The following is a 429895-nucleotide window of genomic DNA, read 5'->3' as shown; positions in this document are numbered from 1 at the left end:
AGGGGCGTCTTAATGAACAAAGCACTCCTTTCACATCTGGCTATCTCAGGGAAAACAGGAAAAAATTAGAAATTATTTTGAAAACCCTGGTACCTACCATTTGAACTGGGATGCTGTTCCCAAAGTAATGGGTATTTAGTTGAGTGGCTTCTTAGTTAAGATTCATTCATTTATTGGTTCATCAAAAAATAGTGAGCACCTGCCCTGAGCCAGGCACTATTCCAGATGTTTGGGAAACACTGGTAAACAAAGACAAAGATCCCTGCTCTTGTGGACTTAACATGTGCTGAGACACTGGATCATATGTTGTAGTACACTTTCCTTATTAAAACTGAAGAAAGATTTAGTGAAACAAACATGGCCAAAAGCTGCAAATCATTTAAATGTTATATAAAAATATAATTTCAAAGAAATAGCATTAAAAGCAGTTTGGGGAAGGCTAAAGATTATAGAGATGAGCTTATATAATATAGCTCTTAAATGATACTGACTAAATAATACTCAGCCTCCAGGTTTTGGTGAACTAACTTCAGGTTATATATTTGCTATACTGAGAAATTACACACCTTACTTGCCCAAGTGAAAAAAGAACCATACTTAGGCAGCTTTAACTTATTTATTAAATTTATCCCAACCTCTTGGGTATACAAAGAATATAAAGGCACCTAAAAGGCAGAAAGCTGTCAAACAGCTGTTATCAAACTGCCTTTCCTGCTGCTGTTACACCACTTGAAGACCCTAGTGCTGGTGTCTGTTGGTCGTCTTTCCGTTTCTTGTACGTGAAGGAAGCAGTCTTGACAGTGTTCTGTGTTGATGACTGCTTGTCCTAGCTGACTCTGTAGTGACTGTTTGGAGAGACATGAGGGGCAAGGCGGGGGCACATGGAGGCCTGGAGTCAGGTTCAGGCTCCAGAATAGAAATAAAATGCCCATCTTTGCCCCTTTTTAATAACTAAATTTTCTAATCCCTCCCATCCCAAGACACACATACCTTCCCTAATCTTCTAGTAAATCCCATCCTTTCCTTATATAACTATCAAATAGCCCTTTCCCCCGAAGCCCTTTTTTTAAAGTACTACCTCACATATTCATGGGCACTTTCCCTGTGCCATCTGGTCTCTGATTTATGAATTTACTCATTTCACTATGAGTTAGCAAGTGAAATTAGGAAGATTACACCAGCCCCTAAAAAAGTTCCACAGAAATAAGATGATCACGTATCAAGAACAGGTATAATTTAATTTTTCACTATTTGGGACTATTCACCCGTTTCCCCTGCACTGATGTCCTGCTTCTGTCTGCAAATGTAGACATGCAGAGCTCGGGCTGACCACATGTTGCAGGACTTAACACTGTAGCCTTTATGCTTCTCCTTAAAACTCCACAGAGGCCCGGTTTCAGCTAATACGCAAGTAGCTGGATATTCTGTCCATAGTGGGCACAGTGTGATAGCATGTAGGGGAAGAACATGGGACTAAGAGTTCGGTATCATGGCCCATTCTTGGGTCTCAGTTTCATTTGTGAAAGAGTGGGATTGGATTATTTCTGATGTCTTCCAGTTCTAAAATGTCAGTAATGCAGATGGACTGACTCATATAGCAAAGTAAATTACTTTATGACAAACAACCTTGTACCTTCTCTATAGTAAGGAAACCAGCCGCTAACCCTACACCTGCAGACCAGGGTTTTCCAGCAGTGGAGGTGAATGCCACTCCACACGCACATGAACCAGTCAGGAGCTGTGGTTTACCAGCTGGTTGAACTCAGACTCTAGTGTGGCAGCACTAGGTTCAGCTCCCCAAACAGATGTCAAGGCTTTGTGAAAATAACCTCTCCCCTCATTAAAGGAGGTTAGAACCCCTCCTAGTGAAGGACATGTTTAATGACTCAATTCAACAGTATTTACTGAGCACTTCCTAACTGTGAAAGGGTAGTGTTCGTTTCTAGGGGACGGCAATTGTGTCTGTCCATCCTCTCACCTTCAAGGATGAAGGATTCTTACCTTAATCACGAGGGTAACCCCACCTGACACCTTGCATAGGCCCTGTCTCATAGTAGGCATTAGAAATGGATGTGGACCAACTAGACAGTCTCTATGCTCAACAGAGTTCCTAACCCAGTGATGTAGGAGCAAACCTTGTTTGCAAAAAAAAAAATTCATTTTTCACAGTTTTTTTTGATACATGTATTTATTACACTGTAAAAAGCAACACTACCTGATTTCATTTAAAATAAGTATTTCCCAATTTCAGAATACTTACAACTTATAATTTTAAGATTAGATTCACTTTGGGAGGTTCTGGAAGCAAATACATTCATAGCCATATAATCCCCAGGAAGAATCTAAATCCAACGTCAGGTCATTCAGTCCCTGCCAGACAAGAGCATCAAATGGTTGATAGCTGATCCAGCTCGCAGCTAAAGGGCAGTGCGGGCAGCAGTGGGGACAGCACAGAACTGAGACCAGCAGAAACAACAATGTAGACAAAGCTTTAAATAACATGACCATATAGAGCTCGCATGATACAGAAAAAGCACATGTAATCCTCAAGCCAAAACAATAAGATCTTTGGAGTGTACTGGGGGCAGCAGTTAACAGCACAGTCAAAAGCATGGAAACCAAATGCACTCATTATTACCAGCCAACAGCAAACGGCCAGAGCAGGAACTGGCGTATAGTCATAAATAACCTCATGGATAAATAAGGACACATTTTACTAAACCACAAAGATTTTCCAAAATAGTTCTGATCTGAGAAAAGATGAAAACTCTCTTTGTTCCCAAATAATAGTTAGAACCTTAGAACCTCTTTTTATTAGAGAAAAGCCTCAAAATCATTGGTAATCTTCAAGCCACACAATTGAACTGTCCTAATGTTTCCTTTTAATCATACAAAGCAAGCTGCTATTTGATCAGTTATTTCAACTGATTTCAATTAAAGAGTGTCTACCCCATAATATCTTTGGGGATAATGCTGTTCTTCTGCAGCATTTTGCAAATACTACCTGTCTACATGACTTGATGGACTGATCCACGGGGCAGGGACACGGCAGCAGGGCTGCTCGCCAAGCCACCATAATCCCCACAGAAAGACACACCTGAGAAAGGCTTTGTGCCTGATACAGATCAGTTAAGGAACACTGGCCATGGTTCCACCAGAGGAGGCAGAGGGTGCTGGCTGAAGCCATTGACTTAGATTGGAAGCAAAAATCAGAACACTTGGCGGCTGCTAGGGTGGGCCAGGGGCCATCAGGCATGATACGGCTTGGAAGAAGCAGTGTGTGCTTACAGAAAAGAAAAAAAGGAATTTGCTATATTAATGTAACACCTAGCATTTGTGTAGTGGAGGACTCTGCTCATTCCACTAAACACAGCTTCAAAGAAGTCCATTTGTGTGTGTGTGTGTGTATGTGTGTGTGCGCGCGCGCACGCTTAATATCAGAAGTCCTCATTAACTCCCCTTTACCTTGGAGGTATGATAGGATAAAGTATACGTGCAGTTCCTCCCCAAGACAAATGATGGGTCTCGATTTAAAGTGAAATGGCCTTTTCTTATTATTAAACTATAAAGCCACCAAAAATTATACACTAGAGAACCGGGAGAAAACTGGAGTGATTTAGTGGTCCCCCAAATAGAACAAATAGCTTGAGGCAGACTTTTAATGCCAGATTTAAAAACAAAGATTATTTGTAGCAGTTCCCAACTTTGGTAGCTTAGAGCACTTCTGAATTTATCTTTATCTTTAACCTGGAAGCTGAAAAATATCCTCTTAAAGAGCTGCAGTAGCACATGCCTTCCTTTTTTAGGCTGATGAATTCGACTGCTTTGTACTCAGGAATTTGTCTCTGGTTCATCTTCTGTAGACATACAGCATAGTTGTAGCTCAGAGGCCAGAAACATGAGGCATTTTCTGACTTCTTGTGGAGAACATGAAAACTGCATAGTATGCCAGCACCCCCTTTCCCAGCTAAAGGAGAGGGGCAAATAGCTAAATGTCTGGGAAGAGAGGCTGGACAAAGGGGATATAGAAAAAGGAAAGTTTTTCAAAAGTATTATAACTACATTCACACTTATGTTTTGGTCACCAAATGTATCTTAAACAGATTCCCTGATAAAGTCTAATCAGAATTGGTCTATTCTACTGACAGCTGTTAACTATTATAATTTTTAAAGAGTCACCTCATGAAGCTAGAGTGTGGGAGACATATTCAACACACAAGCATATACTTGTTCAAACACTCAAACTAAATCTCTATTTGAAGTCATGAAAATCACACTATTTTGCTTCTAAAGACAGCCTTGACCCATTTGGACTGACTGCACAACAGAGCTTAATTTATAAATGCATATCAGCAGATCACCACTATAAAGTGAAAATTCACAGAACGCACAAAAATAAGTGATGAAGATCACACAGTTAAGCTAGCATTGGTAACTATTCTTGTACATCAAGTTATACAATGCACGAGGTAAATATTGCTCACATTATGGAGGGAGATTGTTTTATTTCTATTTTTTCCCAAAGAGATCAGATTTGTCCTGTGCCTACAATGAAGAAAACTCCAGTAACACTGAAATGACAAATGTTGTAAAATATACATCACTACCAGATAGAAATACACACGTTCTTCATAATCATTTTCCACAATTAAATAGGTAAGTGATTTAAATCTTGGGATTAAGACCGTTATAACAATCCATCGAGATTCTTATGGACGGTTTGATTTTCCTTCCCATTGTCGGAGTCTCCTTGAGGCGTGTACTGGACTTGGTACTCCTGGAGGATTTTAAATACATCATGGTGCCCGAAGTGCAGTGCTTCGTCCATGGGAGTGTTATTCCACCTAAGCAAGCGCACAGTGTGGACCGGGTTGTTAGGTAATGTTGTACAAAGTTGATAATCCAGCATTCTTAGATTCTAAATGCAGGTTAAGGGGCCAATCAAATTTAGCCATTTTAGCAATATTATTTGAAGAAATGCAGAAAGGGATTTATAATTCAAAAGTGGTCTCAGAGACAACTTGGGATATGGGAAGGAAGAGAAAAATATCTTCTACAAAAGATCTTGTTTCCATATCTAAGTGCTTATGGAGGGGAAGTTCTAGTGGTGACAGATACGATAGACTCCTCTAGCATTCCTGAATTTTAACTTCACGCAAAGCCCAAAGGATCTCTCTTTAAATAAAATGAAGAAAGTTCAGGTATATAACATCCATCACCCTGGCCTTTGATAGAAAATTTGTGTTCCTGTCAATTCAAAATCATAATAAATCTCAGAAGTCTGGAAATAACCCCGACCTCATTAGGGCTCAAACACACATGGGAGGAGCAAGATCGGCCCAGAGGAACTGACTTTCTCATCATCTCAGGTAAGGATGGGAATCCAGGGGCTCCTGGGACCACTACACAACTAGAAGAATAACAACCCTTTCGTTCTCATGCTAAGCGTGTTTCTGGGGCTGTACTATTTAGAGCCATACAGATGAACACTGAAGAGAAGAAACGAGTTGCCGGCAGTGGTTAATCAGCTGACTAGGCTTTTGTAAGAGGAAACAGCACTGTGAACTTCACAGCCCAGTGAATGACAGAGTATGATGACGGGTCCCCGACACTTCATCAACCATGGAGCCTCTCCCATCCTCTCTCTGTACGCATGTCACTTCACGTCTCCGTGGCTGCCAGGCTCCTGGACTCCATTTTTTCATGTGCCACTCTCACCACCTCCTGGTTTTCCATCTTTCCCTTTCCTTCTTTCCTCTCCATCTCTGTCCCTAACCTTTTACCTTCTTAATGTGGGGTCACGATGTGGAACTGAAAGGTTTTTAAAAGCAGTGTCACTTGAAAAATGTTTTTGGATAAAGTTTAGCAGCCTGTTCTTAATTTTTAAAATCAGGTAAGTAACACTTTACATATATCTTTGTGTTTCTCAAAAAACAGCTGAATTAAGTTGTATCGGCCTTCGTTAATTCAGGCAGGCAGTGGCCCTAAGTCGGGAGGTGGAGGGACTTTTCTCTCTTTTTCTACAGCATGTAACTATCTGTCTCTTTGGAAAATTGAATGTTAACTGCACGCTACTTTTTCTACAACTCTCCTTCCATAAAATAATGCAAAATATCAACTTTAAAGAATACACTAAATTCACTCAAACCTATTTTACAATTTGAGGTGACACTGATTCTAAGAAACGGAGCAAAGAATTGCCTAGGTTTAGTTTACACTCTGAAATAGTTGAATGCCCAGTTACCAAGTTAGTTACTTAGCTTAACTTTTGCCTATCAGATGGGTACTTCTGCTTCCACATTCCTAGAGGCCAGTTTAGGGCAAAAAACAAAACAAAACATTTCAATCCTTAAATATACAAAGCACAGTCAATATTTCTGGCATGTGGTAGTGTTTTAGTTGGGATTACACACACAGGGATGGGGGGAACGATGCTCTTCAGTTTATTGCTCTAGAAAGAGCTAGTATGGGCATTGCATTTGGAGGAAAAAAGGGAGGACTGTCACTCTACCATGAGGTTTTAGAATACTGCCAATAAAGGTCATTTTAATCATGCTTTTGAACATCTGTAAGAATAAAGTTGGATAACCAAAGTGTTATCACAGTGACAAAACTGCTAACAGTTTACAGACACCGACAACATAACCTGTCTGCATTTCTTGCAGGCTGATCTAATAAAACCCAAACCTGTAACTTAGAAAAAGAGTAAAACCTTACTGAACGAGAAGTATCTAATAGCTAGAGGATAATCACTTTGCTCCAACTTACTTAATACAGGCCTCAAATAGACAATCCAAACTCCTCATCATACATATCAAACCTCTCAATCAAGTATCTTTTCCTTCCATTCTTCTAAAGCTTTATTTCTGATTGACAGTTTTCCTTGTGGACCCGAAGGAGAGGCCAGGAGCAGAGTATGTTCCAGGCCGACTTCTCCCACTGGGGATAGAGTGCCCTTCTCTTCCCGCTGTGCCTTCAAGTCTTGTCTCTTCCCCAAAGCACTGACTAAAACTCAGCTTCCACGAAGCCTTCTAAAACTGACTCCACCCAAATCCAGAAATTCAACAAACTCCAATATATTTATTTTGGAGTTCTGTAACACTAATTTTCTTACCAGTTTTAAAATGCTTCTCTAAATGTTTATCTTGTCTACCCTGTGTAAAAAGCCTCCTAAGGACAAAATTCCTATTTTCTCTTTCCAAACACAAAGAATTGTTTTCTTCATACTGTGTATTGACTAACCTTCAGACTAACCTGAGAAATTCTACATGAGAGACCATTCTTAGATAAGAAACAAGATATGGGAGAGAGAATGATCTCCCTAGCAGAAATAAGGTTTTGTGTGTCGCCTTTATAAGACATCATAGCAAGTTCAGGAGTGTCTCCAACATACATGGAATGGATTTGAACAGGCCATCACTTGAATATGATAGCCCTGTGTAATAAAATACCGACCTCCCAATTACATGTTAGAAGGTAACACTCATGCTCACCTGTCTTTCGGGAAAGGATTTACTTTGCAGGCTTCCAGCAAAAATTTAACAACTTCAACATGACCTATATCCAAAACAAAACAAGCAGATTTTAGTATTGATTAGAAATTAGTCTGGGGAAAAAAAAAAGATGAGTGGTGTATATATTACCCTCTGCGGCAGCTACGTGGAGTGCTGTTCTAGAATCATAGTCTCGCTGTTCCATATCCATGGCTGACAAAGCAAATCTGAAAATTTGTAAGCATAGCTATTCGTTATATGCAAAGTTTAATTCACACTTGTAACAGTTACTCCATCAGTCCAATCTAAGGTCCTATGAGACAGGGGCCATCCTTCCACCAGGCTCACTCATGGAAACTTGACTCTCAGTTCACCCGCCACAGGCGTCCCAGATAAATGCCATTCACCTCTCTTCCTGAGCTTGGCCCTTTGGGTAAGAGGAGACGTTCACCATCTCTCACAGAATTAAGCTTCATTACATTTTGTTCAAAATTCAAGAAGAGTGGCACAACTATACCAAAATTTGTGCCTCAGAAGGGCAAGAAACTGATATCTATCCTACAGTTAAATATTTTCACTAAGACCTCCATTGTTTAATATTTTACAGTCTACAGTTTACAAGTACTAATCAGACTTTGTGTTAAAAAATGTTTTTAAAGTGCACATTTTTAAATTGAGATATGATGGACATATAACACTGTAAGTTTAAGATGTACAAGGTGTTGATTTAATACATTTGTGTATTGCAATAGGATCACCAGTGTTAGCTAACATCTCTATCACATTGCAGAATTATCATTTCTTTTTTTGTGGTGAGAACAATTAAGATCTAGTCTCTTAGCCACTTTGAAGTTTATAATACAGTATCGTTGATGCAAGTTCTAAGCAGACTTTAAAACAGGTGGAAATTAAGCACAGACATTTTTCCACCTTAAAGTTCAGCTGCAACTATACAAGAGACCTTCTGTTAAGAATACAGCACTATGTGGCCTTTCTAACCCTGGTGATCTGCAGAATGCCAAATGCCCCTATTTGCCTGCTCCCGTTACCTCCAAAGATGGGGAGTGGAGGGTAGATGGGGACTGAGAAGGCATTGCTCAATTCCAGTAAAACACTAATACTCATCAGCTAGACTAGCAGGAAGTTACCCCTTGAGAAAACAGACGTCTGGGCTTTCATAGGAGGTAGAAAAGGACCAGACTGCATGGCAAGCCTAACGCGCTGGCAGTGGGGATTTAATAGAAATTTGCTTGGGTCATTTTTATTAGAGGGAAATGGAAATGAGACTTTAGCCTTAAAATGGCTGTTTGCCCAGAAGCAACTTCATAAACATCTGCAAACCAAATGCTCATCCACCCTGTTAACCTACCTTCGAAGTGCAGACACATCTCCAGTGTACGCAGCAAACAAAAGGTTTATCACTGACTTTACCTGTGAAGAAAAGAAAGTTCAGGCATCTGCAGGGGAAAATAAATACATAGAATGTACAACTGTCAGCAGTAAGTGCTTTCCATGTGCTTTGAATACTTCAGCTGGGTCACACACAAAAGTTATCACAAGTACACTTCCGTAACCAAAGAGAATGCACGTGTGTAATAATTCTTTTTTAATAGAGGATTATGAGAGAAAATTCAATAATAAAGATAGGACACATAAGGGAAGGAATGGAGTGATGATATCAACTGGCACGAAAGAATGGAAACTTGTGACCTGTGAAACACACAGTGGGGGCAGCTGAGAATTGTTTATGACCTTTCTCATTTGGCATGTCTCAGCTCTGCAAGCTGACTTGTATGCTGGTGAAACTCACAGTACATCATTCTTAAAAACTAAAATCACGCTATTTAAATGTCTAATCCCTGCCAGCAATCACTGTCCTCAGCAATCACCAATCACTGGCTTCTCTGGAAATCTTAAGAGACAACATTCAGTATTAATCATCTTAAACTTAAGAATAGGACTTATTTCACCGGGAAGAGAGTCTTCAGTTCAATGCTCAGGCAGTACAATTTGGGGCATTCTTAGAGCCGAAGACACTGCCCCTGCTCAGAAGCTGGGGAAACTCCCCAAGTATTGAGTCACTGCTGTCAAATGCTCCAAGACTTCAAAGTGTGTCTTCTTTTGACAATTAGCCACTTTCTTATCCTTATAATTAAAGATAAGGCTACTTACACTAAAGGCCATGGGATTTTGGTCTGTTTTCATAAAGACTTCATCCAACCCTTTTTTTTGAGAAACTGAACTATTGATCATACACTGCTTGTAAATAATCCATAAGTCCCCACTTTTGTCTCATACTTTGCAACTTCAGCTTTCACATTGATGATCCAACTGATTTGGACTCAATAGTAGAAAACAGAAGTTTCAGTGGAGGGATGGAGAGTAAGGAACCCAGCTATCCAGGAACAAAGCCACAGCCCTGTTTGCTGTGCTTTCAAGATCTTAAACTGGACGTTCCCCCTTTCCACTGTCGCTTCCCGTTTCCACACCTGTGAACTTTTAAATTGAACTGGAATTAACCGTTGCATTTAGTATTTTCAAAATGTGGTCGGCAAAAAATAGTCCACAAATGCTCCATGAAAAAAAGTGTCCTGTGGTCAGATATGTTCTTAAAATACTAAATTCCCTTCTTGGAGGTTCATGAGCATACGAAAGGCTCTGTAAAGTTCTGCAGTACAGGAACCTGTCCCTGTCTAACCAGCTGAGCACACCCCCAAAATCTTACTACTCCTTACTATTATTGTTGATGTCACTGCAGAAAACCTTACTCATTCCTTCAGCCCATTAGCTTCCCTTCCAGCTACCCTTTGCTGCTCCTAGCCAGCATATACCCTGTTGTCAATCTCCTGCTAACCCTAAGGTCAGAACAGTCTTCTCTAGTGAGGGGGTGGGGGTAAACTTAACAGAATCACCCAGAATGTTCTAAAAGTATATATAAGCCTCTCTTCCCCCATTTCTAGTCATCCTATTCCCACACCTCAATTTGATACATTTTAAGGAAAACAGTTTTTTGAAAAAGGTCTCCAGGTGATTTTGTATGCACTCTTCTGGGTTACGAACCATTGTTCCAGGTGCCCTTAACTTCTTTCCTTTTTATTTGGATCAGTCTGGAATCCTCAATTCCTCTTGTGCTCTTGGGTCCATAGGAAAACACTGATGGACTGTTACAAATTATTCTCTGTATTTCCAAATGGTCTCTCATCACTGTTCAACAATTTTTTTTCTTACTGGTTCCCTTTCACACTTTCTTCAGGCCTTGTCACCTAAAACAGCTGACTCTGACCACAACTTTACTAAGAAACAAACTCTTCTCACCTTTCTCTCCTCTCTTATGCAAAATTCCTGCTTCTAAAACCTATTTTCTCTTCCTTCTCTCCAAGCCTCAGAACAAAAAGTATCTATCCTTCCTCATTTCTGAGAGTAACTTCTCCACCTGTTCCTTCAAACACCTATCCTCCAGATCCTCTTTGTTTCCAGCACCTTCAACGTTTCCTCCTTCACAGGTTCCCTTATCCTGCCTTAATACAGACACACTTCATCCTATTTTGAACAACCAACATGTAACCCTATGTTACCCCCTTTCAGTGCATATTTTCTGAAAGTAGCTCATATTTTTAATTCCCTGCAGATTACCTTCACACCCACTGTTCTCTCTAAATAGCATCCTCAAAAGCTCCAGCAGCCTTGCTAAGCCCTGATTCTTTCTGATCTCTCCAACATGCTCTATGCCCTCACTCGTTTTCCATCATGCTGCATTACCTGCATCTTCCTCCCATTTGGTGCTTGGCAGAGTCATTTTTACTTTCCACTGCATAATAATACTCCAAAGGCAGTCTCCAGCCTTCCTGTTTTGCAACATAATTTCCCTCAAAGGTTGCATACATTCCTCTGTGCAGAATGACTTCCCAATGTACAACTTTAATCTAAATCTTTGTTCCTAAACGCTAACTCTGCAGCTCCACTTGCTTGTCATGCTGTCGTTTCAAACTCAAAAGTAGCAAATCTCTCAGCAGCCCTGATGATGCCCCACTGGGCTCCAAAGTTCATATCCATCTGCCTACTTGGCATTGCCTCTAGGATGTTTAATTGGCATCTCAGACTCATCGTACCCAAAGTAGAACTTGATTTCCACTGCCTTCCTGCACCCCCAGTTTGCACCTCTTCCAGTCTCCTTCATTTGGAGATGACACTACTGTTCATCCAGTTGCTCAGGCCAAAAACGGAGTCGTCATCCAGGGCTGCTGCATTGGATTGCACAGGTCGAGTCCTCTCCACAAGGATGCCTGGCCAAGTCGGGGTACCTAGCCTATGCTCCTCTCCTCTCACCCGGCGGTGGTGTCCAGCACTCAGGTCCATCTGATGGGAGGAAGGGAGCCTTCTTCACACAAACGTGCTGAGAGGGTCTGCTTATGCCAAGAGGCAGAATTAGCTTTTTCTAATTCACACAAACCCACCATATAGACCCTGGGGGGGTATTCCTTGATTCTATTTCTCTCTCAACCACATCTAGCTCACCAACAAATCCTCTACCCCAAAACAGATTTGGAATCCCACCACTTCTCACTACCTCCATGACTATGGCCCTTGGCTCTGAGACACTGCCTTCTCTCACCTGGAGGCCTCCACAGCCTCCTAACTATTCCTCTTGTTCAACTCTGCTGCTATAGGGATCTTCTGAAAACACAGACCGTGGCTCGCCCATCATACCTAGAATAAACTTCAAACTCTTTACCATGGCTTTGGGACACTAACTGCTCTTCTCCCTGGTTACATGTGCGTCTCATTCCCTGCCACTCTGCCCCTCGCAGCTCCACTCCAGCCGGATGGCCTCCTTGCTGGTCTTCGGGCACTCAGGGCCTCCGCGTGCTGTGCTGCTGCCAGAGAGGCTCCTTTCCAGGGAGTGAAGAGGCTCCCTCTCACCTCAGTCAGGCCTCTGCTCAAACAGGATCTCACAGACTAGAAAACACTGCCCTCGTTTTCATCACTCCTTATCTCTTATCTCGTTTTTTCTCTTCAGAGCACTTATCATTATCTGACACCATATATACAGACAGACAGATAGATACATACACACTTGTTTCTTGTCTCTTTCCCCCATTAAATGTAAGCTCCATGTGGTCACAGGCCTCATCTTTTCTCTTCCCCACTAGAACCCCAGTGACTACCACACATCCTAAGTGCTTATTAAATGTGTTGACTCAAATCACGTTACACACAAACATATAATGTTGTATGCCAATTATATCTCAATAAAAAGAAATGTGTTGACTGACTAAATGAACGTTGTCTTCCAAAGCATCAAATACTCAATTTGTTACTACTATTTGGGGATTAAATCGTCATCATTATTAATTCTCCTACCTCCCTCAACTTTTACATCTGCAAATATCATCACCAAATTTATTCAACCCTCCTAACTGGTGCCTCTGCTTCCAGTCCTCCTTCCACCCTCCAAAACTTTTCCTCACACTTCTAATCATTTTCTCAAAACACTGCTCTGATCAGTACAGGTTTCTCAGCAAGGGAGTGTCAAAAGACCCCACAGATATTCCTGATAAAATCTAAATTCTTTAGCCTTTCATTTAAGATTCTTCAGTCTGCCTAATTTATTTTTCTCTCTCAACCTCAACAGAGCAAAACTGGTCTTACTTACTGGCCTTGTTTTTGTTTTCTCTGTGCTCCCTTCTCTCCTTTGGGGAAGAGCTAGATTCCTATCAAAGCCTCCCCTTCCCTCAGCGGCTAGCCTGAAAGCCTTTGAAAGCCCCTCCCTCCACTCTCCCCAGGCATCCCGTCCAGCATTCCTTATCCACGTGGCTGCTGCCAGTTGCACAACTAGTGCTTTGCCACAGCATGTGCCAAGGACTCAGCGATTAGAAAGGTTCTCTCCCACTAGAACCCCGAATGTACCTGCTGCGCCTAGGAAGCCACTGAAACCATCTTTTCTCCATCCGTTTCTCACTGCCATCTTATTCTTAAGCCCTCTTCTGTGAGCTCTGCTCCAATCTCTTAAGTCAGAAGTCCTCTCTTTCCCCTACCTTTGCCTCACTGTGGCACTATTATACATGGTATAGTTACTTGTGTATTTTATCTCCCTCACTACTCAAGGGAAATCCAGAATTCTGATGTGCACACCATTCATATAGTAACTACCCATAGTTCTTATTCTTTAAAGTATATTAGTCTTAAGCGATACATCCTTGACCTATTTCAGTGACTGCGTGCATGAACTACGTCCCTTTTTAAAATTCTGAATTTAGACTAGTTTGAAGCTAGTCTGAAGAGATATTATATATAGTGTGTGTCACTTAGTCACTTAATTCAATATTTCCAAAGTTCTCAAAGGACATTTCTTATTTAAAAGGCCCAAGAAAGACGGGTTTTAGAATAAAAGCAGTTTATTCAGAGTATACTAATACTTTGTTCACAAGCATGCTTCAGCTCAGAAAGATAAATATAAAATGAGAATAAATTTAAAAACTTTAATGTAGAAAAGCTTTGTGAGTAATTGGGGGTAAAATATTAGCTTACCTTAAAAAAAATTATTAAAGAATAACATGGAAGCTAGGTATTCTTCTCATGAAAATGAAAGGCTAGCTGCTGGGCTGAATTTAGTCCAAATCAGAAGATAGGAGCTAGACTGCAAAATGAGTGTCATTCACTCCAAGACAGAAAAACGCTAGGAGGCAGCACACACACAGGTACCAATTAAAATTAAAACCACAAATGCCTCTTTACTCTAGCCACCTATATTTTTAAGGTCCGCATAAATCAAGAAACCACTTATGGGTAGAATGCCAAGAGAGAAGATGGAATGGTTTGACAGTTTTGAGACAGCAGAGGGAGTGTTACTTCATTAAGGGACAGTCCACTTCCTGGTCTGTGAAAGAGTTCCACAAACACTTCCAACTGAACTGACACAAATTCCGGAATGACTACCAGGGCAAACCAAACTGAAGGAGGAGGCTGCCCCTATCAGATGACTCCTCCACCAACTCCAAGCCGCATCTTGCAAAGGCTGTAGGTGTGCTAACCGTGAATCAAGGCTCATTCCCCCACCTCCCCAACAGATACTTATGTTAATTTTAAAATACTAGTCGAGAAGGCCAAGGTCCAGAAAACAAGGAGTTAACAGAAACTGCCAGAGGCATGGAACCTGTGTTTTGATGAATCATTCCTCAGGACAGAAAAACAGAGCATACACACCAGAACAGGAGCCTATATAAATTAAGGGCTCTGATGTTTAATGCATGCCTCCTCATAGAAAAGAGAAACTTCACTTGGGCAGGCAGGCACCAAAAGTTTATAAATTAAATGTTAACAGTTTTCCTTTCACACTGCAGATTTTCCATACCACTACATTTTCCTTATCGCATCTCTTTGTCAGAACCTGCCAGAACCAGACAACCCTATCTTAGTTTATTTGTACCAAGTCATGACAACAGGAGGACAAAAATGTTACAGTTCACATGAGTTCATTTAACACTGGCATGCTTGGCCTATCAAAATCTCACTTTTTTCCAAAACAGCTAGAAGCAGGTGGAGATTCTATCAATTTTACAAGTCTAAAATATGACATTCCTAGCCCTCCAATCCCATCATTCTCCTGTTCATCTGGAGATTTTGAGCCTGTTTAAAACCTGAATTGTGTGACTTTTGTCTCCTACTCCCAAATGCCCTAATTCTATATACAAGTAGCACTTATTAGAATTACATTTTTTATCACTTTGTATTTATATAGTGAGTGACCTGGAAAACTCAACATTTTAGAAAGTTATAGTTGTTTTTAAACATCTCTGACAGGCTGATTGTAAAATGGATAGGTATGTTTTATTGATTACTATCACTGAGGTTAAGGGCCTTGGCTCAAGGTCATTACATATGAATTAGTCATGTAGCTGGGATACATTCCCAATTCTGTACAACTAGACCATGATGACGCGAGTCCTTAATAGATCTCAGATTGTAATCCAAAGGATAGAAGGAAACCAAACGATTAAATAGCAATTTAGCTGTAATCCATGAAGGTCATGTGCTAAATATCAGAAGGAAGGAAGGGAGGCTGGGAGGGAAGGAGCAGAGAAGGGAGAGGAGGAGAAAGACAAAGAGGGAGGGGGCGGACAGGGGAGGGAAGATTGACTCACTGGCTTTACACTTTACTCAAAGTATTTTATTTCCAACTCTATCACCAGCTGCAAAACTGTGGTCTCCCTTGTTTTTTATCATTAGTTTCTGCCTTAATACAAAGACTAATTCAGCCCTTTTGGAAAGGTTTTAATGGAAAAAAAACGCAGGCAACTGAAAAAGCATCCTTCTGTTCCTACCACCTCCAGTCTGACATGAGCTGCTCTCTTGTTTCCAGCTCACGGAGTATCTGTGGCTGTGGAATGGATACTCCTCTTCATCTGCTAAATAAACCATCATCACTCCAGATCCAATTTTGTTTTAAAAGCTTCAATCCAACTTGGCCTTTTACAGCCTTTAAATGAATAGAAGTTTTCAGCCTTCCTTCATAATGTTTTTCTTAAGTTCAGGTTAAAAAATACAAACCCATTATAGTATAGCTAAAGAAAAATTTAAGTTGCCAGCAAATGTAAATTGATCGCTTGCCAACAAAGGTAGAAATATAAACCTGTTCAATGTGTATGTGATCAAAGATATTTCCTCTTTCCCTCACTACTGAGCTTATTTAATATTTGTATGGCTAGGTAAAACAAAATTATAGTACATTTATGATTAGACAGCCTAAGATGAGTATAAGGCCACATGTTCCTAAGCTTTCCAGTGACTTATTCAGACTCAATTATTAATATACTATATATAGACAAAACTAATCCAAACTGACATGATCAGAGGATTAGAGAAAATCCTTTATGGGAATAACAGTACAGCAATTTCACGACCACGTTTCCAAATTTTTACGCAAATGCAGGATGTTCTCATATAATAATTCTAATAGAGAGGAATAAATCAAACAGTAAATTTTACTCTAAAGGAGAGGTCATGCGTCACTTAATGATGGGGATGTGTTTCTGAGAAATGCGTCATTAGGTGATTTCATTGTTGTGTGAACATCACAGTGTACTCACACAAAGCTAGATGGTACAGCCTGCTAAACACCTAGGCTCTATGGTACTAATCTTATAGGACACTGTGGTATATATGGTCTGTCGTCGACCAAATGTTACGTAGTCCGGACTGTATAGAAATTTCACTCACAAAATACAGCTTCAACGGCAGCTCCAGACATGGCATTCCACTCTTGATTAGCTAAGTAATAAACTCCCTTAAGCACACCATTTTCAAAATTTCTCACTGAAGAGATTAATCTGAAATAACTTTACTTATTCTTAAACTAGAAAGTCATAATTATATCAAAGAAATCTGACAACCCATCAAAACAAAAAAATTAGGATTATATATTATTTACAACAAAATAGCTAATATGAAGCACCTAACTCTCCCTGGGCTAAGTGTTTTAAGTATTATTATCCCTGCTGCTATTATTCAAATAGGAAACTGAAGGCTAGCACATTTAAATAAACTCGAGCAAGGTAATAATGCTGGTAAGTGGCAGAGGACTGAAGCCCAGTCTGCCTGACTCCAGGGTCAGAGCTCATTGTCAACCACTACTCGCTATCTACTGGGCCTCCTGGGCCAAGAGATTTCCTAACAAAACCTGAGATGAGAGTTCCCCACCAATACAAAACCAAGACTAAAATATGCTGTGATGGGAAATCAGGAAATAGCAACTAAGAAACAACTTATAAGGAAATCAGAGATACTAATTTTCTATTGAGGTGCTAACCAAATTTTTTAATTGAAGAGAAAATAACGAAACAAATCACTCAATTTGGCATATCAATGCCACAAAAGGAAAAATGTTAAAGATATCTTCATTCTTTGCATTTAAGTCTCTAAAAATGAAATGTGAGTTTTGAGTTAATGTGAATAGAGCAAATAGGACTGCTACAGCATTGGCAGCCAATAAACAACTTATCTCAGTGGCTCATATTATTCCGGTAAATGCCAAATGAATGGTCTAAAAAGATACCAATAGGCTCATAAGCAACCCTCCTTTTAGCTCCAAGTACAAAAGTAGCTAACAGTCTATCTTTGTGTGGTCTGACAAACAGCACTCCTAATTAGGAGGTAAGCAGCAAGTAGGAGAAAAACAGAAATGAGCAAAGGCAAACATTCCTCTGAAGAACAAAAGTGCACCTTCCGTGTGGCAGTACAAATACCTAAGAGGACAAATATCTAAGTATTTGTACAAATACTAAGACCACTAAGAGTATTTGTACTGCACTGACAACCATCAAACTCTCATAGTCACTGTCTTCTGGTTCTCCTCCTCTCTTTCATGAACAAAGTATTTGTGAACTCTATGAAGATTAGTTACCGCTACATTAGTGTGTACAGATAGAGGACAAGGTGCAACACTTCTGGCATGATCAAATGTCATGTTTATTCACATCTATTATTAACGAAAACAACAAGTCGTAAGCAACTAAAACACAAACATAAAACCCAAAAGAGTCAAAGAAACTAGGAGCAAAGAAGAATAAGACAGGAAGAGAAGAGATGGGTCACCAAATGCTTGTATATATTACTTAAAACAAAATCAGGGTCAGGGCCACTGGAGTCAAAAGATTCTTACACTGCCTGGTATAAATGAAAAATAACTATGAACAAGGTCTCTGAAAAGAGATGAGTTCTCTTTCTGCTGGGAAGCAAAAAAAGTTTTGGCAGCACTAGAGACAGAATTATGGTTTCAATTTAAAGGACCTCTCACTCCCTTGCGTGCCCTAAATACTGCTACCACAAGAAAGATGGGCACGTGTACATGAGTATTCTGCAGTGCTTCCAACCACAATACAGCCTTACTAACTGCTTTGATTTCAGAAAGAAACCCCCATTTTCATTGGTCTCCAGAGAGCCAGACTTAATTCTCCACATTCTTTAATGTTTATTTCACAGTTCTATCATGAAAAGGCCAACGTGTGCTTTATGGACAAAACACAGAACAGGCACAGTAACAATATGTTTCTCTAGAGCTATGTACTTTTCAGAGCACTTTCACAGACAGTCTAACATGATTACTATTCAAGTTATGACAACATGTTCCTCCGACATATAATACCAAAGAAGCATACAAAAGAAGCTGCTGGAGAATAGGGGGTTTTTAAGACCCTCAAAAATAAAGTGATGTCGGGGCTGGCCCCGTGGCCGAGTGGTTAAGTTCGCGCGCTCCGCTGCAGGTGGCCCAGTGTTTCGTCGGTTTGAATCCTGGGCGCGGACATGGCACTGCTCGTCAGACCACGCTGAGGCAGCGTCCCACATGCCACAACTAGAGGAACCCACAACGAAGAATACACAACTATGTACCGGGGGGCTTTGGGGAGAAAAAGGAAAAAATAAAATCTTTAAAAAAAATAAATAAATAAAGTGATGTCATATTTGAAGGAAAAAAATACATATAAATAGGCAGAAAAAAAAATCAGTCCTGGGGCCGGCCTGGTGGCACAGGGGTTAAGTGCGCACGTTCCGCTTCAGCGGCCTGGGGTTCACTGGTTCAGATCCCGGGTGCGTACATCGCACCACTTGTCAGGCCATGCTGTGGCAGGCATCCTACATATAAAGTAGAGGAAGATGGGCACAGATGTTAGCTCAGGGCCAGTCTCCTCAGCAAAAAGAGGATTGGCAGCAGATGTTAGCACAGGGCTAATCTTCCTCAAAAAAACCCACAACTATATATATATATATATATATAAAATGTAAAAAAAAAAATCAGTCCAGTGCCATTCTGAGGGCCTATGAGACTGCTTAACACATATCTTTAACATTTATAATTCTTATCAGTAATATTTTATTCAATCTTCCATTCAGGAGGATGGACATGGCAAAATTACACACAGAACTCACTTATTATTGTGATCTATATTAGTTGAGAATTCTTTAAGTAGAACTAAATTCTAAAAGGGAAAAACCTTAAAAGCACGTCTTCTGTGTAGGGAGGGTCTAAAGTAGATTCCAAAGCCTACTGTTAAAAGTACATTCTGGTAAATGCTCTAAACTCCCTTGCCTGATCATCTGCAGTTCCTAAACCCCAATTCAGGATGCAGCCATAGGGAGCAGATTGCCATCACTATAAATCCATGGTTACCAAGCTCAAGAGTATTCTGACATTGCCATGTCCCCCTCAGCTCTTTCCCGGACTCTTCAAGAACATTTCCTATCTGGTCTATGTCCTGAAACCCCACAGCCTCCTCCAACTCCACACTCATCCTCAACAGAAAGCCTCCTTTCACATGCTTCAGGCCAGTGGAGGCCAATGGGCAGAAACTCCCTCAAATTCCACCCCCACCCCCCATGTCTGCAAACCCACCGACCTGCCTCTACCTCTCAACGTGCTATACTGTTGGAGAAGATGCTCTTCCTCCCACCAAACCTACTCCTCCATTTCTGCTGAGAGCTCCACCTCTTTCCAGGAACCTCACTTTATTGGCCATTTCCTCTCTCTTGCATCTATTTCAAGCTCTCCTTTACTGGACGTTTCTGTCAGCAGCCAAACCTGCTCTACTCCAGTAATTCTCTGACCTTTGTATCTCAGAGCCAATACAATTTTCTTAAAAGGAAGTTACCAATATGGGCTACCAATCTTTTATTTTCCAAGTGCAAATAATGAAAACAATCCTACTATCTACTATTATCACTTACTTGGTAAAAGGACATTTTAACACCAAAAGAAGGAAATTAAGAAAGAGATCAGATAAAAGGACACCCTTCCTCTTACTTAACACTTCTCTGCTTTGGTATAGTTGACTGCTCCAAACTTCTTGAAACACTCTTTCCTTGACTTCTGATACTACACTATGGTGAACTTCTCTTTTTTGGTCACTTTTCCCTAGTGGGAGCCCTACTACTCTATCCTACTTTTAAAATGGGAGTTCCTTTTCATTCTGCACTCTCCTGGAGCAATCTCACACACCTCCATAGCTTTGAATCCACTCTTTCCACGCTGACCACTCACACAATTGTCTCCAGTTTAGACCACTCTCCTAAGTTTTAGGGCTCTATCTGACACATTACTTACTTGGATCTCTCACAATACAGACACGTCAAACAGAAGTTAGCTTTCACACACTGCCAATTGCCTACCCATCATCCATTCCCTACCCTGTCTGTACTAACAGAATTCCTGTTTGCTAGGGGTAGTGACATGCCCAATTAAAAATACTTCCCTGGATTCCCTTGCAGCTAGTCTGGCTAGTGAGGGTCAGATGGGTTTCTGGGGGACTTCTTTTACCTGATTTAGCTATCTCTCTTTCCTTTCTTCTTCCACTTTCACCATACAAGTGAAGCTAAAGGTGGAACAGGTATCTTGTGAGTATAAAGTGACAGGCATGAGGTCTAATGCCAACACACTAAGGTTGTTCAGAGCAGAAGCATACCTTACTGATGGCACTAGTTCTGGACTGTCCAACCCCAGACTTCTTATATTAGAAAAATAACCCCGTTTGTCTAGACCACTGTTAATCAACCTCTGATATCTACAAACAGACCCTTAGTTATTAGAACCACCAAAATTAATTTCTTCCTGTACTCCCAAGGTTTGCTTCTCCAGTGTTCTCCATCTTACAAAATGCAGCAGCACCTGTCCTGCTTTTTTAGTATGTTGCTCATACTAAAAACCTGACAGTCAACCTGATATCTCATTCTTTTTCGTCCACCAAATACTATCACCAAATGCTGTCCATTTCATCTCTTAAACGCATCTCATATCTACCTACCTTTCTCACCTCTACTGCCCTATTCTACACATCACATCTCATCTCAGGCCCAGAACTTCAACATTTGTCTCCATCTAATCCGTTCTCCACAGAGCAATGTTTAAAAACCAAATTATGTCATTCCCCTTCTTAGAAGCCAGTGCACTTTGAATAGTCCAAAACTCTTAATATGGCATAGAAAATTCTACATAAATGTTTCCCAAACTGTGTTCAGAGGACTACCCGCAGCAGAAACACTTGGGATGCTTTTTAATCAATCTCTGGGGGTGGGCCTAGGAATCTGCATTTTAAAATTAGGCCCCACTAACAATTCAGATGCACATTAGAACATGGGAAGACCTACCCTACACAATGTGATCTTATCTCTAGACTCATCCAGGGCCAATCTCCATTCACCTCGCCTCACTCTTCTTTCACCACATTTGCGTCCTTTCACCTTCTCAAATGTGTTAAACTTCCTCCTGCCCTGGGGCCTTCAAGCCAGACTATCCTATTAATCCTACTCCACCCTTCCTCTAACTCATTCAAAGTTTACCACTTTTCAGGGAAAACCAACCATACCTACTCATCCAGATAAAATGAGGTCTTCTTGTTACACCCTCTGCTAGCAATCTGTACTTTTCTATCATTATCATACTTGCTTAAAGAAATTCAGCCTATTCTTTAAGGAAATAGAATGTTAAACATACAGCTAACTATTGCCCCTACGTCCACTCCCCTTCCTCCCAGAGGTAAGCTTTACTGGAGCCTGGTGTGCATGCTCTTATACTTTAATTACGTTGTATATTTGTCTCATAAAGTCTTGTTATCAGTGTATAAAAACGGTGTCATATGGTATATGCCATTTCATCTCTCTTATAAGTTAAAATGAACTAGATCTACATATATCAGTATGAACAAATCACTTATCATCTTAATTTAGTAATTATTTATTCAATATCTGCCTCCTCTTCTAGATTGCAAACACCAAGGGCTGGATCATACTTGTCTCATTAACCACTGCATATCCTAAGCACTTTGCAGTTTCTGGCACATAATAGGCAAGAAATAAATACTGGTTGAATGAATAACTAATTAGTGAATGAATAATGAATAGGACAATGCTAAATTAATTTACATAAAATCTGAACTACTCCATCAAATTAAATTGGCTAAATATCTTGAACTATTTCTGTTTGTGTGCTGTTTAAACAAAAACTAGTGAAATACTGAGAGATTCTTAGTAGAAAGGAAAAAATAATTTCAAAGGTTATACATTTTCATTTATATAGAGGGATCTGATCTTGGTCACTGGTGGGAAACCTACATATAGTACCAGAAATGAAGAGGAGAAAGCACACACAAAAGGAAAACAGAATTCCTGGTATACGGATGAGATGAAAAATTGTTTGTAAAGTAAAATTGTAAGTAAAACAGGGACTAATAATATTGAAATGAAAACGCAGAAACCAGAAGGTCCTGGCCACTTTCCTAGAGCCACATAAGTGGGAAAGCAACTTCATATAAATAATGAACTATCTGACCACTCTTGTACCATACTAGATTATTACAAAAGCAATAGTGGAAGAAAAGGAGAACAATTTAATTGGAAAACTGGTACATTTACTGCCACTCGCCAGAGTAAGGGCATTGGAATAGAATTTTTTAATACACTGTAATAACAGAATTGTGCATGCTTCTTCATAATCCAGTATACATGGGCATATTTTTATGATTTTGCTTATATTTAACATTGTCATTAAACTCAAAATCAAACACATATACAAGGACAACTATAAATGGCTCTAGACGAGGATAGAAAATTTGATCTTTTCATCATTCTAGTTCTGTTGGTTCCCCAAAAAAATTTTATCCTGAAAACAAGCGTAGATGTAAACAAAGACATTCACTTTTTTGGATATAAAATTCCAGATCATAGGACTATTATATATAAATAGGATTAATGAAAACTCCTACTTTGAACTTTATGAAAATCTCTAAAGAGTCAGGGTTTAGGAAGGTTCTAATAAATTGAGTCTAACTGATAGATATTTAGAGGAGGCAAACAAAAGGATTTAAAAATGCATCTTCTAAAATAAGTCTTGAGTTACAGTAAGCATCAGCTTTTAGTGCGAACATACTAATTTATATTTACATTGAATGCTGTAGGAATATACAAGGAAATTTTTTAAGTAATGAAAAGCACTTATATCTACAAGAGAGCTAAGGTAAGAAATGATTTTAATGGTAAGATTTAGAGCTGACTATCTTCTATAGTCAAGTAATATTGCAGTTAATTTTTCCTACTTAGATCAACAGTTGAGAACATAAATGTGGTCATGTTAGATCCTGACTGCTGAAAGCCCCTCAATGGCTTCCCATCACACCAAATTCTCAGCAAAAGGGTCTTTGGAGATGATAATTTCTTTTCTATGAGTGAAATACATATGTATATGCAGATTCATAGGATATTGGTGATAATGGGATGGAGACACTGTTTGCATTATAAAAGTTATAGTGAAAAATGAACTTATCACAGGATAATCTTAATATGAAATTTCCCTGAATGCTTGATCTATCAAGGCACTTTGAAATGGTCACTGTCCTTAAATTTTCATGGCCTATCCCAACTTTATTGACAAGGAGACATAAGTTGCTCCTGTTACATTTTGCAATGGGAAACAGTAGTCTATGCTCAAGAGGATGGGCTCTGGAACCAAAACTGCCTGGATGCAAACCCTCATGCAATACATCTAAAAGCTGTGTGATCTTAAGGAACTTACAAGACCTATCTAAATCAACAGAGGTAATAATAGTACCTATTTCATAGACTTTATGAGGATTAAAAAATTCTCAAAATATGCCTTTCACTGATGGTTGACCAATAGTTAAGTCACAATAAGTGATAGTTATTACCAATGATCCTAAAAGCCATGCTATTCAAAGTCTGATGTTACTAGGTTTCTCCTGATGGTGTATTGTGTATGCTCTGCTGCTAGAGCTGACTGAAATCGTTGACATTAGAAGCAAAAGAGGAAATCTACAGAAAACCACAAGATCTTGCTATGCTAGCAAACTGGACTGCCTGGGCAAACCCAGATTACCTGGATTTAGGCCCACACCTTTGAGGACAGATCACTGTATACTCAGTTCCAGCCTGCACAATGCTGAGCTTCCTATGGTAAGGGACTGACAAACGAACTCTAGACTTCCAACGTCTTTAGGCACAGGCAATAGGCATGGATGGGACATTATTTTCCATTTTAAGTCATCACCAATTTGGGGTATAAACAGTAATTTCAAACCTGTGATTAAGATTGTTTACAGATTAACTGTTATGGTTTACTCTCCTATGTCAGAATGAATGAGGATGGCACATCTTCTTGAGGCCAATTTTACTCAGACTCTGGAGAAAGGAAAAGTTTAGTCACAGAACTGGTAATTCTATTCTAAAGTTCTAAGTCATAGAACTTGTTTTAAAAATATTAAAACAAGAATTACGAAATAGAACAAAATTTACATGGATTTTTAAGGTAGAAAACAAAATTCAGAAGTTCATGCCTACGGTATATCACATTGGGCTACCTACCCAGATCCTATGCCCAACTGTCCAGCACTCACTGATGTTATTTAAGTCCAAAAAGCACAAGGTAAACTGAAAGCTTCAACAAGTTAAGAACTTTTGCAGAGGATCCCAAATTCTTAACTAACACAAAATTCTAAGCCTCACAGTGGCACTGAATGAGACTTTTTGCAAAGCAAAAACTACAAAAGACAATATGCAAATACAGCAGCAACCCTCTATCCAGAGCCCCTAAGTACAAGGTAATGCACTAACAAATATCATTATATGATATTTGACAAAGCTCCACATGTAAGGGACACCAAATAAACAACAGTGCTTATTCTGAAACAGTGGCAGGCATATACGGCAGATGTAAAATAAAATTGCACGAGACAAAATAAATATTAAAGCTTCTCAAATTTTTATTACTTGGCTAAAAATATAGAAAATTAGTTTTCTTTCTCCTTTTGTTTCTCCTTCAGGTGAAAGAAAAGTTATACATACTCTAAGTTCTGCTATCATACCTAGTTTAGTTGAAACAGTTCACTAACAGGTAAATAGAAACTTAAGCTCTACTTCCCCTCCTCCTTGAAACCATTCTCTAAAGTTTCTCTTTCAAGTAAAAAAGAGACACTAAGGCAGGAATATTTTATTGTTATGATTAAAGAGGGTTAATAGTATTAGTCACCATAGAATTTTAACAAAATCACTTGTCCTGTAATTTCAAGAGATGTCAATGAAGTTTCATTATGCAGAAAATGTAACATTACTCATCTCAATTCAAAATGGAAACAGTATTATTTAGTTCATTTAGTTAAATTATAAATCTTGTGCATAGACCTGGACCCACAGATGCATATATTTAGAGTCATATGTAAAATAATAAATTATCAGGCATAAGCTATATTATATTGAAAAAAAGAAGTTTGGACTTTTACACTTAGGGGTTTTTTTAACTTGTTCAAGAAAGCAATACTAGAATGGCAAACGTTAACAATATTAAAAGATTTGGAAATGATATATCAGCAATAAGAAAATTTGAAAATGAAAACCCATTTTATGAGTAACTCTGATATAATTTTTTAAGTTACCTTATTTTCAGCCAAAAATTAATTGATAGGAAAGGATGAAAAAAACATATACTTGAAATTAATATATTTTAAGTTTTTCAATTAGGATCTTTAATTTTGAGTGACTGAGAAAGAACAATAGACTTTAGATGGAGTTCAATTAATAATTTATATTGTGGCTTTATACAACCATCACTAATCTCACTTAATGGAAGAAAGTCAAGACTTAAGTTTTATGTTATCCTCTTAAAGAACAATTTACACACAAAATAATGAAAACTAGTAATTTTAACCTAAAGAAAACAAGAGGCTAAAGATCGTGATTTTAATTTGGTTTTTACAATGGAATGGTCCAACTATGAATGGTTATACTTGTATAATTCATGTTAATATTTCAGCATCACACTATAATTTTAATAGGTATAATGTGAAAGCAAGCACACTTTATACTGAATAAGGCCCAGTCTCTTAAAAGTTAAAAGGTTCTCACCTATATAAACTTGCGGAGAGAAGAGCTATCTAAGGCAAAGTTTGAGAATTAGGAAAGTGCAGTAACAATATTTAAATTTTAACATTTGTAAGTCAACAAAGGCTTTTAAAATTAATGCATTTCAAGAACAGCAATATACATTTCCTTTATAAATAAATAATAAAAATCCCAGAACTAAGAAATAGATTGATACTGAGGACAATACACACAAGAGTAATAAACAGACAAATGAGGAGACTTGCTCTGAAGCTACTCAGAGATCCAAATATCTAAAATAAAAACAAGGGGAGTAGCTAGATATTTTGTGTGGTATGTGCTGGAAAAAGCTAAGTTACAAAGAAAACAAAATTTTTTTTAGTGAACATTTGTTTAGAACTCCAATAACCCCTGCTTATTTAAGATCTTTTTAGTTATATATTTAACCTAACCCAAAAGGAATTTATTTTAAAAAGCCAATGGTACATTTATTTTTAGAGTGACATTTCTGCTACACTTTCTTTCAAAGAAGGTTCAAGGGTAATGTCTTATTTTTAGAACTACTGTATAATTCTAACATTCACTTCTAACTTTACTAGTCTTTATAAACTGTGGCACACGACTGTTTACCAGAAAAATACACTTAAGTAGTTTCAGTAAATGCTGATGGGATAGTCTGCCAAATAACTTAGTCATGTTAACTACCACCAGTTATGCTTTCCTGTTAAAAACAAACCACCAACAAACAAAAGGCTGTCTCAACAAAACATAAAACAGACCAACTCCATCAAAAAAGGAAAAGAAAAATTGTAAATATGTTAATTGAGAAAGCAAGGTGCTAAGAAACCTGGAAAAGCTAGTTGGGTGGAGTGGGAGCTTGCAGAGATAAACTCTAAGAATACTTTCAAATTCAGCTCTATAATTCTAATAAATTACAAGATTATGGTAAACGAAAGAAAATCAGATCCAGAAAGGCTGAACTATGTTTGAAAAAGGAAACAAATTCTTCAGCTGTTTACGGAATGTGAATTAAAATTATAACTCAGGGTTCCAAGTGAATTTGCTGGGCAGAGGCGATTTTCATTATATAAACAAAAATCACTAGAAATATAACATGAAAACAGAAGTTTAAAACTATTTCAGGTAAAAATTTTTCTTTTCAAAAGCTAAGCCTTCCAGACAGATAATTTCCATCATCTGAGATATTAGGATTGAAAGCATTTCAGCAAGGTAAGTACTTAATGAGGAAAAAAATTCATTGTTTTTAATAATACTGTGTCCAGAAAATTCATGTCCTCAGATATTGAAAATGTGGCATAAAAATAAGTACACGAAATTGTTCTTTACCAGTGAGATTTTAACTGAAATATATCTGAATTAGTAAATGAGATTTAGAGTTAAAAGTCTACAAGAAGTGTTATGAGATCCAAATTGCCTGAATGTGTCATTTTACTACTCTTTCCTGTGAGCCTCCATACTGGACTGCTCATAGAGTTCATCACAGCTCTCAGCACCAAGGATCTTAACTTGTTCATTTTTTTGTCACGAATACATAACAGTTCTCAATAAGATGTGTTCTGTAATTTATGCAAAAAATACCACAGACACCACCAAAATTGCACTGCTAATCCTATTCATTTTAGTTAAAGGTTAATGGATTAGGAAGCCATTATAAAAGTTTTAATCAACAGAGCTTTACACATTTTGCACATCTTAATGATCTCTATAGCTACAACTTATAAAAATTACTAAAGTGGATCTACAAATCTACAAAACAAGAAACGGGAAACTAAGTCAACCTTTAAATAAATTTTCTTCTGATACATGCTCCTTAAGGAAAAGAATGTTTCTTAAAACCATAGTAATAGAATCACTTCATTAAATAAATATAAAGATCTATGCTCAGTCTACTTAACATCTTCCATTTAAAAAATAAGTACCTTTTCTCTTACTGTTTAAGAAGTTAAGGACGCTAAGAAACATCAAGTTTTGCAAGCTTTGATTTACACTGGATAGATTTTGCCCTAGATGCCCTTATAGTAGTTTTAAAAACAGAAGTCCAGACTCAGATTTTTTTTTTTTTTTTTGGAGGAAGATTAGCCCTGAGCTAACATCTGCCGCCAATCCTCTTTTTGCTGAGAAAGATTGGCCCTGAGCTAACATCCATGCCCATCTTCTTCTACTTTATATGTGAGATGCCTGCCACAGCATGGCTTGATAAGTGGTTCATGGTTCAGCACCCAGGCTCCAAACCAGTGAGCCCCGGGCTGCCGAAGTGGAATGGGTAAACTTGACCACTGTGCCACTGGGCTGGCCCCTCAGATGGTGTAATTTCTAAGTTTCTTCAAGTCATGTCCATTGCATGGTACTGACATTAATAAACTACTTGTGAGGGAGGCAGAGGGAGAAGAGGGATAAAAGAACCTCTCCCAGTACAATTAAACTCCTTCTAATTCTGAGCAGTGTAGGAAACAAACATTTTAACTGCTACAATTTGAAATAAAAGTGGCTAAACTTGATATATTTGAATGTATGTTCAAGTGTAATTTTGCCCTTGAACTTCATGACAGAGAATGGACTAAGGTAAAGTCTATTATGAATCTAAGTGAAAATCTGAGGGATGGGTCATGATGCATCACAACAAGCTTGTTTTGGTTTTATTACACAATGTAAATATTATGTTTAATATAAAATGGTAAAGAAGGCATTAAGCAGAAATCACGTTTCTGTTTTTAAAAAGGCATTCTAGCATTTTCAAAACCATCTAAGAGAAAAACCAAAATTTTTACAAATGAATAGTAAAGCAGATTCATAAACCAAAAATGTGTACAATTCTTGGAATAAAACTATTCCGTAAACTGTTCAAACTGAGAAATACATCATTTAAGTTGAATACAATCCTTCTACATAATAAATCTGGAAGCTGCTTTAAAATATAAAGTCAACTTCCACATGAAGTCTGATGTTCTTGCTTTCCCTTCTGTGGAGTTCCCCAATATTCTTACTTTATCCAGACAGTGCTGATAGTGAAGGGGAGCAAGGACAGAAACCACAAATCTTTCAACTTAAACTGAACAAGTAAATATGTCATATTTTATAAATTCTGGGGCAGCAAAAATGTTAGGAGTTCTTTTATGACAAAACTTGTAATAGGAATAGATCAATGAACTATTTATACATAACATACTATGTGGAAAGAATTGCTGCTGATTTTCAGAAAATGGATGGATAGATAGACATATAGTTATACACACTTTATACATACACACATTATAATAAACTATCAAAATACAGACTGACATATCAGCATCTATCAGTGGTTCTTTTGACAGACATTCATGCCTATGAAACTACACTGTCAGATCAAGATCACCAAGCTCTTTGTCACCTCTCCCTTTCCTTCAAATGGGTTAAAAACAACAAAAAACCCCACATACGTCTTTAAAAGCAAATGATCATAAACTGTTACATTCTGAATATACCATGACACAGAACTCCTTATTTACTAGTCCCAAAAGAACTTAACGCAAAAAATCCCACAGATATATACAAACTCCTATAAGCAACGGTATTTCCCCTTCAAATAGTTTTAAAACTTCTACAAAATATATAGAAGTAAATGGAAATATATAAAAATAGATGGAAATATATGTGGGACGTCTCTGGATATGAATGGCTGATTTAATCAAACAAAAATTTCAAGTACTGTATTTGACCTACAATGAATGAAGCCTCATGATAATTTGAACCATGGTGTGGAAATATACTAAGTTCCTTCTGAAAATTAAATTCCTTAAAAAGTAGTTAAGGTGCATTTCTATATTGCACTTATTCCACTGAATATAAATTCTACTGAGACTGACAGTTCTATTCTAAAGCAACATTATGATACTCTTCATTTGATTTAGCAGTATGTTTTTCCTATTCAAGACAACACATAAAACACAACAGTTACATTCTTCCTCAGAAAGCAGAAAGAACCTGCAAATAGGGCAGTGTTGGTTTTTTTAAGTTGTCAAATGGAAAAACAACAAAAAAAACTGGGAGAAAAGTCTTTATTCAAATACTTCCAGTACAACCAATAGGAAAACGTCCTCCCCACCAAAAAAACCCCGCCGACACTATACTAGGTTAAAAAAAAGAATCAAATGAAGCCCTTTTGAGTATTTCTAGTTTCTCTTCATAGCAGCCTCAGAATTAATTAAAAATATAAAGCACTTTAATAGAATCTTCATAAAGAATTTTTAAGTTAAAATTCCAACTGTTTGTTGTACTTAAAATGCTGGAGTTGCTTTCATCAAAAAAAAAAAAACAATAAAATCAGCTTAAAATAAATTTATTGTACAATACAAAAGTAGGCATACCGGAAAATAAAAGGTACATTATTAAATATACAAAGCAAATGAAAGAAAGCTAAATAACACAAATGTTTTCATCCAAACACTAAGATAAAATGCACAACATTTATGCTAAAAATAAAGTATTTCAGAAAGGATATGCATTTCAAATGAAATGTTAACGATGAAAAAAAGAAAAACAAATATGCTAACTTCTACATGCTTGAATATCAAGAATCAGTAATAGCATGAAACATTAAATTCAACAACACTGGGTACTTTTCAAGAACTTTATTTGGAAAGGTATTAAAAAATACTTAAGGAATTAAAACAATGTCCTTAAATCTGGCAAAGGTTTTCCTTTTTTTCTTTTTAAAGTAAAGTTGGAGGGCCTATTCACAATATCTTCCCCCTTCTTCCATTTATACCTTCCTACTAAAATTTCTGGATGCTCTTCCTTAACAAGATTCTATAAACACAATAGCTTAGATAACCCTATCTCATTGATAAATGTGCATTTAAACCTTACTAACATAGTAATAAGTGCCACAAATTAACATGATTTTGAAATCTATACAAACATAAACACAATATGAAACATTAAAATTTCATTTTATAAAGTAAAACCAACTTCCAAGTGAAACAGTAAAATGTAACAATTTAGAACATAGGGGAAAAAATAAAGCCTTTGTTGCAAACTACCTATTAAGGCATTCAGTTCCCCAAACCACAAACGGCTCTGGTGAAACTGATACAAACACCACTGTCCAAAGAGTCACAGAGAGGCGAGGCCTTCAGACACACCACTCTCCTGCAAACGGCCAAACCAGAAGCATCCAATTAGGACATGCATTAGGATCTGCACATTAGAGGAACACTCAAGTAACCGTAAAATCCTCTAAAACGTAGTATGTAATTATTTAAGTATGTAAGTTTAATACTTAAGTTAGCCCAAAAGGCTTCTGACCAACACCTCTGAGAGGGAACTTCTTTTCCTAATATCATAGTTCCCAAACTCAAGACCTCACATTGTCAGGATTTTCTATATCTATAGTTGCACTAGTATCTAAATTACTGTGAAATCTTTTTTGCTACACTCTATTTACTTTTACAGACTTTACCCTACCACATATGTGCCATGATACTAAGAAACTGCATATCAAGTTCTCCTTCTAGAGCCCCCTCCTGCCCCCTCCATATAAGTTTAAAACCAATTAAAAAAAAAAAAAACCCTCGAAGCTGTGGGGAATTGTGGGGAGAACTCAAGAGGTATATGGAGGAAGGAAGAAGTGTGAATAGGTCCTAAGAATTTTACAATCACTTTGCCAGGACAGAATTTAAACACTGGGAATTATTTGAAATCAGGTTATCTAGAACCTATAGTCCTTCTCTTAAAACAAGTTTTGATTCTCAATATTGCATTTTTATAACCAAACAAAAGGATTCAGATCTAACAGATATTTTAGTAGCATACTTACTACCTTCAGACTGAATTCATTTCCTAAGTACTCTAAAAGAGTTCAAATAGAACACACTATGAGAGCTTATTATAATTTATCATAAAAGATTCATTAGCATTTGTGAAATTATTAGGATAATAAAATTATTAAAAGCTAAAAACCAAGATTCATCATTCATATTTAAATATAACATAGAAAAAGTTATGTGGATAATACGAAAATAAAATTGTTCAGGTAAACATTTCACTTGAAGACACTCACTGTCACTCCTTCTGAGTAACCATTATAGCTTTTTAACAATGAAACATGTCATTATCTTACATTTGAAAATCTTTGGCTGGAATGTTTTAATAACATAAGACACTCCTATACATGACAATTCTGACAGAACATAGGAGCGGCAAAGTAAAAAAGCAATGACAGGACATATTTTAAAGTGTCTGATAAAATTTAAAATGAATTTTTAAAAATTTAAAGCCCATCGATCACTAAAAATGGCATAAAATGTAAACTGAAGCTAATTTTATAATCTGCTGTTATTAAATAATTTGGGATTCATTATTTTGCCTTTTTAGTTTTGTATTTAGCATAGAAATACTTTCTATTGCCACTACAGTCATCATCTCAGTTTTAAAATTGGAAAAGAAAAAACAAAATGTAATGAAACTTAGGAGTTCAATGTGTGGGTTTTAGAACCAAGAAACTACAAATTTCTGTTGCTATTTTAAAATGGGAATCTGACTATATAGTTAAAATTTTAATTACACCAAGAAAAATTTTAAAGAAATTTTTCCTTCTTGCATTTTTTAAAATAAAGCAAATTTGCTTTATTTACTTACAAATACTTTTCTAAAGAACAACAAATCCACTTTTTAATCTACTATCTTTATACAAAGATTAAAAGAAAAAAAGCTTTATGGCTCCAGCACTCAAGGTTGAGAACACAAAAAAAACTCAAATAAATATTTATAGTATGCAAAAAAGCTAAAGGTGTTTGAAAAGTTAAATGAAGAACATTCTGAAACTAGAACTCATTTCTTTAGCTTTTCTCTCCCAGACTTTCCATTCTATACACTACAGTTGTAGAGATGTCCTCATTTGACTCAGGTGACACTTTTTTCCACACTGTCTCTTTTAAAGCAAGTTCTTGTTGGAGACTTTCATAGTCCAATGGTCCAAAGGAATGCTAGTTGTTCAAGCAACATACATAATTTATTAGTGCACTTGAGTGAAGAAAGGTCCAAGCTATAAAACGGTATTTTTCAATGAATGTTATTAAAATCTGTTAACATTTTCACCCACCACCATCTGATGTTTTGCTCCATGTTACTCATGTTGATTCCCATGGAAGTTTCTATTCTGTCGGCTTAGCATAATTCTCATATATTATTAGAAGTTACTTTGATTGGAATTAACAATAGGAAAATGTGCTTAGTATGTATTCAAAATATTTTCTACTTATTAATGCTTCACATTAGGTTCAAATCTAATTAGGTAATTTTACTATAAACATTTTCCATATGGGATGCAAAGAAATTTAATTAAAACTCAAAACATGTCCCTTGGTCCAGCGAACAATTATGAAGACAAAGAAATCTTATTCCTGAAATTTAAGTGCTCACTCTTAAATAATAGCTATAAAAAAAGAAGTATATATGTGCAATAATACGAAGCCAAACTAATAATAAACAAATGTTAAGAATATCAGGACTATTGCATTAAACACTTTTTAAAAAAAAAAAAATATCATCTTTAGTGGCCTATAAAACTTATTATGAGGCTTTGTAAGGTCTTTCACTAATACTATAATCCCTTTTCCACTTACATACCCATCCACGTCAAAATAAACTTCAATTCAAGACTAGAACTGACAAATATTAAGAGGAAAAAACAAGGCTTTCTTTTTATAGTATGCAGCACTTTCCAATCTATCTTCTTTCAACAGAATCAATTCTTCAAAATAGTACTTAAAATAGCAGAAAAATGGGACAGAGGGGAGAATTCTGCTGCTAGGCCTACCAGTTTCAATTTAAATAAAACAGCAGCTATCTATGAACTACTGCTTGAGGATGAAAACATCAACAATTTGTTTATGATAATTTGTGATTAGCAAATATATGAGGCCACTAACAATTAAACTAAGTTTTATTTAAACAAGCGAATCTCATTTTCTTTTTCTTAAAAAAATATTACATAATAATCTAAAATAAGAATTTTGCTTACCCTTTGATCACCACCTTCTCTTCGAGGATCAAGTTTTTTTGCAAAGTGTCTCAAATTATCATAGTTATGGAAATTACACAGAGAAACAAGATCCTGTAAATAAACAGAACAGGTATAAGAAACTGGCTATTCATTGGCTATTGTTTTTTTCATATTTTAACAAATTACACTAATACTGTTCAACCTAACTACTATCTCATGGAAAGCACCACTGCATGTTAATAAAGCAGCATGATGCATCAAGAAGAGGACTGAGAGGCCAAGAGTTCACCAGTGCGGATCCTGGGTGGAGACATGGCATCGCTTGGTAAGCCATGATGTGGTAGGCATCCCACATATAAAGTAGAGGAAGATGGGCACAGATATTAGCTCAGGGCCAGTCTTCCTCAGCAAAAAGAGGACGACTGGCAGCAGATGTTAGCTCAGGGCTAATCTTCCTCAAAAAAAAAAAAGAAGAAGAAGAAGAAGAAGAAGAGGGCTGAAGTCAGAATGAGAAGATATGAACACAAATTTGAGAACACTGCTTACTATATAGCGTGACCTTAGGGCTCAGCACTCAAACTGTTTAACTTTCATTTCCCACAAAATAGGCATTATAACAGACCAGATGAAAGAATTCTTCTATCAAATAACCAATAGGCACTACAAATATATAAATAAATATTCCAGTTACAATCCACTATAATCTATAAGCAATCCTATGTCATTCTCTAGTTTTTGTAAAATACAAAAAACTGAAAAATAAGTCACAATTTTAATTGAGAAAGTCTGCAGAAAACATTACTGTACTCAATGCAGACTCTAGGAAGCAGTAAATAAAACCAGAAGTTGAAATATTAGCCAAGACTTGGGTAACAACATAAAATACTGAACTAGTCAAGAGTAGTAACAATCCCTCAAAAAAAAAAAAAAAAGATTTTTAAAGGTAGTGGTTTATGGATAAAGCTATTCAACGAGGCAGATTAAAGATGATAGAATAAAGTACAATAATCTTAATTTATGTTGGATTTTAAATTACTTTTCCAAGTTTAATATCTTTTGCTGAGCTTTTGGAAACTGAAAACTAACTACAACCATGAAAATTAAAATATAAGCATCAAACAAATGTAATTTTCTGTAAGAATGATTCTATGGGAGCTGTCTGGTAGAGGCAGTTTGAAGCTGCTCTATGAGTACTTCCATGACTGTCCACTAACTGGCAGACAGGAAAGTAGAGTGCCAACAATCAATAAACTGTAAAAAAAAGAGAATCATTGGATGGTTCAACTTGTACGATCGTTATTTTCCTTAAGAAAATACGCTTACATGACAGAAGTGAATTCCTTTAACACTGTTGCCCATCTTGTCCAGAGGAGGAGACCAGCACATCATACCCATGACATTGGGGACAACTAAAAGAATGCCTCCAGCAACTCCAGATTTTGCAGGAAGACCAACCTGAAAATAATTTGAAAAAAGGGACATTCATGTTAACATTTTAAAATAAGAAAAGTTATGCCCAACAATAAGAGAATTGGTTTAAAAATTATGGTATATATCCATACAGTAGAATTCCAACATTAAAAATGTATTCATCAACATGTTTATAATAGAGTAAATGAAAAGACAGTTATAAATAGTTAAGATACATTTAAATATAAAAAAATTTTGAAAGATATATTCTAAGCAGTTAAAGTAGATTACATATAAATTGTGGAGCTATACATGTTTTTATTTTATTCTTTTTGCCTATCTATATTTTTTAATTGTTCTGTATTAAACACGCATTGCTTTTAAGTATGAAGTTATTTTAAATTCAAAAAAATATTTTACAACTAGAAAACAACAAGAAATTATATCTTCTTAAAAGACTTTCTGTGATATACTGTCAGAGAAATTCTGAGGAATAGAGATAAGACGGTAATTCAAATTAAATCTCTTCAAAACATTTAATTTTACATTATGTAAAACTTGACAATAATTATGATAAAAGACAAAAATTAAATCATCAGGGCAGTGTTCATTAACGGCTTACTAATATTCAGACATTGAGTATTTCTTGCTGCTGGATTCTTGCATAAAACTAGGCAAAACAAAAAAATCACCTGAATGAGATCTACCAATTTACAGGGAATACAAGGGACAATGGAATGAATGTAATAAGCAAAATCTAGACTGTTGAAAAACTGTACAGGATAAATGACCCAGTTTTTTCAATCAAAAATAACAAGAAAAAAGAGAGAGGTCAAGGGGAAGACTACAGATTAAAAAAAACACAAAGAGAGACAGACACAAGCAATCACAATGTATGGCCCTTTGCACAAGCCAAACAAACTGTAAAATAATAACTTATAAGACAATCCAGATAATCTGAACACTGACTAAATATTTTGATAATATTAAAGATTAAAACTTTAGTTGTCTTTATATGTAATAATGGTGCTGCAGGTTTTTTTGAGTCCTTATCATTTAACATTATGTACTGAACTATGACAAGGGTAGGAGAAGTAGGTGTACATATAGATGAAACAAGAATGGTCATGTATTGATAATTACTGAAGTTGAGTGAGGGTTAACATTAAATGCATCTATTTTTCTAAACTTTAAAATAAAAAATTTTTTTAGCACATTAGAAGTTGACATAAGCAGAATGAAATAAGAAAAGTCTATACATTTCACAAGTAGCAAATGTACAAGCAAGCTTAAAGCATTATATTTTTAAGTTTTAACTTTAACATACTTTTAGCCCTTTGAAAACATCTATGGCTGTAACCAAAGATTTAAGTTAAACATTACAATTATGCACTACTTCTGAATTTAAGGAATTCTTGAGGCATGTAATCACTATAATGCAAAACATTAACAACTAAAAGAAAGCCTGTACTAACCTTGTACATTGAAATGTCTTAAAAATAGAAGTGATGAGGTTCTATAAATTAAACTTCAAGTTCTTAAGAACATCTGGTAGAGTGCTTCACTATATTCTTTACCAATTCTGTAACAAATTAACCTTGAAAACAAGCTTCTCTCTCAAAAATTAATGTACAGCTTTAGAAACAAATTCTAAACTGCATTTTTAAAAGAACCAGTCCAGACTAGTTTCTTGCCAGAAAAAATTAAGATTAAACAATTACTTACATGGAAAGCAAATTGCCCTGAGAAATCATACATGCCACAGGAATGCATCAAACTCAACGTATTTCGAACTGCCTCAGGGCTCAGTACTCTTTCACCAGAAATTGGGCAGAAACCACCATTAGCCAGTGTCGCAGCCATGACACTAGCTGATTCACAAGTTACTTCAATGGAGCACAGCTAAAAGGAAGAAAAAAGGGAATTCTGAAAATTTAGGCCCACATTATTTTTAGTATTTCACTTGACTTCTAAGATAATCTGTTTTATCTGGTATTTCATATAAATCTGAAATCTTTCTTCCAAAGGGATTATTTTAACATAACTTGATGATATTCCAAAGATTTTTATTTGAACAAAGTTCTAGCCCCTTTAAGGCTATCCTGACTTACCTAGCTATTCAGTCTTTTAATAGCCAAACTAGGATAGGAAGAGTCAGCCTCTAAGCACTAAGATTTGTAACTGCCCCATGTGATATTCAAAGTTGCTTAAATATTAATGCTTTCCATAGGATACACAAACATAATTATTTTAACTCAATAGAGAAGAAGGAGCCATGATATATTTTTAAGATAAAGCAACATACATCAGTATTATGACAGCATCTACATGAGAAATTCCCACTTTAGGAAAAAAATGATAAAATGCCTGACATTTCACCATAACAAAGCCCAGCATCCCCATACGGTAACATGCAAAGGACTAAGGGAAGAAAAATCTAAGACAGCTCTAGCCTGGACGCTTTGTGTGCCTAAACCAAAATGCTTCCTTTTAAACCATTTATTAACATTCAAATATTTGATATTGACTATGGGTGCTGGATATACTATGATGAATGAAAAAAACAAAGTCCAGGTACACTGTGGGATGAAATTTTTGCATTTAAATATAATCAAAATAATGGAAATACTTTACCACACCAAACCTAAATTTACCCATAAAATAAAAGAACAATAAATATGCTCTATTTTACTTTTCATCATCAGCAACCAAAACTGAGGGGCAAGCAGAGGAGAAAGGGAAGGTGCAAAGGGGGAAGAAGAAGAGACTTTCTCAACTTACAAACCTTCCTCACTCATACGTCAGGATCTACAAGAGGCACAAAGGGGTTTGGAAATAGCAAGAAGGGAAACTTCTTAACTACAGTGAATTAGAAAACTGATTGGGAGCCACTTTTTGACTGACTTTCACTTTTGCCTATTTATACAAAACCTCTTCCCTATTTCTCAAAACTACAGAATCTACTTACTGTACTGACCCAGATAGCAAAGATTTATAGTAAAGTTGATCTAATCATGAAAGGTTTTCCAAAAGAAACAAGATTTAAATTCCAATGATCATTTCCTCATCATACTTAGTATTAACTGGCATTTTGTCTGTCATAAGGTGATACACTCCTAACGACAAATGCCAATTTAAGAGTGCTTTCCTGATACCCTGATGGAGGTTTAATTAGAAGCAGTTCTTCTCCACAAAAGTAACAGGTAGGGCTTCTATGGGTGTCTCTTGATGTTTGCTCTGAAGTGTAGAAATTTCACAGTAGCTTAGTAGCATCTATGCCATAACAGCCAAAGTTAAATATGAACACTAGAGGAAAAGAAACTTTAACAAACAGAAGAAATTCATATGGGCTAGGGAAAAAAATAAAGCCTACTAGATAAAAGCCAACATGACACTATATTTCATCTAACAACAGTTTCAAAGGAATTTCACACATATCATCTCAGGTTATCTTCAATGTAATGCAGAACGTTAGATGTCAAGCGTATGCTACAGATAATGAAACCAGGCCTCAGAAATTGAAATTAGGTCACACGGCTAAAAAGTGGCCAAGTTAGATCTTGATTTTATATTGATAGCCTGGTTTCCCAATTCACAGTTCTTCATGTCGGGCAGGTGACAAACTGTGACTTGGACTTCCATCAAAATCTACTTCATTATCAACCTCTCTTATATATTTTTTAAGATTAGTACAGGTTAAAATTAAAGCATCTTCAAAAGTAAAGGCAGGCAAATGTAAGGTAGATTAGAAATTAACAATAATTGATTTGTTACTATGTAGCTTATAGAGCATCAGAGACACCATGATATTAAATCTGTAAGAATGAACTGAACTGAAAATATCGGTGGAGGAGAGGGATGTCCTGGAAGGCTATCTTCCATTGAGTTCTACACCACAGCAGATTAGGTGAGTGGCCCCCTTCCCCATGAATATGGAGAGCTCCTCTAACATAGAAGAAAAGTCACTATGTGACACTACAGAAATGAACTAAACAAACTGAGAAACTGTCACTTTAAAATGCTTAACATGAACTCTCTGATAAAGAAACAAGCAACTCCTCCAAACAAAATTTAAAAGTAAACAAGACAGAGCTCAGTTTATAATAAGGAGAAGCCAATTACAGGAACTGTACATTATTTTTGATACTTCTTAAATATAAAGTTTTTACAGAAAAAAATTCTCTGTATTACATTCTGAGGCATGACTTTTTAGAAGATACAGATATGAGACTGTCTTTCATGAAGACATTTTTTTGGGAGTCAATGAGAAATGTATTTTCTCTTGGCTTAGAGCCAAGATTACAGAGAGATCTAATGTGACACACAAATTTATACAAACAATTCATATAGTTAAAGTAAATTACCTGGAAGTAGAAGTCTAATATACCAACCATGTCTGTGCCTTCTGGAAAACACTAAAAAAATAGAAAGGCAATTAAAAACATTGGCACATAGCAAAAAAAATATATGCACATAAGCAAAGGATGCATGAAGATTAAATTTAAAATGTATACAAATATTTCATTTTGACAACAAAATAGTATACAACCTACAAAAGGGTATAAACATGAAATAATGAAGAAAAATAAAGCAAAATTATATCACATATAGATTTATAGATACTAGTTTAACTGACAATAAAACAAGTTACTGGACCAGCCACTTAAAATTAAAAAGTCAAGTGTAATCAACAATAGTCAGGCACTGTACTTTTGGAAAAAGTAATGGGCTAATCCTTAAGCAAAATTTGTAGTAATATAACTCTGAAAATTTGAATACTGCCAGATACAAACTGATTTCATAATATTAACACTTTGATAACATTAACTCAAGAGTGTTTTGCAAAAACTTTTGCACCTTAAATATTAATAGGTAGTTGCTGAAAAGCTATTGTTGAGTTCTTAGCATGCATCTTCATGTATTTTATTAAATAAAAGAATTATTTGAAATAGAAACAAAATTTAAAAACCTTTTTTTCTTTTAAGTAATATCCTATTGCAAAATTTCGATCTCCACTTTCTCTTTCGGACTGAAACCTAGAAGAAAAAAACACATTGGCTCTATTAATTTACTTTCTGTAAAAGTATGATTATAATGGAGTTTAATCTGTACAGCAAAGTGCAGTATAATGAACACTGACCTAAGAGTCGAGGCTGCTGGGCTCCAGTCCCAGTTCTGTCAACAGGCTAGCTATGTGGCCTTGGGCAAGTCGTTTAAGTGACAATTCTTTCAGCCTTAATTTTCTTAGCTGTAAAAGGACTGAAATGAACTAGGCCCTTTCTTGCTTCACATTTTGTAAATAAACAAGCTAATTTTAAAGTTATCAAACATTCCACCATTGAAATATACTAAAAAATTTCAGAATCTTCTGGATTCCCCCAAAGTACAATAAACAGTCAATTCAAACTGAGGGAATCCATGGAAATTTCACTGAGAGGGGGACACATGAAATGAGCCTTACAGCATTTGCTGGATTAACAGATTTCAGGGGGAAGCCTGGGTGGTGGCAAATTTCATACAGCGTGAACAAAGTTATAAAAGTATAAAAGACAGGACTTCATTGAAGAATGGCAAATATTCTGATGTATCTGGGAAATATCCTTCATGGAGAAGAGTAGAGAAACAGCAAACTAACAAAGGAGGCTAGGATCAAATTACCAAGACCAAAAAATGCTAAAAAATGTAATGGCTCCCGACTGCCTATAGAATGAACCTTGAAGGCTTTCAAACAAGTTACCTTGTCAGATCTACATTTTAGGAGGATAACTCTGTCATCAGTTTAGGAAAGGGGAAAAAGAAAGGATAAGTGATGTTATTATGAGACTACTAAATAAGAGCTACAGGAAGCCTGAACTTAGGTAGTGGTGATAGAAATGGAAGGAGCTGTATAATCAAACACAAGAACATGAGAGCAGTTGGGCAAGTCTTCTGACCTGATGGGAAAGAGAAGAACCAGGGTGAAGTCTGGTACAAAGACTGGATTTCTAAAATAGTCTACTGAAAGAATGGTGATAATCAACTGACATGAGGATCCCTGGAGCAAAGAGCAGTTTGGGAAGAAATAGATGAGTTTTGACTCAGATAGATTCCATTTGTGGTACATTTCAGAGCTCAACCTATAAGCGTCCAGAAGACTGCTGACAAAAGAGGAACTGTGGGTGATACTGTTTGCATTATCGATCATGGGTGGACAGCCCCTTCTAACTGTGTATTTTAATATTTCTACGGTCAGAAAAACAATGTTGGATATGGGAAAGTTCTTGTAAATAAACATGTCAACTTGCCATACTTTTTAAAAAAACATCAGCACGGTATAAAGGACTAACTACTTAGACATTATCCCAGTGCCTAGCATTCTGTTCATCAAACACTACATCAAGTACCTAATATCAGCCATATAAGAGGAATACAGAAATGAATTGGAAGATACTCTATCCAGGTCTTAAGAAGGTCAAAGTCTAATGGTGATGAGAGGACAAAGACAGACAAAGAATTAAGTTCAATAAAATATGGTAATATGAAAGCACAGAAGAGAGGCGAGATGAGATTCATGAAAAACTTCATGGAAGATACTTAAGCTGATGAATAAAAGTTGGTAAAGCAGACAACCTCAAAATTTTTGCCCTCTGAAACATGAAGTACAAAGCATCACCTAGTTAGTATTCACACCAAAACTGTTTAAGCTTTATCTAATCACAAGGAAATAGCGAGACCTATTCAAAATGGGGAATATCTACTACAGCCCATGGGCCAGATCTAGTCTGCTGCCTGTTTTTACAAATAAAGTTTTTTGGAACACAGCCTCATATTGTCTATGGCTGTTTTCCTACTTAGTAGAAGTGAGTAGTTGCAACACCATATGGCACAGAAGTCTAAAATATTTACTATCTGGTCCTTCACAGAAAAAGTTAGCTAATTCCTGCTGTATAAAACAACTGGTTGGCACTCTTCGAGAAAGTTGAATAAAATTTTGAATAAAATTTTAAAAAGAAAGGGTCTAGGACAGGGGGCCTTTTCTATTTTAAAAAGATAAAAGAGATATACCAAATGTAATGCATGAACATTCATTCATTAGTTCCTAAAAAAAAAAAGGTCATAAAAGGCATTTCAGGGACAGCTGGGGACACTTACATATTGATTAACATCATGATATTTTAAAATTAATATTTACGTTCTTAAGTGTGTTGATGGTATTGTGGTTACATAGAGAATGTCCTTATTCTTAGGACACTCATGCTGAGTTATTTAAGGGTGAAGTGGCATGACGTCTGCAACTTAATTTCAAATAGTTCAGAGAAAAAGAAGCCCTCATACATGTATATTTACATATATTTACATATATATGTAGAGATACACGTATTTTTAACTGTTTATCTAAAGAGAGAGGTTGAGAAAAAGCAAATGAGACAAAATATTAACCAGAAAATATAAATGAAAGATATCCAGATATTCATCATTTATTCTTTCAACTTTTCTGCAGACTTGAAAATTTCAAAATAAAAAACTGGGGTAAAAATCAAATTAGCCAGGCACACATACAGATTAAGAAACGTTAAGACAGGTATTATAGAAAAAGAGAAAATTGAATAAATGCCAGTAATTTGAAGTGAACTTGGCATCTTTTCTAATTCTGATTATCCATAAAGTTTGTTGAAAATACTTAAAGCATTTTAAGTGTCCCCCCCCTCAGGTAATTTAGAAATCATTCACTTCCCTCTAATGACCAAATTTTAAATAATTATTTATTCACTGAAGTCAGTCCTAGGGCCAAAAAGGAAGAAAAGATTAATTCTAAATACAGTGAGTGTGTGTGTGTGCATGTGCATATATATAAAAATATAAAATCATACTTTATATATATATGGAGTCACAAAACAGTATTTAAAATAAAATTCTATAATCTAGATTTTGAAAATTAAAGAGTCCTGACCCATTATAAACACTTAAGTCATAAATCAGACTCACGTTGCATTACTGAATCCAACATATTCATTACCAGCCATCTTATTCAAAAACTGCATCACCTATAAACCAAAATTAGAAAGTATTAGTAATCAAAAAACAAATATATAAAGAATGTAGCATGAAAACTGAATTCTATATTGCACTTACATAGTCAAATTTTTCAGCATTATTCACTCCTTGCTGCAAAGAAATGAGACATAAATATGTTAATATAGGCACCACCATAGTTAAGTTTTAAGTGACTATAATATCAAAATTTCAAACTGCTATCATTATAATTAATATACTGCGCATTAGTACTTTTAGATCTAGAAAATACTTCTAAAGTAATTTAATATTTACATAAACTTTTTACATGTTCTTTCATTAGCACCATATGTTGAGAATGGATCTGAATTACAAAGGGAATGCTTTATTTCAAGTATATCTTTACCCAACCCAAGTTACAGAATTTTAAATACAAGTTACCCCAAGTCCCCTTATTTTTCATGACAACACACAATCTGCTAGAATGTATGTTATTTATTTAATTTCATATTTTTAAAAAACTTAAAGTTTCACCCTTAGAAAAGAATTAAGTATATATAAATTATGGTTTTCAATTCAGAACAATCTACTTATATTTTTAAAATAACTTTAAACCAATATTAGAGTTAGAAAAATGAGTTACGTTGCAAAACTAACTAATCTTTTATAATCCTAGTATAAGCAAACAATCTGGATACAATTTACTATATAGAGAAGGCTCTATCTTTAATATCTCACTTGTTATAACAATACTTGAACTGAAAAAAAATTATAGTTCAGTCCCTAAAAAATTAGCTGTATTTTTATTTAGCACTATGCCAATTCAGAGCATGGAAGATGTATTGTTTCATCACTTCTATTTCTGATGTTAGCTACTGCAAATGTCAATAGGAAAAATCTATGTAATGTAGATCAGTTCAAGTAGCCAAATGGTTTCATTTTACCTCGGCGAAGTTTACAAAGCAGTAAGTTGTAGATCTGAAATCAAACGTATTAATTGGTGATATGCACCCAATAGAAACAATACATCTCTAATTTTTAAAACAGGTTTAAAATAAAATAATTCGACAACTAAAGTTATAAAAACAAAATTTTCTAACTTTACCCTCAAAAAATCCAAAACACTGCACTTTAAAATTTCATTATGGGAAGAAAACCTGTATCAGAGTATCATTTAATTGAATAAAGCCAGTTTCATTCTCCACTTTACAAGTGGATTAGGATGTGGCTGATAATCTGTGAAATCTTACAAGTCAATTTATTTGAGAAAGGATGTCCAATCACACATACAATCAGTAGCTGGAAAGAACACCACACTATTTTATCAAAATTAGGCATTAACAGAGCTTAAACAAGATAAGGATAATTTAGCTACAGTCATATTGTAATCACTTATCTATGTATTTTCTCTAAAGTGTCCTTTGACATATTTTAAGTTTTTCTTTCCTTATTAATACACCAGAAATCAAAATGTAGAAATGTAACTCCAAAGCTGTTCAATGAAAAATAATTAAAAGAAGAAATTACCAACTTCATTGAACTGTTGCAGTTGTCAAAATATTCCATAGATCCTAATGCTGTAAAATATGTAACAACATTTAAACCACAAAAACCTTTTTAACCTTTGAAAAAGCATAAAAAAACAACTCTTTTGGAAAAGGATGTCAGCATTTGCATTGGGATGTCACATGATAATAACTGGTTATACAATTAATCAATGTAAAATAAACAAGTGATATTGAACTTTCATTCTCTGACCTAAACTGTGCCCTATAAAATTAATACAAATTTTCTTTATTTGGCTGTCATGTTTAATTTAAAAAAAAACTTGTTTCAACCCTAGACTGTGGTCATATATTTGGTCTACTTTGCAGCTTACTAAATTAAAGTACAATTAAGTTTTGCTTCTATGCTATTTTTAAGAAACAACTGATATTTACCAATGTCTATCATTCTATAACATTTTGGGCAAGCTACTGAAATGTCCTAGGCAGATTATATAAACAAGCAAAATAAAATATCTGAATGACTGTGTTGACTCAAGAAAATTTTTCCCCAAAACTTCCCCATTTAAATGTAAAAGCACTCGAATAATGTTTGTTCTTACTAGAATAGTAAGACCACCCTGGAGATACTTAACCTGTCAACAAAATATATTTGCCCTTGCATGTCTTGGAAAGATTTCATGTACCCCAGGGATATATATGGGATCTAATAATTATTAGATGTTATGCTATTTTAATTTTGAAAAAGTTACAGTATAAAGTTTATTTTTAAAGATGTTAGAAAAAACACACATACTCATACAAAATAAAGTGGAGTAAATTCCTCCCCAAAAGCAAAAAAACAAACTGCAAAAAAACCATCATCATTATCCAGTAGTGGGGTGCAGAGGAACAGATATTATGAAAATTGAAGCCAGGAATGGGTACATGGGGGCTAGTTATACTATTGTTTATTTTGTACATATTTGAAAATTTTCATAAAACATTAAAGGAAAAATGTTTATTTGCTAATCACCACGATGTCCCATGCTAACATACAAAAACTGCTCCTTTAGAATATTTTCTTTTCCCTTTGAAATAGTAATTTTTATTTAGTTCATCTATCAGTGAATAGTTTCTATTAGTAGAATGAGGAGTTTAATTCTCTATTTTAAATTTTTACAGATGTATGAATTGAGAAATCTTGCTGACAACAGATGAATAGATGGAAAGAGAAAAGGTTTTGTTATAGCAACGTCACTCAGTTCTTTACATATCTATCTCATTACATGCAAAAGTCACACAGTAATCTACCCTCAAAAATTATGCTTAATGGTCTTATTAACTAACAACTTGATTAGATCCTCTTTCCATTTTATTGAAATCAAAAACTGGAAACAAGGTGGTATACAAGAGACTTGTTCCCAGTCATTATATAGTGATTCACATCCTCAATACCACTGACTTCAATATTTCAAAATGTTCTCTTTTGTTGGTACTTATTAAGTTTTTACAACCTGAAGCAGTACACCACAGTAAAATGTGACACACGAGAAGTATGCCTCTCCTTTGAAAAGTGAGAGGAAACCTGAACCAAAGGCAAATTCATTTTAAGAAAAGCACACATGAAAGCTGGGATTTGGAAACTGATAGTCTTAAAACTATCCATGTCCCTTATCTCTTGGAAAAAAATTCCTAGTTTTAACTCACTGCACAGATTATTAGATATCATGCTATTTTAATCTTGAAAATGGTACAGTAACTTGTAGTAAGTACAGCAGGAAAACTTAAAAAAAAAGTAAACTGGACAAAATATATTTACTAACACTTCTAATTCATTCACCAAATGACTTTTAAAAAACAAACCATTGTGGTTTGCTTGAAAATGGTAGCAATCAGACCCCGAGACTAGAAAATTACACAAATTTATTTTTCTATAAACACATCTCAAGTCAAAAAATTTGCATTCCTTTGAAGAAAATTTTAGGAAGGAAAATTTGATAAAAAGGCACTGAGTTTTAACACTGACTATTAAAAGAATTAATGTAACTACACTGGAGTGTTTTTATAGCCTGTTTTTACAACATACTCATGAATTGAATCACATATTATGCATTGTAACACAGGTGAAAATATCACTGTTAACAGGGACACATCTGCCAATAAATTTAATATAAAAATGACTCATTTAGAGTCAACATATTAATCAGTTATTTTATAAGTAAATCACTTTACTCCATTCATAAAGTATGGAGGTGTAAAAGCCGACTGGAAAATTAGAGATCATAGAAGCAAGAGGCAAAAAAGAGCTACCTGAAAATGATTTAAAAAAATACTTTTAGTTTAATCTCACTACAGGAAATGCCTTAAGGCTAAATACTTGGAATATTCAAATAGATATTATAGGTGAAAAAGGTTTAAATCTAGTATTTTCATAGATTAACCTAAAAATAAAGTTACAGAAAAGTGGATTCTGTTGGCAATAAATTATTTGCCTTTTATTTTAAAAAAAAAAAACCTCATATACACCAACTGATGTAAACATGAAGTAAATAAACCAGTATAATCCTTTCTTATGAATGTTACCATGTCCAAGGTGTCATCCATGCTTCCCAGAGCCACAAAGTGCCTTCAAAAAATATGGCTTATAAGCAAGTCTAACAGTTTACTGCTAACATGACCAAAATGAGCATTACATACATATTAACTAAATTTGTCCTAAGTTTCATGGAGCATGATCATGTTGTTTTTTTAAAAAAGAAAGGAAAAAACCTCCAGTTTTTTCAATTAAAAAATACTTCTGATTAAAAAAAAATCGAGTTTCCTCAAACAAAAAAAACTGGAAATAATTACTAGAATAAGAGACATAAACAAAGAAGAAGAAAACAATGTAACTCATTCTTTGCCTTTAAAATAAAAAAGCAGAAGTGTGGCAATTATCTCGTAATATGTTGTCCTCATCTTCCCACCCAAACCCTCATGTTATTGCCAGACCTTAACTTTTAAACTTTTTAATTAGGCGAAATTTTTACCGCTGAAAAGAAAAAGAATTACATAAAGATACTGCTATTTCATCCAGAATAACTCTGCTACTTTCAAATTTATTTTCACTCTTTCCTTTAAATCAAGCAACCACATCATCATCATCATCATCAAATAAAACAAACTACATCAAAAAGTACTCTTCTAAATTTAGTAGCTACCATAGAGAAAAAGGAAGTATAATACCTTTATGGTTTTTTGAATTATGTGCATTTTAAGTACAAAATGACATTTGTTTTTATGAAGGTATTTACCTATATAGCTTTGTTTAAAATTTTAAATATTGGAGTTTTCCTATAAGTTTAGAAGTTAAGAATTTATGCAACAGGTTCCTTCTGTCCAAATCCTCCTTTTTTCCACAATCTGCTAATCCTTTTGAACATTTGCTTTGCCTCTTCCCCCATTTCCTGAGGATCACCACCAATCCTACAAGGAAAAAATATCAATACTACAAAATTACGAAATAAAGAGTCTTACTAAAGACTCTACTTAATTTTTTTGTGTGTGGGGGAGGGGGAATAACATGAGGAGAATCTTTTAACAGCACAATAATGAAGTCTTGAACTTTGAAAGAAAAAAAAATAGCCTTAAGGTAATCAACTAAAAGAGCTAAAAAACAGAATTCAAATCTAGTAGCTATGGTAAAATATCCATGCTTTGGATACTCAAACGAAAGGTCCTTGAGAAGAGGCCTCGTTCCTTACAGACAGGAAGCACTGTCTAATGTCCAAAGAATGACCACATTCACCCACTGAAAATCAGATGTGATTTTTAAGCCAATAAATTGGTATCTTTTGTATAAGTTAAAATTCAGAAAATAAAATTTCTGCTTTTTGGACAATTTAACTATGCAAGGTAAAGAGAAAGATGTCATCAAAGAGCAAACACTTACATTAAATATGGCAGAGTAAATTCTAATGAACAGCAAACAAAAAATCAGGAGATTTAGCTCAAGCCCAATTCCACTGCTGTTAGAACCTATCAATCTCAGTTTCCTCACCGCATCTACACAAAGTAAGAGGGCTGGGTCTGAAGACCCTTTTGCCTACAGTTTTATTATCTCAATTTCAACTAGCAATTCATAAATATTATGCAAAGATCACATACAGCTATTTTTCAGAGTTTTGAATTCTTTTTAAAAAAGAGTCTAAGAAAAGTATTACATTCTGGGGCAGTTTTACACAGAGGTATATCAGGCTTACCCCTCCAAGATTTAGACGAACTTCATAAAAAAAACAAACAGACAAGAAAAACACAACAACTTGTGAAACACCTTCTAAAAACAAAACAAAACAAAAATTCAAAGAAAGTGATCTTAAATATGAACCATACTCCAAAGCCTCATTTCCAACTTTGTCAATTTAAAATTTTTATAAATTTAAAATCACTGATCAAATTTGTAAATACAAGATGACTCAGTTAAATTTTTGCACTGTTGGACACTGAACCACACTTATGTTGGGTATGTGTGCCTTTGTAACTCTGTTTCTAAGCGCTCCTACTACTGTGGCTCAACGTATAGTTTATGGCTTGTGACTGAACATGGTAAGTGAAACCAATGAAGTGACTGTGTAGTATGACCAGACATGCATTTGCCACATGCAGCATTTCAGTGTGGTATATTAAACCCATGAATCACTAAACAAACGATGTTGAACTGCATGCAATTAAGGAAGGCTTCTATTAATCATTCACATAAGCTCTTTCTTGAAAATACTATTGGTGTGCCATGCTAATTTTTCTCCAGTGTAAGAGTTCTTAAACTGGGATCCATGAAACAGCTTCAAAGGGTCTGTGAACTCCCTAAAGTTTACATAAAATCACGGTATGTGAACATTTTTCTGGGAAGACCTAAAAAGGTTCAGAACCATTTTAGTGGCTTTTCATCAAGCACTAACACATACATTGTATTATCATAATTTTCCTTACCTCTAATTTAAGTTACTCTTCAAATCTGAACAATTATTAATGAGACATTTCTCTCATCCATATTTATTGAATTTCATTGTAAGGGCCCATTTACTTGTATACACCCCACACTATAATGTAAGCTACCTGAAGGCAGGACTGTGCCTAGCACATATTCATATTATAATTTTCTACAATAAATAGTTTCACCTGAAACTGACAACTTTTCTCTTAGGTAAAACAGTCATGAATAACTAGATGTTATAATGGGCAAAGAGAAAATTTCCATAGCTTATTAAAATTAGTTACATTAAATAATACTTGGATATAATATCTACCTCATGAGAGCTACAAGGATTAAGTGGGCCAACGCTTATAAAGCATTTGCCCTAAAACAGCAACTAAACATACTACTATTCTTAAGATAGTAGTCTTCTATTTTAAAGGCTTTTTCTCATGAATATATAAAATTCATGAAACTTAAGAGAATATTTCAAGTATACAAACTAGATGAATTTTTATTAATTGGGCCAAGGAAAAATTTATATTCAAACATTCTTTGTGTAACCAGGGTCTCCCATCCCCAGTAAGGAATCTACAAAGCCATGTAGTTACGTTTTTTTCTAGCTTAAAATAGATAGGCACAAATTTACTGAAGGTCTATAAAGGTTCCAAACACAAATGAAAGGTATTTGAATATAAATGAAATTTATAATTAAAAATCTAAACAGTATGACACAATAGAACCATTTTCAAATACTTATTTCAAAACAACATTAGAGCTTCCAATTATTAAGACAAACCAGACACTAAAAAAAAACCCTCAAAACATATAATGCAAAACAAAGTATAAGAAAAATAATATAACTTAATAATTGGAATAAGTATTACTTATTTTAGTTATTATATGATAAAGGAAAACAAATGAAACAAGTTCAAATGAAAATTGTGAATATAGCTCATGAAAGTATAAAGGACTTGAAATTATTCAAGGTTGAATGTACTTTGTCTTAACACAAAGTACCAAAACATTTGTTCCTAGATGTGCTGATGACAAACATTAAACAGTAAAATGCTTTTAATTCTGTTTACATCTGTTCATTCTAGAAGAGCCAAAAGGAAGAGAAAGAAAAAAATATCAAAACTTTAAGAAGAAAAACTTCTGTGCCTATTGTTCAGCAGACTTCTTTTTGAATTTCTGCCAGATCTTCAGGTCAAGAGTAACTTGAAATTTACAATGAGTCATCTGTTTTTCATTTGGCCCTTGAAATTACATCATTTATTTTGAAATAAATAAAAATCCTAACCTTACACCATAGGATTAATTTTTTTTAACACCAAAAGAAAACTTTTCACAGTTCTACATAAATAATCCAAGATTTATCTTTATGCCTTAGCTATTAAAAAAATTTACTAGGTTAAAAAGAAATGTCAACATTTTACCTTTATTAATGAAGTCACAACAATTGCTCCAGCATTTACCATAGGATTGTGAGGCTTATCTGTAAAATATAAAAGCAATATCATTATTTCAAATATCTGATATCATTTCTGCGATGCATAGGTACTTCCCACAAACATCTATCTATTTACTTTATGTAAGCCATTGTTATAGTTCTTTTATGGGGGGGAGGGGAGTTGGGGCGTAGAGGAATGCATTTAACTCTCTTACATATCAAACAAGTAATACACTTCTAAGAAGCTGCCATTATAATTATATAGACAAAGATTCATGTACAGAAAGACAGTGAATAGTAGTGTAAGGGCACATTCAAATTTCCAAACTCTGCTCTTTACTTCTATTTGACCCCAGGGAAGTAACTAAACTTCACTGTACCTCAATTTTCCCATCTGTAAACTGGGTAATAATAGCACTGACACCTCAGCAAGTCGTAATGCTTCAATGAATTAAAACATATAAAATGCTTAGAAAGTACCTGGGACAACCTTACACTCTCAAATAATATTATTATTAAAACTCACCTTGGAAAAAGCACACTGAGTGTGAACCCAATTTTGCTTGTTTGAAGTGTTTTATTTTTGTGTTTATGTATATACACATATATATGCAGAAAAATAAAACATAAACAAGTGATACACATGGGATAAAAAGATTATAGGGGGTTTAAATTGTTTTCTCTACACTTTCTATATTTCCTGACAATAAGGATGTATTTCTTACATAATTTGAAAAATTACTTAAAATTTAAGTTCATCCAAAATCTTATCTCTCTTCTCCTAATTCTTGCAATAAATAGAATTTTAAATCTCAAATAATTACTTTCTCATTCACAGCATGGCACAAACACCAAACACAAAACTCTTAGGGCACTGAAAACATTTATTTGAAGGCATAATTCCTAATTTATCTGTTTGTGAGGGTGATTTATTTCTTTGGGAACAAGTTCTTATCTAGCTTGACAAATCTAGCAGAAATAGGTTATTGCCACATTATTAGCCTCCTTGAATTTTAAGTAAGTCATCTTCTGTGAGATGAGCCTATAGCTAAACAACTTTGAGCTCTGGAAAACAGCCTGGCAGTTCTTCAAATTGATGAACCAAGAGTTATCATATGACCCAGCAATCTGCCTCCCAGGTAAATAACCAAAAGAAATAAAAGCATATGTATACACAAAAACTAGTACACAAACGTTCATGGCAGCATTACTGATAATAGTCAAAAAGCAAAAATCACAGGCCAGCCCTGGTAACCTAGTAGTTAAGTTCAGCATGCTCGGCTTCGGCAACCAGTTTGGTTCCTGGTCGCACATCTACACCACTCGTCAGTTAGTGGCCATGCTGTGGTGGTGGCTGACATAAAAAAAAAAAAAAAATGTTGACAGCAGATGTTAGCTCAGGGCCAATCCTCCCTCACAAAAAAAAGTAAGAAATAACCTAAATGTCCTATCAGCTGATGAATGGATAAATAAAATGTGGCATTATTATCCATATAATGGAATATTATTCAGCAACAAAAAAATGAAGTACTGATATATGCTGTAACACAAAAGCACCTTAAAAACAGTATGCTAGTAAAATATGCCAGTCATGAAAGACCAAATATATGAACTGTCCAGAATAGGCAAATCTATAGGACAGAAAGTAGATTACTAGTTGCTAGTGTAGAAGAGAAAGGGGTACTGACTGCTCATGGGTACGAGGTATCTTTGTGGGTTGATAAGAGTCCCAGAGTTGATTGTGCTGATGGTTGCACAACCCTATGAATATACCAAAAGCCACTGAATTACACACCTTAAATGGGTGAATTGTATGGTACATGAATAGTATTTCAACAAAGCTGTTAAAAATTTTTAGGGGCCAGCCCCATGGCTGAGTGGTTAAGTTCATGTGCTCTGCTTTGGCGGCGCAGGGTTTCACCGGTTCCGATCCTCAGCGTGGCGCTAGCACCACTCATCAAGCCATGCTGAGGCAGCATCCCATACAGCACAACCAGAAGGACCTACAACTAGAATACAGAACTACGTACTGGGGGGCTTTGGAGAGAAGGGAAAAAAAAAAGGAAGATTGGCAACAAATGTTAGCTCAGGGCTAATCTTTAATTTAAAAAAATCAATAAAGACAAAAAATTGGATAACTTATAGTCTACCAGTTTCCCTCAACATAAGATCAACAATGTGATTTAGTAGCTAGGTTTTAAACATTGTACATTTTGGGTTACCCATGATAACAACTAGTTCCAAAAGTTAAAAGAAAACTTAGTATGATATCTGAGTATGACAATCAAGATTTTACCTATTCCATACTATGCTAAGAGAAGCTTGCTTTCTCCGAGGTCACATGAAACGAGAGGAACTGCTGCGCAGAAAATTACTACCTGGCAAGAGGAAGCCAACAAACAAAGATTTTCCTACATCATCCACTTGAGAGAATAACCACACACAGACAGAAAGCAGAATATGGAAATCCCACTGAACTAAATTAGTTTATACTCGTATTTGTGTAGATATTCATGTATCTGTCCTTTCTTGTTTTTTTCTGACATCATAAGGTTTAGACACTGGGGTCCTAGAAGGCAGCTATTCTTCATGGTACTACATAAATGTGGGCATTTAATATTTTTTAAATCATAAATATTCTGCAAATACTACATAAGCTACAATCAAGAGGTTCTTTCAAAGAACACTAAAGCATTTCATGGCATGACAGTGCAATTTTCAGATGAAAGCAACTGCTCACTCTGCCTTTGGCTCGAAACCCAGACATGTGAACGTTTGGAAATACACCAGAGATATTATAACACCAGCATTACTGCAGTCTAAAACCTCTGACTGTGAAATCTACTCTGCCGTAGAGAGAAGAGAGTTACAAGTTTACTTTAGAATTTTTAATTAAAAAATATTTATGACAGCACAAATAACAAGCTAATTAATAAAGGCTACTATGCAAAATAATGACATATATGTGCTTGGTATAATGACAAAATGGACATGTGCGACATCTGAAATTTATGGGAATGTTTTTAACCAGAATGCACAAAACTGCTTAATTTTAACAAGCATTTATTCCCTCCGAGGCAATAAAAAACACAGAAAGTTCTTTCATATTACACCAGAAAAAGCTTTTCAAACTGCTAAGCATATGCAGCTTACAAAGATGTGGTTCATAACTGAGCCTAAGTCAAAGTTTGCTAATGCATATATTGAAGAACTAAAAACTATCAATGTTAAGTTAAGTTTATATTTTAGGTATTATACTGGAATTTTACAGGGCCATATAAAAATTCAATATACTCTATATATAGTTTAATCCTGCAGTGCCCACCTAATCATTCAAACTTTGTTCTTTCTATACAATTCAGTCCTGTCTTCCTCATGCAAATTAATTCAACTTCTCCTTTTTCTCAAATCCTCTACACATATAAACCAACATATACATTTTGGCTTCTGTGAAGTACAAACTCGTAAGATAATATAATTAGCAGTATGCAATGCTTGAGTTTGTCTTCTTTTCCCTATTAGATGTATGTAACTTCTTCTGTAGTCTTTAGTATTAGCTAGCTAAGTTACTCCAAGAACCCAGGCCATGTACCCTCCCATAGCTGTTAACAATATAAGGGAAGAAGGCTATACAAATATTTGTTGATTAACCTAATTTCTACCAAAATGTGGAAAAGGACTTCACCAGGAGATAGTGGTTTCCAAATCCGACACCTCCATCAAGTAACTTATTTCCTGATTTATAATGACAGAAAATATCAGCCAATTCCTCACCACAAGACTATAACTTTTTAAGCTGTAAAACATTTTAAAACTACTGATATTAAAAAGAGTAATTAAAAAGATAATTTCTTTATCTATTCACTATATTCATATTAAACTTAATTTATCACCACAATATTAAAAAGCTAGGACAGCATTAATACATTTTTTTAAATGTTGTAATGCTAGATACACAGACACACATGCACACACACAAAATATAGTTTCACCATAAATCTACTCTTGACATTTTAAATATGAAAAAGACCTACAAACTGTTTTTTGCTGGGGCTACTCTAAAACCAAGACTCTAGAGTACAGAACCTATGCAGAACTCAGGAAGGAGTGAGGCCTTCATTTTCCCACTACTTCCGAGATTTCTAGTATTGGCTCTGGCTCGGGAATATCAAGGCAAAACCTCTGTTAAACTTTCTATTTCAGTTACTATAAACTAGTGCTAAATTCCTCAGTTCTTATTATGATTTTTTTCTCACAGACTACAGTGTCAATAAATCGTAATTTGTTAAAATTACAAATGTATATGGCAAAAAATTTATAATATTAAGTTCATTTAACCCAAGCCCATTTTATTTACTTTTTATTTCTGAAATACTTCTTCACATTCAAATTCCCAAGTTCTATTCTTTAAAAAGTTCTCTCAAAATCAGTCAATTCAACAGAACCACCTAGATTATTCTACTTTGCCTTATAAAGGAAAATATGAATTCTTCTTATAAAACATTTAATCTTGTTAGAACAAAAATATTAATTCCTTCTATATTAAATCTGGATGTGAGTTTCATAAATAAGGTACTTCTGCATATGATGTCCTTATTGAAGTTGCTAGTTTATGGAAATCTCCATGAAATCAATCGTAGCATTAGAATAGAAAGATTATGGCAAAACAGGTAAGAAAATATAATTGCTCTCAAAACAAACAGGAGGAGAAGCATAAGAAAATACCAGTCTTATAACTTCATTAAAAAAAGATGAGTATAAAGCACATTTTTTTATTTAGCAGAAACAAAATATAAAAGTATATTTCTCACAACCATTATTGTAACCACTGAATTTCTTCACTCTTGCTTTCTTCAATTCTATCTTTACTCATCACACAATGAAGAACCTAGCATATGCCCGAAAGATTAAAAAATAGAAACCAATCCATAGGTTGGCGTTTAGATTTAAAACCTCTATCAGATCAAAAGCACTGTCTTTGACCTCCCCTTTTCTTTTGGATTCCTGCAGAGTACTAAGACGTGTTAGTTATCCAAGTATTTAATACAAGATGTTTCTTTCAAATATTGAATGCTATGAAAGATAAAAAGCAAAAACACTTATTATTTCATCTAGGGCCACCATAAAACTTATTACGGAAGTTTTCAAATATACACAATATAGAAAAGTAGAAAGAACAGAAACACCCATGTGTCCATCATTTAACTTCAAAAACTGCCAACATACAGTAACAAGCACACTCAGCACCCCCAGCTACACTCCACTGAATTACCTTAAAGCAAATGCCAGACATTGTGAGATTTTACTACAAGACATTCCCCAATAGGTGGTTATAAAGCAAAAATCTTACTCCTTGCCCCAATCTTCTCCCTAGCCCACTTTCCAGTGGTATAAGATGCCTAAAATAACAATTTTAACAAGTAGGTGATTAAACTATCTCTATGGGTTTTACAGAATTCCAGGACAAATGAAAAAAAGTATGAATGCTTTTAAATTTCTGCAAAAAAATTTTAAAAATAGCTACTTAGATATACATAGGAAAATGAAGTACTTCTTTTTCCAACCAACTTTTATGTAATTCTTACCATCTTCATTTAAAAACAGTTTGTTGAATCTTAATCCACTTGGCTCTTTCCCAACATATCGATGCACGTATTCTGTTCCAAGATCATTAACAGCAATGGCATATTTCAAAGGTTTTACACAGGACTGAAGACAAAATGGAACTTTGGTATCTCCAATAGAATGCCTATTTAAAAGTAGATTTAAAAAAAAATTAAGATCAACTGGAAAAAAAGTAACTGAATAATTTGACTTAATCTGATTTACAAAGGTTTTCCCGTAATTCAACCACAAGTTTACTTGGATATTAAAGAATAAATATAAGTATGTTTATTTTAAGAAGGATATTGCAAAAAAAGGGCAAAAGTTTAAAGTACTCAGGTAACAGAATGGTTCAAAATTAGATGATAAATAATTAAGTGAAAACTTTCTTCTGAGGGCAAGAGAGTATGGCCCTCCTTACTCCTACCTGTATTCAATCACATTAAATGAACTAGCTCTTTCAGAAATTAGTCACCGTTTTTTTACTCATAGCTTTAATCATGGCTAAACTGATTAGTTTTTAAACAGAGCTCAGTTTAGATTCAATACCGTTCTCTGAGACCCTGTCTATAAATGCCTCACCTTGTGATCGATAGCTACTCACAATTCTAACTCCATTAAAAGAAATAGCATCCAGTTTTATAAATCTGATAGAGCTGGCACTAATGGTAGTCATTATCACCATGTAGATAAACAGAACAAAAAGAAAGCTTTATATGTTACCAAACTGGGATGCACATGGAGAATAGGTTTGAAAACGAAAAAGTTCTGACTGACCTCTCAGTATAATATAAGCCTTACGACGGCAGAGATCTTTGTTTTATTTGCTGAAGTATGCCAGGTGCCCTGAACAATGCCCCAACACATTACAGGCATGCATTCATTCATTCAGACTGAACTCATTCACAGTCAAACTGGGTACTACTAATAACTACCCTGGACAAATGGGTTAACGGAGACATCAGAGGGCAGAAATGTCAGAGGGCCACCTCGCCTCTAAGTATATTATGGAATATAAATACGTATATATAGCAAAAGTATATAATCCTTTTCCTAAGAAATTTATGAATAATTTCTAATTCAACTTGTAACTTCAACTTAATACCCATTCGAAAACCATACAAAGCCTGTCTTACTGCTTTTGGATTTAAAAATACATATGTTCTAGTCCAGAGTCAACTTTTAAAATTCTCTATATAAGAAAACTAAAAGAATTATCTCTATACACTGAGAATGTTTAAGAAAAAAACCATGTGCAAGCATTACATGACAATAATTTCCTCCACATATAAAAATTTCTAATACATGATAAACCACTTCCTCCACATATAAAAACAGGAATATCACTCCTTATTGGAATTTGCTCCATAAGAATAAAGCCATGTCTTCTCAAGTATTTGTGTCCTTTCATAGTACTCAGCATTTAATTCAATACACAGTGAGTGTTTAGTACATTTTACAGGCCCAGATGAGGATAAGAGCCTGTCATAAGGGAGAGAACGACGGACTAGACGTTAAGAGACCTAGGGCTCATTTCACCTCTGCCAGTATTGTATGAACTCTGGGCCTCAGATTCCTTACCTTAAGAATGAATGGGTTAAACCATATGGTTTTTACCGTAAATACTCGAGGAGGATAATTAGTAGAAAAATAAGAAGATCGTTTAAAATGAACGCACTTAAGAGATCAAAAAAGAGGAGAAACTCTAATTGGGACATTATCTTGAAAGTTAAAACCTAAAATTATATGGCTAAATGACTTGCAGTTTTTACAAAATTTAGGATAGAATCACATCTCTGATACAACTTCAAACAAACTGTATACAATTAGGAGCTGTATACCGTATTTGTGTAAGTTATATTTTAATTAAAAAAAAAAATAGGGGCTGGCCAAGTGGCATAGTGGTTAAGTTTGCACATTCTGTTTCAGTGGCCCAGGGTTCACCGGTTTGGATCCGGGGTGCAGACCTACATACCACTTGTCAAGCCATCCTGTGGCAGGCGTCCCACATATAAAATATAGGAAGATGGGCATGGATGTTAGCTCAGGGCCAGTCTTCCTCAGCAAAAAGAGGAGGACTGGCAGCAGATGTTAGCTCAGGGCTAATCCCCCTCAAAAAAAAGATAAATAATGACCTTAGTGAAAAACAAAAAACCAGAAAGATCATACCTCTGAGCTAAGTCTTCGAATGAGTAAAAAATATTGATTTTTCTTTTCTTTTTTGGCATAATTTACCAGACTGACAAAACCAAATTACAACATGATAATAAATCTTTATGTCTCACAGCACAATAAAAAGAGTCAGTCTTGAAAAAATATTTCAGAACTTTTTCCATTTTTCCAAGGGCTTCTCTTAATTCACTGATTTTGAAAATCAAACCATCCTCTTGGAAGTGCTCTCACATCATTATCCCTTTTATAGCTCTCCTAGATCCTCCTGTGTCAGTGGCTGTGCCTGCAGTGTAAGCATTTCCCAAAGATCACTTTCATGGATTTCTTGAAATCCAGCATGTTTTGCAAAAGACTTTTCATTTTGCAAATGACTGATGGGTAACAGACTATAAAGAAGTCCCCTCTTACCTGAAAAGGATATGTTGCAGGACCCCTAGTGGATGCCTTGAACCACGGATAGTACCGAACCCTATATATACCATGTTTTTTCCTATACATACATAACTATGATAAAGTTTAATTTATAAATTAGGTACAGTAAGAGATGAACAACCATAACTAAAAGTAAAACAGAAGAATTATAACAGTAAACTGTAATACAAGTTATGTGAATGTGGTCTCTCTCTCTCAAAATAGTTTATTGTACAAATGTAATGCTTTTTCCATCTTTATTAAGCACTTATCACACACTGTGGTCGTAACTTTTGCAGTTTGAGGTGGGACAACATAACTAGCAGGAATTTCTTTTTCCTCTTTCACAATTTCATGGATAGAAAATTCATTCTTACTGTAGATCTCAGCAACTTCAGCATACAATTTTTCTTCTTTCCTTATTAAGTGGAGAACTTTCACCTTTTCACTTAAAGGAAGCACTTTATGGCTTCTCTTTGGCATATTGCCAAACTGCCAGCATCACTACTCTTGTGCTTTGTAGCCATTATTAAGTAAAATAAGGGTTACTTGAACACAAACACTGAGATACCAAGACAGAGAATCTAAGCACAATGGCTACTAAGTGACTAGATGGTAGGTAGTGTATATAAGGATGATTCACCTCCAGATAGGATGGAGTGGAATGGCAAGAGATTTCATCATGCTACTCAAATGACGGGCAATTTAAAACTTATGAACTGTTTATTTCTGGAATTTTCCACTAACATTTTCTGAGCAGGGTTGACTGCAGGTAACTGAAATCACGGATATGGGGGGACTACTGTACAGTCGTGTGTTGCTTAATGATGGGGATATGTTCTAAGAAATGTGTTGTTAGGCAATTTCATCATTGTGGGAACATCACAGAGTATACTTACATAAACCTAGATGGTGTAGCCTGCTGCACACCTAGGCTATATGGTACTGATCTTATGGGACAACCATTGTACATGCAGTCCGTTGCTGGCCAAAACATTGCTATGCAGCGCATGACTGTCCTCTTAATTATCGTGCTAATCATATCAGGAGCATGAGGAACAAGATAATGACAGGCTGGGTAATCAAAGTTAAGCTGAGAAATGGGAATTAATTTTATTAGTGGTCAGCTCATTAGTGAATAATTTCATGTTTTGATAAGTCTGTTTTTCCTAAACAAATTCCTAATTGCAGGTACTTGAATAAACACTCAAATAAGAAGAGTACAACTGTGAATAAGATAGATGAAATGCCTCATAAAATTTAGTGTAAGGTTATTGTTTCAGTTGAGGTTTTTAAATTCAAATATAAACTTATTCACCTTCTTGAATTTATGTCATATTAGAGCTAATTTCCATTACAGAAGATGCTCCTCTGGCCCTCCTGCTCACTGTTACACAAAATTTAAGGCTTAGAGTTGGTTTTCATGGATTTGAAATAAACTTACCTCTGTCCATCTACTGTACAAACGGATACACCCCACAAATCAGGACTGAATTTGGCTAGTTGAGGAATATAATCTGCAACCTATCCAAAATATTGGAAAGAAATGAACAGATATAATATAGGCAAATAATATTTTCTTCTACCAAAAAATTTATCTCAATTTAGCTTCCACCAATGGATAGTTATTTTATAGTGCCCAGTGGCTTTGTAGTCTATCTTTTATAAGAATATTCAATAAAAACTAAGGGCACAACAGACCAAGATTACAGGTGACAGATCTAAGTGATTTCTCTCAGTCTCCATCACCCCTATGTTTTCCAATCCATTCTCTCTTCTTAGAAAAGCAGTCTAAAACAGGAACTAGGACTTGATTTTTTTTTAGGGGAAAGAAATAGAGAACTTCCTTAATCAGGGTGATGCTGGTAGGGTTTTACTATCTAAAAACTTCCAATCCAAAGAAAAAAATAAAACAGCCCTTAATATATTTAGAGGATTTTTAAAACTGGAAACATTTTATTTAATGTTCGAGTATTCCTGCAGAAATTCCTAATAAAGTTACTTTTTTATTAAAGATTTAAAAGCCATCTCAATCACTTGAAAATCAAAAAGAATTCTTAAACATAGATTCATTTTTAGCCAAAATAACAAAGTCAAATATTTAAAATATTTTAAAACCACTTAACCCAGTCACCTCATTTAAATTTCTTAATTAGCAAAACACAAGAACACTATACAATTTTATTCTTTATAGCTCTAGTTGAGCTGAATTTATTAAGTAATTGCTTTAGAAAAATATTCACATCAAAAACATTACCTTTCCTCCAGACTGCTTTTTAGCACTTTCATATAACTCATCAATGTGTGAGGTAAAAGACATAAAGTCAGGAATGACAAACTTTCTTCTAAACGCTTGTGTCAACAAAACAATGTTGCTTTGAACACATCTGTGAAATGTGAGGAAAAAATTAATAGACTAGGTATCTTTCAAATATTAGTACTTGGTAATAACAATATTAAGTATGAGAATATTTAAAACAATGAGAAATTCATCATTTTATACAATAATCTAAATTCTATAAATTATACTTTCCATATTATTTTCTTTCCTTCAAGCAGCCTTTCCTGCAACTGCTTATAAGTTGTTGAACAAGTTAAAAAAATAAATTAGATTGCCTAAAAGTTGTCGAAGATTAAAAGAGCAGAGCGTTCCACCAAGTTAAGCATCAAGACTATCTAAAAACAAGATTCTTAGCCAACCAGAGTTGATAAACATTCATCATGACATTTGATTAACAAAAATCAGACTTTAATATGTGATAGTTAAGATCATGTTTATTTTTCGATTAAGTAACCTCAGACATACATCCCTTAGTTCCTATATAACTACTACCAGTATTTCAAAGAAAAACTAAATGTTTTGTATTTTAATATATTTTTCCTGAATTTTTCCAAAATTACATTTTGAAAAATTTGCATTTCTAAGCTAAAAGAGATAAAATTAACTTTACTTAATCAGATTAATTTGTCTCAGATGAAATACTTATTAAAACGCTTGTAAAAATAATATACAATTTTAAAGAAAATTATATATAAAGCATTATAATTATTTTATATTATTTGAAGCACCAAAAATGTTAAATTACATTATTCTATTCATTGTAAGATACATAATACATTGTAGAATAAAAATCTTTGCTTGTTAAAAACTATTTAAAAGATATGGTAAGCCATAGCGGATGCAAGGGCATGAAATCTGAAGATTTAAACCAATATTCTGCTTTGCTCTAAAGAAGTTTTAAGCCAGAAAATCAATATATTAATATAATCTTAAAGAAGAGTTTTGTAAATAGGTTCCAGCCAACCATATACTCTAAGCTCATATTCTTAGCGTCTCAGTAATTTAGTAATAGAATACTTAGGTGATAAATGAAGACTTGCTAGACATGAGCATCAAGCCATAATACAAACTTAAGACTAAGCCCTTAACAGGCAAAAAGCCAGATGTGTACAGTTGAAGTATTCATTAACTATGGAAAGTTTTTTATGTAGATTCCTCACAGGTAAGTGATTTGATGCTATATTACCAGCTTCTTTGGGGAAGAGGAAAAAAAAGTTCTAAGTTTCAAGTACTACTCATCCTGTTTAACCCTCAAAACATCAGCATTTTGAGAAGGAAGATTTTCCACTTTACAGATAAGAAAACTCTATGAGTAACTTGCAAAGTAAATAATCTGTACTAATAAATGGAGTAGATATTCTTTTTCAGTCCACAGTAAAAGAGAAATTTTTATATCTCAAGTTGTTCTCAGTGAAACACCAAATTAAAATTAAAAGCCAGATATCACATTTTAACTATAAGAAACTCCAGGATATATATGCACTTGGTCAACATAAAATTAAAGGATTTAAAATAAAATAGGTTGTTTTCAGCGATAAAGATGTGCACCACTTACAACGTGAAAAAACTGTAGTCCTAATTTCCATTATTAACCTATAGATATAGAAATAATTGCCATCCCAGAGATAAAAAATATTTACTTCAATAAACTTTGATAAATTGTCTTCTGATAGTTTCAATGTTAATCTAAAAAATATTGTTTTGCCATTGATTTAAGATTTAATGTCTCAAATAGCAATTCAACTTGCACATAAAAAAGTTGTAAGAAACACCAAAGAACATATTTCTCAGCAGAAAAAAGTTAACAATTCCTGATCTTAACTCAGTATATCTGTATCAAATCAAATTTACATCCTCAGTTTTCAACAAGTTATACATGAGAAAATATGAGGACTGTCAAACAAATTTAAATGATCAACCTACTACTTTTTAACTCTTTAAAATTAATCAGCACTTTTAGAAGGAGGCTTTACAATTACCAAAATTGTACACTCAGTGAAACGGGTAGTTTTTTTTTGCTGTATCACAAAGTGCTGGTAGAGCTGTACTAACAACCCTCACAGGTGAATTACTGGCCAATAAAGTCAATCTTGCCGCTCAGAAGTGTCTAACTGCACACTGACAAGATTCTGAACAGTAATGCTTTTCTTGAGAGTTATTATATTAAAGATGTCAGGAATCTAACTAGAAAATTAGAAGTCTTATAAACTGAACTCTGAGAAGGAACTGCCTACACACTTAAGCAAGTCACATCTTTCTCATGCTTTGTTCAGTTTTCTCATCTGTAAATTGGGAATAATCATCATTTTTCTTTCCTTCTTAAGTGTTTATGATTAACAACTGTAATGAACATCAATGTTTTACAAAATATCTCAAATATGATTTTTCATTAGTAAAATAACATAATGGATATGAATTTTTTAAGAAAATCAAACATACAAATGCAATGACTACCATTTATTTTCCCCCAAAACAGAAAAAAACAAAAACTTATGATCACACATAAAAATAGTTTTAATACTTGTATGGTTAAAAATGCATGAATAAATAAGACATTCGTTTTTAACACAAATTTTCTACTATCTATTAGTATTAATTATTAGCATTAAAAACAACTGATATCTAGATGGGTACAGGCAGTCTCCAATTTACAAGCAGATAATATGCTCCAAAATGTATGCTTAGACTCATTTTCCTATTTAAAAAAAATGTCATACATAACAGTTGTTTCTCCGATTATCCTGAAAGGCTAAATATATTAACAATATATTTTAGGTAAAATATCAACACACCGATTTCAACCAAACCTATCCACCTTTATAAATTACTTCTCTGCGAAAATGAATTCCATTATAACATCTTCCTCCCACCTGCATGGAGGTGAGATAGTTCATTTCGGTCAACACTAACTAGAAAACCTCTTATTTTGAAAACAGAGAAAGAAATTCTCTGGAGCAATCACCTTTCCAGGTGACCTGAAAGGTTAATAGATGTTTTGAATCACCTCATTCTAGGCATAAAAAGAGAAATCACTATGCCTATAGACTTAGACTTTTCCACTGCCTGTTCATATACACCTCTAAGCGTTTGTCAACTTGAGAACTGCCTGCGTTACAATCATGAATTCTTTAAAAAACTGAATTAGCGTTTAAAATAATGGTAATTGTTATTTTTATATAATTATGGGTAGAAAATTTTATGATTAAAATTCATAATCAGGATATTTAAATTACTTTTAATTTCAAATTTAAACACAGCAACATGTTTACAAAGCACAAAAAAATTTTAAACAGTACTAAAAAGGTATAAAATACTGCTTTCACTTAAAATTCCAAAGTAATTCCTCATACCTATTATCAACAAATCCACCTACCATCTCTTTGACTTCACTCTTGGATACGCCAAAATAACTCCCCAGAAGGCACCATAAATCAAGAAAGAGTGCTTTGCACAGATAGTTCATGAACACTAAAAATAAAATAACCCTACTGCAAAGGCACTGCTAACTAGAAATGATTCCCTTCCCTCCACAAAGAAATAGTTTCTGAAGACTCAAAACTCCTAACACCAATACCAGCATGGACCTAAAATCTACACTTTCTAAAGTCAGCTGAGTTAACAGAATCAAGAACCTTGTGGGGAAAAGATAAGAATCCAAATTGTCAGCAGTGCACCATGCACGCAGGAAACTTTGGAGGACCTCAGATCAATACTTATACCTTCAGATGACTTAAAACTCCAGGATATTCCCAGGAGCTAACTAGAACAAATCATCTAGCCCCCAAAAGAAAAATAAAAATACATACATATGTACAAATAAACTTTCAAGGTAAATGGTGGAACTCTTTAGATCTATCTCAACTTAAGTCTACGGTCTGGAAAAAGCCAAGGTCTTACAGTAGTGTTTACAGTGCTATACTATTTTCACTTAACTATTAGTAGTTTAAAATACCATTTACTTCTTTGGGATCCATTACAAACATGCTATCCATTAAATTATTAAGTAATCAGACTACTAGGAACATATTAATGAAGATAAATAATAAACAGTTAGGCAAATATAGGAAAGTAAAATATTCTCATTTGACCGTATCAAGGCCTTAATCTCCAAGTTGTCTTTGGTTTTCAAATATTTTGAGGGAAATGAAAATAGTCAAATGCCTACTTATTAATATGTCTGAAAGAAGAGAGGAGAGAAGCAGACAATGTAGATACATAAACCTAAGGAATACAGACTGTCTGAAGCCTTCTCATTGTATGACATCATCTAAATCACCTTGTAGGAAAGAACAGAGACCAAGCTGAGAAAGCCTGCAAGACATGCAGAGGAACTGGAGATCAGTTTAAGCCACGACAGGACAAAGTGTGTGCTCTATTCAGACTGAATGCAATCTGCAGGTACTGTGACTTGGAAACGGCGATAGCTACATTTCCCTAGAGCAGTTTCAAACAAAGTATACTCTCAGCCCCAGTGTATTCCAGAAGCTTAATGCGCATCAGTTCTTCAAACAATTGATGTTTATAAATCCCCCCTCCCAACCCTTTTTCAGTTACACAGGAAGCACTGGTCTTCAAAGACGCAATTTTGTTTAAAATGAAAAATCACCATATAACATAGCAAATCACCATTAAAGGTTTGGCAGAAATTTTTACTTTTTAAAAAGATCTTTGTCTAGCATGACACCATCTGATGTTGTTTGAAGAGTTAATCTTAACATATCCATACACTCTTTCAACCTGGGATCAGACGTTCGCAATCCTGTAGATTTGAGTGCCTGTTTTTAAAAAAATAAGAGTTTGTAAATACATAGTGCAAATAATATATATATGCTTATTCCAACTACAAGTTTTTATTTCTGTATATAAAAACTTCTACCTAAGAACTGAATATGTATATTGCATTTTAGCTTTACTATTACCCACTTTCTGGACAAGTTTCTCATTGTTTCTTTCATTTTCTTTCACTGATTACCTTGAAATGAGCATGACGAAAATTTGAAAACATAATAAGAGAAACAGTGTCAGTCAGAATCTACATGTCAAATGACCTTTAAAACTACATTTCAATATTATTATATTACTGATCCAGTATTACTGATTTTTAAAAACTTAAAACAGAAAGATGTAAAAACTTACTGTAATAAATTTATGAACAGGTATTTTCTCTTGTCCTTCTGCAATTGTATAGAACAGCAAATCTTCCAAGCTAGGTAACAGACCCTGTTTTATTTTACTAAAGGAGGAAAAAGAAGATAAATTAATCCTTGTGTGAAGAGGATTTTAGCTACATCTATTAGTATATAATCACTGATCCAGACTACAGCTGAGTTGATCTACTCAAGACTACTGTCACAATAAATGCTGATTTACCAAAATCAATTCAGTATTACTGAAACCACACTCAAAAAAAACGTAAAAGATGATTCATTAATGAATACAGATATTGTTTAATCTCAGGTTTTGAAATCTTCATTACCATTTCTTGTGGTACTAATGCCCAGCCATCTGTTATGATGATAACTTTCTGTACAGCTTAATACAATCACTCAATACTATTTACAGACCTCAGCAAATGTTCAAGAGCCAACACTTTGTTTTGTTGTTGTTTTATTAATATGACTTTATTTATATATTATTCACATAGTTAACATGATTGTAAAATCTGGGGGAGACAGCAATTAAGTACTAGACAGTAAAGACTAGCACACAAGTTCTTGAATCCTGGCTATAATATTTACTGAGTCATCTTGGGAAATTAATTAACCTTTCTGTGATTCAGTTTCCTCATCTAAGAAAGTTAGATAATAGCGCCTACCTCACAGGGTTGTGAGGATCAACTGACTCAATACATTCAATATCTTTAACACTGCCTGGCAGAGAGTAGTTCTCAATTGATGGTAGTTGTGGTTACTATTTCTAAAGTGATCTAGGCTTACATATATAGATCAGATGCCACAAACCACAAAAACTGTTAGAATAAAAATTTCACTATAAAAAATACATTAAAATCTTCATTAACAAATAAACTAGTATAAGATGCTATAATTAACCAAACATTTAAACAAGAAATTTTTTCCTAGCCACTGAAAAGCTTGCAAGTAAACAAACTATAATAAACCTGCTAAATGTCTTTTTTACGGCTCTGAAACTAAAACACACATTTTGTTACTTTGAACATCAATGACTATCATTAAGTATTGTAGTGATGTTCTCAAGATTACAGAACTAAGGTAACCAATTGCCTCCTCATCCATCACTATTTATTAAAACGGGAGAGGGAAACATATATGTGTGTATGCATAAAATATTCTGGAAAGAACATTACCTGTGTTTCAATAAACCAAGAGAGAAAACTAGAAAGAGAGCAAAAAGAAGGAGGGAATACTTGTTTTCTTAAATTCAGAACTTAATACAGTCAATTCCAGACTATTTATAGGTATAATGGCAATTTTCATTGGAAAATTGTATATATTACTTCCATAAAATAAACTGTCACATAGTGTAGGTCTGTTTAAAATCGTGTTTTTATACTGTTAAAAAGAACTTTTCCTGGGGCCAGCCCTGTGGCCGAGTGGTTAAGTTCGGGCACTCTACTTCGGCAGCCCAGGGTTTTGCCAGTTTGGATCCTGGGCACAGACATGGCACCGCTCATCAGGCCATGTTGAGGCGGCATCCCACATGCCACAACTAGAAGGACCCACAACTAAAAGTATACAACTATCTACTGGGGGGATTTGGGGAGAAAAAGCAAAAAAAAAAAAAAAAAAGATTGGCAAGTTGTTAGCTCAGGTGCCAATCTAAAAGAAAAAAAAACTTTTCTAGGTGTCTAAATGTTTCCTGGACTACCCAAAGATTACATAATAATTCCATACTTGAGTAAGACCACTTGTATTCAATTATTTCCTAATATAATTACTTTCCTACTGTTAGTAGTCCATATATTTCTACCTTAAGAAGACAACAAAATATAGAGTTGGTTCATAGTATGTACATTTATAAACACATATATAAAATTTCTCCTAAAAGAAACATTACTGTTAGTATTAATATCATTTATACTTGTTCTCAAAGCTATTACACCAACTTAGTTTTCAGGGTCAACCTTGAAATATATGACTTTCATGCCAATGTTTTTAAAAAACTAACACATAAGATTATCACAATTTAGGCTCTTACAGAACTTTTAAAAAGGTATTTGGGATATTTTAACAATAAGAGCTAAAATTTATTGATCATTTATGTCCTAAATACTCTGCTAAGTGTTTTACATGCATTCAAATTTAATCCCTCCAATGATCTTATGATAGGAGGTACTATTATTATCCAAAATATAGTATGGTTCCTGGTGCACAGTAGAAACTCAATAAATTTATTATTTCTTGAAAAAAATGAATGACCCTATCCCCATTTCACAGATGAGGAAACAGAGGCTCAAAGGGGTCAAGAAACTTTCCAAGACTGCACAGGGGCATATATGTATTTAGAACCCCCATTTCTCTGGCTCCAGAGTCCAAACTATTTACCGCTACAGTATACTGGCTCTCAAACTTACTAGCTAGTTATGACTTTTATAAGGTACAATTTTTCTAGGTCTTACGCTGATCTAAAATCATTGAACAGTGTTCAACAACAATGATGACTTAATATTTAAAGAAAAATTGAGCCAGCTGTCAAAAAAATCAGTGGAAAATAACAGACCAATTATTTACAGAAAATGGTTTGTCAAATAAACTTTAGATAGTGGTAGTTTATCATTTTCAAAAACTGCAGAATAAGCTTTCTATTTATCACACTAGTAAATGGTATTTGCTTTGCCTAAAAGCTATGTAAATAACATAAAATATACACTTCTTTAGCTTATGGTACATAGTGCAAAAAATTAAAATAACCATGTTATTGCCACAGCAAGCAAAAAATGTAAATATTTACTTGCTTTTGGACAAGAAACTGATTTTTATCCACAGGAGAGATTTAAGTCATCCCTATAAAATAGGCCCACACAATAAACGGTCAAAACTGATACAAAGAAAGTACTACCTATCTTAGCATTTAAAAGTTCAGACTCTGATTTGAGAATGAGTTCACTTCAACAGTCTGGTGAGCCCACAAATATAAAGATTCTCCCCAAATTTTCAAATAGGTAGTACTCCAGAGATATTTCTTGACATTACTCCCTCTTCTCTCCACAAATTTAATATGGCTTTGTGGCAACGTTTCACAATAATGTGCTTTACCATTAAAATTCAAAAGCTGAAATAACTGCAGTTTTCAGTAGCTATACAGTAACTAGGAAATCCTTGAAAAGAACTTAAGTTTTAATGACAAAAAAAATATTATTATAGCAGGCTTTCAAATTGTAACATCAACAATTATTGATAAACCCAAGTAAACCCTCCACATTCCCTAGGGAAAAACATAAAATGGTTATGACACTCAGCAACTAAAATAGGACGTAAGGGGAAGATTAGGAAATTCACAGAAAAATCCTTGTTTCACACCTTATTATTCCTTCCCTTTTTTTTTTTTTTTTAAAGATTTTATTTTTTTCCTTTTTCTCCCCAAAGCCCCCCGGTACATAGTTGTGTATTCTTCGTTGTGGGTTCTTCTAGTTGTGGCATGTGGGACGCTGCCCCAGCGTGGTCTGATGAGCAGTGCCATGTCCGCGCCCAGGACTCGAACCAACGAAACACTGGGCCGCCTGCAGCGGAGCGCGCGAACTCAACCACTCGGCCACAGGGCCAGCCCCTATTCCTTCCCTTTTATTCTACCTCATTTCCTTTCTAATTTCTGCCTTTAAGATTCTTTCACCATCATTTTGTTCCTTCTTTTCCCATTCCTTTCCCTACTTTACCTTCATAAAATACCTGCCTAAAAATAAAAATGAGTTCTTTAAAAAAAACAGGAAAAAAATCCCATGTATTTAACTGGCATCTAAAATACGTACAGCATTATGTTAGCCATTGCTTACAGTCTAAAAGGGAAAGAGGAGACGTACATTACAAGGAATTACAAGAAAGGAACTATGGGATCCTATCACTGAAAAATTACTTCACTGTGGACTAAAGTTAAGCTTTTCTAGAAGAGATGGAATTTGAGCTGGACTTGAAAGATGGGTAGGAGCTGGAAACATGGCAACAGAAAGCGATTTCCAGCAAAGGAACCAGAATGATCCAAAGCCATGAAGGTAAGCATTCACTGGGTGTTTACAAAGAACAGCAAACAGCTAGAGCACAGAATATAATATATGAATTAAGGTGCCTGTTTCTACCCATGAGCTGTTAAAACACCTAACTTTCAGGGTTGAGAGAGATCTATATAAATCAACCAATAAATGAGGAGACCATTCCCCAAAATTTACATATGGAGTTTAAATTCAGGGCCAACTTCTACAACATGAAAAGAGGCACTGTCTTTGTTTATTTTACTGATCAACCAGTTTCCCAATACCAAAAGACAATTAAAATTCCTCAGTCTGGTATTCAGTTCTCTATAACTTGACTTTGTACAATCTATTCCTAACTTATCACTTATAATTCACCAATGTAATTGACTAGACTCACCGACCTATAAATAAGCCCTGCTATCTCACCTTTACTTTTTACCTATATATGCCTTCTGTCTACAACATTACTCTTCCTAAACCTTAAAGGTATCAATGATCATTCCAATTGTGTCAGAGGGTTTTCCCCAATGGGGTTCTCTATCCTCTTTTTAGCACACACTGAGTGCATCACTAAGTTTTGTAATTTTCTTATACAGCGTATAATGTGCCAACCATCAGGGATATAAAGATGAACAAAGTAAGGTTGCCACCTAGGAGAGGCAAGACTACAGTAATGTGGCCAAAGTACTATGACAGAAGTCTAAGAAAGGTATTAGGAAGTATAAAATAACATTCAATTTTGCCTTGGTGGGTGGGAGAAATCAAGAAAATTTATAATTTATAATTAGGAGCAATACTGAAAATACATCCTCATCAGTTCCAAAATTTTATAAAAGAAAAACCTCTACTATCAAACAAAAGGATGAAAATGAAAAGCAAGTCTTTACTAAAAACAGCAAAAGGAGAAGAGGGAAAAAAACTGAAACCAACTACACTGCTTTATTTCGTTAAATAATGTTTCATATTACCTGACCCCTCCAAGCTATAAGGCTTCAAGGTTGGGGTAAATGCCTTTCTAAATTTTTTTGGGGGGCGGGGGAAGGGTGTCAAATCCCACATAACCCAAACACATAGTTTTAGTATGCTAAATCTACCAGATAGTAAAAAACTGTTTTTTCAACTAGGTTAAAAAAATAAACGAGCTCCACTAATAGAACACAAAAGAATACTTTGGTGTTTTTATTTATGTCTTCATTTTAAAACAATGATCTTTAAAAAATATTTGGAGTTGTTTTTAAATCAGTTTATCATTTTGAATTCAGAGGGGTCTGACAGTAAGTGTCCATCAACACAAGCAAATTAGTAGCTTAAATCTGTGAGGCTGAAAGTTGAATTGAGGGTGGCCATATACCATTATAAGCCTAAGAAAGTGAAAAAAATCTGCTCATCCTCCAAGTCATTTTGCCCCAAGGCTACTGGTGGAATTTAAAAACAAAATCTTACGTCTTTTGTGGCTTTTTGCTGTTGTTTTATCTTAAAACTCTATGTGGTAAAGCAAGGTGGGCCAACTGTCCCCAATTTACAGATAAGGACAGAGTCTCAAAGTCAAGCAACATGTCCAATGTCACACAACTCTTAAGTGGCTAGACTAGAATTAGTCCTAGAAAGCTGGTCCTTAATTCCTAGTCTCAGATTCTTCCTGCTATGCCACACCAACTGTGCTCAGTTGCTAACACTCCATTTTAGGAGGAATACCTGGAGTTCATTCAGAAGAATGAAAGATGAGACTCCTTATATACGGAAGACTTTCTAGCCAAAAGGCTAACAGGTGAATTACTTATGTTAGATGAGTAAATTGTTGTTCTGCCTTGTTAAAACTGCATCCTCTACAAAGCGAGGATGAGATTATATCAAATTAGGGCTGCTGTTTTGATTGGGCTGTACTGAAATTTATTCAAGAGCAAGCCAAAGTAAGAAGCACAAAAGCCAGCTTTATGTGAGGAAGTGGCCAGGCTATCTGTATCAGCTGAGGGCAACTTGTCCATGTGTACAGCTTTAGAAGTCTAACCAAAAGGGGGAGTCTGCCTTTCTCCCACTGGAAGACAAGGAGCTGGGCAGATCAAGTTCCTAACGGGGAAGTCTGTTAGTCCTTCCAACAATGTATACCCTCAGTCAAGTATCCTTTAATAAATTATTCTAGTTGTCAATGTACAGATATTATGTGAATTCTATCACTACAATCTACCCCACTAGAGATGACTTCTTTGAAATAACTAAAATATATAGGTAGAAGTTAATGAAAAGCAAACTTCAGCTACACATGAGGAAAAACAAAATAGCTCTGAAAATGGAACTGGCTGCCTTCTAAGGCAGTGACTCTCTTGTCAAGGAAGTAGTCAAGCAGAGATGAACAACAACCTGTAGGGAATACAACAGAAGAGGAAAAAAAAAAAATCAGCTGGGTAGATGGGTTTTTAAGGTCTCTTCCAATCCCAAACCTAAAAAAAGTAATCAATTCAATTAAGTATTTTATTAATCTGCTAATATTAGATTAAAAAACAATAAGTCCTAATATTGTATGAACCTGGTTAGGTCATTTAATATCTGTGGGCAGTTTATAAAACATGTAAAAAGAGGTGGAATTAGATATCTTTAAAGCCACTTCCAACTCTAATTCTCACTTTTTGAGTTGCTAAAAATAGACGTCTTCCTAAATTCCTATATTAAAGACCATAAACTTCACTCACTCAGGAACTCTGTATACATAAAGGACCCATGTACACGCATTTTACACATAAAGCTTAATTATCTGGGTTCTTTAAAAACTAAGAGGAATACTTAATGCCACTGATCTGTACACTTAAAAATGTTTTAAACAGTAAATTTTATGTATGTGTATTTTACCACAATCTTTTTCAAAAGCTAAGGGAAACTGGGTACAGAAAGTGAGAGAGAGAGACAATAGCTAAAGTGCAGACATGAAGGACAGAAACAAGATGTAGCAACTGATGCAAGATAGAAAAATTCACAAAAGAACAAACATATTCAAAGCTGAACCAATCAGGGTATTTAGGGAACATCTTACACAACCAAATACAGCTTAGTGTAGGGGCCACGAACAGCAAATACAGCAGAGGACATCTGTTTTTGTAAATAAAGTTTTATTGCAATACGACCATGCCTATTCATTTATGCACTATGGCTGCTTTGCTACAACAGCCGATTTGAATAGTTTGTTAACAGAGATCAGATAGCCTACAAAGCCAAAAATATGTACTATTTGGCTCTTCAGGGAAAAAGTTTGCCAACACTTGCCTTAGAGCATCAGTGTATTTTAGCACACAGTATAGTAATGTTCCCTTATAGAAAAATAAGTTGAACAAGAAATGTTAAGCTGCATTCATTATAATATGGCAGAAAAATATGCAACATTTTCTAAGGAGACTTACACTAGGAATAGTTTACAAATTAAAAACTTTTATGTTTGAGGATAATAATGAATACAACTGGATAATGCTGATAAACAGGAGCTGTACATATCTATTCATAATCTTTTTTCACAACTTGTTCCAATGTAATGGTGCTTACTGCCATACGTACCAGAAACAGGGTATTAGGATAGCACACTAGGACAGCAGAGTAGAGATTTACAAGTTTAAGATTTAACAGGTGTGGTTCCTCTGATTACAGAAATCATGAGAAATATTAAAACTAACTATAAGGAGGCAGGAAAAACAATATCTTCTTACAACTGCTAATATCATTTCACCTTATTTCTCTTTATTACTTTTCCTAAGCATTTTTTAAAAGCTTAAGAACACTTGAGATCTTATCAAACAGAAAATTTTGTATTCCAACTTTTGGCTTAACATGTTATTTTCTTATATCCCTAAAAAGTATCTGTATACTTCTTAAATGACTGAATAAGACTCTTAACTGGATGTAGCATAATTTACTTAACCATTTCAATAATGGTGAACACAAGTTGTTCCCCACTTTTCTCTAATATGTATAATACTGTGCCAAAAATATTAGTGAATAAATCTTTCTACATCTTCTTTCTACACCTCAGTTTATTTTGTTAGCCTAGGTCCCTAAAAGAGTATGAATATATTTAAAGTTCTTCATATAGTTTAAAAACTGTTCTTCAGAAAGTCTGTACTCTTTCAATAACTTCCACCAAGAATCTAAGGAAGTGCCTGTGTCACTCAAAATATCTGCATCAAATGATAATTTTAAAATCTTCTTTAGAGGCTGCACCAGAAATTAGTAGGCAAAAAAATTTTTTAATAGTAATTTTTTTTAAAGATGGGCACCTGAGCTAGTATCTGTTGCCAATCTTTTTTCTTCTTCTTCTTCTTCTTCTTCTCCCCAAAGCCCCCCAGCACATAGCTGTATATTCTACTTATAGGTCCTTCTGGATGTGCTATGTGGGATACCACGTGAGTATGGCTTGACGAGCGGTGCCATATCCACACCCAGGAGTGGAAGCCACAACACCCTGGGGGCTGCCAAAGCAGAGTGTGAACTTTAATCACTCGGCCACGGGGCCGGCCCCAAAAACATATTTCTAAATCCTGAAAGCTATCAATTTTTGTTCATTATGCAGTATCACTAATTCTATGTTTTAAAATTAGTGTTCTCACTATAAACATTTCTTTAGAAACCAGTAAGCAATAACATTACACACCACCAAGAGAATACTTCTTAAAGGAAGCCAAGACACGTTAACATTTTGCTTCTACTACATTGTAGGTGGTCACAAAAATCAGCGAGTGCAGTAATCAGTCACATGCACCCTGTTTCATAACGAAAGCAATTTTATACCTGAGTAGATCCAGGATAAAATCATAGTAAGTGTCTCTACCTGAAAGCTATTTATCTCAGAGATATCAATAATGAGGAGACATTTTTATAATACGTCTGTTCACTCTGCTTTAAGCACTCCTCTTACTAGCAAATGACTCAAAAGGTGAAAAGGCACAGACAGGCAACTCCTTGGTTCACACAGGAGTTAAAGATTGAGCTCCTTAAAGAATGCAAATCCTACAATTAGCTTTTCAGTTTCTACCGCCATAATTTTTCTTCACCTCCGTATCACAAGGAAGGAGAAGAGCTTTTTTACTGATGTAAAACAATGTTTTAAACTTGAAGAAACTGACAAATATCTTCAACAAATTTCTCTTCAAGGTGACATTTATCTTTTTCAGACTAGAATCATGGAACCCCCCCACCACCATTACTTTTCCCTACATACTGTCTCACAAAAAAGACTGAATACTCTTTGGTAGTCACTTCCTGAGTTAGCTGATTTTGAGGTAGGCAGTCTTCTTTGTAGAACAGTAAAGCCTGAAAACAAGCAGCTAAAATTCAAGGAGACTAAGCTTGAGGATCTTATTCATGTTCTTTCCATGAATTTCATCTAAAAATTAATTAGTAGCATGCAGTGCGTTAATTACAGATCATGTACAGATGCATCAATGGCTAAACAGACGAGTGTGGTTTAATGTAAACATAAGGCAGCAAAAAATGTTATGATGTATGTTATGACTTGCCATTAAAACAAAACTAAAACTCACTGATAACTGTAACCTAGAAAAATTTTTTTTAAAGATTGGCACCTGAGCTAACAACTGTTGCCAATCTTCTTCTTTTTTTTTCTCTGCTTTATTTTCCCAACGCCCCCGTACATAGTTGTATATCTTAGTTGCAGGTCCTTCTAGTTGTGGGATGTGGGACACTGCCTCAACGTGGCCTGACGAGCGGTGCCATGTCCGCTCCCAGGATCTGAACCCTGGGCCACCACAGCGGAGCGCGCGAACTTAACCACTTGGCCATGAAGCCGGCCCCGAAAAAATTTTTAATATTGAGGAAATCACAAATAAAATGATTGAGAGGTTCATTGAGAAGCCCCTCCTCGAAAATTAAATATACTTTTAATCTTCATTTTAGTTCAAGTGAATTGTAAAACTGTTCACTTTTACAAATTAAAAGCAAATGTATTATTAAGGGATCATAATATAATTTGTCACCTATCTCAATAAGGTTCTGTTTTTCAATTCCAAAATACACTATCTTTATCTGCCAAATACTGTCTCAAATCTATTATCAGTACTCTTCTATAGACCCAGCTGAAAAGCAGAGCTATTTAATCTTACTTTGAAATTCAATTCTCAGAGCATGCAATGTAATTCTTTGCCCCTCACTTTCCATCTAAGAATAAATATGAACCACACAAACAAACGCATACTATGTGAAGCTAACTGAAGTCATTTTTGCTTCACTTTCACTTTTAATATATTTTTAAATATGCTTATTTAAGTAAAAATGTATTTTAAGAATGCCCTGACTTTGTGTAGATGAGTAAATGTACAATTATTGCATAACTATGCAGCTTTTAACATACTACGAAAATGCCCTCCAGAATAGATGAACTAATTTTATACTTCTACCAGCAATGTAAGAGTTCCTATTTTCCACACCCTTTGCATCACTTGATTTGACTTAACATCTGCCAATCTGATAGAGTAAAAATGATCTCATTGTTGTTTTAATGGAATACTTTCAATATCGTACCCTGTATGAATTACCTATTTTCTAAAGAGTATACATGTGTTGATATTTTCCCAGCCTAGTCCTTCTCTATTATCTCTCTTTTCCTTTCTAATTAAACAATAAAATGCCCAAACAAAAAATAACTTAAAAATGCCCTCTCTTCCCCACCTGCCGACTCTCCCAGGGACCCTTCACTAAGATAGGATATATACTTCTGGGCTTTTCATTTCAGAAATGAAGCATGCTACACTTGACAGAGAAGACTGTGATAAAAACACCCATTTTATGCCAATGGGCAAGCATTGGCATAAAGGTTACTCAAGAACCTTGAGTGCTATAGCATGGTTTGTGACTTTGATACATTGCTCATTCCAGTCTGTATTGGTTTTCTGGAAGGACAGTGATATTTTGAAATTAAAACTCTATGATTAATCTCAAAACAGCACACAAAATAGATTGAAATGAGACAAAAGAATGGATATGAAGGTACAGATTTCAAATTTAAGTCATCAGATATGTGGAGACCAATGTGGAAATGGAGGTTGGATAAGAGATGAAATATTACCTACACAAAGATGAGAGTCAAAGCTGAGAGAAGGCATATGCTGTTGAGAAGGCAGACAAGTGGGAAAGAAGCAGAGACCTCAGGCTCAGAGTTTACCCAGTGAGCAAACCCCACAACCCCCAGGAAAGCAAAGAGAACCATTTAAAGAGAAGAGAGGCAAGCAAAGTGGTTTTCAAAATAATGGAATGACGTTAACAAAATTAAATAAGAGCACTGGAGGGAAAACTGAGCAAAGACATTACATTTTTTCCATAAAATATTTAAGATAGTAGTAAAATCTTAACCTAACCAGGAACCTAAACCAGAATTGAAGTTGGTTGAAGGAGATGGCACAGCCTATGATGACAATGGTTCAAAGAGGTGAACAAATGGAACAAAAAGTAGGTAGATAACTTGCTTATACGCCAACTCCTTCCAGAATACAATATGGGAAGGTTAATAAAACATAAAGTCAGACCAAGGAAAGGAGGAAAAGTATCCCAGCCATGTAAACTAATAAAATTGCTATGGTTCAGTATTACACTCACTCTGAGCTTACTGGCAAGCAGGGCAAAAAGGTAAACAGTGCAACCCACATACAGTCATGCATCGCTTAACGACATGGATATGTGCTGAGAAATTTGACGTCAGTCTATTTTGTCGCTGTGTGAACGTCACCTACACAAACCTAGATGGTATAGCCTACTACACACCTAGGCTGTATGGTACTAATCCTATGGGACCACTGTCGTATTTGCAGTCCATCACTGATCGCAGCACACGATTATAGTTTCATATAAGAAATACAACAATTTCTCAAGAGAAATTTTTTTCTGGAAACAGAAAAACAAAAAGAAATTTCTCATGTGTGACCCTAAAATTCAAAGGCTAATGTCTTTGTCAGGTTTTACAATAAATGAAGCAATTTTACTCTTATTTAATACACAGTTATGTAGTATTTAACAAAAGCCAAATATTGCCTTAAGCCTTTTACAAAATGTTAGCTCCTTTAATTTTCATGGGGCTATTTCTTTTAATTACCCTCTATGAGACCTGCCAGAGTCCTGAGTGCTGGCATTCCAGGTGGCTTGCTGACTGAGGGATGACCTATGCTTTGGAAGCTGAGCATTAGACAGGATAACAGGATCAACTAGAGGCTTACCTCCCAGAATAAGAGAAACGTTTATCACATAAAGGCAAAATGGAAGGGGTCAAAGGAGGAAAGCTACATTTGAAAACCAAATCATTCAAGAAACAGAATCGTTAACCAGATTAAAATTTTGTTTCAATCTTGAAGCCAGCGTTCCTCACTTTATATGTAAATTGGAGATAGTTGGGGTTCACTCCTGATAACACTGACTGAAAACTCTCAGGATTATCAGATACTCGGATTGCTCCTGAACCAATCTAGTTATTACTTCAAATTTTGGTGGCAAAAAAATAAACTCCTTTGAACTATGGTAAACAAGGTTATCTTATTGGCAATTTGAACTTCCAGAGTATCTGAGCAAATATTCTTGAAGGATTCCCTCCCTAGACTGGTTTTCTTTGGAGGTTAGCAGGCACAGGATGGGACATTTTTTATAGAGGGCTGTCAATAAGTATTAGCCAAAATAGTGTTTCAAAATTATTGCTACGAGATGATTTCTTATTTAGAAGGCAATGAAGCTAAAAGCTTCTGGGAAACATGTAAATCACAAAAGAAGCTCAATTTCCTATCTGACAAAGCGGAAGAGGGACACTAGGGTCACTGAAGAGACAATGGAAGACATATTTTCAATGGAAAGAAAGCAGTTCCCATCCTAGGACCTTGAAGGATTTTTAAATGCTAATAATTGCATTTTGCAATTCTGTCACTCTGAGCGTATTTAAACTAGTTACATGCCTGGTAAACCAGATGTCAAGGCAAAACTGAGTATCAGATAAGATTAAGCACACATATTCTAGTCCCTAAAAAACATTAGAGAGGTAAAAATTTAACAAAAGTCCAGCTTTTTAGAACTTGAAGGGATATGAATCATCTAACCAAAGATGTTAAATGATCTGCCCACGGTCATAAGGCTACTTCGCAGCACAAAACCATTATCACAGAATACTACAAATTTTGCCCATCACCAAATGATTTTTTTTAAATAACGTTTTTCAGTCTGGGAAAACAACTTCAGATTGGAATGTTTTAGGAAGGTGCCAACTTCAATTACAGGAAATATTATGCAGGCCTGAGACTGAAAGTTTAAGAATTACTCTTTCAGCCTGACTTAAGGTACTCCGGAGCTGGAGATAGTAGTAACATCAGTAAAAGGGAGACAAAACAGTCACATAACGTCAGCACAAAGTCAGAAAAACAGAAGGGTATAAAGAGGGCAGACAGGTATACTTTTACTCACATTGGGAAAACAAAGTTTGTGTCCATTTATACCACACAAAACAAAATATCCGGGAAATTACGTAAGAAAAACCAATTTTAAGATTAAATTGCTGTGCAGTATAGATGAGTTAATATCCTACCACAATTTAAATCACAAAAGCTACTTTCCTCGGATTTTTCAGTTAGTTTTACCCATCACATTTCATCTTGGCTATTTTGACGCCCCCCACCCCAAAAATGCGCCCATTTCATGGAAGACATCAGACAGGCCAAAGCTGGTCCCCAGCGCAAACAGGTGGTCTGTACTGCGTGCCCCATCTTCTCGGCCACATGACTCTCTTCTTCCTCACCTCGTTTCAGAAACACTATTTCCGGTGCCCCAGATGGCTCTACACAGGCCTGCAGGGGCCACTCCAGAAATACTAAGCATACTCGGCTACACAGGCTTCCAAAATGATGGTGGCAGAGATCGAAGGAGGGCAGGCTGAGAGGACACTCGAGCCTGGAAAAGCGACGAGTCAGGGAGGCAGAGGCTTTGCTCAACGCCCGACTCTCAAATGTCACTCGCTGGAGACGTTCGTGTGGCATCACCACCAAGGGCTGGGCGGGCGCCAGGCGCTGCAGCCAGGACCGGGCACGGAGCAGGCGGCGCGGGCCGGGCAGCCGCAGCTCCAGGGCGGCGGCGGGGGCGGGGGGCCCGGGCCGCCCCTCGCGGCTCCCCGCTGGCGACCCGCGCCGGGAGCGGGGAAGGGAAGTGTGGGCCGAGCTGAGGGGCGCGGGCGGGGCCGGGCCTAATCACATGGCGCAGACGGCGCAGGCCGCCCGGCATCTCTTTCTTTCTCTTTCTCGAACCTCCGCTCCCCTCCCACCCCCCCGCAGGCCCCTCCCGAGCCTGGGCCCCACGCGGGACTAGGCCTCCTCGTCTCGCCGAGACACTCACTTTTCGCCTGAGGCCACCAGTTCCTTGCCCTCGCTGTTGCCGAGCGCGTCCGGCTCCCCGGGACCGTCCTTGGGGCCAGGCGCCGGCGGGGCCGCGGGCGGGGTAGCCCCGGGCTGCTGCTGCGGCGGCGGCGTCGTGCCCCCCTTGCCCAGCTCCTGCAGTATCTCCGAGGGGGAGCTGGAGAGGCCCCGCGTTAGGGGTCCCGCCGGCCGGCCGCCCCCGCCCCACCACGGGTAGAGCCGCGCGGCGGCCGCCGAGCTCCCAGCCGCGCGTCCCCCGCCGCGGGGGCGCCGGCTCAAGGTGCCGAGGGGCTGCGCCCGCCTCAGAGCGGCGCAGGCGGCGGCGGGCGGCCGCAGGAGCAGGTCCCGCAGCATCGCCGAGCCTCGCAGCCGCATCATGCCGCCGAGTCTGTCAGCGCCCGCAGGACAGGGGAGGATGCTCGGGGCGTGGGCGGCCGCTCTCCTCCGGGAACGCGGTCTCCGGCAGGACGCCGAGAGGGCAAGAGAGGACAAGGAGAGGGACGTGGGTGTGGTTCCGGCTCCCGCAGCCGCCGCTGCCGCTCCTGAGCTGCCCGCGACCGCTCTTCTTCTCACCCCTGAGGGCTCCGCACTGAGGCTGAAGCGCAGGGGAGGGCCGGAGACATTCCCCGCTCCCCCTGGCGGGGGCGGGAGGACGCCGGCGTCCTGCCCCCTTCGCCTGCTCTAATTGGCTCAGCTCTTCGACCTCTCTTCTGATTGGTTACTAGAGCAGTCAAACTTCTCTCGGCGCCTGGTGCGCGAAGAGTTGGGCGGGGCACCGGCGGTGGGCGGGGAGAAGAGTCACACTGACGTGTGAGACGGGGGAGTTGGGCCGGGTCCTGAGTAGCCCGTTCCTCTTTCGTGACCAGCTCCGATGCTGCCCTAGTTGGGAGCTGGGGTCTCGGAGTCTCGTCATTTGTGAAGCACAGGGGCTCCGGGACTGTGGGGCCTCGAACTGCTGGGGAGACTGATGAGCAAGAGCCCCCCGCAGCCGAGAGGCCGGCGGTCATTGGCGTTGGCCGGAGCTGGCGTCCGGCCGGGCCGTAGGAGTTTGGCTGGTCCAAGTTTGCAGCTGGCCCTCGGCTACCTGGTGAGGGCGTGTGGCGTCGCGACTGAGGGACGCGGGCCCGAGAAGGCTGCCCTAGAGGAGCCTCGGCCCTCTCCCAAATGTTGCATTTGCTTGAAACTTTCCATGGTTGGCGACTACCCAGATGTGAAGTGTTTTGGAAAAAATGAGCAAAATCCTTTCAGCTATGCGACTTAGCCATGTGAAGGGTTGGAGTTCTAGAGGAGGGCAAAGACAGAGGGAAATGCCAGAATACGACTGCTTTCCTTTTTAAAAAATATTTTTTTAAAATTTACATCAGCGTCTCAAAACTATTTTTGAACAGCAATGATTCCTTGAACACTAGTTTGCTGAAAGCAAAATTGTAGATACTTGTCTGTTTTAAAAGCTGCTTCATCGTTTTAAAATAGAAACATCCTAATACTGGTTCTCTAAGTCGTTTCCGACTACTGTATTACTTTATCCATTTGTCCTTTTGGACTTGTAGTAAAAGAGCCAAGGATCTGAAAACTGAATTTTTCTCTGAGCCTACAGATACACTCCACTCCACGCCAGAAATGTTTTCAGACGATGTCCTGAAACACTTAGGTTTAAACGCATAGATCCACAAAGGTTAATGGGATGATTTTTATGAAACAGGAAGGGTGTGTGTCAGGTGCATCATTAATTGATCACCAGATTTAGTAATCTAATGAATCTTAAAATATTATACTAGATTAATAATAGGCTGTACTCACAGGTTATGTGACCTTTGGCATATCACGGTCTTGCCATGTTTAAGTTTTTTCTGTCTGCTCCTTAACTGGAAGAACATGGAAAAAGCTATCATGTGTAACGCATTTAATCACCTTAAAAAAAGTTAATATGATTGCAAATTATTTAGAGGGATTTTATTACTACTTAATATTACTTTTCACTAAAATTTGATGAGTCAAAGTAATAATATATTCAGGAAAAGGAATATCAAGTTTTGGAGGAAAGGTAACAAATACTACATCTTCCTAACCTTTCTAATCTGACTTATCAATGACATAGGCCTGTATATTGTCCAATCTCTTAGATAGATATAACTATGCATATAACTAGTTATCAATTTTGACTGCCTGCCTCCTTTCTCTCTACTACATCCAAGCTATTGACAAATTCAGTTATTATTTTCCTCCTGGTTTTTCTTTTAGATTCTCTAATTTTCCTATGAAAATTCTTTCCAATATTTAAAGGATTAAATACCTTATAGTATACTTAACAAATATAGAAAGTAAATTTAGCAATAGATTATTTTCTAGAGTTTCTATTTTCAGGGATGAGCTGGTAAGAGTAGACATATGTTACTCCTAATATTTAGAAGAACTTAGAGTCCACTGAAATTTAACCCCTTCTTTGAGAAGACCAATGAAGATGTTACAAACAGAAAATTGAAACTACTATAAATAGATTAAAAATGTGACTCACTAATACTTTCACTTGATTCTTCATCTTATATCATTTTTTAAGTCTTTAATGGGTTTTTTTAGTCAAATACAACTTTAGTACTGTGAATTGGAGTTAATTACTATTTCCATTAGGTTAATTATTTATCTATTAAATCATATCATCATATAAAACAGTCTATCTCTATAAAAACATTTTATGCACATACGATAGTCCACCAAAACATCTAAAAATAGGAAATTTCTCTCCAGATTAACATGTGGCTAGGTTGTCAGAGCTCCTCTTAGACTTCCTCTTTGCTACCAGTTAAGTGCAGCTATCCCGCAACAGATTGTGTTCCCATAGCCGTTGAGAAGATAATCAAACATGGAAAGAGAAAACTGGAATTTCTGCACTTTGTATCTATTCTAACTAGAACAATTCCTGAGTTTCTGTGTTCTTTTGAAGATTAGAAAAGGCTAATATTTCAAGATTATATATAATTTCCTGATCTTGCCCTCCACAAATACTAAAATGTTATTATTTATTGATCTAGAGCTAAATAGAAAATAATTCTCCTTTGACCAACAGCTTAAAAGAAATGCCTAAGGTTTTTATGTTTGAAATTCTTCTACTTAGAGAATAAGGTTCAGGAAACTTCTAAACAAGCTTCTGCTACCACTTCCCTTTCTTCTGTTGGTTTCCTGCTTTAACTGGCCAACTTCCTAGCCTCGCTGACCAACCCTGCCAAACATGACTTATTTTTCCAAAGCTGAATTTAGATCTATATTAGGGTATTATAAATCCCTCATCTATAAAATGGGGATAATACTGGTATCTTATCTCATAGGGTTGTTACGAGGATTAAATGAATCAATATGTGTAAAGTACTCAGAACAATGCCAGTAGCACTCCATAATTGTTAGATATAATAATAATTATAGTTATAATATATAATATATAATATAATATATAATATGTATATAATACATAATATATAATAATAATTATAGTTATAATTTTGTTGTGCAGTGTGATTAGTTGTCACTTCTATTATTGAAAAGTCAAACTGGGAATTGTTTTAAACCATCTAATCATAAATATCACTTAAAAAGAAGCCAGCTCCCCAAAATGAGATCGTTTACTTACTTCATTTTTTAGAAAACAAACCAATAATTTCCAAAGTATCTTAAAATAGAAAGAGACTGCTGCAAAGACAGTCAGATTAAGCAAAGCTAGGCTCAGTGCCCAAGATACTATTTACAAATAACTTTTAAAAAATACAAAAGAAAGATCTGCTAGACCAAAAAAAGAAAAGGCCTGAATGTACATGTCACACATAACCAAATCTAAAAATCTACCATTTGCACCTATGTAAATTAAACTTCTGTTCCTTGCAACATCACACAAAAATGGCAAGACAGATTTTTGTCAAATCTGAAGAGACCATTTGAATTGTCTCATTTAAAATACTAAGTATAGGGGCTAGCCTGTGGCCAAGTGGTTAAAGTTCCACGTGCTCTGATTTAGCAGCCCTGGTTGGCGGGTTGGCACTCCAGGCGTGAACCTACTCCACTCATCATAGCCATGCTGTGGAGGTGTCCCATGTTCAAAGTAAAGGAAGATTGGTACAGATGTCAGCTCAGGGCTAATCTTCCTCAAGCAAAAAAAAAAAAAAAAAAGAGGAAGATTGGCAATAGATGTTAGCTCAGGGTGAATCTTCCTCACCAAATAAATAAACAAGCAAAATACTATATGAAATTCTTTTTGATGGTCCCCTGATGGCCAGAATGGAAGTGGGGTGGTAATCAGTTATGTTCCTTCATTCAGAGTGATATGGTAGAGATTTCAATTTGTTCAGTTTATAAGTTAATATTGTGTATACTTAGATCACAATTACATGCATGGGCCTCCAGATATTTACTGATTTCTCAAAGTGATTTTAATTCTTATTTTTTTGTAGATTCATAGAAAATATTAAATTAGACTAAACCCCATCCCAGAGATAAGGAAGTCTTACTTGTATACTAGCAAAACTTAAAAATACTCTAATTTTGTAAATAGTCCAGAAGTTAATCAAAAGGATACCTTGAGAATGAAAACAACCTCAGAGGTGGATTGTATTGCTGTTCCCAAATATTTTTGTCCCTCCCAATGGCACTTTACCTCCCCCGACTTGTCGAATGGCAGGTTTGGCCTTATGCCTTGATTTGTTCAATGAAATATGAAAGGAAGTAATATACGCCACTGCTGAGCAGAAACTTTAAGAGTTGTCACTTGGTTCTATTGTCTCTCTTTTCATTTTGCAACAAGAACAGCATGTGCCAAAGAGGAATGCTCCTTCACCTGGTTTCCAGAATGATGGAACAAAGCTGAAGATGACTGTGATTGCCAAATAACATGAAGAGAAATAAACTTTACTGTAAGTAATTTCACTTAGGGGGTTATTACCACAGAATTGCTTAGCTTAGATTGACTGGTATCTCATCCGACTTGAATGAAGAAGACTTGGGAGCCATGAGACTAATCCAGATTACAAACGGTATTTGAAGACTCTAAAAGATAGGCAGTCAACCTCCAGAACAATTGAATCTGAGTACCATTGACAGGACAGTCAGAATAGGCATTCTCTTTCAGGGACGCTTAAAACCAAAGTTTAGGTAGGAGATGTTTGATTGATTTGAATATTTCATATGTTTTTGGACACTTTAATTGGGGAAAATTAGCAGTGGCTTGAATTATGAGCTCCATATCAATTATGCTAAGTTGGTTTTATGCTATGAAACCTAATGTTGGTTTAGCATCTGAAATTTGTCACATTTCCTAAGCCCTGAGGAAGAAAAATAAGCCTGGACTTTTGTCTATTTATGCTCATCCAAGGGTAATATCATATTACCAGTTCAGAAACCAATTACTGAACTCCACTGACACCAGAGAGCTAAATCCAAAATTCAGACATTTGAAGAAGAGCATCAGAGTTCACAGTAGTGTATTTTGATGTTTTGTAGTAAAGAGGAATCAGTATTCATCCTCTGTATAGTGTGGATTCCTTCAAACTCTATCTTTACTTTTCAAGAGTCTGACATTTATAGTCAGCATGTGATTCCCTCTGGCCAATTATAAGTTACAAAAGACAGCTTGATTTCTGATTGAGCTGCTTCTCATAGTCACAACACCATGTGGTGTGTTCTGAGGCAGAGCTTTATTTATATGCACCCCAGATAGTACAACAAACAGTGTGATGTATAAAAAATCTCTGTAAAAACCACCCAAATGTTTATCAGTAAAAGAATTTACTAAAATAATGTGAGATTTCCATATAATGGGGTAACATACGTTATTTAAAATTAATGATCCTTAGTATCATGTATTAAAGTGGATAAGTCTCAAAAACAAAGTTGAGGGAAAAAAGTTATAGTTGGATATGTATATTATGATACCATGATTATAAAATTGAAAACATACAAAACATTATTTATAGAGTTATGCATATGTGGTTTAAAAGTTTCAAATGTGCATAGGAATAATGAACACCAGATTCAGTGTAGTGGTTATTATCTCCGAGTACATATAGTGAAGAATGAGATTGAAGAGATGTACACAGAGAGTTTCAACTGTGTCTGTAATGACTGATTTTTTTTTAAATATTTTTTAAAATCTGAGACAAATATGGCACCTGAGTAGTTGATACACAGATGTTTGTTATATTCTGTCTTTTTTCTTTGTTTGAAATATTTTATAATTAAAGAAAAGAAGCTTTATTATAATGTTGAAAGCCATTGCTTTTCTCTCACAATTATAAGTATAGAAAATATTACAAATCCAATATTCAATTTTTAATGGTTCCTCTTAAACTTTAATTTTGCCTAACCAATGCCGAGTGACATAACTAGTAAGTGATATGGCTACCCTGTAAGTATGTTTCAAGACTGCAACTAACAGGCAAATATCCTTGAACCAAAGGTTTTACAAATGGTAAGAATAACTAATATTTAACCGAAAAACCTGTAAAAAAAATTTATTTGGTTCTTGGCTATCCAAACATAAATATGAAAGCAATTCTTTCATTAATAAAATATAAATAAAAAATATATCCTTCCTTCCTTCCTTTGAAGTTAAAGAAGTTCTTTATCTTTGTGACATTCCTATTGGAGACAGGTGTCAATTGCTAAATTTTATGGCTATAGAAATTATGAGTTAATAAGGTCACATAGCTAATTAATAATAGAGTTGGCAAAGACACACCCTCCAGCTAGATATGGCCCTTACCCTCATTTCTTTTGAACTATTGGACAAATGCCTACAAGAGACATGTTTATGGGTGCAAAAACACCACAAGCCTCTTAAAAATCTTTGGGAGTAATTTCCCCAATAAAAGGCTCAGTAGGTAACTTGAGTAAAGCAGACCAGTTTATAATATTTTAGGGAATGATGAGGCTCCAGTAAGTTGGAATTAGAATACTCTGTCTAAAGGGGCAGTAGCTAATCCACTCCAGCCAATTTTAGCTAAGTGCAATGCAGGCACAGTTAGCCAGACCTTTGGATTCTTTAAGATAATGCAGAAATACAATTCTTAAAATAAACAAAATTCCCTGCCTTTAAATGTAAGCAGCTCATTCAATTTTTTTAATGCTATACTAGTCAAACAAACTATCTGCAAGAATAATTTGGCCCATGGGCCACCATGTTTCCAACTCTGCCCTGAACAGTCAGATGATGGTAGCAATATAACGTTCTTTGAGGTTTATTCCCAGGTGCAGATTCTACTCCAGATCAATTAGTTCTAGCCAGTCATGGAAATCTCATTCCCCTTGAAACTGCTGTAGCTATCTTGCTGCCAGGAAAGGAGCCAGCCTTAAGAGAAATGCAACACACCAAGGCCAACAGAGTGGAGAGAGAAAAAGCATCTGGAATCTCCATGACATTCATGAGCTACTGACTCAACCAACTCTGTTGCCTGGCCTTCTTTGTTACATGTGGTGCATTTCCTTATTATTTAAATCATTTTGCATCTGGGTTTCTCTTAACACATCCTGACTGATTCTTAATCACGCTATAGAAGATTCTTTCTCTGTGTCTGTCTTTCTCTTTGCCCTGAGTACAATTTGTTACATCCTCTTTCTCTCTCATTTTTTTTAACCCCTCTAAATTATATATCTATGTTTTAACCTATTTATGTATTATATGACTCCCTCAATTGTTTGAGGGCCACATTTGATAGGCTTGCATGATTTAAAATAAAGGGATGGCAGTGGAGGTACAGTAAGCATCAAGAAGCCTGCCCCAACCTTCAGTTTGGACCCTGAATCACTTCTGTAACTCTAGATTTGCTTCCCTTCTCTCCCAACAAAAAATATTGAGCCATATTAAGACAACCGGCTTTGCCATTCTGCTAAACTAGACTTCTATACTTTATACATAAACTCCTAATTAAAATACAATATTCTGGATTGGTTAGTGTTTGAACCTTAATTTGCTGTCCTTCACTCTTGCCAAACTGATCGATTTTCTTTCACCTAACCACCTTCCCTCCTTGGAGTCTTTGCTTACACCATTCTTATCACTTTATATGTCCTAAGCCCCTCTCTCTATTCATCAAAATTCCACTGACCCTTCAAGGTTCCCATCTTACTTCTTCATGGTGCTCTCCAATTTCTTATATGACACGCCTTTTATCCTCATAACAGCTATTACTCTCATAACAGCGATTTGAGATAGGCGAGTAGGTACAATCTCATTTTGCAGGTGAGAAAATTGACACAGAAACGTTAAGTAATCTGTTCAACATTTCAGTGACTTGCCTTAGAAATGCCTTGCATTTCTTGACTCTATGGCTTTGACCTCTACCCATTCCCCTAACCATTGCCATCTGGATATACCTTCTCTTTCCTAAGAACTCAGCTCAAATGTCATCTCCTCTGGAAAGACTTCCCTGACCTCTCCAGGCAGAGGGAAGTGGTTCTTCATCTCTATATCAGGGTTCACTTGGTATTATCTTCGTTTATTGCATTACTCTATTTGTGTACATCTGTCTCCGAGCTAGACAGGAGGATTTTGATTTTCTAGCTTTCAATATATCCACTATCATTTCAATAACATAATTGAGGCTCTTTAATGTAATATAGGAGTTTATTAACTGGAAAATAAAAGAAGTATATTAGAAAAATGAACCCTTCACAATTTTATTTGAATCTTGAGTAAATTACTTCTCTATTATATTTCACAAAGAGGAGGAAACATTAAAAATTCAAACTGCAAAAGGACTTTGTGGACACCTTGTTTTTAGTGACTGACTACCTGTGCCAGCCACCATGGTGGGAGCTGAGGTTACACAGATGAATAAAACATGGTCTTTTGGTTTGAGGAGGTCGATGAAACACAGATACATAAACTCCTAATTAAAATACAATATTCTGGATGCTGTAAACATTATGTATATATGTATATTCAGTGGATAAAGATGACATAGAAATGAATTCTATCAGAAAGATATGGAATATTCTAGAAAGGAGGTGACATCTGCCAGATAGAAATCCAGATGTATAAGGTTGACAAGGGCATTCTTTCAAGAACAAAAGAACAAAGTTAAATGGTAGATTCAGGGAATTACAAATAATCTGATACGATATTATTAGCACTCTACCTTGAGTATTTCCAGTCTCCTCCTGTGTAGGATTGCATGTCCCTGCAATGTCTCCATACAACTTCGTTTGGCCAGGGATATGAGATTATAAGCTTAAAAAGCCAATGCATAATTTTCTACTCTGCCTTTCTCTATTCCACTATAACTGTTAATGCTTGGAGCAGTGGCTGATCTGTCTACCTGGGTCTCTGAGTTCAGAGAAAGAAACTTTGTCATTTTATGCTTCTGTGATTGAGGATTGTTTGTTACCACAGCAAAATTTATCCTATCCTGATTGATCCATTGAATATGAGAAGGTAGAGGAAAGAGAATTGGATCATAGAGAAGCCAGTCCTATTGACAGCACATATAAAAATGCCCATTTACCTCAAAGTGTGTGTCCAAAATATTTGAATCAGTGAATTCAAGTAAACATATTTTATGCTTTTTCAATTGAATGCCATTTCTGACTAGCTATTCTTCTTTCCACAACTAACTTCAAGGTTGTCAAATGTAATCTGAGTTAAGAAAAAAGAAGATATTTTCATAATCCATCCTTTATTTAATCTTACAGTTACATAGTCACTGACCTATGTGTTCTAGGTGGAGGAAAAAGTATCCAGACGTACCTGCAGCCTCCCTATATATTAGCTACACTTGATATTGAGCACCAAATGCTATTATATTTCTACTGCAAGAGGCATGACACAAAGGAAAATTCTTAGAATTTGGAGAGGGACAGGCTTAGAATTTAATTCCAGCTGGTTATACTGCCTTCACACATTACTGCCTTCATGGATTTTACCTCCCAGCTAACATTGATTGCATTTTAACAGGTGTTTCTAGAAATATTGTTTTAATCCAAGAGAGTGACAGAAATAGAGAGAACTGGACATCTCGTGATAGGCATAAAAGGAAAACATTTGTATCGATAGCACATGAGCTATGCTAACATCCCAACTGAGGGGAGGAACTAAGAGGATAGAATAAACTGCATAGGTAAGTTTATGTAGGCAGGGGAGGAAACGAGGTAGGAAATAGTCTAGACATGAAGGGTTGTCCTCAATTATAAGCATATAAGGCCAAGGGCCTATAAACAGGTTGAGATTCATATCTTAAGATACCAGAAACACTGAGAGGAATACCAAAGGAAGAAGAGAGGATGGGGAACAAAGAAGGAGATTCTGGAGATAAACTTAGTCTCCCTCATAATTGTAGTTTTTCGTCAATAATTTGTGAAGTGAGCCAAGGGAAGTGCCTCAAGTGTGTACACTTGCTAGGATCTGCCCAAGTGTTGAGAGGAAAATCAAGTTCTTGTGCAGTGAGAAATCCGATAAACACATTTTAAGGTCAATTCTGAAGACTATATTTATGTTTGTTTATTAAAAACTTTAATAATGTACACAGATGTCTAAAGACTTTCTGCTCTGAGAGTAGGAGACTGGAATTCTAGCTCCAGCCTGGTTGACCTGAGCAAGTCCCTTGACCTGTCAATGCCTGTATTCCTTCGTCTAAAAAAGTGGAAGCTTGGCTTAAGTGACCTCAAAGGTGACGCCTGGGTCCAAACTGTGATTCTGAGCCCTGGTTACCTGCAGTTATGTCTTTTCTCTGGAGATTATCAGACACTTACTGATGAAATCTCGTGCCTATTTTTTCCCAACAGATACTATGGGAATTGCAAGCAACGTATTGTAAATATCAAACAAGATTAAAGAATGCTTTAAGCCCAATGACTAGACAAAAGCTATAAACAGCCTAGCAGATGGCGGTTTTGCAAGAGCAATAAAAGATATACACACCTTTAGGTTAATAATCAAAGATACTGTTAAGGGATCGTATGAGAAGGGGCAAAGGGATACACTGCCAAGAACCTCAGGGCCTGGGTGGGAACCTGCTCCAGGGTGTGGAACAGTGTTTCTGTAACCTGGTTGGTACAACTTGAATCTCAGCGGGAGTTTCCCCCAGTGGTAGACATTATCAGAATATAAAGGTAACTACATTCAAGGGTAATTCATGCAATGTGCAGCCTCTGGCACTCGCAATCGTGGCAGGGTGCCCTGTAGTCACTCATCATGCACGTGCTCACTAGAGGCAGCTGTTGGCTCTGAAGAGCCCTGGCCGTCAGACTCCTCCCACAGTCTCCAGGACAGTATTTGAGTGCAAACCTCAGTGTGTGCTTTCAGAGAATCATTAGCGAAAGGAGATAACCACAAGTAAATAGAAAGCAGGTGGACTGGTACAAATGGTGTCGCAAAAATAATTTTCAAGTCAATTACTGTAATTTTTTTTGTACTTTTTAAGGGGGTAAGATATCTAGGCTCCACTTATCTCTAAATAATAAAACTCTTTCACTCCTAGCAACCACTTCCTGGAAAACAGCCTGACAAAAAGATCCAAACAGTGAAAAGAGGTCTTTCGCACATTTAACAATGATAAGAGAGGTTTTTAAGAGCAAAATCCTATAATAGCTTCAATCATACATGCTATATGCACTCTCTCTCAGATGAACAGCCAGGGTCAGGAACTTCCTTGCTGCAAAAATACATATTAACTCTTCCGTGATCATTGCATTCTCAATATGACCATCACCTACCTACAGAATTTTATGACAAAACAATCATTGAGATTTTATTGGGTATATAGTATGTATTAACTGCACAATAATAAAACGAATTGTACTCATTTCCTTGCTTCTCCCTGTATTATCCTGGGCAATTCATGTAACCTCAAAGGGCCTTAGTTTCCTCACTTGTAAAGTGAAGACAATAACACTCACTTTTGGGGGAATGTTGTGAGAATTAAATGAGTAATGCATGTGTGTTGTTCAGGGACAAGCCCACACAGAAACTCATCAGATGTTAGCACTTTGTCCCTTGCAGTCCATCTTTATCAAGAAGCTGGAGTGATCTTCTTAAGCTATAAATCAGATCATGTTACTCTCCACCTTAAAACCCTAGTGGCTTCCCATTGCACTTATGATAAAATCAAAAATTCATAATCTTCCCTACAAGGCTTCCTTGGCTCTGCCTTAAACTGTAGGTAGTGTAGTCTTCAGCCAGTCTCCCACTGAGGTTTATGCTCTGGTCACAATTGCCTTCATTTGGGTCTTCAAATAGGCCAGACCCATCTCATGGCTCCTGCATGGTTAGTAGCACAAGGGGAGATTTGGGGGGCTTTATCTCATAATGTGCATCCAGCCCAACTTTTCTTTGATATGCCCAATTGATATTTTATAAATCTTATGTAAAATGCTATGCAAAAACAGCTGCTGGCCCACCACTCAGAGTCAAATTGCTGCCTCTAAGGCCCTCCGAAACTATAATTTGGGAACTATCACTGCTTCTGCACATGCTGTTCCCTCTGCCTGAAACCCTCAGCTTTCCTCTTTGTTACTGGTGAAATCTCTTCAGGTCTCAGTTTACTTAAGAACTCTCATAGCACCCGGTTCTTTTCTTCCAAGCAAATGTGTAATCCTGTATGACAATTTGTCCCCTACTGGACTGTAAGGTTCATAAGGGCCAATAGAGTGGCTGCTTTTCTCACGGCCAGTCTGGAATAGAGAAGGCACACAGGAAGTGCTTGTTGCTGGAGTTTGAGATTTACTAACCAATGAAGTCCACCCAAAGATATAGTGAAAGATCTGCCCCTGCCATGAAAAATTGGAGAACTTTATTCCAGGCAACTTGATGTCAAATTTTAACGGTCCTTCTTGAGCCAACATCCAGGATCAAAAGAGAAAGAAAATGCCTCCATCAAAGACTGTGCCTTTGTATCCTGGCCTCTTCCTACTTCCTCTTTAACTCTCTTTCTTTTACCCTGTCCACTACGTTTCAACGTACACATATAGTTCTGGAGCAAAACTAAATTTTATGTAGAAAGAGGAAGTGCAGGGGTAACCAACTATGAACAGAAGAGATAAACCACGAGTCCTGCCTCAAGGCATACTCTCTCCTGAGCTCTCAGCAGAAATGTCCCTGCTATGCATATCTTTGTACCTTGCTTCTAGCCTGTGTCACAGGTGCCTTTGGATCATTTACCAAGGGGCTAAGCCACCTGCTTTAGTTTCCTGAGTTGTGCTTCTGAATAGGTCTCTGAAGGGAAGTATGTACTAATATCCTTTTCTGTTTGGATTCTAGGTTCAGTCCCATTTGTCCTTTAATTGCAACAGCACACTTTATAGCCAGCCACCTCTTCCAACAATGTAGGAAGCTTTTACTTGGAAACCCCGTCTTCCCTCTTTTCCTTGCATGAATATTTATGGAATGTCCCTAAGTGCCAAACACTGTGCTATAGATATCAGCCTTTCTGCGTTCTTTGGCCTTTGTAGTCTGCCTAGATTGACAGTCTCTCCTGCATTTTCTCATCCTCTTGGAGACTTCATCCTATCTGGCTTTGATATTTCTTTAAGGTTCCTCTCTCCCGCCTAGTCTTACATCCTCCTATAGACTATCTCTGTTTGGAAACTCCCAATGTGGAAGGTAGCTCATAGGGAAGTTCTTGGAGAGATTTCCATGTCCATGTTTAAATGTATATTTACCCTTTAACAGCCAGAACTGAGGCTGCCCTGGGTGAGGACCTGAGGCCCTCCCTCTGAAATGTGAGAACACAGTGGCATCTGCTTTGTCAGTGCCCTTTGTGCTTTATGTCTACTCAGAATTTCTATCTTTTCATTAGTTGAGGTTGTTGATGAAAATAATCCATAACCAATCTATAAACGAAAATTTGGGTGAGTTTATGCTGAGCTAAAATGTGAGGACCATGGCCTGGGGCCTTTCTTCCCGAAGGAAGAAAGGGCACCGAAGAAGTGGGGTGCACAGAGTGGTTATATACCCCCAAACAGGATGTTTCACATGATTGAAATGTCCCTTTTACAATAGTCGCGAGACTGCACAGCGATTGATGGACACAGCAGGTAGGTCTGCTGTCTCGGTGAACACAGCAAGGTGGCAGGTCTGTTGTCTCCAGCTGAGTGGTCACAGGTGAGCACAGCAATCAGTTCCTAGCCTAAGGAAAGATGCTTATCCCTAAGGAAATGCCAGTGTGGGGGGAAGTTGCACCTTTATCTTAAGGGCATTTGTTCTTGCCATAGGAAATGTTTAAAGCAGATATACAATGCATGCTTGATGACCATGTCCGGCCCTTTTGGAAAAACAAAGTCAGGCTGAATTAGGTTTACACCAAATGGCTTCCTCATATACTCCAATGTACATCCTATTGCTTGCCGTTTCTATTTGTCAAGGTTACCACACAGTCAGTTATTTTTCTCTAGAATTCTATTGTGTGTTTTGCCTACTGAATAAGATAAACAGAACAAGAACAGTCATGGTGCCAACAGTCTATTTTTATACACTCTACTTTGTTTGCATTCTTTTCCCCCCAACTCCAACTTTCTATGGCAATTTTCCTCCTCCACATTAAAAACAGCTTTCTGGAAACTTTAATGGCAGTCTTTTATATATATGATAGTGTGAATTTAAGAACTCATCTTCCCGGCATATGTAAGTTTTATCTTTACAGAGTATGAGGCTTTGGCAGTCACCCTCAACACCTTAACCCCTGTAAAGAAGTTTCATACCCTAGTATCCTTGTCTCCTCTAAAGTCACATCACAGAAGATGTGTCTGCTCCACGCATAAGTGAGCCCTGCCCTGTCCCCACCTTCCAAACCCTCCTCTCAGGTTTTAAGGCTCACTTCAGTTCTCAGGTACATTCCTCTTTGGCTGGTATTTACAAAAACTACCCACTTCAGTCCTAATCTTGTAAAACAAAGCAAACTGTGCCCACAAGGTGAGAACGGGGAGAGACCATAGACTACAGACTGTGGTTTTATTTAGTGAGCAAATAATGACTCCGGAAAGGTACCAAAGCTTCTATATACACATTTTTTTACATTTTAGCATAAGCTTTCATCTTGCAGGATCTTCAGTAGGGAGAAAAAGATGCCAAGAAATCTCTCCGTACTAAGCCTAAGTTTCATGGATTCAGATGTACTGTATATAATCCAAAAAAGTACAGAATCATAGAATCATAGAGGTGGGATAGAAGGGACTTGAGAAATCTGGTCTGCTCCCCCATCTGTTTATTAATCCCTTCTATAGCATTCCTGAAAACTGGCCATCCAGCCAAAGTTTTAAGAAAAATATTTTTAAAAGAATGATGAACCTAAGTCTAAAACTGTAATCAGTATTTCTCTAAGAATGCTCTGCAGATAGCCTGCATCAGAATCACCTGGATGCTGCAGAGGGGTTCTTGGGCTCCACCTTAGATGGACAGAATCCTAGGGACCGGGAGTACATCCCAGGAATCTGCACACCGCCCCCCCCCCCACCATGTTTCTTATGCATACTAAAGTCTGAGACCCTGTATTCTAGCAGGAATCAGCCATGCAGATTTACCAGGGCTGAAGAAGGCCTTTTTGTGCCGTGAGTGGAGCAGTTTGTGCCTGCAGACATTTTCACAGGAATGTGGTAAAACAGCTGCTACAAACCTACCCACAGCCTTTTTCTCCACGTCACACTCAGAGCAGCCAAGAGCATTATGAAGCTGGCAGATGCATTGGTTTTTACTTCCTAATAAAGATGAGGAAAAGGAGTCATTCCTCAGACCAGCGAGAGGGAGATGGAGCAGAATATTAACACTGAACTTGGTACTAGTGAAATCACGTTCCAGGCCCACTGGCAGCATATCTAGGCAACAGCACTAAGGGAAAAGATTTGAACATTAATGACAATCTGGAGAAACTTATTTGTTAGGAAGCATAAGTAAATGATTCTAGGCTATGTAGAGCATATCATAGTTTGTTCAAAAGAGGAAAACATAAAGGTGGAAAGTTGGACTAGAACATAGGACATTGAAAAGGAAAACAGTGAAAGGAATTTAGACACAATTCAAGCTATAATAAAATGAGCTTTAATAATAATTTAACCGTTTCAACCAAAACAGCATATTTTTAGAATAAAGAGGGCTGTGCAACTCTCCTTTTGGAGCAGACACATGTTGAGCATTCCAGAAAACCACAGAGCCTCTGAGCTCAGTATACAAGAGTCGGCTGTGTTGAAAATGCAAGAGCCAGAAATGGCACATACCTAGCAGATGACCAAGAACTGACCAAAAACCAACTGAGGGAGAACAGAGAAATCCATTCTTCTTTCTCCTCAAGAGGAAAAAGTATCAAACTATGCCTCTCTTAACCTCCTCCTTCCCTCCCCCAAGAAAGATTGGGAATCAGAGAACCTAGATTCTACCCTGGCTCTGCCACAGCCTATATGATTTTAACCACCAAACTTAATATTCCTGACTCTTGATTTCTTCCTCTTTATGTAATAGGGTGTCTTGGCTGAGACTGAATTTTAAAATTTGTGAAATTTTTTTGTGTGTTTTTGGTCTTTACAAGTAAATATTCATCTTTAATGTAAACCGTTTCTTTGTTTTAGCCAAAAAAAAAAAAAAACCCCAGACAAAGAACCCAGAATGATTTCTCTTAGTTACATAAATATAAGGCAAGTACCATTAACCTGAAAAGAATATTAAACATTCTGGTTTGGTAAGGAAAATGGCTGACCTTGTGGCTTTGGGCCAGACTTCTATCTCTGAGCCCTCTGTGTGAGTGTGTGTACATGTGTGTTTACTTATGTTTCAATAGTAGGAAAAGAATACGTTTTTCTTGGATGTGTATAATTGGGAGAGGGGATACACAGAGAAATGCTGCTGCTTCTTCCTGTTGACAAGTTTTTGCTTAAAGGTGATAAAGAGGGGAAGAAATTCTATTGTGAGAGACAGTGGGTGCCAGCAGTGGGGTCTTAGAGGCCCTTCAAAGGAGGGGCTTACTCCCATCTCCCACAGCTCTGCTGGGTAAAGGCAGGAGCATAGACTGCTTAACAATCATTAGCAGTGGTGGCAGCAGGTTCCTTAAGAAAAATTCAGTTGCAGTGGAAATTGCTAAGAGGGTACCCAAGTAGGAGAGGAAGGACTTGGTTTGTCTCTACATGTGAGGCACCTGGTCAGTGACTCTCAGAAATATCAAGGAAAAGCTTTTCAAGTCGTTGGGAGTGGTGTGCAAAGTACAGCTACGAGGCGAGAACTGTATTGGGGCATTTGAGGCAAGCATTGTATAGGCTCGGCAGCATTGCTCAGTATACACTGGCTGGCCCACTGTGCAAAGCTGCATGAAGAGAACTAGGACTGGGGACAGGATTGTTTAATAACCGGATGCAATGGTTTTGCTCACCTTACATAACTTGCTGGCCTCTGGGAATCTGGAGAGCCAACATATAAATCCTGTCCTTCTCCTCTTGTCATAGGATTAGCAATATCTCTAAATTCAGGTAATTAATTACTCCTCCCTCCTTAAATTCTGCTGACTGCTGCCTTGTTACTTCCTCTATTATAGTCCATTTAATAGTGAATTAAATGACTTGTTTACTTGGCCCTCTCCCTCACTAGAGGGCAGAGGCTCATCTGTGGAAGTCTCTGATTCTGTGTCCTAGCACAATGCCTCACTCATAACAGGCATTCAATAGTTAGACCCAGGTCTTAGAGACCTGGATTTGCATTTTGTGCCATGTTAACCAGAGTAAATTACTGATCTCTCTAACATCCAGCTTCTTTATCTAAAAATGGTGATAATAATGCTTATACTATGAAGTTGATTTAATAATTAAATGAAATAATGGTCACCATGTGCCTGGCACACAATAAGTGCATAATGATGAGAGTTCTTACCAGAGTTAACAAATCAATTAGCAAATCTTAACAAATCAGTTTGTTAATTGAGTATGCTTTGGGGGAGAATCACCAAAGGCTGTGGCTGTCACATTAGAAGAAAAGAGTGAATGCTTTTTGACTCATCCACTCCTTCGAGGATCTTCTATGTGCTAGGTACTGTGCTCAGGCACTGGAGATGGAGTAATATCAACACGGCCCGTGCATTCCTGGAACTCGCAGTAGAGTGACTTTATTTTCCTAAATTGGCATCTGACCAACACATGGACCATTAGGGAAGAAATGTAATTGACTTTCTTTCTTTCTTTTTTTGTTTTTTGAGGAAGATTAACCTTGAGCTAACTACTGCCAATCTTCCTCTTTTTGCTGAGGAAGACTGGCCCTGAGCTAACATCCATGCCCATCTTCCTCTCTTTTATACGTGGGATGCCTGCCACAGCATGGCTTGACAAGCGGTGCCATGTCCGCACCTGGGATCTGAACAGGCAAACCCCGGGCCGCCGAGAAGCGGAACGTGGGTGCTTAACCGCTGTGCCACCAGGCTGGCCCCTGTAATTGACTTTCTTATCAACATAACCAACAATTAACCACCTATATCACACCAAATCAGCATCATTATGTACCAAATGTTCAATATTTAAAATGAAGCAAATCTTAACCCTTACTTTGGGAATAACCATTAATATTGCAACAATATGTTCATATTCTCAAAAACCATGTCCCTACCTTCCATCCTCTCAAAGCTACCACAGCTATTACATATTTTCCTTTAAATAAATTGTTTTAAAATTTGTTTTCCATATAATTTTTTTTGTCAGTCATGTTATTGGGGCATTATTTAATAAAATAGAACTATTGCCGTTCATGAGCCTTCCACACATATATCTTATCTAAAGGAAAACAAAGGGACTTTACTCTCCCAGTGAAACTCTTTATGGCCCCTGAAACTTTGATCTACTCACCATAAAATAGAAATGCATTTTTCTATGGTGATATGTAGTTCTTATTCTTATCCATATGTTTAAACCATTTAATTCTAGAATTGTGAAAAATTAAGGAAACTAATACAAATTGACATTAAAAGTTGTATCAAGTGAGCAATTTTTAAAAAATCAATATTTTGGTGTGTTACCACACATTTGCAACATGGTACTTCCATTCTCATTTTTCCTTATGTACTGATTTTTAAAAAAATGATATTTTGGGTGAGACTGAATGTGATTCCAACTGTAGTTAGATGAATTTCTGAATTTATGTTACCCCCAAAGGGAATAATTTTTTTAGAGATGCCATCACAATATTAGAAAGATCAGTGTCAAACTGTCAAATTGTTCCTCACCAAGCCACCATCTGAAGAAAGCCTTTACTTTTCCTTTTAGTCTGAATTTCTGACTCGTGGTAAGATAATTGACTGAAACTAGTTTGAGGATGTTGAGCGGGAAAGTTCATGTCTGCCTTTTCCCATTCATACTGTGTATTCCTGAATGGAGATATGGTCACTGGAGGTCCAAGGCCACTCAACCCCTTTGAGAGTGTGGCTGATGGGGCATGTTGTGCTTCCCACAGAGAAGGTTCTAACTGGCTCTAAAAGGGTTGGCTGATAGTCATCACCAGAGTTGTTCCACACATTTGTTAATGTGTGGGAGGCATGTTGGTTGTCATAGTGACTGGGCAGGTGGGATGGCAAGGGAGATGATACTGGAATTTAGTGGGTTGAGACCAGGATGCTAAAATTCCTGCTATGTCTAATACCATTCTGTAAAACAAAGAATTGTCCTGCCCAAAATGCCACTCACACCCCTTTTTGGAGAAATATATTTCCCCCCAATAGGAATTGTGGAAAACTAGTCTGGGCTTATTGAAACAGAGGATCCCACAAAAGTGTGGATGAAACCATCTGCCCCTCATAGGTTTTGGCAAGCATGCTACTAAGATATGCAAATGGCTTACCTATTTCTTTTCTCCTTAGCTCTTTGGATAGGCAAACAATGTTGGCAGCCCCTCAAATGATTTATCTGAGGGACACCAAAAGACCCATCATGCATGTGGAAACCCCCACCATTAAAGTCACTCCTATGCATTAAGACAATGTCTCTAAAAAGATAGTAAAAAGTAAATACGTTGCTCAAAGGGATAAAAGTAGAACGTACTTTAGCATAGATCACTTTGGCAACTAGTCCCTAAGAAAATAGATTATAAGCATGTAGTTTTGATATGGGCATAATAAAAAAAGGCATTGGAATGGGGAGAATTTCCAGAAGTGAGCCATGAGGGACTGTGAGAGACCAGGAGAGGCTAATGGGTACCTCAAAGAGAGGTCCAAACAGGAGAGGGCAGCTGCAGAATTTTGCTCATGTCCTACCCATATTGCTGCTGCCGTAAGCTTTCTGAAAAGAAATATTTCAATGTCAAAATAGCCCTATCCTTTTGAAGGCAGAAATGATGTCTTTTCTGTTATCTGCTTAATTCCACAATTCTTTGTACAATGAACACTTAATAAATTTTGACACTTAAGGAATCAAAAATACTGTGTCTTAGATCAGCCTGCCAAAAAGCTATCAGAGTCTAGGTTCAGTGGAATATATACCCATTCAATGTTTTGTTTTGTGTTTTAGGCTCGCAGTACAATTTTTTTATGAATATGAGCACACAAGCTGTTTTGTTTAGCATGAGGAATACTTCCAGGTGTTTCAGAGGAAATTGAAACTGGATAAAAATGATGTGGACTTTAAACTCCACATCAGCACTCTATATTTGAAAAGATTTGGCTGCTTTCTCTTATTTTATGTAGAACCACAAATTTTAAAATTTAAAACAATGTAAATGAAAATAATCTTGTTCAAATAATGGATGACCATGGTTTACACTGGAACTTGGCGTTTTTCTGGAGTAATATGATAACAGTAATAATAACAAGAAGATTCTTAAAATGTTATAATACAAAGGGAAAGAAGACATAAGTATTTTGTTCTATTTAACATATTACATATTACAATATTACATCTCAAATTTTTTTTTTTTAAGATTTTATTTTTTTTCCTTTTTCTCCCCAAAGCCCCCCGGTACATAGTTGCATATTCTTAGTTGTGGGTCCTTCTAGGTGTGGCATGTTGGACGCTGCCTCAGCGTGGTTTGATGAGCAGTGCCATGTCCGCGACCAGGATTCGAACTGACGAAACCCTGGGCCACCTGCAGCGGAGCGCGTGAACTTAACTACTCGGCCACGGGGCCAGCCCCTACATCTCAAATATTTTTAAAGTATACTCTTAAAGTAGGTGAAGAACCTGAGCTCCATGTTAAAACATCTATTGCTATAGCTTATTATAACCCAAGATATGCACCTGGAAGTCTTGAAAATAAATATACTCTTGAATTCTTTATATGTGAGGAAATTATTAAGGAGAGCCTTGATTGAGTGTAGAGTGTCAGCCCCACGAACTGTCACTCTCCTTAATATTTTTGTTTCTAAAGGCACACCTTTGGATCCAGGGACAGAGATAGCCTATGCAGTGTCTTTCTGCAAATGAAAAAAAAGTGCCTGTTTTGTGGGGCAGGTATATTTCCTCCTTCCATCCCCTTTCCCCAGGGCATGAGGTTTGACAAGTGAAATTGGGTCTGGATTTCAGTTCTCCTAGCAGCTTCATCAGTGTCTGTGTAATGCTCAGACTAAAAAGCTGTCTGTGGCAGCCCTGCTCACACCTCATAGTCCAGGACTTTTCCCTCTAAGGTCTTTCAGCATTTTCTGTTAATCTTTTTATTTGCCTACATTCTTGTTGACCCTTTAGCATTCGTTTTTGGTCCCCTTTTCATCCCTTCCCTCCCTCGCCTCTACCCCACCCCACTTTCTTAGGGAGAGACTTCCTTAGAGCCAGATCAGACTGATGCACCTGAAGGCAGGAGCCATGGTATTTCACCCGAGGATTCCCAGCCCCTGGCGTGTAGCTGGCATGTGGAAGAATTCCGCTTGTGTTTGATGAATGAATGAGTACATTTTAGAACTACATGAGATTATCTCACTAGTTCAATAATCCAAGTTCACACCATTTTGTTACTGGCAAATCCAATTTTAAAACACTGAAAAGAAGTAATTTTTATGCTATTCTTATAGATTACCTGTAGAGGATTTCAAATTCCCGATTGGCTCTTCCTGAGGCCTCTTCCAGACTACCTCCCCCATCATGCTAGTTCTAATACTAATCTGTGCAAAAATACAACTGATCAAACCTGCTGGGGGAAGCACTTCTAATTAATATTTTTAAATTTAAGAAATTATGTTTGGTTACCTGCCTGTCGGGAATATCTGGACTGCATTATGGCAATAATGCATAGCACCTCGCTGCATTAGTGGCAGTAATGAAATGCTGACTCTGAATTTTCCTCTTCAGTTCTCTGGGGCCATTTGAAAATGTTTACACACTTAAAATTATTTTTCTTTCAATTTCAAAGTGTTTCTTATATCTCAAACACTTATTATCCATTTCTTTCTTTTTTAGTTCAACGTTGATAACAAAATACCTTAAAATGCCTGGGACCAGATGGACCAATGGTAATAACAACAGCAATTATATAGGGACACTTTTACACTTGTTATAGTGAAGGAAAAATATTGAATATTTCAGAATTTTATTTTTTCTCACAGCAGTAAATTCTAGTATTCAGGGCTTTGGAGCTCCATGCACTTTCTCTGTTTAGGGACTGTACTAACAGGATTGATTCAGAAGTACATCAAGACCATGAAAAGATTTTTTCTGAATCTGCTTCCCTGTTAATACAAACCGGCCTCCATATGCTCCAGTGTCAAGAAGTCATTGGTTATGAATAATGCCAGCTAATTAATAGGGAAGGAATGATAGAAACAGAAGATTACTATTTTACAGTCATCACTGTAAAAATTTATTTGGAAAAATGTGTGTGTGTGTGTGTGTGTGTATGTGTATGTGTATATATATAGAGAGAGAGAGAGAAAGATTACAAGTATGGCAAAATGTTAACAATTGTTGAATCTAGGTGAAGACTATATGGGCACTCTGTATTTTTCTTTCGATTGTTTCATGGGTTTGAAAATAATAAGTTGGAAGAGAAGGTGGTTGATTAGAAATTTTATATGGAGCCTGGGGCTGCGAATTAAGGCTCGAAATATGGGTTTTGATGTATAAAATGTCCTTTTTTTCACCCCTCGGCAAAGGATGATAGAACAAGGTGACAAGTCAGAGTCATTGGACCTTTAAGTTTTGGATGAAATTTCCATCTTGAAAACAGAATCAAATTCAGTTTTCATTTATTCATTTAGCAAATGATTTTTGAATCCCTATCATATGCCAGCGCATTCTGTGTGCTTCAGAAAAAGCTGTCAGCAAAGCAAAAAGGTCCTGCTTTTGTAGAGGTCATACTGTATGGAGGTAGAAACATCAGCAAAAAAATAAACAAAGAAATGAACAAAGTAATTTTAGAGAATGTTAAGTACCATGGAGAAAACCAAACACGATGTGCCAGTGGGTGACCAGAGTAGGGGAGTGTTAGTTTAGACTAAAGGCTTCTTTGAGCTGCAACATTAAAATGAGGCCCAGGATGATATAAAGGACATGCCACACAAACAACTTTCAAGGCAGAGAGCTAGCCAGTGAAAGACGTCCACAAGCTTGATGTATTTTAGTAGCAGACATAAGATGAGTGTGGCCAGAGTATAGTAAGCAAGGAAGAGGCCCTGGTAAGGAGTTGGGCAATGAGAAGCCTCTGGAAGATTTTCAGCAGGGGAATCATGTGATCTGATGGGGCTGATGGGTGGAGAATGTGTTGAAGAGGGCAAAAAGTGGAATTGGGAACACTAGTTAGAATGCTATTGCTGAAGTCCCAGGTGAGAGATGATGCTGGCTTGGACTTAGGTGGTAGGGGTGGAAATGGAGAAAGGTGGACAGACTTGGAAACATTTTGAAGTATGGGTCAGAAGGACTTATTGATGGATTGAATATGAGGAGAAAAGAAGAATCAAGATGAACAATATAAGTGAAAAATCCAAACCAATTTCAAGACCTGATAAACCAAAGGTACAGTAGCAACAATTGCAGTTCTGCTAGAGAAATGAATTGGATGTGAAATACTAGTATTTTATTTTTACAAGAGTGATCCCCTGAGGGACATGTCCAAGCAGGCCAGAAAAGGCTAAGCTACAGTAGACATTCTGCAAGGAATCCTATGAGCGAGGCTGACTTCTCCTTTCCCCAATCCTTGACGGTGCTGAGAAAGAGACAGAGGACCCAGAGAGAGGGCCAAATCCTCCATCACATTGGTCCACTTGTCATTTTGATACCTCACTGATATGAATATCTTTTTGATATTTTGCATTTCCAAAAAGATTATATTATTTTCCTAATTTTCTCCATTTAAATTTATTTTCTCAGAAGCTGGCATGCTTCCTGGATTCTTAAAATTGAGATTTTTAAGTATCTCAGCAATAACTTTTGAGTGCTAGCTTTTGCCAACAGGACTTGTTTATGACACATTATCATATTTTACATTCTTATGAGATGTTGTGTTTCAGTTTCCTTATGTGTTGGGGAGAAGGTGAGAGGGGTATTTAGTACTCCCTAGAAATGCCAACAAAACATGTTTTGCTATGGTTTTATCTTGAAATCCCTAAATGTAGGATTATATATTAAATACAATTCAGGAGAAGCTATATTTTTTTGATCAAAAATTTAACCAAGAAACAGTCTGAATATGAAAGAAAGACATTATCCTATTTTGCAATTCTGAACAATTCTGTCTCATTTTTAACACTCAAGTTTTTGGTCTGGTTGTGGTTGAGCTGATAGAGTTTGTATTTAAAAAGCCATTTTTCTAAGTCCATTTGCCTATCCAATTACTGATCAGTGACATATTCCAAATGATGAGGGAGTCCTGTGGTCTGGTGCATTTCAGAGTCTATATCCTTTTATAAAGTTAAGACCAGATAATTGGTAGAATTTTAAGAACTCATTAATTCTTTTTTATTATTATTTTATGACAGCTTTTTTGAGATATAATTTACATACCATATAATTCACTCGTTTAAACTGTGCAATTCAAATTTTTTAGTACATCCACAGAATTGTGCAGTCATCATCCAAATCAACTTCAGAATATTTTCTTCATCCCCCAAAGAAATCCCCTTACCCCTAAACTCTCCCAAACTTAGGTCCTCATTATGGTTTTTTTTTTTCTTATTGTGGTAAAATACACATAACATAAAATTTACGTCTTAACTATTTTTAAGTGTATGGTTCAGTGGTATTAAGTGGTATTGTTGTGTGACCATCACGACCCATCCACTGCAGAACTCTTTTCATCTTATGAAACTGAAGTTCTATGCCCTTTAAAAAATAACCCTCCATTCCCCCCTTGTCCCAGCCCCTGGCAACCACCCTTCTATTTTCTGTTTTTATGATTTTGACTACTCTAAGTATTTCCTGTAGTTGAAATCATACACTATTTGTCCTTTTGTGACTGGATTATTTCACTTAGCATAATGTCCCAGTGAAATGTTTAAATCTCTTTCTCATTTCCTTTTGTATATATTCTATATCTATTTTATTTGTAGTTACCATGGCAATTATATTTAATATTCTAAAGGCATAACACTCTAATTTGGATTTATAACAGCTTAACTTCAATAACATACAAAAACTCTGCTCCATCTCTATCCCTACTCCTTTCACTTTTTGATGTCACAAAATTACATCTTTGTATGTTGTGTGTCCAAAACATAAACTAATAATTTTAAAAAGTGTATTAATCTCCTAAGTGTAGAAAAAAAGTGAAGTTACAAATCATTGTAACAATAACATTAGCTTTTATAATTGCCCATGTATTTACCTTTATTGAGATCTTTATTTCCTCATATGGCTCCAAGTTGCTTTCTAGACTTCTTTCATTCAATCTGCAGGACTCCCTACAGCATTTCATGCAGGACAGGTTTAGTGGTCATGGACTTCCTCAGCTTTTGTTTATCTGGGAATGGCCTCCAAAGTTTGTGATGAGAAATCTGCTGGTAATCTGATTGAGGATCCCTTATATGTGATGAGTTGCTCCTCTCTTGCTGCTTTCAAGATTCTCTTTGACTTTTGACAGTTTGACTGTAATGTTTCTCAGTGTGCATCTCTTTGAGTTCATCAAACTTGGATTTTATTAAGCTTCTTGGATGTTTATGCTCATGTCTTCCATCAAATTTGGGAAGTTTTCAGTTATTATTTTTTCAAATATTCTCGCTCTTTTTTCTCCTTTCTGCTTTTTGTTCCTTTCTCTCTATTTTTTCTCCTTCTGGGACTCCCACTATCTGTACATTGGTGGTCCACTTGATGCTATCCCACAGATCCCTTCTGCTCTGTTCACTTTTCTTCAATCTTTTTTCTTTATGTTCCTCAGGCTCAATAATTTCCATTGTCCTATCTTCAAGTTTGCTGATTCTTTCTTCTGCCTGCTCAAATCTGTCTTCAAATTCCTATAGTGAATTTTTCATTTCAGTTATTCTACTCTTGAGCTCCAGAATTTCTTTTTAGGTTTTCTAGCTCTTTATTGATATTTCCATTTTTTCATATATTGTTTTCTTGACTTTCTCCCTGTCTTCCTTTAGTTCTTTGAGCATCTTTGAAACAGTTGCTTTAACATCTTTGTCTAGTAGATCCACCATCAGGTCTTTTTTAGGGGCAGTTTCTGTTGGTTTATTTTTTCTTTTAATAGACCATGGTTTCCTGTTTCTTTGTATGCCTTGTGATTTTTTTTGTTGAAAACTGGACATTTAAATCTAATAATTTGGTAACTCTGGAAATAAGATTTTCACCCAGGTTTTGCTGGTTTTTGTTTTTGTTTTTATAGGCTGTCTCTGTGCTGAGAATCAGCCTGAGATGTAAACTTAAGGTCTTCCCAGGCCTTTTCACAGCCTGTGCCTTTGCCTGGGTATGTGTGGTGACTTTCTAATTTCTCCTGTATATGTGGTTGCTTTTCAATGTCCTAGTCTTTAATGTATAGCTCCCAAAGGGGAAAAAGAGAAGGATGCCAGCCCTTTAAATCCCTGGAATTTCCTTCAGCTGGAGGGGAAGGGGCTTGCAACAATGGAGGGAGGTGCAACAACAGTGGCTGCTGCCTCTTTGTCTGCACCTCTGTGGTCAGAAGCAGCAATCAGCAACCAGGGAAAAGATCCACAATATTTGGAGGATAGGGTTCTTTTGTTCCCACCCTGGCTCTGGCAAGCTATGTTCAAGCTACTCTAAGAACATGTCCACAGCTGCCTGCCATGGGTCTGGGAGGTGGGAGATGGATAGTTGCTGCTGTGCTTAGAGCTGAAATCATCCAAAATTAAGCACAATTTACTATCAAAGCCTTCCCCTGGAAGTTGCAAACCTTCAATAGACTCCAGAGTTCCAAAATAGCCACATCAGACAGATTTGAGTAGAATTATTATCTACGTGGGAAGACAGTGCTGGTCTCTCCACTTGGTGCTTCCTACTCTACCATCTACCACAAGGACTCACTAACTCTTGCCTAAAAGTCTCTGTCACTATGAGGATCTTGTTCATCTGCATCCTGCTTACTCAGCCTTCAGGAGCAGAAAAATAGCCATATTAGATCAGTTTTTCTCCAAGTCATCTTCCAGATTGTAATACCTTGTATTATACAGTGTTCTACACTTTGTTTTCACCATATGTATTATTTTATCTGGTTCTTTATGGGGGAAGTAGTAAGGGAAAATAATATTATTCCCATCTTGTAGTCAAGAAAAATGAGCCTCAGGATACAAGTAAATAGTGATGAATACTCCGTGAGGATAGGGTAATAACTCAAACCAAGCTTTTCTCACTCAAAGCTAGAGCTCTGTCTGCCACCCCAAACTACCTCTGTAGAGCAAAAATAGTAACTTCTCTATGAAACCAGAAAGTTTGACCCTGAACATTGAGGACAGTCTAGGAGTCTGGAAAGAGAAATATCCTCACTGCCAAAGCCATCCTTGACCTTGGAGACTTGTTCTCTCTGCCTGTTCTGATTGTGAATGAACTCACAGATGAGTAAGAAGGCAATTGGAAGAGGATGCTATGTTTCTTATCCCTTCCAGCAGTTTCTTCCACCTGCTAGAGAGAGAATGAGATAGATAAGAATTTGGGAGGTTGCATTTGAGCAAGCTCCTTATGGCAGTACAATTCTTGCTTTTATCTGCAACTAAGAAAATGACCAGATGCCAAATCGGTTTGAAGTAACAAAATATATAGGCTCTCTGGGAGGGTCCTGATTCCTTCAGGATGTGGATTTAAGATGAAGTCCAAATTTCTGTTTCATTCAGAGGATAAGAACAGAGTTAAAATAAGTTAATTTAAAGTAGTTAAGCATTAGTGGAAAATATATCAAAGTATACCTAAGATTTGGTCATTTTAAAATATGTTGATCTCTGTATTAATGTTCAGTTATTGTATTCCTTGGTGGTGCAATGTCATTTTTTAATAACAAAGTTGAAATTTTTACTTAAAGAAGTCTAGAAGTTTAATGCATACAATCTTTCCTGTAACCATACTTCCTGCCTTTGCCTGATTATTTGGATGAGGAGTTCACAAACTCAGATACCATAGAGGCCAGGCAGGTAACCTGAAGCAGGCCAGATGTAAGCACATGTGCTGTATTATATGAATGATGAGGTGCTGGAGTCAGCTTGGCTATCCAAATTGGGCAGCTGGATTCAGCTACAGCCAATTGTTATCTTGAAGAAACACAGAGCCGGTAATTGCTAGATCTTCTGACTTTTCAAGAAAAACTGAAAATCTATATTTTTATGTGAGCACTCCTGATTATTAAATATTGACTTGAATGTAAAAGGAACAAGATAACAAACCATTTGAACCAAACAAAATATGGCTACTGGCCACCAATTTGTTATCTGTTTCTCATCATGTGATATTTATTGCCCCCTGGTGGTAGATTTCCTTAAGTCTGGCTTTAATTTTAAGGGATTAAGTCATGCCAAATTTCAGTGCTTGGCTCATTTGTGTGAGGAGCATGATCCTGCAGGGTGGGCAAATTGCCTACTTCCAATATCCATGCCAATGTTTCCTTACATTGGCACAAATGGCCAAAGTGAAAATCAGCGCTGAGATGAGAGTTGGTGATTCAAATGCTGAAAATAAGTATTCATGAACAGATATTTGTATGATAATCAGTACAATATGGAGTTTTTTTTTAAGCATACATTATCAAATATTCAGGGTGTGTACTGGGCACGGCTATGGCAAGGAGTGCCAAAAACACTGGGTAATTGTCTTGGACCCTCATGGCTGCAGGATTGAGCATCTGGACCATGACTCACTTGGGCAGTTGGCCAGTTCCCCAACTGGTACTAAAAATGACCTGAAATACAGTTTTCTCATCTTAAGATATGGGGATAATACTACTACTTGTCTCAAAGGGCTATAAAAACTCAACATCCTCAACACACATTAGAGGGGAAATTTCTTATATATGAATGAGTGCAGTGAGCCCTTACTGTCATACCCTTGGTCTGCAAGGCAGGCAGGTAAGACTGGCTTATCTTCTATGCACACCCTCTGCCCAGACTGGGTGTGGCTCTTCTGGTACTTCCTCATTTTCTCCTTTAAGGTTGATTTCTTTTTACCCGATCTTCCCATATAAAAATATTTGAAGCAGAAAATGGAAGAGTACAATGTGATTTGGACTGGTTTCTACTCCCCATCCCTCCCAAGGTCAGCCATGTATTGAGAGCACATGAAAGATGTGTCTACATGAAAGGAACTCGAATAATAATTTGTGATGGAAAATTATAGGAGCCCATATAATTATTAAAGAAAAGACTTTGTAAAGTACTACCTTCCACAGGGGAGTTGAGAGTGCCCTCATATGGACTTTGCTTACTTTTTTTTTTAATTGGGAGACTGGAACAGTAGAGAAGTCCCTAGGGTTCCAAACAAATAATTTAAAACCATGAATTTCTGGGCTCAGGAGTTTTTACTTTAAAGCAATATACAAGAAATTCCTCTAATTAAAAAAATCTTATAGGCATTCACTTTCATATTTAAATGTGGGAATGTATTAAAGAAAAACAAGGCACTGCTGAAAATTAAAATCTACCCACTTCTGTTATGAGAGTTATTAACATGAATATTATAGTGAGAAGGTGGTGTACTCCAAAGAGAAAACTCAGCATACCATATAAACACCAAGTACGAAGTGAAAGTAAAAACAGTGTGAATGATTTTGTAAATAAATATTACAGCACTTATATTTTCAAAGGATTAGCCAGAAAAAAGTTATGTGCTTGTACAGTGCTAGGATTTGTAGAGTTCTTCTTCTTGAACTATCTTCAAATCCTGTTCACTTTGAAAACTACTCATACTGGTTTATTAGTCATGCTTCATATTGAAATAATTTAGATGATGGTTAGACTTTGTGTCTGATCATTACATAAAGGTGATAATATTTTGAAGGTGACCTTCATAGGCCAGGGAACAGAGATTGAAGAAGGTTTATCAGGGAGGCAGAGAAATCAGATGGAATCTGAGACAATCTAAAACCAATCAATCAAGGTATTTAAAAAGATGCATAAATATTTATATAGCCATAAAGATGTCTTGAAATCTTTCTTTGCGACAAAATATTTTTTCTATCTTAAAATAATTAGTAAGCAATAGAGCTGAGTAATGATTTTCCAAATAAATGTGGTATTTTAATAAAAGAGGGAAATGGGAAAAATATTTGACCTTATGTAGAAACTCCAAAATCTTGATGAAGAAATTTGGAACAGAGTAGAGCGAGTTAAACTATCAGAACAGATGGAAGCTTCCTCCTGAGAGAATCTTGAGCAGCATCCTCTGTACCTTCCTGGAAATTTTTGAATCCATCCATCTTCTCAATTTTTTCTTTTGGAAGAGAGAAATATTTATGAAATGAGTTTGTACAAGACTGGCTGAAGTTCAACTTTTGCAGAAACAAGCTGCTTATCTAATTCCTGTCTGAAGGGCATTTATTTTTATTAGTGGAAATTGTACCAGCCATCCAACGCCTTGCCTTCTCAAATGGGGGAAAATAAAGATCTTGAGAGTCTCCTGAAGACTTTTAATTACACCTCAACTAGTTACATATTTGTATATAAGCACACATGCACAGTGGAAAGAAAATACATGGAGAGAGATGTATGCATACATCTTTATAGAAACAAAAGGGAAAATTTACTAGCACATTCATAATAAAGAGCTTCCAAGTAGTTCTATGTGAAGAATAATAAATTTAGCTTTCAAAATCTCACCTCAATTACAAATATATATGGAAATACTGACTGAAGGTAAATTCCTGCTATAAAATGCAGTCTGATATTGTTTTGAAATTAAAGCATCCTGTCCTTCACTGAAAAGAAGAATGACTTTAATGAAGATAAAGAGCCTTAGTTCAAACTGCAAAAGACTCCAATAACATAAAAACTGTAAATAGGAACCTTATTTTGTGTGCAAATTTGTCCCTTTCTGGCTGATACCCTTTGCAGACCATTACCCTCAGAATGGTGTTTGGATTATTTGTCCTGAAAGCGTCTTCTATCTTATCCTTGAACACTCATCTGCCACTTCTCCGCCCACTTGCTCAGCCTGGTGCCACCTTCCTATAGTTCATCCTATGGAGCTGGCATTTTACTAACTGGAAGTTTCATGTCATATGCCACTTTGGAGATTTCACACATACACTCACCTTTGAGTCATTTACCAAACTATTTCAAAAGAATGCCTTAGAGCCAATGTCTGGTGTACTGCTGTTTAAATCTCTTCCTTCAGATGGAATGGAATGATAAGGTGGAAGTTTCAGCTGAGATCCTAAGGTATCAGGTATCAAAGCGAGTTGTGAATTTATGAATTTTAGAGTTACAACGCTCTTAGAGCCCTTGCCCACATCAAGGGCATAAAAGGGTGGTTTTTACTCGGGCATTTGTAAAAGTGATTTTTTTTTTTTGAAGAGGGAGAGTTGTGAAATATCACCTCCCTCTTTGTCTCAAGTCAAGAGTGAATCTTAAAGTGAACCAGCAAAGTGAATTTTTCTTAGGTAAAGGTAAGAAGAAAAGCCAAGTTTCTACAGAGAAGCAGGGGAAGGACCAGACCCACTGAATAAGTGTAAGGGGCAATGGAAGAGAAAAGATGAAGTTATTTTTCTTTCTTTCTTTTTGTTTTGAGGAAGATTAGCCCTGAGCTAACTACTGCCAGTCCTCCTCTTTTTGCTGAAGGAAGCCTGGCCCTGAGCTACTATCCGTGCCCATCTTCCTCTACTTTGTATGTGGGATGCCTACCACAGCATGGCATGCCAAGCGGTGCCATGTCCACACCCAGGATCCGAACGGGCAAACCCCGGGCTTCTGAGAAGCAGAACATGCAAACTTAACCGCTGCACCACCAGGCTGGCCCCTGAAGTTGTTTTCCTGAGAACATCCCACAAGTTAGTGATTTTTCAGTACACTGACTATACATGCAAGGGCCCATTTATCCTTATCTTTGTTTAGTGCTCTGAGAGCAATTCTTTATCCACAAAATGTTTCCCATGATGACTTTTGGGTTTTTAAAAAAGTGTTTTAGTATAGAATCTTACAAATATTCTAAAAACTTTACATTTATTGCTGTGCTCTCATTAAGATATTTAATTTTTCTCTCAAAGAAATCTAACACATTATTTAGATATGATTTCCCCTTAATGAAATAAAATATATTTCCTATCAATATGTCAAGTTTGTGCAAGTTTTCAATGATCTTACACTGCATGGTAAATTCCATCATTAAAGCATAGATGGAGGTGAGACTGTGCTGCTCTTCTCACCTTCTTCAAATCAATAAAAGACAGAATAATAAGCTAAGAATGAGAAGTCAGAGAGGTAAAGGTCTCTGAGAAGCCAGTGGCAGAGAAAATTTAAAGAAAGAAGGTCAATAGAGTTAAATGATGCAGAGACGTCAAGAAGGATAAAAATAGAAATTGTGATTTAGGGAGTCAGGAGTGAGCTTTTTTGAATGTCTGTGAATGGAGTGGTAAGATGAGATACAATAGTGAGAAGGCTGAGGAGCAAATGAGGGGTGAAGAAGTGAGGATAAAAATGTACAGTGCTTTTTCTAGAAGTTTGGCATTGGAGGACAAAGTCAAGAGAAAGTTTTTGCATTTTTTAAGTCAAGAGACTTGAGTCTATGTCAAGGCTGAGGAAAACAAGCCAAAGAAAGCACAGGAATAAAGGTGTGTGCATGTAAAGGGGCATAACTGGGCCCTGGCAGGGGAGAGGTGAAAGCACCCAGGAAGATGGGGCAAGTCTGGAAAAATCATCTCTCCCAGATGAGAGAATGTGCAAAGGTAGAGTTAAATCTGAGGTGTGGAAGATGGAAGTTGAAGGAGTTCACAACTCTTGGTCTCAATTTTCTATGTGACATAGGTGCTAAGTTCATCCACTGAGTGGCTGTGTGAGGGGAATAAGGTTGTGCCCTTCACAAGGGAGCGTGGAAGCTGAAATTTCTAAGAGGATGCTTTTTTCTAGGTCTTACAAAGGTGCTGTAAGGCCTAGCTATATAGCCTTTGCTAAGAGCTTTAATAAGAGTGGTGAAATCTTGGAAAAATATCTGTTTCTAAGGAGTTATCCTACAAATGGTTAGCTAATTAGCTGTAGATGTTGGTATTATCACAGTTGGATCTAATCACTCTAACTTGGTCGTTCAGAAGAAAATTTGGGCTTGGAAATCCTCTGATCCCTCCTAAAGGAGAACATTAATTAAATTTGTGCTTGTTATATTTTAACAGGACTCTGTCATTTAGCAATTTTAAAGTCTCTTAATGTTGGTCTTTGACCCCCTCAAGGCACTTGAGTGTTTTTCTTGAGTTCTTTTTTGACATGCCTAGATTTTAGTTGATACATTTAACACCACTACTTCTGTGATATCTTTGTGAAGGCAAACTTTCCACTTTTTGAAAGTTGCCTTTCCTGCTATAGTAGCCTCTCTTGTATTGCCAGTTGGGCATTCAGACTTTTCTTTTGGTTTCTGAAGAGCCTGATCTTTCTATCCTTGGTTTAATTTTTTTCTTGTGCCTTAAGATTTGTTCAATGGCCTATTGTTTTATTTTTTTTCCACTTTTTTCATAAACAATGCCCATCTTTTGTGCCATTTTTTTTCTTGAAGTAAATAACTCTGTATGGAAAAATTGATATTTTCCTTCCCACTAGGATGTTGAATCATTCAAGATTTTTCTAGTAGCTTGAGACAGCCAGTAGGGGAGTCATAGGGTTGGGAACTCTTCTATGAACTCACTTCTGATCTGCTCCCATCTCACAAAAGATGTATATGTACTTCACAGAAGGCAAGGAGAAAACAGGCTAAAAGTATAAAAGGAAAGGGGACTTTGGGCTTGATATCCTAGTGTCAAGTCCTAACTGTTCGTTTTGGATTATTCTGACAATTCCACTCATCTTCCTTGCTTTAATGATGGACTTTTATTAACTCAATTTTTTAAGGTGGGTCCATTTTTGTTCTAAGGACCTGTGGGGAAGTGAGGTGGTGTGAAAAGAGTTGCTAATAATCTAAACTGCTCTCCCAGTTCAGAGTATGTCTATGTTCTTATATATGCAGCGTATGAAAGAATTATAGAGGCATGTTAGTCCAGGTCTTTTGGGAAGCAGATAAGAGGAGATTAGATGAAAAAATTATTAAACGAAAGGTCTATAAGGGGAAACACAGGGATATGGGAAAGGCCAAGAAGACCACAATGCAGGTCTGTCTGTCTTCAGATAAATGAGAAAGAGAAGGATGGGAGGTGGGTAGAAGCATCTTAGACTACAATGCAGTTCTAAGAAAGTTAGGGAAGGCCATGAGGAGCCAAAGTCACCTTCAGAGGAGTCCTAAGCCCTTCTGGTAATGGACCTACCTCACTCAGTCATTGCCTGGGAGCAACCCGTGAGAAATATAACCTCAGCGCAAGTGCAGTTATAGATTTCAGAGAAGAGCAGCTAGAGCTGTCAGTCAGTTATGCTTTCCAAGGTTAGAAATCTGAGAGGCAAATTTTCATGGCTGTTACTGTCTACTCCATTCACCACACAGATCCACTTTTCCACATAGGTTCAGGGAGCAGCAACTCCATGGTTTCCATGAACCTGTCTTTCTAGGGGTAAAAAAGGGGGAAGGTTAGTGAAATGAACTACAGGCTTTATAGCAGCAGTAGATCCCAGAATGGCTACTCATCCTTTTGCTCCTCCAGATAGTGGTGCTAGCTGAGGCTCTGTGAGCAGGAAAGGCAGCCCCAAACCTAGAATAGGTATCTGTCTTATGAGGATAGGTCCTTCCAGGCTGAAAAGGTGGTCAACATTAACCACCAAGTGGCCAGTTGGTTTCCTTGAGTAATAAATAGTGCCTTAATGAGGGCTCAGAATTGGTCTCTGTTGCTGACAGACGGGACATTCAGAGACAACAGCTGCTAGATCAACCTCCATATGTGGTAGATCATGCTGTTGGGTCCATATATAGCTTCCATATCTGCCACCATGACTACTTCATTCGTGTACCCATTGTGATAGTTGTGGTATGATCAATGACAAAGACTGACTAATATCACCTAGCTAGTCATTTTGTCTACTACTGGTCGAGTACTTTCATGGTGGATGCTATTTGATGGGCATTTATGTACAATATCAAAAATCTTCACACTTCATGTCCCCTTCCACATGTTTGCCCACATACTTCTACTCCATACACCCTTGTCTCTAATTTTCCAATGCTTTTCTTTCCAGATCTCTGATCAGATGACCAGGCCATTGGCCATATACAGGAACTTGTATATATTCTCGCTTTGGGTCACTTCTCATTCTGCATAAAGTAGATGCCAGGTGCTCTGCTCATACGGCTGCCCAGTGGGAAGATCTTCCCTCTCCACTGTCTTTTAGGCCCTCCCCAATATGGCTGAAATGCAGTCTATTTTTGAATTGCTCTCATGTCTCAAGCCAACTCAATCTTACGCAAGCCCAGACATTTTTCTTCTCTTTTAGCTGGTCAAACAGAATCCTTCTTAATGCCGTGGTGATGAGGAAGGGGCACAATGAAACTGCAGTGGGTAACAAAGGGTGTGAGCTACCTAATCATGGCCTTGTTCAATATCACAGCGTCCCACATTGTGAATTCCCACTGGGGCTTGTCATAAAACACCATCCTGCATCTTTTCCCACCACTGTCACCTCCAGTATCAAAAGAATTTGTCAGATCATATGGGCCAAGCAGCACAGCTGCTTGCATCACAGCCTACTCTTGAATAGAAGCCCTTTTCTGCTCTGGGCTCCACTTAAAGCTTGCAAAATTTCATATTACCAGAGCGATATTCCTAGGTGTTGAATGTGTTGCCTACAGGACACAAAGAGGCCTACCAGGCACTGTGATTTCCTCTTGGTGGTAGGATATGTGAGATTGGCCATTTGTCTTTTACTGTGGAAGAAATCTCCCAGCATGTCCCTGACCACTGGACTCCTAAAAAGTTTACTCAAGTGGCAGGTTCTGAGTCTTCATAGGGTTTATCTTTCACCCTCTAGAGCACATGTCTTATTAAGGCCACCAGTGTACTAGCCACCTCTTCCTTTCTTGTCCAATCATTATGACGTCATTGATGTAATGAATCAGTGTGATGTTCTGTGGGATGTGCAGGTGATTCCAACATTTTCAAGCAAAATTATGACAGAGAGTAACAGTGCCAAGAGAGCCCTGAGACAAAATTGAAAATTCAGGTTATTATCTATCTCACATGAATACAAATAATTTCTGATGGTCTTTTCTAAGTGGAATGGAAAAGAATACATTGTCCAAATTAATGGCTGCATACCATGTACCTGAAGCCTTGTTAATCTGCTTAGCACAATATCATATCTGGCACTGCAACTGTGATCAGGTTTACTACTTGATTGAGTCTGTAGTAGTTTGCAGTCATTCTCTAGGATCCATCTGGTTTCTGCAGGGGCCACACTGGTGAGTTAAACAGAAGTAGAGGGATCACAAATTCTGCATCATTTAGGTTTTTAACGGTAGCAACAATTTCCACTGTATTTATGGGGTATGATATTGTTTTTTATTTACTTTCTTGGTTGGGTACTGGGGCTAGTTTCAGAGGTTTCCACTGAGCCTTTTTCACTTTGACAGCTTTTACCCGCAGCCCAAGGACCCAGTGTGGGGGTTAGTCCAACTGCCAAGCCAATTCCAATAATCTGTCAGGAACTGGTTAAATGACCACTGGGTGGATCCCTGGACCCAGTGGGCCAACGATGAACCAAACTTTAGCCAACTTATTTATTACCTGGCTCTTAGGCCCCCACACTAGAAGAGGGGCCATGATGATGCTTTGGGTCTCTGGATATCAACGTCCACTATATTTTTCTCTTGTAGTCCTAAAAATCTTTGGTTATTTGTAGGCATTATTCCCTCTCCCTCAATAAATTTCACTTCTGCACCAATGAACTTGCCAAAGCATTCCCCTTCACCAGGAGATTTTCCCAGGTCACCAAGAGTGAAATCTTTAGCAATCTCAAGCCGCTACCACTTTTTACCAGGAACTATCCATGTCCCACCTGCCAACCAGGATATCCTCTTCATCTTCCAGGTGGTGAGTGAACCATTCCAAAATTCTCATTTTACCACCTGTTTTCTCGGCCTATTCTCAGTACCACTTGTGTTAATCTGGGTCCTACACAAGTCGGATTCCAAGATGGGATAAGAAGAGCCAGAGATTTATTAAGGGCAATGCCTGTGAGGGAAAAATAAGGCAGGAGGCGGGTAGGAAATGAAGGCCAGGAGAGTCATCAAACTGCAATGCAGGTCTGACCCTGGGTCAATAACAGAAGAAAAGAAGGAAAGTTTGGGACAGCATCTTAGACTTCAGTTTAGTTCTAAGAAAGTTTGGCAAGGTCCTTGAGAAGTCTTGGAGTCAAAGTTCTCTGTCAGAGGAGTCCTATGCCTCTCAGGAACAGGCTTGCCTTAGTATCCCTACTTTGCTGTCATTGGCTGGAAGCAGCCCATAGGAAGCATGACTTTGGCTCAGAGGCAATGATGGATTTCAGAGTACATTAGCTGAGGGTGCCCACAGTCAGGGATCTGAGAGGCATGTTTTCATTTCCACCACAAAGCAGAACAATTGGAGGATAGTGAGGAAGAGTGATAATTCTCTGTGCAGGAAAAAGAAAAGAGATAGTGGATACAGAAGAAGATGATGATCTCTAGTGAAACAAATTATGTTCTCTTCCCCTTTTGTTGACCTGTTAAAAGTTCACTAACATGAAGCTTTTGGTTGAAAGCTAGTATAGCATCAAGTGTCTACCACACATGTGGGTACCCAGAAGGTAGCAAATGTAGATATTTGTACAAGTTCCTAACAGAAAAGAAGGTGGAGGCAGAGAGAGCAAGCTCTTCTGATTCAGGTCACAGGGGATTTCCTGCCTATGCCCAAGGTTTTGTTTGTGTTCTAGAGTCTAGACAGTAAGTGAACAGCATATCCCAGAGTGTGTGCTCTGCTGAAATTGAACCCCAAGAAATTTCTGGAAACTTTGAGGTCTGTAAAAAGGGAAAACTGCCAATTTGAAGTGAGAAGAGTGCTTCTGTGTCCCTAAATGTGGAGTTTATGATTTAGTTTGGAGCAAATCAATGTGGTTTTTTTGAGGAGTAAGCACTGTATTGGACATTTTATGCAAATTAAGCACGGCTCAATTTGGAATTGAGACATTGAGGAGTTATACTATCAAAATAATGAAAATCTGTCTTCATTGAGAATGGAGATGCATTTCTGCAGATTGTATCTTTTAGGAAAATGTTACTTTTCTAAACATGAAGTTCGATTTCGTTGTCTCTGAAAATTATTCTAAGTGATGCTTTTGTGTCATCTGGGCAAGCATTCAGAGAGGAGGTGAGGACTGGAGAGGAACTTTGGCAGAAAGGATTTAGAGGTATATACTTACCTTATACCGAAGAAGACACCCCAAAGAGGAGTGGGCTGGCCTTGCAAGTTCTCATATTGACCAGGCTTTTCTGTGTTCTGAAATAAGTAAACCCTGGAAATGTACCCATTATTGAATCTTGATTAATTTTTTAGAAAAACAAGTCATTTTTTTCAATCCTCCAATTATTATTGAAGACCTATTCTGCCAGGGCACTATTTCAGTCGCTTGGAATAAGTCAGTGACAAAAGAGACAAAAAAAGTCCTTGCCCTCTGGAGCTTATATCCTCTCTCCTGGATTTTCTATATCACTGGAAAAGGGAGTCTTGGAGTAGAAATAGGACAAGGAGAAAGAGTTTCTTCTCTCTTGGCTTTAGGCAGTAGGGCCTCAGCTCTGGGAAAAGACAGTGTGCTCAAGAAAACTCTCAATGGGGGAAGTAAGCCGGCCCTATAACATGTTGGCAGGCCAGGTGCCAAAGTGAGAGAAGCCCACCAGAGGACTCCTGTGGAGGGTCCTTGGCTTATGGACTCTGAGAACTACTACATCTGATATAAGGTTTTAAGCTGTTAGGGAAGTTGCCTTCTGTTATTCACTCAACCTCCAGGCAACTCCTGTTAAGGATTACAGCGCCATCTTAGATACCACTGTGGGGATTTGAATGAAGAGTCTGTGATCTCCATGGGGATAAAGTGGTACAAGAAGAAGTTTCAGTGGCTAGCAGTAATGAACTTTGACCCTTAGGAGAACAGAGCAGCAGTCCAGAGTGAGCTGATAGTCTGGGGTAAAAAGTCAGGATGTATCTGTGGAACAAGAAAGCCCTTCCTAGGAATTCCCAGGGATACTAGGGAAGCAGAAACTGGCAAAAATTGGACTTCCTGTGGTCAAGCAGGATAGAGGCTCAGATGATTGTCAATACCCTAAGGAGAAGCGTGACTTCTAGGCTGGAAAGGACTGGGACCTCTGCGTTACATCATCCATGAGAGCCTCAGGGAGCGCTAAAGTTGGTGTTTGAGTTTGAGTTTTAAGAAAGGTCAGAGCCTAAATCACAGAGTAGGGTGTGAGTCAGTTTTCAACAGGGACATGGTGAATAGGGTTTTACATGAAGCCTGCTTAAGAATTCTGTATCTAAATGTAGCTATACATATTCTAATTAATAATTGATGTATGTGTTACCCAACATTTCAGATCATCTTAAGAGTAATATGGGGTGGAATACAACCCCCAGAAATAGTCTATGTAACTAATTTCCCTGAAGAAACGCACTTACCTTAAGAGAGATTTCCAAGGATGAAAAAAGTGAGAAATGCTACGTTATACAGTGGCCAACCCTCATCCATTCTTTCCTCCCTCTCAAATATTTGTGAAAATACTGACACACCCACACACGTATTACCAGAGAAACAAATACACCAAACACAGTCACATATACTATGCAAAGTGTATTACCCAAGTGATAGTAGTGAGAAACTCACAGAACTACCTAAGGGATGTTATTAATTATTTAGCATTTACTGTTCACATCATTAAAGTTTGGTGCTTCCACAATGTAGAATGTAGGGGACTGTACTGGGGACTATATAGTTCAATAAGCACTGTCAGTCTGCTAACAGTGATACAACTACAGAAATGTTTCCTGTGAAGTTTATGATGCTATCATCTCATGCACTAGAAAGCCTAAATTCTGTAGCAGAGGAGCCTGGACCCTAGACCGCGGCTCTGTTTCTGTTGCTCTTATTATAACTCAGATGTAGGGTTTTGTATGTAAAAATTTTTCATAAAGTTCACATACAGCTCTGAAACTGGATCAGGCCAACTAAGCAATATTATAATGGTTACTGGAGTAGTGAAATTTGACCAAAATTTGGAAAAGAAGTAAGAAGAGAGTAAAGAGGAGCAATAGTCTTCTTTCTCCCTCCCTTGTTGTGATTGATTGCCAAAATGACTATAACTTTGCAGTTCTTCCCATCAAGAGGTGGAGTGTATTTCCCTACCCCCAAGATCCAGTGGGGAGCTTAAACCTGCCTTGGCCAGGAATGTGAGGGAAGTGATATTTTGTGAGTTTTGAACCTAGGCCTCAAGAGACAGCTCAGGTTCCTCTTTTCTGCTCTTGAGACTCCTGCCCAGGATAGCCTGAGCATCCTGAGAGACCATGTGGAGCAGAAGCTGGTCTAGTTGAACCATTTTAGACCCAGCAGCCCCAGCTGACATGCCAACTGACCACAGACACATGAGCAAGCCCAGCTGAACGATCAGCCTGGTCAAGGCCAGAACCATCAAGCTGAGCCCTGTCCAAATTGCTAAACTGCAATTTATTTTAAGTCACAAAGTTTTGGGGTAGCTTATTAAACAGCGAAAGCTAACTGATAGCTCTACATATCTTTATGAGTCACACAGCTCAGAAATGTTATAAAGTAAATACTTTCCTCAAATTTAAAGTTTTATGGAGTCACTTAAGCCAGTTCTACTAAAAGTGCTGATCCACAGAGAGATAAAGAACTTGCACTAGAATGTAAATCTATACACCGCTTCCTTCAACAAGAAAGTCTTCCTACAAAGAGGACATCAGCAGAATTCAATAGTGTGCATGATGATATAGTTGATTTCTATTCTGGTGCAAGTTCCTCGTATTACTGCAAATTGGTAATAAATCGTACACAAACCAGTCACAGTCTGTGGACCACACTTTTGGTAACAATGACCTAAGGCTTAGGGGTCAAAAAAATTTTTTTTTTCTGTGAAGGGCCAAATAGTAAAAGTTTTAGGCTTCGTGGGCCATACAATCTGTCAACTTTGTCATCACAGCACAGAAGCAGCCATAGACAATATGTAAATGAATGGGTGTGGCTGTGTTCCAATAAAACTATTTTAAAAACAGGCAGCAGACTAGATTTGGTTTTTGGGGCTAGTGGGCTGCCTCCTGAATCCTAAGCCATTTCTGAGATGCATCCCCATCAATGCTCATTATCAGGTCTGGTGTTTTACTAATGTCAAAAGAATCTAGGCAAAGGCAAAAAGAGAATTGGAGATATCCTTCATTAGAGAGAAAAAACAAATGCCTGAAATGGTTATTTCAGATGTCCCAACACAGAACCACCTAGAGGGATAAAATGAAACATGGAAATATGTACATAATTATTAAGAAATATATGGGAAATAAAGTGAGTAAGTATTGCCAATCAAGGCCCTTGGCTAAATCTTGGGAAAAAATAAATATTCCAAGAAGCTTTCATTTCAAAATGTTGACATCTCAGAGATAACAGATCTGTTTTGATCAGTAAGGAGCTGGGGTATTCCTTCCCTCATTTTTCTCCTCCCTCCCTTCCTTTCCTCCTCTTTCTTTTCTTTTCCGTTTTTTCTTTTGCTCTTCACACAGAGGACCATTAAAAGCAACTAGTATTACATTCTTGAAGAACAAGTTCATAAGAGTATCTGTTAAAAAGGCATAGTTACCTTATTTGATTCTTCTTCAGTGTGGCTTGGAGACAACACATTTGTGTATCATTAAAGCATTAGACAATAATCCATCTTTAGATTCCCCAGAGAATGGGCAGGGTGTGTCCCTGTGAGGGAGAGTCAGGAAGAGGCACAAAAGAGAGATGTCAACCATTGCCATCCATTTCTCAAAATGCATACTGGGCAGATTTCCAAATTCCTGTTACATTTGTTTTTTTAAAAAAAACAAGATGATTAGCTGCTTTGACGAATATACTCCTCCCCAATTAACAACAGATGCTATCAAAATCACTAGAGTGAAACGAAGATCTGAATACTGTGTGTCCTATTTATTTTAATGAAATATAAAATATGAAACCTATTTCTTAAGGATCTCAAGCTCCTTAAGGATGAGACTTCCATTTTAAATGGAAGGCTTAGTGTGGGTTAGCTTTTCTATGGTTTCTTTTATTTAGTATTTAATATTTAATCCACCTTTTGATTAAGGCACTGAAAATATCTAGCAGAATGCATGTGTGGGAAGCATAACACATTAGAAATCAAAGCCACTGTCAGTCATTAACAATTTAGCTCAGATTGGCCAAGCAGTTTTGCCAGAGAGAATGAACAATGTGCCATGGCCACCAGGGAGGATCAGGAGAGAATAAGCCCAGAGAATGCAATGCTGGGAGGCCCTGATGGGCTGTCGCAAATCGGGGAGAGAGCTGGGGAAAAAAGTGAAATTAAGAGGCAGTGGAGCAATCAGAGAAAACTGGACATAATGGTAGGAGCTGTAAAAAGGAAGGGGGGCTGTAAAAAGAGAAGGGATAAATGTTCAATTTTGTCTACTTCAGGCTAGTCCTAGCCAAGAGAGCCAAAAATTACTTCCCATGCACAGGGATGAAGGGATTCTACCTATGCCAGGAGGGGGAAGAGCCCTCACATCAGCAGTTCGAGCTTTCTTCTTTAGCACACATCTCTAGGCTAACCTTCATCTGCCTGGTCTTCATAAAGCCTTCCCAGGAGCAGTGCTGTGCCCCTTTGTACTCTCTCTCTTTTTTTTTTTTTTTTTTTGAGGAAGATTAGCCCTGAGCTAAAATCTACTGCCAAGCCTCCTCTTTTTGCTGAGGAAGACTGGCCCTGAGCTAACATCTATGCCCATCTTCCTCTACTTTATATGTGGGACACCTGCCACAGCCTGGCTTGATAAGCAGTGAGTAGGTCCGCACCCAGGATCCAACTGGCGAACCCTGGGCCACTGAAGCGGAACATGCGAACTTAATCACTGCACCACCATGCTGGCCCCTGTACTCTATTCTTGACCACAGATTGAGAACTTCCAGGGTCTTCTAAGCAACTTTCTAATCAGTGTCACAAAATGGCGCTGATATATATAATCCAAAATTATGGTTCATTCACCCTGTCCTCTGATGTTTACATTCTCCTGCCCATGTGTGCTCTTCACTACTTCCTTCTCCTTCCTCCTGTCAATCAAATGGTATCCTTTATACCTCCTGATTCTTTTCTTCCTCATCAATATTAATTACGTCTTCAGGTGGGGCCTTGTCAGAGACAAAATCTCATTGCAATAACTTTTCACTTTCCTCTTTACTGTTGTAGTCAATACTTCCTTTTAGTCATCTGTAGCAAACTCATCCCCTCAGAGGGAGAGATGAGGAACATAAAAAATTTAAAGCTAAGAAATACTACTCTAGATATAAAAACACTAGCTTCAGTCACCAAACACTCCATTCTCATCTCCAAAGGTGTCATATGATTATAAGAACTCTTAACAGAAATACAGAATCCCAACAGTTCATTCATTGACTTATTTATTCACCAAATATTTGTTGAGCAACTTCTTTAGGAAATACTCTCCTAGGGGCTGGTAATACAAAGATAAGGCATGATCCTTGCCCTGGTGGAGGTTATCGTCTAGTACAGGAGCCAGATGTGTAAACATGAAATTACAATAGAGAATGATAAGTGCAGAATGGAAGTATATACAAAGTAATGTTTTGTTCAGCGGAGGTTGTCAAGGACTCTGCTAGACTGGGCGAGAAAAGGCTTCCCTGAGGAGGAGATTTGAGCTGAGTGATGAGAAATCATGGAATTCATAATGAAGAGGGAGAGGTAGGAGCAATGACTCTAATAAAGTTTGCCTTCAGCATGGAATTCACGTAGAGGATTAGTAGGAAATTTTAGCTTTAGTGGCAGCAGAGCTAAAAATGAGAATGGACAAAATGAGAGATGCTGAGGAAGTGGAACAACAGGTAGAATTTAATAATGTGGAAGAAGAACGCAAAGATGACTCCCAGGTCTCTAAGTGTGGGAAGAATCTTAGGTATTGCTTAGTCCCACTTTTGACCCAATGCAGGAGTCTCCTCCACAGCCTTCCAAAATGGTGGCCTACTAGCTTCTGTTGGAACCCTTCCAGGAGTGGGAGCTGTCTGCCTTATAAGCAGCAGCCTGCTTCATTCTGGACAGCTTGAATTTTAGAAAGAGCTTTATGTTGACCTGAAATCTGCCTGCCTTTCAATTCTACCCATTGGTCTTAATTCTGCAAGGACTAGGTTTGTTTTCTTAGGTCTACGTCTGAGTCCTTCACATTTTTAGAAACAGCTATTTTGTCTCTCTTAGTCCTTGTCATTCTTCTTCCCTCAAAACATTCCCAAGGCTTCAAGAAAATCTTGACAAAATCTCTGTCTGTCATAATGCTGACATATGGAAAGGTAGATTTTCACATTTCTCCACAGGTTGGACTTGGTATCATAAATGTGTCATGACCTTAAAATAAGAAACTCCTTGACTGAGGCTGGTAGCATATCAGCTTCATGAGCAGCACAATGAAATAATAAGAGGATAGAACAAATGTTAGAGAAGAATAGTGTATCTCCTTAAAATATAATTCGCTAAGAGATTACAGCCTCTTCCTGGGGTTGTATGACCATTCCCTTAGTCACTTGAAGTAACAGGCTTATTTTATTACAGAAGGAAACAACATGTGGCTTGATTCAAATAAAGTCAACACTTAGACTAAGAAAATAAAATAATATTAGAGCTGAAAGTGGTGTTTAAGATGATCTTGTCTAACCCCTTAATTTTATAGACCAGGCAACATATGACTACTTGATGGTTACAAGTAGTAAAATTATTTGCTAAAACCCTTTAGGAGAATAGTTGATAAGTAACTAGACATTCCTATAGTGTCATATTAACACCACACAGATTATTTTCTAGTCACAAAGGAAAATATCATTGTACAGTGGAGGAATCCAGCAATTATTACACAAATGAACAGTTAAGTTTCTCATCTCTAATGATAGTTCATCTGGATAATATTTTCTGATGAGATTCAACATGGAGTACCTAACATCACCTATGATATAATCTGGGCATAAATCTCTAATTAGAACACACAAAGTTCAACAAGTGGTGCTGGGACAACTGGATATCCACATACAAAAGTGAATTTGGACCCTTTTCTCATATATATATAAAAAATAACTCAAAGTGGACAAAAGACCTAAATATAAGCACTAAAATGATAAAACTCTTAGAAGGAAGCATAGTGGTTAATCTTTGTGACTTTGGATTGGCAATGGTTTCTTAAATATGACAACAAATGCACAGGGAACAAAAGAAAAAAATTGGACTTCATCAAAATTAAAACCTTTTTTGTATCAAAGATCATTATTAAGAAAGTAAAAAAGCAACCTACAGAATCATATATCTGATAAGGGTCTAGTATTCAGGACACATAAAGAAACAACCCAATTTAAAAATGGGCAAAGGACTTGAATAGCCATTTCTCTGAAGAAGATACAAATGAGCAAAAAGCATCTGAAAAAATGCTCAATGTCACTAGTTATTAGGAAAATGCAAATCAAAATCACAATGAGATACTACTTCATACTCACCAGAATGAATATGATGTTTTTCAGTGGAAAATCACAAGTGTTGATGAGGATGTGGAGACATTGGAACCCACATACGTTGCTGTTGGGAATGTAAAATAGTGTAGCTACTGTGGAAAACATTCTGGCAGTTCCTCAAAAAGTTAAAAATAGAGTTACCATATGACCGAGCAACTCCACTCCTAGGTATATACTCAAGAGAATTGAAAACCTATATTCACATTTGAAAATATGTATAGGAATGTTCATATCAGCACTATTCATAATAGCCAAAAACTGAAACCATCTCAAATGTCCATCAACTGATGAATGGATAAACACAATGTAGTACAATGGAATATTATTCAACCATAAAAAGTAGTAAAGTACTGATACATGTTACAACATGAATGAATCTTGAAAACATTACGCTAAGGGAAAGTTAGACATAAAAACACAAAAGGCCACATATTGAATGATTCCACTTATATGCAATGTCCAGAATAGGAAAATTCATAGAAACAGAAAGTAAATGTTGCCAAAGGATTGGGGGAGGAAGATATTGGGAGATATGGGGTTTCTTTTTAGGGTGATGGAAGTATTCTGGAATTAGATAGTGGTAGTGGCTCGCGACATTGTGAATATACTAAAACTTCTAAATGATTAAAATAGTGAATTTTATGTTATGTGAATTTATCACAGCAAAAAGTTTTTTAAAAGAGTATACCAAGTTTTAGATGTGACTCCATTTTACAGTTACTTCAGGCAACAGAGAAACAAGCTAAATGATATCAGATATGACAAATAGAAATGGCAAGCAATAGGATATGTTGGAATATATGAGGAAGCCATTTGGTGTAAACCTAATTCAGCCTGACTTTGTTTTTCCAAAAGGGGCTGACATGGCCATTGAACATGCATTGTACAACCACTTTAAACATTTGCTATGTCCCAAAGACAAGAGCAGATTGCCTTAAGATAAAGGTGCAACTTCCCCCTACATAGGTATTTCCTTGAGGATAAGCATCTTTCCCTAGGCTAGGAACTGATTGCTGTGCTCACCTGTGACCAGACAGCTGGAAACAACAGATATACTACCTGCTGTGTCCATCAACTGCTGTGCTGACAGAGCGGTCTCATGACTATTGTAAAAGGGACATTTCAATCATATGTGAAACATCCTCTTTGAGGGTGTATAACCACTCTGTACACCCCACTTCTTTGGTGCCCTTCCTTCCTTTGGGAAGGAAGGCCCTGGGCTATGGTCCTCACATTTTGGCTCAGAATAAACTCACCCAAATTTTCATTTATAGATTGGTTATGGACAGGTAGAAGCAATAGGACAAACCCAGAAGGTGACTCAATCTGTAGGACAACTGGACTGTTCTTTAAAAAAAACCAATAACACAAAAAGGTGACTGTGCCAGCGTTGAACTATATGGCCAAATACCCCAAGAGGTGTGTGCTCTTGAATAGTGAGAATAGGGTGTTTTAATTATTTTGTTTGTCAGTACTTTATTGTTTTCTAACAAACACATATATTATTTCTATAATTAAAAGTGTATTAAAAGTACTTGCTTGAGGTCATATAGCTAATTTAGAGAATTAAAACAATTTTTTACAAAACAATTCAGAAAAAGACTGAAAACCACAGAGTAGGACTTAACCCTTAAATACTGGCTGCAAGGGAGAGGTTCCAAATGGTTGGGTTTGGAAAAGGGAATAATAGCCATATGTTGGTATAACATGAAGATTTTCCTCTTTGCCACTACATTTCTGTTTCTTCAAATGTTCCTTTTTCCTTTTTTTCTGCTTCTTCTTTTGGCTCCTTTTCTCCCCCATCCTTCATTTTTCCCCTTTTCTATCTTAATATGTCCCACCCATCTCCTTTTTGTTTTCTTTGTTTCTTTCTTGGCCTTTCTTTAAGGGTCTGCCCCTTCCCCCATATCTTCCCTGAGAGGCTGTTCTTTACGCAGGGAGAAAGCAGTAGTTCCCAGGATCAGACTTCCGTCTGTCTCTGGCATTGTTCACAGAGGAAGTTACTCTTTCCAAGCACAGGTGGGGAAGAGACTGTGGCCCTCTCCACCATATGCATCGAAGTTTGCAAGGAACTGTACTGTAGGAGATAGTAGGTGAAACTCCGGGTTCCGTCTACAGTTTGAATGATGGAACTTTAAACATACTGGGGAGAGGAGATTGGGGAAAGTGGAGCAAATGGATCCTTCCTGCTTTTTATTTATTTCAAGGGAAGGAGATCTATAGTCCTATGGGTGGAATTGGATTGAACTGAGTGTTGTGTCCGGGGTTGACCTGGCACTGTCTGATATCATAATCTATCTACAAACTGCTTCAACCTTCGAGAGCCTGTGTGCCAGAGGTGGAGGTTAGAAAGATGTGGAAGAACTCAGGGAGATTGATGAACTTTGATAATTTTTTGTATTTGATAAATAACAATGCATTTTAAATTATTAATTATGAGATAAAAGGAAATTGTTATATTTTGAATTTGTTGGCTGGTACATAGACTTTAAAAAATCTATTTATTGAACTACATAGTCATCTATAACTTGAGTTTCCTCAGCCCTTACCAGCCTGTAGTGTGTACAAGTGGAGTTCAATTCAAGGTATATTCTATATATTTTTTAAAAGTATATTACCCAAAATTTACACCACTTGCTATGTAGGACCTCAGATTCCTGAAATGTTTGCCCTAAAGTGTTTCTGAGAATCTACAGAGCATCCAATCGGCTATAAGGCATTCCTTCTGCTGGGTGCTTCCCCTGGGCAAGACTGCTGTTTCCACCCTCAGCCTCCACCAGGCACTGCTGCCTTCCCACCAGTCACCACCACTCCTCCGTTGCACCACCCTCTCCTGGTCAGTGCTTGAGTCTCTGTGATGGTTAATTTTATGGGTCAACTAGACTGGGCTAAGGGATGTCCAAATAGCTGGCAAAATATTATTTCTGGATTTGTCTCTGAGAGTGCGTATGGAGAAGATTAGCATTTGAATCAGTAGACTGACTGAAGATCCCCCCTCACCAATATGGGACATCACCCAATCAGTTGAGGGCTCAAATAGAACAAAAAGGTGGAGGAAGGGCAAATTCACTCTCTGTCTTCTTCAGCTGAGACATCCCTCTTCTCCTGCCCTTGGACATCTGAGCTCATAGTTCTTCGGACTTTGGAGGTGGACAGAATCATACCGCTGGCTTTCCTGGTTTTCTAGTTTGCTGATGGCAGATTGTGGGGCTTTCTGGCCTCCATAACCACGTGAGCCAATTCCTATAATAAATCTCCTCTTAAATGTAGCTATATATATCCTATTGGTTCTGTTTCTCTGAGAACCCTGACTAATACAGTTTCCTTCCTTTGAGGGGCCAGACTTATGCTGCAGTCTGGCAAAGTGGAGGAGGACATCTCTTTCTATCTTCACCTTACATTTTTACGTGAGGGAGCTGCCTGTGCCTGAATATCATACAGCAGGTTAGTGAAAGAACTGTTTCAGCTTTTACTGTAATCTGAGTGGCTGGACCAGGGACAAATGGCTCAGAATTACCTTTTCATTGTTACTCCTTTTTTGCTGATTATATGTGAAGATAGAAAAAACATTAATAAAATACAGAGAAAATGGACTAAAAATTTGCCATACATTTAAATGTCTATATAAACGTATAAATTTATAATGTTTACATAAATGGAATCATCATATTCTATAAATTCATTTCAAATATAAAGATCTATTTATTATTTTTTGAATGGTCATGTAGCATTCTGTTGCTGGATGTACGATGACTTTTTAGCCAGATCTTTTTTAATGGAATTCCATGTTTATAGCTGCCTGACTATAAACAACGCTGTCACACACATCTGTACATGTATCTACTAGTTCCTTAGGAGAAATTTTTAGAATTGGTGACTCAATGGTGAATAGACATTACAATTTTGATGGATACTGGAGAGAATGATCTCTACAGAATTTGTACCACTGTGGAGGACAGTTGGAGAGTCTGAGACCCTCTGTCAGCTGTAAGTAAGGCTGGCCATTTTCCCTCACCTTCACTAGATAATATCCATATTATCCATCTTTTTCATCTTTGCCAGTCTGGAAGGTTTAAAAAAATCCGTGTTCATTCTTGTTTTAATTTGAATTTTTTTAATTGAGATTAATAGTAGTTTACATCATTGTGAAATTTCAGTTGTACATTATTTCTTGTCCGTCACCATGTAGGTGCTCCCCCTTTTTTTGTTGAGTTGTGTGAGTTCTTTGTATACATTGGGTATCAAACCCTTGTCTGATAAATGATTTGCCAGTATTTTCTCCCAGTTGATGGGTTGTCCTTCCATTTGTTTATGGTCTCCTTTGCTTTGTAGAAGCTTTTTAGCCTGATGTAGTCCCGTTTGTTAACTATTTCTTTTGTTTCCCTTACCCGAGTAGACATGGTATTCGAAAACATGTGGCTAAGACCAACGTCAAAGGGTTTACTGCCTATATTTTCCTCTACGATTTTTATGGTTTCAGTTCTTACATTCAAATCTTTAATCCATTTGGAGTTAATTTTTGTGTATTTTTTGTGTATGGTGCAAGATAACGGTCTACTTTCATTCTTTTCCATGTAGCTGTCAGTTTTCCCAACACCATTTATTGAAGAGACTTTCCCTTCTCCATTGTATGTTCTTGGCTCCTTTGTCAAAGATTAACTGTCCATAGATCTGTGATTTTATTTCTGGGCTTTCAATTCTGATCCATTGGTCTATTTGTCTGTTTTTGTGCCAGTACCATGCTGTTTTGATTACTATAGCTTTGTAGCATGTTTTGAAGTCAGGGATGATGATGCCTCCATCTTTTTGTTCTTTTCTCTCAGGATTGCTTTGGTAATTCAGGGTCTTTGGTTGGTCCATATAAATTTTTGGATTCTTTGTTCTATTTCTGTGAAGAACGTCATTGGGGTTCTGATTGGGACTGCATTAAATCTGTAGATTGCTTTAGGTGGTATGGACATTTTTACTATGTTGCATTCTTCTGACTCATGAACATGGAATATATTTCCATTTCTTTATGTCTTTCTCAATTTCTTTCAGTAATGACTTATAGTTTTCACTGTACAGGTCTTAACCTCTTTGGTTAAGTTTATACCTAGGTATTTTATTCGTTTTGTTGCAATTGTAAATGGGATTGTATTCTTGATTTCTTTTCTGCTAGTTCATTGTTAGTGTATAGGAATGCAACTGACTTTTTAAAAGTGATTTTGTACCCTGCAACTTTGCTGTAGTTGTTGATTATTTCTAGCAGTTTTCTGGTGGATTCTTTAGGGTTTTCTATATATGGAATCATATCATCTGCAAATAGTGAAACTTTCACTTCTTCCTTTCCAATTTGGATTGCTTTTATTTCTTTTTCTTGCCTAATTGCTCTGGCCAATACCTCCAGTACTATGTTGAATAGGAGTGGTGAGAGTGGGCACCCTTGTCTTATTCCTGTTCTCAGAGGAATGGCTTTCAGTTTTTTGCCATTAAGTGTGATGTTGGCTGTGGGTTTGTCATATAGGCCTTTATTATGTTGAGGTAATTTTGTTCAATACCCATTTTATTGAAGGTTTTTATCATAAATGGATGTTGGATCTTGTCAAATGCTTTCTCTGCATCTATTGAGATGATCGTGTGATTTTTATTCCTCATTTTGTTAATGTGGTGTAATGCATTGATTGATTTGCGGATGTTGAACCATCCTGCATCCCCAGAATGAATCCCACTTGATCAGGGTGTATGATTCTTTTACTGTATTGCTGTATTCGGTTTGCCAATGTTTTGTTGAGGATTTTTGCATCTAAGTTCACCAAGGATCTTGGCCTGTAGTTTTCCTTCTTCCTGTTGTCCTTGCCTGGTTTTAGTATCAGGGTAATGTTGGCCTCATAGAATGTGTTAGGAAGTGTTCCATTTTCTTCAATTTTCAGAATGGTTTGAGAAGAATAGGTACTAAATCTTCTTTCAATGTTTGGTAGAATTCTCCAGAGAAGCCATTTGGTCCTGGACTTTTGTTTTTTGGGAGGTTTTTGATTGCTGTTTCAATCTCTGTACTTGTGATTGGTCTGTTCAGATTCTCTGTTTCTTGTTGATTCAATTTTGGCAGGTTGTATGAGTTTAGGAATTCATCCATTGCTTCTAGGTTATCAAATTTGTGGGCATATAGTTTTTCATAGTATTCTCTTATAATCCTTTGTATTTCTGCTGTATCCATTGTAATTTCTCCTCTTTCATTTCTAATTATATTTATTTGAGCCTTCTCTCTTTTTTCCTTGGTGAGTCTGGCTAAGGGTTTGTCAATTTTGTTTATCTTCTCAAAGAACCAGCTCTTAGTTTTGTTGATCCTTTTTACTGTTTTTTTTTAGACTCTATTTCATTTATTTCTGCTCTGATTTTTATTTTTTCCCTCCTTCTGCCAACTCTGGGCTTTGCCTGTTCTTCTTTTTCTAGCTCTGTCAGGTGCATTTTAAGATTACTTATTTGAGATTTTTCTTGCTTGCTGAGGTGGGCCTGTATTACTATGAATTTCCCTCTTATGACTACTTTTGCTGCATCCCGTAAGAGTTGGTAAGTTGTATTTTCATTTTTGTTTGTCTCCAGGTATTTTTTAATTTCCTCTTTGATTTCTTCAATGATCCAGTGGTTGTTCAATAGCATGTTGTTTAGTCTCCACATATTTCTGAGTTTCCCGGTTTTGTTCTTGTGGTTGATTTCTAGCTTCATAGCATTGTAGTCAGAAAAGATGGTTGGGATGATGTCAATCTTCTTGAAATTATTGAGGCTTGGCTTGTTATCCAACGTATGGTCTATCTTTGAAACTGTTCCATGGGCACTTGGGAAGAATGTATTTTCTGCTGTTTTTGGATGGAATGCTCTATATATGTCTATTAAGTCCATCTGGTCAAGTGTTTCATTTAAATCTACTATTTCCTTGTTGACTTTTTGTATGGAGGATCTGTCCATTGAACTAAGTGGGGTGTTGCAGTCCCCTACTATTATTGAGTTGCTGTTAATTTCTCCCTTTAGGTCTGTTAATAATTGTTTTACATACTTTGGTGCCCATGTGGTAGGTGCATATATATTAATAAGTGTTATATCCTCTTGGTGGAATGTCCCTTTTATCATTAAATATTGCCCCTCTTTGTCTCTCCTTGTCTTTTTTAACTTGAAGTCTGCTTTGTCTGATAAAAATATGGCAACATCTTCTTTCTTTTGTTGGCCATTAGCTTGGAGTATTGTCTTCCATCCCTTCACTCTAAGCCTATGTTTGTCTTTGTAGCTGAGGTGCGTTTCCTGGAGGCAGCACATTGTTGGGTCTTTTTTTTTTTAAATCTATCCAGCTACTCTGTCTTTTGATTGGAGAGTTCAGTCCATTTACACTTAGAGAGATTATTGTCATATGAGGGCTTAATGCTTCTGTTTTATCTCTTGTTTTCTGATTGTTCTGTGTCTCCACTGTTTCTCTTCCTTTGTATTTTTGACTGCCATTTCATTTTCTTGGTTTTCTGAGAGGGATTTCTGAGTTCTCTCCTTTTTTGTGAATTGTGGCTATGCCCTGATTTTTTGTGTAGTGGTTATCGTGAGGATTGTATGAAAGATATTGGAGATGAGATAGTCCATTTTCTTATAGCCTCTTATCTCCATTAACTTAAGCAGGTTCCTTCCCTTTCCTCTCCCCTTCTGAGTAATTGCTGTTACATATTGTTTTGTTTTTAACTTTTGAGTTTGTGGTGAAGTTGAAGTGTTTTTCATTACTTTTGATGCTTTCTTTCCCTTTCTCTTTTAAGTTGTAATTGAGCCTTTGCCTCCCTGTTCCAGTAGAGAGCTGCAGGTTTCTGATCATGTCTGTCTATTTATCTTCTTGCTCAGAGCTTTGTTGACCTTTGCCTTTTTGTTGCCAGTGTGAGGGTATCTTTAATGATTTCTTATAGGGAAGGTCTATTGGCAATGAACTCCCTTAGCTTTTGTTTATCTGGGAAAGCTTTTATTTCTCCATTGTATCTGAAGGAAAGTTTTGCTGGATAGAGTATTCTTGGCTGAAAGTTGTGTCTTTCAGTATTTTGAATATATCATTCCATTCTCTCCTAGCCTGTAGGGTTTCTGCCAAGAAATCTGTTGAAAGCCTGATCGGATTTCCTTTGTAGGTGATTTTCTTCTGCCTTGCTACTCCTAATATTCTTTATTTATCCCAAACTTTTGCCATTTTTACTATTATATGTCTTGGAAAGGGTCTTTTCACGTTGATAAAGTTGGGCATTCGATTAACTTCATTTATCTTTAAATCTGAAACCATCTCCATGTTTGGGAAGTTCTCAGCAATTATTTCTTTGAACAAGCTCTCTGCTCCTTTCTCCCTCTCTTCCTCATCTGGGATACCTATAATCCTTATGTTGCTTTCCTAATTGAGTTGGATAATTCTTGAAGAATTCCTTCATTAAAAAAAAAATCTTAGTTCTATCTTCTCCTCCCCCTGTAGAATTTCCACATTTTTATCCTCAAGAAGATTATTTCCTCCGCAAGATGAATTCTATTTCTTAATGATTCTGGATTATTATTTATTTCATTAATTGTGTTTTTCACATTCAGAATTTCTGCTTGATTTTTTTTTTATAGTTTCAATCTCTTTGGTGAAGAGATTCATTTTTTTGCTGAGCTCCGTGAATTGTCTTTCCATGTTTTCTTGTAAGTTGCTGAGTTTCCTTATGATGGCTATTTTGAATTATCTGTCATTTAGGTTGTATATTTCTGTGTCTTCAGTGTTGGTTTCTGGAGAATTGTCATTTTCCTTCTGGTCTGAATTGTTGCTGCAGTTTCTCATGGTGTTTGATGAGCTAATCTTTTGTTGGGGGCATTGTGGTGTTCTTAAGATGCAGATTCCCCCTGTTACTGCTCGGGGGAGGAGCAGGAGCAGTGTTTCTGGCCCCACACCATATGCTGGAAGCTGTGGGGGTATTATGGGTGCTTCCCGCAGCCTGGGATGCATTCAGGCACTTGTCTGGACTGTCCTTGTTGGGCGGGGCTTCCTCACTAGGCTAGGGCCACTCTTTGGTGCCTAAGGGGTGCTCTGAGTTCCCCCTCCCTCCCAGAAAGTGAGCACCAGTGTACTCAAAGCTACTGTGTCTATTCCCACAGAAGCCCAGGACACGTTCCCTCTTTGGAAGCGCAGCTGCACTGTGAGCATTTGCACGTGCCTGAGAAGTGTTTGCCCCAGCATGGAAATCTGTTGAGGTCCCTGTTTTTGATCTGCAGTCTGTGGGGCTGCTGAGCTTGGTGGGCGGGGCTTCTCTGCTGGGACCTGGGCTGTGGCTGCTCCTTTATGGCACAGGGGCACAGTGGGCTCCCTCTCTCTGCCAGGAGAGTGACCATGAGTGAAGGCTAAGTGTTACCTCCTCCTCCTCTTATGATCACCCCACTGCATGTTCCCACTTTTGGGGTGCTTGCACCAGGTTGGAAAGCATTTGCGTGCAAGCACATGGCTATGGAGGGAGAGCAGAGTGCGCTCACCTATCTCTGCCACTTGCTAGGGGGCCAGTCCACCCACCCTCAGATGTATAGCTGTGTGTGTCTCTCAGGCATCCTGTTGTGCTGTGTGGGCTTCCTCTGTTGGTCAGTGAGTGTCCATTTAGTTGTAGTTCAAAAGTGGGAGAGATGAAGGAAAGAGCTCACTCCACCATGTTGCTAACATCACTCTTTAATTTGAATTGTTTTTTAGTTTTAGTGAACATTCCGTATTTGTTAATTCTTCTGTAATTTGCCTGTTCAGATATTTTGGCCATTTAAATTGGGGTGTTAAATTTTTAATTGATTTCCAAAGGCTATTTGAATATCAAATACTAACATTTATATGTCAATATTTAATAAGTTTTTCCCCTGCCTAATTTCCTTGCTAAGATTAGGCTTTCTCCAAGAAGCTCTTACTCCCCCTGAACACAGCTCATTTAGACCATTCTACCAGTTTAATAGCCATGCTCATATATGCTTAAATTTCTGCTGGGATTTCTGCTGGATAGTTGTATGATAGGGTATGTCAGTAAAAGGTGCACACACTAAAGTCGCATTTATTTGAAATGAAAATTATTGTTAGAAATTATAGCTTGTGGTCTAATGGAAAGATATAACATTCAAAATAGGCAGAGTTTGAGATGTAAGGTACTAGCATAATCAATTTAGAAGGCTGACATATGTGTTTAGAAATTTATTAATCTAAGGCTGGAAGTTTGGAGTAGAATCCTTGAGTGATATTTTCAAAAAGAGGAAAGCATGTGCAATGTTCCTCTCTGCCTGCCCCTCCAGTCCTTCCTTGATCACAGCTGAGCTCTCTCCCTACCCACATATCTTAGTGGTTCTTAAATTGGCTGTACACTGCAATCACCTGGGGAACTTTAGAAACTACTCATTACTGAGGTCTGCTGTAGATGTTCTGAAACACAGTCATGCCCACATGACAACAATTCAGTCAACGAGAGGCCACATATACAATGGTGATCCCGTAAGATTATAATGGAGCTGAAAAATTCTTTTTGCCTAGTGACATCATAGACATCATGACACCAGCATACAATGCATTCCTCATGTGTTTGTGGTGATGTGGGGGTAAACAAGCTTACTGTGCTGCCAGTTGTATAGAAGTATAGCACACACAATTATGTACCGTACATAATACTTGATAATGATAATAAACAATTATGTTACTGGTTTATGTATTTACTTTACTTTTTATTGATACTTTAGAGTATACTCCTTCTACTTATTAAAAAAAGTTAACTGTAAAACAGTATGCTACATTACATCGGCAGCAGCCTCACACATCTCATGTTTATTGTATCATTTGATTGTATCATTTTCCCTTGTGCTTGATATAATCCTGTGTTGTTTTGTTCATCATGGCTCCTAAGCATATGAAATCCACTGCTAATGTTGCCAGTAAGAGGTCATGTCGAGTGATTGACCCGGAAATAAAATTAAAGTGATTAAGGACTACGAAGGTGTAAAATCAGTGATGGTTATTGCTCACTAGTCAAGCGTGTCCCATTCCACTATAGCTACAATCTTGAAGAATAAGAACAAAGTGATGGAAGCTGTTAAAGGATATGCTTCATTAAAGGCACCAAAACTAACAAAATTTCAAGAAGAGCCTATATTAGATGTGGAGAAACTTCTAATGGCCTGGCTTGAAGACTTGACACCAAAGCATATCCTTCTCAGCACCACAATGATCATAGCCAAAGCAAAAAGTTTGTTTGCAATGTTTTAAGAAAAGGCTGGGCCTGACTGTGATATTGAATTTACTGCTAGCTCTGGGTGGTTTACACAAGTCAAGAATCATTTTTCCTTGCATAATATGAAAGTGAGTGATGAGCAAGTGCTGATGTTAAGGCAGTTGAAGAATTTTTGGAAACTCTAGATAAGCTGACTGTGGAAGAAAATTACTTGCCAGAGCAAATATTCAGTGTGGATGAAACCTCCCTATTCTAAGGCTTTTTTAAGGACAGGGTAACCATTTTGCTTGAGGGCAACGTTGCAGACTACAAACTGAAACCCTTTGTGAGCTGGCACAGTGAGAATCCCAGGGACTTCAAGCGTATCAATAAGCACACACTGTCAGATACTACAGGAGCAATAAGAAGTCATGGATGACCCAGTTCCTTTTCCAAGATGCCCTCCTGAGTTGCTATGCCAGTGAAATGGAGAAGTACTGTTTGGAGAATAGCATACCTTTCAAGATTTTGTTTATGTTTGATATTGCTCCCAGACATCCTCCTTTTATTGGTGATTTTCATCCCAATATCAAACCAATGGATTCAACCAATGGATCAAGGAATTATAGAAGCTTTTAAGGCCTACCACCTGAGGATAACCTTTGCCCAGGCTATTGTTGCAACTGAGGAAGACGCTGGTGAAATTCTGGAAGGATTACAACCTCTATGACTGTATCAAGAACCTTACATGGGCTTGGGATGATGTCACCTAGGAGTGTATGAATAGCATCTGGAAGAAGACTCTCAAGAGGTTCATCCATGACTTCAAGGGACTTGCCAAGGATGAGGAGCTCCTAGAGGTGGTTCCTGAGGAACTAACTAATGAGGAGTTGTTGGAACTGGTACCGGAAGTCATAGCTGAAAAAGAGGCAAGAGAAGAGGAAACTGCAGGAGAAGAAAAAGAAGAACCCCCCAGAGAAAATGTACAGTGAAGGATTTAGCAGAAGTTTTGTAGACCTCAACAAGCTCCTCAAAAAGTTTGAAAACATGGACCCCCAACATTGAAACGTTTTCATTAATAGAGAGGAATATTCATAATGCATTATCTGCTTACAAGTAAATCTATGATGAAAAAAGAAACAAACCAAGCAAACCACCGTGGACATATTTCTGAAAAGACTGACACCTCCTCAGGCAGGTCCTTCAGGATGTATTCCAGAAGAAGGCATTGTCATAGGAGATGACAGCTTCATGCTTGTTATTGTCCCTGAAGACCTTCCAGTGGGACAAGTTGTGGAAGTGGAAGACAGTGATATTGATGATCCTGACCCTGTGTAGGCCTAGGATGACGTGTGTATTTGTCTTAGTTTTTAACAAAAAAGTTTAAAAAGTAAAAAAAAAAATAAAAATTTTAAAAATAGAAAGTTTATAGAATAAGGATATAAAGGAAGAAAATATTTTTGTGCAGCTGTACAACGTGTTTGTGTTTTAAGCTGTGTTATTACAAGGGTCAAAATGTTAAAAAAATTCTTAAAGTTTATAGAGTAAAAATGTTACAGTAAGCTAAGGTTAATTTATTAAAGAAAGAAGAATATTTTTCAATAAATATATTAGCTTAAGTGTACAGAGTTTATAAAGTCTACAGTAGGGTACGGTAATGTCCTAGGCCTTCATGTTCACTCACCACTCACTCACTGACTCACCCAGAACAATTTCCAGTCCTGCAAGCTCCATTCAGGGTAAGTGCCCTATGCAGGTGTGCCATTTTAAAAATCTTTTATACCATATTTTTACTGTATGTTTTCTATGGTTAGATATGTTTAGATACACAAAAACTTACCATTGTGTTACAACTGCCTGTAGTATTCAGTACAATAACATACTGTACAGGTTTGTAGCCTAGGAGCAATATGCTGTGCCGTATACCCTAGGTGTGTGGAAGGCTATACATCTAGGTTTGTGTGGATACACTCTATGATGTTTGCATGACAAAATGACCTAATGACACCTTTCTAAGAACGTATTCCCATCGTTAAGTGATGCATAACTGAAATTGGTTTGTGATCAGGATCTTTTTAAAGCTCCCCAGGTGATTCTAATGTGCAGCCAGGGACTCAGCACCATCCCCGGCTTTGGGAGTAGTTTAAGGTTAGACTAGAGAACTATAATGACTTCTAGTGCAGAGCACAATAACTTTGCAGGTTCTTACCTCATTCTTCAGTTCCAAAAACTGGGCTTCTGCCTTATTTCAAACACAAAGTGCCTCACCTTACGCTTTTTTTTTTAAAACAGAATCCTGCCTCCTTGTGCCTATGGGTACTGCTGCTACGTAGTACTGTTTTCCTTTCTGGATTTTCACAGATTACCTATTCTCAGATTGTCTTTGCTGTGATCCACGCATGTACTTCTTGGGACTACTCTGATGCTGAACCCTACCTTGGGTTACTTCCTGTTGCTTTTCACTATACTCTCCCTATCATATTCTACCTTCCCAGATAGTTATTCCTTTGTTTGCAGATGGATTCTTCCCTACGGTGCCTGACTCATCCCTAAGGACATAGCTCACTCCAGACCTTAGCCAGTTCCCAAGTGTGCAGGTTATTTTTCTCTGCTGGATGATGTTATTTTATAAGATTTGTAGTTAATGTTGTCAGAGGAATATAGCAGAAACTGTCCAGGCCAATGGAGGTTATGAAAGACTTTTTTTTTTTTTTTTTTTTTGGTGGAAGATTATCCCTGAGCTAACATCTGCTGCCAATCCTCCTCTTTTTGCTGAGGAAGCCTGGCCCTGAGCTAACATCCGTGCCCATCTTCCTCTACTTTATATGTGGGATGCCTGCCACAGCATGGCTTGCCAAGCGGTGCCATGTCCACACCCAGGAATCTGAACTGGCGAACCCCAGACCGCAGAAGCGGCAGGTGCGAATTTAACTGCTGCACCACCACGCCAGCCCCTGAAAGACGTCTTTTTAAAAGCAGATTGGAGAGTGAGACTTCCAGAGTGAGGAGCTTGGCAAACCCTCTCCCCAGCAAAACAACTATATAACTGGTGAAAATTGTTTTTAAAAAATCATCTAATATCTCTGGAATTGTTCTAAGGGCATACAGAAAATGGAGAAACATTCATTCAAGAAAATCTACTAAATCTCGGCGTAAACAGTGACAGCCTAGTCATCTGAGCTGTGACCTGCTCCCTCCTCTGCCCCAGCTCCATGTTGTGGAAACTCCACTCTGCCTGATCTTCTCCTGGATGGTATGGACAAAAAGATGGCAACTCCTTCTCCCCAAAACTCCCTGTCTAGTGCTACAGTTTCACCCCAGCAGAGGCAAGCCACCAGTATTTCTCATACCCTTGGCCCTATGTTGTAAAAGCTCTATTTTGGACAGGTGCAGCTGAAACCACTGAAGTTTCATTTCCCCTACTCAGCCCCTAGCCATAGAGCAGAGGCTCTACACAAGGCTTGGCAAGCCCCAAATACTAGAACCTTCATTACCCCTGCCTGAGCTCACTCGTAGGGCCAACATTCCCTACTGGGAGGAGCAGGCTGAGAAGACCAGGGACTACCATTCCCCACTTCTAGCATCTGCATATACTGCTGGGGTGTCATCCTGGGAGAAGCAAGCTGCTCTTTCTGCCCCCAGCTCTTGTGCAGTGGTTCAGAGATTCTCTTCAGAGAGAAAGGCAAGCTGTAACGACAAAGAACTCCATGCCTCTGCCTGTAAGGTCTCACTTTATTTGAAACAGAATGTGGAAATTCCATGCTTAAGAGTGCTGTCCAAAATAATGAAGATCTTGGTGGAGAACAGTTGAGAAGGTACTGTTAGCTCCATGCCACTGGTATCAACAAGCAAAATTCCAGAGCAGCCAGATGTTTTAACAGAGAGAACCAAGGAAAAGACAACCAAGAAGAGCCCTCTTGGGATTATAGTCAACCTCAGAGGTCAAGAAGGCTGTGCGAATGTGCTAAACTGCACCCATTCAGAAGCAATTGGAGCAGGATGTGAGCCAGGATTGAAAGCATTCCCAAGCCACACAAAGATCCATCAACAATGGGCAGAAGTATCACTGGCAGAAAGGACTTAAACACAACCTCTGCATAAACACTGAACAATAAGCTACTCTGGCCCAGGGGCAACTCCTTTTTTTTTTTTTATTGAGTTATTGATAGGTTACAATCTTGTGAAATTTCAATTGTACATTAATGTTTGTCAGTCATGTTGTAGGTGCACCACTTCACCCTTTGTGCCCACCCCCCACCCCACCTTTCCCCTGGTATCCACTAAACTGTTCTTGGCCCATAGTTTTAAATTCCTCATATGAGTGGAGTCATACACAGATTATCTTTCTCTTGCTGGCTTATTTCACTTAACATAATTCTCTCAAGGTCCATCCATGTTATTGCAAATGGAATGATTTTGTTCTGTTTTGCAGCTGAGTAGTATTCCATTGTATATATGTACCACATCTTCTTTATCCATTCGTCTGTTGATGGGCACTTAGGTTGCTTCCACATCTTGGCTATTGTAAACAGTGCTTCAATAAACATTGGGGTGCACAGGACTTTTGGGATTGCTGACTTCAGGCTCTTTGGATAAATACCCAGTAGTGGGATGGCTGGATCGTATGGTAGTTCTATTTTTAGTTTTTTGAGGAATCTCCATACTGTTTTCCACAGTGGCTGCACCAGTTTGCATTCCCACCAGCAGTGTATGAGGGTTCCTTTTTCTCCACAACCTCTCCAACATTTGTTGCTATTGGTTTTAGATATTTTTGTCATTCTAACGGGTGTAAGGTGATATCTTAGTGTAGTTTTGATTTGCATTTCCCTGATGATCAGCGATGATGAGCATCTTTTCATGTGCCTATTGGCCATCAGTATATCTTCTTTGGAGAAATGTCTGTTCATGTCTCCAGCCCATTTTTTGATTGGGTTGTTTGATGTTTTGTGATTGAGTTGTGAGAGTTCTTTATATATTAAGGATATTAAGCCTTTGTCAGATATATGACTTGCAAATATTTTTTCCCAGTTAGTGGGTTGTTTTTTTGTTTCAATCCTGTTTTCATTTGCCTTGAAGAAGCTCTTTAATCTGATGAAGTCCCATTTGTTTATTCTTTCTATTGTTTCCCTTCTCTGAGAAGGCATGGTGTCCGAAAAGATCCTTTTAATACTGATGTCAAAGAGTGTACTGCCTACGTTTTCTTCCAGAAGCTTTATGGTTTCAGGTCTCACCTTTAGGTCTTTAATCCATTTTGAGTTTATTTTGGTTAATGGTGAAAAAGAATGGTCAATTTTCATTCTTTTACATGTGCTTTCCAGTTTTCCCAGCATCATTTGTTGAAAAGACTTTCTTTTCTCCATTGTATGCCCTCAGCTCCTTTGTCAAAGATAAGCTGTCCATAGATGTGTGGCTTTATTTCTGGGCTTTCAATTTTGTTCCATTGATCTGTGCACCTGTTTTTGTACCAGTACCATGCTGTTTTGATTACTGTAGCTTTGTAGTATGTTTTGAAGTCAGGGATTGTGATGCCTCCTGTTTTGTTCTTTTTTCTCAGGATTGCTTTAGCAATTCGGGGTCTTTTGTTGCCACATATGAATTTTAGGATTCTTTGTTCTAATTCTGTAAAGAATGTCATTGGGATTCTGATTGGGATGGCGTTGAATCTGTAGATTGCTTTAGGTAGAACGGACATTGTAACTATGTTTATTCTTCCAATCCATGTACATGGAATGTCTTTCCATCTCCTTATGTCGTCATCCAATTCTCTCAGAAAGGCCTTGTAATTTTCATTATATAAGTCCTTCACTTCCTTAGTTAAATTTACCCCAAGGTAATTTATTCTTTTTGTTGTGATTGTGAATGGTATTGTATTCTTGAGTTCTTTTTCTGTTGGTTCATTACTGGAGTATAGAAATGCTACTGATTTATGCAAATTGATTTTATACCCTGCAACTTTGCTGTAGTTGTTGATTACTTCTAAGAGTTTTCCAATGGATTCTTTGGGGTTTTCTATATATAAGATCATGTCGTCTGCAAACAGTGAGAGTTTCACTTCTTCCTTCCCTATTTGGATTCCTTTTATTCCTTTTTCTTGCCTGATTGCTCTGGCCAGGACCTCCAGTACTATGTTAAATAAGAGTGGTGATAGAGGGCATCCTTGTCTTGTTCCTGTTTTCAGGGGGATGGGGTTCAGTTTTTGCCCATTGAGTATGATGTTGGCTATGGGTTTGTCATATATGGCCTTTATTATGTTGAGGTAGTTTCCTTCTATTCCCATTTTGTTCAGAGTTTTTATCATAAATGGCTGTTGGATCTTGTCAAATGCCTTCTCTGCATCTATTGAGATGATCATGTGGTTTTTATTCCTCAGTTTGTTGATGTGGTGTATCACGTTGATTGATTTGCGGATGTTGAACCATCCCTGTGTCCCTGGTATGAATCCCACCTGATCCTGATGTATGATTCTTTTGATGAATTGCTGAATTCTGGTTGCCAAAATTTTGTTTAGAATTTTTGCATCTATGTTCATCAGTGATATTGGCCTGTAGTTCTCTTTTTTCGTGGTGTCCTTGTCAGGTTTTGGTATCAGCGTGATGTTGGCCTCATAGAATGTGTTAGGAAGTGTTCCATCTTCCCTAATTTTTTGGAATAGCTTGAAAAGGATAGGTATTAAATCCTCTCTGAAAGTTTGGTAGAATTCCCCAGGAAAGCCATCTGCTCCTGGGGTTTTATTCTTTGGGATGCTTTTGATTGCTGTTTCAATCTCTTTCCTTGTGATTGGTCTGTTCAAATTGTCTGCCTCTTCTTGAGTGAGCTTTGGGAGATTGTAGGAGTCCAGGAATTTATCCATTTCCTCTAGGTTATCCATTCTGTTGGCATATAGTTTTTTGTAGTATTCTCTTATAATCTGTTGTATTTCTGCAGAGTCTGTTGTTATTTCTCCTCGCTCATTTCTGATTTTGTTTATTTGAGCTTTCTCCCTTTTTTTCTTTGTAAGTCTGGCTAGTGGCCAGGGGCAACTCCTTTGAAGCCAGAATTAAAAATAAAATCACATCCCTGCCAGTCCAGAAGACTATATGTCTGCCCAATGCTGCACCCTCTCAAGAGTGATATGAAAGGCAACTTCTAAAGTACTAGTCCCTGGCTGAATTTGGGTCAAAAATGTAAACTTCCTGAATCATCAGCAGCTTCCAAGCTACACACACATCCGATAGCAAAGGGTAAAAATCTAACTAGCTAAGAATGTTTAAGAACAACATTTAATAATAAGCAACTTGTACTCACCAGGAATAATTTCTAGATATCCAGGATAAAAAGCAAGTTTAAAATATGGAAACAAGGGAGAAAAATCTGAGCAGGAATATCAGAGATTGCACACTACAGGAAAAATAGACTTTACAGAGTTAGTTCAGTCAAGTCATTGAACAAATAAACTAATGACCAAGCAAAAAACAAAAACAGCATCAATCTCGGGGGCCTGGTCCCGTGGCTGAGTGATTAAAGTTGCACACACTCTGCTTCAGCAGCCTGGGTTCACAGCTTCAGATCCCAGGTGTAGACCTACTCCATTCATCAGCCATGCTGTGGAGGCATCCCACATACAAAGCAGAAGAAGATTGACAATAGATGTTAGCTCAGGGCCAATATTCCTCACACACACACAAAAAAACCCCCAAAACACAACATCAATCCCTACAGTCAGGGGGAGATCGGTATCTAGAACTGTTACAATATTATCTAAAATCTTCAGATTTCAACAACAACAAAAAATGATGAAACATGCAAGAAACAGGAAAGTGTGATCCATACACAGGAATGAGAAGAGGCAATAGAAACTGCCCCTGAGGGAGACCCAGATCTTGGATTTAGCAAGGACTTTAAAGCAGCTATTATAAACATGTTCAAAGAATGAAAGAAACCATGCTTAAATTATTAAAGGAAGCTATGATGACAATGTATTATCAAATAGATAATATAAATAAAGAGAGGGAAATTATAGAAAAGAACCAAATGGAAATTCTGGAGTTGAAAAGTAACAATAACTAAAAAGTCCAACAGTAGATTAGAGCTGGTAAAAGAAGAACCAGTAAACTTGAACATCAATAGAGATTATGCTATGTGAAAAACAGAGAAAAAAGAATGAAGAAAATGAACATAGCCACAGAAGAATGTGGGACACCATTAAATGTACCAAGACACATGTAATGGGAGTACCAGAATGCAAGAAAAGAGGGAAAGGAGCAGAAAAAAATTAGACTAAACTTCCAAATTTGGTGAAAACCATTAATCTACACATCCAAGAACCTCAATACACTCCAATTAGGATGATACAAAGAGATCCACACCCAGACACGTCATAATCAATATGTTGGAAGCCAATGATAGGGAGAAACTTTTAAAACCAGTAGGAGAAAACAACTCCTCACACACAAGAGAATTGCTATAAGACTAACTGACTTCCCATTAGAAACAATGGAGGCCAGAAAGTAATAGGATGACATATTTAAATTGTTAAAAGTACGGGCCAGCCCTGTGACCTAATGGTTAAGTTTAGTGTGCTCTGCTTCAGCAGCCCGGGTTCATGGGTTTGGATACTGGGTTTGGACATATACCACTTGTCAGCCATGCTGTGGCAGTGACCCACATACAAAATAGAGGAAGACTGGCACAGATGTTAGCCCAGGGTGAATCTTCCTCAGCAAGAAAGAAAAAAAGAAAGAAAGAAAAGAAAAGAACACAGACCTCATGGGACAAAAGCAACACAAGATGCATTCAAGAAAAATAAATTAAAAAATAAAGTACTGGGGCCAGCCCCACGGCCAAGTGGTTAAGTTCACATGCTCTGCTTTGGTGGCCCAGGGTTTTGCTGGTTCGGATCCTGGGCAAGGACAGGGCACCACTCATCAGGCCACAGTGAGGCAGCATCTCACATGCCACAGCTAGAAGGACCCACAACTAAAATATACAGCTATATACTGGGGGCATTTGGGGAGAAAAATAAATAAATAAATAAAGTACTAAAAGTAAAAAATTGTCAATCAAGAATGTTACATTTAACAGAACTATCATTCAAAAAGGAAGTCAAAATAAAAATGTTTCCAGGCAAACAAAAACTGATAGAATTCATTGCTAGCAAACCTGCCATACAAGAAAGATAATTACATAGCTAATTATAATAATATAACTGTATATTTCTTGTCTTGTCTTCTCTTAAGTGGTTTAAAAAGCAATTGCAAAAAAATAGATTATATATCTAATAATATAATTATACATATGTATGATATGTATATATACAATATATTGTTGGGCTTACAGCTTATAGAAATGTAATATATTTGCCAATAACAGTATAAAGTTAGTTGGTGGCAGCAAGGCTGTATTGGTGTAAGGAAATGATACCAGATGGTAATTTTCTATAAATATACACTTGCTCTCATTTCTTCTCTTAGCTTCTTTAAAAAATATAAGATTATATAAAATAATAATTATGATAATGTATTGTTGGGTTGTAACATATATGGACATAATAACTATAACACAATAGCACAAAAACAGGGTAGGAAATGAAGCTATATAGGAGTAATAACAGGATATATTTCCATACTTCACTAGAATTTGGCTATATAAATTTGAAGTAGATTTTGTTACATTAAGAAGTATTGTAATCCCTAGCATAACCATTAGCAAAATAACTCAAAAATATAATTTAAAAACTAATGAAAGGAATTAAAATGTTACACCATAAAAATATCCACTTAATACAAAAGAAAACAGTAAGGAGGAACAGAAAGAAATAAGAAATATAGAAAATAAAAAGCAAAATGGCAGTGTAAATCTAGACATCTAACATAAAATATAAGCATACAGATGTGAATGTGAATGGATCTATAGAACACTCCACCCAACAACAATAGAATATTTTTTTCCTCAAGTGCATATGGAACATTTTCCAGGATAGACCATATGCTAGGCCATAAAACAAAACCCACTAAATTTAAAAGGATAGAAACCACCACACAAAGTATGTTCTCCAATTAAAATGGAATGAACTTAGGAAACAGTAACAAGGAAATTTGGAAAATTCTCAGATATGTGGAAATTAAACAACACATTCCTAAATAAACAATGGGTCAAAGAAAAAAAAAATCACAAGAGGAATTAGAAAATACTTTGAGAAGAATGAAAATGAAAACTATGAACAAGTGTATGTCAACAAATTAGGCAGTTTTAACCCTCTAATCGTGTGTGTGGCTAGCTCCTTCCTTGAAACTATCTGAGGGCCCACCATGAGTCACCTTGTGATCATAAACTCAGGTATGATTATGAATAACAAAAGATACTCCAATCACTGAGGAAATTCCAAGGTTTTTTAGCTCTGTGCCAGGAACCAGGGGCAAAGACCAAATATAAATATTTTTATTATACCACAGGTAAGGAATCCATTAAAAGACTATTACAATTAAACAAGTTTAGTTGAGTTGCAGGATACAAGAATAATATTGAAAAATCAACTGTATTTCGATATAGTAGCACTAGACAATCTGAAAATGAAATTAAGAAAACAATTCCATTTACAATAACATCAATAACAATAAAATAGCTAGGTATAAATTTAACAAAATTAAGTACGAGACTTGTACACTATAAACTGCAAAACATTGTTGAAAGAAATTCAGGAAGATTTGAATAAACGTAGACACCTCATTTTCATGGCTCAGAAAACTTATGATCCATGTTTAAATGGCAACACTCTTCAAATTATCTACAGATTCAATGCACTCCTTACCAAAATCCCAACCAGATTTTGTACATAAATTGACAGGCTGATTCTAAAATTCGTTTGGAAATTCAAGAGACCTAGAATAGCCAAAGCAATCTCCGGAAAGAACAAAGTTAGATGACATACTGCAAAGCTGCAGTAATCAAGACATTGCGGCATACAAATAGAAATATAGATCATCGGAATAGAAGTGAGAGTCCAGAAATTAACCCTTATCTTATGGTCAATTCATTTTGACAAGTGTGTCAAGACAATTCAATGGAGAAAGAATAGTCTTTTCAACAAATGGTGCCGGGAGAACTGGATATCCACAAGTAAAAGAAAGAAGTTGGACTCTACCTTTTGCCATATATAAAAATTAACTCAAAATGGACCAGAAACTAAAGCAAGTGCCAAAACTATAAAACTCTTAGAAGAAAACACAGGAGTAAATCTTAGAGACCTTGGATTTGTTAATGATTTATTAACTATGACTCCAAAAGAACAAGCAACAAAAGATAAAACAGATAAGTTGGATTTCATCAAAACTAAAATCTTCTGTGCCTGAAAGGATACTATCAAGAAAGTGAAAAGACAACCCACAGAATGGGAGAAAATCTTTACAAATCATACACCTGATAAGGGTCTTGTATCCAGAATATAAAGAACTCTTAAAACTCAACAACAAGACAATCAAATTTAAAAAATGAACAAAAGACTTGAATAGACATTCTCCAATGAAGATACACAAATGGCCAATAAGCACATGAAAAGATGCTCAGTATTATTAGTCATAGGGAAATGCAAATCAAAACCATAATGCAATACCATTTTAGAACTACTAGTATGGTGTTATCAGTTGAATTGTGTCCCCCACCTAATATATATTTTGAAGTCCTAAGCCCAGAATGTGACCTTATTTGGAAATAGGGTCAATGTAGACACAATTAGTTAAGATAAAATCGTACTGGAATAGGGTGGGTCCCAAATCCAATATAGCTGATGTCTTTATACAAAAGGGAAATTTGGACACAGACATGCACACAGGGAGAACACTATGTGAAGATTCGATATATGCTTCCACAAGCCAAAGAACTATCAGAAGCTAGAAGAAAGGCCTGGAATGAATGATTCCCTAAGATCTTGAAAGGGAACATAGTCCTGCAGACACTTTGATCTCACACTTCTAGCCTCCAGAACTGTAAGAGAATTTCTGTTGTTTAAGCCACTCAGTTATGGTACTTTGTTATAGCAACCCTAGGGAAACAATACATATGGGTATAATAAAAAACATTGACAATAATAAGTGTTGGTGATAACGCAGAGCAATTGGAACCCTCATATGTTGCTGATGGGAATGTGAAGTGCAGGCCTTTTGAAAATTAGTTTGGTGGTTCCTCAAAATGTTAAACATACAGTTACCATATGACTTGGTAATTCCACTATTAGGTATGTAGTACCCAAGTGAATTTAAAACAGGTATTTAAACAAATACTTGTACTTGAATGTTCGTAGCAACATTATTCAAAATAAGCAAAAGGTGGAAACAACCCAAATATTCATCAAATGATGGGTGAATAAACAAACATGGTATATCCATACAATGGAATATTATTCAGCAGTAGCAATGAAGTATCGATACATGCTGCAACATGGATAAACCTTGAAAATATTGTGCTTAGTGAAAGAAGCCAGTCACAAAAGGCTACACATTGTATGATTCTATTTATATGACATCACCAGAATAGGCAAATCTATAGAAACAGGAAGTAGATTAGTGGTTTCCTAGGACATGGTAGTGGGTGGTAGGGTTGGAGATGTGGGATGGGTTGAGGAGGAATGGGTGTGACTTAATGGATATGAGGTTTCCATCTGAGATGTTGAAAATGTTGTAAACATAGATTGTTTTTATAAAGATTTTTTTTAAAAAAAAAAACAGACACTGATCCTGAACGACCCACCTGAGCCCTCACCAAAATTCTGAACTACAGAAACCAGGAGAGATTATAAAATGATGTTGATTTTAAAAAAGAAAAAAAAGAAAGCTAACTAGAGAACTCCCAAGATATAATAGTTATGGGAGGTCTGAACTGTGTAGATACATGCATGGCAGTGGCAATCCGTTCAAACAGAACATTATTGTCTTTCTTTCATACTTTTGAAAATGCTGTATGTGTCAGCAAAACAGTTTGTACTTTAAGCAGATTTTATAGGTGAGCAATTCTTTAGTTCTTGGAACCCCTCAGAAGTGCTAACATTATCCAATCTGAGTGAGCCTGGGCCAGTCCTTTGACTTCTATGGACTTCCTTGTCCTGTGTATGAGAGAGGTACCCTAAATAACCTCGAAGGCCCGCCTTTCATCCCAAATTTCTGTGACCAACACCCTGTGTCCTATTTATCACTGTGAGAAATGAGGCAGCAGCAGGAGAGCTGGGGGCATTAGGATCACCTGGTGGGGGGACATGTTAGAATGGGAGATGCTAGGTTCTACCCCCAGAAATCCTATTTGCATGGGTGAGCCCTACGAATCAGCTTTTTACAAAAGTATGCCAACACAATTGAGATACACTTGCAAGCGGCTCTGGAAGCTAATTGCCCCAAGAAATCAGGGGCCCTCTTTCCCTCCTGTGCCTAATGAGGTAAGATAGACACCTCAGTCTCCATCTGTTACCTCTATCTCCAACTCTTGGACTAAGCCTTTTTCTTTTATTTAATCTTTTTAAAGTTAGTTAATACCACCATTACTTTGCCTCTCTTTATATGCCAAACACATGGAATGCATGGTGAGGGTATTAAAAGATCCTACTAATTCCACGTAAGCTGTGTGGGTATTACTAATCAAGAAATAGCTACAATTTCACTTTTCACCTTTGAATGGGAGTCACAGGAAATTAGGGAGGTGATGTGTTATTAGATTTATAGATCTGTTATATGACACTGCAGTTCTGCTCCCTCTGGGCAGAAATTTGACCCTGGGGGAGCACAGCACTTTGAAAAGGGATGTATGACATCTCTGTGACAAGAAGAGTTATCAGGAAGTGGGGAGAGTACCAGTGATAAGACTTCCATTGGCTGAAACAGCTCTCAGGCCTTAGGGGTAGCTTGATTCAGATATTAGAAAAAGGTCTTACCAAGAGCCATTTACCCACCTTAAAATGGGATTCATCTTCATCTGAATCATTCCTCAAATTCGAAGAGAAGAGATTCAGGTTCTTACCGGCTACCCTTATACCCTTAACAATAGCTCACATGGTGTTTACCATGTCCCAGGCACTGTTGCAAGAGCTTTAGCTACACAAACTTGCTTCATCTTCGGCCACAGGTAAACAGGAAATTATTATCTCTATTTTAAACAGAAAGTTGAGACAGAAAGACTAACTAGATTACAAAGATTACAAAACTGGAAGGCCAGGGAGAAGGATGTGAATTCAGGCAACAAGGCAGCCGAGTCCATGAGGCTTAAACACTACACTTCAGCCTGTTCACCAGTGTTAACTACGCAGCAGAGTACAATGTGTTTCCCATTCCTGGATTAGCAAGATCTTTAACTGCAACAGGATGAGAGTAGGCAAATTTGTCTTTAATAAAAAGAACTTAAGGTTTAACTGGTGAACCATAGTACTAAGTTTGATCTATTAACTGAAACATTGTTCTCTGAAAAATAAAAGGATAACTAAAGTCCCGTTAGGAGTGAGTGACTTTAAAGAACATCTTCTAATTAGATATTATTCGCATCATAATGTGTCAGGAAACTACCCTTAGTTAAGTATTGATTTTTAAAAGCAGAATGCATTGAACACTAACCTGAACACTCCCAGTTGAATCATACACCCCTCCTTCCCTACTCAGGGGCTCGGAACTTCAGAATTGACCTGATTCCAGAAAGTGAATCCAAAATGCTAGAAATTTGTTGGCACTGAAATTACTACACACCAATTGTAAGAGACTTTTTTCACCCAGTGTTTTTCATTAAAGGACTTCTAGGAATGAGTAAATCATTGGACTAAAGATGTAGTCTATCAAAAAAGTTATTTCTTGCTTTTATATATTTAATTTTTGGACATATACAGACATTCAGCTGGTATTCTTTAAGCACCTGCTATGCAGAAAGCAGTGTGATAGGCATTGTAAGGGTATAAAAATGAAGGTTTGTCCCCAAAGAGCTCACTATCTAGTAGAGGAGATAAGATCAAAAACTGGAAAACAAGCAACAGAGTAGACGATGGCACAAGAGTAATACAACTAATGACCTTGGTTGTTCAGAGGAGGAGGGCTTAGGTAGGAAAAGAAAGCTTCTGGCTGCTAGTTCCATTTAGGAGGACACTGAGGGTAAGGTAGGATTTGGACACATGGAACTAGAGAGAAAGACTGGATTCTTTTAGCCGAATCCTCAGAGTGCATTGGAAGCTCTAGCAATAAGTGATTGTAAAGCAAGGACTTTGTCTCTTCCGTGATCATGTATCCCCATGCCAGGCACAGACTGTCATGAGAGAGTGAGGAAGAATGGAAGGAAGGGACAAGCCTGTTAGTCTGATCTCTAGAGAAAGAGGACACAGGTGCCAACTGACTTGATGGATCACTCTGGTGACCTCACTGGACTATAAGTTCTCAAGCTCTGCACTTCATTCAGGATGGAATAGTCACATATGATGAGTGCCAGAAGAACGCACGCAAATGACCAACAAATCACCTTTCCATTGTGCAGTGACACTACATCCTCAAATAGGAGAATAGTGTCAAATATATGTTGGTGTAAAATGAAGCAATGAGATTGCTGAAACAACAAAACTGCCATTATCTTGAAAACATTAAATTGTTGAATAAAGTTCACATGATGAAGTGTGGAAAAAGTAATGGGATCAATGATAGAAACAGAAGTATAGATTGTCGTTAAGTAAATCTAGCTGTGTTCTCTCAAAACATGTCTCCGTTTGCTCTCCTAAGAAGACCATAACATGTTGCTTCCCAGATCTGTCCTGGGAAGCTATAAAATCCAATATCCAGCTCCATTACAGCCCCCCAAAAGAACAAGAACTCCCTCTTATTCTTCACCCTCACAGCCAAAAGGGCAAACACCCTTTATTGAAAGCACTGAAGTGAATTAGAAACTCACCTTTCCTCTTTAACTAGGACATTGCTTTTTAAAAATTTTTATTGCAAACGGTGAATGCTTTCTTTGAAATTTGATGTCAGTCTTCACTAATGACGTTTTTAAGCTACAGAAAACAATCACTTCTGTATTTTTTCATTTTATTGCTTGTTTCTGCCAAACGCTTTCTCTTGGCCATGTGTGACAAGTGTGTCCCCAGTCCTCTGTACAGACATTTTTTAGCTCTCACAAGCTGAGACAAGATCAGTCCTTTGACTTTCCCCCTCCCTTGGCAAACAGAGCCAGAAAAGCATCTTTACACATGCAGTTCTGGTCTCAGCATTTCTAATGTTAGCACGGAAGCAAAGGCGGTCAGAGGTAGGCTCATGAAAATATGAATTTTGGGGGTAGTTTACTGCAGATTAGAATACCTTTAAACACTCCAGAGCACCACCCTGGAGGCAATCAGGCATTATCTGTCTGTTGACCTGTGCATTGACCTGCACCTTGCTCTGGGAGGGAAGTTGTTTGCCAGCATGGAAACTTCAAGTACAAATGAATGGCCATTCAACTAGTGTGATTTGAAAAACTATGAGATGTTTCCTCCACTTGAGATTATTTTCCTTGCCCACCCCTACTGCCTGAGATTCCACTGTTATAGCCTCTTTCCTATGAGTCAACAAGCATCTGGGCCACCCCCATAAGAGTTATGACACATTGTAATGGTGTCAGTCAGTACCCTTTGGCTTGACTTTAGCTTATCAGATCTTAGTTCTTCCTTGATAAGTCCCTGAGGTACAGGCATTTTGAAACTTAGAGTTGTGATGGGTGGGTCCTTGAGACACTGCCTGTGACCGAAAGTCTGGGTGGAGCACCATATAAGGGCATTGGGTGACTAAGAAAAGAGGAAGAGAGCCTACAGTTGTATTCGTTTTCTACGGCTGCCATAACAAAATATCCACAAACTGGGTGGCTTAGAACAACAGAAATTTGTCTCACTGTTCTGGAGGCCAGAGTCGAAAATCACAGTGTCCACAGGACCGTGCATCCTCAGCATGCATCCACGCTAGGGAAGTGTCTGTTGCAGGCCTCTCATCTCAGGTGTTTCTGGGCTTATACATGGCTGTCTTCTCCTCATGTCTCTTCACATCACCTTCCTTCTGTGTGTATCTCTGTGTCCAAATTTTGAATTTTTATAAGGACACCAGTCGTATTGGATTAGAGCCTAACTTAATGTCCTTATTTTAACTAAATTACAGAGGTTTACTCTGTAAACCCTTATCTCCAAATACGGTCACATTCTAGTGTGCTGAGGGTTAAGACTCCGTCGTATGAATTTGAGTAAGGACAAAATAGAATCTGTAACAGAGGTATGTGTGTGTGTGTGTGTGCTGGCCAGGGTCTGAGGGAGAAAGTATTTAAAAGGCACTTGAATATGGAACTCACCAAATTCACATTATGCCTCACCTAATTCACATTATGCCTTGGGCTGGCCCTGCCTATTCAGTGACCTTATGTAATCGGAAGCCTTGGCCAGCTCAGGTGTGACTCATGGAGTCAAGAAAGCTGGCTCATCAGGAGGATCAGCGGAATATCAGAACGAATAGTCAGGCAACAGCAATGTTCAGAGCAAGCAGGAGGTCAGGAATCCAAGCAGCTAAGACAAGGGTAGAGAAACACAGAGCTTTTAGAAGCCATGACTAGGCAAGAGATCAGATATTTAAAGAAACGTTTTTTTCTCAACTTTTATTATAAAAATGTTCAAACGTATAGAAAACTTGAAAGAACTGTACAGGGAACATCCATATACCCAACACCTAGATTCTACAAATAACATTTTGCTATATTTGTTTTATCACGTATCTATCCATTCTTCTATCTATACTGATCATGCCTTTTTATCTTTTGTATTTTTGATGCTTTGACATCTGGGGTCTTGCCTTGCTGACTCTGGAGAGACTGCCTCTCCCAGGACTAGCCAATTCCTAGAGATAGTAAGTGACTGGCCTGAGAACATGCCTTTCATTTGCTAACTAACCAAACCAAAGCCCACATCCCCACCACCTCCTCTATGAGGCTTTCATACTCAGGGCCTATTTCCATCATAGTCATTCCAGAGCCAGGTACCAGGCAATTAGAGAGAGGCCCTACGCCTCAGAGCCTGCTGAAATTACTCAAACCAGCCAATCCTAAGCCTGCTTACCCTGCCTCATCATACCTTCCTGTGGAAGAAGCCACAATAAAGGCTCTTACCTGTGTTTTCCCCTGGCTCCCTCTCTAACCAGCTGGTGCTTCTCTAGGTGGCCTGTGTGGCGTGGCATGTTCCCTCCTCTTGGGAACTGTGAGGAACAAACTATCTTTTCAATGGCAGTCGTGTCTTGATCTACTGGCCTCACCATACCTGAATAATAATAAAACCTACATTTTAAAACACTCACCATCAGTGTTACTCGTTTGATGCATTTGCTTGTTTTTTAAAAATCATCTTTATTGAAGTATAATTTACTTTCAATAAAATTCACCAATTTTAAGCATACAGTTCAGTTTTGTAATAAATAAATCACAAAACCTGTCAAAAACTATCACTGCAATCATAATATAGACTATTACCTAAAAAAATTCCCTCGTGTCCCTTTACAGCCCATCCCATCCTCCCCACCAGCCTCTGGAAACCACTGACTAACTTTCCATCATTAGAGTTTTGCCTTTTCTAGAATTTCATATAAATGGTATGTTCTCTTTTCTATCTGGCTTCTTTAAATGAATATAATAACAGATTCATCCATTTTGTTGCTTGTATCAATAATTCATTCAGATTTATTGCTGTGTAGTATTTCCTTGTATGAATATTCCATAATTTATTTATTCATTCACTGGTTAATGAACATTTGGATTGTTTCCAGTTTGGGACTTAGTAAAGCTCCTATGAATATATTAAACTACAAATCTTTGTGTGGACATATTTTTTCTTTTCTCTTGAGTAGATACCTAAGACTGTTGTCTCATATAGTAAGTACACATTTAATCTTATATGAAACTGTCAAACTCTTTTCCAAAGTAGCTGTACCATTTTGCATTTCCACAGCAATGTTTGAGTTAAAAGACTCTGCATCACTGACAGGACTTGGTATTATTTGTCTTTTTAACTTAAGCATTCTGATGCCTGTGTACTGATGTCTCGTTTTGGTTTTAATTTGCATTTTCCCAATGACTAATGAGGTAGATCATCTTTTTTATGTACTTATTTTCCATTTAAATATCTTCTTTTGTGAAACCTGTTAATATCTTTTGTCTATTTCTTACTTGGGTTGTTTGCCTTATTAAGCTGTAAGAGTTCTTTGTATATCCTGGATAAAAGACCTTTAAGAGATATATGTTTTGGGGCTGGCCGGTGGCATAGTGGTTAAGTTTCCATGGTCAGCGTCCGTGGCCTGGGGTTCACCGGTTCAGATCCTGGGTGTGGACCTTCGCACTGCTTATCAAGCCATAATGTGGTTGGCATCCCACATGTAAAATAGAGGAAGATGGGCACACATAGCTTAGGGCCAGCCTTCCTCAGCAAAAAGAGGAAGATTGACAGCGGATGTTAGCTCGGGGCTAATCTTGCTCAAAAAAAGAGAGAGATTTTGCAAATAGTTTTTTCTAGTAAAGAAGAAATTCTTAAGTAGGAAATATGAGCCTAGGGGAGACAAAGTGACCCAAATCCATGCAGTTGAGTGACTCCAGTCAACATGTCAGCAATGAAAGTGCTGAATTATGAACCTCATTCTAGGGTAGAAGTTCTGGCCCAGCCATGGTTCTTTTATATACTTCTGGTTAGGGAAGAACCACTGCAGTGCAGGAACAGCCTACTGTGCATAGTTTGGGGTGCCTCTATCTGAAAGGAAGGAAATTATATGGAAAGGAAGGCAGTGTCAATTCCCACCACCAACAGAGAGTAGAATACCCTTTCATGGCATTTGTCACAGGGCATTTGGGGAGCTAGGAGAAAGAGGAAGTAAGCCAGGAGAAAGAGGGGATTAGGAAGAAACTAACAGGAACTTGGGGAAAACAGGAGTGGTGGCCACAGCATCCGTGGAGAAAAGCTTACAGAGAGCAAGTCCTGGCAAGAGAAAAGCAAATTTAGACCCATTCTGGACAAACAGTGGTGATCCAAGGAAAGGCCAAGTCCAAAGTTGATGAGATGGTAAGATGGTGAGTACAAATCCAGGAGTCTAGAGCAAAGAGGGTAGAAGAGCCAAGCAAGACAGGTATTTCCAGGAAATCTGTGGGGAAACAGAGCAGGAAGGAAAAAGAGAAAGACCCGGCTCCAATGCACTAAAATACTGGCAGAAATAAGCAATGAGAAGCATCAGTCAGATGACTCAGAAAAGAAAAGCGCCACTCCTCAGGTGCCTGTGATCTTCAGAAAGATAGAGAAAACCCTGGCAGAAGATGCCAGAGAGGTGGTTTAACCTGCCCACAGGGGTATTGGGGTAGATGGGGAAGGCTGCTTCTAAATAAAGTCATTGCCTAGCATGGCTATTCCCAAACCCCACTGATTTGTGGGATTAAGGAGGGTTATTAATGTGCAAATTTACTATTTTTTTTAATTCCAGGAGAGGGGCAGCAACAGGCTAATTAGTTGCCTATTGGAAACATCGAGAATGGGGCCAGGGTCTAAGACAGGTTGGGACAAGGGAGCAAATCTATTGGGGTTTGCTGGCCAAGCTAGTCTTCTATTATGATGACAAGGAAGGATGGGGCCTGAGAGATCATGACTATGTGACTAGCATTCATGTATTATTTGCATGTTTTGATTCTTCTTCCAGAAATGTTTCAATAGAAAACTTAGTGAGTTTATGTAGACAGTGCCTTAGTCAATATCCTACTCTGCAGTGTCTTAGGGCTGACTTTGTGCTTATGGAAGTCAGCCAGATCTAGTGGGTAGATTGTTAAACTAGAATTCTTTTTTGGCACACCATACCTTAATGTGTGAACTTGACCTAAGGAGGCCATCAACCTGTCAAAAGGAATGACTCCAGGGGTAAGTCTCTGCTGCCTCTGCTTAAAGGACTATTCTTCAAAAAGGAGACAATATACTGGTTTCTGCTTCTTTAAAGAGAATGTTATGAGGATTCTAAAGATAACATCTATGGAGGACTTTGAGCTCCTTCAATAAAAATGTTGTATAAATATAACCAAAGGAATTCTGGTAGACAAACATTGTCATATTGTATATCAGTCTTTGTATCTACATTCAGATTTTTTTTAACTTGGCTTATGTCCAGAGGTATGCATAGGTATAGATAACAAATGCTCAGTACTGCATATTTAGCTCAATCCCATCCTTTAAAACAAGGGCATGAAGTTATTTTCATCAAAGGTCAGGGACCTGAACCATAGACTTCCCTGACAATGCGAAGTAAAGCTAAGTGTAGGTGAGTCCTGTGTGACAAATATTCTAATGAGAATTTTATACATAATTTGAATTATTGATATGATGCATATTTCAGTGAAATGATGTCAACCAACATTATTTCAAGTTTTACTTCCATGTTACTTCAGCTTCTATAGGTTTCATATAATTATAAAGGGCTTAGCTTTTTCATGAAACATTGCAAGATGTGATTTTCGTTCTAACAGTTTGACACTACTATTTAATTCAGGGAGTAAGATCAAAGCACTAAAATGGGGATGCTCGTGAATTTTGAAGGAGAAAAGATCATTTGGATTTTGTGTGTATGTCTGTGTGTGTTTCCTCTAAGTTTTAAACATGAGGTGGTTATATAAAAGGGACTTCTAAAAGAGGAAAGGATGAAAATGGACTGAACATTTCAAACAAAGTTCAGTGTGAAATCAGTAGTATATTCAATAGAGCTGACAGGGAACAAAGTTGTGGAGGAGAAAGGAGAATAAGAAAATCAGGAAGCAGTAAAAATAATGATTGGGGTCAGGTGGTAACAATAGAATCAAGAAAAATTGAATCTGATGGAAAAAACCATGGGTAGCTATAAAGGAGCATTTGAAATAGGAAATGATGTGAGAGAAGATAATTTTAGTGTAGTTAAAGGAGGTAGCAGCTATGGGTGTGAAGAGAAAGGATTAATTTTAAATGTGTCCCAGAAGTAGGAGAAATGTTTTTTGAAGGGGGGGGAGGAATGATGAGAAAAACCTGGTTGAGTGTTGCGTGGTTATTTCAAGCAAAAGTTACCTAGAGTATTCTGCCCATTTTTGGACACCATACTTTCATAGGAGCATTGATGAACCAGAGGTCATTCAAGACATCAGGATGCTGAGAAATGTATCCATCGAGCCTCCACAGAGATAGTTAGGGCAACATGGCAGCTCTTGTCAGGTATCTGTAGGTCATCCACAAGGAAGAAAGATCACACTTGGACTCACATTGTTCAAAAGAAAGAAATAGACCCAAGGAAAGTTAGAGGGAGGCAGATTTTGCTAAATATAATGTTCTAACAATTAGATGTGCCCTGTAACAGAATGGGCTATTGTAAAGTAATGTTTCCCATCTTTGCAAGTATTCAAGCAGAGAATATTTAATAACCCAACAAACTAATAGAATGGTTTCCTTTATCTTATAAGGTCCTTTCTGAATGATGGAACATGTGATCTGTGGATGGTGGACTCGTGTCCTCACAGCCATGATGCTGCGGGCTATTTTCCTAGCACTCCCACCTGCCAGGAGGAAAGGAAGCCAGACATGTTTGTTATCACCATCCTTTTATCAAAATCCATTGGCTAGTGCATTCAGTGTCAGCTACTGCTTTTTACTTTTCCTTACTTGTTATGAATTCTGGGCCCCCAAGTAAAAGTTTCTGAGGACCTTTTTTCCTCTCTGTTAATTATAACATGATATCAGTCAGGGTCCAAACAGAAAACAGACAAGTGGTCAAACTGGGTAATTTGAGGAGAGTTTAATAAAGTAACTGTTTGCAAAGGTGTAGATGATGTTTACGGAAAACAGCAAGGGATGGCAGAGACCCCCAGGACTTGTGTTAGAGGAAGCCATTACCACCCTAGGCCTGAAGATTGAGGGGATGGGGCTGTTTTCAGACCCTGGAGAGGGTGGTTATATGGAGAAGACTGCCTGAAAGGAGCTTGCAGTCAACGCAAAGCAAGAAGGCCAGGGGAAGAAATAACCCAACCTCAGTCTTCTTCTGCTAGTGCCTCCCACTGCCAGACCCAACCATAAGCTGGGCATGAAGGGAGCCAGCTGACATCTATGTGGCTCAGCCCTCTGAGGCAGAGAGTAGGGTGGAGCTGAGGAGAGAGTGAGTCTAGAGGAGTAGTGGAAGAAACCACAGACAGCAAATGCCTCCCTAGGTATGGCTGGTGCAAAGGCAGTTGTACTGTTAGGAATGTGTCAGTGCTATCTTGGAAGAGTTCAGGACCTCAACTCTCTGCTAGCCACCCTGAGCCCACGCCTGCCAGGGTCACAGCTCTCTGCAGGATTTTTCCTGATGGTCAGTGTTCAGTCCCCTTCATCTTCAAGGAAAGGACTCACGGCAATTTTATAGAAAGGAGGACATGTATGAGTCTTTCATTTTAGTCAGATATTAGAGTTTCCCCACCTTGGAGCAGAGAGAGACACCTAGACAGAAAGACAGGTTTACTGTGATGTAATTGAAGCCAAAACTTCAGGGTCCCGTATTTGCTTGGGTCTCTGTGAGCTCTGGGAGTTGTTGGGGGTTGTAGAATGTTGTAAGTGGAGCGAGAGTCAGATTGCATTTCCATGTGTGCATTTCTGGTAATTGGCCTCTGTACAGAGGGGTCAGAAGAAAGAGATCTGGACTTCCAAGGCTCCAGTAATTTATCATGAATCCTTTTATTATCCTTAATAAATGTTCATTTTTGTACCTAACTTTGCAATTTTATATGTTTTTCTCAAAAAGGATTAACCAAATAATATAGGCTTTAGCTCCCACAAAACCTGGATCCACCCTACCTACATGGAATTTTAATTATACTCAAACTAGGTAAGCAATCAAGTTATAATGTAAGGGTGTGGATGGCTTTGGTATAGAGAGTTAAATGGACTTTGTATGGAAGCATGTGGGAAGTTTATGCGTGAGAAAGAACGAGAACATGTGCAGGTGATCTCTGTGGATAGAACGATGTCTCCTATCTGCTGGCAAACAAGCATCAGGGAGTCAAAGTGTACTGTTCGCCACCTTCCGCCTGCTGCTCCATCTCTCTCCTTCACATCAGTGTTCCTTTAACATACACTTTTTACGAGACACATCCACCTCTTAACCACATCTAGGGCTTTCACTCTCTTTAATAAACTTTACTCCTCTTCCTCTTGCACCCCTCCCACCCCTAGAAGCTGCCACCCTCAGCGAGGATATTAAGAGCAACTTCATGGAAAATTCAAAGGACAATTTCCAATGTCATCATTGTAACCTCTGACTTGATGCTTCACCGCTCCACAGTTCTCCCTTCAGCTATGAGTAGCATGACTTCCTCAAAAGCTTGGCCATGGAACTCTGGCTTCTATGGGTTCATTTGTTTTGAGGATTCTATATTACCACTTTCCCCTGTCTGATGGAATTTCTTTGTCTTTTTTCTCCTGGGTATAATCTAAGAATCTAATCTCCCCTTAGACTATGTCCTTCCCATACTGAGATAACACACAGTTACCTTCAGTCTTTTCTCCTCAATTTTCATGTTGCTGACCTCTTTTGCTGCTGCTTTCTACTTTCTTCTCCCTCTAATCCATCAGTCTGTTCAGTTCCTACAGCTGAATCTTCTTTCATCTGGACTAGTGGAACAAGCTCTTGGTCAGGCTCTCCTCTCCAGAACTAAACTTCTTTAAATACTGCTCACAGTAACTGTAAACATGGGCATCTCAAACCACTCATTTGACAAACCACTCCACTCTGCAAGACTCTGTGGTAGCCTTCCATAACCCCACAAAGCACATTGAAACCATTTGCCAGGAGTCACATCACCTCCTCATTTGACTCACTTGTTCAAATCTTATTTTGCCCAATTCCATCCCTACTTTTTCTAAAGCTGCATAAGATGCATCTATAGCTGCTCCTTTGTACCACTTACTATGTACTTAATTTGACCTCAATTAACTTATAGCAACTATATGAAGTGGTTGTTGGTATTATCTCTCTATTTCATTCGCTTTAGGGAAGGCAAGTAATTGCCCAAGGTTACAGACTTAATAAGGGTCTTAGTAGTATTTGAACCCATGTGTCTCTGATCTCGGAGCCCATGCTCTTAACCACTGTGCCGGTGCTTCTCAGAGTATGGGCCATTGACCACCTGCATCAGTGTCAACTGGGATGCCTGTTAAAGTGCAAATTTTTGAGTCCCACTTCATATCTGCTTAAATGATGAAAAGGAATCAGTTTTATGAAGATCTAGTGGAGGAATATTCTAGGCAGAACAGCAACTGCTGAGATGGGAATAAGCAAGGATCAGAATGAAGGCCAGTGGGGCTGAAGCACAATGAGACCAGAGAAGTGGAGGGGGCCAGATCATGAGGATCTGCAGGCTTTGAGTATTTCATTTAGTTAGACAGGAAGCTCTAGGACAGTTGTAAGCAGATGAGTGGTAAGCCCTGTTTCACATTTTAACAGATAGCAGCTTCCCACTAAAAAGTTGTAGAGTTGTTGCAGGGAAGCAGCTGCCCAGCCAGGGCATCTCCTTGCATTGAGAGAGGCCACGGATGAATTCTTGCCATTGGAATGTGAGCAGGAGGGATTTATGCATCACTTTTGGGCAAAAGTATCAAAGGATCTGATGTGTCTGCTTCACTCTCTCTTCTCTCTTTTCCCTTCTACCAGCTAGATGGATGTTAACTTCATGTATTGCAATAACTGGGCTTTGCCCTGTCCCAGCCTGGCATGACAAAGAACTCCCATATGGCACTATTAGGTGAGCAAGAAATACAATTCATATTACTCAAATTTGGGGGTTTCCTGTAAAACTCTTAGAAGAAAATATAGGCAATACACTCTTTGACATCAGTCTTAGCAGCATATTTTTGAATACCATGTCTACTCAGGCAAGGGAACAAAAGAAAAAAGAACCAAATGGGACTACATTAGACTAAAAGGTTTTGCAAGGCAAAGAAAACCATGAACAAAATGAAAAGACAACCCACAAACTGGGAGAAAATATTTGCAAACCATATATCCAACAAGGGGTTAATTTCCAAAATTTATATAGAACTCATATAACTCAACAACAACAAAACAACCAGAACAAAAAAATGGGTGGAGGATATGAACAGATATTTCTCCAAAGAATATATAAAGATGGCACATGAAAAGATAAACAGGCACATGAAAAGATGTTCAACATCACTAATTACTAGAGAAATGCAAATCAAAACTACAATGAGATATCATCTTACACCTGTCAGAATGGCTATAATTAACAAGACAAAAAATAAAAAATTTTGGAGACGATATGGAGAAAAGGGAACCCTCATACACTGCTGGTGGGAATGCAAACTGGCACAGCCACTACGGAAAACAGTATGGAGATTTCTCAAAAAATTAAAAATAGAAGTACCATATGATCCAGCTATCCTACTACTAGGTATTTATCCAAAGAACATGAAATCAACAATACAAAGAGATTTATGCACCCCTATGTTCATTGCAGCATTATTCACAATGGCCAAGATGTGGAAGCAACCCAAGTGCCCATCAATTAATGAATAGGTAAAGAAGATGTGGTATATGTACACAATGGAATACTACTCATCCCTAAAAAAGACAGAATTGTCCCATTTGCAACAACATGGATGGACCTCAAGGGTATTATGTTCAGCAAAATAAGCCACACAGAGAAGGACACACACCATATCATTTTACTCGTATGTGGATGATAAACGAACACATGGACAAAGAGAACAGAAGGGAAGGAGGTCGGGGGAGGGCAAAGGGGTTTATCCGTCATGTATGGTGACGGATAAAAATTAGACTATTGGTGGTAAGCACAATGCAGTCTATACAGAAACTGATGTATAATAATGTACAGCTGAAATTACACAGTGTTGTAAAGAAATATGACCTTAATAAAATAATAATTTTTTAAAAATTAGGGTATTTCGGGGCTGGCCCCGTGGCCGAGTGGTTAAGTTCGCACGCTCTGCTGCAGGCGGCCCAGTGTTTCGTTGGTTCGAATCCTGGGCGCGGACATGGCACTGCTCATCAGACCACGCTGAGGCAGCGTCCCACATGCCACAACTAGAAGGACCCACAACGAAATATACAACTATGTACCGGGGGGCTTTGGGGAGAGAAAGGAGAAAAAATAAAATCTTTAAAAAAAAAAAAAAATTAGGGTATTTCCTTGTTATAGTAGCTACTGTTACCTTAAATGATATAAGTCACATGACTTATGTTTGGCCAAGATCACATTGGCTGCTGTGTGGAGAACAGCCTGGAGGTGGTAGAGAGTGGTGGCAGAGCAGGGAGAGCAGTTCGGTAGTTCTAATGAGGCTGATGATGGCTTAGATTACGTTGGTGGCCCTGGAGTGGTGTGGAGATGTGAGATATGTTTTGGAAGAATTTTCCCTAAAACCAGCAAGATGTATGGATGGATAGGCTGTTGAATGTGATAGAAGAGAGAAACCAAGGACTGCGAGGTTTTCAGCTTGAATTCACAGAAAAAATAGAGATGACGTTTTCTGAGACGGAGACCAGAAACCCTCCCTTGCTTGCAGTTCTCCCAGTCAGCTCAATTTGTCCTGAATGATCTCCTTGTTGTGGCCTTTAGACTACACTATTCATCACCTGTGGCCTCATCCTTCCTCTACAGACCCTGCATGTACTTCACCTTTTGACACTGAAAGAAAAACTTGACTTACACTCTCTCAGCCTGAACAACTGACAACTTGATAAAATGAAACTTGTAAACATGAAAAATGGCAATTTTAACCTCAAATGAGTTTAAGTTGCTTTTCTCCTTCTTACCAGGATGGAGGACAGATAGAGAAGGATTGTGTCCTTCCTGTCTGCGTTAGGAAGTAAAGGTGATAGTGCAAATCATAGAGTTTCTGTTAGTTCTGGGTTGACCTTGATTTGGAGTATGGTTACAACACACTTTAGGACCATTGACAGCTCTGACAGGATTTACATTTATCCTTTCTTTCCTCTCTGTGTCCTCTGAATGAGGGTCCACTCAGTGACCAGTGTCTACAGGGCAGGGTTCTGTCTGTTTACCTCATTTTGCACTGAAATTCACTTACTGTGGTACCTCTGGCAGAGCTGGGTAATGAGGATCTTTGAAAAATAATGCCCTGTGAAAGAGGGACAGGGTACAGGAAAGAGAAGTAATACGGATGAAAGAGATATGAGAGTGGATGTGAAAGAAGAAAAAAAAGATATGATAATTGATATGATTGAACATTTATTTTTAAGTTCACCAAAGACTCATAATATATATCAGGGTCTTTCTTTAAGACTCTTATTTTATTGTTCTTGAATCTCAAGAGGAAAGCATTAGATTTGGCCCTTACAGGGTTTGCAGTCCAATCAAGGACACCCAATGCAAATGGAACAATGATTCAAGATGCTCTCTAGCAGGACTGGACCACACTAGTAAGTGCTGTGGGGTTGGAGATGAAGTTGGTCTGTCAGGCTGGAGTGGTCAAGCAATGATGGTTCTCTCTGTGGACCCCAGGAGGGGTGGCTATTTCTTCTGGAATATGGTCATGGGAGGAGCCCTTGTGTCTTCCTGAAACCAGTAAAAGAGAAGGCCCAGAAAGGTCAGATACCTGGAGCTGGCTTTCAGATGAATATACATTATGGTTTAAGGGCAGTCGTGTAGTTTTTCCTTCACTTCTACCTGAACTGTCACTATTAGCACTTGAGTCCTCTGTGACCATCACTACCATCTCTAAGCATGCACAAGTGGAACTAAGCCAAGTCCCCAACTGTGAGACAGTTTGTCTCTTCAGGTTTTAGTCTCTTCAGACTTAAGGAAGAAGGGGACAGAGGGTGAAGAGAGAAAGTATAGAAAGGGGAAGCTCATATGTATCCCTTAGAAAGCTGTTCCTGCTGATCTGTCACTTCCCACTCTCCCACCCATGCCTAGTCTCTTCCTTTCACACATACTCCATAAGTCTCAATCTGTTTCCAGCCCAGTCACTGGGAATTGGATATGAATGGCTTCTACAACCAACCAAGTGAGAGAAATGAGCAGTAGTGATGGCTCTATAAAGACTTTTGTTCATTCACTCATCCATTCATTCATTCATGGTGTCTAATCCAAAGATGAAGAAGACACGGCCCTTGTCCTCAAGCAGCTCTGTGAAAACCATAATATGAGTTAATGTGGTAACAGAAGTGTGAGAACAAAGTACCCTGGATGCAACAAGGAAGGACCAATTAGTTCCTTGGTGGCAGTATGTGTCTGTGTGTTGCATGAGGGCAGATGATGACAAAAGGCAAGTTTCATAGAGGACAGGACGTTAGAGAAATATTTCATCATGCAGAGAAGAGGGAAAGGCAGAGGAGAGAAAAGACAGGAAACAGCATATGGAAAGGCATTATATTCTATTTAAATCAGAGGATTCTGTCATTAGGATATTCTTGGCTAAAAAAATCAGGATGTGTCATCATACCACAATATAAGGATTTGCTAATACTGGTAATGGCCTATATTTTAACCATGAAATCTCTCATTGGTGTCAGTAGAGATGTGAGCTGGAAACATGGACATATCCTGTCATAAAGTTATTTGCATTTAAGGCAGGATTTACACTTTGTTTTATCTGCTTTAGTTTTATTTTCAACCTATAATTTGACATGCACCATTTACTAGGTAAAATGTGGTTGATTTCTTACAAATGAAAAGTTGGAAAAGTTGATGATAAATAATCTACACAAAACTCATATAAAACCATTTCAGTCTCCCACTAGATGGCATAGGAAGAACCTAGAATAGCATAATACCTAATTCTCAGGCTAGGCTCAATAAAAAGAAGCTTCTATTTCTATGGTTGCATAAATCTGGGTATTTTCTCTTAAAAACAAATACTCTATAAATAGTACCTCTATAATTATATTTATTCTTTAACAATGATTTATTTTAAAGTGGATAATAAATGTATGTGGTTTAAAATTTGTAGTAAATAGGAGAATTTGGTGAAAGTTTATCAAACTCTCTTTTTTAACAGATTAAAACCATTCTTTTCTCACCAAATGATTTTTTCCATTCATTCTTAATTTTCTAGGCTAGCATTTTTCCAAATGGGTTCTTGGGAAGCCCAAGTTCAAGTGTATCTGAATGATATCACTTTCACAGTTTCCTGGTTTGGGAAAGAAAAGAAAAGTTAATAATTCTGTATTATTGTGACCCTGGGAAATAAGGTGCTGTCATCCACAACTGGCAGATTTTACAGAGCAATCAAAAGTGAAACAATATGTATTTACTGATTAGGAGTAAGAGGGAACTATCATGTGAGCTGTGTAAGTAACTCTGCATTACTTTAAGAACACTAACCAGTATTGTCCAAGGTGAAAAGAAATCCTGCTAACACTATTCTCTAACACTGGGCCATTAATAACAGAACCTGTCTAATCCCCATATAATTACTCAAAACATTGAGTCCTAATTAATTTCCTCTTCATGTGAACATAGTCTAACTTTATTTTAAGAATGTTGATGGAATGTGATTTTTGATAAGCTGTCATAAATGAATGGTGTGGAGCCAGAGGTATATTCCGAAAATGAAGCTAGTCTTTTCTGGGCACACAAGGACTCAAACTTCTCAAAACTCCTAGTCCTGAGTTACCTGGAGTAGAACTGCATTAGATGGGCACCCAATGATTGGAATGATTGCTTGATCATGAATACAAAGCCAAATAAATATATCTTCTACTTAAACACCAATCTCTGATGTAACTCTTAGTATAGCACCACAGGGATTCCATTCAACACATATTTATTGAACGCCTTCTTTGTGCAACACTCTGTGCTGGAGCCTGGACTAGCTTAAACGATCTGACTCTATAACGTTGGGGCAGCAAGTAAGGAGGCGGAAATAGTATCGCCTCCAATCATGGTCTTTTACTGCAACAAGGGCATCATAAATCACTGTAGTTTTCAACACTAGAGTCAAAAGGACACTTAACTTGAAGCACAGGTAATCGTAACTGATTTTCTGCTTAGCAATGAGAGTTCTCACTGCTCAATTCTATTCCAAGAATTACAGCAAGCTGGAGCAGAAAAACCAATTCCTGCTGGATCTCTGGGCAATGCTCCCAATGCAGAATTTTTCCACATTGTGTAACCCTTGGATGCCTTTCATCAGAATCTCTTAGAGTACTTGTTTTAATGCAGATTCCTGGACCCTGCTGTAGAGCACTGAATCACATCTCTAGGAGATTCCTTGACCAGGAGGCCAGAGCCAAAAACATGAGCGAACCTGTTTCCAAGCACACTTGAGACCACCAGGGACATTCCATGGATCGCAAAGGTGATTTGGGGGCCTCAAGATTTGAGTTGCTAAGCACATCTGGGGTCCAGAGACATCACAGTTTGGGCCTTGACAGTAAGGCAATCTCATTTCCTGTAGCTTATCTTAGATAAGGACCAGTTTACAAATGTCCTCTCCAAGCACGAACAGCAGGAATTAATTGACTGAAGGCACTGAGTATGGATTCTACTTAATTAACTTATTATAGGACGTTATTAAGCTAGGATGCTTCACTTCATTATTAAAAGTTTTAATATCAGCAAAAGCGATGAGACTCTTCCAGCGCCCAGTCTCCCCTAATTCATTAAAGCATAGGACCATCAGAAGCCAAAATGCAGAGAAGCACCAACATGGAATCCCCACATGTCCTGGTAAATGCTGCTTCAAAGCAGAATTACATTTGGGGAACTTGTACAGAATAATAAGCCTAACATTGTGCTGAGAATTTAATTGTTTTATTTTCTAATTCTCACAATTGTTCTGCTGGGTGGTAATTATTGTGTTACCCCATTATACAGAGTAGGAACCTGAAGCTTGAGTAACTTGCCCAAGGTCACATGGCAAGGAAGGTCACAAGGCAAAGGAAGATCTTGAACCTTCCAAAGTTCATGATGTTTCCATTATATCATGCTTGTACAGAAACATGGAAAGAAATTAATACATAAAAGAAAGATATTAAATGCTAAAACTTCCATGAAATTTTTTTCCTTTGCAATATCAGAATCATCCAGCAGGCTGTACCCCTGAATCAGTTTTCTAACTGAAACGCCAAGTCTTAAGCAATGATTTTCTTAGTGCTTCAGTTGTTTTTTGATGTATTTTTTTCTTTTGTTTTGGTGAAGAAGATTTGCTCTGAGCTAACATCTGGGCCAATCTTCCTCTATTTCGTATGTGGGTCACCACCACAGCATGGCTTGGCAAGTGGTATAGGTCCGTCAACAGGATCCAAACCCATGAATCCAGGCCACTGAAGCAGAGTGCACTGGACTCAACCGCTACACCATGGGGCTGTCCCCTTGATGTATTATTTTAAATGAAATCTACAACAATAATTTACAAATTTTGATATGTACACCTGAAAGTCAAAAGAAAATATTGTTTTTCATGCATTGGTTTTCAATCCTTAATTGATTCTTTTAGATTAAAATAGTACCCTATTAAAATGGTGAAGATTGTTGATTCTTCCACAGCTAGGGACAGAGCTTTATTTTATTCCACCCATTGTGAAAGCCATGCTCTTTTATCACAGGCTGCCACACAGGCTTCGCCTGATTTACGGAAGTGTTAGTTTATCAGCATGTCTCCAAATGTGCCAAGGCACAGTTACTTTAGAATCACCCAAGAAGGTGATTCTCAAAGTATGGTCCCCAAACAGCAGCATCAACATCTGGGATCTTGTTAGGTAAATTCTCAGACCCCTCTCCAGAACTATTGAATCAGAAACTCTGGGAATCGGGTCCAGAAATCTGTGTTTTGACAAGCCCTCAGGGCAATTCTGATCCAAACTAAAGATTGAGAACCACTGACCTAGGATAGTTATTAAAAGTGTAGTTTCTGATTCTTGCTCAGATTGAATCAGAATCTCTGGGGTCTAGGAATTTATATTTTTTTACAAATATCCCAGTGATTCTTAGACACATAGAAGAAGTTGGAAAACTATACTTGTCCATGTGGCATGATTTGAGGGGACAAAGAAGTGTCCTTCCCTTAACATTTCTCTGCTTCTTGATCCAAAGTCAGTTAATTTTGTAGAATTAAGCAAGGATGTATCCATTAGTTTCTAAGTTCATTAAGCCATAAATATTTTAGAGTGAACGTATTTTATTAACCAGGTATTTCACCTTCACGGGAGAACCAGGAATGTGGACAATTAAAAGGCAAGGATGTTACAAAGAGAGACTACAAAAGCCTAATTTGAATGATTTACCTTACGGTTACCCAAGATCTGATTTACAGATACCTCATATCATTCATTACGGGGATGTCATAGATTCAGTGTAACATCCTTACCCTGCTCCCCACCAAGAGAACCTTGGAAAAGTCTGCTTGGCAGTAACAAAGCAGTACTCATGCTCTGAGTTTAGGTAATAGTGTATTGTGGTGTTTATTTTGGTGTATGTGAATTTTTTTTGGTGAAAATAGAACCTATATGTTCAAGGGCATAAAAACAAAACATGAGACACAAAGGAAAATTAGTCTCATTTCTTTATAGTATCACTTAAACTTTTTTCAAACAATATATATCCAGCTAATTGACCAGACTGGCTCCATATGACTTCTTATTGCTTCAGAATAAATACGGATATAACATGGATGATCCTCAGAAACATTATAAGTGGAAGAAGTGGATACAAAAGGACACATATTGTATGATTCCATTTATGTGAAATATCCAGAATAGGCAAATCCATAAAAGTAAAAAGCAGATTAGTGGTTGTCAGGGGCAGGGGAAGTGGGTAATGAGAGTGATTGCTTAATGAGTCGAGGGTGTCCTTTTAAGATGATGAAAATGTTCTGGAACTAGACGTAGTGATGGTTGTACAATATTGTGAATGTACTAAATGCCACTGAATTGTACACTTTAAATTGTAAATTTTATGTTATGTGTGTTTTACCCCAATAAAAATCAAATACATACATAGCATAAAATAAAATCTCCCCTCAAAGGATGAAGATTGATAGAGCTCAGGTTTTGGAAAAGAATGTGCAGCAGGAGTTGAAGGGAATTCTAAAAGACACACCCTAAAATGTTTTAAACAGTGACAGTAAATTTGGGAAAATGTCAGGTTGCAATGTTAAAAGCCAACTCTCACTTAGATATATATATGCTTTGACTTGCCAAAAACCAAAACCAAACCAAAGCCAGACATCACTCACAATCGCCCAACAAACAGCTACTGCGTTGCATACATAGTGGTGATTGACACATTCACAGTCCGGCCAATCAGAGTCCCAAGAGGTCAGCTCAGTGGGCGGGGCTTCCTCGGCAGCAGTCCACAGCTAGTTTCAAACGTAGCTCCACAGAAAAACATGGAGTGGGCTTCGTGACTTATCCGTACCCTGACCCCCCTCTCACCAAGCCCAGGGGCAAATATGGGTCTCTCCTGTGAACTAACCTAAGAATGGAGATTTATTTTTATACTAGCATTAGTTTAATGACTATCGGTCTCTATGTGACTATGTATAAAGGCTCTTCTCACTTTAATTTACTCCTACGGAGAACTCAGATATATTTACAGCTGTGACCTCAATTCTTGCTCTTTTCTATTACCCCTCCCACTGGTTAGAAATCAAATTGCTCTCTTAAAAATTCATCTATCCCATCAGGTTTAGATAAAAATCTTTGTGTCTGAAAGCTTCAACTGAGAAACTGCAGAAGCCTGTGACTGCTTTTGAATGAGACAAAATGGTGTCTGCTGTGCCTCCTGAAGAAGGGCTGCTCTTTGTGTGGGCGCTTTTGTGAAATTCTGTGTCACCCACGCTACCCATTTCAATGCTCACAACATTCACATATCTGATCCGGAGGAAACATAGCTGGCGCTGTATTTATTCCTGTTACCTCCTGTCTTGAAGCAAAATGCCAGTGCTTCATGCAGCCCAGAATGGTAAACATCAGCTGGAGAGAAGACTTTATTTAGGGAATTTATCACAACATGAATTTCTGAAGACCAGTATTAACAAAGTGGAGGCACTGATTACAAAGTAGATTACAACGTAGATATTTCCAATAATTAATTTCTGATGCATCCTTGAACAATATCATCTCTGTTGTGATTTCCTATATTTTTATATGTTACACAGATTATTTCATTTTGTATGCCTACCAATTGTGTGCATTCATAAAACAGATCTGTGTGCTGTTAAAGAGACATAATATAGGCTGAGGATTTGATACAGTGCTAGGAAAATTAAAAAAAAAAAAAAAAAAACCTGCCAAACAGGTAAGATGTTTGCCCTATATTAGTGACTATCATTTTGATGTGAAACCTACTTTAATGAATACCTGACAAAGAAACCTTTTGAAGGAATGATTATCTTTGACATGAATATATTCAGCTACTGTTTATACAATGAAATCTTAACTAGTTGGTAAAAATGGCACAATATTGCGACCGAGTATAGAAAACACTACTGTAAAGAAAATTTAAAGACTGCCTGAAGAGTTAATGGCTAATTCTGTTATCTGAGTTGGTGCTTCAGTGACAATGTGCTCTGAGAAAAGCTTGTGTCTACAGTACTGTGGGCGCAATCTGTACATTTGGATTACACCCAGGGACCCTATTAATGCTATGTGTAAACTCTAGAAATTTTCAAAGAAAGAAAGCTTCACGTTTGCATTCTGCTTTCAGATACAAGGCAAGGTAATTATAATTTAGGACCCAGAGACTGTATTTTATGCCTTCAAATTGAAAATTAAGGGAAAAATGGAAAGTATTTGAGTGTGAATGTAATGATACTTAAAAATGATGACCTCATGGCATTTTTCATCTTTAGGTGACATGTTAAAACAAAAGTAAATAACTATTTTATTATACAGCGGTCTAATTATGTTCAGAGAAGAGAAAAATATAAATGGCTGCAAAATATAGGCCATAATGACCAGTTAAATTATTTATTATTCACCTGAAGAAAAGAAGGCTAAGTTGTGAATGTGCAAATCTTCATAGCTAAACAAAGGGTAAGTAAACAGGCAATCTCTTCATTGTTCTCCATTTCCACTGAAGACAGCAGCTTAAATTAAATTGGTTAAATAACATTCTTAGCAGTGTGGCTAAGAATAACAAAAAAAACCTATGAAATACTCCTCCTTGGAGACTTTAAATAGACAGGACATGCATCTCTAGGTAAAGATTTCCCTGGTGGCTGAGGAATGAATTATATGCTTCCTGCCCATCATGATTCTATAGAAACCCATTCTCTAAAATAATGCAATACTGTTTTGCCCCCAGCAGGTGGTGATGTCTTTTGTGTTTAATGGAAATTAAATATTTTTAGCATTGAATTTCACTAATTTAGGAAGTTCTCACTGGTCATTAGTGAAACCCACATGAGGACTGTGCATTCTCAGTGTCTCCTGCTTGACTGTAGGGTGTGAAGGAGAAGTTGGAAGATGTGGACAAAATGATTGGAAAATGGATAAGGACATTGAATAAAATTATTTTAGGGCAATGAATCTCAATCCTGGCTGCAATTAGAATCATTTGGGGAAAATTTTTTTAAATGCCAATGCCTGAGCCCTGCTGGACTGGGATGGGGCCCTGGCGTAGTGCTTTTTGCAGCCAGGTTTGAGAACCACTATTCTAGGGCTTTTAAAGGTTTACAATGCTCATAAAATAAAGCAAAGGATGATGGTTTAAAAGCTCTACACTATTGTTTTTGAATATTTTTTGAACAGAAAATGCAAATAAATATTATCAGTTGTCCATCTCTCCATGCCCCCATAAGTGGTGTCATTTAGTAGAAGCATATGATGTAGTACTAAGAAGAGTTATGAATCGGAGCAGGTGTAGTCTAGCCCTAGCTCCACCATTCTATTTCAGTATCTTTCTCATAACCAATTTTGAATAAGACTATTGACTTAAGTCAACTTCACCAGGTTGAACACAATATTGTGAAAGACTTGATGCATGTGTAACTCAGCAAACATTTTTTGAACATCTGTTGTGTTCCAGGCACTGCACTAGAAACTGTGATGATGCAAAGATAAAGAAGACATAGTCCTTATGACCAATAAGCCAATAGTTTTGTAGAAAAGTCAAGGTGAATTTGAAGAATGGAATCCAAGTTCCCTTAGCCTTTAAAAGGCACAGGCTTTTTCATCAATACTCCCCAGAACAATAGCAATAGCCCTCTGGGAGAATTGAGAAATCCGTTCTTTTACTCGATTTGCTTCCCAGATAATTTCTATAAATCTCCCAGGACCACTTCCATGTTCCAAAATCTGTCCAGATGGTCACTGGTCAGTCCTGTCTGGATGTTACAGCTCCAGGTCTCACCATTTATTTCTTGATGTCCTATAAATGCCTTTTCACGCTGCTGCTGCTCTTTGTTTGCTTCGTGCTGGATGTGTGCACAAAGTTCTCCCTTAATTCCCTAGAGCACAGCCAAGCCCACTGTAACACTTAACTGACGGTTGAGTGATAACTCAAGCACAATACAGAAAGTAGCTTGTAATTCAGCTGCCACTAAAAGTGGCATGCTGTTCTTACGATCTTCCATCAATATTAAATATAAATAAATTGATATTGTGTGTCGTAGGAGACTGTTCCACGTGGCAGGTCCCCCCAGGCATCTACCAGTTTTGGAGTTTTTACACTTACCTTTCCTTTGTCTATTGCTAGGAAGAGGGAAACCCACCCCCTCCCACTTCTTTCTCAGGGCTGCCTCATCACCCACCCCAGGATGATTGACAGTGGAAACATCCAATTTCACCCTCACCCACCAGGTGCTATTTAGCCTCAGGGGAACAAAAGAGGCAATGGTAACAATTTAAAAGACATACACTGTACTTCAAAGTGTGGGTTATTCAATTAAAAACCCCCCTGGGTGGGGTGCTTACCTCCAGCCAGGGTAAAGCTGTTCTAAATCTATTCTAAGTCTTACTCCAGTACCATGTTAAGAGAAAGCCAGACCTGGCTCCTGATATGGACTGTTCTAAACCAGTCTGTGAGAAAATTCTTGTATGAAGGACAAAAATATCTCCCGGGGCTGGGTGGAGTGGGGGAGGTGGGAGGCAGAAGCACAATTTTCAGGGGCAAGACTAAATCCATATTTAGGGAAAAAAAATTGCATTATCTGTCTCTGTCTCTGTAAGGGCATGTTTATGCTAAAGATAGAAAAATATACACTGGTCAATGGCACATCATCTCTGTCTGAAGTATTCGCTTTCAGGTTAGTGGTTACTTAACATTTTTCTCCAAGTTCATAGGTGGTTATTATGTTTATAAAAGTGTTCTGGTGATTTTCTTGAAGCAAAAGAATCTGTTCCAAAGGTGAATTAATGTTTCCACTACTAACACATTTTAAATGATGTCTTTTTACTTAAGAAAAAACGAAACTTGATTTCATCTATAATACCCTACTATAGGGGCGAGAAAGTCCCCTATCCAGCCTGGGGGCAGGGGGGATGAGACAGAGAAGCCATCCAGGAGGGGAATGACTGAGGAGAGTGCTGAAGGTTGGGCAGGAGCCAAGTGAACTGGGTTGGGAGTTCAGGAGAGAGGGATCCAGACAGATGAGCAGCATTTGTGAAATCTTAGAGACCAGAGAGAAGGAGGGTGACTTCATGGGGAGGTGACATTTTGCTTTCAAGATCATGGAGAGGGTGACATTTCGGTTGGGCAGTTTTGACATTTGCACCTATTTCACGACTCTAAAAAAACCAAACCATGAAACTTACATTTTTAAAATCACCAGGTAATTTGTGAAATAGACACACTCACCCCCTCTCCTATTCTTTTTTTTTTTTTGTCTTAATAGTTTATACCATTGTGAGATTTCAGTTGTACATTATTATTTGTCTGTCACCATATACAAATGTCCCTTTACCCCTTATGCCCACTCCCCAACCACCTTTCCCTCCGGTAACCACTAATCTGTTCTCTTTGTCCATTTGTTTATCTTCCACATATGAGTGAAATCATGCCGAATTTGTCTTTCTCTGTCTGGCTTATTTCACTTAACATAGTACTGTCAAGGTCCATCCATGCTGTTGCAAATGGGACGATTTTGTCTTTTTTTATGGCTGAGTAGTATTCCATTATATATGTATACCACTTATTCTTTATCTGATCATCAGTCAGTGAGGACTTGGGTTGCTACTATGTCTTGGCTATTGTGAATAATGCTGCAATGAATGTAGAGCTGCATAAGTCTCTTTGAATTGCTGATTTCACGTTCTTTGGATAAATACCCAGTAATGGGATAGCTGGGTCATATGGTACTTCTATTTTTAATTTTTTGAGAAATCTCCATACTGTTTTCCATAGTGGCTACAGCAGTTTGCATTCCCATGAGCGGTGTATGAGGGTTCCCTTTTCTCCACAACCTCTCCAACATTTGTTATTTTTGTCTTGGTGATTATAGCCATTCTAATAGGGGTAAGGTGATATCCCAACAAAATGAAAAGACAACCTAACATTTGAGAGAAGATATTTGCAAACCATATATCTGATAAGGGGTTAATATCCAAAGTATGCAAAGAACTCATACATATCAACAACAAAAAAACTAACAACCCAATTAAAAAATGGGCAAAAGATCTGAACAGACATTTCTCCGAAGATGATATACAAATGTGCAACAGGCACATGAAAAGATATCCAACATATTAACTATCAGGGAAACACAAATCAAAACTACAGTGAGATATCACCTCACCCCTGTCAGACAGGCTATAATTAACAAGACAGGAAACAAGTGTTGAAGAGGATGTGGAGAGAAGGAAATTCTCATACACTGCTGGTGGGAGTGCAAACTGGTGCAGCCACTATGGAAAACAGTATGGATATTCCTCAAAGAATTAAGAATAGAACTACCATATGATCCAGTTATTCCACTGCTGGGTATTTATCCAAAGAACATGACAACACAAATGCATAAAGATATACGCACTCGTATGTTTATCTCAGTGTTGTTCACAATAGCCAAGACTTGGAAGCAACCTAGGTGCCCATCGATGTAGTTTTGATTTGCATTTCCCTGATGATTAGTGATGTCGAACATCTTTTCATGTGCTATTCACCATCTGTATATCTTCTTTGGAAAAATGTCTGTTCATATCTTCTGCCCGTTTTTTGATGGGGTTGATTGTTTTTTTGTTGTTGAGTTGTCTGAATTTTTATATATTTTGGAGATTAACTCCTTGTCGGATAGATGATTTGCAAATATTTTCTCCCAGTTGGCAGGTGTTTTTTCATCTTGTTCCTGGTTTCCTTTGCCTTGTGGAAGTTCTTTAGTCTGACATAGTCCCATTTGTCTATTTTTTCTTTTGTTTCCCCTTGCCTGACTAGACACGGTATTTGAAAAGATCCTTCTAAGACCAATGTCAAAGAGTGTACTGCCTATATTTTCTTCTGGGAGATTTATGGTTTCACATCTTACCTTCAAGTCTTTAATCCATTTTAAGTTAATTTTTGTGTATGGTGAAAGATAATCGTCAGCTTTCATTCTTTTGCATGTGGCTGTCTAGTTTTCCCAACAAAATTTATTGAAGATATTTTCCTTTCTCCATTGTAAGTTATTAGCTCCTTTGTTGAAGATTAGCTGTCCGTAGATGTGTGGTTTTATTTATGGGCTTTCAATACTGTTCCATTGACCTGTGTGTCTGTTTTTGTAGAGTACCATGCTGTTTTGATTACTATAGCTTTGTAGTATATTTTGAAGTCAGGGATTATGATGCCTCCAGCTTTGTTCTTTTTTCTCAGGATTGCTTTAACTATTCAGGGTCTTTTGTAGCCCTATATGAATTTTAGGATTCTTTGTTCTAATCTTGTGAAGAATGTCATTGGGATTCTGACTGGGATTGCATTAAATCTGTAGATTGCTTTAGGTAGTAGGGACATTTAAGTATGTTTATTCTTCCAATCAGTGTACATGGAATATCTTTCCATTTCTTATATCATCATTGATTTCTTTCAATAACGCCTTATAGTTTTCATTGTATAGGTCTTTCACCTCCTTGCTTAATTTATGCCTAGCTATTTTATTCTTTTTGTTGCAATTGTAAATGAGATTGTGTTCTTGAGTTCTCTTTCTGTTTGTTATTAGAGTATAGAGATGCAACTGAGTTTTGTAAGTTGATTTTGTACCCTGCAACTCTGCTGTAGTTGTTGATTATTTCTAATAGATTTCTAATGGATTCTTGAGTCTTCTATATATAAAATCATGTCATCTGCAAACAACAAGAGTTTCACTTCTTTGTTGACAATTTGGACACCATTTATTTCTTTTTCTTGCCTAATTGCTCTGGCCAAAACCTCCAGAACTGTGTTGAATAAGAGTGGCAAGAGTGAGCAGCCTTGTCGTGTTCCTGTTCTCAGAGGGATGGCTTTCAGTTTTTCCCCATTGAGTGTGATGTTGGCTGTGGGTTTGTCATATATGGCCTTTATTATGTTGAGGTACTTTCCTTCTATACCCGTTTTATTGAGAGTTTTTTTTTTTTTTTATCATAAAAGATGCTGGATCTGGTCAAATGCTTTCTCTGCATCTATTGAGATGATTGTGTGGTTTGGTTTTTTTTAAAGATTGGCGCCTGAGCTAACATCTGTTGCCAGTCTTCTTTTTCTTCTTCTTCTCTCCAAAGCCCCCCAGTACATAGTTATTGTTGTACTTGTGGTCCTTCTGGTTGTGCTATGTGGGACACCACCTCAGCATGGCCTGACAAGCAGTGCCATGTCTGCACAGAGAATCTGAACCAGCAAAACCCTGGACCACTGAAGTGGAGTGCGCAAACTTAACCACTTGGCCATGGGGCCAGCCCTGATCATACAATTTTTATTCCTCATTTTGTTAATGTGGTGTATGACATTGATTTGCTGATGTCGAACCATCCCTGTGTCCCTGGTTTAAGTCCCACTTGATTATGGTGTATGATCCTTTTAATATATTGCTGTATTTGGTTTGCCAATTTTTTTTTTTTTAAGATTGGCACCTAAGCTAGCAACTGTTGCCAATCTTCTCTTTTTTTTTCTTTCTGCTTTATCTCCCCAAATTCCCCTGGTACATAGTTGTATATCTTAGTTGCAGGTCCTTCTAGTTGTAGCATGTGGGACACTGCCTCAACGTGGCCTGACGAGCAGTGCCATGTCCGCGCCCAGAATCCAAACCAGCGAAACCCTGCGCCGCCGCAACAGAGCACGCGAACTTAACCACTCGGCCACGGGGACTGCCCCTGGTTTGCCAATATTTTGTTGAGGATTTTTGCATCTATGTTCATGGAAATATTGGCCTGTAATTTTCCTTCCTTGTCTTGTCTTTGTCTGGCTTTGGGATCAGGGTGTTGTTGGCCTCATAGAATGTGGTAGGAAGTGTTCCATCTTCCTCAATTTTTTGGAATAGTTTGAGAAGGATAGGTATTAAATCTTTGAATGTTTGGTAGAATTCTCTAGGGAAGCCATCTGGTCCTGGACTTTTATTTTTTGGGAGGTTTCTGATTACTCTTTCAATCTCTTTACCTGTGATTGGTCTATTCAGATTCTCTATTTCTTCTTCATTCAGTTTTGGGAGATTGTATGAGTATAAGAATTTATCCATTTCTTTGAGATTGTCCAATTTGTTGGCATATAGTTTTTCATTGTATTCTCTTATAATCCTTTGTATTTCTGTGGTATCCATTGTAACTTCTCTTCTTTCATTTCTGATTTTATTTGAGTCTTCTCTCTTTTTTTCTAGTGAGTCTGGCTAAGGGCTTGTCAATTTTGTTTATCTTCTCAAAGAACCAGCTGTTAGTTTCATCGATCCTTTCTACTATTTTTTGGGTTCGATTTCATTTATTTCTGCTCTAATTTTTATTATTTCTCCCCTTCTGCTGACTTTGGGCTTTGTTTGTTCTTCTTTTTCTAGTTCTGTTGTGTGTAGTTTAAGATTATTTATTTGAGATTTTTCTTTTTTGTTAAGGTGGGCCTGTATTGCTATGAATTTCCATCTTAGGATCGCTTTTGCTGCATCCCATATGAGTTGGTATGGTGTATTTTCATTTTCATTTGTCTCCAGATATTTTTTGATTTCTCCTTTAATTTCTTCAATGACCAATTAGTTGTTCAGTAGCATATTGTTTAGTGTCCACATATTTGCCACTTTCCCAGCTTTTTTCTTGTAGTTGATTTTTAGTTTCGTAGCATTATGGTCAGAAAAGATGCTTGATATGATTTCAATCTTCTTAAATGTATTGAGGCTTGCCTTGTTCCCAACATATGGTCTGTCTTTGAGAATGTTCCATGTGCACTTGAGAAGCAAAAGAACATTCTGCTGTTTTTGGATGGAGTGTTCTATATATATCTATTAAGTTCATTTGGTGCAGATTTTCATTTAATTCCACTATTTCCTTGTTGCCTTTTGGTGATCTATCCACTGATGTAGTGGGCTGTTAAGGTCCCCTACTGTTATTGTTTCACTGTTAATTTCTCCCTTTAGGTCTGTTAGTAGTTGCTTTATATTCTTTGGTGCTCCTATTTTAAAAGCGTATATATTTATAAGGATCATGTCCTCTTGGTGGAGTGTCCCTTTTATCATTATATACTGCCCCTCTTTGTCTCTCATTGCCATTTTTATCTTGAAATCTACTTTCTCTGATGTAAGTATGGCAACACCTGCTTTATTTTGTTTGCCATTAGGTTGGAGTATTGTCTCCCATCCCTTCACTCTGAGCCTGTGTTTTTCTTTAGAGCCAAGATGTGTTTCCTGGAGGCAGTGTATTGTTGGGTCTTGTTTTTCAATCCATCCAACCACTCTGTGTCTTTTGATTGGAGAATTCAATCCATTTACATTTAGAGTGATTATCGATATATGATGGCTTAATTTTGCCATTTTATCACTTGTTTTCCAGTTGTTCTGTATTTCCCTTTTTTCTTGTCCCGTGTATGTTTGACTGCCAGTTCAGTTTGGTGGTTCTTTGTGATGCTTTTCTCTTTATTCATCATGTGCATCTCTGTTCTGATTTTTTGTTTAGTCTTTACCATGAGGTTTGTATAAAAGATCTCATAGATGAGCTAGTCCATTTTCTGATCGCCTCTTATTTCCATAGTCTAAGCAGGTTCCATTCCTTTCCTCACTGGTGTCTAAGTTATTGTTCTCACAACTTATTCCATTTTGTTTTCTGAGTTTATGGTTAAAATGAAGTGATTATAATTATTTTTGATGTGTTCCTTCCCTTTATCTTTAATGTTATAATTGTATTAGCTAACCTGTTCTGATAGGGAGCTACAATTTTCTGATTTTCTCTGACTATTTATCTCCTTGCTCAAGGCTTTGTAAGCCCTTTCTTTCTTTTTTTTTTTTTTTTCAGGTATGAGGGCCTTCTTGATAATTTCTTGTGTGTGTGTGTTGGGGAGAGGGGTCTTGTGGCAATGAACTCCCTCAGCTTTTGTTTATCTGGGAAAGTTTTTATTTCTCCATCATATCTGAAGGATATTTTCACTGGATAGAGTATTCTTGGCTGAAAGTTTTTGTCTTTCAGAATTTTGAACATGTCATTCCTCTCTCTCCTAACCTGTAAGGTTTCTACTGAGAAATCTGCTGAAAGCCTGATAGGGGTTCCTTTATAGGCTATTTTCTTCTGCCTTGCTGCCCTTAATATTTTTACTTTGTCATTGACTTTTGCCAGTTTTACTAATATATGCCTGGAGAAGGTCTTTTTTACATTGATGTAATTAGGAGTTCTATTAGCTTCTTTTACTTGTAATTCCAGCTCCTTTCCCAGGTTTGGGAAGTTCTCAGCTATTATTTCTTTGAACAAGCTCTCTATTCCTTTCTCCCTCAACTCTCCCTCTAGAACACCTATAATTCTTATGTTGTATTTCCTAAATGAGTCTAATATTTCTTGGAGAATTTCTTCATTTCTTTTGAATTTTAATTCTCCTTCCTCCTTCATCTGAAGCATTTCTATATTTCTGTCCTCTAAATTGCTAATTCTGTCCTCCATAATATCAGCTCTGTTATTTATGGACTCCAGATTTTTCTTTTTCTCATTCCTTGTGTTTTTCATCTCCAACATTTCTGATTGATTTTTTCTTTTTATGGTTTCAATCTCTTTTGTGAAGAATTCTCTTTGTTAATAATTTTATTCCTGACTTCATTGAATTGTCTTTCTGAGTTTTCTTATAACTTGTTGAGTTTTTTTATGATAACTATTTTGAATTCTCTGTCATTTAGATTGTAAATTTATGTGCCTTCAGAATTGATTTCTCGGTACTTGTCATTTTCCTTCTGGTGTGGAGTGTTAATATACTTTTTCATACTATTTGATGAGGTGGATTTGTGCCTTTGCATAGTGGTAGTATCTGGTCACAGATCCTCCTGCCACTACTGTGGGGGTGGGAGGTGGGCAGGAGTTGTGTATTCTGAGCCCACCATGATCCCTGGCAGCTGTGCCTGTCCTTTGGAAGCTATGCTGACAGGGCCCATCTGTGTTTGCCCACTTGCTGCTGCTGCTTTACAAACATATGCACAGGTGCTCTGGTGGAGGTCCCTTGCTCTGGCTGACTGATGGAGCTGGTGTGCCAAGTGGGGGGAGGGGCGCTTTGTCTTGTGTGTGCAATCCTGGGGTGCTCCCACTCTGCATTCACTGTCTGAGATGTCTGAGATGCTTGGCTTTGTGAAGACACCCCCATGATTGCTTAGCCTCCTTGGTGTGGACCTTAGCCACATCTAGGAGGCAACTCCAAGAGTGAAGGTGTTCTTGTGGAGGGCTTCCCCTTCCCCCTCTCCTCTCAGAGCCACACACAGTCCCACACCCTAGGTTACTGCCATTGGGGGAGGGAGAGGAGATCCCCTTACCTCCTTCCACTGCCTCCCATGGGGTCCGGCACCTCCACCTTCAGACAAATGGCTACAGGGATCTCTCAGACGTCTATTGTGTTGTGTGAATGTCCTCTGTTGGTTTATGAGTGTCCTTTTTGTTGTGTCTTAGGGGAGAGAGTCTACAGGAAGAGCTCACTCTGCCATGATGCTGATGTCATCTCCCCCTCTCCTGTTCTTAAGGTGGAGGGGGCATTAGGGATGGATGATTGGTTAGGTTGAAAGTGATGAATTGTTGTAGACTAAATAGGTTTTAGACTATGTCAAAATAGACATAAAAACATCCTATTTCCTATGGCTTTATCAGAAGGCTTCTCTGCACCTAATACTGTGCCTGTAGGTGTGCTATATACATTGGATGAATGAATGATTATGGGGAGGTTATGAAGGATTTTAATACACTCCTCAAATAAATGTTTCACTTCTATTCTTCCCAATACTCAAAGAAGAGATTGAACTACCTGAATGAGATAATCTCACTTATGTTATCTCTTTTAATCATCATAACAACCGCATGAAGTATATCATATAATTTCCATATTATAGATATAGAAACCTAAGCTCAAGGTAAATGATTCAAAGTCATAGATTGGAAATGAAAAAAAAAACCCTCGGTTTTGAACCGAGGTCTCTTGTTTCCAGTACATTCACTCATTTATTCATCCAGTAAACATCCACTGAAGTATATCCACAATTTCTCCTATTAAAACCTCAATCTAAACAAGTGACTGTTGAAACACTCAGTCATGTGGGGACAATTACTTAGAAAACAGAACCTATTATTGACTAGAACCATTTTATGAACTGAATTAAAAATTTCCAATATTTCTCACAAATAAAGAATTGTTTGGAGATTCTGATTTATCAATTGTATACTATGTCAAAATGTTCTATTCTCAGATATAAACAAGGGTTGATTGCCTTTAGTGGCCTCAACCACTGAAAAGGTTGTAATGCCTCCTGCACCCCCTCACCTCTCATATGTATTTCAAAAAATTTTTTAAAAATCTGATTTGTAAAATAAGTGTAATGTATTTCATTAAAGTCTACTTTTCCTCCTAATGACTATTTATATGCTGGTTTCCACCTTGTTTTTTTTTAATTGCGGTGCCCTAAGCACATATTTAAGTTTGCTCTTTGCTTAATCCAATCTGGAAAACCATGTGTCCATTTGTACATTTTTTTTGGCATTGTGCCCTACTTGTGTACTTGTTAATTAGTCTGGAAAGCAAGGATCAGTCGATAAGCTAACCTTCCAGAGGAAGGCTATAATTCTCTTCTCAAGTGGAGAGAGATTATGGTCTCCTGGTCTTCAAAGGGAGTAATATAAGCTACAGAAAGTTCCTTGCTCCTACTCCAGGTAGGTTGAATGGTTGGTATGGTATGGTATGTAACTCATTGTGCCACTAGTGTGCCATAGAAATCTTGTTCAAAAATTGTGGTCTATGTATTTTGGTATAAAAAATTTGACATTTTTGAAGATAACAATATTTGAAGAAGTTCTTGCTGTCCTCAGTGAGCTAGAAATTAACATTTTGAAGTAATATTCTTGCTGTTTTGAAATTTGAGCCTTCATTAATTATTTTTAAATCAGTGGTGAGAACTGTATAATCTTGTAATTGTAACCTACCAATAAATCTCTCTATTCCTTTTAAAGAAACATATTACAAGCAATTTGAAATATATAATTAATTAGCAATTAACTAGAAAAGCTGCTAGACAACTAATACTCTGTTGTATAGATAAAGGCAGATAAATCTTGAGTTACAAATTAAGTCTTGTGTTAGGTTTCTTTTCTTTCTTGAGGGTAAGGGGAAATCAGAACACAAATATTCTGAACATCAGAATCATATATTGTGGAGGCAAGGAACACATATTTTCCTGACATTGGATAGTGAAAAATTTGATTTGAAATATCCTGAACTCTATGGATATACTCTTTGAAGCAGTGTTTTATATATATATTTAAAATATCTTCTGAGTTTCTTTGTCAAAAATTCCAATGATAGGGAAGTAGGGAAGTCATTTGACTTTGGACAACCTCAGTTTCTTCAACTGTAAAATAGAATTCACAGAGAGAGGGAAAGAGAGCGAGATACATGTTTCATAGAGGTTACATCTTGAGCTCTGGAGGCAGACAGGTATGGGCTGGTGTCCTGGTTCTGCTGTTTCTACCTGTATGACCTTAGGTAAATCACTTCTCTAAACTTTAGTTTCTTTATTTACAAAACAAGGATAATAATAGTACCTACTTCTAGGGCTCTTTTAAGGGTAAGATGAGAAAGGCAGTTCAGTGCATAGCATAGTGCTAGTACCCTGGACATTGTATATATTCAATAAATTAAATTACTCTATTATTACTTTATTAAAAGCATTTTACAAATTCGTAGTGCAAGTTCTAATCAGAACCATTTCTCCAAAGTGAGATCTGTATCTACCTCCACAATATCAGAGGTAATGTCCTCCCTTCTCAGATCCCCCACCCAGCACTTTACTCATAGACTAGCATCTGACTTCTATGGTCAGAAATACCTGTAGGCAGCAAGGAATGTCTGAGCTTGTCTTTCCCACTGGATTATAAATTCTGGAGGGTAGGGAATCACATATTTTGAATTGAAATTTAATTACGTTTCCAGCTATAGTTACACTGCCTGCATACAGCTAAATTATCAGCAAAGATAAAATTTCAGTCAATAGGTCATCCCTGCAATCTGGACATGCCGTTGAATTGTACAGTAGGACAACTGGGAGGGAATGACTTCTTGACCTGTCTCCAGTTTGGGGCCTAGCCTTTCTATGGTGAATGCTCATGGGGGTCCTGAATGGAGCTGCAAGGACTTCAGGGTGAGAGCCTTTGAAGGGTAAGAAGAGCACTTTGGCTTTGCTGGCCTCCACAAGAAAGGGGGTAGCTGGGACTCCTGATGTTAACGTGGTTGCGGAGCCCTGTGTCTCCTTAGAGCTGGCCATCAGGCCCTGTTTTGCCCCAGTCATCTCTGCTCTCTGAGAAGGATATTTGTGATGGGATTATGAGACCTGAAGTCCTATTTCTGCTAATAAATCCGCTTCCCTTCTAAACATACACACACATGCACACGCAGCCCCATGTTACCACATGCACAGTCCTCATTCAGTGTTAGGCCTGACCTGATCTGTAATTGGGCTCTTTATCATACCACTCTAATCAGGTGAAACTCCATGGAAATAAAATTAGGAAAGCCTGTCATGTGGTGTGTTTATTGTAATGCATAGGAAAATCCACTTCAGAAGTGGGTGGTATTTTACATGGCTTTTTTCTATTACTTGAGGATAATGATTATTTCAGATGCTTTTGCTGATTTCTCTATAGTACTCTGGAGAGAAATTTTAAAGATCTGATCACAATTCTGTCAATTCAGTTCAATTCAATTCACCAAATCTCTTTTGAGCTTATATTACACACAAAGCACAGAACTAGGCAACATTAGAGATACACAAATGAGTCCTAGGGCATGGTCCCTGGTCTCTGGGGAGGCCATAATTTAACATCATTACCATTGTCAAAGTGTATTTCCTAATGATTCCATCATACACGGTGTGCTGGATGGGGTATGAAGCTGGTCAGGCAAACATCAAATAAACATCTCCTAAAATCCTCTTTTGAAAAGAAAAAGTATGCACATAAATAGTAATATGCTAGTTCCCAAGATGTACTCTTGATAAGCAACACAAATGTCAATAAATATTAGATACATTCAATTAGAAATTGTAGTGAAGCATAATTTATCCAGTATTATCAAAGAATGAAAATGTTCATATGTTTTAATTTTCCTGATAATGGAAACTTACATTCTTTTTAAAGCACTAAAGCATTTTAAATATTAACCTGCTTGAGGTATATCTTTCTAAGATATATGATTTATTTCCCCTGCCTTCTCAAATTATGTGTTCTGAATTTAACATTTTCCCTATGCTATTGGGATATTATTGTGAGCATCAAATAGTATGTTGTTTTATAAATAGGAGCTTTTCAGTAACAATATTGAGGTGAGCAGGGCTATCTTTCCATATAGTAACTGGACCCAGACTATATTTTTAGTTCATCTATTTATTTAGTATAAGTTTTTAGAAAAATCTTGCTCCCGTAGTGGTTTAACTGAAACAGATGTGTAATAAGCCACCCCAAACTTAGTGGTATTTAAAAAGAAATCATTTTATTATGCTCTCCAATTCTGTGAATCAAGAATTGGAAAAGGGCCTGTGGGGACAGCTTTTCTCTGCTCTATGATGTCTAGCCCCTCAGCTAGGAAGGCTCAGGTGACTAGAGTAACTTGAATAGCTGGAGTCTGGAACAGTTGGGACAGGAGGATCTAGTTCCATGACAGTGTCTCTCTCACCTGTCTGACGCTTGGGCCAGAACAGCTAAAAAGGCTGGGCTCCGCTGGGACTATCGACTAGAACTCCTGCACATGGCCTCTTCACGTGGCTTGAGATTTCCACTGGTGACTGGGTTCCAAGAGGGAAAGCCCATAGGGGGCTTCCGGAGGGTGAGTGTTCCAAGGGAAACAGGTGGAAGCTTCTTGGCCTTTTCTCGTGGCCTTAGAAATCACACAGCACCAGTCTATTAGTAACAAGTGAGTCATAAGGTCAGTCCCAGCTTCAAGGGGATAAGATTCAGACTCCTGGATGGGGTAGTGGCAAAGTCACACTGTGGGAGAGCATGAGGAATGGGAGATATTGTTGTGACCATCTTTGGAAAATGCAGTCTGTCAGGAACCACTTCTTATTGCCATCAACACTTCTTCTTCGTATAGGCTTCCCACACGCCTACGGTAGAGTCAGTTTTAAAATAGCAAAACAAATAAAATTTCAAAAATTGAATGTAAAACCAGATTATGCAGCATTTAGGTGAGGCCTTGGTGTTCTCTCATGAATGAGGTGACTGAGCTGATGGTGGCCACTCTGGCTGCCCTGAGGCTTCTTCTCTCCATTTCCCAAATAGTACAAGTGGCTGGATGTTACAGACTGAATTGTGCCTTCCCAAAATCCATATTTAATAGGTGTTTTATACACGTTTGTTGATTTAATACACTACACTCAAACCCATAAAATTTAAGACCTGGATGACATCTTAACGATGATCTGATCCAGACTCTCATTTCACAAGTGGAGAAAATGTAGTCTGAAAAGTGTGTTTCAGACAGATGTTCCAAGTGAAATCACTACCACGCTTCCAGTTTGTACAAAAAAGCATCCTGAAAGGTAATAATTTTAGGAGATGATTGAACAATTGAAAAGACATGAGCTCACAGAGCTAAGAAGGGGAATGTGTTCCAGACATTGGGCGGGGCATGTGAGGACATTTGGAGGGAGAGGCGGATGACTGAGTAAAGTGACTATGTAAAAAGACGTTACTGTAATTTGGAAGGTGTGTTCACAAATCCTCAAAAAATATATACATTAAATTTTATTATTTTTATTATCTCTATCTTCCCATTTTCCCTATCTAATGTTTGATGAATAGGTTGTTAAAGACACAGCCAGAACTTCATTTAATGTAGCTTCCTTTATTTTCAGAGTAAAGCATTAAGAATTGTGCTGCATGTATATCCTGGTAACTGCAGATGAGTTAAAATAATAAAAGTGCATTTCCCCTCTTATCTCAGTATTCCCACCAAATCAAACCTTCAGTAAGAGCGAAGATATTAAGCATCACCTTGCAGTTCATTTTCCCTGACAAACTTCCAAGGATAGGTGGGGCTACCATCTGTGGTCTCTCATCCATCTTCCCTCAGAAATATTTTCCATTCAATCCATGGGGGAAAAATGCTAAGGGTTGTGAGAGTATGATTACTCTCATCTCCTAAAACATATTAGAGCTTAGTTCAAGCGTGGCACTTCCTGTGCTCACAAAGCTGTAAAATGTTAGCTGTAAACATCAGCAAGTAGTTCCATGTGGCAGCATCAATTTCCAGGTGTGTGAACTTGGGGTAATTACTTGTCATTGTGACCCTCGGTTTTCTTATCTGTCAAATGGGGATAACGATGCCTTTCTCTGGGAGTGTTGTGAGGATTTGGTGAAATGATAAAGGGAAGGGCACTGTGCTAGGCACTTCACAGATAGGTTTCTTTTTGTCCAGTGGAAATACTTGGGTTCTACTCCGAACTTTTTTTCTTTTTAGTTCCCTAATGACTTTGGGCAAGTCATGTCAGGCCTTTGGAGCTCATTTTTCTCATATAAAATGAGGAGTTGGACCAAGTGTATCTCTTTTAACTGTAAACTTATCAACAAAAGGACACTCCCAAGGGGGCCACCAGTGATCATTTGAACTTGGTTTCCTTTTTTCTCCCTTTGCTCATTGGGCTCACTGTGAGACCCGTGTTAAGAATCTTTGTGAGATAATGACAAGTGACTTGTCCTGTACATGCTGAGAAATTTATCTTCATCCACGGACACCTCCTGAAAATGTTGAGATTACTTTAAGTAAATAATGCATAGAGATAAAATGTTTAATTGTGTCTTCATGGCCTGGGCTGATATTAACACAACGTTTCTGTTGGTCAGTCAGAGCTAGATACCCACAGATGTTAAATCCTCGAGCCCCTAGCTTCCCACACTTTGTAGGAGCCATTTGATCAGTATTTATGCCTAAAAAAAATGGAGATGAGAGTTAACAATTGGAAAGGACTTAACTGTAGCAATAAAAAAAAAGTCAGTGACAGTGGAATGTTGAAAGCAGGAGTGTCAAACTGTAGGTTTACTGTTTGCATTGACCAGGCCTGGGACTTCCTTTGTCTCTGCCACGGTGGAAACTACCAAAAATGACCTTATCTTTTGTTCGTTAGAGTGAAAGTGATAAATTTTCGGTTTCTCAAATCCTTTTCTCTAAAGTACATGAGAATAAATGGATAGCTAATGAACACAGATTCTATGGTGTATTAAGCATGAGTTGCCTTCAGTGATGGGAAGAAAATTCTCTAAAAGTTGTGGCTTTCTAGACTATAAAGGAGACATAATATAGAATGAAGGAAAAAAAGCTTTGGAAAAGCAAGAATGTCCCTCTAAAAAGAGCACTGAAGTGACAAAAGAAGCCTCAGTGGGAAAGGCCGGGGGTGGAAGAGGATGATTCAGCCGGAGGGGGCTGGGGTGAGTACTGTGGGCTGGCCTGCCTGAGTGTGAAGTAGGCGGGTAGTTATGACTCGCATTGAATGGGAGATAATTAAGAGCAAGTTGGTACCAGTAACTGCCAGGGAAGGGAAGAGAGTGTGTCCAGAAAAAGCAGTTCTTTATTTCAATGCTGAATTAAAACACCTACCCATTTGGGGTTTGAGAATTTCAGTTTGAGATGAAAAAAATACTTGCTGTATACAGAATGCAGATGATGGTGAAATTTTATGTGCATTCTTTTAATGTTGTGGTGAAAAAGAGTTTCAAAATGGTATAACTGTTCTGGACACTCTATCTTGGAAAGAAACATGTATTTTAAAGCATCAGTGATTCTATAAAGGAAAAAGCATTGCTGTTCAAAGTCATGCACAACACTAGTTACCAAGTTTCAATTTAGGATCAGCTACACATATAAATTTCTGAATCATTTTCAAGAGAAAGGACTGAAAATGCACAGCTTCCATCATCCTTTAAATAGCTTTCTGGATTGAAGAGCATTATAATTAAACTCCACCAAGTGTCACTGCAGAGAAGCTTCTAAATTATGGGTCTGAGTGGGGGCGAGAAATGCTATTTGATTGCTCGACAATCAAAACCAGAAGATGTTCAGATATGCACAACCCGGAGTTACTGTAATTATATCCAATGGAGAAGAAGTGGGAGGAATAGGTGTAGCTTTGAATTCAATAATCACTTGTTTATCTCTCTTTCAAAAAAAAAACATTTAAAAGAAAAACTATTCATAAATACTGGGGAATGCATATTCACAGAGTAGTTTTGTATAAGAAAAGACATATTAGCAAGTAATCAGTCCTTTCAGTGTGTGTCCTAGAAAAGATGGCCAAGGACATCCTCAAAGTACTCTCAAACTTTAGAAACTAGTACATTTAACTCTTTAAGCACTTTATTTTAAATGTAATGTCAGAAGTGATGTTTACAAGGGCTCTGACATTTACTTGTCATGCTATTTTGCACTCCATTTCACCCAGCTCTTTGCTCTCCTGAAACTCTCCTTTCTCTCTTAAGATGGGAGGGAATAGGCAGGAGATGCTATCAGGATCCTGCTCAGACAATTCAGAACCTTTCTTGCCTCTTCAAGAGGCCCAAAAGATGCCTCTTGGAAAGAAGCTGAGAATTTAATACCAGTGTTTGATGTCCCGTTAGGCAGTACGTACGAGAACAAACACTTGATGGGAAAGGGAGGAGCCTGAGAACTGTCGGGCTGAATGAAGACAGCACAGCTTTCATGATCTTTTTCTGAGTGAAAAACTGAGACCATAATTTAGACACGTAATACACGTGTTATATATGTAAACAAAATGATCCCATGTTCTACAGTCTTTTGATTGATCCTTCCTTTAACATTTAACTAAAAATGGGTCTGGTTTCCATCTTACATAATGAGGAAATGAGGAAAGTCCAGTATCCTCCTCCAACCCTCAAATTTCTGGGGGTTTTCCTTCTCCTAGGCATTTTTCCTTCAAGCTTCTCACTACTGGCTTTGTGTACCAATTAACATTTTTTTTCATAGATAAGTGAAATGTAGGATATATTCAAGAACAATTCAGCAGTTTAAGAATTGATTGAATGATTCTAACAAGGGAGATTTCTAGACAAGTTCATGCAACAGTATGTAGTCCCATAATGTGAGCCTCTAGATGCCAGTCATAGAAAGACACTTACATCTCAGTAAGGGGAAGATATTTCTAGGGGTCAGAGATTTCTCAAGACAGTCTCAAGGGTGTTGGGATCCAGTAAGTCCCTCATCTCTGGAGGTGTTCAAGTCTTCACTGGCTAAGTTAACATGAGAGTTCCTCCCAGAAGCAGACCCTGAGGTAAGATTCACATACAGGTAGCTTATCTGACAGATGATCTCAGGAAAGACTGGTAGGAAATGGGCAAGTGAGATGAGGAAAGGATGCTGGAAGTATAGGATATATTGTCACATAAGAGTCCATTGTGGTAACAAGAACTCTAATCCCACTTGAAAATTCTGGGGGTCTGGGTAAAATACTCACTTCAGTTACCCCTGTGCCAACCCCACCCCCCTCACCCGCCACCCCCCTCACCCACCGCCCCCCTCACCCACCACCCCCACCAGCAGTCTGAGGGAGCTGGAATGTTTATACACAAGTTTCCATTGGTTGAAGTTGAAACTTACTCCAGGAGGGCATTAGTCCCCTCCTACTTCCTGCCCACCGGTGGGAGGAGAGGCAAAGCAGATGCTGGGGTTTCAAGAAATCCTGTAGTAAATAAATGCTTTGCTGGCAGTTGAAAGCCAGATTGACACACCCTGAACTGGTCAGCATGAAAGGATATGGGTCAGGGTCTCAGGAGTATCTGTTATACTAGCCAAGAACTTGGGAAGGCTATTATAGAAAGGAGATTGCAGTATCATGACCCAAGGACTGAATCAAGCCCAGAGACATGTATTTATTGGTTATTCACAGTGTTTGTTTTTTAAATTGAATTTGAATGACCATAGGTACTACCATGCTCTTTCGTTTGCCTCAGGCCCCATCACTCTCTACTAACCAGCTTCACACATTTCTATTATTTGTCTGCTCTTGGAGTTTGCCACCCCTGGAGGAAATTCAAATCTAAGATGATGGGCAGGTCTGATCATCATACTAGAAGACCACTAAAACTCCTTTCAGGAATAAGATTCTATGATTTAATTACATGCTGTCTTCTTCATTATCTTTGCAAGTTCCTTGAGGACAATAGTATAGGCCTATAAATACTCTTGATGGATTAAAATGCAATTATGCATTCCTAAATGCTAATAAATAGAACCATATTCATGCATAAATTCACTACTGCTATTATTTTTGCACTGCACTAATGTAGCTCAATCCGACACATCCGAATAGATAACAAAGAGAAACTGCTTGGTATTCAGCAGGTTTGATTTAGGGTCTACCGTCATACTCCAGGGAATTTGTTAAGACAAGCATGAACGTCGATACTCACCCACTTAACCCTGGATCACAAGCAAAGATGACCTTGGCAGAGAACGTGAAAGCTTTTAAAAATTGGCCTTGCTTTATGCTAAGTGCCAGAAGCCAGACACAAAAGGCTATACACTGTACGATTCCATTTATAGGACATTGTGGAAATAGCAAAACTATAGGGACAGAAATTAAGTCATTAGTTGCTGGTGGGGGCGGGGTAGGAGTTGGCAACAAAGGGGCAGGGAAGCTTTGTGGGGTGAGGGAAACTGTCTCTGTCTTCCTTGTGGTGTAGTTACACTACTGTACACATTTGTCAAATCGCATCAAACTGTACGCTGAAAAAGGGTGAATTTTACTGTATTATCTATTAAACCTCAGTAAATCTGACATTTTAAAAAATTGAAAAAAACCACCCTCAGCCTCAGGCAGGCTCCTCACCTGCTGCTACAAGGTAAGCTTCTCCAGCATCCTGGGAAAACCAGGGGAGGCTGGATAGGATGTCCTCTGAGATGAGAACATTTAATTCCCCTGGCCCCTAAGTTACCTCTTCTTTTTAGCATTCCAATCCTTCTTTGCTCCTCAAATATGGTCAAAGGGGTCAATGGGTGAAATAAGTTTTGTTTTGTTGTTGCTCTCAACTTCCTGCAATGGTGTCTGCCTTAGTCTTTTTACCTCCAGTGTTTTTCTCTAGGCCCTATTTCAGAATTCACATTTCATTACTTTGACGTATTTGTTCCTTTACTTATTTAAAGGAGATTTACAGGGGCTTTCGAATTTCCAAGTGAAATCCTAGGCTGTAAGAACCGTACGTTGAGAGGAGAGATGACATGGTTTGACAGAGCCTGAGGGCCTCCAAGCTTCTACTTCAAAAGCAGAAGGGCTTGTCTTCCCTGTCAAATCCATTTCTTTTTTCTTGAATTCCCTGTGCACAGCACATTCCTAAAGGACCTTGACCTAGATTCTCCCATGGGTAAGCCACTCTCCGGATGTGGTGACATCTGGGGCAGCTGGTAAAGGTACCAATCCGGGGAGCAGCAGCACGAGGGAGTGGCAGGTGCTGTTTGCATTTCCCTAGTTGAAAAGGGGGCGCACTCATGCCACTCCATGTATGAACGTGTGTGGTGGGGGGCGGAATAATTATGAGAACCTGGGGCCCCCACCATGTACTCTATGTCTGTGTCTCCCTGTAGCATCTGGCACATTCCCCAGCCTCACAGTAGGTGCTTGGTGGCTCTTGATTATTTGACCGATTGGCCAGGACTTCCCACCTCTCCTGCTCCCAAGTGACTCCTCCTCTTCTCTCCTCATCCTGCTCCACATCCTGAGCCTCCAGATCCAGCCTCCCCCACTAGCCAGCCCTAAAGTCTGCACTAGGTGTTCCTTCCTTGAGCTTTCCTAGCTTATACCTACCATCGCCTAACCGCTCTGTATTTCAACTGCATCCTGATTTCTCTGCCCACCCTCCCTCCAGTCCCCACTACCCCTCCTCCAGCACTAGGCTATGAGCCTATGGAGGGCAAAGATTTTTTTTATTTCTGGTGGGTTGGTTTTTTTTTTCTTCTATCTGGAACATTATAGATTCCTTATAAATGTTTGCCAATGAATAAATAAGAATTTGCTCATGCTTCTTTTGGAAGTCTACTTTATCAGTTGGAAATGATTTCAACTGCAAGTAAAAGAAAAGCTTGCTAACTTATATTGGCTTGTACAAATAGATATTTTTTTTCTGGTTTAAAAAAAAGTTTGGAGAAGAGAAGCTGCTGACCTTGGTTTAGAGGGTCAAGAGGTCAGGGTTGGGGGTTCTGTGATTTGCTTGGCCTTTCCTTCATCTTCATAAGGTGGTGTTTTAAAGTGCCCAGCTTTTGAGATTAGGTGCAAAGAGTTGTATTTGTTTTCTATTGCTGTGTAACAAATTATCACAAACACAGCAGCTGAAAAGTACACCAATTTTTATCTCACAGTTTCTATAGGTCAGGAGTCTGGTCACTGGTTAGCCAAATTCTCTGTTCGAGGAATCACCAGGCTGCCATCAAGGTGTCAGCTTGAAGCTGCATGTCAGCAGAGGCTCAGGGTCCTCTTTCAAGCTCACTGGTTGCTGGTAGAATTCAGTTCCCAGGGCCAAGCCCTCAGCTCCCAGAGGCTACTCTATGGCCTCTAGGCCTCTTATGAACATGGCTGTTTGCTTTCTTCTAAGAGGCCAATAGGAAATCCTCTCTCTTTTGAAAGGCTTACCTGGTTATGTCAGACCCACCCAGGATAATCTCCCTTTTGATTGACTCAGAGTCAACTGATTAGTAACCTAATCATGGGGGTGATATGCCTTGGTACCACCATCCTCAGAGAGAGCAGATTATACAGGCATGTACAGCAAGAGGCCATCTGAGAAGTTGGCCTACCTCAGGAGTGATGTCAGCGGTGCCTGTCTCTTTCATTTGGAAAGCAAATGGCTTCCCAGAATTCCCTTTAATAGAGTTCTGCTTACATCTCATTGGCCAGAACTATATCACATGGCCACTGCTAGCTGCGAGGAAGGCAGTTAAAAAGAATGTCTAGCTTTTCCAACCTCTATGGAGAAGGCAAGGAAAGGAGAGGCGCATAATCATAGAATGTTAGATTTGGAAGAGGACTGAAGATCATTTAGTAAAACTTTGCCATTTTCTAGATCATAAAACTGAGGTCCAGAGAACTCATGTGACTTTCTTGAAGTCATATATTATTTCCTTTAAAGCACTGAACAAAATTTAGTAACCATAGCATATTCAGTTTCTCCAGTAGTTTAGTTTATCAAACCTCCAGAAAAAAAAAAGGTATTATACAGATAAGCTAATAATGGAATAATCTCTCTTGAAGTTGATCACTGGACCATTTTCTATCACATAAAACTGATTTCTACTTTCTAATCATAATTTGTGGAGCAAGCAGTTTAGACAAGAGCCATGGCAGGTAAAGCATAGGAGCAGAGAGCAAGTCTGCATGGTTTCAGAGAAAGCAGACACACTCCTGGCTCAGGAAGTCAGGGAAAATGTCAAAGAGGGCTGGGATTTGAGATGGGCCTTAAAGGACAGATAAAGTAGCATAGGGAGATGAGAGAAGGGTATTCCATGCAGAGAGAAACATACAAACAGGAATAGATGTGTTAAACTAACAAAATGTCACGGGTAACAGAGATCAAATCAGTCAGCAGACTGATTTCAAAGAAATCTCTTACGGGGCTGATTAATTAGTCTGAAAAAGAGGTAATGCTGACTTGAGCTTGGAGGGTGACAATGGGAATGAAAAGGATGACAGTGGGGATGGAAGGAAAGTTGTGTGCACTGATTGCACAGGTTTTCACCGAGTCTGTAAGCATAAGCTTAGAGAGTAGGTCTCATTCATCTCCTATCCCCCGGCCCATGGCCAGTGCCTGAAGATACTAAATACTCAACAAATGTTTTAAGTTGAATTTATGAGTAATCTGGGACTGAAGATAAAGGAAAGGATGGTATCAAGGACCATTTGAGGCTGGATTGGAGATTGGAAGGAGGTACAGAACTGAGGAGCAGGTAGAGTTCAGCTGCAGACATGTTTAGCTCCAGGGGCCTCCTGGAACCCAGGGATGATGTCTAGTAGGTCATTCTGGAGAGGCACCCAAGAAGCAGATAGGCCTAGAGATGTGTATTTGCAGTTGGCAGCTGTGAGGGCACAAAAAGAAGGTAGGAGAAAACTTTGGAGAATGTCTACATTTAAGAGGGAGGAAGAAAACCCAGAACAAGAGAATGAGTAGCTGTAGAATTGACTGGAGAAAAAAGACTGTGGGTCCAAGAAGACAAGGGAGAGTCTAAAAGATGGTAGCCAGCAGTTTCTGAACAAGCAGCTTTCAAAGAGAATGAAGGGAGAAACAGCAAGTTTTAGGAGTGAGTAGGGAGGAAGAGCTGACAGCTAGTCTGATACGCTTTCACAAGTTTAATGATGAGGGAAAATCGGAGATGACAGAATCAAGGGAAGGTGGTTTGGTTTATTTGGTTTTTTTGAATGAGGGTGACTTAGGCACAGCTTCTGTCAGGGAGAATGGGTCAGAGGAAGAGGGAAGAGTGAACATAAAGAAAGTCCTGCTGAGGGGGGAGCTCACAGCAGCTGCAGGGTGCTGGAGGGTGGATTCAGAGATGGAGGGGGGCCCGTTATCTTCTAATAAAGAGGAAGAAAAGAGGAGAAAGAAGGAAAGAAAGGCTTTCTCCCTCCCTCTCTCTATCACTAACTGGCTTTGGGGAACCTTGGGCCACCGTGTGACCTCCCTGAGTCTCAGTCTTCTCATCTATAAAGTCAAGTCATTGACCTAGGTGGGCACTAGAGTATGGTAAACTCTGTAATTTTTTGCTCCAGACATTTTACTTGTGGCTCCCTCCCCTCAACCAATCAGTAGCCAGTAATGGTGATAATAGCAATAAGAGTAGACACCATTTATTGCATGACTCGAAGGTCATATTTAATTAGGACAGACCCTGAAAAGCTACATAGTACAGAAATTGTTTGAATGTATGTATACCATCCTTCAAGGTACATTCAAATGATTTCTCCACCATGCAACTTTTCCACCATCACGTAGCTTTTTCTCCACCATGTGGCTTATATATATATATAAAATGCCTTAGTACATATTATCTAGAATCTTATAGGTAATGCAGCATAATGTTTATTCTATTTTTTCTTCTGTTTCCTGAGTTTAATCAACACTCATTTCATCATTTCATTTCTTCCTGGGGTTTTTGTGTGTGTGTGAGGAAGAGTGGCCCTGAGCTAACATCTGTGCCAATCTTCCTCTATTTTGCATAAGCCACCACAGCATGGCTTGATGAGCAGTGTGTAGGTCCGCTCCTGGGATCCAAACTCACAAACCCTGGGCCACGAAAGTGGAGCACGCGAATTTAACCACTACACCACCAGCCGGCCCCTCTTCCTGGTTTTTTGTCTATATCTGTACTTAGTTTTTGAATTTGTGATTCAAGGTGTTTTTCATTTTCCCAAATGCTTGTTTGAGGATATATAATTCAGTTTGGAGAGTTGTGTTACACTTTTCTTCCACTTTGCGATTATTTGGGGGAGGAATTTTTATGAGTTGAATTGTTTGAACTCTTTTAATTTTTATTTTAGTAATTTTGCTTAGATGAGACTGATCTACATTTCTGCAGACTGGGCAGGAGGGTTAGGGTGGTTGCAAGATTCCTAGTTCAAGAGCGCCCTCTCCTGTCAGTGTAACAAATTTTTCAAAAAATTCTTATTTTATTTATTTCTGTATTATTATTATTATTTTACAGAGGAGGAATGGTAGGAGAAGGGCTTGGTTTCCTTCCATTTCGGAGGGAGAGAGGGTCTGGCATGTATCTAAATTTCCCCTTCAAGTTCTTTCCCCCACCCTGCCTGATTTCTGGAGGAATCCTCCACTTTCCTTTTGACCCTTTTCACCCGGAAGCCTTACTTTTCCGAGACTGCCTCCTTGCACCCTGCACACGCGGTTAAGTGCCTTTCCTGCAGTAAGCGCTCCGATCGACCAGTGCTTTTTCAGTATCATCAAGCTTAGGGGTGACTTTCTCTTTCTGGGGGTGGTTTTAGATCAATCTTAAGTTTACCACCAGCTCCCCTTTTCTATGCTCTGCACAAGTTTTTCCCAAACTGACTGCTTTCCTGAAAGGCTTGCATCAGGAGTGTGAGAGGCCGTTTGCTGGGGTTTCGTGTTTATTTTTCCGTTTACACTTAATTTGAAATTTGAACATTCTCTGTTTTCAAGTTATGCTGAAGACATGAGTTTTGTGTAGTTTTATTTTATATATTTTGGGGTTTTTTGGGGGGGAGGGATATGTTGGGAGCTTCAGATTTATGCGACCGCTATTATCTTGACTGCCTAGAATTTCTACTTAATGTTTATTCTAAATGTCTAATTTACCAACAAGATACATAGGAGTCCATTGACTCAAATTATCTCATTTCGCTCTTTCAGCTCTTCTATCAGTGAAGAATTAAATTGGGCTGCTTGTTAGGAGACCCGAAAAACAGTGGTTTAAACAAATTGGGAATTTTTCTTGTGTAACATGGGTTCAGCAGCACAGTGATGTCACTGTTGATATCTCTGTGACATCTGAACCTTTCTCTCATGGTTGTCATGGTTATAAGAGCTGCTCCACCTCCAGCAGCACCTCTAGAATCCAGCTAGGGAGAAGGGCAGAGTGCAAAGTGCAAAAGCCATTTGTCAGATGTCCGCTCCACTTTGAAGATCTTTTCTGAAAGCCCCATCCAAAAACTTTTGCTTACACCTGATTCTCCCAGCGAGAATAGGAAATGCAGTTTCTGCTCATTTGTCTTTTTGTTTTGCTTTTTCCAAGCATACAATTGCCCACAACAAAGTAGAGGGGCTATTCATAAGGAAAAGCCAGGGATGGGGAGCTACTGAGTAGGCAATCAGCACTTCTCCCCTCCGGCTCCCAAATTCCAGGCGGAAGTTACTGATCTCGCACTATGGACTCAGAGACAGTTCCCAGGCCTATGATAACTGACCATCTTTGGGAGAAGCTGCTATCAGGAAAAGGTAAGAGAATCAGAGAGGGACTGACCAGCTTTGGAAAAGGGCCAGGCTGATTGACCCTTACCTTGGGAGGGAGCGAAAAATTCAGTAAGCAATTCTTTAAAAATAAAAAGAAAAGCACATTAAGGAATGCCCCAGTTTGTAAACAAGGACACAGTTCTCCTTTTCTCTTTTCTCCACTCTTTATATAAATGGAAGTAGTTCTATAATGAAATAAGTGCTTTAAAAGGTGAAGCCTAGTGGATCATCTGCTCTCAGCATGAAAAGATATAATGGGTTCAATTCATTTCCAAAATGACACTCAGCCATCTCATTAACACAGATACACACACTCATGGACATAGAGACTTCCATATGTGATGTCCTCATCGATACGCAGCTCCAGATAATCGTTGTGAGCTATATGTCCATTTGAATAATCTCATTTGCTGAAATATGTCGTACACTATTCTTTGGCTTTAAATCTAAGCTACTGTTGTAGGTACACCAATTCTTTAAGATTCATTTCAGAGAATAGGGAGCCGGACACCGCAAAATCTCCATACCCAAAGACAAGCATTCAAGTTTATAAACATGCCCATTTATTTACTCCAGCAGATAGAATCTTGGCATATATTGATTACATTTTGATCCAGAGAAAACTTTCAGGAGATGTGAACTTCTTGTTCTACTACTAGTTAGCTGTGCTATTTGGAGCAATTCACTTAACCTCTCTGAATCATTCCTCATCTTTAGAAGAATGGAATTAGTATGAGTGTTTTCTCAAAATTCTAAGATCCTCTGATTTTGGAGATTCTTATATATTCGATTAGCATTTGTTCAATGTTTGCTCTATGCTAGGCACTATTCTTTGCACTATGGACACAGTATAGTCTAGTAATTACAATGGGGAAGAATTTCAAGTCAATTAAAAGGAGAGGGTAACTAAAATACCTGGAATAAATTTAACCAAAAAGGTGAAAGACTTGTACACTGAAAACTACAAAACATTGGGTTGGCCTGGTGGCTTCGTAGTTAAGTTTGCGCGCTCCACTTTGGTGGCCTTGGGTTTGTGGGTTCAGATCCCAGGCAGGGACCTACACACCACTCATCAAGCCATGCTGTGGCGGTGTCCCACATACAAAATAGAGGAAGATTGGCACAGATGTTAGCTCAGCAACAATCTTCCTCAGGCAAAAAGAGGAAGATTGGCAACAGAAGTTAGCTCAGGGCCAATCTCCCTCACCAAACAATAACAACAACAACAAAACTACAAAACATTGCTGAAAGAAATTTAAGACCTAAATGAATGGAAAAACATCCCATCTTCATGGGTAGCAAGACAACATTGTTATGATGGTACTAGTACCCGAAACAATCTACAGAATCAACAAATTCTCTATTAAGCTCCAACAACCCTTTCTGCAGAAAGGACAAAGGCAATCTTCAAATTCATATGGAATTGCAAGGGGCCCTGAATAGCCAAAACAATCTTAAAAAGAAGAACAAAGTCAGAGGGCTCACATTTCCTGATTTCAAAACTTACTACAAACCACAGTAATCAAAACAGTGTGGTCCTGACATAAAGATGGACATATGGACCAATGAGATAAAATTGAGAGTTCAGAAATAAATCCATACATCTGTGATCAATTGATTTTTGACAAGGATGCCAAGTCCATTTAATAGGAAAAGAGCAGTCTCTTCAACAAATAGGGCTGAGACAACTGGGATTTCCACATGCAAAAGAATGAAGTTGGATCCCTACCTCACATAATATGCAAAAACTAACTCAAAATGAGTCAGTGACCTAAATGTAAGAGCTGAAACCATAAAACTCTTAGAAGAAAATATAGGGGTAAATATTTGTGACTTTGGATTTGGCAGTGGGTTCTTAGGTATGACACTAAAATCGTGAGCAATAAAAGAAAAAACAGATAAATTGGATTTCATCAAAATTAAAAACTTTTGTGCATCAAAGGACATTATCAAGAAAGTGTAAAGCCAACCTGTGGAATGGGAGAATATAGTTGCAAATCATGTATCTGATAAGGAATTAACATCCAGAATTATAAAGAACCCCTGCAACTCAACAACAAAAAAACAAACAACCTGGTTAATAAATGGGCAAAGAACTTGAATAGACATTTATCCAAAGGAGATATACAGATGGCCAATAAGCACAGGAAAAGATGCTCAGCTTTACTTATGAGGGAGATGCAAATCAAAATCACAGTGAGATACCACTTCACATCCATTAGCATGGCAATTTTAAAAAATAAAATAAAATAACAAATGTTGGCAAAGATGTGGAGAAACTGGAACCCTCATCTATTGCTGATGGTAATGTAAAATGGTGCAGCCACTGTGGAAACAGTTTGATAGCTCCTTAAAAAGCTAAACATAAAATAACTATATGACTCAGCAATTTCACTCCTAGGTATATACCCCAAAGAATTAAAAACAAGGACTTGAACAGATACTTGTATGCCAATGTTCATTGCAACATTATTCATAATAGCTAAAAAGCACAAACAACCCAAATGTCCATCAACAAATGAATGGAGAGATACAATGTGGTATATACACACAATACAATGTGGTATATACACACAATGAAATATTACTCAGCCATAAAAAGGAATGAAGTTCTGATACATGCTCCAACGTGGATGAACCTTCAAAACATTATGCTAAGTGAAATTAGCCAGACACAAAAAGGACAATTATTATATGACTCTACTTATTTAAAATATCTAGAATAGGTAAATTTATAGAGGAAGAAAGTAGATCAGAGGTTGTCAGAGGTTGAGAGAAAGGAGAATAGGGAGTTATTGCTTAATGGTTAAAGGGTTTCTGTTTGGATGTTAAAAAATTTTGGGAACAGGTAGTGGTGATTGTTTGCCCAACATTGTGAATGTAATTAATGCCACTGAACTGCCCGCTTAAAATTAGTTAAAATGATACATTTTATGTTACATGTATTTTACCACAATAAAAATTTTCCCAAAAAAATGAGAGAGTAACTATGCAGGGAGATATGGAGACAGGTGGTCATATTTTATAGGAAGCCATTGGCTGTGCCTCGAGACACACATACAGATGTATACAGACGCAGACTTGCACACACATAAACACAACCCAGGTACCTAAACACAGATACTCAGATAACACAGGAGTTCCATACCTCTTGGTATGTACCTACCTACATACATACAATCTGCACTTTGTGTATAAAGATGGTTGATTTCAACCACCATCAAGATTCAGCCATCCACACAGCAGGGGTGCACACACCTACACATGGCTCATGTAACAATATAGCCACACAGGTTAACCAAAAAACCCATTCACCTAAAGAAAAGCATGTTGTAGAGGTGAAAGGAAACAAATGCCTACTAGCTCACAGAGACATCCCACAGACAACCATGATGCAGGATGTAACGGTGAAAGGGTTCAAGGGCATGTAAATGGGTTCATTGATTGGTAGGTGGGAGAATCGGGGTAGTGAGCAAAAGGGTAAGTATTGGAGGCTAAGAGTTGTATGGAAGGGAGGAGATTGGAAGATGGGTGACATGCGTGAGTGGGAAGATGAGTGGGTGTTAACATCACACAGAAAACATCATACAGCTTCTTTGTCAAAGAGATTCAAAACAAAATAAGCTTGAGTTGCCAAATTTTACTCTTTTCTCTTACCTGTTACTATCTGATCTCTGGTTATCAGAGAACAAGCTGTACACTCAGTTACCTTTATAATTGTGCTAGCCCCTCCCACTGGTCCCAACACTAGTCTAGGGTAGTTCTCAGGTGAGATCAGTGAGCTGCTTTGTCTGTCTTCTGTCTGCCCAATACAGTGAAGCCTCCTCTACACAGTGAGTTCAGCTGTGGAAAATTGCCATGCCCACTGGCAGCCGGCTAGGGCCGCGGTTGAGGAGGGAAGTCCCGGACTGACCAAGGTCTTTTTACTGATGGTCAGCTGAGGAAGTGAGGGGTGGGAATAGTGAGTCAGGAGCAAAAGACCAGCATTCAGAGGAGCAAATGACAGCATTTAGAGCTGACGTTCAAAGGGAGCTGGCCCTCCTCCTCAATGATGAGGAAACGGATGAGATCTCCAAGAGCAGCAGTAACATTGTGGCGTGAGGGCAAGGCTTCCCCCAGAACACACCTTTTATGTTGGTCCTGGTGTCCTCTGTGGTGGTGAAAACTGTACCTCAGCAGGAGAGGTGCTTAAGGCAATCCTTAGCTGGCGCCTCCCAGGGAAACCAGGAGGGAGGCAGAAGGGTCTGCCGCTAGTCTCTTTCCCGGGCCTTTTCACCTCAGCGCTGACACTTTATTTCCTCACCCCTCAGGGACTAGTTCCCTTCTACCTTCTGTTAAAATCCTGAATGATTATACGAGTTAACATCTTATCCTTCTGTGTTAGGAAAGAGAATTCTCAACTTACTGCTAATCAATAAAATCAGAATGAGTTACATACGATTCTCATTTCCTCTTTTTCAACCTGCTTTGGAAAACCAAAAAACAGCCTAGGCTAGTATAAGGTGTTGTGACTTAGCAAACAAGGTGACTTGGTGTATTCTGTTTCTTTCTCAGTTTCATAATAATTTTCTGAAGAGCATATATTGATTGAATAAAAGTTGGTCTTTCAATAGAGAACCAAGATTGGCTTTTTTGATTGTGGGTAATAGCTTTTTAAAAGTATACTACTTTGAATTAATTTTTTAATGAGTGTAACTGCTGTAATTTTAACGGTGTTAACGAAATTTGGCATGTGCGTTTGTGTGTGTGTAGGTGACAGATGTGTGATTTTGCTGAGCGAAGTCTACAGTTAGTAAAATCACTATCCTTAATACTGAAAGCAATTAAAAATGTTTTTATCTTTCAGCTGTTATAAATACATATTTACATATTATAAATACACATAGAGGATACTGATTCTTAGACAAAATTATTGCGTTCTGGCACTTCACTTACTTTGAATTCAGTTGTGCTGGAAAAATTATTCTGTCTTTGAAGATAATTTAACCCTTGTAAGCATGCATGCATGGGTAACTCCAAAATGAATAGTGAGCTTAAAAACTGAAAACTCTTCTGACAGCAGCTTGGCTTATTCTGGAAGAAATTAAGAGAAATATCAGAAGTATGTGGCCTTTTGTGGGTATAATACCGACAAGACAAATATTCCTGATGGACCATCTGAGAAAGGATTCTGAGTGTCTTTGCATGTGATTTGCATATAACTCACATGCCTACACGAAATATCACAAGCCAGCTGCCTCTGCAGGTTTCCTACTCAGAGGAAAGAAAGCAGGCCATTGTCAGAGTGAGGGAGGTGAGGAATGAAGAGCAGCAGCTATGCATGGACTCTACAATTTGCTTAAGCCTCGCACTGAGACAAGGCACTCGAAACAAAGAACTTAGCTTCCCCACCCACCCCACCCCCATGGCTGGGACTCCTCCAGGTGCTCACGCAAGGGGGCCATCTAGAAGACAGAGCCAGTGTGGGTAACCAGGTGGTATTTTTTGTTTTTTCTTTGAGATGCCTATGGATTAAAATTCTGTGTTTTCGTTTTAAACATTAGGAGTTTTTGTTTTTTGCTTTAAAATAAAAAATAAATTTCTTTTTAAAGAAAAACGCTTGTTTATATTAAAAAAGTGCAAAACAGAGATAAGCAAAGAAATCATTTATATATAAAATAATTTACAAATCTCTATGTCTAGAATATTCCCATTTTCATCTTTCAGACATCTCTAGACATGGAGATTTGTAAACTATTTTTACATAATGTATAAGGAACGTTGACATTGGTTAATAGATATCTATGTCATCATTCATGGCCACATGATATTTTATTAGAAGCAGCATTATTAATTCACCTTCAATTGCTGGACAGTTATATCATAAAGGTGGTTTACCATTATTAGCAATACTATGGTAAATACACTTGTACATGCGTCTGTTTATATTACCTGTTTATTTCCCTAGGATAAAATTCTGAAAGTAGAATTGTTGACTGTACTCTTTTTAAGAGTTTTGATTCATATAGACAAATTTCCCTTCTGTCAGGTTATATCAGTTTACATTCCAACCAACTGAGCATCATCATGTTCATTTCTGTATACTCTCAACAAAGCAGAGTGTTAACATTCTTGAAAACTGGTTTTAGGGGCTGGCCCAGTGGTGTAGTGGTTAAGTTTACACACTCTGCTTCAGTGGCCCGGGGTTGGTGGGTTCAGATCCTGGGTACGGACCTATATACTGCTCATCAACCTGTGCTTTGGTGGCACAGATATTACCTCAGGGCCACTCTTCCTCACCAAAAAAAAAAGCAAAAACAAAAAATTAGTTTTAAAAGGAAATAAAATGGAGAAATTGCAGAGAAGCAACATATAAGTAGAAATGAAGGAAATAAGAACAAGGCAATAGAAATAACGTTCCTTTCCCCAGATACATGCAACTCTAGTCAGATTCTTTCCTTTTCTTCTCTTTTATTTATTTACTTGTTTTGATCATCTACGGCCGTTGTGGTAGAGACAGTCACAAACCTACTTCCTTTCCTCCCGTGCACACAACTGGAGTACATTTCCCAGCTCCCTTGAGGTTATATGTGATCGTGAGTTCTGGCCAACAGAATGTGGTGGAAATGATACATGCTGTTTCCAAGCCTGGCCCCTGATTTTCCCACACTTCTCTTCGCTTGTCTGTCAGCCTGATGCGTAGGAACCTGCAGAGGACTCTGAAACCCTGGAAGATGGCAGAGTCTCAGGAAGGAGGAGCCCAGGTCCCTGAATCGCCTCCTGGGAGGCCACTCATCAAATACCCACACTGAACTGTTACATACACAATTAACAAATTCTATTTTCTTAAACCACTGAGACTATAGAAAAACTACAAAATTCAGATAAACAGAAGAAAAAATTGCCCAGAATTCCAAAGAGCAGAGAGAACTAATTGTTACATGAGTTAGTCTACCCTTACAAATCTAGGCACGTTGCTCCTTTTAGTCAACGCAAATTGGACTTAGAGGTAAAAAATGAGGGTGTGGTATTATTTTCTCTTTCACAATCATCTTCCTCCTTCTTGAAGACCTGGTGTGGAAAATAATAAACTATTTTGTATACAGTAATTGCCTTATATATAGAAAACTGTGTTTATGTATAAGGTATATACTTCTCTATACACATCTCACACTCGAATATTCATGCCAAAGGAGTAGAAAATTGACATAAGTAAATAACTTAATATCATTTATTTGATTTTGGATTATGTCAGCCTGTGGTCAAAAATTCAGACTTAGGTTTAAGGGAGAGAGAGTTCTAACCAATCATTACATCTGTTCCCCAAATTTCTCAGCTCCTTTGAAGTTAGGAAGACCACGTGATTAGCTGTGGCCAATGAAATGTGAGCAGAAGCCACAAGTGTTCTTCCGGGCAGAGGTGGTGAAAAGACCCTCTGAGATTTTGCATCTCTCTTTCCCTACTCGGTGGCCAAGGAGCTGGTGCAGCCACGAGATGGCAGAGCCTCCATCATCCTGGTCCTTGAGTAAGACTGCCACCCCATCTATAACAGATATGAAACATGAACAAGAATTAAACCTTTCTTATGTTAAACCACTGGGATATCAGATTATTTGGGTAACTGTCACATAAGCCTATCTTGTCATGACTAACACAAGGCTCACACATTCTCTGTATCTTGTTCATCCTCCGCATCAACAGCTCCAAACCTCGTGAAGGCTCAAAGCCACCATTAATCATCCTCAGACTGGTTACATGGGGTTTGACTTCCTAGCTATGAAGGAAAAGGTGACATAAAAAATCAGGATTTAGAATAGAGGGGTAAGAGCTCCCTTCTTGTGAGTGCAGGAGCGTTCTTACTAAAGCAAATAAGAGGCAGATGTAGTTGTTCTGGATTTTCCCAGGCCCAAAGTAGCTTATGAAATAAATTTATATTATGCTTACATCACTTACAGTATGTAAGCATAAGTGTGTAAGAACCAATTATGGTGTACAGACATAAAAGGTAGTAACGACAGAGAGTGGGTTGGGTCTCTGGCCCTGCTAGGCAGGTTTATTGTATCACTTGTTCTCCACCAGTTAATAATGAAAAGTGACGTATGGCAAGGAGTGGAGAAGTTAGTTTACAAAGAGGAAATACGAAATAAAGCACAGACTCTGGGCTTCTTTACTGTGTAATGGCTTTAAATGAATTCTCCTTAAATCAACAAATGATACTTTTCTATTGTATCTGAATTTTCTCTAATGAGCATATATTATTTTTACAATGAGAAAAAGGTATTTCTATTTTGGAAAAAATATCGGTATTGGTGAATGGAGAATTAATAACTGTTTCCTCCATTGATGCATATGTAAGAGCACCTAGCACAAACAGTGCTTATCAGCTTCCTTACCCGCTTAATTCAGGGGCTGAGTTCCTTGAGGGCAGATGCACGGTTGCAATTCTAGAAGCAATCACAGTGGGGAGGCACATCATAGAGGCTCAGACATGCGAGTTGCATATTGAATAACTCTATCTAACCTGTATATATTGATCCATCACCTCTTTCATTTTGGGATTATTTGCTTTAATTTCAAGTGATATTCCGAGTAGCTTGGTGGGCTCGGGACTTGCCCATACATTCACACTTGCCAGGGTCCAGGGATGCAAGCATGGAATTGCCAAAAACAGTGAGAATCTGTGAATTTCTTGTTAATGGAATCTCTAGGCAAAGACTCCACGTTGCCAGCATAATTTCTCTCCCAGATGAAACCAGGCAAGCAGTTATATCGCCAATTCCCTATCTTTTTACATTTTTGTGTTGCCCATTACTGCATGTATGTAAGTATATCAGAAATCATTTTATTATAGCTGTAGGAAAAAAACCTTCTTATCCTATTACCCATTTCAGCTCCTCTTTCCTTGGCAAGTTATTTCCTGTCATGTCTTAGTCTAAGAACAGCTGAAGGTCATATTCTAGTTAACAAATGCAACCAATTTATCTCAATTTTCCCATTTTTAAAAAGTTTTGACTACCAGCAATGTAAGATAGGGTTTCATTTGTGATAATTACCAAATTTCAAGTAAGTGGTAAATGAAAATTGCCTGGTGTTGTGTAAGGAGGGGTAATTTAAACCCTTTGTGGGAAGCAATTGGTATTTTAAATAAGCCTGTCTGTAGACATTGTTTGTCTAAAACTATTTTAAAGGGCTCCATGAAGCTCTATGCCTTTACATTTATTTTGCTATTATAGTCATTTTACTAGCTGCGGAACTGCAGCCATCTATCTCTGGCTGTCTCTTTCTGACACCCACAGATGTATCCACCCACACACTCACCCACGCAAACCTACACTCTGACTCACATTCTGAACGATTGTCAAAAAATCCCCACTCCCTGTCTAACTAAAGTGTTCCTTTTAAACACATGCTACTTGTTTGATCTATTTCCATGTATCTGTGAGTCAGCTGAGTCTTGTCTGATCTACCCGGTAGACTAGAGCCTACATGTATGTTTTTTTCATAGGGATTTGGCAAACCTGCTACATATTCAAGGATGTTGAGATCATAAGAGCCTGGTGAGCTGGTTTTTACTCACAACACTTCTGACACCAAATGTGTGGGTTTTTTCCTCACGCCAACCAATTTTCCAGCTCTCCAGACACCAACTGAGTGTCCTACAATTCAATTCTGGCACTGACTGCTGGGGTTAGCGTGGACCCCACAGGTTAAGGGCTCATTCTTACAAGACTGCTCCCACTTCAGATGTCAACACAAGTCCAAAGCCACCCCTACTTCTAACCAAAAGGCTATAAATTGGGTGTTCCCATGACCCCTTCCTCAGGTTCCATAATTTGTTAGAAACAGTTTATTTGCTATCACCAGTTTATTACAGAGGACATAACTCAGAAAGAGCCAAAAGGAAGAGATGCATTGGGCAAGATGTAGGGTGGGTGGGGTGAAGGGGCACAGAGCTTCCATGCTCTCTCTAGGCATATAAGCCTCCCAACACTGATCTGTTCACCAACCAGGAAGCTCTCTGAGCTTCATTGTTTAGGGGTTTTTATGAAGGTTTCATTACATAGACATGATTGATTAAATCCTTAATCATTGGTGATTGACTCAATCTCCAGTGGGGTGGGGCTGAAAGTTGTAACTCTCTAATCTCAAGGCTGGTTGCTCTGGTAGCCAGCCCTCATCCTGAAGCTATCTAGGTGTCCACCAAGAGTGATCTCATTGACATATACAACTCAGGTATAGTTGAAAGGGGCTTGTTATGAATAACAAAAGATGTTTCTATCACCCCTACCAGGAAATCCTAAACGTTTTAGAAGGTCTGTGTCAGCAACCAGAGACAAAGACCAAATATATACTTACCACATCTGGGAACATTTACTGTAAATGAATCCTTGGTTATCCAAATGCTGGCAGTTGTTTCTAATTTAAAATATTATTCTAGACCTGGCAACATGTCCAGGGCTATCATTTCAATTAGCCTGACGAATGAGACTAACTCCAATTCAGTCTCACATGCACCTGCCTGGGCCGCCATTGAGCAATTTCATGAGGGAAGGAAGAAATGATGCAACTCCTTTTATTAAATGACAGCAGAGCATCATTTCACTTATATATAACTCTTTTAACCAGTGACATCTATATCTGAAACATAGCTGGGATCCAGATAGAAAGGATAAGACTGAAAGCTCCAAATAAATGCACTAAAGCTTTATTTTTTGTACACTGCTTTTAGGAGTGACTCTTGAGCATTCACTCTATGCCTATTTAATTTTATTTTACATAGACTATTAAGAAATTTCTTTAGGTGACTTACCAACCAGTCAGCTAATTAGTAGCATCAAGTTAAAACAATAAATTCAAAAGAGAGGCTGCTAAAGATAGGCAGAATTCTGTCAGTGTGAAATGGCAGCTGACTATCTCATGGCAAAGCAGGCAGAGAAAATTTGTGACAGGTAAGTTAAAAGTCTGAGGACATTTAGTGTAGGAATAAACTATTCAATACATTCCAGGACTATTTGAGGGTATCATTGCTTTGAGGTACAGAGAATTGAGTTTTATAATGATGATAATGAATCATTAAAAGAAAGCTCAATTTGGTTCTGTTTGAGAGGTCAGAAGTATGTAAATCATTTATTTGTATAGAAATAGTTTTAAGTAAATTTTTAAAAATAATACATATTAGTTATTTAAAAATTCATTTTTTATAGAAGAGCATAGAGAGAGAAGTAAAAAGATTCCACTTACCTGCCCCTCCACCTTCAGCCATATTCCACAGAGGTCCTTTTATCTTCTACAATTAATTTTTTTATTTAACATGTGTTACTTAATAGAGGAAGCTCCAGAAATCTGGAAATTCATTTATCTGAAGAACCCATTTTCTCGTGATCTTGGCTAAAGGAAGCAGGGCTATATCTACAACCATGGTCCCCATGCACTCATCTGGTCAGGATGTTTTTGCTACAGAAATAGATAACACCAGCCTTAAATATGGAGATCAAAGATGATATTATCTCTCCTTGATACTAGCCTCCAAATCACACTCATTATAGCCACTCTCCTAAGTCCTTCCCATTAGTTTCTCGGATAGAAGACAGAATTCTAATTCTGAATATAACTAAGTGCTGCTGCTTAGTTCAATGACAAGTTGATGCCTGGGTGGCTCAATGTCCTTTTTAAAATATGCCAACAAACCTAAGAACTCTGTAGCAGGTCACAGAAAAATGGCAGGCCGCTTGGTTTAGCAGGAGGGTTGGCCTCTTGGCCTGATCACCTCCTAACCCCCTGGTTCCTTTTCAAAATTGAGACCAGATGGAAAAACACCAACCTTCCACCACTACCATCACCTCATCTTCAGAGGCAGCTTCTAATAGGAGCTGACTTCCCATTCGCCTCAAATCAGTCTGAGTCATGGGCTCCAGGGTCTCAAACAAGGGCCTGATAAGTCTGAGCAGGAACCTGATGTGTGCCAAAAATACCTGTCAAAATGAAACAACCGGTTTTCATTTGCTTGAGGGGTAGAGAAGGGTGTTTAAAACAATAGGCAGCGCTGAGGTCCAGAATTTAAATATACGCTTACCCCATTTGAGGTAAAAGTTTGCTCAGCAAGAAACAAATTTCCATTTTTATCCACTCTTTTCTTGTAACCTCTATTTGTGTAGATTTCAATTGAAACATATCTATAGGAAAACTTAAAATTTTCACAAGTAGCACATGAATTTTTGATGCATTCAAAATACAGATTGGGCTGAGGTTATCAAAATAGTCATATTTCAAAATAAGAAGTGCTGTGAGTCAGACTAGTCCTACCAATTATAGCAGCCCCATTTCTGAAAGGCTTAGAGCCTGGGTCAGCCTCCACAGTAGCAAAGCAATGCTTTATCAAAACGGTGTAATTAGGAATGGGGGGCAATTCTTTAACCCCTCCTCCCAAGAGTTCTACAATGCTTTTTAAACATGTTTATAAACATTTGCTTTTGTGCCATTTTAGGGGGAATTTTCCATACAAAAATTTGGCTCCCAATGAGTCATCCCAGTCTGGTTCACACCCAAAAGCTTCCTGCTTGGCTATCAGTGAATATTGGGCTCAATAACTGCCTTATTTCTCTAACTGGCTTAAATGAAGATAGGAAAGGTGGCGGAGGGAGAAAGACATATTCAGATAAATGTAAAACACCGTTGGTTCCTTACAAGAGTTTGACAAATATATGCCTATACCTAACTACCATTTAAGCCTAGCTTAATGCCAGTATTGTGATGGATTTGTGTTTGGACTTTTATTTATTTATTTATTATTTATTTATGAGGAAGATTGGCCCTAAGCTAACATCTGTTGCCAATATCCCTCCTTTTTTTTTCTCTTCCCAAAGCCCCAGTATATAGTTATATATCCTAGTTGTAGGTCATTCTAATTCTTCTATGTGGAATGCCATCACAGCATGGCTTGATGAGTGGTGTGTAGGTCCGTGCCCAGGGTCTGAACAAGCGAACCGTGGGCTGCCAAAGGGGAGCGCATGAACTTAACGACTAGGCCACAGGGCCGGCCCCTGTGTTTGGCATTTTAAAAAGCATCTGGATAATTGTACCTGATGTTGTTACATTTTTCTAGTCTTCATGTGTATTTACTAGCTAAGGACATCCCAGAATTCAAATTCCTAATACGAAATTTTACTTTTACTGTTGTCATTACAGTCACTGGATCCAAAACCCATCAACTAAAAGCAACTGGAAGAATAAATCACCCTTTCCCACATTGAAATTGAAGAGAATGAGAATCCTTAGCTAAATTTTAATTAAGTCTTTCCTGAGCTAGAATTGCAAACTTTTCTTTATATAAATAAGAAAGCAACGTTAAGAAGCATATGAACTAGCAATGAGTCCCTCTGTACTTCCATTCTCAAAGGGCAAAATTTGGAAGTTGAAGTGGGACAGTAAGTGTCTCGGAGGGAAGATATCAATATGAAAAAAAGAAGCTAGGGGCCGGCCCCGTGGCCGGGCAGTCAAGTTTGCGCACTCTGCTTTGGCGGTCCAGGGTTTCACCCGTTTGGATCCTGGGCCCAGACATGACACTGCTCATTAGGCCATGTTGAGGCGGCATCCCACATCCCACAACTAGAAGGACCCACAACTAAAATATACAACTATGTACTGGGGGAATTGGGGGAGAAAATATAGAAAAAAAAATTGGCAACACTTGTTAGCTCAGGTGCTAATCTTTAAAAAAAAAAGAAAAGAAAAAGAAAAAAAGAAGCTAAAGTTGCTGTGCATAATAATGTGAATTACAGATTTTTTAAAAAAGAATACGTAGCTTGCAAATTATGCAACAGGTAGAATATACTATTATTCCTCTTTATTGGATTAGAGGAAGGATTGCGAGTTCAGGGTCCTTATATGTTGAATTGCCCTCTATGTTCCCAGTCATACTTTGTTGCATATTACATATTAAATGCTTAGGAATGATCTTTGTTCTCTCTACCTCCCAAAAACACTATTCCCATTTTTCTTGAAGTGTATACTTCTCTCTGTCTATATTTCATTCTTCCCAATTTTTATATGAACTTGGATATAAAAACTATATCACATTCTTCTTAACTTTACTTTAAGAAAAATGGTCCTATTTATACATTGATGAATGGCAACTGTCACTTAGCCTTAGTGTGAAAGAGACAATAAGGAGTGGTGAGGACTGTGATAAAATAGAAGAGCACACGCCTTATCTAAGATGAGCATCTACTTCTATGCACCAGTAAGAATGGCAATAGCCAGATTTTTCAAATTTTCAAGAGAAAGCCTGAAAGTACTTAAATACTTATGACTAATTCAATGATTTAAAAATAAGCAATTCCATTCTAGGAGGCCAAAAACACCAATAATTACCACTGGAAAATGTAGGAGATTAAATATATGTACTTTAACCCATATTTGGAGAGGAGAGAAGCAAAGAAGGTACTGAGAACCTTGGAGCAGTGTCCCTCGTGGTCTACCTTCTACTTCTCAGCTCACTGCCAACACATATACTGTTCCACGGGACACGTGAGGTGCCAATGGTCATCTCTGATCCTTCTGTGGAAACCGTTCCCTAATTTTCTCCAGAGCGAATGCTTCACACTTGAATTCATACTTGCTGGGAGAGATGGAAAAACATTAGGGGCAATTATAGCAATAATAATAATGAACTTATATTGAGAATCAGTCAATATTTATTCTTTCACTCAACAAATATTTACTGAATGCTTGCTATGTGCTAGAACTATAAAGTTTCCATGATGTGTTAGGCACTTTTTAGGCATTGGACATAAATCAGTTAAAAAAAGACAAAAGTGCCTACCCTTGTAGAAATTATATTAACTTGGAGACAGATAAAAAATAAAATTAATAAGGATAATATTTGTTAAGTTAGATGGTGATAAATGCTATGGAGAAAACTAAAGTAGGAAAGGGTCATTTCTCCACTTCTCCAATGTGGAATAGATATCTTTTGCAACTAGCAGAACCTCCACATTGATGCCTTGTACTGTGGGATAAAAGCTGTGTTAGTAGGGGAGACCAAGAGGAATATCTGAAACTGATTTTTCTCCCTCACCAAGATAGTGAATAAAATATAAAAATATATATATATATCACATCCTGGGGGAAATAACAGAGATTAGTGCTACCTTTTAAGACCTAAAGAATGCAGGATGACAGTCCTCATTTATCCCCATTTAATTCACCAGTCTGGCCCTTATGAAAATGTCTGATGCTGGGGAATAATAAACTCAACGTAATAGTTGCCCTACTTGCCCTAGTTGCTATGCCAGATGTATTCTCTCTGCTGGAACAGATTCTTAAGGCCTCAGGTACCTTATGTTGATTAGCAAATGCATTCATTTCCATTCCCACCAAGGAAAGGGAACAGACATGTGTGAACGAAACACATATTTACAGTCTTGACCAGAGTTAATTCTTTTGCCTTCTGTCATAACATAACCCAAAGGAACCTGGACTGCCTGGACATTCTGCTTATCACCACAATGATTCACTATGTTCATGATGTCATGTGTGGTGTTTTCAAGTATGCCCACAAATTCCTTTTTATATTTCTTCAAGAGGTGGAGCTTAATTCCTATCCCCTTGAATGTGGGCTGGACTTAGTGACTTACTTCTAACAAATAGAAGATTGCCGAAGTGATGAGGTATGACTTCCAAGACATTCCAGTTTCATTCCTTGCTCTCTCTTGGATCACTTGCTATAAGGGAAGTGAGGTACCATGTGCTAAGGACGATGAAGTAACTCTACCGAGAGATTCATGTAGGAAGGAAGTGAGGCCTCCTGCCGAAAGCCGCTAAAGTGAGCCATCTTGGGAGCAGATCCTCTAGCTTCAGTCGAGCCTTTGGATGACTGCAACCCTGGACAGCATCTTGCCTAAAACCTCATGGGAGACCTTGAGCCAGAATCACCCAGCTAAGCCACTCCTGAACTCCTAACCCCCTGAAAATATGAGATAATAAACATTTACTGTTTTAAGCTGTCATGTTTTGGGGTAATTTCTAACAGAGCAGCAGATAACCATTACATCAGGTTAATCAGAACAGATGATTAAGAAGCGGGAAGAATGTGGGAGGCCTTGGTAAGACACATGCTCTAGAGGGTAAAAGGTAAGTTCTAAGAAGATTCAGAGGTTCTCCAGGTCAGTGTCTAGTGGTCTGGGACATGCCAGGCATCCTACCACTACAAAGAAACATAATGCTAGTGAGTTTTTTGGGTTCTAGAGTCAGCACATTCAACACTAGGAAAAATACTGCCCTGAACCATTCGCTGAGTGACATGGAAGGCTGCCAGTTTTGAGTGGGGTTCAGAGCAGGAAAAAACTCTGAAGAAGCCTCAGGCTATGGCACAACAGCCCTGCCACTTAGGCCACACTGCCTGGCAGACTTATGCCAGGTATCTGCAAGTATCTGTGGCGGGAAAAGACATTTTGTGAAGTTTACAGCAAGCTCTAGTAAGAGAATAACCATGTAGACTACAGAGTTCTGGGACAATCTTATGCCACCTGCAGCAGAGACCATTCGAAAAATAATTCCTGAGGTGTTAGTGGGCCCTGGTAGAGAAAGAGCACCTGATCTTGGGACATCCAGTGACCCTGCAGCCAGAACTATTCATCACAAGGTTCTGTCAGATCCACTAAGTCATAAGGTTATGTGAGCCCAGCAGAAGTCCATGGTAAGATGGAAGTGATACATCTAGGATTGATCTTGATCAGGGCCAGGGGACAAGTAAGCTGCATGAGTAGGTGGCTCAAACTCTTGTGTCACCCACCACTATGGCACGTTGCCTCTCCCTCAGCTACACGTATGGTTGTTTTGGAGGAGGGGAAGTGGGGAGAGGGAGGTTCTCCTGTGATCAGTTCGTAGAAAAGAAAAAAACCTGTGCTTAGCACACAGATGGGTCAGCTTGGCACGTGACGATGCCAGCAATGGACTGCTACACTATAGCCCCATTCAAAGATGGCCTCAGAAGACAATAGTGAAGGGAAATTCTCCCAGTGGGAAGAGCTTTGGTGGTACACCTGGTCCTCTACTCTGTGTGGAAAGAAAAGTAGCCCGAAATAGAAATATGCAGGACTCATGTTAGTGATGAATGGTGTGGCTGCTTCATCAGGGGTTTGGAAGGAGAAAGATTGGAAAATTGGGAACAAGCAGGTCTAGAGAAGAGGCATGTGGATGGACTTATGGGGGTCCATTCCTCTAGCTGCTGGAAGTATTGCAGGACTACTATCCAGAATATACAAAAACCCCTTCACATCCCAATGATAAGGAAAGAAACAACCCAGTTTTAAAATGGGCAAAAGATTTGAACAGACACTTTGTCAAAGAGGATATATGAATGACGAATAAGCACACAAAAAGATGGTCAACGTCATTAGTCATTAGGGAAATGCAAATTAAAACCCAAATGAAACACTGTTTCACAGTTACGAGGACAGCCGAAATGAAAAAGACTGAGCGCACTGTATACCTAAAACTAATACAATGTTAAATGTCAATTATATCTCAATTTAAAAAAATTGAAGAAAAAGACTGAGCACATCAAGAGTTGGTGAAGATATAGAGGAACTGGAACTCTCATACACTTCTGTTGAGAATGTAAAATACTCAGGAGACAATTTGGCAGTTAAAAAGTTAAACATACATCTACTGTATATGATCCAGCTGTTTCACCTCTATTCATTTATCCAAGAGAAAAGGAAGCTTATGTCTACATAAAGACATTTATGTACATATGCATCTATGTAAAAACCCACATATATAGAGTCTTCATAGAAGCTTTATTTGTAACAACCCAAAACTGGAAACAACTCAAATGTCAATCAACAGATAATTAAACAAAGTTTGGTTTATGTCAAAATAGATGAACTCTAGAGTCAACAACAACGTATATGAATCTCAAATTAATTATGCTGAGTAAAGTAGCAAGACCAAAAAAGAGGACATACTGTATGATTCTATTTATCTAAAATTCTAGAAAATGTAAATTATCCTATAGGGACAGAAAGCAGATTAGTGGTTGCCTGGTGACAGAGTGGTGGGTGGGAGGGAAAGAAAAAGGAATTACAAAGGGACATAAGGAATCTTTTAGGAATATGCTCATTAATTTACAAAGCTGTGCACTTTAAATGTATGCAATTTCTTATATGTCCTTATACTTCAATCAAGCTGTTAAAAGAAAACAAGATTAAATCTCATGCTATTGATGTCCAGTGCTTGACCCTTGGGATCAAAGACCATAATCTGGGAATGCTATTCCCACTGTAACTCACAAGGAAGTGATGTGAGTCAAGCCAGGGAGCTTAGATTACCTGGAGGTCAGGTCAGTGTGACTGGTTGTTGAAAGTTTTAGGTCGAAAGATAAACAGGTGGTATTCACTCATTCATACAAAAAAGAAAATTGTGTGTGTAAAATCTACTGTGTGGTGCCAGATATTATGCCAGGATCTGGAGACACAGAGTTGAATCAGATATTTTTCAGTCTGAGACCATCAAGAAGCATGTGAGGGTCTGATAGGATGAGCTATGAGTGTAGCAGGATCGACCCAGAACAGGCAGAATGGGGATTGGGCACTGAAGTAGAGCTACATTGATCTGAGAGGTATCTCTGAGGATCCAGGTTCTGGCCCTTCGACATCCAAGCTTGAGCTACTTAGCAAAGGTTCTGGGCAGGGGCAGATTCTCTGACAAGGAGTAGGTAGGGTAGGTGACCCCAAATATAATCGTACAGTGAGCCAAAGAATGAAAGGAAGCATGTATGGAAATGGTCAACATGAAGAATACTGAAGAAACTGGCTGGCCTAGAATGGAATGTCCACAGTAGAAAAGAGAAAAATTTGGCGCCAGGGAACAGTGTAGGAGGAGTGGATTCAGACTGGAATCTGAGGGGCTCTTAAAACCCAGTCTGAGCAAATGGAGCTCAGTATGTGTCAGACAGGAATTGGCACAGATGGGGAGCAGAGAAGGGTCTTCCTCAGTGTAGTGATGAGTATAGCCAGATCAGAGGAATCCTTTTTTGTGGCAATGAACCCAGAAAGTATAGCCAAGTACTCACAGCCAATTAGAGGAATAGATTCAAAACAATCAGGGCCACTGTTTGACCAAATGCCAGGTGGAAGAGCCAGTCCCTGCTCGCAAGCAGGGACACGGATGACCTTAGAGGAATAAAAGTCAAGGGGCTTTTGACAAGGAGCCTAGGATAAGGAGCCTTTTGACAAGGTGTCCAGGTCAGGGCAGAAATTGGTGCCTATGGGATGCTGATGGGAGATGCTCAGGTGTGTGTTGTGAGGGCCAAGATAAGCGGGCTAAAAGCCAAAGATTACAGCCAATTTTAAAAAAGAGGCTAGGACACACAGGAACTAGAGTTGGTCAGAGAGAGACAAGAAGTTCGTCAATAGATCTCCCAAGGACACAGGCTGCCCTTGAGATTGCCCAGGAACTCTGACTCTCCCCATTATGTCATATCCCTGCAGAGTCAGGCATCATTAGTACTGGATTATTGAGGGCCTTGGCAGCCAGGCATAGGAATTTAGACATGAAGGATGGGCACTAGGAACCACTGCAAGCTTTGAAGCAAGAGCACAACAAATGAAAAAAGGATCAATCTGGCAAATTGGACAGAGGACAAGAAAGCTTGTCAAAGAAGGCCAGCTTGAAGGCTACTGCAGGAACTCAGGAGTTATATGGTGAGGGTGGCAGCTGTGAAGAGCACCACAAATAGAGAAAAAGGAGGAGCCATCAGAGAGGTAGGAGAGGAAGCCAGATTGAAGGAGATTAAGAAGGGGATGAGCTGGTTGCCTCTATGTGGTAGATTGTGACAACCGCCACAACTAAAGATGCATAGCTATGTGATAAAGCAAATATAGTAAAATGTTAGTTGAAGAAAATAGGTGGTGGGTATGGCAGTGGTCACTGTACAATGCTTTTAAATTTTTTGTTTGTTTGAAAATTTACACAATAAATTGGCCAAAAATTATTTGCCTTCTTCTATCTATGCCCTTGTAATATGATTTTACACATTCTCCCATCAAGAAGTGTACTCTTTTGCACCCTGTGAATCTGGGTTGGCTATGCAACTTGATTTGGCCAATGGGACATTAGCAAATATGATACATGCAGGGGCTCAAAAAGCGCTTGGGCATTGGGTCTTACCATTTTTCTGATCTTGGGAACCCTGCAACCACCATCATATAAGTCATCTTGGGCTAGCATGTTGGATGATGATAGACATATGGCCCAGTTACCCCCATTTACTTCAGCCAACCGCCAGCCAACCACCAGACGTGTTCATGGAACCATTGACTACCAGCTGATCACAGATGCATGGCTGAGCCCTGCTGAGAGCAAAACTGCCCAGCTGAGCCCATCCCAAATTGGCAACCTACAGAATTGTGAGCAAATAATTGACTGCTGTTTTAAGCCACTAAGTTTTGAGGAAATTTGCTGTGTAGCAAAAGCTTACCAATACATTCTACTCAGTATCTCTTTGACTCCATTCCAAGGGAGCTCTATGCTGAGCATACCCTGTCTGTCTTTGAATGGCTCTGCAAATTTTCAGGGAGAGGTCAGCGGTATCTGGGGGCTGGGGGGAGGATGACATGGGATGGGAAGAGTGTGACATGAGGAGAGGATGACATGGGGGTGGAGTGAGTGTGACACGAGGGCAAATGTCAGTGTGACATGAGGGAGGGCTCCATGTGTTAAGTGAGGGGGCTCTAGCTCATAGAGGAGGGAGTTTATTTTTAAGTTGAGGGCTGGTAAATGTCAGGCAGAGAGGTGGAGACCAGCCACACTAGGTGAGGACGGGTGAGTAAACCTAAGGGAAACAGGGGACTGAAATATTACTGGAGACAGTGGATTAATGCAGGCAGAATTGGCCAGTTGAGATTTCTCTTTGCTAATAAAGGAGAGCAAAACTCTTGGTTTATAGTACATTCCTCTGGGGGTCAGGCATCTCACCTTGGAGAAATTTCCCAGACTACAGTGGGAAGGAAGATACTCTAGAGAGATAGTCTGACTGTCTTTCCTTCCTCTGATGCCATCCTCTCTAGTTCAGAGCACCTTGCTCCCTTGAACCTCCCCGCCCCTCCTTATAATCTCTCCCTCTGCAAAGCTTCCAGGAGATCAGGCTGGTTGGCAGTTCACTGCCTTCCTAAGTCTTCTCCCTGGAAGAGCGTGTGGAGACAGCAGATATGAACTGCCTCTTTCCAGTCTTCACCATTCTCACAGTGACTGGTGAGTTCAGGTTCCTATTTTTTCTAAAAATTTTCAAAAGGTCATATTGGAGGAAAGTGTAAGAAATGGGTGTAGATTAAGAGGGTTGGAGAGATCATCAGTTAGAAAGATAAGAATTCAGGACCCCAGTGACTGGAAATTTCCTAGAACACTCAGAGCTATCTAGAGTCTACTGATTTTCCTCTTGTTCCATGGATACGAGAGAAAATTCGGACTGAGGTAATAAGACTTGACACAATGAATGGTGGGTGTTGGCAAAAGAATGTGATTTTGTTCTATAGCTAGGAAGTAAGCTTGAAGGAAAGAGAGAAGAATCAAGAGGAAGGAAGGAAGGAGAGGAGGAGTAAGAGAGAGGACACAAATACAGAGGGGAGTCTAAGGGAAAATTAACAGAAAGATCCTGAAATGGTTTGACAATACCGTAAACCGAATGGTCAATAACATTTTGAGCATTTCAAAGCACTTCCACATAAAATGTCTCAGGCTTCTGTTCTCTGGAATGTCTGCCCCGTCTCTAAGATTCTGCCATCGTTTCTCCTATCTGGCAGCAACAACAACGATAATCCTAACAGCAACACTAGCACAAGCAAAATCAGTCCAGCAACTCAATCAGATGAACATCAAAACTGTACCAACCTTTTTGATTTTCCTGAACTCAGAATATGAGCCTTGTTTGGGGACCCTGATTCACAAACAATGGGTTCTCACCGCAGCCCACTGCTTCTTACCGTGAGTGATGGGGGTCCTGGAAGGAGAGGTGTTCCCCTGTAGTCATAGCTGAGCAGGGACTGATGCTCAGCCCTGAAGAGACTTGCACAGGGGCTCTCAAACCTGAGAAGTAGTCGGAGGGAGGCAGGAAATAGATGTAAGTGGTTATGAGTTAGATTTCTGGGTGGGATGATGTAGACAGAGGGAATTAGTGAAGCAGAGCACCAGGGGATGAAGCAATAGGGAAGGAAAGCCTACATACAACGTAGTAAAGATCAAAGAATTATGGAACTGCAATGGAAATTGCTCATTTGCCAGACAAGGCAATAGAGGTCTTGGCAAGTTATGGAAGGAAATCATGTAAAGTCACAAAGCAAGTTAGGGGAGAAAGGATGCAAGACTAACAATAGAATAATATCTCCTTCCTCTACTAATCCTTTATGGTCTATTCCAGATTTCTGGAGATAGACCTTGCTGCTTCAAAAGAAAGGAGTTTCCAAAACAAGATCTGGAACTTAAGACCCGTGCTTACTGTCCAACACCCAGATTTCACCCGGGTTTCTGCTGAGCATGACCTCATGCTCATCAAGCTGAACCATCCCCTAGAGCTCAATGATCAGGTGAAGCTGGCGGTTCTGCCCAATACCACAGATGACAGAAGAGGGGACAAGTGCACTGTCTCTGGCTGGGGCTGGGCCTGGAATAATGCTAGTGAGTGACCTTCAGGATAGACCGTTGGCACTCCTTTAGTACCCATTCAAAGACAATTACCATATAGCTACTATTATAGATCATGAGAGCTGGAAGTGGCCTGAGAACTTACATTACTTAGCCTCTAATTTTATTCCTGTGAAAACTGAGGCCCAGATTGGTAACATGATATACCCATGGGTAATGTGGCCATTTATGGCTGGAGGTCTCTGGAATCCAGTGTTCTTGCCTCATTCATCACCCAGATGAGAGTGAAAGGGTGCCTGGGTAAGGAAGGGGTTGGAGGGTAATCCCACTGGTGATGCTGAGTGTGGCTCCTTCATTAGGACTCTTACAGACAGACATTCACAAATAAACATGCATGCACAAGCCAAGGCATGCAGTTTACAACAATGGAACCCAACCTTGCTTTTCTCTTTTCATTATCTGCTTTCTTTTTGTTCAGTTCCTTTTCATTTTGGCTTTTTCTTTCATTGAATGATGGAGAGGTTAATGACAGAAAAGAGGGAGGGGAGGAGAGAAGAAAGGGAGAAGGATATATGAAGGATCAAAGAGAAACAAAGCCTCTCTCTCTCTCTCTTTGTGTGTGTGCATGCACGTGCATGTGCATGTGCATGTGTGTGCTCAGACACAGTCCCTGATGTCCAGAGAAACCAGACTGTCTTTTGGTTCCATAATGAAAATTGCCGCACGTCCTCTGTAAGACAAATTCCTGTTAAAATCACAGAGAACATGTTCTGTGCGGGATCATCTCTGCAGGTCACACACTCATGTAAGGTAACTCTTTTCCCTCTGCCTCCCCTACCTTTGGTCTGGGACATTGTTTCGGGGTCCACATTTCTCCCTCAACCCAATCCAATTTCTTGTCTCTACATCCAAGAAGAGATCAAGGTAAATAGAGTCCAGGAAGGAATAAGTGTCCTCCTTCCAATCATGAATGAATATTGATGTCAAGCTGGAAACATCTCAGAGTGTTCTCATTTCTCTATGGCTTCCTCTGGTGTGGCCTAGGGTGAGTGGTGGGATGGGCCCAAGATGGCCACTAGACATTTCTCCCAGCCCTTGTGACTTAAATCTTTCTTTTCTTGGCCCCTCAGATAGGGACTTGGTACTAGATCATCTTTGTTTTGGCTACTCCACCTGAACCATCTCTCCTCTTTCTAACAGGAAATAGCTGCTGCCCCAATCCTGTGCGGAGATCAGCTACATGGGATCCTATCCTGGAAAGAAGGGTGTGTTCTGAGAGGTGATATTGGCTACTACACCAAGGTTTCCCACTATACGGACTGGATCCTCAAAGTCATCCAGACCAACTGACTTCTCTCTATTCCCTCTCCCAGTGACCTCAGAATTGGGTCTAGCCTCCTTGACCCTGTCTTTCCCCCCAACATCAGAACAAGTGGGAACAGAGTCTTTTTGGCTGTGAGAAGTTTTCTGTTCCTTCTGTACTCTTGACTTCTCTCATCCTTTCTCAGTCTCAGCCTGAATGATCATCACAGGATTTGAGGTGGATAATGTTCTCATGGATGGGGTAATCTCTCACCACTCCTTTCCTCTCCTCCAATTAGCTACTTACCTGCCATGGTTTCCTCAGACTTTTCTGGAGCTGTTTTCCCTTCACTAACCTCCAGAGGACATACGGGCCTCAGGAATGTGACAGTGAGATTGTGGGCACCTCCAGGGTGACTCCTTTGTCTGACGTCACTTACTACTGAGTTAGGCTTCATCCTATACCCTCTTACCCCGTCATATCTAATACGGCTGCAGTAAATCATGGGATTTTAAATAAGCTGCTGGTAGTATAATTATTAGAACTGGAGGCTAACATTTTATGACAGCAAGAACTATAAGGGTTTTCAAATAGGGTTAGGAGGTGAAGCAGAAGGCAGAGGGAGAGAAGAGTTAAATGGGTTAGACCACCAATAGGAAAAGAGAGATGATCCTCTGAGAGATCTTTCCTAATGCCAAGCACAGAAAAATCTAAAATAGATGGCTGGAAAGAGAACACTAGAAAACAACAGGGAAATACTGAAACATAGGTGAGTATAATTGTGTGTGTGGCAGTGTGCATATGCACACGTGAATATAGATTGGAGGGGGGGTGTGCACAGAATAACGTCACTGAACCATCCAAAATCCTTCCTTCACCAATTGCCAAATCAGCTGATTTTCTTCAAACCCTGCTTTCACCTGCTTTTATCCTATCTTTATAAGTTATCCAATTAAAAAAAATAAAATATGTTCTATATTTTTATTATAACATTTTATTTTGAAATCGTTTAAGACAAGGCTGCAAAAAATATTACAAGGAATTTCTGTGTACTCCATATTGCCCCAATGATAATATCATCTAAACCAGAGTAAAATGTCAAAACCAGGAAATTCACAGTGGTCCAATGCTGTTTACTCAGACAGAGACCTTATTTGAACGTCACCAGTCTTTCTTTACGTACACTCTTTTTTAGGGGGTGAAATTTGAAATTTTGTTACATGTGTAGATTCCTGTAACCATCACCACAGTCAGAATCCAGAACTGTTCCATCACCAGAAATAAACTTCTTTGTGTTAATACTCTCCTAACCTGAACCCCTTGCAACACTGATCTATTCTCCATCACTATAATTCTGTCACTTTGAGAATGTCATACAGTATGCAATCCATATAATTCCGCCCCTCCTTTTCGACTCACAGGGTGCCAGGTGTCCTTTCGTTATCATTTCCTTTCTGTCTGAAGAACTTCATTTAGCCTTTCTTTCAGAGCAGGTCTGCTGGTGACACATTCTCTTAGTGTTTCTTCACCTTCTTTCCTGAAGGACATTTTTTACTGGATAAAGAATTCTGGGTTGACAATGCTTTTTTCTCAGGACTTGGAAAAATGTTTGCCTCTTCCGTCTGTCCTTCAAATTTCTGAGGAGTAATCTGTTGTCATTTAAATCATTGGTCGCCAGTCAGTAATGCATTGTTTCTCTCGGGCTCCGACTGCTTTCAAAAGCTTTTCTTTGTGTTTCACTTTCAGAAGTTTGATTATGATGTGTCTGGGTGTGAATTCCTTAAAGTTTATTCTGTTTGGGGTACACTCAGTTCTTTGAACCTGTAAGTTTATGTTTTTGACCAAATTTGAGAAGTTTGAAACATTATTTCTTCAAATATTTTTCAGCTCAGCATTCTTTTTCTTCTCCTGAAGCTTTCACATGAAAGTTAGATCTTCTGTTACTATCCCACAGGTCCCCAGGGATCCATTCATTTATTAAAAATCTTGTTTCTTGCTGTTGTTCATCTTGATAATTTCTGTTGCTCTATCTTCAAGTTCACTGACTCTTCTGGCATCCTCATTTTCTTATTGAGCCCATTGTTTCAATCATTTTTTATTTTCTATATCTTATGATGCTTTGACATCTTGGGGGCCTTGCTGGTCAGAGAGAGACTGCCCCTCCCAGACTAATTCCTAGAGATAGGAAAAAAATCTCCCACCACATGTTTTCATGTGCACACCAGCCAGTCCAGAGCTCATACCCCCAACCACCTCCTTTATCTAACTTTCACACAGCAAGCCAGTATTTCCCCTGCCCTAAATCACCCCAGGGCCAGGTATGGGACAACTAGAGACCGCTACTATAGCCCAGAGCCTGCTGAAATTATTCAACTATCCAATCCTAAACTTGCTCAAACTTGCCTACCCTGCCTTGCCCATTCCTTCTTTTGGAAACCACAATAAAGGCATGTGCCCGTGCTTTCTCTTCACTCCCCCTGCCTCCTGACTGACCCTGGTACTTCCTCGTGTAGCCCTGTACTGCATGGCATGCCCTTTCATAAACTCTTCTTGCAATGGCATTGACCTCTCCGTGTCCTCACTCAGTCACCTCTGTAAATTAAATCCTGAGTACAATTAAAACACCCATCCAATGAGATTTTTATTTCAGTTATTATATTTTTAAATTCTAAAATTTCCATTTGGATGTTCTTTATATCGTCTATAAATCTTTTCTAAGATTTTCTGTTTTATCATTTTATTCAAGAATATTTATAATTGCTTATGGAACATTTTTATAATAGCTGCTTTAAAATCCCTGTCTGACACCTCCAACATCTGTGGAATCTTGCTGTTGGCATCTGTTGATTGTCTGTTCTCATTTCAGTTGAGATTTTCCTGATACGATGAGTAATTTTGGACTCTATCCTGGACATTTGGATATTATGTTATAAGACTCTGGTTCCTGTTTAGATCTCCTAATTTAGCATGTAGTTAACCTGTTTATGTTCAGAATGTATCTTAGCTCACTTTTGTGGCTGTGGTTCAAATGTCAATTTGGTGTATAAAGCCTCTACAGTGTTGTTCTATAGGAGATGGTCATAGACAGAATAATACCCCCCTCCAAGTTGTCTGCACCCTAATCCTCAGAACCTATGAATATGTTACTTCACAAGGTAAAAGAGATTTTGCAAATGTGATTAAGTTAAGGATCTTGATATGGGGAAGTTATCCTGGATTATCCAGGGAGGCCCAATGTAATTACAAGTGTATGTATAAGAGGAAGACAAAAGGGTCAAGAAAAAGGGGAGATGTGATCACAGAAGTAGAGGTTGGAGTGATGTGCTTTAAAGATGGAGGAGGAGGGGTCATGAGCCAAGGCATACAGGTAGCTTCTAGAAGCTAGAAAAGGCAAGGAAATAGATTCTCCCCAGAGCCTCCAGAAAGAACGCAGCTCTGTGGACACCTTGATTTTAGCCCCATAAGACCCATTTTGGCCTTCTGATTGCTAGAACTATAAGATGTTTGTGTTGTTTTAAGCACTAAGTTTGTGGCAATTTGTGACAGCAGCAACAGGAAACTAATTCGGGGTGGAAATCAGAATTCCGCCAACCAGTTCCACTACTTCTGTGTCACTGGTGTGAGGGAGGACATGGATTTTTCACGTTTGTCTCAAGAACAAGCAAATTACCAATAGCTTAGTGGCTTAAACAACACAAATTTATTATCTTATAATTTCACTGAGTCAAGAGTCCCATAGCTCAAAGTCTCATAAGGCTAAAATCAAGATGTGGGCCAAGTGCATCCCCACCTGGAGGTTCAGCTAGGGAAAGATTCACTTCCAACTCCCTCACGTTGTTTGCAGAATTCATGTCTTTGCAGTTGTAAGACCGAGATCTCTGTATCTTGCTAGCTGTCACACCCCTCCATCTGAGCAGCAGAAAGACACCCTCATGTCAAATCCCACTCATGCTTCAGATCTCTCTAACTTCCCCTTCTACTACCAGCCAGAGAAAATTCTTGACATTTAAAGGGCTCATATGACTAGGCCAGGACCACCTGGATAACCTCCCTATCTTAAAATCAACCATGCCGTATAATAGAGCCTAATCACAGAGGTGAAGTCCATCAAATTCACAGTTCCTGGTCACGGCATGTACATCAGTGGCAGGAAATCTGGAGGGGCATCTTAGAATTCTGCCTACTACACACAGTTGAAAGGTTTCTGTTCTGCTGGGCTGCCCCTTTCTTGGTCCTTTGGCTAGAGGGAGCAGGATTTTCTTGGGGATTTTTTCTCTCTTCCCACCAGTGTTTCCAGGTTGCAAACGTTCCTAGCCCACAGGCCTGGATAGATAGAGAGCAAGAAAAAAAAAAGCCTGGGAAACTCACTGCCAGGTCATTCCTCAAGTCTCAAGGTTTCTAGCTACTTCACTTTCTTTTCTCCACTTTTCAGATTTCCTGGTAAGTGATTTGTGTATTTTGTTCAGGGCTTTTTGTTATTGTTATTGTTGTTAGCAGGAGGTGTAAAATGGGATACACTTACTTTATCTTGTCTGGAACAAAAGCCTGCCTTATACTAGAAAGATGAAAGGCATTGAGGTTAAGAGGAAAGACCTCTGCACTAGAAGTCAGGAGACCTGGGTTCTGGTTCAGATTCTGTTATTGACTAGTGCACTGATTTTCATGTTGTGTGCTCATGTGCCCCAGGAGAAAATAAGAAGTGAATATTAGAATTTCTGTTTATAATTATTTTAGCTCATCCTTTAAAAATTTTTATTTTGGTGTATGTTTTCTAATGTATGTAACATGTCAGTTTATATATATGTTAGTGTATACATATGTAAATAAATAAACATACATATATTGGTGGTGCATGCTCAAAACTATTTTATAGAATTGGTTACAACATCAGGTATCTAAAATTAGACTGCCCCAGATTTTCTGGGCCGTCTAATTACCTTGAATATGTCATATTTGATTTAGGACAACTCCCTTCAACATGGAACAGACTGTAAGTATAATCATCAATTAAAATTCTTTTATATATCTTTAGTTGAAAATATGATTCTTAGCTCAAATAATGCTTCCTACATCCCTTAGAACTTTCATGTGGAGAAATGGTCTAATGAGGGTGAATCATTTCTAGAAAAGTAACCCTTTAAGAATAAAATCCAATAAATAAAATCCAAGTTCATTGTTCTGACTTAATAAAATTAGGTGAGCTGAGTTGAAAGAAATAGGTGCGTTAGAATGCATTTAAGATTATATGCAGTCAGTCTGCTAAGCTCAAGTCCCATGAGTCTAACTTCCGTCTTTAGCCTTAACGTAGAGAGACTGTATTTGTAAACACATATTTACATACAACACTCTGAAACTATTATCCACGGTCTCTTCCCTTTCCTTTGCTTTTTCACTGCCAGTAACACTGCGAGGAAACTGGTAGCCACTGCTCCAGGGTCTCTGACCTCCACATGGCTGCTTGTGTGACACAGACCACTAACTGATCGGCTATCTCCATTCTCCTCATCTTTTCTTTTTTTGTGATCGACCCCCTTAGTTTTAGCTGGCATGTGACTGCTTTGCTACAGGCTATCTTCCTCAGCATCCGTTGTAGCTCTTTGTAGCCACGTGACTAGGTTTTGCCTGAGGGGATGTGAGTAGAAGAGATGTGCACAACATCTGTATCACATTCTTAAAAGGAAGCTGTTTGCCCCTTCATATTTTCTTCCCGCTTACCATGGGCTAAAACACAGTTGCGATGGGAGTCAGCCAGCTTCAACCATGCCCACGAGGAAAACAAGGGAAAGTGGAAGAACAAGACAGAAGGAAGCTGATCTACAGGAGCAGAGCTGCCTTCCTACCAAAAACTGCCCAACAGCTCCAGACCGTTCCGTGAGAGAAAAATGAGCACGTATCTTGTTTGAGCCATCATATATTGGAGTCTCTTTGTTATAGCAGCTTATCCTATAACCTAACTAATATGCTTAACAACTGTTTGTTCAGCACACATTAAATTTCTACCATGTATTAGGTATTGTCCTAGGTTCTAGAGATTTAAAAAAACAAATCAGACGTAATTTCTATTCTGAAAAACTCCCAATCTAAGAAAGGAAAATTTAACTCAAAGGGAAATGAGAAGGTAATTGACACTTATTAGCCACCTATGCTTTCACATGCATTGGTTTTTTAATACTCATTGAAAAAATTGAGTTGTAAGTGGTATAATTGTCCTTGTACAGCCAAGAAAACTGATGATCCAGTGACATATCTGCCTTATAAATGGTAGATTCACTAAGCATTTTTATCCTTACCCTTGATCTAAGATTGCTTGTTAATTGGTCCTGATAGAGCCGGTAAGACCATATATCCACAGCCACAGTTGAGATTCCCCTGTAATAGGCCCGTATGGTTTGTATTCCAGAATTTCACCTGTTCTCCATCTTCCAGGAACAGCTCCCAATTTTCATATTAAGTTTCACTCTTTCTTCTTTCTCCCCTACTTTGATCCATGTGCTTGAGCAAGACTACATCTCTGTCCTCACTCAGAAGTGAACATACTCCTTGAGCCTAAGCCAGTCAGTGCATCACGTTCCCGTAGCCATGGTGATTGGCCTCAGGGATGAGCAGGAAACTCAAGTCAGTAACTATAAGTTCTTGGGAAAGCCAAGTTGCTTTTGCCTTTTGGTCTTGAGCCTGAGAGGATGGAAGGACTGGAGCATCACCATGAGGTACATGATACAGAAAGCACTCAGAAGGCAGGGTTAAAGGATGGAGAGCAACCAAGCACGGGCAAATTGTTCTAGCCTGAATCCAGCTGTGCTGGAAGCCTGGGACCTACGCTTGGGCTTTTCAGGTACATGTAATAATAATTCTTTTAAGCCAATGTGGGTCAGGTTTTCTACCACTTGTAACCAAAAAATTGCACTCATTCCCTAGAGTCAGCATATGCCAAAGGTGAGCTCTCTCTACTCATTTGTGGAAAAAGTGTGCATCTTTCTATTCTGTTTTTTATTATTTTATTGCTTGCCAAAACCTCCAAGATTCTCAATAAACAAAAATTTATTATGTAAAATATAAGATGCTTTGTCAGCAACAGTAATGCACAGTCAATGGCCATCTATCTCACATGATAATTTGGGATTTGCCACAATTCCGGGATTTCGTATTTCTAGCAGTAGCATTGATGATTTTCCATATTCGTGCACTTTTCAAAATCTAATATTTAATCTAATTGTATCCCCCTAAATCTAAACATAGAGCAGAATCAGAAAGATTTCAGATTCCAGGGCAAAAGCCCTAGTGAGTTAAATTGAAAGTCTTCCTCCACCATCAGTAAAACTAAAACTACTATTTTCTTATTTTTAGGACTAGTAGAGCTAATTTAATAGTTCTGTTTTAAACCCTGTTCTCAGGAGACCATCAATTTATTATATTTTTTCAGATATATTATCAAATATGGATTGGATTAAACTCTGAATCACAATCTTCGCTTCTGGTCTCATGAATTCGGCCTAGAGGAGCTGGCTATATTTTCATTGATTCTACTGAAAGTTAATTTTTCTGAAATAAATTAATACTGTTTATTTTCCTGAAAGCTTTTTTCCAGAGGCTTTGTGTAGTACACACATTTATGTGTCATACATCTGTGCTCCTGACTTTCGTTCTCCTTCACACTGTCTCCCGGAGGTGAAGAAGGTGGAACAAATGTGTCAGAACAGTGTGCCATGGGCGGGTGAGTGGCCGAATGTGTACGTGTGGATGTGGGGGCGTGTGTTTTAGACTGCACCTGTTGGTGTGTGGGAGCAAAGGTTCAAAGAGCAAGAATTCAATGGCTGCTCAAAACTGTGCTTAATGGCTTTATTTCTTGTATCGGTTTTCAATTAAAACTGTGATTTTTGGTTTTTAAGTGTTTGTGTGTACTAGTGTAGATCTCAAATTAACATAAAGCAGATCTCTAATAGAATCCATGAAATTTTAGGAAAGGGCTACATGGACCTTGATGTGAAATGTAATCTGTCATCTTCAACATCTTCAACATAACCTGACATTTTACAATTCTATATTACCACTCTCTAATGTTTAAATTCAAATTATTTATAGCTCTTTTTTTCCCATATTGGAACTGGAAAATGTCCTCAATACTATCACACATATACACATACCAACATATCCCTATTCTTTTGGGGGGTTTTTTAACCCTAATTTTGTTTCTATAATTTTTGGAAATACTGATTTTATAAACATAAGTATATATATATATTTTTAAAGATTTTATTTTTTTCCTTTTTCTCCCCATCCCCCCGGTACATAGTTGTATATTCTTAGTTGTGGGTCCACTCTAGTTGTGGCATGTGGGATGCCACCTCAGCGTGGCTCAGTGAGCAGTACCATGTCTGCGCTCAGGATTCAAACCAACAAAACACTGGGCTGCCTGCAGCAGAGTACACGAACTTAACCACTCTGCCACGGGGCTAGCCCAACATAAGTATATTTTTTACTGTGATTTTTTTTTTCACAAAAATGCAGTACATCAAGGGCATCTGTGTAAGAATCAATATTCTTGCATTCTATTTCTAGCCCTCACACTAATTTGGCATATAATCCTGAGCAAATAATCTCGTGATCCAAGACTGAGACTTCTCCTATAAACTGAGGTGCTTTCATCAGGTAATCTCCAAGGTCCTCTCCAGGTCCATGACTCCCTAAAAGAGACATGACTTATAAATCACAAATACTACCTTTGTGATTAATATTACCTTCATAGGAAAGAATATGAAGTACTTTTGAAGCCTTACCCAATTATTTAATCTTAATCCTGGACAGCAGGTTCATACATTTAGTTGGGAATAAAAAAGGCTTGAAGTTATCCATGAATCTTGCCCTTCTTGTCTCAATTTGAGACAGCCTTTGAGTATAAAGGATACTAAATAATTGTGATGCAATAAATTTTGCAAAGGAAAGGACTTTATTTTGGTCACTACTGTGAGGGATTGGAATTGGCCACCCCAAGATATGTCTCTTTGGCATGAGGATTATTTTGAGCTGGTTACTTTTGAAAACTGCAGACAGGAAAGAGATTCTGAATAGTGGAATTTACTTACCCTTTGTTAAGAGACATTTACATTGTAAAGGAAATCTCCATCTGTAAAGGTGTCCCCCTCTCTGTACCAGGAAGGAGGGATGACCTTATCTCTAGAAACTGTCATCAATGTGGAAGGCAAGGACTTAAATCTGCATAATAATCTTACTCCCAATTACTGTACTTGTCTGGTAACCTCCTGTAACTGACTTCCCCCACCCCCAACATCCTCCTTTGTCCTTTGCTGGAGATGATATTTAAGGTGGTGGCTTCAGCCATTTTCGTGAGTTGCTCAGATTGCCTGAGCCTCTCCCATGTATACATGTTATAAAGATTTGTTTAATTTTCTCCTGTTATTCTGTCTCATGTGAATTTAATTTGTTCTCTGGTCAAAAGAACGTACAGTGGGTAGAGGAAATGTCTTCCTCCCCTACACTGCTAAATCTCCACTTCCAGAAACAATGCCTGATGTATGAAGGAACTTAAAACTTGCTAAATGAATAAACAAGAAAGTGCCAAGATGGAGGGACTTATAAAGCCCAATGGGAAAACAGAGTGAAGGCTTTGCAGGAAGGATGATAATTGAGCTAAGCTTATAGGGGTGAACTACTAGAGTTTGCCAAGCAGAGGAGGAAAAGATATGCCAGGCAGAGCCAAGGGTGTTGTGGCAGAAACTGTGAGTTGTCTTCAATATCCTTCCTTCTTCTTTCCCCAGCATCAGAATTCCTGGGCCCATCACCACTGGAATGAAGACTACATTTCCCATCTCCTTTGTGGCTTAGACAACTGACTAGGTTTTAGCCTATAGGGTTAGATATCCTTTTGATGCATTGTCCTTAAATAGAGGAGGATGGATTCTTCTCCATTTCCTTCCTCCTTCCCACTAGCTGGACTGCAGATACGATGGATTATGGTGATTTAGAATGTGTCAATTTAGACAGTCTGAACTGCTTTCCCCAGAATTCCCTTTACTGTGTGTTTCCATTTAAGGCAGGCCACAGGGAGTCTTGTGGGAGATCTAGACAGCTTCAGCCATTTTGTAGCTCTCACATCTTGTCAGCTGAGCTGCTGACTCACCTCATTGATGTGAGGCAGCAGCTGGGTGTGAGGAAGCAGCTCCTCCATCTTCCCCTGGATTCTCCTTCAACGTTTGATTCCGGGCCAGGTGTGTGTGCTTAGCTCTATGATGACAATGAACCCTGGCTTCTGCAGGATACTCACACCACTAAGGTTAGAGACAATGAGAATTGGCATTAGTTTCAGTCTGTCCTCATGGGGCTCTAACCTCATGCTTGTGGATTTGGGCTTGTTCTTCTTGATCTTCGTCATTCCTTCCAGATTTTGCCTGCCTGGTTCGGACGTCAAGCTCCAGGTTCAGATGAGAAGACGACAGCCTTACAGAGACTGCTTAACCAGCCCCCACAATTCAGAAAGATCAAATCCCTGTGTATATATACATATGTATATACACCTTAGTAGCTCTTCTCTGATTGAACCCTGTGCTGAGAGTAGAGTACTGCTATGACAAATGCCTAAAAATGTGACTTTGGAATCATGCATTGGGTGGCAGCTAAAAGGAGTTTTTCTACTTGTAAAATGACAATGATCAATGATAATCAATCCCTATCCAGGAGTCATCACCTAACTTTGCAATACAGCTTGAAACATAATTTTTCAATTCAATGAATTGGGTGACATAAGTTTTAAGACTTTATCTTTCTCCATGAAACCTAAAAACAGCTATTTTCAGTTTGGGAGGGGGAAAACTGAAACCTATAAATACTTTTATTTCCTTGAATTGGCAAGTAAAGTTTGCTCACTTCTGGACTGGATGCTCTCTCTCTGTGATGCCTTTGAGTTCTAACATTGTGTGGCTCTATCCCAAATTTGACCCAAGACTGGGTCATCTTTCCTCATAGTCTGATGCTTCAGGAACTATTGCTTGCCCCACCCAAACAGTCCTCTTTTGCTTAAATAACTTTCTGTACCTCCTGAATTTATTCTAGGTGTCAGGATGTACGCGGGCAATCTGGCTCACCTAGTGGTTGGGTCACATCATCACAGTTGAACTGACCTGACAAACTCAATGGATCTAAGTCGATAGTTAAGAAATTCAAGGATGGATAGAGCGACTGGTAGTAATGCAACCCCTCTCCCCTCCTATCTTTCACCACCCAGCACACGTAAGCACACATGCTACATAAAATGCAAAAAATATCCTTAACTCTTAGGTCTATCGTGCAAATTATCATTGGCCTTTGGAAATTTTTAACCCTTTTAAAGAAGTCTTTGGTCATGTAGGTATACAATAGAAACTGTTGGCTTTCTGAAGTGGTGTTGGATAGATTAGGACAGATGTAAATACAGAATGGGTATATAATATGCTCATTTAACTTATACAAATTTAGTTATACATGAGAGAGAGAAAGAACAGTTTACACAGTGAGGATGATTCTGCTCTCCATTCTACTCCGTATGCCTGGGCACTGGAGTGATCATGGTATGAGAAATGGCTTTCATGCCATCCTTACAATGAGACCTTCATCTTGTGCTCTTGAGATGGTTACCAGAGCTCTAGCCTTCAGGTCTGCATACTTTTCAGCCAGTAACAAGGGAAAAGGCAAAGAGAAAAGGTACACCTACCAACTGATTTTACCCTTCCCCCTCAAAAAGGTGTCTTCCTAGATGTCCCTCCCAACAACTCTGCAGACTTCTCACTGCCTGGAACGGATCACATCACTCTACCTATATGAGAAATCAAGGGGGTTTTGCTGGGTTTTTTTATAAGCTGGGAATATTGCCACCCCAATAAAACCAGGGTTCTGGGAGTAAGAAAGAATATAGGAAGGGATAGTGAGTAAAAAGCAGACTCTCTCATGGACCTCTTTTGTGTACTCTCACAGCTAACTACAACTTAGTCATCCCTATATTTGCTTTTGACCCATGAGCAATAAGGAAAAAGAAACTATTCATTCTCTTTCTCTTTTTCACAATATACAAAAATGAATAGAATGTAATAAACAACAAAAGCAGCTAAATAAATCATAGTCCATCCATACAATGGAACATTATGTAGCCACAAATATTTGGAGAAATACATTTAATGACAAATAAAATATTCATCTTATAGGAAGCGAACAAAAAATCACCTTCCAAAATAAAATCTACAATATAATCCTATTTTCAAAAGAATAGGTCACAAATGTATATTATATGTTACAAAGGTGTTTTACACACACATACATACACATAGGGGGAAAAAAGACTGGAAATATACACCAAAATCTTGATTGCGATTTTCTTTAGAGGGTGGGATAATTGGAAATTTTAATTTTCTCTTTTGTGCTCTTCTGTCTTTTCCAGTGTTTTAATAATAAATGTGTAACTTTTGTTTTTAGTAAGCATATGCTTTAAACCATATTTTAAAATTATTAGCTCCTTTTCAATAAGAGAATATTCTAAGATAAAATCTAGATATCTTTTTTGCAGCAAACCAATATGAAGGGTCTGAGAATTTTGTAAGACTACATTTGTTTGGTTATTTGTCACCAAATCTATTGCAAGGTATTTGTATTTATGAATTATCAAACACAATCCTAAATCTATGAATGAAATAGAAGAATCATGCTGTAAGTTACTGCTGGCTTCCCTCTTAACTTTCAAAAATTTGGTATTCTTCAAATGATCTCATTGTTTGTCAGTTAGTGAGCTCCTGATCTACTATGAAAGGCTATCAAATATTTTATGAATTTCATCCTTCCCACTGAAGATACGTGACTATATTAGTTACCTATCACTGAGAGACAAATTAGCCCCAAACTTAGCAAATTAAAGCAACAAACATTATTTCACAATTTCTGTGGTCGGAAATCTGGGTGCAGCTTAACTAAAGTCCTTTGGCTCAGAGTTTCCTACAAAGCTGCAATCGAGATGTTGACTAAGACTGCAATGTGATAAACAATAGTCATTTCACGGTTCAGCTGGGGAAGATCTGCTTCCAAGCTCACACACATGATTGTTGTCAGGATTCCGTTCCTCCAGGCTGTTTGACTAAGAGCCTCAGTTCTTCTCCAGCTGTTGGCTGGAGACCTCTCTCAGTTTCTTGCCATGAGGGCCTCCCCATGGTGCAGTTCGTAACATGGCAACTGGCTTCAATTAGAGCGAGCAAGTGAGAGACCAAGAGAAGATAAGCGAGATGCAAGCCAGTGTCCTTTTGCTGTCTAATCTTAGCGGCAGCATCCCATCGCTATTGTCATGTTGTATTCATTAGAGCAAATCGCTAGGTCCAACCCACACTCGGGGTTGTGAATACCAGGAGGAAGGATCATCAGAAGCAGTCTTAGAGCTGCCAACCACACTAACCAAAGGTTAGTTTTCCAGCATTCTTATTTCAAGGCTGCAATGCAAAGTTCTGCTACAAAGATACAGAAATCTGTTCAGAATCTTTGTCAACATATGTCTCTGTATATCGGGGATAGATGTAGGCTTTCATAAATCAGTGAAAGGAGTTCCAAGCAGAACTAGACCCAAATAAGCTTTTGAAATCCACAGCAGGGAAAACCATGTGGTTCTTTCTGGTCTTGAGGGTAGAGCTGCCCAATTTGTATGCCACAAGTGGATGTGATTGTATTCTAGATACTGATTCCTTTGTGGAGTGGGATGTGACAGTGTGCCCCAAGATTCCTGCAGATGGCAAGCGAACAATGTCCTTTACCCCTACTCTGCCAAGAGGCAAGGATTGCAGTCAATGAGGTGCTTTACCACCTGGCACATCCTTCAGCAGGTCACTTAGAGAACGCCAACATGGTCTCAACATGAACGAGGAGGCTGTAGTTCTGCTGGGGGATTTTGTGCTCTATGTGCCCCAGGTGCAGAAAGAGTGGGACTGGGGAGCTTGGGCAGGGGCTTCTGACCAGCGTAGCTCCTGACTCAGTGTTAGCCCTAATCTCTATTTTCACATGTATTCAATGCTCCCGTCTATTTGCAGCCAATGTGTCCTTTTAGGGACATATAAGCTAGCATCAGGGTAACTACACTGATAATGCATGCATGATAGGAACACATTAAGTGGATCTGAAATTTTTTGATAGAATTCAGAAGCCATTTATATTATTATAAGAAATGTCTGCAGTATGTTTGTCAATGAAGAAGAGGAAGAGCTATTAGTCTTTAAATATATTTTCAATAGCAGTGAATTTTTGAATTGCTGTTAAAAAGTTTTGACTTTTTCTGTCACCCATTTGTGAATAGTTTCTCATCATAGTGACTATCAAGAATTTGAAGAACTCTTCACTAAGGAGCATTAATAAGAATTATATGTAGCCATTTCAAGTATAAATCACAACATAAAATGTCATGTTTATGGAAGCAAGTGCAAGTTTATCATTAAAATTTCAAAATATTTTACTTGGAAATTTCAGACAATTCAATATCTAATATTTTTCCTTATACTTTGTATTGTAATTTTTCATCATAACTATAATACAAATATAATTTAATAGATAGTTTTACTGAGCACCACATAGAGATCCCCAAATCTTTCCAGTTTATCCTAATTTCGATATATGCTATACCTTAAAAAAAAAGTTTAGGGTGCTTTGCTTTAGAGCAAATTGCCTGCTTGTGTTGATTATTTATCTGTTGTTTTTCAGCTTTATACTTAACGTTTTATAATCTGCTCTATATTGCTTAGGGCTGGAAGTCTGCAAATTATGTTTTTCAGACTCCTTGCCAGTGGCTTCCTGTTAGTATCTGCTGATGGCAGGCATTGGGAAAGATCAGAAGGTTGAAGGAAGCGAGAAGCATTCTACTTCTAAATTCCATAATAGCTACTGTAGCAGCAGAGGGGCGGTGCAGCTACAGTCACCAGCAGGCAGGCAGCAGCAGAATCTCTGTTGATTACAGCCCTAGCCATGGAGGGACAATTTTGACAGTTCCAGTCCCTGAAGTGGCAGCATCCATAGCTGCCCAGTGGCAGGGGCAGGCTCACAGGTGCCAACCTAGAAGGATCAGGAGCTTTCAGATCTCTGTGTATCACCCCTTCTTCTTTTTGTTCCTTCAGCCCTTCCAATACTTTGTAAAGAATTGCCTGTATTAAATCCCTCATGTTTGAAATACCTATCATGGTTTCTGTTTTCCTGACTGAATCCAGAATAGTATATTGAGTTTTATGTGAGAAGGAATTACTTTTCTATTCTGAAAGGCCCTGACAACCCCTGAGAAAGAAGATGTGACAATTGGGTTCCGTTAATCCAGGTCCATGGGGAATATTTGAAGAGGTGTCCCTCCAGGTTGTCCTCTTTCCTAAAGCGTGGAGAGAGGGCAATTGAGAACTGACAGTGGATGAGGAAAGAAGCACAGTTGCAGCAAACAGCTTGCAGATTCACTGAGTGGGACCTTAAAAGCCACAGGCAAGTCTTGATTGGCTGGATGAGGGCTCCTTCTTCAAAATTTACCTTGATGTCAGAAAAAATATTCTTGTATTGCTGATCTCTCTTAGTTGTAATCTCATATCTCAGTTATAATCTATACTTCTCTTTGGTATTTTCTTACTTGGTATTATTAGCAGTTTTGCATCCCATTAGAAAATTACTACATCTGAACAGCATGTTGAATCCATTTATCCAGATAGCTTGAATTGCATCAAACATTACTGTTTCCCTAGAATTAGAGAAAAACATAAATTTTGGTGTATCCCTCATCTTGGCTCACCAGCTATTGAGTAAGTGAGGTGCTTTCTTCTTCCTTATTGGATCTAAGATCAACAGAATAGATTTTAAAATACACACTATAACTCTAGAGAGACATAAAAATCACTTCTTTTTTAGATTCTTTTTTTATTAACTGACTAGTTGCATTCCAAGATATCTTGCATTTCCAGAAATGTCAACTATTGGATAAAATATCACGTCAATTATATTTCACTCTTAAATTCCTCAAATACTTGCAAAAAAGGCAAATACACCTATACTAATTACTTGTACAACTTGACTACATTTGCTTATGTGCACCTACGCTTTGCTGTGCAAGAACACCACAAGACATGAGCCTCAAACTGCAGCCTCAGGGTCTGCATCTGCTTTGTAATGCACCAGAGTGATTGTCAGAGAGTATGATGGGCTTTTCTCCCCTTTCTCTCTGCCTCTACCTCCCCTGGAGCCTTGTGAGAATGGAATAGTGTGCAAGGCAAAGCCTTATGCCTGGGGACGCTGAGTAGGCATAAAATATACCAGAATGGCTGAGGAGAAGAAAGGAATTAATTATATACCCATTCTGCCTCATTTATTTTGACTTTCATTGAAATGAAATTTCCCTGGGGAAAGAAAGGTGCATTTTGCTTTAAACCCCAAAGAGTCCATTACTAGTAGTGGACTGGTGATTGGATTTGAAACATGATACTCAGAGCCAGAATGTGAATTGCAGCCTATCTTACTTCTGTTGTGTAGGGTGTGTGGGATGTGTGTGAAATTGCAATTAATGATGCGCCGCTTGCCTTTTGGAGTCATTGTGGTAACTATATGTTTTTAATGACTTTCGATGTAGTGGTTTCCAGTAAGGCTTGTTTGCAGAAGTAGAAACGGGGTCCATAAATACAAAGGTCTCAATTGTTAATCTTAATGCAATCACATTAAAGTTATGTAGGGAAAGTGTTCCAGAATACTAGCCCAAAGATTTATTGTACAGCAGCAATTTTCTGTCTTTCTGGGCTCTCTTTTATTAATAACTCAAGTTCAAAGATCTTATTTAATCCAAAGCTGTGTAAATGTTCTTTTGCAATATGCTTTCTTTTTGGGCCTCACTCTGTGTCATAGTCTCAAGTTTATGCTTGATGCTAGTATGCATTTGATCATATATCCCCAAAACGTTTCTATAGTTATTTTTATGCTACCACCTCCTCCCTTGTACTCTTGTTCTTCTGCTCAGATTGCCCAAGAGTCTGCTGTGACAGAAGTGAGCTGAGAGGTTCACATTTTTAAGGTCACTGCAACTTAAAGTTCTGCATTATCAAGCTGGATCTGTCATTACTTGGGGGAAAATATTTTGCTTCAACCTGCCTGCAGCCCAGCCCAGACTTTGAAAAGTCTCTCTAATCATACAGCCCATCAGAAGGTGTGGTTTGAACACGCAACCACCCAACAACAAGTCTTGAGAGACTGTCTGCATATGCTGCCTTCTTTAATAAAAATAAGACTGATTCCCTTTGGACAATCTCTGGCTATAGAGGGGCAGCTAAACCACCAGGACCTTGAGCTGTTGGTGAAATTCACCTTTCCCTTGGGAAAGATGACCTTTTTTGCTCTCTGGCCACAAACAAAAAAGTTGACGTTTCCTAGCTTTGCTCAGAGCACGACTTCCATTTGAAGCAGGGAGGTCACAAAGGGGAAACAAAGCACATAGTTCTGGGAGTGGCCAGCAGGGCTCTCCAGAAAGGAATGCACACACCTCAGTGTGAGGGGACTCACTGAGGCACGGGATGAAAATATTAGAATGTTCTACGTCTATCTTTTATCTCATTCTTTGAACATTACTCTTTATATGTATGTTCTGTGATGTACAGAAAATGTCAGTATAACGTACATGTATATAATAAATATACAAGTACATATCAAATTAAAGATACATGTTCAAATTTGTTTTGGGGTACATACTCCAGAACATTTTGGGACCACTGGCCCTGAGCACACAGTATAAACTATGGATGGTTCTCAGTCCCATAAGGAATAAAAACCCTTGCTCAAGAATTTCCTCTTGCTCTTGTTTAGCCAAATCTATTGATCCAGCTCAAAGCAGAAAGGAGGGGAAGCCTGTTATTATTTTCAGAAACATACATCAAAGGAGGTAGGCAACGTAGTAATCTATTTTCGCTGTCAAAGAGCAGAAGACAAGACTTTAATTCTGCCTTGAGGAAGCAGAATAGGAAGATTTTATGGAAGAGGCTTCTCAAAAGAAGTTTCGCATTGAAAAGGGTGATAAGAGACTTGATAAGAGAAGATGGGAAGGGACCTTTTGAGAAGTAATCGATAGCATAAACAAAGGAAAAAGGAGGCAAAAATACAAGGCTTGTTCAGGGAGCAGCATCAGATTCCAAATGGCTAAAAGGTATAGTATGGTGAATGGAAGGGAAAAAGATTGACATCATGACTGAGGCAGTTCAAGGAGGCCTTGAATGCCTTGCTAAGAAGTTTAACCTTATGCTGAAATCAGTGAGAAAAAACTGAAGTTGTTTCGGTTTGGTTTGGTTTTAAAGCTGGAAACTCACTTATTCCAAGATTTACATGACGAAGATTAACTTGGCAGCACTGTGTATCAGTGTGACTGGGAAGAGGACAATCAGGAAACTGATGCAATTGTTCAGATGGAAAGTATGAAGCCTTAAGGTACAGCGATGATGGTGCTGAGAATGCAGAAGACATTCAGGAAATGTTGCAGAGATATGTTTGGAAGGACTATCAGCCAGTCGGATGGGAGCGTTATAAAATTAGGAGACTGGAAGGATGGTGGTACGGTTAACTGAAATAGAGCTGCAGAGAAGAATAGGTCTTGAATTAGCAGTGAAGAGAGGAGTGACTTAGGTCGGCTTTTCTGAGATGATGGAGATTTGCATGCAGGAAGCTTGTTGGGGAGTTTGGTGATCTGCTAGAATGACTGAAAGGACTCAGCATGTACTCGTCCTCACAGATAATTTACTACAGCAAAAAGATACAAAGAAAAATCAGCAAAAGGAAAAAGGTGTGTGACAAAGTCTGGAGGAAATCTGGAGCGAGTTTCCAAGAGTCCTCTCCCAGTGGAGTCACATAGGACTTGTGTGACAACACGCATGAAATGTTGTCTCCCAGGGAAGCTCATTAGAGACTCAGTACCCAGGCTGAGTCACATAGGATGCTGATCACATAGGTATCCTTGACCTAGGACATACAAAAATTCCAGACTCCAAAAGGAAAGCAGTTGTTTAGCATAAACCACATTGCTTTTACAAACAGTTCAGGCACAGCAAGCTGCTCTTATCAGGTCGGGGAATGGAATAAACCCTACTGAAACCCAAGTTCCCAGATGTCAGCCAAAGGCCAAACTTCTAAGCAAGTGTTTGAAGGATAGCAATCTCAGGCTGCTATGCTAACTCTTTTCTGCATAGGTGGGCTATCACCTGTGTAGAAGGAGGGGAAGCAGGACTGGGCAGACGGAAAAGTTGAACCATGAAGAAGTTGCAACAAAGGCCTTAGCGAATCCCACAGAGAGCTCTGGAACTGGATAGGTCTTCAAAGATGTCGTAAGTCAAGCACAGGGGGTCAGACCTTGCAACCCTGACACTGAATTCCCTTCAGCTGAGAGCAATTCCTAGGGAAGGAAGGAAAGAATTAAGCCCTCTGTAGGCAACCTCCCAGAAATTTGGATCAATGAGTGTTTCAGTCCTGTGGTTGGCACACCCCCCAGCCACCTCAGAGGGCATGATGAATTGAGTGCTGTTGGTTGTATAAATGGCATCATTGCTTCTTTGCCAATGGGATCCAACAACTTGGAAGATGTTGGAATTTTAATAGCAGAAATTTGAGTTCCAGGGGATCTAAATTCAAGCAGTAAGCGTGTATAGGTATATAAGACAAATTGTAAGGGTATATAGCTTATATAGGACAGACTATCTCTAAAGCATCTGGCACCTAAGGGCCCCCAGAACAGCCCTGACTTTTCTCCAGAAGAATATATGGGAAGCTTTACTGAACAGGCACTGACATCTGCCTAAATCCTATTACCACCTCCACCAGCTGTTAGAGGAATTCTGTACCGGAATGCTTTGCCCAGCACCAAGGGCTCTGCCCACTGGCAGATACAGGTAGCATCCTATCTTTTAAATGAGAATGAAAGTGCCCAGTTTCCAAGCAATAACACTCACAATGATTTTCAGACATCATTTTGCTTGACATCTTGGTTTTCACATCTCTTTACAAATATTAGGTCTTCTGATCTCACGTAAACTTCGGCAGGCGGTGTTACAATTCTGATGACTGAGGAAATTGAGGCTTAGGGCTTACAGGATAAGCCCAGAGTTCTGCTGCCAGTAACAGATGCAGACCTGAGATCTGATGAGTCTGGTCTCTGGTATTCTTTCCACTACCCTACACATGTCTCCTCCGCCTCACTGTCCAATCCCTCTCCTAGAAGACAGAACCAGAGCCCTGGACGCACTTCAGGGAGACCGGGAATTTCTCTTTTAATTGAAAAACATTAACACTAAAAAAAATTTGACTGTTTTATTCGGGGCCGAATTACTAGAATCACTAGCAAATGAGAGACTAACAGACATAAACTTAATGAACACGGAGATTGTGGAGGTCTGCAAAGAGCAATTCCTGCTTTGGGAATTCAAATATTCTGCTGTATGAGAAAGTTTCTGTTGGTTTTGGAAATACTGTGAATCATTTCCTGAAAGAGCAAAATAATGGAAGCTTTTCATTCCAAGTTTCCCAGAAATGTCTAAAAGCAGAAGGCACTTGGGAACACCAGGCCATGTGAGGGGCCTGTGCCGTGCCCTGGTCAGGGCTGGACCCTTCCTCTTAAACACTGGGCGACCATTTGAGAAGCTCCTACGCATTGGCAGGGGCTTCTTCCTCCCAAGTGGTCTGGCAGTTAAGGGAGAAGATTCATTTCTCTTTGTTCTCACAGGTTACGTTGGTTAGGAGCGCAATGAGAGGTATCAGAGCTGGAGACCCAATTTTCAAAGTGTTAGTAAGGGTCTTTTTACCAGGGAATTTCCAGTGAAGTCAGCACATCTGCTGTCTCCCTCATCGATAACCCCACAAGAAACTCAGAAGTGCAAAATTCGTGTTTGCGTCCGTGAGATTTGAGTGGAGTAGATGCTTGTCAGCACCAGTAAAGTCAGAAAGCAGTCAGCGTTTCCATTCTAAACCTCTCATGTTACCCCTCAGTCTTTAGCCCTTTGTAAGTCAACCGTAGAAATTCACCACAAGTTCAAACTTGAGGCCATTTTTGTTTTTAAGGCTGGGAACAGTTTTTCTTAAATGATAAGAGTTGAGATCACTGTGACCTTTCCCAGGGAGCATGATGGAAGGAGAGTGGCTGGGAGACACAGAGCACAGTGAAGGGTTCTGTCTCCAAGACTGAAACTGAGTAGGGATTGTGTCCTATAAGGGCCATCTTTCTGAGTTTCACCCAGAACATACAGAAAATTATAGAGATTCTGTAGAACCCAGAACAATCTTTTCCCCACAAGTCCTGGAGCTGTGGAGAAGCAGGTAGCAGTTGACAAAGACTGTCCCCAATTTAGTTGTCAAAGATTCTCCAATTTCTGTCACATTGCCTTTGCTGATGATCAAAATCAGCCTTCTCAGTTTGACTCAAATGATCTATTTGTATTTCCCTGTTATCTTCTTATTGCAGAGAAGGCAAAAGTTCAAGCTGTAATGATTACATTTGGCGGTGAACCTTCTTAAACAACTTTCTTAGACATTTTTGAGATCTTTCTAGCTTTTTTGAACAAAAGAATAGCACGATGTAATAGGGGTTCATGTAGCAAGAAGTCATGACCTCCACAAGGTCAGTTGTTCAAAGGTAAAAATGTACTAAAGTGCTCAGATGTGCTGTTTACACAACTGTGTTCAGATGTGCCTTTTTACGTTGACAGTCATCACCTGTGCTTCTCACACCAGAGCAGTGTCTAAGGAGAAGACCGGTGGGAGTTTCTCAAGATTTCTGCAAACATCAGATGTCTTTAGTGGCTAAGGCTTTCAAAGCCTTCGAGCTAAGCTGCTTGCCTGAATCCTTAAACCTAGGTAGACCATTTGTTTCTTACGGTAATCCATACGTTAGCTTGGTCAGTGGCATGCAGACCAATGAACTGGACCTGTGTGTTTTCATTGCGCTAGGTTATGGGGCGTTAGAGGCACAAATAAACACTCTGTCCACACATCACAAAACTGAAACCCTTAATTGGGTACTATTACAAAAATCACAGGCTTCGATCGTAACACCCTGGCGGTATATTTGTGAAAGCTGAGTAAAATAGGCAACCAGCTTTTGTATAATGATACTAAAGCATTTTACAAACTCATTCATTTCAAGAAAAGCCAGGTAATTAATAGAATTATAGATGCATAGAGTTGTAAGGAATCTGCTTAGCCTCAAAATGTTGGGATGTTCTTCGAACTCCAGTGACCTTCCCCACCTATTCATTTCAGCCAACCCTCCCAGGGTGACCCCATGCATGTTCTCATCATCTGGAAGTGCTCCACCTTAGAAATCTTAGATTCTAAAATCTACTCTTGGAAAACAACCTCCAAACATTTCCGCTGTTCCCACAGCTGCTTTTTTTTTTTTTTCCTCACCATTGGCTCATGGCCCTCCATGATATCTTCAGCCTCACTACACTCCTTGCCTTGCCCTTTGCATTCCACGCTGATATGCTTGGACTTTCCCCACTGCTGTCTCCCAAAAGCTGTGTGTCTCCTGACTAGGTAACTTTGTCTGTGCTATCATTCAACTACCCAACAAATATTTATTGAACTATACTCACTTTGCTGGCCCCTCTGTCTGGAATGTCAGCCTCCTCTCACCCATCCCCGTGGGACAAGTGGTGCCTCCTTCTTGTAACTCCTACACATCATTTAAGGCACAATCTTGGAGACACATCCTCTAAGAAGCCCCTCTTAACCATTCCTTACATTCCACTCTTCTCCTTCCATTGTGCTGTCATGTGCCCCATAACAATTTGAGCGTATCTGCATCTATGGATCAGTCTATAATTGCTTCATCTCCCCCGCTAGACCGTGTACTCACCTTTGGAGTGAGTACAAGGTAATGGTTAGAGTTAGACAACCTGTTGTCACACCCTGTCTCTACTGCTTATTAGCTGTTAAGATCTTAGGCAACTTATTTAACTTCTAAGCCTCAGTTTCCTCATCTATAAAACTGGGTTACTAATAGGGATTGTATATAAAGCACTTAGCACAATGCTTGATATACAGTAAATGCAAGATAAATACGTGTTGAATAAATAAATGTCACAAGAACACCCTCAGAAGACTCTCTAAAAGGAAAATATTTTATCCTTTAAACACTTGTAGTGATGAGGAGCTTGTTCCATTGTTGGGTAACTCTAATTATAGTGTAACTCAAACGATATGGTTTAACTCACACTAGTTGTATTGCCATAAATTAGCCTCCCACCCCCAGTGTCCCCTGCTGTGATTAAGAATCTTGAAACTCTCTGAGAGTCCCCTGAAGTGTGTATGCAGGAACCAGTCCCTCAACTACCCCTATTTTGGCCGCTACCTCAGATGTAATTGGCTGCTGTGAGATGGTCACTCTTCTCAGCTAGTGCCCAAGGCTGGCTGCTGCCACCACCACTGCAGCCTCAGGACAGGAGTCACAACCCTCCTCTGTACAGCTAAGTGTGGTCGTGGACCCTTGTCCTTAATTCCCTTCAGGACATCAGAGTCAAAGTGTGTGAGACACTGATCCAATCTTAACAAAGTTTCAGGAACAATGAATGAGAGAGAGGACAAAGAATGAGACAGTGCTGAGCATAGGCTTCCTCCCCTCCAGGAGGAAACCTTCGGTCATTGCTAGCGGCCCACGTGCTGTGGGGAACACCTCTGGCCTCAGAAGGCATCTTCCTGGGAGATCTAGTCAGACTGACTCTGGGTCCCAGAGTTCCGATTCCCTGCCCCACCACTGACCTCTTCTGAGGACAGCTGGCAGTGAGTGGTTCCAGCCCCTTCAGGGGAAACCCCACCCACATAATCACACAGTGATTCACCACTAGTGCATTTCTACAAAGCTGTATCATTCAGTCTTGCCTGTTGCCATTTTGTTGTTAATGAAAATAGTAGCTACCGCATCTGGTTTATCAAACAATTCTAGTTCATAGGAGGGTCAAACATAAATGATTTTATTTTTCTACAATCACAGCCTTCAGCTTTGCAGTGTTCATGATCTCGCTGTTATGTCCCCTGACAACACCTCCAGCAGACCTATAGGGTTCCCTTCACTTGCAGGGATGAAAAGTCCAATCCAGTCTAGTCCAGTTTTAAGTTTCAATCATACTTCAATACAATCACCGTGTCCCCTCTCCCAGCCCTGGCTGGTCCCCTTACCAGAGGTATTTAAATTACAGAGGGGCTTACCTGCTCCTGGACACCTTCCTCTACTGTCTGTACTTCTCTCTGTGCAGGGACAGGAAAGACGGACAGGAGAGACAGACAAGTGTTTTTTACCTGCGTGGGGTGTTGAAGGACTCACTGGCCAGTACTGGCTGGCTGTTGGTTCCCCTCTGTGTGGCAGTCATCCAAATCTGGCTCCCTCGCTGGTGCTTACGTGAATTTTCCAGGGGCCCCACACAGGGCCTCCTACTTCACCATCTCCACCATCTGCTCCTTCCCTTGGTGAATCATCTTACTGTTTCCTGGTACCAGGGTCCACTTTCCTAGCAGCCAGTTCTCTTGGGTGGGATACTGGTGAGACAGCCTCAACAGCGTCCCTTTGATCCATGGTAAAACTACATGTCCATCACCAAATGCTAAATGTTGGGCATGGAAGATGTTGCACTCCACCCCTTCTCTCTGCTCTGCCTTCTCCTTCCGCTTCCCTTTTCTGCTTCTCAAATTGGACAGAGGTAGACCAATCCATCTGTGGTACAAGCAGACACCCAATTGGTGAATGAGGAGGGAGCAGGAAAAACATCTTATCATAATGCAGCCCTCCAAGGGTACAGATGACTTGCCAGAATTCTCTCCTCCTGGCTCCTGTCTGCTTATATAGATTGGAAGCAGGTGGCAGAGATGAAGGTTGGGGAAGCAGAGCAAGCTCAGACACTTCTTGATAAGCCCTGAAAGGAATGTCTGATCCCTGTTCTTTTATTATTTATTGCTTGGTCCTTGACACTTCTTTGCCCTCAGCTTTGGATTCCAGTTGTTAATTCTGAAGCAACAGGAAAACTTCTCATGAACACTGTGTTGTCACTACCCCACACTAGACATTGTATTAGGGCCTTTATACATATAGTCTCATGTGAGCCTCAAAACCCTAAATTATTACCTATATTTTGTTAGTGAGGAAATAGTAGCTCAGAGAGTTTAAGTACATTTCTCAAGATCATACAGCTAATAATGGTAGATACAGAACTTAGACTCAGTGCCTCAGACTCAAAAGCCCTTCTACCCTTGTAAACTGTCCCTCAGAGAGAGTTATTCTTATGGTTGAGCTGAATTCTACATCTTTGGAACTTTAAATTCTCCAGTCCTAATTCTGCCTTTGGAGCCACACTAAAGGAGTCCAATTCCTTCTACATGCCAAGAGTTTTGGACATTGATTGCTCTAGAATTTGGCATGTGGCTGGCTTTATTAGGAGGTCAGGCAATTGTGGCTTTCCATTCAAACATTTGAACACAGTTATCATGGTCCCTATGGCTTCTTTTCTCCAAGCTAGGCATCTCCATCTCCCTGCCCTGATTCTCTCATGCATCAGACCCTACATAATATTTTATGAACATACGTATTTAAAGACTGGGAGAGCTCTTGCCTTCCTTGCTATTTCTCCATGTTTCCTTTCCCTTCTCCCTCCCCTACCTCCAGCTCCAACTTTCTGTCCACCCTCTCCATTCAGTTTCAGACTTGGTAGAGAAGGTATTGAATGAAGTCCTCCCTTTAGGCCTCAGAGCTTTCAGATGTAGCCCATGAAGGAGGTCAGTGGGCTACTAGTTGGAGGTGAGGGTAGAGGGTTTCTCAGATTTTTGCCATGATCCGTTTCTGATCCTTCTCTTGCAGAATAGGCTTGCTGATCCTCCTCACCAACTGGGAATACCACTGTACTGGTTCTTCTTCCTTTAGGCTAGTGGCCCACAATCTCCTGGGAAACTTTGAAACTAAAATGCCTGGGCTCACCCCCAGAAGATAATGATTTAATTTGTCTGAGTGGTCCCTAGGCAGAGATAGGGTTGTAAAGCTCCCCAAGTGAACGGAAGTTGCAACCAGCACTGAGAATCACTGCTTTAGGTGAAGTCCAGCTTCTTAGCCTTGTCCCCCCCTCAGCTGTGTTGCACTGATGATGGTTTTCTATTCCACAAGCTTGTCTGCTCTTACAAATCACCACAGTAGATCTCAAGCATCTTGAACTGCCCACTAATTTCCATGTGGAGAGAGATCCTAGTTCTACAATAATTTTCACGGCAGTAGTGGTTGGCTTACACTAGTCCACGGAATAATCAAGTTCTTCCTGACTCAGGTCACAGCTTTGTTGGTTCTCTCAGATTCTCTTTGGCCATCATCTCAGGCAGCTTTACCCCCATGCCTCTCTGGAAGGATCTCTCTGAGTGTCCTCATTAGTAGTAAAACCAACATGCCTAAAACCCAGGAAGGCCAATTTGCATTATGCACACCTGCATACTTCCTTCCTTCAATCACTCTGGACAGAACTAATCAATTAGGCTCTAGATTCCTCTGACATGGCCTTGGCATTCTCCTCAACGCAGTGCTCCAGGTGGCCACTACTAACCAATTAGAACTGACATTGAAAATGAAACTTATTAGCCTTAAACTCACAGTGAAAATGGCTGTAATAATATCCAACAAGGGATGATGAGGGGCATCATTCTTACCAGCTCAGATCCTATTTTTACACCGTCCTTAAAATGGGGGCATCAACACAGAGGGATAACATGCCCTGTGATAACTCAAGGTCAGATATGATACAACTAGTGACTGTTTCCCGTTACCCTGGTGTTTCACCGGCCTTGCAATAACACTGGCCCTCCTTTTACCTGACTGTGCTTTTCAGACTCTTCTTATAGCATAATGGTGGGGTTTTACTGTGTGTTACATGATGGTTTGCCTGTTGTTTGGGGCTGAATGTTTGTGTCCTGCCCCCAAAATTCATATGTTGAAGCCCTAACCCCTCAAGGGATGGTATTTGGAGATGGAGCCTTTGGGAGGTAATTAGATTTAGATGAGATTATGAGGGTGTGGCCCCCATGATAAGATTAGTGCCCTTATAAGAAGAGGAAGACTAAGAGCTCTCACTCTGTGCTCACGCACCAAAGAAAAGCCATGTGAGCACACAGCCAGAAGGTGGCAATCTGCAACCCAGGAAGTGGGCCCTCTCATCAGACACAGAATCTGTTGGCACTTGATCTTGGACTTCCAGCCTCCAGAGCTGAGAAATAAATGTCTGTTGTTTAAACCACTCTATGGTATTTTGTTATACCTCCCCGAGCTAACTAAGATGTTTATGCCCATTTACACAGTACTTGAGAATGGGATAAGGCCTTCAGAAAAAATTAGAATTTAACAAATTAAGGGCTAAAGGAAGCTTTTATCCATCCTTTTGGTTCTTTTCCTTTATACTAATCTCTTTCTAGTCTTATTATCTTTAAAAGAAGAGTCAAGATTAAATTCCCAATTCTTATATATTGAGCTTCAGAGGTGAAGCAGGGGGGCCGGCCCCGTGGCTGAGTGGTTAAAGTTCCACATGTTCCGCTTTGGTGGCCCGGGGTTCGCAGGTTTGGATCCTGGGTGCAGACCTCCTCCACTCATCAGCCATGCTGTGGGGGCATCTCACATGCAAAGTAGAGAAAGATTGGCACAGAAGTTAGCTCAGGGCTAATCTTCCTCACCAAAAAAAAGGAGAGAGATGAAAAGGGGACATTCTGTGTTCATAATGTATTCAGCATAAAAAATATGAATAAGAAAAAAATCTGTGAAATTTAAAAGTCACACTAACATGCAAGCAATTGCCTTTTAGGCTGGTGGGGTTAGAGTTGATTTCCTTCATCTCTAGTTTCTACATTCTTAAAATGTAGTGTGGGTATATGATTTTTATAATGAAAAAATTGATGATTCATGTTTTGAAATGTTGTAAAGTTAAATAATAAAATTAGTATTATCTTTTAAAAGAAGGATTAAATTACTTTTTTGTAGATGTTCTATCTTTGTAGGGTTTTATATAAAATACTCTCTGTGTGATAGACAATAGGAATATTGAATTTCATTTTACAAAGAATGATTAGATTAGTTTACCAGGGTTTCATTTTGAGGATCCTGAAGAGTCTGCAGAAGAGCTTAAAAAATAAAAGTAAATAAAAAGATTTTCTCTTAAAATGAGTATAAAAGTTGAAGAAACAACTATTTCTCCTATAATTTTTTTCTTGACTTTGATCAAGATCCAGTTTATCCAGTAGATCAGATCTAGTTTAAACACTTGCTCAGCCAATGTCTGCTGTATTTCACCACAGATGGATTATACTCACTCAAGACTTTCATGTCTTCACCTCTAAAATAATCTCTGTCTTGCAACCCTCTTCACTTGATCGAAAGAAATATACATAAAACCACCATCTCACATAAGAATATGAGTTCATTACAGTTGAGATTCTGAGATCAAAATCTCAGGTTCTTCTAATTTTCTAGCACAGTTCGCTGATGTAAAACCCTTTTAGCATGTACTACGCACAGTTGTATGCTGTATTTCCTCATCAAATATTTAAGCCATCGGAATTGTATTGACACATTTCTCAAAGGAACATACAATAATTTAGATTGCAAAAACACATCATTGAAGGAAATGGCATTTATACATGAAGTTAGTGAGAATATTTCTTCTGAGAATCCTAACTTCGGTACAATTAAATTTTTAGTGTAATAAAGATTGGCTTCTCTATAGCACCAGAAGAAACCAGCAAGGAGGCTCTTCCCGCTTCTGGCTTCACTTCTGAAAAACCCTGCAGGGTCTCCTGGCCCAAATCCTGCCCAACATTGGCACTACCTGCCCAAGCTTTCAGTGGCCTCAGCATTCCCTTTACTCATGACTTCGCATATTTCATACATTGGTTTCTAAAGGTACATTAGAAGATAGTTGGAACCAGATGATTTCTGAGTTTGTTTTCCTCTCTAAGACTTGATAATTCTAAAACATGATAAAAAAAAAAAAAGTTAACTTAAAAAAATTTTTTTTTTTTTTTTTTAGAAAAGTGTAGTTAATTGAATAGCTGGACAAATGAGCAGGTCTTATCTAAACTGGATTATAAAGTCCTTGAGGGTGTGTCTTCCTGGATACATTTCTTGCCATTTTTCGTATTTTTGAAGTGAATAGTACTAAATTTAAAGCAAAGAAATGTAAACGAAAATGTCTATTCTGCCATAGTGTATAAACTATACTCTTATGGAAAGCTCACATTATCAAAAAATTATTTACATGGGAAATGGGGTTAGGATCTGGAGAATATCTTATTACACAATTCTTATCACCTTCGTTGTTATTACAATGCAGTAACAAAATACAAAATTGGTATGCAATAAACAGAAGAAAGCAGTTAAATGATCAGCCAGCCACAAAAGCAGCAATGTATTCCTAGCCTGTGTGAACCATAGCATTTTCATTTTTCTTATTTTGGTGCTGGTTCTTGATTGTAATTGTTGTAATCAAAAGAAATCTGTGTTATGCAAAACATGTTCTTTAATTAGTCAATTGTCTTGCAAGCAATTCATGTTAAGAAAATTTGCTCTGAGAAAGAAGTGTGTGTACTCAACACCCGTGAATGGAGATGTGGTCCACCTCATTCCAAATCTTTTAAAGGGTCCCAGCCCTTCCACCCAAGCTGTTCAGAATCCTTGATTTTGATTCTTTGCCCTATTTTGGTTCCATACCTTGGCCGTTGGTCTCCCTATGGGCCTCCAGATTGGTATCCCAATTTCAGACTTAGTATCTCAGAAGCCTCTTCCAGACAGAGTTCTCAGGTACTGCCACGTGGCCTCAAACCTCCCAACACGGATAAGAAGAGATGCTTAGTCTCTGAGCACTGGCCACAGCATGTGAGATCTGCCAGCCTTTGCCCAATTCTTACCTCTTAAGGGAGGGATAATATATAGGTGAGACCAGCAAGTAAGGAGCACCCATAAGCACTCTCAATTCTTTTTCAGCCTGATCTGCGGAGACTCATTGATAGGGATGATCAGAGCCAGACAGATTCGTATCGCTGTGGGAGGTTTGATCCAATCTAGTTTGGAAAAAAAGACTAGGATTTCTTCCCATCTGGTGATTCCATAACCTATTCTTATCAGTGCTTGCAATACAGAACGAAGTTATTTTGAGCTAGGATTTGTAGTTTACAGCTCAATTCCTTCAGTGCGAACATGCAGGGCTTTTTATAGTTATCTCATTTTATTGCTTTAATTTATGTATCTGAAAGAACTGCTCTAATTGTGGGCGATTATCAGGAGGGAAATGTACTCCTGTGCACCTCAGGGGATTTGTTTGTGGGCAGACGGTTTTAAATAGCCCATCTATTCCCCAGTGGGTAGAAAATCAACTTTATGCATCTTTAAACATACATAATGACCATCATGGATAATAAAGTAAATATTAAAGTGGTATTGGCACATTATACCTTTGCTTTAATGGTTTTTCTTTTCTGTCTGTAAACAGTCACCTATGTTTCTACTATGTACTTTCAAGGGTATTTCTAGCGTAATATAATACAAAGAGGGACTTTGACCCACTCTATGGATTACTAGGAGTAATCAAGCCTGGTTAATGGCACTGATGGGGAGATACAAGCCCTCAAACAGCAGAAGAAATGGTAGGACTGAATTTCTTCAACGGCAGATGGCCTTAAGGAAGCATGATATGTCCAAGCAAAGCTCGCCAGCCCTATCAAGCATTTGATATCTATCTTTCCAATCCAGCCTTCTAATTGGCATAGAGCTATATTTCTCAACCAAAATTTGGGTGAGAATATTCTTCTTCTCAAAACCAGAAATACATTTTTGTTGCTTTATCTATACTGTCCCCCAACACCTCCATATTCTCTAATACTCTAGGCCTTTATATGTGATTTCATCTGACCCTAATGCCATTGTCCACTTATCAAAACGCTACTCACATTGAAGGACATTAAATGACATCACTTTCAAGAAACATTTTCTGACCAAAATCAACCCTCCCCGATTAAAATCCGCATCCTTCCATCCTCACTTACAGCCTATTAAAGTAGTTATTTCATTGTGTATGTCATGACTAGTTCCTGACATACTTATATTGCCCATTAGCTTCTATACTCCTGGAAGTCAGATTGTCTCATTTATCTGTGTATATCCCCACAAAATCCACATGTATCTCCTACACATAAATTGTAAAAAAGTTATGTAATTGCTATATGAACACAATACTGAGAAATGGGATAAACTAGAACATCCTCCTCGTTGTCCCAATCCTATCAAGGGGAACCTTGGAATCCCAAGAATCTGACCAAAGCCTGAGCCACCTTTCTTGGATAGCTGGTGTGGTGGCTCAAGTCTTCCAACCAGGCCCCATAAAGAAACAAATGTTTCTTGGCACAAAAAACAGCGGGTTCCATTATTCTGAAAAGGGTAAGAAAAAACTAACAGGAGCAATGTCTTTCCTTTGATGTGAGCTTAGACTGGGTTGTCCTAGACAAAAAGTAATGCCTGCTTTGGTGACGTGTGACTGATTGCTGGGCAACAGCAGGGAAATTGATTGCAGGTCTCACGGCAGGGAAACTGAACTGGGATTAGAATAGCCACTGTCACCCTCATTCGAGGGCCTGGAGCCTGTCTGTCCCCTCCACACGTGACTGAATCAGCATCAGTGCCCCAAAGAACACCTTGTCCAAGCCTGAGGACTTCAGGTTTTCAAGATCCAGAGGTTTCTCTGAACAGAGCCTCCTCTTCCTCATGTGGAAGGAATTTCCCCCGAGAGGGGATGAGCCCTCTAATGGGGGCAGGGAGAGCCAGAGGGAAGACAGGACAGCAGGTTTGATCACCAGAAGGCATCTTCCCTTTAAAGTCCAAGTTGGGAAGGGCCTTTCCTTGGATGGGACAAGGGAATACCTTGGACAGAGCCACGCCAGTGTTTCTCTCACACTGACCTACCATCCCAAGATCTGACACTCCTGTGGGAAAAAAATAATAACAGAACACTTCACATACTTTCGCTAAGGCTCTATTTGTTTGGTCAAGCCAAGGGGTCAGGCAGAGACAGAGCTGAAAGACTTAATTTACTAAGAGTGGCCATACTTGGTTAATGGCAATGTTGAGGAGACTTACCACCTCAGAAACAAAGAACATGATGAGGCATAGAGATGGTCCAGACTGTATTCATGTTAGCAGAGAACATCCAAAAACAAACAGGAGTGGCCTCATGGTTCTCTGGTAATATGTAATAGGGACTCTGATAAAGAATATTTTCCTTTGGACACTCATGGTTGGCTTAGGGTAGGTGAGTAGAGATTTAGGGTACCATAGGTGGACTCTGCTAAAATAAATCATTTGCATAGGGAGAGAAAGCAAAAAATATATCTGGAGGCCACATTGAAGAGAGTATTAACGGCTGTCTCATCTCCCTTTCTGGATGGTGAATGCCAGGGTGTTGCTCCCCAGCTGCGTCAAATTAGTCAAACGACATCATTGGCTACACTGTATGGAGCTGGATCCCAGAAGCACCTTTTGAGAAGAAGCTCAATCCAAAGCGAAGCAGGTATGAAAACTCACTATCAATCTGAAGGGGCCAGGCAAGAAGAAACCTGGTGATGAGACGCAGGACAGAAGGTTTGAAGCGCCCGGTAGGAGGATCGTCTGAGCCAAAGCACTTACTTTGCTTTTTCTAGTGAGCCAGAGTCACTGGCATCAGTTAGAGAGAAAATGCTTAATGGAACTGACTTAGCCTTAAAAAAACGCCTGCCTAGGGAATTTGGATTTTACTCTATTAGCAATAGAGAGTCATCGAAATTGTTGTGCTGTGTTTTGCTTTTCCTTAGCAGGGCAATGAATGAGAAAAGCAATTTGAGGGGAATTATTCTGGTAACAATATACAGAATATATTGGAGGATAGAAAAAATTGAAGTTGAAATTGCATGAGATGATAAGGGACTAAACTAAAGGGTAATGATGAGACTACAAAGAAATGGATGTATATGTGAGAAAATAATGAAGAATCAACAGGACTTGGTATCTGAATGTGAAGAATAGAGAAAGATAAGTTTCAAACATGACTCAGGTCTCAAATTTAAGTGAAGAGAAAAATGTTGGCACCAATCAGGAGTAAGAGTAGTTGGCCTTTCTATTATCTCTCCTTCAAGTTTTCCCTGAGCATATTTTGGTGGAAACAGCTCATGTTGTAGAAGTCAATAAGTTAGAAATATTTGAAGCAGGTAATTTGAGCAGAGAAAGAGAAAGAGTGAAACTTTTTCCCAATTATGAATTTCTTCCAACTAGATAGGGAAGATAATATAAGCAGAATGCAACAAACATCATAAATTCAAGGCAAATATTCTTTAAATATTGTCCTCATGTGTTTAATAAGATTGGGGATAAACTGATTTTTATTAATGAAAGTTGTATACTTCTTTATGTCCAAAAGAATTTATTTATTATATGACCTGAATGCAGCATAATATTTTCACTCTTCATAGTTTTCCATCACTCCTGTCAATAACATCAATCAAATTTTATTTTGCTGAACTCATTGGAATTTTCTTCATTTGGAAAGGAGCACTGTTCCAATTTCAATCAGCTTTTAGTTATAGAATCTTAAAAGTAATTATCTGGCCCAGAAGACATCCCACACTGTTCTATTTGATTTTTTCATATCACAACCAGAAAATTAAATATATTCTGCACAAAACACTTTTTTCTGAAGCAAGAGAAAGACACATTCATTTAGGTATTTACTCCTGTAACCCAAAGTCAAGACTAAAAAATTTGGCCAAGAAAGCCCCTTTTCTATAGTTCTCTCTCTTATTTTGCAGTTTTTTGAAGTAGGAAACTTCTTCGGTGTCCTATTAAGTGTTCAAAATCTGGACAACGAAAGAAATCGCTTGTCCCCAGTAAACAGCACCATGCCTTACCACATTTGGTGTCCTAATTTTAGCTGTTGAGACTTCAAGAGACCATCAGCTCATCTCATGGTTGGTATCCAACTTACGACCGCAGTGTGCAACATGCATTTGTATATTACAGGATACTGGCCAGTGATTGCTGTTTGATATTTCTACTTAAGAACACCAAAGGAACAGGACAATTTATGTTTAGTCAACTATACAAGGAGTTTAATTAATCAGCACGATAGTCCCAATTTGTTCCAGTGTGTCCAGGTGAATTCCTATAGACTAGAGTCCCAAGACAGTCAACAAGCTAATTACCTTATAAACCAGCTCTGAGTTTAAAATAATTCCTTTTGTGGGAAATCCTGTAGGATTCAACAATTAAACAGTTAGTTGGTTTGTTTCAGAGAATGTTGTTATGAAATCACTTGAAAATGTGGCCATTTTGCTACCTGTCAGGCCATCAGTCTCTAGCTGGGCTGAAGGTATAGCTTTTTTTCTGTTCTGTAATGACATGCTTAGCTTTACATGGATAATACTAATGTCTCCTTGTTCCTAAGAAACCACAGTTACAATTCAATAAGTCTTAGAGTCCGTGATATTAGGAAATCCATAAAACGCAGACATCAAGAAATTTCCTTTGGAAAACAACGTTCTGATGTATTTTCTAGAGCTGCTGTAAAAAAGTACCGGAATCAATAGCTTAAACAACAGAAATTTATTTTCTCGCAATTCTAGAGGCCAGAAGTCCAAGATCCAGGTGTCAGCAGAGTTGGTTCCTTCTGTGGGTTACGAGGGAAGTCTCTGCTCCAGGCCTCTCTCTTTGGCTTGCGGATGGGCGTGTTCTCCCTGCATCTTCACATCATCTTCCCTCTGTACATATCTCTGTGTCTAAATTCCCTCTTCTTATAAGGACAGCAGTCATATTGGATTCGGGCCCACCCGTAAGACTTCATTTTAATTTAACTGCTTCTTTAAAGACCCTGTCTCCAAATATGGTTACATTCTCAAGTCCTAGGGGGTTAGAATTTCAACATATAAATTTTTAGGGGAACACAATTCACCCCATAACATCTGGAGATGAAGTTTTATGGATCTTAAAAGTCTTTAGCTCCTATTTGAGTCAGTGCAGGCTACTGCCTCTCAGGAAAGATGAGTCCCAAATGTGTCCCCAAGACCACACTAGCACTACCTGACACACACCCTGGGCTCTTCTTGTTTTACTTCAGCTACAGCTTTGTCACCTCTGCTCCTCACAAGGCTGCTGGCAGAAGGCTCACTGTGGCCACCAGCCTCTGGGATCTCCAGAGTCTGTGTCCAGGGTGCAGTGTCTGCTCCCACAGCTGCCAGTCCTTGGGGTGTCTCAGCCATGTTCCCAACCACACTTGTCATCTCAAGTCCTGAAGCAGCTCTGCCTGTACTTAAAATCTCAGTCTTCTCGACTAACTCACTCAGCTCCAGCCTCCAGCCCTTCACTGCACAGGGACCCCAAACCAGTCCACGGGATTTGGAGGAGAGACTTCACTCTGCCTTCTCCAGCCTTCTCTCCCCTCCACCTCAGCCTGTCCATCCTAGAAAATTTCCTCTCTCTAATCACAGTTTCAAGACAGGGACTTTACTCCTGAAGAATGGAATGAAGAATTTGATTTTTCAATACCAGTTTTCTGAATGATCAGCCTGTAGCCATCTACAGATATGGTGAGATAAAGAGAATCATAGAATCTTAAATAAAGAGCTATAAGAAACCTTAGAGATACTTTTAGCCATGTCCTTATAGTTTAACTGAAAAAAATGGGCGCAGAAATATTAAATGTCCTAGGTTCTGGAATAGTTCATAAAAGATTAAATTGTATAAGTCTGAAAGCTAATACATGTGTAATGATCCGGTACTATGAATGATCACTGCGTAAGAGTTTCATATGAAAGCACTTTGGAGTGTAAGCCCAGTTCACGTCTACCCCCACCTAAGGTGGATAAGTCTCCACCCGCTGTGCCACAGTTGATTGGACTACAACGAACACCTGACCAGGCTAAGCCAAGCAGAGTCCCTTCCCTGGGAATTTGGAATCAGACTTGGAGATAGAGAGTAAAAATCTACGTGACCCTGTGACAAGGTCAGGTTCCCCACTGTCCAGTAGTGTCCAAGTACAGGGGCAGTGGTATCCTTTCCCCACTACTACTACCCCCTTCCGGGGTGGGGGCCCACCCTCTGCAGTGGAAGGCTTAGGGATGTCTTGCTCTGTTGAAAGCCTGATTGTTCAGGTAGGCAGATCAGATGGGGATCCTCAAATTCCTGAGTCCAGGAGGCCCCCTTCTGCTGGATGGGCCAAGGTGATGTGATATTCCAGCTGTCAGTGGAAGGGCCTCTACAGGTAGCAAAGCAACAAAGCCCAGCTAATTGTGGCTCCTTGGCACAAAGGACCAGGGTCACTGTGGGCTCACTCGAGTGGTGACCCACGATCTGCAAGCCTGCATGGGCTCCCCATTTGGCTCCCAGCCTGGTGAGTAAGGTGCTCACAGTCTCTCTAGGCCAACTCTACCTCTATCCACATGGCTCCTCTAAGGTCCTTGTCCCTTATCTCAGGCTCTGCTGACCTCCCCTCTCCTCTCTGTGGGGAGGGGGTAGTTATAGTCAGGGTCTTCTTCCAGCCTCTTTCCAATGTATTATTGTTAGGACATAAATTCTATGCCCTGCTTCCTTCTGGGCCTTTCCTTTCAATTATCACAATCTTTTTTTCTCTCAACAAAACCCACTTCATTCGGGTCAAAAGCTTTGGCTTCTATGCGTGTGTGGGAGTAGAGAATATATGGGAAATCTCTGTACCTTCCCATCAATTTTGCTATTAACTTTAAACTACTGTAAAAAAAAAAAGTCTTACTAAAAGAAAATAAGCCATATCTTCCAAAACTCTTGTTCCTGATAGACTCTTACGAAAGACCCTACTCGATAAATCAAAAAAAAAAAAAAAAAAAGCAAACATTGACTATTTCTTCATCTTTGCTTACTGGCTGGAACCTTGGAACCTTTCTAATTCTCTTTTGGTCAGTGTGGATGGCTCTGGAAGAGCAGAAGGAAGTACAAAACAGAAACACACACACAAATTCATACTTCAAGAAATCACCTTGCTAAGTGGGTAGACCCACTATTGTTGGCTGTCATAGTCCATCTCGTGAATTTGGGAACAGGTAAAAGCCAGCTGGCCAGGATAATAATGAAGTAGACTCACAAAGAGAAGCAGAGAAGACAGTGGGGAGAGGACTACAGAGGTTCCTGATACTTTGTAGGTTCCCAGTTTCTGCCCAACTAGAGCTGCCTTTTTATCCTCGTATCCTTAAACATCACTGTATTTCTAAAATAAATTTCTAATTTTTCTTAAGCTAGCTCAAGTGAACTTATATATTTAGCAACCAAAACAGTGTTGATGAATACAGTTTTATAGTTTCAAAGCTAATCTACATTTTTTCAGTCTTTTTAAAAAACACTATAGAGATTAACATTAATAGGTGGTTAAACGGTCCTATAACTTTTATTAGGAAAAGCTGGATGATTTATTGCAACTCTGTAGATTACAGTTTCTTGATGAAGATTTGAGGGTGTAGCTGCGACATGAAATCTTAAATGTTGGTATCCATCTGGAAAGAGATATGGACAAGATAATAGACTAGCTCCCCCATGCTAACTGGTTGTTGCTGGGCTGTGGACCTCTTTTCCGAATAAAGGCTCCCTCCGGGTGTTGAGGAGCAGCAGGAAGAGACTGGACCTTGGGAGCAAACGTCTGTGCCCCATCCTTAGTTGCTACCAGATGCTCCTGATGTTGACTCCCTCGCCTTAATTTGAGGTCTGCCATATGCTGGGAATGAAAGTAATTTCCTTTCTGTGTTAGTTTCACTCTGTCCAACATTCTCTTTTTAGGGAAACTGTGCAAGCCCCCTTCTTGGGAATTTTGCTCCCATGGCTCCTACTAAGCAGGCAGTGATGCGACTCACCTTCTCACAGCTCAGTGGAATGTATTCCTGCCTTAAGCTGGAGCAATCAAATTCTCCATGCAGGGAATTTGGAATTGGGCTTTTGAGACTCTGGTCAGCAGTCTTGGGTGGGGTCTGGGCAGAAAGTCATTGTCGGGCTGAACCAGGCAGCCATGAGCACCCTAAAGCAGACAATACTGTCTGACAAATAAGGCAGACTTGCAGAGGGAAGTGGAGACCAGGAAGCATTTAGCTTCCCTGAGAGAGTGGGAGAGAATAACCTTCCCTTCTGAATTCCCAGCTTCTTGGCTTCTGGCTCTTCCTGAGGCTGCTCTGACTTCTTGCCCTGGATTCCTTGAGATAACCTTACATTCTTCCAAAAAAACTTCCCTGTTTGCTTAAACTGACTTGGATGGCTCTATTGCAGTCAACCAAAAGCTCACTGTAGGGGTCAGTCATTATGTAATTGATGGAGTATGTAGCCTGTCACCCATTCACCTGATTCTCAAAACAGGCAATATCAAAAAAAAGAACAAAATCCAAGTTTGTTTCTTCTCTGTCCATGTATCTTTTCAAGCAAAGACGGATATTTCAATTTCTTGAATTTGCTTTTAATGTGAAAAGAGATAAAAACTTGTTTTACGAAGCGCCATTGTATTTTAGTTGTAAGCCTAGATGTGAGAGACAAAATTTATCTATGCTTAAAATATGGGATAACAGATTCAGGAATTCCCATTTCAAATAATATTGAGGCTATTAGATCATTTCCCTCACAAATTTCAACTGTGTGATGACCTCGTGCCAGAAATCTCCTGTCATCTGTAGGATTCAGGTTGAACTCTAAGGAATAAAAAAGCTAACTGAATATGGAATGCCCTCTTTGTCCAAAATAGATATAGACAGCTTGGTTGTAGCTTTCTTAGATGATCAAAGCCAGAAGAGATCAACAGGTTAGAGGTTAGGGCTTCTTAACCTGGAGTCCATCAGATATTGGGTGAGGTGCGAGTCCACCGAACTTTAAGCAAAGGTTGAGGCCTGTGTGCATTATGAGGACAGGATCAATACGTTTCATCAGGTTATCAAAAGGGCACGTGACACAAAAAGTTAACAACCAGTAAAAGCCCAGCTTCTTTTTACATATGAGAAAATTAAGGCACAGCAAAGATGTGACCTGATAAGTCACACACAAAGACAAGGGCAGAGCCAAGGACGGGAATCCAGGTATCCCGAACCTTATTCAAGGTTCCTTCGCTGCACGACATTATGTTATGAGTGCTCAACTAGGTAAGGCAGTGTCTGTCCCTCCTCAAAGACCGTGACTCCTTTAGAGCACCTTTGTGTCTTTCAGAGGCCATAACCCCACCACGACCCTGGAATCTGGAGAGCATCTCTTAGGATTCACATCTTACAAATGAGAAAACTGAAGGTCAAAAAGCTTTAAAGACTTGCTTAAAAGTCTCATCACCTGAAGATAAAACCAGTTATAAAACAGAGGCCTGTGGACCGCCAGTCCTTTGATCTGAGGCACATGGCCTTGAACTGCCAAAGTGTAATTCTCTGGGTAAGGGAAATGCAGCTATAGATATGGAGATATGAAGTGACTTGTTGGTGACAGTCAAATAAATGGTGGATGAGCCAGGACTCAAATTCATGTTTCCTAAATTTTTTCTACCCACTAATAGTAAATAGGTTTTTGTTTATTTGTTTGTTTGTCTGGGGAGATACTAAAAATCTCACTCGGTGGAGAGGCTGGGTGGCGCAGGAGAAAGAACACGGGACTAGAGAGGAAGGGCTCGGGGTCTCGCCCTAGCTCCGTCCCTTGTGGCCTGTGAGACCTTTAACAAGTCACTTAACAGCTGGGCCAGGCTCTCTTTCAGGAATTGGCTTGTGATCTCCACATTTTACACGCTCAATAGAAAAGATTCCTTCTATTCTTCCAACTGTACGTGTGTATCAGCACCCTGGTGATAACATTGACCTCGTTAGAATTCTGCTGCCCCATCTGCAGTCAAACAAACTCGAAATGGACACCTTGGGGGAGATTTTGAGAGAGTGAAGTGAATTTTAAAAGCTGCTTTTATTAAGTCGAAAACAGCAAATTACAAAGAATGTCTAAATAGTCTAATTTCCTTAACTCAGAGGTTTTTATAAAAGTTAATTACATTATACTTTAGCTCAAGAATAGTGGATGGTAGGCTACTAAAATTTTAATTTTTATAGCTCTTTACTCCCAATTCCAGTGTTCTTTGAGTCTGGGTAGGTCCTATCTTCCAAGCCACCAGGATATGGTTGGGCACATACTCCTCCCTTCACTCCCTTCGGTGGCAGAAGCAAAGGGTAGATGTATCAAGTTTGCTTTCACAGAATTAAAGTCACCACAATTCATCATTTTTGTGAGATCAGCGAGGAAATGTTTAGGCTGAACTGCAGCCATTAGAGTTTTCTATTCATAACTCAAGGCTGCCCTTAGCATGAGGAGAACAAGTACATTCTAGCAGTTAAACATATTTCAAATCTTTTAAAAAGTGTATTTATTGGTGAATTGTTACTGTTTTCTTCTAAACAGTCTCTTCATTCTTGATTTTACTACCTATGTTTGAGGGCGTAAAATTCAAATAAGCAGTGATAAAATAAATGTAGTGTTTTAAAACAAAGAAACACAAGATTATTGTAAACAGCCAGATGTTTATGATGGTGGCCTAGCATCAGGGTCGAGAATCATTACTATCTTACAGGTGAAAGATCATTTTACTGAAATGTATAGAGAAAGAAAGAAAACAAACAACTAAAAGACCAAATATTTTCTTTTACACAAATCTGTTCTGCTGTAAGGTTTGGTGTCCCAATCAGTTGTACGGGATTCTGCTTCCACGTTTTGAGATGCCAACTGTGACAGGGGCTGGGATTGGTTCTGGGTACACTGAATTCCAGCTTGCACAGTGAGCTTGGATGTGTCAAATAGCTTTAAGGAAATCTATCCAACCTTCTGTGATGAAGGAGGGGAGCGGTGTTTATCAAGGAATAGCCAACCCTTAGATTTGAAGAAAAGTTGCCTCATATCAAGTCTGTCACTAATTTTCATACTCTTTCTGTTTACTTTTATAAGTATGTTATGTTTTAATTTAGAAAATTGCATTAAACAATTGCATCAATTATTCTTCCCAACTACCCTGTTTGGTAGCACTCTCTTAAAGGTTAACAATGACCTATTTAATAATCACATCCAATAGCCTGTTCTCATCCTAGTTGACTCTTGTCTAATTTGACATTACTGATGTCCTCTACTCTGTGGCTTCCAGGGTGTCACTCTGTCTCTCAGTTTTTCTATCTCTCTGACTGTCCTTTCTTAGTATTTTTGGTGCTTCTCGTCATTCTACCTGCTCCACATGAGTTAGTATTCCCCAGGATTCTATCTTTAACTATCTTCTGTTTTTATCCTTTCTCATTCACTCCTATGGCTTCAACTACCATTCATGAGGCACCAGTAACTCCCAAATCTATGACCCCAGTCTTGACATGAGCTCCAGACTTTCCTAAGCACCAGACTTTTGTTTCCAAGTAAATCCTAAATAGCTCCACTACAATAAACTGAAGGCCTCTCAAACTCGACATGTCAAACAGAGCTCTTGTCCCCCTCTCTGTAGAAGGCAGCCCCCAAGAGAGCCCACCATGTTACCCATTTCCTGGTGTTCACGCCCTTGAGTGAAGGCAGAGCGTGGGTCTGGGAGGTTGGCACTGTTTGTAATTCTTTCTCTTATTCTTTGCATTTGTCCAGAATAATGCTGTTTTATATTATAAATGTTTCAAGTTCAGGAATCATACTTTAATTTGTTATGGTCATCTCATCCTTAGGCATGCCTAAAAAGTGTTAATTATGATAATTTTTGCTGTATTTAGAAAACTCGAGTTTTAAAAAAATGTTTTAATAAAACAACATGTGATTTCTGTCTTTAAAAAAGACCCTCAACTTAAGAGACAGATAAAGTACAATATTTATATTTGGTTTTGAATTTATCCCAACCACCAGTGCCTATGCTGCTCCTGCCTCAAACTTTTCCCCAGTTGTCTGGTTGGAGCCCACATAAAGGAGCTGGAGGCAACCTCTATTTTTTAAATGCACACTTTGATTTTCCTTCCTCATTAAGGGCAGAAACCAAAGCAGAAGCCAATTATCACCTGCAAACTAATTCCTTCTCCGGGATCAATGAGTTCCTAAATCTCTTGTGCAGTTTTCCTCTTTTCATAAAACGAAGAAAATAATGCCAAATTTGCTGGTTTGTGAAAAGGATTAATTAGGTCATAAGTGTAATGAGAAAGACAGCCTTGCAAGCTTTAAGTGAAGGTACTATTTCTAGAATTTTTCCACTCAGTTCAGGAAAGGAGAATAGACCAGGTTTCACAATTGTAAAATCAGCTTTTTCCCTTTGTAATTAATAATTTGTGGGTGAAATTTGGAGATGCAAATGATGTTAAATAAACCATGGTTCAAAATCTAGCTAATTTATTTTCTTCACTGAATCCCTCATTCCTCTCCTCCCTTTAAACAACACACTAAAAACACTCCTGAACCTTTAATCATGGGATTACTTAAGGTTTATTTGTGGATTATGAGTTTATCTGTGGATTATCAGTTTATCTGTAACTAACTTTGCTCTTGGTGGAGTCTCTCTAGGAAAATGACTTCAAATTCTCAAAAATCCTCAACTCCAGCTTGGACCTTCTACTTTATCTTTGGTTCAATATTTCTTGCTGCCTCTGTGGCAGCCCTACTCACATATACCAACAACCCCCAAATTGAACATGTCTGAAACAAAATATTATTGAACGCCAGGCTCTCTTTGCTACCTAAGTTCTCTTTTGGAAAGTGGTGCTACTATTGCCTCCTTTTCCCAGGGTCACAAGCATGGATAGTTTTCATTCCAATTGGCCAATATGTTCCTTTCTCATGAGCCAGATCTTTACTTTCGTCAATTATCAAGTCCTGCCACTTCATCATCAACAATCGTTGTCTTCCTCTACTAGATGGTGAGTGTCCCTCAAGGGCAGGAATGATGTCTTATGATCTCTGTATCCTCAGTTCTTAATATTGTCCCTGGATATTTGCAAGCAGGTGGCTTAACAAGTGTTTGCTGAATGAGTGAATTATTGAATGATTGTTTTCTTTCCTCCTCAAAAGCTTCACATTGCTTCCCAAATTGAGAACTTAGAGTGAGTTTCAAAAAGTTCCATTGAGTGAGCGTTTTCTTTTCTAGATGATTCATCTCTAATTTTAATTTGAAGTCTCTGCTCTAGGCCATTAGATTTCCCAACGCCATCTGAATGTGATTTTTCTGCTCCCTCACCTGGGCCCCTCATAGTGCTGATCCCAAAGCAGTGTGCTGTTCTCTGACTTCTCTGCTTAAATATCTGCCTTCAGGATGGCTTGATATTTACTTCCTTTAAGAAGCTTCTGCTGGAATCTAGACACTACTAGCAACTAACCAGCTTATTAATACTCACATGTAGCCTAGTTGTTTCTATATGTGCATACAGTTAAGCTTTACCTGCATTTTAAAGTGTTTACTGTGTTAGAGTGTAAAATGTTTACACAGTGCGAGTCACTTGGTTCAAAGGAAATTTGGTGGGACAGGTTGCACGTGGACTTTGGCATCAAGTTACTACTCACTTGTGATCTGGTAACTAATTACCTAATCTCAAGCCCTCTGTTTTCTCATCTGCAAAATGGGGGTGATAATAATTACCTCCTGGAGTTGCAGAGGATTAAACGTACAGCAGTTGGCCCAGTGCTAGGAAACGGTAAATATGATATATGGCACCACGTACTACAATTACCACTGGATTAAGAGTACAAGCCTCAGTTTTAGATCATTTGCTTTACAGAGCAGAGCTAGTTCTTGTCTTTTTAACAAGGGAACATAGAAGAAAGTGACTTATTTCTCCTGTAAATTAACTATCACACTTAAACTCTTGGGAAATAGATCCTTCTCTCTTCTCACTTTTAAATATTACAATATGTTAATTTTTTCTTCTCTTTGCATAAATTAGGTAACCTCAAATTTATTTCATCTTGAAATGTTAATTTTTTAAAAAGTGTAAATTGCCTTTTAATAGCCTAAGAATTGGAGTTAAGTACCTAGCCATATCTGGGAAGTCTTTCTCGTTATACAAACTGCCTTGTTGTCTTCTTATCAATAAAAATCAAAAAGATGTGGTCCAATTTGAGAGTTAGCCAATGCATGCAAAAGAAATTCACTCAATCAATATATGGGCATGTTCTGATGATAGAATCACTGGCTAGATTCAGAAAGGAAAAGGATGACCTAGTCCATTTTTACTGCTGATGGACAACATCCTTACATTATGTTGTCAGGGACTTGAAAGTGTGTATTTTATTTTTTTGAAACATAACTAAAATGATGAGACTCTGGAGGGCCTACAGTATTACAATATTGTACCAAGGAAATCACTTTGTCTTCTGGGAAGGATAATAAACAGGGTATGGGGCTAGGCCACAGGTGCTTGGTTTAACAGTTCACAATTGAGCATGGTAGGGAGTCTCAGAAAATTATAAAATGCCTCTGCTGAGCCAGTTACCGGTAAGATTCCACCTACGTGCGCACTACTTAAATATCTGCCTACATACTTGAGCCTAAGTGACCTGTCAGCAGAGGGTGTCTGTGACAGTTATAAGAGAATGGCCTTGCTTGCTTAGGATCGTGTGTGGGTGTTGAATATGGCACTTTAAACATAAATTTATGAGGTGCAAACTTTTAATGCAAAGATGACTCATAAGGTTTCAGAATGTGTAAATACGAAGCACAGTCTAACTTATAGCGTCACTGGTGCTCACCCACAGCAAGACCAGCCTGGGCAATTACCAAGTTGTTTGGACTACCAGGAAATTCACAAAATTTGCCACACTTAATAAGTTGATGAGAAAAATTATTGGGTTGATTTTAAACATTTGTGTGCACCACCATCTTGAACCAGGGTTATATGTAATTAATCTGCATTTTGCAACATTATGTTTGATAACGGCATTCACTTTATTTCTCTGAGATTGTGAAGTCAATTCTTTTGAGACACTGCATTGGAAAACTTCAATAGACAGCAACTGTATGGTAAAATAAAAAAAATTAAACAGGCAATTTCTCACTTAAGTGTCTAGAATCAGGCAATAAGATGGAAAAAGAATCATAACTAAACATTTCATATGGATGCTGAAATAAAACTAAGATTAGTATTTTATGTGATTCATTTCCGATGCTCCTTGTTTGAGAGTTTTCTCCAATTGCTACAAAAATGTCACGAAAATTTCCCTTAATTGAAGGTAAACCAGTGAACACTAGACTTTAACATGATTGAAGTGCCACTTGGGAGGGAGATTATGTAGCTGTCAGAAGAACAACCTTCGAAATTGTGACCAAATAGTCAGACACAACCAGGAGACGCAGAATTCAAAAGGATATTGTTTTAATACTTAAAAGTTTTGTGGCCCTTAAAAGACAGGAATATGAAAGAATAAAGAAATAATGGAGCTAAATGAACCAATTTTGCAAATGGAACCAATCAATGTTTATGGTTCCTTTAAAAGTGATTGTTAAAATTTACTAACCTTATAGATAGAAAAAGATCTGTAACTTGAACTTAAAAACTTAACGTTTTTGGATTCCAACTTTAGTAAGTTGATTATAAACTTAAAAAATAGATTTTTGATTAGCTTTTTCTGCACACAAAAAAATACCTTTGAGGTGATTTTTTTGGTTTGTTTTCTAATTTTCACAGGTCAGTAGAAACAGAAGCCAGAGAAGAGGTTTTAAAACTTTAACCATTGCACACTCAAAAAGTAAAACGCTAACCCTAGCATTTAGCTTTCGATCACTTCCATGTAAAATATGAATCATCTTACAGGGTCACTAAGGAAATGGTTAACAGTAAGGTTTTTCAGATTAAACATATTTACAATAAAAATAAACTTCTGGACATTGGATCATTCTTTTGACTTTGGAGGCCCACTTGAGAATCTCACTTATGAGGACACCCACAGATAATAATGAATAAATAAGCTTGGATTCCCTGAAACACCCACCACCCATGCACAGCTGGACCATAAGGTGGTTTTTAGTTAAACAGCAGCTACCATATTTGGTCATATGCTTCACGCTGTTACAAACACAACACGTTTGCCCGATTCTAACTTCAGCCATTTACTGACTGAATTCATTTCCTATAAGAGAGAGACCTCCTAGTGTCATTAGGTTAATACTGCGGTTGATGTTGTTTTGAAGATTCAGTGCTGTATTAGGTGATGTCACAGCAAAATGGGTATTATGTCAGTAATACTTAAACGTTTGAGCAGCCAAGTGAGCAGACCATGTGTTAGGAAATTCCTTGCATGCTTATTTAGGCTTTAAGTCTTAAATACCATCAGCTGTAATTGCAAAGGTACACTAGGTGCTAGTAGCCTCATAATCACCAAATCCTCAAGCTTTCACCAAAGAGATTTTACTAATTAGGGACAAACAAAAGCATTTTTCCCCTGCCTTTTGACAAGTTCAACGGTGGCACTGTCAAAAGAATTATTATCCTGGCAAGCAGATCTAACTGGTATTCAAAATAAAACTAATTTTTTTTTAAGTGGCCTTAAAGTGAAAGGCACTCCCACTATGGCTGTGTGTCACATCTCACCTTTCTGGTAAGAGATCCTGGCTGAGCCAAGTCTCACTAACTCTGCTAAGGTGCCTCCTCCCATAACGCCTACCGGACACAGGCTGCACCTCAATGTTGGCTCCCTGCTCATCCCCAGTCTGTAACCCACTAGACTCTGTGTCCTATCTGAGTGATGTTAGTTCCCATTCCACCAGGTACTGGGCTCCTGAAGGGCAGGGGTCATGTCTTAGATTTCTTCTGTGGCCTCCACCCTCACCGAGCACCGAGCACAGTGCTGGACACACTGAAGCTCTGCATCAATCTACCAAGTCATCAATTAACACCTCGCTGCAAGGCTTTTCCTAATTCTCTACCACAGGTTGACAACTTTTTGTGATTAGCCTGTAATACTGAGGCCAAATCCCATTAACACTTTACAAATATTAGTATATCCTAAGAGTTAAATCCTGATGTTCCTCCTTTTAATTTAGTTGGTTATATGATGGGTAGTTTTTTAAATGTCTCTGTAAACTTCTCATCAGTGAGAACAATGTAAACCAAACTGTCTCTGACAGACCAGAGTCAACTGAACACCTATTTGCTAAATAACTTTCCTGAAAAAAAGGTAGCTGACAATAATATTTAGTCTTGACTCAAGACATAAGCCCTGGCCCTGACACCCAGGCCCAGCTCAAACAGTCAGGAGGGGCGTGGGGGGCCCTGCAGGCTAACATGACCTGCCGTGGAAAGTGCAAGGCAGAAAGTTCTATAAACATCAGTGTGTGAGGCACAGAAAACCTTTATTGCCACAGGAAGCAAGTGCACTCATCCCACCTCACCAACAGCTCTAAGAGTCACAGCAACGCAGACTTCACATAATAAAGTACAACACAGACTCGGGGAGAAATGGTCCCTTGGGCTATATTGGCTGTAATACTGAGGTAACCAATTGACCTTGTTCAGTGAAAATACCTCTAACACAACGAAAAAATCAACGAGTTATAACATCGAATTCATATATACAATTCAAATAAAAATATATATTATTTGTTTCAATGTATAGCAAGTTTAATACATTAGTGTTTACAAAATAAAAACTGTATTCTACTGAAAATTTTCTTGTGCTTCCGCCTTATCACTAAGCTTGAAAGACCAGAAAAGTATGATACTTAAGGAAACTTACTGATAGATTTAAAGATGCAGTTTGTGGGAGCCATGAAAGACACATAAATATCAGTTGGAAGATTACTGCATCTTTAAAAATTGTTGCTTATTAAAATCTACAAACTTGAACTGTAAGACACAATTAAAAAAAACCCACAAAATTTCTCAAAATAGATTAGAATACAGGAAACGTTTCATGAAACTACTGAGATACTAACCAGTTCTGTGGCTAATATTAAAAACTGAATGAATCTATTTAAATCGTACTCGTACTATTTTCTACACACAGTGAACAATACAACCACAATAATCAACCTCAAGCTAGCAACAAAGTTGCAAGGTCCATAAAAAGCTTCTTCGGTAGGCAAAACACTATGGTACAATTAAAACATTTAGGAAGGGAAAAAAGCCTTTTAATAGTATAAAAGTTGTTTACTGGTGTTTCTACTGTAAAGCTATTCTAGAAACCAAAATGAAAAAGCAATTACATATGTGACAGTGATCAGAGACTACAGTGCAGACATTTCATATGATGTTTGGCTGATGAATTTTAGTATAACAGATTATGACAATATTTTTTATACAGTTATGACCTAGAGCATAACTGCAAACAAAAAAACACATATTCTAAGTCAATACACTTTTCTCGGCAATATCTGGGTTTAGAGGAATCTGGAAGGAAGTAGGTAGAGCTGTGAAATATCTTCTCCTCTTAAACCAACAGAAAAATTAAATTGGTATAAGTAGTATTTGTTTTGTTTTTCCACTACGGATTACAATGTGAAATTCACATAAGTATGCAAGTATGTTATTAACATTTAAGCACACCCCCATATATATGCACACAGCCCATGATTAAATAGGGGGAATCAAAACATACTTTCAAGTTAAAATGAATTTTTAGAAAAAACTGCATTTACAAATCTGAAAGGTGTAAAAAAATGAAATTGTAAAATAAATAATGAATACAGGCGTCAACTAAACCTCCAGAAATATGCCTGCAACATGTGGATACAGCGACGGTCCACACTTGTGATGGTCAGGGTGGGAAGACACTCCTTGGAGGGAGCCATCTGGTTTCTCTGACTCTGGTATGTAGGGAAGAATTTCTGGAGATAAAATGGTACTAACTCCATTACATTATTACAGCCTTTGTTAACAGTCACCGTCCTCATCACATTTAGGGTTAACTTACTAAGTCTTAATCTATTTGACACGTTCTGAGACAGCAATGTTTAAGTCAAGCTTTTACCCATCAGTCTACTAGTTTCAAGTTCTCTGTCCAAGTAATATTTTTTGTTATACTTCCTATTTTTGTTATATCTTAAGTAGCTATCATATAATGCAATCTGGGTCAACTAGGTAAGAGAGATTTTCTACTCTATTGCTCATCTTTTTAACTTTACTCCACTATTTATTAATTGTATAAATGTGCCTGATTAAGCCAGTAAAAATGACATTTTACTACCAAAAATGACACATTTCCTATTAAACAAAATCAGTCTTATCAAATATTAAATACACAATATTGTCCTTTGTTTAAATTGAATATTTGCTTTCCATTTTTCCAAAGTCATTGCAACCCTGTCAATAACTACATCACTTGAACGTTCTTTTTTATGACTGCAAAGATTCTAAACTCTGACATATAATAATATTTATGCTAAATACACTTAAAAGTAGACAACGAAATTTCAAGTAAAATAAACTGTATCCACATCTATTGGACCAAACAGGCCTCAACATCTAGATTTTGCTTCTATAAATTACACAAATACATTGTACATTCTTAAATAACGAATGCTTACAATATTAATTTGTAAGCCTTTCCACATAAAACAGTTTACAGAGGAATGTGAAGGGATCAATATTTCTGTTACAGATTGCAACATTCTCTCAATTTTCTCTTTTGTGGCTGTTGTTCTGTCTTCCTGGTTTCCACAGACTACTGGATCAGTCCTGATGCTTTGGCTATGAAATCTGTTTGAGCTGAATGAGGCAACATTGGTTATTAAGGCTTATTTCTATGATGGAGCATTATCCTTAAATCTGATGCCATTTCCAGAGAACAGTGGGAGAATCACAGCTATCTTGAATCTTCAGGCTCTGTTTTGATGACTTTCTTTTCTAAAGTAAAAGCTGAGTGAGGGTAGTCTTTTAAAATCCCAAGGCTCTCTGCATAAAAATGGAAACACAAAGTGTGTTGACACTTTAAATCAATGGATCACAAAAAACCAACTCAAACTTATAAAATAAACTCTGAACTCCACAGTAAACAGCAACTATTCATGATTCTGCAATTCCATATAAAAATGTTATGTTTATACGATTCTGGATTTAAATTCCATCTCTGCCAATTACTAGCTGTATACATCTCTGGGCAAGTTACAGCCTCTCTAAGCCTTAATGTCCTCATCTATAAAATGGAGATAGTACCTACACAGGATGGCGTGAGAGGCAAATCATGAAATACATATAAAGCACTTAGGATATAAAACATCGATTTTTATTTAATGCTTGGTCCAACGCGACAAGTAAAATACATAAAATAAAACTGGTTGCTCATATACAACAAAATTACTAGCTAAAATATTTACTATCAGTGAAGAAATGGGACAGAAAGACATCTTCCATGTTTAAACATGGAACTATTTTTAAAAGTTTCTCTGGCCATGGCTCATTAAGGTGGGAGAAACAGGGGTGAAAGAATGAAGACTCTACTAGTGTAAGGAATCATTCCTTGGAGTTATATGTGGGCAGTTATTTCAACCTCTACAAACACTACAGAATGACAATAAAAGGTAATATTCCCGTCAAGTGCTAATACTGGGTGATACATATACACACACATACACACACACACACTTAGAAAAGGATTCTAGAAAAGTAACCAATACTTAATGGCTTATCTGAAACTAGGCAACTCAATTTCTGAATTTACTCCCTCTATACCGAAGCGGACTTTAAATTCAGCATAAGAGGAAGAACGAAAATAGTAGCTACTATTTACTGAATTCCTAGAAGCAAGGCCATTCATACACACTATCTTGTTCAATCCCCGTAACTAGTCTATGAGTTCGAAATGATTCCTATTTTACAGATGCAGCAACTGACTTCGAGTGCCTCCTAAAGTTCCTCTAACTCCAGGACTGAATGATACTAGGTTCTTTCAATCGGCGTTGGTCTCTAATACTTTAACTTTGTCTAACTCACTTTACTTGGGTAAAAATATGTAAACATCTAAATATCATAAGGAACAGCTTATCCTTTTATGGAGTTCCGTTTACTTCTGAGATATGAATACCATCCCCAAAATGCATCTGCATGAAAAGTTTAGATTTGGGTACACAAGGTTTTCTTCCCATGAGAGCAAAAATATAATCATCAATTTCATATCAGGAAAGGCCAGAAAAAGGCAAACCAGTCATTCATTATTTGGTTTAAAATTCTGTATAAAAGTCACCATGCATGTAATCGCTAATTAAAATAACCTCAACCTTCCTGAGATTCTCCCTCTCAGTTCTTTGAATGCCATGTTCATAAAGACTGGCTATTATGATGGCAATCTAGTATTTCCCAGGGGAGAAATACTGAGGAGTAACATGGTTAGTAAGGACCTTTTCTGTGCAGGGGAGACAGCAGGAGGTAGGAGAACACAATCTAAAGTTGCTTTATTCCAGTGTTACTCTCTAAGCACATCGCACATTCTCACCTGACGAGTGGGACTTCGCCTCCCCGGAGTAAAGTCTACCCAGCTCCCCATCCACCACAAAAGGATGGGGCTGTCTGTTTTGTAAATTAGGCATTCGGAGATTCAAAGGTCTTTCTCCTAATGAAAAGGAGAAAACAAACAAACAAAAAACATGAATAACATTAGAAACACACCATGGTTTTTCTTAAAAACAAGTTTTCAGGGGGCTTGCCCCGTGGCTGAGTGGTTAAGTTTGCGCGCTCCGCTGCAGGCGGCCCAGTGTTTCGTTGGTTCGAATCCTGGGCGTGAACATGGCACTGCTCATCACACCACGCTGAGGCAGCGTCCCACATACCACAACGAAGAATATACAACTATGTACCGGGGGGCTTTGGGGAGAAAAAGGAAAAAAATAAAATCTTTAAAAAAAAAAAAACAAAAAACAAGTTTTCACAAACTGCCTGAACACTCCTTAGAAAAGAAGTAAGAAAAGTCAATAGGCACTGAAGAATTTAAATAAATAGCTGGAGAAATATTTTAAACAATCATTTAGAAGGAAAATGGCAATTCATGCTAGTCCCAAGGTTTACAATTCTACCTGGACATTTTTAAGAGCTAAACATGAACTAAACAAAAGACTGAGATTTCCAGTAAGCACTCAACTTTGGCATACAATACATCCCCCTGTAAGGCATTTTCTTACTAGTGCAACCATTTTACCAAAGCATGTCATTAACCACATAATAACAAATACTAGAGAAACAGAGATGGCTTCAAGCCAATTGCCTATTATTAAAAACAACGAAACCTATGGCAAATCCATGAAAAAATAGAATTAACAGACATCCAGTAAAAAATGCTTAACAGCAAATCCTATCCTCTGTCATAAACCTAAATCCATCACACTTAGCAAACTGCCACCCCACGCCGAATTATCCCAGTGTCACAATCAGAGTCACTGAATCTTTCACTAACGCTTCTGCTTCTTAACTCTTAAGTCTTAACTGTCAAGGATGACTGGAGAAGTCAAACAAGACCTCAACTAAAAAGTTTCTGTAATATTTAAAAAAAGAAGAACGTTCTTCTCCTCCAATACTCTGATCTGCTGACACGGGTAATATTTTACCCTAGAGGTGGAGAATGCTGGCTAAGACGGTATTCTTACTTAGAAAGAAATCTTATTTTCTTGGCAATAGTAACCACTCTCTAGAAAAGTACAACAATAATATATAAAAAAGGATCCTACAAAATTATTGTTTTTCTTCAAACACATCACTTTTTGAAACTAGAGGATATATTTCTACACTTATATACTGTGCATCTCCCTCCACTTGAGGGGAAGTGCCAGGCGGGAAGGGTCTGCGTCTTGCTCACTGCTGCATCTTCGGTGACTCCAAGTGCGCCTGGCACACAGGAGACACTAAAATATGAGTCGAATGAGTGAATGACAATGACTTGGGATTTTCTTCATATGTGAATACAAAAGACTGAAATAATTTTTAAAATGGTAAAAATATTCATGAATCATAGCTTTGAAAACCTAAGAGTTTACCATACACCACACGAAATATTTTCATAGGGCCTGCAGGCCAATGTGAAGCCTGAAAGAAGACAAAATCCCTTCAAGTCTTCCCATTCTTACACTATCTCCTCAAATCTCTGTTCTCTTGTCATAATACTTTAGAAGCAGTTACCATACTCTCTTAGGAACCAAATGTTATAAATCTCACAGACAAATCTGTTTTTGAAGTCTAAAAGAATACGAAGTTTTGATCTTTTAAAAAATGATAAACATCTCTCATGGAATCTGTTTCTTTGGGTCAACTATCTGTACTGTTTACACATCTCCCATTCCCACCCACCCTTTACAAAATACACGTCAACTGCACATGCCAGCTATTGTTTAGGGATAATAAGGTGAAGAACAGGAGGAACAAAACTTTACAAATTAAACCTATACGATGAATTCTTTCATTTTTTGAAAAAGGGACAATTTAAACATTAATTTTAATAAAGAGCCTATAAAATAATCTCTATAAAATATCAAGATTTAAAAATCAGCAAATTTTTGTTTCTCTTTGAAGTGCACGTGGCAGCTGGCTCCAAAGGCGTAGGAGATCCTAGAGAGGTACCTTGGCCCTCAGCGTTAGCAGAAGTCAGGCCGTTCGGGCTGTGCTCCTCGGAGCTTTGCCTGTAAAGTCCTGCGGACAGCCTCCTCTCCACATGCTGCAGCCTCTCACAGCCAGCCTGGGTGCAAAGGAACTCCATCTGCTTTGCCATCACCTTTTCAGGCTGCTAGTAAGTAAAGCAAAAATAAAATCAGGAACTAAAACATTCTAGATTTTTTAATGGTTTAAAGATGCCAATTTCAGACTCCAGCAAATATATTTAGTATTCATTAAAATTATTTCACAGTTCACGTGGTGTACATGTTCCATAAATATGCATTGATGTTACATCATATAAAACATAATGTACAAAAAACAAATTTCTGCTCAATCCTATAAAGAGAATTTCATTTCAGCCCAAAAGCAAAATAACCTTAGCTATGTTTTTCAAGGTACTGAGTCCTTCAAAAGATTTTTTTTCAAAGGAACCTCAGAGCAACAGCAACATCTGCTATAAACTGCTTCTAACACATAGGGTGAAATCTTGGCATTTTTATTTTAGGATTTGGCACTACACAGATTCTGATACGATGACAGTATGTTTGGGGGAAAAAAGGTGTAAAACGGCTGTCTGGAAGAACAAGACAAACACACCTCCCACTAAAATTAAACAATGCAAATTATGCAGAAAAACATCAGTGCCAACGAAGATCTTCACCTCCAGCACGGAATGAAACTGCAGCATTTTCCAACCAATCATAAAAAGACGTGTTTTAAAATACATGATTAGCTGGCTGACATATAAATTTATCTCTAAATGTGTTTTTAAGTTCCTTCTCTATGCACGGCTCTAAATTACTTATATGTGATATTCAAAGCAGTCTATTTGTGATATTTTGCCAAGGAGGTAATAGTTAAAATGCAGATATGAATCACTACCATGCTTTACAAAAGAGGAGTACAAGGAAGCTGCTATATAAAATTAGGTACCAAAAAATCCCTTCTCACAGCAGCAAAAATCAATAGGAAAAGAAGACTAATTCACACAACAGAATACAAGGTCATGCTATTTTTCTGAATGTACACAAACCACATCAAAAAGAACCATAACTTCACTTAAGGTGTTATTAATTAATTGATAATATTTCAGTAAGATTTCTGAGGGGGAAACGTATTTTTCATCCTCTTAACATGAAAAAACCAAACTTGGCACTACTAAATTTAACCAAAAGCAGTCACTAAGGAGAAGATCAACAGGAATAAGACTTACAGTGCTTTCTAAAAGGTGATGTTTGCAGAAATGCCTTTTTAAAACATTAATCTCAGCAGACACAATTAATCACTTAATAGCAAAAGTACCTGAAGCTACACATTAACTTAATTTTTCATTATCCGTGAACTGAAATGATTTAACAATAGCTACAATGTTGACTGCTGATATTTTATCGAGAATAAGTACTATTTGATCTCAGAGTTGTATTACACACAACCATAGTCAACAGGGCTGTTTTCCTGGTATCGAATTGCTTCTTTTGAGTTTTCTTATGAAGACAATCTGTCTTACTTCCTTCAAAAGTACAAAGAATAAAGAAGTATCACTGTATCAGATTCTGTTCATCACCCAAATCAAACCAACTTGTTACTGCTATCTTGTTTAGACAGCTGTGACCAGATGACATTTTAAAAACAACCAGAAATAAATTCAGGCCATGAACACAAAACTGAAGCTAGTTGAAGCAGCCACTTATTTTTCAACCTACAGATACTAGTATGAAACATTAACTGATGGTTCAAGTTACCTGTGAACTAAGAGCAGCGAGTTCTTCACTCTTGGCTTTAGCCTGCTGGAAAAGCGTCTGCACGGAGTCCTGGAAATCTGGAAACCCATCCTGTGGGTTAAAGAATAAGTCCTTTTCACTTAGAGTTTGTACATAAAATAACCATATTATCAAAAACTCAGAAAATAAAGCAAAGAAAACTACCTTAATCTTACTACCAGAGTAATCATGATTAAGATTTTAATGTATAATACTTTATTTCAGTCTTTTGTGGTATAATTATCTTATTTCTACAGTTGTAACCTAAGTAAAAACAAGTGAAAAAGATAAAGTATACAGCCATATTGTTTTCACTGGAACGCAAACTTCATGATCATTGATAATAATGGTTATAAACATTTCATCTAGCGGTTTGACTATTTAATCACTAACCTCATTTTGGACAGATTCCTCATTTTTGGTTTTATGAAAAACACTGCAAAAATATTTCCATGGAAATAGCATTTTCATAGTTTAGACTATCCAATAGATTCCCATGAGCAGAATTACTGCAAAGGGATGAACATTTTTGTGTCTTTCACATACTTTCCCCAAGGGCCTTTATTGGTTTATCATACCATCCGCAACACATGACAGTATTTCTTGCCAGCACTGCGTGGTGTTGTTTTCTTAATCTTTGCCAATTTATATTGTTTTGATATTCAAAAAACGTTTTAATTTTATATACTGTAGTTGTATATACTTATATTTTATTTTGCAATTTCTTCTTTTGCTATAAAGTTTAGAAAGGCATTCTGCTTTAGAGATTTGATAAGTACTCAAATCTACCCTCCAGTTTTTATTTTGTTGTTTGTTTTTTAGATTTAACTCTCTAACCCATTTGGAATTTATTTTGTTACATAGGATGTGGTAAAGATCCAAAGTAACTTTTCTTTAAAGTGCTACCCAATATCCCAATCTGAATTTGTGAAGAATTCTTCCATGTTGACTTGTGATTTCTCCTTTACCGTATCACATTACAGGCAATGGGGCTTTAGAATCAGACAGATGCGTACACATGCTCCAATTCCACCGTTTACTAGCTATGTGACGCTGGATGAGTAACGGAAACTTTCTGAACCTTAGCTTCCTCACATGAAAAATAAGGATAAGAGAACCTATCCATTAGGGTTGTTCTAAGGACCAACTAGACAAAGCAAATGAGATACTGCCTTTAGCATGAGGTCACTGCTGAAGAAGGGATATCAATACATCCTAAATTCATATTTAAATAGAGCCTACTGGGGGAACTCTATACCTGGACAACGCTTCCACTTACACTATTTCTGTTTCATACTTTATATATATTACTGCCAATCCCATCTACTACTTTTTTCAAGGTTTTTTTTTCCTGCCTGTTGAGAGTGCCACATGAAATTTATAACTACCAAACATCACGATAGCATAGTTTTAGTAACTTTACCGAAAACTATTAAAGGGCTTCTCACAAAAATTGTCATTAACCTCCAGAACATTTCTCCCTTTGTTTGATAAGCTATACATTTGTAGCAAAGAGTGAATCATTAAACACCAAAGTTCTTACAATAACATAGCAGAAAAAGATGTAATAATAACAAAATATTTGACTTTACTTGAAATATGAGATACTGGTTCAAAAATTTTTCCCCATCAGGGTCTTTTCACAAAATTATTTCTCCACTGCAGATCTCATGTTTTCAAATACTTTATCTACCAAAATTCATTTCCTAAGTAATGATTAATTTGCCACCTCCTAAAATTCAAAGACAGGAAATAAAATAGAGTCAAGAGCAAATAAATTTTACATCTTGAGATGTAAAATGTGTAGCTTTATGGTGGGTCTAGATATAAGCAGTATTTTTAAAGTATTGAAAACAGCCATCTTTCTAGGCTCCTACAAGACCAAGGACCAGTGGCCTAGCGGAATGTATAGAATATAATCATTAGCTGAGCTAGAATGAACTTGCTACAAGTGTATATACTCTAAATCTAAACGAAAAGTGTTCTTTTTCTTGGTCATTTCATTGTTCTCCTAGGAACTTATTTAGACCTAAAAAATGGAACTTTCTCTTTAGCAAACTCTCCTTTAAGTTCTAAGTTCAGTGAGGTAAGCCAGCAGAAGAAAACAACACCAATGAGAGCAGCTACCATTTTCAGGTGCCTACAATCTATCAGTTCCTGCCTATGTTCTGTATTTTACATTTTTATCTCATTTAATCCTCACACAAACAATCCTGCGTTTCCCTCATTTTACAGCTACAAACACCAGCTTCAGATGCTTGAGCCAGAAAATCCCAGAGTCACCACCTTTATGAAACTTGCACAGTAAACAGAGGCATTTCTCTTACGGCTGTTAAACTGAACTGGTTTAACTCGATGATTTACACTGAGTTAAAAATCCATTTCTGCCACTTATTTGCTGTAATAGTGGAAAGATTGTTTCATCTGTCTGTTTCCTCATCTGCAAAATGGGGATAACAACAGTACCACAGTACATGGCACAGAGAAATTACCCAATAAATGTTTGTTACCGATATTTATTAAGCTCACTCAAAAAGCCACCAGACTTAATCTGAGTAAAAGCAGCACGCTATAACTGACTTACTATCTCTGTGATATACGGGGAATAAAATAAACTTTAGGGATAGTTACATAGTACAGACATTTTAGAGAATGAGCAGGAACTAGGCATTTAACTCTAAAACCAGCAAGAGAATATTGACTATAATGGCGACGAAGTGTTTTAGTGAAAAAACAATGGAAATCTGGAAGCACTTGTTTATTCATTCATCAAAAATATCTCGTTTGCCTAACAGGTTCTATACCCTTCTCAATGCTGGGGATACAGTGACTCCTGCCCCCATGACAAATACAGTCTGGAGAGGGAAATGGACACAGATCCGGAGCCCAGCGGAGGACATGTGTCAGCGAAGGCTTCCCAGAGGGCCTGCCGTCTTGGCTGAGACTTGAAAAAAGAGAGTTCTCTAGGGAAAGAGAGCAGCGTATATAAAGGCCTGGAGGCAAAAAGAACAGGATACTCTTACGAAGCTGGAAAATATTTAACACAGGGAATACCCTGAGAAAGAGGGAGTGGTGGGAGAAGTTGTTTATGCAAGGCCAAATTCTGTGAGGCCTTGTAAGTAAGCCACGTTAAGAATTCTAGATTTTATCTTAAATGCAAAGAGAAGCCATTGAAGGCCTTAGGGAAGAGACTGATCAGAAATGCATTAGAAAGGCCAATCTGAATGCAACGGGGACAAGGCACTGGGGGTCAGGGATGGTAAGAGATTGGTTAGAGGGCTGTGGTGGAGACAGAACAGTGGGCTAACCCCAGACAATGGCAGACGCCACAGACAAATGGATGAATTCCTGAGACACGGCACTGGGTGACCGGAAGTTCAGCGCTAACATTCACTAGAATAAGGAACTCAGGACCAGGAGGTTTGAGGAGGAAGCAGAAAGTTGACGACTCAGCTGGGGACGTGTCAACTCTGATCTGCTGGCGAGACCTCCATGAATACCATCAGCTTAGTAGGCAGGTCCTGACTTTAGAGCTCGGGGCAAGATCAGGGCTGGAGAAGCAGACTGGATCATCAACAGGCCCTGAGTGGAGTGCGCCCAGGCCAGAACCCCCAGGAGCTCCAAATCTCAATACTGTTCAGATGGGGCTTGCAGAAGGAGAAAAGAGTGATGCCGTCTTCTTATGTTAGGAACTAGATGTGTGACCTCAGGCAAGAAAGTTAGCCTCATTATTTCCAGAGTTCCCAATTTTTAAAAGAAGATTAAACCATCTGCTTTATCTGCCAGTGGAGACCTGTGGGGATTAAATGAAGCACGGCATACGGTAAACCTTGGAAGAGTACCCATTGCTATACAAACACATGGTGGCACTACTGACAGGACCATTCGACCATGAGAATATGGAAAAGCTTGAAGGGGGAACTTCAAATTCTACATGGGAAAGGTTTTGGAAAATGGACACTGCTCCATCATTAATAAAGAGAAATAAAATCATGCAATAACGATATCCAGGTAATCAGCAGTCTCTCTGCAACTGAGTACGTTGGTCACTCTGATCCCCACCCCCAAGTCTCTGACAGCTCATCGTGAACGGGAAAACTACAGGACTGAGCAGTTATCACTTCATGACATGTATGGTAGGTTTTAAGTACCCAAAATATATGACTTAGAAACTGAAGTGAGAACATTCCCAAGAAACGGGTCTCTTTCCTGTTATGTTTGGTGCAGGACTTTTGTTATACGTCTCTCCAGCTTTTTTCTCAGGAACCAGCTGTACCATGCTATGAACAATTTATCTTCATGTCACATTCTTGGCTGCTGCCATTAATCACTGTGTTCCCTTACTGGCGAGACCCTGAGTCTGAGCACTGAGAAAATAAAGGATACAGGGTGGGATGCTGTTCATGACCTAATTACTCTCATCGCACTGGCCCCCAGCCCCTATTCCTCCTCAACCTTCCCACCAAATACTAGCGAGCTGCTTTACAGCCACTGTTGAGCTGCCTTTAAAATGACCTGTTCTAGCAGATGTTCTCAGCCTCACACGTGCATTTTCCTTTTCCCTACTCACACTTTCTGTATGAATAGCAGACTGTAAGGCTTCTGTTTTTCTGGTCCAGAGGGGAACGGTCTACGTCAAATTAGACCCGCTTTCTTTTCAACATGCTTAGTAACAGCGTAGGTGGCTATTCTGACCCCCTTCCCTCCCCCTTCCTCACTCCCCGCCTCGCCCCCGGAACAGCTAGCAGCTGTTTCCCCGAAGTCTCTCTTCTGCAAGTGCCAATCCCAATTCTCTGGCTTTCTGGTCTCTATTAACAAACTTCATTTCTCTCCTCCAGTTATCTCTGATTGCTTTGCACTCCCAGCCCACACAGGATCAAGAACGCTGTCACCTCCCATCTCTTTGCCGAGTCTCCGGCAATTTCAGTGAATGAAGAAAACTCGCAGATGAGATCTGAGCAGTAACAGCCCATCGAGTCAGCTGCATTGCCGGCGCCGACTGCTTCTTGTACACATCCTTCCTCTCCTCTGAGCTGTCACTCGTGACACTGGAGGTAACGACGGGGCTTGTTCATGGGACGTGACATGTTCTTAACGAAAAGGAAAGGCTATCAACTGAATCCACTTTTAACTAATGTTTCAAAAAAATGAGGGGAGGACAAGAGTGCCAGGGACTTTGGCTCTTGGTTTTTCATCTCCTTTAACTAGCTGTCAAGCTGTCTTAAATACATTCTGTCACAGGTACAGTATAAATAAATCAAACTGCTTTTTCTTGATTTACTCTATCTTCCCAACACACAGTTTTTCCTCATTCTATACAATTAGTTTGTCAAATGGTAATGGCTTATATTTAAATACATTTTGTAATTGTAATTTATACTGTTACATCTTCTACTCAAAACTAAAAACTGTTTATTGGATAAGCTTCCTTGGATTCCAAGATGATAACCGTCACTCTTTCCTCTTCTTCAGAGGCTCCCAGGCCAGTGCACACTTTGCCCTTCATACCACACCAGGAGGAGGGGAGGTGTAATCCCAACGGTGCTTTTCACACCTAAGTGCTTTGCGGATGCTCCTGAGCACCCAGGAAGGTGGGACTGCTTTGAAGTCTAGGAGTCAGACCTAGATTTGAAGGCCTGCCTCTGCCGCTAAATAGCAAGGGGGCGACTGGGACAAGTTCCTGTGCCTCTCTGGTCTCTTCTTGGCTGGACATGGGAGTCATAAAGCCTCCATACAGGGCAGGCAAGAAGGTCGTTGATAATGGATTTCAAATGCCTAGCAGGAACGGGCATGTAACAGAGTCAATAAAAAGCAGTTATTTTTACAACTGCCCCAGAGCTAGACTTGGGGTCTTGATGAAAAAGAAATGAGTAAACATAATTTATCTTTATTTTAGCTGAAAGTTTCACACAGAGGGTTGTATTACAGATGGACAAGCTATTCATCCAGGCTGGGCAGGAGAAGTGTTCCCAAACCTCGTTTACTAACACAGAGGCCGAAGAAGGGCTTCCCCTAGAGGCTTCATTCCAATGATGGTACCCTAAGGCCTCCCCGCGAAGCTGGGGCTTTGCCTCTATTTCTATCTCATATATTCTAGGCAGTAGAGAAATAAAGCTCAAAATATCTATGTTTTTTAACATCTACCATGCCCTGTAGAAAGGAGCACTATTTCAGGATGACAGATTATCCTGAGTCCTTCGCTACAGCACGTATACTGATATTAAACAACAAAAATGAAACAATCAAATAAACTGCTAACCATCCTTAAGGGGAAACAATCTAGTACTTAAGAAGAGGAGAAAATCAGACAAGGATTTTACAATTTCATTCCCCCCAACCATCACAAACAGATCAGGAAAACACAGCCTTTAGCAACAAGAAAACGTCTCCCTGAGCTTGAACAACGCACTAGATTTATTCCTCTGTCCTAACATGCTGATGAGGGCAAGCCAGGAAATGTTTCTCTTCTTCTACACGTCTATTTGATGTCATCTCTATTTTATCTCCTGGACATTACTTTTTGTTCACTGTAAAAATTATCTTTAAGATAGAAAAAAGTCAGCAACCTGGCATGTATGCTCATTGGTGGTTGTAAAGGATTCTGGAAACATAACGATGAAAAGGAAGAGAAAAAATTGTCTCATTAATTTGGGTCTAATAATTAGGAATCTTATACTTTACAATGCGCTAAGCTTATCTTTATATTCCTTTCTTTTAATAGAGAATTAGCAAGCTAAGAATCACAAAAGAAATATTCAAATGAAATAAGAGAAACAGTAAGTTCAAAGAGTTGTAAAACCTTTCTAGTTTTACTTACGAAGTCCTATGTATCAGTCACGTATTCTGGACAAACTGGTCTCGCTGTTCCCTAAACACGTGCAGGGTTTTCTTACCCCCTTGTCGTCGCCCGTGCTAGTCTATCTTTGTAATGCCCCTCCACCCTCCACCCCATATCCCTACTTTTGAAATCCTACCCTTCTTTTAAAATCCAGCTCAAATGAGAGCTCCTCAACCCAGCCTCCCCTCATCTCCTCTCTGGCCAGAAATTCTCCCCTCCCCAGCAGCCACACAGAAGGCAGACAGAGACAAAGGACTAATACTTGGTGAGAAGGCTTCTTAGGAAGTGGTAACCCTATACAGCCAATACTGACTACCTCACTATCAGCTTCCAGAACCAAACGAACAGCTCTAGCATCTCAAATTTGACTTAGAGTGCACCACAAGAGAACTTCGACAAGGATTTGTGCCAATATTGCCTATTTTGCACAGGATTACAGTATAGACATGAGTAGGCATATGCACATGCATCACTGCGCACGCTCTGAAGAGAGACTGAAGCCCTGGAAATCATGAGTGCTTAGCCTAAGCAAAGACAAAATAAAAAACAAACCAACAAAAAAGGTAAACTACTGTCCTAAATTCAAAGCTAAAATCCCTACTTATTTCTCAGAAGCAAAATCAAGACTTTAGTGTCTATTAGAGCATTTGAAGGAGCATGGGGTTGATTGGTCCCTTGTCCTATTTAGGGAGGGTTAGAACTGTTATCCACAGAAAAAGAAAACACTGATGATCTTAATTCTAAATCTACAACTGTTCAAATGGCTTTGTGAACTCCAGTAAAACAATCAACTAACCCTACAGAACTATACTTCGATTATCTCCAGGGGAATATATTTAGAGGGATAGAAGAGTCCCGTCTAATGCTCTAACCCAACTCTGAGCTACTGGAAAGAAACTCAAACATTGCAACTGGAGACAAGAAACAGTTTGCTTAAATTTCAGACCAGGGCCATTGAGAGGGTCAGAAAAACTTACCAATACAGCCTAGCAAGAAAAAACTATCACTCAAACAGTCCATGAGCCTCATGATCTCGACCTTCCATGTCCAGTAGTGATCGCTGAAGCCAGACCAAAGGAAAGTGGGGCTGAGATGTGAGAGCTGGCTGAATCACGATGACCTGGAGGCTAACGGGACAGAGAGGGGGACATAATCTCCAGCCTAGCAGCCCACTACTTCCCCTGGCCACTGGGTGGGTTTTCTATCTTCTTTCCTGTAAATCCTTCCAAGGCAATGCCTTCTTAGCAGCTTCTGTTTACCTGCTTTCCCTCTCGGTGGCAGAGTTGCTAACAGCTAAACCCACAGGGATCCTCTTACTCACTGTCTTAGGGGTGCAATAGGATAAAACTATGTCACCAGTTAGATCATCTTTCAATGGCCTTTTAGATAATTTCAATAAACCTTCCGAGTGGTATCTGAGGCTAACGCATTTTAATCATTACTCCAGAGCTAATAATGAGGCAGATTACAAATACAAGCATAATTTTTTAAAATATGCCCCTTTTCCGACAAAATTCTTCTTTCTTTGAGAACCAGTGCTTTAGACTAAAGTTTTAGAAGTAATGATGCTTATCCATACCCATTTATTAGTTCATCTAACAGATTTTATAAAGTGCCTATTAAGTGCAAGGTACTACTATAACTCTGAATATAAAGTAGGAAGACGGACAGATAAGTGCTGTATTCTCATCTAATGCGGCAGGCTGATAATAAATTAAAACAAATACATAGTAGTTTCAGATCTATAAAAGCAAGCAGAACAAACCAGGAGAATAAGCCTACATGTGATTTTGGGGTAAGGGTGCCCCTTTAGAAAGGGAAGCGGGGAAGTCAGAAGGACCTCTGAGCTATGAGCTGGAGGCACGTGAAGATCGAAAGAAAGATCTAGGTAAGGGGAATAAACATTGAGTGCTGAGGCACAAATGAGTTTGGCACGTTTCAGGAACAAAAAGTCGGTCAGCGCAGCTGGGACACAGTAAGAATGGGGAAGCGTGGCAGCAGGTGACGTCAGAGATGCAAGCCAGAGTCAGATCACGCAGGGTATGAGATGCCTCAGGAAAAAGTGTAGATTTTATTCTAGGTACAGTAGAAAGCCATCAGAAAGATTTAAGTAAGAAAGGGATTTATGTTTTTAAAAGATAACCTGGCTTTGCTCCGAATGAAAGATTATTTCATACAGAGGCTTAGTAAGGCTAATTTGATGATGGAAATTTAGGATAGTCAAACACAGCTTATTTGCTTTAACTTGAAATTAAATAATGGATGACTAGGAGAGTACTGACCCCCATCCCCTGCCCAGGGAAAAAAGAAAGGAACCACCTGACTTCAAATTTCTACTCTGCTGCTGACTGGCCTTTAAAAAAGTGCTCACTCTAAATTAAAGAGCAGTAGTTCTGAAACCATTCTACGGTTCTGAGAGCCCTACGAAAAGCACAATTTTCTTGCTCAATTCTCACCTTGCCACTTGCAGGTCTAAAATCACAAGGACACCCTCAATGTGATCTTCTAAAAGAGGCTTTAAGAACAGGAATGTCTCTGTAACTTGCAGCTATAAATTGTCATTTCTCTCAGAGAGTTAATATAAAGAAGTTAAACCTTAGCTCCTCTGAAGGTATTTAATGAGTTGACTAATGATGTAAGTAAGATTACAAAAGGAATAGTTTAACCAGTAAAGAGTTTTAAATCTGTAAGAAACACCTATTTACAAATCGGCCTTTGATAACCGACTGAACATCAATCTCATCATTGTGGTTTCCTGCTAAGAACTGAGTATCACAGTTCAAGTTACCATAGATACTTCAAAGCAACAAAACTCTGTATTATTTTTAAGATTCTACAATTCACATTTTTCACTCATTTATGGGACGATCCTTTGTTTCAGTTTGAACTAGTAAGCAAACATTATTAGCATAAGAAATTATAATACATAATCATACCTCCACTTTAATTCTCTTTGGGGATAATTCATCTCTTTCTCCACATTTTGACCTGAGGGGAGTGGGAGAGAGAGAAAACCTTGAGAAAGTAACAAACTTTATTCTAAAGGCATCTCAATCTATAAATTTCCACCAAAACATATAACCCTGAAAGCCTGATACTAGAAATAAGACATTTATAATGAACACTGAAATCATGAAAAAGAGACTTTTCATCATTTCTAAATTAACATCAGGGAAATATACAAATTATATTATACATTTTAAAAGGCCACTACCTAAGAACTCCCCACACAGAAAGTACCCAATAAGTATGTAATGATTATCATATACTGAAAAAGGAAAAAAAAAATCAAGGAGGACTCTATTCCATGACATCCCTTTATGGATCAGTAGGAACAATTTTGGACAAAATGACCAAAATGGCCAATTAAGATGAATGCTTAAGGCTACATGACATTAAAATGCATTTGTCTATCTACCGACACAAAGATGCATTTTCCCTTGACCTAGAGATCCCTTGGCTGGGAATCCATCTCACAGAGCTACCTGCACAGATATGAAAGACTTCTGCCAACTGAACTATGACAAGCCATCAATTTTAAGTTATACTTCAACATAAAAGACGTTAAAATATTAAAAAAAGTACATCTCAGAATCAACAGATGATATGTATGATGTTATTTACTGTGGTATTATCTATAATGACAAAAGACTAGAAACAACTCAATGGGGAACATCAGTGGGGGTCTGGTTAAATGAATCACGGTATATCCACAATGCAAGACCGTACAGCTGGAAAAAATAATGAGGAAGATGTGCACATCCTAATTCAGCGAGGTCTCCACGACATGTTAAAATCAAAGCAAAATACAGAATAATGTAGACATACGCTACCTATTATCTTTTGAAAAACAGATGAAAATATATTTATATTTGTTTGCGTGTGCGTAAACAAACACTGGAAGGATGAAAAAGAAACTAATAAAGCTACTTACACTGAGGAGAGAAACAGTAAAAAGAGGCAGGAATGGGAGTGTAACTTTTTTGTACAACCTATTTACGTAGCTTTGGCTCCTATATTATGTAAAAGGGTTACGTATTTTAAAATATGCTTAACTTAAAAAAGAAATATAAAAGTAAATACTACAAGAAATAGCCAAAAATTGTTGAAAGCAGTGCCTCTGGGGTGTGATGGGGGAGCAGGGGAACTGCTGAGTTTCACTACAAGCCTTGTGTGCTAGTTCTTAAATCATGTACATGTATTACCTTGATCAAAGAAAAATATTTAAATAAAATTTTGTATAATACAGTGAAGAAAACAAAAAAAATCACTAAATCAGCTCTTGATTAGCCAAAAAAAACCACCTCTGTAAATAATCCTATAATACTGCTGCATGTTCTCACCCTGTTCATTTAGTCTGCGTAATTTTGCTTGTCAGTTTGTAAATATGTGGGCTTTGGGGGTAGGGTAGAAAAGGAAGCTGCTATGCGTTGGGGACAATAATGGGAGTGACAGCAAATGCCTATCATGGTGGTTTTCAAACTTGAATGTGCCCAAGAGTTCCCTGGGATGCTCAGGAAAGTTTGTACTTCGAGATTCCATCCCCAGAGACTGACTGATTCGGGCTGGGGAGGGCACGCAGGATGTCGCTGTTCAACACACACTCGATTACTCTAAGGCAAGCTGCCGTCGGCACCCACTCAGAGAAGCAGCGGCACGCCCGCCCGACAGTGTGCTGGACATCAGGGCCCATGTGGAACCAAGTGAGCAAAATCAAAATCGTTACACCTGTAGACAACGCTTAGGGGTCAAGTGAGGATAAGATGAAGAATAATACGGTGTGTCTACATTATATTTTAAAACCACCATTGCTTTTCAACATGAAGTTTTTTATTTCCAATGCATGTTCCATACTCTACTTGCTAGTAATAAAATTATCTTCCAATTTTCCCTTAAATCCTGGTCCATGGAGTCTTTTTATCTATTCAGCTAATCTGATTAGACTGCAAACACCTTGCAAGAGGAACCACTTTGCTTCCTCCGAGAGTTCAACAAGTTCGTGCCATTAGTGGGTGTGCAAATACGTCTCGAAACGCTGACTGACTAAATCCTGTCGTCACACTCAAAACCAAAGCATCCGAGTGAGAGACGAAACGTCGAAAACCGCTCCCAGAACAATGTCACAGTGCGGGGAGCTGTCTTTCAAGAGACAGACAGACCAAAGAGAATTAAACAAAACAACAAAACCACTTTGGCAATCATGTTTTGAAAAGTCATTTCACTGTTTAATTTTATAGAACTACAAGCACACTCCTACTTTCTCAGAAATGCTTATATTCTATCAGCGGATGGTGTTTCAAGCTCTGCTTCTATCTGGCAACCCAAAGAACACTGCCAATTAGTTCAACACTTACTTGGTGGCTCTGTAAGTATATTTATAGGTGACTTCTCGAGAAATCTGCCTGGCCAGGGCAAACAGTTCGTCTCTTCTCGTCAGCAGGGCGTTATCCTTCACACAGAGCTGGGCAGCCGCTTCATTAACTGTGAGCTGCACAGGCAAAACAAAGCTTAGAAAATTCTAAACATTTCTATTCCATTAACATGTAAAACGTCACTTAAGAATACGAAAACGTCACATAATTATATAATGAAATCATAATTTATAAAAATCAGGATGGTCTTTATTCCTAATTAGTTCTAATGCTGAATTTCAGAAGAACACCAAGTCATCTGCCACCTCTCAGAACTCAAACTAATCAAAATAGTCATCTGGGTTTTATTTATTTATATGTTTTATTTATTTTTGCTTAGGTATGAGAGTTTATGGAAAATAAGCAAAATAAAAATAAAAAGTAAAAAATGTTCTACATCTCATTTTTCTAATGAAAAACTAAGGGACCTGATTATATGACATGGTGATAATATTCCCGTGCCTAAAAGTGAGTGTACATAGTCTGACAGGTTTTTTTTTTTTTTCAATGTGAATGGACATGAAAAGTCTTAGAAAGGAATAAAAATTATTTTAGTTAAATATTTATCAAACCACTTAGTAAAAAATAGAGTTACACAAATTAGAGTTATAATGGAAAATCAAGGTCTTGGAGTGACTATAACGCTAAGATTCACTTAATTCTACTCTTTGATCTAAGTGGTAAATATGGCCAATATCATGTTGCCAGCTGACCAGACACCTTGTATTAAAATTTAAAATAGAAAGTTATCCTAAACTCAAAACCTATAATTGTTTCATAAACTAGAAGATGTTTTTTCACATAATTTCGTCAATTTAAATAGATGCAGGAAACTGCCAAGAAGTCTATGAAACAAACTTCCTAAAAAAGCAAGAAACATACTCATTCAAGGCATGACTGAGGGGGGCCAGATAATGGGATCTGACTGCAGACAGACCCAAGATGCGTCTTGCTTCACGCTTACCAGCTGTGTGACTCTGGACGTGTAAAAATCTCTCGGAGCCTCAGTTTTCTCAGAGGCACAATGGGGTAACATCACTACCTTGATGGACTCTAACAAGATGTGAATGAGGAGCAAACCTGGCACAAGCTGTTGTTAGTGTGAACTCCTGTTCTCCTCTCATAAGGATACAGGCATTCACTCTTTCTCTCAACCCAGGCATCTCACTTTACTCATAATTATTTTTCTTTTAAACCAATTTATTGTCTGCAACTTTCCTTATTCTTTTGGAGTAAGGCAAAGTAAATACACAAACATATTCACTTTTTTTTTTTTGGCTGAGAAAGATTGGCCCTGCGCTAACATCTGTTGCCAATCTTCCTCTATTTTGTATGTGGGTCACTGCCTCAGCATGGCCGCCAACAAGTAGTGTAGGTCCACACCTGGGAACTGAACCCAGGCTGCCAAAGCAGACTGTGCTGAACTTATCACTAGGTAACAGGGCCAGCCTCCCACAATAATTTTTCTTATTTAGAATTTTTGAAAATACTGAGAAGCAAAGGAAGAAAATAAATGCAGCATGCAATCCTTCCATCCAGAATGACAATTAACATTTCCATGTATGTTATTCTAATACTTTGCTGTGTACATATACATATAAACTTATATGTGAATACAGATTTGTAATGTCTTTTCCACATAGTACACTGTACTTTTTACTTTTATCATGTATTAAGGTAGAGACTTAGCCTGTTTACATCAGGATCTGGCATGGGTTGGATGCCCCATAAATATGTGCTGACTAACAAGTGAATTTAAACATTCTTTACAACACCACTGTTACTATTTAGACATGTAATATTCCATTGCAGGAAAGGACAATACATTATTTACATCAACCTCACTCTGGAGATTAAACTACCCCCAGTTTTTCATGTACTACAAAGAAAGCTGCAAAGAACATTCTTAAATGTGCACCTTTGCATGCATATTCAATTATTTCCTTGGAATAAATTCCTACAAATAGACTTGTTAGTTCACAGAATAAATTTTAAGAGATTTATATATTTCATCAAATTACTCTCCAGAAAAGTTGCTCCAAATCGTAACACTACCAACAATTACATAGAGAGTCCTTTTCCCAGAATCTTGACCAACACTAATTATCTTTTAAAATATCTTTACTAATTTGACATGTTTTCAATGATATCTGGCTATAATTTGCAGTTCTTTGACTATAAAACAACCTTTTTGTTATGTTTTTGACTTATTTTAAAATCTGCTTGCTCGTGGCAGTTGCTTGTTTCTTCTATCGCACTACTTTGTTTCTTAGAGACTTTAGGAATTCTTTCTGTATTAAGAGCATTAACTCTTCACCATATGTAGTGGTTTGGTTTTTTTTTTAAAGTTTGTCATTAGTCTTACAGTTTTTGTCTTGGGTGCCATACATAGAAACTCCCTTCTCACTCTAATAATACATAAATGTTCTTCTATGATTTAGTCTAAGAGTTTTCTTTTTCCACTTAAGTATTTAATCCATCTAGAATGTGTTATGGTTTACAGTATATGGTGTGATATAGATTAGATATCTAACTTCCTTCTCTCCAGATTTCTGACTGCAATTTACATTGGCCTGTTCTCAGACAAATAATTTGGCTACTGACAACAAGGTTATAAGCCCAGGCTTCCTATGTAAACCCACAGCTGAATATGAAAGCATACTAGGAGGAATTTATTTTTAACTTTCTCCCCTCCTGCTAAAGAATGATCAATAGATCAATTTCTTCCCTAAGTGCTTTTGAAAGGCACAATGTTACCGGAGCCAAAAGTAAAATACACTTTAAAGAATGATTTCCTAAATAAAGTAACTTCAGTTTCAGCTTAACAGTAGCTACTGTGACCTTGAAGACCCTTCTCAAGTTGCTTTTCACGTAGCTGTTTCTTTTTTGTACTCATAAATCTAAACTAGTATGGAGAATTTCTGATTGTCAGTGAGATATTTTAACTGACAACATTTCAGAGGTACCAGTTTATGCACAACCACAGAAAATAACTTTTCAACGTAAACTGAAAACAATGTTCTCGTATTCTTTCCATCATCCTACCAGAAACCAAGAAAAACAAACATAACACATTCTTTGTTATTGAATTCAGGCTCCAACAGACCGAAAGAGTAGATTGAACTCTCCAGGCCCATAGGGAGCCTTCTGGCAGAAACACTGAGGCTGGAGAAAAAACTACAGCTCGCCCCAGGTTGTAATAAGCCAACTCATCAAGCTTCCCCCTCAAAGTGTATTTTCTGTCAATGTCTTCTAGATTTCACGTTCTCAGTTGCTAATAATTAAATAACTATTACGATATACTTAAAAAAGAAAATGATACAAATACTCCAAAACAGTAGTCGCTCACTGCAGCACCATGGTAGCTTTTCAAAAATTCTAAGTTTCCAATTTTGTTAAAAGCATAAAATACAATATTCTCTCTGACTGGTTTACTTACTTCCTCCACTTGCTATAAACCAGGCCACACCTAGGTAGGTCCTAAGACCATCACTGATTCTTGAGCTTAAAAAGAAGTGTTTAAAACAATGATTCACTCCCTAATTCTTTACTGTATGATGTACAGTACATGTGAAAACAAGTATAAAAATGCATACCAGAAGGAGATTTTTATGTACTCGTGAGAGCTGAAAAGTTTTTTTCAGGTGTAAATACTTCCTGATTTTCATCCATGTGTGACCGCCATACAGCTGTATGTCTTGAAAGGTTAAAAAGAACAGAGTCCATACGGTTTATATGAAGAAAATTCTCAGAAATACTACCAAAGGTGAATTAAGAATAAGTCATAGAGTTCCTTATTTGGAAATTGAGGACAAATTATACTAGTCTGAAGAAAGCTTATATCAGACCAGATTCACATTCCTGAGTTACAAGTAACAAGTGGTCTAAGTTTCAAAAACACAGGCCACATTTCCCAAAGCCCCCGCCCCCACATCGCAACCTGCCAGCATTCATTTTGGGTGTTCCCTTATTTTGGGAAATCCACAGCGGTCTCATTTCTTAAATACCATCTGTACCTATTTTTCCAAAGAAGCAAAGAGCCCCTTAGCAAAAGCCAAGTGTAAAATAATTCATTTTAGATTTTTTTTAAAGCAGGGTAGGATTTTTTTTAAAAAGTCAACTTGATTGGGTTTATTCAAGCCATCTCTTTAACATACTTTTGCTTTGATAAAAATACAGGTCTTCTGACTCAACTTTGTGTTTCATCTACTATGTTTTAAAAATTATATGTACACCGGGTTAAAGCAGGAAACTAAAACTGCCAACATGTTATGCCCTCTGTTTTCCACTAAAGACAACCATAGTAGCCTTTTAGTAGATTCCTCTGTTGGTTCACAGGCAATGAAAGTCTCAAAGTGTATCTGAATTATAAAGCTAAGTGCATTTTCCAGACCTACCCACAAGTGCTAGTGAGCCAGCTACTGTACAGCAATAATACGTAACGACTGCAGAGATATGCCCCAAATAGATAAAATCACAGACCCACTGCAGTTAAGCAACTTTGCTGACCAATTCTCTGATCTTAAGCTCCAGTACCCACTTATATCTAAAATCATTTATTCCAAAAGGTCAGACAGTGAAATTGCTGAAAACAAGATTAATATACAAAAGTCAGTCAGTGATAATTTTAAAAAGTGGGAAAAAAATTCCATTTACAATTGTCATATATTTTATGTCATATATTTCTATATCCTATATAAACAAATTTAGTAAATAAATTAAATTTTATAAATATATATACAACATAGGCACATAAAATACAGTCGTGCACTGCATAACACCGTCTTGGTCAACAGTGGACCACAAATACAATGGTGCTCCCATAAGATTAGCACCATATGGCCCAGGTGTGCAGTAGACTATACCGTCTAGGTTTGCATGAGTACACTCTATGAGTTTGCACAACAGAATCACCTAATGATGCCTTTTTTAGAATGATTCCCAGTCATTAAGCAATGCATGACTATATTATACATGGTATCTGACTTAACAAGAAATGTGCAAAACCCATGTGAATAAAGAACTACAGAATTACCGAGGGACAGAAAAGATCTAAAGAAGCAAATACATAGGCTATATTACTGTATGGGAGGTCTCATTATTGTAAATATGTCAATTTTCTCCAAATTAATCTACACCTTTAAGGCATTTCTAATCAAAATGCCAACAAAAATTTTGGGGAAATTTGACAAATGCATTAAAAATTTCATTTGGCAGGAGAAATGCATAAGATTACCTAAAAAAACAGAAGCTGCAAAACAAGACTATTGAAAGGGCACGTGCCTTTCCAGATACCACAACAGATTATTTAGCTGTGGTAACTAAAATAACTCTATATTGTGAAGCAACAGAGAATCACACTAATGAAATCACACAGGATAAGATCAATGCATATTATTACTTCCACATTAGACATCCTCAGGGCAAAACAGTCTCAAAGGTCAAACGACAAATGACAGTCTGGGAAAATGTTTACAACATAAGACAAAAGGTTAATGTCCTTACAAATAAAAAAGTTCTTACCAGTTAATTTTTTAAAAGTAAGACAACCTCAACATGAAAACCAAGTATATGAACATAAAATTGGATGCCTATTAAACATATGAAAAGATACTCATCTTCACTAAGGAAAGTAAATTTGGGCAATGAAAATTTTTCATTGATTAGACTGGCAAAGACTAAAAATAATGACAAATGCAATATTAGCAAGAGTTTGGAGAAATGGACACTTGCATATAATGATAGCGGAAGTGTCAACTGTTGCAGCTTTTTTATAAGGCAATAAAGCAGTACCTATAAAATAGTAAATCTACATATTTTTTGATGCCGTTATTTTACATGTTGGAAACAATTCTGTAGAAAAACATGCCCAAGTCTGTAAAGGTGTGGGTGTATAATGTTCACACACCACCATGTACAATATCAAAAAAACGGAAACAACCTAAGTGACATCAAAAAGTGAGTGGTTAAGATAAAAAGCACATTCATACCATGGAATACAATGCAACCCATAAATGAACAAGGCAGCTCTATGTGTACTGACTTGAAAAGATATCTAATAGTATATTGTTACATTAGGTTTTTAAAAAAAAGGAATTTGGAGCACAGTGTACAAAATAGATCCCATATTTGTATATGTAAAGAAAAGCATCTGGGGGCCGGTCCAGTGGCGTAATGGTTGGGTTTGTGCTCTCGGCTTCAGCAGCCCAGGATTCACAGGTTGGGATCGCGGGCGCAGACCTACACATCATTCTTCAGGCCATTCTGTGGCAGTGTCCCATATATAAAGTGGTGTAAGACTGGCGTAGATGTTAGCTCAGAGACAATCTTCCTCAAGCAAAAAGAGGAAGATTGACAACAGATGTTAACTCAGGGCCAATCTTCCTCACAAAAAGGAAAGAAAAGAAAAAAAGAAAAGTGTCTGAAAGTTTACAGATTCCATTACTTTACATTCTTTTGTAACGACTGCATACTTTTGCAAATAAGTACACATTCTTTTTCGTGTTAAAGTACAAGTCTGGGGGGATGATATAATGTTTCCAACGTGAAATATGAAATACTGCATTCAAATGAACAATTTTTCAGAGGATTTATTCCTTTCTTCTAAAGGATAATGGCTACAAAAAATTTAGCTATGAAATAGTCTTTTTAGCTTTTGAAAATGCATTTATTTTCCAAGCATTTACTGTGCACATTAGACTCTGAGGATATGAAAATGAATGCGACATTATCTCTGCCTTGAAGAAATCCAAAGCATACTGGGAGGGACAGACCGGTATACACATAAGTACAATAAAGTGTTGAAGTCACCTTGACACTAGTGTACGTACGGATAAAAACAGAAAGGAAAGGAAATGTCACTCTACTTGGGGGAAAACATATCAAAAAAGATTTAAGCTTATGCTTGAGCTAAACCTTAAAGATGACGAGTTGGCCAGATGGACGCAAACAGAAAGGGAGTAAATGCAAGAGATACATATGCATTCTTATACTTAAGCAGAATATCTCTGGATAGAGTGCTATGAAGATAAAACAATGAGACTTTTTAAAGCCTAAGGTCAAACCAAAACAGTATAAATAATTCCAAATAAATGAAACCAAAGCTATAATAATTCTTTCAACATTTATCTAATATAATTTTGTTTTCTATGCTAACTGAAAATTAAAGTTCTGGTTATTTCTCCAAAGTGTTTTTTTTTTTAAAAAAAGTCTACTAAAATGTTTTTTAAATGAATAGTTACATTTAAAATCCTTTTATTTCTTAATTAAAAAACAAACTGCCTTATAAATAGGATGACTTTACACTTTCACTGTTTAAATTCTGACATTTTTCTCAAAGTCACTCTACACTGTAGTTCCAAAACTCAATGTGTTTGAGTTCAACATAAAAATACCCTAACACAATAAATCTGGTCTATTCACAAGAGCTATATTTTGCTAACACCTAAATGTTGGGTTTCTTTCTTTCTTCTTTTTTTTTTTTTTTTTGGTGAGGACGAGTGGTCCTGAGCCAACATCTGCTGCCAATCTTCCTCTTTTTGCTTGAGGAAGATGGTCCCTAAGCCGACATCTGTGTCAGTCTTCCTCTACTTTGTATGTGGGACACCGCCACAGGGTGGCCTGATGAGCGACCCCTAAATGTCTCCAACACTGCTGGGCGGGAGTGTACCTCCCCTTTGCCTCAGACGATTACCAAACATCTCTCAGGCACACAAGGCGCCCGGCGCCTGCGAAGACCAAGGTGGGCTTCCTACCTCATGAAGGGTGAGGTGTTTCCCGTCCTTCCTCTTCGAGTCAAACCTGCCGTAGATGGCACTGTATTTTCGAATCTCCTCCTCTTTGTGCGGATCATCATCGCTCATCTCAAAGATGTGACCGATCATTTTGGCCAACTTCTTGTTGGTTTTCAGCAGCTCCTTCACTTCGCTCAAGTCACTCTTGGGGAGCGTGGGGGCCATGCGCTCCACGCACTCGGCCACCGAGAGCGCGGCGGCCGCGTCCAGCGCCTCGCTGCTTTCCTTCGGGGACGCGGGGGAGCCCAGGTCGGCCGGCGAGAGGCTGTGCTCGCTCTCGGTGGCGTGGTGGCTCTGCCAGAGTCTGGACTCGCCCACGGCCTGCAGCGCCAGGCTCCCCGCGTCTGACTTGCCCTGGGCCAAGCTCTGCACGCAGGGGGCGGCGGCGCATTTGGGGAGTTTTAAGTGCGGGTCCCGGGCATTGCTATTCCTTTCATAACTGCTGCAGGTTATTCCCAGCCACGTCGGGGATCCCTCAGGTAACTTATAGATGGGAATGCTACTAACAGGCAGGGAAGTCAGCGGCTGATTGAAAAGGCCAGGGTTTGTGACCCAGTCTCTCAAAGCCTTCTGGAGCCTTCTAACATGAAGGGGCTTGCTAGCCATGCCTACGAGTGCCATGATTTCCAAGAACTCCTCTTCTCCAGCTTCACAGAGCTGCTGGACATCATCGCCGCCTTGCTGGATAAAGGCATCAAAATAAGAAAGCAGATTGGCTTTTTGTAATATTCTGTACAGCTGCAACTCCCCCAGGGTCCTGGGTAAGGCTGCGGCCATTACTGTGGATGGGCTTAACCTGCAAAGAGAAGACAGGAAACACTCATCTACTGGCTCCAACCCTCTTAAACCTGTTTGTGAGACAGGACAGGGTTTAAGAACACAGTGTGGGAAGAACAAAAACACGGAGCATTTGCAGAGCAAAAGAGTGTCAAGGAAGCACTCTCTCTACACGTGTTATCTCATTTTACACTCCCAGTAACCCTAATGGTCAGCATAACTGGTTCCATTTTAAAGAGAAAAATATAAAGGCTCAAAGAAGATCTGCCTGAGATCTCACAACTAGTTACGCAGGAGTCTGGGGACTCAGCAAGGTTCACAAGACTCTTGGTCCCATATTTTTGACTATTCCCTTTACTGCCTCCACAGTTTGCACACACAGGTGACATGAAGGACAGTCAAATTCAGGAGGAGGTACTGCATGTACGATGCCACCATTCGCGGAACACTTATTTTGTGTAAGACAGTATGATAAACACTTTAAGTCTAATCCTCACAAAGGCCCTGCGACATAGGTACACTTATTCCCATTTTATACAGAAAAGTTGCCAAGATTAGTCTGGCAGGCAGAGGAAGATAGATTTCAGTATGAATTGGAGGTGAGAAGACAGAAGGTGGTATATTTAGGAACCAAGAAAAAAAGAGGCAGGAAAAATTCAAGCAAATAAATGACAAGACTTGGTCATCACTTAGGTCTAAGAGATGAGGAGAGGAAAGAGTTACCGTTTATTGACACTTTCTGTGGGTCCAGGAAGAGAAGACTTAGCGATGACTATGGGATTACACATTTGAGAGTCTAGAACTGTGATAGGCATCGGGGATACAGAAAAATCAGGAGGATGGGGCTCCCTGTCAAACACACAGTGCTTGAACACACTGCAAGGCAGAACGCTTAAGTCGAACTGCCCTGCGTTCCAAATAGACTGGAGCCAAAGTGTGTAAGGGCTGGAGCTACAGGGTGAAACCAGAGAGGGTGGGGGAGCCCTCCAAAGCAGCAGCCGAGGGCCAAAGACAGAGCAAGGAAGAAAGAGACTTTTAGGAGCCAAGCAAGACAGAGAGGCCTGCCTTTAAAAAGACAGAACAAGATCCAGCAAAGTCCTTCTTGACCTCTTAGCAGCCTTCAGAAGTTATTACACAGTTGCCTGGAGACCTCCCACATATAAAGAGGAGCTGGCCAAGGACTTCTATTTAAGAGAAACAAACAAACTTGTTGTAATCAATGCACTCTTAAGACTGAAAGGACCCTGCAGCCCTCTACCGAGAAAATTACAGAAGGCCAAAAAAATACATACATCAGAGGAAAATGGAAGCTTCACTCTCAACTCAAACTAGCAGGGAGCAATTATTAACCGGGAGATGATGCAAGCAGAGGAATCTTAGGAACCTCCTGAAGACCAGGTCACCAAATCCGGGACTTTTGCTTTTTGCCATCAACCAGAAGGCTGCACAGAATTCTAGTCTCATTCATCCCACCCAAGGAGAATGCATCTCCCCACCACCCTAAGGACTGACTCCAGGGAAGCCCCAGCTCCTGGAACCTCTGGATTATCCACAATCCGCTTTGATCAACTAGTGACCTCCTCAAATTTTATGGCTCTTTATCTTACAAGGGTAATGTCAGGTGACTTCCAAGAGACACACAAAAGATTGAACTGGGGTCCCAGTAACTTCTTCTGAGGTGCTTCTGGAAAACAGTTTCCCAGGTCCCAGAGCTGCATCCCAGGAGACTCCCATGAGTTGGCAAATCTGGCAAACGACACTAGACACTATTTAGCACACCCTCTGGGCACCACGAACTCCTACATGTTCTGGGGTCATCTCGGTTCTTGACTCGTCCACTTTCATCTTCATGCCACCTCCGTTCTGGATAAAAACATCCTGCATCTTCAACATCACCCCAGGAGGGTTCTTCCACCCCAGGAGGGACTCTCCAGGGAGGCCATCATCCCGCAAAACACAGCTCTCAGGAGTTACAGACACAAGGTAACGTCTGTATTGAATTACATTATACCAAATAAAAGGGCTTCTAGAAAGTGTCTGAGGTGGAAGAAATGAAACTTACTTTCCCGTCATACACCTAATTCAATAACTCCACAGGCTTTCAACTCAAGAGTACACCAAAAAATACGTATATACACATATAAATATACATGTACACACAGACACCATCTCTTTTATAGGACTGTAACCTTGCAAGGAGAATGGTGTCATCAATTATTTCACTGCATGTACTCCCCAAATTATGGAATAGAGGGAAGATGACAAGAGAAAATCTAGATGAATAGTGTCTGAATCCTTTTATGAGCAATAAGAAAAAAAGACTGTTACACAAATATGAAAGAGAAACTTAAGAAAATGAGAACTAAAGACAACCTTACGTTTTATTCTTCTGAGATAAGGCAATGATTTTAAAAAATATTAATTTTCAACTTTTATTCTTTCTCACCTTTACCCAGAAAGAAAGGAAACCCCCTCGTTCCTACGAGAAAGCCCTTATGAACTGGTAAGAAAGAAGTAGTTATGAATATAGTATCTCTGTCAGGACTGACAGGACCAAGTGTATGTTTCCAAAGGCGAGACACCGGATGAAAGATAAAGAGGTGAACTATCCAGAGGCCACGCGGGCTTTCTGAAGGCCCACACTCCCTGGGGGGAAAGGAGCTTTGTCCCTAAGCTTTCGCTTTAGGAGAATGTTTCATTTTCCCACAAAAGCCTATTGCGATAATTTAAACACCCACCACTTCATACGTTAACTTGATCTAAAAGAAAATTTTTCTAAGATGAGATTTTCTGTTTTTACAAACTCTGTTTCTATTCATGCTTCAAGGTGAAGGTCAACTAAGTCACGAGCAAGCTTCTCTCTGCATCTCTCCGATCTGAAGTCAATATAAAAAGGATCCTGGCCCAACGCTACATCCAGGTAGCTGAGAGTACAGTAAATCTCCTCAGCTGAAAACCACTGTTACCTGGCCTTTTCAAGAAATGCGGGAACCACCGCGCTGCGTCTGACCTTTTTATGAATTCCACCGTTAAGAGAAACCAGTCACTCATTCTCAGGTGCTCAGCTAAACCAAAGGCCTGCAGCCTGCGGGCCGCAAACCTCCACTTGCACCAGCTTGAATGCTCCTCAGCCTCGTTCAAGAGGAAGAGGAATTAAACAACAATGGATTCGTTTAAGGCCATTTGTTGTTGTTTGTTATTCACTGATCTATTTTAAACGGTAATGATTTGTTCCAGAACCTTAAAAAAAACCTCACTTTGGCTCCTTAGGGAGAATCAGTCATCTGCTGGATTCAAACTATGCAAAGTGAAATAAGGCGCCTGTCTGGTCCAGAAAGCTTCACTGGTCAACTCCTGCTTCCTCCTTGAACCGCAAGGAAGCACTTAATCCGGCTGTGGGAAACAACCTCCCTGACATTCTCCAAGCTGGGATGTGGGGATTTAGGGTCCGTCAGAGGCCTGTAATGGTCCCGAGGGAAAAGAACCATTCTTTCAAACCTGCTTCAAGCTCTTCCAAGAAGCTTCAGCCTGCCTTCTGGCTCTGCGACCCTCACAAAACCTTCCAGGTATCACTGGCCTCTCTTGAACCTCCTGCAGCTTGACATCACTCCTTGAAATGCTCTTCACCTCCCCTTATATCCTAAGCGCAAGAATTCCCCAAAGGTTTATATCGGATCTCTTTTCTATTGTTTTTCCACATTCTCCCTTGATGAGCTCATCTACTCCCTGGCTTCAGCGACCACCTAGGGCAGACTGACCTCCACATCGCTCTGCAGCCTGGATCAGGGGCTAACCGCCCAGGGGCCACACGGTTACTGCACACAGTTCTTAAATCCAAACACACAGCAAGCACTGGCTACCGAGTGAAAAAGATGCCTCTCACACACGGCCACTTTGCAAATGGAAGTAAAGTAAAACTTTGTGACTTAATAAAATATAAAGCCATTTAAAAGTCTAACTTAATTCATAGTTTTTGTCAATATATGTACTCTCAATCAACAAATACTAAAAGTAAAATTATCAAGGAATATTTGCAATTCTTTTACTTAAAAAGTGATCTCCATACCTGAAAAGTTTGAGACGCATCAGCCCAAATCTTTTTTTCTGATAAATCAGCATTTCAACTACCACGTGGGGGTTTCAAAATCTCAAATTTGATAAGTCCAAAAGCAAGTATGGTATTTCATGTTCCTCCCTTCTTCCAGATTCCCAAACCTATTCTTCCCAACTCTCTCATTTCTCCCACTTTCCTCGATTCATAAACGTAGGGACTCCATCTTTGCGTTTTCCTCTTCCTTCCTCAAATCTCCATGTTCCTAAGCCAGGCCACATCACCACACGTCTTCTTTCTCCCCCTCAAACGCACCTAATTCTAGTTTTCCTTGCTTCCTGCCCCAAGTATGAAAACAACTTTCTCCCCTCCAACACGTCCCACACTGCAGCGCCAACCTCATTGTCCTAACAGTACAGGTATGGCTCTTTACCCACCTGGGCAAATTTCCCCACTTCATAGAAAAGGAAACCCAAACTCCTCATATAGGCACTCCAGACCCAAACCTGTCCTTCCAGCCTTTTCTCTAGTCCCTAACATGCGCCTGTGCTCCTGCCAAACAGACATGCTGGGCAATCCTCAAATGCGCCTCCCGCTTCCCCGCCCCTGGGCCAGACACGGTCCTCCCCGCTACCTCCACGGCCTTTCCCATAAGGCCTTTCGCATACTCCTTGGCTGGAGACGTCTTTCCCTTCTCTAAACCCCACAATACTTTCTCTCTCATTCTTTTCCCCGACTTATTCAAAGCCACCAGTTCCTGAGCCAGTCCCAGGGATACAGAGGAAAGATGGTCCTTCACGGAGAATCAGTTAAGAGGGAGGAGACAGACAAGTAAGCGGACACGTAAACACTGTGATAACGCTATGCAGCGTTACACATAAGGAGCCACAGAGAAGCAGCCTTACCTGGCTCTGCAGAACAGGTTACAAGCTGCCTGAGGGTAAGGACTAGGTCTCATTCATCTTTTAACTCCCTGTATTCCTAGCAAAGTGTTCAGGGTAGAATACCATCTCTATAAAGGCTGCTGTTGAATGAAACCCAGCGTTTGAGTCAGAATCTGATCGGCAGCCTCCTTTCATATTCCAAAAGGGACACCCTGTGTGTAAATTGGTGTCCCAGTGAATTACCACTCTAGTAACAGCATACCCTGCTACTTTACCTGCAATCCTTTTCATTCTCTCAGCCTCAACACTTCCTCTTTCTTATAAGGCTGTATTTACAGGCAGAATCCCGTAACATGGCTATTTTCCCAAGAGCTCAAAGGGTGCGCTCCCAAACAAGGAACCACGCATGCTTAGTGCTATAAGACATCACGTGTTAGTCCAGCCCCAAGACCAGCATTTTAAGAAGTCAGTTTCAGTCATGAGAGATGCTGGGTCTTTCCCCTCTCTGTTCCTATGAATTAAAATGTAGTATAAGTTATCCCCAAATAACAAATATGTATCTCATAAATGTTCACTGTATTCAAATGGATTCATAATCATTACTCTTGAATCCTCCTCTTCATGATGTAGGAAAAATGCATAAATATGTATACGGACATATATAGAGGACATATGTATACACACACTTTATGAAGTCTATGGCATTCCAAAGAGACGCTTCCAGGAGTGGGAGAAACCAAGGGCAAAATCCCAGTAAGATTTGACTTATTTGTGCAGAGAACTATAAAGTCCTTCTTCCCAACATAGCCTGAAATTTCTACTTTAGAATTATCTAAGCTAAGAGCAACCTCTGATAGACTTACAAAAAATGTGAAAAAACTTGGGAAGGGTTAAGAGCTCATGAGTCATTTACAGATTGAGGTGAATTAGTTCCACCGGACTGTTTTCCTCTTAACAGCTAGATGAGCTCTGGTGCACAAGAAGGGAATGAAAGATAGGGATGGGAAAGGCAAGGAAGGAAGTAGGAAACCTGAGGGCAGAGGCTGCATTTACAGCCTCTGAAGCACCGCCAAGTTAGGGAGAGTGTAAGCTTGAAGGGATATGGGCCAGGCTGGGGAGAAGGGTGCAATGGGCACACTACAGGCTGAAACTGGAAAGGTTTATGAAAAGCCAGAATTTGGCTTAAGGAAGGATGGGCCTTAAGCCTAGGACATGACTTCTTCTCACTTTTGTGCTAGTCCTAGAATTCAAGCTAAAACAATGTAGTTCAGTTACATCATGGGTTACTTCAGATTGCAGCGCTGGCCTAAGTACCATCGCCTGTGTACGTGTTTCAAGTACCAAACGATTCACCTCAGTGCATTTATTAGTAAACACTCAGTGATGTAGCTTAAGTCGAGATATTTTTGAATCTTACTCCTGCCATAGCTACAAATTAAACATTAGCTTCTAATGAATTAATGGTAATTCGGGAAACTTCAAATGTTCTCCCCTATTGATTCTTTTCCGAATTCTGAATGAAGCTGGAAAAAAAATTCTTACAGACCCCTTAAAGTTTTTAATGAAAATATCGAATGTGTCAACTTAAATTTATTTATCAAAATTAGAAAAAAGTAAATCAGATTTATTATGCTATTAAAGAATAACTATACATTAACTACAATACCAGTACTAGCATTTCATATAATACGGCTGGAAATTCTTCAATCAATTAACGGTCAAGTCATTCGACAAACATTAACTGCCCTCTGAGCATGTAGTATGCATGCAGTGTATATAAATTTTACCACTTTTTCAGAAATTTCTCTTTAAAAATTATTAAATTAACATACTGTGCAAATTAACGTGCAGCCCCCTAAATACAATGCATTGAGAAATGACAAACTACTTGAACGCTTAATGGCATGTTTTAGCCATGAGGATTCCGACAAGATGAGGATTACTACTTTTTCCCAACATCAACTTCTCTGATTTCCCACTTCTTCCAATATTAAGTTTAAAAGAGTATATCCTACTATTGTGCTAGTTATTGAACATGTCAGATGAGAAAGGAAATTTGCATTTAATACAGTAACTGTGCTATTCTTCATTCTACTAAAAACAATGAAAGAACAGGTAAGAGAAAACTAAATCCACAGCAAAGGGGCTAGGAAGCTGACATTGCACTGGAGTGGGTATTATTTATTCCCTAATATATTTAATAAATTCCACAACAAAATACACATATCCAAGTTGATTATACATTAACAGGATCTTGAACTGTTCCAAACATATTATAAAAAGGTCATTTCCATGAAAGTAACATAAAATATATCACAGTTCCGTGGTATCCAGAGTACAGCTTCACATCTAAGGTCAATTTAAAGGCAAAGCTTTCATTTCCATTAGAGCACATGAATAGCACCAACGAAAACAATCAGACTTAATACGATGAAATAGATCAGGCCTAAATCTTAGGAAAGAGTCCAGGTCAACACACAGAAAAGCCTGAGATACTTCTGTTTCCATCCAACCGTCTTTTACTTTAAATATTTAAAGTTCACATATTTAAAGTAAATTCTTCAAAGGCTTCCCCCACTTCAATAAATTCTTCAAAGGTCTCCTCCACTTTGTAATACATATCATTTCTTCTTTCAAAGCATCCAGAGTGCACTCTCAAAATCTTTAATAATAAACCAATATGTTCTTAAAGTGTGATTAAAAGAAAATATCCAATGCTTTAACCGATTCTCTAAATAACAAGACAAATGAAAATCTATTAACTTTCCTATAGGGCAGTGGATGTTTTTTAGTAGCCCAAAAAGGGAAAATTTTAAATTAATTTAACTTAGATTATTCAATCGTATTAATAATTCTGAAATAAGACGTCTTTATTAAATATATCAAATTATTTATTAGATATACAAACTCACTAAATTTCCCTGTATCAGCTGCAGTATTCCTAAGGATTTTTCTCATTTTAATTACATCCATAATTAGCAGGAAGAACGAAATAAAAGTCTACGATGCCTCAAGGTTTTTATTATCATTATTATTATTCATACATTCACACATAACAGGAAATCACCAGAGCCAAGGAAAATGAAATTTTTCTAATACCAGGATGGCATATTAACTTTTGTGCAAGATGCTAAAAATAATAAAATTAAAACAAGGAATCTCCCAATGGTTCCTTGAAATTATTTTCTTTCAAGATCTAATTTTCCAAAATTTAATACCCAAACAGGAAGAAGGCTGCCCTTGCCAGACATCTATAAATTCTCAAGAGAACCCTTACATGCATGTTACTGCCTGTAAGACAAACGATTTTTAAAATTTAATGAAACGGTAATATTAAATATCTCAAATAATATCAAAAAATGGAGGAAAAAAGGATACCCTCGAATCTAAGAGCCACTTTTACTGGCACTTAGATTAGAAACAGCTCTTTGAGGTCTTCAGGAAAATATCGGCCTCCACCCAAAATAGAGAAAGTAAATCCTACGCACCCTCTCTTCCAATATTTATTAAAACCCACATAAATTATGACATGCCATAATTTGGTATGTTTTACAAGGAGAAATTTTCAAAAAAGTGAAAATCTAAGAAGGTAATTCACTGCGTGCACACTTTTCTAACAAAACATCCTAGCATTTCCTACGTGACTAATCTATTTTAAATTCCGTTCCTCTGTTCCTATGCAATCTAATGTTATCTATTAAAACTGCCAAAATATTTTTAAACAAGAGCTGAGAATTTCCCTCTTAGCTTCTGATCTTTGCACTCCTTAAGTTTGCAGACACGTCACTGGCAAACCACCTGGTTGTGACAGGTTACTCCAAATCAACGCTTTCGGATGAAATTTTAAATTGACAGCTACTCAAAAATTTTCCATGCCTCTCAGATCTCAGGGAGTGAGGGATAAGTACTAATATGCAAGTCAAGGATGCCTCTGATCACCTGCTGCAAAATTTGGTCTGCGGAACCTACAAATGCATATTCCAATTCAAATATCCTTTTCCCCAGGATCTGACAACATTCAGGCTTACTGAAGGCGTCGTTTCGCATCTTAAGCCTTGTGAACCTCGAGGCTGCAGACCATAAACACAGATAGCACTTGCAAAGTTTCTCCATGAACAAGGTCACACACTTCTGCATGCAAGGCGTGTATGTCCCACATGTGTCTGCAAATTCCACACTCGGCCTCAGGGACCACGAGTCTCTCGCTTCCCTGCACCTCGGTGCCAAGTTTCTCTAAGCCACTTCCAAGCAAAACTCTCCTTCCGCTTTTAAAAAGAAAACTACATTCGCCCGGAGAGGATACCCAGGACGAAAACGAACACTGCAAGTGCAGCACTTTGATAAAGTAAACACACCGACAAAAAGACTCTGCCTCCGGGGCAGGCGGCTGCAAACCTCGGGGCCCCCGCGCGCCCCCCGCCCCGCGCCCCCGCGCGCTCGGCGCCGCGCCCCGACCCCAGCCCCGGCGGCAGCTCCAGCCCCGGGAGGAGAGCGGACTCGGCACCCGGCTTTCCCAGGGGAGACGCGCAAGCCAGGCCGCCGCCCCGCTCGCCCTCTCTAGCCGCCCTGCGCACCGAATTTCTCCGGGAATCGCCCACACGAGCCCGGAGCTGCCCTCTCCTTCCGGCGGCGGCCGCGCGGGGCCCGCTGCCCGGCCGCCCGCCCCCCGTGCCCGCGCTGCCCGGCGACGCCGCGCTCCAAGTTCGCCCGCGGCCGCACGCGCGCGCCCCGGCGGCCCGCGAGCGGTACGTACTCGGCCGGCGGCTGCAGCGGGCTGGGCGCGCGCTCCCCCGAGGACGGCTCAGCCCCGACTCCGAAGTGCCGGCCCCCGGCTCTCCCTGCTCCGGCGGCTGCGGCGGCCGGGACGCCCCCGCTCCCATCGAGGGGGGCAGGGAAGGTGGTGGGCGCGCTCTCCCGGCACCCCCCCCCAGCTCGGGCCCGCCGCTCCTTCCTGCCCGCCAGCCCCGACGGCGCTCGCTCGGCCGCGGTGGCGGCGGCGGCTCCTCCCGGCTCGGGCGCGCGGGCGGCGGCGGCGCCTCCCCCGCCGCGTCCTCCCTCCCCTGCCCCCTCCTCTCCCTGCGCTCCCCTCCCCTCCCCGCGCGCTGCACCCTCCCCCTCCCCCGCCCGCCTCCGCCGCCCCCACCCCCCGCGCGCTGTCACATTGGGAGATTCCGCTCTTGCTACATTCGCCGCTCCGGCTCCCGCCCCCGCGCGGCCGAGTGACGCAGATCCCGGCGTGGGCCGCCGCAGGGCGGGGGCGGGGGCGGCGGCCGCAGGGGCCCGGCGCGGCCTCTTCCCGCCGCCCCCGCCGCGGGAGCCGGAGGGCGGCCCATTCACACGGCAGCTGGGAGGAACCAAGTGGGCGCCCGGGAGGGGGCGGCTCCCCGAGTCCCGCTCCGGGCGGGGGGAGGGGGCGGGAAGGAGGGCCCCCGGGGGTGGCGGCAGAGAGGGGACGTCGCCTGGGGCCTGCTCGCCAGCTGCAGAGTGAACCGGGAAGGTTTGCAATTAAAAAAATTTTTTTTATTTTAATGTGTGAGCTTCCCAATATAGTATTTCAAAGAGCACACCCCGCCAATCCGACATCCCCTGGGAGGCTGCCTGTAAAGAGAGAGCGCGCTCAGCCCACGAATCTGGGCGCCGGGCTCGCCCCCACCCCCGCGGGCTGGAGGCTGGGGGCCAGGCCCCCCCACCCCGCGCCCGCGGGCCCCGGAGTCCTGCGGGAAGTGGGCTGCGACGGCTCGGGGCGGGGGCGGCAGGTGCGCGGCGCTGGAAGAAAAGCTGGTGGTTCCGAGAGAATCTCTGCCTCGCGCATCTTGCCCCCTCCCCACCGCCGCCCTGGCCTTGGGAGTGGGAGAGGAGGGGAGGAATGGGAATCGACGAACCGAAGTGCACCTTTGACAACTGTCTTGCTTGCCGGGTAACTTAATGCCAACCTTCTCAGCCCTGCTGAAAACCTGCCTGTTATTCGACTGGTTAGTATTGTCTGTTTCCACGGCGTAGCAATCCGACGGCCCTAGTACCATCCTGGGGTGTGTTATCGTGCAGTTCCCAAGGCACGCTGTAGAATGTTTTGAGTTTGGTTTGCATAAACTTTTCTAGCCAAAGAAAGTATTAAAATACTTCCAGAAATATACTTAACCTATTGCCAAAAATATTGGAAATTTTAGAATCTATTTTTCCTTTCTTTGCAAAAGTGGAGAAATGAAAGAAGTCCCCGAATTTTAGCATTGTGTTCTTGAAGGGTAGAGAGCGTTAAGTATAAAACTACCGAATACAGGTAGAATCCCGTTTTAACGTACGTATAAAAATCCGGTTATAGGAGCCATTCCCACATCCTGGCTGGCCTCCCGGAGTGTGCCTACTTTGCTGAGTGGGGATACAAGGCATTCTTTGAGATGGGAAATTCTTCATACCACATCTTTATGTAGCAGCAATGGATGGGATGATAACATTGGAAGAAAAAGACCTTATTAAAGTACTGAACCTTTTTTTCTTTTTGCAGAAACATGTTATAGGAATGAGTCATGCCACAATGGAATATATATAATTAAACCTCTTTCTCCAGTGTTAGTGAAAGGTTTTGTCTGGAGTAGTTGTGTTGATGTTTCAAATGAATAAGCGTGCTTACTTCCTCGAATTCGTCATCGGCTGAAGAAATCACCGCTGGAACTTTGTCTCAGCCTAATTGTCACGGGTTTGCAGCTGTGGACCCTGTTCTGCCAGAGAAAGTGAACTTAGGTTATTAGAATAAAAGAAAGACGATTTCTTGGAAAGACATGGGTTAATAAATTTTCAGGCAATGATGTCTGCAGAATTCTTCCAATTTCCGTCTGAGATCCTGATGTTTTGCAAACATTGTTGGTTCTAACAGCTAGAGGAGAATAACTTCCAGAAAGATGCAGAGTGATTCCCGAGTCATGAAATGAGTAGTCTTCCCTGGACTGTCGAGCCTTCCAGTGGAATTGTTTCCAGAGTTGGAAAAACGACTTTAAATCCTCTCCCCGAGCTTGTGTATGTCCGGCCAGCACTGAAGGTGATGCTGAGAAGGAAATGTGTCAGGCAGGTACCTTTTCTTCTGACTTGTAACTGGCTATTTCTATAGTTAAACACTGAAATCGCTCCTTGTTTGTTTTCTGGGCACATTTAGGTAATATAGTCTTCCCACATTAAGAATGAGATTTGGGGCCCACTTGGCTTTGCTTAAAGACCCCATCGTGAGAGGAAGGAAAATGAAGGAAAGGTAAAACGTTAAGTTTTTAGGCATCCAATTCTGTATGTCTGTCTGACAACACTGTAGTTAATATGGCTGCTCAAAAAGAGAACTGAGGCATTCACCTGTGTCTGAGACAACTCAGAAGGAGAAACACTGATTCTTGTATAGCTCCTCAGCACTTTCATCCCTCACGCCACCTAAACGCTACACCTCAACATATACAGTCTGCTCCCGCTCCCAGGCCCTGGTGGTCCGAGAAGAGAAAGCATGCCATCCTGTAAGGTAACAATTCTGGTGTCTTAGTTGTTCCATATTCCATTTCCTCCTGTAAGTATGTCTTATACTTCTCTTGAATTCAGTAAATATATGTTTAATAGAATTTTCTAAAAAATTATTAAAAATACTTCAGTGATAAGTGCATTTTTAAACATAAGGAATCCTTTGGACAAAAAAAAAAAAAAACCATTCCCACATTATGGAACTAAAAAGAAAGTTTTTAGTAAAAAAAGTATTGTAGAAAGTTGGTTGTATTTCTGACATTTGAGTGAAAATTTCACTGAAAGAGCATTAATTTATTTCAGAAAGATTTCTTACTTTAAAATGCTTCAGTGATGCAAAACAAAAGAATGCATAATAGATTTAAAATGTTCTTGAGGAGAGAAAGAATAACATGGTTTATGACCTACAAGATCTGAAATACAATATAATTCTATCCTCATGTTCTCCTGTTATTACCTCAGAACAATTCTATACTTAACAAATTTTCCACTCTGTGTGGTGGCGGACCTACAATTAACTGAGTCATGTGCAATATTTGTATTACCAGAAATATAATTAAAATTTCCCTTATTTTGCAATATGAAATGTAAAGCTTTGGATGTGTATTGTAGATTAAATAGATTTTTAAATATATGGAGATTTGAATATTTTAAAATATATAGAGATTATAAACAAGTTTCTTAAAGGCAAGCTAATGGGAATATATATAATAACTGATCATTTCAAGAGTCATGACTTTAAAAATACCTCCTCTTCTAAAATATAAGGAAATTTTGATACACTGTATTTTATTAGAAGGTACCATAGAATTTTAAGATATAAAGGATTATAAAGTTCACCTAATTCACTCTCCTTTATGTAGTCAAAGGATATTCAAATACTTTGCAGAAATTCAACATACAACAGTTTATTTTCCAATAGTTTATTTATTTATAAGTTGGTTATTTTGAACTTGTAATGTAATCCCTGTTGGAAAAAGAAATGAGATAGATTCCTAAGATAGGCTACAAATGCTTATAAAATGCATGTGAAAATACGTAATTATGGACTTTGGGGGCACTAGGTAGAATCTTAGAAATCATCTGATGCAATTGATTTATACAAATAAGGAAATTTATTCTAAACATTGCTAATATAAAGAGCAGAAAAATATTAATATAATATTAGGCAGTAAATACAAGCAAATATTTAATTAAATGAAGAGTAACTTGGATTTTAATATAAAAGTTTGTGTTTAAGACGAAAGAGAATGTAAACAGAAACTTTTGAAAAGACTTTCTAAAGAGAGTTTCCGGACATTTTTTAAGGATTAGATCCTTGTTTTTCTTCCTCCTCCATCCTCTCTCTCTGGCAGCAGTGGTCACAACTCAGCTACTCTTTCTCTTCTCTTCCCCCTTTTCCCTTTTCCCTTTTCCCTGGCGACTGCTGTGCAGAACTTGAATACTTAACTGTCCTGTAACTCTGTTTCCGGTCTCAGCAACACTGGCTGCTGACCGCTCGTTCCTGACCGTTACGGACCGAATGTTGGTGTGCCCCCAGAATTCATGTGTTGAAATCCTAACCCTCAGTGTGATGGTGTTAGGAGGTGGGGATTGGGGAGGTGATTAGATCATGAGGGTGAAGCCCTGGTGAATGGGATTAGCGCCCTTGTAGACGAGACCCTGAGAGCTCTCTTGCCCCTCCCACCATGTGAGGACCCTGCAAAAAGATGGCCGTCTGTGAACCAGGGAGCAGCCCCTCACCAGACACCAAATCATCTGCTGGTGCCTTGATCCTGGACTTCCCAGCCCCCAGACTGTGAGAAATAAATTTTCTTGTTTAAGCCACCCAGTCTATAGTATTTTTGTTATAGCAGCTAAGACACTAGCCATTAGTAATTCTCAGCTAACTACACAAGGCAGGGTGGAGAGTAGGTAAAAAATACTCCGCTCACAGTCTCTGGAATTTATCCAAACCACCTTCCATTTGCACACTTCTTTCTGGGCTTTCTTTTTCCTCGCCATCACATGTTTGCCTTTTGCTCTTCTCCACCCAGTTTGCTGAGATTGATGGCAAGTCTGTGCTCACTTTCCCAGCTGGTCTCTTTTTCCAGGTCTGCACTCTGCAGGCAAGGGACCCACCAGCTAGAGTACCCCTTTTAAGCATCCGTATGAGGGTGGATGGGAAGATTTTGTTTGTTTCCTTGACAAAGGTGTGTGACTTGTCAGCCAAGATGTGGGGCGTTTTCTAGTTCATAAAAGGAGCAAGGAAGTATGAAGAGAGCATGTAAAGAAGAGGGCCTTTCTTGAAGTAAACGGGCAAGAATTGAAAGAAAGTGGAGAGAGAAGAAGGGACGAAAAGAACGTAAATGTGCACCTGTGAGAAGCTGACTAAAGTGGACACAACTATTATGGGAGAAATGAAAAGTCAAAGAAAAAGTTCCCAAGTACATGACTTTCCTGAAGAGAAGAAGAGAAAAGACAGAGGAGAGCTCATCCTAACATAGATTCCTCTAAGCCAGCCACAGAGGTGTGCTCTTGACGTGGGGCAGATGGCAGTGATGGGACGGAGTAGCTGGGACAGATCTGCAGGGAGAAGGGACAGAGAAGCAGTGGTCAAGCTGCTCTTCGCTCGCTGAGAGCCTGTGTCTATCTTTTAGTTGGACTGGGAGAGATCATATATGTGTCAGGTGCAGGTATCAGGAAAAGGAAAGGAAAGCAGAACGGGTTCAGAAACATCCTCTGCGCCATGTGCTTTGACCACGCTGCTTCAGACATAAAGAAATTGAGTATGTTAATAGTAATGATTGGGCTAATTGTCACAACAAATTACTCAACACTGCCTTCTAGGAGCAGACACTTTGAGAGGACAATGCTTGTATTGTACAGTAAGAGGTTTAAAACTATTGAAATAAAAGTAAATCAAACATGGTTCTGTTCACATATCATTGCCGTGTTCCGTCTTTGCACTTTGGCTGAGGTTGATGTGCTTACCCAGGTTGGTGCATCATGGCTCCTCAGCTGGCCCAGGATTGGCAATGATATACGGCAGTCAAAATTCTAACGACCTTGATTTCTTCATTTTCTATCTATTGCTCTAATTTTTTGTTTCCTACTATAAGAACAATCTCTAATAGTGACGGAGTGAGAGTTTTTTCTAATATAAAACATATTCCTTAAATAAAATTTCCCAAATTATCCTAGTGCTGGTAAGGTTAGGGGCTGTTACGCAAGTGCTGGTAAAAGAGAGAAGCAGCCTCTAGAAGGGCAATTTGGCAAATTCAACCAAAAGTTTTGAAGTATTCATATGATTTGATCCAACAGATTCACCTCTAGGATATAAACCTAAATTTATAAACATTGAAGAAGAAGGTATTTATCACAACTTCATTTATAAAATTTAGAAAGCAAAACATCCAAAATAATGAATTAAGTTATATCACATCTATCTGATGAAACATATTCAATTAATATGTAATAATTTTGGGAAATACTCATAATATTACTGGTCAAAATAGAACAGAGCAGAACAGTCTATAATCTCTCTACCTGAATAAATTTGGCAGAAAATTTACCAAATGTTCTTAGTAGTTATCTTTGGGTATTATAAACAATTTTTATTTTCTTTATGCTTTTTAAATTTTCAAAAATTTCAACAACAAACATGTATTACTTTGAAAATCAGGGGGAAAATTTAAATGTTATTTTTAGCAAAGATCTTGCTTCAAAAGCAGTTTACAATGGGGACCAGCCTGGGATTCTCAGGTTTGGATCCTGGGTGTGGACCTACAACACTGCTTATCAAGCCATGCTGTGGCAGTGACCCACATACAAAATAGAAGAAGATTGGCACAGATGTTAGCTCAGGGCCAGTCTTCCTCACACAAAAAAAAGTGGTTTACAATAAAATAAAAGTTAAATCAAAATTGTACTATATTTAACTACTTGTTTGAAGACGGCAACAAAAATCAGCAACTTATCTAACAAGTACGTATTGAGCCCTTGGTACGTAATCAGTCCTGTATAACTACTTGCCTTGAGAGTCTACCATGTGTCAGTTATAGAGAGAGAGAGAGAGAGAGAGAGAGAGATAAAGCTTGGTTGAACTGCTTTAATCTGATGTTACAAATCCAGTCATTTCTCTTTTGTTTTTCTGATTAAGCATTCAGACATGTATCTGCTTGTATCTTTTGAGGATGTCCCTAGCCAGGGACTTGCACAGTCTGGGGACTTTTGTAATTCGCAGAGTGGTGTTCAGTCCTTGGGCATCCACATCCAGTGACGGAATTGGCTTCTGGGCAGCCTCTGATGTCACTGTTTCTCACTGCCCCTGTTTGGCTGCCCAAAACTGGGCCCACCAAATGCAGTGCTGGTCCAGTGCTGCCCGAGACCCTTCTGCAGGCAGCTGTGGTTCTTTGGGGTGAAACAGAGGAGCCCACTCCCTCCAAGACTGCAGCTCGCAGGGCTCCGCTCTTCCTTCTTCTCACACACAACCGTCTCCCAAGAGTGCTGGCTACACGCTTGCCTTGACCATCTCCAGTCTCAAAGCCGCCGCTACCCTCATCCCAGGGATCCAATCACTGGCAACGGCTCTCTTTCAGACTACTTTTTTTTTTTTGGAGGAAGATTACCCCTGAGCTAACTACTGCCAATCCTCTTTTTGCTGAGGAAGACTGACGCTGAGCTAACATCCATGCCCATCTTCCTCTACTTTATATGTGGGACGCCTACCACAGCATGGCTTTTGCCAAGCCGTGCCATGTCTACAGTGGGGATCTGAACTGGCAAACCCCGGGCCACAGAAGCAGAATGTGCTTACTTAACCACTGTGCCACCGGGCCGGCCCTTCAGAACTACTTTTTGATAGATTTTCATTTGGTTTTACAGTATCTTTTCTGGATTATATAAATTTTGAGTCATTTTTCTCATTCCTGTTCTTCCAGCCTCTCAGTTTGCCTAACACTTGAGGTTCATTTGCGTAAGGACTATTTACATTGCTGTGAAGGTTCCCGTGGCAGACTGCCCAGATGCTTACCATCCAGATCCTCTGACTGCCAGGGCACTTACACAGGGCCCCTCTGTGTGTCTCGTTGTCGCCCTCCACCCCTAGTCACACACATTGTGGATGGGTAGGAGTTCTTAAGTGCACACTCCACCTTCCTTGTATGCCAAGGTCAAGAAATAGGCAGGTTACTTATAAAGTGGCATTTTGCAAGCAAGAATGGATGCTCAGAATCAGATGGGCAGTCTGAGGACAATTGGAGGCAGGAAAAGATGTTGTGAAGAAATCAAGGCTTCCGACACAGCACAGTGGTCTGACAACTAGGGGTCCTGTCCGAGAAAGAAGGGAGAGCTCATGCGAGGCAGGTCCCCCAGTGCTGCCTGGAGCAGTCCAATTGCTCCTTACTCTGCAGGGCTCAGCAGGCATGAGCCCTCTAGCTCCCACAGCCCCTGTGCCTTTCGTCCTACTTCCTTCACTTGCTTTCACCTCCCTCTCAGGCACCCAGTATTTTCCCGATGTCTGAGTTTGTTTCCTAACGAGGAAGAACATGATCTGATCCAGATATACCCGGAGGTGTTAATGTTGCAGTGTGCTACTTTTCCAAAGATGTTTATACCTGGAGATTATGTTTGTTCAACAATTTAGCACCTCCTGAAGGACACGCGCTAAGCCTGTATGCTCAGGAGAATTAAAAAAAAAATCTCTAATTCCCGGCTTAAAACGGGAAATAGACATGTAATAGAGTGGTTGTTCCACGTTAGGAGATGTTCTTAGTCACATCATGGAAAGAGTGATGGTTCTGCCTTAGACAGGGCACGGAGGTGAAGGTCATGAGGCTTGGAAGAAAGTGACAATTGGGCAGGTCTTGAAAAATGAATTTAATAGAAAGACTCAGGAAGTACAGGCACTTCCCAGCGAGTACAGAGGCACAGAGGCAGTGAAACGGCATGCAGCGTGAGCAGTGAATTAGGGCAGTAATTGTAAAATGAAACATAACTGGTTCCAAATGACTTCCGAATGCGATGTGAAGAGGGCAGAGGCAGAAGATGAGGCCGCAAAGACCGAATCGTGCAGCGTCCTCATGTGACACACTGAGCAGCGTGGATTTTATCCTGTCGCTGTAGCTCTCATCTTCGGTGAGCGCGAGAATCAGGCACGTAGAGTAAGACATCAGAATAGTAGTTGCAATTAGGGAAGAGGGAGGTGATTGGGTGGGACCCAGGGGGGCTTCTGAAGTGCTGGCAGAGCTCTCTTCCTGGTTCTGGGCCATGGTTATATGGATGTTCACTTTGTAATAATTTATTGAACTGCATACTTACGTTTTCAGTGCTTTTCTTAATATGTGTTATACTTCTCAATTGTAAAAAAGAAAATTTGGGGGCCAGCCCTGGTGGCCTAGTGGTTAAGTTTGGCGCTGCACTTTGGGGGCCCAGCCAGATTCGGTTCCCAGGCCTAGACCTACACCATTTGTCTGCCTGTGGAGGCGGCTCACATACGAAAAGGGAAAGATTAGCAACAGAGTGAAGTGAGTCTTCCTCAGCAAAAAGCAAAAAAAAAAAAAAAAAAAAGGAAAAGAAAATTTAAAAAAATAAAGCTGGGTAACTTGTTGAAAACATGATTCCAGGGCCTCACACTCAGACATTCTGACTGAGTCAGCCTGGGCTAGGACTCAGGAATCTGCATTTTTTAAACAATTGCCTTATAGGATCTGAAGCCCAAAGGGACCCCGAAACACATGCGGAGAACACTGCAAGGGGTATTGTGGGAGGCACCCAAAAGGTTTAAGCAAGAAATTACGAGCAAAGACTTGCCTGTCTGAATGTGCTGGATTAGGGAGAGGAGGAAGTTGAGGGTGGCCTCCATCTTACACCCAACAGCACTTGCGGGTCCTGTGTCCCATTCCCTTTGTGCTTTTGAAAGAGATGTGACAAATAAGGTGCTGATGATTTATCAGTACTAAATGTATTTTTTGAGGTGTGTTTTGTTTGGAAGTTCTCTTATGTCTGAAAAATTTTGACCCCATATTATGCTGAGTGAAATTAGTCAGAGGGAGAAAGTCAAATACCGTATGATCTCACTCATAAGTAGAAGATAAAAACAACGACAAACAAACACGTAGCATTGGAGATTGGATTGGTGGTTACCATTGGGGAAGGGGGAGGGGGAGGGCAAAAGGGGTGATTAGGCTCACATGTGAGGGGATGGACTATAATTAGTTTTTGGGTGGTGAACGTGATATAATCTACACAGAATTCGAAATATATTATGATGTACATCCAACAGCTATATAATGTTATAATCCAATGTTATTGCAATTAAAAAAAATTTTTAAATTTAAAATTTAAAAAAATAATAGTAATGATAATAAGATGGGTTTATATGTATTGACACAGGAACTTTTTGCATCATATGTGAAACATGATCCCCTACAGTGTTAAGAAAAAAAAAGGAAAAAAATAAAATCTTAAAAAAAAGAGAAAGAAAAACAACAATAAAACAAACCAATTTGTAAAAAAGAAAAAAATTTGACCCCAGTACATTAATTTCTAATAGACCAATTTTAGGCATGGAACAAGCCTCTGGGACAGATGTTTTGGGGCTAGGAGCGACTTTCTAGAATTTTTTAAATGACTGCATTCCCAGCCTCTGAGTAATAGTGGTTCAGCTACTGACCCACCGTCATGATGGCATGTGCTTAGCGATGACTGATTTGCATGGATGCAGCTAAATTCTTTTTCTTGTCCCTTATAATCAGAGGGATATTTTTGTGACATAAAGCAACCAACATAGTTTTCTTCCAAACCCTAATCCCTTTGGGAAAAAAATGACAAATTTTGTTGCAAAGTTGTTTTCCCTTTGGTGTTCAGAGAGATGGAAAAAGAAAAGGGAAACTTTACTTGGCCTTAAACAGAGAATGGAAAAGTGCAAAAGTCTGACATAGAATTTGCATAGATTTTTTTCCTCATAATTGAAGTTCTGAGGAAACGCCATAAGGTTTTTTTAATTGCCACAATTATTACTTCTTTGTAACCGGAGTGCATCCATTTATCAGATCAGCAAAAATTTTAAAGTCTGACAAAGTGTTGGCTAGGATTAAGAAGGTAAGGACTCAGGTACTTCTGGTAAGAGTATAATTGGCACACTTTGCAGAGCAATTTGGCAATATTTAGTCGAGTTAAAGGCGTGCATACTCTGACCCAGAAATTGCACCCCTAAGTATATTCTCAGAGCAACTCTCTTACATGTGCCCAAGGAGAAACATACAAGAATATTCACCGCAGCATTGATTGCAACAGGAAAAAACTGGAAACAACCTACATTAGATCAACAAAAGAATTCATGAATGAATTGTGATATATTCATACAGTGGATATAGCTGTGAAAATAAATGAAATAGATCTACATAGCTTCCATGGAAAAATCTCACAAATATGATGTCAAGTATAAAAGCAAGTTGCAGATGAATATGTACGATATGATGCCATTTATATCCAGGTTAAAAACTTGTAAATATGATTATTGTGTGAGAAACTACCTTGCTGCAACAGAAGCCTGTAAGTATAATAACATGCAAGCTATCCAAGAGATCACAGAGCAGAAGGGCTTACAGACCAAAACGAGATGCTTAGATCACATGGTTTATTAAGTTGATTCAAAACACACAGCAAAAAGCAAAGTGAAAGAGATGGGGTAGGTTAACACATTTAAGATATGGTGTAGGCAGGATAGAAAGATGCCGCTGCCTGAATCCTGAGTCCTGTGTCTCTCTTCCCCGAGGAGGGTATGCTTGCAAGGACCAGAGCTGAGATTTGAGCAAAGTTGCCCACCACGTAGAAGGTGCCCAGGGGTAGAACACGCACTCGCTCTACAGGCTCCATGATGCATCTGGCCGGTAGCTGTAGCTTACCGCTCAGCCTGGTGAGCAGCTATGGTTTTTATTTTGCAGAGGATGTAAGGAGCCAGTGGTGGGCCAAATTAAAATGTTATAAATGGCGAATGACTCACATGCCTCATGTATCTTCAGGGTATCATGAATATTTGATGATTCATGCCTCATATATAGTATATTAGGATTATAATGTATATATGTGTTATATATTAGTGTATTGTGTCTCTTGCTCTTTCCGTCCCTTTCTAATTGTTACTTACACAAATACTCTACTTACTTTATGTTTGTCTAACATGTCTCAGAGGTTACTAACTTGCTTATTCTTATTTAATGTATTTCATGAATTTTGCCTCTCTCATGGCTATTTCCTTCGATTCCTAGTTTCATTTTTCTCCCTATGTATTCATTTCTCTTATTTTCTATAGAAGAGTTGGATATCCTTAAATAATTCAGCAAAGACACATTATAAATACATGTGTAATATGGTTAAAATATAAATAAATGCTTGGAAAGAGAAATCCCCAAATACAGGATTTTGGCTCACGATGGTGGAGAGGGAAAAAGATGTGTTGAGGCTGGGCTTCACAGGGCTTTAATTATGTTGGTAATGTTTTGTTTCTTAATATGGATGGTAGGTGTATGGGTATTTAATATATCATGCTTTATAATTTTTCACATGTGAACTTTTTTGAAATAAATTTAAGAAAAGTTTGAAATAGTAAGTACCTGGTGTCTTACATGTAACAGGCACTTGATACATATCATTTTGATCCTAATAAAGTTAAAGAATTTGACTGGGATAACTAAATTGACATGTCATCTTTCTATTGCGGGTGCCTACATATATTTTTCAACAAATATTTGCTGAGTACGTACTATTTGCAAAGAGGGCATTGCACCAGTTCACTTGAAGAATGAAAAGTTGAGCAAAACAAAATTCTTACTCTCAATTGAGAATTAACTCTCAAGCTTGCAGTTTAGCCGGGGAGTTGAGACTACTGCAAGAATAAAAGGAATACAAGGGCATAAAATAAGTGCCTTTAGAGATGGACAGATTATGGCAGGTCAGAGTGGGTGGAGCTTCCACCAGAGCATGAGATCAGAACGCCTCTAAGGGAGAAGTGCCGTTCCATCTAGGCCTTGAAAGAAGTGGATATCAACAGTGAGGAGAGCATTCCAGGGAAGGGAAATACAATGGACAGGGAAGTAAAGTAGGGCGTGTTCAGAGAGCAGCAACTTGTCCAAATTGTTGTGTCTGGGGGGATATGGTAGAGCAGTGCAAGAGGGAGTTGGGGAGGTAAGTGAGGACAAGAATCCTTCTATATACCATTAGCTGTGGCTATCTACGGTTGAGATTATAGGTAATTTCGATTTTTTTCTTTGTAGCATTCTATATATTCAACATATTCTGCCGTGACTACATATTGCAGTGACCACGAAATTGATCCCTGATGAAATAGGTGGACAGTTTGAGTATGGAGCTCTGACCGTCTGGAAAGGCAAAGACAAATACTCTACCCTGCCCTTTTTGAGATTTATCGGAGTAGCCTGGCCAAAGCCCATTATCAGAGAAGAGAAATGAGGTCCTGAAATAAAATTATCCTTAGGAATGGGCGAACCTAAGTGGGTGCCCTGGCATAAACATAAGGGCCTAGGCATTCGTGGAGGAAACCCAGCACACAGCTAAGCTGGAAGCTCCTTAGAACCAGCCACCCTGGCCCAGTGCTGTGCATTAGGAATAAATGGTGACTATGGCGGAGTATGTGAGGGACTCCACGAGCGCTGTAACTGCAGAGCCCTAGGTTGGGCCACACCATGTCTGGGCAAGGGCCAGAACCGGCATGGGCATTGCCACAGCATGGGCTGTGCCCTAGTAAAGGGGTCTAGACCTTTCTCTCTGGACCAATTCCTTCTAGACCTGGCATTAGAAACACAGCTCACCCTTGTCCTCCTCTGGACTAAGCCTCTGGAGTCTTTAGACAATTTGGGGAAAGTATGTATTTGACTTTCTGCTGATAGGGTGAGTAAGGATCTAAGGAATTATAAAAATAAAAGTTATGACTATAGCAATAAAATGGTTTTGTGGATTAGGCCATACAATATGGTCTATATTACCCAAATATTCTGCAATAAATATGTGTTATTTTATAAAGAGAAGTTACTTTTACAAGCCCTATATACCAAATTACCTTGAAAACAGAGTGTATGATCTTTGATGCATAATCAATATAAAAGTAGTAAAAATATTGATATAGAGATTTCTATATATTAATCTTATAAAATCACTTGATATTATCACTAGTCTCTCGAAGTGTCTAAATAAGGTTTGTTTCCTTGACAAAAAGAACTTTGCTATCCTGTGAGCACAGGCAGCCTGGTCAAAAAGTCAACACAATCATATCGAAGTTGGTGGTGTGCTGTGTGACCCATTCCACACAACCGGTGGAGGGAAGTTAAATTTTCTGTAATCTGCTTCATCTGGTTGGGTAGCTGAGTGTCTGCGAAGACACTGTTTCTTCCTCATCTAGAACTCTGCAAACTCATCCAACATCTTCAGGGGAATCTAAGTGAGTCATTCTTTACAAATTCCTCAGATTTTTGTAGCGGAAACTCATGCTTGGCCTCTTGAAATATTAAACAGATAAAATCCACAAAGTAGTATTATCCTTTCTGAATCCACACTGAGGTTTTCCTTGAGAGCAATCTTAAAGAAGACTGGATTCTTTCACCAGAGTGCATCAGTGTACATCAGCTGCTTATCTAACTTCCCCACTAGATTTGAAACTCCTAGGAGGCAGGGCTGTGTCTTGATGGCTTTCAACCCTTCAGCATTTGACCTGGTACAGAGCATGTAGTGGCTGCCCAATAGATGTCTGGTGACTTACTGTCTTTTGAGGAAGGTAGGTTGGCAGGGTCAGGCACAGCTGGGAGTGATGCTCTGCCTCATTTCGGACCAAAACATACCTTCTACTACTTGAATATGTCATATGATTACTTCTGGGTTCTTCACTGTACTTCAGATGTTGACAGTTTGGATAATTGAACTTGATAAAAGAACTATGATTGTGCTTTGTTGTCAGAAAACTTGCGAAGTCAATGCTTTAGGAAAGACTTTTCATTGCAGATAAGAGAAGTGAACCTCAGGCTGAGGGCAGAGGCAGCCCAGTCTCCTGAGGGACTAGAGCCAAGAGCCAGGAAAACTGTGGGAAGCCAGGAAGCATGCACTCTCTCTTTCACTTCTCTGCTCTTCTCTCTGTAGATTTATTTTTCTTTCCCTTTCTCTTTCTGCAGATGTTTTCGCTGCCTCAAGGCGCATAGCCCCAGTCACTGCTGATCCACAGCCCAATGTACATCTTTTCTGTCAGAGTAACGAGGACAGACAGAGATAAGCATTTCTGTGTCAATTCCAAAGTCCCGTCAGAAAAACTCTGATCTGCCTAACTCGGGCCAGGGGGATACTCTTCAGAAAAATGTGCACTGTCTACACTGCTAGTTAAAACCCAGTTGTACTGTTGGGCTCTATATTCTCAGAAGTCTCTGAGGGTTCCTTCCTTGAAGAGTGAAGAGCCATAACAGATGGACGTACCCCATCAGGCCCATCTCTCTGGGCACCTCGAACACTTCTCTTGACCTCGGCCTTAAGAGGAGACTGAGCGTGCCCAGGACATCGCAGCACAGTCTGCTGGTCCAGCGCCTTCTCCAAGCCCTTCCGGATGGTGTAGTGCGAGTCTAAAATGGAGTAAATAATCTGCGGAAATTCAGTGATGTCAAAGGACTCCAAAGTCACGCTGTGATTTCAGGGACACCCGGGAACACGAGGCGGCCGACAGCCCCAGAGGCGAGTGTGCAGCTGCCAGGGGAGCAGCTGGTGGGGCTCCGGCGGGGCTGGGCCGGGAGGAGGAGAGCAGGAGCGAGGGCGGCGGCGGTAGCCTCCTCGCGCAGTCTGTTTCGCTCTGCTTATTAGGTTGGCACACGGATTGAAAAATGTACGTCTAAATCTATTTCTGGCTTTTAAATGTGTGAAGGAAACACATAACTTTATTATCTTATTTTTGTCAAGTTAAAGACAGAGACAGATGCCCCTGAAGCGCGTGCATTCTATAAAGAGCTCCTATTCTTCAGTGGTGCATCTTTGGAAGCAAAAATCAAGGACAAATAGGTCACCTCCTCTAAGTTTTCTGGAGGAATATTGGCAATAAAAAGAAGAGAGTCGGCCCTGGTAACTAATGGAGATGAGGGAAATAAAACCGGGGAAGATGTTGAAATTTTTTTTTTTTAAGGGAAAAACAATGACGTAAGTGTTGATGTATTATGAATGTTATTATTTGTTAAATGCCAGAAATACTGCAGATATAAATAACCTTTTAAAATTTAGCGAGAAACGTACGAATGCTTGGAGAAATTCCCGCACCAGAAGTGTTTGGAAATCTTCAAAGCTTAATATCCTTTTGTGAATGGTCAGAGTAAATTAAGAATGAAAGAAATCTGGAAAAATAAAAACACATTGCCAATACAACAGCTAGCTTCCTGGGAGGGGTCGTTATATCAACTTAACTTCAACTGTAGGGCCTCACAGTCAAGAAAATCATATAAAATAAGATGCTGTAGACTTTGATTTATTAAAAAGTATTTTTGAGCACATGCTGTGTGCCAGGCCCTGTGGTAAGCCCGGGGAATATCCTGGTAAATAAGATGGACGCTGTCCCTACACGCGTGTCCCCACCCAAACTTTGAGTTGATCAGGGAAAATTTCATAAAATCACCACATCAAATAGCTGCGTAAGACCCAAGAGGTCAGTTAATCCAAACTTTTATTTTACAAATGAGGAAGCTGAGACCCAAATATTGTATAGGTGACACTGGCTGTGTTCTTCACCTCTCTATTTTTGCTGTCTAAAAGAAGCATTTTTTGTCTTATAGGTTCTTCTAAACTTCTAAAATTGTATGCCACGTTACAAATGTAGATATTAATCCATTTTAAAATACTCTTTATAAACTTTCAATATTCCTGTGCTTTTCTGGAAATGAAACAGGAAATGAAATGAAAAAAAAAAAAAACCCGAGGTCCAATTTTCAATGTCTAATCCAGTTTTTTTCAGGAAGTGTTAGCCATGTGATCCTATTACCGTCAAAAACAGTCATATTGTGTGATACTGACCATCTGTTTAGGATATGGCAGACACACTTGGAAAATCCAGAACAATGGGGACTCAAAACCGTCATTGGTTAGAGAGGTTATCAGTCCAAGAAGATGCGCCTGGGGTCGGATGATGAGGCTTTATTAGATGGACCATCTGGGTTTCATGCCTACCTGTGCTCCAGCCTCCAGTGAAAACTGTGTGTCCCTTGGGTGTCTGACCTGCAGCACAACTTTTAGTACAATGCCTGCCACCCACAAGGATGTTGTGACAATTGCTGAAGTAGATGCTATAAAGCATTCTGAGCAATTCAAAAGAAGGGTGCTGCGTAACTACCCAAAATTATTATACACCCACAGGGACAGCTCTTTTTTCTGTACATGCTCTTAATATGGTAACATAAAAGGGCACCCCTCAGGGTACATTTGAATGTCTGCATGTGCTTCATTCCATTTGTTATTCATTCTAACTTTTAAACTGATTATTATTTTCAGGATATTAACCTGGCCCTAAAGGGAACCTATCATCTGTATAATAATGATATGTCACCATGTTTGAAAGAGAGAAGTATTGGGGTTTCTAGAGGCCATCTGTCTGTTAATCTATGACTAGAATGAATTTGGTCTTGATTTCCTATCTGAATCCGGATCGTTTGGCCATGGACTCAGATATGTTGGAAACACATGCTTGAAAATCTATTTGGCTGGATGACTTGGATTAAAGCTGAAAATTTTTTTTTAAAAAAAGCACAACTAAACACAAGCTAATAAGTGTAAATACCTGACAGCATTGAAACTGTCAGGGGTGCCGGTGACCTGAGCCATCACAGGTTAGTTCTGTACAGCTCCCTTTATTTTTCTTTCTTTCTTTTTTTCAAACAACAGGTTTATTGAGATGTAATCCATATACCAAAAAATTTACTCTTTTAAACCGTACAATTCAGTGTTTTTAGTATATTCACAAAGTTGTACAACCATCAGCCCAAATTCCACAACATTTTCATCACCCCAAAAAGAAGCCCTGTACCCACTGAGAGGCACTCCCTATTCCTCCTCTCCCAAGCTCCTGGCAACCACTAATCTACTTTCTGTCTCTATGGATTTGCCTCTTCTGAACATTTTGTATAAATGGAATTATACAATACGTGGCCTTTAGTGTCTGGCTTCATTCGCTCAGAATAATGCTTTCAAGGTTCACCCATCTTCATTCCCTTTTTTTTTTTTTTTGAGGAAGATTGGCCCTGAGCTAACATCTGTGCCCATCTTCTTCTACTTTATATGTGGGACATCTACCACAGCATGGCTTGATAAGCGGTGCCTAGGTCCACACCTGGGATCCAAACCAGCGAACCCCAGGCTACCGAAGCAGAGCATGCGACTTAACCACTATGCTACCGGGTTGGCGCCATCTTCATTCCTCTTTTATGCCAAATAATATTCTGTTGTATGAATATACCACATTTTGTTTATCCATTCATCAGTTGATGGACATTTGGTTTTTTTCCACTTTTTAGCTATTATGAATAATGCCATTATGATTATTAGTGTACAAGCTTTTATGGGGACGTATGTTTTCAATTCTCTTGGATGTATATCTACAACTAGAATTGCTAGGTCATATGGTAACTCTGTGTTTAACTTTTTGAGGAACTGACTGTCTTCCCAAGTGACTGCATCATTTTACATTCCAACCAACAAAAAATAAGGGTTCAGATTTCTCCACATCCTTGTCAATATTTGTTATTGTCCCAATTTTTTATGGTAGCCATTCTAGTGGGTATGAAGTGGGATCTCATTATGGTTTTGATTTGCATTTCCCTAATGACTAATGATTTGAGCCTCTGCTCATGTGACTGTTGGTCTTTTGTATATCTTCTTTGAGGAAATATCTGTTCAAGTCCTTTGCCTATTTTTTATTGAGTTACTTCCCGTTTTATTGTTGAATTTTAAGAATTCTTTATATATTCTCATCTAAGTCCCTTATCACATATGTGATTCACAAATATTTTGTTTCATTCTGTAAATTGTCTTTTCCCTTTCTTGAAGTGAAGCGCAAAAGTTTTTGATTTTGAAGATGTCCAATTTATCTTCTTTTGTTGTTGTTACTTGTGCTTTTGGTGTCATATCTAAGAAACCGTTGCCTAATCCAAGGTCACAAAGATTTATCCCTATGTTTTCTTCTAAGAGTGTTGTAAATTTAATTCCTACATTTAGGTCTCTGATCCATTTTGAGGCAGTTATTCTGTATGATGCAAAGTCTATTCTTTTGCAGGTAGATATCTAATTGTCCCCTTGAATTGTCTTGACTGGCTACCTTACAGAAAATCAATTGACCGTAAATGTAAAGGTTTGTTTCTGGACTGCCAGTTCTATTCCATTAATCTATGTCTAGCCTTATGCCACTACCACACAGTCTAGATTATGGTAACTTTGTAGTAGGTTTTAAAATAGGGAAGTGTGAGATAATTTCTGTAAAAAGGCCAGCTAAAATTTTGCTGTGTATTACATTGAATCTGTAGATCAATTTGGGGAGAACCACCATTTTAACAATATTGAGTCTTCCTATCTATGAACCTGGGTGTCTTTCCATTTATTTAGATCTTCTTTAATTTCTTTCAGTGATGTTTTCAGTGTACAAAGCTTTACTTATTTTGTTAAGTTTATTCCTATTTTATTCTTTTTGATGTTACTGTAAATGAAATTATTTTCTTCATTCCGCTTTCACATTGTTTGTTGCTAGTATATAGAAATAGATTGACATTTTATGTTGATCTTGTATCCTGAAACCTTCAACGTTGTTTATTAATTCTAATATTTTTTTAGATTCCTTAGGATTTTCTATATACAAGATCATATCATCTACAAATAGAGATAGTTTTGCTTTTTTCTTTCCGATCTAAATGGCTTCTATTTCTTTTTCTTGCTTAATCACCCTGTCTAGAGCCTCCAGTACAGTGTCGAACAGAAGTGGCAAGAGTGGATATCTTTGTCTTTTTCCTAACCTTAGGAGGAAAGCAGTTTTTCACCATCATTTATGATGTTAGCTGTGGGTTTTTTGTAGATGAACTTTATCAGGCTCAAGAAGTTCCCTGTATAGCTCTCTTTAAACGCCACTGATGAGCAGGGCTGAATTGTTAAAACTAATGAGATCTGAAAGTTCTTTTGGGACTTCACGTCCTTTTCATATTGGAATAATATGTGGAAACAGTATCCACTGGAGACAGCGTATCCGTTTTTTCTGGGAAAGGCTGCATGTTGCAGAAGGACTTTTCTATATCTCTCTTTTCCTGTCCCCCAAGCATTCTTCCTTATCTCTCACCACTTGAGAGCAATCAACTGATTGTGGTAGGTAAATATAATAGCTTGTTTCTGCACTATCCTTAAGCTTGTAGGATGCAGTACATTTGCGCATAAATTTCAATATCACATATGCCATGGATATTATATAAAATAAGCTGCAGGAAGTTAGTAAAGCTGTCAACTCTAGAAAACCATCTCAACAAACTTCTAAGAAGAAAAGACATTATCAGATCCAACTGAGAGTTTAGTTCTCAGGGGATCTGGTAAATTAGGACTTGCTCTACATCCTGGAAAAAGAATTGCTGATTTGGTGGTGATGATGATAATGATAACAATGAGACAACATCATCAGTTTACAGTATACGAGCTGCCAGGTGCTAAGTGGTAACTTTAAGAAGCTGAGGCCCAAGAGCCAGTGCAGGACAGGCCACCCAGATAAAAACAGTCCCAGCCATGGAAGACACAGTATGGCAGAATTAATTGAATGGCTTTGGTGCTATTCTCTAACTTCTATTTTCTAACTATTCTCAAACTTCCTATTGCCTCTTAGCTTGCCATTTTCCCCAGTGGTCAGTGTTCATCTCTTACTCTCAGATTTTTGCACTTCCCCTTTAGCTCTGTGTAATGTCTGGGGACCAATCAGTACTGCCCTGGGCTGCCCCACGAACCTCCCTTAGCAGAATAGAAACACCACATGTCTCCTGTTTCTGGAACTGATCCTGCACACACCTCAGCTTTGACTCTGCCTTGCATTATTTATGTATGACAATTACGCTCTAAAAAGCAAACCATACATTTAAAAAATCTTTAAAGTTGCCCTCGTGCTTTCAGAGCCTAGTAACAAATGGGTTGCTTGAGTCTTAATAGCAAGACCAATTCTGCCCTTTGAATTTTGAGAACCGGCTTTGCTACCTTTGATAGAAGAGAGATGATTCTTTGTTTATTCCCATGCCTCCAACTCCCAACATTTTTGGAAGAATTGTAGGGATAAAAGGACTTTAAAAGAACAAAGAAACTTCCTCTGCTTTTAGATGAAACTATAGCCCAATCTCAGAGTAAGTTAGAAGTTAGGTAAGTGGGAATGACCTCCTTTGTCTAAAGATGATGTCATTTATCCCTATCTAATAACTCCTGCTTGGGGAGGGAGGAGAGGAGGGGTGATGGAAGAAGTAGGGACTGGGATACACAAAACGCACAGGGGTACTATACTTTCCTCGGGTCTCAGTGCGGGAGTTTGGGTATCTCTCATGAAGTGCCATTGATGTCTGTGAGAAATATATTTGTAGTGCTTCATGCTGACCTGGAGACTCCAAGTACTGCTAGGAACTGATGATAAGAACCAAGGAACTGCCTAGAACACCTGGCAAAGGGTAAAGAACTGATAGACAAACGGAGGTGAGGCTTGACTTGTAATTTGGGCCACACTAAGCAAACAGTGAGTCAAAGCAGTGGAAAGACAGGATGATTTTGCTAAAGCCTGATGAGTTATCACACTAAGTTGAGAGCAAAGGGGAGAACCTGCTTGGGTCTTGGGCTTCTGACCTAGCTCTCGGGTCTTGGGCTTCTGACCTAGCTCTATCATGAGACAGCACATTCCCAGAGGTTTCTCATGTGGCCTCCCTAAGAATCCCAGGAGAGGGATTTTCCATTTAGCTACTTGACAATAAAATTTCAGTCCTGATTTTCAGGCAGTTTAAAGAAAGGACAATAGCTAATGTCATAGAAAAAGCCTGAAAACTGAAACAATTAAGGAAATGATCGTGAAACTCTAAAAACCATTTCCAAGATTGAATCATAAAATTGTAGGCTGAAAACTTAAGAGTGATAATCATGGTGATGAGGACAAAGAAGCCTGTACTGCAACCAAAGAAATCATTGAGTTCCCACACGGCTATCCTAAGAGAGATGAGACTCTAGCCTAAAGGAAATATCAAAACTTGTTTTTAAAAAATGTATAGTCTTGTTATTTTCCAGAGAATTTGCTCTTGGGGGTTCCTTCTGAGTAAATTTCCCCAGAGAAATATTATGTTCTCTTAGTCTGAGGATGTAGATAGGGCACATAGGGTTAGAGCAAGAAATGGAAATGACACTCAAATTAAATCAAGGTCAAGTGGAATTCTGTGCAGGTGAAATGTTTTCCAATCAGTGTATGTTCCTAATCTCTCTGATAGGCGTAAGTTAGTTTTGGGCAAGTGTGGGTAGGATGCTGTAGGGTGGGAGTGGAGGTCTATTCTGGCATCCTTAAAACCACAGGACTAGAAAGTGAAAGGAAGAACATAAAATCCACTTTCGGTGTTCCATCTGGATTGCCCCAAACCATTTCCAAATAGATAATACTTTCTCAACAATACTTCTCAGAATAAAATATTACTGAGCCTCCAAATAGAGCCTGGCTTCAGATGACATAAAAGCCTTGGACTTTAATTAAAACTGAAGTGAAGTGGGCTACCTAAGGGCTATGAATTGAAGTGTTCATAAATCCAATTATTCAAATATCCTAAAAATTATTTTTAGGAAAAAAGTCACAAAACATAGTAATAGTACACAGATAATGCTACTAAGGAGCAATGTTTATGAGAAGCAAGTCGCAGCGTTAAGATTAGGAAGTCAGCTCATGGGTCCTGTATCTGTGAGAGCCAAGGGGCCTGCGGAGGGACCCGGAAGTACGGTCCTTCATCCCCGCGGTGAGCATTCCCTCTGATGGTTTGGGGTGGTGAGCAGGTCGCCGGGCCACGTGAACCACAGTTTATGAAGCCCTGTATTTGTGTGTAAGAGTTTACAGTTCTAATCAATTACAACTTGAGACAGGATTTCATTTTAACACATTGAGGTCTTGACACAGTTTATTATATACTGAATTATTGTACTGCATCATAGACATAAATATTAACTTTGTATTTTTTTCTTCTCATTTTGCCATTTCTCCAACATCTAAAACTAAGGCCAGTGTTTATTAGTTCCTAATGCCAAGCACTATTTAAACATCATCCTCTTCCTTCTTAGCTTTCTCGTCATATGCATGCTTATTTGATTCAGCATCTGCCCCTCGGTGCCTGAGCCCATGCTCCTGGCCTGGGATTCTCTGTGCCGAAGTATTTCATCCTGGCATTGCCCTGCTATTCCTTCATCCCATCCGCCCATACTCCAGGATTTGGGAAACTGCTTTCTGCTCCCATTTCCACTCGTTGTGCCTTGGGTGACGAAAGGCTTGAGGCGGCAGGAACTCTGGGTCATGACGTTAAACATTCACAGAAGGGCAACAGTAACATTACTGTGTTGTAGATCGGGAAGAGGGAGACCAGGATGGCAAGTGCAGGGTGAAGAAGGGAAGGGAGGGGTCGGCCCAGCAAGAATAGGCTGGGGATTCCTGGAGACCTTAGCTTCTTCTCTAAATTATAGTAAAGTGCCAATGGCATCCCAGCACCAGGAGACCAAAGCGAGCAAGAAGAGACCTTTTTGAAGCTATAGTGAATGGTGTGATATGTCACCCAGATCCCCTTCCAGGAATAAAGGTCTTTTCCCCCAGATGCCAGGCATGCTGATGGCCAACAGCCCTCAGTTGTCAGCCTTCTTTAGAATTGTCCGGGCTGAAGAGAGCTGCCTGCCCCTCAGTCACAGCTCTTTCTTGTGGCACTCCACAGCCAATGACTGGTCAGATATAAAGGCCATCTCCTTCACCTGACAAAGGACATCTCTGAAGGTCCATCTCAGCTTCAGAGTTCACTGTGGGGCTCAGTTGAGGCTTTCCCTGAGACTTCATCACAGCCCAACTTCTCCCGCTGCCCATGCTTCTTCCCCTTCCTTTCCGCGGGTGGTGCTGTAAGAGCACTGCCTAGTACACTCTATGCGCCAGGCTCCATCTTAGTCTGCTCCCTGGCGAGCCCAACCTGCAGGACTGAGCATGTGCATCTATAAAACACAGGGGTTATGACGCCAAAAGCACAAGCAACAAAAAAAGAAATGATGAATTGGACTTCATCAAAATTAAAAACTTTTGTGCATCACAGGACACTATCAACAGAGTGAAAAGGCAACCCATGGAATGGGAGAAAATATTTGCAAATCATATATCTGATAAAGGACTAATATCTAGAATATATCAAGAACTTCTACAACTCAACAACAAAAAACCCAATTAAAAAATGGGCAAATAACTTAGACATTTCTCCAAAGAAAGTATACAGATAGCCAATAAACACATAAAAAGATGCTCAACTGATTGTTAGGGAAATGGAAATCAAAACCACAATGAGATACCACTTCACACTCATTGGGGTGGCTATCATAAAAGAAAACAAAACCAAAAAACAAAAAAATAGCAAGAATTGGCGAGGATGTGGAGAAATTGGAACCCTTGTGCATTGCTGGTGGGAGTGTAAAATGGTGGAAGTTCCTCAAGTAATTAAAATAGAATTACCATATGACCCAGCAATTCTGCTTCTGGGTATATACCCAAATTGAAAACAGGGACTCAAACAGATATTTGTACACCCATGTTCATAGAAGAATTATTCACAATAGCCAAAAGGTGGAAACAACCCAAATGTCCATGAACAGATGAATGGATCAAAATGTGGTTTATACATACAATGGAATGTTATTCAACCTTAAAAAGGAAAGAAATTCTGACACATGCTACAACATGGATGAACCTTGAGGACAGTATGCTAGTTGAAATAAGCCAGTCACCAAAGGACAATACTGTATACTGCTACTTACATGAGGTACCTAGAGTAGTCAAATTCACAGAGACAAAAAGTAGAGTGGTGGTTGCCAGAGGCTGGGAGGAGGAGGGATGGGGGAGTGTTGAACAGATACAGAGTTTAATTTTGGAATAATAAAAAAGTTCTGGAGATGGGTGGTGGCCATGATCACAACAATGTGACGGTACTTAATGCCAATGAAATATACATTTGAAAATGTTTAAGATGAACAATTTTATGTATATTTTACCAAAATAAGAAATTAATTAATTAAGAAAATCCAGGGGTAGGATCAAATGTGCTTTCAGTTTCCCCCATCCTAAAGGTCCATGACTACATTTAGTTACCTTCGCAGCCAAATTTGGGTTGGTGTGATTTCAGGCGCTAGATTGTAGCAGTTCTCAATTTCAGCTGCATATTAGAATCACTTTGGGAGCTTTAAAAAAAAATGGTGTTTCAGTTCCACCCATAGTGATTTATATCTAATTGTCTAGGGACCTACCTTCTGTGGTATTTTTAAAAGCTCCCTGTGATCCCAATATGCAAACACAGTTGAGATTTACCAGGCTAGAAGAACCCCAGCCCACACCTTCCCCATCCACTTGCTATTGCCCCTGAGGATTGGCCACCTGCTTATCTTTCTAGCCTCATCTTTCTGACTCACCCTCTCCTACACACACCCAAGCTACAGCTGAACCAAATGACTTGTCATTTATCCTCTTAAACCCCGTCTGACTTCTGTCTCTGCACGTTTCCTCTGACAGTATGGTCCTCTGGCTGACTCCAGCCCTAGAGGGCCTCTCTGCGCCAGGTGCCTTCCTCTGAACTCTGGAAACGCTTCACATGTAAGCCCCTGTAGTGCTGATCTTATCACACAGGTGGGAAATCCCGCTCCCAAGTGGTGGGATCCAGTCTTTCTTTCCGTGTTCCCAGGTGTGAAGCAAGGCATTAAGGAAGTTATCAGGAGATATTAGTTAAACAAATAGGTTTCTTTAATAAGAGATAATTCATTCTGCAGTTAAGTAGCAATGTTTAAGTAAATACATTGGGAAGAATTAGCATCTCGGTATAAATAAGGCAGTTTTCTTTTAACACTAATTGGGCCATTATTATGTGCCTGGGATTGTGCTAGTGCTTTACTTAGAGTTTCTTATTGAATCTCCATGGCAACCCTAGGAGGCAGGTATTGTCATCTCCATGTTATAAGTGAGGGAACAGTTTCACACAGGTTAAGAACCTGCCCAGGATCCCAACAGCAGAGCTGCGAGTTTCCTTTCGGATACAAGTGATGATTCTAGATCCTTTCTGATTTGGGAAAGGGGACAGAGCAAAAATATGGGAGGTTCCTGAGAATCTAAAAGGAGGAGAGGGGCTGTTACTGGTAGGAAAAAGGAACTAAAAAGAGAAGAGTTCACAGACACACAAACTTTGAAATCTTGCCTATTTTGCTCAGGCCTCAGCTTCATTGTGAGTAGGTATTTAAGTGGCAAGCACAAGGCTGGAAAGTGGACACTACGAGACCCTTGTTCCTCAGATACACTCAATTAAATCCAGCCCAACAATATTTATTGTGGATGTTATGTGCCAGAAACAGTGCAAGATGTCTGAGTTCCAAGCAGAGACCATACGAGATCTTTGCCCATATGGAGTTCTCTATCTAGTAGGGGCAAGAGGTACACCATCAACAGACACTTCAAGTTCAATGTTACATGGTCTTATAATCAAGGTATGTATCGACAGCTGTGGAAGTGCAGAGGGACCAAGTTTTCCAGAGAAGTCAGAGAGGGTTTTATAGCGGAACTGACATTTGAACTTGGATTTGGTGTGTGAATAGGGGGTGGCCACGTGGATAAAGAAAATGAAAGTTCAGCAGGTGCAAAAGCATAGACTCAAAGGACGTAGTAGGTTGGGAATGGGCCAGGGAGTCAGAGTTGTGGTAGAGAATACTGAGATGGGAATAGGGACATATTGTGAGGGGTCATCTATGCCATGTTAAATTCACTTTATCCTGTGAATTTATAAGCAAGAGAGTGACATAATTAAATGTGTATTTTAGAAAAAAATATTTTGATGGCAAGATGGAGGTTGAATGAGAAAACAGAACTCTTGCAAAATGAAAAATGAGAGTCTGGGCATGGCTCTGCACTATATGTGCATATATGTATGTGTATATGTATGTATATGTGGGCAAAAGAATCTGTAGGAGTTGGTGGCCAATTTTTTAAAAAGAGAAAGAGAAATAGGGAAAAGTCAAGGGTCCCATGTTTCTAGTTTAAGCAACTGACTTGATTGAATGAAAGACTGAGTTTTGCACTCAGTCTTCATCCCGTGGAATGTGAAGTACCCAAGAGACATTCAGGTGGAGGCAGAAATAGTGTAGGAGGCATAATGATGTGGCCCAAGATGTCAGGTTAGGGCGGCAGCAGTAGAAAAATGTTATCAAATTTTTAAAAAATGAGTGCCAGACTCCCAGACAGCATGAAAACACAGCCAGGAGTAGATCTGGACTTTGGAGCTGAAGAGACCCAAGCTTCCTGATTTTGCCACTTAGTGTTGTGGAGGAGGATGGTACCTGCCTCTCTGAAGCTCTCGTGTAAAATGGAAACAACATTAACCTATCTTGCAGAGGTGTGTTCAGATTAGCAATAATATTTGCCATGCACTGAGTTGGCACATGGTAGTTTTGTTAAAGCTCATGGATGGAAAGAGTTTGGTTAAAGTTGGGAGAGGGGACCGGCCTGTGTTCAAAAGAAAGAAAAAGAGGCCAAGGAAGAGACTATTGCTTAAAGTGCCTGGAGTAAGGCAAGGTGGAGAAATGGATTGTCAAGATCTACAGCCCCGTTCAGGTCCCAGAAGTAGGTGTTTGGGGTAGAAAAAAGCCCATGACCATGTTTTCCATTTGATCCCCTCTAGTCACCCTCAAAGGATTAAAATCATTGTCTTGTTAGGGTTGGTCTTCAGGGTGACCCTATCTATGCCCCTTTCCCACCCACTCCTCAAGAAGGAAAGCAGAAAGGGAAGGAGGCGCCTGTAGATGGACAGAAGGACCATCCCACCTGCTTATTCATACCTGGATTTCCTTTCAGAGTGTAACACATTCTTTCATTTTATAATAGATAAAAAATCAAATGAAATTCATTAATCCCAAATTATAATCAGTTGATTAACTTACAACTAAAAATGATTAAAATGAGGTTCTTTCTATTTTGATCAGAGGAAGGAATGGAAAGGGTAGGGGAGATTTGAACATAGAAAAGGGAAGGATGGTTGAGAGAGTTTAAAAGGGGAAGTTAAAAGAAAACAGGTGAAGAGTGGGAATATAGAAAACACACTTCAGACTTTGGGTAGAGTCGGTTTCCGGTATTTCACAAGACATTAGCTGCGTGTAAGATTTTTGTTCTATGCAGCTGCCAACAGTGGCAGCTGTGCATCTAGAAATTTGTAAAGCTGTAGTTGTTATAATGCTGCTGACTTTGTTCTAAAGGAGCTTTGTTTGCTGAGAATTCATAGAGCTATCATAGCACTCTCTACCTTCCTAAATGCTCAGGCTCCCCAGATATCAATGTTCAGGGCAACTCAACACACACTGACGCGTGTAGACTACAAGTGAGAGAACACGCTGGGGAATAAGAGGAGTACAAGTAGTCTCTGTCCTCAAGGAGCTTCCAGTGTGGAGACAAGGTGGGTAGCAGCTGTGGGGGTGAAAGCAGAAGATAAGGATGGGGAAGGCAGATGAACAGTGGCCACATAAACAAAGACATTTATTAATTCCCCAACATGACTGAGGCCTTGACCCACTTGCAATCATTATGTAATCACTGAAACAAATCCAGCTAAATTATTCAGAAATCTCCAAATGCCAATTCCATTTAATTTTAAATAACAAGCATCCCTGAGAGGAATGATTTTCGGAATGATGACTAAGGGAAAATATTTTTCCAGCAGGGTTTCTGCACAGGAAAAAATTCAGTGCTTCCCTCCCCACATCCCACACCCCACATTCCACACCGCTTGGTGTAAAAATATTTGTATTTAAATAATTTTAAATGTCATGCATTTATAATTAAAAGCAATTCTGTGCTGAGAGGGACAGAAATTACTGACTTTAAATCAATGAGAAAAAATAAATTTTCCTCAAAGGAAAATTTCCTGAGATTCAAAGAGAGTTTAAATCAAGGTAATGAGATATAAGTGCATCAGTTGCATATGATCTCTGGTGTGACCACTGATACAACTCCCCACCTCCAGCAGCAGGAGCACATAGGGCATTCCAGCAAGAACCCTTTGTTTCTCCCAAAGGGTCTCTCCTTTCTCCCTTCTCCTTCTCGCATTTAAGTTCCTAAGCACTAGATTTGCACAAAATGTTTTCTTTCCCTTCAAAACTACACCCCTACCCCTGGTTGGTGGGATCCTTCTAATTGAACAGCTCCTGATGCCTGCTCAACATCCCTTTTGTAACACAGCAGCCTCTCTCCCCATTCTCCACTGCAGCCAGGGAGATGCATTCCCTCGGCCACACTGATTGGTTCACCAGGGCATGGACTGGAAGATCGGTCAGTCAAAGCCTGCTCCAAGGAAGATGGGGAGGGGGTATTCCTGACGACTTTGGGCACTCCTCGGATTCTCCTCTGCCTGTGGTGGTTAATTTCTGTGTCGACCTGCCTAGCCTATGGTGCCCAGTTGTTTGGTCAAATACCAGTCTAGACATTTATCTGAAGGTATTTTTTCAGATGTGATTAACATTTAAGTCAGTAGACTTTGGATAAAGCAGATTACCCTCCGTGAAGTGAGCAGCCTCATCCAATCAGTTGAAGGCCTTGAGAGCAAAGACAGGTTTCCCAAGAAGGAATTCTCCTCAAGACTGCAACATCGAGACACTGCCTGAATTTCCAGCCTGCTGCCCTGCAGAACTCAGACTCAAGACTACAACTTCTATCTTACCCGAATTTCCAGCCTGCCGGCCTGCCCTACAAATTACCCTCCCAATCCCGGGAGAAAATGCCTTAAAATAAATAAATCTCTTCTCTCTTCTCTCTCTCTGTCTTTCTCTCCTCCCCTTCCTCCCTCCCTCCACCACCTTCTCTCCCTCCTTTTCTCTTTCCCACTGATTCTGTCTCTCTAGACAACCCTGACTAATACACTACCTGAGTCATCTTTTCACCCTCGAATTACCCAGGGTTCTATTTGTTTGTGTTTAAGCCAGCTTGAGTTGTGCTTCCATCACCTGTAACTAAGAGTCTTAAACATTCCTGGGTGTAAGTGGACAGAATCCCGTATAGGTTAATAAATGAAAGTTTCTCCAGAATTTTGCCTGAATTATTTGTTACTATACAACAAGCTACTCAAGGGCTGGGATTGTGTCTGATGCTTTATTCTCTGACATTGCTTAGAATTCTTGGCACGTAGTCAGGTTAGTAAATGTTGGTTGAGCTGAATTATAGAAGGAGGTGATCTGGAGTGCTCGGCTTCTGGAATTGCCGTGGTAGCTGGTGATACAGATCCTTCGACATTTAAGAAGACCAAGAGTAACCAGAAGTTTTTATCATTTGGTTAAGTACCAGAGCAAGTAGCTTCAGCAATTATTATCTTCATGTAATTGCTTAGAAATTGTTGAAATGTATTTTTATTTATGTCCTTACATGTATATGTCTATTATCAATACACACTGGTTTCATTCTAGGTGTTTGGATTGGACTGTACACACTTCTCAACCCCATTAAACCAGCACCCCTCCAAGGAGATTCCAGTCAAGACCGGGACAACTCCATCATTGCTACATAGTTGTATTGGTTTGTGTGGCTTGTCTTAACAAAGCACCACAGACTGAGTGGCTTAAACAGCAGAAATCTGTTGTCTCACAGTTCTGGAGACGAGAGGTCCGAGATCAAGGTGTCGGCAGGGCCTTAATCCCTCTGAAGGCACTAGGCAAGGATCATTCAAACCTCTCTCTTAGCTTCTGACAGTTCCTTGGCTTGTGGCAGCATAATTCCAGTCTTCACATGGTATTCTTCTTGTGTATGTGTGTGTGTCCCAATTTCCCCTTTTTATAAGGTCACCAGTTATATTGGATTACAGGCCCATCCTACTCCGGGACGACCTCATTTTAACTAATTACGTCTGCAATGACTCTATTTCCAAATGAGGTCGTATTCTGAGATACTAGGGTTAGGACTTCAGCACATGAATTTGAGGGACACAATTCAATCCATAACAATTGTTTGTACTTCCTCAATTCATTCCTCAGCAGCCTTCACAGCCTCACAGCTTCACAGGCGCCAGAGCGGTGAATGACAGGAAGGCAGGAATGCTGGCTGCCAGAGCTAGGGAACACTTGCTAAGATTCTGGCCACTTGGTGGCTCTGTGATTGCTGCTACACATTCCTACACCAACCAAATAATTTCTGTTCTGGCAGCACCAGCCTTGTTCCAAGACTAAGGCTGATAATCCTCCCGTGTGCCCCCCTTTGGCGAGTCTCCTTGCCTTCTCCAAAATCTAGTTGGTTTACACCTATTTCTTCTCCCTGCTTGAAAAGAATAATCAAGAAACAAGAATTAGAAACAACATAAAAAGAAAAGAATAGAGGAAGAGCAAGAGAGAATGTTTTTAAAATAACACTGTTTGTTAAAGATGGCAAATGTATTGTTTTCTGTGACATATAGAGCTGAGGTTAGAAACCTTCGAAGAGTAATTTTCCCAGGTTCTAAGTGCTTTGTACCACTCCCACCAGATAGAGGTGTAGGAGGTGACACACATGGCAGCAGTGAGGATGGCGTTCGGCAGTGGAAGAGCACGAGGGCCATGGTGCTGCTGGAAATTCTCTATATTGGTGCAGGAAGGGGCCATAGATCTGACTCTTGCCAAAGACAGTTTTCTTGGACGGCTGGAGAGAGGGAATGTAACTGGGATTGGGGGTTGGGAGAGCTTCAAGGAGACTGGTGAGTGGGGTGGAGACAACTTGCCTAGGGGACGCTGAAAATAAGCGCACATGCCATCTTTGTCATGCTTGCTATAGGTCACAGACACCTACTCTTGGAAAGCTTCCAGTGTTGTCCCTGATACGTAAAGAGCTGTGAGCACCTGGCTTATATCTGCTGGATAATTTTATATAACTCCTACACAGCCAAGTAAATCAACACCAGATTAGAGGCCCAGCACGTAACATCAGAGACACAGAATCTAAAAGCAAGTGAATTAAAGTTAAAATTAAAATTCTTAAATGCAGGAGCGATATCTATGCTATCCCTATTTACTGATATGTAACATATTACTAATAAATCAGTAGCAAATATGGGAAAATATGGTGAACCATTTGTAAGCCAGACAGTATATATTTTTTCCAGAACTCATCGGAAATTATAGACATTTCAAGAGTTTTACCTATGATGTCCTTCTGGGCTTGCCATCTACCCAGCTAAAAATAAAAGTTTACCCCAAGAGCATCTGTTTTTTTGTCTACTTGTCCACAAGTAGTAAAGCGATAGGAAACAGAATTTTCACCACATATTTTAATCTTATAATGCTAGATGTTTGGCTTTACAAAAACCCAACCTACCTTTTGAAGATTCCCTTTCTCCTATTCCTTGATTTCTGTCCTACATTTATAGATGGAGAAACCAATAACTTTTGTGGTAGTTAATCCTTACTAATATCAAAATAATGGAGAAAAGATTCAGCACAGTTTTAAATGAAATGCATCTGATTTTGCTGCAAAATAAAATCTGCATAAAATTGGCACAAATCCTCGCCCACAGTCAGTGTTCAATAAATGACGTCAAAATAAATTGTTGAAGAAGGGGGCCTGGGGTGCGCTACCAAAAACCAAACACACACCAAAAAACCCCCTCACCATTTATAGTGTTTTTCTATTATTTAGGAGCAAAATACAAGTCAAGATAAGATGTAAACACCAAATAAGGGTATGTTCTTAAGCTTCAGATTAAGGTGTATTAATTCCTAGTCACTCTTAAGATGTGGAGTTTAGTTATCAGGTTATTCGGTAATGTCAGTGTTGTGTGCAAACTAAAATTTTCCTGGGAGCAAAATATTTCAAGCCTGTGTGGCCACACGGAAAAATAGATCTACAAAATCATGCCTCAGTTACATTCAGATTGAAAACAGTTGCTCTCCCAGCTAGACGACAAAGTGGGTTCTTTAACTTGAGACTCACAGTAAAAAAATAAGTTATTCTGCTAAAAATGTATTTTCAGCAGTGTATCAAAGCAGTTTGTAAAGTTTTGGGGAAGAAAGCAAGATACCGCTTAATGCTATTCCAAGTGGAAGGCCGGCAGTGCCGCAGTTATGAAAACAACGAATGAACCACCAGCATTCTCCAGGACAAAGGCTTGAATCCATTAAGAACTTCTGTAGAAAAGTAGCTATAAGTTACATTTTAAAATAATATTTGTAATATTGACTTGCTTGGAATAAAATCCATTTCCTAAAAACACATAAGAATCTTCGAATAACTTTCATAGATAGAATAACTTTGAGAATAATATCTGAATCCTACAAAAAGTCTCATTTTCCTCACTGTCTCTGAGTCTTCTCTCCCCTCTCACTAAAGGGCCTCATCTCAGCCTAAAGAAGTGATTTTCAACCGAGGGAGATTTTGTCCCCTGGGAGATGTTTGGCAATGTTTGGAAGCATTTTTGGTTGTCACATCTGTTGGGGGAGGTAAGGGGAGAGAGGAGGCACTACTGGCATCTGGTGAGTGGGGCCAGAGATGCTGCTAAACATCCTACAATGCACAGAACAGCCCCACAGCAAAGAATCATCTAGCCCACAGATTGAGAAGCCCTGGCTTGGGGGTTTAAATGTGGTGTGTGTGTGTACGCGTGCAGCATTGGCGCACAAACCAGTGGAATACATCCATACTTGAACTCTAAAAGCCTTTTGAAACCCACATAAACTGGTGGCCTTACAGATCAGCAGTTCCAGCAAAGAAATTCTACTTTCAAACTAGATGTGAGACAAGCTTAGAAAGGATTTTTTTATTCTTTGCTCCGCCCCAGCTCCTCAAGTAAAAGCTCTAAAGAACGCATTGTGGTAAACAATCAGAGAGATTGTTGATTTTGTTCTAAGGTTTTAGAGTTGTGGCTGGACCTGAGCCTGGGATTCTCAAGTCCTGTATGGGGCATCTTCATGAGTTTTTTTCCTTCTGTCCTGAAAGTTTTAACTGTATATTTGAACAATGACTGACACATGGGCATCCTTTATGTCCTCCCTTTCGATTGGATGTTGGTTTTTTAGTTCTCACCCTACAAGCTCTCATTCAAGACGGCACGAAATTTTCAGGTAATGTGTTTCCTTTCCAGAGAGCTGTTTTGTGAAAGTAATGGAGTTATCAGCATTCACGAGATTTGGAGGACTTTGTCATAATCTTATTTTCACATACAAATGATCACTTATGGAGAGAACCTTTTCTCTCCTGAAAACCATACAGCACACTCCTGTTTCACATCCAGTCCCCTGTCTCGCTGGCCACAGCTCTGAAATGACTGTGTTCTTTACCACAGTCCTATAGAGGCAACTCACTGCCTTCTTTTATGAGCAGTGACCATCCACTGTAAAGCCCTTTGAGGAGGGTTTTGGCTCAACTAAAATTTCAACCAGCATCAGAGGCTTTCAAAGTACAACTGGTAGATACTAGAAATGCGAGTCATGTTGGTAGATACCACACAAGAAATTTTAAGCAAATAAAGCACCATTTATCAAAACTACCTGCCAACATCCTTCGAACAAACGAAAAAGGCAAGAGCCCCATATAGTGACCCATATAATTAATCTGTACAAAATAACACAATTAATATACTTTTTAACAGTAATAGTCATAGAATGCTAGAGTTGGATGGGACATTCTAGACTGCTTAGATGGGCGACATAGAATCCTAGTACTGGCTTCTTTCTTTTTTTCTCTCCTTTTTTATTTTGGTGATGAAGAAAGGAAGCCTCAGGGATGGGAAGTGACATGGCCAAACTCATACAAGGAGCTGGGCAAAGTCAGGACTGGAAACACAACGTGCATATTCTTCCACATATATAAAAGACTGAAAACACAAAAGACTGTGATATTTTTATGCATACTTTTCCAATTTTTTTCCAGTACTTTCTTTTTCTCTCCATTATCTTTTAACCCAAATTTCCCAACTCTTTACACAGTCTATTTTGGAAATTAGAAAACATATCTTTAAGGCAAATAATGCCTTTTAAAAGAAAAGTTGTAAATACCCACAACATTTTTATGCTTTAGTGACCAGATGCCAGCTATATATATTCATGGGTGGATGGGTATATTTGGATCTGTAAATGTCATTTGTATATTCATATACATTCCTATACCAGATTTCCAGGTCTAGTTGTTTCCCTCACCTTCCAGAAATATTCTGATATTCTGATAGCAGAGCCGTAACTGTACCGTCCCATCGTGGCGGTTTGCATTAGATACAAGTTTATGGTAAAAGTGAAAATACGTGTCTTGACAGTTTTCTTCCAGGGATACTCACCACCTTTTCTAGATGAAAAGATAAACAATGCTTCTCTGTGGAAAGGAAAGAGAGTTAGATCTAAATAAAAATAAGCAGCATCTCAGGCTTGACAAAATTTTCTAGCGAATCTTTTTTTCTCTGCTCTGCAGAGAGCCCGTGGCATGGAGCATGTGGCCGGCTGCTGACAGATGTGTCCGTGCAAAGCTTTTTCTCTATTTTCTATAATCATCACCTGAAATATCTAAATAAAACACAATCTAATTTATCTTAATGTTTGTCTTCTTATTTTAAAATAAGTATTATTTCTTGGCAGGTATACTTGGCAAGTTTTCTATTGAAACTGCATATATGGTAGGATACCAATTTTTAAAAATTGTGTATGTGCACATATAGGAAAAAAGTCTGTATGAACGTTTACCAAGATGTTAACAATGGTTTTCTTTCAGTGGTAGGACTTTTCTTTATACTTATCTGTATTGTTTACAAAGCTTATTAATTTCTTTAATATCCAGAAAAATATTAATTAAGCACAAAATGTTTATGTAAATAAGCTCTTTTCAAATGGCACCCCTTGGTCCTCTTATTCACTGGAATTTGCAGCTAGTTCTATTTGATAAATATATATTAAATACCTACTATGTGCAAGGCCCTGTGCTAACAGCTGTTAGATAGTTTTACTATTTTCAAAAGATCAAGCCTGTTGGCTCACAGGTATCCACAGGGTTAGGTGTTATGGGCCTGTCACATGTTCATAGCTGCCTGCTAGGAGCCCGGGCACAGTGGTGAACCAGACAGTGTCCCTCTCTCCAGGAGCTTATACACCATAAACATGTCAATAAATAATAAATAATAGTGGTCACGATGCACGTGATGAAGGAAATATTTTTGGGTAATGGGCAGATAGTGACTGGGAGAGTGGGGCTGCTTTGGCTGGGGTGTTTGTGGAAGGCCTCACTGAAGAGGTCACATTTGGGTTGAAGCCTGGATATTAGAAGGAAACAACTTTGTGAAGACAGGACCTTGGGCAACACAGAAGGAACAGCAAGAGGGAAAGACCCGAGATGAGATCCAATGTGGTATAGTCAAGGAACGACAATAGCAAAAGTCAGTGGCAGCATACGGAGACGGAGGAGAAGCAAGAGCCAGCAGGACAGCCTTCCAGGCCACAGTACCGAGTTCAGACGCGATTCTTGTGGCAAGGAGAGGTCTTTGGTGAGTTCTAAGTAGAGAAGTGATGTTGCCTAGTTTTCATTTGATAAAGATCCTGCTGGCTTCAGTGTCGACGTGGATTTGGGGGAGGCAAGAGCAGAGGCAGGGAGGCCAGCCAGGCGTGCTGTTGAGGGCGCAACTGGAAGCTGCCACATAGGGATGATAGTTGAGGAGAGGCACTAAAAACTTTATAATGGGAGAATACCTCCTGATTGGGGATACAAAAAAAATGGGGGAGGTTCTGCTCTTCTATTACATAGCTACACTTCTCTTTCAACTTCCCCCTTGTGGCGTGTGACTGAGATTGCTAACTCTCTCTCAATATCCTTTCTCCTCCAGTTTTACAACAGACCTCCCCTAGTTCCAGCTGGACATTTGGCCAGTAGGTTATGAACTACATTTCCCAGCTTCTCTTACTACTAGAAGAGACCTTGTGACTAAATTCAGACCATGGGGAAATGAAGTAATGTGTGTACCATCTAGATTATCTCCTTAAAGACACAGCCACTTGGTAAGACTTTCTTCATTCTTCCCTTGGGCTGAAACTCACACAAGATCAACCCAGCTTTGACCCCAGGGCATGAGAACATCACCCAAGGGCATGGTGGAAAACAAGATGGAGGGACTTATTTCCCTGAATGACCCCATGGGACAACCCTCTGGCTGGCCTCAATGCTCCCCTTCAATCTATAGCACGTGAGAAAAATAAACTTCTTTCTTTTTAGAGCTATGCTATATTCTAGAGTCTTTTGGTTAGAACTTCTTATCCCATACTGTAAGTAGCATGAGAAACTTTAGAGAAGCCAAAAGATCAGAGGTTTTAAAAAGATAAGCGAATGTCTTCTCTTCAGTGCCCTCTTGTCTGAGATAGGAAGAAAGAGCAGCCAACTGAGAGAAAAGCACTTTTGATATTAATCTACTCCAAAGCCCTCTGGCCGTACCCAAGCCTTGGGAGAGCTCTGACCCCTACTTGAGATTCAGGGTGACTCATAAAGGAAAATTCCAATCATGAACTCTGTATAACATTAAGTTTGTAATATGCTGATAGAAAAGAAACCGAAAGGTAACGTAGATTTTTTTTTTTTTAAGATTGGCACCTGAGCTAACAACTTGCCAATCTTTTTTTTCTCCCTAAATCCCCCCAGTACATAGTTGCATATTTTAGTTGTGGGTCCTTCTAGTTGTGGCATGTGGGATGCTGCTCAGCATGGCCTGATGAGTGGTGCCGTGTCCACGCCCAGGATCGGAACCAGCGAAACCCTGGGCCCCCAAAGCAGAGCGCGTCAACTTAGCCACTCGGCCACGGGGCTGGCCCCCATAGATTTGTTTTCTTTACCAGTTATTTAAGAAACTTTACATTTTGAATGAATTACTCCTAGTGAAGAAGTATGTATATACTAAACAAATATGGAAAATACACCAAGCTCTAAGTCAGTCAAGCACATTTACATACAAGGCCTTGTTGCTCTATGAGTACCGGGTGACTATAGCCAACTTCTCATCCAGTTACAGTGTACCTTAATTTGGGAGCCTTACTAATTAAAAAAAAAGGCTACCTCAAGGTCATGAGGGGTAACACACACGCAAAATGAAGTCATACTAATTATTACAGTAGATAAGAAAATAATCTTCAATGTGGGTGAAATACAATCTCCCTTATAGATTTTTTTGAGGATTCAAAAAGAGAATGTATGTAAAGCAACCAGCAAAAATTATTGTTGTTGTTGTTGTTGTTGTTGTTAGTTTCTCCTTTTCCTATACTCACTCAGTTATTTGGCTTTCAAATTCTAAAATATTCTGAAATCTGCCATGAATTCCTGAAAGAGTGAGTCAATGATCATACCCAGTTAACGGGTAATTTGCTTTTCTACATCCCTCAGTACAGGAATGAGAGGAGAGGGTAGGAGGAAAGGGAGACCAACGTTTATGGAGCGACTACTATGTGTGTACTTTAGATGGTTATTTCCTTTGATCCTCATAATACATGGTGGTGATACCATCATTCTTATTTTACTGATGAAGAAAATGGGTTTGACAGAGGTTAAATTCCTTACTCAGTTACATAACTAATGAGTAGTTATTAATGATTGAGCTGAAATTCAGACCCAGGGTTGTATGACTCCAATCTCACCATCCTGCCTGCCCCTCTGGAGAGGTCTAAGTCTCATGGGGCACAGAATGCAGGCTTATATGCCACATTCCCATACACAGTAGTGGACCCCAAAACCACTTTCCTCTCTCAATTTTCTTTTTTAATCCCAGGCGAAGTTGATCATTTCCACCTCTGTGTTCCCATTCAACATCTTGTATACATGTCCCCATGTAGAATAACTGTTAGTTTAAGGCCTATTTATGGTTGCCTCCCCTGGACTAACAAACAGCTTTTCGGGGGCCAACGGTTTAGCATCTGCATGTTCTTAGTGTGTGGTACGATGTCTGCCGATAGTCAACACTCGGTAAGCGTTTACTGAACCCTCCACAAACTCCCTAACAGCAGTAATGTGTCATAGTCCAGGGGCCCATGACCATGTCCAGGTCTATCTTTGAGCTACCTTAAGTCTCCAGGCCTCCAAGCCTGCTGCCCCTTCCATGAGCGGCAGCTGTCACACATGTATGAAGACGTGTGAAGCACTGCATGTCAGAACTATCACCCACTAATATAAACAAAGACCTTTTGATGTTGTGCTTTATCGTAACTACTGAAGCCTTTCTTAGTAAATAAGGAAACAGCTCTTTTGCTCTGCCTGGGTTTGAGTGTGTTAAAAGTGTGTGTGCATGCACACACACACACACAGTGCGAGCGAGCATTATCCCTACAGTATCAGGAACCTCCCGAACTGTGGTCTCACCGCGTGGAGGCTGAGGCACAATAGTAAACACAAGAGGAGCTTTCAGAACAAGTTCTTTAGCCACATTCATAGCTATCAGCAACGATGTTAGATTCAATCAGGCAACCCTGATTTGAGCTGCATACAATCTTTGCTTTAATCAGATTCTTTGTTGTATCCATTGTGTCACCACCGAGGAAAGGTCATTAAGAGGCACACTCTCCCATAGGTAATCACACCCTGGACCCTATAAGTATGATGGTAACTAGCAAAGAAAATACACAGTTTCTTCCCCTGCATGGTAATACAAAGGGAACAAATAGTGCCTGAATCCTACTCATTTCCATTTTTTGTCAAAATGTTCTTAGCATAATCTTGCAGAGTCCGTAAGAATGAGTCACAAAGTTTCGCTATCGGTTTGATAGCACTAGGCAGGAAGGTAAAAAGCAGACATCATTGCTGTAGAGCGCTCTGCCATGATTGTTGTTTTCCAGTCCAGACTGTGGTTCGGTGTGGGGATAGTGTCAGAACGAGGAAGAGCCTGATGTGGTGCTCTACTTGCAAGCTAATAAGTTAGCCTACCATAGTTTCAAGCATTCTGGTAGAAGAAATAAGAAAATAAGAAGAAATCAAAGACAAAGGACAGTTTATCGTTCACGGCAATAGTAGGTGAACCAACCAGGCTGGCCTGGGGTTGCCATTAAGAGAAAACTAAAAGCATCTTACCTGGGAATGGTCAGAGCGGAGTCCTAAATTTTCTAATGTAACTCCCTACCGCTTGCATCCTAATCATTACCCAGGAAGCAGCTAAGAGAAAATGATCCCCTTCTCGAGAGAGTTGCATTCAATGATGAAATTGTCTTACTAGGGTGTGTGGACCAGGAGGAGGTGAGGGAGGTGGAGTCAAGTCAGTTATTGAGGAGGCCATTCCAATGCTCAACAATACCAGATGCCCGTGGATGGCAGGGAGCATGGAAGGTTCATCAACTACCTCGACTATCAGCCTATTGTTGAGTGACTTGCGATAGAAGGCACACCACTGTCAGAGAGTAAATGGTGCAGACAGCCAAAAACTTGATACAGATTAGTTTCAAAGGCCACAAGAGTGTGGCCAGAGTTGACTGATCAAACTGGAACAGAAACATCATAACCTGAAAAAGTATCAACAGCAGTGAGGCCCCGTGCACAGCCCTGAGAGGGAATCAAAGGTCAAATGGAGTCAGTCTGCCAGGAACGGGTGGGGGTGATGCCCCATGTGATGTGTCCTTCCTTACTGCAAGATAAATGGTCAACTTTTAGCAATAGTTCAAAGTCAGTCATGCAACAGAAGCCTCTGCATCAGAAACATAGAGGCCTTGACTTTCTGCCCAGTCTATGATAATGGATGTGTTTCCATGTCTGATACTGTGATGGATCCAGGCAGGGATGGTAGAAATCTGGGTGGTACCAGCTTAATTACCAGCTTGAGTCTGGTCATTCTCATCAGAGAAGGGACTCCTAGCATGGGCTTGATCCAGACAGTTCTATCAGCAGACACAATTTATTCTCACTGTTTGCAGCCCCAGAGAGGGATGTCTTCAATCTGCCAGTCTTTAATTTCTAAGCAGCAGATCAAATAGCTAGAGCACTGGCAATAGCCCAAATGTTAGCAAAAAAATCTAACAAAGTTCTTCAAGGATAGTATAGTCCAGAGCTATAGGAATAGCCTTGAGTTCTGCCCACTGAGGGGAGCAACTTCTTTCATTTTTGGTTTTGCATCGCTGGCACTGAAGTTGAACAGCCAGCCAGCGAACAGCCAGCAGCCTGGTGAATACCACCAGGTGTCAGCTTAAAAGAATAATCAGGCCCAGACATTTAGGGCCATTGCTGTGAATTGAGGGTCCTGGAGAGCTAGTGAGTTTGCTGCAGTTGGCATAGTGGGGCATAGAATGTTCCCCAAAAGAACAGGTAGCACTTTTACATGTAAAGCCTAGATGCTGCTAAGGACAAGTTGGTGGTGTTCTTGAATATACTGTTTTCATTTGACAAGTGAAACTCCTTGGGACCATCCCCCTTTGTTAGTCATTGAATCTGAGTTGACTCAGCCAAAAATAGGAATGTCACGTCAGAGAATCACAAGGCTTCCATGGGTCAGGCATTCAGCTTGGATAAGAGCACAGTAGCAAGCTAATAACTACTTTTCAAAAGGAGTGTTCCTGGTAGCTGCATCAGGGAGGTAATGAATCCAAAACCCCAAGGGGGCATCTCTGGGTAGAGGCTGCCTTTCTTTGCTAGAGGCTCCAATCAACAAAACCATCAGTCACAGGGACTTTTAGCTCAGAGGGGTCAATAGTTATGAGTCCCCAAATTAGAGATTGTGTTATAACTTTCTGGACAGCTTCCGACACAGCTTGTTGGTTCGGGCCCAACTCAAAGGATGCTGATTTGCAAGTTAGCCCCTATAAAGATCCAAACAGAATCCTCAAGTGAGGCACATACTGTCTCCAATACTCAATGTACCCAATATGGGCCTCCTTTTTGGTGGTAGGAGGTCGAAGAGACAGCAGGTTTTCCTTGACTGCCAGAGAAATTGAGTGTTGTGAATCTAGCCACATAGTTTCAAGAAACTTCACTTGTTCAGCAGGCCCCTGAATTTTGTCAGGTTTATCAGCCTCCTCTGATTATAAAGGTGTGATAGTACTGCAGGAAGAGGAGTTAAACTGAGGCTTCTAACTCACCAATTGGCAAGACATCATCTACATAATGAAAGCTTTGGACATCAGAGGGTAGAGGTAGTCACGAAATGCTGACACACATACTGGCAACTGAATTCAGTTGTTGCTCCCATAGCGTCAATTGTGCCAGACACTATGACTGCAACTGAATCCATTTTATAGACTGATGACACGTCAAACTACTGGCACTTGAAGATCAAGGTCAGTCCTATTCTCATGGGAAAGGCCTCCAGCAGGTTTTTAGTGCTCCTCCAGGGGTACCTAAATCCCCTAGACATCACTAAAAATGGTCATGTGTGCAATTAGTATTCTCTACATGCAGTCTTCTCAACTGGAGAGAATCCTCTCTGGCACTTTTGGGACAGGGAAGTACAAGCATCAGTTCTTGTTGACATTAAGATGTAGAAGCAACAACAACAGCACATTGAATTGGCTCAAAGGGTCTCGCCCACAAAGTCAGACTAGCTTCCTTTCCCCACTATGAACTCTGCCCAAACTCCATTAGCTGAATCTGCGTGCCTTTTCTTTCCACACATCCAGGTAGGATAGTGACTTGGGCTCCTGTATCCAACAGAGCCTTAAAAGTTTTGATTTACTCCAAGATTTCCTAGCTTACTGAGATGGATGTGTATGGCCTTGGATCCTCCTTGGGGACAGAGAAATCTCAGCCCCCACCTCTAACTGTTTCTCCTTAATGTGGCTGAGGTCAGAGAGGGTAGAGAGCAATCATTTTCTCATTCTCATTGATCAACATTGTAAACCCAATCTAGAGTAATAAGAGCCTGGATCCTAGTTAATGCCTCATCTATGGTTTCCCACGGGAGTTTTTCTGTCTCAGAAAAATCTCCCCAAGAAGGCCCAAAAAATTCTGAGACCTTACTATCTCCAAATGGATCTAAAGTTAGCATTATAGATTACAGGAGAGGTTGAGCTGTAGAAAGCCCGACTGTTTCCATTCTTCCTTACTAAGTATTACACACCTCACCCTCTCGTCTCCCAAGTGACAGCCCGAGCTCTAATGATTCATCTGGGTTTTGCCCATAATGGCAGCAAACTTCCTTCCTTTCCTGTTCAGTGTGGATGTATGTCTCTGTAAATTGTCTGAACGAGAGTGGAAACTTCTGCCCACTCAGGATGAATCTTAGTACTTACCAGCTGTTACAATGGGGCAGATTTGATGTTGACCCCTCGATTGATGAGGAAGTTCCCCCACCCAAAGGAGAGTTAGCAATAAGCAGGACACTAGTCAGGCAGTATCTCTGACACTACTTCCTGATGCTCAGTCTGCAATGACCCTCCCAATTCCTTCTCATTAGCAGACAATAAAGTAAAAAACAAACCAAAAACATTTATTTCCCAGTTGGCCAGAAAATGTGGTCAACTCACTACTGATTCCCATGGACTTCCCTCAAATCCTGTGAATTGGCCTGTGAGGCACTTACCCTTCTTCTTCCAGAAAGCGATGTCTTTGTCAGCATCCCTCTACCATTGCCAAAACTTTCGAGAACTGTGAAGGATCTGACATTTACCCTACTTGCAAACCAATAAGTTAGCCTGCTGTAGTTTCATGGATGCTAGTAGAAAACCTGAGATTCCTAGGTCAGAGGTGAAGATTATTACAGCACTAGCAACAGCCAGAGCATCAGAATTTTTACATCAGTTCCTCAAGTCCTAATTCCCACGGCGTGACAAGAACAGGATCACGTGACATCCACTCATGCAGTAGGTTATGTTACAGAAGAACTCCCCAGCTCAGGGACCTGGAATCTTTTTATAGTGGCCAATAAGTACGCCTGCCCTTTGTTCCAGAGAGAGGTACTACTTCTCACTTTCAAAGGTTTTTGCTACACAAACATCCTTTTAAAGAAACAAAGGGCAAGTTGGTGCTTTCCTCACAAGGTGTGCAGAAACACGAGAGACCCATGGAGAAATGTCTCCGTTGGTATTGAGAAATAACCAGCAACAAACAGTGTGGAATGGCACTCAAATACCCCGTGACTAGGAACTGAGTCCACAGCTCAGGTCATTCTGTGGATAATATACATGCAGGTGCTGGGAGCTTATGATTACATATGTACATTTTCAACCTTCCACAACAGGTTAAAAGAAATCCCCACAAAAGGAGGAAGAATCTAGAATTTCAGGCATAGAAGGAACAATAGAAGTCAAGCCATGTTTAAAAAAAGAAAAACTAGATTAAATTGAAGAGCTGTTGAAAACTCTCGAAGCAGGATGATGCATATCTGGGAATTCCTTTTACTATTCACTCTATTTGTATGTTTAAAATGTTTTATAATGTATTTTTTAAATTTTTTAATTAAACAATTATTTTTATTTTTATTTTTTTGAGAAAGATTAGCCCTGTGCTAACACCTGACCCCAATCCTCCTCTTTTTGCTGAGGAAGATGGGCCCTGAGCTAACACCTGTGCCCATCTTCCTCTACTTTATATGTGGGATGTCTGCCACAGCATGGCTTGCCAAGCGGTGCCATGTCCACACCCAGGATCTTAACTGGTGAACTCCGGGCCACTGAAGTGGAATGTGCAAACTTAACAGCTGCGCCGCCGGACTGGCCCCAAAGATTTTTTCTTTAAAGACAGGAGAATAAACTCACGATCTTCAGTATTTTTTAAAAAGTTGTGTGGTCCTTATATTATTGCTAGTTCTTGTATTTAGAATTTGAACATATTTTTGGAAGAAAATAGGGAATGAAATCTGAAAGGTGACAGGTACAGGTGGTACAGTTCTGAGCTGATGAAGATAAAATGCTCATCAAGCTTGGAAAATGGACAGAAATGTATCTGATAACTCTCAGCAGCCAGTGAGTCTAGGGCAACTTAACTTAAACTACGATTATAAGATGATCATCTCAGAATTATTTGAATCGTTTAAAACCTGGAAATGGAATCCATTATTGACTTGTTCCTCTGGCTTCTGTTTTGTAGCTGCCCCAACCTCCCATTTCAAGAAAAGCAGAGAAGGGTTAGTAGGCTCCAAATTAAGAATTAATAGGAAGACTAAGATCCCTTAGGAAGACGATACCCGAGAGAAGATATTATCAAAATATGTAAAATCTTTGAAGGACCTGTGTGGTGAGGCCCAGGACTGCTGTATAGCATTGCACCAGGTGTACCCTGCAAGGGAATCTGGCCAAGGGCACGGTGAGGAGAAGGGAGCAGGGAGGGAGCGGAGCTGCGACTGAAATCTGGCCCTGCTGTGTTCACCGAGCCAGGCACTTGGCACAAGGCAGCATCTGCCTGAAAGAGGGAGCACTGATTCCTAAACCGAGTCCCCAGGGAGGGTTTAGAAATACTGCATAAAGCCGCGTCTGTGCTGGCTGCAGCCCTGGAGGAAGAACGTTCTCAAATGGTGGAATGCTAAAACTCAAGGGCACCCATTGAAATTCTATGAAAGTAGTTTAAAGATAAATAAAAGATGGCATTACTTTATACAGTGGGTAGTAAACATATGGAACTCATTATCCTCAAGATGTTGCGTAGTCCACAAATATAAATAGGATAAAGAAAGATTTAGATAAATTCATGCTCGTTAGATTCATATGAGCTGCCAGAGCATTGTTAGAAACACACAGGGAACGTCTCCAAATTCTTCCAGAGAAAACACCATGTTTGTCTTCAAAACGTCCTGTTGTGCCAGGGCCATGAATCAAACAGGCAGATACCTGGCTATCCAGGTTTCTCAGGGAAACCAACACCCACGATACCCATGTCTTCCAAATAACCAAGGGTTAAGCTACTATATCATAAGTATTTTCTTTATATTATCCAGTTGTGTAAAAATCTATCTCAATAGTGGTATGAACTTTTATGCAATCTTAAACTGAGTTTGCCAAACTTAATCTTTTCTTGAGAACTTGGAGTTGCCATGACAAACACACGTTATTGTACTGGACTGTAAGACAGTGGTATCTCAGACCCGAGGTGTCAACTAAGATAGGTGGCACTATTTGACTATAAGGTGGTTCCACAGAGTTATCGTGGTTTGTTCTTTTCATTTCTGTCAGTATTTGTGCTTACTTTAAATAAAAATTTTGTTCCTCAGGCTTCTGTTTTCACTATCTATCATGAGTAGGCTTGCAGGAAAAACCCTTTCACTCCTACTGCTCCCACCTCTTTGACTTCAGAAGAAAGTGCCCCACTCTCTTCTGTGTCATGCCATCTCAGCTGTAAAAGAGACCTTCCTTAATTCACTACAGCCCTCAGAGACCAGGCTGCACTTTTAACAAGCTTAACTGAAGGCTGGGGAATAATCAAAGTGCACTGTAATAGTGCTGCTGGATTTGGCCATCAGACACACTTACCCATGAACCCAGGGAGGCTCAGACTCATTCTGAATCCTCCACAGATAGACCTGTTTAGTTCCCTGCAGATTACAGAATAGGCATTTGTTGTTGAGTTGTAATACAGAGATGTTTAGCAACTCAGAGTCACTCTGATTGAAAATCACCAATTCAGAACAAGGCCTTTGCTTATGTTTGAAGACGTAAATGATTCATTCTGCTGTTTTTACTGCAACATAAGTTGAACATATCCTAACTGTAATACTGTAATCCACCAATACCAGTGATATCCTACATTTGATGAAATACAGTATAGGCACACTCAGTGGTGTGCTGGTAGATGCCTAACAAGCAGCTTTCATAGGGGGTGGGAGGAGTCCTTGATTTGGAACATTTGCCTATTTTTGTGGTATGAATACTCCCACCATGGCCAATTTCAAACTACCAGTATAACATCAGGCAGCTTTCTAAATTCCTGAAAATTTAACAATTGGCTTTTGCAGACTAATATAAGGACTCCAGCATACCACTAGACATATGCCACAAACATCTTTCCAGTTAACGTTCTTCTCATGGAACATCTCTTGGTTTCTGACACTCAACTTCAGAGAACATATATCTCTCAATATATCATTTTTTGACTGATATTGTTGGGAAAAAAAATGTATATTTACATACTCAAAATTCAATAGAACATTTTTAAAAGCAATATGTGGGAAAAGAAATATAATTTATGGAAACTCACAATGATATGCACATACTCTAAAAAGTGTACATTGTCAGCAAAAGTAACTTTCTCTGTTGCTGGTACTAAGAGAGACATCACAGCACACCAAGCAGCTCTTAACAGCCATGTCAATTCTTTGATGATCAGCCAGCATTGTTTAGCATTGTTTAGTCATTTTACATCATAACTTGTAGTTTGTTAACTTACAGATACACATTTTACTACACTTTCATTACCTTTTAAGAAATTTGTTGGGAGCTTGAGACTGATGTGCAACACATTACAATTTTTCCCATTTAAAATAATCAGTCATTTAAACTAATTTTCCTTAAAATAATGTCAGCTTTTTTTCATGTAGAATATCTGATTTTCAGTGATGAATTACCAATGTTAAGTGGGAGATGATTATATAAATACTAAGAACTTTAACTCTTATAAGCTTTAGCATATGAATTTAATGACATCTATTTTGTCTGCTCAGGGAACTTTTTGCGTACTTCTTGGTTTGTAGTTGTGTACCAGATGGACCGTACTGCTGGAGAGCTAAGTTGTGGATGGTTGAAGCAAATAATTCTTACATTTCTAATATAGTTTAAAATATATGTTACAATATTAGTTACTGTCTATTTTGAGGTAAGGAACAGGGTGGAATCCAATTATTTCTGATTCACTGATGCAAAATAAATAGGTAACCATTGTTAAAGAGAAAACCACAAGCCCAAAATGGCATCACTCATGCTAAAGCTCATAATACCAAACTTAGATTTAATACCTAACCTAATTGCAGTTTCAACCTCTCCCAGAAATGTAGTCTTAATCAGCCAGTCTGGAATTTTCTGGCCAGTACCAATGAGGTAATTTGTCATGTGAGCCCTCTCCATCTCTCAGAGGAAGAAGAGGCAATTTTTATAAAACCCTTGTCCCCTCCCTTCCCCCTCCCCCCCGCCAAAAGAAGATGTCCTGGTCTAAAAATAATCCTTTCTTTTCTTTTGCCAATAGCTTCCTTGCCCCCTCCCCACCTCCTTCCTATAAAAACTTTCCATTTTGTACAACTCCTCAAAGTATCCCTCTGCTTGCTAGATGAGATGCTGCCTGATTCATGAGTCTCCTAATAAAGCCAGTTAGATCTTCAAATTTACTCAGTTGAATTTTGTTTTTTAACACCACTCAGAGAATGGTTAATACTCTTAGCTAATTCACGTCCTCAAATGTCTTTCCTTTGGACCAAGACTTTCATCCTACAACCTTCTCGAGCATGATGAGTCAGAATGAAGACTGAGACCCTTTTTAGGACTCTTCTCAACACTGCCAGTTCTCCCCACTTCTTTTATCCTGGGTAAGGTCAGTATGTGGAGGAATGAAAAGGCAATTTAAGCAAGCTGTCCTATCAAAATATACTTTTCCATCTGTCACGGGGTCTGACATTTTGCTGATAGAGCTTTATTCTTTTGTGTCTTGGAATTCTGGAATCTTGAAGAGTTCCCTGGGAAAGGTCACACCTTAAATTCTTTACCACCTGATTCCTTAGAGGAGATTAAGACAATTAATTAAGGTCAAAGTCTGAAGCAAAAAGAACAAATTTTAACTGGTCCCCAGGTGATTGAAATGCACATTAATATTGAGAAGGCTTACCAACGGTACTTAGAAAGCTAAAGAAGCTCCGAAGTACCACCTCTGCACCATCTCTCAAACAAGCACCTAGTGTGTATCTAAACTGGCGGTCAACAAACATCTGAAAGTTTTTACCACTGAAGAGAAAACTTCTAGCATTCTTTCAGTGTTGCACAAAGTTGGACTGGATCATTCACAGAAATAGATAGAGGCTCTTCAGGGATGACGGATAAGAGTCCTAGCCTGTTTTTATCGACTACTTTGCCCCGGTACACAGCATAGCCTTCTTCATATTTCGTTTGTTTCAGGGTTACTGTTTCAGGGAAGACTTGGGCCTCAAGTTCTCTCTGCATTTATATGCTATACATACAACATGTCCAATAACAGTGCTAATCACACAGACACTCTTTGTTGGTTGATCATTTAATATCTTATTTCATATCTAAGCCACTTTGATATTTGAAATAAATCTGTATTGCTTAAAGAACTGCTTAATCCTAGAATCCTAACATCTCAGAGTTTTTGCGTAACTCTTCAAGGTGTCTTAAGTACACCTCTTATTTGTGGCTGGAAGTCCCCCTAAACACCCAACAACTGATCATCTTCCCTCTGAATACTTCTCATGACATGACACGTACCTCCTCCTACATCAATCTCTTCCAGTTTTGAACTATTCTAATTGGAAGTTCTTTCTCATACTGGATTAAAATTTGTCTCTATAATTATTTATTCATTACAGTTATTAATGTTACTCCATATTTCCTTTAGCTCGTCGATGTATTCTTTCATGTTACTAGAAAAGTGGGAACCAAAACACAGAAATATTATAGTAGGGGTTCCAAAGGCCATCAAAAAGCCCATGAAGAAACCAAGACTAAAACGTGTTTCTTTCTAATTTACAGCTCTAGTCACTAGACTGTCTGCCAAGAAATGCTGCTCTGTGGCCAACACTATGATAATACATAAGCAAAAACATCAAACCCTGAGAAAGATCATGGATCTGGGTGTGGTAAAAATCCAGAAACTGTGTCCCTCCCTTCATGGGTCAAACATCTGGCAAATATCCTAGGGTAGGATCTGTGGCCAGAATCCACCGTGGGGAGCTGATCCGTTCCCACAAAGGAGATTTGACTCTGGCAGCTGGCAATTTTCTTTGTGAAATGGGTGTTCCTGGCACTCCATAAAAGTCCTCCTTTCTCCACTCTCTTTTTTCTCTCCACCCCCGGACTCCACACCCTACTGCACACACCCTCCCACTCTTACAGCAATAAAACCCCTCCCTAATGTACATTCTGCACACACGCATGCCCCCACAACTTCCTCTGCAAACACACCCACGGGGCTCTCAGACACACATCCAGGCAGCACAAGGCTTTCTATCTCCTGCCCTCATCCTTTCCTCCACTCAGCCTTCTCAGAGCGCCTTGAAACCATATCTACCATTCTGGCTTCCTCTTCTCCTTCACCTCTATTCTATGATTTTCTTTCACCTCATCCCAACCAAGCCCATTTTGCTCCCTGGGCCTGGGAATGCTGGCACAGTACGTAGTCTTGCTTTGCACATTTGTAATCTGGAGCTGTCACAAGCAGGAAAGTAGTCAGCCTGCATGTGCCTGCCTGTTCTCTCACAGCTAGGCTACGACGGGATGGAAAGAAGCTGGCAGTCAGTCCTATTTCTGGAAACTACGAAAACTCTTGTTCCCCGTCTTCAAACTCCTGGAGGAGCCAGTACAGGCTCCACAAAGTCACCATCATTCCCTCTTACTCTAAGTTTTCCTGACAGCCTTACAACATGGTGCCTGTGGTGGCGTCCTCGCATCCTGCCCATTATGAAAAGTTACTCAGGCCGGGAGACCCCACAGAGGATATAAAGGACAATGAAGGAGGGCATTAAGATTGATTATATTTAATCAGAATCTTAGATAATTTAAATATATGCTAATTCACTGGAATCTACCTACAGACATCACATTGAAAAAAATGCCGAATCAATAAAATACAAAACATGTCAGTCTATAGCACTTCCATGCTCCAGAGCACCTGATAGCTTCACTAGGATTTAAAAGCGGTCTTGGGCAAATGATTTGCCACAGTTTGTCTGGGTTTCTTATTTTTCCTTGGTGAGGCAGATGGTAGTTCAGCTAAAAAATATTAAGAACAATGGGGGTCCTTTATTACTTCCATACTAGGAATACATTAATTTTTAATAACAGCTGCTGTTTACATGAACTAAATATTAGGCAGAGCCTACCACATTGCATCGGACATTAAACAAGCAAGTAAGATAGATATTGTTTTGTTCACTGAAAATTTACCATTTGAAAAAAGATCACATCAATGGGACAAAAAAAATATATGAATAAATAGCCAGAAACAGCTTGGGTCACTTTGTTTTCACATTAAATGGAAAAAAAATCAGTGAGTGCCTGGTTTCAAAGAGTAAAGTCCTAACATGTACGTTTGGCATTCAAGAACCTGCCAATTTGATCCTATACTCCTTTTCAACTCTGTCTTCCATCCTCCCCAGTAACATCGTATTCCACACACTGGACACATTGAATCCCAAACACAGCCTGCGCTTTCCCAGACAACCTTGAGGCCAAGGGTCCTGTCATTTCTATATTGTGTCCCTCACAGTTCCTAGCCCAGTGAATTATACATAATTTTGTAGTTGTTGAACACACATTTGCTGAAGGTAAGCTTCATGAGAACAGAGCAGTTATAATTAGGGCAGAATTAAGACTTGCAAAGCTTGCTGAATAAAGAAAAAGTATACGTCCTCTTTGCCTATAGAGTGCCCACTTCTTCCTTATATTAAGACATCGCCCTTTAAGCATTCTTGTTCATCAACACTGTTTTTCCGTTGCCATAACTGCCCAACAACATTAATGTGTTTCATGGCTCTAGGATGTACTTATCCAACCTCACATGTCCAGGCTTCACATATCTTTGAACTGGGTTTTACCAGAGACTAACAGGTTGCCATCACCACATGTTTCCAAAACACACAGGAAACAAGTCAGCACAGCACAAGTAGAGACTAGAAGCAGAGCCCCCATAAATGAGGTAATTCACCCTCAATTCCTTATGCTGTAGAAACGTCATTTTCAGGGGTGTATAAGCTATCACATGTTTCATTAATTTCTTCCCTCTTAGGGAACAATTCGTCTCTCCCATCTCTCTCATCCTCTTAATGCTTAGCTGCATTTTGTTGCTTCCTATTTTATTTAATGTCAGTCAGATTTATTAGAATCAGAACTACCTTCCATCAACAAACTTTGGAAGCTCGTGCTAGTTGTAGAAATCATTGTTTCCAACCATATGGTTAGGACAATTTAAGAGTCTATGACAACAAATACAACCTGACTCAACAAATTGTCAATAATTTTCCATGGCAATGAACATTATAAAAAGTAAACCAGAAACTCCACAGTAATTATGAAGATAGTCACTAAAATTCACAGATGATCCTTAATACACTTATTAACCATTAATTTCAATTTCTGCCTTTCTCCTAACCAATGCCTTTTAAAAACCAGAGTCATATAAGAGAGCAATTCTAATTTAATCTCATCTGTTTGACCACTTTATAGAATGAGTTCGAGGTACTAACAAGATGTGAAATGGCTCACAAGAGAACAATGAAAGAGAGGAAAAGATTTCGAAAGCTTCATAAACTGGATAATCAGGTCATGAACAGATGAGAGCTTAAAAAAAATCATACTTTTTTTTTTAACCTTTAGTATTACATTGCAAGGAAATTCTAAGTTTCGTAGAGCAAGTAAAAAAAATTTTAGAAAATAAGAAGTTAGTTTATTATACCAGATGCTTCAGAATTTGAGCTTTGAATTAGAAATAATTGAGAAATCTTCGCAGAGTTGTGAGTAGCGCTGGGGTGTGAAGGAGGAAGAACTATTTGGTGGGGATGATAGGAAACTGACGTTCTGGGAGCCACAGTGAAAAAAAAAGAGTCCAGAAAGTAAATCAGCAGTTGCCTAGGGCTAGGGGTTGGGGTGGGGGTAGATGAGGAGGTTGGGCGTGATGGCTATGGGGTGTGAGATTTCTTTCTGAGGTAATGAAAATATTCTAAAATTGATTGGGGTGATGGATACACAACTCCATGAATATACTAAAAGACAACAGATTGTCACTTTAAACAGTTGAATTGTAGGGTATGTGAATTATATCTTAATAAAGCTGTGAAAAGAAAGAGAGAGAGACAGAGTCAGTAAATGTTGGGTTTGAGAATTTATTTAATCTAACCTAACTCTTTCTAATCTGACTCATTCCACTCCAATTTTGAAACTATTTTTTCCTTTCATAAGCATATAAATTTTAACTGCTCTAAAGTATATTCAAGCCAAGAAAAATGTAAAATGTACTTGAGTTCATGAGGTTTTTTCTGGGGAACAAGCAGGGGCTTGAATAGTAAGCCACTGTACCTTTGACTCAATTTCTGTTTATCATGCAACGAGTTTAAGAAGATAGAGGTTTTGTTACAGGAATACATGTGAAGTTCATAAACAAATGTTGTAAAGAAATTCACACAATGATGTAAATAATAATTTACAAATAATGCCATAAACTTCCAAAGACAAAGAACAAAGAACAAAGATAAAGATGGGAAGAAATACCCAAGGTTTGAATCCCAGCTCTGCAACTTTGTAACTGGATGATGTTAGGAAAAGATACTAACCATTCCCAGCTTTGTTTTTTCTCCTTCATAAAATGGAGGTTTATAACATGCAAGGCTGCTCTGACGATTAGAGACAATGTACTCAAATGCCTGGCATCTGAGGGCACTGAATGAATGGCAGTCATTATTATCGTAAAGGACATATACTGAGGCTCTACCATTGGTCCAACTTCTTGCACATTATTATTTTACTAATCCCGAAAAAACCTGTAGCAGTCAGGACAGGTTATGTTGCAATAACAGACAATCCCAAAGTCTCAGTGGCTTAAAAAAAACACCCAAAGATTTATTTCTCACTCAATTCATATATCCATCACAGGTTGGCTCAGGGCTCCACTCTGGGCCATCCTTAATCTAGGACTCATTTAAAGAGCTGGTATGACCCAAAATACTTTCTATCACAAGGCAAAGAGAAAAAAGAATGTAGCAAATCACATGCAGACTTTTAAAACATGTGCCTGGAGATGACACATGTTACTTTTGCTTCCATTTCATTGGCTAAAACAAGTCACATGCCATTTCTATCCTCAAGGACGAAGGGAATTACATTTTCAATTGTGCATGAAAGATAATAAAACAGAATATTTGTCAACAGCCTTAATGATTACTACACAACTGAGGGAAATATTTTTGTCTTCAATTTTGAAATAAGGAATCCGAGGCACAGGTGCATAAGTACTTGCCTATGTAGCTAGGAAGTGGCAGAACAAGAAATTTAAAGCCAAGTCTTGTGTGGTCTCCTGATCATTCCAGCCAGGCCCTGAAAACTGAAAATATTCTACCTACAAAGATATGTGAATGTCTCCCTTCTCATATTCATAGAAAAAATATGCACATTTCCTTTGGGAACAAATTGGTACTGCCTTCTCAGAAACCAATCTGGAAGAAAAACATTAAGAATCATAAACTGTTCACACACCCTTTGACCTAGTAATCCTAGATCTGGGAGTTTCTCCTAAGGGAAGCATCCCAAGAAGATGAAAAAATTATGCTCATGAAAAGATCTATTGTGACATTGTTTATAAGAGCGAGGAACCGGAAAGAATCTACATTTTCAATATGAGGAAGAGTTAAAGAATTTATTTATTATACACTGAATAAATTATTATAAAGCTAATGCTTAACAATTATGAGGACCATGTAGTAACATGGAAAAAAAGCTTTTGATAGACTGTTAAGTAGAAAAGCAAAATAAAATTGTTTTTCCTATATTGCAACTGTGTGATACACTTGCGTGGCAAGAGTGCTCACACACTCCATAGTTGCTCTCCCCTTCCTCCTTTGAGTGATAGAACCCCCACCTCCAATTTAAGCCGGTCACAAGGATGCCCAGCTACGGACCACTTTCCCCAGCCTCCCTTGAATCCAGGTATTGCTGTATGACTAGGTTCTTGCCAAGAGAAAATGAGCAGAACGAATGTGTGCCACTTCCCAGTTCTGCCCAGAGAAGTGATGAGGCGCGTGTTCTCAAAGCCTTACCTCCCTCCTTCCTTGAGAAAGGAAATGGCAACAACCAAAGCAGTTGCTGTAGGTCCAAAGATGAAAGCCATGTGTTAATGGAAATATGATTTTTAAAATTTTTTCTAAGACTTCCTTAATACAATTTTTATTATTAAAAGAGGTGAGAAAGTGTTTTAGCTATACTTTTAATGCAGTTAATCATCAACATTTCACTTAAATATTGCTTTTTTAAAAGAAGAATAGATCCTCTTATATTTGTGAAGATATTTGAGGAAAATCTGGGAATAAAGAAAAACAGAAAATAATAGAGAAAAACATGGAAATTACATTTTTGCCCCAATCTGGGCAACTTATAATTTTAAACAGACAGAAATGATCAGGGAGCATGACTGGGGAAGATTATGGATGGACGAGGCATGCTGCCATGCTGGGGGTAGAGATACCAAGGATCTGGATGCCCTGGGGCAAAAGAGACTGCTAGGCTGTGGGGGGCAGGGAAGTGATATCATCAGCACAGTCTACGAAAAGGAAGGAGTGGGAGACAGGGAAGGGAAAAGAGACAAACCAGTTATTGTTCAATTTTCCAGTGCCTAACTCCTTTCCCAATGTGGGAAAGGAACATGGCATTTATTAACTTCAGTAAAGCCCTATGATTTGACTCCAGGGATCAACATGTTTAAGTATATTATCTACAAATGTAAAACCAGGAAAATATGGCATACCCAGGAATTCTTGCTGGAGAATCAGATTGCCAAGGCTACCTGTGATTTTAAAGGAAAATGTTTTAATTCAAGTAAAAGATATGTTAATAGCTAACATTTCTTGAGCACTTACTATATGCCAGAAACTATTCTAAGTACATTCCATGTATTAACTTATTTAATCCTCCAAAATCCTATTAGATAGGTCCTATTATTGTTATCTCCACCTTACAAAAAAGAAAACTAAGGCGCAAAGCACTTAAGCCATTTTCCCCAGGTCACACAACTAGTAAATGGAAGCCAGGCAGTCTGCTTCAGAATCTGAGTTTTTATCCCCTAACTACACTGCTTTAATAATGAATTATTAAATCCAACAAAAATATCTAACAAAGACTACAAATAATGAATTTGCGAATTGGTCTTCCTTAATGCTTATGTCAGCCTTTCTAGCAGTATATATAATAACTGATTGACAGATTTTTTGAAATGAATTACATGGCTGTCACTAAAGCATTGTGAAGATGGCTCTTTGCCTACCAAATACTCATTCTCCTCTCTCTAACTAATAAAACTCCTATTTTAAGCTGGACATTTTGCCACCTAGCTAAAAGATCACAATTTGCAACCATGCTTGCAGCTATGTGTTCATGACTAAGTTCCTCACAATGAGACTTAAATGGAAATAGGATGGTGACTTCTGGGACATCTCCCTAACAGGGAATGGATGCCCCCTTCTCCTCCTGCATCCTGCTTTTTGGGATGTGGATGTGCTGTCTTGCTCCCTGTGCTAACACTCATGCCTCAGCCATGAAAAGGAAAAACTCAAAGCCGCCGGATCTTTGATGGTGATAAAGCCACCGTGCTAGCCTTGGGCTAGCTTTCTCCAGAATTCTTGTTACACGCGAGAGTAATAATTTACTTCCTTAAACAACTGTCTCGGAGTCTCTATGAAGTTAGTTGGAGCAAACTTAATGCAAACTCACATACAAACCTAATATTACCTAATTTCCATTCAGATTTGGAGGACATAAAAAAACATTTAAAGACATGCAAATTTAACTACATCTCTTATAAATTGAATAAGTAAGCCACTGAAAAAAGATCTTACCTAAATGGCCATCAGTCCTTATAATGGATTTTTATGGCACCCATTTAAGGCAGTGCTTCCCAACCTTTTTCATGACATGGCATTCAAAGAAAAGTTATATTAACTGTACTGTGGAAAACAGGCGAGTCTTTGTCAGAGGCTACTGATCCACAGGCTCTGCCTACCCCAAGAAATGTGGGGATCAATTTTTCAATCTCCTACTCTCACCAGATCACCACAGCCCAGCTTTAATGGCCTTCCACCATGGGTGGGTTGGTTCTAATTACCATTAGATAAAATTTGAATCTGGAATCCTTTGAAAAATCATTAAGTTTTGAGAAAAGTCAAGTAAGTAAAGCATGTATTGCACGTTATAACTGAAAAAACGGATTTATTGCAAGACTAGTTGGATTATACAAAGGGCATTTCTTATTTCACCTAGGATATTTTTTAAGTGACTTCATTATTCAGGTGTACACTGAGTATTCCTTTCATATCTAAAGTGCAATGGAAGGGCCCTTGTGAGTTCAGGGAAAGAGAGAGGTTTCAAAGAATGAGTTCACACTACTGAAAACTAGTGCCCTGGTTTTATCTGTAGGAGGAAAGAAGGGAACATTTATTGAACATTTTCAATCTACTAGGACCTTCCAAATGTGTTTTCTCATGAATTCCTTATTTTTTGAAAGGAAGATGTCAAATATTTTAAAGATCAAGAAGCTGCAAGCAGCAGGGCTAAAATCAAAAGCCATTCCTAAGAGTCTGCATGCCCGGATTCAGTCCTGCTAGTTAATTGCTTCTATTTTGTATTTAAAGTTTTTCTTCAATGTAATGTCCTCACAAGTCTACAAAGTCAAATGGTTGCATAGTGTTCACAGGCCCACTCCCCAAAGGAGCCCTCTTTCAAGCTTTTCCCTTTAGCTTTCAAGACAGTTGCCTCCATATCTCAAAAATAACACGCCAAATTGTCATTTTTCTTTCTAAAATTGTTTGCATTTTCATATAAGTTATAAAAGTGTAGAGTTTAAGAAGACAAGTATCTCTTCAGAGTCTGAAAGAAAAAGAGCAGCTCCTTCCCCGTACAGCTGTGTTGCGAGTTCTAGCCCCTCTACCGTTCCCAGCTCTGCCAGCCCTTTCTCCTGCTGTTTATCTCCACATTTCTAACTGCCCCTTCTTGATTTTTCAAAGTTCCAGATTTTATCTACGCCTCCCTTCTACGGAAGATATGCATTTAGTCTCTCACACCTTCCTCTTATTCTCCCCAAATAGTTATATCACAATGTTTTCTTCAGATCGCTAGTCAGTTTTTACATAATTAAGATGATGTAAATGTTATTTAAGAGTGAGACATTAATATATTATGATTATATTGCCTTTGTTTGTACAAATTTGTTTTCCCTGGAATTGATGATTATCTCATTTTACTTTTAGACTTACTTGTTATGTACCCGTCAAAAATTAACCTCTATTCTCTTCCAGAAATGTACATCTCTCAACACATTCAGGTTCATGAAGCATTCTACCAATTTATTTTTGGGGGGACATCCTTCCTCAAGCCCTGTGTCCTCTTGGATCAATCTGGACTTGTTGCTCTCTAGGCTTCTTGCAGAGCTGCTGTGCTCAAATCACCTTCACAATGATGAAAAGGATTCCCCTTTCATCTCAAATGTCACGGATCCCCTATTTCTTGGATCTGATGTCTTCCTCTTTCCTGTTTTTCCCCCTTATTTTTCTAAATTATATCCTGCAGTAGCTTTCTACAAAAGATACATGAGAGGTATATTTTTTGAATTCTTCCGTGTCTGAAAATATCTTTCTTCTGCCCTCACACTTCATTGATGGTTTGGCTGGGTATTGCATTCTAGGTTAAAAAAAATCATCCCTCATAATTCTTAAGGTATTGCTCCATTGCTTCCTCAAGTCCAATATGGTAGTTAGGAATTCTGATGCATTCTGATTCTTACTTTTTAGCATAAGACTCACTCATTTTTCCTTTTCTGGAAGCTTTTGAGAGTCTTTCCTTATTCCCAGTGGTCTGACACTTCTCACTGATGTGCCTTTTTAAATTTCTCATGCTGAGTACATGATAGACACCTTCAGTTTTAAGACTTATGCCTTCTAGTTCTGGGAACTTTTCTTGTATAATTTCCCCTCATCTCTCCTCTTTTTGGAAGTTTTTCTAGTCAGATATTGTGCCTACTGATTTGAATCTTGAAATCTCATATCTTTTCTTTCTTAGTGTTCATCTACTCATCTTCTGGTTCTATTTTCAGCAAATTTCCTTGATTTTTTCTTCTAATTCTTCTACTGAAGTTATTATTATTGTTATTATTATTATAGTTTTAATTTCTAAAAGCCCTCTCCTGCTTTTTCTTAATTGCCCTTTTATCATAGCATTCTGCTTTTATTTTGTATATACAAATCTTCTCATAAATTTTGAAGCTATAAATTAGCATATAAATAGTATTTTTTCTATTCTCCATAGTTTCCTCTTGTAGTCTATTTTCTGCTTTTTATATTGAATCCTCTCTTTTAGGTTAGAGGTTGCCTTACATGCCTGGTGGTCTTTTTTTGTTGTTGATTCATATTTAAGAATAGGGTGCTAAAAAGCTGAGGAGGAACTCTCTGTGGGTGGATGGAGTTATAGAGTGATGGGCTTCACTTTTGGATGGCGGATAAAACATTTAATTTCTTCTCTAGGTTTAGCTTTGTCAGAAAACATTCCTCTAATTTCTTGTCTAGGGAAGTGACTTTGAAACATTTTTGACAGTAAGAAGTAATTTTCCGTCACATCCAGGTCCACATAAGTTTCATGAAACAATATTTATTTTTTCTACATATAATGCACTCTGATATTTTCAGTCTAGTCTATTGAACTTTATTTTCTTTAATGTTTGTGACAGACCTTGTGATGTACCCATCAGATCCCCTGCAATGAAGGACTGGTTGCCCCGGTCACTGAGAGTGCTGCTGGGGGGCAATCTTCAGCTATCAGCCCCTCAGGGATTGCCTCATTGCAGAGCTGCCCAAGGTCATACTTCCTGGGATGGCTACATCCAATGAGGGCGATTAATTTTCTAGTGCTGCCCTAACAAAATACCATAGGCTAGTTGACTTAAACAACAGAAACTTATTTTCTCAGAGTTCTGGAGGCTAAAAGTCAAAGATGAAGGTGTCAGCAGATTTGTTTTCTCCTGAGGCTTCTCTCCTTAGCCTGCAGATGGCCACTGTCTCACTGTGTCTTCATATGGTCTTTTCTCTGTGCGTGTGGCCCCTGGTGTTTCTTCCTCTTCTTATAGGAACACCAGTCACATTGGATTAAGGCTCTACCCTGAGGGCTTCATTTTAACTTGATCTCCTCTTCAAAGACCTTACCTCCAAATAAAGGATAAAGAGGATAAAGGCCTGGCCATCTTGGCCTGAGTGGGGACAACCCTGAGGAGCCATTCTAGCTTCAATACTCCCATGGGCTTGACCAAAGAGTTCACTGGGCCTTGAATCAAAGCTCCACTTCTCCCTTCACGCACTTCTGTTTCCTTCTATAGGTGTTGATCCCAAAGGTGTGCCCTAATGACCATTCTGAACTCTTAACTCTACCTCACAGTCTGCTTCCTGGGGAACCCAAACCATGGCAATGTTGGTTATGACCCATTAAGCTAATTTCATAATCCGCTAATCATAACTGATTTCATAACCCACAGTTTGTAAAACACTGGCCTAGGGGTTAGTTGACTGATGAATAGTGCTTTGACTTTATGGCAGGGGAGAGAGGACAGATAATCCAACTACTCCCAGTGTAGAACTTCAAATTCATTTTTCTGTTTAATCCCTATGACTCATGCATGTCTTCTATCAGGCCTGGTTTCTCTGATGCCTAGGCCTTTCCTACTGAGTGTCTCCAGAAAATAAACCTCCCATCTCCTCCTGGGGTGAGAGGGGACAGCCTGAGTGCTGGCTCTCTGTGCCAGCAGGTACAAGAGTGGTTGACTGTTCCATATATAAGCTTTCAACTTATCTTATGCTTTACACCCCACATCTCACCCCCACTCTCTGCCTAACTGGTAACTCCAAGTCCTGATCCTCTTTCAGGTTCTTCAAGTAGCTTATCTTATCTTCAGTATCTCCCATAGTGCATACTTTCAATTCTGGCGTCCTCTCCCACTGGGCCGGTTAACCCTCCTCCATTCTCTTTCCACCAAACATTTGTTTAATTTTTCTCATAATCCTTCTTCTGGTCCCTACTGAGAGGAGATGTATGCCTATGTTCATTCTACTATATTTAGCAAGAAGCCAGAAACTTGTTGGCAATCATAACACCACTGTATGCGCTAGGAAGTATTTATTTCTTGCTTTTTGCACCTTGCTTGCATATTTTTATGTGAGGAGCTTTTTATGTAAGGAGCTTTCTTTATGTTAGGATATAAAATTAAATCATTTAGAGATCTAACTTAAAAGTCCTTAGGAGCCATGAAGAGTTCTAAGATTGAATATGATATGAGAGAAAGTGACAAATGTATGTGAGAACAGATCCAGTATTGTGGAAATTTAAAGGAAAGAATAGTTATATTCAAAATAAAGGCCAAAATACTGGTGGGTATAAAGTAGAATAAAATTCTACTGGCCCTCAGGCTTAGTGCTGATAAGAGAAATTATCAGAGATAGGAAGCAATTTTCCCTTCATGGACTGAGTGCCATTACTTGTCAGGCATATGCTAGACCTCAGAGAGATAAATGAGGAGGAGAGATGGTCCCAGCCTGCCTTTGAGGAGTTCACATCAATTATAATATTGAGAGAGCCCAAGAACAAAACAAAAAATACCAACACAAATTAAATTGTGCATGCCTAAAAACCCACTCTTATGCTCATATTTCCTATTAAAGAATGGATTTGTAGTATTCCAGAATAGATTCTGCTCACACCATGTGGCATATAATCTGAGCTCCTTTAAAAAAAGTTACAACACTCAAAGTATACATACATTTTGGTAGAGTTTTCAAAAATAAAAAATCCAATTATTGTGTATGAGGGAGTTTTGAAAAAATACTCTAAGAATAAAAGAACGTTTTATCAACTACTCATTTGTGGATAGAGCTTGTTAATTTAAAAAAAAAAAAACCATAGGAAATTGGTGTCATGATGGCAGTGTAGGTGGACTCTGAACTCATCTCCTCCCACAGACACAACAAATTAACAACTACTCTTGGAATAATTACTCCTGAAAGAGAACTGAAAACTGGATAAAAAGAACCACTTGCAATAAGGGACAGTGCTGCCTGAGGTGGAAGAGGCAGAAATTCCTTTCTGGAAGGAAAAAAGCCACCTTCCCAAGCTGCCATGCTTCCTTGCTCCCGTGAGCAATCCTAAGGTACACAGCCTTCTCTGAAGGAGTGGGAGATCTGAGCAGGGGAACATTACTGCTATAAGCAGCTGTTGGACTCAGCAAAACTGAGACAAGTGTCAGAATATCTGGCTTTGCTGGCTACTAACAACAACAGGTAATATCCCCCAGAAAAGTTATCAGACACAACGGGAAAAGAACTGGCCCTTAAAGAGGCCATGTACAAATTCACCTGTTTCATAAAGCAACCTAAAATCACCAGAAAGAAAGGTGCACAGTCTTTTGGTGAAGAGATTCACCTGATAGGCTCTGGGTGCATCTTGGTGAGTGGTGAGACCTGTCCAGGGACTGAGACATTGGTGGCAGCCATTATTGTGACCTAGTACAGGCATGCTGACATGGACTGCATGCTGGTAGATGTGATTGGAGTTCTTCCCCTGGCCTGTTGGCACAGGGTCTGCACCAACTAGAGCACTGATTTTAATCCAGCTCAGCCAGGGCAGGCATCCCACCCTAGGGATTGGCCCCACCCAATAGCAAGCCCTCACGCAACTTGTGAGCCTGCCTAGGATCCTCTGCAGCCAGATGAATGGGTCCATCTTTGGGGGGCAGAACATGCATGAGGAGTGAGTGGAGTGTGTGGAGCATTGATGGAGTCTGTGGGGCCTCTGCAGTGGGGTGACTAGGTCTGCTTCAGGGGGTTGGAGTATGCACATGGGGCAGGACTGTGTTGACAGTGTGTGTGGCCCTGTGGGCAGTGGGCTTGTCAGCTGCAGAAGACTTGTGCTTCTCCAGCAGCCACATAGGGGATCGGCCCCACCTTCTAACGCCTGAAACAATTGAGTGCTCCTGTGCCTGGGACTGACCCCACTCATCTGCAATCCTAAGAGAGCTAACAACAGCCTTGTAGGCCAGAGACCTACAGCAATTGTAAGCCCCTGAGCCTGTCAACCAGCCATGCTGGGGGCCTATTCACTTAACGGAAAAACTACAACAGGAATGTGTTATTCGATCTTACAGCCAACTGTGCTGGGGCTCCCCACACCCAATAAAGCAAGTGAAGGGTCCATAACAGCCACATGCAGCTGTGCATTACAACCAGCTGGCCAGATGGACAGCCTAGCCTCGCTGGGCACCTGCAGCAAGAACAGCCCTTCTACAACAGAAGGACACATGTAGCCCACACAGAGGTCACTCCTGGAACATTTGGAACTGGTGACAAGAGGGAAACACATGCCTGGGCCTGATAAGGCATCTCTTACAGAAGGTCACCTCTCCAAGATCAGGAAGCATGGCTGACCTACCTAATACATAGATATAAACACAGAGAAGGGGGAAAAATGAGGAGGCAAAGGAATATGCTCCAAGTAATGGAACAGGGAAAAAACCCAGAAAAAAACCTAAATGAAAAATAAATAGACAATCTACCTGAGAAAAAGTTCAAGCAAAAAGTCATAAGGATGCTCTCTGATCTTGGGAAAAGAATGGATGAACTCAGTGAGAATGTCAACAAAGAACTGGAAAATATAAAAAAAAAAATCAGAAATGAAGAATACAGTACTGGAAATGAAAAATTCACTAGAGGGACTCAATAACAGAGTAGATGATACAGAAGAATGGATCAGCGAGCTGGATGAAAGACTATAGGAAATCACCCAAGCTGAACAGATAAAAGAAAAAAGAATTAAAAAGAACAAGAACAGTTTAAGGGACTCTCGGACAACATCAAGAGCACTAGCATTCATATTATAGGCATCCCAGAAGGGGAAGAGAGAGAAAAGGGGCAGAGAATCTATTTGAAGAAATGATAGCTGAAAACTTTCCTAACCTAAGGAAGGAAACACACATCTGGTTCAGGAAGAACAGAGTGCATCAAACAAGATAAACCCAAAGAGGCCAACACCAAGACACATTATAATTAAAATGTCAAGAATTAAAGATAAAGAGAGAATCCTGAAAGCTGCAAGAGAATGGAAACAACTTACATACAAAGGAAGGCCCGTAAGATTATTAGCTGACTTCTCAGCAGAAACCTTACAGGCTAGAAGGGAGTGGCAAGATATATTTACAGTGCTGAAAGGAAAAAGCCTACAGCCAAGAATGCTCTAGCTGGCAAGGTGATCATTCTGAATGGAAGGAGAGATAAAGAGTTTCCCAGACAAGGAAAAATTAAAGGAGTCTATCTCCAAGAAGCTAGTCTTACAAGAAATGCTAAAGGGATTTAGTTTTCCTTGTTTTTTTTTTGATTCAATGGATTGTACTTTCAGCCATTTTTTATTTACACTTTGTGTTCAATGCAAATCAATTCCATAACATGAGAAGTTACTATGAATCAAAGTATAAATACACAAACACAATATACACTCCAAAATAGAGGTACAGTATTCAGATATGAAACAAAAGGGAATGTTCATTCACACACACAGTAGCTCAAGATCTGTTGGAGAGTCTTGCTCCAGTGTAGGTCTCTAAAGATGAGGAAAAAAGTGACTGGTTATCAAGACTACTGTGGTCATATTAGACACAAGAACATCTAAGCTTCAGTGTGTGACCATGCAAACAAAAGACTTCAGGGAGTGTCTAATTTTAAAAAGATTTTTGTGCATCAAGACAGTTGTGAAAAGATTTACTTTCCAGAATCAAGCCCACTTTAGGCTTTAGGACCAGGTTCTAACTCTCTAAAAATATTGACTGATAACAGAAAGTGTTCCAAATGTGGCTATTCTGACTCATGGTTTTTAAAAAAAGTATTTACAGAAGAGTGTAAAAGTTTTTCTGAATTTAATGCAAGTTAGCTTCCAGTCTCCACTTCCCAAATACTTGATTTACAGTTTCAGCTCCTTCATATATTTGCCTTTTTAATTTCAAGATTTGTCAATTTTATCTTCAAAACAGATCATTTTTTAAGTTGTAAAAAGTATCCAACATATGCTAAATAAAAAGCATTTTGAAATTTTCTGAGATCAGTGCACTTCTACTCTTTGGAATCAGTTCAGCTAAATGAATCTGGTGCTCTTATTGAATATAGGTGATTAGTATATAAGCAAAATTTACTCATTATGCTTGGATTTAGGGTAGATTCCAATCCATCATTACTCTGGCACATGCCAATTACTACACAAAGTCAAATGCAATGTCAAATTCAAAGCCTCAGAGGAAAGAGTTCAGTTCTCAAGAGAACAGTGATAGCTTAATGATGTAAAACTTTATCCCGAGTACATTGGCGTTAAATTAGTTCTGTTGAAACAATACATTGAGGATTTACAGTAACATCTGGAAGTTCCTTCTAATGTACATATAAATAGAATCATGGAAGCTTTTTATATTACCTAACTGTTTTATGGACTTATAGATTTAAAGAACCAAATGAAAATTGGATTCCTTCCACATCCCATCCTTTATCTCTAGATAAGGTAAAATCTATTCTGATTTTCAAGGTAGAGTTTTACGTGTCCATATTTCTTAAGCCATATTTCAAGAAATCATCTCTTAAAATTTTTAGATGTTGTCTCTCTTCATCTTGTACATGAAACTCCAGCAGATTGAATATTGGCATTCATTATCTAGTCAAACCCCTCACACATTCTTCAAACCAATCAAATTTGGGATCCTCAACATATTCTGTGTCAATAAAATAAAGTGTAGAATCAGCAGATTTGATGAAGACCTGTTTTTTTCCTTGCCACACTGGACATCTAGACACCACTTGGATTGGATTTAGAAGATGGGGAAGTATAGACATTTCTTGGCCTGAGTCTCTTAACAGTAAGATGTAGAAGAGAGAACAAGATCACAAAGAGACTGGCTGTTGACTGCAGAGCACCACCACTTGTCTTGGGGGTGGCATTAGCTGGATTTGGGGGAGCCGAAGTACTTTGGGAGGACCTACTTGAAGTTGTTGCAATAGTTGTTTGATTTGAATAAATCTGTGTGGGTAGGAGTAGCACCAGAAGCAGCAGCCCCAGTTCGAGCCTGGCCACCATCGCTCTGCCCATGTCCACTCTGTCAGTGAATGACACATATCACTGGAAATTGAGTGCATGGAGAACTGCTGGTTCGGGACAGATGCAGGCAAGCTGGGCACTAAAGGGATTTATTTAAGTGGGAAAGAGAAAACCACAAATAGGAAGAAGAAAATTATCCTAAATAAAAAGTAATAAAATCACTGGTAAAGGCAAAAATACAGTAAATGTAGCAGATCAACCACCTATGAAGATAATATGAAGGTCAAAGGACAAAAGCACTAAAATCATCTATTTCCACGATAAGAGGGTAACAGAAACACACACACACACAAAGAGGTTAGATATGATATCAAAAACATAAAACGTGGGAGGAAGTGAGTAAAAGAGTAGAGCTTTTAGCAAGATGTCAAACTGAAGACACCATCAGCCTAATATAGATTGCCATATACATAGGTTATTACATATGAACCTCATGATAATCACAAACCAGAAACCTATAACAAATACACAAAAAATTAAGAGAAAGGAATCCAACCATAAGATTAAAGAAAGCCATCAAACCATAAGGGAAGAGAGCAAGAGAAGAAAAAAGGATCAGAGAAGAACTACTAAAACACCCAGAAAACAAGTAACAAAACGGCAATAAGTACATACTTATCAGGAGGTACTTTAAATGCCAATGGACTAAATGTGCCAATCAAAAGGCATAAATTGGCAAATTGGATTTAAAAAACCAAGACCCACATAGATGCTGCATACCAGAGGCACACTTCAGACCTAAGGACACTCACAAATTAAAAGTGAAGGAATGGAAAAAGATACTCCATGAAAAAGGCAATGAAAAGAAAGTTGGGGTAGCAATAGTTATATCAGACAAAATAGACTTTGATACAAAAACTGGAACAGGAGACAAAGAAGGGCACTACATAATGATAAAGGGAACAATCCAACAAGAGGATACAACACTTATAAATATCTATGTACCCAACATAGGAGCACAGAAATATATAAAGCAATTATTAACAGACATAAGAGGAGAAGTAGACGGTAACACAATAATAGTAGGGGACTTTCACAGTTCATTTACACCAATGAATATATCATCCAAACAGAAGATCAATAAGGAAACGTTGGCCTTAAATGACGCATTAGACCAGACGGACTTAGTAGATATATATAGAACATTCCATCCAAACACCACAGAATACACATTCTTTTCAAGTTCACATCGAACATTCTCCAGTATTGATCACATATTAGGTCACAAAAGAAGTCTCAATAAATTGAAGAAGATTGAAATAATACCAAGCATCTTTTCTGACTACAATGGTATGAAATGAGAATAATCAAGTACAGGAAGAAAATCGGAAAAGTCATAAGTACGTGGAGATTAAACAAAATGCTACTGAACAACAATTGAGTCAAGGAAGAAATCAAAAAATACCTGGAGACAAATGAAAATGAAAATACAACATGCCAAAATTTGTGGGATACAGCAAAAGTGATTCTAAGAGGGATGTGTACAGCAATACAGGCCACTCCAACAAACAAGAAAAATCTCAAATGAACAATCTAACAGTGCACCTAAAGAAACTTGAAAAAGAAGAACAAAGCCCAAAATCAGTAGAATGAAGGAAATAATAAGAATCAGAGCAGAAATAAATAAATAGAGACTAAAAACAATAGAAAAAATCAACAAAGTCAAGAACTGGTTCTTTGAAAAGATAAATAAAATTGACAAATCTTTAGCTGGATTCACCAAGAAAAAAAGAGGGAAGGCTGAAATAAATAAAATCAGAAATGAGGGGCTGGGTCTGTGGCCGAGTGGTTAAGCTCACATGCTCCACTTCAGTGGCCCAGGGTTTTGCCAGTTTGAATTCTGGGCACAGACATGGCATCGCTCATCAAGCCATGCTGAGGTGGCATTCCACATAGTACGACCAGAAGGACCTGCAACTAGAATATACAACTATGTACTGGAGGGCTTTGGGGAGAAGAAATAAAAAAGGAAGATTGGAGACAGATGTTAGCTCAGGTGCCAATCTTTAAAGAAAAAAGACATGAAAGAGGAGAAATTACAATGGATACCTCAGAAATACAAAAGATTACAAGAGAATACTATGAAAAGCTATATACCAACAAAGTGGATAATCTAGAAGAAATGGATAAATTCTTAGAATCATACAACCTTACAAAAATGAATCAAGAAGAAATAGAGAATTTGAATTGAGCAATCACCAGTAAGGAGATTGAAACAGTAATCAAAAATCTCCCAAAAAGTAAAAGTCCAGGACCAGACGGCTTCCATGGTGAATTCTACCAAACATTCAAAGAAGACGTAATACCTATCCTTCTCAAACACTTCCAAAAAATTGAAGAGGAGGGGCAACTTCCTAACTCATTCTATGAAGCCAACATTATCTTGATCCCAAAACCAGACAAGGACAGCACAAACAAAGAAAATTACAGGCAATATCACTGATGAACATCAATGCAAAAATACTCAACAAAATACTAGAAAATTGAATACAACAATTCATTAAAAAGATCATACACCATGATCAAGTGGGATTTATACCAGGGATGCAGGGATGGTTCAACACCCACAAATCAATCAACGTGACACACCACATTAACAAGATGAAGAATAAAAATCACATGACCATCTCAACAGATGCAGAGAAAGCATTTGACAAGATACAGCATCCATTTATGATAAAAGCTCTGAACAAAATGGGTATAGAAGGAAAGCAACTCAACATAATAAAAGCCATATATGACAAACCCACAGCTAATATCATTCCCAATGGAGCGAAACTGAAAGCCATCACCCTAAGAACAGGGACCAGACAAGGATGCCCACTTTCACCACTCTTATTTAACATAGTATTGGAAGCCCTAGCCAGAACAATCAGGCAAGAAAAAGAAATAAAAGGGATCCAGATTGTAAACGAAGAAGTTAAATTGTCACTATTTGCAGATGACATGATTTTGCATATAGAAAACCCTAAAGAATCCACCAAAACACTTTTAGAAATAGTAAATGAACATGGTAAAGTTACAGGATACAAAATAAACATACAAAAATCAGTTGTGTTTCTATACGGTAACAACGAAGTAGCAGAAAAAGAAATTAAGAATACAATCCCATTTACAATTGCAACAAAAAGAATAAAATATCTAGGAGTAAACTTAACCAAAGAGGTGAAATGTCTGTACACTGAAAACTATAAAACATTGTTGAAAGAAATAGAAGAAGACACTAAGAAATGGAAAGATATTCCATGCTCTTGGATTGGAAGAATTAACATAATGTCCATACTTCCTAAAGCAATCTACAGATTCAATACAATCCCTATCAAAGTTCTAACAACATTTTTCACAGAAATAGAAGAAAGAACCCTAAAATTTATATGGAACAACAAATGACCCCGAATAGCCAAAGGAATCCTGAGAAAAAAGAACAAAGCTGGAGGTATCACACTCCCTGGTTTCAAAATATACTACAAAGCCATAGTAACCAAAACAGCATGGTATGGCACAAAAAGAGACACACAGATCAATGGAACAGAATCAAGAGCCCAGAAATATACCCACACATCTACGGACAGCTAATTTTCAACAAAGGAGCCAAGAACGTACAGTGGAGAAAGGCAAGTCTCTTCAATAAATGGTGTTGGGAAAACTGGACAACCACATGCACAAAAATCACCTCAAAATGGATTAAAGACTTGAATGTAAGACCTGAAACCATGAAACTTCTAGAAGAAAACATAGGCAGCACTCTCTTTGACATCGGTCTTAGCAGCATATTTTCAAGTACCATGTCTGACCAGGCAAGGGAAACAAAAGAAAAAATAAACAAATGGGACTACATCAAACTAAAAACCTTCTGCACAGCAAAGGAAACCATCAACAAAACGAAAAGACAGCCTAACAATTGGGAGAAGATATTTGCAAACCATATATCTGATAAGGGGTTAATATCCAAAATATATAAAGAACTCATACATCTTAACAACAAAAATACTAACAACCCAATTAAAAAATAGGCAAAAGATCTGAACAGACATTTCTCCAAGGAAGATATGCAGATGGCCAACTGGCACATGAAAAGATGTTCAACACCACTATTGGGGAAATGCAAATCAAAACTACAATGAGATATCATCTCTCTCCTGTCAGAATGGCTATAATTAACAAGACAGGAAACAAGAAGTGTTGGAGAGGATGTGGAGAGAAGGGAACCCTCATACACTGCTGGTGGGTGTGCAAACTGGTGCAGACACTATGGAAAGCAATATGGAGATTCCTCAAAAAATTAAGAATAGAACTACCACACAATCCTACTATTCCACTGCTGGGCATTTATCCCAAAAACATGAAAATACAAATGTGTAAAGATACAGGCACCCCTATGTTCATTGCAGCATGATTTACAGTAGCCAAGACTTGGAAGCCCATCAAGGGACGAATGGATGAAGAAGGTGTGACCTATATACACAATGGACTACTACTCAGCCATAAAAACGATGAAATCTGGTGATTTGTGACAACATGGATGGACCTTGAGGGTATATTGCTAAGTGAAATAAGTCAGAGGGAGAAAGTCAAATAACATATGATCTCACTCATAAATAGGAGAAAAACAACAACAAACAAATGCATAGAGACAGAGATTGGATTGGTTGCTACCAGAAGGGAAGGCAGGAGGGAGGAGGGCAAAGCGTGTGATTAGGCACATGTGTGTGGTGATGGATTGTAATTAGTCTTTGGGTGGTGAACATGATGTGATCTACACAGAAATAGAAATATAATGATGTACACTTGAAGTTTATATAATGTTATAAACCAATGTTTCCTCAATAAAAAAAACCAAAAAATAAAAAACCATAATGATCACTGGAAAGATTATTCTTTTCCCCCTCTAAGCTATTATTGTGCTTTGGCTGCTGAGCAGTGAGATTTGAATATGTCCACCTGTGTGAAGGAGAGAAGGTGAGCAGGTAGATTTGTGGGAGCGAAAGAGAGGGTGGGTAGTGGGCGCCAGGTCACCGCTCGCATGTGTGGGAGGAGGCGCGGCCTGTGAGTCACCAAGGAGCAGGAGGCCAGGTAGGTGTGGGTGATGAGTGGGCAAGGGGAGAAAACAGTACAAAGCCATTTCGCAAATGTGAACGTCTTAAGAAAGTATCCAAAGGACCATACAAAAGAGCATTAGAAAACAATTAGCAATTCTAATTTTAAATAGCAAAGCTTTTGCTGATAATGACATTTTACAGATAGTCGTTTTGAATTTGTAAAATTATGTTTTTCAAAATTGTATATGGGTTATTTAGTCTAATAATTGGTGATGAAACTGCCAATGTCATTGACAAAGAATGCTTCCGCTTATATGAAGTTTTAAGAGTCATCTCGTAAAAGAGAGTGGCCCAAGCAGAGCAGGGGAACAAGTTGAAGGCTCATGGTTGAGGTGAGCTTAAATTTTCCATTAAAAATAAGCCTTGAAACCTTAGGAAGGAAGGGGGTACTCTTCTTTCCCTGTTTGTTAGTCAAAGGCGTTTATGTTAAGTTTCTTTTGTAACTATAAATGGGACTTTTAAAAAATCTGAATTAAAGTCTGAAACTGTAGCATAGATTCATATGACGTTAGGTGGAAGAGGGATCATAGAGATCATCTGGATGAGCAACCACATTTACAGGACAAATTAAACAGACTCAGGGAGCTGAAAAGGACCTGGCCAAGGAGAGGGATGAGGAGTCTGTAAAGTTCGATGGATCAACCACTCGGCAAACGTGGATGGGACGCAGGGGCACTGGCCCCGCCCACCGCAGCCTCTCGGAATAAACGTAAACTGGGAAACTCAGAGGCAGAAGCTGGGAAGTGTTCATGACTCCATAGAGAGGTGACAGGCAGTGAGGCACCGGACCGGCCCAGCGGATGCGGAATAGAAAGAGCCCCACACTAGTGCTACAGTGTGTATCTTTGGGCAGCTGGGAGGGGACTGGGGACACCTAGTCCACTATGCAGCAGTGTGAGCTTCCTGGCCAGGAAGTGGCCTTCTCAGACCAGAGCTTAGCTGAGGAGTTCATCATATCCCATTTCTACTCGTCTTAGCCTGTGTTTTCGCTTTGAGCTAACTCAGATCCACTGGGCTAGCTTCTTGCTGAACTTCCCAAAGAGGGGAAGGACTGTCTGGATTCTCTCTCTTCAGTCAGCCAGGTGAATCCAAAATGAAAGATTTCTTGTCTTTCTCTTCTCTTTCACTGAACTCTTTTAATTACCCTTGTAAAACTAGCTTTTCACACAAAAGTTTTCTGTGTTGAGGACATCCAGTCAAGGGCAGGATGAAACAGTTGGGCAGCAGTAACTACATAGTAAAATAAAAGCCAAGATCCTCTATTTTTAAAAGATAAAGTTGGCGGCCTCCAAGACTCTTCCAAGGGCCACTAAATAGCAAATCTATCCACGATACAATTGAGTAACTGAACTCATCATAAGAACAGCTATGTTATTATTTGTAATACTGATATTTTGGTATTTATTTCGAAGAATGTATAAATGCCTGTATTTGATTTTTAAGAAATAGATGTATATGTTGTTATGGGCTTAGCTGTGTTCTCCAGAACTGTGAGACGATAAATTTCTTTGTTTAAGCCACCCGGTCTGTGGCACTTTGTTATGGCAGCCCTACCAGGCTCATACATGTGGTCTTTCTTAGGGGCTACACTTTGCCTCAAGGTGTTCTCTATCTGAGAGAGGGTTAAGGTCCAAGACAGAGATTACCCTCTCCCACTTCTTAAGTCTTCTCAAGTAGGATGATTAGAGAAGGTCCTGTTTGAAATAGGTTAACCTAGGAGGGAAGCGGCAGGCTGCCAGAGGATGATTAGCACTGAGGGGAGCAGAGAGCATCTGGCTGCAGGGAGAGGGGTGTGCAGGCTCCTGGGAAAATGGTGGTAACGGGTCTGGGAACCTCCCTGCCCAATAATAATATCTCCTATCCCTCCTGGATTTTCATACTTCTGAATGAGTACAACTCTGTTTCATTTGAAATATTAATGTAATGTATAAATTCTCTGGATATCTCTCACATAAATGATTCAGATGTCTGCTTTTTTTAAAATACTAAACTAGTGATATTGTACCAACACAAATACAGTATTTTAGTACTTAAAAATAGCCTGGAAGGGGCCGACCCAGAAGCATAGCAGTTAAGTTCACTCACTCTGCTTCGGTGGCCCAGGGTTCACCAGTTTGGATCCTGGCAAGGACCTACACACCACTTGGCAAGCCATGCCGTAGCAGGCATCCCACATATGAAATAGAGGAAGATGGGCACAGATGTTACCTCAGGACCAATCTTCCTCAGCAAAAAGAGGAGGATTGGTGGTGGATGTTAGTTCAGGTCTAATCTTCCTCAAGAAAAAGAAAATAGCCTGGAATATGAAAACTGATATTTGAATTTCTAATTCTACCCAGAAGTCAGCCCATTAAGCTTACAGTTGACAGGATTAAGTCAAAGTGGTTATACCTCCCACTCACCTTGAGGATTAGCTATGTGAATGAGCTGAATTCACAGTAAATCCATGACACTGTTAAACAACCATCTTTTTTTTTGTCAGAAGTTAATAGATGTAAACTCCTTGTCCAGAGCAGGCTCTCAATAAACATTTGTTGAATTAAGGAGAAGATATCCACCTAAAACCAAGATATCACCAACAAATGGCATATCTGTCCAGAAGTTCAAAGATTTAATCCAGATGTCCAGTTTGGTTTTTTCTTTCTTTCTTTCTTTTTTTTTTTTGGTGAGGAAGATTGGCCCTAAGCTAACATCTGTGCAAATCTCCCTCTACTTTATATGTGGGATGCTCCCAGAGCATGGCTTGATGAGTGGTATGTAGGTCCACCCCCAGGATCCAAACCTGTGAACCCCAGGCCAGTGAAGCAGAGCGCACAAACTTAACCACTATGCCACCTGGCCGGTCCCTCCGGCTTGTTTTTAAAAGAAAGTGATCCTTAATGATTAGAGCAAATTTCATATTTTCTTTATTTTGGATTATGTATACTTTTAGTATACTTTTATGTATACTTAATTTTCAAAAAGATAAAATGACTAACATGCAAATAATACATGAATACATAGAAAAACTTTATTCAAAACATTAAAAATCAGAGAACAGTAAGATGTTGAAACAAGTTCAGTGAGCCTGTGAGGAGCTAGGTGTTTATAGGCAGTTGAATAAAAGAAGGGAGAAGTGTGATCCAGCGGTGGCCACTAGCCTCAGCCACTGCATTCACTGTTTGCCTCTGCCCACTGCTCTCCATCCTCTGGAGCATTCCTCCCCAGCAGCAGGAACTGCCTGACTCCTTCCTGCAGGCTCACACCTAACTCAGTACCCCTTCCAGGCTGGAGAAGCAGAAGCAGTTCCTGCCTGAACACTCTCGGACTCAGCAGTTAAGACCCCTAGCTTCTCATTTTGCCCTGAACCTTCTGCCCCAGGTCCTGAGTCTGGCCCACACAGTGTACCCACACAGTGAACCCCAGAGTTGGTAGCTGCCTTCATCCCTGTGCCTCAATTGCAGTCTTGGAGAACTGGCAAGAACTGCCACTCCCTTAGGATCCAGCTCCTGCCTCAGTCTCACCATCCTCCATTTTAGGAACTGGTGACTTGCCCCTGAATCCCAGAACAAAGGCAATTCTGTAACTCGATGACAGCTCTCCCGCGTGTCAACTACCTCCCTGGAGCAGCCAAACCTCACCTACTCCTGGACCCTCAGTCAGGGGCCAGGGTACTCCTCTCCACTCATCTCTCACGACATACCTGTCGTTTTTTATGACCCTTCCCCCTGACCACTTGCCTAAACCACTCCCCCCTTTTGTTACTATCTCTCAAGATATAACGTCCTCCTAATTGTTGAACCTTATCTTACCAGACCTTCCCCCAGCAGTGGACATGCTGACTACTCCTTCCTTGAAAATTCTCTTCCTTTGGCTTATGTGACACTCTGCTTTCCTGGTTTGCTTCTCAGTTTCTGTTGCAAGTCTTCTGTTTCTGCTCTCCTCTTAAATGAGTGTGCTCTTTGGAGTTTCGCCCTTGGCCCTCTTCTCATTTGACTCTTTCCATTCATCTTGGCAATCTTATCCCTATTCCTTTGGCTTCAATTAGGACCTATATGATTAAGAGTACCAAATCTTTCTCTTCTGCTCGCGTCTCCTTCCTAAGCTCCAACTGACCTACCCAGCTACCTAGTAAATGTCTTGCACATAATTCAAAATTGCTTCCAGGGGCTGGCTCCATGGCTGAGTGGTTAAGTTCGCGTGCTCCGCTGTGGTGGCCCAGGGTTTGGATCCTGGGCACGGACATGGCACTGCTCATCAGGCCATGTTGAGGCAGCATCCCACATCCCACAACTAGAAGGACCTGCAACTAATAATATACAACTATGTATGGGGGGGGGGGGGTTGGGGAGATAAAGCAGAAAAAAAAAAAAAAGATTGGCAACAGTTGTTAGCTCAGGTGCCAATCTTTAAAAAAAAAATTGCTTCCAAATGGCCTTCGTTATTTTTGTTTCTAAACTTTTATTTTTTTATTTTCCTAGTCTCAGTATATAGAATGGACAGTCACTCAAGCCAGAAACCCAAAATCACTTTCATGGGTAATTGGTAACCAATTCCTATGGATTCTAGCTCTATCCCCACTGCCACTACTTGCTCTATATCCTAATTCTTTTGACACATCTGCACTTTGAATGGTGTTGCTGTCTCCCTTCCATCAACCACTGCCTCCATACTACCACCAAAATTTAAAAAAAAGAAAATGTGATTTGCAATCCAATTTAGTGGGTTGCATTGTTTTTTCTAGATGAAATAGACTAGAATAGAAAATATAAGGGTACATAAAGTTTCATCAAATGTTTGTGTCGTATATACACTTACATACTTTCACATATGTATACATATGCATATATTTCTATATTATGTATATAATCTGTGTATGAATTGCTATGTAAAATGTATTTCTTACTATAGATGATAATCAAAGAAGTTCAAAGCCATTCCTCTAAAACACAAGATTAATCAGATTGCTTATTTTCTTGAAATGCTTCATTGGCTCCTCAGTGTCTACAGAATAAAGTCCAAATATTCAGCAAAATCTTCAAACTCCCATGATGGAGCTGCAGCCTGCTTCTTTCCCCTTCCTCTGGCTACCACACAAAGTCGGGGTTTCTTGCCTGATGCTCATGAAAAGCCAATTATTATGGCATCAGCTTTTGAGAAAAGAAAAGACTTTATTGCAAGATCGATCTGCAAGGAGACAGGAGGCATAAGCTCTCAGATGTCTCCAAGACACAGGATTTGGGGCAAAATTTAAGAGATTAGGGAGAGTGGGCTGGTACGTGGAAACCCTGGCAGGGCAGGTTTTGATTGGAGGGCTTTAAAGATTTATGGTAAGGTTTTAATCATTTACGGTAAGGTTCTAATCATTTATGGTAAGGTTTTAATCATTTACGGTAAGGTGTGGAAGGGGCTTTAACACAGGATCTTCCTAGACAACAGACCCTTTGCCTCTGATGAAAGTCCAACTTTCAAGTTCCAGTCACATCCCTGTCCTTTGGTTCCATGGGGGGCAGAATCTTTGGTTCTGGGGTCATTTCAGGTCAAGATTTTCTTCTCTGCATGTGCTCTAGCTATGTGACTTGCAAATTTTTGACTTGCCCCTGAAGAACCTTCCGTTGATAAGATGGGGTCAGTTTGAATGGGTCCTAGAGGACCCAAGGTTACACTCTTGTGGTTTCAAACTGGGGAACACTTTAGGAGTACATGGTAATATGCTAGGAGGTACTAAGAGGCACTGGAGAAATACTCTAGGTCTCCTTATAACAGCAATTTTACTTGCTGGAAAACACTCTTTTTGCTTTCAAATAGCACAGATACATTGCGAAGTAGAATTTAGAAGTTGTATGAATTTTAAGGTAAAATGTTATAATGTAATGGAAGACTCCCTGGAGGTATAGGACAGGGGTCTCCCCTCTGCTGCTCGGAATTCTTGGGAGCAACCATTTGAGAAGTGTTGCCACAAGCACCAGTAATGCTCTGACACTGTCCTTGCACACCTACCATGAATCAAAGGTACTCATGTCCAGCAACACGCAGGTAGAGCAATGCCACATGGACTTACTCAGTGTGCTGCAGGTCACACAAAGCTCACTGCGAAGCTGATGTTAGCCAGCAGGAAAAGGCAGACCACAGGATCTAGAGTCCGAAAACCTGGGTTCAAATGCCACTCTGTCATATACAGCCTCTAAGGTACTAGACGAGGCTCTTAACCAGACTGTGAGAGAGCTCTGCCTGCAGCACCTGTCACCCCATGGGTCCTCAAGAAATATGTGACTGGCAGAGCTTGCTAGGCAGGTTCTGCTTCCTCCCATGTGCTGTGCAGGAATCTCTCCAAAGCTGAGCCCTCTGTGGAAGAATAAGGTGGAAGAGGAAACCCTTTACGCACAGAGGTGGTAAGATTCCTCCCACTAAAATCTTTAAATCAGGTCATTTGAGTCTTCTAAGCTCAATTTCTTTTTCTGAATAGTGGAACTCATAATAGCAATAACTCCCTAAGAGGGTTATTTTGAGGATGAAATGGGATAATAAATGTGAAAACCCTGTGTAAACACATCTCCTCTTTTACAACAATAAGAATTATTATTTTTATGATATTCAACTTCTAACCTGCTTCATATCGAAGTTTTATATAAAGTTTGTCTCCATTAATACTTGGAACACCTCCTTTTTTTAACTGGTTCAAGGACACAGAAATTTTCTCTAAGTGTACCAGAAGTAGACTGAAAAATACACTGCTCTTAGAGGATATTATTACATTGAGAATACATTCCCTAAACCCTGCTGAAGTTATAAAAAACTTATCAAACCTTAGGAAGTTATTAGCAATTTATTATTTCCAATTCTTGTGAAAATGTGGATTCTACTTAAAGAAGAGAATACGTTAAAGCTATTTGGCAGGTTCTGAGAGGATGACTATGCCAGCAGTGTAATTTTGGATCCAAATCTCAACATAAAAATACACAGAGCAAAAACAGCAAAATCAAAAATTCATAGACAGTGTTTACATGACACTAGGTGACAAGACTTCCCACAAACGTTAACATACATGTGAGAGAGGACAAATCAGCAAGAGCCACAAGACCTGAAGAGTATCAGCATCTGAGCAGGAAAAGCTGAGAGAAGCACAAAGCTTGCCAGACTTTGACAGGCTTCAGAAGGGGAGAAAATCAGAGCAGCACTAACTCTTTACCGGAAAGCATGTGGGTAGGTTGTGCCCCATCCGGCAGGTGGTGAGTGCAAGGGTCTGTTATATAGACAGAAGGGGCGTGAGCAGAATAGGCCCTAGGAACTCTCTCTGGAGACTGACCCACCAGTCCTTCCTTCCAGGAGAGAGTGCCACCTGGAAGAGAAATGCTGAGAGGTGTAGGGGACGAAGACATTTCCTCTACCCACTCTGGGTCCTCCTGGCTGGACAACAAATTAAATTCACATAAGACAGAATAATAGGAGAAAATTAAACAAAGCTTTATCACATGTATACATGGGAGAGACCCAGGACAACTGAGCAACTCACCAATATGGCAGAAGTTCTCATTTTAAATACCATCCTCAGCTAAAGACAAAGGAGGATGTTGGGGTTGGGGGAGTCACTTATGGGAGATTACCAGAAAATCGCAGTAAACAAGAGTAAGGTTATTATGCAGATTTAAATCCTTGCCTTCCACATTGATAAGAGTTTCTAGAGATAAGGTCATCCCCCCTTCTTCCTGGTACAGAGAGGGAGACACCTTTACAGATGGAGATTTCCTTTACAAATGTAAATATATCTTAACAAAGGGTAACTTCTACTTTTCAGAGTTTCTCTCATGTCTGCAGCTTTTAAAAGTAACCAGCCCAAAATAATCCTCATGCCAAAGAGACATATCTTGGGGTGGCCAATTCCAGTCCCCCACAGAGGGGAAGCAAAAGGGAGCTGGACCAAGACAGCAGAACAATGCATAGAGGAGGCCCTGAGAGAAGTGGGGGAAGAGAACAGACCGGGAGCTTGCATAAGCAAGCTGACCCTTCTTAACACCACATGAAAGCAGCAGAGGAGGGAGCTTGTGACGTTAGAAAAGCTACCCAAAACACATGTCCTACTAAAAGCTCTGGAAGACCATTTTCACATACAAATGAGAAACAGAAGAGTATTGAGGCCAAATCCATTGCAAAGTTACATCTAAAAGAAATAACGAGCAGAATAGCATCCATACACCAGAAAGACATGCTCACAGTACAAATCAAAACTATAAGCTTCTATCTCAAAAGATGCTGAAACATACTGATAAAATGGTACAAGACATGAAATGAAAACAATCAAAATTTTAAAAACTCAGAAAGTTTAAAAAACTCTCCCACTGAGGTGGCAGAACTCAGGAGACAATTGGAAATAAAAGGAAAATCATCTCAGAAGGGACACTAAACTAAGAGCACAAGAGGCAATAGAATAAAACAGATGTGCCGGAAGAGCAATCAAAGATAAAAGGAGGGAGTGTTTTTAAAGAAAAAATAAAGAAAAAGATAAAAATTTGAGAGAATGTGACAAAGACAGTGAAAGAAGATTCCACCACAAATACCTGGACTCCTTGAAGAAGAAATGCAAAACAGGGGACAAAACAGATACTAGAAACTCTAATTAAAGAAAGCTTTCCTTAAGTAAAAACAATATGAAACTACATACTGAAAAAGTTCACTATGTGGCTGAGAATATAGACCCAGAATAAGCGACATCAAGACATGTTTCTACTAAAATGAATGAACTCTAAAGAAAAACAAAATATTCCATTGAGTAGCCAGTCAAAACCAGCAAGTGACTCGTCAGGCATTTTTGTTTGACAGCTATGCTTTAAGTCAGAAGAAAATGGAATAATACATTTAAGAGGCGCAAGGAATAAAATGTGAGCCAAGGACTTTATATCCTGCAACACTTACTTTCAACTACAAAAGGCACATAACATTTATCGATATACAAGAACTCACAGAATATTGTTTTTGTTAGCTCTTCCAGAAAAATCTTGCAGAGGATGAGTTTTTGACTATCAAACTGGTTAGAGAGACATCAATGTAAGGACTGGTGGTATACATTAAAACATAGTTATCTGAAGAACAAATATTAAATGAGGATTAAAAGAGAGCAGAATATGTAAAGACTATATTCTCACATAATGTGGATGTGGCACAACTATAAAAAACAAGGGGAGAGTAGGGACAACCTGGGAAAAAATATTTTAAGCTGTTCTTTGTAATTATATTGGTAGTGGTGACATGTGTATTGTTATTCTTTTTTTTTTCAATTTTGTGTGTGTGTGTGTGTGTAAGAAAGATTGACCCTGAGCTAACATCCATTGTCAATCTTCCTCTTTTTGCTTGAGGAAGATTGTCACTGGGCTAACATCTGTGCCAATCTTCCTCTATTTTATGTGGGATACCACCACAGCAGGGCCTGACAAGCAGTGCTAGGTCTGCACCTGGGATCTGAACCTGCGAACCCAGGGTCCCCAAAGCAGGGTGTGTGAACTTAACCACTATGCCATCAGGCCAGCCCCGTGTATTATTATTCTGAGCCTGTCGTGTGTATATGTGGAATAACGTAAATGAGTAATTATGAGACATTCTAATTCCAACATCTACTATATCCTTGAGGACCAGAAATCTTATTATGGAGGAAAAGAGACACAGATGTAGCAAAAGTATAAAAAGGCTAAGTAAAAACCCCTTTAGTCCTGAATTTTAATTGGAAATATCAGTGTAATCATCAGGTATTTTATCTGTAACATTATATTTATATGTACCTTATCAATGGATAGATACATTTCCCAGCTTTGCCACTGAAAAAGCCCAGCAACAATAACCAACCCAGCAGCAATAAGCATTAGCACTCAGATAGCAGTCTTGAAATCATAAAAGAAGACAGGACTTTTGGAAAAATGACTGATTCCATGTCCAGGGCAAGACGCATACAAGATGAACCCGGATATCTGATGTCAAATATCAAGGAAGTTGTCAAAAATTACTAGGGTATGTCAAAAGGGCTCAGAAGTCAACCTGAAGAGAATCTTACTGGCCAAAGATAGGACAATTTGAGCTTCAATAAAAAAGAAGTAATAATTGCTATTGGTTGAAACCTTATCAAATATGTTGACATCATGAGTTCATCATAGTATTTTTAAAAACAGAGAATTGGTCACCTTCAGAGGAGAGTAAGGAACCAATTTATTCTCTTGAAAATTTGTAAAAGAGGGAAAGAACCAAGCACTTGTCCTACCCTTTCTATATGAACGGAACCACTGCGTAACCAAATAGTAGATGAGAAGATGTGTCTCCTTATAAAAGTATTCCAACTAAGAAGTGAAAAAGAAACAATGGGATTGGAATAGCACCATTTTGCAACCCCTAGGGAATTAGTAGACATCAATAGTTAGTAACATCACAAAAAGAGAATCAACCAGACATTATTTGCCTCCTCATGAAAGAACACAACATGACTATAGTCTTGCCCAAAGGGATAAGACTCAAGTCCAGGGAAGGCTCCGAATCCAGCTGCCAGTTTGCAGGAAACACCAAGGACAGAGGAATACGCCACACTGCCCATGAGCATGAAAACGGCACATCTCAGACTGTGGGAAACTCCACAAGTCACACGGCCTGGGTTCTTGAACAGATAAATCATAAGGAAGAGAAACAGTGTAAAGGTGAACCTGTAGAATGAGAAAGGTTTAAAAGACATATCCAAAAAAAATTTTAATACACAAAAAATATAGCATCTATGTATGTGCACTTGGGTCGTATAACTATAAAGAAACACATGGAATAATTATTATGAAAATCAGGATGGAAGGTACTTTGTAGGGGAGGAAGGTGGTTTGAAATTGGGATGAGGTACATGCAGGGCTTCTGGAATAGCTGGAAAATTCCATTCCTTGATTTGGGTGTTGACTACAAGAATTGTTTGCCTTGTAATAACTCATTAGGGTATACATTTATTTTGCACTGTTTTCTAAATCTTTTATTTTATAATAGATAAAAGGATAAAAGTAATAAAAACCTATTTAACACAAAAGATAGTTATCACACAAAGGAGGAATTTCAAAACGATTCTCTCATGTATATTATTCAAGATTGATAAGGTATTAAAAAGAATCTATATTATTCCCAGTGATTACTATATCAGGAAGAGTAGAAAGAGGCAAAACCAGTAAAAGGCAATAAAGAACCAGGTAAAAAGGTGAAATGGAAGGCAAGAAGAGTAACCTCTTAATCTTAAAACAAATCCAAGAAATACTAGTGGGTTTAGAGGAGCTGTTTTCTCCCAAGTGGGCTTAGGTTTGACATGGAGGAGTAAATCTCTATAAAACCCCCATCACTTGGAAGATCTGGCTCTTTGAAACTCAGAGCCTAAAAATTTCCTTGGCCTATTCTAACCTTGCTTTAGTAATTGCCGAGAGAAGTTAAAAGCCTTAAATACTTAGTTGGATTATTCTAAACATTATTGTTAGGCAAGTTATCTTTAAATGAAAAAAAAGGGGTGCCAAGCTCTATGAACATGCATTTCCAGGGACACACCTGCAATGTGGTTAGGACGAATTCTAACCTGCAGAATGCATGCCTGAAAAAGGAGTCCCCTCCCTCCCCCTTTCTTTCTTTTTGCTCCAGGCTCTTCATGGAGCATCCTGCCCATCATTCCAAGTGGCCAACGACCTAGTTAGCTGAACTCCCTCCCATCAGACCGTCCAGATTAGTCACTGCTCAGTCTACTCCACCTCTCCTTTTTTTTCCTGCCTTCTTCTTTTTCTGCCATTCCTACTATCCTCTCCTTACTTTCCCCATTATAAGCCATACGCCTCTGTCTAATTTTTCTTCTCTTTCACTATTAGAATAGAAAATCTTTGCTATTTAGGAAATTGAATGCTTTAGAATAAAGATGTTATGTAAATGTAGTAAACAAGATCAATAGAAGGAAAAATACATGCTTGGTATAGAAACAACTCCCATTTTGAGTTAAAGTGTACATTTCAAAAAAGAAAACACATTTATCAAAGTTTAGAATAATGAATAAAACATTTATTAAGTCAGCATAAAATTTCAGACTGCCATTTTCAGGCTTTGAAGGCTTTGAGGAGCTGTCAAAAACATCACCACAGTGATTTTTTTCCCCTGTCTGTTGCTATCTAGTTTTTGTCTTCTATGAAACCCCCTCCCACCATGGAGGCTGAAAATGCCAGGCGCTCACTCCACCCTATTTAGCAAGGACATGGGCTAATCACTTGCTAATGGGACCCGTGCGGAGTCTGCTGAGAGGGTGAAGGTGAGAGCGTCTAAGAATGGCTTTCCTTCCCTAGTCAAGAGACGGAAGTGGAGTTAGTGCCCCCTGCCTTTGGCCACAGGTGTATGGGACTGAGTATCAGCAGCAATGGTGACCTTTTTCAGTTACAAGGAGAAAAGCTTAAGGACAAAGTCCAGCAAGTTGAGAGTGGTGGAGTAGAAGGATGAAAGCAGTCCGAGACCTTGATCGCATGCTTAAGCTGCTGAATTAACCTGCGTTGGGACTTTCATCCATGTGACGTAATAAATGTCTTCATTGTTTAAGACACTTTTAGCTGCAAATTCTGTTATTTGTAGTTGGAAGCATCCTAACTAAAACGTACTCTGATCAACAGGTAGACTTCTTTACCCTGTCAACAAGGACAGGGCCTATAAATCACAGTAAACAAATGTAACTGAGTGGGGGGAAAATTAACTGAAATGTACTAAATAATAATTGTTCTTTTTCATCTAGTTTTACAGACTTTGCTTATGCAAGCAAAAATATATCTAATTTCAGGCAGATAGACTTTATGGGCAAAATATGATTAATAACATTAGCAAAAATTAAAAGTATATTAGTTGAATTATTTTATACTTTCCATAAGTTCCATTGAAACATGACTAATCTAGAAATTATGATTTTGTTATAGAAACAGTTTAGAACAGATAGACTCTCTTGTGTCAATTCTCTTTCTAAAATAAAATGCTATTTTTATTATAAAAAGGAATTATAAATTTTTTCCCAAGAGTTGCTTATACCTTCTTTCCACTCCCTTGATCAACAGTAACATCCTGGAAAAATAAGCGAGTCAAAAGACTGTATAACAACTCCATAATACACTTGGGTCTAGTCAGATACAGAATACAGAGATACCAATATTGGAAACAGAGGCTATTGAGATCTGACTTAAAAGGAGAGACAGAGAGAGAACATGCAAGCAGAAGAACAAAATCTGAGACTGTTATATTTATCTCCATCTCCCAGCCCCCACATGCACTTTTAAAAAAATATTTGAGTTCTTTCCAAAAGCACATGAAAGAAAATAGATTGAAGAATTTTCTGGATAGACTGTGACCACTGGGGACATTCTGAAGTATGTGATCAGGAAGTGAAAGCAAGAGGAGAAAATCCCTTTTTTAACTGAATTGAAGGGCTCCTGAATCATACACAAATCTTTTTTGTTGTCAACACAAGACTAATCAAGACAGTTAAAGCATTTAAACTAAAAGGATAGCTGCAGTTTATAGCTTTCCCTGAAAGAAAAAAAGACTTTCAAATATAATTATTTCACTATTAATTGTTCTAATAGAAATTACTCTAGTCGGGGGAAAAAACCCTAGATTGTAGAGAATGGCCGATTAAGTAAAACTCTTCCTAAGAGTGTGTTGGCAGCGAAGAAAATCTTGGCAGAGGTTCTTCAGGACTCAAGGGGAGCGGAGCGGCAGGACTGGACAGTGTCCAGGTAAGAGAGAAAGTAGGGTCCCAGTGCCGGGAAAATGTATTTACAGTGCCATCCTAAGCTTACTCACAGCAATTTAAATCTATTTCTCTTTTGCTCCTTTCTTTGAAAACATAACAAATAACCAGTGACCAGTTTTCTGTATCCCAATTCCTTAAATTAGCTCTTAGAAAGCTGTAACTCTTCAACCTTCTTTTTTTCTGATCAACTAAGTACATCAGTCTATTCCCATAGATACTATTTTCCAGCCATCATCAACTAATCATCAGGCACTTTTGAATTTTTTTTCCCATCACTAATTCAATATGGTCAAAAGACTGCCTCAGAATCATGAATGTAGATTTCCAGGCCATACACTGGACCTACTGACTAAGAATCTTTGGAAATAGGACTATCCACGTTGAAATTTGAGAACCACTGCTTTGTAGAATTCCACATCTCTCAATTTGAATTGAAAGATTTGAATGGAATTTGACGAATTAATTTTTAGCAAAAGCTTTAGCAATTTAGAAAACATATTATCTATTTCTTAATAAATGATATTTATTTTAATCCTTCTCAATGTCGTTTATTCATACTGAAAAGCTATCTATCTTTTAGTTTTGACACGAATTGTTATTAAAATTACTGAACTGGTGTATGGCAAGTCAATTTCAAAGTATTTCCGAAATGAAATATGCCAAGAAAAACATGATCCGACAGGTCAACTTCTCCTTTCATTCTTTTCCTTTATGGAGAAGTCTTCAACAGCCTGGTTTTTTTCTCTTGATACGTCAAATTCTAAAAATGGGAACTTTCAAAAGGAAGAAATGATGACATATAGCCTCTGTAATCTTTATGGCATTGGCAAGTTTCATTGCAGTAACAGACTAAATCCTTCTTTATGAAAGAACCCAATGTAGTAGAACTTTTCCTATTTCCTTCTAATTCACTTAATTAAATGTTCTACCTTTCTAGAAACCAAGTGAAAGCTCCTAAACAATTTCTGACATTAGCTAAATTTTACCTCTGATTCATAATGACTGATTATAACCCTGGGACAGTTACGGAAAATTAATTAGTTATGAAGAGCAAAAACTCTAGAAATAAAAATGCAGAAGCTGAAAACTGAATTGTAATCTTTTTCACATCAAGTGGAAATAGCCAAATAGAATTAAAGAACTCAGGTCACTAAAATACTTTCAAGAAGCTCTTAATTATGCATTAATTTTTTTCAATAAATATGTCATATTATGGCAATAAGAATTACGTAAATGCACACACAATATTTTAGCTGTGATTATAAACTTGCCCCAAATGCTACTTACTGTCAAGTATGAAGCTTGTAAAACTCAAAGTTTAGTCCTAATGCTTTGGGGTCTCTTGGGGTGCATATCAAGAAGGCACATTTTGGGTTCTTCCCCAGGTGGACTGGATGAATCTCTGGTGGCTATGTCCTGGGAATCCGTGTTTTCAATGCTAAACATTTACTTATCACCCACACCGCTAGCATTCTAGCTAGAGTGCCAACTTCTCTGCTATCTATGAGATCCAGATCTCTCAAACTGTAGCGCTTCATTCTGTCCTAGAGATGGACATGGGGCATTTCCCAGCAGTCCACAGCTAAGATCTGTAGGCACAACTGGGCAACTGCTTCAAAAGGCAATGCATTTTGGTCTTTTTTCAATCATCTCTTTTGCTGTAGAAATTTATGGGCTGGTATTAATATCTGGTTACAATTGTCTTACATCACCTGGGCAAGTTTAATAGTGACCTCAACTACAACTTTCTCATCTCACTGACCAACTGATGAGCAAACTTTTTCTCTACTTTTTAATGGAAAGATAGAAAGCAAGTCTGCATAATATCCCAGGAGGCTTTGGACAGAAGATTCTGCAGGCGTCCCGTTTATAAGGGATTTTGCCTGGTTTGGTGTGTTTAGTCAGTATAGTTCATTTCCTGGAAAGAGGCACACAAATGCTAGTGCACTGGAAGAACAATAGTCTGCAATAATGACAGTTCATTAATCCCACTTGCTTCTCAGGAGAAGGAAGCAACGTTCTATGATGATGTCAAAGGATCTAAGAGTCTTCCTAAATCTGACCACTCCAGATTCTGTCTTCCTGTATTTCTCCCTCTCCTTAGTGTCTTTTTTATTTCCTCATTGCCACTGTCACCACAAAGCTTGGATGTGATGCTCACCTGTTAACACCTTTAACACTCTGGCCTAAGCACTCCAAAACTGTTTATACAGCTGAAACTTGACTTTGAAATAAGACTTCACCAAAGATTAAGTGCAGTGTTTTCTAAACTGTGTATGCGTGGGATGTTAATAGGTTTTATTTGGGAAAAAGAATTTACAGGTTTAAATTTTGGTGAAGTATTGGAGCATAAACATAAACCAAATGTCTCATCCAGAATTCCTCAATACCAAGAAAGATCATTACAGAAACAAGACAGCATCAGTCGGGTAAAAATTAAGCAATCCCTGGGTCTAAACACTGGTTAGGGAAAGTTAAAATAGCTTTATATTAGCTATCTATTGATGCATAATGAATTGCACTAAATCTTAGCAGGAAAAAATAATAAACATTTACTATATCATAGTTTTTCAGGGTCAGAAACGTAGGAAAAGCTTAACTAGGTGGTTCTGGCTCAGAGTTTCTCCAAGCACTGCAATCATCTCAAGATTGAGTGAGCAACTCACATGGGTTTCTCCACAGAACTGTTCATAACACAGTAGCTGGTTTCCTCCAGTTCGAGTGATCCCAGAGAGAGTGAGAGAGAGCATCCAAGATGGAAGCCACAGTCTTTTTAGAACCTAATCTTGGAAGTGATATCTCATCACTTCTGCCATATACTATTCCCTAGAAACAAGTCAATATTTCCAGCCCACGCTCAAGGAAAGGGGATTACACAAGGGCATGAATTCCAGGAAGGGGGGATCATTGGAGACCATCCTAGAAGCTGCCAACTGCAAATTTTTAAGTATTTAATATGCTATTCATCATTGTGAACAACTAAGGGGGATAATACAGTAAGCTGTATTTTCCAAACTATTTGATCTTGTACTCCTTCCATTTGCTTTCATTCTACCAATTTATCCATGGACCTAATGTTCTAAGGACCTAATGCTCACAGTGTGGTCCGCAGAACCACCAAGGACTTTGTTAGAAATGCAGAAACCTCAGGCCCTACCCTAGACCCACTGAATTACTAGTAATATCCTTGTTCCAGAGTCTACTTTGATATTAATATAGCCACTTGATTTTATTTTGATTGGTGTTTGTGTGGCGTATCTTTTCTCATCTTTTTCTTTTTAACTTATTTATTTTTATACATCAGGTGCATTTCTAGTAGATAGCATATAAATAAGCTTTTGCTTATTTATCCAATCTGATAATGTCTGCCTTTTAATAAGGGTGTTGAGACCATTTATATTTAATGTACTTATTGACATGGTTGGATTTAAATCTACTATCTTTTTAGTTGTTTTCTATTTGCCAATTTTTCTTTCCCATATATTCTTGTCTTCTTTTGGATTATTTCATTGTTCTATTTTATCTCCACTATTGGCTTATTAGTTATACTTCTTCTAAAAGATTTTAGTGATTGCTCTAAGTTTTACAATGCACAACTTTAATTTATCACAATCTAACTTCAAATACTATTTTATCACTTCATATATAGTGAAAGAATCTTACAATAATATACTTCCATTTCTTTCCTCTCATCCTTTGTAGTATTGTTATTTGTTTAAATTTTGCATATAGGTCCCACAGCACATTGCAACTATTTTTACTTTAGATAATTATCTTTTAAAGTGATTAAAATAATAAAAACTTTCATATTTACTTTCATTTTTATCATTTCTAGAGCTATTCATTTCTTTGTGTAGATCCAGATTTCTACCTACTATCATACTCCCTCTGCCTGAAGAACTTCTTTTGACATTTCTTGTAGTGAAAGTCTGTTTGAAATAAAAAAAAGGCTTCATTTGCCTTCATTTTTGAATGGTATTGTAGCTGGGTATAGAATTCTGAATTGACAGTATTTTTCTTCCACTTCTTCAGAGATGTCACTCCATTATCTTCTGGCTTACATGGTTTCTGGCAAGAAGTCTGCTGTAAGTTTTATCCCTTTGTTTGCAACGTATTTTTCTCTGGCTGCCTTCAAGATTTTCTTTTTGCTTCTGTTTTCATTAGTTTTGGAAAATTCTTAATTTTGTATCTTAAAATATTTCCCCTGCCTCATTCTTCCTCTCCCCTCATTCTGGGACTCCATTATGTTTGTTACACCACTGGATATTGTCTCAGCTTTTGAATGGTCTGTCCTTTTTTTTTTGAACTCTTCTCTTTCCTTTTGTTTCAGTTTGGATAATTTTTATAGACCTGTATCAAGTTCACTGGTTCTTTCCTCAGCTATGTTCAGTCTTCTGATAAGTCCGTTGAAGGAATTCTTCAGTTGTTTTTTTCAATTGATGTATAATTGACATATAACATTATATTACTTTCAGTTGTACAACATAATGATTTGTTATTGGTATACATTGTGAAATGATCACCAAAATAAGTCTAGTTAACATCCATCACCTTATGTAGTTACAAAAAGAAATTTTTTTCTTGTGATGAGAACTTTTATCTCATAATATATTTTTAATTTCTAGCATTTCCATTTCACATTTTTAATAGTTTCCATCTCTCTCCTGAAATTCCCGCTACATTCACACACATTGTTTACCTTTTCCACTGGATCATTCAACATATTAATCATAGCCCAACATCTGGGTCATTTCTGAATCTTGTTCTTTTGATTGCTTTAGCTCTTGATAATGGATTCTTTTCCCCTGGTTTGTTGAGTATCTTATAATTTTTGATTGAATGATGGATTCATATATAGAAGAACAGTAAAGACTGAGGTAAATAATATTTATATCCAAAAATGGGCATGCCCCTTCTTCTGTCAGGTCAATAATGTGGGTGATTGACTCAATCTAGTCAGGAGTTGAGCTGAGTTTGGGTTTTTTAGTTGTTGTCATTACCTTTGGCGTACCAGAGGCCTCAAATTCTTCTGCTATTACCTTGTGCTTAGTGTGGGGCCTGGAGTGCTGGAGAGTTTTTCTCAGTGTCCCTCAGCTTTCAGCAATCCTTGCACACTGTGTTACAGAGGAGATCTCTCCCCACACTTTTCCTCCCCCTCAGCAGAGACTAGTATTGCTTGTTACTGGTGCTTATCTTCTGGTGGGGCAAGGGGATTCTCCATACTCCTGGCTAGCCCTGCCTTAGGCAAGTGCTATGTACCTTAGAGCCTTAGAAGTGGGGCTTTCTCGATATTTCTGCCCCCTTACCCACTGCAGCCAAATCCTGCCTTGCATCTGTGGTGTGTCTTGAGTGAGAGAGGGTTTCCCAGCAGTAGCTCACCTCTACTTTGTGTCAGTTCAGGACAGTGAGCCCCAGCGTTTCCTGCTGCTCCCCTAGGGGCAGAGAGTTTGTGCTTCTCTCTCTCCCCCAGAAGCAGTGAGTCTTTGTCACGGCCCTGTTGGTGGTAGTGTTTTCTGCCCCTCCCCCAGTGGCTTAAGGTTTTCCTATGAGAGAAAGATTGAGGGAAGTGAGGTGGGGTTTCATGATTGTCCACCAGTGACAGAGTTATCACCTTCTAATATTCTCAATCTCTCTGGAAAAGTATTTATTGCTCTCCAGTAGAGAGGAATGTGATATTTCAATTTAGATTCTTTACAACATATTTATTAAGGATATACTATATGAATGGCACTTTAAATGTTAATTTAGTACATTGCCCTCTGCTCTTTTATTTCTCTACCAGATACAGCTGCAGGAAAACACATTTGTCATTCAAGAATCTACCTGTTTCTTTTAGCCACTTTCCATAGTGCCATCCAAAACTAAACTAAATCAAAATGAATTTGGTTAGGAAAAAAAGCCGCTGTGCAAGAGGCAAGTGCACACCTCACACTTGGATCGGGGCCTCTGCTGTTTCTCTGGTGACAGTCTGCAGGGTCAGACAAGGTGAGAGCTCAAGTAGTAACAGTTTATTTGTAAAAATCATCCCCCTGAAGAGTCCCTTACAAGGAGATTTCTGAACTTTCTAAAAGCCATATATGGGTACGCATGTGGTGCCAGAAGTTTGAGGGCAGCTGGTTAAACCTTACTTTGAAGCCAGGGAAAGTCTAGCGAGTTCTACTCAGACCTTTGGGGAAAATGAGGCTGTGTTATTTTTAGAGGATGATTTCTGTCACAATTGGGTTCTCTGAGGTACCTCAGCAGAAAACCAGAATTAGAAAAGAAGAAATGACCTTTTGTTCTGGTAAATGTTTAGTATGAAATATTGAATCATATTAATGGTTTCCAGAGCCTGAGGAGGGTCTGTTTTTTTTTTTTTTAAAAAAGTACAGTATAATATTATGAAGGCTTTAAGTTCTGTACTAATTATCACTGTTAAGGCCACTCTATTTTTCCAGTTTTATTGAGATACAATTGACTATAACATTATATTAGTTTTATGTGTACAAAATAATGATTTGATATATGTATGTATATATTGCAAAATGATCATCACAATAAGTTAATATCCACCACCTCATAGAGTTACAAAAAATATTTTCTGAGAACATTTAAAACCTACACTCAGCAACTTTCAAACACACAAAACCGTATTGTTAACCTTAGTTACCATGCTGTACATGACATCCCCAGAATTTATCTCATAACTTGAAGTTTGCACCTTTTGCCCACCCCCACCCCCTCCCTTTGGCAACCACCAATCCGTTCTCTGTATTTCTTTTTTAATGCAAGCTAATCTTAAGGGATAGTCTGTTACATTGGTGAGGGAACGTTTCAGAGCGTCTTTATACTACGATGTGCTTTGTTTATAAGCTTGGACATACAAGTCAGTGTTATTTAAGCAAGCAAATTGCCAATTTGCTATTGCTGTTACAAACAAAAAGGAAAATGAGAAACAAAGACAAAAAGTAAAATGACTTTTAGTTATAAAAGGGGAGGCTGCTTAAGGGCCTTCCGTTTTCATGGGGTGTCACTGACGGGAACTCTGAGAACCGAGCCCTGAAACCCCGCAGGCCACGGGTCAGGAAAGTTTTAGGCAAAATTCCCAGCGGAGCGGCCCCCCAAACCCCCCTGAAGCCCCCCCAAGTCCACGCCCCGCGCCTCCCCGACCCGCCGGCGGGGGCTCAACCGCCTCCGGGGGAGGACGAGGCGCCGCGGGCGGAGGCGGAGCGTGGGGCCCGGCCTCTTCCGCCCGGGAGGCGGGGCCTCGGCCTGGCGGGCTGCCTGCCCCGCTCCGCCTCCTCCTCCCTCGCGCCGTTCCGGCCCCTCTCGGCGGCGCCCGCCCTGGGGGTCGGCTGCAGCCGGGCCGCGCGGAGCTGAGCGCGGGCGGGATGCGGCCGCCGCCTGGGCCGTGGTGGCTGCTGCTCTGGCTGCCGCCCTGGGCCGCACGGCCCGCGGGCGCGGGGCGCGGGGAGGAGGCGGCGGCGGCGCTGTCAGGTAACCGCGGGCCCCGGCGGCGGGGGCGCGTCCCTGCCCCGTGCGGCTCGCCCCGCGGGCGCGACCTGCCCCCGGGGCGTGCCCCCTCCCTCCCGGTCCCTCCCGGTCTGTCCCCGGCGCGCGGGCGCGTTAAGAAGGTAGGCCCAGAAGCACCCGCCAAGTTCAAAGTCTGGCCCAGTTCCCGCGTTTTACCGGAGAAGCAGCCGAAGCTCGGAGACGTTTTGATTTGTCAAAGGTCACACAGCTAGTCACTGGGACGGCTGGCCCTAGTCACGGGGTCAACACGGGGCTTTTGTGCAGTACATCAATTTATGTGGAAAACCTTATTTCTCTGTCTAGCTGGTCCTTTGGATTTAAGACCAGAGGAGGCAGGCGCTTCGGCTTTAGAATCGGACCAAAATTCCCCTGCCCCTGACTGTGACCTGGAGCAGCTTAGGCAGCTGGCCACGTGCCAGACGGATGGTGCTGGCTCCCAGGCTCACTGATGCTTACCGTGTGCACGGCGTCTGATACATAGGACACGAGACGTGGTGGCTGCTCCGAGTGTCTGCCGAGGGCTCTCCGATCTGGCGTGAAGGGGAAGCGAAGGGGTCTAACTCTAGAACTGCTACTCATTTGCTATGGGCTGAGCATTTCTATTTCGTTTTTTCCCCATAAAATCCTTTAAAAGATTTCCTGGAGTCACTGTCTGCCAACTTCCCTTCATCTCACTGGCCACCTCTGGTTGCAAGGGAGGCAACCAAGTGTGGTATTTTAGCTGGGCACAGTAGCCCCCGACCCCCTCCCAATAAAATCAGGGTTCTTTGTCTAAGGATGAAGGCAATTAGCAGATCCTGCCAGAGCTGCGACTCAGGGCAATCTCGCAGTGAGTTACACCTTGGGGAACGGCTCTACCCGAGTCTTCATTGAACAGACATTGGTTGAGTGTGTGCTACGTGCTAGACAGTATATTGAAAAGTACAGTTAAAAGTGCTTTAACTGCATTATCTTATTTAATACCCATAGTAGTCCTATGGGAGTAGGTACCATTTATGTATCCATTTGGCATGAGGAAACGAAGGCTTCGTAGTGACAAATTTACTGGTGAAAAAATAAATCACAGCTCTATCTAAGAAGGGAGGTTTCTCAGCATGGCAGCAGCCGGAAAATTCTAAGTAGCCCTGGACCACACCCAGAACCTTGAGTTCTTGTTCACTCATTACATTCAGTCACCCACTTGTAGAATTACCTTGGTCCAGGCATGTAATCTTAGTGGACCATGGTTTTCTTATTAGTAAAATGAAGATGTTCTATTGCTGAATGGTTTCCAACGTTTTCCTCACCTTTTTCTTTGCCTCAGTGAACTCAGCGTTTTTCACGATTTTGTGTTCCTACATTTTGTGTTAACTTTTCTATTTTGTTAATCAGAGAGACGGAAATGCTTATCAGAGCTTCCGTTCTGCCTGAGACTGGCAGGATGCCCACTGAGTTGATAAAATCCTAGCCCACAGCTAAGAAAAATGGCATCTTCTGTGGTCTTATGGCGACACTTGCCATTCCAGGTAGACTTTACACGTGGACAATGAAGCATCCTACGTCCTCTGGTGTGCTAATGATGCCACACTGGAAACTGGATTAGACTAGATCTAAGAACCATTGCTGCTCTAAAGTCTGTGGTTTTATGAGGAACTCTGAAATCAAACAGCTGGTATTTCCTTTCATAAAATAGGACCCATCTATAATGTGAGAAGGTTAGATTAGATGATGCTTCCTGTTCTAAAATTCAGTCTCGAACATACACACCCTTCCTTGGAATGGAGAACATCCAGATGGAGGCCAGCTTTCTGTCACCCTATTTGGAGGAAAGTCAGAGGCAGTTGACAGAGGAGGGGCAGGTAGTTGTCTGGCTGAGAGGAAGAGAAACTTCAAGCCAGGAGTCACTCGTAGATTGCAGCCAGTGGGTGAGGTCCCTGGCAACTGGGATGTAGTTGTGATCAAGTTTGGGCCACTGCATTGAATTCCCAGGCTGGAACAATAGCAACAGGCCGTGTGAAACCACAGCTTTCAAATTCATCTATGGAGAAGAAAAATCAGTACCTGAAATTAAAATCTGATCCAAATGTGCATTAGCACATGCTAATTTCAGTTTCATTCTCTATGTACTTCTTGGGGAAACGAAAATCAAGATTTTATTCAAGTCAGGTTAAAAAAAACTAGGGTCAATAGAGAAGTTACCTTTGTAACTCCGGTGCTGCATGCTGACTCCTTTGAAAATGTGAATTTATATAATAATATCAAAATCCAGAAAATAATACCCAGAAAAGATCTTCTGTTTGAACTCTGAAGAGTTAAGGTTTGTTGGTTTTATTTTTGTTTTTCCTATTCTTCTCCCTCCCATTATCTCAAAAGAAAGTAGTTATAGGCCAAATGGAGAAAATGGCAGTCTAATAAGTGATTTTATTATTCTGTTATAGTTTCACCTGAAGATATTTTTTCCCCATGTGAGGGCCATTGAAGGTTAAATTTTCAGAAGGAGCATTGCTGAAACATTTTTATGTTGCAGGTTGTTTAAGATCTGAGGAGTGTTTGTGTTTTGTTTTTTTTTTTTTAGCATATTCTGTACATAGGTTTAAGTACTACCTGCCCTTGTCTGAGGTTTTGACTGCATATTTTTATCTTATTTGTAACTAAACTCTTTTAACTTAAATATATATACTTATACAGTTAGGAAAACTAATAAATGGCAGCAGTACAACAAAGGAGTAACTTTAAATTTAATTTATTAGTTAAAGCAGGTGATATGCACCTATCCCCTTTTTTTATATGAGATATGTAGTCCTAAAATTGGATTAATTGAATATTTATAAATTGAGTGGTATTTAAGATGAACTAAGGGCTCTCATTGGTTAAGCTGACCCTGACTTGAGTCCTTTGGTAGTGTAAATAACTGTGCTTTGTCCTGGCTGCTTGGGCACAACTGAACGGAAAGGTGCTCTTCTCCAGAGGTCAGGTTTGCTGAAAGAGTAAGGGGAGCCTGCTGAGGACTGCAGGGAGTCAGGAAGGCGACACGCATCTCATGGCTTAGAGACGCAGCCTTGCTGGGGTAGCCATGGTATGGGTGGCATTCAGGGTTGGTCCTGCAGGTACTGATAAGTGCTTGGGAGATCAGACATAGCTGGGACAGCCTGCACTTCCAGATCTTTCTTCTGGGTTTGAGGAAGTGACTAGCTAGGTTGTGGGGCACCCTCCAGGCTGGAAAAGTGTTCCAGCCTCTGGGGAAGCAGTAGCCCTCCCGAGGCAGGGATTATTCTCTTCTGACCAAGTGAACAATTATTATTACATCTTAGCGAATCCCTAGAAAGTCCCTTTTGTTTTCTGGACTGCGTTGTAAGGGGATTTTGTTGACGTGATATATTTGGATTTGCCTACATCTACCAACAGGAAGTTCCATCCTAACAGAATGAATCAGCAAAGACTAAGGCCGCAAAAGTAAATGACACCTGCAGACAGGCAGGCAGCCTCGCAGCCTTCCGTGTCAGGGCTTGAGCAGGCGATAGAGTTCAGATGAGCAGTCAGGCTGGTGACATTTTGTTTCCCACCCTCCGATGGAGGTAGAGGAAGTAGAAGCTGAGCAGTGAAATGTGTCTAGAAGAAATTTGCTGAAGGGAGGAGAGGCCTAAGGAAGACACAACCTGTATGAACAATCTCGGATTTAAAGATCTGGTTCTCTTTAGGAAGGCAGTGGGCCAGCTGCGATAACAATCTTGATTGTTACAAGTCACCAGCTTGCAGCTAGTCCAACTAGCCCATGGCTTAAGGTTCCCATGAACTCACTTGGAGCTAGGCTTGTGGCTTCTTGTGGCTGTGAATTTCTAGTTCCTTAGATATTGAGGGATTCTTGTGTGGGTTGATTGAAATGTATTCACGTCAGGAGAGAGGTGATAACAATTAGGGCAGCTAGAGGACACTATGCAATGCCACCACCTTGTCTATAATTTCTCTTGTATTGTGTAAATTTGACATGACTTCACCTCAAAAGCCAGAGGCCACTCTGGAGAATTCCAGGGGAGACACTGCAACATGCTTTTAGTAGTGTGTCTGTAGGTATCAATAGTCAGGGCAACCTCCCTCCATCTGTACTTTCCTTAATCTGGTTGAAGACTGAGGTGAAATTCAGAGCAAGTTCTTGTCTTCTAACTGGGAGGTCCTTCACTGATGTACCTTCTATGAGTAAAACAAAAACAAGCTTATTGCCACCTCTTGCTTCTCCCTGCTCTCCTCTGTCTGGTAAGGAGAAGGAAGAGGGTCCCTAGCCTGGGGATATTAAGGGTTATAGCTCTCACCCTCTAGGAGAGGGTCCACTGATGACCAAGTAGATAAGGGGAAGTGTAGCGTGTGGGTTCCGTAGGTGGGGTTCCAGTGGACCCGGCTGGACATGGTGTCCTGTTACATCAGGTTGCTTCAAGGGGAGGGCCAGAGTGCACTTCCTTTTGTGGTGCTGACTGGCACTGGCCAGGCTCTTACAAAGACTGGCCAGGTTTTTACTGGCTTGGCTACACATGCCCAAATAACCCACTATTCCTCTCAAATTACAACATACCCACAAAAGATAAATATTTAAATGCTGGGGATACAGTAATGAACATGCAGTGTCCCTACCTTCATAGAGAAGGACAGAGTATAAACTAATAAATACATATGTAAGTGAAGAAAAAGCAGAGTAAGAATAAAGCAGGTGAAAGGGGTTGGAGTGGGCCATCTTAGACAGTGGGGTCAGAGGCCTTCCTGAGGAGGTGACATTTGAACAAACAAGTTATCGGAAGGAGCAAGCTCTGCCGAGATCTGGGGAAAGCGGGTTTGCAGGTCGAGGAAAGAGCAAGTAGGAAAACTTGAGGCATCTTGAGGTCAGGAGGGTTGGGGCGGCTGGAGCAGCTGAGCAGGAGGGAAAGCGGCAGAGAGAAGGGTAGAGGGAGCAGGTCCTGGGGAGGAGGGTAGATTTTATTATTGGTGTGGTGAGCAGTCATTGGAGGGTTTTGAGCAGGTAAATGATGTGCTCTGATCGATGTTTTTAAAAGATCTGTGTCCTGATTAGAGAATAGGTTGTGGGGGGAACCATAGAGGCGATTCTGGAAGCAGGGAGACCAACTGGAAGGCCATTGCAGTAATCCAAGTGCAAGAAGACTGGCTTGGACAACAGAGAGGCATTTACTCCTAAATTCAAACTATTGCACTCTACTTAAATTGCATCATCTTGCTCTTAAGAGTTTCGGATATCAAATGATTTAGGAGACAGTCTTAGAACCAAATGGGAAAATCTTCATTTGAAGGTAGCATTTGTTTGCAAAGCTCGGGCCCCACAAAGAGGATACTCCCTCAGACCACTAACCAGAGGGTAGTTCACTGTTCTTATGTGAATCAATTCAGCCCTTCAAGAAGTGGAGCCCAGCAGGAGAGGGAATGCAGGGACAGCCCTGGAGACACCCACAAGAAAAGCCCCTAGCACTGGGTGTGCCTGTGGTAGGAGGAGGAGTAACCCCGCAGAAACAGCTGGCTTGGAGTTGAGCTTCTTATGATGGTCTGGGACTGCTGGCTCTGTGGACCTTCGACCTCACGCTTCTCACCTGCCCCACCAGAATGCACTGCCTTTCCAGAGATAGGGAGGAATTCCTTTCTTTTTGAGGAACCCCACTATAAACCCCACTCAACTCTAGTACCCAGTTCAGCCCCTGTTCCTGCTCAGAGAGCCCACAGGAGGCTATGCGGAGGCAGGGCGTGGGATTCCAGAAGGCCAATCCAGAGCACTTCTAATCCCACCTGTGCTGCTCACTAGCTTTGGGCTTTTCATGTGTTTCAGTGTGTTCTTATTGCAGTTGCTCAGGCTCTTGCAGGTTTTACACTGCCTTCTTTGGCATCATCTTTCTACAGTTAACTGCCAGCCCTTGATGTCCTGGGAGCGTCCTCTCCCTTGTGCAGTCCTTGGCCAGGAGTCATTTACCCAAGTCTGTCTTAATGCTGAGGATGTTTTAGTCAGGACGGGGACCTATCTGGGCTTATTCAGTGTTATTCTCCAAATGAATGTGATCATTGACTAGTTATTACTCGTTACTCAATCCTTCCCCAACTTTAGTGTAGCAGGCTGTTCTAGCTTCGTTTCAGGTTTTTCTGGAAGACAGCTGACCATACTTTCCTTAGAGGAGCCAGGGGCAGGGCGTAAGGCCCATTTCCCTGTGTGTCCATAAGGTTCCCTGATCCTGTTTCCTGTTGACAGATGTGATGACACCCTATCCTGGATCCAGAAAGAATTATGAGTTTCTTCTCACTTCATTTTAAATTCAAATACAGTGGCAGCCACAGAATAAAATGAACCCCATTACTTTATCCTTTTCTTGTGGCATTTACCACATTTGCCCTCTGTAATACAGCACTTGTCCCTCTATGTTATATTGTATTATGTTGTATTATATATTATATATTATTTACATATTACATATAACACAGACATATTTATACACTCATGTATGTATCTACCTCTGTCTCCAGCCAAATTTCCCCTGTGCAGCAGACCTGTCTATCTTCTCTTAGTCCCACCAACCAAAACTCACTGTGCCCAAAATCAAACTCATCCACCCTCTGCCTGCACAAGCTTATTTCGGCTCCGATGTTCCCTATCTGGGTGAGGGGCCTCACCATCTCTCCAGTCGCTGGAAAATTCCTGTCGTCTTCTTGCTTTCCCTCATCTAATGTTGATTCCGCTCCTAAGTGCTCTTTAAGCTGCTCGCTCTCCCTCCTGTGTGGTTCCTTTCTTGCTTAGATTGCTTCAGGAGCCTCCTTCGTGGTTCTGCTTTTAGTCTTCTCTAAGATTTCGCATTCCTCATAGAAACCTCTGCATTCCTGTCACTTCCGTATTGACCTGGTTATTCTCTTTGTTCCTCCAGACCCATTCTCTGCCCTTCCCTCCCCTGCTCAGGGCCTAGAAGCTGACGTCTGTGGATTGCGTCTCCTGGGCTTCTTTGCCCTCTGGCCTCCCAGTGGCTTTGGCCAATGAGAGGCACTGGCGGGAGGGCAGGAGGAGAGGCTGAGGTGCCCATACTCTCACCCCACCATTCCACTGAAGTTTTAGTAGTGATTCCGTGAGACTTCTGTCCTCGGGGCTCCAGGAACATTGAGTCGCCTTTGCCGTTCCAGGCCTAGGGGTGTTAAAGGCTGCCTGCTGTTGGTGCCTGGGAACTTCACGGTGCCTTACTGTTAATGCCTTAACCCTGCCCACGTCCTCACTGAACGCTTCAGTTCAACCCTTTGGAGTGTCTGCAGTTTGCTGCGGACACTTTGATACTCACCTAAAACCCCTGAGTGCTCTGCTTTCAGCACGAGGTCCATGCTCCTCAGTGTACTAGCGGCCCCTGCTCACCTCTCTGGGTGCAGGTGTTGGAAATCTTCCTGTATTCCCATACTCTGTCCTCAGGAATGGCTGAACCACTTCCATGGTTTCCCTCATCTCCGTGGTTTTACACACACTTGGTACCCCACCCCGACTTCTGTGCCATTGCCTCCGACTTATCCTTCAGGGCTTTGCTCATGTTTCCTCTTCGCCAGGAAGCTGCCGTCAGTTCTTGCCCTCTCTTCAAGATTGGAGTGCCTATTCCCTCTGCTCTTATAGTGCCCTCCGTATGTCATCAGAGGATTGACACTGAACTGTGATTTTTTTTGTCTTGTCTCCTGCTGGTTGGAAAGACTGAAGGACTATAATTAGTTTGTGGGAGAATTTATGGGTCAGAAAATGTAAAAATGGTTACCATTATCCCTGTGAAGAAAAAAGGAAAAAAGATCCTGGGCAATTAAATGTTTAGGAAATGTATTCCCTTTTCCATCTCTCAGCTCCAAGGTGTAAAACTCTGAAAGAAATGGATTTAATTAAAACTTCTGAACCAGACTGTTACTGCTACAATCAAAATTCCCAAATGGAATGGAAATACATATGGTCAACCGTGCAGGTAAGAGCCTACTTCTAGATCATGTCTTAGGAACAGGGAATTCAAATGTACTATTTCAAGAGTAAAGAGTAGCTTTTGTGTGACGGAGAGCTGTGTATGAAAGCTCGCTTGGGGAATACGCACAGTGGCTGAAGGGGAGGCGTGTGTGGGAGGGGACATTAACTCTCCATACTTCTAATCAGCTCTTCAAACCACTCCAAATAGATATAGTATATAAGTGCGTACAATGTGCTTGCTTTTTAGACACAGCTCAAGACAACACCCTCTTGCCTGCTTCCCAAAATAATTGCTACCCCAAGTGCCTCTATATAGAAATTCTGAAGTTACCTCTGATCCCAGGTGTAGCCAAGATAGTAGTTACTCTCAATAGCCTAGTACTTTCCTTCATTCAACATTTAACAAATATTTATTGATTACCTACTAAGTGCCGAGAACTATTCAAGGCTCTTAGGGTACAGCAGTGAACAAAACAGAACCGTGCTTGTGTGATGTTTATACTCCCAGTGGTGGTGGGTAGGATGGGGTAAGCCATAAATGTAAGAGAAGAAAATTATGAAACCAGTAAGTGCTATGAAAAAAGAAAATGTGGAGTAAGATAAGAAGGGAGAGTTGGGGGACAAGTTATAATATTAAAAAGAGTGGTCAGGGTAGTTCTCATTGAGAAAGTGACATTTGAGGAAGATTTCAGTGAAGTTAGTGAGTTACCAAGAGAGTACGTGGGAAGGAGTGTTTAGGCTGAGGGAGTAGCTAGGGCAGCATGGCAGGAGGCACACGATGTTGATTTGTACCATTACTGATAGTTTACACCACTTGGATCACTTGGTTAAGGTGGTATCTGTCAATTTACAAAATTTTGCCACTGTAAAATGACTATTTTCCCCTCTGTAATAAATGAGTATTTTGAGGAAATAATTGAAACTATTCCTTATCAAACTTTTCACCCCCTAGTTTTATCATCCATTGATGATGCTTGTCTGAATCAAGTATCATCATGATGTTTATCAAATGGTGGTTTTCTGACTATGTTATTCCTTCTACATTCATTGGCATTCTTCTATAGGGAAGACATTTTCCCCCTCCAATTTATCTTTATTCACATAGTCTCATGGATTGCCAGTTCTTTCAGTAGACACTTGTCCTATCATTTGAGCACTTCTTTACCTTCTGGCAAACAAGATGTTCCAGGCTTATCTTGTAATTTCTTAGACACAGCTGTGGAATAATACATTTTTCCAAGGAGCATTTAGTGTTAGTTGTGTTTATTACTACTGGTATATCATTGTCATACGTGTATATACACACTTATACACCTGCACACATATCTATTTCTCTCTATCTGTTGAAAACCATGAGTTCTGATATCTCCAGTACCACTGGGTTCATCCTAATCTCCCTCCTTTCCATGTTTGTAACTTCCTTCTCTGATAGGGAGAATCTTGGTTCCCATTATCCTCAATATATTGATTTATATGCCTAATTCTAGAAAACACTGAAAGTAATTTCAGAATTACTAAGCAATACTATTGTAAAAAATAAACCTAGTAACAGGAGTTCAATATATGTTTACAGTATGTTTTATCTTTAGTTTGAGTGTATGTAGTCTAAAAACTGTGCTCAAAAGTTACTTGGGTTAATTCATTCCCACCCACCCCCCCTTCCGTGTTGTTATATTATTCATTTGAAATCTATTTGTTTTTATTCATTTCTGTTTCAGGATTTTCCCCCATCCTGGTTGATTTTATTATCATTATTTTTTAGTATGTACAATATTAATGTGGCTGAAAAGTCAAAACTCTACACAAAAGTATTTTCAAAGAAGTGTCACTCCCCCTCATTCCTCTACTCATTCCTACCCAACCCTTGTAGGTAGTCAGTCTTATTAGTTTTGGGTATATCCTTCCTGTGTTTCTTTTTGCAAAAGTAAGCTGTGGTGCATATTTATAGATGGTGCTTAAAACCTTGTGACTAAGGAGTAAATTTAGATGGAGAAGAGAAGAGGACCAACGACTGAGCCTGGGTCAGTCTTGTAGTAAGAGGTCAGGGAGAAGGAAGGGGCGGGCAGAAGAGAGAGAGAAGAAGTAGCAAGTGAGGAAGGAGATGTCCAGGGAGCCCCGGGAAGAAAGTCTAACGAGGAGGAGGGAATAATTGGCAGTGCCAAGTGCTGTTGACGGATCCAATAGGATGACTGAGAAGGAATTTGCTCTTTGAATTAGCAACATGGAGGCCACTGGAGACCTTGTCAAGGGCAGCCTGTTGGGAATGGAAGCCTGATTGAAATGGGTTAAAGGGAGAATGGGAGGAGAGGAACTGGAGACTGCAGATATTGGCAACTTTTAAAAATAATTTTATTGCAATGGGAAGCAAGGAAATGGGGTCATAGCTGGAGGGGAAAGTGGAGTTAATAGAAGGCTTTTTGGGTTTTTTTAGTGCGAAAAATATCAACATGTTTGTATGCTGATAGGAATAGTGTAGGAGAAAGGGAAGAAGTTACTGGGGCGATGTCCTTGAGTAGGCACAGGGGGATCAGATCCAGTGCACAAGTGAGGGGCTTGCTTTTAGAATGGAGCATGTCAGTCTCTGTGGCAGAAGGTTCCTCCCCACAGGCAAGAAGCAGAGCATATGCCAGCAGATGCTGACAGGTGGGTGAATACAACGATAGGACCTGGTCGACATTCTCTTCCGATTTCTTCCATTTTCAGTGACGTAAGAAGATCATCAGCCAGGAGTGAGGAGTGAGGAGGGAGGAAGTGTTGGGTGTTGAGGAAAGAGAAGTTGTGAAATCGTTGTTGAAGAAAAACTAGATAGGAATATGTGGTATGATTGCCTGCAGCTTCAGGTCCCTCTTCAGGTCTCCAGTCATGGGTTTGAAGTGAGAGCACTGTGTGTTTCTCCGGCTCATTTGGTGGTGCAAATGCAAGATTGGAATAGGTGGAGGGTTGGATTTTGCTGGTGGGTGTGACAAAGCAAGAGGGGTGCGAAGGAGTCAAGGGAACATGCAAGAGAGTGATTTATGATTGATCATGGAATTTAGCTGGATAAGAAGGGGCTAAGGATATATCCCCTGTGAGGAGCAGGGGAAAGATGGGAAAGATGCTTGATCCATGGTGGGGTCAAAGGCCTGCTGGGGTCAGGGTGCCAGAAGGGGCACGCTGGAAAGATAGGAGGTAGTGGTCAGCCAGTGGGACACGTGAAACGCAGCCTGTAAAGGGGCTGCAGTTTGGTACTGACAAGATCCAGGGTGTGGCCATGGGAGGGATTAGCTGAGGTGGGTGGAGGACAAGGGCATACAGAGAGAGAGTTCAGGGAACTGAGAGGCCAGGGTGTTGGAAGGAGTTTGCTGTGTATGTTGAATCCCTGGAAGTGTGACAGGAAGTAGTATTGAGTGAGCAACAGTTAGCTAGGCACTAAAGTCCAAGAGAGATGAGGGGTAGATAGACAGATGGACACATAGAGGGTGATATCACCTGCTGCCTGAGATTCAGAGGTGGTGCTCTCACTCCCCTTTCCAGGCTTGCCCTACTGGGACAAAGAAGAAGCAGAAAGGGACAAAGGCAGCAGAGAGTTGTCATACAATGATCACTGGGTTGTCACCATCTGCTTGGCACTATAGCTAGTGCTTTGTTGTGAGACTTGAATAGGACCTGAGGTTCTGGTCCTCCCTCAGGTGGCATGGTGAGAGAAGCCGGAATTATGTATGCTCTGCTGATCCAGAAGAAGGAAGCACTTTTTCTCAATTGCAGTAGAAAATGGTAGAGATATAAACCCTATTCTCATTATGTTCATAATCAAATAGTTTGCCACCTATTACTTTCTATCATTCTTGTTATATGTCCCTTGGCCACAATAACTTGCCAGAAGAGGGAGTTAGCCACAACTTGAGAAGAAACATCCACTTTCAGAAGTGTGGTCCAGCCTGTGTTTGAAATAAACACACATCTGTTGGTCCGCTCCTGGGCTCAGAACCTTATCACGTACATCTGAGTGTTCTTTTCTCACCCCATCTTGGGCTCTCTATACTCCTCTGCTCATGATTTTAAGAAGCTTCTAAGAAGTTTTAACTGCTGTGTTTGTGAGGTTTTTTGTTCTTGTTTTGTAGATGAAAATTACCAGTTCAGGCCTGCTCAGTATTGTATATATCACAGAAAGACATAGTTGCCAGTATCCAGAAACCATTCTAGCTTTTATCAAATGTGTGATTCATAACTTTTGGACACCAACGGAGACTAACGAAATAACCCTCATCATCAATCCATATGGGAAGACCGTGTGCTTCTCTGTGAAGCCTGCCAGGAAGACATTTGTCTATACAATAAGTGTGACTCGAAACAGTAAGTCTGTTTTTGTTATACTTCACTTTCTGGATTCAGTTTTTCTGGAGTGACGTTTCAATAAGTGGACTTTTCTCTTCTTTCACTAACACTGCATTGACACAAAATCTTCGTGTGTTTGTGTCTTTTTACTCCAGCTGTGGATTTCAAACTCTTCCTTGTGTTCTTGGCAGGCGTTTTCCTCTTCTTTTATGCAAAGACCTTGAGTAGGTAAGTATTCATTTTTACTTTCTTAACTTTGTTAATGAAAAAGAGTAAAGGACCCTATGCTAAATATTTCCACACTAGTTTGTAGTTCTTGATTTACGTTTTGCAGACAATAGGTCTGAAGATACTGCTTGAAAGGCCTTTAAAACCAAAAACAGTTATTTGTATAGTGTGATATGTATATATCACACAGGGCTTTCACATACATTATTTTGTATTACATATTAATACGGTATACATTATTTTATTTGATCCTCTTAACAACTGTGTGAGCTCTGTATTAGCGTTCTCATTTTATAGATGAGAAAACCAACATCCATAATCACATGACGTTCTTGCCAGGGCTGAGATTTACACTCATGATTTCTGATGCCAGATGCCTGCTCTATTACATTTGAGCTGCCTCCAAGATTTCTGGCTCTGATATAGAAGGCTGAATTTAATAAATATCTGATTCTCAGATAAACATATTTTCCTGGTATTTTGTTTATTATAACTTCTTGTGAAAAAAGAATCTCTGGGGGGCCGGCCCCGTGGCTGGGTGGTTAAGTTCGCACACTCTGCTTCGGTGGCCCCGGGTTTTGCCAGTTCGGATCCTGGGCGCAGACATGGCACTGCTCACAAGGCCATGTTGAGGTGGCGTCCCACATGCCACAACTAGAAGGACCCACAACTAGAATATACAACTATGTACTGGGGGGATTTGGGGAGAAAAAGCAGAAAAAAAAAAAGAAGATTGGCAACAGTTGTTAGCTCAGGTGCCAATCTTTAAAAAAAAAAAAACTCTATCCAATAATATTTTACTTTTTAGCTTGCTGTTCTTAACGTTGTTCATTGTGTAATCAAGTGTTTTTAACATCATCCATGGTTTTTATAAACCGGATATTGCTTACATAGCCTGTGGAGTAGAGCCTGGACCCAGAGGAGCTGGGCTGCAAGCCTGAATCCTCCAGTTAGCAGATGTGGAAGATTGGGGAAGGAAAATCGTTAATTTCTTGGTGCCTTAGTTTCCTCCCCTGTAGAATTTAGGCACGGATAGCTGTTTCACAGGGCTGTTGTGAACGCACGGAAAGCTGTCAGACAAGTGCTTGCTACATGATAGTGCTCAATAGTTATTGTTGGATCAGATTCTGAGCATAGACTATAACTCAGACTTTTTGTTTTGAGTTAGTGGCAAGCTATTTACCATAAATTTCAAGTACAGATTTCATTTTTAACAGTTTAGGATGTAATTAAAGCCACCATCTGAGTTTTTCTTCCTAGTATTCTTTATGGCTACTGTCGTCAAGTTAAACATGTTTTTAATACCGAAAGTGTGACTTGGCATTTAAATGGCTTTTATCTGCTTGTCTTGACAGAAGCCCTATTTTCTATTACTCTTCTGGGACCGTGCTAGGAGTTCTAATGACATTAGTCTTTGTCCTCCTGCTGGTGAAAAGGTTCATTCCTAAGGTAGGCATACTATGTACAAATGAATAAAAAATGGAAACCGTGATCTCATAGACATGAAACACTGATCAAAATTAAGTCACATTGATTAGGACAGTTCCTAATTCAAACCATATTTCTACATTCTATAAACTGGTTTTAAAATACATCTTTTTCTGGAGATTCCATTTTTATTTGTTACTATACACAGGCTTAACTAATTAAGTTTTGGCAATACTTTTTCTGAGACCTTTTTATTAATTCTAGGTAATATGTTTTTCTTATGAGTGACAGGGGCTGATTCTGTGCTGAGTGGAAATTTATCTTGGCAGAGCTGAGGAATATCGTGATGCTGAAGCGTCAGGGCCTTGAATGACAGCATTGCTACATCTGGGGATTTCCTCATTATTCTTAGTTCCCCAGCACACCTTCAGTAAAAGGATGCCCTGCACTTAGTTGAGAATAAGTAAATACTAGCTCATGATGATAATGTTGCAGTTGCTCTGATTAAAGCTTGCAACACCAGCAATACTTTGAGATAAATTTCTTGTTTAGAGCAGTGCTGCTCCAGCTTTAATGTACATGCCAGTTACCTGGGGATGCTGTTGAAATGCAGATTCTGAGTCAGGAGTCTGCAGTGGGACCTGACAGTCTGCATCCCAGCAAGCTCCCAGGTGATGCTGATGCTGCTGGTTCGTGGACCACACCTTTAACAAGACTCCAGAGAGTATCTTGAATTGACTTCAGTGCAGTTTATGTAGAAGTTTCTAATACAAACAGTTTATTTGTTTATTTCTATTTTTATGAGAGTGAATGAACCAAAAACTGTGTCATTTATTTTCTTCCACACACAGTATAGCACGTTTTGGGCTCTAATGGTTGGTTGTTGGTTTGCTTCAGTTTATGTTGTGTGCCAACTGATGGAAGATCTGAAGTGGCTGTGGTATGAAAACAGAATATATATATTAGGTAGGTAAATGTTTAAGAATACGGTCTATTATTGGTAAAGCTGAAAAGTACAACTGGAGGCCTTCTTTTGACATACATTTCTCTCCAGCATCTACATTTTCATTTTAAACTAAGGAGAAGTGCTGTTAAAAGTAATATTTTATTTTCTTCCCATAGTTGGTGATTTCAGTTCGTTAGATCTCATTTTAGACTATTTCCCTGTGATGTCTTCCTTAGTTTTCTGTACTAATGATCAAAAGAGCAAAAAAGTATTTGTCTCTCTTCACTGCATATGCTTTTGAATTGTGGTTAAGCTGTCACCACATCTAATCTGTAATGAAAAACTTTCTCTAAAATATGGCTCTTCATTTCTTTATGTATTCAGTATGAAAAGTAAGAAATCCAAAATATAAATGACTAATGAAAACTTGACTTTTCAGAAGCAGGATATTAAGAAACTGCTTGTTCTTCTTGTTTCATATTACCAAAAACAAAAAACAACTATTTAAAATTGTTTGTTTTAATTGGGAAATAATGAAGAATGGAAGAATCTAGTTTCTCCTAAACCCTTAGCACCGTATTTCTCACATAAGTCCACCTACCCAAAACAAAAACAATTTTTGTTTTACTTGAAGATTTTAGTTTTTAGCTCATTTTTCTTTTTATGCTAAAGTATTTTAAAGTATATTATAGATATCATCGTATGTTGCCTTAAATACTTTACTAAGCTTTTCTAAAGAACGAGCGTTCTCCTCTATAGTTAAATAACTATTAAATATACAAAAATTAATAATTACATAAAATCATCTATTACCTAGGCCATCTTTTACGCAGACCATGTTCAAAATGTCCTTGATAGTTGTTTTGTATAAGCTAGGATGTGGTCGAGAACCATAGTTTGCATGTATTATATCCAGTAAGTCTCTTTTAATCCATAACAATTCCTTTTTTATCACAGTGATATGCTGGAGAGACCAACCTAGTTGTCCTGTCACTTTCTGGATTTCTGTGATTACTCCTTTGTGGTATAATTTAACTAGTTTCTCTCTCCTCTGTATCTCCTAAACTGGAAATTAGACATGAGGCTGCTTAGATACAAATGAAACGCTGTTGGTGGAACACATAAGAGATGTGTGGGTCGCATTGCATCACGACAGGGGACACAGAATATCTCATCGTCCCTCCATTACTGATGCTGACACTGAGCGCTGGATTAGGAGGGTCAGCCTGATCTCTCTGCTGTACAATTACATTTTCCTTTGGTGACTAGAAAGTGAAAATACAAAATAAGGTTTGTAGCTGATGGTGATATATGCTGAGGCTTTTTCCTGAGCAAAGCAACCATGATGACATTTGCCCATCTAGGACTCTGGGCTGAAAAACAGACACACTTATACGTCATCATAATTTATTATTATACATGCTTCATTATTAGAGAAGTCAGCCTCGTATCTCACATGGAAGGAATAACTAGCTCAACGTGTGTTTTTCAACCTGACTTCATTGGAAAACGAAAACAAAAATGAAGATTTCTTGATATGTTCTTAGCTCTAAGTCAAGGCTCTGCCAGCATTTGCACATAACTTTTCAAGTTCAGATTTATATTGTTTTGCATTCTTCTGCTTACAGGCTATGTCTTGATGGTTGGATTTCTCAGTTTTGCTGTTTGTTACAAACGTGGGCCCCTTGCTGACGAGAGGAGCATAAATCTTCTGACGTGGACTCTGCAGCTCCTTTCCCTGCTTCTCATCTATTGTGGGGTCACCGTGCCTCAGTTCTCCTACGTGGTCATCATCCTCCTCCTGTGCTCCTGGGGTCTGCACTACCCACTGAAAGCTTTCTGTTATATGAGGCGGTGCGTATCTTTTATTTTCCTTGTGAATGTGACATTTTGAGTTCTGGTTTTATTTATCATTTTGGGGGATATTTTGTACACATCATATTTAATCTCATAATTAACCACGTTTCATCTAGAGATTTCCCTCGGAGAGAGGGGGAGGCTAGAGAACTTACACATCTGATCCTATCTCCATTTCTGGTCCTCATTCGTCTTTCAGAGGTGCACTGCCAGCTCCTAGGTAATTACAGCTCACTCAGAATTCAGTAAAATCAGAGGCACAATTGCTTGGGCTCTGGGTTGCCCACAATTTCTACTTTTATTCTGCATTTCCTCTTATTATCAGGGCCCACAGCTGCCTTAGGGTTACCTGTTGTACTTATGAAATGAGTGAGGGAACAGAAATGAATCATAAATGATTGAAAGGTATTATTTATATTTAGGATTTTCTTTCCTCTTAGATTTTAACTTAAGGCTCAAGCCCTTCGAAAATACAGAAAGAAAGATGAGGTAACCTCTCTTGTCACAGCTTTATGATGTCTCCTCAGTCATTGAGTCCAAGCACCTGTTTTTGTGTCAGGTGCACAGATGAAGGAGAGGGTCCCTCCCCTTAAGTGTACTGGTTGAGTCATAGGCACACATTTCTGTATCTTTGAAATGTTAAAATAAGCCTGCCCAGGGACTTTGGCATATAGAGAAAGTTCAGGAAAGGTTCTGGAGGAGCTATTACTGGACTGAATCTTAATAAATCAAAACAGCCAGATGAATAAATGTGGGAAGGACTTTCCTGACAAGGAGAAAGCCTAGTTTGGTACCATCATGAGGCAGTGAGTGAGGCGGGCATTGGCCAGGTTGTGGAGGCCTTGTAGGCCATGCTAAGGAATCTAGTGTGATCGTGTACATGGTACAGGCAGGGAACCATTGTGCGTTTTAGCCAGCCCTCTCTGACTCCTGCCTAGACAAGCGTTATAAATCCAAATGCTTGGGGCCCCAGCAGGTACTGAGTGAGTCATGCCGAACAGGGGCGAGGCAGTGGGTCAATCATGAGGATTGTGGGAAATTCTCCATTGGAGCCTCATTGAACAGGGTGCAATTACCGCTCAGCGTGAGCTGATTGTTGCCAGGTGAGAATATGGGCCCTGCCTTGCCAGATCTGTTGGTTTTCTAGAAAATCTGGGAATGAGGATTAGAATGTGAATTCTCATTATTTTTAAATGTTGACAAATAGTCTGAAAATAAAAATACAGTCAACAAGCAAAAATCAGAGCAGAGACCATGAACCTCATTGGGTGGCAGGATGTGGGCCCTCTGGCTTCTGGCATGGAGGAGGATGGTATAAGGGGAGCCCCTGGGGCAGGAGACCAGTTATCAGACATTGCAGTGATCCAGGCAAGAGGGATGAGGGCCTGGAGGAGGACAGTGACACCAAGACTGGCAGAGGGAGTTAATATTTACGAGGTAAACGTGGCTCTGAGGAGGGAGAGTCTGTGGTAACTGGTAGTTTATGGGTCTGGTGACTGCCTGTGTGGCAGATGTCACAGGGTTAAAAATGCACCAGTCACAGGACAGGGCCCCTATGCAGAGGACGTTGGCAAGGCTGAAAGGCCCCAGCACCAGGTCGGAGGGCCGGTGCTGGCTGGTTCTCTTTGCCCCGTCTCAGAGGCATACAGTGACTGGGATTCCCCACGGTCCCTCTGCCAGGAGGAGGCTGGCCACTCCACGTCCTCCAGGCCTCTGCTCCTTTGCCAGGTTTGTGGGTGGGGGAAGGCAGGACAGAATTCCTTTCTCTTTCCCTTTAAACATCCAGCCGCCCTGCCAAGAGCAAAGTGTATTCTGTCACCTGCATGATGGTTCTTTTATGTACTTGCTGTGCATTCTGCTAACATGAATGTAATAATCAAAATGTATTATAACTTCCTCAACTTTTCATTTTGCTGGTGAATAATTATGTGAATAACTAGGAGGTAAAACAGGAACATATGGGTTAAATAATAAGCCAGAGAAATAATACCTTGATTTGTGAAGTACTTTCTAGTTTTGCAAACAGCTGTTTGAACATATTTTAATAATATATGCTAGCTACTCTTTTGATTCTCCTTATTGCACACATACTGTAGGCTACTCACTGAACTAAGCACTTTGCTCACAGTACCTCGTTTAATCCGTCCAGTGACCTCATGAGGTAGATGTCGCTGCTTTCATTTGTTCATACGAGCAAAGTGAGGCTCAGAACTGCTCAGGAGTTGCCCCGGTTGATGCAGTGGGTAAGCCTCAAAGGCAGGACTGTGCCCGTCTTCTGTTCGGAGGCCAGGGTTCTCCTCTAGGGAGACGAGGCTGGGCATCCAGAAAAGGGGAAGGAGAGAATGTCAGCGGTTCCCTAATCCAGCTCATCAAACACCAGACAATCTTCAAACGAGAAAAGATTTTTCAGGTCCCAAACCTCAAGAAAACATATGTTTAAAAAACCTCCTGGTAACTCTGATGTTCACTCAAACTTGGGAATCTCTGGTTAAATTAAATTTAAAACCACACAATAACATTTTTAAAAACTCTGATAAATATATCATACATGTTTTAAAACCCTATCATCATTACTATTTTTACGAGATTCTTCCCTTTGGGATTTCCCTGGTTGGGAAAAAATAGTGCAATCACGAGCCCCTCAGCATGTAGCAAAGGAAGAATCGTTAGCAATTATTGTACAAACACAACCTTGTACAATCTTGACTCCCTTTCCCTGGGATTAGTCAGCATCACCACCACTAGGGGGAGGCGATGTCCCACAAATCTGTGCTTTTCCGTCTAGAGAGGAGGTGGCGAGTGAGCCTACTGGGTCTCCAAAAAAGGACATCTCAAAGGCCAGCTTCTGTTAGTGCCCGAGAAAGTCAGCAGGCCAGGCATAAAGAAAGCAGACTTGTAACTGTCTGACTGTGTTTAGAAATCACCGAGGAAGAAAAATACAGTTAACATCTCTATCAGAAACTGATTCTCAGATGCCTTAGGACGTTATTCAGGATGGTCCAGGAAGAGGGGAAATGTCCCAGCAGGCTCGAACTGCATGTTCTGTGTACCTCAGTCACGGTAACGGCAGTAAAAAGTATATAGTATGATATAAAGGAAGTTAAAGATTACTGTCTAAGAAATGTATTTTTACAAATCTCAAGGGTTGACTTGACCAATCACATATGACCAGGAACCTAGCAACCAAATGCCACATGTTTTAGGAAAATGAAGAACTGGTTCACATCAGAAAAGCTGGTGGTTAAGCATCTTACTGAAGACGAATACAGGGAACAAGCCGAAGCTGAAACAACCACTGCTCTGGAGGGGCTGCGCCAAGCCTGCCGCAGGCCTGACTTCCCATCGTGGCTGGCCGTCTCCAGACTCCAGGCTCCTAAAAAGTAAGCGCTGCTCAGCTGCTTGGACCACAACCTGGGTTAGAATTATGTAAAAATAATGTGATGGTTTGGTACAGATATTGCTGACTAGAAGCAGACTACTTCCCTAGATAACAGATGGTGTGGGAGCTGCCAGAGGTTCCTGTTCTTGAGTGCTCTGACTTGCCCAGAATAAATATTGATCTGCTGCGTTTTATAGGGCCGGCCATAAAGGTAACTTCCATATGGGAAGGAGAAAGGTGGAATGGGATGTGTCACCTGCTTCTCATTCTGCTAGTGTGGAAAATAACTTTCAAAGTTTACTAAGAAAGATCTCTCTGCCCCGACATCCTTCCCTTCTTTATAGCTTTATCCCAAGAACAATGCCTTCCAACTAAATATTGAAGGCGAAAAGTATTGACACCAACATAATGAATGCATAATAAATCTAAGAAGAGCGAGAGAAGAGAAGGCATTAGAAAGCAGGAGTAGGTATGTTTGGCGGTCCGCAGTGCTTAGGGGTTCGCCTGCTTCTCTGCCCTTCCCCTGAGTGTCTCCAGAGGGATCGCATAAGCCTTTCCCGTCTTCACTCCCAGGGTGTAAATACCGTCCTCTGTTGATGCAAAGTCAAATTTAATTAAAGGGATAAGTAGCAAGGGAACATGTTATCTTCCAAATAAACCCTTCTGTGATAACAGTAACTTTATTGAAAACAAGAAAAAACTTATTAGGTTTGCAGACTTTGTTCTTGGAGGAAGCCACTTGTCGCCTGAAGAGATCAGTCTTCATGAAGAACAGTACGGCCTTGGGGGTGCCTTCTTGGAAGAGCAGCTCTTTAACTTGAGGACTGACAGTCTACCTGCGCACTGACTTCATTCCGGACAAGGAAGTGGGTAAAGGGCAGGGATCCTGTTAGTGGGCAGAACCGTTCTAGGGGACAGTGGCAAAAGCGTTTGCTAGGGAGAAAAATCATGTCATTCTGGAAAAGAAAACTGAAACTATACAATACTGAAGATAACTTATCATTCTTGGCCAGTTCTGCTACTTACTGTACCACGGGTGGCTGCCAAGATTTGTGAGAGTCATCACCACTTTCCTTGAATGCAGACTATCATTAGGAAAAAGGGAATCATGTTGTTCTTCAGGGGGCCAGTTAGCATGAATAGGTGCCTTGGCAACACCAGGGCATTAAATATTCTCTTAATCCCTAGAACCTATGTCAAAAGATTGCATTGCTCTTCCTACGTGTTATCAGTATAAGTGCTGGAAGAGACCTGAGCTATGCTGGACCAGTGTTTTCCAAAGTATAGTCCACAGGATGCTATTAAGTGTTACTCAGTAAAGGGATTCTGAGGTCAACTAAGATTGATACAAAGTTAAACAAATGTACTGCAGGACTTCTCAGAGCCTTTAATAATGCCAGTGTGCATTGTGAATCTACTAAAGAGAAATTGTGTGCAGCAGTTTCCAACTTAATTCGACCACAGAACCCTTTTTCATGACATTAATATTCCTTGGAACATGTTTGGAAAATGCTAATGATGGAGGAATTGAGGTTTGGGGCGGTTACATAACTTGTCCATGACCACAAAGCTATTGAGAGGCAGCACTGCGACCAGAATTCCAGTCCCATTGTTTCCTATGACTCAGGTAGAAGAAGAGACCTTTTGAGGTGACCCGAGGGGCCATCTCCCTACAGCCTTGCGTCTCACAGTATTGGTGACTTTATTTTTTTTACTAATGGCCAACTAGCTATTTGATAACTGTGATAAAGAGGAACATTTCCTGAGATTGTATTTTAAAATTTTGATAAGACTTTTATAGACAAATATAAGGATTAGAAATTAGAATTACTTTCTATATATTTTTGTACATTTAAATTAAAGGCACTCTTGGGACCTTTTGAGTTGACTGGTCCATTTAAAAAAATCATCTAGGGGGCCGGCTTCATGGCTAAGTGGTTAAGCTTGCGTGCTCCGCTTCAGCAGCCCAGGGTTTCTCCAGTTCAAATCCTAGGTGCAGACCTAGTACCACTCATGAAGCCGTGCTGAGGGGGCGCCCCACATAGCAGAGCCAGAAGGACCTATAACTAGAATATACAACTATGTACTGGGGGGGTTGGGGAGAAGAAGATAAAAAAAAAAAAAGATTGGCAATAGATGCTAGCTCAGGGCCAATCTTAAAAAAAATTGTCTAGTTATATGTTTCTAACAATTTCCTACAAAACAGATTTGTGATCTTTCTTACAGAGAACACTCCAGTGAAGTGAGGGACTAACCTGAGGAAAGGAGGCCAAAACATATGTCTGAGACAAGATCTGACATGGCAAAGCTCCCTCAGGGCTAAGATGTTGCTACGTTGATTATCTTTAAGAATCTAACTCAGGCCTTATTGGTGGGATCCTAAAGAATAGAGGCATAAAGAATGAGGAATCTCCTTTTACTAGAAGAAGGGTTGTGGAGCAGGGACATATAGATAATGTGGGCACTGCTTTCCTGAGCCAAATTTGGTAGAGTTTTTCTAAATTGTTGAAAAAGAGTGTGGCTACCCATTTGGAACTTTCTAGATTGACTTTCAAATGCTATTTTCTCTTTGAAGCAGAGTGTCAGTGTTGTACAGGTCTCTGTTTTTGCCAGACACCTTTTACTATTAGGAGCTTTGCTATTTTTGTGAAACACACTAAATTCAATCTGTGCTTTCACAGACACTTTGCTTTAAAAGGATCAAAGAAGGTGTCTTCCATTCAGATAGGTGATGATGATGTTGACTGTTTTAAAAGTGTAAACAGTTCTAGCATCATTTTGGTTATCGTTTAATCTGATTGTTTTTTATAATATTATATTTATTGATGATATATTATAAATGTATCAGATGCCTGTGCTCACCACGTTCACCTCCAAGAGGCAGTCTGTGAACCACAGCATGTGTGTGTGGATAACACACGAACAGTCTGCTCAGTCCCAGGGGACCTTCCAGCCGGGACAGCCGCTGGGCTTCACCTGAGCCAGGGTGAAGCGATGCTGATGACAGGAGGAAGCAGCTCCTAGTGGGCCAACAAGCTAGGTGCAACCATCACAATAAAAACTGCTAAGGAGAGAGAAAAAGAGCAACAGTCTTCCGGGATATTGTTTTTCATTTTATTTTTAGAGGAAATCATGAATTTGTCAGTTTCTGTTATATGAGTACTGTGAGAAGCTAAACAATTAAAAGCATTATTTGTGATATGGTTGGTGTGTTTCTGTTGTGTTCATTTGACTTGGGGTTTATAATAGCACTGATTACAGTTCTGATCCCCATCAAGCAATATACAGATAACTCCCTTAAGAGATCTGTTTTCTCTCTTCCTTCCTCCCTTTCTTTCTCTCTCTCTCCCCCTCCTCCCTTTCTTTATGTAAAGGCATTTAAATGGTTTAAATGACCTTTCATTAAAATGTCTCTGCCCTTCACAGGTGGTTGGAAGTTGGACTTGTGCTTCGCACTGCCATAGGTGTGCCATTATGGAGCATAACAGGACCCTTTGTTGTGGTATTGCTTACCCTGTGTGCCTCACAAAAGCTGACTGTTGTTAGCAAGTTGGACTATTTGACACCAAAATGTGTGGGTGACATGAGGCGTAGGTGGCCATGCTTAAACAATTGTATCATTCAAATGCTATTTTTAAAAGGTTTTAAAACACATTTTACGTATCACAAAAAATGCTTTGTGAATTAGTTGTATAGTTTGCCAATAATACTTAGGGCTGAGTTATTGGGGGGGGGGGTGTCCATCTGACATTTAGGACAATATTTGAATTTATGACTTTTTTTTAAATCTAGAAATTTAAGAAGTTTTAGATTTTAACAGGTTTGGAATGGATGATAGGTTACATCAATAAGCGTGGATGAATTAAGACCTCTGAAATTATGTCAAGAAAAGATTTTATATTCTATATGATTATTCCCCAGAGTTAGAGAAGTACAGTTTTTTAAATCAGCTTTTTTTGTCCAACTGAAAGATCTTTTGCATAGGTAACATAATGGATGTGGCATTTTGAAGAAGCCTGCAGGAAGACAAGAGTATTTTTAGGTGACCCCAGGAGCAAGCTGCCTTCCAAGAGACCCCACTGAGTGGCATGACATTGATGAGTTAACCATGTGGTGTGACTCTTGGCCTTATTCAGAATCTGATTTTGGTCACTGCACTGTACATCTGTGAACCATTGTCTATGCCACACATCGCCTCAAGGCACCTGTGATTGGCATTTGCACAAGATCAGAAGACATCCTCATCTCGAGTGATTTAGCCATGGGGCCATTTCCTTGACTAACTTTTTTTTTTTAAGATGGCAATAAGGGGAGTAGAAAGAACGAGGGTCCTGGAAGCAGATACACTGGGGCTCAAATCCTGATTCTATCACTTGAGCCATATATGTCCTCCAGCAACCTTCTCTGAGTCTTTCCCCAGCTATAAAATCGAAATACTACTAAAACATACTAGGGTGTTGGGAGATTCAAAGGAAGAGGCATAGAAAGTGCCTCTACAACACCTGATTGTTTCCAGTAATGCTGGTACTCCTCCTCTTTCTCTTCTTGATCACTGCCTTTTTGGAAAATGGGCCAAATCTAAAAAGCAAACAGATCCCCTAAATTACTAAAACAACAAATGAAAGCAGCTATCCCACTGAATGCATTTCCAAGATTTATCCTGGTAAATATGCAATCATCCCAAATCTCTGGTGACCTATTAAGGCAGCACACTCAGGGATCACAGCAAAAGTACACAAAGTTTTCTTAAAAAGACACTAGACTCCTAAGCCAGAGAAAGACCAAAGATTTTAACATATCTGAATAAAGAACATGCCCACTAGAGGGGCGTGCGGAGGTCGGTCAACAACAAGATTAGAAAACAGCAGTCACAGAGGAAAAGTTGGCAGGCCGCATAAAGGAAGGGGTGGTCTTTGCCAGCAGACTGGGTATCATCACATCAGCAAGGCCGGCCCTCCTGGGGGATGTTTGCGTGAGACTTTTTGGCCTGATTACTTTAACACGAGAATTATATAGCCAGCTCCCTTTGTGCTTTCCGTCCACTGAGCAGCATGCTATTACAATCTGACCCCTCGCAGATCTGTCTTCTGAGTGGATCTGCTGGCCAGTGCTTTACTCCCTGACGGCTCTGTCACAGCCGGCCCTCACCTTCTCAGTGTAAAAATTTTTGTATGTTTGTTTAGTCTTGTATTTTCAGAATAACGTAACTTTAGGGTCGGTCTAGCCCTTCATGCTGAAGATGAGGAAAAGGCCCAGAGATGTCCCACAGGTGAGCTCTTCCTCTGTACCTGCACTGTCCAGTCTGGGCACCATGAGCCACATGTGGCTATTTCAATAAAACGAGAAACCTAATTCCTCAGATGCGCTAGCCACACTGCCTGTACTTAAGAGCTGCCTGTGGCTTATGGCCACCATACCAGAGAGTGCCACTGTACAATGCCATTGCCTCGGGACGCCGAGCAGTGGGGTGTCTGCCTGCCCTTCATGATTCCCGTGGCACTGGTCCTCAGCATCCCGGCCAACCTCGGAGTTTTCTCTGCGGGGCTGCCAAACCATCCAGGTCACCTCCAGAGTGTAAGGAGCCTGGCCTTACAACTAACAAAGCATCAGGAGTTTGTAGGTGCTGGATTTCTAGGTATTTGGGGATATCTAGAAATCCAAATGGAAATACAACCACACGCATATGTGTATCGGGTACACAAGGTAAGGGTTCAGGCCAGGGCTGCTTTCTGGCTTGTTCTACCACAACAGAAGCAAGGAGGCTTCCCCACCTCCTGGGGTGCAGTAAGGTGCTGGGTGGACCTGGGCTTTGGCATCAGGCAGGTTTGAGCTTGAATCCTGGCTTTGTTTCCTTGGTCCCATAATGTAAGCTCTGTTAGCTCTAGAATCCTATTTAAAATAGGTGAACCGGCCCTGGTGGTCTAGTGGTTAAGAGTCGGTGCTCTCACTGCCGCGGCATGGGTTCGTTTCCGGTCTTGGAACCACACCACCTGTCTGTCAGTTGTCATACTGTGGCAGCAGCTCACATAAAACTAGGATACATGGCCACGGACTGAAGCTTTAAGAAAAATAAAACAGGGACAGTGACATGTACCACGCTGGGTTGTAAGGACAAAATGATAATCTCATCAGCATACAAGGACCCAGGAACTATGGATGTGGTTCCCTTTTCTGGGATTCACTGCTAATTCCAGGTTGGCTTCAAGAGATACTGCTTAAGGAATGGTCCCAGCCCCACCAGCAGCCACCATCCCAGCCAGAGGAGGAACCGAAAATCAGAGGGCAGCGCTTAGCCAACTATCCGCTTCATGTGGCCCACGGAGGACTAATAAG

General features: G+C 39.3%; 4 protein-coding genes, 2 long non-coding RNA genes and 1 other non-coding gene across 31 annotated transcripts; 4 read left to right on the top strand and 3 right to left on the bottom strand.

Moving 5' to 3' along the window:
* Window positions 1–2169: 2169 nt before the first annotated feature.
* On the bottom strand, window positions 2170–82338 carry GLS (glutaminase). Of its 4 annotated transcripts, none has more exons than XM_023622236.2 (18): window positions 81697–82338; window positions 67323–67419; window positions 66840–66961; window positions 62103–62232; window positions 61290–61369; window positions 57244–57407; window positions 51645–51703; window positions 43888–43920; window positions 43741–43799; window positions 40745–40811; window positions 40140–40190; window positions 37501–37677; window positions 35689–35820; window positions 34384–34476; window positions 8863–8924; window positions 7644–7720; window positions 7494–7557; window positions 2170–4844 (listed from the first exon to the last, which is right to left on the bottom strand). In XM_023622236.2, the coding sequence occupies exons 1-18, from the start codon at window positions 82092–82094 to the stop codon at window positions 4688–4690; spliced, it is 2022 nt and encodes a 673-aa protein (XP_023478004.2). In that variant the 5' UTR covers window positions 82095–82338; the 3' UTR covers window positions 2170–4687. The 4 variants fall into 4 exon arrangements, with proteins under 4 accessions (XP_023478004.2, XP_023478006.1, XP_070097546.1 ...); XM_023622238.2 differs by lacking the exon at window positions 81697–82338 and adding an exon at window positions 81107–81524; XM_070241445.1 differs by lacking the exons at window positions 2170–4844; window positions 7494–7557; window positions 7644–7720; window positions 8863–8924 and adding an exon at window positions 30684–33405 and having other exon boundaries at window positions 81697–82304.
* A 137-nt stretch (window positions 82339–82475) lies between these two features.
* LOC138918683 (uncharacterized) lies at window positions 82476–285105 on the top strand. 4 transcript variants are annotated; one of them, XR_011428321.1, is made up of 3 exons: window positions 82476–82803; window positions 86508–86611; window positions 283508–285105. It is a non-coding gene; the product is annotated as an uncharacterized lncRNA (long non-coding RNA). The 4 variants fall into 4 exon arrangements; XR_011428322.1 differs by lacking the exon at window positions 283508–285105 and adding an exon at window positions 278872–278998; XR_011428324.1 differs by lacking the exon at window positions 283508–285105 and adding an exon at window positions 130918–131039.
* Window positions 201057–225936, top strand: LOC102149070 (serine protease 58). Of its 7 annotated transcripts, none has more exons than XM_014732584.3 (6): window positions 222166–222299; window positions 222607–222728; window positions 223277–223457; window positions 223891–224147; window positions 224776–224924; window positions 225315–225936. In XM_014732584.3, the coding sequence occupies exons 2-6, from the start codon at window positions 222686–222688 to the stop codon at window positions 225462–225464; spliced, it is 780 nt and encodes a 259-aa protein (XP_014588070.1). In that variant the 5' UTR covers window positions 222166–222299; window positions 222607–222685; the 3' UTR covers window positions 225465–225936. The 7 variants fall into 7 exon arrangements, with proteins under 7 accessions (XP_023478008.1, XP_023478010.1, XP_070097543.1 ...); XM_014732586.3 differs by having other exon boundaries at window positions 222176–222299; window positions 222614–222728; XM_014732585.3 differs by having other exon boundaries at window positions 222221–222289.
* On the bottom strand, window positions 208687–221838 carry LOC111768773 (uncharacterized). 3 transcript variants are annotated; one of them, XR_011428325.1, is made up of 5 exons: window positions 221646–221832; window positions 215924–216090; window positions 213295–213445; window positions 209867–209917; window positions 208687–209016 (listed from the first exon to the last, which is right to left on the bottom strand). It is a non-coding gene; the product is annotated as an uncharacterized lncRNA (long non-coding RNA). The 3 variants fall into 3 exon arrangements; XR_011428326.1 differs by lacking the exon at window positions 209867–209917 and having other exon boundaries at window positions 221646–221838; XR_002801303.2 differs by lacking the exons at window positions 208687–209016; window positions 209867–209917; window positions 221646–221832 and adding an exon at window positions 216810–216926.
* NAB1 (NGFI-A binding protein 1) lies at window positions 272714–311740 on the bottom strand. Of its 9 annotated transcripts, none has more exons than XM_070241440.1 (8): window positions 311627–311740; window positions 300716–301550; window positions 292905–293038; window positions 290487–290538; window positions 280695–280784; window positions 278920–279079; window positions 276809–276925; window positions 272714–275271 (listed from the first exon to the last, which is right to left on the bottom strand). In XM_070241440.1, coding segments are annotated over exons 1-8 (1479 nt in total). In that variant the 5' UTR covers window positions 311629–311740; the 3' UTR covers window positions 272714–275182. The 9 variants fall into 9 exon arrangements, with proteins under 9 accessions (XP_070097541.1, XP_070097538.1, XP_023477998.2 ...); XM_070241437.1 differs by having other exon boundaries at window positions 278920–279082; window positions 311627–311714; XM_023622230.2 differs by lacking the exon at window positions 311627–311740 and adding an exon at window positions 311220–311351 and having other exon boundaries at window positions 278920–279082.
* Window positions 311741–312049: 309 nt separating this feature from the next.
* LOC102148954 (uncharacterized) lies at window positions 312050–327368 on the top strand. Of its 2 annotated transcripts, XR_011428320.1 has the most exons (3): window positions 312069–312438; window positions 312969–313525; window positions 326119–327368. It is a non-coding gene; the product is annotated as an uncharacterized protein (transcript). The 2 variants fall into 2 exon arrangements; XR_011428319.1 differs by lacking the exon at window positions 326119–327368 and having other exon boundaries at window positions 312050–312438; window positions 312969–315784.
* Window positions 327369–403258: 75890 nt separating this feature from the next.
* NEMP2 (nuclear envelope integral membrane protein 2) lies at window positions 403259–426761 on the top strand. Of its 2 annotated transcripts, XM_023622227.2 has the most exons (10): window positions 403259–403444; window positions 411299–411414; window positions 415511–415742; window positions 415880–415952; window positions 417308–417401; window positions 418232–418346; window positions 419955–420180; window positions 423387–423563; window positions 424271–424428; window positions 426411–426761. In XM_023622227.2, the coding sequence occupies exons 1-9, from the start codon at window positions 403339–403341 to the stop codon at window positions 424407–424409; spliced, it is 1278 nt and encodes a 425-aa protein (XP_023477995.2). In that variant the 5' UTR covers window positions 403259–403338; the 3' UTR covers window positions 424410–424428; window positions 426411–426761. The 2 variants fall into 2 exon arrangements, with proteins under 2 accessions (XP_023477995.2, XP_023477994.2); XM_023622226.2 differs by having other exon boundaries at window positions 424271–426761.
* Window positions 426762–429895: the final 3134 nt, after the last annotated feature.

This window comes from Equus caballus, chromosome 18 (assembly GCF_041296265.1).
Source record: "Equus caballus isolate H_3958 breed thoroughbred chromosome 18, TB-T2T, whole genome shotgun sequence".
Taxonomy (NCBI): Eukaryota; Metazoa; Chordata; class Mammalia; order Perissodactyla; family Equidae; genus Equus; species Equus caballus.
Note: the sequence above shows the minus strand (reverse complement) of the source record. Positions and strands in the feature narration are given on the sequence as shown.

Coding starts and splice junctions, on each gene's coding strand:
- GLS (XM_023622236.2), bottom strand. CDS start 82,094: ATGATGCGGCTGCGAGGCTCGGCGATGCTGCGGGACCTGCTCCTGCGG. Junction 62,233..66,839: donor GACAAAGATCTTTTTAAAAA/GTAAAAATTTCT, acceptor CACATTTCACAG/ATGTGTTCAAAGCAACATTG. Junction 7,558..7,643: donor CCACGTAGCTGCCGCAGAGG/GTAATATATACA, acceptor TTTTGGATATAG/GTCATGTTGAAGTTGTTAAA.
- LOC102149070 (XM_023622240.2), top strand. CDS start 201,410: ATGGACTCAGAGACAGTTCCCAGGCCTATGATAACTGACCATCTTTGG. Junction 224,148..224,775: donor CTGGGCCTGGAATAATGCTA/GTGAGTGACCTT, acceptor GTGTGTGCTCAG/ACACAGTCCCTGATGTCCAG. Junction 224,925..225,314: donor AGGTCACACACTCATGTAAG/GTAACTCTTTTC, acceptor TCTTTCTAACAG/GAAATAGCTGCTGCCCCAAT.
- NAB1 (XM_070241435.1), bottom strand. CDS start 305,650: ATGCTGATTTATCAGAAAAAAAGATTTGGGCTGATGCGTCTCAAACTT. Junction 279,083..280,694: donor TCGCTGCTCTTAGTTCACAG/GTAACTTGAACC, acceptor TTTACTTACTAG/CAGCCTGAAAAGGTGATGGC. Junction 276,926..278,919: donor TGCTAACGCTGAGGGCCAAG/GTACCTCTCTAG, acceptor CCTTTTCATTAG/GAGAAAGACCTTTGAATCTC.
- NEMP2 (XM_023622227.2), top strand. CDS start 403,339: ATGCGGCCGCCGCCTGGGCCGTGGTGGCTGCTGCTCTGGCTGCCGCCC. Junction 420,181..423,386: donor GCTTTCTGTTATATGAGGCG/GTGCGTATCTTT, acceptor CACATGTTTTAG/GAAAATGAAGAACTGGTTCA. Junction 423,564..424,270: donor AGACTCCAGGCTCCTAAAAA/GTAAGCGCTGCT, acceptor AAAACTTATTAG/GTTTGCAGACTTTGTTCTTG.